At 38.3% G+C, this 576,716-nt stretch overlaps 2 protein-coding genes, 1 long non-coding RNA gene, 1 other non-coding gene and 1 pseudogene across 8 annotated transcripts; 3 read left to right on the forward strand and 2 right to left on the reverse strand.

Annotated features, from left to right (window-relative positions):
- Positions 1-706: 706 nt before the first annotated feature.
- On the forward strand, positions 707-171,921 carry Rap1gds1 (Rap1 GTPase-GDP dissociation stimulator 1). 3 transcript variants are annotated; one of them, XM_063247320.1, is made up of 15 exons: positions 707-1,246; positions 32,584-32,691; positions 83,843-83,965; positions 87,382-87,507; positions 117,512-117,658; positions 132,896-133,024; positions 136,865-136,990; positions 150,239-150,382; positions 150,824-150,955; positions 151,862-151,996; positions 152,507-152,632; positions 153,343-153,482; positions 160,747-160,873; positions 166,845-166,973; positions 170,241-171,921. In XM_063247320.1, exons 1-15 carry the CDS (start codon positions 1,243-1,245, stop codon positions 170,366-170,368), a joined length of 1,824 nt encoding a protein of 607 aa, XP_063103390.1. In that variant the 5' UTR covers positions 707-1,242; the 3' UTR covers positions 170,369-171,921. The 3 variants fall into 3 exon arrangements, with proteins under 3 accessions (XP_063103390.1, XP_063103392.1, XP_063103391.1); XM_063247321.1 differs by having other exon boundaries at positions 1,092-1,246; positions 83,826-83,965; XM_063247322.1 differs by lacking the exon at positions 117,512-117,658.
- Positions 171,922-183,499: 11,578 nt separating this feature from the next.
- Positions 183,500-374,904, reverse strand: Tspan5 (tetraspanin 5). 3 transcript variants are annotated; one of them, XM_063247323.1, is made up of 8 exons: positions 374,596-374,900; positions 215,449-215,499; positions 197,955-198,101; positions 194,131-194,301; positions 191,974-192,099; positions 190,011-190,058; positions 189,805-189,921; positions 183,500-185,564 (listed from the first exon to the last, which is right to left on the reverse strand). In XM_063247323.1, exons 1-8 carry the CDS (start codon positions 374,674-374,676, stop codon positions 185,499-185,501), a joined length of 807 nt encoding a protein of 268 aa, XP_063103393.1. In that variant the 5' UTR covers positions 374,677-374,900; the 3' UTR covers positions 183,500-185,498. The 3 variants fall into 3 exon arrangements, with proteins under 3 accessions (XP_063103393.1, XP_063103394.1, XP_063103395.1); XM_063247324.1 differs by lacking the exon at positions 374,596-374,900 and adding an exon at positions 373,921-374,199; XM_063247325.1 differs by lacking the exon at positions 215,449-215,499 and having other exon boundaries at positions 374,596-374,904.
- On the reverse strand, positions 208,852-208,988 carry LOC111757460 (small nucleolar RNA SNORA2/SNORA34 family). Its single transcript, XR_002791804.1, has one exon. It is a non-coding gene; the product is annotated as a small nucleolar RNA SNORA2/SNORA34 family (small nucleolar RNA).
- On the forward strand, positions 232,596-239,037 carry LOC134475742 (uncharacterized). Its single transcript, XR_010046963.1, has 2 exons — positions 232,596-235,206; positions 235,896-239,037. It is a non-coding gene; the product is annotated as an uncharacterized LOC134475742 (long non-coding RNA).
- On the forward strand, positions 314,907-316,209 carry LOC106028110 (histone-binding protein RBBP4-like; annotated as a pseudogene).
- Positions 374,905-576,716: the final 201,812 nt, after the last annotated feature.

The raw sequence follows: 576,716 nt of genomic DNA on the forward strand, positions 1-576,716 counted from the left end.
CCCATACCCAAATATATGATGAAGGCCCATGCCCTAATACCACGGATTGTGACCCTACACAGAAAAAATGGGTAACTACAGACATAGGTAAGGAGGTAACACTGGATGATGGCCACCCAATCCAATATGGCCAGTCTCCTTATAAAACATGCAAATTTGAACAGTCACACACGGAGAACATCATGTGCAAATTTAATTTATGCTGCCACAATCCAAAGAATTACCAGAATGGAAAAGGCCTAGGAGAGATCCTCTTCTATTGTCTTCCAAAGGAGCAGAGCCCTTCCCACACCTCCACCTCAGGATTCTAGCTTTCAAAACAAGGATAATAGTTTTCATCTTTCTAAACCGCTCAGTTTGTGGTAGCTCTTATGCAATCCTTGGAAGCTAGGTCAATGTGTAAAATGGCTTTGAGGCAAATGCAAAAAGCATTCTTAATAGGAAGTGACTAATTGACTTATTCATTAGAAAAGGCCAACGCTTTGACATTTGCAAATTTTATTTTCCTGTTTCCAAACCTCTCTCTTTTTAATTTCATGTTGCATTTTTAAGAAGGAAAAATCATATAAGATCTTCTAGCTGCCAAAATTGAAGGCCCCTTCTGATCTGTGTGCTCCTAACGCCTGTCACAAACATCAACTCATCCGATACTTGCGGCGACGGATCTGAAGCCTGGCCTGCCGCGCTTGCGCACTCGCGAAGGCGCCTGCCACGGGGGCGGGGCAGGCCGGCCGGGCGGAGCCGCGGCAGCCACGGCAGGGCCTGGCCCAAGACACGCCCGTCAACCTCCGAGCCCTGCGATTCCGCCCTGCCCGCGACTCCCCCGGAAGCGCGTCCTCGTCGCTGACACGTGCGCACTGGGGCGCCCGCCTAGCTTTCCTGCCCCACCGGGCTGCTGGCGGCCGGGCTGCTGGCGGCCGGTCTGCGGCGGGCAGCCCCATCTTCTCGAGTGCCAGCGAGCCTGGGGCGGGCCGCCGGCGGCTCCCGGGCGCAGCACCTCTCCAGGCCGGCTTTCCGCCTTCGCGCAGCTGCCATCACGCCTCACGGGCTGGGCTCTACTGCGCAGGCGCGCTGGGAGGGCGGGGCGCCGCGCTCAGGACGGCTCGCGCCGCCGCCCGCTCGCCCGCCTGCGGCAGCTGCGCTCCTCCCGGCGGCGCCCCGCGTCCGTCAAGCTGCGGAGAGGACGCCGACGGAGCCCCACCGCTTGCCCGTCCCTCGCCCTCGTCCCTCGCCTCAGGGAACATGGGTGAGTCGCCCGTCCGCGTGGGGCCGGGTACGCGCGGAGTCCCAGCTCCGAGGTCTGCGGGCGCGGGGCGGCGGCTGCGGGCCGCGTGGGAGGGGCGGGTGGGGCGGCAGCCGCCGCCGCCTGCTCTCGTGGGCCGCGCTCTGGCCGCGTCCCCCGGACGCGCGGCCCCGCTCGGTGCAACTCCTCGACTCAGCCCCTGTCCAGCTCTGCCGACAGGGGGCGGCGGTTCCCGGCGGCGGTCGGGCTGGGTCGAGTGTGGTGTGGCTCAGCGCCCTGCTCTCGGAGCCGGCAGCCTTGTAGTGTCAGTTCATCTCGAGACAGGCTTGGGTGGAGGATCTGGAACCGCGCTACGCAGAGCCGCTGTCCGCTGTTCTTACTGTGCGCCGGGCGAAAGAAGTCTGCCGCGCCGGGCGAAAGTTTGTTTCGGGAGTGGCCGCCCCGCTCCAATCCGCGTCGGCCGGGGCTCGCTGCGCTCTCCGCCGCCCCGCGCACCTTACCGACCGGCTCGGCCCGGCCCAGCTGTCCTGGTTCACGGCGCTGTCCGAGGCCTCTTGCGCACCGCGCGGATCAGGGAGGCCGCGGCGCAGGTGCTGGCGGCGTGGGCGGAAGGCACCCGGGACCCGAATTGTGCTTTGTGTTCTGTTTTAGTGTATTGTTGGTGTGCTAAACAAATTTTTGTGCCTTTTTCTGTCTAGAATTTTTAATGAATGTTAAATTAGGTAGTTGAACATGGTAGTTTTTTGAACAGTAGTCTTAATTTTAGGCCACGAGCTTGCTTTGTGAAATACAGTTCTTCATGTTTCTAGATGAACTTAAATCCATTTAAATAAAAATTTGAAGGGTGAATCAATACTTTTTCACTGAAAAAAAATCCAGTCTGTTGCAAAACTAATAAAAACAACACTAAATTAGTTACAAATAGTTGTTCTTGAGTGCCATTGGGTGATTTAAAAAAGAGAAACCACTAATTTTGAGGAAACCACCACTCAATATGAGAAGACATTAAAAGGCAGCTTTTCCTTACCATTAATTAGTATTATGTTATGAGCTGTTTAAATAACTTTGACTCAGATATATAATTGCTGTCAAAGATAGTTTAGATTAATCTTACAGCTGTCTGTACTTTGTTAGTTTTTTTTTTTTTTTTGTGGTTTTTTTTTTTTTTTGACATGTCCGTAATCTATACTGGAGTTGGTTGTGTGTTTGTGTAAGGCATTTAATCTTGAGTTCCAGAAGGTAAAATTACGTTTTATTGTATTTTGTGTATCTCACAGTGCTTTTCACATATTACATGTTCAGTAAACTCAGAATTACTGCTTAAAAACCACCTTGATTTCTAACTTTTTGATCCATGAAGTACAGATCTGGAACAAACATTTGTGTTGGTGCATAAGAAGACACAGAAGCCATGGGAATAGGAAAGTACGATTACAGTATGGTTTCTCTTGTCTGTTAAAAAAAAAATGTGAGTAGTCTTTGAGGTACAGTTTGGAGTCAAACCATTTCCTTCTAAACTGCTGTTTCCAGTGGTAAGGTGGTCTTGTGTGTGATCAGCAGGTACATATGATAATGTAAAATTTAAATCCTTGAAAGCAATTGTATGTCTGCGCCAAGGAAGTTATTTTAACAGTTCACAAGATGTACTGGTTAATAGTAGGAGGAAAATTGCTTTCTAATCTGTCATCTCATAAAATAAATCAGGTGATTTTTTTTCAAAAAGATTTTTATGACAATGACTGTCTCCATCAGAAAGATCTCCTATATAACCTATAAAAACTCCTATATAAACTTGTGGACCAATGCTGTTATTTTACGTATTTTATTATGAATTCAACATTTCTTGTTGAGTATCAACCATAAGCCATGTACTGTTTGTTATAATTTTAACAAAACGATGCATAAGTATAGAAATGAGCATTAAAAAGATACAAAGCTTTTATATAGATTATGAGTAATGGGCATAGGAAGTTTTAGAGAAGTGTTACTTGACTCAGCCTTCTGAAAGGTAGAAATGAAGCTGTTACTCAGGAATGGGACAAGGAAGACATTAATGCAGAGTGAATCTCTGAGGAGTTTCTAGAGTTGGATTGAATCGCCAAGTTAAAAGTACGAAGAGTTTGGATTTGTTTGTTGAGGGACCACTGAATACTTTTATGCAGTGAATTGTTGCAGTTTATAGGGACTGACATTTGGTCCTTTCTTGCTTGAGAATAATTTGTAATTTCAAGGTAGTGCTTCACATTTCTTTGATGTTCCACTTCCTTATGTCTTTGTGAGGTGGCATACAACAGTTTGTTTTTGTAGTGTCTGTCACTAGGCATTATGTTTCAAGCTACATTTCAATGGGAACAAAAACACTGAAATCACTGCAGTGATAGTCTGTTTGGAGTATAAATTTTTGATTGTTTAAACTAAAGTTTTAAGTATACATTGATATTAGATTCATTTTACTATAACTTGTTTTTCTTTAGTGTTCAAATGGTACTTTCTGCAATTCTTTCATTACCAGAAGCATTGTAGAACTTAAAGTCAAGGATTAGGATAGTGACAAATGGTAGTTAAATTAAGCTACTAGCTATTAGATGTAAATTTCAGTAAATTAGATGTAAATTTCAGTAAATTCTGATTTTTTTTTTTTTCGGTTTTCTGCACAGAATGATTGTACATACCTATTGGTGTGTGTATGTGCTACATCTTTGTATCCAGTCAATTTCATCCATAATTCAAACTGAAGTTCAAAATTGAATTCACTTTATAACGCTTAATAATAATAAGCAGTTGTATTAACCAGGTGTTCTGGAGAAAACCCTTCTCCAGAAGCCCTGATTTGTGGTGATTGCCAGTTTCTTAATGTTGTAATCACTTTAATCATGGGCAGTTTGAAGCTACAAAATGCTGTTGCCAAATATCCATTGATTTGAGAAGAGATGGAATACAATATACCATTATATAGTTTATCCACTACACAGACATAGTAATGTCATAAGCACAGGAAGTAGTAAAATGTAAGAAATTATGATTTTGAATATTAATAACTTTTAATGTAATTTAAAGTGTATATAGTTTAATTTTCAATAGTGCTTATTTTAATAACTGTCTCGTAAAATTCCTAAAAATTTAATCATGTCTCATGGACCAGTAAGGGAGTATTCCGTACACTATTGAGTTAATAATTCATAAAGAATTACTGAGGTTCAGTTATGCTATGGTTTAAAGTTTCTTCACTTTTTTCATAGTACTGAGGATTGAACACCAGATCTTTGCACAGAGATACATCCCCAGCTGTTTTAGAACCTCCCTCCCCCACCCCAGACTCAATCTCACTAAATTGCTAGATTGCCCAGGCTGACCTTGATTTTGGCAATGCTCCTGCCTCAGCCTCCCAGAATGCTTGGATTACTAGCATGTGCCATAACATGCACCTTTGTTTTAGTCTTTCCAACAGTCTATGACAATTCTTATATTACTGATGGTAACATTTGTACGAGGAGACAGAACTAACACTGAAATCCTGATTTAATGCAGTGATTTTCAAATGTTAGGTTTCATAAGAATCATCCATAGAGCTTGTTTTTAAAACAATACTGAGCTCATTCTCAGGAATTGTGATTCAGCAGGTACAGAATCTGGCAGGCTGAGAGGGTGCGTTGTTTTTAAGATGCTCCCAGTGAGGCTTCACTGGGGACAGTGCCACATCAACAGGGCTGGCAGACTTGTCAGTGAAGGGCCAGATGGTAAATATTTTAAGCTTTGCAGGCCAAGAGGCAAAATCCAGGGTATTACATAGAAACTAGAAAAAATTTATGATGAGAGAAAACAAATACCCACAAATTTTTTGACTGAATTCAAAGCATGATAACATTAATGCAACACAGTTTATTGTAATGTGAAGTGAAAAAGACTGAAATTGGTTTTTAGGGGAGGAAAATAACATTTTACTTAATTGTGGTTTTAATCATAGGAATCTGATCCTGTCATGGTGGATTTTAAGTGGTAGGTGTTCTTCAGTTAAATACTGCTATTTATGAATTTAATCTTTGAAGCTGTCCCCCTCCACCCCCCACTGTCAATTGAGTATTTTTCGTTTGTTGTGCTGGAAGTCAAACTTAGGATCTTGCTTGTGCTAGGAAAACACACTATCACTGTGTTACATCCCCAGGCCTGCATACAATTTTAATGAGTATATTCATTGTGTGGAAGATGTGTATAGGAGTCATTTAGATTGTTATTGATATTTGAAATTTAGTAGGTTAAACACCCATTTCCACTTGAAAGTTGGGTGGGAGTGCCTCAATTAGATAGTTAAATAGATATTGGAATATAGAAATTCCGTTTGCACCTGCTGTGACATCTGAAAAAACTGCTATAACTGTAGATTGAGCCTGAAAAATATGTGTTAAGAATTTGTGTTTGCATAGAGATCTTGTTGTAATGCATCAGTCAGTGGGTAAAGTGGATTTCTGCTGCATGTTGTAAACTCTGCTGCAGTGATGTGAATGCAGCCATAGACATTGCATGGAAGTTTGAGTGGTATTCTAATAAATGTTTATTTATGGACACTGAAATTGGAGTTTCATATTTAATTTTCACATCATAAACTATAGCCTCAAATTAATTCAATCATGTAAGCATAAAAGCCATTCTTAACCATAAGCCATATAAAAACCAAGTTATATACTTGACCCACTCCTCCTATATAGTATACATTTTTTCCAAGTTGTTTGCATCCTGTGAATTCTCTGAGTGAGTATTTTGATGGCTGACATTTGCTTTTTTTCATTAACAAATTTGAGCTAGTCTGATATAATGAAAATGACACTAGCATAACAGTTAGCTGATCAAGATACCAAGCAAGACAGTGTCAGTAAGTAATGATGTGAACTCAAGTAGGTCTCTTAATCCCACTTGCTCTCCAATCTGTACTGAACAAAAACAGCCATGAGATAATTATTGAGGTCCTGGATCTCACACACCATCTTTGAGTTAAAAAAACAGCAATCTAAAGATTGTATATTCTGTATTTATTTTTTCTTTCTTTCGAGTAACCGAGAAATTTATCTTCCTTGAACACACATTCCTATATGGCAAATTACATGGAATTGAGTAGGTAATACCTCTTTCAGTCTAGTAAATATACATACGTGCACACATAAATAAGCTAATAACACAGCCATATTTGAGTAAGTGTGTTAACGGAGAGCTCTATACCAGTGATGGCAGATTTTCCAGGGCTTTCAGTGGTACAAGCAGCCTGCTGCCAAATCATGCATCATACTTTCTAATAAGTCTTACATCCTACAAAGTTGATTCATTAATATTGGCTCATTAATACTTATCTTGAGATTTCTGATTTTGGTGTCTAAGTTGATAAAGATTTTAATATACTAAAAGTTGTGGCAAGGTTGGATCACTTTTAAAAAAAGAAAGTTAAATAATTTTAAAATGAAATTGTAAAAGTTAAATCATGCAATAACGTATCAATTACCTGAGTCATTAGTCATGGTTAAACTGAATTTTCAGTTGGTCAAAATGTTGCAAAGAGACTGGATGAATTCTGTGCTCTTCCATAAACCATAAAGTATGAGAAGTATGACCTTTGGCAAGTTACCGAAACTTTATATCCCCATTTGGTAAATAGCTTTAAAAATTATTATTGAATAAGACCCAAAGAATAGATACCATGGAGATCTGGAGACCAAGAGTTTGGGATGGGCAGAGTGACGGTCATAGACAGGTGGCAAGCTTGAGTGGCTGTTGTAGTCAGAGGTTGTGCAGAGAACAATTAGAATTAGGACACAGAATTTATATTATTATTTTATGATGGTCGCTCAGAGTTTAATACAAGAAAGTACCGGAAATCTGTCCACAACACCAACGATGTAGGAGTATTCAGCCAAGAGTCTATATCTCACAGCAATGTCTTGCATGAGTGCAGATGAAAACCTAGAACGCAAGACAATGCTTCCCACAAGTCAAGCTGGAGGATTAGAGCCTAGGAGAAGGACTCATGCCAGTCTCTTTTATAGATCAGTTCTGGGAAGGCCCAAAGGTCAGGGGTGGAAGATAGAAAGTCTATGCCAGTGGGGTGAAGAAACTGTGGGTAAGTTGAGAGTTCTCTGCTGGAGCCGAGAAGTCACACTCAGAATTAAAAAAAACAAAGACTGGCCTGAAAAGCACCACAACCATCCTCAGCGACACAGACCGCAAGCTCCTCTGACTATAAGAACAGTCAATTAAGTATGTGCCAGAAAGCTATCATCATGACTTTGTCCTGGAGATTAAATGGCACATGTCTGCCCCTCTGGAACCAGGGAACAATGCTTGATTTAAGGACAAGAGCCTCCCTCAAGATCCCGGAAATGCAGCACAAGAACAGAATATTAAAAGCTGTTAAGAGAAAAAAAAACAGAATACCTATAAAGAAAAGCCTCGCCTGCCTTGAAAGCAGGTAGTCGTGAGTTCGATCCCCGGTACCGGTAAAAAGGAAAAAGACAAAAAAAAAAAGAAAAGAAAAGCCTATAAGAATTACAGCAGACTTCTCAACACAAACCATCAAATCAAGAAGAGTATGGCATGAAGTATTTCAGGTATGGGGAAAAAAAAAAAAACAAACAGCTTCTAACCCAGATAGATGTACCCTGCAGAATCTTTTAAAAATTAATGGAGAGGGGCCAGGGATTTACCTCAGTGGTGTAAGCACCTGTCTTGCAAGTACAAGGTCGGGAGTTTGATTCCTGTTACAAAAAAAAAAGAAAAAAAATGAGGTTCTTTCACAACAAAGAACAATGGAAGAACTTCATGACCACTCAACCAGCCGTACAAAGAGTACTCAAAGATATTCTAGAAAAAAATAGAAATGGTCACAGTTCTAAGAAAACAATAGAAACAGCAGACAGGAAAAGCAACTGATCAGGGATAAAGGTAGGAAACCAACAACAGAAAGATAACATGACAAAGGTAAGCCAATACATATCAGCTTTAACTATTAATGAAAATGACCTTAATTCACCGATCTTGAAACAAACTGGCAGAGTGGATAAAGAAAATGACAATATGCTGTATACAAGAAACCATTAACTTAAAAGGAAATTTGTAGACTGAAAGTCAAAGGATGGAAAACAATACTCCATGGGAAAAGAACCCAGAAAAAATAAGGTAGCAATTCTATTTAGAAACAGTGTGAAATTCAAACCAATAATGACAAAGAAGGTCACTACATACTTGTCAGGGAGAAACTTCAAGAGAAGGAGGTAACAACCTTAAATATATGTGCAGCAAATATAGGAGCACCCCACTATGTAACACAGTATTAGTAGACATGAGAAATCAAATAAGCAATAATACAGTCATAACAAGGGACCTTAACACTCCATTTTCACAAAAAAGACAGATCAACTTGACCAAAAAAAAAAAATCAACAAAGAAATAAGTGAATCAAAACTTGTGAACAAATGGACTTAGATGTGTCCAGAGTATTCCACCCAACATCTGAATATACATTCTTCTCAGCTGCCCACAGGATATTCACTAACCTAGACCATATACTAGCTCATAGAACATGATTAAGTAAATGCAAAAGAATTAACACCATCCCATGCATACTATCTGACCATAGTGCCATGAAATTGGAAATGATAAAAGAGAATTGGAAAAGCTCCATAAACATGAGGAAACTAAATAGTACTCTCCTAAATAACCAATGGGTCACAGAGGAAATTAAAGAAACAATATCAACAAGCAAACAAAAATGCAAGTACAACTTACAGAAATGTGTGAGGTGCAATGAAAGCAGTCCTCAGAAGATATTTTGATGAATTCTCACATCAAAAAAAAAAAAAAGAGAGAGAGAGACTAAGCACAAATAACCTGATGCAACATCTCAGATATCTAGAAAAAGAACAAATCAAGCCCAAAGAAGGGAAGAAATTATAAAGATCAGAGCAGAAACTCATGGAATTGAGACCAAGTAAACAGTGCAAAGACTTAATGTTTCAATATTGGTCCTCATCTTGATTACTTTTGTCTCCTTGCTGAGAGAAAAATAGTTAATGCCCAAAATGAAGGAAAGAAAGGTTTATTTAGCTTACAGTTTTGGAGGGTTTTCAGTTTACGCTCTGCTTGTAAAACTGCTGAATAAGGCAAGGTGGCATAGCTGAGGGGCAACTGTTCATGGTGGACTCAAGCAACAAGAGCAAAAGGGAAAAACACAGCTCCTTATATTGTATGCCCTCTCTCCACCCCTGGGCAGGTGTTGCACTCAAACCACCAATCCCAGCACTAGACAACGAACCAGTCAAAACTGCTAGATTCAGCTGCCTCTGTGACAGCCTGAGGTTTTGGGGGAACACTCAGACATACACTAAACAGTTCTTTTAAAGAATAAATAAAATTGATATGCCTCTACCCAACCTTACCAAAAAAAAGGAAAGAAAAAAATTCATGCAGGTAGGAATGAAAATGGTGAAATTGGTGTGAACCTTATGGAAACACAAAAGGTCATCAGTACCTACTTCAAAAATCTTTACTTCATAGTTTCAGTAACAGAAGAAATGGACAGATTCCTAGAATTATGAAAGCTGGCTCAAAAAGATGTAAAACTGCTGAATAATCCAATCTGAGCAACAAAGAAAAGCCGAGTTTGTGTTGTATTCACTGCCTAAATTTCTACAAGAGATTTAGGGAAGATTATGCCAACACTCCTCAAACTCTTCAATGAAATTGAAAGGGAAGCAGTTCTCCCTAATTCAGTCCTGGAAGGAAGTATTACCCTAATAACAAAACCAGAGAAAGACTCAAACAAAAAAGAGAACTATATGCCAGTCTCCCTAATGAACATAGATGCAAAAACTCACAATAAAATAATTGCAGATAGAATGCAGCAAATCATCAAGAAGCTTATACACCAGGACCAAGTAGGATTCATCCCAGGAATGCAGGGATGGCTCAACATATGCAAATCAATAAACAATTGTCCATATCATTAGAGCCAAAACCAAAAATCATATGACCATGTTAATACATGCAAAAAAAAAAAAACTTTTTGATTGTCCAACACATTCATGATAAAGCCTTATAGAAAATTAGAATAGATGGTCTTTACTTCAATCTGATAAAAGTTATATATGATAAATCAGCCAACATTTTACTAAATGGTCAGAAACTGAAAGCTTTGAATCTAAAATCAGGAACAAGACAAGGATGTCCATCACCACCATTCCTAATCAGTGTAGTTCTGGAAACATTAGCTGGAGCCATTAGAGAGGAGGAAGAAATAAAAGGATAAGGATAGAAAAGGAAGAAGTTAAATTGTTATTTGCAGATGACATGATACTCTACTACATAGAAGACTCCCACTGAAAGAGTTCTAGATGTAATAACCAAATTCAGTAATTTAGCTGGGCACAAAGTTAACACCCAAAAATCAGTAGTGTTGCTGAACACAATCAACAAACTCACTGAGAAAGGAATAAGGGAAACATACCTTTTACAGTAACCTCTCCCAAAAAGAAATACTTAGGAATCAATCTAAAAAATGTAAAATAGCTATACATTGAAAATTCAATTATTCTGAAAAAGAAATTGAAGGGAATTTCAGAAAATGGAAAAACATTCCTTGTTCATGGATAGGAAGAAAAATTGTTATTCAGATTTAATGCAATTCCAGTCAAAATATTGTTAGTATACTTCACAGATCTAGAAAAATCATCCCTAAAATTTAGATTTAAGTCAATACAGAGACCTCCTATAGCAAAAGCAATTCTGGGCCACAAAGGCAAGGCACAAGGCATCACAATCCTGTGATAAACTCAGCATGGTACTGGCAAAAACAAAACAAAACAAAAGACCTGAAGATAAATGAAATAGATTAGAAGATACAGCCAGTACTACAAGCACATTAAGCCACCTTATCTTTGGCAGAGGGGCCACACAAGTTCACTAGAAGAAGATGGCCTCTTTAATAAATGGTGCTGGAAAAACTGGCTTTCCATATGCCAAAAACTAAACTAGATAACATGTCTATCGTCTATCACCATGCACTAAACTTAAGTGAAAATGGATCAAAGATCTAAATATTAAACACTAAATCTGCTACAGGACAAAATAGGTAGAAATGTAGAAGACACAGAGGGTAGGTAAGAGATTGTGACTAAAAATCTGCACAGGAAATATTTCCCAGAATCAACAACTAGAATCATGTCTTAATAAAAAGCTTTTGCATGTGAAAAGAAATCTCTTAACACTGAAAAGAAAAACCACTAGTTGGGAAAAAAGCCCACTCTCCCTTAGACCAAAGAGCGTTTATCTACAGCATATAAAGAATTAAAAAAAGAACCAAAATTCAAAGACCCAATCCAAAATGGGCATATGTACTTCTCAAATGAAGAAATACAAAAGGAAATAAATACATGAAAAAACATTCAGTATCACTGGTCATTAGAGAAATGCAAATAAGAACAACACTTAAGATTCCATCTCACTCTAGAAGGAATGGCAAAGATAAAAAAAAAATCGTGGAGAAAAAGAAACTTCTCCACTGTAGATGAGAGTTTATTTAGCCTGGTGCAACCTCTCTGGAAATCAGTGTGGAGTTTCCTTAAAAAGCTAGGATTAGAGATTCCATTTGACCTAGCGATCCTGCTTCTGTGCATTTTCCCAGAAGAATTGAAAACATCATGCCATAGTGATAAATGTGCACCTCATGTTTATAGCAGCACAATTTGTAATAGCCAGGTCTTGGAAGCAACCTAAATGCCTATTTTATACAATGAAGTACTACTCAGCTATAAGGAAGGATCATATAGAGGCTGTTGTAGGTAAATGCATGCGACTTGAGACCATACTCATAAGTGAAATAAATCAGACTCACATGTGTAAATACAATAGTCTCCTTAATTTAAGAAACTGAAAGAGTAAATAAGATCCAAAATCTTCAGTAAATATTGTGAAAGGGTAAGTAACTGCTCCAAGGGGAAACAGCTAGTGTAGGGGAAAGGAGAAAAGGAAGGGAAAAAGAAAAAGATAAATTTGTTTATACGTAAAATGGCTAAGATGATTATGCTACCAATTCTATTCTTGAAAAATAATACTCATATGATTAGATCAGTTTTGCATGTCTATATCTGGTAATCAAGCAGCTCTTTTGAAGATACCAATATGCAATATTGTAACCATTGTTAAACCCCTATCATGTTTTAGTTTTTAAAATTTTTTATTTTAAAGGGATTAAGACAAAGGAGGACATAACAAAGCAGATAAAAACAGAACAATGTAAGCAACACAGTATTTTACCACCAGACAACCTGTAATTAACAGTAACTACCATAATGTCTCTTTCTTTGAAATAGTTGAGCATAACATCATGTACAATAGTATCAAACATAACAAAACAGTATAAAACCATTCAAGAGAATGAAAGTAATACAGGGCATTCAGAACCAAATAAGAGAAGGAAAAATGGCTATTATCTCGTTTTCCATAGAAAATTTGTTTATATATCACACATAATAAAATCTAATAAGATACAATATGATAGAACCAATGGAAACAAAAACGAAAGCATGGTAACACTTAAGAGTAAGATGATATTAAATCAGCACTGGCTATTAATAATGTCTTGTTTTCTTCAAAATAGCTGTTCATACCATCACAGATAATAAAATCAAATGAACCAGGATAAAATCATTCCAACTAATGAATGCAAACATTATAAGGTTTTAAAACAATGTAATGGGGAATTATGATTACCATAAACTCTTACGTACTCTTACCATTTTTTACACTAGGGAGACTATCTGGTATTTATACATGTGAGTTTATTTTGCTTATGAGAATGGTCTCAAGTTGCATCCATTTATTTATAAATATCTCATTTAGCTGAGATAGTATTCCATTGCATTATAGCTGAGTAGTATTCCATTGTATAAAAATACAACTTTTTATACATTCCTCATTTGATGGACACTTAGGTTGTTTCCAAGATCTGGCTTTTACAAATTGTGCTGCTGTAAACATGGATACATATGTATCATTGTAGTATGATGTTTTTAGTTCTTCTGGGAATGTGCCCAGAAGTGGAATAGCTGGGTCGAATGGGACTTCCAATCCCAGCTTTTTGAGGAATCTCCAGAGTGATCTCCCAAATGACTGCACCAGTCTACACTCGCAGGAGAGTTCCTTTTTCCCACAGCCTCTCCAGCATTTGTTGTTGGTGGTTTTCTTGATCTTGGCCATTCTTTTGGGAGTGAGATGGAATCTCAGTGTTGTTCTAATTTGCATTTCTCTAATGACCAATGATGATGAACATTTTTTAATTACTTGCAATTTGTATTTCTTCATCTGAGAACTGTGTATTCATCTCAGATGCCCATTTTTGGATTGGGTCTTTGAAATTTCAGGAGTCAGATTTTTAAAAAAAAATTCTTTATATATGTTTTAGACAGAAGTCCTTTGTCTGTGGGACAGTTCACTAAGATTTTTTTCCCAGTTTGTGGGTTTTCTTTTCACTATGCTGGAGATTTCTTTTGACATGCAGAAACCCTTTAATAAGACGTGATCCCAGTTATTGAATCTAGAAAGTATTTCTCGTGCGGTTTGATTCCTGTTCATGAATTCTTTACTTACCCAATCTTCAAGATTTTTACCTAATTTGTCTTCCAACAGATTCAGTGTTTGTTTTTATATTCAGATCTTTGATACATTTAGAGTTTAGTTTAGTATATGGTGATAGGCATAGGTCTAGTTTTAGGTTTTGGCATATGGAGAACCAGTTTTTCCAACACCATTTATTAAAGAGACTGTCATTCTTCCAGTGAACATGTTTGGCCCCTTTATCAAAGATAAAGTGGTTGAGTGTGTTGGTAGTTGTGGTTGTACCTTCTAATCTATACCATTAATCTTCAGATCTGTTTTTATTCCAGTACCATATTAATTTTATTATAGTAGCTTTGTAGTATAACTTCAAGTCAGGCATTGTGATGCTTCCTGCCTTGCCTTTGTTGCTTAGAATTGCCTTTGCTATTCTAGGCCTCTTCTGGTTCCAGATGAATTTTAGGGGTGATATCACTAGATCTATGAGGTATGTTGATGGTATTTTCATTGGCATTGCGTTGAATCTGTATAAATGTTTTGGGAGAATGGCCATTTTTACAATATTTATTGTTCCTATCCATGAAAAAGGGATGTCTTTCCATTTTCTGAGATCCTCTTCAATTTCTTTTTCAGGGTATTATAATTTTCCCTGTATAGATTCTTTCACTTCTTTCATGAGATTTAATTCTTAAATATTTTATTTTTTTGGATGCTAGTGTGAAGAGTATTGCTTCTCTTATTTCTCTCTCAGTGATTTTATTGTTAGTGTATAAAATGCTGTTGATTTTTGAGTATTGATTTTGTATCCAGCTACATTGCTGAATTTATTTGTTATATCTAAGAGTCTTTCAATGGAGTTTTGAGGGTCTTCTATGTAGAGTATCATGTCATCTGCAAAGAATGATAATTTAACTTCCTCTTTTTCTATCTTTACTCCTTTTATTTCTCTCTCTTGTCTAATTGCTCTGACTAGTATTGCCAGTACTATGTTGAATAGGAGCGGTGATGAGGAGCATTCTTTTCTTGTGCCTGATTTTAAGGTAAAGGCTTTCAGGTTTTTGGCCATTTAATATGATGCTGGTTGTTGGTTTGTCATAGATGGCCTTTATCTTATTGAGGTAAAGACCATCTATTCCAATTTTGTGTAAGGTTCTTATCACGAGTGAATAGTGTTGGACCTTATCAAAGGCTTTTTCTGCATCTATAGAAATGATCATATGATTCTTACTTTGAGCTCTGTTGATATGGTGGATTACATTTATTGATTTAGGTATGTTGAACCATCCCTGCATGCCTGGAATGAATCCCACTTGGTCGTGGTGTATAACCTTCTTGATGATTTGCTGCATCCTGTTTGCCAATATTTGATTGAGGACTTTTGCATCTGTGTTCATTAGGGAGACTGGCCTATAGTTCTCTTTTTTAGTTGAGTCTTTCTCAGGTTTTGGTACTACAGTAATATTTGCTTCCAGGAATGACTTAGGAAGGACTGCATCCCTTTCGATTTCATTGAAGAGTTTGAGGAGTGTTGGCATTAAGTCTTTTTTTGTATTTCCTGTAGAATTCTGCAGTGAATCCGTCTGGGCCTGGGCTCTTCTTTGTAGGTAAGGACTTAATTAATTCAATTTCATTAATAGAAATTGGGTTATTCAGCAGTTTTACATCTTCTTGACCCAGGGTTGGTGTTTCATGTATTGCTAGGAATTTGTCTCTTTCTTCTGTTATCAAACCTGTGAGAGTATAGGTTTTCGAAATTGGTATTGATGATGTTCTGTATTTCTACAGAGTCTGTAGGGATTTCTCTTTTTTCATTCCTTATTGCATGAATTTGAGCTTTTGCCTTCCTTTTTAAACTAAGGTTGGCTAGGGGCTTATCAATTTTATTCTTTCAAAGAACCAACTGTTTGATTCGTTGATTCTTTGGATTGTTTTCTTAGTCTCTATTGAATTAATTTCTGCTCTTCTTTTGGTTTTGGGCTTGACTTGCTTTTTTTCTAGATATTTGAAGTGTAGCATCAAGTTGTTTATTTGTATTCATTCTGTTTTCCTGAAGTGGGAACTCAGTGCAATACATTTTCCTCTGAGGACTGCTTTCATTGCACCCATAGATTCTGGTAAGTTGTATTTGTATTTTCGTTTGCTTGTAGGTATTGTTTAATTTCTTCTTTAATTTCTTCTGTGAGCCACTGATTGCTCAAGAATGTATTATTCAATTTCCATATATTTGTGAGGGTTTTGCAGTTTCTTTTATCATTAATTTCTAATTTGATGGTGCTATGATCTGATAACATCCTTTGATAATTTCATTTCTTTTGCATTTACTTAAATATGTTCTGTTGGCTAGTATATTGTCTATTTTAGAGAATGTTTCATGTACTGCTGAGAAGAATGCATATTCTGCATATTGTATGTCTTATCAAGTCTATTTGTTCGCAGGTGTGATTCAGTTTGTTACTTCTTTGCTGATTTTCTGTCTGGTTGATCTGTGCCTTGGTGTCAATGGCATGTTAAGGTCTCCTGTTACAGTTGTGTTATTGCTTATTTGATTTTTCATTTCTATTAATACTTGCTTTGTATAACTGGGTACTCTGGAATTTGGTGCATATATATTTAAGATTGTTAGCTCTTCCTCTTGAAGTTTTCCCATAACTAGTATATAGTGACCTTCTTTATCTCTTCTGATCACTCTTGCTTTAAAGTTCACATTGTCTGCAAACAGAGTAGCTACCCCTGCTTTTTTTTTTTTTTTTTTTTGGTTCCTGTTACATGAAGTATTGTTTTCCATCCTTTGACTTTCCATCTGTGAGTTGCCCTTTGGGTTAGATGGGTTTCTTGTAGACAGCATATGGTTGGATGTTGTTTCTTGATCCATTCTGCCAGTCTGTTTCTTTTCATTGGTGCATTGAGACCATTTACATTAATGGTTATAACTGTTATGTATTGGTTTATTATTCACGTTTTCTTTCTGCTGTTGCATCTTCATCTTTCCATTCTGTTTAATTGTCTTGCCTTGCTTAGTGCTTTTTTCCTATGTGTATCTAAACTGTCTTTCAGTATTCTTTGCAGGGTTGGCATGGTGATCATGAAGTTCTTCAGCTCTTCTTTGTCATGGAAGTATCTTATTTCTCCCTCCATTTTAATGGACAGTTTTGTAGGGTACATCAGTCTAGGTGGGAAATCATTTTCATTATGGTCTGAAATTCTTTACTCCATGTTGCTCTTGACTTCATTTTTTGTGTTGAGAGGTCTGCTTTGATTCTGAAAGGTTTTCCGTTATAGGTGATCTGTCTTTTCTCTCTGACAGCTTTTAATATTCTGTTCTTATGTTGGACTTCTGGGATGGTGATTATTATATGTCTGGGTGTAGTTTTATTTAGGTAATAGCCATTTGGAGTCTGTATGCTTCACTAATCCTAATGTCAGTTTCCATTCTCATGTTTGGGAAATTTTCAGCTGTTATTTCTGTAAATAGCCTCTTGATATCTTTTTTGTTATCTTTTTCATTTATCCCTATCAATCTTATACTTTTCTTTGCATCATCTTGCAGCTGTTGAATTGTTATTTCCTGATTCTTTATTTTTAAAAGATGTTTCCTTTCCTGTTCACTAGTTGCAATCTTGTCTTTGAGGTCTGAAATTCTGTCTTCACTTTCGTTGAGGCGGTTTTGACAACTTTCAATGGAGTATTTGATTGCCTGATTGCCTTTGAATCTGCTTCATGTATTCTGTTTGTTTCTTGTGTTGTTCATCCAGGGGTTCTTTTTGTTTTTTTCCTCAAATTTTTTAATTGTATCTTCTTTAGATGTGTTCAGCATCTCTTTCATTACTTTTATCATTTCTTCTTTTACCTGGGAGATTATTTCTAGTTTGAATTCCTTTAAAGCTTCCCGGAGTTTCGTCTTTATTTCCGTTGCTATTATTTCAGGTATTTTAGGTGTATGGCATATATTTTCTTCTATGTACATGGCTCCTAGGCTTTCTTGAGATGGGCTGGAGGTTTGAGCTTGCATTTTGGTCTTTTGTTTTGTCATTTTCCTATATTTCCATGTTTCAAGTTTTGTTCCAAGGCTTCTGGACGTGTTGGAAATCATCTCTTACGCCCTCAGCTCCTTGGACTGAATGGCGGTTGCTGAACGTTGTCCAGTCAGGCCCACAGGATCTCTTGTGCCCTTCATTGTTCCAGGAAGCTGGCCGGGCACCTAACCACTGTGGATCATGGTCCAGAGCTCTCCCCAGGCAAGGACCAATATGCTGTACTCACTTTACGTGCTGTCAACTCTCCTGATTGAAGATCGCGGGGTGTAATCTAGTTGGGTCACAAGACCTCTCAAGTGTAGTCTAGTGTGCCTGGAAGCTGGGTGGGTCCTTGAGCACTGGGAGCAATGATGTTAAACTCTCCTGGAGCTTGGAATGGTTTGGAGGAACTCACCTCCTGCAGCAGCACAGTTCCGTCCTCCAGCAGCCCAGTTCCCAGGATTGACAGGAGGTCATTGAGCATGGCCCAGCCAGGCCTGAAACCTGCACTTCCCAGTCTAGTGTGACTGGAAGCTGGGTACATCCTTGACCACTGGGAGCGATGATCTTAAACTCTGTTGGGGCTTGGGATGGTGAGCAGGAACTCACCCCTTCTCATCTTGTTTTGATAGCCTGTATTGTTTTGAGTTTTTTGTTGTTTTTTCAGCTGTTTGTATGTATCTTGTTTTTTGTTTTCCTTTTCAGTGTTTTTATTGCTCTTTCCAGTAAAAAGTCTTATCTTAAAAGGAAATAAATGTGTTTTGGGAAAGTGTTGGTATTAAGTTCCAAGAAAGGATGGCTGTCCATTGTTTCTGAGGTCTGGCTTTTACGTGGTTTGTGTAAGCACTGTCAACTCAGAAGCATAAGACTCTTTAAGTATGAGTTAAATGACTAAAGAGTATAGTTACATATTTCACTGTTTGAAAGCTCAACACTAACTGTAGATAAAAGATAATGTAAAACAGTGAGTAATAGAAACAGACCACAAATTGTTTTCAAAAGGGAAAAATGTTTAAGAAGAGGATAGACCATATTCACTTTTTAAACACCTAGTATCGCTTTCCTCATTAGGATGCTCATTAGGATGATACGGAACTTTTTTTCTAGTTATTACTTCTTCAGTTAAGCACTAAGATTTAAAATAGGCAGGATCACGTTACCTTTATATCTTGTGTCAGAGACTGCTTTCTGCTGTTTGTGGTTACTTTTTAGGTCTTATATTCAATAGACAGTTGTTACCTTGTACTGCTAGCTAACTTGGTTAGGTAATGTCATTCTTGAAGAGTTTACATCTGAATAAAGCAAGATTTAGTCACTGATTTTCAAAGTTCTAATCTGCATATAAGATTTGAGTTTTAACTGTAAAATGCTGACTGTCTATACAGTGGAAAGAGCCAGGACTTTACAAACAAATGTTAATTTACCTCAAATTTAGCTTTTATTCTTGTCGACTGAAATGCAGATGATAATGACATCTATTTCACAAGGAATTTGTAGATGTTACATAAAATAATCCTGCACTTTTACTTTCCATTTCCAAAGCTGAAAATACAATCCTTTTTGAAAAAACTTTGTATTCAGATACAAAACCAAACACTATCATGCTGTTTGTTGTACTGTTTTAACTAAACTATATAGTGTTAAGTTATAGCAGGTTAAATGTCCCAAGAATGGCTGTAACAATCTCTTTACCTGCAATAATATTCTATAATTGGCATCCACCTTGGTAGTTAGGGTGTAATTCTCCTATTGAATCTGCTGCTCTTGTGACTGTAGCTTCTTACCAGTAGAACGCAGCAGCAGTGATGCTGTGTGACTTTCTAGTCTAGGTCTTAAAAGGTAATGCTACTTATGCCTTGTTTTTTTTTTTTTTTTTGAACATTGGCCAGCCTGGAGCCTGAGAAATCTTGAGTATCCTAAGGATGTCATGTTGTTCAGAAGCTAAGCTTTGTGAAGTCACAGATCTCAGGTCTTATGTCAGCAAATTGTAATCTTCAGATTCTTCCTTACCAGTCACCAGACAGGCGAGTCAATACAACTTTGGATGATTCAAGTGACATTCCACCTATTGATTCACTCACAGTCACCTCTAGTCTTTGAGTCTCTACTTTGAGAATCCAGATCTTGAACAGTAGAAATCAGTCATCCTCAGTGTGCTGTTTGTGAATTCCTGGTTCACACAATCAGTAAACCTAGTAGAATGGCTTTTGTTTTATACCATTGAGTTTGGGGGTAATTTGCTATATAAAAACAATTGGAACAGTTACAAAACCTTAAAGATAACATTTCCTTAGTAAGAGCAGATTAGTGTTTGTCTTACTTTCTCATTGCTGTGACAAAATACCCAACATCCAAAGTTAAAGGAGGAATGCAGTTTGCAGAGGTTTCAGTTTGCTATCAGATAGCTCGAAGGCAGAGTGTATGATAGATAAGTATACCAGACGAGAAACAGTTCCTGGTTGGCAGAAGGCAGCAAAGCAAACAAGATGCAAGGCAGACTTCTTTCTGTTGCTTATACTGTATCAGGATTAGGTTGGTGCCAAACTAATCAGTGGAGTGGGTTAGTAATCATCCACCTTTAATCCCAGCACTCTTAACCCCAGCATTGCACTGTGCACCAGTCACATGCTCTAGATCCAGCCCCCTCTGAAGAAGGCCCTGCTATGACTGCATGAGGCTTTGGGGGGACATCTAGACACAAACCATAACACAGTTAAAACTCATCAGTGAGCTACCTGCTAAATAAATGTCTACTCAGTTTTTTTTTTTCATATTTAGAAGTGGTATTTTTAAAATTTTTATTAGTATAGTACATGTTTGCAGTACATAATGTTTGCATTGTTTGTGTGGGGTTGGTACATGTACCTAACACATTTTTAATTCCTTTCTTTAATAGCCCTTCTTCCCCTCAGCTTTTCTCTATCTTGTGATCCCTTTCTCATTTGAGAAAGATCTTCTCTCCCTACTTCTTATGACCTCTTGTATCTTATTCTTTCTTTATATTTTGAGTTTCTCATATGAAAGAAAGTATGTGATATTTAAGCTTGTCAGACTTACTTATTGTCATGATCTCGGGGAACATCCATTTTCAAGTTTTCCTTTTTTTTTTTTTTTTTTTCTTGTACCAGAGATCAAACTAAGGACCTTTCACTTGCCAGTCAGATACTTTTTCCACTGACCTATATCCCTGGCTCTCAAGTTTTCTTTATGATAGTGTAGTAATCTGTTGTATATAAATACTATGCTGCTTTCATTCATTCATCTGTTGATGGACATATGGGCTGCTTCTAAGATTTAGCTGTCAGATATTAGCAATCCTCCTATAAACATGGGTATACATATATCACTGTAATACATGTCTTTGATTCTTTGGGCAAGATTTCTAGAAGAGGAAGAGCTGGATAAAATGGATTTTTTTGTTTCAGTTTTTTGAGGACTTTACATAATGATTTTCATAGTGCTTGTACTAGTTTACATTCCTACAATGTTTCTTTCTCCCTCACAACCTCCCTAGCATTTGTTACTATTTGATTTTGGCCTTTTTTTTTTTTTTTTTTTTTTTTTTGGTGTAAAATGAATTCTTTGTATTATTTCAATTTGCATTTCTTTATTGGTCAGCAAAATTGGATTTTTTTCATATAGTTATTGGCTATTTGTACTACTTTTATAAGTTGCCCAAATTCAAGTTGCCCACTTTTTGATTGTCTTTTTATTTATGTTTTGAAGGACTTAATTTTGAATTCTTTTGGCCTCTGAGGACTAGCTGACAGAAATTATTACCCATTCTGTATGTTTTCTTTTCACTCTTTTAGTTTCTTTTGCTATGCTTTTAATTTGATATGCTCCCACTTTTTGATTCTTGGCACTATTTCCTGTTCAACAGAGATTTTGTTCAGAAAGTGCTTGCCTATGTTAATGAGTTTTAAGATTTTAAGCGGTTTTATCTTTTAGCAAGTTGTGTGTGTTCATTTATTTATTTATTTATTTATTTTGTTGGAGGTTTTTAAATAAGATAGACTGATAGGGATTTTTGCCCGATAGTAACATTCTCCTAGCTTCTTTACTTTTTCATTATCCTGACAGTAATTCCCTTAGAATTAGTTGACTGCCTTGGTTATTAGTTAGTAGCCAGTAAGGAATGTGTACGTTTAATCATTTGCAGTTTTCACTGTAGCTTTCTAGTAAATTTTATGTTCAACCAATGAAAAATTTCACTCATACTTTTACTGATAGTTACTAATAAACCATATTTTTATTGACACACAAGGCCTAATAAAACTTACTAACAAAGGGATATCTATACTCGTTTCTCCAACTGAAACTTTAGTTATCTCTTAAGTAGTTTTTATGTTAATCTTACAGTAATAGCCTCACATTAGCATATTGGTGAAATTGTTTTAAATCCTATCTTTCATATCACTTTCTTAAAAGGTAATGAATTTTCTAGGTTGATGATCACTGAATGAAGTAATACTTTGTTGTAAAATTATCAAGTGATTCTAATATTTGATAATGGCTTTCTCAATTCTAATGAGTATTTTTTATTAAAATCGTTACCACTGACAAGGCAGATAGGGCTATAACATTTGAATTGTTTATGCTTTGAGATTTTGCGTGTATGTGTGTATTAAATAATTGTGTCACATGTTCAAAGTGCCAATGGGAGGATTTGTAAGAAACTTAACATTGATTGCTTCTGGAGTGTATGAGACTAATTCTCACTAAAATAAAAATATTTTAAAAGTATTTTGTATATGGTGAAAACTGGGAGGACAGAGCTGTGTGGTGTTCATCTTTGTATCTTCAGCACTGAGTTCATTGTTGGGTGCTTGATACTGAATAGGTACAGTGATTGGTCTATTTTATTGGATGAAGAGAAGTGTGAGATTGTCTTAGTTTATTAGTCACTGCATTTCTAGCATCCTTAGTCTTACAGAACTCATTTTTCTAAGGCTGTTGATAGATCTCTGTCATTCTTAGTCCAATCTAAAGATGTATCACACAATATTAAGTTTATGTTCATATCTATAAACGTGTATATAGATATATGTTCTGACAAAACATTAGGGTTATGTACTACAGAAAATTTTATTACTGTATCAGTAGTGCTCATAGAGAAACAGATTTAATGCAAGATACACATATGTGCTCGAATTTACAAGATCAAAACTTTCAGTGATCATCCAGAGTCTGGCATGGAAGAGTACAGGTCTGTCTGCACACCGGCGGTCCAAAGGATCTACTTAAACACCCAGAGGCCAAGGTACCATCTCATGCAAACCTGTTATTGGGAGGCCAAAGAGATGGAGCCTGAATCTTGAAGGGTCTGAGCTTGAAGCCAGATCACTGAAGTGCTGGCAAAGACTACAGCTTCTCCTGAAAAAAGGAAGCAAACCTTTCTTCTTTGTTTCCCTTTCGTACCATTCTGGCTATAATTCTCCCTAGGGAAAGTCTTGTATACCCAGAACTATGCTTATCCAATTTTCTTGGACATTTTTGTCAAAGAATGTTCTAAAACCCTGGATAGTTTGTGGAGCCCATAGCTGGCAGATACTCACCTGATGTGTAGGAACACCTCTGTAAAACAGGCAGTAAATGGGCATGCTGTTCAATAAGCAGATGTTGAGTCACCATGGCAGATACTGTTAAAAACAGGGAATTGGAGAGACCTTCTGTATGAGTCCAGCACATTTCTGTGTATAGTTGGCCCAGAGTGGCTCTGGGTGCCTAGCACCACATCACTTCCAGTGTGTGTAATTAACAGGCTGTGGAGTGGGTGTGGAAAGTCGTGACCTGGGCCAGAGTGCAGACCCAAGTTAGCTGTCCTCTATGGAGCTGTTGCCATAAGTGTGGAAGCCACAGCTTGTAGGCATTAGATACTGGAGAGATATGTAGGCCGAGCAGAAGGGAGGGCACCTTCCTATCCATTGTCTTGTGTAGACAAAGGTTGTATAATGCCACTGGGAAAAGGGGAAAAACCTTTAGTTTGACTTTATTTTTACTTGAGTGAATTTGAGCCCAGGAGACAAGAAATTCGATAACTGACATAATCTGTTGCTTGAATTTTATTTTAACACATAATATATCATAACTTTAAAGCTATGAATTATATTCATTGTATTAATTTTTGTCTGAATTCTCTCTCTTTTTTGTCTTTTTGAAAATAGGGTCTTGCATTGCAGTTCCAGCTGGCATTGACCTCACTAAGTAGCCTAGGCTGGTCTCAAACTTGCAACGATTCTCCTGCCTCAGCCTTTACAGTGCTAGGATTATAGGCGTACATCACCATGCCTGACTTGGATTCTTTACGTTTAGCTTAACCCTAAAATTTCATTTTGCTTTCTGTGGCAATGTCTTGGGATAGTTTTTGAATGATAAGTGAGAATTCAGACAGTTTTAATTTTAAAAATTCTTAAACTGATGCTCAATATATGATTATGCTAACCTCATCTGTGACATTTTTAACTACTTGTGTATATCATTTTTCTCTAGTTGGCATTTTATTACACAGAAAAGTTGGTGTTGGCCTAAGAAAATTTACAATTTACAATACTTGTTGTCTGACCTGTGTTATTTATTAGATTGCCAAAACTCTTATGTGCCAGCTTTTTTCTTTTTTTCTTCATCTAAAAGTCTCTTCATCTCATCTTTAGAGATTCATCTCTAATTCTCTAAGAAAATGTTTATAAAATAGGGTCCTCCCCTCACTGTGTCTGGTTAGTACAACTTTGAATTTATTCTAATAAAAACCCAAGCTTATGGCTGTTTGAAATCTGAGTAGAGAATTGTCACATTGTGCGACTGGTTGCATACTGGATGAAATAGGTTACTTGAGACAGACTTAGTTCAGTCACTGAGAATCCAGAAGGGCTGCTGCTTCACTGTGACAGACAGCCTCAGGTCAGAGCTGAGACTTTACACTTACTTATTTGTGACTCAAGAACATGAGAACAAAAATGTAGGAGAAAAACACATCAGTTTTGTTTGGGGGTTTTGGTCAGGGGACAGGGAAAGGGATGATTTGTTAGGCAACACATGTCAACTTAGTTTACATAGTCTTACTAAAGGCTCACAATGGCCAAAGCAAACACCTCCAAGGATAACTGCTTTTAATTCTGCTGACTGTTGTCCTGCAGGTCTGCTTTAAACTTTTCCATGCATTACAAGAGTTTGAGTTGTCCAGGAAGTCCCTTTTTCTTTCGCATTTACCTCAAACACTCTTTTGGCTAGTCTCACAGAACCATAGACAGTTCTGTTTAATGTATATAGCCTGTAAACATTGCCATCCATTTTAGGCGAAATTTCTTTGTATTGAATTACGTAACTGTTATTTGTGTGATTTTTCTCTGAGGTTGGGCAAAACTTGTAGGCAGGACATCTTTTACTGTTGATTCCATGTTAGAGGGCAAATATCACAGGCAGATACTTGAGTAGTATCCTGGAGAAGTAGAACTCACAGCTAAAAAACTAATTTCCAAGAACAGTGTATTAATTTCAGGCAGTGATGAACCATTTAGAGCTTTCACTGATAACAGAGGGCTGGTTGTGGCACATGTGTCATAGGTTTGTCATCACTGATAAGGGGCAAAATGGAGTATGAGAGGTAAAAAAATAAATCAAATGGGACCTGAGAGATTAGGAAGCACAGTATGATAAACTCATAAGACATTAATCTGGAAGAATTTTGGCACATATTGATAACAATGAAGTCTTGGTTTAACCTGTGGGTAAGTATATCTAAAGAGCTGGACAAAGGCAAGTATGTTTCAATGAAAAATGTTATTTTCATTTCTGAATTTGAAGTGTTTCTTCTTTATTTGGTATGAAATAAAAATTGAAAGTGTGTATTTTTCTAGCATCTCCTAGAGTTTCATTTCTGTGTAGAGTCATTCCAGTTGGTTGGTTACATTTTCACTAACACAGTTCCAGGATAAGATTTCCAGGATAAACTTAAGATTTCTTTAAATGTTTTATAGCATGGCATTGAGTTGTGTTGGTTTATATACATAGGCTTTCTAAATTGACATAATATTCTGGCTATTGACAACTATTTGATATGAGACTGCCTTAAATCTTTCCACTTAGACTGTTGAGGAAAGGAAATTACCCTAATATTTTCATGGTCAGTTCTAAGACAAAGAATTAAGCCTGGCTTTCATCATCATGTGATTTTTGAATAATTAAAATGTATTAAGTTATTCATGGTTTATGCCATGTTATATGGTAAAACTGTACTTCATAGCTATGAAATAATGAGATAACTTTTAACTCTTCAGTGAAAAGGCATGATGTGAAATAAAATTTAACATACTATTTGCTCTTATGAATTATGGTTTAAAATTGTGGTTACAAAGACCACCTGTCAGGCTCTTAACCATTTAATAAAACATGACAAAATTACAATGTTTCTGGTTTAAACTAAAATAGACTTTAATTCCACTTAATAATGAACAATGACTGGTCAGAGTTCTGCAAGAATTAGAGAAGAAAACCTACAGTAAAATGAAGTCATTATTTTTGTATAGGCCTTTTTATTGTGAGGGGGAGACAGGATCTTGCTACAAAGTTCAGGCTGGCCTTTAATTCACTTTGTAGCTAGACTGGCTTGAACCTTGTAGTGATCCTCCTGCCCTCAACCTCCCAAACACTGGAATTACAGACATGCACAACCCTACCCAGCAGTATAGGCCATTTTAACTAATAAAAATGGGTTTTTTTTGTAAATGATTTTGGATGTTGAACCTAGGGGCTTGAGCATGCCAGGTAAGCAGTGTATCTCTGAACTATACCTCCAGCTCTTAAAATACTTCTGAATCTTGGCCGTTTACACCATAGTTGGTAATAAAAAATAAAGTACAAGTTCAGCACTGAGAAAATAATGTCAAGCCATCAAGGCTTATTCCATTTTCACTATAGATGATACTATGAGTACCTTAGAATTTCTCAGTCAATAGAAGTTACATAGTCAAACTTATGTACCTAGAACTATGTAAAACTTGCAAACATGAACTAGATGACATTTTACAAAAATAATTTCTTAAAATTTATTGAGTTTTGGAATTCAGTGACTTGACATAGAGTTCAGACTGCATTACTTATTTATAATAAAAGTGGTAAAATTAAGCCCTTTTATTTTATGAAATTTTCATCTTCTTGTTTCAAGTGAAAGGTAGGTGATGCAGTAAGTGTGTGGGTAACAGTGAGCAGTCCCAGTGGACTGGACTGGGAGCAAAGCTTGCATATGCCAATAGATATCATCATATGTTAGAATAATGAAGCAGGAGGAAAGCTTAGAATGTGAGGTTTGTGAAATTTAGTGTGGAGTTTTCATTAACTAAAGCAGTTTCTAGATCTTAGTTTTATTTCTCCACAAATATTACAAGTATTATTCAAGTATTGACAGAATTGTTCTGTAAACTTCATGTATTTGCACTTCTAACAGTTACATTTTTTGCTGTGTCTTTCCAAATCATGTGAACCAGATGTATTCAGTATTAATGTTAGACCATGTTTGTGTGGAACTTAATTATGGAAACTATTAAAAGGAATAGTCCACTCACTTTAGCTTAATATATTTCTTTAATGATTCTTTTTCTGTAACCAAGTAGTAGTTATAAAGTTAATAACTTTCTGTCTTCTTGATTTTGTTTCGGTTTTATTTTTCCTATTTGATATTTTGACGATATGCATTTGTAGCAGCTTTAGCAATAGAGAATTTGGTTTTTCTACTCATTTCCTTAGCTTGCTAAGAAGTAAGTTTCTAGGTTGGGGATGTGGCTCAGCAGTGGAGCACTTGCCTGGTTATGCACAAGGCCTTGGCTAGGTTCAGTCCCCAATACCGCAAAAACAACTATGTAAAAAAGTAAGTAGATTCCTGTTCTCTTTTTGTTCTGTGTGAATCTCCCACAGTCTTCAGAAGCTCATGGAACATAGTAGTGAATGATAATAAGAGAAACAAAGGTTTTCTGTATTAAAGAGTTAAATTAGTAGGTAATGAAATAATGTAGTTTGGAACTATTTTTTCATTTGGTTTAAAACAACAGAAAAGAAGAAATAGTCTGATACATATTTGCTGATCAGATAATTACATGCATAGAAAATTCAGAAGATTCAGATTTTGTTTTAAAACCCATTCCATTTTATAAGATAGTTTGGATGGTGCTGAATATGTGATCATTATAAAAAGTAGCTCTTTTTTTTTTTTCTTTAGGCATGTCTACTTAAACATAGAAATGAAATTATTTCTCACTAGTAAAATTCTAAAGTGTGTTGGAATAATGAAGTCTTAGGATCTGTATAAAATAGATTATATTGAAAATCTGGACAGTTAAATACATTTGTAGAAATGAATAAATATGTAGAATAGTAAAAATGAAAATGATCCCAAAATTAAAATATACATTTAATGTGATTTCAATTATAAACATTTCTAAATCCATTTGCTCATTTTTGTGCCTTTTATGTCATGCAGTCATTCGTTTATTCTGAAGTGATTAGATTATTTTAAAGACATTACAGAAGAAAAAATCTGAATAACTAAGAAAACTGAGAAGGAGTGGTGTTAGGACAAGTCTTACCAGATACCAGAATATGTGATAGAACCAGTGTAATTATCAGTATAGTATTTTAGTAGATAATGATTGTTGGAAAGAAGAGAGACTTCAGAAATAACTTCTGAGCAAGAGGCAATGGTAATAACTTAAGTCAGTGGGGTAAAAGTTGGGATATTACAAACTTCTGACAAAAAAATAAAGTAAATCCCACTCTTAGGCCATATGTAGAAACGAATGCCAGTAAATTAAAGTCTTGAAAAGAATCATAGCATTAGAAGGTAATGAAGCTATTTTCTGGGAGCCCAAGAAATGACTTTCTAAAATGCACCTGGAAATCCAAATGCCATAAAAGAAGATTGGTGGTGGTAGAGAGAACATAAATGAAGCTAATATTAATAAATTTTAGGAAAGAAAGTTCTGTTGATAAGACAAAAGTTGATCTCTCTACAGTAAGTACAAGACACCCTATTTGAGCAGTTGGTGGAGAGTGTGCATAAACAGGAAAGCAAATCCATCTGCCAACAAATAAGAAAAGATGCTGACATTTACAGTGATTAAAGTAGTGAAATTTTTTTAAAAATTAGATAGAAAATAACTGTTAGACTATCAAGAAGTGGAGAGCTGTAATTTATTGTTAGCCAAGATAACTAGGAAAGGAATACTTTCAATACATAACCGAGAGGAAAGTGAAACACTTGAGTTTTATTTGGAAAGCTACTAGGTTGTATTAAAGATTAAAAATACATAGATCCAGCAGACCCATTCTTGGGAAACCTGTTCTGTAAAACTATGAGTTCTATGTACCTGTACAAAGATGTCATTTTACTCATCAACCAATGACCCAAACAAAAATGCACCCCCCCCAAAAAAAAGTTAAAACCTGTGCATATAGGAATGACTGAATAAATCATGCGGTCTCCAACCAAGGAGTGTGATGTCATTCTTTAAAAGAATGCATTGAAAGCTGCACAGATTGAGTTGTAGAAACTTACAGGAATTACTATGGAGTGAAAAAAATTAAGACAGGGAAAGATGTATGTAGTATCAAAAAGTTGCCAAACTTTCTGTGTGTTCTATGTGATTATGAAAAGACAGAAAGAAAGAAAACTTAAAAAATACTAGTTCATTGAGATGTGAGTGAAGTGGTTAATGAAGATAAAGAGAAAAGAGCAAAGCAAAGAGGCAAAGGATATAGCACATTTACATATTTAAATTACACTTTATGTGTATAAACAAATGATACAGCATTGAAAAAATTGGAAAGAATCATCCCGTTTATGGTTTATAGTTGAATGTACGAATTTTGTTTACCATTTAGTCCAACCATTCATTGAATGCCTGTTGTATGGAAGACAACATAATGTACATAGTCTGTAATAGAGTGGTACAGAGTTACTATATGAACAGTTAGCACTGGTTGATCGGTTACTGTGTGTGGTACAGCCTGTACTGAAAGCATATGTTTACCTCATTTAGTCCTTGCAACAACCTGATGAAAATAAATTGTCATTTGCTTTTACCTGAGAAGACATGAAAATAAGCCAGCCTATCCCTATATAGGTAAAATATGGAGCCAGGACTTAAGCTTAAACAGGATGACTCCCAAAGCTGTATTATCACTAGGACACACTGCTCTTCCTTAGACTTGTGTGGGTGTAGTGGAAAAGGACCTGAATATAAGCAGGGTATAGAAAGCTGTACAATCAGTGCCATAATCAAAGAACAAACAAAATTTGAGAGCCTGAGAAAAGGAGGGGTTGATCTGATGGCAACATAAAAAGGGTTCCATGTCAGAATTGGTGTTTATTATCGATTGCAGAGGCAATAGCTATTTGATAGGTGGAGAATACACAGCTGTTTTAGACAGGAGAAATTAATTAATTCGACAGGGCCTTGCTCTGTAGTCTAGTCTATCTTTGAACTCACTGTATAGTCCAGGCTGGCCTCGAACTCATGGTTATCCTCCTGCTTCAGACTCCTAAGTTCTGCAATTACAGGTATGGATCACCATGAGCAACAGGATAGAGGAATTTAATTTACCCAGTTGTAAAATGGAGATATGCCTGACAAGTCAGTTGTCTGGTAGGAATGACATGCACATATTGTTGTGTGACCAAATAATAGGAGGTGAGAGTATAATATCCATTAAGGCTTTGTTTTTATGCAAAGTATTCTAGACCTTAGGGAATAATAAACCATTAAGATTTATGACTGAGTAGCGAAATGCTCTGAAAAGAATCAGTTGGGAAGGTAGCTAAAGTTCAAGAAAACATAATAGTTTTCATCTACTCACTCTAGCATCATAGGGTAAATAAGAGAATTTAAGATTTGTCTTCAAAGAGGGGGAGGATGTAATAGCCAAAAGAGAGTTAAACTCTGTTGGTTTTTGAGTTCCTCAACCTACAGAAAGAAATTCATTAAAAGAAAAAATAATGGGTCCTGTGTACAATAGCTTAATGCAGTGTGAATTAGGTAAATTCATTAGAGTTTTGGGTTTCAAACTTGCTTAGGACCAACTCTGTAAACCTATTTTCAACAAAGATAGTGTAGAAAACTGATTATAAAATAGGAAACTGAAAATGTGTTTTTTTCTTTCCTTTTCTTTCTTTTTTGAAACAGACTGTTGTTCTGTAATTCAGGCTACCCTTGGTTTTGTGGCAGTCCTCTTGCCTCAGCCTCCTGAGTGCTAGGATTATAAGCATGTGCCACCATGCTTAGTTTATCCAAAAATTTTAAATATAGTACTTTCCACTTGTCATACTAACAAAATGTACATTACTGGACACAACTTTTAAACTAACTTCTTTCTGTCAGTTTTTAAGCCTTTAGTTAAGTGACATATAATGTTCAGGAAGGATTGCTTTTTCTACTTTTGAAGCCAGGTTCCACAAGTTGATTTAATGCCATTCGTTTTTGGATAAATTTTGAAATTCATTTATGCATTTGTTATATTCTAAATGACTGAAAACCATATTGGTACGGATTTTTATTTTTGTTTTTGTAGTGCTATGAATTGAACAGTGTACCTGCTAAGTAGTCTGCCACTGAGTACATCCCAGGCCAAAAATAATTTTTTGTTTTACATTTGAGTGACATACATGTATGTCATGTATGTCATACACGCATGATGATATTAAAACCTACTTACTAGTTGCATGGAAATTTTATTAACTTCACTGGTAAGAAATCCTTAATCTATTTTTAAAGTGTATTGATGTTAGTGGCTATACATTTGTTTAAAAAGTTAAGGTATTTGAAAAAAGGTAAATGGGTTTTAAACTTTCACAGCTTTATAATTCTTGTCATGTGCTTGTTCCTTTGGGTTTTATCATCAGTAATGGTATACTTTTCCAAAGATAACAAATACATGTCTATGCATCTACCATCTACATATCTACTAGCATATAGTAAAGTGATAGGATTGGCTAACATTTTAAAACGTAGTATTTGAGATCAGTAACATTGAAAATAAAGCTATTATTTCTGAATGATACTGTGAAGAAGATAAACTGTAAAATGTACTACTATGAATAGCATAAGGAGTTTCAGAATGTACTTCCTAACCTTTACCTTACTATGACAGTGATGGGTAACTGCCCAGGCTTAGGTTTGAACTTGTGATCTTTCTGATTCAGCATTCTTAGAGGACTGGGATCGTAGATATGCTATTTTAGTAGTTGTATTCTATTGTACTGCACTTGTTCAAAAGCCAAGTACAGTTAAGAAACACACTAAATGTCCACAAAATGATCTATTTTGCAAATAATGTAAATTTTCTTGCTTTCTTGCAAGAACGTATCTTTAAAATATAAGGAATAATGTTGTGGCTCATTCTGAAGGCCTGGGAGCTCAGTCTGCAGTGCCAAATAAGTAAGGACATACACACATACATACGGGGTTGTGAAACACCGATTCCTTTTTTCCCCAAGTGGCTCGTTTATTATAAGAATACTAAAAAGTGGTCAGTGATAATCTGGAATGTTCTAGGTACTGTAATTATTTATAAAGTGACTATTTTACACTGAATGAAATGGACATTTTTAAAAACTTGTGCATCTACTACCATTTCATGTGGAGATTAAGTATAATGGGAACCTTTTACATGTAGTGGTAACTGTTTATCCTTTCATTGTAACATGATCATCACAAAGTTGATAAATTTATCTTTATTTTTTTTAAACAGATAATCTCAGTGATACCCTAAAGAAATTGAAAATAACAGCTGTTGACAAGACTGAGGATAGTTTGGAAGGATGTCTGGATTGTCTGCTTCAAGCTCTGACTCAAAATAGTAAGTTTTATTGTATTTATTCAAATTCCAAATGAAAAAAAAAGTCTAGTCAGCAGTCTTTAAGAAATGGTTAGAGATGCATATAACTTGCTCACATAACTTGAATACTTTTGAATCCTTTCCCTGAATACTTATATTGTTTTAAATGTTCCATCCTCCTACCTACTTCCCACCCCTAAAGTACTCAAAGCCAAAATGATAGGCAGAGAATGGAGGATTTCATTGTTATACCAGTCCCAGAGATAAGGCCATTATTTCATTCCTAACAGACAAGCATCATAGTTGTTTTTTTTTCAACACCTACATTTGTGCTTTGAAAAAGGACTGCTTACAGTATTACATTGTAGGGAGAGCAGGGAGGAGAGACAGAAGGGGGAGCTGGGAACATTTGACATTTCCCACTGATGTCTTATGATCTACCATTTTAAATAATTTTAATAGTTTAAAAGAATTATGCATCATCTGCAGTCTTCCAAAATCTCCTGAAATTGAGATAAGGTTGATGTTTTGTGTTGTGGTAAATTGAAAGAGACAGAAATCACATACTTCTTCACTAACATATAGCATTTGATACATTGCTGTTTGCTAATTTCTGTCTTATCACAATGAGTATTATAAAATGATTTTCAATTGCTCTTAATTCTGGGCAGTTGTATTTAATTATGCTTGTATTTAATTATGTTATTTTCTTTGTCCTGAAACTGTTGCTGACAAAGATGTTAGGGGAGAATATATATTGTAAAGGTTTTGATTTCAAGGACTCAGAGATGTATGTTATTTCTTTTTTATATAAACTGTGGCAAAAACACCTGAAGTAATCATTTGTGGTACTTTTCATTAATGAAACAAGTTTTTGGTTTTTCTTATGTTTACTTTGAGACAAAGTGTCACTAAATTGCTCATCCTGACCTCAAACTTGTGGTCCTCCTGCCTTGGCCTGCCAAGTAGCTGGAATTACAGGAATGTACCATCTCTAGCTCAGAAAAAGACCACATTTTAAAGTTGGTTTTTAAAATTGTTTTTCAGTAATTCTCTTTGCTTTTGATATAACTGTCAAACTATTTAAGCTTAGTGGAGGAAAAGAAATTTGAAACAAGCAGTTCATTAAGAGCATCTGAATGAGACCTTAAAAAGAAAGTAAAGGTGAAGGGGAGGGGAGGAAAGGGAAGGAAAGGAGAGTGTCTAAGACAGTGTTACACATTGTAGTAGAAACAGGTAGGATTTATATCTAATAACATTAAATATACTTTAAAATGAAGCTTGTTTGTCTCACTTTCAGTTGCCTGGCAATTGGCAGTCTCATTCAGGGTCATAACTCAGCTAGAAAAAAACATATGATAACCTCATACATGTGCCTGTGTAGGCAGCTTTGCATAGCATAATTAGCCTGAATGAATTGAGTATCTCAAGTTTATACTCTTGAAGAGTTTTATTACAACCTTTGTCTTCAGTGAACTCCCTTCCTTCTTGTTAGCAGAATTTGCTTTTTAAATAGACCATTTGCTTTAGACTCATGTTCTTGGTCATGTGGAAGGATACTAGTCCCTCCAGAAAGAGCAGAAGACAGATGAAGAAAGAGGAGGAAGCAAAGGTAGATAGTGTTTTATAGAAGAGTTTCAAGAAATACAGAGAAGTTTATAAGTGTTAGATTTCACTTCAGATCCATTTGGGCTTATATATTGAACCTGTTTTTTGAGCATATTGTTAAAATCATATACCATAAAAATTTCTTTTTTCTTTTTTTTGTGGTGCTAAGATTGAACCTAAGACTCACAGTACCACTGAGCTGTGTCCCAGTCCCAGCTAAATTACAAAGCCAGAAGGCCACATTATTACAGGGTATTCACAGAACCAACAAACTCTGCTTTATTGAATGACTTTCCATGTAGGGAACCGAATAAATGTCTTCTTAACAATCAAAATTTATAAATTCTTCTCATGACTTAAGACTACTGATGCGAAAGGGTATGATAAAGGCAGAGGAGTTTGGGCAGATATATAGACACACTGTATGTCTTTAGAGCACCTTTTGTCTGTTAGCATTAGGATAGGTTACATATCTGTTACCTAATCTTAGCCCCAAAATATGTGTAGTGTCATCATTTAAAGGATGAGGAAACAAATTTATTCAAGTTATTTGCTTTGGTGTGGCAGAATCCAGAATTTGAATTTGAACTCTTAGTTACAAAATAAAAAATTTATATTGTATAAATTGAAGCTTTTTACTACATTAGTGAAATTGTTCTAAGGAGCTAGATTTTTTTTTTATTTTTTTATTTTTTTTTTTTTTGTCTTTTTCCTTTTTATCGGTACCAGGGATCGAACTCATGGCTGCCTGCTTGCAAGGCAGGCACTTTATGCCACTGAGCTAAATACCCAGCCCCAAGGAGCTAGATTTTAATATTGTCTTTTTACTTTTTCTTTAAAAATGTTACAAAATTTTGTTATTAAAGATGAAGGGATGTAGTATACCTTTTTGCTAATTAGCATCTAACTTTTAAACCAGAAAAAAAATAAGAATACACCAGCAGGGATGTGTGTTACCTATAACTATTGTTCAGTAAAATGAGAGGTCCATTTCTTTCCGAAGTCTTAAAGGTAAAATGAAAAAATATTGAACTTATGTAGTCTCTTTAAAGCATCATTATTTGTTTTAGAACTGATGAAAATATTTTGTGCAAATATGAGATGGTAATGTATGTCATCAAAGTCTAAATTTAAAGCTGGGTGTGGTAGCATATGCCTATAATCCCAGGACTCAGGAGAGTGAGGCAGGAAGTATCTTGGGAGTTGGAGGCCAGCCTGGGCTACAAAGTGAACTCCATGCTAACCTGAATTGCATAGCAAGACCTTGTCTCAAAAAGACCAAAACAAACAAACACATGCCCACCCAAAGTACAGACTTAATGTTTTATAATTCACTAATTTTTCATTGGCGAAGAATATTCCTAAAAGAAATACAATTGTGAAGTATCCACTCTATTTTAAGTGTATTGAATTGTACATTGCAAGTGGTCATGGTTTGAAATTATTTTTACTTTGATAGATAGCCTTAGAGTGGTTTTCTTTACCTTTATTCATTAAATATATTTATATCCATCTGAAGAGATAAGAGTTAGAAGATTTGAATACTTAATACATTTTAAGGGAAATACTTGTTTAAACAAGGATTTGAATAACTGATTTAAATTAATAAGAGGCACTCATTCACTCATAAAGCTTCACATCTCACTTTTAAGATGTTTTCAATAAAATACAGAAAGGCCACCAGCCAAGAAAATCGGCCTACTTATTCTGGTTTGTTTTCATTCAGATTATAGTTAGAAGAGATTCAGTGAATGCTTTTTGAATTATAACATGATTGTATTACTTCAGGCTGATTTAAAAATTTATTTTTTTATTTATTTTTAATTTTTTTATTTTACAGAGAATAAAAACAAAGCAAACCAAAACAAAACAGAACAAAGTAAAGCAGAGTAAAACAGTGCAAAAAACAGTGCAAATAAAAAACAGTGCAAATAAGATTTCAGAAAAAGATAGCAGGAAATCAACAGGAGACTGAGGCAGGAAGTATCTTGGGAGTATACTGGCTACCATAATGTCTTGTTTTCTTCAAAACAGTTGTCCATACCTTCACACACAATGTTAATAGAGTAAAAATAGTATAAAATCAGTCAAAACACAAGAATGAGAGCCTTAACGGCTTTCAAGACCAGCCACTAGGAAATCAATAATGGCTACCATAATGTCTCTTGTTTTCTTCAAAGTAGCTATCCATATCTTCATATATATTGGAATCAAATAATTGAAAACAGACTTAAACCAATGAAAACCAAGAATAAAAGCATTATTATTGTCTCGTTTTCTTCAGTGTAGCTGTTTATACTATGACCAATACTAAAATCAATTCTTGTAAACTCTTAAGGTGGAATTCTAGGCATATATAAACATATACATGTACATCTACACTTTCTGCATCAGAGGAAAAAACAACAAATAAATAATTATTATATAAGAGCCCAAACAGTAACAATGTAGACTTTCAAAACAAGGTGGTAGTAACATAACAATTGTTGGTTTTTTGCAGTTATCTGCAAAATTGCTACACGAATTACCAGATACAGTCATGCAAAATTGATTTGGATGTTATCTGTTTTGTTCTAAGAACTAACAGAAATGGTAGTGCAATCATCTTAGTAATGTTAAGAGTGTACATATGAATTTATGTCTTACTTCCTTTCTCTGCCTTCTTTTCTCTTTTCCCTGAGTTATTTTTTCCCTCTTTGAGCAGTTTATTACCCTTTCACCATATTTATTGAAGATTTTGTATCTTATTTTCTCTTTCAGTTTCTTATACTTAATACTGTATAAGCCAATATGGTATTTACACATGTGAGTTTGATTTATTTCACTTATAAGTATGTTCTCAAGTCTCATCCATTTACATAAAAGCCTCAATGTGGTTTTTCTTTATAGCTGAGAGGTATTCCATTGTATAAAAATGTCACATCTTTTGTTATCCATTCCTCCGTTAATGGGCATTTGGGTTGTTTCTAAGATTTAGTTATAACAAATTGTGCTGCTATAAACATGGGTGCACAAATACAATGTGATTTGATGTTTTTAGTTCTTCTGGGAATTTGCCCAAAAGTGGAATGGCTGGGTCAAATAGGACCTCCAATTCTAACTTTTTGAGGAATCTCCACATTGATTTCCACATGGTTGCATCAGTCTACACTCCTATCAGCAATGCAGAAGAGTTCCTTGTTCTCTAGCATTTTGTTATTGGTGGTTATCTTGACCCTGGCTATTCTTTCTGGAGTGAAATGGAATCTCAGTGTGGTTTTAAGTTACATTTCTCTAATGACCAATGATGCTGAACATTTTTTTTTTAAATTTTATTTAAAGAGGAAAAAAGAAAAAAACAAAAAGGGTACAAGTTATACAGAATTTCAGAAAAAATAAACAGGAATTCACTAGTTAATTGCATATTGTCATCTTAGAAATAGTTGCTTCAAGTTACAAAATTAAAGCATATAGAGGGGACTTTCAAACAATGAGACTGGAAACAGTTTTATTCAATGATCCAACAAAACTCAGTAATATGGTTATCTGTCTTATACACTTAAATATATATGCAGTTATATCCTTTAGAGCACTTTTCCTTTATTTTGTAAAATGACAGTTACACATTTTGGGTTTTATTACTCCCACAGTTCTTACTACTTTTTTTTTTTGAAGAAAGTAAAACCAAATGTGACATAACAGGACAGAATCAGTCAAATCAAAAGGAAAGACATAATACATAATGTAAAAACAAAATACAAGGGGCTGGGGATTTAGCTCAGCGGCATAAGCGCCTGCCTTGCAAGCAGGCAGCCGTGAGTTCGATCCCTGGTACCAGTAAAAAGGAAAAAGACAAAAAAAAAAAAAAAAAAAAAATACAAGGTGATCAACAATGGTTACCATAATGCCTCTTGCTATCTTAAAAAGAATTGCCTATATCATCAGTTACAATAAAATTGAACAAAAGCGTAAAGAACAAGACCGGTAAAACCAAAACATTGGAGACATTAGAGGACTTCAAAAGAAGATAATAGTCAACCAAAATGGGTGTCATAATGAATCTTACTATCTTCATAGTTGTTGCCTATACTTTTGAACTTGGTACTATCAAGCATAACAGAATAGAGGAAAATCAGTCAAAACAAGATGGTGAGAACAATACAGGGTTTCAAATAAAGTTAATAGGAAATCAATGTGGGTTACTATAATCTATCCTGCTATTTTTTATTTATTTTTCCCTTAATTAAAAGGATAAAAATGAAAAAGTAGATAATAAAAAGGAGATTGAGATAAAAAAAAGAGGGCATAACAACAAAACAGCGCAGGTCAAAAACATAGCCTTTTAAGCAAAATAGTGTTTCACCACAAGATAATCTCGACGTAAAAGTAGTTACCATAGTGTCTCTTTCCTTAAAATCTTTGAGTATAACTTCGTATACTGTAGCATCAAACATATCAAGACAGTGTAAAACGGTTCAAGAGAATGACAGTATTACAGGCTATTTAGAATCAACTAACAGAAAATGAACAATGGTTTCTGTATAATCTCCTTGTCTATAAAAGTTTTTGTTTATATTATCACATATAATAAAATCCAATAAGATACAACAGGTTAAAACCAATGGAGAAGAACAAAAGCTTGATGGGACTTCAAAACAAGAGGATGTTAAATCAGTACTACCTATTATGATGTCTTGTTTTCTCCAAAGTGGCTATTCCTACTATCCAACCTTCTCTGCCTCATTTCTGTTGAGCTCTTTTTCTGTCATTAGTTGTCAGTTTGTCTTCTTCATTTCACTTTCTGCTCCATTCATTGTGGCCTCTCTGCCACTGTTTCTGGAATCTTGGTATTTTTCATTTCTAGAATATCCTGCAGTAATCTCTGTAGAGTTGAATTGGTGGTTGCAAATTCCCCTAGTTCCTCTTTATCCTGGAAGTACCTTGTTTTTCCATCAATTTCTAGGGGCAGTTGTGCAGGATATATCAATCTTGGCGGGAGGTTATTATCTTTCAAAGCTTGAATTATTTCCCCCCACGTTCTTCGTGATTTGATGGTTTGTGCCGAGCAGTCTGCTGTAATTCTGATGGGTGTTCCCTTGTAAGTGATCTGTTTCTTGTCTCTGATGGCTTTTAATGTTCTGTTCTTATATCGAATTTCTGGAATTTTGATTATTATATGCCTGGGTGTAGCTCTGTCTGGGTTGTAGGTGGCTGGGGTCCTGTATGCCTCATACATCTGAGTATCTTTGCTAAATTAAGGAAATTCTCCTGGATTATTTCTGTGAATAGCTTTTGTAGTTCATTTGTTTGTGTCCCTACTTTTTCTTTTATGTTCTTAATTCTTAAGTTATAGATCCTCTTAGCATCTTCTAGCCTTCGTATTATTACTGTTTGTTTTCTTGTTATTTTTAAGAAGTTTTTCATTTCATGCTCCCACCTTACAAATCTCCAGTTCTGATAATCTATCCTTAGTTTCTTTCAAGCTGTTATGCCAGCTTTCAATAGAGTTTTTAGTTTCCTGGTAATCTCTTTGAACCTGCTTCACGGGTATTCTATGTTTTCTCTGTTTTCTCCATCAAACAATTCTCCCCTTTTTTTCTGTTCTTCCATCCCACCATCTGTTTTTTTCTTGGGCGGTGCTTAGCATGTCTCTAACTATTCTACTTATTTCTTGCTTTATTTCATTAAACACTTCATTTTTGAACTCATCTATGAGGCTCTGGAGATACCGCTTTATGTCTGTTGGTGCCGTGTCTGATACTGCATGTTTTCTGTCTTCATTCTCTTTTGCATTTACCTTTCCTGGATCAGTGTTCTCAAGATTGGGGACTGAGGACCCTTTCTTGTTGCTCCCTCTTCCCATATTTTTTGTTCCTTCCATACAAGCGTATGTAGGAGGCCCAGTTTTTTTTTTTTTTTTTTTTTTTCTTTTTGTCTGTTACAGTTTGTTTGAATCTGCCAGCTAGGTGTTCCCACCCACTGCAGTGTACTTGGAAGACACAGACCTGGGCAGCCTCTGCTGGGCCCATCCCTCTAGATCAACCTAGTGAAGGCTTCACTGCTAGGGTGCATCCCCAGGCCCAGGGACCTGATTTGGGCTGGCCTACTGGATCTTAGTCTGTGGTGTCACCAGGCCAAGTGCTTCCCACCAATCCCACTTTAGAGGCGAATATGCGACTAAAGTCACTGCAGGGCCCTGTTCCGGCTAGTCTGCCTGTTCCCAGAATTTCCTCTGTTGGAGCCTCCTAGTCTGTGAAAGGGTCTCCGTTTCTCTCACTCATCGCAGGTCGATGCAGGGCTCCCTGCCAGTCGCGCTCTCAAAGCCATTTGGTTTGCCGATTTCCATTCTCAGAGCTTTCGTGCATCTCTCTCCCCGCCGTGCCGATTGGGACGCAGCAGCGGCAGCAGGAAATTCAAATCGTGGCTTCCGATGGTGCAGGATCCAGCTTCCGTGCTGAGATTTTATCTGTTCCTGTTATAGCATCAGGATTACATTTCCAGTTGGTTTCTCTCAACTTAGTTCGTTCCTAGGTCAGCAGGGTACATCTCCCCCTGCTTAGGACTCCTCACAGGGCACTGCTCCTGGATTCTAAGCTGGTAATCTCAGAGAGCCTCCATGGCTGCTGTTATTTGTCCGCCATGTTCTCCCAGAAGTCCTAAATATTTTTAAATGTATTTTCCATTTGCATTTCTTCATCTGAGAAGTGTGTATGCAACTCAGATGCCCACTTTTGGATTGGGTCTGAATTTTGGGGACCTGATTTTTAAAAATTCTTTGTGTTCTAGATACAAGTCCTTTGTCTGAGGGACAGGTGACTTAAGATTTGTTCCCAGTTCATGAGTTTTCTTTTCACTCTGTTGGAGATTTCTTTTGACACGCAAAAGCTTTTTAATAAGATAAAATTTCAGTTGTTGATTCTGGAAAGTATTTCCCATGCAGTTTGATTTTTGTTTATGAATTCTCTGCTGACCCCTATGTCTTTGAGATTCTATCACTTTGTCTTCCAGTATATTTAGTGTTTCTGTTTTAATATTGAGATTTTTAATCCATTTTGACTTTAGTTTAGTGCATGGTGATAGGCATGATTCTAGTTTTAGTGTTTGGCATATGGAAAGCCACTTCTTCCAGTGCCACTTGTTAAAGAGTCTATCTTTCTTCAGTGAATGTGTTTGACTCCTTCGTGGCTGAGGCTGTTTGTAGTTGTGTTTGTATCTTCTAATCTATTCCGCAGTAACATGCTGGTTTTATCACAGTAGCTTTGTAGTATAACTTCAAGTCAGTGATTGTGATTCCTCCTGAAGTGGTGATAGTGGACAGCCTTGTCTTGTTCCTGATTTTAGAGTGAAAGCTTTCAGCTTTTGACCATTTAATATAATGCTGGCTGTTGGTTTGTCATAGATGACTTTCATCAGATTGAGGTAAAGAGCTTGTATTCCATTTCCCCTAGGCTTTTTATTATGAATGAGTATTGAGTTGTATGAAAAGCTTTTTCTGCATCTATTGAAACAATCATGTGATTATCTTTGGCTCTACTGATATGATGTATTACATTTATTGATTTGTGTATGTTAAACCATCCTTGCATTCATGGGATGAATCCCATTTTGTTGTACTGTATAATCTTCTTAATGACTTGGTACATTCTGTTTGCCAGTATTTTATTGAGGATTTTTACATCTGTGTTCATTATGGAGATTGGCCTGTAGTTCTCCTTTTTGGTTTGGTCTTTATCTGGTTTTGGTATTGGGAGTAATTCTTACTTCCAGGAATGAGTTAGCAGAAATGCTTTCCTTTCAATTTCATTGAAGAGTTTGAAAAGTGTCGGCATTAAGTCTTCCTTGAATTTCCTGTAAAATTCAGCTGTGAATGCATCAGGACCTGGGCTTTTCTTTGTTGGTAAGGTTCTAACTACATGTCAATTTCATTTATTGAAATTGGCTTATTAAACAATTTTACATCTTCTTGATTCAGCTTTGGTAATTCATATGTTTCTAGGAATCTGTCCATTGCTTCTGTGTTATCAAACCTGTGAGAGTAAAGATTTTTGATGTAATGAATAGATGATCTGAAGAAGAGACACTGAGATATCGAGTGCTAATTCTGTAGCGTTATGATATAAAATCTAGCAGTACTATTATTCTCTGTTCAGAGTGATATTAGCCTATTTTGTTTAATTTCAGCGTACATAAAGATATGGACAGCTATTTCGAAGAGAACAAGAGACATTATGGCAGCCATTGTTGACTTCCTTGTTGTCTGGTCTTAAAGATCTAAAATGCCTTCATCATCCTGTTCTGATTAGTTTAGTACTGTATTGTTTGGTATATATTCATTGTGTGTGAAGATATGGACAATTATTTGAAAGAAAACAAGAGACAGTATTATAGACAGTGAAGATCTCTTGGTGGTCTTGCTTTGAAATCTGTTTCTTAAATTGTTTTCTCAGGATCTGTTTAATTTTACCCTCTTTAAAATAAAAAAAATTAAAAAGAAAAAGAGAGTAAAAGTTTTTGAACTAGGTATTGATGATCTTCTGTATTTCCACAGGGTTTGTAGTGATTTCATCCTTTTCTTTCGTTATTGCATGAATTTGAATTTTTTCTTTCCATTTTTAAATAAAGTTGGCTAGAGGCTAATAGATGTTATTTATTCTTTCAAAGAACCAACTCTTTGATTTGTTAGTTCTTTGTATTGTTTTCTTAGTCTCTATTGCTTTGATTTCCACTCTGATTTTTATAATTTCCTCCCTTCTTTTTGCTTTGGGCTTGGCTTGCTCTTCTTTTTCTAGATGTTTGAGGTGTAACATCATGTTGTTTATTTGTGTTGGTTCTGTTTCCTGATGTGAGAGTTCACTGCAACAAGTTTTTCTCTGAGAACTGCTTTCATTGCTTCCCACAGATTCTGTTAAGATATATTTGTATTTTCATTTAATTTGTTTTTTAAAATTTCTTCTATAACCTATTGATTTTTCAGGCGTGTATTATTTAATTTCCATACGTTTATAGAGTTTTTGCAGTTTCTTTTGTTACTCATTTCCAGTTTTATAGCACTATGATCATATAATACGCATGGAATAATTTCAGTTCTTTTGCATTTACTTAAGCATGTTCTGTGGGCTAGTATATGGTTTATTTTAGAGAATGTCCTGGGTGAAGCTGAGAAGAATGTATATTCTGATGTTGTTGGGTGAAACACTCTGTACATGTCTAAGTCCATTTGTTCACAAGTTTGATTCAATTCTGTTATTTCTTTGCTGACTTTCTGTCTAGTTGGTCTGTCTCTTTGTGTCAGAGGGGTGTTAAAGTCTCCCATTAGCATTTTTTATTGCTTATTTGATTTTTCATTTCTATTAATATTTATTTTACATAGCTGGGTGCTCCCATATTTGGTGCATATATATTTAGGATTGTTATCTCTTCTTCTTGAAGTTTTCCTTTAACTAGTATGTAGTGACCTTCTTATCTCTTCTGATCATTCTTGGTTTGAAGTTTGCATTGTGTGTAAACAGTACAACTACCCCTGCTTTTTTGGGGGTTCCTGTTGCATAACATACTGTTTTCAATCCTTTGACACAGTCAGTCTGTGAATTTCCTTTTGGGTTAGATGTGTTTCTTATATGCAGCATATGGTTGGATGTTGTTTCTTGATCATTCTTCCAGTCTGTTTCTTTTAAGTAGTGAATTGAGGCTATTTACATTAATAGTTAAAACTGATATATGTTGACTTATTTTTGTCATGCTATCTTTCTGCTCTTGGTTCTTTACCTTTCTGCTCTTTAATTGTGTAACCCAGCTTGGTGGCTTTTATCTGTTGATGTTCTTGGAGTTGTAGATTTTTTTAACGACTATCTAGAATATCTTTCAGTATTCTTTGCAAAGTTGGTTTGGTGGTCGTGAAATTCTTCAGCTGTTTGTTGTTGTGGTGGAAGTATCGTATTTCTCCATCAATTTTGAAGGGTAATTTTGCAGTGTACTTTAATCTGGGTTGGACGTCATTTTCCTTTAGGATTTGAAATACTTCACTCCATGCTCCTCTTGACTTCATTGTTTGTGTTGAGAAGTCTGCTGTGATTCTGATAGACTTATCTGTCTCTTTCTCCAATAGTATTCTATTCTTATGTTGAATTTCTGGGGTGTTGATTGTGATGTGTCTCAGTGTAGATTTATTTTGGTTATGGCTAATTTGAGTTCCATATGCTTCACTTATCTGTATATGTTTCCTTTCCCATGTTTGGGAAATTTTCTGCTATCATTTTTGTAAATAGTCTTTTGATATCATTTGTGTTATCACCTTTTTCATTTACACCTATCAATCTTACATTATTTTTCTTTGCATCAGCTTGCAACTGTTGAACTGTCATTTTCTGATTCTTTGTTATTTTCCACAGATCTTTCCTTGCTCACTAGTTGCAATCTTCAAGATCTGAAAATCTATCTTCACATTAATTCATATGGTTCTACCAGCTTTTGATGGAATTTTAGATTTACTAAATGTCTCCTTGCATCTGTTTCATGTGGGTTCTGTTGTTTTCTTACGTTGTTCAGAGAAGGCTTCCATCTCTTTGCAGTCCTCCTCAGTTTTTTTTAACTAGGTGTTCCTTAGATGTGTTAAACATTTCTTTATTATGTTTATTATTTTTTCTTTTCTCTAGGAGGTTATTTGTGATCTGAGTTCCCTTGTAGCTTCGTGGAGTTGCTTGTTTACTTCAGTTGCCGTCATTTCAGAAGTTCCAGGTGTTTGGTTCAGATTTTCTTCTAGATCCATGTCTCTTGGGCTTGTTTGGGACAGGTTGGAGGTTTGAGATTGCATTTTGCTTTTTTGTTTTGTTATTTTCCTGTATTCCATGGTACCCTAGTGACACTTAGAGACTCCCCAGATGCGGGGTGCACATTAGGTAGACCTTCTGCACTCCCCATGTGGCTCACCAAAACACCCCCGCTACTTGAGGTCACTGGGCAAGGAAGTGAGGCTACTGACTGATGTAGTAAGGCTGAATGGTATGTGGCATATACTGGGCTGGCTTTAAGCTCACACCACGTGATATACCAAAGCTCGCCAACTTCTTGGGGTCTCTTGATGTAGCTCTACTAGGTTCCAAGGAAAGATCCACTTCTGCACCACCAGGTAGGGATTGCTGTGGCAGGCTTCAGCTCATATGTGATAGCTCCTGGCTTCGTGAAGGATGGTTGCCAGTGCCCAGCCAGGACCAAAGTGAGAAGCTAGAGGTCCTGCAGTGTTCAGGGATGCTGGGTGGGGCCTACCAGGTTCCAAGCAGAGTCCTGCGGCTGCACAGCTAGGTAAATATTTCTGTGGCAGGCTTCAGCTCACATGCTATGGCTTCTTGCTACCTGGAGGTTCTTATTTAAAAATTTAAGTAAGTATTGTTTTCTCAAATCATTAAGGGTTGTCATTATAGGATATTGAGTCCTGTTCACCTTGAAAAAAATTGGGTTAAATTAATGATGCAAAAAAAAAGTTGTGTTCATTATAAAATCTGTTAACATTATTCTATTTTAAGTAGAAACCAATTCCCAGGGCTGGGGAAACCATAAAATAATGCCAGCACGATCACCAGCAGCATTAAACTTGAAGAATTAGGGTGTCTTCCCTGCCTTGTTGTATCATTTTCCTTTGTGTTTTGACTTTTAACTTTGGTTTTACTTGCTTGGTGACCATTTCTGGTTCATGTAATAGTTACACAATTGCTTATTTTCTGTAGAAAAACTTTGTGAGACGTATTGTTTTTAAAGAAAAGTTATTTAGTTTCACATTCCTAACTTTATATATCATTGTTACACTTTGTAGTTTTACTTCCTATTCTTCGTTCTTTTTTATTTAAACGTTGGGACTTTTAAACCTTATGTTTTATTTGTATGTGTTTCTAATGGGTCATGATTATATTCGATTTGAGATGTGTGCGTGTGTGTAATTTTTTATCTTTTATCCTTTCCTCCCTCTCCCTTTTCCCCAACTCCAAAAGCTCAGCCTTCTGTGTCCTCCAGTTTCTCCTTTATTTTTCCTTTAAATTGTTTATATTTTGAGTTTCTCAGGGAAGAGATCCTTTGGGATATTTATCCTCTGCATCTGACTTATTTCACTTATTATAGTCTCAGGATCTGTTTGTTTTGTTTTGAGGCAGGATCTCAGTATGTAGTAGAGGCTGACCTTGAATTTGCTTCTGTAGCCCTGGTTGGCCTCAAACTAATGGCAGTCCTCTTGTCTCAGTCTCCCAAGTGCTGGGATTACAGACTGCACCAGCTATCCAAACTACACCAGCTATACATTTTCTTACAGATAAACTCATGTATTTTTTTAATGACTAATTCTCTGTAGAGTGTTTAGACCACATTTTCTTTATTTGTTCATCTATTGATGGTTCTTTCCCATAGTTCAACTGTCACGAATTTTGCCTCCTTAAAATGCCTATCCATGTAACACTATAATATGAAGGCTTTGTCTCTTTCAGAGAGAAACCTGGGACAGCTCAATCAAATAAAATATCTGTTTTTAGTTTTTGAGGAATCTGCACTCTGATTACTACATTCTGCCAACAGTGTGAAAGAGTTCCTTTCCTCCCATACCCTCACCATTTATTGTTTCTTGAGTCCTTGATGTAGCCATTTTTAACTGGAGTAAGACAGAATCTCATTGGTGTTTTGATTTGTACTTCCTTTTTTTTTTAATTTTTATTTTATTTTTTATCTTTTTATCAGTATTGGGGTTCAAACTCACTACTGCCTGCTTGCAAGGCAGGTGCTTATGCCACTGAGCTAAATCCCCAGCCCATGACTTGCATTTCTGTAATAACCAAAGATACTGAAGATTTTTTTTCATGTACTTGTCATTTTTACTTCCCTTGAGAAATATCTATTCAGTTGCCCGTTTTTGATTGAATTTTTGAGTTTCTTTATATATTCTAGATATTAGTTCTGTGTCAGAAGAGTAGTGGTCAGAATTTTTTCACACTGTACTTGACTTTTGTTTCTTTCCCTTTGCAGAAGTTTTTCAGTGGGTCTTTGAATGTGGGGGGCAAAAATGAACCCTTTTTTACTGTTGGTAGTAGTATAGACCAGTATATCCACTCTGGAAATCAGTGTGGGGATTCCTCAAAATGCTAGTATTAGAGGTACTTTTGGACCCAGCTATTCCCTTTCTGAATATTTTCCCCTGAAGAATTAAAAGCATACCACAATAGTATGTGTGCAGCTGTGTTTATAGCAACACAGTTTTTAAGAGGCATGTCTGGGAAACAGTCCAAATGTCCATCACCTGAGGAATGGATAAAGATGTGTTTTTATACAATGGAGTACTTCTCAGCTGTAAAGAATAAACTTGAAGCATCTATAGGTAAATGGATGCAACTTGAGACCATACTCACAAGTAAAATAAGTCAGACTCAAACATGTAAACATTGTGTTGTGTTTGAAACTGAAAGAGTAGGGTCAAAATATACAGTAGACATTAGCAAATGAGAAATTGTTCAAAAGGAAAAAAGGAACTATGATGGGGAAAGGGAAGAAAGGAAAGGGAAAAAAATGCAAGACAGTTGCACTGCTATCTCTTAGTTTGTTGAACAGAAAGATTTTGTTAATACAGATTGAAGAATTTTTATGCCCATATCTTCTACTTTGAGGAACTACTTTAAAGATAGCAGCACACAATGTATTAACTATTGTTATTCTGCTATTACTTTGTTATGAAAGTATTTTTTTTTCATAAAAGAAGTCATTTACAAGATACTTAAGGAAGAATAGTGATGAGTGAAAATTTAATAAGTAGTATTGAGCAAAAGAACAAAAACAAGCAAGAGAATGAGAAAAAATGATCAGAGAAGATACAGTCAATACTGAAGATAATAAAGATCCAACTTACATGTAATTAGAGTCCTTGTGAAGCTAAACAAACAATGAAAACAAGGTAATATTTAGAACTATAAACTTTTAAAGATCTGAATCTTATGTATCAAAACTAATGTAAGCTATAATCCACCACAAACTGATGACGAAAACTGAGCTGAAATGGTCAGTTGAAATGCCCCTCTGAGTGTCAGCGCCATTCACAAAACTGTGGCCGAAGAGAACCAGGCCTCATCAGGAGGTGATGCCTACCTGGAAACCAGTGCCATGCACAGGCTGGTGCTGGAAAGACACAAGCCTCTCTCCATGCCTCAGTGCCATTTGCAGACTGTAGAGGGAGAGAACAAAGCCTCAGCAGGAAGTACCCCCTTCCTGGAAACCATATCATTTTCATTGTTTTATTGGGTTGGGTTTTATTCTCTTGTTTTGAATATGTTAAATCTAATGGCATGAGCAGGTATTTAAAAGACATATTTGTAGCCATTTTAGATTTACTATTGGTTTGTTTTGAAGTCCTTTATTGCATTGATTACTTCGTTTTTATTGTTTGTATTCTTTTTTTTTTTTTTTTTTTCCCCACCAGGGATTGAACTCATGACTTTGCACTCACCAGGCAGGTGCTTGTGCCACTGAGCAAAATCCCCAGCCTTATGTCTATTCCATTCTGCTTTGTTTGATTTTTACTATGTCCAAAGGTATCTGCAGCTATTTTGAAGACAGCAAAAGGCATTATGGTAACTAGTCTTGATTTTGTAAGATTGTTAAGTCCTGTGTGACTTATACTGGTTTGATTGGTTTTATTCTGTTTTATTTTCCTTGGTTTTATCCTCTTTATAGTATAGGAAAAATTTTAAACATTAAATGCAAAAAGTAACTTAAAAGTCTTCCATGCAAAAACATGACGTTGTAAGTGGGAAAAATTCTAGATTGGTGTCAGACTTGAGAACAGTAATGTAGATTTTAGTAGGGTAGCAGTGTTTTAGGGCAACTCAAGGAGTAAGAATTTTATAATGAACCATGCTGTTTGGAAAATATCAAAACTATAGAAAGAAACTCTTAAATATAGAAAAAAAATAAAGCAAGTGCTTTGCTCAGTATCTTTCCAGAGGAGTCTTCTAAACTGTTGCTGTTTAATCTAGTAGCCTCCAACATGAATGCTTAACATTTGTAGTAAGACTACTCTAAATTGAAGTGTGCTGTAACTTTCAATTTTGTAGCACATTTTATAAGCAGTATAAAGAAGAATGTAAATTATCATATTGACAGTTCTTAAAATATTGATTACATGTTAAATCTCATATGAAAGTCTATGAAATATTTAAAAACCCTCTATTCCCATTGTAGCTTTATAAAGGCCAGCATTTCTTAGATTGTAGGTAGAGGCTGAGCAAAGTGGTATAAGAGTTGAACCAGCCAGTGTGATATGATAGAAAATGTAACTGTATAAGTAATAATATATAAAATTATTCCTTCCAAAATAAAAGTGTTTATTTTGGCACATTTTAGGTATACATAATGATTACATTTGTTATAGGGAATTTATGTCTGTACATGACACAATTTGATATTTTTCCCCATTCCCCTATTATTCTTTCAACTCCCTTACCCTCCCTTACTTATAATTGCTTTGTTTCCATTTTTTTCTTTTTTTCTCATTTTTCCCTCTTTTCCCTTCTTTTCCCCCTTTAAAAGAACCTTAAATTCATTGTTCTAGAGTTGAATTTTAAGGAGGAAAAGAAACCAAGATATGTTCTAATTTTAAGCAGAAGGGAGAAAATACTATCTAAATCTATTCATATCCAGGAGTTTGTTGAGAAAGGAAAATAGAAAGACTTGATCTGATTGGAAAAATGAGAAAGAATATCTGAAAGTCCTTTACAAGCCATGAGATTAGTAAAAGAAGCAAGATTCGATCCCATTTGTTGATTCTTGGCATTATTTCTTGTGTCACTGGGTTTCTGTTCAGACAGTCTTTATCCACACCTCTGTCCTCAAGAGTTGTACATATTATCTTTCAGATTGTTTTTAGTTTAACCTTGAGGTCCTTGATCCATTTTAATTTTAGTTTACTACATTTTAATGAGAAATACGGATTTAGACTCCATCTTTTGCATGTGATGATCCAGTTTTCCCAGCAACCTTAAAGAGTCTATCTTTCCTCCAATTTTTTGGCTCCTTTGTCAAATTAGCTGTATGTGTCTGTAGTTGGTTTTGCTTCTTTTATTCTGTTCTTCTGTTCTGTTCTGTTGATCCACATGTCTGTTTTTGTGCCAGTTTTGTGGTGTTTTAATCACTGTGGCTTTATAATGTAACATCAGGTCTGTGATTGTGAGGTTACCTGCTTTACTTTTGTTACCCAGGATTGCTTTTGCTATTCTAGGTCCCTTCCAATTCCATGTAAATTTTAGAATTGTTTTCTCTCGCTTTGTAAGAAATATTGATTCTTTGATTGGGATTGTGTTAAATATGTATATCAGTTTTGGAAGTATAGACATTTTGATTACATTGGTTCTGCCTAATCCATTTCTTGATTTCCTTTTTTAGTCTGATGTAATTTTCATTGTTGTGGTCTTTAACTTCCTTAGTTTAATACTAAATATATAATTGTTTTATGCTCTTGTGAATGGTATTGCTTTTTCAGTGAGTTTATTATTAGTGTATAGGAATACTATTTATAGGTGTTTATTTTGTATCTTGTGACACTGCTGAATTTGGTTACCAATTCTGGGAGTCTTTTCTGGAGTTTTTTTGGATCTTACAAGTAAAGGGTAATATCACCTGAAGATAATAATATTTGTTGTCCTTTCCTATACATACTCCTTCTGTTTCTTTGTCTCATCTGCTTGTTCTGGATGATGTTTCATGGATTGTATTGAACAGGGTTGGTGATCATGGACATCCTTGTTTTGTTCCTGAATTCAGAAGGAAGACTTCCAGATTTTCCCCATTTAATACGATATTGGCAGTAGGTTGGTCATAAATCACTCTCATCATGTTGAAATAAGTCCTTCTGTACCTGTTTTCTTCAGGGTTTTTATCATGAATGGATGTTGGATTTTGACAAAAACTTTTTGTACATTGATTGAGATGATGTGTGTGAATTTTGCCCTTGTTTCTGTTTGTGTGATGAATTACATTTGTTGATTTGCATGTGTTGAGCACTGAAGTCTGCTTAGTCATGGTGTGTGATCTTTTTGATGATTCATGGCAGTCTATTTTCCATTATCTTAAGTATTTTTGCACTAAAGAAATTGGCTTTTTTTTGTGGGGGGGGGGCTGGATCCTTGTCTGCTTTTGGGATCAAGATAATGTAAGCTTCCAAGAATGGTTTTGGAAGTATCCTTTCTCTTTCAGTTTCTTCAAGGCATATTGGTGTTTAGAGTTCTTAAAGAATCCAACTGTGAATTCATCAAGTCCTGGGCTTTTCCTAGCAGGTAGCTTTGTTTATTCTTTTTTTCCCTCTTCTTTCTGTTTTCCTTAGTGCTTTAATCTCATTGCCTTTCACTGGCTTGTTGAAGATTTTAAGCCTTCTAGGTTTGGATTTGGCAATAGTATGTATCTGGGAATCTCTGCATTTCCCGAGTTCTCCAATTTTTTGGCATTACATGTTTGTGAAATACGTGCTAATAATTTTCTGGATTTTGGCAGGGTTTGTTGTGATGTCACTTTTTCATTTCTAATTGCATTAATTTGTGTCTTCTCTTTTATAAGATTGGCTGAAGGGTTGCCTATTTTATTTATTCTTTCAAAGAACCAGCTCTTCAATGCACTGCTTGTTTTTGCTTTTTTTTAGTCTCAGTTTTATTAATTTTTACTCTTTAAAATTTCCCTTCTTATACAAAGTCTGGGTTTGTTTTTTTCTTGTTTTTCTAAGAGCTTGAGATGCACTATTACATTATTTGGCTTCATTCTATTTGTCTATGTGAGTATTCACCACTATGAATTTCTCTTACAGACTGCCTTTATTGCTGTGGTATTTGTACTGGCATTTGCGTTTAATTCTCAGAACTGTCTCATTTCTTTTATGTGATGAATTGATTATTCAAGAGTGTTTTATTTAATTTCCCGATACTTGCATAATTTTTGTGGTTTCCATTGCTGTTGATTTCTAGTTTCATTGCACTGTGTGGCTACAAATTCCATTTTTTTGCATTTACTTAGGCATGCTTTACTAACTAGTATGAGGTCTGTTTTGCAGAAAGTACCATGTGCTGTTGAAAAGAATGTGTATTCTTTTGTTGGATAGAACATTATATATAGTGGTACCTGGTACCTGGGTTCACAAACACTTGTATTTGCAAACAATTGGTTGACAAAACAGAAGCGTTTGACAAAATTTTGTTTTTGTTATCAAACTGCACTAGGTGATAAACCTGACCATAAATATCTTCCACACAAACACAAACATGGTCATCTTTGCTAGAATTGTAGAAGAAATTAAGTTTGTAGGCTGAGGAACCATTGTATCTTTTAAGTCCATTTGTTGGAAGATTTGGTTCAGCTCTTTTATTTCTTTGTTGATTTTTTTTGTTGTTTAGCTCATCTGTCTGTTTTACAGTGGGGTTGTGTGTTGAGTTTCTTCAATATTTTTATTGATGTTTATCTGTTCTTTTATCTCATAATCTGTTTTATGAAATTGGGTGTACTGTTGTTTGATGCCTATATATTTGTAGTTGTTATTGCTTCCTGTTGAGTAAGTCTGTTAACCAGTGTGTAATATCCTTCTTGTCACTTCTAATGAGCTTTGGTTTGAAATCTTATTTCTCTGAAAACAGGAATGCTGCTCTTGTTTTGCATTGTGTAGAATATTGCTATTCGTTCCACTCAAAGACAATATAGCAAAAAGACCCTTGTCCTCATGTTTCCAGTCTCTACAAGTATAAAAGGTTAGCCTTTCTCTCAGTCTTGGATAATATAGCAGCACAAAATAGACTAAGCTTATAATAGAGAACAAATGTGTAAGAGAAGGTGATACAAAATAATACTGTATGCCAAATACATACAGAAAAGAGAGTTGACATGCTTAATATTTAACTTAACTGCACTTTCAAGTTTTTTAGGGGAAGACATGATGGGTTTATGCCACTGAGTCTTCCTAACTTTCTTGAGGGTTCCGTATAACTGTATCAACAAGTAGCCATAGGCATTGCATTGTTTACATACTTGAATGAAGTTAACTGGTTCTCTAATCATGCATAGTACACACACACACACACACACACACACACACACACACACACACACATATACACACCCATCTGCAGTTCTAGTTAACCATGGTTAACTGTGGTCCTGGTATATTAAATGGCAAATTCTAGAAATAAATAATTTGTGAGTTTTAAATTGCATATGCTGGTTGGAGTAGCATGTCTTGTACCATCCCATCTGGCAGGTAAATCCTTGTATGGTCTGATGTATTCATGCTGTATAGTGCCTGGTAGTCATAGTACATTAAAATTTGTAGATGGAAACATGCAGATACTGTTGTGACTGATAGTGTGTTGTGCCTGAAAGCACTAAGCCTTCCTTACCTTAACATGTAGGCAGTATGTCATATCACCTGATCGCATGGAGTGCACGTAGAAGGACAGTTAAAGATATGCTACATGCTTTTACTGTAAAACATTATTGTTCTTTTGTTTTTGTCAATCATTTAATATAATTTATAAGTTAAGCTTCATCCTGAGTATGTATATTAAGGAAGAAACTGTTAATGTATGCATGTGAACAGACATACAAACACAGTGGTTAGGACTGTGTTGTAGTCAGGATTTTCAAGGGAACATATTTAATACAAGACACATAATTTATAGAATTATTTTTTATTATTTTTAGTCATTTTAGTACTGGAAATCAAACTCAGGACCTTGTGCTTCCAGATAGATGCTTGTGCTGCTGTGTCCCTAACCCTAGGATTATATTTGATAATATTCACCCAAAAAGTCAAATGCAGAAGAGTGCCAGAGTCCACATACTTAAAGAGTCAAAAAATCCAACTGAGGGCCTAGATCCCACAGCAGTGTCCTACAAAAGTCCACCTAAGACCCAGAACCTGTGGCAGTGTCCTCCACAAGTCCATCTGGAGGGCCTAAAATCCACAGCAATGTCTCATGCAAGACTATATCAAGGATCAGCTCTGCGAAGGCCCAAAAGTCAGCGGTGGAAGCTTAGAAAGTCTGTGCCAGTGGGCTGAGAGATCTGCATTGGAGCTGAGAAGTGATGCTCAGAGTAAGGACCAGAGTTCCCTCAAAGAGAGCCATAGCCTTCCTCGGTGACAATAAAGACCCAGGCTCCTTGAATGATGAGAACAGCTAAATTCATATCAGGAAAACCAGTGTGATAAGCTTCTCTAGGAAAACCAACAGTGTACCATAGTCCACTCCAGTTCTGCTCTTTATGCTGGTGGCAATAATTCTCAGGTGGGTTTGCTGATTCCTTGATCCTGAACTTTCTATCCTACTAAAGAGTGAGAATGTACATTTCTATTATTTATAAATGTTGTAGTCAGGGTTTGCAAGGAAAATGATTACATCCAAGACACATAATTTGTAATTTATAAATTTATAATTCACACACATATTTCACCTAAGGAGTAAAATACAAAGAAAGTACAGGAAATCTGTCCACATATTAAGACTCAAGGAATTTAGCTACTGGCCTGGATCCTGTAGCAATGTCCTGCATGAATCCAGCTGAAGTCCTGGAGCCTATGACAGTGCCCCCACAAGTCCAACTGGAGGCCTAGAGCCAATGACAGTGACTCATGCAAGTCTATTTCACAGCTCTGCTCTGTGAAGGTCCCAAGGTCAGCAGTGGAAAAGCTAGAAAGTCTGTACCAGTAGGATGAAGGAATCAGTGCCAGCAGGTTGAGGGTTCTGCACCGGAGCCAGGAAGTAACGCTCGAAGTAAGGACCAGAGGAGCTCCTCCAAAAAGTACCACAGTCATCCTCAGCAACAACGAGATCTTGAGCTCCTCTTGACAGTGAGAACAGTAGAGTCCATATCAGGGAGCCAGCATGACAACCTTCTGGAGATTCAACAGTGTACATTTTCCCCTCCGGAGCCAGGAAGCAATGCTCAAAGTAAGGACCAGAGCTCCCCCAAAGTGAACCAGAGTCATTCTCACTGACAAAGTCCTGAGTTTCTCCGATGATAACAGCTGAGTTCATATCAGGGAAACCAACATGACAAGCTCCTCCAGGAGAATCAACAGCTTAAAAAGACCCAACAGCTCTAAACAACAACAATGCTTTTCCTCTCCAGGACTCATTTTGATGCTGGCAACGATCCTCAGGTGGACCATCTGCACTCAGCACCACACTGATTCAGTCCAGTTGGTGTTTAAGTTGACTATCAGATTTCAGTCCACCACAATAAATGATGCAATCTGTAGGATTTTGTAACAGCAGTATAAATGACCTGATCCATAGTGCTTACACTAGTTTCTCTTTATCTGCAGAGGACATGTTCCAAGACAACTAGTAGATGCTTAAAGTTGTGGATAGTTACCAGTTAGTGGTGGATTAACTAATGGTCAATTTGGAACACCCAGCAGAACTGAGACAGTGTGTGCTGAGTGTGGAAGGTTGATGCCAACCACATTAAAAAGAGAACTGAGAGGAAGATGGTGTATCATTGATTCTCCTGGGGAACGTGGTTGTGCTGGTTTACCTGATACGAACTTATTAGGTCAGATGGTCCTTTATTGTATCCTCACATGATAATTACCATTTTCTCATCCTAGCATGGTGGCACATATCTGTAATCTCTTTCTTGAGAGACTGAGGCAAGAGGATCATTGTGAGTTTGAGTCCAGCCTAGGATATATCATAGTTCAAGGCCAGTCTGAACTACATAGTAAGACCTTCTTGAAAAAAAAAAAAAAGGTACCATTTTCACTAGAAAGTAATTTTGACTGAATAACCATTTGACAGTATAAAACATGAGGCATTTTCATTTTGGAAAAATAATAAAAATTTAGTGAATCATTTTCTTTAGAGCAGTTTCTTTATAAAATATATGTCTAATTAGTTTGTATAATGTTTACAGTTTTATTTTGATTTATGGATAAAAGTGAGGTGATTTTTTTTTTCCTAGACATTTCATTTTCTTAATACCATGGATTGTACTATATTTGTTATTAGTTAACTATGCTGCTTTTATCATATACTAGCCACTTTAATACCGTTGCTTCAGCGTTTTGGTTTTGTTCTGACCCATTTTTAATCTGTTTGTCTGTTATTGTGCTGTTACCTTCATGTTTCAGTTATGATAGCTTTGTGGAGGAAGTTTCCCACTATAAATCTGTCTTGCAGAAGTCTTAAATTCATGGGTCATATCAGAGACGTTTTAGAAATACCCGGTCACATTCCTTTAAAATTCTATTGAGATTGCAGTGTCATAAATTAATTTGAGAAGAGTTAAAAACTATTGGATGTTTTATTTCCCAGTCTGAGTTATATTATATCTTCTGTTATGCAATTCTTCTGTGTCTCAGTAATATGATATAGTTTGGTTTATATGTTTTCCGTACCATATGAACCAATAACCATACCATCATTTCTTCTTAAAAATTTTCCTAGTACTTTTTGTTGTTAAACATGGATTTCCCCCTATATAACTTTTAAATGATGATTAATTTGAAGTCTATATTAGTTTTTATACTTTATTTGTATTTTTGTTTTATGAACTAGTTAGTTAAATGTTTAGCTTAGTTCTCATGATTTTGTAATCAGAACATCTACAGAGTGATACTTTGCTCTTTGTAGCTCAAGCTGAGCTACCATGTTGACTTTAATTTACAACAAAGTAATAAATAATGTTAACTAAAATAATGTTATATTTTAGTTTCGGGTTGAAATAACAGCTCCTGTAGTGCTTTACTGTCACAAATAATATGTTTGGATGTTATGTAAAAATTTCTCTATTTTAGGAAAATAGTGCTAATTATAGAATGATTTTTTTTAGAATAGACTTAAACCATAAATCCTTAGCAAAAATCAATTCATATTAAAAATTATTTCTGTCATATATTTTTAATATAAAGCTTATTTATAATTAAATTTTTTGGAGAATATTAATATGGGGAATTTTTTCTTAGGAAGAAGTATAAGCTAGCTTTATAATTTTTTGAGTCAGGATCATTTAGTGTGCTAATGAGGGTCACTATATTTTATATTGTACTTTGTATTTCAGAAACAAACATTTGCCTAAGTTAATACACATAAAAAACAATTCAGATCAGTAATACAAATGTACATGTATTGGAATAAGTTATTAAATGGTCTTACAAAGATGGAAAACTTCTGAAATTATTAATGGATACTCCCAAATTTTCAGAACTATCCTGGAAGCATTACTTTTGCTATGAGAAAATTATTTAGAAGATCATACAACCCTTTAATGTATATGTAGCTTTAAATTCAGGATTTCATTTATGTATTATATTACTCTTGAAAATGTGTACTTATGAGTTGATTTAATACGTGAATGGAAATTTTTTTTGTAAATTAGGGTAGAAGTACTGTAATATTAACTTTTAAAAAGAGTTTTTAAAAATTTCTTAACATTTTGGCCTATAGGGAAAGAATACATCTAACCATAAAAGTAATGTAGATAGTTGACATACAGTTATTCTCCTGTGGGAAGCAGTTTTTAAATAATTTAATTCACACAGATGTGTAGTTAAATTTGCTATTTTAAAACAGGAGATATCATACTATGAGTGTATGTTTTATACCAAGTTAATACATAACAAAATTATATTGTTTTCATTATGTATTTTAAGTTTCATTTCCCTGAACTATGAATAGGTTTAAGTGTTCTGAACAACTGAAAAATTATTGAAACAGTAAAAATAATGGAAAGATTAAAAACTAAATAGAGAATAAAAGTTGGTTCTTCTTTTGAAGCAGTCAGGGGAAGGAAACCAAAAAATGGGAATGCTTCCAGTTTAAGGGGCAAAAAGCAATGATTCTAGTTGAACTGTAAGATCAGAAATATGTCTTCTTAGCCGAATATACTACTTTATATATTTTATTTGCTGCAGTTTTTGGTGAAAAATGCTGAGGACAAATGTATTAATATACTTTATTTGCAATTATTTGGTGCTGGTCATTTTACTCATAAATCGTTCATGATTGGAGTAATGTGTATATTTCATGTTTTTAGTAAATTAGGGCTCAAGTATAATTTTCTAGGGTAATATTCATATAATGAGCCAAATAATACAAAGGATCTTTAGATTTTTTTTTAAAAAATACAATAATATGCAGTGGTGTTGTCAGATATATTTACTTTGAAATTTGGGCTTGTTTACAAGCATTTGAAAAATAAAGTATTGCATAAGTCATGGATAGAGTGAAAGTCTTTCTCTCCTGACTCCTCGTATGTGTTGTGGGGACAGCAGTAAAGAAACTATGCAAATGTCACAATCCTGCACGTCCATGAATCGGGCCTAGAATTAAAAGAAATCTTAGTAAATGGTTGGACCTATTAGAGTAGAGTGTTCACATGCAGTTTGTACACATTGCTTTGCTGTATTGATGCTCTGGCTAAGTGTTAGATACTTACAGTTACGTTTGAACATTTTATGCAGTTGTGTTTTAATGAAATGAAGATTAGGACTAACATCTCCCCATCCAACTTACTCAGCACTTCATATTTATTTCGTCAAATCTTGTGCTCTCAGTAAAGATGTGTCATTATTTTGTGGGGGAGACTGTGCTAAGTAAATATAAAATTATTACTTATCATAAATACATATTAGAGGTATATTCAGGGTCTGAACGAGGGGAAAAAAAACTAGATGTCATGTATGCCTGAAATCCTCTAGGAAACTGAGGCAGGAGGATTAGGAGAGAAGTTTGTACTGCATAGCAAACTAAAAGCCAGCCTGGACTATATAAAACAATGCATCTGGTCATACTGTCTTATAGTCTAAATGACTGATAAGTGGATGCTGTGCTTTTGATTCATGGACTGCTCTTACCTCTGTGTTTTCCAATAGAGTGGTCACTAAATCACATTTGGTTACTGATATTTGAAAAGGTTTTTAACTGAAACTGAAATGAGCTATAATTTCAAAGACTTGGTACTGAAAAGAGTGTAAAATGACTTGGTTTTGTATTGATTACATGTTAAGGTGATAATATTTACATATAAATGATTTTTACTTAATCAGCTGGTAGAAAATTTAAAGTTATCTAAGTGGCTTGCACTGGATTTCCATTGAATAGCAGTATCCCAGACTAGTTGTGTCTTGAACTTTTGGGTATATAAAATTATTTGGAAATCTTGTTCAAGTAGGAGTTTTGAGGCCCTGTCTCCAGAGATTCTAATTCAGTGGTTTTAGAGTGGGCCCTGAAAATTTGCATTTCTAATAAGCTTTTGTAGACTGCTGATGACCTGTGGACCTCACTTTTCACTTACAAGGGTTTAAAGTAGACAGTCTTCCACAAGGTTGAAAAGAATGTTACCTAGGCTGAATCAAAAACATAATACTTTTCACAGAGTCTTTTTTTTTTTTTTTTTTTGGTACTTGCGATCAAACTCATGACCTCACGCTTGCCATGAGGCTTGCACATCTCACTTATGCCACTGAGCAGCCTCTTCACAATCTTTTATATGATCTCATCTTAGATGAGATCCACATTATAGATTCTATATTTTCTTGAGGAATGATCCCAGACCTTTCAGAGATGACTGCCCAAACTGTACCCCAAAACCCACTTACTCATCAGAGTGCCACTGCAATTAAAAACCACTGCAATTAAACCTGAATATTGAGTTGTAGTTTAGAAAAAATAACTCATATTAATATCTTTTATCTTAAATACTGTAACATGCACACCATAAGTTTGCCACCACTGGTCCAGAGGAATGAATATATACAAACATTGTAGGACTTTCCAGGTTAAAATGTGAAATTTTGTCACACTTTAATGAGAATTCATATATTGCTACATCTTATACCTAGGGAAAAAAAACCCAGCTGTTTATGATATAGTAAAGTTACCTGTCCTATTTAAAACAATAGAATTTCATTGCATGTCTAAAGAAAGGAAGAGAAAATTGTAGGAAAAACTAAATTCATGTGAAGACCAAATGTGTGTGACATAGGGAGATCTTTTATCTATGGTGTTTACTTTTTTCCTAAATATTTTTGGTTTCCATATGCTTAGAAATAGAGCATGGAATGATGAAAGAGGGTGTGCAGAGAAGATAAAGCAGCTGGAAGTCAAGAGTGACAGAAGGGGATAATAATAATGGAAAGCAGTGAAGAGATGGATGACTTTATTACTAACTTGGCAGAGTAAAGGTTATACTGTAGTCTAATAATTATGGACTTGATCAGCTTACTTCTCTTGGCTGCAGAAGATTATAATCATAGTATCTAATTTTACAGTTTGAAAATACCTTACTAACCTAGTCTCCAGCTGGTAATCCTTTCTTATCTCATCCTTAGCAAAGAGGTACTCAGCTTTTATAAAACACTTAATTCTTTGTGAGGGCTTCATTTAGCCCTATATGAGAGCAGAGAGACTGTACTACTGGTATAAGATAATAGAGAAAATACTGACAATGTTTTTGTAAACTATATGTGGCATATATGTATTCTTATTTGAAAATACTTGTTGGGAAGAATTAATCTTTTTCTGTAGGACCAGTGTTACATTAGGTTCATTAATAAAACAGAACCAGTAAAATGTGTTCCATAGTTCTTTTCAAGGAATTGGCTCAGTTTGGGGAACTACCAAGTTCAAATCTGCTAAGTAGGCCAGCAGACTGGAGATCTCATTTCTAAAGGGAACTAACAGAATTCTCTCTTCCTTGGAATGTGCCAATCTTTAATTTTCTCTAAGGCATTAGCTGACTGAATGAGGATACCCATACTATAGAGAACAAACGTGCTTTACTCAAAACCTGTTGATTTATAAAATGTTAATCTCATCCTAAAATGCCATCACAGAAATACCAAAATCTGGCCATATTCCTGAACATCTGAACCAATAAAATGGATTCTGTGGCTCAATAGTTACGTGTTGATAAATGCTAATGAAGCATTTTATACCATTAGAATTAGAAATTTCCACACAAGACTTTTAATTACTGAGATTTTTTATGACCTGCCTTTCATATGTTTTATTATAAATATCAAAGTGGGACTCTAAAAGACAATTTTTTTTCTAGTAGAGACAGAGCCTGGGTTGTAGCATACAGTATTCTGTTGGTAAATTCATTTTAGATACATGTAATTTTTTCTCTTCATACTTCAGTATTATATATCTTTTTGGTGTACTAAAGGCACAAACAGAATGTTTTTTATTTGGCTTCTAATAGCTAATTATGGACTATCACCTTTTCTTTCTGATGTGTGCATTGGGGAGGAATAATGTAAGGGCAAGGTAATTTTCTACAATTTTCATAATATCTGAAGACTCAAAGAGCATTTTGGCATGTTTCCTTTGGAAAAATGTAATCAAAGACCTGATTAGTTTAATGAAGAGTGAAAAGTTTGAAATATTTATTGGTAATTCTAAAAAACTAATATTCTTGACTTCAGAGTCTCAATGAGCAGACTCCTAAAATATAAGGCAGTCTCTTTATAAACTCAGTTGTTTTTTGTTTTTTCTGTTAAATGTAATTATGACTACTGCATAAATAAATATTATGCAACTTATTTTCCACAAGTTTATTCTTTCCCGTCTGTATGATTAGGTTTTATATGTACTTTCCTTCACTTACAAATTTTATAAGGGCAGAAATGGAATTTTATGTACCAGTTAATTGGTACCACTATACATTAGTTGATAATTGTCCTTGAGAGTTCAGTAGTCACAATAGATAGGAGCTAGATAAATGTTAGTGCATTGTAATATGTAATACGATAGAGCTGATTCCAAAGTATTGTGGAAACAGAGCTAGATTGAATTCACAGTGGTAAACTTTTCAGAATGTCCCAGAGGACCTGGGTTTTGGTCAGTAAATAGATATTGTATAGGTATTCTCTTGTCCTTGTCTTTCAAACTAGATTTCTTCAAACCATCTATCTACCTTTTATAAATTCTCAATAATTGTGACCGAGAGCTGCTAGTGAAAGAATTACAAAGTGGGTGGAGCATGTTAATTTTTCTTTAGAACTTAATACATATTTCTTCTTTGTAGAATGTGTTTTTCTCTTTATCAATTGAAAATATGCTCTTTATCCTTAAAAATTCAGCTCAGACATTACGTTGTATTTCATGATATTTATACACTTGTAATTGGCTTTGCACTGTACCTTAATACATATCCTTCTAATGGTATCTTTTGCTCTGAATTGGGGTAATTTATTAATTTCTTTTCCTTACTAGACGATTAGGCTTTCTAAAGATAATTTGTTTCATTTTTATTGTATATTTCCAACTTGAGAGGAATTCAGTAAAAGTACACTTTTATCTGGATGATTGCATCTACTCCCATGTCTTTGATCACCAAATACATTCTGACAACTGGAAACACAGTATTGTATGTGAGTATTTGGGGTTAGAGTTACACAAGATTAAGGAATGCAGAATTTTGAAAATATGATGTAAGTTATGTAAATGTATAGATTGTAAGAAGAGCAGTACCCTAAACAAAGGAAGGGAGTGGTGCAGAAAAGAAAAAAGAAACACTGAACCACTAAGAAACTAAAACCCCTACTGTGGCTAATGAAAAAGGCACATTTAGGAAGGATTAAGAGGCAACAACTGGAAAAGGATTAAGGTATCAAATTATAAAAGGACTTCATGCCATACTAAGACCACTTAAGTAAACATCAGTAATAATTGAAGTAATTGTTATAAAGACAGATTGGAGAGTGAAACATAAAAATGTTTTTTTTTTTCAAGACACGAGTTAAGGACAAATTATACAAGCTGATATATGTGTAAAGAAACAAATTATTTGCACTGTGAATTACCACGAAAGCATAGTACCATTGACAGAGAGTAGTAAATGTTTCTATTACTTGTTTGAGAAATATGAAAAGGAAATGACTACAAAATAAAGCATTACTGAACACTGTTAAAAGTCCAATTCAAATTATGAAATATGAATTTGTAGTGGTACCAGCTAACATATTTCCTAACATAATTTGATATTTTTAAACTGAGGAACATGAGATAGTAAATGATTAGAGGCAGTGTCAGAAGATTTAACAGTAATACAAAATATGATTTTAGAGAACTGAAGTAGTATTAGAATTAATGTGTACCTCTGGACTATGCAACCCTGGCTTGTCCCCATGCTGCTGGGGGCAGGAGCAGAAAAATAGCCCTTGGTACCCTACCATCTCTTGTACAAGGAAGTTACTGGCTACAGCAGAGGCAGGTAGCTGTGGCAGTGAAGCTTTTAAAGCAACGAATGAGAAATTAGGACCCCATCTCAGGAGAGGAGCAAGAATTGGGACGGAGCAGCCTTGGACTGCCGTAGCAGGAGCAGAGGTCCAGATCATATCACAGTATCCGCCCCACCCTGCAACAAATGACCCAGGTGGACAGAGGCTTGCCAGTGGAAGAAGAACACACAAGGCTGAGCAAGGATCTGGAGGAGCCAAAATGCAGGGGACTGGGCAGAGCTCCCTAACTGTATCTGAAACAGTACAGTAATGCAGAGAGATGCTGCCAGTTATTTCTATTATCCTTCTCAAATTACCCCATCAGTTCTGTTACATATCTATAGATTTTGCTTCTGTGATAAAAGTTACAAAATAGTTACCACAGTTTGTCATTCCTGTTATGTAACTATTGATTTTGCTTCTGTAATAAAAGTTACGAAAAAGTTACCACAGTTTGTCATTTCTAAACTGCACTTGATGATACTGTCAATGCTAATTTTACTACTTTAGCTAAGATGGCATACCTGTTTTAATCAGTTGTTCTCACTTCTGTAACAGTATTGGGAAATTCTGGGGCAATAACCTCACCATAGCCCAGCACCAAAGGATTGGGGATTGAACCAGACACCATTTTACTCTTAATCAGTTGGAAAAGTAGGCTCGTGGGACAGACACAAACCAAGAACCTCCTACAGAATACTTCCTTAGGAACAAATTTTGCCTAGAGAGGGCTTGATACTAGTGATAAAGCTGCTTACTACAAAAATTTACAAGGATCAACACAGAAAATAAACACTTTTGAAATAGAAAATGACAGTACACAGAAACAAAATGCAATCTCAGACCTCTTGCCCACCCACAACAAGTCTAACAGACAGCAAGATAGAGGAAAATTGAAGACTGTCATGGTTTATGTCAGTGGCCCCCAAACCTTATGCAGTTATGCATTTGTGATTGGTTCATTGTCTAGTGCTTGGATTGGTGGTGTGAGTGCTATACCTGCCTAGGGGTGGAGCTAGGGTATGATGTAATGATGGGAAGAAGGTGTGTTTCTTTCTCTTGGCAGTTTGCACGTTGCTATTTGCAGTGGCCATGAATAGCTGCCTCACCATGCCACGCTCCTCAGAGCCAGCTGAATATCCACTGAAACCTCCAACCTGTAAGAAATAAACCTTTCATTTTGGATTTCAGACATTTTTTTCCCAGCAATAAGAAAAAAGTAAGACAAAGGCTCACATCTGACATTTGTGAAATGACAGCAACTAAAGTAAAGAAACACATCCATGGGGCTGGGGGTTTAGCTCAGCAGCATAACCACCTGCCTTGCAAGCAGGCAGTCGTGAGTTCGATCCCTGGTACCGATAAAAACAAAAAAGACAAAAAAAAAAGAAACACATCCATGAGGCTACAGAAGAAATCACATCAGAAATAATCTCTTAGGTTAAAAAAAAGTCAACATATATAAATGAATTGCTCAGCAAATCTTGAATAGAGATAGATTAAAAATAGATGATCATAGGAAGAGGATGGAAACCGTGAATGATCAGTATAGGAAAAAAAATAGAATGCATGAAAAGGATTTAAACAGATATCCAGGAAATTAAAAATTCCATTGAAAGCTGGCAAAAGTGATTGAAAATAGAATTGATGAAATCTTGACTAAATTGAAATGCAGTTAATTACTGAGGTGACTGAGGCTTAAGTTCCTATCAGTCCTTGCATGATTTTCCAGGGATATACTTCTTTATTATCTCTTTCTTAGTAATTTTTAAAAAATCTTATTTAAACCTATTCTTCCCTATCATAGGGAAGACTGTGCCAGAAGACTGTGATCAGAAGTTTCCAAATTAAGCTTTCAGCTATGATGATGGAGGACATGGTTGTGACTTCATCATGGTGGATTGATTGTTAAAGAGCAGTAAAAATTAGATCACTTATTAAAGTCAGGGAAAGTCAGGCAAAGTTATTAGCCACTTCATATAATTAGTTTTTCAAGATGATGGCAGGAATTGGAAGGGGAGAAGAAAAATTGAAAAATAAGCTGTAGTTAAGTTGAAGATGAATGTGCTTGTAATGAGAGTGGGGCAAATAAAATGTCACCAGATAGTAGAGGTTGAGAAGAAAAAAACTGTTTTTGATTGAAGCCAGAAGGCAGAGTACCTCAGATGTTGTTGCAGTAAGAAAATGCAGCTCAAGGGGAAAAGCAAAATGGTGGAATAGCAATACCAAAATGGGGAGTAACAATTATGAGTTAGCAAAGTGTTGTTCCACCAGGATGAAGAATCCAAATTCTCTACCTTGAAAATTCCAACAAACACGAAAAAAGGAATAGATCCCTGGGAAATCATGCAAGTAATGATAGGAAATTTAGAAGATTCAGAGAATTTAGAGAAATGGGCCACAACACAGAGAAAAGAAACAAAGCAATCTGGGATGGGAACTTGGCTCCTCAGAACAAGGTAATCCCCTGTGGCCTGGTGCTGTAAGGAAAAACAGTGAATCAAGGCAACAGTGTAGCCCTAGGAAAAGCCCACACTATTGTAAACTGCAACGATTGCCTGGATTTTACTGCAAAAGTGATTCTTTCTACAAGGTAGACAACAGTTGAAGAAGAAATCCACTGCTATACCTGTCATGTACTGCACATGTTGCCACAGTATGTTAGTTCAAGCACCATTTTTGATTTTTTTAATTAAACAGGAAGAAAAGCAATAAAAACAGATACAGAATTTCAAAAACAAGATAATAGGAAGTTGACAATGGTTACTATATTGTATATTATTAGCTTCAAAGGAGTTGTTCAGATTACAAGGTGCAGGCATGCAAAATTGATAAAACCACTTCTTTCAGTGAATTCAAAGTAGAAACCATTTCTTTGAATGATCTCAAGAGAAATAAGTGTAACTATCTTAGCTATCTTTTGTATATATCTATATATATAATTTTTTCCTTTTCCTCTCTTTTATCCTTTCACCAGTCTGTTGTTTACTTTTGAGCTGTTTCTTTCCCTTTCACAATTTTTATTGAAGATTTTGAGGTCTTGTTTACTTTTTCAGTTTCTTACATTAGAAAGACCATATGATGTTTACACGTGGGTCTGGTTTATTTTACTTACCAGTGTGGTCCCAAGTTGTACCTATTTACCCATGACAGTCTGATTTACCCTTCTTTATGGCTCAGTAGAACTCTGTTGTATAAAAAGACCACAGCTTTTTAAATCATTCCTCGGTTGGTGGGCATTTGGGTTGTTTCCAAGATTTAGCTATTAAAATTATGCTGCTATAAACATGAGTGCACATGCATCGCTGTGGTATGGTGTTTTTAATTCTTCTGGGAAAATACCCAGAAGAGGAATAGCTGGTTGGAATGGGTCCTCTAATTCTAGATTTTTGAGGAATATCCTACTGATTCCCACAATGGTTGCAAGAGTCTACACTCCCACCAACAGTGGACAAGGATTCCTATTTCCCCACAGCCCTACCAGCATTTGTTATTGGCTGATTTCTTGATGATAGCCATTCTTAATGGGGTGAGATGGAATCTCAGTGTTTTAATTTGCATTTCTCTAATGACAAATGATGTTGAACATTTTTTCATAAGTTTATTTGCCATTTGTATTTCTTCAGCTGAGAAGTTTATATTCTCCAATGCCCAGCCTTCAATTGGGTGTTTGAATTTGGAGGATCTGAGTTTTTTCAATTCTTTGTATGTTCTACATAAAAGTCCTATGCTCCCTGTTTCTGTCTGAAAACAACATAGCAATTAGGGGAGACCCCTTTGCTATTATTCTAGGTGTCTCATGTTTCCAAATTTTAGGAATGTTTTCTCTAGATCTGATATATGCTACTGGTATTTTGATTGGGACTTCATTAAATCTGTGTAACAGTTTTGGGAGTAAGGCCATTTTCATGTTGTTTTTTCCTACGCAGGAGCAAGGGATATCTTTCCATTTCCTGATACCCTTTTGTATCTCGTTTTTTAGAATGTTGTAGTTTTCAAAAGGTAGATCTTTTATTTCCTTGTTATATTGGTTCCTAAGTATTTACTTTTTGGATGCTATTGTGAAGTGTGTGATTTCCCTAATTTCTATCTCTTGAGCTTGTTTGTGTATAGAAATGCTATTGATTTTTTTTTTTACTGTTGACTCTGTATCCAGCATGCTTCTGAATTTGTTTAATTCTAGAAATCTTTTGGCTGGAGTTTTGTGGGTTCTTATGTATAGAGTAGTATCATATCATCTGTGAATAACAGTAGCTTAACTTCTTCTTTTCCTGTTCTTACTTTTTTCTTTCTCTCGTTTAATTGCTCTGGCCAGTGTCTCCAGAACTATATTGAATAGGAGTGGTAATAATGGTCATCCTTGTCTTGTTACTGATTTTAGGTTGAAAGCTTTCAGTTTCTGTCCATTTAGTATGATGTTGACTATTGATTTGTCATAGATGGATTTTATCAGACTGAGATATATGTAGATAATCTATTTCAACTTTCTGTAGGGTTTTTATCATGAATGGGTGTTAGACTTTGTCAAAAGCTTTTTCTGCATCTATTGAGATGATCATGTAATTTTTGTCTTTGGTTCTTGATGTGGTATTACATTTATTGATTTTTTTTTGTGTGTGTTAAACCATCCCTGCATTTCTGGGATGACTTCTGCTTTGTCATGATATGTAATCCTGATGATGCTGCATTTTGTTTGGTAGTATTTTATTGAGGATTTTTGCATCTAATTTCACTAGGGCGATTAACCTATAGTTCTGTTTCTTTGGTTGGATCTTTCTCTAGTTTTCGTAGCAGAGTAATACTTGCCTCTAGGAATGAGTTAGGGAGAATTGCTTTCCTTTTCAAGTTCTTTTAAGAGTTTGAAGAGTATTGGAGTTAAATATCAAGCACTATTTTGGGAAAGGGTTGATTAGAAACTTCAAAACAACTGAAAAACAATCACTTCACTTTAGGCTGTCTAGTATTGTTCTCACAGAGACTGGGTGAGAGATAGGCATTAAGAGAGAGGTGAGGAGAAGGTGGTCTCATGAGAAACTAGACCTGGCAAGAGTCTTTTTAGAAGTGGCAGGTTGGAAAGTGCTGCATTCTATGTAGTAGTCTCCTTAAACCCATGCCCTACTATTTACATTTCAGCACAGATCATTGGCATCCTTGTTTTTTCTGTCTACCAATATGAGCAGTTATACTTTGTGACTTAGGCAGTTGCCACAGCCTGGGGCGAAAGGACAGGGGCCTGGAACAAGGAGATACCTCACAGCCCATGAAGTTAAATGGGGAAAAATGTGATTTACTAGATTCTTTTCAAAAATATTTTAAAGAGATTAAGACAAAAGAGGGTAGAATAAAGCAGATCAGAACACAACAATGTAAGCAACCCAGCACTTCACAACAAGACAACCAGATATTAACAGTAGCTACCATGTCTCTTTCTTTGAAATAGTTGAGCATACCTTCACATACAATAATATCAAACATAACAAAATAGTACAAAACCATTCAAGAGAAGGAAAGTATTACAGGGCATTCAGAACCAAGTAACAGGAAATGAGCAATGACTACTATATTATCTCATTTTCCATATAAACTTTGTTTATACTGTCACACACACACATTAAAATCCAATAAGACACAGCGTGATGGAACTAATGGAAATAGAAGCACAAAAGCATGGTAGGACTTCAAAGCAAGATACTAAATCAGCAATGGCTGCCAGAATGACTTGTTTTCTTCAAAATAGATGTTCATACCATCACACTTAATAAAATCAAACAAAACAATAAAACCATTCAAACTAATGAATGAAAACGTTATAGAGGCGGGCGCATGCTATCCCCGGAACCCAGCCTATTTTGGACTCCTGTACCTCACCATCGGTGTGCAGAGGAAGGGCTGGGCGGATCTGGGGCGCCTGCATCCGCCTCCCCATGCGTCTGGAGGACTGTGGATATCTCGGCAAGCAGAGGAGTGTCGAAGGTTCCAGAGGCCCTGCGGCCTGCGGTAAGTGCTCAGTGCACTCTGCCCAAAGCCCAGACTGTTCGGGACCCTCCAGGCTTCTGGGTGCAGTGAAGTGGATAAGTGGGTTTGAGGCATCTACATCTGCCTCCCCATTCCGGCTGTGCTTGGAGAATTGTGGAGCTTCCATCAAGTAGGCGGGCGCACGCTATCCCCGGAGCCCAGCCTATTTGGGACTCCTGCACTTCACCATCGGTGTGCAGAAGAAGGGCTGGGCGGATCTGGGGTGCCTGCATTCGCCTTCCCGTGTGTCTGGATGACTGTGGATATCTCAGCAAGCAGGGGAACATCGCAGGTTCCAGAGCCCCGGAGGCCTGTGGTAAGTGCTCAGTGCACTCTGCCCAAAGCCCAAACTGTTCGGGACCCTCCAGACTTTCGGGCGCAGTGAAGTGGATAAGTGGGTTTGAGGCATCTACATCTGCCTCCCCATCCTGGCTGTGCTTGGAGAACTGTAGAGCTTCCAACAAGCAGGTGGGCACACAGTGTCCCTGAAGCCCAGCTTATCTGGAACTATGGAGTTCTAAACAGGCAGAAGAGGGCCATTGATTCTACAGGCCCAGAACTTGGAGTAACTGGGTGCCAGAGTCTCAGGAGTTGGGGACATAGAAGGGGATTTCCAACAGACCCTGAGGAAGCTTTCAAATAACACTTGAAACAGAAATACAGGAAAATGACAAAACAAAAGATCAAATTACAGCCTGAAACCTCCAGCCCATCTCAAGAAACCCTAGGAGCAATGTATATAGAAGAAAATATATGCCATTCACCTCAGATATTGGACACAATAGCTACTGAAATTAACAAGCAACTCCAGGAAGCTTTAAAGGAATTAAAACTCGAAATAATCTCCCAGGTAAAAGAAGAAATGACAAAAGAAATGAAAGAGATTCTGAATATATCTAAAGGAAACACAGTTAAAAATTTGGAGGAGCTAAACAAAAAGATAGGATCCCTAGATGAGCAATATAAGAAACAAACAGAATGCATAATGCAGATGCACAGAGATATACAGGAAATAGAAAATTCCACTGAAAGTTGTAAAAACTGCCTCAATGAAAGTGAAGATAGAATTTCAGACCTTGAAGACAGGATTGCAGCTAGTGAACAGGAAAGGAAAGATATTTTAAAAATAACAAGGAATCAGAAAACAGCAATTCAACAACTGCAAGATGATGCAAAGAAAAATAACATAATGATAGGGATTAATGAGAAAGAAGGAGACAACATAAAGGATGTCAAGAGGGTATTTAGAGAAGTAATAGCTGAAAATTTCCCAAGTATGAGATCAGAAACCGACATCAGGATCAGTGAAGCATATAAAACTCCAAATAGTCATAACCAAAATAAAACTACACCCAGACATATAATAATCACCGTCCCAGAAATCCAACACAAGAATAGATTATTAAAAGCTGTCAGAAAAGACAGATCACTTACAAAGGAAAACCTGTCAGAATCACAGCAGACTTCTCAGCACAAACAATGAAGTCAAGAAGAGCATGGAGTGAAGTATTCCAGATCCTAAAGCAAAATGATTTCCAACCTAGACTGATGTACCCTGCAAAACTATCATTCAAAATTGATGGTGAAATACGATACTTCCATGACAAAGAACAGCTGAAGAACTTCATGAACACCAAAACAACCCTGCAAAAAATATTGAAAGACAGTTTAGATACACAAAGGAAAAACGCACTAAGCAAAGCAGATAATTAAACGGAACAGAAAGATAAAGATGCAAGAGCAGAGAGATAACATGTCAACAATAAACCAGCATTTAACAGTAATAACCATTAATGTAAATGTTCTCAATGCACCAATCACAAGAAACAGACTAGCAGAATGGATCTAGAAACAAAATCCAGCCATATGCTGTTTACAGGAAACCCATCTAACCCAGAAGGATACTCACAGACTGAAAGCCAAAGGATGGAAATCAATACTTCATGCAGCAGGAATCCAAAAAAAACAGCAGGAGTAGCCATTCTGTTTGCAGACAACGTGAACTTTAAACCAACAATGACCATAAAGGACAAAGAAGGTCGCTACATACTCAGGGGAAAACTCCAAGAGGAAGAGATAACTATCTTAAATATATATGCACCAAACTCCAGAGCACCCAGTTATATAAAACAACTATTAACAGAAATGAGAACTCAAATTATGAGTAACACAATTGTAACAGGAGACCTTAATACGCCATTGACACCAAGGGACAGATCAACCAACAAAAAATGAGCAAAGAAATAATAAAACTGAATCCCACCTGCGAACAAATGGACTTGATAGACATATACAGAATGTTCCAGTCAAAAACATCAGAATACACATTCTTCTCAGCAGTACATGGATCATTCTCTAAAATAGACCATATATTAGCTCACAGAACATATTTAAACAAATGCAAGAGTTGAAATCATCCCTTGCATGTTATAGGATCATAGTGCTCTGAAACTAGAAATTAATAATAAAAGATACTGCAAAAATCCCGCAAACACATGGAAACTGACTAACACACTCTTGAGTAATCAGTGGGTCACAGAAGAAATTAAACAATATCTAAAAGAAAATGAAAATGCAGATACAACTTACCGGAATCTGTGGGATGCAATGAAAGCCGTCCTGAGAGGAAAATTTATTGCACTGAGTTCCCACATCAGGAAAACAGAACAAATACAAATGAATAACTTGATGCTACACCTCAAACAGCTAGAAAAAGAAGAGAGGAAATTATAAAAATCAGAGCAGAAATCAATGCAATAGAGACTAAGAATACAATCCAAAGAATCAACGAATCAAAGAATTGGTTCTTTGAAAGAATAAATAAAATCGATAAGCCCCTAGCCAACCTTATTTAAAAGGAAGATAAAGCTCAAATTCATGCAATAAGAAATGAAAAAGGTGAAATCACTACAGACCCAATAGAAATACAGAAGATCATCAACACCTATTTCGAAAACCTCTACTCTCAAAGGTTTGATAACACAGAATAAATAGACAGGTTCTTAGAAACATATGAAGTACCAAAGCTAAATCAAGAGGATATAAAACTGTTGAATAAACCAACCTCTGTTAATGAGATTGAAAATGCAGTTAAGTCCTTACCTGCAAAGAAGAGCCCAGGCCCAGATGGATTCACTGCAGAATTCTACAAGAAATACAAAGAAGACCTTATGCCGACACTCCTCAAACTATTCAATGAAATTGAAAAGGAAGCAATCCTTCCTAAGTCATTCCTGGAAGCAAATATTACTCTAGTACCAAAACCTGAGAAAGACCCAGCTAAAAAAGAGAACTATAGACCGATTTCCCTAATGAACATAGCAGCAAAAATCCTCAATAAAATATTGGCAAATAGGATGCAGCAAATCATCAAGAAGATTATATACCATGACCAAGTGGGATTCATCCCAGGAATGCAAGGATAGTTCATATCATAATCATAATATGTAATATAATACATAAATCAATAAATGTAATCTACCATGTCAATAAAGCCAAAAGTAAGAATCATATGATCATTTCTATAGATGCAGAAAAAGCCTTCGATAAGGTCCAACATTCATTCATGATAAGAACTTTACAGAAAATTGGAATAGATGGTCTTTACCTCAATATAATAAAGGCAATTTATGACAAACCAACAGCCAGCATCATACTAAATGGCCAAAAATTGAAAGCCTTTACTTTAAAGTCAGGCACAAGACAAGGATGTCCTTTATCACCACTCGTATTTAATATAGTACTGGAAGTTCTAGCCAGAGCAATTAGGCAAGAGAGAAATAAAAGGGGTAAGGATAGGAAAAGAAAAAGTTAAATTATCAGTTTGCAGATGACATGATACTCTACATAGAAGATCCCCTAAACTCCATTGAAAGACTTAGATACAATAAATAAATTCAGTAATGTAGCTGGATACAAAATCGGTACTCAGAAATCAATAGCATTCTTATACACTAACAACAAAATCACAGAGAGGAAAATAAGAGAAACCACACTCTTCACATTAACAAGCAAAAAAATGAAATATTTAGGAATTACTCTTACAAAAGAAGTTAAAGACCTATACAGGCAAAATTATAGTACACTGAAACAAAGAAATTGAAGATGATCTCAGAAAATGGAAAGACATCCCTTCCTCATGGATAGGAAGAACAAACATTGTGAAAATGGCCATTCTCCCAAAACTGTTATACAGATTCAAGGCAATCCCAATAAAAATACCATCAACATCCCTTATAGATCTAGAGAAATCACTCCTAAAATTCATCTGGAACCAGAAGAGACCTAGAATAGCAAAGACAGTTCTAAGCAGCAAAGGCAAGGCAGGAGGCATCACAATCCTTGACTTGAAGTTATACTACAAAGCAACAGTAGTAAAATCAACATGGTATTGGAATCAAAACAGAGCCGAAGATCAATGGAATAGATTAGAAGATACAACCACAACTACAAGCACACTCAACCACCTTATCTTTGATAAAGGAGCCAAGCAGGTTTACTGGCAGAACGACAGTCTCTTTAATAAATGGTGCTGGAAATACTGGCTCTCCAAAAACTATAGCTAGACCCATGTCTGTCACCATGTACTAAATTAAAAACTAAATGTGTCAAAGATCTGAATATTAAAACAGAAACACTAAATCTATTGAATAACAAATTGGGTAGAAACCTTGAAGACATAGGTGTAGGTAGAGAATTCATGAACAGGACTCAAACCGCATGGGAAAAACTTCCCAGAATCAATAACTGGGACCACTTCTTATTAAAAAGTTTCTGCATGTCAAAGAAATCTCCAGCATAGTTAAAAGAAAACCCACAAACTGGGAAAATATGTTAGTTAACTCTCTCTTGGACAGGGGACTCTTGTCTAAAGCATATAAAGAATTAAAACAATTCAGACCCCCAAAATTCAAAGATCCAATCCAAAAATGGGCATCTGTGATGAATACGCACTTCTCAGATGAAGAAATACAAATGGCAAATAAATATATGAAAAATGTTCATCCTCATTGGTCATTAGAGAAATGCAAATTAAAAGCACACTGAGATACCATCTCACTGCTGAAAGAATGGCCAGGATCAAGAAAACCAACAACAACAAATGCTGGAGAGGCTGTGGGGAAAAAGGAACTCTCCTACACTGTTGGTGGGAGTGTAGACTGGTACAACCTTTGTGGAGGTCCGTCTGGAGATTTCTCAAAAAACTGGGATTGGAAGTCCTATTTATTCCAGCTATTCCACTTCTAGGCATATTCCCAGAAGAACTGAAAGCATCATACCACAGTGATATATGTGCACCTATGTTTATAGCAGTACAATTTGTAATCGCCAGATCTTGGTAACAACCCAAGTGTCCATCAACTTAGGAATGGATAAAAAACTTTATTTCTGTACAATGGAGTATTACTGAGCTATAAAGAAGGATCACATTGAGATATTTATCAATAAATGGGCGCAGCTTGAGACCATACTCATAAGTGAAAGAAATGTCTCGCATGTGTGAATACCAAATAGTTTCCCTAATGTAAGTAATGATTCAGATATATAAAAATATGTGGTAATCATGATTCCCCATTATGTGCCCTTTAAGCCTTATAAAGTTTTCACTTACTAATTGGAAAGGCTTTATTCTGGGCATCTTGATATGGAAATATTTGAAGCTATATTACATGAAGTTTTATTCAAATACTTCAAGGAAAAAGACAGACACTATGGTAACTACTATTAAGTCGGGTTATTTGGTGGTGAAGCACTAGGTTGCTGAAACAGTCATGCTTTGACCTGTATTGTTATATTGTTAATGTCCTCTTTAATCTCAATCTCTCCCTTATTCATTAAAAATATTATTTAGTTACTTTTATGGTTTTTTTTTAAGTAAGGGGGAAAATTTGAAAAATTAGCAGGATATATAATAGTAACTTTTTTTGATTTCCTATTAAGTTGTTTTGAAGTCCTGTAATACTCCCACTATCTTGTTTTGACTGATTAGACTCTGTTCTATTCTGTATGATAGTATCAAGTTTGAGAGTATAGGCAACTACTTTGAAGGCAATAAGATTCACTAAGATGCCCATTCTGGTTTGACTATTGTCTCCTTTGGAAGTCCTGTAATGTTTACAATGCTTAAGTTTTATTGGTCTTGTTCTCTACTGTTTTGTTCAACTTTATAATACCTAATGAGATAGACAATTCTTTTTAAGGAAACAAGAGAATTTATGGTAACCATTGTTGATAACCTTGTACTCTGTTCCTGCATCATGTACTATGTCTATCCTTGGTTTTGACTGACAGCTTTGTTTTGCCATATTTGATTTTATTCTCTCCCCCCAAAAAAGTAATAAGAACTAAGGAGTAATAAAACCGAAAATGTGTAAATTTTGTTGTAAAAAAGAGGGAAAAAAATGCTCTAAAGGATACAACAGCAAGTGTGTTAGGGGTGTTAAATAGCTGACCATATTAATGTTTTTGTTTGGATCATTGAACACAACTGTTTGCAGTCTCACTGTTTGAATGTCTACTTTGTATGCTTTGATTCTGTGACTTGAGCAACTATCTCTAAGATGATAATATGTAATCTATTAACTGGTGGTTTTTTACTTTTTTTTTGTAGTTCTGTATTATTTGTACTCTTACACTGCTTTGTTTTGTTTTTTCTCTTTGTCCTTTTAAAATAAAATAAAAAGAAAACATAAGGCTTCAAAGCAATGTAATGGGGGATTATGATTGCAACAAAACATGTACTTTTAACATCACTTACACTACGGAGACTAAACAGTATTTATACATGTGAGTTTGATTTATTTCACTTATGAATATTGTCTTAAGTTGAATCCATTTATTTGTAAATATCTCAATGTGATTATTCTTCTTTATAGCTGGGTAGTACTCCATTGCATAAAAATACCACAGCATTTTTATCCATTGTTCGGCTGATGGGCACTTAGGTTGTATCCAAGATCTGGTTATTACAAATTGTGCTGCTAAAAACAAGGGTGCACAAATATCACTGTGGTATGATGCTTTCAGTTCTTCTGGGACTATTCCTAGAAGTGGAATAGCTGGGTCAAATGGGGCTTCCATTCGTAGCATTTTAGGGAATCTCCAGAATGACCTACACAATGGTTGCACCAGTCTACACTCCCACCATCAGTGCAGGAGAGTTCCTTTTTCCCCACACCCTCTCCAGCATTTTTTGTTGGTAGTTTTCTTGATCCTGACCATTCTTTTAGGATTGAGATGGTATCTCAGTGTGGTTTTAATTTGCATTTCTCTAATGAGTAATGATGATGAACATTTTTTCATGTATTTATTTGGCATGTGTATTTCTTCATCTGAGAACTATATTCATCTCACATGCTTATTTTTGGACAGGATCTTTGAATTTCAGGGGTCTGAGTTTTAATTCTTTGTATGTTGTACTCAGAAGTCCTTTGTCTGAGGGACAGTTTACTAAGATTTTTTTTCCCAGTGATCCTTAGTGGTTTTTTTCACCAAGATTTTTTGTGAGTTTTCCTTTCACTATCCTGGAAATTTCTTTTGACATGCAGAAACCTTTTAATAAGACATGATTCCAGTTATTGATTCTGGAAAGTATTTTCTGTGGAGTTTAATTCCTGTTCATGAGTTCTCTACCTAGCCCTGTGTCTTCAAGATTTTTACCTATTTTGTCTTCCAAAAGATTTAGTGTTTCTGTTTTTAAATATTTTTAGATCTTTGATCCATTTAGATTTTAGTTTAGCATAGGGTGATAGGGATGGGTCTAGTTTTAGTTTACGGCATATGGAGAGCCAGTTTTTCTAGCACCATTTATTAAAAAGACTTGGTCTTCTTGTGAACATGTTCGACCCCTTTATCAAAGATAAGGTGGTTGAGTGTGTTGGTAGTTGTGGTTGTGTCTTCTATTCTATAGATTGATCTTCAGATCTGTTTGTATTCCAGTACCATGTTGATTTTATTACAGTAGCTTTGTAGTATAACTTCAAGTCAGTTATTGTGATGCCTTTTGCCTTGCCTTTGCTGCTGAGAATTGCCTTTGCTATTCTAGGTCTCTTCTGGTTCCAGATGAATTTTAGAAGTGATTTCGCTAGATTGATGGGATATGTTAGTGGTATTTTAATTGACATTGCATTGAATCTGTGTAACAGTTTTGGGAGAATGCCCATTTTCACAATATTTATTTTTCCTATCCATGTGGGCTGTCTTTCCATTTTCTGAGGTCCTCTTTGATTTCTTTTTCAGGGTATTCTAATTTTTCCCATTATAAATCTTGTACATTTTTTTGTGAGATTAATTCCTAAGTATTTCATTTGTTTGGATGCTATTTTGAATGATGTGGCTTCTCTTATTTGTCAGTGATTTTATTGTTAGTGTATAGGAATTCTGTTGATTTTTGACTGTTGACTTTGTATCCAGCTACATTGTTGAATTTATTTATTATATCTACGAGTCTTTCTATGGAGTTTTAGGGTCTTCTATGTAGAGTATCATGTCATCTGCCAAGAATGATAATTTAACTTCCTCTTTTCCTATCTTTGATCCTTTAATTTCTCTCTCTTGTCTAATTGCTCTGACTTGTATTTCCAGTACTGTGTTGAATAGGATTGGTGATAAGAGACATCCTTTTCTTGTGCCTGATTTTAAGGTAAAGGCTTTCAGTTTTTGACCATTTAGTTTGATACTGGCTATTGGTTTGTCTTAGATGGCCTTTATCATATTGAGGTAAAGACCATCTATTGTAGTTCTCTGTAAGGATCTTATCATAAAAACGTATCAAAGGCTTTTTCTGCATCTATAGAAATGATCATATGATTCTTAATTTGAGCTCTGTTGATATGGTGGATTACATTTATTGGTTTACGTATGTTGAACCATCCCTGCATTCCTGGGATGAATTCCCCTAGGTCATGGTGTATAACCTTCTTGATTATTTGCTGCATCCTGTTTGCCAATATTTGATTGAGGACTTTTGCATCTGTGTTCATTAGGGAGACTGGCATGTGGTTCTGTTTTTTAGTTGGATCTTTCTCAGGTTTTGATACTAGAATAACACTTGCTTCCAGTAATGACTTAAAAAGAATTGCTTCCTTTCAATTTTATTGAATGGTTTAAGGAGTGTCAGCATTAAGTCTTCTTTGAATTTCTTGTAGAATTCTACAGTGAATCCATCTGGATCTGGGCTGTTCTTTGTTGGCAAGGACTTAATTCCATTTTCAGTTTCATTAATAGAAATTGGGTTATTTAGCAGTTTTACATCTTCTTGACCCCGGTTTGGTACTTCATATGTTTCCAGAAATCTGTCCATTTCTTCTGAGTTATTGAGCATATGGAAGTAAACTTTTTCAAAATGGTGTTGATGATCCTCTGTATTTCCAGAGTCTGTAGTGATTTCACCCTTTTCAATCCATATTACATGAATTTGAGTTTTTTCTTTCCTTTTTTTGATGAGGTTGCTTAAGGTCTTATCTATTTTATTTTTTTTCAAAGAACCACCTCTTTGATTCATTGATTCTTTAGATTGTTTTCTTAGACTCTGTTGCGTTGATTTCTCCTCTGATATTCATAATTTCTGCCCTTCTTTTGGCTTTGGCTTGACTTGCTCTTCTTTTTCTAGATGTTTGAGGTGTAGTATCTGGTTGTTTATTTGTATTGATTCTGTTTTTGTGATATGGTAATTCACTACAATAAATTTTCCTCCAAGAACTGCTTTCATTGCATCCCACAGATTCTGGTATATTGTATTTTCGTTTGCTTGTTGATATTGTTTAATTTCTTCTTTAATTTCCTCTGTGACACACTGATTGCTCAATAGTGTATTATTCAATTTCCATGTGTTTGTGTGGTTTTTGCAATGTCTTTTGTCATTAATTTCTAGTTTCACAGTGCTATAATGTGATAGCATGCATGGAATAATTTCACTTCTTTTGCATTTACTTAAGCATGTTCTGTGGGCTAGTATATGGTCTATTTTAGGAAATGTCAATGTAGTACTGAGAAATATGTATATTCTGATGTTGTTGGGTGGAATACTTTGTATGTCTGTCAAGTCCATTTGTTTACAGATGTGATTCAGTTTTGTTATTTCTTTGCTCCATTTTCTGTCTAGCTGATCTTTCCCTTTGTGTCAGTGGCATGTTAAGGCCTCCTGTTACAGTGGTGTTACTGCTTATTTGATTTTTCATTTCTTTTAATAGTTTTGTATAGCTAGGTCCTCTGGAATGTGGTGCATATATATTTGAGATTGGTATCTATCTCTTCCTCTTGAAGTTTTCCCCTAACCCATATGTTTCTTTGTCTCTTAGGATCATTCTTGGTTTGAAGTTCACATTGTCTGCAAACAATAGCTACTCCCTCTGTTTTTTGTGTTCCTGTTGCATGAAGTATTGTTTTTCATCATTTGACTTTAAGACTGTGAGTTTCCTTTTGAGTTGAATGGGTTTCTTGTAGACAGTATATGGTTGGATGTTGTTTCTTGATCCATTCTGCAGTCTGTTTCTTTTAATTGGTGAATTGAGGCCATTTACATTAATGGTTATAGGTGCTATATATTGGTTAACTGTTATATATTGGTTTATTTTTGACATGTTATCTTTCTGCTATTGTATCTTTACCTTTTCACTGTTTAATTGTCTGCCTTGCTTAGTGTTTTTTTCCTATGTGTATCTATACTGTCTTTCAGTGTTCTTTGCAGGGTTAGCTTGGTGATCATGAAGTTCTTCAGCTGTTCTTTTTCATGGAAGTGTCTTATTTCTGGATCCATTTTAATGGACAGTTTTGCAATGTGTATCAGTCTGGGTTGGTAGTCATTTTCCTTTGGGATCTGAAATACTTAACTCCAGCCTCTTGACTTCATTGTTTGTTTTGAGAAGTCTGCTGTGATTCTGATAGATTTTCCTTTATAGTTGTTCTGTCTTTTCATTCTAAAGCTTTTTTTCTGTTCTTACGTTGGATTTCTGGGATGGTGATTATTGTATGTCTGGGTGTAGTTTTATTTTGGTTATGGTTATTTATATGATTCACTGATTCATATGTCAGTTTGCATTCCCATGTTTGGGAAATTTTCAGGTGTTACTTCTATAAATATCCGCTTGATATCATTTTTGTTGTCCCCTTCTGTTTCATTTATCCTTATTGATCTTATGTTTTTCTTTGCATCATCTTGCAGCTGTTGAATTGGTATTTTCTGATTCCTTGTTATTTTTAAAAGATCTTTCCTTTCCTGTTCATTAGCTGCAATCTTGTGTTGAGTTCTGAAATTCTATCTTCACTTTCGTTGATGTGGTTTTGTAAGCTTTCAATGGAATTTTTGATTTCTTGTATATCTCTTTGAATGTGCTTCAGATGCATTCTCTTTGTTTCTTATATTGTTTATTTAGGGTTTTATGTTTTTCCATTGTTTCTCTAACTTTTTAACTATGTCTTCTTCAGATGTGTTCAGCATTTCTTTCATTACATTTATTTCTGATTTGAGTTCTTTTATTGCTTCCTTGAGTTGTTTCTTTGTTTCACTTTTTTCATTTCAGGTGAATGGTTTATATTTTCTTCTATGTACATGCCTCCTAGGCTTGCTTGGGTTGGGCTTGAAGTTTGAGATTGCATTTTGGTATTTCATTTTGTCATTTTCTTGTATTTCCGTGTTTTGAGCAATATTCCAAAGCTTTCCCTGGGCCTGCTGGAAATCATCTCATGCGCTCTTCACTCCCAGGGCTTATTGGAGGTGGGTAGGTGTGGCTCAGTCAGGCCTTGGTCACCTCCCGTGCCTCTTTTGGTATTTCAGTAAGCTGGACAGGATCCAAACCTCTTCAGACAGAGCACAAGTGAGCTGGAGCTCACCTTGTGCACCCTCAGCTCCCTGGGCTGAAAGGAGGTTGCAATGGGTGGTCCATTCAGGCCTGTGGAACGTCCAATGCCTTCTCTGGTGGTTTAGGAAGCTTCATGGAGTGGTAACCGCTAGGAGTGATGGTCCGAATCTCTCCTGGAGTGCAAGTGTGCTGGAATCACTTTGGGTGCCCTCAGCTCCTGGGGCTCAATGGAGTTGGCTAGGCGTGGTCCCTCAGGCCTCAGGGATATCCTGTGCCTCCTCTGGTAGTTCAGGAAGCTGGACAGGGGTCCACCTTTTTTTTCTATATGTTTGGATATGCTGAGCAACCCATTTATTATGTTTGTCATTTCTTCTGTTACATGATGTATTATTTCTGAGCATGTGGTGTTCTACAACCTCATGAAGTAGTTTCTTTACTTCAGTTGTCTTCATCCCAGAAATAGACTGTTCTTATATTTACAGTGTCAACAGTAATCTAGCTAAAGGTGCTGAAAAGTACTATATGCATTTTATAAAAGACTCCTGATCCCACTGCATGATTGGTTTAGTTTTTATTTGTTTTATTATGCTTACAAATAGCTGTTTATTTGGGCCTGCAGATACTGGCGTCTGATTATTTTGTAACACTCTTTTAAAAATCACGTGAAGGTTGCTCCCTGATATGAGAACAACTTTTAATTCACAAACATACACATTTTCAGATCCAGTAGAATTCCAGTACAGAAAATATGTTTGAAGTGAGGTTAAAACCTTATTAGTTATACATTGAATATTGGAGTTTTAGTGTTAGAGTAGTATATTGTTCTTTCTTTTAAATGGCAAAGGGAAAGGATTATTCCCAGATGCTTAAATTCTAATCCTATATAGAAGTCTTCATGCCACCAGGTACTTTTCCCAAATTCTAGATTTCTGTTTAAGCACAGGTATCCTCCCAAATTCTTAAATTGTAATCCAAGGAAAGTCTCATCAGGATATGACATCTATGTTTTGTTGTTCTCCCCTGCCACATTCTTTTAGTTATAGCTAAAATGAGGCATGCGTGAGTGATTTGCAATTAGCTCCATTCCATGAACACAGATGCCCCTGCTTCACAATCCTGAGCCATGCCCTATGTCAGGTTCTTGCTGGTTTCATAGAAGATTTAGTTACTATTAGGTGTAAAGTTTTCAAGTAATACCTTAAAAACTTACTGTTTTTTAGAACAAAATATGGAAGTATAAACTAGCCACATTACGGTTCTTTGGTTTAATCCAGATCCTGAGGTAGTAAAGATGTACATAAAGTAATGGTTTTTAAATTTTTTGTTCAGAACTCATGATTAGAAATATGTTTTACATATGCATATATGTACATTCACGTCCATTTGGATAAGTCACACCAAAATTCGCTTCATAGCAAATTGCCACCTTATTTTGTACAGTATTCTCCTATTCTTCTGTTGCTGTAGATGTTAATCCCATTTTTCTTTTTAGAAAATGGCTGGTCATCATCACCAAACAAAGTCAGACCTCACTGATGGGTTGACAACCTACAGTTTGAAAAACCTTGTACTAAGCAGTCAACATAAATTACAAAGAAACATTTTTGTTAACAATCTCAAATTATGATATTGAAAACTCACCTTTGTTGATCATATCACTTGCCATTTATGTAACAAGGAACATGTTTTCTAGTAATTGTATATATACCTGAGGAACTAAAGGATATAGAGTAGCCATGTCTAGAAACAAATTTTAAATTTGATGAGGCTTAAAATTTTTAAACCAATACCATTTCACTTTATTGTTCATAATCAAATAGTAATTTTCTTGAGCTTTTATTTCTTTATCATTCCAAATACCCTGTTATCTGTTTAATAGCAGGTACATAAAATAGCTTGGTTTTATAGGTTGTTAAGAAATTAGGATTTTTTTTCCTGTCATCAAATAGATTTTACTGTTCACTCTTTCCTTTGTTCATTCATGTTAGTTTGAATGAGTTGTATAAAAAAAACACATGGAAATACATAATCTCAGCTGTCATTCACTTCACATAAATGCATAAGATTATAATTGACTTTTTCTGTTTTTTTTTTCAGTGCTGCAGATAAAACTTAGAGCTTTGTGCCAAGTAGGGAACCACTGTACCACTGAGCTTCATTTCTTGTCCTATTGTTGCCATTTTAAAGATCTTGATAGCATTATAGAAACAGATAGAATTTATATAAAATATATTATAGCTGTAAGTGTTCCGAAGAGACATAGGAAAGGCATTCGTGTTCTGAGTAGGCAGGGTTGAAACTAATGATGCAAGTAAGTTTGTCAAGTAAACGATATATTCATAAAGAATTCCTGTATAGTCTGTCAATACATACAGTATTGTATATTATACATATTAAAATGAAAGCAGTTTTTGGAGCAGAAGATAATTTTATATAAGTGTGTATATTTGAATGTATACTGAAACTATACGGAAAATTCTTGAAAAATTTATTGTAGATTATCTTGTTGCTATTAATAATAAAGATTTTCATGGCAGCTTTTTGTGTCTTTCAGATATAGAAACAAGTGAAAAAATACAAGCAAGTGGAATACTTCAGCTGTTTGCAAGTCTTTTGACTCCACAGTCTTCCTGCACAGCCAAAGTAGCTAACATCATAGCAGAAGTAGCCAAAAATGGTGAGGTTTTCCTCAAGAACCTTTCTGTTGGGATCATCTTCAGTTTTATATCCTAGTTGTCAGGGTGTTTTATTAATTTGTTTTAATTTTATAAATTAGAATTTTTTCTATTTCTGCTTTCTTTGACATTTTTCATGTAATTATTTTAAGTGACTGTGGTCATAGTCAGTTTAGTCATATGTTTCTCATTTGCTACTCCATTCCTTTGAAGTAGAATTAAGGGAAAGCCCTGCTAGTCTTAGCTGTATTTATATCATTCATTACTTGGGGTATGGAATTCTGGAGCTTGTCATTCAGTCATCCATCTTCACTGTCTCAGTAGAGCTTACCTTTCTAATACTCATATGTTGGTTTATGTTAGACTCACTGTAATAAATTCACTGTTCTGCTTTCTAGTCCTAGCTGTCCTTCTGACATTGGTATTTGATGTCAGCAATGCAGTTGGAATTTGTATTCTATTTTTTGCACTCTTCTTCATTGAAGATGTCTGTTTCATAAATTCTATGGAAAAACAGTGACAGCATAGCTTAGATTATAATAGTCAGTTCATGGCATTATTGGGTACTTATGTCTACTGAGATTCTTTGGAAGAATTAAAACAGAATATTGGCACAATTGTTAATGTAGTTTGAGAAACCACAAAATACTAAAAGAAGTTTTTAAGCATAACAGAAAGCCATAGTAAATGTTATCTTTTTTTACTGTGCCTTGTTAGTCAGTTTGTTATTTTTAGGTCTTCCACTTTAATGTGTTGCATATATTACACTTTAAGAAGAAATTCTAAAATTCAGATTTCATGTAATCACTATACTAGATGATTTTGTAAAGTACTGTTGCATGTTGTTTTGGGCTGTAAAACACTATGTTCCTATGTTTGTTGCCAAAAAGAGAACTGCTGTGAAACTTTTTCAGTTGTTGAAAGATTATCAAAACGCCTTTCAGGTTTTATATTGATAATAATATTTTGGTTGTTTTTAACTGAAAATTGGCAGTTTTGGCAATCCTGTTTTTGGTGTGTCACATCAAAGAAGCAGATCTAGTTTGAAAGTGAAACCTTTTTAGACATTGTTAACCTAGACCAGTGATGGTGAACCTTTGACACTTTCAGTGATAATAAACAACCTGTTTTGTTGTGTGTGCCATAGGTTTACAACCACTGACCTAGACCAGCTCTTGCATGAATCTTCCTAAATACAAAATAGTTTGGTTTTTAAGACCAGTAGTTTATTTTTTAACCTCCTCAGACTGATAGTATAGATTTCCTGAAATCAGAGATTCAGTTTTTATCTTAAAACCTTTTTTTTTTTTTTTTTGAATGGGCAAAAATACTATCGCAATCTAGAAGTTTTAGATAAATTTAATCAGTGTAGTCCTTTAAGTGCTTGGCTAGCAATGTAGAATAGAATCTTTCTGAGTGTTACTTTTAACACAAATGCATACCGTTAGAAACTCAATGTGATACAACAGAGTATATTAACTGACAACAAAACTGATTATATGAATTAGAAAAAAATGAAGTTGGAAGTTGATTTGTTCATCTTTGCTATGCATATTATGTAATGACTGGAGATGTATTAACGTGTATTTTATTGATTCAGATTAAACACAAAATCTGTTTAAATTTTTGCATACAAAAAAGAATAAAAATTAGCATACCTGTGTCCTTTAAAGTACAGATATTAGTAAGATACTTCATAGGTAAGCTCAAAATCAAGAGTTCTGCTAATAAATTACAATAAAGGATTGTTAAACCTTTTTAAATAAATTTCCCCTCCATTATAGTCTTTGAACCACTGAAAAAAATAAGACAGCAGGTGTCTGTATTTCTTCCTGTTAAGAAGTAAACTCTCAAAGTACCTAGTAATAATAATACTAACAGTAATTCTTGGCAGAATCTACTCTTACATGTCTACATTGTACCAGAGCACTCAAAGTACAATGTAGAACAATTGGATCGGTGTGTCATCTTCTGCAGATGATTATTGAATTCATAGGCATGTATAATTCATTTTCCTGACAGATGGTAGGGTACCCCATTCTACTGAGTTTAAACCATCAGTTATAAACATTACCTTTCCAAGAAAGTAAGTCGGGTTGGCAATATATGCTTGTCCTAGCACTGGGAGACTGAGCAAAGATCATAAATTCAAGTCCAACCTTAGCCTCTGTCTCAAAAATAAAGAGCTGGGGATGTAGCTTATACTAAGGCCTTGGGTTCAGACTCCAGTAACACACATTCACAGTTACACGTGCCCATGTACTCCTATCTGATGTGCTCAGATAATCAGAAGAGAACATAAAGAGAGAGAGGACATGTGGCATGTGCTTGTAAACCCTGCATGTGGGTTGCTGAGACAGGACTGTCAAGAGTTTGATGCCAGCTAGAATACATAGCAAGGCTCTGTGTCAAATACAGACACTCCATACACCAAAGTAAATAAATAAAATAGGAACTACTCTTACTCTCCAAAGTTTAAATTGCAGAAAGTTTTCAGTAATATGGTGATAAATAAGAGATGATATAGAAATAAAATCCTTTATTTTGGTAGTGAGGACTACTTAATACAACAAATTATAAGTTGAAGAATTAGCTCATTGTTGATTACCTTTATTGACCAGCCTTATGATAAATTGCAGTGTCCTGAATGCCCTAATACTAATTATTGGAGAACTTTCATCAATTACATGTCTTCATTAATCTTTAAATTTTGTAATGGTTCATTATGAGGCACTGTAAAAAAGCAGCAGTTTATTTCTAATCATTGGGACTCAGAGAATTGTATTCTATAAAAGAAATGAGTTTGAAGTATTAAAAAAGCAAATATTTGGTGCTTTACACTTAGAAATGCGTGGCTACAACTACAAATATAAATTATCTATAAAATGAATTTTAATAAAGAACAAGACTAAATATAAGGAGAACATGATTCCTTTTCTCGAGGTCTTATCAATTGAAAAAGGACCTACTAAAGTTGATAATGATTCATAGTAAACTTTTATTTTGGTTTTTTAGAGAACATACAATGAAAAGTAGGCAATTCAGGGGCTTAGTTTTTAACTGTAGTACTTTAATTATCAGACTTATATAAAGAGCACTGCTATTGTGATGTGCAGCCTCCAAAACACATCCAGCTCCTCTGGGAAGAGAGTGGTAAATTATAGTAAAAGTCAGTTAAAAATCCTTCAGAGACTCAACAGAGTCTCAACAGAGAAAAAAAGACCCTCCTCATATTTTGTGTACTTACTTCATGACATGTTGAATAATGTAGCTGCGAATATTTTGAACAGAAATATACTCTTCAAGTCTAAGACATCTTATCTGTTTTAATAGTAAGGATTTGTTTTATTAAGGGAGGTGATTTAATATAAATTGTGAATCTTTTGATTTTTAATTAAATTATGCCTCTTATTTCCAGAGTTTATGCGAACTCCATGTGTGGATGCTGGTTTGATTTCACCACTGGTACAGCTGCTAAACAGTAAAGACCAGGAAGTGCTGCTTCAAACAGGCAGGGCTCTGGGAAACGTATGTTACGATAGCCGTAAGTGTTGAAAAATCAGTAACACACTTGCAAGTTTTTAAGAATGTGTGATTTTCCAGATTTATTGCACTTTGGCATTAGGACTTACTTTTCTAGGCTGACGTTAATATGGGCCAGTATGATTTAGCACTGCTTATTTAGCAGAACTTACGTAAAAATTTGGACCTTTGTTGTGACAAGAGATTTTTTAAGGAAAATTAAAAAAATTTCCAAAAATTGAGGCTTTTAAATTTAGCAAAAATATACATGTATATCTTTTTAGTGAGGTATTTCCAAAGTGCTATCTCTGAATGATAATGCTATGGACATATCACTCCAAATTTTAAGCTTACCATTTAATAACAATATTCATAAAAACCATTATCTTCATAAAAGTTAAACTGGTTCACCATATTTGTATTGACTCCATTCCTATTTGTTACTTTGTCATTGTCATCCTTGCCACCTTCTATTACACATTGTTTTAGACGGAGAGAAAGCAAGAATTTGAAAATAGGTATATTACAAAATAGTACTTTCTATAAACAACATATAGAAAATTTTTAATTAGGCTTATCTTGATTTTTCCTTAAATTTCTGTTTTGTGAGCCCAAACCACATCTTTATCTTGTACTTCTATTTATTTGTTTAATTTTGTATTCTTGTACTTTTAAAGCTTCCAAAAAATTCAGCTTTATTTCTGTAACTGGGATAACTTCTAGTATTTGTCTTCCCTGTTGAGTTTTTGTTATAATCATGTCCCTAAATAACAGACAGTGCTTAAAACAGACTGACTGACCTTCATTAGCCAGATAGTTAGTGAGAGTGTAAATGTGAATTTATAGTAGAAAGTAGGAAGAAAAAGTTGACACTCTAATTTGGAGTATACATTTTTTATAGCAGTAGTGACAAGGCCATCCTCATTTGTTCTTTTCTTTTTCTGCAACATATGTTATGATTGCCATAGATTTAAAATATCTTCCTAACATGTCTAAAGACTGGATATTGCAATTTGAATTTTAACAGTTTCCAGTCCCTAGTACTGCCTACAAATTTACCTGTCTACTCTTTTGCTCCAATTCTTTTTTTTTTTTTTACACTTTTTTTTTCCTTTTTTCTTTTTATCGGTACTGGGGATCAAACTTACGACCGCCTGCTTGCAAGACAGGCGCTTATGCTGCTGAGCTAAATCCCCAGCCCCTTAATTCTTTTATTTTATAAAATAGCTTTATTTGTAAAATGCTTGATGCTAGGCTGGGCATATAGCTCAGCGACATAAGTACCTGCCTGGCGAGCGCAGGGTCCGAAGTTCAGTTCCCACTATCAAAAAAAAAAAAAAATAATAATAATAATAATGTTAGTGCTTTATGTTTATAATTTTGTATGTTCATTTGTTGGGGGGTATCAGGGATCAAACTCATGACCTTGAGCTTGCCAGGCAGGTACATAGGCCACTGATCTAAGTCCCGGGCCCTGTGTGTTCATATTTATGATTTTTATTAAGCACTATCGTTTGTCATCCCAGCTCTTTAGGACAAACCATTTAATGTGTGTTATAGTTAATTTTAGTAATACATACTAAAAAGACCTCCATACAGTAATAATCAGAGATTGGCAGTATATAATTAAGAGAGTATATGTCATCATTTTATTCCTGTCTTTGTTTTGTATTTGTTACGAGACTTCAAGTCTGTCAAAATATATTCTTTACAGATGTTAGGGATTTAGCTCAGTGATGTAAGCACCTACCTGGTAAGCGCGAGGTTGTGAGTTTGAGCCTGGTACCAAAAAAAGAAGTATTTTTTTATATCTTTAGCTGTTCTTAAATTATGTGTTGTTTAGACATAGGGAATATTATCTGTTAGGAGTATAGCCGTCCTAGAGTTTCTCTTAGTATTTGCACAGTATTAGTATTTCTCTTTTCTTAGTATATCTTTTCTGCTATGGTTTTCATGAGGATGGAGTAATTTTATTTCTGCTGTGTTCTAAACAATGTGGATTTTAAGTTAATAATTGTGCAGTTGATGCAGTTTATTATTTTGATAAGGTATGGTAGAATGTGCCATAATTTTACACTTTTAAACCTTAGTTAAGGGGTCAGGAATTTAGCTCAGCAGGCACAAGTGGCTGTCTGGCAAGCTCAAGGTCATGAGTTCGATCCCTAGGACAAAAAAAAAATCCTTAGAAATCCTAAGAAAAATGAAGTTAGCAGCCCTATAAATGAATAAGTAGAAGAACTGTTTATAAAGTCATGTGTTGTAAAAGTGTTTGTAGTATTGTGATTTCTATAAGACTGCGTGCTTTCTTACCCCTCTTTATTTGAAATTGCCTTCAAACTTCTTAGTGATACTTCCAGTAGTACTGTAGGAAAACCACAGTCTGTATTTGAGTTTTAAAAAAGATACAATGTCTGTAGATGTGTTGTTGCACAAGACTTGTGAATTTACTTGAAATATATTTTTCCTTTACTTTGAAAAGTGGGAGCTTTAAGAAACCTAAAAAAATTTTCTTTTTGAAGTATCCAATTAATTTGTCAGCCTTCTTCCCTCTCAGAAAGATAAGGCTTCATTGTTAAAAGACAAAAGAAAACTCTGACACCCTTGTAAATAATAAGGATCTCTTTCCCAAATAAAATATCTTTTAAAATTTATATTTATGTTTTATCAAACTTACCTGTGAGGCTAATGGGTTGATTTACACTTTATTAGTGTATTCCAAGTGAATTTTTTTAGTGTGGTTTTATTCAGGATACTACTAAACTTACAGTAGATAGTAAAGCCGATAGAACTGAAAAGTAGTATAAGCAATTCACTATTGGAGAAAAATTAGAATGATTATATATGCGATTGTTATTTTGACGTGTACAAAGTTAAGCATTTGCCTAGCATGTTGCAGTTAACTTTATTTGAAAAGAAGAAAGTTCTCTTAAAAAAAAAAGAAAAAAGTGCTTAACTATAAAATTCATAGAAAAGAAGTAGGTCATATTTCAGTCTTACTAACAGCTTTGAGTCTTCATTTTAGGAGTACTTCCTCCTGGAAGAAAAGGTTTTATGTAACCCATTATAACTGGCATAACTACTAGATGGGAGAAAGTAAGATTTTGTTGCCGATGAACTTTTTGAATCCTAGTCACTGTCTTGCATGTAACAATGACAGAAGTGTTGACTAAGAACAGTTTTCATTTTTAAAATGCCTGATCTATTTTCTGTTCTTGCAAAATAGCCTCAAAGACACTTCACATAAGTTTTTCTCTTAATACAGGCAACATGTTAAAGGTCTTTGGCCCTTGAACTTTGCCAAAAATTACTTTTTATAAGAATTTTGACATATTTCAGACGAGATCAGGTGCATTCAGGGTGGTATGGCCGTAGAATTTTGACATATTTCAGATCAAAGAAGAGAATTGATTTTGGAAAGAGATCAGCAAAGCTGTATGATGAGATATGTTCAGAAATGTGGTTTTAAGTGAAGAGAATTGCAGTAGTAGTATTCCAGAAAGTGAAGGTTTGGCATGTTACACATCTCTCATTCAGAAAAAGATTAGTGTTTTCTTCTTGTGCCCATCTTTGTGGCATTCCCTTCATTCATTGCTGTGTATAAAACTGGGCTCTAAGTTGTGAAAAATTTTATATTAAATTTCTATCCTTAGATATGTTCTAAGGGACAAACTGATAGTTGGAGACTGAATTTTCTGTGTAGATATTACCACTAGAGGTCAGTAAATAATTGACACTAGTTTAAAACTATTAGTAGAGACAAAAAAAAAAAATGAAATTTAAAATTAAATGTGTCATTTTAATATAAAAATCAAGATTACTGTATAAATAATGAGTACATTTTAAAATTGCACAAAAATTCTTTGCAGAAAAATTAATGCTTGTTATCATCATCAGTCATGTTACTGGCATGTAAGTGTATTTTATAATATGTATTCTCAAATGACATAAAAAATCATATTTGTGGTCAATATTTTGAAGTAAAATAAGTATTACATAATTGGCTTCAAATATAAATAGAATGAATATTCAAATATATGCATGTACCCATTTATACTATATTGATATTTTGTGATACACTTTTTATATAAAGCATAAGAAAATCTGTAATTTCTGACTACAAATGATGACAGTAATTAACATTATAATATTTTGTAATGTAAGTTGGTCAGATAAATATGCATTAGTATGCTATGAATAATATGTTAGTTGCCTAAGTAATCAAAGTAGTAGTAATACATATTTAACAGGTAACTATTGTGTAGCATTTAAAAATAAATATTTATTTCAATGAAACAAATTAGATGATGTAACTGTGTTATTAAAGAATTTTGTAAATCTGTAGCCTGTTTTTATCGGTAGTTTTAAATAAAATAGAAATGTAAGATTCAGCTTTCACCAGCTAGTCTTTTATGAATGATTTAATTACCAAAATATTCATACATATAGAAGAAAAACATATGTACATATGAATTGACTAGTTGGGGGTGTAGCTCAGATATAAGAATACTAACCTCAAATACACAGGTCCTGGGTTTAATCCCTAGTACAGAAAATTTTAAAAAAGTAAATTATATGCTGTCTGTACTTTTGAAGATGATTTTGACTATTATCATAGGAAAATAGATCATTGTAAAGATGTGTTAAGAATATAGATAGATGTAAGTATTATTTTGTAACCATATCATAAACTCTAAAAAAGTTCATGTAGAAGAGCTCTTAGTAAACAACACGAAAAATACTAAGAAAGATAAGTGGATGAACATATTAATTGCAACTTTTTAAGAAATTAGTGAAATAGTATATTTCTTTAAAAAGAAATATAGTTCATTTAAAAATTGATATGTACATAAAAAGTTAATATGCCCTGTGGAAGGCGGATTCTGTAAGTAGGTATGATTTCTAGCCCCATTATTTACTAAGTTGCCATTTAATCATTTTTTTTATTTATTTTATTGTTTTGGTACTAGAGATCAAACTCACAACCTTGCGCTTGCCAGGTAGCTGCTTATGCCACTGAGCTAAATCCCTAGCTCATTTAATCATGTTTAATTTCTTCACTGGTCCAGTGCATTTGTTATGTGAATTAAATAAGATTTATATATAGAAGTAGAATGTAGATTATGGAAATATATGGATTATAAAGATAGAATATAAATTATAAAAAGAATATAGATTATAAAAATAATTCTATGGTCACAATTTATTGTAAGTACTGTGACCTATTGTATGTACACAGATATTTACACTGTACACAGATATTTATAATAAAGATACAAAAGTTGCATCCATATGAAAAGAGGCAATGATACATCTAGTACAGATTAGAGATAATATACTTAAATAAGTGAGTGCGTGCACACACATTTGCGTATGTGCACACATATATGAGCATGCATTTTTGACAGCCAGGGTAAAAGACAGTTTGATATTCTATACAATATTTATCCTGTGCTGAAGAAAGTATTCCAGTTCTTTAAAAAATTCTTGAGACAAAATGCTAAAAGGCACTGTATCATTAGGATCCCCTCGTTCTATAGACATGCACATACAGTACCTAGCTATAGTGTGTAGCATTCACTGTTGTTAAGTGACTTCAATAATTGTTCTGTAAATCTTGCCTAAGGTCTGCTGTGTGATGTTTCCTGTATTGATTCACATAGCCCAAATGCATTGTTTTTGAGTAGTTGGAACATGCTTCTAGGACACAACTTAAAAATTTGAAAAAGCTGTGATTCGGCTAGTTTATTTTCAACCAAAATACAATTCTACTTGGTATTTATCATCTATCACTGGTCACTTTTTGCATGATATAAATATATACGTATATATATGTGTATTTGTCTCAGGTCTACTCTTTGAAATAAAAAACATGTTTGTTTTTGAGTTTTAAACCCAGTATCAATTTGATAAAAGTCTGACTTGCAGAAAAGTATTTAAAAACAACATATTGGTAACATTACATAAATCTGTACATATGATAAAGTTGTTTAGAACTTTGTATGTTTGCAAAATATACAAATGCATATAAGAAGTCGCTTAAGTAGGGTCTATAAACTATACCACTGTATATTTCTTGGTTGAAAAATTGTTCTAGAATTTTGGAATGTTACCATTATAGACAGCTGAATGAAGTTTACACAAGACTTTTCCTGAATATTTCTTTTTCTGTTACTTTCTGTGAGCTACTAATTATTTCAGAATAAAAGTGTTGCAGCTTCACCTATCCAAGAAGTATATGGCCCCTCTGGGGAAACAACTTGTTTCTTTTGGCTGTCCTTGAGGCAGAAGAGAGATACATATGTAAAACTTTAAAGCTTGACCCCAGATTTATACATAAATATTTTTTACTGGATTTGTACAGTTACAGTGAAGGACAAAATTCTCTTAAATGTGATTTTAGGGAAAAGGCATTCAAAAAACTGTCAGCCCCCAAATAAGAATTTAGGAAGAGGGAATACGTATTGGGCTTGGGCCCATTGACAAGAATAGGATTTTCCAGGAAAAGAGTAATTGATAGGGAAAGGACCTGTATACACATCCCCATTTACAAAGAAGAAATGTAGGCATTAACCTAAGTAAATGAGTTAGTATTAGAAGAAGAAAAGATTTTTCTGCCTCAAAGGTGGTAGGTAATAAGTGAATCATATATGTATTTTTTTAAAAAAGAGTACAGAGGGCAGTGAATAAAATATGGCCTCTGTCTTCCAAGTAGAAAAGTTAAGCTTATAAAACAGTAGCAGTGTGATGATAGGAATTGTAGTGTGAGAGAGGAACTATGTCTGTGGAGCATATTATAAGTAGTCAGGAATAACCAAATGGTGATGAAGGTCTTCTGTAGTTAGAGATCTTGATTTTATGTCTATTTACCAACGTGTGGTAGTTACTTAAAAAGTGTTTAGTTAGCTAAGGAGTTATTGTGTATTTTGATATGTGGGCAAAAAGAGCAACTAAAAGTAAAGTAACAAATTCAGGTCATAGCAGCATATAATTTGGATTGGCATGGGAAGAATTTGAAAAGAAAAATTGGGAGGCTGTTGAAGCAGGCCAGGTATGATGTGCCAAATACTGATTGGATCAGAGAAGGTGAAATTATGAAAACAGTAACCTTGAGTGAGTTGTTCATTATCGGTTTGGTTGGTTTTTGCAGAATACTGCATCTCATTTAAGCAATTTTAAATAGCACTTAAGCAACCTTCTGATAGCTTACATTTTTAAGGGCTGTTATCTTTTTACTTGATAACAAATCGAAACACCTTATTAGCCCCTTTATTTTTAGAATATTTGCATTAAATTCATGTATGTTACCCAGAAAAATTTAAGGAACAAGAATTTGGAGAGAAACCATTTCATTTAGTTTTGTAATGGCTGTTTTAAAAATGAAGCACTAGGCATTGAAGGATTAAATGATACAAATTTAAGTTATTAAGATAAATTACAGCCTTTTTCCCCCCAGTGCTTGATTAGTTCCGAAAGTAGTACTGTTACCAAAAAGATGGTTGTGCTTCTCTGAAGATACGGAGTAATGAATTTTTGGTGATCGTTACTAACTTTATAGATAAGAAAATAGAGCAACGTAATAACATTTTGCCATTGGCATGTGACAAAAATTGATGATTATTTTTTTAATTCAATAAGAACTCATGTATGTTTGCCACATTATTTATCTTTGTGTCTTACATACAAGGTTCCCTCTTAATCTGAGTCAGGAAATCTGCATGGCCTTACAGTTTTTCTTTACTGATTAGCAAGTCTTAGGTAGAACAGGGAATAAGCTCTTAAAAAGAATTAAAAGATGAGATTTTTCACTGTGATTTAAAACTTTCCCTCATGCCTTTGCCACTCTTATTTAACTTACTAGAAATGAAGTTAAAGTTTATATTTATGAAACATAAATCTAGTCTGGTTATTGAAACCTTAGTACGCATATTGTCATCTCCTCTTTAAAATGTTTTAAGTTTTATTTAATTTTTTTCTTTGTAATCAGCCAGACGTACTGAGAACCTTCTCTGGTTTTAATCAAACCTGTCTTTACTACAAGTTGGAGGTATATATGTATTTGTCTTTTCTGAGAGGGAATGTGAACACTACTACATAAAGGTGAATGTTCCCATTTTTTCCACTAAGTGAAATTATAGAGAAATAATACTGTCATTAAGTTCAGGTTAAATTAAACTTTAGCTGTATTTACATGTGTGTAGACACCTATGCATTTATTATCTAGTGTAATTTCTTTTAATGATGGAGCAGGTTACTATAAATGTATCTCTTATGTTTAAAATATTTGGGTGAGATTTAATTTTGGTCTTGAACAGTTTTGTTAATTGGAGCTGCAAAATATATATACATTGTTAGCTGAATTCTATTTAGATAATTTTAATGGAAATAATTTAAATAATTTTATAATTATATATAAGGTACATGGTCTTTTGCTAGTATATAATAGACATATAAAACATAGGAAGTAGGGAAACACCAGTGATTGTCATTTATAGATCCTCTGTTGTACGAAAGTTTTTTCAGAAACAATTATCACACCATTTTAACTGAGAAATTTATTGGAGTACATAAATTAATACTAATTTGATGTTCCTACCAAGTACTATACTGTGACCTTATTTTAAATTGTGTCTTTAGGAAAATGTTATACATAGAAATGTAGAAAAACCAAAATACAATATTATGTCACAAAATTGGAAGTTCTATGATTTTTGATGTATGAGTATTTAGAGATCTTGGCACCTTTTCTCTCATAACTCATTTTCATAATTTCACTGATGTAATATTTATAACTTTTCCTTTTATGCCTAGTTTTTTCATAATTTTTACTTTTACCTGGACATGTAAAAAATTGTCTTTTTGAATTTCAGAAAAGATGTAGATGGTTTTAGGTCTTCCCCTCCATGGAAGCTTAAGACATATTTAAATATGTCTTTAGGAAAATACTAAAAATTCACTATTTTGAGAGAATTATAGAGAAAAATATAAGTGGCAGATTTTAATTTTCTTCCCTACAAAAAGTGATAAATGTCTGTATCTTTAAAAATATCATACATACATTGTTACCTTACTATAGTAAAATAATATCTTTAAGAGGAATAGATTACTCATGTGGATTATAATAGTCAAATACTGACTTAAATAGTAAAGTAATATCTTTAAGAGGAATAGATTACTCATACGGATTATAATAGTCAAATACTGACTTAAAAAGTACGACACTACTCTGAATGATTTTGATCAGTGGCTACCTTTTTGTGAGACAGGGTCTCACTTGTAATCCATACTGGACTTGAACTTCACACTGATCTCCACATTGATCTCAAACTCATAGCAGTCCTCCTGCCTCAGCCTTCCAAGTGCTGGAATCACAGGCATATGCCACCATGCCGGGTACCAAACTTGAAAATGAAAGCTCACCCCTTTCAACACAAGAAATGATCATTCTTTTCTCTCCTTTTGAGAATACTGGTCACAGAAGTAACAATTATGTACTTTAAAAACTTATGTTAACAAAATATATTCATACTATGAAGATTCAATTTCAGCAATTGTGTGATTCTGAGAATTGCAATTAAGAGACATACCATCATAGAACAATAAGATTTAACCTGTTGAAACTACCTAGCTTTATAAGCCTCTCCGTAACATAGAAAGAAATCAATGTCTACTGAAGGAGATTAGAATTAGAAACATCCTTTTGTTTAAGATGATGTCCCTGTATTTTTGCATGAAGGATGATCTTAGAAACATGTATCAGGGTTCACATGATTGGAAGTGTTTTATTTGGTAGTAGTGATGAATAAATACCAGGAAATTCTTACTCTGTGCCTCTGTATTCTCTGCTGTCTACAACAGAAGATTATTTAATCTACACGTATAGGCTGAACCCACTGTGTACAGAGAAGTGTGCCAAGTGATCATAATCATGTGATAGAGGGAAAAGTAATGTAATTCTCAGCCTTTCAGTTGTCAGATATGCACAGTTTGTAGTCTCCAAAACTGAAGAATAAATTTTGAGGAACAACAGAGGTTAAGATTAGGAAATACGTATTTAGAGAGAACTCTGGAGAAGCAAGAGGAAACCTATAAAATGGGTTGTCATGGACTACATTGTACAGAACAAAGATCACAAAGCAGGGAGCAGAATCACAAGGTGAGTACAATGTCATGAGGTATAATTGACTCAAGCTATAAGTCATGTATAAAGAAGAAAGCATTGTTAGAAAAATCACAATAATCAGGAGACCTGAACTGTTTTCTAGTTTTTTTAAAAGACAGGAAAAACTCAAAAGGCAGATTGGAAGTGGTTGGAGCACTTCGCAGTCTGTAAAAGAAATCACTCCAGAGATAGATAGAGGTAAGTCATGACTCAGAAGTATCCTGCTCTGGGCCTGAGGGCACAGAAGTTCCCAAGACATTTGTGCTGTCTGTCTAATCAGTGAGGCAGTGTTTCTTAGCAGCAAAAGAAGGCTAAATTTACTCAGAATCTACTCTAAAATTTTGGTCTGTATATCTGCAACACATGTGCAAAGTTCACAGGTTAAAGCTCATACCTATCATTCAGCAACCACAACTTGCACATTAGCAAAAATACTTTTCCTCCCCTCCACACATAAGTGATGAGAACCAGGAGGCAACCCCAGGAGGTTGGGAATTTTCTCTTAAACTGAATATGTTCCACATCTCAAATGACTTCCCTCTCTTTGGCATTAGCAAATGTTTATTTTCTGTGGGCTCAACTTAAAAGTTCTTAGTTGTTCGATAGGATGGAAATGTTGAGACAAGATAGAGTTTTATTTTTCAGTACCTCCAGAAAAGAAAGAACAAGAGACAAGAAAAGATCAGAAATGAGATCAGAGAAAGGAAGTGTTTTCTTCTGCCCCACGTGGTGAGTTACTGAGACATCTTGCTCATGAGTCACCACTTTCATCCTGGAAAGATGAGGAGGAATCTCAGTAGCTAAGAGCACCTCCTCACCAGTGGAAGACCAGATCAGAAAGGAGACTTAACATGCCCTGTAGAGTATAGAGGGATCAGGCCAGACAGTCTCAGTGAAACCCGTCCCCCAAGACAGAATGGCTGCTGGCCTGTTAGCATTTACTGGTAGTTGGAGTTTTTTGAGGTTTATTAATAGGCATGTGTATTTCCTAAAATATAAACTAGACTTCATAGAGACCCATTTTATATCATTTCATAAATTCAGATTATCATGGAAGTCCACAAGGGGACATTGTATTGTCTAACAAGTTAAACAGATCAAGCAGGGAACACCAGTAAATTCATAATTAGTACTTAAGTCCAAATGCAGCATGCATTTTTAAGGCATAAACAAGGATAACAATTTGTGATTACCTAAAGGAGTCACAATCCAGAATTCATGTGATATAGCAAACTCTTATCTTCTTTGAATTATCTCCCTGGGGTCTCCAAGTGATACAGGGGAAATAAATGTGACTCTCACCTAACTAGATGTCAGATATAATGGGTTCATTTTCCCCAAAACCAAAGAATGAATTTTGAGCAACAACAGGGGATTAAGAATAGGAAATACTTATCTCATAGAGATATTCTCCTGAGAGAAGGGAAGGACCACAGACCCTGTATTGCAAAGTAAGTTTTATAGAGCAAAATTACAAAGTGAGCGCAAAATCAAAAGATGGGTACAATGCAGAACAAAACTATGATCAACTAATAAGATTTTAAGTGTACCTGCTTATGTAATATTGATCCAGTAGGGAAGCAGGTCATGTAGCAAATGTACCTGTAAAGAACAAGGACCTTTTTTGGGAAGAGGTAAATCTAGGTCCCAGCCACCCACCATGGTGACTGATGTTAATGGATTGCTGTATTTCTGGGTGAGGTACGTAGGCTGGGTCATTCCATCTTTATCTTGAGGCCTGAGCTTTAGTGGGTGCACCTCCAGCCACAGTTGTAATGAGGGTTCATGCTCTCTGTTAACTCCCTTGAGGACCTAGTCCTGTCTGACTGCCCATAGTATTTCTGCCTAACTTAGCTGTTTGTAACAATAGGAGAAAATAAAGGTCAGAAGTCTCTATTTTTGTGAGACTTGCATAGAAAAAAGGTAGTAACTATTACAAAAAGAAGTTATTTACAGATTTGTGATCATTAATAAGGTGATATAATGGTGAATATATGAGTGAAGAAAGTTTTCTCTGAGAATGTTACTTGAGCTGACATCTGAAAAGTGAAAGTGAGTTGGCTGTTCATAGAGAAGGAAAGAATATTGCTTATAAAAGTGTAGCAGTTGCAAAGTCAAGAAGGAAAAAACTGGTGTGGTTAAAAAACAGAAAAGAGACCAGAATATCTGAGATGCAGTTACAAGGAAAGTGTAGTGGTATAAGATTCAAGAAATAAAGAAGACTTAGGTCATTAAAGACAAGGGGATGGCACAATTCTGACTTCTGTTTTAAAAATACTGCTATTGAAGCTGCATAGGAAATGAATTGAGAAGTGTAGTTAAATAGAAATGGAAGCATGGAGACTGATGGAAAACCTTTTGTACTAGTTCAAGCAAGACTTAAAACTTGGATTGAGGTTATGGTAATGAGGATGGATTTAAAAGAATTTGGAAATTATTTAGGTTGAAGAATTAGATTCAGAATGAAAGGAAAAGAGAAGTCAAGAGGGATTCCTGGGGCCTGGGGATTAGCTCAGTGTTGCAAGCACAAGATCATGAGTTTGTTTCCCAGTACCAAAAATTTTAAAAAAGAATGATTCCTGGATTTGGAATGTGAGTGGGGGGCCAGCAGATGGGGCAATTTGCTGTTATGTATAGGGAAGAATAGAGGTCATTTTATTTTTCTGGGATTTATTGTTACCACTGCTTGTTTTGAGTTTGCTAGGGCCAATATGAAATCTGAGGTTCTTAGTAGAGACAGCAAAAGAAAATTTCAGATGGCAGTTAATCTTTAAATTATTCATTGTGAGCATGAACATAGAAAAAGTCAAAATAATTTATTGCATTTTTAAAAAAAATTTTTTTTATTTAACTTTTTATTGGTACCGGGGATCGAACTCACGACTGCCTGCTTGCAAGGCAGGTGCTTATGCCACTGAGCTAAATCCCCAGCCCAATTTATTGCATTTTATAATGGGCTCAGGTATTATTACTTGGGTGGATAGGTAGATGGAAGGATATCGAGAGAAATTAGAAAACTTAGGGGAATAAAACCACGTAGTCACATGAGCAGTTTAATATTCTTGAAGATGTTATCTCAAGAGTGAGTTACTTACCTCACATTAGGTTGACACTTTGCTTCTATCGTCATGTGTCCCCTTGCATGTGTCTACTTGTTCTGCTTTCCATCATGCCTGGAACAGCATGAGACCCTCACCATTAGTCAATCTGACATTCACTCTATAGTCCTGGACTTCTGTCAACCTGTAATTACCCAATCAAGAATATTCTGTTACAGCAACAGAGAACAGACTAAGACAATGACAGTATGGATGAGTCTTGAAATTATACTGAGTGAAGGAAGCTGTATTAGTGTTTTACTAGGGAAAACATATAACATGAAATATACAAATGTATAAGAAATTACGAGATTGGCTTATGATATGAGGAAGTTTGCACTGGGTGTCTGCATGCCGAGGCCATAGGATTTAATCCAAGATCGGAAGTTCACTTCAGTGTCTCATGCAAGATCACACCAGCAGGTTGATGTGTCTGCAACAGAAAGCCAAAAGGTCTATACTCTGAGGCTAAAGATTCTATGCCAGAAAGCTGAAGAGTCTACACTGGAAGCCAGGAGACAACCTAAAACCAAAGGTGAACAATTGAGCTTCTCCAAAGAATGGGATGCATTGGTCTTTCCTCCTTCCCTTTTATACCTCCAGATATGAACCACCCTAGGGTGGGTCTTCTACACCCTAGTGTGTAAAGTTGCTAAACCCATTTAGTTAAGCTTCTAAACGTCTCTGGTTGACACAATCCATCAATCACTACAGAAGCCAAACAAAATACTTAATGTACAAATCTATTATGTAAAAGGCAAACTAATCATAGCAGCATAGCTGCCTGGATAGAGTGCAGGGCTGCTTCATTTATGTAGTTTATCTGACATGGATTTTTCTCAATAGAGTCAAGAAAGAAATCAAATAAGCTAAGCAAAAAGTACACTTTCTATATTCACATAGTAAATTGCACTTAGGTCTCAAAAGACATGTTAAGAAACATGGCCATGAATCTTTTTTCTGATCCTTCCAAGTGAGACTCATTTATTTATTTGGGCTCCTTTTATAACATGAATACTTAACTATATTTATAGCTTTACACTCCCCTCTTCATACTTTCTTTTCTTCCCATTAACTAAATAAAACTGAATGATCTTTTTATTTCCAAGATTTTAGTGTGTATAGTAGATATTCTCAAAAGTGTTTCATAAATGAAAGAGTGAGTAGTAATGATTTGGTCAAAGATTTTGAGTACCTTAATTAGGCTGCAATACATGTCAGTAGTCAGCACTTTAAATATGGAAATAATACTCATGTTAAATAGTACTTAAATTGCATTGCAGGTGAACAGTAGCACTTAACTTTAGTTTTACCATGTAAACCTACCTGAGTCTTAATGGTCTACCTGATCATTATTTATAGATATTAGGTGCATGTGCTTGTGTTTATTATGAACATACTGTTTGTATGAAGTTGTTTTTGTTTTTGGTTTGGGTTTTTTTTTAAATTATTTAAGGAGAAAAAGGAAAAAAACAAAAAGGGTACAAGTAATACAAAATTTAAAAAATAGTAAGAAATCACTAGTTAATAGATTACATATTCTCGTCTTAGAAATAGCTGTTCAAGTTAAAAAATTGAAGCATATAAAGTGGACTTTCAAACAGTGAGAGTGCAGACAGTTTTGTTCAATGATCCAAAAAACACTCAGTAATATGGTTATCTGTGTTATACACTTAAACATATATGCACTTATAACCATTAGAGCATTTTCTTTTCTTTTGTACAATGACACTTACACATTTTGGGTTTTATTACTCCCACAGTTCTTATTACTTTTTTTGAAGAGAGTAAAACCAAATGCGACATATCAGAACAGTCAGTCAAATCAAAAGGATGGACATAAGACATAATGTAAAAACAAAATATAAAGTGATCAACAATGGTTACCATACTGCCTCTTGCTATTTTAAGAAGAATTGGCAGTTATAATAAAATTGAACTAAACAGTAAAAAATAAAACCAAAGCATTGGAGACATTACAGGATTTTAAAAGAAAATAATAGTCAACCAGAATGGGTGTCATAATGATTCTTACTGTCTTCACAGTTATGCCTATACTTTCGAACTTGGTACTATCAAGCAATGCAGAATAGAGGAAAATCAGTCAAAACAAGATGGTGAGGGCAATACAGGATTTCAAATCAAGTTAATAGGAAATCAAAGTAGGTTACTATAATGTATCCTGCTATTTTTTATTTATTTTTCCCTTAATTAAAAAAATAAAAAAGTAAATAATTCAAAAGAAGGGGATTGCGATAAAAGGGGGCATAACAACAGAACAGCGCAGGTCAAATCATAACCATTTGAGCAAAATACTGTTTCACCACAAGATATCTTGACAAAAAATAGTTGCCATAGTGTCTTTTTCCTTGAAATCTTTGAGTATAACTTCATATACTGTAGCACCAAACATATTAAGACACTATAAAACCATTCAAGAGAATGACGTTATTACAGGGTATGTAGGACCAATTAACAGAAAATGAACAATGGTTTCTGTATAAACTCTTTGTCTATAAAAGTTTTTGTTTATATTATCATATGTAATAAAATCCAGTAAGATACAACCTTTTAAGACCAATGGAGACAGAAGAATACACGTTTGATGGGACTTCAAAACAAGATGATACTAAATCAGCACTAGCTATTATGTCTTGTTTTCTCCAAAATAGCTGTTCCTACCATCTGATGTTCTCTGCATCATTTCTGTTGAGTTCTTTTTCTGTCATTTGTTGTCAATTTGTCTTCTTCATTTCGTTTTCTGCTCCATTCATTGTGGCCTCTTTGCCACTATTTCTGGAATCTTGGTGTTTTCCTTTTTTAGACTATTCTGCAGTATTCTCTGTAGAGTTGAATTAGAGGTTGCAGATTCTCCTAGTTCCTCTTTATCCTGGAAGCACCTTGTTTTTCCATCAATTTCTAGGGACAATTGTGTAGGATATATCAATCTTGGCTGGAGGTTATTATCTTTCAAAGCTTGAATTATTTCCCCCCACGCTCTTCATGATTTGATGGTATGTGCTGAGAAGTCTGCTGTAATTCTGATGGGTGTTCCCTTATAAGTGATCTCTTTCTTGTCTCTGACGGCTTTTAATATTCTGTTCTTATATTGGATTTCTGGAATTTTATTATTATATGCCTGGGTTTAGCTCTGTTTGGGTTGTAGGTGGCTGGAGTCCTGTATGCCTCATATATCTGAGTATCTTTACCATTTGCTAAACTAGGGAAATTCTCTTGGATTATTTCTGTGAATAGCTTTTGTAGTCCATTTGTTTGTGTCCCTACTTCTTCTCTTACATTCTTAATTCTTAAGTTATAGATCCTCTTAGCATCTTCTAGCTTTTGTATTGTTGCTGTTTGTTTTTTTTGTTATTTTTAAGAAGTTTTTCATTTCATGCTCCCATATTACAAATCTGTCCTCCAGTTCAGATAATCTGTCCTTAGTTTCTTTCAAGCTGTTATGCCAGTTTTCGTTAGAGTTTTTAGTTTCCTGGTAATCTCTTTGAACCTGCTTCACGTATTCTATGCTTTCTCTATTTTCTCCATCAAACAATTCTCCCCTTTTTTTCTGTTCTTCCATTCCACCATCTGTTTTTTCTTGGGTGGTGCTTAGCATTTCTCTATTCTGCTTACGTCTTGCTTCAGGTCATTAATAATTTCATTCTTGAACTCATCTATGAGGCCCTGCAGATAGCGCTTTATGTCTGTTGGTGTGGTGTCTGCTATTGCATATTTCTCAGGTTTGGAGGCTGAGGACCCTTTCTTGTTGCTCCCTCTTCCCATATTCTTTGTTCCTTATGTATAAGCATATATAGGAGGCCCAGCTTCCTTCCCTGTCGGCCACAGTCTGTTTGAATTTCCGCCGGCTAGGTGTTCCCGCCCACTGCAGCGCACCAGGGAGACACAGACCTGGGCAGTTTATGCCGGCCCGCCCCTCCAGGTCCTCCTACAGAAGAAGGCTTCACCGCTAGAGTGTACTTCCAGGCGCTGGGATCTGGGTTGGGCTAGCCTACTGGATCTCAGCCAGTGGTGTCTCGCAGGCCAGGCACTCCCCACCAATCCCGGTTGAGAGGGGGATATGTGACTGAAGTCACTACAGCATCTCGTTCCGGGAAGTCTGCCCGGTCTGAGTATGTCCTCCGCTGAAGCCTCCTTCTCTATGGAAGGGTCCCGATCCACTCACCGCAGGTCGATGCAGGGCATTCGGCCAGCCCTGCTCGCAACTCCATTCAACGCTTCCCACTCTCAGAGCTTTCACGCCTCTCTCCCCGCTGTGCCAACCGGGACGCAACAGCAGCTGCAGGAAATTTAGATCACAGTTTCCAGTGGCTCAAGGTCCGCCTTCTGTGCTAAGACCTTATCTGTTCCTGCTATATCACCAGGATTGTGTTTCTAGTTGGTTTCTCTTAATTTAGTTCATTCCTGGGTCGGCAAAGAATATTCCCTCCTTGCCTGGGACTTCCTGCCCATCACAATTCCTGGATTTCAAGTGTGGTATCTCAGAGAGCCTCCGAGGCTGCTGCTATCTATCTGCCATGTTCTTCCAGAGTCCGCCTTGGTTTGGGTTTTTTGCAAGAGGATCTTGCTATGTAATCTAGGCTGGCCTCCAACTTGAGGTGATCATCCTGCCTCAGCCTCCCAAGTGCTGGAATTACAGGCTGTGCCACCATGCCTGGCCTTGTAAAGTTTTACATAATCCTTTCTCTTTTTTCCTTTTCCATTAACCCAGAAGAGGTCTGTGTTGTCCTGTCTGTATGCTATAAAAACTGTACTGAAGCTTTTGTTCTCTTCACTACTGTCTTCCTCATAGGAATAGAAACTCACTGAAAGTAGTCTTCTGATGTTCATGTTTATATCCATTATACCTGACACAAATTAATATTTGATAAGCACCTCTTCTGTAGTTGTAGATACATCAGTTCTCCCATATTCTGTCATTTCCCTCGTTCACCCTCACCCTTGGCATGGTTTGGGGATGGTACTGTATTTCAGGCCCATTTTATTTTATAACAAGGTCTCAGTTGCCTAGACTGGGATTGAACTTGCAGTCCTCCTGCCTCAGCCTCTAGAAGTACTGGAATTAATGGTATGTGCCACCGTGCCATTTTAGTTTTTGCTTTATTTAGAAGTTCTAGTTGTGAATGCTTACACATTTAGAATTGTTACATCTTATTGCTAAATTAACTGCATGTCATTGTATAATCTTCCTCTAATTTCTAGGAATATTACCTCTTGTGATATTTGCTGTCTGATGATGTGGACATACCAGTTTTCCTTTGAGTAATGTTTGCATAATACTTCTTTTACCTCCTTTTATTTTCAATATTATTGAATGTTCTCAGGTTAAGGTGAGTTACTTGCAGTCACTATGGGTGGGCTTGCTTTTTTTTATCCATGTGATTTATCTCTTACTTTTTAACTAAGATGTTTACATGAAATCTGCTCTTTTCTTAGTTGTTTTCTGGTCATCTTTACCCCTCTTAAGTCTTTCTTTTGGATTATTCTTTGTATCTGTCTTTGTTATTGATTTATTGTACCACATTTAAATTTTTCAGTGGAGTCCCTGTGGTAAAAATGCAGATCTTAACCTTGCCAGCTTATCTTTTCAAGTATTTATGTCATATGCAATTTTTGAACCTTATAAACCTGTACATTCAATTCTTTTTTTTCATCCATTGTGCTCATTCCCATGTTTTGTTTTTACATGTTAGAAATCTCATAACACATTGATGGTATTCTTTTTATTTAAAGAGAAAAACAAAACAGAAAAAAAAAAGGATAGAAATAGTACAGAATTTTAAAAAAAATAAACATTAGTAAATCACTGGTTGATAAATTACATATTGTCATTTCCATAGTGGCTGCACCAGTCTACATTCCCACCAGCAGTGGAGAAGGATTCATTTCTCCCCCACAGCCTTGCCAACATTTGTTATCAGTTGATTCCTTGATGGCAGCCATTCTTTCCAGAGTAAGATGAAATCTCATTGCTGTTTTAATTTGCATTTCTTGAATGACCAGTGATGGTGAAGTTTTCTTCATGTATTTATTTGCCATTTGTATATCTTCATCTGAGAAATGTGTGTTCATCTCAGATGCCCATTTTGGAAAGGGTCTTTGAATTTGGGGGTTTGATGTTTTTCAGTTCTTTGTATTTTCTGGATATAAGTCCTTTGAAGATTGCTGGCTAAAACTCTTTCCCATTCTGTGGTTTTTCTTTTCACTTTGTTGGTGATTTCTTTTGAAGTACAGAAACTTCAATAATGTGAGATCTCAGTTGTTGATTCTTTGAAGTATTTCCCATACAGTTTGCGTTTTGTTCGTGAATTTTCTGCCTACCCCTCTGTTTCCAAGACTTCTGCCTACCTTGTCTTGCAGTAGATTTAGTGTTTCTGTTTTAATATTTAGGTCTTTGATCCACTTAGACTGTAGTTTTGTGCATGGTGATAGGCGTGGATCTAGTTTCAGTCTTTGGCACGTGGAGAGCCAGTTTTCCCAACGCCATTTATAAACGATGCTATCATTCTTCCAGTGAACATACTTAGACCCTTTATCAAATATAAGGTGGCTGAGGGTCTTTGTAGTTGTGTTTGTATCTTCTAATCTGTTCCATTGATCCTCAGGTCTATTTCTTACCCAGTATCATGTTGATTTTAATCACTGTAGCTTTGTAGTATAGTTTCGAGTCAGGAATTGAGGTGCCTCCTGCCTTGCCTTTGTTGCTCAGAATTGACTTTGCTATTCTAGGTTTCTACTGTTTCCAAATGAATTTTAGGAGGGTTTTCTCTAGATCTGTGAGGTATATTAATGGTACTTAGATTGGAACTGTATAAATCTGTATAACTGTTTTGGGAGTATGGCCATTTTCACAATGTTTGTTCTTCCTAACCAAGAGCAAGGAATATTTTTCCATTTTCTAATAGCCTCTTCAATCTCCTTTTTTAGAGTAGTGTAATTTTCATCATATAAGTCTTTCACATTCTTGGTTAGATTGATCCCTTAGTGTCTCTTTTTTTTTAATGCTATTGTGAAAGGCGATATTTCCATAATTTCTCTCAGTGAATTTTTTGTGCATAGGAATGTTACTGTTTTTTCAGCATTGACTTGATATCCAGCTACACTGCTGAATTTGTTTATTACCTCTAGTAGTCTTTTAATGGAGTTTTTTTGGGTCTTCTATATAGATTTATCATGCTATCTGCAAATAGTGATAATTCAACTTCTCTTTAATTTCCCTCTCTTTTCTGATTGCTCTGGCTAATATTTCTAGAACTATATTGAATAGGATTGGTGATAGTGAATATCCTTGTCTTGTTCCTGATTTTAGAGTAAAAGCTTTCAATATTTGTCCATTTAGTATAATGTTGGCTATTGGTTTTTTGTAGATGGCCTTCATGAGATTGAGATAGATACTGTGCTTTCTGAGTTTCAGAAGGGTTTTTATCATGAACAGATGTTGGACTTTATCAAAAACTTTTTCTTCATGTATTGAGATGACCATGTGGTTTTTGTTTTTGACTCTGTTGATGTGGTATATTGCATTTATTGATCTGGTTTTGGTATACAAGTAATATTTGCCTCCAGGAATGATTCAGGGAAGATTTCTTCCTTTTCAATTTCATTGACGAGTTTAAGGAGTATTGTGGTCAGATCTTCTCTAAATTTCTTGTAGAATACAGCTGTGAATCCATCAGGACCTGGGCTTTTCTTTGTTGGTACATTTTTAACAACGTTTTCAATTTCAGTAGCTGGTACTGGGTTATTTAACATTGCTATATCTTATTGGTTGAGCTTTGGTAGTTCATATGTTTCTAGAAATCTGTCCATTTTCTCTGTTTTCCACCCTATGTGAGTCAAGATGTTAAAAGTAGATATTCATGATCTTTTACATTTCCCTGGGATCTGTAGTAATTTCCCTCTTTTCAGTCCTTATTGTGGGAATTTGGGTTTTTTTCTTTTTCTTGATAAGGTTGGCTAGAGGTTTGTCAATTTTGTCTATTCTCTCTAAAAAAACCCACCCCTTTAATTCATTAATTATTTGGTTTTTTTTTTTTTAGTTTTAGTTGCATTAATCTCTACTCTGATCTTTACAATTTCCTCTCTTCTGTGAGCTTTGGATTTTACTTGCTTTTCTTTTTCTAGGAGCTTGAGAACAACATTAGTTTATTTGTGCTCATTCTATTTTCTTGATATAACAATTTATTGCTATATATTTGCCTCTTAAGACCACTTCCATTACATCCCACAGATTATAGTATATTGTTTCTGCATTTTCATTGAACTGTAGGTATTGCTTTATTTCTTCTTTAATTTCATGTGTAACCCACTGATTGTTCAGAAGATTACTATTTAATTTCCATGTGTTTTGGCAAGTTTTACAATTTCTTTTCCCATTAATTTCCATTTTCAGTGCACTACGGTCAGGTATTACGCATAGATAATTCAAATACCTTTGCATTTACTTAAGTATGTATTATGAGTTATTACGTGCTCTGTTTTGGAACATGTCCCATGCGCAGCTAAGAAAAATGTGTATTCTGTGTGGTTTTGTGGAACACTCTGTAAACATCTACAAAGCCCATTTGCTCAGAGGTATGATTCAGTTTTATTATTTGTTTATTGACTTTTTGTCTAGTTGATCTATCTCTTTGTGACAGTGGGGTATTAAGGTCCCCTGTTATAATTGTGTTCTTGTGTATTTTGTTTTTCATGTCCTTTAGTATTTGTCTTGTATAATTGGGTACTCCTGTATTTGGTTTATATATATTTATAATTGTTAGTTCTTCCACTTGAATTTTTGTCATTTTAGGTTTGACGTTTGCACTGTCTGCAAACAGAATAGTTACCTCTGCTTTTTTCTGTGTTCTTGTTGCATGGAATGCAGTTTTCCGTCCTTTGACCTTTAATCTATGCGTTATCTTTTGGGTCAAATGTGTCTTTTGTGTACAGCATATTGTGGGATCTTTCTTGATCCATTGTGTCAACCTATTCTTTTTGATAGGTGAATTGAAGCCATTTACATTTATGGATATCACTGATATGTACTGGCTCGACTTTGCCATGTTATGTTCCAGTTTGTTTTCTGTTTTCTCCCTTATTTAATTGCTTGTCCTGCCTGGTGGTTTCTTTCTGTTGTTCTGGAGATTGTGGGCATTTTCATTGAATTCTCTATCTAGTATGTCTTTAAATGCTCTTTCTAAGCTGAGTTTGGTTGACATGAGTTTCTTCACTTACTCTTTGTCATGGAAATATGTTGTTTCTCCATTAAATTTGAAAGAAAGTTTTGGTGGGTATATTAGTCGGGGTTGAAAGTTGTTTTCTTTCAGTGCTTAAAATACCTCACTCCAAAAAGATGGCGGATAGATAAGAGCACATTACAGAGGCTCCCTGAGACAGACAGCTCAAGATGCCGATATTACACAGCATGGGGAGTCCCGGACAGAGGGAGATGGATTATCTCGACCCAGGCAGAAACTTAAGTGAAAAGAACCAGTCAAACATACAGTCCCAGGGCTACTATTGAGGCAGCTAAGATTTTGTGCTCTTTCATGCCTGAATTCCCCCCGCTTGGACTCACTGGAACCGCAGTGGCACTGAAGTGCAGTCGCACTCAAGTTGGAGGTTAGGGAGCCCAACAGAGAATGGAGCCAGCAAGGTACCTGCATAGACCTGCAGTTAACTGACCCGGAGGCAAGGATCCAGCATATGCCGCCCCTGTTTGCACTTCAATAACATACTGGAGTGGGCAGGATCACCTAGCCAGCGGCTTCATAACCAACAAAGAAAGGGATTGGGAACTCCTCTATACGCCTATATGGAAGAAACAAAAACTAACAGAAGAGGAAGCAACAAGAAAAAGTCCCCAGCCCCCAACCCTGAGAACATTGATCCAGGAGAGGTAAATACAAAAGAGATTGAGGACTGCAAACATGCAATATCAGACACGGCATCAGTGGACATAAAAAGATATCTTCAGGACCTCGTAGACAAGTTCAAAAGTGAAATATTTAACCAAGTAAAGCAAGATATAAATGGATTAATAAAAGAGGCTATGCACCTCTTAAGACACAGATGGAAGAATGCAGGAGCACAAAAAAAGGAAAGAAACATTTGATGAAGAATATAAAGAAAACATAGAATACATGAATACAGGTTCAAAGAGATTACCAGGAAATAAAAAACTCTATTGAAAACTGGCAAAATGGCTTAAAAGTAATTAATGATAGATTATCCAAACTGGAAGCCAGGTTTGCAATGTGGGATCATGAAAGGAAAAATTTCTTAAAAATAACAAGGAAACAGGCAGTAGCAATACAAAGGCTAGAAGATGACAAGAGGATCTACAACTAAGAATAAAGAATGTGAATGAAGAAGCAGGGGTACAAACAAAGGAAGTGCAAAGGCTATTCACAGAAATAATTAAGGAAAACTTGCCAAGCATAGGAAAAGGAAATGATATTCAGATGTATGAGGCATACAGAACTCTAACCACCTACAACCAAAACAGGGCTATACCCAGGCGTATAATAATCAAGATCCCAGAAATTCAATATAAGAACAGAATATTAAAAGCTGTCAGAGAAAAAGGACCCAAAAAAAAAAAAAAAAACGAAAAAGAAAAAAAAAATAACACCCAAAAAAAGGCTAATAATGTGAAACCCAGAAATTGTATTATTCTTTGTTCAGAGTGATATTAATCTGCTTGAGTTTTTTCAATCTCAATATAAATGAAGATATGGATAACTGCATGTATGTTTAAGTGTATAGGATTGACAACCATATTACTAAGTTTTTGTTGGATAGTTGAACAGAACTGTTTGCAGTCTTGCTGTTTGAATCTCCACTTTGTATGTTTCACTTTTTTTTATCTTGAACATTTGTAAGAGGACAATATGTAATCAACCACTAGTGATTTCTTACTGTTTATTTTTTTTGAATGTATGTATTATTTCTACCTGTTTTCTGTTTTGTTTAGTATTTCTTTAAATAAAATTTTAAAAAAATCTCACTCCAAGCTCGTCTTGACTTGAGGGTTTTGTGCTGAAAAGTGTGCTGTGATTCTAATGGGCTTTACTTGTTAGGTAAGTTATGTTTTTTCTTTTAATAGCTTTTAACAGCTTTGAGTATTCTGTTTTTATGTTCTGTGTCTGGGATCCTACTTATTATATATCTGGGTGTAGATTTATGTTGGTTGTGATTATTTGGCATTCTGTGTGCCTCACTTATCTGCATATCAGGTTTTTTTCTCCTGGTGGGAAAATTTTCAGCTATTACTTCTGTGAATAGTTTACCAATGTCATTCATGTTGACTCTTGCATCTTCACTGATGCCTACTCTTATATTGTTTCTCTAGGCATCCACTTGATGGTGCTGGATTGTCATTTCATGCTGCTTTGTTATTTTAAAAGTTCTGTCCTTTCATCATTGTTCATTGCTATCCTGTTCTCAAAGTTCAAAATTCTATACTTAGCTTCATTTAAACGGTTTTTGCCAGCTTTCAGTAGCATTTTTTGTTTCTTGGATATCTCTTTAAGCTTGTTTCATGGATCCTGCTTGTTTTTTCTATTGTTCATTCAAGGTTTAAATTAGTTTCCCATATTCCTGTACTTTATCTCTTTCTTCTCTAGCTGCGCTGAGCAACTTGTTTACTAATGTTTTTATGTCTTTACATGAAAGATTATTTCTAATTTTATTTCCTCTACAGCCTTATGGGTTTGTTTTTTTATTTCACTTGCTGTCTTTTCAAAGATTTCCCATGTGTGACTTTTAAAGTCCTCTATTTCAGTGTTTCCTGTACCTGCTTCTGATGTTTGTGACTGCATTTTGCTTTTTCATTTTCCCATTTTTTTCCCACTTTTAATCCCACTAGTCTCAACTGTTGGTATTATGTATCTTAGGGTCCTATTGTGAGGTTGATTTGTGCCCATTTGCTGGGTCCCACAAAGAAAAGGTGGCCCATTCTCTTATATTCCTTCTGCAGGGCCTGTTGGGTTAGTCCTATATTCTTCCTGGGCTGACAGGCCTATGAATATTGATGTAAATCAAGCCTTAGTTCCTGTTGTTATTACGTCTTCAGGTTGTTCCAAGTCACCAGCTCTCCCTGTTTAGTGTTTGTCTCGCTTGGCATCCTGCTGTGTCCCTGGGTGATCATAGGCCTTATGAATTTTCTGTGTGTTGGGAAAAGCCTTATTCACACCCTTCTAAACCTGCCTGATGTTCTCTGTGTGGAGGAAGGACTCACTCTTGCCAAGCTCGTCAAGGGTCTACTTCTGGAGGGAACTTCACTATTGCTCCTGTTTACCCACTGAAGGTGGCAAACTATTCCTATTTTACTGCAAACTCACCGCACTGATGAAGTTTGGTGAGTTCTTCTGCTTTGATAGGGGTTACTGAGTCTCCTGTTAACACAGTATGGTTAATCCTTTGCAGTCTAAGGTTCTAGGGGGAGGAGTGGGAGCAGAAGACCAACAGCAATACCAGGTCCAGGAGGTGAGGGAAGGTTCCCAATGTCAGTGGCAGGACTGCTGGGGCGTACGTAGGAGGCCCAGTCCTGGGCGCACCACTGACTGGAGGTCCTGGGTCCCAAGGTGGGCCACTAGGACTGCAGGTCAAGAGGAGGGACCTGGCTCTGCCCTGGCCCTGCAAGCTTCACTGGCTGGAGGTCCTGGGTCCCCAGGAGGACTGATCTTTAAAAAGGGCAGGAAAATGGTGTTATATGTTTATTTGTACTTTATATTTTTTTCAATGTAGTTTGTCCTTTGGGTAGATTGAAATTTTTCTTTAGTATTATATACATTTTGCTGAAAAACTTACTAACTTATGCTTAAGTTTATCAGCAGTAAATTTTCTAAGCTTTTATGTGTCTGAAATATTTTTGTATTACCTTACTTATGAAAGGGAGTCTCACTGTGTATAGAATTCAGAATTATACTTTTAAGCTACCACTCCATTGTCTTCTAATTTGTGTAGTTCTAGATAGAAGTCTGCTGAATTTTTTCTCTTATGTAATATGTAGTTCTTTTCTTCTGGTTTGCCTTTAAGAGATCTTTTTTTTGGTTTTCAATAGCTTGACTGATGCATCCAGATCATTGCCTGTTTCCTTTGCTTGAGGTTCTCTAAGCTTCATGAATTTGTGGCATCATATCTTTCATTATAGTTGGGGAAGTTCTCCGTGGTTAACTCCTCAGATACTGCTCCTTTCTTCTTGTCTGTCACTTCTTCTGGATTTCCATTTACATCTCTGTTAGACCTCTGTTAAACTCTGTTCCTTCTGTGCTTTAGGTGCTGTGCTTTAGGTCTTCCCATTACCACTTTTTCGTTGCTTCTTGTTTTAGCTTGAATAATTTTTTGATCTACAGCTTCATCGAGTCTTTCCTTGTTCTGCCTGAGGCAGCTATTTAACCTGTTGAAATAATTCTTTATCTTTGATACTGTATTTTCTTATTTCTGCATTTACCTTTAACTCATTAGTTTCCCTTTTTAAAAACTACCATACCACATCTGTTAATGGATATTAATCACTTTGTCCATTAGGTTATTTAATAAGTTAATCATAAAGTCCTTACCTGGTAGTTTTAATGTCATTCAGTATCATTTGTTGTTGTTTTTTGGTAATCTTTTCTTCTATGCATCTCAGTTTTTTATTGAATGCTGAACTTTACAAATAGAAGAACAGTAGGGATTGAGATTAGCAGCATTCAATCTCTAGAAATGAGCATACTTTTATGTTGGGCTTTTAGTGTGTAGTAAAAGTCAGACTGAGTCAGGATTTGGCTCATATTTTATTACTAATCTTAATATCATGCATCCCCTTCTTAAGATTCCTCTAGTAGTAGTCTATTCTTACCTTGTGCTTGGGGAAGGAGAGTACAAGAGGGCTTTTCTTAGTGGTGTTTTTGCCTTTTTCTTCAGTCTCTCAAGTCACCACTACAGAATGTAACAAGGCTGAAGATATTGGTGGGTTGCACTTTTTCCTCTGGGTGAATGTCATTGTGGAAAACTTAAGTTTTAAAGTATATTTCTAAAGGTGACAGTTTAGAGTCCTTCATAAATTAGATTATGAAAATATTTTGATTACCTGCTATGAAAAGGCTTAAAAAATGAGCCTACATTCAGAGATATAAAAGTTTAGGGTAAAGACGCTTGGAAATTATTAAGTGATCAGTGATGATACCTATTTGAGTAGCATAATATTAAAGTTACAGAATTATTTTGACTATAGAAAACCAATTTATATGGACTTGCACAGTAACTATTCTAATGTATTAAATTATGTCACTTTTTTAAAAGGTACACATTTTCTTTTGTTTAAATTCTATTAAATACTCCTATAAAATATTCTCTCATCTTATTTCTGTGGCTGTTTTGTCAACAAAAAAAATTGCAAAAATTTTCCTATAATGTTAGTTAATATTTTCTGAACTCAGGTAAGTGTTATTGTATTATGTGCTTTGTTTTTCTTTTCCTCTCCCTCTCTAACTTTTTAATAATTGCTACTATAGAGATTGAGTTTGTGCTCTGTAACCAATTTATGAAGTCGTAAGTAAAGAGCTTTATTGGAGACAATTCACGCATGAGATAGAGTAGAGAAAGTGAAAATAAGTATTGTTTCTGTGAAACACATATACGTCATTGCTTTCTAATTGTAGTTAGATTCTTGTTTTGAACTTTGCAGATTAACCAACTTAGTATTGATAGGAAGTTAACTTAGCTTTTTAAAATTCACTGCAAAAAGACTTCACATGGTTTCTAGCCCTAGTTTTCTGTCTTAGTGTCCTAACATAAGAAACTAAAGATTAGTTTACCTATTTTCTAAGATTTCTGCGTCCAGGTTTTAAGTATGTATTATATATGCACATATGTATGTATGTATATGTATGTGTGTGTGTGTATATATATGTATATGTTAGTATTGATACAGGGAATCACTCAGGCCTTCATGCTTGCCAGGCTGGAACTGTACCCCTAAACTGTGTCCCTGGCACAGTTTATATTTATATTTTGAAAGTCCATATTTACTCACTAATGAGAATCAAGTATTTTTTTACTTTTGCAATTTAATGATGGGTTATTACCATACATTTATGTTATTGAATGTCTGTATGTTTTACTGAGACATCTATACACAGATTACCCAATAATTTGAATAATTTATGTTATTGGAAAACAAAACTCTGGAAACCAGATTTCTAAATGAGGTTTGAACTGTGTTCTCACTAGTTCATCTAACTAGGTAGTCTAGTAGTATAAGAATTTTGTGGGGGGCTGGGGATTTAGCTCAGCGGCATAAGCGCCTGCCTTGCAAGCAGGCAGTCATGAGTTCGATCCCTGGTACTGATAAAAAGGAAAAAGACAAAAAAAAAAAATTTTGTGTTATCTTTCTAGCTAATTCACATAGAGTTCTGTTACGCATCTGTAGAAAGATAGAGTAAAACTAAATGAAGATGGTATGAAGCTAAGAGTTTCTTAAAATTTTTCAAACATGAAGCTGGTATATCTGAGTACTGACCTTACTTTTAGTCCTTAGGAAAGTTAGAATTTTTCATTGACTATCTTCATAGTTACAATTCTTTTGTGAGCTATTTTTTGTACTTTTGTTATACTTCTGGAGATGAACTGCCCATTTTATCAGCCAGTCCCAAAATTTAGCTGTTGAGCAATTGAAATGTGACTGAATTACCAAATGAGTCAATTGCTGTGCAGTGCTTGGCAAGCACAAGGCCCCAGGTTCGATTCCTGGTACTAAATAAATACATAAAAAACTGTAACTCTGAGCGTAGAATATACTTGTATTTTGTAGATTTACTACACAGGAAAGAATGTAAAATATTACATTAATTATATACTGACTGCATGGAAGAATACTATTTAAAATTAATTTCTAACTCATTCTTTTACTTTTTAATGTGTCTAGTAATACACAATACTGCACATCAGTCACACCTGTGATTCATTTCTGTTGGATAACACTGTCTAGAGAGTGTCATATTTAATATAAGGTGGTCAGATTTAAAAAGACATTCTTTTTCTTTTATCTCTTCCCATTTCTTAGTTTAAAGGTTATTCTCAAGCTGTGTTTCTGCTTCAGTGGTTATGATCCTTGTTCTGTGTATGCATTGTATATGCACATATAATCAAAAATACCTTGGACTTTATTTGCTCACTGGTTATAATGCTAAATTAGAATAGTGAGTAGAGAGAAGGAAAAATGAAATACAAATCAAGAATGAAAAAAGAGGGAACGTCTTTCTGGACAACAAAAGAATTCCATTTAAAAGATTTTAGTATTAATTTTTAAGACTTTAATATTAATTAATTTCATATTGTAACGCAGAATTATACTGTATTCCATATAGTTTTCTGTGATAATAGTTGACTTTGAAAACCACTGACATATAATATACATTTAGTGGTTTTCAAGCTGAAGGACAAAAATTTATACTAGTATCATTTAAATCCTGTTTCTCTTTTGTGAAAGTGGTGGTAAATTTCGTATTATAAAATTGGATCTAAAAGAATTCTTTTAGCTCCTACATAATGCCAGGGAGGATGATCTTTTTCTCTTAGAAAGTGGTTGTCTCTTTTCCCCATCCCACCCCATTTCCATGCTTATTTGTTTTGTATTTTCCAGAAAGACAGAGTAGTGCTCTGCTTTGGCTAACTTTCTATTTACAGATTAAGGAATCACAGATACTGTTATGTTTTGTATTTGAAATTGTAAGATACTTTTCCTTTTTGTTTTATTTTTAATTTAACTCTTTGTTTTACAGATGAGGGCAGGAGTGCAGTTGACCAAGCAGGTGGTGCACAGATTGTAATTGACCGTTTAAGGTCACTGTGCAGTAGAACAGATCCCGCCAATGAGAAGCTCTTGACTGTCTTTTGTGGCATGCTGATGAACTATAGCAATGAGAATGGTAAACAAAACTGAAAATTTGCTTTCTCTCTGGGGGAAAAATTAAACGTAATCTCTACTGTAGCATACAACAAGTATTTGAGGAATGATGAACAAAGGATTCATAAGTGGCATAAAAAATTAATAGTTAACTCATACTAAGTTACAATATTTCAAAATCACAAAATGGTCTAATTTGCTAAATGGGACTAATATTTGAAGAGTTACCCGTGTTAGAAAGTACCAAAGCCTAAATTTAATAAGTATGACTTAAGTTTTCTTGCTTTCTTGTTATAAACATTTTAAAAATAATATTAAAAGTAGGTTTGTATTTACTGCTTTATATTAGTAACAGTAAATTTGAAATATAAACATCTTTTAAGAAATATGATTATTTTAGTTGCTACATTTATTGGGAAGAATTCAAAGCAAAAAAAATTTTTTTTTGTCTTTTTCCTTTTTATCAATACCGGGGATTGAACTCACGACTGCCAGCTTGCAAGGCAGGCGTTTATGCCGCTGAGCTAAATCCCCAGCCCCTAAAGCAAAACTTTTAATCTGGCTGTAGAAAAATAAAATTCAAAATAATTGCAGCTAGCTCATTTTTGAAATTAAATAGCCTTAAAAAATAGCAGTTTCTTTTCCCTTTAAAATGTCTTACATCCTAGTCACAAATAATATCAATAATTTTCAGATACCTATATGATTGTTGATGAAGTGAACATAAAAATAAAAATATTAAGACTTTATAATACTTTTATGCCACAAAATATCATTCATCATCTTATATGAAATACTATATGGACCAAACATTCAGACTCCAGTATATTCCCTGGCATGTGTAACACAAGGAAGCTCTTTATGTAGGTTCTTTGGTTTTATAGTTTAGTTGTGATGTTTTTACAGAAATATATTATTTGCATATTGAATGTATTGTTTTATTGTTTACTTCAGGTGTTCACTAAACATGTAGCACTCTTGACTTTTTTCTTTTTCTTTTCTTTCTTTCTTTTTTTTTAACTTTTTTATTCATGTATCCAAAGAAATAATCTCAATACCTAAAAAAGAAAAAAAGTAACCCTTGATGCATGGCTACTAGCATTGGTACCTGATGTTAGTGTCAGTGAGTAGTGGGAAATGTGCCAGAGAGAGGAGCACTTATTTTGGGTAGGAGTAGGGACTGGTGGGCTTCTCTGGCTCAAAGTCTGTGTGGCAGTTAAGCCAAATACTGCCAAATCTGTCTGTTTGGGGGAGCAAGAAGCTGAAAACTCAGTTCCACTGTGACAGGATGTTTAAATGTTGTCTTCTATGTGCTTTTTTTCTTTTTCTTTACACTGTACATGCTAATTAGAAAGTATCTTTTAAGTTGCATCTCGTCTAGAGGTCACCAGTTGTAAATCTCTGATATAAAATTGTCCATAATATATATGAATATAGTGTGCCTTTCAAAAGTGAGAGAAAAAAGAGGCTAGGCAGGCTTGGTAATGCACACTTGTAATCCCTGAGTCCCAGCCTTGAGGGATGCTGAGGCAGATGGATCAGAATTTTAATTCTTGCCTGGGCAACTTAATAAGACCCAGCTTCAGACACTAACAACAGCATAGGGCTGGGGATGTAAGCTCATTGGGAAGGCCATGTGTTCTATCCTCAGTGCCACCAAAAGAAAAAAAGATACTTTTAGGATTTTTAGGGAACAAATGTCACTTTTAATTGTCATCTTCCTCCTTTTTCTATTCTGTTCAACATGAGCATCTTTATGTGTGAAGTGATTCTTTTGTTTGCTCTGTTTTATTATTAAACATTTTTATTGTTGATTACTTATTTTTTCTTTAAAGGTGCTTAAAGACTTAATATTGGGTCTGCTTTGCTAACTTTAGATCATTTGATACTGGTCCTGTCTACCGAGATGAGTTACTGAGAGCAGAAAAAAGTAAGGCTTTTAAAAGTGACACTTGAAGTTTCCTTTTGTGTGTGCTTACTAATTTTAGTACCCAAGGCTCTTTTAATTTAAGTAGAATATATGAGGAGTAAATATCTTCTTTTCATTCCTGCAGAAAAACTGGCTGCCTTTGTGCCCAATAACTTAAGCTTTACCCGTTGTTAGAGAGTTTCTAGCCCTCAAGATAAAATATTTTAAATATTCAAATAAAGCAGTACTGAAATATATCACAGAGATCCTCCAGCATAGTTTCCCTCAAGGAAATAGCATATCCAGTTTTTCAATCCATTAAATTAAATAGGGAATAAAATGTGTTTCTTAAACATGAAAAATAGATATATTATGAAAATAATATTTCACATAAAGGCATTTATGTATCATTTGAAAAAAACGTGTGTGTATTGATGTGTAATTTTGTTTTGTTTTGTTTTGTTTGTCTTTTTTCCTTTTTATTGGTACCGGGGATTGAACTCACGACTGCCTGCTTGCAAAGCAGGCGTTTATGCTGCTGAGCTAAATCCCCAGCCCCTGATGTGTAAATTTTTAACTAGCCCAAGACTTGATTTTTAAGCTGTTAGTTGGATGAGTATATCCTTTCGTTTCTGTATTGAAGAAGTAATTGAAACAAAGTGTGGAATGTCTGAGAAGTAAAAATTATAACTGCTTAGCCAGAGAAGTTGTATCGGTAATTGTATGAAATACTTAAATAGGATGAAAATAACACCTTGCTTAATACAAATAATAAAATTTATCCACTTATGCACAATTTAAAAGTTTTAGTAATTCTATAAAGAAGAAACTCAGCCCTTTAATTATGGATATTTTATTTTCTTAGTTTCGGTTACCGAAAACTGAAAATAAGATTTTATTGTGTCCTTGACTCAAACTGAGGTTATATCCTGATAAAAGCCATCACAAGTGGAAAAATATTATAAGTCAAAAGTGCACTTAATCTGCCTAATCTACTGGACATCAGAATTTAGTCTCACGGTAGGCATTTGCATTGGTCATGTGGGTAACTAGGAGTAGTGGCTCACTGCTTATGCTGCCCAGCATCACAAGTCAGTATCATGCCATATAGCACTAATCTAGAAAAGGATCAAATGTGTGTTTAGATTAAGTGATTAAGTATGATATCTCCTGAATGTGTATTGTTACTGTCTTAAGATTTAAAAAATCCTAAACCCAACCGTCATATCACTCAAACATAGCATTACAATATTTTAACTCAGAAAATAATTACTTTCTCATATATTAGTATTATCTAAAATTTTTGGTAGGCTTGTTTCTTGTGGACAGCCAGCAGAGGCAGGGGACCCAGCCAAGTCCACCTCTACCTGCCATCCACCACCATCAGAAAGCTTGCTTCCTGTGGGCAGCCTGTGCAGGCAGGAAGACACAGCCAGACACTCCCTGCCTGCGGCCTCTGTCATCACAAGGCTCACTTCCTGAGGGCAGCCAAGTGAGCAGGGAGACTCAACCAGATCCAACTCGACTTGCCAGATGCTGCCATCAGAAGGCTTGCTTCCCATGAGCAGCCAGCACAGGCAAGGACATGCAGCCAGGTAAGCCCTATGCTCTCACAGACCACAGTTGGAGACCCTTGCTTCCTTCATGCAGTCATCACCCACTGAATCAGACAAGCACACCCCTGTGTGCCTGCCACCATCACAGGAGTCTTGGGGTAGACACACAGGCTGAGAGAAAAAGCAGCCCCACCTTCATGTACCCCTCGTCATTGGGGAAGCCCCAGTGTTGCTGCACAGGTCTGGAGAAGCCTGTGCCGCACCTTGCTACCTCTCTGGGAACCTGGGGTCAGAGAAACCCAGATGTGTGTCCCATTCCCCTGCACACAGAGGAGCACCCAGCGTGGAAAGTGCCTGGGAAGAACCCAGGAGAATGTCAAGACAAAGGAGCACAAGGCAATCTCAGACCTCCAACCCACACAAAACAAACCTGGGAGATACAGTCATGAAATAAAATGGAAGTCACACACCTGAAATCTCCAAGAGGATAGCAACTGAAGTAAAGAAACAACTTCATGAGACTGTACAACTAGTCAGATCAGAAACAATGTCTCAGATAAAAGAAGAAATCACAAACATACTGAAAGAATTGCTTAGCATATCTAAAGAAGACATAGATAAAAGAGAAGCATAGGAAAATGGTGGAAACCTTGAACAATATAGGAAGGAATTATAATGCATGAAATAGATTCAAAGAGATATCCAAGAAACTAAAAAGTCAATTGAAAGCTGGCAGAACCTCTTGAAAGAGACTAAAGATAAACTTCCAGACTTTGCTGACAGGATTGCATCTAGTGATTGTAAAAGATCTCTTAAAAATAACAAGAAGCCAGGAAATAATCCAGTAGCCGCAAGATAATGCAAAGAAAAATAATTAAGAGTGATAGGTATCAGTGAAAAAGCACGGGTCAACACAAATAAAATAAAAATGCTATTTATAGAAGTAATAGTAGAAAGCTTCCCAAACATGGGAAAAGGATCTGGCATGCAGATAAGTAAGGAATACAGAATAGCCGTAACTCCAGATAGCCATAACTAAAGTAAATCTGTACCCAAACATAAAATAATCAAGATCCCAGAAATTCAGCACAAGAACAGAATATTACAAGCTGTTAGAGGAAAAAAAAAAGATCATCTATAAAGGAAAACCTGTAAGAATCAGGGCAGACTTGTCAACACAGACCATCAGGTCAGGAAGAGTTTGGAGTAAAATGTTTCAGATCCTGAAAGAAAACAACTTGCAACCCAGATTGATGTAGCCTGCAAAATTGTCTTTGAAAACTGATGAAAAAATACAATACTTCCATGATAAAGAACAACTGATGCAATTCATGACCACCAAACTAACCCTACAGAGAGTGCTGAAGTATACTCTAGAGAGAGATATAAGCTGACCATGGTTCCAGGAACAGCAGTAGAGGAGGATCACCAAAAAAAAACAGGCAACTGAATGAAAGAGAAAAGTGGAGAGCCAACAACAGGAGGACAGCAGGACAGAGACAAACCAATGTATGCCGGTTGTAACCATCAATGTAGGTGGCGTCAATTCATCAATAAAAAGAAACATAGAGTACCTTAAGAAACAAGATCCATCAATACACTGTATAAAAGAAACATATTTAACGCCAAAGGAAATTCATAGACTGAAAATCAAAAGAGAGAAAGCAGTTGTTCCACATGACAGAAGACAGAAATAAACCAAAGGTAATTTGCCCTTCAACCACAGAATGGATCAGAAGAATATGATATTTTAATACAATGGAAAGCTACCCAGCTGTAAAGTATGATAATCTTGAAGCTCTTGAAGGTGAAATGGATGCAACTGGACATCATGTTCTTAAGCAAAATGGTTTGAACTCCTATGGGTAAACCCTAGCATAAAAAACAGAAGAAGTTAGTGGGATTCAAAAAGCACAATAGATATTATGAAAGTTGTAGTAGAGTAAATATCCAGGAGGAGAAGGTGGTAAGCACTGTTAATTTCTTATTATCTTTACTTGAACTCTTGTGTCCTCATAATTTCGTTAGGTATGGCTTTGTTATGTCTTGTTAGATTTTACTGTGTCTGATGGTATGGGCAACTATTTTGAAGAGAACAAGATGTATTATGATAACCATTTTTGATTTCCTATTATCTTATTTTGAAGTCCTGTACTTTCATTCTTTAGTTGGTTTTATTTTGTTTTGTTTTGTTTGATTTTAGTATGTGTGATGACATGAACAGCTATTTTGAAGAAAACAAGATTATGGTAGCTATTGTTGATTTCCTGTCATCTTGATTTGAAGTCCTATAATGCTATTACTTTTTTATTGTTTTTATTCTGTTCTCTTTTGTTTGATTTTATTATGTGTACTAGTGTGGACAGCTATTATAAAGAAAATGACACATTAAACTAACCATTGTTCATTTCCTGTTACTTTGTTTTGAAGTCCTGTAATGTTTCTTTTGTTTCAGTTGATTTAGTGTGTTTTCTATTATTTAATTTCTTTATGTGTGAGGGTTTGAACAGCTATTTTGAAGAAAACAAAAGGCATTTTTGTTGTCATTGTTGATTTCCTATTGTCTTGTTTTGAAGTCCAGTAATGGTTTCATACTTTTGTTTTGAATGGTTTTATACTATTTTGTTTTGTTTGAATTTATTGTGTGCAAAAGTATGGACAACTGTTGTGAAGAAAACAAGAGATATGATGGCAGCCACTGTTAATTTCCTTTTGTCTTTTTTGAAGTTTTGTGTTGCTTGTATTGTTCTATTCTGATTCAGTTTGTTCTGTTTTATTCTCTTTAAAGCAAAAAAATGAAAATTTTTATTAACAAAATCAATACTTGGTAAAGAAATACAGTATTGGCAAACATTTTCTTTAGTAAGTTAGAAGCATTGTAAGCTTACCCATCAGTTTGATATTTCTTCTCTAGGTAGATGGCAGTAGCAGAAAGTGGCATTGAAGACAAGTAACAAGATCCACAACAATAATAATTTCCTGCAGGTGATCCACAGACTTAATAAGCCTGTATTATGTACACTTGCAGATTGATCACAAGTTTGAGTGGATACAAATCCATAATCTTAAAAAACAGGACTTAAAAACCAAAATCTATTTTTGGTTACCATTGTTGTATACTTGGAGCCATAACTGGAAATAACTTACCAAAAACTCCAATTGAGGGTTTAATGTTTTTCTTAATACAGTTATGCTACAAACACAAAATGGAAGGAAAAGTCTAACTAAAGGAATTTTTAAATGATGGTGAGCAGTGAAGACTGCAGTTGTTTTGCATAAGCTGTGCTATAAAAATAGAGACAAATATGCCATCAGAAAAAGGAAAAATGAATGTCTTCATCTAACCTATATTTTATGTGTACATAACGTAGGCATATATTTATACATACGATTTCTACAAATTGTGCTAACTTTTCTTTAATATCTTAATAACATCTTCCTACTGAAAAACTTTTTTATGGATCCTGAAATATATCTAAGATGTCTTCATAATAATTCGCCCATTTATTTGCTTACATGGATTTAATGATAACCTAACTGTGGTTGAAGGGAGGCTATGTGTGTGATTTAGGAAATGTAACTCCTGGCGTGTAATTTTTGATAGTATTATAACTGAATTTAAATTTTAAGCTTAGTACTTAAATTCAGTTGTTTCAAATAGTTGACTGAAGTGTTTTCTGTCACCTAATCTAAGCATCCTTTCATGTCTAGTTTTATCTGTTATATTTTCTAGAATTTCGCCTTTTTAAACAGCATATAAATTTTACTAAACCCCTACATCTGTTACTTGCTTTGGTTTGGTTTTCTTCATACGTAGAGGTAGGAGTAGAAATGAATAGGAAATGATGCTAATTTAAAGCTAAAAAACACTTTGACCTGAGCTACATTTTTATCTTTATGTTTTGGTATTATTTTATTATGGCCAATAAGGAACATTTCGTAGATGCTACATGTTTAGACAAACTTCACATGAGTGAGGAACTATTTCTCTCTCTGCCCCTCTCTGTCTCTCTTTCTGTCACTCGCTCGCTATCTTGTGTTCTTGTGCTCTCTCTCTGTGTAGTTACCAGGGATTGAACTCAGAACCTTGCACTTGCCAGGCAGGCACTTATGCCACTGAGCTAAATGCCTGGCCCCTAGAAACTATTTCTAGAGTTTACTTCGTGTTTGTAGAAGACAAATGCTATTTCCATGTATTTTCTAAGTACCAGAATCTTTGTGTCTAACCTTAAGTTTAAAAAAAAAAAAAGTACTTAATTGTATCTTTGCAATCACTGTTTTCTTCTGTTATCAATTTTTTCCAGTGTAGTATTTTAAATGTATTTTGTCTTCTTTTTGTTGTTGTTTATGAAAACTGAAGAGCTGTATCTTCAAGTTCACTTATTTTGAAGCTCAGCTTGAGTAACTGTTAGTTTTTCAGTATTACTTACTTTTCTATGGTTTGTTATTTACTTTTGTTGTTGTTAATATCACTGAGTTTCTGCTGTGTGTTCAGAGCTTTCTGCAGGAATAGATTGCTTTCATGAAGTTCTGCTATAAATGCATTTTAAAAATTGGTTCTTTTAAAAGACCAGTTATTCTAGTGCCTATTTCTAAGTCTACCTGCTAAATTTAAACAGACTACTTAAGCTTTTAGTCATAATTCTTAAAACTATTACTAAAAATACTGTTACTTATGGACAGCTTGACAACTTGGTTTTTAGTAGAGCTATAAAAGTACCTCCAAGGGCCTGGGATATAGCTCAGCTGCATAGTGCCTGCCTAGCAAGCACAAAGTCCTAAATTAAATTCCCAGCACCAAAAAACAACAAAAAAAGAAGTACACATTCCACATGGCTAAATCTCATTTCACATGGCCAGGTATTTGCATTAATATTTAGCTTTTATTTTACCTTTTTATTCGTTGTCATAGAATGAATTTCTGAATGCCAGATTCTAAAATTTTATTTCATAAAAATGAAATAGTTATTGTAGTTATTCTGTCAGTGGTTTTAGTGGCTTGGCACTTAAAGTTTGCGTTATGTTATTACAGGACTAATAGGTTTTTTTAGCATTACCAGCTTTGAGGTTGCTCCTATAAGTAGGACAGCCCATTTTGCACTTTTACACTGTAAGGGTGCCCACCTGAAACTGAGGACTGTGGAGGATCAATGAAATTTATAATTCCTTATTCTCTAACATATTTTTTTCCCCTGTAGTTGCTGTATGCATAGATTGAAGATGATTAGTCATAGATGTTGGACATAGTTATCACAATTTCCCTTCCTATGAAAATTTGAGGTGACAAAGTTATTTTGAGTTTTTTTTATTTTTAACTCACCTTCACAAGTCATAACAAATTTCCGAATTAGAATTTTTATCAAAAGATTCATTGCCTGAATGGAATACCTAAAATGTATGAACAATTCTAATACTTTTGTTCTGAATCCTAGAGAGACTTTTCTATTCTTCTTTGATTTAATTGTTATATTGCTGTAGTTTTCACCATCGATTATTGCTGCATTTTAATATTGATATATGTACGTTACCATTTCAGCTGATTTATAGAACTTCAATATATGAAGCAAACAGGGAGGTTTTTCTCTGTACTTAAAATGCTTACCTTTGTTTGAAAGTGGTGGGTATTAAGACAGTAACAATGTGAAAAGTTAGGTCTTATTTTCATTATAGATGTTAACTAATTGAAATACAATGGTATCAAGTACATAAGAGTTGATCACGCACAAATTATGTTCCTGAAATGCCATTAAGCTCTTTGGCCTTATAAGAATTGAGTTTAGGGCTGGGGATTTAGCTCAGTGGCTTAAGTGCCTGCTTGGTAAGTGTGAGGTGGTGAGTTTGATCCCCATAAACTCTACCACCACCACCAAAAGAAAAAAAGAATTGAGTTGAAAGCCAGAGGGTGAATAATACATTAACCAAATGTCAGTGCGTCTGTAACGTAGGCCATTTAAACAGTCCATTCAATAAGGAAATGGAGAATATCATATGAAAATTAATATTTATAAATGCTTTAACTAAAAGTAAAATCTTATCAATACTGAATTGCTTATGTTTGGTTCACTGGTAAAGCAGTTAAATAGTATTTGAAAAACTGGCATTAGCTAGAAACCTCCAGTCTTTTTGATATGCCATATGTATCTTGTTAACACAGTTTGTACATTATAAATAACTTGTATGTAATCCTGAAGTCTAGAAACTAAATCAAAATAATTGCCCAGTGTAAATGAAGTTTTTCTTTTATAAGCCAATAAGGGCTATTTACATTTTTAAATGTATATTTGTAAGTTATATATATGAAGATGTAAATTAACCTAGCATTTAACTTAGTTTACTATGCTAAACTTTAGCCTTGCATTTAAGATAGGCATGGCCTTTATTTCAGGAATGCTATGTAAGCAGAGTCTGGTATTTATTTTTTCCTTAATAAGAGGTGCTTAAACATCTGCTATCAGTAGTTCTTTTAGGGGAAAAAACATGGATTTTAACCTTAAGGACCAATTTACTTCTGAGATTAAGGCATGGAGTAAGAGTAGATAGATCTGTGGAGGTTTCATTATAGCAGTATTCACTATGACAAGAGTTGATCAGTAGTAATTAATTTAACCTGAGGTGACTATGGGGCCAATTTCCTACTAGATTAAGATAAAATCCCGAGGTGACATTGGATTTGTTCTCAATGTGTTAACACTCTTAAGAATAATAAAACTCATAATATTTTGCTTTGAGTTTTTTATTCTCACTAATATACCTTGATTTGCTCTTTCTCCGCCTCTCCTTTTTAAAATATCTGTGTATTATTAAAGTGTATAAAAAACAGTTGATTATAAATACCTGTAAGTAATCTTGTTTTATGTACTAAACATGAGGTTCAGAATAAAACTTTACTTTCCTGATCAACCTATAGATTACCTCAGTAATCAGAAACTGAAAAGGAGAGCAACCTGCACATTTGTGTGCCTGGTGGAGTGAAGAATAAACTCAGGACCTTTGCACTGAGCTACCACCAGCTGCTTTATTTTTTGTTTGTTTGTTTTTGGTTTTTTTTGGCGGGGGGGACACTGGAACTTGTAATCTTTTTGACAACCTACCACAGTGCTGGAATTACAGATGTGCACCAACATGCCTGGCTTTGTGTATAGGTTAGTTTTTAGCAGTGGTCATCCCTCTCAGTGCCTGCATTTAAAATTTCCTTTTGGTATAACAGAGCTAAACTTGTTTAAAGTCCAAAGTCCCAACTCACTGATTTCTGATTATTTCTGATTTTCAGTTTTATACCCCCTCTTCGCAAATACAGATGTTCCATTAAGTCAGAGGTAGTCTTTAAAATGCTCAAATGTTTTTAGTCAATTTGGATAACGATTTTTCATCAAGACTTAAGATTTGCTTATTTTCAGTGTTTCATTTAGCTGTAGATGTGATTCAGTAAATTCAGTAAATAGCAATGTCATAACTGTACACCATGAGTAGTATACATATGTATGATGTACTGTAGAAAATGTATTTTGAATTGTGTTTTGTTTTGACACAGCTTCATTCTTAAATCGATAAGGTTAATAATCTTTTAATGCTGTCGGGACCATAAGAATAAATAAACATACTGTAATCTTAAGAAACTTACTTTTAATAATTGATCAACATAACTTCAGTTGAGTTGTTCAAATTCTCAGCATACTTTCCTGGACCTAGAATCTAGTCTGTACCAATGTTTTAAACATAGAACTGAAAACTCAGGGGAAAAAGGTTCCTCAACTTGAGATCTTCTCTCCAGATCTCCATTCTTTGGAGTTTCCATGAGTGACCTGAAGAACTTGGAACCATTGAGATTCAAATGTAGGTAGGTAAGTGTTCACACCAGCGCATGCGTTGATTGCCTTATCTCTCTCATATATGCCTCTGTATTGCACCCCCTCAGTGCCTTTCTTCTCTTCCTCCCATAGATCATGCAGGGCCACTGTCGTCTGTATTTGGTCAGTGTGTGTTTGTGATGTGTGTCAGGAGCAGCTTTGTAAGTCTTCAGACATTTACAACATAGCATTATCTAAATACTGTCTTCCACATTTTATGTTTGCTGTATTGGGCCTGGGGGTGCATTTTTGTGAGTTGCTGTTTATGAGCTCTGAAAAACATTATCCTGGAGTTACCTCATGTTTGCTAAGGGATGCCAAAGTCTTAGTCTTGCAATTGTTTCATGTATTCTCTCCAGTATGTTTAGATTATTTAGAACTATTTCTGGTTCTAAGACTTTCTTCCTGTTAGTCTTTCATTTAAAAATAATATTCTTTAAAAAAAATTCCTGATTTCATTCATAATAGAATGGATGTCAGTTGTTATCCTTTAAAAAACATTCACAAAATTGTGATTAAACTAGTTATTTGCTTTTATTGGTAAGAATTAATACTAACTTATTCCACACAAATAGGATCCCTTCTTAAGTTAAAAAATTTTAAACTACTTAATGGTAACATGTTAAATTATAACTTAAACTTGGCAGCTAACTAAATCTGGAGCATTCTATTTGGCTCAAGTAGAACTCTGTTCACATAAGCAAAATGAAAAGTTTAGATGCTTTATTAAGGTAATTTCTCTCAAAATATCTGTGCCCCCAAAATCTGATATTCTATCATGCTTTTTTTCTTTTTTTTCCCCCCTATTGTACGTGCCAACCACATCTTTGAACCTAGAGAATGTGTTTTGCATGTTCTCTTTCCCTCCTTATCATGTCTCATAAAAAATTAGATAATCTTTTAAACAGTCATTATTAAACTTTGGTCTCTGTAGTGTCTCAAGACATTTAAAATTACTACTGGAGAAATTTTGTTTTTGTATATAGTTATATCTGATATTTACTATACTGAAAATGAATTGGAAAAGTTTTGAAAGGAGTAAATCTTTTAAATTAACAAACCTATTATGTTAGCATAAGTAATGTAAAACATTTATGAAAACTTTCTTCAATTGCTATGAATAGCATTTCATTTTGTGATGAAGAATACAGTAGCTAGCATGGTTCAGTGTTGGTCTCGTTCAGGCTTTTGCCATCCTTTTACACTGTCCAGAGAATTTCGACTTCCTGATCTGATGAAAGCATTTCAGGGGTCTCACTTTGAAAACTATATTCTAGGATGCCTCTTATTCCACAAAAAAAGAAAAATTTATATCAGCATGTTTGGATGAAGATCTTTTTCTAGTCTGGATCTTATTTTCCAGGGAGAATTTTTTTGTGCTATCTATGAACAAATTTAGAGTTTATTGTTATGTTGCTGTCATAGAAGTCGATATAAAAGAAAGCAACCAGTTAGTCCAAAACAAGTTTATCTAATTGGACAACTAAATATTGATCCCTTGTGTGTGGTATGTGTGTTCTATGTGAGTATATAATTAATTTGGCTCCCAAATAGTTTTAACACACATTTTCAGAAAGTAACGCAATTTTCATGAATATGGCAGTGTACACCATTTGCCATTTGGTTATGCTACTTTTCCTCCTGATCTGCTAGTTTCAAATGTTACTGGTCCAATTTGTATGCCAGAGACTTTGTTAAGCACTGCAACATTTCTGAAAAATTTGTCCTCATTTTCTCTGGAATCAAAATTGGTAATATTTTAAAAACAGCCCAAGTTACGGTGGTAGAGATACCAAGTTAGGCAACCATGAGGAGCATCTTCTAAGTGGCACTCTCCTGTTAACTGCTTCATTAAATGTATTCCCAGTGTCCCTGAACTGTTGGATTTTTATGAAGTTTGTACCAACAGTGCTAACGGGGGGCGGTGGTGCTTACATATATGCAGACAGAGAGCAGAGTTTGACTCACACTCAATGCATGCGCTAGTGCTCACGCTTACATACCTGACATTTCTAATGATTCAGCAGCTCTGCAGTTACTGATGAGCTAGTCAAAAATGAATATATAAAAATATTGCTAAAGAACAAGGATATGTAGAGATGATCCACTAATAAAGAATTCTATTTACTGGTAAGTAATCATAATGGTTCCTGATTTGGAAAGCTCCTTGGTGCATGGTCATTTTAAGTACTATAATCATAATACAAGTGTTCTGCCAATATAACATACCGGTGTAACACTGTCTCCTGTAACAAATATTTTGGTTGTCAGTAATGTGATTTATTTGATTGCTGTATTGTATATTGAAGAAAAAATATTGCATCACTGTAGTAAAATAAATTTCTTAGCTATGTATTCTTTGTAACTTCAGTTAGAATCAACTTCATAATTGTTACCAAATTTGAAATTGCTTTATTTGACTATTTGAATTCTAAATGTAACTTTACTTTTTTCTCAGGTTTATTTTGTATTATTGTTTTGTTAATAGGCCCCTTTGTAGTATACATGTCCTGCAATAACCAAATCAGATAATTATCTGTAATTACCCACTTACCAGTTTTCAGGGACAGTAAACTTCTACTGGCTGTCTCTTCATACCTCATTCTTAACAGCCAGGAGTAATTAAAAACAAAGACTATCAGGCTTGTCATCAACGCTCACCTGAGATTGCTCAGCCCTGTCTTTGTGTTCTTTTCTGATAAAGAATCTCCTCCTTACCTACAGGTTAAGAACTGTGAATAGGGGCTGGGGATTTAGCTCAGCGGCGTAAGCGCCTGCCTTGCAAGCAGGCAGTCGCAAGTTCGATCCCTGGTACCGATAAAAACGAAAAAGACAAAAAAAAAAAAAAAAAAGAAGAACTGTGAATAGAGATTAAAAAGCAAACTCCAAAAAGGGATTTGTGCTATGGAGGAAATGTGTTTTGTAAGAAATAGAGTTCTATCTTGAGATTCCAAATAAATAACTTTGAAAAAAAATTGGAGAAAATTAGTAATTTGAACGTTGTATATAATTTTAAAGAGAAAAAGAATTAAAATTGAGAGACTATTCCTATATCTTTGGATGGATCAGTATTGACAGTAATAGTGTTTTGTGTGAACATAATAAATATTCACATTTCTGTCTTGTTAGCTTCTTAGAGGCTGAACTCTTCTGGTTTTCATTTTGGTTAAGTTGCCTTCAGCCTTGCTACAGGTATTTTCTTGTAATTACCCTTGAATCGCAGTTGTGCAAAACCCAAGGCATATTCAGTACCTTGACACCAGTTAGTTGCTCAGAAAATGAAGGCAATGATGACAAAGTCATGATGACCTTACTCTTTTATCTCAAACCCTCTCTTTTACTGAGCTGATCTGTCTCCTATAGCTAAATAAAACTTTGAGAAGAAAAAAATTAGATAACTCATTTTTTTCCTTCTTAAACTACATTTCCTTCCTGGCAGTCATCAAAGAACATCCTGCTTATAAATACTCTGAATTAATCATTTTATGTATCGTACACTATTCATTTTTTAATATGAAAAAACTATATTTAAAAGATCTTAAGATTTTTATTTTCTTTCTTAGTCTTCATATGCTGTTTTTCATAGTCTTTTCATGTATTTTATGACCACCTGTAAGTAAATGTTACTTTGTCTGTTTCATTTAAAAACTAATGACACTATTTAATTATGTATTCTTGATCATTAAAGATATAAGGCCCCATTAAAAACAATGATTTAACATATTCTCTACTTTTATTTCTAAATTTCTTTTGGTCATAGAAAAGATTCAAATCTCTCCTGAACTAATGTATTCTAAATGTTCCAGTCAATTATGAGTGGACTTCATTTTCTTCTACTGTAGTAAGGTAGCATTGAGTTTGTACTAGAGAGGATAGCAGGTGTTTCCTTCTTACACTGCTGTTTGATTTGTGAATACTTTTCTTCTTTTCTTTTTCTTTTCTTGCAGATTCCCTTCAATCTCAGCTTATCAACATGGGTGTCATTCCTACCTTAGTGACATTACTGGGTGTCCACTGCCACAATGCTGCTCTCACAGAAATGTGTCTGGTTGCATTTGGTAATTTAGCAGAACTTGGTAAGTTCTGGTCCTGAACCAAAAATGGTATTAACTTATTAATACACTTATAGCTTCTTGATATAATAACTTGGAATCTACTTATATTATGTTGCTTCAGTATTTTAAAAAAAAGTAGGTCCAATTAGATCTTACTGATTGTATTTGTAGTTGGAATGGCCTTGCTTCAACATTTATTAAGATTTAAAATTTAGGGGGTTTGGGTGTGTACCTCTTTGGTAGAGCTCTTGCCAAGACTCTTTGAGGTGTTGGGTTTAATCTCTAGTACCTATCAAAGTTTTTTTTAAAGTTTACACTGTACATTATTCAATAGAGTCAAGTATTTTAATTTGAATATTTTAATTTCAAATATTTTAATAGTTTATCTGATGCATAACTTGAAATTATGTTGTATATTGTGGAAAAAGGCATTATAATTTATTACATTCTTGCATAAATTATTTATTTATAAGATGAGGAGGTTCTTTGCCTTTTCACAAAATCCCGAAAAACAACAGGTGAATTTTTTTATGCATTTATAACCACACTAAAAAACAAAAATAGAAAAATCCTTGAAAATTAGAACATGGAAATCAGATCATTGCTCAGAAATCAGACCAATGCTGGAAACACATCCTTGTCATAACTCACAACACCTCTGTGCCCTCTTCTTGCACGGGCAGAGAGGATCTTTACAAAGTAAGGATCCTGGTTCCCCACTGAGTCTCTTAGTTAAATTTCTAAACTCAAGTTGACACAATGTATCAACCATTACATCATTTTACTCCTTTTGTGATATGTGTCTAAATCTTATAAATGCTTCAGGTTTAGGAACTTTGAAAACTCCCAGGAAGGGATTTAAATTGTTTTTTCACTCTACGGCAATGAATCATTTTCTCCATTCCTCCAGTGAGAACTGAGGCAAAAGGTTTAATGATCATTATACATCCTTGGGGAAGTAATGTACAAAGAGCTGTAGTAATAATGGAAAAAGGTTGTCCTTGAGAGAGTCTGCACTTTTTAATAAAAGAAGGTACTGGTTCTGTTTTAAACCTTACCTTTATAGCAGCCCTAGTAAATAAAGTAAATAAAGCCTCATCTTACATTAATCCAACCTGGTAATTATTTAATAATATGAATTCAGGTTGGTATAGTACAGAAGCTTCTTTTTGGGATGGAAATTTATGAAAGACAATGTACTTAATGTATCGAAATTGCATAGATAAATTGCACATTTGAATCCTCAAATCATTCAGTATGCAAGTCTCAATATGGTACTTGCTGTGTAAGACATTGACGTGCAAGTGTAAAACATTAGCATTTGTCTAATAGTGCATCACAGAAACTCATATTACAAATTGCTCATCTTAGGGCAGTATGTTTCCAAGGTTTTTGTACTGTGGCCTGCAATTAAATAACCATAAAAACACACCTGAAACTGAACAGTATATACACTCTACTACTTTCAGTGTACTCTGATAGTTTTTATAAGCTTATTGGATGACTTGGTAAATCATTGTCTGGTATTGGGAACATACAGCCTTATAAGATTCCTGTAAGGTAAAATCACTTGAAAATCAGTTTTTTTTTTTTTTTTTTTTTTTTTTTTTTTTTTTTTGTCTTTTTCCTTTTTATCGGTACCGGGGATCGAACTCACGACTGCCTGCTTGCAAGGCAGGCGCTTATCCCACTGAGCTAAACCTCCAGCCCCTCAGTTTTCTTAAAATAGAAAATATAAAGAAATTTCTAATCATCTTAAAAGGAAAATTTTAATTCTTACACAAAGTATCTTCAATAATTTAAGTTCACATTTTAGTATCTGTAAGTATTTTTACTATGTGTATATTATATGTAGCTTGTCAGTTATGGGTTTTAGTAAACCATTTGGCTTATTCAAACAAAGTAATTAGGCTCTCAATTATGTTTAATTTGCTAAATTTTTGAAAGTATTTTGTTGAAAGAATACATATCCAAGAGTTTATAGTTTAAAGCCTGTGCTTTCTCATCAGCATTTATATTGGGCCTTGAAGATTTCTGAGATTATTGTAAACATGGTATTGGAAAAGTAAAAGAAGTGTTTCAATATTGAATCCAGTCATCTTAGTCTTGGGAGCAAAAGGGGAAAGGTTTGTTGAAAGCGAAAAACAAAAAAGTAGAAATATTTACATTATAGTTCTATCAGATGTTCAGCTCTGTTTACCAGTCCTTTTTAGACATTACCGTTTTTTGATATAAACAAAGTTTTTAGCCATCTACCTTATATAAATTACTTTCCATTTATTTATTAAATGAATGATATTATGAGGAGATCAGTACAATACAATATTAGAACCAGCTAGATAATGGAAATTTTAACTGGACAAAAATCATTTGGGGACAGAGAACAGCACACAGAACTTGGGGATGTAGCTCTGTGGTACAGTATGTGGCTGGTATGCTTGAGGACCTTCCTTCCTTTCCCAGCACTACGGAACACACACAGCATACAGCACAGGAAAAGGGCATAGTGCTGGCCTGTCATAGGGAATGAGAGGGAAGCAGACAGCTTAGCCTAGAAATATGCCTGCACACATTGAAACTAGTTTTTACCTTTTCCTGTAATTGGTTCTTCTTTTCCACTAAACCACTACAAATTTCTACTCTTTGGGTTCTAGTAGTTTGCTTTCTTACCTCTTTGGTCCTTATTCTACCTGCGGCAATCATATTTGCTTCCATACCATCAAACAGCATCTCTGCATTGATATTTTCTTCCTCACTGATATTTTCTTCCTAGGTTCCAAATAAAAGCAGCTTTAATGTGACAGAATTCATGAAACTTAACATGTTAGAGCCCCATTTTTCTTTTTCTGCCTCTGCTTCTGAACTATATTGCATTTGTAATGTTTTTCTTCACTTTAAGCTAGTATATATTATTGGAAAAGCATACAAATTTCTGTTAACATTTGTACGATTTTTTTTTCCTGGCACAAAGTAGCATTAGCAATTAAGAATGAACATGAGTGAGAAAATAGAGGCAGTGTAAGTAGACAGTATTATTAAGAAACATGTTTGAAACAGTGAATGAGGTTGAATAATAGTTGAGGACAGAAGTAAGATAAGGAAGAAAGTTGAATTTTTTGTTTTTTGGTCTTTTTGCTCTGTTATGGATCACTGTTCATGGCCTTACACATACTAAATAAGCATGTACTCCAGAACTGCACTCTCAGAACTCCTTTTGATTTTATTTGTGTGAGAAATTAGCATGTGTAAATGCTGCTTTTCTAGAGTATGGAAGCCATTTTGGAGCTGCTGAAAAAGGCAGAAGGGAATGGGAGGGACTCAAACATCTGTGAAGAATTGCCCTTTAAATAGCAGTCATGGGGCTGGTGGGTAGGTCAGTGGTAGCGTGCTTGCCTGGCATGCACGAAGTCCTGGGTTTCATCTTCAGCATCACAAAACACACAAAAAAATAGTAGTTTTGTGAAGAATACTGCAGAAACATAGCAGTGCTAAACATAAAATGGCGATGGCCTTTTGCCATTTAAATGCAATCTATTATAAATTTTTTCTTTGACTAAAAACTTTGAAAGTAATGAGTTTATGACTTAGTAACTTCATTGTTGATATGGTTGTATGGTTGTCTGTATGTTTGTTGTGTTAATGGACAGCTTCTATAGCCTGAAGTATAACTGGGTCAGAACATTTTCTCTACAGGTTAGACATTTTTCTTTTTTAGGGACATTAAAAATCAGTTTGATTGTTCTGTATTTGAGCATTTGTGTTTAGCAGTGGTACAGAATGACCAAGTACTGTACAAGTAGTAGAAAACAAATTTCAAGATTCAGTTTTGTTTACTTTAAATTTTTTCCATTTGTTTTGCAGAGTCAAGTAAAGAACAGTTTGCCAGTACAAACATTGCTGAAGAGCTGGTCAAACTCTTCAAGAAACAGGTAGAGCATGATAAGAGAGAAATGATTTTTGAGGTTCTTGCCCCACTGGCAGAAAATGGTAAGAAAATAAATGCATCTCTTTGGTTTTTGATCCTGTAGATTTTTTTTCAGGTCTTTCTCTAATATTGTTTGTCATTTTTCTCAGAACTGTTCTTTGTGTTACTAATGGTGTGCTGAGCATTATTTTGATATCTTCAACTTCAGCTACATTATCTCTTCCATAGCTATTATCTACATCAGTGAAAGGTATTTTGCAAGTTCCTTTGATTTTAAAGTATTAGCAGAGATGCTTACATAGCTAACCCATTTTTATTGCATTCTGCAAAAGATAAGTGAGACTGAACTCCACTTCTGCACTCATGTAAGAAAGGGGAGTAAAAGTTGGGAGTCCCAGCCCTACAAACAGTGAGCATACTGGTAAATCATGCCCTTGTTTGCACAGAAACATTTTAAGGCATGCTTCATAGGAAGAAAATCATCTCTTATAAATAATGTTTAGGGGACTACCCACTTTAGGAGACAGGACACTGTAAGCAAAACGCAGCACAAAGAGCCAGCCACGGATCTTCAGATAGACAGTTCTTAAATGATGGTTCAAAATGGAATTTACTGAACTGAAAAATCCAGTCAGAATCAAATGCCTAATAGTTCGTTTTAACCAGAGAGTAGATGTAGTTGAATCTGTATAACCTATGAACTAAAAAATAAATTGGAAGTAAATCAAGAATGGTATGTAAAGGAAAAAAGAAAAATTGTGCAGAAGAGAAAGCAAGAAGGCGCAAGCATGGTGGTACAGGCCTCTAATTCCCAGCACTGTCAGATACTTGACAGGAGGGTCCCAGGCCCCAGCTCCACCTAGAGAGCCTGTCCCCAGACTGTGCCCCCAAAAAGAGAGAAATAAAAAAATTTTTTTAAAGAGCTAGGCATGTATCTCAATGTGAAGGCCTTAAGTTTAGCTGAGGAGGGGTGGTGGTTACAGGGATAAAGTAAAAGATTATGTTCATAGTTTTTGGAGTCACAAAATGTGATAGTTAATCAAATGTGTCAACTTGAACAAGAAATACCCAGCTCATTTGGATCATCAGAGCTCTGGGTTTGGGTGGTAATTTATACTGGACCAGAAGACCCAATTTAGGGTGACCTGTTACCTAAATGGTGTAAAGGGGAACGAAGAAAGGCTGCTTTTTTTCCTCAGAGCTTCACCTTCACCTTGGACCTCATCTCCTGGCTTCCAGCCCAGACTCTGTAGGCTCCTGAGGTGGACTCGTGCGAGACACTACATGGAGCTCCAGCCCTGAGCTGGATCTTTCTGCTCTGTGATGTACAGACAGATACTCTGCGTGTTTCCACACCTGACTCTGGGCAGCCACTGTAAGCCAGTCTTGTAAAACCTTATATATTCATACACATTACATTAAGTCTGTTTCTCTAGTAAGCACTGACTGACACACAGAAGAAGAATAGAAATGGGAAATGTTAAATATTTGAAGAAATCTTGGCAAAGAATTTACCATAAAGTATAAGAGATGTTAAAAATTCAAGAGGCCTAATAAACTTAAGACTGTAACTCTTTGTCACAGACTGAGCAGTATTCATTTCCTGATTCCACAGACTGGAATTTCAAGGCTGGGCAGATATCAGTCCTTCTTGCCGGTGAGAATCCTCTGCCGGGTGTCACAGGACATGGAGCACTCTTCTCATAAACCCCTGATCCGGTTTGATTATAGCCCCACCATCATGACCTCATTTAAAGTTAATTGCCTCTCAGAGAGTCTTCCTCCAAATACAGTACTCATATTAGTTGTCTGCCCTCTTACTATCTCACAGCAGCGATTAAATTTCAATGTAAGTTTTGGTGGTGGTATTCAAATCATAACAATAAACAAAAACAATTTTACATTGAGTGGCATCATACTGACAGTGCAGAAAACCAATAATAAAATTTTAACATTAACCAAAAGACAAATAGGTTACCTTCAGAACAACACCAATTTGGCTAACTTCTCAAATACAGCAGTGAAAGCTACAAGACAGTACTAAAACATAACTTACAATCCAGAATTCTAAATCCAATGAAAAATACCCTTCAAAATAAAACACAAGAGTTTTTAAATTAAAAATCTCAACAGAGAAAAATCACAAAGACTGTTTGTCAGAAGGTAAATGATAGACAAAGGAGAGGGAAAAAAAAGAAACAAAAACAAGTAATTTCTTGTGAGCCTGTTATCCACAAACTAGGCATATTTCTCAGGAGAAAGGAAGGATTAAACAACCCTAAGATTCTTACATTATCTAGAGGAACTCTTAGACTCTGATTATTTATTGATTACTATTTTTAAGGTGACCAAAATTACTTTTATTTTAAAGTAGATACAATGATACAAAATTTCAAAACAAGATTGTGGAAGAGTAGCACTGCGTATTGTTATCTTCTTAGGAGTTGCTCGTATTAATGTGATATAAACATGAGAAACTGATCAAATAACGTACATACAAGCCTTTTCAGTGAACTAATAGCAATCGGTAGTGTAGCAATCTTAACTACTTTGTGTGCATGTGTGTATATATATGCATGTATATCCTTTTTTTCTCCTTTCCTTCATCCCAGTTTCTCTTCCCTATAGATCAGTTTCTTCCCATTTCACAGTATCTGTTGAACATTTTGGATGTTATTTACTCTTTAAGCTTCTTATACTAGGGAGACAATATAAAGTTTACACATATTAGTCTAATTTATTTCACTTATGATTATGATCCTAAGTTGTATCTATTTCCCTATAAATGTCTCAAGTTTATCCTTTATAGCTGAATACTATTCCTTTGCATAAAAGTACTGCATCTTTTTTATCCATTCCTTGATGGGCATTTGGGTTGTTTCCAAAATTTAGCTGTTACAAATTGTGCTGTTACAAACATGGGTGCACATATATCTTTGTGGTATGATGTTTTCAGTTCTAGGGAAATTATCCACAAAGGGAAAGCTGGATCAAATGGGACCTCTAATCCTAGGTTTTTAAGGAATCTCCACACTGATTTCTACAATGCTTGCACCAGTCTGTACTCCTACTCACACTGAAAAAGGGTTCTAAGCCCCACCAGCATTTGTTATCGGATGATTTCTTGTGGATTCCTATGGATTCTCAGTGTTGCTTAATTTGCATCCCTCAAATGACATTGAACTTGGTTTTTTTTTTTTTTTTTTTTTTTTTTTTTTTTGGTACTGAGGATCAAACTCAGAACTTTGTGCTTACTAGGGAAGAGCTTGAGCCACTGAGCTAAATCCCCAGCCCCTAAAGATTTATTTTACATTGCATAGATATGTTTGTGTGTGTATGTGCACACTTATTTACGATGTTCACTGCTTTTTTAAGTTTAGTGTTTCTGTTTTAATATTTAGATCATTGATCCATTTTGACTTTAGTTTATGCATGGTGATAGGCATGGATCTAGTTTTAGTCTTCAGCATGTGAAAAATGGTGCTAGTTTTTCCAGCACCATTAATCAAAGAGGCTATCTTTCTTCCAGTGAACATGTTTGGCCCATTTGTCAAAGATGTGGTTGAGTGTGTTTGCAGTTGTGTCTGCATTTTCTAATCTGTTCCACTGGTCCTCGGATCTGTTTTCTCTTTTCTTTTCTTTTCTTTTTTCCAGTACCAGCTGATTTTTATCACACTGGCTCTGCAGTGTTATATAAAGGTAGGGATTGTGATTGAGATGCCCACAGTGTTACTTTTGATTTCCAGGATTATTTTGCTATTCTAAATCTCTGGTTTCCAAATGAATTTTAGGAATGCTCCTTTTCTGGTTCTGTGAAGTATGCTAATGGTGTTTTGATCAGGATTGCATTAACTCTGTGCAACGATTTTGGGAATATGGCCATTTTCACTATGTTTTTCCTATCCATGAACAAGGAATATCTATTTTGTAATATCCTCTTTGATTTTCTTTTACACAGTACTGTAACTTAATATATAGATTCTTCATTAGATTGATTCTTAAGTATTTCGTTTCTTTTGATGCTATTGTGAGGAGTGTGATTTTCTTTATTTCTCTCAGTGAATTTGTGGTTTGTGTACAGGAATGCTACTAAGTTTGAGTTGATTTTGTATCCAGCTACACAACTGAATTTGGTTATAACTCTAGTAATCTTTTGGTGGAGTTTTTGGCATCTTCTATGTGGAGTATCATGTCATCTGAAAATAATGATAGTTTAACTTCTTTTCCTATCTTTATTCCTTTTATTTCTCTCTTTTATCTAACTTCCTGTCTAATGTTTCCAGATCTTTATTGAGTATGAGTTGTGATAGTGGATGTCCTTGTCTTGTTCTTGACTTTAGAGTCAAAGCTGTATTTGTCCATTTGGTATATTGTTGATTTTTGGCTCTTCATAGATGGCTTTTATCAGATTAAGTAAAGACCATCTATTCAGACTCCATAGGAATTTTAACATGAATGAGTGCTGGACTTTATCAAAAGCTTTTTCTGCATGTATTGAGATGATCAGTAATATTAGTGTTTGCCTCGATAATAATATATTACATTTATTGATTTGTACATGTTGAATCATCTCTGCATTCTTGGGATGAATCCCACTTGGCCATACAGTATAATCTTCTTGACGATTTTGCTGCATTCTATTTGCCAGTAACTTACTGAGAATTTTTGCATCTATGTTCATTAGGGAGATTGGCCTGTAGTTCTGTTTGGATTAGATCTTTCTCTGGTTTTGGTATTAAGAGTAATACTTGCCTCTAGGAGTGACTTAGGAAAAATTACTTTCCTTTCTATTTCATTAAAGAGTTATAGGAGTATTGGCATTAAATCTTCCCGAAATTTCTTGTAGAATTTGGCAGTGAATCCCTCAGAATCTGGGGTTTTCTTTGGTGATAAGTTTTTAATTACATTTTGAGTCTCATATTGAGTTATTCAGAATTTTTATATCTTCTTGTTTCAGCTTTGGCAGTTCATACATATCTAGGAATCTGTCCATTTCTTCTGTAAGTATTGATAATCTGAATTTTCAGAGTATCTGTAGTGATTTCACTCTTCATTCCTTAATGCATGAATTTGAGTCTTTCCGGTTTTTTAATAAGGCTGGCTAAAGTTTTATCTATTTTATTTATTCTTTCAAAAAAACAGTTCATTGATTCATTAATTATTTGTATTGTTTTCTGGGTCTCCATTGTATTAATTTCTGATCTTTATAATTTCCTCGTTCCTGTGGACTTGGGGTTTGTCTTGCTCTTTTTCTGGAAGCTTCAGGTGTAATATTAGGTTGTTTATCTGTGTTTGTTCTGTTTTCTTGATGTGAGAATTCACTGCTATAAATTTTCCTCTTAGGACTCCTTTCACTGTATCCCATAAATTCCCATATGTTGTAACTGCATTCTTGTTCAATTGTACGTATTGTTTAATTTCTTCTCTTATTTCATTTTTGACTTATTGGTTGTTTAGGAGGGTGTTATTTAATTTTCATGTATTTATGGATTTTTGTGGTTTATTTTGCCATTAATTTCCAATTTCATTGCACTACAGTCAGATAATTTGCATGGATTAATTTCAGTTCCTTTGCATTTACTTGCGCATCTTCTGTGGGCTAAAATTTGGTCTGTTTTTGAGAACGTTTCATGTGCAACTGAGAGGAATGTGTATTCTGATGGTGTTGCATGGAATGCTCTGAAATGTTCAAAGATTTGGTTCACTTTTGATATCTCTGCTGATTGCATGTCTATTATTTGTTTTGTATAGTTGGATACTCCCATATTTGATGCATATATATCTGATTCAGGAGAAGGAGTTCTTTTGAAGTTTTCCCCTATCAAGTTAGTAGTGACCCTGTTTATCTCTTCTGATCATTCTTGGTTTGAAGCTCACATTGTCTGCAAACAAAATTGCTACCCCTAACTTATCTTTCTCATACTATCTTTTTTGCTGTTGGTTCCCTGCTTTCCCCATCTGTTTAATTGCCTGCCCTCCTTGATGGTTTCTTTATATTGCTGTTCTTAGAATTGCTCATTTTTATCTTTCTGGAATATCTTTTAGTACTCTCTGTAGGGTTGGTTTGGTGGTCATAAATTCCTTCAGTTGTTCTTTGTCATGGAAGTATCTTATTTGTCCATTAATTTGGAAAGATAGTTTTCAGAATACATTAATATGGACTGGAAATTGTTTTCTTTCAGAACTTGAAGTATTTCACTCCAAGCTCTTCTTGACTTGATGGTTTGTGTTGAGAAGTCAACCATGATTCTAATGAGCATTCCTTTATAGGGGATCTGTTTCTTTCCTCTAATAGCTTTTAATACTCTTTGCTTGTACTAAATTTCTGGAATCTGGATTATTATATGTCTGGGTGTATATTCATTTTGGTACTTCATGTCCTTTTCGCATGCTTGGGAAATTTTCTGCTATTACTTCTGCAAATAGTCTTTCTGTGTCATTTGTGTTAGCTCCTACTTTTTTGTTGACACCAATTATCTTGTGTTGTGTTTCTTTGCATCATCTTGCAAGTGTTGAATTGTTATTTCCTGATTCCTTGTTACTTATAAGAGATCTTTCCTTTCATCATCGCTTACTGCAATTCTGTCTTCAAGGTCTGAGAGTATCATCATTTCTTTTTCTTTTTCTTTTTTTTTTTTGTCTTTTTCTTTTTTATCAGTACCAGGGATCGAACTCATGACCACACACTTGCAAGGCAGGCGCTTATGCCACTTAGCAAAATCCCCAGCCCCTGCATCATCATTTTCATTTAAACAGTTTTGTCAGCTTTCAGTGGAAAGTTTCATTTCCTGCATATCTCTTTGAATCTGTTTCATGCATTCTGATCTTCCTTTATTATTGTTTACTCAAGGTTTCTATCACCTTATTATGCTTCTCTTTGTTTTTTATCCATATTTTCTTTATATATGCTGATCAGTTCTTTCATTATGGTTGTCTTTTTTTTTTTTCCCCCTGTGAGATTATTTCTTTTCCAGCCTCATGGAGTTGTTTCTTTAATTTAGTTGGTATTGTTTCAGATGCATCAGGTGTGACTTCCAGTTTCATCTGTGTCTGTCTCCTGGTCTTGTTCTGGATGGGTTGGTGTTTTAAGAATGCATTTTGCTCCTTTGTCTTGTGTTTCTCCAGATCATCCAGATGCCACAGCAGGTCCAGGATCTAATCAGGGTTCCCTGGATTGCTGGGAGCTCAGGGTATGGCTTCTTGGTTACCATGGGCTGCACCAAGTGTCTCCAGAAGGCTGCAGGTCACTGGGCATGGCTTTCCAGGGCCCACAGGTCTCACCGAGGGTCTATAATGTTTAAAAATATATAACTATCTAACAGAAGAATTTATGAAAGGTTTTTTTTTAAATACCAAAGCAGTACAAACCCAGAGAAGAAAAAAGAGCAAAAAACATGGAATAAAAATATGACATAATGATACAGTAGATTTGATTCCTGCTACCCCCCCCCAAAAAAATAATTGTCAGATTTAAGATGCAGTCTTTCAGTAATTGCACTCTTTGTGGCATAATGTCTTCACTCAAAGACTAGTTGTCAAAAAATGAGATCATGTCAAATTAGAAAGCTGCTGCACAGTAAAAAAAAACAACTACCATAGTAAAAAGACAGCCTACAGAGTAAGAAAATTTTTGCCAACTGTGCCTCACACACAAGACTAATATCTAGAACATACAAAGAACTCAAAAAAGTAAATCCCCAAAATGAAAGACCCAGTCAAAACATGGAAAAGTTAAATGCGCAGACACTTCACAAAAGTAATATAAATGGCCACTAAGTACCTAAAGAAATCCTCAACAGCGCTGACCATTACAGAAATGGTCATTAAAAGAATGTTCAGATTCTGTCTCATCCTAGAAAGATTGGTAATCATCAAGAAGTTAATTCAAAACAAGTGGCTGGCAAGGCTGCAGGGAAAAAGACCCTTTTTACACTAATAGTGGGAGTGTAAACTAGTACCAAAGATAGTAATCAGTATCAGACATTCCTCAAAACATTGATGCTAAAAATGTTTTTGACCCCATCTATTTCTCTTCTAGATAACTACCTGAAAGTTAAAGACAGTGATCCATCCTTACCTGTGTTTATACACCACAATTCTTAATAGTCAAATCTTGAAAGTGGCCAGTATGTCCATCAGTAAATGAACGAATAGAGAAAATGTATTTATACACAATGGAGTACTTCTCTGCCATAAGGAAAGATAAACTCGAGCCATTTGTAGGAAAATAGATAAAGCTTGAGACCATAACATTAAGTGAAATAAATCAGATACACAAGCTTAAATAACATATGGTCTCTCTTATAGGAGAAACCCAAATTATAAATAAAGAGAAAAATATGTATCATAGGAAGTAAGGAGATGAATCTTTCTTGAACATAAAGGAATCAAGAGATAAGGGAAGTGAACTAAAAGAGAACTAGAATGCGTCCATAAACCAGCTCCACACACACAATGTATTCTTCACTACAAACGTACTACTAATAAAATCTATTAAATCAGTTTTGTTAATATTGTTACATTTTCTATGTCATGTATGTCACCTGCTTGTTCTGTAATCTACTGAAAGACACACTGAAATATTCCATTGTACCTGAGAATGTGTTTTTCCGCACAGTTCTGAATATGTTCAATTCATGCATTTTGGAGTAATGTGTATTTGTTTCACCTTCCAAGTGAGCTCAGCCTTTTATTACTGTAACCTTTTTTTTCCCCATTTCATATCCCTTCTCTTTCTTCCTCTTCAATAGACGTGTTTTAAAATTATTTTTTAAGTAGTTATACTTTGGTGGACATTTCAGATCCAAACTATGTCACCAAAATAATGTTTCAAGAATGTGGTTAACAGAGCTAGTCTCACAGGATGAGTAACAAAACTTTATCCTAATAAAACTGTATTAAGTAAAAGACAATTTAGTACCAGTTCAAGAATGGGCAAGTTCACATATCCCAGAAACAGATATATCAGATTTTTTTAGATATCATTGCAAAATAGTATGAAAAATACATTGTTTTTAAACAGTTCTGAGAATATGAGAAAGGATTGGAGATACTCCTAGACATATACTTCATACTACATAAAAATATTTAATTATAGGTAACTTACTTCCTATATGTAAAAATTAAAACCAGAAAATTTATCGCATAAGAAAATATGACCTTAAAGTATAAAACTTACATCATACAAAGCTCTAATTATAAAGGAAAGAGTAATAACTTTGCTTACCCTAAAGAGTAAAAATCTGCGTTTCTGAAAGGTACATTAAAAGTGAAAAGCCAGTAAGTGAGAAATTCTACATATATAACTGGGAAAAGGCTTGAATGTTCAATATATAAAAATCCCCACAAATTGTTAAGAAAACCTGGTAGGGAAATGAGGAAAAAACATTGGCACACACTTGACAAAAGATAAAACCCGAGTAGCCAATACTGCCATGAAAATATGCTCAATTTCATAATAGGTAGTATAAAATAAAACCACTATAAAACACTTCTATATACCTTGTCTTAGTTACTTTACGATCATTGCTGAGACAAAATACCTGATGCCCAAGTTGGGAAAGGAAAGGTTTATTTCTTACAGTTTTTGGAGGTTTCAGTCCACACTCAGTTGGCTCCAAGACAGGCGGGCATGGCTGGACCACAGTTCATGGCGGCCACCCACAGTGAGCTGAACCAGCAAAGAGAAAGACACACCTTCTTCCTGACATTACATCACATCCTGGCTCCACCCCTATGTGGGTGGAGCACTGACATCATCAATCCAAGCACTATACAATGAACCATCACAAATGAACAATGCAAACTCATGAGGCCTGGGGGACACAAACATAAGCCATGACATACCTACTGGAAAATCTTACAATACCAAGTATTAATGAGAGCGTGGAAACTGTCCTCAAGTGCTGGTAGAAGTGTTAATTGATGCAACTCTGAAAATAACATCTTGAAACTAGCATATAGGCATTGCTGTCTTTTTCATCCATCCCATTTTATACCCAGAAACCTGTGCAGGTGTTCACCAGAAGCTACTGCAGGTACTTTCAAGGCAGCATTATGTATTATAACAAAAGATTTGAACAAACTCATAACTGTTAAAAGTACAATGATCCATAAATTGTGGTATATTCATATAGTGGGAAAAAAGAAATGGAAATGAACGAAGACAACTGTAAACATTACTGTGGGTGCATGAGTCTTTAAATTATTTTGAGACAATGGCTTGTTACACAGTTGAAGCTGGTCTCAGACTGTATAGTCCTGGCTGGTCTTGGAATCAAAATAATCTTGGTGCCTCAGCCTCCCTAGTGCAGGGATTACTGGCTTGTTCTTGCCCAGTTCTAGTAATAGGAATCTTACAAACATAGTGTCTAAGTGAAAAAGCCAAGGTTGAAAAATGGGAGTTGTTGATTTCACATATGTGAAGTTCTAGAAGAGTATAAACTAACTTTTTAGGAATGGTTATTTTGGAGAAACAGTAAAGAAAGGTATCAAACTTGTTACCATAACAATGCAGGCATTGACTAAGAAGCAGGGAGGAGTTCACAACCAGAATGCACATAGGGGCTTTCTGCAGTTTCTACAATTTTAGCAATAAATTTCTTGATCTAGACAATGAGATGTGGTAATTTTTTCCTAGTTAATTGAGTATTCTTACTATTTATATTTTGTGCGTTTTTTGCATAAAAGGCTATTTAATACATAAATGTAATATAAACATGTACACTTATTTATGCAAAAACAGTCATGATAAATATGGATGTCTTTGAACAAAACAGTGTGAATAAATGTGCTAAGCCTGTCTGCTTTGCTAGAATACCTTCTTAATTCTAATTAAAACAATTTATGCCTCCTAAACATATTTTGAATTGTAGTGAAACTAAGAAGAGAGATCTGTGGTCTTTAATCTTAACACATTCTATTTTTTTCTAAATGACTTACATCATACTCTTAAAGCGATGTTTTTTTCATCTCATTGGTGGTTCTGTAAACTTCCATCGTGATCTTCAGTCAATTATTAGGCCACAGAATTACTTATGTCCTCCTTGCATACTTTCACAATAAGTGGGGGTTTTTGTTTTGTTTTTGCATTCTCTACACCTTTACCTCTTTTATAATTGTTTTGTGAATAGAGTGATATCTTTGAAAACTTTGTTTCTGGACTTTGTGTACTACTTGTGGTTTTCTTGGCATATAAAGGAAAGTAATTCTGACATACAGTCTTAAATAATACACATTGGGATTTGTATAGGTCAGAGGTTTTAGTATTTTCAAGGAGTTTGGTTTGGTTAGAAGAGATCTCAGTATGCAGTCCAGGGTGTCCTCAAGATTCATTGTGTAGCCCAGCCTGGCCTTGAACTCATGATCTCTCTTGTCTCAGTCTCCCAGATGCTGGGTTTACAGGCAAGCACCGTCCAGGGAAGCACCGTCCTGCCAAGCTGATGACTTTGGATTTCTGTCATGCTTTTAGTCTTGCTTCTGTAACCAAGGAAATGCCTTACTTTCAGAATAGCATTGTACATTTATACCTTTACAAAAAACATATTCTAAGTTGACTTTATGTGTCTTTTGAAATGGTATTCAAAAGAAAATCAGTAGCACTGAGATAGTAAAAAGCTAAGTATTTATATATTAAAATTGCCTAAAAGAGAAAATCTCAAGTATATATTTTTTAAAGTCTTTTTTTCCCTTTGAAATGATGAGCTAAAACTACTATTGCTATGTATTTGTGCACAGTTTAATGTATACAGTTTAGGGAAACGAATTACCAAAGTAAAATCCAACTAAAAAATTAAAATCTCCCATGTCACAGTTGTATTTCTAATGTTAGTCTGTTGACATTTCTCTGAAGATATCTCTAAACCATTTAGACTGACCAGTTGAAAGCATTAAATTGACTTCATCAGGTGTGGTGCACACCTGTAATACCAGCACTCTGAGAGTCTGAGGCAGTAGAATTACAGGTTTGAGCCCAGCTTGGCAATTACTGAGACTTTGTCTCCAAAAAAATTTTTAGTAAAGGTCTTAAGATGTACCTCAGAGCAGAGGCACTGAATTCAATCACTAGTACCATCCCCCCAAAATTATGATATGGGGGTTGGAGTTTGCTATAAAATTCATTTTTAAAAAAATACAGGGCTGGGGATATAGCTAAGCAGCATAAGTGGCTGCTTGGCAAGTTCAGGGTTGTAAGTTCAGTTCCCATTAGTGGTCAGTCAGTCAGTCAGAAAGGAAGATGGGGTGGGGAAAGGGAGAAAAGGAAGGGATCTTTCCATGTTTTAAGTTAACTGTTAAGAATTTTGAAGGTTTTTCTTTTTTCTTTCAACCAAAACATTTTAAAGCATTCAGAAAACAGGTACAATGAACCAGTTCATTTTTTCAGGGGTGGGTTTTTGTTTTTGTTTCTTTGTTTTTGCTTTTTTTTCCCTCATGTCTTTGAGACAAGGTTTCCTTGCCATCCTTGCCCAGGCTGTCCTTGAACTCACAGCAGTCCTGTCTTAGCTTCCCAAATGCTGAGATTACAGGCATGCATTGCTGTACCCAGCTATGAGCCACTTTGTACCCAAGATCCCAGAAAGCTTTGAATTAATGAAAACTTACGCCCTTTTTAAAAAACATGAGTTTTAAAATTCAGAAGATAATAGATGCACTATACCAGAAAAATTAACATTTAGTCAAGTGTGGTTAACACATCCCTGTAATTCCAGCACTCCGGGAGACTCAGCCAGAAAGATCAAAAGTTCAGTCCATGCTGGGCAACTTAGCAAGACCTTATCTTAAAATAAAAAAGAACTAGAGATATATCTCAGTTTGAAGGTTCTGACTTAGATCTTTAATACCATACACATGAACACAAGCAAGTTTAAGATCTGTACAAATATGAGGCTATATACTTCTGGTGTAGGTTGAAATTTAATAATAACTTCATTTTTCAACAGTATTCAAGACCTATTACGAGATGTATTTTAAGTTTGTATGGCAAGTATGTGTGTTTAGGCATGATGTAATAACAGAATCTAACATTGCCTTTAAAGTTAAACATAAAATCTAGAATAATAGTAGAGCGTTAGTAGTTATCTTCACAACTGAGAAATGATTTGTTTAAGAGATACATCACTTGCAAGATAAATTTCAAATGGAAAACAATGAAATAATAATTGTTGTATTTTTAAACTGTACTGCTACTTTCTTTTGAAACACAAATCTTTGAAGGTGGATGTATCTAAGTCATGCCTTTTCCTGGTTACATAGTGGAGTTTATTCCAGTTCTATTTGATCTAAAGTTTTGGTGTTTTTTTCATTGTTTTTAGATGCTATTAAACTACAACTGGTTGAAGCAGGCCTGGTAGAGTGTCTACTAGAGATTGTTCAGGAGAAAGTAGATAGTGACAAAGAAGATGACGTTGCTGAACTTAAAACTGCTTCGGATCTAATGGTTTTGTTACTTCTTGGAGGTAAGTTGTAACTTATGCCAAAGAAAATGGTTGTCAAGTTATGTATTTTAAGTTTCATTTCTTAGGAAATGAAAGTGTAGGTACTACAGTAGGCGTTTTCTGATTTTTCTCTCATCTTGTTGATGTGATGATATTGAAACCCTAACCACATTGTGAAAAGAAATAGAAATGATGAGCCTTTGGCTGTCCTTCAATAACTGAAGGACTGTCATGTGAAAGAAAGCGTTATGGTACCAGTTGAAACAAAACTAGAAAACTACTGAAACTTGTATTGAAAAGTAAACTCTATTATCTAATTGCCACTAAAAGCTTATAAAAAAGAAAAAATACTTTTCACATAATGATCATAATAATTTGTGTCTCCTGTTGTGTATTCATTTGGGAATATGAATTTGTCACTCCTAATTTAAATATTTAACTATTTGTTTCATTTACCTCCAGATGAATCCATGCAGAAACTCTTTGAAGGAGGGAAAGGCAACGTGTTCCAAAGAGTCCTTTCTTGGATTCCATCAAATAACCACCAGCTACAGCTTGCTGGAGCATTGGCAATTGCAAATTTTGCCAGAAATGGTAAACATATTAGCTCTCCCAGAGTAAATCAGATGTTGGGCTTTTAAAATTTTTTAAATTTCCTGTCACATGTACCTAAAACAGGAACATTTCAGAAATTTGTGTGCTGCTTTCTTAATTTTCAGCAGTGTACAATACTTATAGTGACTTTCCTATTTTAAATTCATTTGTTGGGTATTTTTTGAATTAGGCTGACCTTGAACTTGCTTATATAGTGCAGATTAGTCTCAAACACACAGCAATCCTCCTGCCTCAGCCTCTTGAGTGCTGGAATTACAGGTGTGCGCCTCCGCATCCACCCATAATTTGTACTTTGACGTATTTCAGACTGGATTTTTGAATTAGGATTGCTCAATCTGTATATTAAAATGGCTGACTTACCCCATTTTTTACTCCTTGTTTTTGGAAGTAACTCTGTAATAATGAACTTAAGACTGGCAAAATACTGGTAATTACCAAAGCTAAATGTGGGATAAATAATGGTTTGTTATATATAATTCTCTGTTTTGAAAAATAAGTATTAGCTATGTTAACAGAAGTTAAATGTCACTAATTTTAGCAGAACACATGCATACTTCTCTGTAAGTGAAAAGTGTTGGCAGACACTTCAAGAATGTAGTTTCTATTTCTGATAGATGCACACTGTTATCAGACTACATATGGGATTTTTCTGATCCTTCTAATTTTCAAAATTTTGCCTAGGAATTTTCATAATTAGACTTCTTAGGAAATGAAAAAAACAATCTATGAATCTGAGGGGAGAAATAATTGGAGTTCATTTTATTTTGATACAGCTCCATTTTTCCCTGTGTAGATCATGACCTGGTACAGTACCAGTATAGTATCAGTACTATAAAATGTTCCTACATATTTTTAAAGAGGATTAAAATTATATGTTTTATTCAGATGGAAATTGCATTCATATGGTAGACAGTGGAATTGTAGAAAACCTCATGGCTTTGCTGGACAGACACGTGGAAGATGGAAATGTAACTGTGCAGCATGCAGCCCTGAGTGCCCTCAGAAATCTAGCTATTCCAGGTAAGATTTAAAAATAGGAGAGAACTCTGTAGAAAATAAAATCTGTTATGGAGGGAAGATAATTATTCTATGTGATTGGTGGACCTTCCAGGATCAAGAAAAGGGAAAAAAAGTCTTCAAGTTGTTTACAGTTTTCTTATTAATAAATAGAGAGTATAACAGTAATATTGTGTATTAATGTCTGCATCATACTAATACAGTTGGATAAAGGATAATTATAAGGGAAAAGATTTATTAAAGTTGAGGAATATGCCTTTTGTAAGTAAGGCAGCATGTTTAGATTTTCTTAACAAATTATATATGTAATTGTTTTGAGATTAGGTTAAAAAATACGATTTTGTATGTTACACTCCTGTAGACAAATAAGATAAGATACATATACAATCTCATTCTTAAAATTTATAGATAATATAATTTTTGACATAGAAAAAGACAGTAAATGTGTTTTGAATTGAATGTTTATCATCAAGAATGCTGACACCACTTGAACCATAATCTCTCTCTTTCTAGTTGTAAATAAAGCAAAAATGTTGTCAGCTGGGGTCACAGAGACAGTTTTGAAGTTCCTTAAATCTGAAATGCCTCCTGTTCAGTTCAAACTTCTGGGGACACTAAGAATGTTAATAGATGCCCAAGGTAAAAGAAATGCTTTCCTGAAGTGCATTAATGTGTGATACTCTTAAATATGCTTCTGAGTAAAAAGGGACTTAGTTTTTAGTGTTCAGAATTATTTAATTACAAAAATAAAGGCAAATAAAGGTTAAGAGATTGGTTTTGTAATCTACTCGTTAGTTCTCTTACTTTTTACAGCTGGCTTTCAGTGGAAATTATACTGATAATCCTGGCTTTCAATTGCTTTAATATGGTTTCCTGAGGATTTCTGTTTTGACTTTACCTATCCAGTATTTTCTATCTCTTCAAAATCTTGTTTCAGTACAATGGCAGTCAAAATTTTTAAAATTTTACAAACAGCATTTTTCTGTTTGCAGAAACAAAATCGTGCTAGGGATGAATTATGTTTATTTAGCCATTTCTAAATTCTAGGGGTTCCTCTACATTGATTGCTTGGAGTCTGTTTAAAAATCCTTTCTTACAGTCTGCCAGAGTACTAACAGAATTTGAAAAATAAAGTCATTTAGTTTTGTATTTTGTATGAAAGCTCTTGACTCAGTGGAAAAAAGCCAAATAGTACATCAGGTAAAGAGTATTTGCAGGTTTTGCTTTAATGAAATCATTGTGCTGTTTTTCGGACAGTTTTTTTTTTTTTCATACTCTTTAACATTTTTAACAAGTTTTTCAGATGATCGGCTATTAGTAATTTCTTTTGTTTGCCTTCTTTCCTGCAGCAGAAGCTGCTGAACAGCTGGGGAAGAATGTTAAGTTAGTGGAACGCTTAGTGGAGTGGTGTGAAGCCAAAGATCATGCCGGCGTGATGGGAGAGTCAAACAGACTGCTCTCTGCCCTCATCCGACACAGCAAATCAAAAGTAAGTTTCTGAGGAACCCAGTGCACACACAACTTCACAGTGGTGGCCAGTGCTGTAGTGCCTACATCATGAACTTTAGTTTTTATGTGTTTTATGTAAATAGATGAATCAAAAATTCAGAGAAAAATGAAGATTGAACCTTGCAAAATTTAGTTTTATTCCATCATAATTAAGAGTAAGATTTTAGTTGGATGTGGTGGCTTATACCTATAACCCCAGCACTCAGGAGGCTGAGGCAGGAGGATCACAAATTTGAGGCCAGACTGGGCTACTTACCAAGTTCAAAGCCGCCTGTAATTAGATAGCAAGATATTATCCCCAAGAAAACCAAAAGCCCTGAGTGGGGAAGTAAAACTAAATAGGGATGGGTTTACCTTTTTTATTTGCCATTTAAATGATCAAGGGTCATCACATTTAGATACAGTAATACATAATACTGAGGTGATACCAACCTGTTGAGTATTGTGAGGATTCAGTGAAGTCATGTCTACCAAGTGGCCACTGATGGTACCACACACATAACAAACATTCACTAAATGGAGGTTGTTATGGCTATTGATCCTGACATTGTCTTACTTTCATCACCACTGTTTCCAGCATCAGTGTCAAACACCTTCTGTGTCCCAGGTACCAACTATGCCAGCTGTTGGTACTTAGAAATGAAATGACACCTAGGCAGTGAATGTTGCTCATGCATGCCGTATCAGTATCACCAGCTTTGTCATTGCCTACATATGGTACACGATCCATGAACAAACAGAAAGAGGAAATGCAGCTGTTTGTTTATTATCTAGATTATATAAGTATTCTTACATTGTTTTCTAAGATAAGCCTTTTGTACTTGTTGTACAGCTGCAATAGTGATTGTTTCAGAAGAAAGTCACTTTAGAATTCAAACTTAATATTTATAGAACAGATAAAAAGATGTCAAGAGAAAAAAAAAAGTAAAGGTATTCCCTTAACTCAAATAGATCTAGTTCATATAAATAATAGACTTCATTGTCATAGCTGTCTCAGCCAGCTCAACTCACAAGTGTTCCCATCAGATAGACGCTGTGTGTTGAGATCATCCACTGGGGAAAGACTCTTATTACCTGCCTTATCCAGAACCTGCTCAGATATGGAGAAAAGAAAGCAGGTGTACAAAAGTGCAGAAGACAAGAAACAGCCTAATTTTAGAAAGAAACTACATGCAGTGGAAATGTATAGGGACAGTGGCCAGAGAGGGTGAGAATGGGAGAAATGAATGACATGGTAAGGGGGAGACTGGATTTGTTTCTTGGGAAAAGTAGGAGCTGTTAACAGGATCTAACTGACAGAGTGCCATTACATAGTTCTTATTTAGAATTTAATGGAGACAAGAGTTGAAAAGTTAACCCCAAAATATCCATAAGATATGATAAGCATCTAAATTGAAGTGGTTTGGGTTGAATAATTTGAAATTTCTGAAACTGTCTACCAGTTTTCAGTTTTCACTTGTTTCATTTCGTGGTTCAGCTGACCAGTAGCAGTAGGTTGCAGTGGAAAAGAAGAGATGGACCTGAGAAAGAAAGGTTTCCTGAAAGTTTCCAGGAAGAGGTGGTATAGATAATCCCACATCTGGGGCTTGGCCTCAGGTCGAGTCGTGTCATTCATCAGAATCAGACATACTGGGAAGAGAGGCTGCTATCACTCCCTCACTTCTGCCCAGCCCCTCTCCTGTGCTTTTCGTAGGGATTTACCTCTAAAATTCTTTCATCTTTGAATCCCTTTGCTCCATTCCATAAATATTCCCACCAGTAGCTTAGCAGTCTGGCAAAATCATAATTGTTTCACATTACAAATAAGAGAAACATTCCTTACATCTGAATTTGGAACTCTCAGATAAAATTCATATTACATGTGGTAGTAAGGCCCACAAAGTCATGATTAATTCATTATGAATGAACAGTATTGATACAGCCAAACCCTTAGTGGGAGCAAAAATGTGTTCACAGAAAGATTGATCTCAGCTTTTCAAATGATAGTATTTAGCTAAAACTATTCAAATGCTATAATATTAAGTTGAAATTTGAAGATTTTTCTTTTTTTAAATTTTATTTAAGGAGAAAAGAAAAAAAAAAGCAGGGAAAGGGTACAAGTTATACAGATTTATAGAAAAAAAATGAAGAGTAGGAAATCACTAGTTAATGGATTACATATTGTCATCTTAGGAAATTTGAAGATTTTTATGGCATTGTGAATTTCATGTATCATAGATTTCTCTTTCCCTTACCTAACCTTGTAGTATCCCCACCAAAAAAAAGTTCCATGTGGGTCTTTTGAAATACAGGAGAAATATGACTGTACTTTCCTAACTCAATGTGTATATATGTCACAATAAACAATTAGAAATTTTATAGGATTGTATAATCACAGGACTTTAGGTTTACAGTTCAGTACAAATGGTATTTTTTCCTTTATATATCTTTCCTATAGTTGGGAGTACACTACTATTAAGCAGCAATAGAGATCTTGGTTCACATGCTTGGTCAGAATCATACAGATATATTCTTTATATGAGTACCAGATCAGAGCTATTCATTTTACCTTGTTTTTAAATTTAAAAAGTACTGAAGTGCAGTTAGCCAGGAATGTAGCTTAGCAGCACAGCATCTGCCTGGCAAGTGAGAGGCCCTGCGTTCGATTCCCAGTACTAAATAAATAAATGGATTTGATGATGTCTTTTGAGAAACAGTTCTCAAAGTATGTTGCAAATAGTAATTGCAAGAAATGTTCGACAGAATGAAAATGGTTGTATGGTTGAGTTGATTACAGAAATAGTCCTTCACTTTCCCTTACTTCTGGGCCTCACAGGACACTTACTGATATTCTAGAGAAACTCCTTAACTGTATGTGATCTTCTGATATCCAGACTGTTTTACAAAGCATAGTTTTACAAGTGGCATCTAACATGTACTGTACTTTGGAAAATATTGTTCTGCAGTACGACTTTAAAATTATTACACACCAGCTACAAATTTGTCACATTCTTGTCTTTAACCAGCTGTTAACAATCACAGCTATCTATTTGTATTTCTTCATATGATTTTGTTTTATTACCCATTTTTTCCATTTTTTGGTTTTTCATCAGCACACAAATGTTTCTTATCTGAGCCTGGGCAAGATTTTAAGACCAGGGGCTGGGGATTTAGCTCAGCGGCATAAGTGCCTGCCTTGTAAGCAGGCAGTTGTGAGTTGTGAGTTCGATCCCCGGTACCGATAAAAAAGAAAAAGACCAAAAAAAAAAAAAAAGATTTTAAGACCAGCAACTTTCCAAAGCCTCACATTTTTGCAGTCTCCTTTCAGTCATGCAATATATGATTATTGGTTCTTTGGGGCATTAACCAACCAAGGTGATGGAAGAATTTAATGATATTTAATTCCATGACTGAGAATGGATGTAAAATCACTAAAGTTCAGACTGGAAGTTATTTTAAAGATGTTATTTCCAAATCATTATGCGCATACGGCAACAGAAGAGTATCATGCCTCAGACAAAAACCCCAGAGTTGTTCTTAAGGCCAGGTTGTAGGCATTTGTACTGCGATCTATACTTTCTTCTAATGACTACCCCCACCTGCAAGGTTTCGTCTCATAAGCCTGCCACTTAACCGATGTTTTCTATACATTGTGGCTTTGAGAAAACACCAGCTTGAATATTTGCAGTACTACTTAGTAGCGATTTGACCTTGTGCGTTTTAAAATTTTTTTATTATTTTAATTGTACAGATTTTATGAAGTAAATTTTGATAATTTGATAGATAATATACACTGTGTAATGATAAAATTAGGGTAGTTAACATTTCTATCTCTTTTAAATGTATTAAAATTTTGATTAACCTGATAACTTTTACATATTTATGAGATAAGAGATAGTTCTGTACATGTGCAGAATTACATATTAATGAAATCAGGGTATTTAATGTTTCTTTTTCCTTGTGTTTTTGTTTGAAACCTCCCAGTTCTTACTTATGCTTATTCATTAATATGTGACAGAGTGCAGGGAGCTGTGGTCTTGTGCTGTGCTGTCAAACACTGGAACTTCCTATTTCTAACTCTGTTTCTGGTTATCCAGTCTCCTGCTGTTCTTCTCACCCACCCCCCAACTCTTCCCAGCTTTCTGGTAATCACGTCTATATTCTGACTGACTTATTTATTAACATGACAGAGACCATGTGACATTTGTCTTTCTCAAATTTAACATAAACTCTGTTCCATTTCACTGCACGTGGTAGCATATCATTATTTTTACAGCTAGAGTTCCATTTGCATATATATTACGTTTTATTTATCCATCCATCCACCGATGAATATTTGAGATGGTTCTGGATGTTAACTGTTGTAAATGATACAGTAGCAAACCTGGTCACATAAGGGGAGGCAACCATCTGATATACTGATCCAGTTCCCTTTGTATGTATGCACATCCAGATCCCTTGGTAAATCTATTTTTAGTTTCTTTAGCAGCCTGCAAATTGTCATGACCTTTAGGGATTTGGTATTTAGCTGTATTTTGAGTACATAATGTCCTGAGATCTCAGTTCAAGAAAATCCTTAGGAGGTGGCCATGAACTTCTCTAGGAATTTCAGTTTCTTAGGTTTAGCATTGATGTTTCAGGTTCTGTGTTCTACTTCTCCAGTTCTCTTCAAGTTGAAGTGTGGCATTTTGAACTCCTTGGGTTGTTTCTGTGGTGGCTGCTACCATATCCCCACCCTACTGGCACTTCTATGATTAGCAGGCCCTGAGCTGTCATCACCAACCCTTCATGGAACAGGGCACCCATAGCTTGAAGGCTTGTGCTACAGGACTGCAGCCATGTTTGTGCCACTCAGATTTAATTCTTAAACTTTGAAGATCATATGCCTTTAAAAATTACTGAAAAAAAAAATCACTCTGAAGTCTCTTGTAAAGTTCAGCTGTTTAGACGTCTGCACTGACTCACTCAGTTCCACACTCCTTAGTCATCTGAGCCATGTGCAGAATAGACTACTACTGTTCTGTGCCAGTAGGTAAACTCACATTTTCCCTTGAAAGAGGGTCCTGGGCTAGCTAAATGAATAGCTGCAGATAGCAAAAACAGGAAATAAAATGTTTTCCTTTACACTAAGTCTGAAATCTCCTGCTTATGAAGTTGGTACTTTACCCTTTACAATATATAAATTCTTTAGCTATTAAGCTAAAATTGTGGTTAAACAAATCTAATCATTTTCTCATTCATCCAAGAAACATGTATTGAAATCCCATACTGAGAAGACTGATGATTCAATAGGGGGAAAAAATGCTAGAGGACTCAGTGATTATGCCAACCTCTGCAATCTTAATTAATTGATGATCTCAAACTCAGTCCTATCTCAGAACATTCTGCTGTGATCGACTTCATATTATATAGCTTTTAACAAAGTTTTGAACTATTTGTTTCAGTAATCAAGTGATTACTGAAACAGTACTGTTTCAGTATGCGAAATAGATGAAATTGTTGGCATAGGTCATTTGCTTTAGTTTTATGTATACCAAAACTTAGTTTTCAATAAGAAAACTCCTTGAGAAATAGAAACATAAAAATACCAGTAAACATTTGTTAAAATAGTTGGAGCAAAGCTGGGCATTTTAAAAAGAAATAATCATATATGTTTTGGGAAGAGCCATAAAACACCAGCTTTATTTGAGTTTAAGGGAGGGACTGTTCATTTCTGATATACAGACTTCCTTTACCCATTCCTTGCTTTTCTACTACAGTGGACATTCAAGGTGAATTGAAAACCAGAAGAGGACATGACAATCTGGACCTTCCCATGCATCCATAATGTGTGCTTTATTTACTCAGAACAAGATAGTGTGCTTTTTTATAAAATACTTTCATATTTTAAGAATTATGATTTAAATAAACTATCATCAAGCAAGCAGTAAATCAGAATGTTAGAAAAGGTTTAAAAGACAGTCACTTGATTTTCTCGAAGTTAATGGGAAAAGACTAAATGCTAAAACTCAGCTACCATAAAAATGCTTAGACTCTACTGATTTCAAATGTTTGGTCACTAAACAAGTGTGGGTGCCAAGTAAAGATATTTTCTGCCCAGAAATTTAGCTCAGTGGCATAAGCACCAAGTGTGAGGTCATGAGTTCGATCCCCAGTACCACCCAAAAAAAAAAAAAGATATTTTTGGGGGGGCTGGGGATTTAGCTTAGTGGTGTAAGCATCTGTCTGGCAAGCAAAGTCTCGAGTTCAGTCACCGCAAAAAAAGAAAAAATATTTTCTGTATTTCTTAAAATATACATAAAATGGAAGCATAAAAGAAACCTCAAAAACCTTTGTTCAAATATTTGAAAAAATATTTATAATTATTGTGTACCATTGAAACTAACAGAATACTTTAAAAATATCTACAGCTTCAAATTACTAAAAGTAGCAAAAGTTAGCAAAGAAATTACTTTTTAAGTTTTCTAAATTTGAGATGTCAGTCTAAATCATATTTAATCTGAGTTCTATGCCAACAAAACCCTTAATGAAATAAAAGCAGTATGGTTACTGGAAATAAGTGATTTTTTTTTATTCAGTCTTAACTTTTTCCATGTATGTGCTGTCTGTGTAATAACTTCATCAGTCACATACTTACATCACATAGCAGCATAGATAAACGCACAGGTAATAGTGGCTGGGTTTGTTGTTGGCACAGTCAGTGACCCCCTGCTTGGGGAACAGCTTGGGCACCAAGAGAAACGAGGGCAGAGAGAGGATTTGGATGAAAGTTCTGCTAAGTCCTTGAGCGTGCAGTTCCAGCAGTCCAGTTGTTATATTTGTCAGAGTGAATCAAGTGGCAAAAGGTAGTTTGTAAAAATTATTTATAAAAACTGTAACCAGAGGATATGGAATTATAAAAATTATAGAACTTTTTTTAAAATCTAGGTCTTCTTTTAAGGATCCTGGGGAGGTCAACATTTAGCCAGTGGTGCTTTTATTTCTTTGTGTTTGGTAGCTTCTAGGCTTCTCTTGTATCCCACATGAAATGCAGTGGTCTTTTTCACTCATGCAGTGTAAGTTGACATCTTTTGATGAATTTATTTAAAGCTAAAAGCTTTTTCCCTTTTCTTTTGTGAAGAAAAAAATTTATGATTAAAATGAAATGAGTCATCCTGGACACTGTCACAAAACCACTCAACCTAACAATGAATTGACTGATTTTAATGTAGCTTATTTATGTTTAGAATTAAATTTTATAATTCTGTGATGTTTATTTATTGTAGGATGTAATTAAAGCCATTGTACAAAGTGGTGGCATCAAGCATCTAGTTACCATGGCAACTAGTGAACATGTAATAATGCAGAATGAAGCCCTTGTTGCTTTGGCACTAATAGCAGCTTTAGAATTGGGTAAGTACTTAAATTACAAATTTATTTTCTCCTATTTTTATCTTGGATGAAGGGAGCACAAAATTTCAAAGTCAGAACCTTAATTGAAAGTATTTTGCTCTAGGTAATTGTATTTGAAAATACGGAAAGTCATTAGGTTGCTACCACAGTTGTTCCTTTTGGTTATACTTTTGGTAACATATTTAGGCCAGTGCTTCATGGTTGGTCTAACTTTTAAGCAATATCTCAGTTTATAGCCACATAGAGAATATAGAAAATATTTTCAGCAGGCCTTCCCAGAAAATTCTTGAGAATAAAGTACCCTACAAATTAACCCTAGAATTGCAGTTCAGGAACTTGCAATGTATTAGAAATGCCTTAAACACCCCAGTTAATCAACTGAAATTAGAAAAATCAAAAGTATGTTTACCAATTAGGTAAAACTTGTAATTTGATTTTTTCTGTAAACCCCTTAAGCCTGACAGGACTTTACTGGTTCAGCCACAGACCAGAGCTGCCTTTGCACTGGCTCCCTTCATGCTTGCTTTGAAGTGGAAAGACAATCCTGCTTCATCCTCCCACTGCTGGGCCTCATCTCTTGGCTTGTGCTTTCCTTCCAGCTACACTGAGGCGTCATTTAGTCTCGGTCCCAGCCAAGCTGCAATTCTCAGACTCACTTTACTTTGCTCACTCACACACAGTTACATGTTTTCCTTGCACCCTTCATCCTACTCACATATATTCTTACAGCTCTCCTTTTCCAGTGGTTTTTCCAGGTGTAGGATCACTTTCTTGGTTTTCTCTTGCTGGGACAAAATAGCCAAAATGAAGGAAGAAAATGTTTATTAGCTCACTGTTTGTGGAGGTTTCATTCTATAATCAGCTGGCTCCAAGGCAGGGTGGCATAGCTCTGAGGCACCACTTGAAGGCAGCAGCCAGAGCAAAACAGGGGAAGAACGAGCCTCTATTCCTCCCTTATATTGTACAGAGACCACAGCGGCTCTCCAGGGCAGGTATAGCACTCACACAATCTCTTTCCTCTTGCTCAGGATGAGGATGCTACAAACAGGTACTCTGGCCCCCTGCTGAGTCACTTAGTTAAAATTCTGACCTTCTCCATTTGACACAATGAACAGTATCCTAGAAGGGTAACTACTGGTTCTCTACACTGCAGGATGTAGAGCTGCTGAGTCACTTAGTTAAGCTTCTGGACTTCTCAGGTTGACACAATGGATGAACCCTAACAATCCTGAGGCCTCCCCATGTTGGCCACTCCTGCAGTTCCAGCACTTCCTGCTCAGCTGGCATTGCCCCACTACGCCTCCCCCTGCTTGTTTCCTATTTGAGGTGTAGGTTTGGTGTCTAGTCAGGATACTAAGTACAATGCCTTGCTAGCCCTTCTCATTATGGGCCTTAGCAGGGCTCTGTCTCTGCTGTTGCTGTGTGGTGCTGCACCTCTTTAGGCTTTGCCTGATGGAGAGGGAAAGCTCCCATGCTGTGGGAGACCTGGTTCCCCCAGGAGCTCAGCTTTATGTGAGAAGCAAGTCTTGCCCATTTCAGAGTCGTGGCCCACAGGCAGGAGACAGCAGGCCTGTTGGAGGTAAGCAGAAACTGTTTACAGTATTTCAAAGGAACTGGAAAGACCAGGAAGGATTACAGGAAGACTTTATTATATGACCCAGACACTAACCATGCTCAAAACCTAGCTAGGTCCTGAACCAAGGAGAGGTTCCTTCCACACATTTTGTGGTGTCAAGTGAGTACAAAAGTGCCACAAAGGCAATTAGTGACCTTAGCTGAAAAAAATTACATTCTTTCATCTCAGAATGTTAGGGTGCTGGGAATGTTATCACCCCATTTCTTAAGTTTATGTGTGTTGGTACCCTGTATTGCGTCTTTAAGAGAGAAGAGTCCCATGAGAGAACTGCCTGATACGTTTTCCTCATCAGTGAGAAGAGCATAGTATTGCTAATGAGAAAGGCAAGTTCTGGTTTCTGAGGGAGGGGTTGATGGAAGAGCTGCTTGCCTGGAGCTGGGAAGATTTTACACAAAGAAAGAGAGGCTTGGTTTCTGTCAGTTCTGCCTTACTGTGACCTAGACTTCTGTTCCTACTGATTCTACTGCTAACTTTGTCCTGTTAATCTTCTGTACTACCACAGTTTCTAATGCTTTGTAACTGCCCTCACTCCATGAATTTTCATCTTCTGTGTCACTATTCTATGTAGAGTGGATCCTTGACTTAAGAACTCAGTTCTTTTCTGAGGGTTGATTGTAACTGAAGTTGTCAACTGAAGGCTCAAGCTCATTTACACAGCCTTCAAAGTCTTTCCTCTGTATATACAGGCAGATCTCAGTGACCTCAGAAAGACATTGGCCCAGGATTTCCCAATTTAGTCCCATACAGGAAAGGATGTTTTAATGTTCCTTCCAGAACTCTTAAGGGTTAAATCTGTATCTGAGACCACTTGGAAGCACAAAACATCCAGCACTTTAAAAAGATGTGAGCTGTAAATGTCAGGCTGGTCAGAACAGCAGGGTCCATTGCATTTGATGTTTAGAACTCCCCTTTTGGAGTCTACAAGATTGCTTTAGCTTCTAGCTTTCAGCATTCCTCTCGGCAGCATTCTCTATAAGAAGCTAGCTCGTATCCACCTAATTTGGCTCAGGAACCAACCCTGGTGCAGTAAGTCAGATTGTACATTAGAGCCATGGAGCCCACAGTTAAACCCTGGGGCTACTTTATACAAAGGAAGGCTGGACTTGGATCTGTCTGTCCAGGTCAAGGCTGTCTTGGGAAATACTGTTAACTCATTGCCTCTTAATTCCTTGTGATGATTTATAGCCATATTTCTCACACTGAGACAAATGGACCCACTCGTGCCAATCTTGGAAAAACAACGCATGCATACACACACATACACACACACACACACACAATGTAGCTTCCTCCAACTTCAAGTATAAAAACATTTCATTTTTGTAAAGGGTTTAGAATTCTTAAGCAATTATAATTTTTTAAAATTACAAGCATATTACACATACGATGTAAAATTGCACAAATTTTAAAGGTAATGCACAGGAATTCAGGAGCATTTACTTATGTGTATGAAGCAGAATTCTTGACCTAAGTTAACCATTCTGTTCTCCAGCACTGAACTCAAGTAAATCATACGACTTATCACCAAATTGAAACTTCTGTGAATGCTCTAAAAACAAATTTGTTGCATACATCACAAAATACCCATTGTACCCTGGCTTTCAATAAAAGCTTATCTCATTCGTGTAACTTCTGTTTACCAGCTTATAAAAAGACAGACCTCAGACTTTGCAGATTACTCCTCTGGGATCTGCTAGTGTTAATAAAATTTCCTTTTTTCTCCTGAGCTCCTGGCTACTATTGACTGTTTTTCCTACATTTACTCTCAGAGATTTTGTCTACAGTTCAGGATGCTTTGGTGGTCCTGCCTTAGCCTCATGGATTAAGTAGACATCACAAGTCAAAGGTCCAGACACCTCTGCAGGTTGTGGAGTCCGTGAGGGCACCTCTGCAGGGTGTGGAGTCCATGAGGGCATGTCATGTCAAACAGAGCAAATGGCCTAACAGCTCGAAGTAACGGGACATTGAAAGAACATGCTTGATTACTGAGCCTAGAGCAGATCTCGTTTTGTGCCCTCAGTGTATCTTCCAAGCAGGCTGTAGTTTTGTCAGCTTACTGATAGCCGTTGCTTGGTTCTGGTCACCTTAACCATAGGACTATGTAAACACATACCATAGCTCTGTTGTTACCTAGCATTTCTTGGGTTCTTTAAGCCTGAGATATAAAAATAAATTCATTCTGTCATTTTAATGCATAACGTGCTGTTGTGGGGTCTAAGAGACAGGAGGGCCCAAATGGGAAACACAAGGGTTTTATTTTACATGTGCATCAGCTTAGCAGATAAATCCAGAAGACTGAGCAGAAGGCAGAGGACAGATTTCAGCTCTTACACGTCTGGTCAAGGGGGCTGGTCTTCAGCATGGAGCTTGTGGACAGGCAGGGCAGTTTGTCAAGCTGTGACACTTTTTGTATGTTGGTGGCGCTGCTCAGTCCTAAAAGGGTGTCATGGAAGCGGGAGGTTATGAGGTTTACATACAGGGACAAGAAGATACTGCTTTAATGCTTTAAAAACTGTATTTTCTCAGTCTTGTATCTTTATAGAATATTTGATATTATTTTTTGGGTTTTTTGTTTGTTTGTTTGTTTGTTTGTTTGTTTGTATTTTTACCGGTACCAGGGATTGAACTCATGACTGCCGCTGAGCTAAATCCCCAGCCCCAAATATTTGATATTATTAAGAAAGTATCATTATCATTGTTTGCATGTTGAAACAGCATGGTAAAGACTTTCTGTTTAAAACATAATTGTTTCAGGTGCAGCTGAAAGAAGAGCCCAACCTATAGCTTCCACTCTGCCTGCAATCCTGGAAACCTCTAATCTGCTTCCATTTCTGAAGTTGTCATTTTAAAATGTTAACCAGTTAGGTTATAAATTACGGTTTTAAGGAGAGTGGCTATTCTTTTCCTGCTATGTAATTCCAAGAGTCATCTAGGTTTTTGATCAATAGTTCATGCCTTTGTGTAAAATTCCATTGTATATATGTATTGGTTTGTGTGAGCAGCCACTGTCTGGGCTGATTCCAATTGAAGGCTTTAAAAAAGAAAAGCTGCCATGAATATTTGAGAACAGGCCTTTATATGAACGTAAGTGTTCATCTTTCTGGATAAATGGTATGAGTGTAATTCCTGGGTTATATGGTAGCTATATAATTTGTTTTCAAAGAAACTATCAAACTCCATAATGGGTACACCATTTCACCAAAACTATACGAGTGATCCAGTTTTCTCTTCATCTTTACCAACATTTGATATTGTCACTGTAGTTTTTAGCTGTTCTGACAACTACATTGTGATCTTTCTGAGGTTTTAATTACCATTTCCTTAATGGCTAATGATATTGAACATCTTTCCATGTGCTGCTATGCCATATGTATTATTTGGTGAAATGCCTGTGTATCTCTTTTGCCCATTTTCTAATTTATGTTTTAACTATCGAGTCTTGAGAGCTCTAAAGTAATTTTGTATTTTATATGTAGATCTGTGGTCCGTGTTGAGTCTGTACGAGCTATAAAGGTTTAGGTCAAGTTTCTTGTGGGGTGACACATGCTAACTAATTGCTCATTGTCAGAATCAGTTGAGCATATATGTATAGGTCTATTTCTGGATTCTCTTTTCAGTTCCTTTGAGCTATGTATTTCTTCATCAGTAAAACCACATTCTTTAGTTACTATATGCTTTATATTGTGTGTAAAGTTTTCTTCTACTTTCTTTTTGAAGTTCTAGGTGTTCTAGGGCCTCTGGTTTTCCATGTAAATTTTGTTATAAGCTTTTTTTTCTTTTTTTCTTTTTTGGTACTAGGATCGAACTCATGACCTCACACTTGCCAGGCAAATGCTTGCACCACTGAGCTAAACTCCCGACCCCTAAGCTTATGTTTTCAATGGAAAATCTTTGTAGGGTTTTAATGGACACTTAACTGAATTGTCAGTTGTCAAAAATACATACTAAAATATTTGTGGAAGAAATTAAATGATTTTTATGTAGGATTTACTTTAGGATAATTTGGGATTGGTGAGAGTAAATGGATGGAAACAAGATTGGCCGTGATGATAGAGACAGTTGTTAGACCTAAACTCGTAAAATGTCTACTGAAATCTAATTGTGTATTCACAGAGTATGAATTTGGTATTATCTACTTGTCCCTTTTGTTTTTTGGTACCTTGCCCTTGCCAGGCAGGCAGTTACACCACTGAACTAAATCACCGGCCTCTCTACTTGTCCCCTTTGAAAGATTTTATCTAAGTTTCTAGAAGAGAAAGCAGTGATTTTTGGTTAGCCTGATGGTATTGAATTTATCCACAGTAAATATAACTTGATGTTTGTTTCATATTCTAGGCACAGCAGAAAAAGATCTAGAAAGTGCTAAGCTTGTACAGATTTTACACAGACTACTAGCAGATGAGAGAAGTGCTCCTGAAATCAAATACAATTCCATGGTCCTGACCTGTGCTCTTATCGGATCTGGTAAGTATGTATTCATCATCTAGTGCCCATTAATATACTACTGATGTCAAATATTAGACGTATGGTAATATTGACTGTGCATTTAAAAAGCATTAGAAATTAATTTATGGAGATGAGATTACTTTTACACAAAATATTAACAAACTTCTCAATATTAGAAATATAAAAATAGACAAAAATCAAACAATTATAAATTTCACTAACCTTAAAATGTTGTTTTATATAAAGAGCAAATTCGTATTTGTATGGTATGATACCAGCAAAGGAATTTATTCTAGAAATCATTGGGATGGATATATATATATATATATATATATAGTACATGGACTTTATAAAAAGACTATTTTACTGTTACATACAGTGCTTTCCTACAGTGCCAGTTAGACCCTGTTGGGAGTGGCGTTGAACTTTATTTTTGCTGATTTTCTGTCACGTGTTGAGAAAGGGATATTATAGTCTCCAACTATAATTGTAAATTTTTTTTCCTTATTTCTATCAGGTTTTTTTCTTCATACATTTTTTTACTCTGTTGTTAGGTGCATGTGTTGTTGGGATTGCTGTGGCTTCTCGGTAGATTAATACTTCTGTAATATCCCTCTCTGTCTCTGATAATTTTCCTTGCTCTAAAGTCTCCTTTATCTGATGTTAACATAGCTGTTTCTTTCTTTTGAAGAGTATTTACATTCTTTTTTTATTCTTTAGTTTCAACCTGACATATAGTTAACACTTGAAGTATCTCATAGACAATATATAGTTGTCTGTTGTTTTATAATCTACTGTACTGAAGGTTTTTATTTGGTGTATTTAGACCATTTATATTTAATTTAATGTAATGGTTTATATGTTATGACTTAGGCCACAGTTTTATTTTTGCTTTTTAGTCTGTTGTTTTCCTGTTTTTTTTTTTATTTCTGTGAGTTGCTTGAAAGTTTTTAGTCCCTTCACTCTTTTATATTTATAACTATCTCAAATATTTCTTCTATATTTAAAACTAAATTAGACAGTGCTATAATTTTTGTGTCATCTATCAGAATTTGAAATCGTCTTATGAAAAGTCAGACAAACTTTTAAAGTTTGCCTTATTTTTGTTTTTATTTAAAATCATTCCCCTTCTATTTAGAGAATTCCGTTTAGCCATTATTTTATGTGAGTGTGCTCGCAGCATCCTTCTCTTTGTTTCCCCTCTCTGAGAATTTCTTACTTTGCTTCATTCCTGAAAAATACTTTCCCTGAATAGGATTCTGGATTCACAGTTCTTTTCCTTCTATTCTTGAAAAAGTACTGTGCCATTTTGCTCTAGCCTCTTTTCTTCTGTTTTTGTGTCTTAAAACTCACAATTTCCTCTGTTCCCTCCATTCCAGTGTTGAACCTATTTTTATTTCAGTTATTGTTCTAAAATAATTATTGTTTGGGTTCTAAGATTTCCACTTGCTGCTTCATGTATTTTCTGTTTCCTTGCTGAGATCTCCTAGTTTTCAAATTTGTTTTAAGCAGATTTGTAGCTCTTTGTTGAAGCATGTTTTAGTACAGTAGCAGTAATTGGAACCATTTTTAGATGTGCATTGGTGGCATTTTAAGTCCATTTGTGTTGCTTTGGAACTATTACTGCTGTGTTCACCAGACAGAAACTTGTTTCTCATTTACCCTGTCCTTGCTTCTTGCTGCCATAATTCTGTTTCCGTCTTTGTGCGTTTTGACTGTTCTGGGACCCCCTCAGCTAAGTGAAATGTAAAATGTTTGTCCTTTGTATTTGGCTTATTGTCCTCAGCATAGACAGTCTCATCCCCAGTACAGCAGACATGAGAATTCCATTTCCTTTTGAAGACTCAGTGTTCCATTGTGTGTGTATGTAGGTTTTGTTCATTCCTCCATGGAGAAACATTGGGTTGTTTCCACCTTTTGATTTACGTAAGAATAATACTGTTGTGAACATTGGTATAAAAATAAAATGAAAATCTCTACTTTCAGTTTCTTTTGGTTATATACACAGAAATGCAGTTGCTGGATCATGTGGTAATTCTGTTTAATTTTTTAAGGTGGTGGAGTCTTGTAACGTTTCCACCCTTGGTGCACATGGATTCCACTTTCTTAGGGTCCTCACTACCACTTGTTATTTAATATTTTTCTGATAATAACCATCAAAATGCATGTGAGGTAGTATCTTACTGTGCTCTGGATTTACACTGTATTTTGATTAGTAGTAGGGGGAACTTTCCCTATGCTTACTGGTCATTTATAATCTTTATGGAAAAATGGAAAATATATACTCAAGTAATTTGTCCATTTTTTAAATTTAAATTTAGTTTTTTTGTTTTTGTTTTTTAGGTATTTTGTTTTGATTAATCTGTTAACAATGTTTTTCTATGTACAAAATTTATTTTGATGAAATCTACTTTATCTGTTTTTTCTTTTGTTACCTGTACTTTTGGTGTCATAAGAAATCATTGCTAAATCTACTGTCATAAAGTTTGATTTTATTTTTGTGTGTACTAGTGTAAGGTAAGAGTTTTGTTTTTTTGCACATGCATATTCAGTTTCTTCAACACCATGTGTTGAATATACCAACCTTTCTATCTCAGTGGTCTGTGTACCTTCCTTGAAACCTTCAGCCACATATGTGAGAATGATTTCCAAGCTCCTCATTGTCTTCTCCTGGTCTGTATGTCTGTTTTCATGGCATTACCACATTCTTTTGCTAACTTCAGCTTTATAGTTGATTTTTGAAATAAGGAAATATGAGAGCTATAATTTTATTTCTGTTACTCAACATTATTTGATAGATTCGGGGTACTTTGAGATTCCATGTGAATTTTAGGATGAATTTTTTCTCTTTCCACTAAAAATGTTCATTCAGTTTTAGGTGTCATTCACATCAAAATAAACACACCAGTTTGAGTTGTGCTGTTAAGAATCTCAACAGGAGCTAAAGTTCTGCAGTAAATGATTGGACCTCATGTTTGAACTGGGGATGGGTTAGTTGGGCATTATTGAACCTTGAGATTATACAGTGAGCAGCATTTACTCATAACACATTACCTTAGTAATCCTTAGCCTGTAGAATGATTTCTTTTTAAAAATTAATAAATACAATTTCTCTGACTTATTCCTTTTCTTATGAAGATATTATTTGTGCTATTGCTAGAACTTTTCTAGAATTGCACTAGGTATTTATAGCTCCATTTTATGAAAATACACATTCTGTGTAGGTAATATAGTACGATGAGAACTTCCTAGCATAAAGCCTGTTACCTTGTCTTTGTCTTCCAGAATCTCTATACAAAGAAGTGCAGGATTTGGCTTTTCTAGATGTCGTATCCAAACTTCGCAGTCATGAAAACAAAAGCGTTGCCCAGCAGGCCTCTCTCACAGAGCAGAGACTGGCCGTGGAGAGCTGAGAGCTGCCCTCCCCGGCACAGGGCACCTCCCTGCTGCAGTGCTGCAGCCTCCATCCACCACCTCCGCACCTCACTCATGCATGCGTGTAGTGTTCCAATACCAATTGAAGACTGCTGTAGGTACCTGCCTAATCAGATTTCTAAGCTCCCAGTTAGTGTGACCATGACCGTCCAGCAAGTCTCTGCCCATAACTCTTATATCCCTGTTGCTTGAGCTCCATTAAATAGAATGTGCATGTTGTAGCCCTATGATGATGTACACTTGATACTACATAATGACTTGCTCTTCACATGTGGTAAACTATGTAATAATGCCCTGGTGAATTAGAAACAGGATGTAGTCGGATCTGTCTAGCTTACTTAAAGATGGAGTCGAATAGTAAAAATAGCTCTATTTTTGGTGCTTGGGAAGCACAGTGACCAAAAAACCCGTGGCTATTCATTGGTTAGTCCTGCCTACTAACATCCAGCCCGTGGTATCCAGCATTAAATAAAATTCTAGCTCCCACTATTCACCCTGCAGTTCCTCCTAAGTATGTAAACTGTCAAAACTGCCACCAAGTTTCTGATTTCATATTTAATTGACAGCACAGTGCTGAAAACGAGTGCAGTTTTCAGTGTGAGTAGAGGTAGTAAAAGATATTAAAAGAATCCCTATAACACTGTAGCATTTGGAGTTTGCCCATATTGTATGTGTGATTTCACCTCAGAATGTCATCTGTTGATCAGCATTGTCCAGCATCTGTTTTTAAATAGTCATTTGGTATTTGTTTTCAGCTGAGTATGGCCTATTGGAAAATGAATTTTTTTGTTTTTATCATTCATGTTGAAAGCAAAAAATGTCATCTTTCATAGTCTTTTTAAATCTTACATTAGTAGGACATAGGAGGAAAGAGGAAGAATCAGGTTGCAAGTGCTGAAGAGAGGGCGGCAGGTTGCAAAGACGTAAGAGCCCGGTGCAGGGCTCTCTGCAGACAGCCTCACACTGGTCACTGCTGGAGTTTACCATGCACTCCCCCTCCCCCCAGCTGCACGAATCCTACAGGCGAGAAGCAAGCCGAGACTCCAGAAGAGCCCCTGGGCAAACGACAGTGTCCGCTTCACTGCCACTACCACCACCAAATGGGTTTTTAGAGTTGTGACACACCGTCTCTAAATCAGTAAAACATCCCTCAGGCCTACTGTGTTCACCGATACCCACATTTGACCACTACTGGCCTAGCGGGGAGGGTAGAGTGGGCTGCCAAGGAGGTGCCCGACCCCCTTCTCAGCATGGGACCCCACACGTCACAAGGTGATCTCAGTTGGAGGTGTGACTCTAAAACAGCTATCACTGAAGACAGTTAAAACTCAGTCTTCTGTTTCCTTTGATGCTTAAAGAAGGGACTATGATGCGTGCTTATGTTGTACTTCCTGTGAGAATGATTTTGTTCATTGTCTTTCTCCTGGGCTGGATAATGGACTATATTTTGTTAGGTTTTGAAAGCCATCTGTAACGTTACATAATAGACTGTCCATATTAATAACTTAATAAATAGTATATCAAACTATAATGGCATTACTTTTGTATTTCATCTGTATTTCCAGCCTCTCGGATCATTGGTGGTGCTCCATATGTGTCAAATGAATGAACACAAATGAATGCTTGCTTCCATGAAATTTCCAGATTGTCTGAACTAATTTCAGGTAGACTAATTGATAAAAGAGTTTGAGATTTTAGAGAGTGTGTGGCTTCAGATAAATATTTTCTTAATAGTAGATACACTGTACTGTTTTTACAAAGCATTAAAACTTTTCAACAAAAATACCCTAAAATCACCGATCTGAAGAAAAGTCATCATCTAGGCTAGCTGCCCCCAGTTCAGTGTTGGGAGGGCCTGTCTGCAGTGAGACTTGAGTGCAGTTTATGGGAAGACCTGAAAGGAGGGCCCTTACGGTGCCAGGGGTCACGAAAGGAGGTCGGTTACTGCTAAGCATAGCAGTTAGTGGGCAAGTCTACCAGCACCATTACCACCACATCACTTCTAATAATGCTTACTCTTGGTTCTTGAAGGCACAACTAAATTCAGTTGCTACCATAGCATTTTTAGGGAGAGAAAAGGAGAAGCAAGCAGTACAGCAAAGCTCTCACTGTCGATTAAGTCAGGAGGGAGATGCTGGAGTTGAAAACGTTCTAGAATGTTCCCTTTACCTCAGTTCCACTACCAACCTGAAATCTTGCTGACCACCCCACCTCCCACCCAGACTATAACCTTGCGCACCAAAAGGAATTGATCACGTATTGGCCCAAAACTCAGCAGTTTCCTCAATCAAATATGTTTTGCACATACTGGTAACAATGGCAGTGTTGTATGCAAGCTTATTTGTGAAGTGATTTAAAGAAACCTGCATGTGAAAAATTGAAGAAGTACTGTTTGGTATAATGGAGCTTTTCTAACTCCAGTCACTGTACAGTGTGTGGTAAGACTTTTAGGTGAGCTGGCCTTTTGGTTCAGCCCTTACTAGGATCACTAAGCTTCAAACCCATTCACCTCTGGGAGCCACGGCATTTTGAGTTACATTGATTGGGATAAATCAGCGGTAGCCGAGAAGGTGAAGGCATTTTTCACATACAGGTGTGGTCTCTTCACGTAGATGCCACGGAGCTTCCGAGTGTAAGTCGGGTGACTGAAGTGTGATGATGCTACTTTGAAAGTGTGCTGCAGAGGAAAGGATGTGTCTGGGGCTGTGACCAGTAGTTCCCAGTTCTGTAACTTGCTTTCTCATCAGGATCACAGGGTTGATAGTTACTACTTTCCAGGATTTCTGTGTCAAAACTTTCAGAGATTCAAGGTAAGGTGGCTAACGTTGAGATATTTTATAGCCTAAACTATATTCTGTCCCTTCTGCCAGCTTCCTACCTTGGATTCAGAGAGCAACCAGGAAGCTGGAAACAGCGTTCTCTTAGCGAGCCAGGAGCCTCAGGGTGCTTCTCGGAGTATGGCTGCATCTTCCCTCCGCTCGTCATGGGGCAGCAGGGTAGGCCCGTGCGGTTCTTGCCGTAGCTCTACCCTGCCTGTCTCAGCCTACCCTGGAGAGTAACTCAGTAATGCTATTAACATTACTTATTAATCAGGGTAATAAGGCTGTACATTAGGAATTTTCAGTATAGAACACAGCTATCAAACTGAGCTCCGTAGCTATGGTCTCAGAGATGATACTCTTTTTTTTTTTTTTTTTTTTTTCCTAATGCATCATATGGGCTTGTATCAGAGATGATATTCTAACACTGCCTATTTGTCCCCTTGCATAGCAACTTAATACCATGACAACTAACTTTATATGTGATATTCAGGCTATAATTGGACCAAATTTAAGCCATCTATGTTTGGCACCTGCATGCCCCCAACCTGGGCCCCCATTCCAGGTTCTCTTGCAGACTTGCTCTGCTTAGCAAGGGAAGACTCATGCATGTGAGCTCAAGACCACTCACATGCAAGGCCGGGGCCGCCCACCTGAGCAGGTCACCTAGGTGACCTCAGAGGAGCACACACATGGGAGCTCTGGTGGGTAAGTGACCTGTTACTTCCAGAAGCACCTGGCTTTTACTCCAGCCCAGCCTCAGTGCATCTCGGGGCCATGTCCCAAGTCCTGGGTGTCCTCATGGCATGTAGTCTCAGCACAGGTCACCAGGGCCCAAGCCACATTCTGCATGTGTTTTTAGGTTACTTTTTTTTTTTTTTTAACTTTTTATCGGTACCGGGGATCGAACTCACCTTCGCCTGCTTGCAAGGCAAGTGCTTATGCCTGTGAGCTAAATCCCCAGCCCCTCTGCATGTGCTTTTAGTGTTAGTCATATGGATAGATAATTTCCTGATACAGGATTAAAAATTTGTATCTTAAAGAAAATGGAAAACCTAATTCTATCATACTTTGAAGTCTTAGTTTCAGGTTTGGGATGTGTTTTTGTTTTTCTGAGACAAGTTTTCACTGTGTATCCCAGGTTGGCCTTGAACTCAGCAAAGGCTGGCTACAAATTCAGCTGTCCTCTAATCCTGGGATTAGAGGTATATGCTGCCACGTCTGACTTGGGACTTCTTTTTTTTTCTTATAACTGACAGAATTTTAAAGGTTTTTGCTAGAGTTTATCTTTAGAAATGTTAAAGCCTTGACCCAGCCTCTCAGTATGTACTACTTTTCTATGTAACAACAGATCTTTTGTTTTGTTTTGTTTTTTGTCTTTTTCCTTTTTATCGGTACCAGGAATCGAACTCTCGACTGCCTGCTTGCAAGGCAGGCGCTTATGCCGCTGAGCTAAATCCCCAGCCCCCAGATCTTTTTAAAACAAAGTTTATCTCCAGAGACAGTGGCTCTACCCTCGTAGTTATACTGCCCTTCGCTGACTCAAGGGACACAGTTCTAGAGGAACTGTCCCCAGCTGACAGGCCAGTCACGTCCTCTGCACACTCACAAGTTGCCAAAAGCTGCTTCAAGCTGGTCCACAGGAGGAGAGAATTGGCCTGGCCTCTTCTGGGCTGAGCTGCTCCCAGCACAGCAGTGGCAGGCGGATTCCTAACTGCATGTTCCAAGGCAAGGACAGGAGGTCAAATGGACCCGCCACAGGGAGATCAGGAAAGGATGCAGCTGGACAGTCCTTGGAGACCCCTAGTGGGCTCAGGACCCTGTAGGTTTCCAGAATGCCCCACTCCACCACCTCCCGCAATTAATCACTCTAGTGCAGCTAACAAAGATAAAGGTATATTGCTGATAAGTCATGATCTGCTTTTTTAACCCATACTACCTCATTCCAGCAGAAGTTGAAAGTGACACAGCAAGGTGACCATGTAGCTCCATGGTATCCAACAGTAATCACTAGTAAACTGCTTTACAGGTCGGGGTGACACACATGTTACTCCAGCAATTGTGAGGCTGAGGCAGGAGGATCCCTGTGAGTTTGAGGCCAGCCTGGACTTCTTAATGAGTTAAGACAGCCTGCACTGTGTCTTAGAAAAAAAAAAAAAAATCCTGTCTTCCCTTCTCCCACTTCTTTCTCTTATTTAGCTGCCTATAACAGAAATGGGGCTTGGGGTGCTGTGGGAAGAGTGGGTCCATACTGTCTGTGAATTTGACATGAGTCATCCCCAAGGCATCATGTTTGTCCCTTCAGGAGATTCAGAAAGCTATGACAGTTATGGATTGAGGAAGGGCAGGAATACAGAAAAATGACCAGCTGCAAACCAGGTTCCTACAGGACCACCAGCACACTGTGGGAACACAGGCACTCAGCGGACCTTGGGGCAATGGCAAGCCCGTGGGAGCTGGGGGCTCCCTGTCTGCAGCCCACACTCACCGCATCTGCCCACACAAGATTCCCACAAGGTTTCCCTGGAGCCTCCAGGGCCCTCAGCATCCCCCAAAGAGATGCATCTCCTCATTCATAAAGGCTCCTCTCTCAGAAAGATGAGGCAGAGGGGAGCACTCCACTCCGTATTGAGAACCTGGCCTAGATCCCCAAATCTCCCAAATGAGTGTATGGCTAAGGTTTAAAATAAATGACGTAAGTAGTATGATTTTAGGGCTCGAAGGATCAAAACTCTATAGAGTTCAGTACTTTGGTGGCTAAGACAAGGAATGCCTCTGGGCGGCCTGTATTTTAGTTTTCAAGCAAGGAAGGGCTTAGGATGCAAAATGCAGGAAATTGAACAGAACTTGGGTGTGGTTCAGTGACCTTCCCAAGTAACAAATTACGTTAATTTAGGCAAAGTATATTAGGAGACATCTCCATGTTGCATTTCACTACAGGGGTGAGATGCCTGCAGCTAATCTTTATTTAGTTTTTTGGAGTTGAGAGTCAGGTGTCCTCAGCTGTGACCTTAGCTTGCAGCCCTTCACATGGTTCAATTTCCAGTTTCAACAGCTCCCAACATATTCCTCCCTTTTGTTTAGTTGTCACACAAGATGAGTGGTCACTTGATGCTATTAGGAGAACTCCCATCAATCTATAATAATAATCAGTTACCAGTATAGCCAGCAATTGTCAGTGTTATTGATTTAAGCCTTTTATAGCTAACATTTTACTATGGCATTGCATTATACCTTTTGAAGTTATACTTTTCTACAGGAGGTTCAAGAACAGAGACCTGTACTAAATATAATCAGATTTTGTTATCTGTCAAGGTCAGTTAGGTCTCCTCAGGAATTGCCTTGGGACCATGCACATTGCCTCTTGGCTCTCCAGTCAGTGTCAGCCATCAGGATGAATCAGGGCCATTGCTTGACCAAGCTAGCTCTTCAGGACTTGGGGCAGCCCAAGCACTGGTGCCTCAGTCAGGGCTCAAACCCCATATATGTGGGGCTGGGACAGCCTGCCCAACCCACAGTGGCCATCTTGGATGAGCAGCTGGTCCTCACCGCACCGGTATACTGGACTGCGATCCATCCTCCACCCTTGGGGTCCCTGAACTCCAATCTAATGCAAGGGCTGGTGAACACTGCCCAGGACAGCCCAGGAACTGGCCCCAAGGCAGATGTTGCCTCCCAGAATGGCTCAGGGATCTCTGTGCCCACAGACTGCCCTTCCATGAGATATCTGGGTCCCTCATGCCAGTCTTACGTTGCACAACCTTCCAGCCTGACCACCCAGACAGCAGGAGCCCCCACGACTATGGCTCTCAGGTGGCGGTAGTGCTCTGTCGGCTCTCAGCCTCTCAATGTGTGGCCCGTGAATCCTCATCCTGAGGTCATCCAGCCTCCCAACTTCATCTAACCCTTAAGAGCACACTGACCCTTTACCCTTGGGGCACTTGAAGCACAGCTTTCTACTCCAGCACATTCTTACTATTTTCTGGTACAGCATATTCTACATTAACCTAGACTGATGGGAGTCCAAAATCTCAGTTCTCTCTGGTGAAAACCTTGGAGTTTCCTCAGGTTAACCTTGACGCTTCTTGCTTTAGCATAATTGGTTTAAGTGCATGGTTGAAAAAAACCTTCAAACCTTTGGAAAACTCAGAATTTAAGATCAACAAATTCTTCAAAGGCTGGATCACTACCACATTTGCCTTCCTTGTTTGAGGATCACACGGGTCTAGTGGGACTGGAGGAGGTGGTGATGACTCAGACAGGAAAACACTGTTGGGGACGCAGACCTAGGCTCCTCTGCAGACTACCAGCGTTTGTCAGGATCAGTCCATCTTTGAAAACACACAGCTCACATGTCGGTAGAAGTAGTTCCTTTTTATAGCACAAAAGTCTGAGCTGCTGGCTGTCAAACTCCAGTCACCCTCTTCTATGCTGTGTGCACAGCCTGTCAGTCAGCTCAGGCTCTGCCACCAGTTCCTACTGCCTGGAAGTCCATGGTGTGGGTGCCAGCGTGCTGAGCTCTATTCCTGTGTTGTCCTGGAAGCCTTTCCTTGGTGGCCATAGAGAGGGAGGAGCAATCGTGCCTCTTCCCTTTCAGAAGGGCACTCATGCCATCCTGGGGCCCACTCTCACGGCCTCATTTTTTCCTAATTACTTTCCAGTAGACCGACCTCTAGATACCATCACATTTGGGTTTCTACATATAAATTTGGGGAATTGGGACAAATATTCAGTACACAGCCCTAGGAAACATCTTGATGCTGGAGACGTAGAAGTTCATGACAGAGTAATGCTAGCACTTGCTATGTAATAGACAGTCCTCCAGCCACTCCCACTCCTAAGCTGTCAGGGGTGAGGAGGGACTGAGAGGCCATGAGGTCCTGAGAAAGCTGTTTAGGTGAGCATAAAGTATTTAGGGAGGTAGAACACTTGAGTGTTACCATCTTTGCAAAGCCCCAGAAGGCAAGACTTCATCTCGAGGGCCCGGAGGACCCGAGACCGAAATGAACCTTGGGCCACAAAGTATTAGAGTTCTGCACAAAGTCTGAGAAATGTGTGAGTCACTGCAGTGGAGTTAGCTGGAACAGCCTAATATTCTAATAGTGATGAGCTGCAACAAAACCTCCCAAAACTCAGTGGATTGAGGACTCCTTCAGACTTCTGAAAATAGTTGTGGCCCTTGAGGTGTTTTTGTTTATTTCTATGACTATTTACCACACTTGAAATTAAAAGAAAGTGATGTTTTGTTACTTAGGCTGCCTCTGAACTCACTATGTAGTCCAGACTGGCCTAAAACTTGTGGAGACTCCTCTGTCTCAGCCTCCTGAGTGCTAGGATTACAGGTGTGCCCCACTATGCCTGGATGGTTTTTTTTTTTCTTTTAATTTTTTCTTTTTTTGGTTTATTGGTTAAAAACAGGGTCTCACTGTGCAGTTCAGGCTAGCCTTGAGCTCACTTTGTAGCCCAGACTGGTCTTGAACTCGCAACAATCCTCATACCTCAGCCTCCTGAGTGCTGGGATTACAGGTGTGCATCACCATACCCAGCTCCCAATTTTTATTAGTATGTTTTGAGTTGGTACATTTATGTAACACATTTGAATTCTTCTGACATCTCCCTGTCCTCCCACAAAAGCAAAACTCTGCAAGCAATAACAGAAAATGTAATTGTAGGAGAAATGACAATAGCAACATGAAAGACACTTAAATGTAAAAATATGCCTAGCTTAGCCACACAGTAAGAGCTGACTAGGTTGAGGGAGGACAGGATAGAGACTAGCAGGCAGAGGAGGTAATGTTTCAATGGGAAAATTAAGAGTTTTGAAGATCTTTTCTACAGAGTATCTTTTTTATTAGTAAGTTTGTACACAATGACCATATTCCTCATAGGGAGAGGAACATCACAGAAAACATCTTAATTCTCCTTAAAAATTCTCTTCCCTGAATCTCTTGATCCCCTTGCCATGTACAAAAGATCTTGCTACCTTCTATGATCTCTCCTTTATTTGACTCTGTTTGTACTTTGGGTTCTGTAGAGAAACCATGTGAGAGTTAAGCTGGTATGTCTGATTTGCTTCACTTAACAACATAATCTCTGGGCACATTCACTTAGAAGGAAGAAAGGTCTCAAACCTAAAAATACTCAAGCATGGTCCCTGTCAATAATGTCACCACACCATGCACCCAGGACAGCAAAACGGGGAAAATATCTTAGAGCTTTGGAATACTTTGCACCATGTGAACTTTTGGCATCTTAGGAACTTAAATAAACAAACCCATGGACCAAAGCTTGAGAATCCTTGATAACACTATATGATCAAAGCGTTTTTACTGTATAAAATGTCTGTGGACACTGAAAATACCCTAGTTTAAAGACAGAGACCGAGGCATGCGAATTGCTACAAGTTTGAGACCAGCCTGGGCTACCCAGTGAGTTCAAGGCTAACCTTGAACAGTGAAACCCTGAGACAGTTTACAAACAACTGAAAATAAGAAATGGAAAAAAATCACAAATAGTATGGAAATTATCATAAAACAAGTCAAAAAAATTTTAATATAAGTTTATGCCTGCAGGGGTAGAAATGTTTTTCTGTTGGTTTTCTGCATTTTTTCTTTTGTGGACAAATTGAAACATATTTAACAAACATAAAAATATTATCTGTTTATAGGTATTTTACCTGATCTCCCTTCCCAGACCTGAAAATTTCAGCCTAGTAGCTGTGGGTAAGATATCATCAAGGAATCCCAAATACACAGCACTGGTGTTCCAGCTTTGCACACTGGGGACAGAGCCCAGCGCCATGCACACATGCACATGCACTGCTCGAGATGCTGCTGTTCCTGCCAGAGGAGGCTCGGCTCCCTCCGCCTTGGAAGGTTCTGGAGATGCCTGCTTCTGCATGGCTTTACCTGGAACCTGCTTGCAGCAGGGCCTGGCCCACCCAGACCTCAGCTCAGAACCTGCCCGAGACCAGGTGATCGGGTGCATGGTGGGCTGGAGAAACCCTAGCAGCGCAGAGCAACAACGTGGGAGCCCAAGTGGGCATGGGGACTTCAGAGTCTCTGGTGATGACCTGAGGGACCATCGTGAGCATCCAGCACTGACAACACTGTTGTTCTCTTGCAGAGGCCTACTGTCACTACAAGACTGTCCCCTCCAGCTCCTGACTCCTGCAACACGTGGGACCTCCCTGCTGCTATGGTACCCTAGACTGGCAGACAGGTGACCCAAGTGCCTGACCCGGGGCGCTCTGTGTCCCCACGTGGTGGAAATCAGGTTCCCTCGGGCTTTCCAGTTGGAACAGTGCCCCACTGAGGCTAGGCCCTGCCCACCTGGGCCCCCCAGTGCTGGGCTCCAGAGTGGCCTGGGGGACACAGGAATTTGGACTGCAAGGGGTTCCATCGTGCGCTCTGCATTCTGTTGGCCTGCAGATGTGAGGCAGCATCATACTGCAGGTTCGTGACATTTCAGCAACTCCTTGCCTTTGGGTGGGTGGGATGTGGAGGCTTTTGCCTTCTGCAAAATACCGCCACAGAGAGTTCTGCACCCACACTATTGAATTTCTCCAGAAATTGTACTTGTCGGGTCCTCTCTCCAGAGAGGTGTCACTGGCACCCCCAATCCCCAGGCCCCCTGCCACTCTCCTGCTGCTCCCTGGGATCGCCTCCCTCAGGTCAGAGATGCCCTGGCTGCCTGCGCTAGCCTCCAGGGACCTCCCTGCCTCACAGCACCTACAGAGAGGAGGAAGAGGAGTGCAGCTATGATGCAGCCACTCCCACCCATGGGCCCTCTCTCTGTGGTAACTGCCTCTCCTCCATACAGTGCTGGCTCAGTGAGCAGAAATACCTCCATGGAGAGAGGAGTGATTCACCTTGCAGCCAAGTATGGAGACCAGTGGGTTACCAATCATTAGATAAGAAGACTAGGAAAAGCACAAGTCTTGAAAAGTTTCACTTACACAACTCTTATCACTAGAATCTAGAAAGAAATATTCATATAAACACCGACTGTGGGTCTAGACATTTAATCCATGAAATACAGCAGAAAGTTTAAAACATCCTACAAAAAGTGTCAAGACTGCAGATGCAGACAGGGAGCATGCTCCACACTGTGTCTAGGGCATCTGTCCTGGTCACAGCCATGCATGGCTCTGGCCAGCCAGTGGAGCAAGGGCAGCAGGTCTGCCGGTCCTGTGTATGTAAAAGCTGCTGAACATCACTCGCTCCCAAATCCCAATCAAGGCACTAACAAGGCTGGTTGTTTTGGAGGCTGCAGGCTTTGATGGCTGTCAGCAGCTTTGGTGACCGTAAGCTGAATGGGCTGCCCAAGCTCCGCCTTTGTGTCATGGCCATCTCACAGTGCACATGCCCATGCTCATGCATCCTGTTTATAAGGCCACCACTGTCCTGGGGCAGGAGCTCAATGTCAGGCTGTCACCACCATCTACACAGATGTGCAGGTGGCTGGAACACCCCACTACCTTGACTTTCCACAATAAGCCAGGAATGCTGTTTCCAGGGGTGTGACAAAAAGTAAAATATCTACCCACCCTAAGCAAAAGGGGTAAAACACGTACTTTTCCTAAGCATGCAACGAAAGCCTAAAACCTTCCAGTGCTTCCGAAGTGCAGTGAGGTGCAGTTTTATTCAGTGGACACTAGAGGGCAGCACTAAAATGTCCCGTGGCAAGGAGCTATTGGGCAGAGAAAAGCATTGTGGTGATCATAAGGGGACACCAGGAGGGCCCGAGCATGCTTCCTCTCTGAGGACAAGCGGTTCACTCAACGAATACACAAATAGAAGCTGCAATTAGTTCCTTAAATTAAGATACCCTAAAAACCAGTTTGATAAAACTCCAGCAACCACCAAAAAAGAAAACAGGGTTTTCACAGCGTAGATCTCCGTGCCCAAGCTGCTTTTTGTCTGGGCCCCGGTCCACGCCGTGCATACAGTCCTGGTCTGCATTGAGCTGGAGCCTACCTGGGTGTTTCCAGGCAACACCGGGTCCCAGCCCCCCAAGCTGCTGGCTGCTCAGTACTGGCCGGTGCTCATGGACAGGGTCCCAGTTCTCCCTTGGAGGTCTGGATGGGGGCTTCCTGGAGTAAATGAGCGAGAGAGCGCTGGGGGGGCCTGCCAAGGTCACTGGGTCTGGGCTCCTCATTGTTCAGCCACCAACTTCCCAGGGCACTCGCCCAAGCGAGCCGGAAACAGTTGCTGGCAGAAGTGCCACAAAACTGCGAAATTATTCCATTCCTCCCCCACACAGGGCACGAAGGATCAAATACTCTGCATAAAACACAAAGCCAAGAGCTGGCCTAAGAAAGAAGGCCTGGAGGAAAGAAGGCCTGGGACCTGCGGCAGGAAACAAGCTGTGAAGGAAGGCGTACTTTTAAGGACTTTGTGATACAAAGTTCTACTTTTAAATCTTGTTCAAAAAACGCTATATAATTTTTATATTGTGAAGCAATAATGTTTCTGGTAATCAAACAATAGAAATAAAGGGAAACTGAGTAATCTTCCTCTAAAGCCTACCATCATCTACACTCTGAAGAAATTTGTTGCATTTTGATCTGTGGAGACAAAGCATCATTGCATTTCTGATACATGTGGATAAAAATTCACAGAATGACTAGTTTCCTTAAAACCAAGGTAATGATTTAGCTTGAAACACAGCAGGGTCTGAGCGCACCGCATGACTTACTGCACACAACTACTCTCATGAAAGCTGTGTGTCTTCCGAGACTTGTCACTCCTAACTACTGCTGCATATTATCTGTTAACAGGAGCTTGGGAAACCCTCTGCAACTGCCCATGGGCGGGGCCTGTGGTCTGCATGTCAAGTGGCCCTCAGGTGCTGTACCCAACAGGGGACACTCAGGCACTGAGATCTGTTGAAATGACTCCACATCTGTGTCTCATCAGCCTGCATTGAGCAGCCAGCACAAAGGGACTTTTCCCTCCACAGCCACAGTATTGTAACTCTTCCCTTCCTGCCCGGAGAACTGGGTCAAAATCAAAGTGTGGTCCCCACACGGTGTCACCAGTCAGGAGCCTGCTGGAAACGCACATGTCCAGCCCTGGTCTGGACCCACTCTACAAGAAGTTCCTCTCTGGTTTGTTGGGCTGGGCACTGACCCCAGGGCTGGTGCTGGGCATGCACACGCTCTCCCATGGACCCTGGGGATCTAACAAGCCCTTGGCATGAGCCTGCCCACAGCTGAGTCTGTGAACCACGGGATTAAAGAATTTCACAATCCCAAGAAAGATTAATGAAGACAGACATAACTCCATGGAAGGTAGAGCCGAGTTTATTAATGACCACCTTTATTACAATCACTCTTAAGTGTAAAAAATAAAAGGTAATTAATTAAAATTTAAAACCCACTTGAACTTGCTGTTTGGCCTATTCCGGGTGTGTCAAAGGTGGGGTCTTGCCTGATTTGGAGTCAACTGGTCAGATGTTTACTGGAGAATGAGGTAATAAAGCAGACCGAAGTGCCAACTGGAGAGTCACATCTTCTCTGTGTCAGAAGGACACTACAAGAGCCCCACAGCACTGGGGGATGGCGGGGGGAGTAACGTGCTCTCACATCCAGAATAGGAAACGAGTATCTCTACCTACACAAAAAAGAGCCCACATGCAGTCACACACGCACGCGCGCGCACACACACACACACACACACACACACACACACACACACACACACGGTAGAGACGAGACCACAGGGACTTCCGTCCTTTCTCTAAGCAGACTGATGCAGTCAGCAGCCACTGAGATGAATCTGCTAAATTTCCAATGACACCAGCTGGCTGCCCAGTTACGTGCTGGTGAGTGTGGCACCAATGTGAAATTTGTTGTGGTTTTCCTAGTGTTCCACAGATCAACATCTGCTCCATAGGAGGACACAGTGGACACAGTTGGATTAAAATCTGGGAAGCAAAACAGGCCCTTCCTCCCAGAAAAGGGGCAGGGCGGGCAGCACCTGGGCGGCTCCGCCTCAGTCACGGACACCCACCCACTGCTCACAGCTGCACGCCAGGATTTGTGCTTTGCTCCCACCCTGGGAGCTGCCAACAGAACAGAAGGAGCTCTGGCCCTATGCTTGTTTGTTATTTGTTTTAAATCAAACTAAATCTTTAAGAAGAAAACTTATTAGAAGCATCTGATTACGTCAACACTATTTTGGAACTGGATTTAACTCCACTCAAAGAGACAGGAGGGGAAGGTTTGTAGGAGGCCGCCGGGCTCCACCTGGGAAGGGCCAGTGGAACAGGGGAAGGAACTGAGGGGCGGACCACGACTCTCACTGGCCAGGCTGCAGCAACAGGCATGACCTCCCGGGACTACATACCCAAGAGCAAGTGATACCCTCAATGTTAAACATCTTTAGAAAGATGGTAGGAAAGGAATTCAGATTCACAGGTCATGCAAGGTGAACCTACACCAAAAAAAGAGGGAAAAAATGAAAGAAAAGGAAAGCAAGAGAAAAACAAAAAAGAAAAACTTGAGCCCAGTAAAAAAAACACTTGCAAAACTTAAGATTTCATACCCTTCACCTTTTGGAAACAAAACAAACAAAAAAACCTCACAAACATCACAACACAATCGAGCGTTCCAAAGAATCCAATCACTAATTTGGTGGGGTGGGTGTGGAGGAGTTTCCATTATCAATCTCACTAACCGCATTTTCTCCTTGGACATCAATGACAGATAAAGCTCAGGTTGACTGGAATAAGGGTTGTGAAGCTTCTCAGAAGGTCGCACCCTGGGACAGACCCCGAACCTGCCTGCTCAGCCGGCCCGGGACAGCAGTGCAGGGCCCGCAGGGAGCTGTGCTCTTCCCCGGCTGACAGCTGCAGCAGTCTCTCCACATGCACAGGAAGGATGCCCAAAGCCACTGCCCCAGGCAGGGAGCCAACAGCGTGGCCTCCACGGAGTGACCAGCAAGCAGCCTGCCTGCCCTCAGGCACCGGAGGCGGACAGGACTGGATGTTCCACAGATTCAAGTAAATGTGGGCGCCCTGCCCTCCCTTCTTTTCCTTTCTGGCTGGCTTCAGTCCACCCACAGATTCATGGCTACAGTAGACATTCATGGCGCAACAGCTTTCATACTGGATTTTCAAAAAATTCTGTCAGCGAGCAGCATTTCCCAGTTTTCCCCCCCAAGAAAGTAAGTTTTAGAAAGCTCTGCAAGGTAGGGGTGCAGGCTGCCGTGGTGACGGTCCTCGAGGCCTGGGTGTCACTGACAAGAAGGCCACAGGCCGGGCTGTTGCCGTGTCTCATGGGGCTCTACCAGCTGGCCCGGACAGCTTCGATGTCACTAACCAAGTTCTGGGCCAGGCAGATTCCAAAAATCTGAGAAAGGAAAGAAAAGCAAGTTACACAGTGAAACTCTTAACACAGGGCTTCCCCTTGCCATGGTGCCCCACTCTTTTTTTGTAATTCGTTGTAAAATCAACACACAATTTATGCACAGTCACATGCATCCTTTTAATGTGACTCTGTGGGATCAGTCTTCCACAAAGCTCTGTGATGACTGTATCTATGAATTACAGAATATTTACACTACACCCAGAGAAACCCTGCGCCCTGATAGTCACTTCTGCTTCCTGCCAGGGCTGGGCACTGATCCTCTGAAGTTGTTGCAGGGTTTGTCCACTCTGGACAGCACACAGCAGCAGACTCCTGTGACATGTGGCACTAGCAGCTTTTCCTGTGGTACAGAGGTGTACCCACACCTGCTGATGATTCACTTTCTTTGGATTTCTCTTTTTGCCGTACTGGGCATTGAATCCAGGCCCAGCCAGGCTCAGCCATATGACCCTCCTGTCAGCCTCCAAAGTTTACAGGCACGTGCTGTAACACCCAGCTCCAGATTTCTTTGAGGGAGCAAAGCACAAATTTAGGAATTCAGGTGGATGTTCTAGAATAACCTGCAGAAAAGTAAGGTGAATCCAACATGAAAGTCTGCCATGGGGGCTAGAGAGGTTCCGATAGCCAGGGGAGGTGGCCTGAGGCTGCTGTCTCTATCCCTGCCCCTCAGGGAGCCCCTAGACTGGGTCACAGCCTCAGGTTTCATCCACACCCTGCCCCAGTGCTGTGTTCTCTGATGGATCTGACCTGTCCCATAGTGGGGCTGGCTGGAGTCATGGCGGGGGTCATTCTGTCCAGTGGCTCATCTGTACCTGCCCAGGAGTGACAGGCTGCTCTGGCTTCCTGTGTCCTGTGGGTTGAGTCTGAGCTGCTCAGCCCCACAGCCCTGCTGATCCCAGTGCCTCCTCCTGAGCAGACAGTGGTGCTGGGCTGTGTGATCAGCAAAGCTGTAGGTGCAGACAGACAGACACAGGAGGCTCTGAGCTCCAGAGGATGTGGCAGCTGAGGCAGCCTCTGTGTTTCTGTCACACGAGAGGGGAGGAGGTGGCTGAGGAGAAACAGAGGTGCAGTGGGGACCTTGAGGTGCTCTAAGGCAGCAAGGATTTGGCTTTGAGCAGTTCAAGTGGAAGACAACTCCCATGTTCTCTCTCTGCACTGCTGAAGCAGAAAGCTATCCTGACTCTTGAAAAGAATAATGGCCAGCCAGTTCTTTTTTGATGGCTGAAAAATATTCCATTTTAATGTATATCCCATATTTTATCCATTTATCAGTTAATAAATTTTTTGTATTGTTTCCATTTTTTCACTCTTTTTTTTTTTTTAGAAAAACAAAGGTTTACTTAAATGACAAATATTGGCTCCAGTGAGAAACAAAATCAGACAACATAATTTACATGGTATGATATCCAGTGATGTTAGGAAATCAGCAGATGTCTTATCACAACTTGGAAAACACAACATTCACTAATGTACAAGTTATGTGAAAAGAACAAAACTTTGTCAAAAACACATACTCCAAGCCTCTACAAATGTATATCTTAATGCCAAATATTGCATCAACTTCAGAAACATCATTTATGAAAGAGAAAATGAAGCATGTGCATCAAAAGATTAAAACAACACCATGTTAAAATTACAATTCCCAAAAAATAAGAGACTAGACTAATATCACTCTGAACAGTGAATAACAGTATTGCTCAATTTTATATCATAATGCTACAGAATTAGCATTGGGTTTCTTAGTGTCACTTCTTCTTCAGAGTATCTGTTCATTACATTATGCATTATATTATTTGTTCCAATAAATAGGTTAGAAATTCTTCCCATGTGTGACTCTCTATGTGTATATCTATCCTTTCTGTGTTATGTGGGAAAACAGATCAAAATAAGACAACAAAACAAATTGCTAGAAAATCATGATATGAAAGAGACATATAAGACCACAGTATTAGGTGATATACAGTACTTACTATGCTTTCTCTTGTTATTTTCAATAGAATTGTCCACATCATCAGGGACTATATAATTAAGCATAACATTATATAGCTATTTTTATAAAAACACAACTTTGAAGACGTTGTAGGATGTGAAAGCAGTTTAATAATCAAACCTGATGTAGAACCCTTGGTTTCCTGCCAGGACCAGCAAGTCAAGCCAAGGCACGGAATCCCATCCCAGTCTGGAGGAACTCCCTTCCTCACCTGGGGACCAGCCCGTGGTTGCCCACTGGGACCAGTGAGTTGGGACCATTGAGTTGGAACCAGGGAGTCGGGCCAAGGCACAGAATCCTTTCCCAGTCTAGGGTAACTCTCTTCCTCACCTGGGGACCAGCCCGCAGATTCCTGCCGGGACCAGCCAGTGGGGCCGAGGAACAGATTCCAATTCCAGTCTGGGGGTATTTTTTCACTCTTATAAGTAATGCTGCTATTAACATTTGTGTGCAGGTTTTTCTTTGTGAATACATTTTTTCAGTCCTTTCAGGTACATTCATAGAGGAATTTCTGAGTCCTGTAACTCTATGCTTAATTTCCTGAAGAGCTGTCAAACTCTTTTTCACATAGGATTTATCACTTTTATTCCCTCTGGTAATCTGTGAGAATACCAGCTTGTCTGCATCCTCACCAGCATCTGTTATTGTCTGTATTTCTTATTATGAACATCCTAGCTGGGATAGCATAACCTCTCTCTGTAACCCTGATTTGCATTTTAAATTACTAACAATACTGGCAACTCTTCTTTGCATATTAGCCATTTTGATCTTCCTGAAGGAAATGTGTACTGAGATCCTTTTGTCCATTTAAAAATTGGATTAGCCTTGTTACTGTTGGGTTGTAAATCATTTTATGGGTTATCTTTTCACTTTCTTGACAGTATCATTTTTAGCACACACAGTTTTAATTTTGAGGAAATCCCATATACATACATTTTCTTTGATTCAGTGTACTTTTATTTTCATATCCAAGGAAACACTACCTAACTCCAAATCACAATGATTTATACCCATGCTCTATGTTTTCTTGTAGGATTTCACAGCTTTAAACCTTACACTTGGGTCTTTTTTTTTTTTTTTTTTAAAGATAGGGTCTCACTGTGTTGCCTTGTCTGGCCTCAAACTTGTATACTCAACTGAGAGTACAGGCATTCCTATCATGCCTGTTTATATTTATATCTTTGGTATATTTTATGTTGATATTTATACATGAAATGAGGTACAGGTCTAAATTAATTTGCTCCACAGGTAAATATCCAGTATTTCCAGCATTGTTTGTTGAAGAAACTATGTTTTTCCCCTATGAACAGTTTGGTTCCCTTGTCAGAAACCAACTGAGACCACAGGTGCAAGGCTATTTCTGGACTTTGGTCCACAGCGGCTAAACTCACCGCAGTGCACAGCACCCTGACGGCTGCAGCCTTGGAGTAAGTTCACAACTGGGAAGCATCAGTTCTCCAACTTTGTTCTTTTCAAGTTTGTTTTGACAGTACAGGGTCAACTGCATTTCCGTGTGAATTTCTGGGTAGCCTGTCTATTACTGGTAAAAAGGCAACTGCAACTGTGAGAGGGATGCACCTGTGAACATGGGATAGTCTTCCATTTATTTAGATCTCCTCCTCTACGTCCCATTTGTGACCTCCAAGGAAAGTGCCGTATCCACATGAAGAAGGACTAGGGACAGAGCTCAGCAGCACGGAGCTTTGTCTGGCCTGTCTGACAGGCACAAGGTCCTGAGTTTAATTTCTAGTACCAAAAAGAAAAGATCAACCAAACCAAACCAAACAACGATGACACGAGAAGCCCAGCTGGTGAGGTCACCTAGAAGGACCACTGGCACTCCTGTCCTTGCTAGCACTACAGCAAGCTGGTCCAGGGAGACAGCGCAGTACCTCAGCAACTCCCAAAGCCTCAGCTCCTCTGCAGGCTCGACACTGGCCTTCCAGAGCTGCCCCAGTTACCACCACACAGTGACTGGGAGCCCACAAATGACAGAATGGCAGCAGGGAGCTAATGACCCAATCAACTCCCCACCTTGAAAAGGAAAATGTTTTTCTGAAGTATTTCAGGATTTAACCAGACCTTTAACAAAGCACAAACCAAATTCTTCAGGTCGTTCCTCGCCTCACAACATATCTTAAAGCAGGGCCACTCCAGCGAGTTGCAGAAGCTCCTGTCCTGTAGGGCCCTCACAGGCACCGGCCCTGTGCTCTCCTCGACTGGCTGTCTCACCTGCAGCAAGGCGATACCTATGAAGATGCCAGCCACGATGGTTAAATTGTCCTGGAGCCACTTCTCAAACTGGGGCACACAGCCTTTCGTGTAGATTACAATCTGCTGGTCGACTTCCTTCAGGGGGAAGAGGACAGCAGAGTCACAGATACAGCCAGTGGTGTGCAATGCTCCGCCTCACCCCCTGCTGCTAAGAGTCCACTTACTGGTTTCTGCCTGGCGTCATAGCCACATTGAGTGTTGATGACATCTTCCTGGAGAAGAAGCAAAGGGGACCGTGAGACTCACTCCTGGGAAACAGGGAGCCCAGCTGGGGTTTGCACCAGACCTCTCAGATGTCATCAATGTGACACCCTTAAGGCCACAGGCTGCGTCACAGTGTGAACCGCATCACACTTTCTCCCCACATTGTACTTTTTATGAATACACCTTTCTAATACACAGTGATTCCAGTACTCTCCTGTGGGGTGCTGGCACGTGCAGACCACACACCTTCATTCCTTTCTTTTCACCTTCTCTTCATCCCCCAGCTCCTTTTTATTCAGCCTTTATTTTGCTCTTTACTTGTATTTTGGGTTCTTTGTGTAAGAGAAACCATAAGATACTTAACTGTATAACTGTAACAATTTTCATAAAGTGGTGTTTAAATAGGCTCTATTTTACAAACGAGACAAATTGAGGCTCAGGGAATATCAAAAAGAACAGCAAGTTGTTTTAGGAAAAAAGGAAACTCTAGATTCAAAGTGCTGCAACATCAAGCAGCTTATGGGAAGCTCAGGGAAATGCAGAGATGAATAAAACCAAACGTAAAGGACAGGTGACCACCTTCATTCACGCTCTTCTGGCAGGACTCCCTGCCTTGCTTTTCTCTTTAATAACACTGGGGATCAAACTGGAGCGTGTGAATGCGAAGCATACTCTGGTACTTTTAAATCTATGCACATCTGTATTGCGTAAGTGGGGTTTCGGTGAGAACACACTACTTTAATAACCGAAAAGCACAGCAGTGCCCTGCTTGCAGGTGCCACAGGCACGAGACATGTCTCAGCTCTGACTGGAGCACAGGCTCTGCTGTGTTCCTCTCTGCTCACCATCACGCTCGCTCTTAGATCAGAGCGGTACTGCTCTGCGGAGTGTCTGTCATGAAAGGAGAGCTACCTGCAGGGTAGCTGCTGGGTGGGCAGGGGCTGGAGACAGGAGGTAGCACCAGCACCTGCCTGCGGTGACAGGGCATCTGGTGGGTACCTCAGACTGAGAGGTGGGTATGGGACCAGCGGGCATCCCTGGCAGAAGCACACAGCAGGAAGCAGCGGGGCCGGGTGTCCTCCGACTCTCGGCCTTTCAGCCCCGTAGCTTGCAGGAAGATCTGCTGCCCTGGTCCACACCCACTTGGCTCTGCTTGCCAGGGGCCAGGGTGGGCCTGAGGGAGGACAGCAGGGACTAGGGAGCACTGAGAGGCCAGAGCCCCTGGGGCGAGGGCAGCAGTGCCTCATGCCTGTCCTGCAAGTTTCGAGACAGTGTTGTGTGACATCAGGCTGGTCTGACCCATCTGTAGCCATGCTGTGGTGAAGGAACCTGACATGTCTCCTTAAAGACAAAACCTACACAACAGTGCCACAGTAGGTGTGACACTCAAGGCCAGGCAGTGTGGTCTGGCTAGGCAGGAGTCCGGCCCACTCCTTTCATAAATGCTCTGCTCCTCTCCTTGGTACTCCCCAGAAGGAAAGGGTTACAAGTCCCAAACCACGACCCTGCACTCTCACACAAGCTGAGCTTCCTCAGGAAGGGATGACAGGGCTGGCAGGCCTGACAGTCAGGCCTGGCACTCGCGCTAACCCTGCTACACGTGTGCACTTCGCCAAGTCCTTCACGTTCCCTCTCTGAGCCTTCGTTCTTACCTAACAGGGTGGGATGATGGTGGTGCTGCCTGTATAACCTCCCAAAGTTAGTGAGGAGCCAGTGAACAGACGGCTCAGGGCAGGAGCCAGAATGCTCTGCTACACTAACACCTGCGATGCCTGCGCCTCCAGGTAGACATGAACACCGCACTCGCTAGGGGAGCTTCAGGGAGGCACAAGCAGGTAAGAAGCAGTTGCACAAGGAAACCTCTGAGCATCTGTACACATGCAGTGTGATGAGTGAGGTGGGCAGTGTGTGCCCTTGGCTTACCGCTGGGTCTTTAGTGCAGCACGAGAATGGCACGCCGCATCGCTCTCGACTTGCATTGGAATCTGTGCAATTGAAGTAAATATTTAGGTTCCAATCATCAGCTCCAAAAGCCCCACAGCACTGCCACTAGAGCAAATAGGAGAGAATTAGAACATCTCTACTCAGAGCGTCTACGTGTGCCCTTCCACACCCACCAGAACAGCTCCCATGTTCTCTGCTGCATCAGAATCATTCTTAAGCCACAATGACTCTAAACAGGCCCGTAAAAAGCTCTCAGAATAGGACTGAAGACTTACAAAGGTTTGTCAGTGAGTGATTTAAACAACTGAGGAGCCCCGTGGTGTATGGGAAGCAGGGAGGAGCACTGTCCAGCCAGGGATCAGTTACAAGCTCTGTTTGGCTTGCATTCATTCTAGAATGATAAACAAGCACACTCTAGAAGTCTATACCAGACACTAGCAACCGTGGTACTGTCTGAAGAAGGTACCTGAGGGTCGTGAGGGGTTACTGTTTTGATCTCCATACTTTAATGTTTTTTAAAAACCCATTTTATTGAAGTATAACTGAGCCTGTGCATTTTAAAAGTGTATAATTTGCTAAATGCTGATATACATATACTGCGAAACCATTACCAAAATCAAGATACTGGATCCCAGCTGGGGTGTATGTCAGTACTAGAGCACTTGCCTGGCATGAACAAGGCCCTGGGCCAACCCCAGTACCACAAAAACAAACAAAAGACAGGAAATACAATACATCCTTGGCCTCAGACTTACTTCCCATTACATTTTGTTTCTACCTTAAATTATTAAAAACAAAAACATGTTTTTCAACTTTAAAAAGCAAATTATCTAATTAAAGATGATAAAATACGCTGTTATATTCAGTGGGTCACAGTGGGGCCTGATTCAAGGGTTACTCCATAGCCCCTTCTCACTCTCCTGAGCTTCACCACCTTCAGTTCTCTCTGTTAAATAAATATGAGGCCTTGACTGTTTTAAGCCTTTCAGGACCTGTCAATACTTCAAAGCATTAAACTCATGCTAGACAAATCAAATCATGTAAACAACTGTGTTCTAGAACAGTGCAAATTGCATTTCAGAACACAGATGCAAGTCTTTAAAACTGTCTGGTCTTCTGGGTTAAAGATGCAACTGGACATCTGCCTCCCACAGATCTGTCACAAGACCAGCTCAGGAACAGGAAACACTGGGAGGTGTGGGTGTGTCCAAAATCCCCGTGCTCAAACTCATGCCTGAGGCTCAGCTTACCCCAGGACACTGCCACAGCCACCAAAAAACACTAGCACAGCACAGCTTGGTGCCGACATGAATGGGAGGGTATCCTCCCTTTGTTCAAGGTGGCCCAGCACACCCTGGAGAAACTGTCCAAGCCATACACCTCAGGCCTCATACAAAGCCATGCACATCTTACAAGAGCATCATGATTCCCCATGGGTTAGGCAGTAGCTATTATTTCCATTTTACTACTGAGGTTCTGTGAGCCCAAGGTCACACTAAGACCTTATATCTCTAGGCTCCTCAAATTTACTATTTTGATTCTGAGCAAAATGGGCCCTACCAATCCATTTTCATGGCAGGAGCTATTGCACAGTCAAGTTCAGACTCCAGAGGGAGGCAGGAATCATCTACTAAGACTCTCCATGGAGTAGAAGGCAGTAGGGGTGGCTGAGTAGCTCCAAAACTTTTGGTTTGTATTTCTATATTACTGAACAGGCATCTTTTAGGAATCTGTTTAGCAAGTACCCTACTAAATTATGTCAGCATGACCTATAAAGTATGGAAGGTTACCAAAGGAACAGATAAGAACCCATATTTAGTAACCAAATAAAACTTCAAAAACAACAAAACACTGCAAAAACAGCTATCTTCAACGGTGAACAGGCAAGGACAACCATGATTACAAGCTATTTGCTCAAGAGTTGCCCTTTTCCTTGTCTAACTGAACATAAATTGAAACAAGTGAAACAGAACATTTCCATTTAGGATACAAATCCTGTAAGTCATGAAGCAAGTGAGAAAATAATAAACAAAAAGCCATGCAGAAAAATTAGAGGTAGTTTCGAGCTGGTAGAGATGAGTATTATAGAAGCCATCCTTTTTTGTCAACTTGAAAATAAGCCAAATTTAAACTTACATATTCCTGGGTGAAGTCTATGAGGTTTTGCAAATCAATGTCATCCCTGTACGCTCTGATGTTGTTGTTTATAAAGAAATACAGCTGGTCTTTGATCCAGTCTTTGAAAACAAATGCCAAAACCCCAGCAGTGAGCTCCAGGAAGAAAATAATTCCCAGGAACACAGAAAACTAAGACAAAAGACACATACACAGAGAGCAGTTATAAGGGCTGTTCTGATCATATGTAGTTAAATGGTTCCCTTCTGAAAAGTTTGTAATTACATTCAATTGTTACACATCTCCAAAGCAGATAATCTTCAGCTTCTTAACATTTGTTAACAGACTATTACATTCCAAGAAAAGAACTTTAAAAATTAAAAATCACTTCATAATCACATTCGAGAGTCTCCAGTGTTTCATTTGATAATTAACCAACAAAGCTCATACGCAAACATGAATAATAGGAATTTCTCATTAGAGCCACATCAAGGTCCAATGAATTTCTTGTGATTAATACACTTCCTGGCACTTCAACAGTGACCTGCCCTTGCTTCACGCAGCCTTCCCCTAACTTGAAAAGACAGGTCACCCCAATATTGTACAGCTGCTTGTCATTTGTTACTGTGGCCTTGATTCTGTGTGCAATATATCCCTTTTATGGATTAAACACCATTTTAATTCTCCTTTGCACCTGCTGTGCAGTGTAAAATAACAGATTTGTTCATTTTGGACAGAGACATCACAAAGGAAATGTGTGGGGCGGGGGTGACTGTGACACCAAGGTAATTTCCAGTCAGCGAAGCAAAGCGAAACTGGGCTGACGGTGCTCCTGGGATGCAGCTGCGCCAGCCTCTCCCTCAGGAACACCAAGCTCAGGAAACACTTTAGGTAACATCACCATTCAGCACAGGGAGACTTTGGCTAATTGAGAAAAGACAAGTTTGAGCCAGCACCCACAAGCACTGTGGTAACTGCTTGTCAGTCTGGGGGAGATTTCTCGTCCACCCTGAATCCTGGAAGAGCTGGTCTCAGCCACACTGACTTCGTTCAGGATCACAGTTCCTTCCACCCACACTGGATACTTCTCCGACTTCCTGCTGAGACAGGTTATGAGAAGTGGAGCTGTGCGGGGCCAGGACAGGGTAGGCACAAGCTTCTTGTGACAATGGTGGGGGTGGCGTGTGGTCACATCTGCTGGGCAGAGATTGCAGAGCAGCAAGTGGGGCACTTAGCAGGCAGACACCAAACAGCCAAGCAGGAGACTGATGTGCAGGGCAAGGGGTGCAAAACAAACATTACAATCACTTGGCAAAGGAGAAAATGCAAAACCATTTCACCAACAGATGTCTACTGGGGATTTAGCTCAGCGGCATAAGCACCTGCCTTGCAAGCAGATGGTCATGAGTTCAATCCCCAGTACCGATTAAAAAAAAAAAAAAAAAAGAAAGAAGATTAAAAACCCGCTGCGGGCAGGCCTGGAGTGAGGACGAGGACGATCATACCCCTGCATAACAGGTGCAATCCTTTCTGACAGGCTGCTGGAGGATGCGGGGCAAGAGGATGGCACCACTGGCTACCCATGAGGAAGCCAGGCAGGGAATCTGTGCCTGCAAAGTCTAGGGCCCGATTCCAGATCCCCTAGCTCAGCTTTCTCAAGCTCCTCGTTATGTGTCCTCAGTGAGCTCACCAGTAATGAGATTTACACAGTCCTCCATTATTATTCAGAGCCACTGGCAACTTCAAATCAAGCTTTACTTAATAGAGAAAAAACAGATCAGAAAACCTATCACACCACTTCTGATCAATGCCCTCTCCTAGTATTAAACAGTCTCTTCCTTTCCTGGGGACCACCCTGGACACACAAAAGCCAACAATTACACCACAGAACAACAGACTCACAGCTAGTATATATCTGTGTACTCACAAACAAGCAAGGCAGGAGCTCTGGGAAGGTCTTAAGGAGATATTTGTTCTCAGCTCCGTGAAAGTTACTAAGCTCATTTTCCAGATTACCTGGTCAATTTTCTCATACACATAATATACATATCAAATACTGGTATCAGATTCAATCCATATCAAATATTCACATGACCCGCTCACCCTGCCCTGTGAGTAAACACCCTTTTTTTCAGAGGTACAGACATGCAGGACTCTACCAGGGAGTTCCACTTCTGCTTCCATGTCTCAGCTCCTGGGACTATCTCTCTGCGACTCTCAAGTCTGGTGGCATCAGGTCCCCACGAGGTTTAGAGGTACAGTGAGGTTCACTTCTTTCTCACAGCCTCAAAAATATTCTAGTACATTTTTTATACACAGGCCATTTTAGGCATTCTCAAAGACTTAAAAAAGCTAAGAAACAATATGATTCATTTCTAACAGTGGATTTTACAAAGGGACTGCTATTATAAATCAAATTACATTAAAGTGAGTCATAGTAAGAGGATTCCACATTTTGGGGAATGGCATCTATACTTGCAGGTAACTAAGGGCCCAAACAGGCAACTAAGTAAGATGAACTCAGCATTCAGAGGCCTTGAGTGGGCTGCAGGGTATGTGATGGGGACAAAGTACTTATACCCTGCCCCTGTGGTCAGAGTCTCACATACTGTAATTGGCACACCTAGGGCAGGTCTTCTTAGGGACTGTCATGGAAAGATGTCAGAGGATGATGGGGAAGACAATCACACACCGAACAGCTGTTGGGACTAGTTCTTAAATATGTTCTGATTTTAAATGAAAATTACCCTGGACCAGTGATGGTGAACCTGCTAAGATGAATACCCAGTCTGCAACCCAAAACCCACTTACTTATCGCAAAGTACCAACACTGTAATTAAATCTGAATGTTTTAGAAAGAACTCGTAACATCAACTCATATGTCTTCTTTTGTCTTAAGAGAAAAACAATATATGTGTCAGAGGTTCACCACCACTGCCCTAGATGGTACTGTGTCAATAAAGGTTAAGAGTGATTCTAGTAATAGGCAATGTTATAGAAAAGCTGTTCTCTGGAAATTTCTAAACATTTTCCTTTACCATTGGAGGATGGGTCCTTCTGATCCTTTCTCTGTTCTTGCAGAGTGCAGTGCACACTTCACACAGGGGACCACAGAGCCAAGTTCCCCAGATGAGCACACTCAGCCAGTTCTTAATTGCAGTCACTAATCCTACACGGGTAGTACATGCCATGCCTTCTTGCTTTTACTTTCTATTCTCTACTTTCACTTTTAATACTCACACACCCCTTGTAAATCCCCTTTTTCACAAATGCAAGTAGAACCATAGTTCATAAACTGGATTCTTCCCATGATTGTGGTCTCAAACTGAGTTGGACAAGAACTGAATCAAATTCAGTGGTTAGGCTCAATGTTGGCCTTAGGTGAGATTTAATTAGGTTGCTGTCCAGATTGGTTTGAGAGTAGAACCATGGAGAAAATGGGGTTCGTGAAATGAGTAGCCATTATATTCTTGCTAACAGCATTATACACAGCAAACACAGATTCTGTAAAGGATCTAAATATTATATCAGTCATATAAAGAACTCTGTACTGGCCAAGTACTATAGAGATTCACTTTTTTTTTCTTTTTTCTTTTAGACAGGATCTCACTGTGTAGTTCAGAGTGGCTTTGAACTCATTTATGTAGCCCAGGCTAGCCTAGAACTCACAGCGATCCTCTTATCTCAGCCTCTCAGAGTGCTGGGATTAGGCCCAGCAAGGTTCACGTTTACTGTTGTCTATCTTTACTAAAACCTACCTCTTTCAGGTTTAGGCTGAGCATCATTGGTGGCTTTGGTACAGCTCACTATTTCACACTCAGTCTTGCACGCAGTGTGATACTTACAAACTTGAGAAGGAAGGTGTTCTCCCGCAGCGCTCCGATGCACCCTGCAAACCCCAAGATGAACATCACGCCTCCCACCACAAGAAAAAGCCACACTGGGTCAAAGCCGCCAAGGTCCGTGATTGAAGAGATGTTGGACAGAACTCCCTGGAACAGAGAAGAACACACAAGACACCAGGAAGTGAGAGTCATGTGTCCGTGTGGGCTACTGCGTTTGCCTTCTGCCTTCTCCCAAAGAAAAGACAGCTTCAAAGGGCATCTGCTTATCAGGCATGACTATCCCACAATATTTAAGAGGCACTGCAAAGAAAAAAAAAGGAAAAGGGGACCAGGACAGGGCAGGCAAGGGAGGAGAAAGAGAAAAAAAGAGAACAAGGAAGGAGAAATGAAAAGAAGGAAATGTAAGTGCTGACTTCTTTCCAAGATCTAAATGTACTTTGACAAAATTTTACCAAGTTAAAAAAAATGATCCCATCAGCCATTGTATACAGAAAACATACATGTTACCTTGGCTTCTATATCCTCAAATGTAAATCATGTTGAGTAAAAATAGGGTGTAGGAAAAACACCCAACACCCTCATAGGAAGTCAGCCTTGTTCCTCAGGCCTGCAGATGAAAGCAGCTACTACTTCAAGCACCCCTGAGTTCTACAAGGAGAGACTCAACCTCAGGGCCCCTGAGATTCACAGCAGACCCCAGGAAGACGCAGATATCCAAGGACTTATGTGATTTGTGCAGAAGGATGTCTACTTTCAATTCTCAGGAGTATTGTCTAGAACTATATTTTAAAACCCTTCTATTACCTCTCCCCAAATACCCAAGAAACCCAGAGTAATTTTATTTCTTTATAAACAATGCCATTTCTTCCTGAAATCCTTTCTCCCTTTAGTGTGAAACCATATCAAATACCCCAGATATTTTCCCTCTAAAATATATTGTATACACTTAATATTCACTCAGTGTCAAGCTACTATTATTTTGAAATTAAGGCTTAAATACCCAACATTATCCATATTTTTATTTTCTCATTAAATCTGTTTTTAGCTCCCAAATCAAAATACCTGCAGAGCATCATGATGTAGTTTGGTATAAAGTCTTAATAGTAAATATTTGTTTTCAAGGCACTCCAACAACTTGGAAGAGTAGGAGCTATTCATTTGATTTTGTACTTGAGGAAAACGAGACTCAGAGCAGACTGGTGACAGGGTAAAAAGATGGGCTGTTCTGGAAAGAGAACAGAAGGTCTACTTCAGTACTCCTTCCTGCCAAGCCAGGGCTCCTGGACTCACTCTGCAGTGCTTCCCAGTTGATGCTGAGTTTAGGAGTTTCAGGCTTCAATCATATTAATGCTGCAGAAACATTTGGAGTACTTTGTTAGGTTACTGACATATCAATTTTTAAGTATCCTGACAACGGAACACTTATGAGGAAGACAAGGCTCCCAAAGATCAAAGGTCTAAGGACTGAGCAGTCATCAAAGCAAGGGAACCTCTGGGGGCGTGCTGTCCAGTGTGGATGTGCTGTACACTGACATCACGGAAGCAGCCACGTTCATGGGACTGCACTGACTGACCACTTGGTCTGATTTTGTGCTTCATCAGTTTCAAACTCTGAATAGGAGTGTTCACTGCAGGAAGGCAAAGGATGACCTAAGGAGACCGATTCTATCTGTATAGTACAAATGACACAGGAGAAACTGGCAGAAGAAGTCAGACCAAAGGGTGTTAAGGGCTTTCATTTTAAAAGAAAACCAACCTTGCTGCTCACCAAAGTTAAAGTCTGAAAGTTTTGGACCTGTTCATCTATTGGAGAGAGGGCTTTGGGGGTTGATAACACTCTTAAAATTAAAAAAAAACTAACTTCCTTATGCGAGAGCAGATCTCATTTACTTGATACCAGGAAGAGGAAGTAGCAGAGGTGAGTTCCCAGAGAAGGACTGAGTCCCACTTCCAACACACCGGGTCTCCAGCAGCAACTACAGATGGCTGCCACAGGACACAGGCTTCCTCCCAGGGGCAGCCGACCCTGTGCCTCCCAGTTGTGTTTTAGGCAAGATTCCCAATGCGAAGACTATTCTAGAATTTCACCCATGTTTAATAGTCTTTTTATTTCTGATTCATACTCAGGTCTGAACAAGAGGCAGGTTATTCCCAGGTCCAGTAACTCACAGCCATGCACAAAGGCTTAGCCTTGGTGACAACTGAACTAACTACCTGGGCAGCTCTGCACAGCAAACAAGCAAGCGTTCAGAAATCCTCACATCTGGAATATCAAGACAAAAGGCAAAAAGTTATGACCCCAACTATCACAAGATTCCTAGGTCATTTGTCCTTTCTGAGTTTAACTGAGTGGGTGAGAATTTAGCTTCTCAAGCTCATTGTGATTCTTACTCTCCCTAGAATGCAGGGGTAGTTTTAATTGAGAGGTCTCAGGCCGTTTCTCTGGAAATAATAATCATGTAGGGGCCTCTACATACTTACTTATTTCTAAATTCCAGCAAAAGACAGGACTAGAGACAGAAACTATGAAGAATTTGGGGAGGGGTAGTACTCTGTAAAGCATTGGAAAGACCTCCAAAACTTTATTTTTAATGGACCGACGATATACTCAGGTAGCTGCCAACTATAAACTGATTCAAATTTTCTTTGTTTTTTGGAGAGGAGGTCTGGGTAGAAACAATGTATTCTTTATTTTATTTATTAAAATTTTAAAATTGATATAATTGTATGCAGCTACCCTGCATTATGTTTTGAAGTTATGTACAGTGTGGAGTGACTAAATGTAGCTAATTAACACTTGTTATCGCATACAATCATATATTTCATGGTGAGAACATATTATATCTATTCTCATGATTTTTTAACAGTGCACACACTATTACTAGGTAGGCCACTGTACACCTGTCATGCCAGTTACATTCTTGGGAGGCTGAGTCAGGATGACAAATTCAAGCCCAGCACGGGCAACTTAGTGAAACCCTGTCTCAGAATAAAAAAGGGCTGGGAATGTAGCTCAGCACTCCGTGGGTTCAATTTCTGTACCAAGTGGAAACAAACAAAACCAAAACTCTCATAGTTAACAATATATTGTCAACTACAGTCACAAATTCAAATCTTGAGATGCAAAATGTTAAAGTTGATGCCCAAATGAGTTCTTTCCGCTGGGATTAGGCTTACCACCTATATGGAGAAGGAGAAGAGACAGATTCATCTATGCCACAAAGCTGTACCATCCCTAAGAGCTGGAAGGCTCTACAGAACCACACAGAACCCTAGCAACAATGATTCTGGGTTAGGAGCACAACAGAGCACCAGCCAGCCAGTCAGCCTTCGGGAGTCTTCAGAATGGAGTCTCTCACTAGACTTTCTAACTCTGTTAAGCTCAACCTGACAAATGAGGAAGTCTAGCATGAGGGAGAATAATTATAATTAAAGCTTGAACCTGGAAGAATATTAGTTAAGTTGCTAGTGATTTCAAGCGTGTTCAGACAGTACATTCAGGGTCAACAGCAGCAGTTACCGCCTGCTGCTGATGCGCCACCCCCACCCTGGCAGAGGCTTCCTCCTCCCTGATCTCACTCTGTGGCCTCCTGCTTCTGCTTCCTCATAGGAGCCCTCGCCTGGCCTTCCTGGGATGCGTGGATGTAGGACAAAGGCTGTAAAACATCACCTGCAGAGGCTGGGCTGCAGGCAGGGCTTTCACCCTGTGGAGAAAGTCGGTCCACAGAGAGAAAGCCAGGGCTTAGGAAGAAATAAAGCCTGGGAACAGGGTGGAAGATCCCAACAGCATCCCAGAACCGGCCTCAGCTGTTCCAACCTGTCCTGGAGCACTGCTCCTCACTGCAAGGTCTGCAGGAGACACCTCTAGGCTGCTGAGGAGGGTCCCCCGTCGGCCTCAGAGCACCACCACACCAAAAGCAGCAGGCAGCCCAAGTGAAGCTCATTCTGTAAACGTGGAGGCAGAGAGGGCAGTGAGGGCTTCATGATGGTCACTCTGCCCAGCGCACCGATGTTCTAAGTCCACACAGTGATTACTCCCAGGTGAACTGCCTTCAGTTAACTCACTGCCAACTCAGGTCACCAACAACAAGCAGCCCCGAGGGAACTTCTGTGTGCTTTGTCTGTGTTATAATAACATCCAGTGTGCTTGCAGCCCCAGTTCTCCATGTGAACCTGAATGGTCAGCTGTGAATTTCAATTCCAACTTTAAAACTGCAACTTACTGGGAAAAAACTGACAAAATGTCACTCAGTCAATCTCTTCCCTACCCAGCACTGCTGCTGACACTAGAAGGGTGCACACTGCAGCCTGCCGTGGGGATGTCACTCTAAGTTCTTACTTCTCTTTTATCTGAATCCTACAGGAGGAAAGCTCTGGGGGTTAAAGATGTCAAAATTACTGGTCTAGGCAGCCAATATCAGAAAACACCATCTTCCTGACCTGACTTCAGCAGAATGAGGACAAGTAACCAGCAGAGCCATTAGCCAATGTTATTTCCTTTAATTATGCTTTGCAATTGAACAGTAGAAGCAGAGACAAGGGAAAAAGTAACATACACAAAATATATTCAAGAGTCTAAATTCAGGGGCTGGGGATTTAGCTCAGCGGCATAAGCACCTGCCTTGCAAGCAGACGGTCGTGGGTTTGATCCCTGGTACCGATAAAAAAGAAAAAGACAAAAAAAAAAAAAAAAAAAAAAAAAAAAAGAGTCTAAATTCAGAAAACAAGAGGAATTCCTAAACATGTATTCTTAATAATACATTGTTGGGATACATTTGTAAGAACTGATATAAAGGAAAGATTCACAAACATCCTTCACACTGGATGTCCCCACACCATCACTCCTGGGATCCTTGGTTTCCTCTCCTGCCTGTAAGCTCACAGCTGCAGCAGCAGCAGGGAACGGGGTGGAGGTAGGGTGGCCAGAAACAAATTGGCCATAACATAAAGCACTGCTCTAAAGACAAATGAATGGCAGTCAATTTGAAAGAAATGCATGAATATAATCAAAAGATTGACCATTTCTCAAGTCAGCTTTTGGATAACTAGTTCTTGAAGTATCAATTTGCAACTTAAAGAAATAATGCTCCAGTGAAAATAGATTTTCATTGTCTATGAGGGACTAGATGGTGCACCTTTCATAACTTTGCAAAGAAGTCAGTATATGTCTGAAAAGAAGACATGCTAATGGAGTATGTCTGACACAGTATCATTATAGTAAAAGTTAGAGAGCCAGCAAACAAAAACGTATCCACCTGTGTCTCTCACAGTGCAAGGAGACTTTGGTAGCCCAGCCATGTAGACAGACCTGCTCTAGAGTGGGCAGAGAGAGAGTTCCAACCCCTGGCACAAAGCCTCCCAAACAGTATCACACCCATGTGGCTTTCTTGCAATTTTCCATGGGATTCTATGTGCAGCAAGCAGGGAACTCTGGGCCACATGTGAGGCAAACAGAACACTACTAATAGTGACCACTATTTTAAAATTTTAAACAAATACATAAAAATATAAAATTGTACATACCTATGGAGTAAATACGATTTTTAAAGACACATATACACTGTGTAGTGTTTAAATCATAGCAAACACATCTATCAGACATTATTTCTTTAGGATAAAAAAATATTCAAAGTAATCTTTTCTACTAGCTTTCTGAAGTATCTATCACATTATAGATAATGACTGCCCTGTTGTGCAACAGAACACCAGCACTTTTTGTTGCTACCCATCTATACTTCAGCACCCACTGATCAACCTTCCCCATCCCATTTCTTCTCCAGCCCCTGGTCCTTTGTAACCACTACCTGGTTCTTAAGCTTCTTTTTTTTTTTGTCTTTTTCCTTTTTTACTGGTACCGAGGATCGAACTCACGACTGCCTGCTTGTAAGGCAGGCGCTTATGCCGCTGAGCTAAATCCCCAGCCCCTGTGGTTCTTAGCTTCTATGAGATTAACTTTTTTATGTGCTACTTAAAATGAGGTCATGTGATACTTGTGTTTCTACACCTGACTGCTTTCACTTAACGTAATGATCTCCAACCTGTGTTGTTAAAAATGACAGGATTTCATTTATTTTGTGACTGTATATATGGAACACATTTTCTCTACCTGTTCATCAGCTGATGGACAGTTTCTATTTCTTGGCTATTGTGAATAGTGCAGATGTCTCTTTGATACACTGATTTCATTTCCTTCAGATATACACCTGCACTGGGAGTGTCACATCCTGTGGAAGTTTCATTCTTAAATTTTTTAAGCAACCACCACAGTGTTCTCCATAACTGCTATTCTGACTGGTATTTCAATGGTCTGCAAGGATTCCCATCCTCCCCAGCACCTGTTCTCCTTTGTCTGATTGTCCTGTGTTCACTTTCTGTGTGTGTATGATCTTGGCCACTTACCTTACCTGCCTAAGTCTCAATTCTCACATCTGTGAAGTGATACACTGTGTCATAGGCTTTATGGAGATGAAGAAAATAATCTAAGTAAATCCAAACTCTATGTTAAGAATTCAATAAAGGTCTTTCACCATCTCCATTATCGTCACTCTTACAAGAGAATAAGAGGTCATGGATGCCATTGAAGCACCTGAGAGGAGAATCCCAGCCAGCTGTGTTGAAGAATAATTTGTTTGTTTTATCAGTACCGGGGATTGAACTCACAACCACCTGCTTGCAAGGCAGGTGCTCATGCCGCTGAGCTAAATTCCCAGCCCCGAATAATGTTTTTTCTGAGCACTTCCTTCTTTGAGCCTTTCAGAAGGAAAGCCGTGGATATGCCTGACAGTCATGCTTGCTGGAGAAGATAGCATCATTTGAGGGCAACTAGAGGGCAACTAGAAACAATCTAAGACTCACCGGAGAAAGGTGGAAGGGAGAAGGGGGAAGACAGAGTAAGCAAAAGCCAGAAGTAGGTAAAAGGCAGGGGTGGGTGGAAGCCAAGAGCACCAGAATGGTGCTATGGAGGAGGTGGAGAGGACAGTGACTATAGTAACACAGAGTCACAGAAGCAGCAGCAGCAACAGCTGTGAGCTACCGGGCCTGCTGGTCTGCAGTGGCTTCCAGCTGCAGAGCCATGTCTGAGCCTGTGGGAAGGGCTGTGCAGTGGTCTGGTGAACACAGTACTCTCAGCAGAAACAGCCAGCCAGCCAAACCTCTCTCCCACCTCCCCCTGCCCACTGGCTCTTTACTGGTTCTGCTCTCTCTGGAATTTAAGCGTCTTCTCCTCAAGGTTCTGGAACAATTGAGTGTGTACTTCCTAGTGATTTCTTCTTGAAGAGGTTTCCACACAAGCCCAGAAACAAAAAGGCAAACAAAGCTCCAGAGAGTTCCAAATCAGTGCACTTCAGATGTGTGTGTGTGTGTTTCTCTTTATAGAACCAGCACAGAGCAGCCTCTGTGTATACCTGGCAAGCTCCGTTTCTTCTGTCCACCCACACAGAAAACAAATACAAAAAACAGCATTCACCTACCCCAAGGCATGGGCTTCTCTACTTTTGTATATACAAGCACATTTTCCCAACTGCCAGGTGAGAAACGGGATGGGTGGGACAGAATGTGTCTACAAAGCCAGGGGAGATGGTGCTCTCACAGTCATGGCCTGGGCCCATTCACCCTACCCCTCAGAGTAAGACTGACAACTGATCATTTCCCTAGAAGAAGGGGATGACAATTAGGACATTTTGAAGAAAATGCAGCAACCTGGAGAGGTGTGGTTCTGGAGCACTGTGGAAATGCAGTTCCAAATAATGTCCGTGAGAGGACCAAATGGGGACCTGAGGGCCACAGAGACCAGCCACTACAAAAACTCATCAAAGGCTCTCACAGAAAGTTCATGACAAGGCCACACTGCAAACTGCTTTCAATCTAAACACTGCAGAGGCCAGAGAGGATGGAATGAGAAGGAAATGCGTTCAACCTGAGCAGGACCAGGAAATTTGAGGAAGCGAGCGCAGCCTGGCTTGTGGCCTAGCACAGAGAGGCTAACACCCCTGGTTCCTTCCCAGCTTATCCTGTCAGGAAAGTCTCAGCAAGATGCAAGTAATCCTTTCCAGCAGATAAACAACTGCTGTGGCCTGTCTCTGAGGGGAAGAGGAGGTGGAGCCATCACCTTTTAGACCTGTGTAACAACAAGCAGCTGCTGCTGAGGCGGATGCACTATACCCAACAGCTGGTCCTGCTCACAGGCAGGGACTCCTCGCACACGCCCAGCCTGCCCCCAAGCAGGAGGCAGTCACAGACCACCCAGCAAAGTTCCCATGATCCCAGCCATGTGCCAGCTGTTTCCATGTGCACTTCCCTAAGATGCAAGGCATGCCTAGGAATACGAAGTTCAAACTGAAACAGATACAAAAGCTCTGGCAGACTGGATGTCCCCCAGCTTGCTCTGATAGTGAGACCTTCATCCACAATGTGATGGCACTAAGATGAAGTCTTTGGGATGCCATGCAGTCTGAGGGGTCATGATGAGTGAGGTGTCCTCATGCAGAAAGCCAAGAGCCCTGAGCTCACCTTCTTTCATTTGGCCATAAAAGAAGACGGAGGAGCTGTCCACTCACAAACCAGGCAGAGTATACCACCCTCCACTGACCTGGCGTGTCTGGGTATTGTGCTACAGCAGCAAGCCAGGTCTGACTGTACTTTCCCAGAACTAAAGTGAGGAAAGCAGTCTGTTCACGGCCACATTTACCTGTTCTAGGCTTGCAGAGGACCCCGCTCACTCACTGAGGAAAGGCTGATGGTGTCTCTTGGGAGGGGCCAGGCACAGCATTGCTATGGCATTTGGAGTGAAGATGTGTGGCATTCTGGGGCTGGGCCAAGAGGAGTGCAGTGCAGACCTGACAGGCAGAGGTCCCTGCAGCACAGCAGTGTCATGAGGCTGATGAGGGAGGGAGGCATCAGCAAGGTGGAAACAAGGTGGCAGGGCCTGGCAGCCTGGGGAGGAGAGGATGGCTGTTACTTCTGTGCTGGAAAGCCTGCTTGAAGCTGGGGGTGCTGGCACACACCTAGAATCCCAACACTAGGAAGCTTAGACAAATCTTCAAGGCCAGCCTGGAGTATGTAGTGAGTTCAAGGCCAGACCTTGTCTGGAAAAACGCAGCAAACCTGATGGGCAGCGGGAGGTGCCACAGAAACAGCAGCAGGCCAGTGGTGACCCAGGTAAGAGCTGCTGGAAGCCTGAACAAAAACAGCACTGCTGAGCCACACTGCTGAGCACTGCTCAGTGCCAATCACTGGCTACCCACACTGTTTCACCCTCAAGGTACCCCCGTGGGGGGTACCATCAGCTACACAAGGAAAGGGACACAGAGGACGCAGCCTGCCAGCCCAGGGGAAAAGGCAGCAGAGTCAGGCTCTGAGGCAGCTGAGCTGAGCAGCGTCCCACATCTGCCACGCTCTACTACCTGAAGACAGCAGGCAGCAGTGGCAGGGATGCTCACGTCTAGCACTGACATTATTTGTTCCAGCAGGAACTCAGACACAGGTCTGCAGGGCCAACACGACGAGGACTGCCTAACTCTCCCTGGAAACCTGAGACCTCAGAGGTAGGGAAGGGCTGCTCCAGCAGGATGATCCCTTCAAGGATGGTTATGTTGGAGACAGGGCAGCGTGGGGCAGTCTTGACTCACAAAAGGCGACTCACCAGATGACAGGCTGCCAGCAGAACAGGGCCAAGCCTGAGCAGGAACTGCCAAGCCCAGGGCAGTGGAACTCAGCAGGGTCGTTTCCAAGAGATCATGCTGTCACCTCTTAAACATCTGCCAGGCGCAGATAGCAGATCCCTTTCCACTGAGGGGTTTGCTCAGCAGGAAGTGGGCAGGGGCAACCGGGGAGTGGGGTTGGACTGAGAACCAGGACCACCACCTGTGCCCCTTGGGGCCTGGGTAGAGCAATGCCTACTGTGGCATGAGGCTCAGTGTTGCAGAGATTCCCCAACCCTGTCTAATAATGGATAGGATTTGTGCCTCAAAATGAGAGGAAGGCAGGGATGGCTAAGAGAAAAACTCAAGTTCACTAGAATTTTGACCCATTTGAATGTTTGCCTTATGAAACTCTACTGAACAAAGCTCAAAGAGATACTGAAAGAAAATGGGATTTTTCTTTCTTTTTTTTTTAAATTAAAAAGCATGACATAATTTACTAGGCAGAAATTTAAAAGTACACACTCAAAGAAATATAGTGTAAGTCCCCAAAAGGGAGGGGTGCACTCAGTTTGGAGCTTGGAATAGGTATGTTGTTTTTCGTAGTGGAAATCTATAGAATTTGTGAACATCAGAAGTTCTGTTTTAGAGAATGGCCCACCCACAGAAAGATAATGGCCCACTTTTTAGCTGAAACATAAGAGTTCCACAATTTAAGATGCTTTACCTAAAAGCATTCTTTGAATGCTTTCAATCAGTCTTCATCTTTTTTTTTTAATTTTAAAGGGGGTAAAATTAAATAAAACAGAACAAAATAGGACATAAGAAAGCAATGTAAGAGACACAAATTTCAAAGCTAGACGACTTGAGATCTTCACTGTCTATCATATTGTCTCGTTTTCTTCCTGATAGTTGTTCATGTCTTCACACACAGAGAATTCATACAAAACAACATAGTATAAAACTGATCTGAACTGAATGAGAAAGGCGTTTTAGGTCTTCCAAACCAGACAATAGGGAAGTCACTAATGGCTGTAGTAAAGTCTCCCTTCCTCCTCAAAATAGCTGTCCACACCTTCATGTATACTGAAGCTCAACAAAACAAAATAGGCAAGGAGGGAGGGGTTGCTTGGTTTCCCCGGGGCTCCAGGTCCCAGCATGTCTCTGGTTCCAGTAAACACTAGTGGCTCCCATCCTGGGCTGCCGGAGCCTGCCAAGCTCACAGCCTCACACAGGCGGGGTGTGGTGGTGTTGCTTCAAGCTGTTTCTTTCTAATGAATTGACCATTTCACTGCCCAAATTCTGAAATGGCCAACAGACCATAGAAAGACATCTTTTTAGGCTCCTCCTTGAAACCAACAGCATCAGGAAGCGGCCGGCCTTGAATCAGGGCCATCAGTCCCTTTATCTTAATAACAGGTTTCTGTACTGTACCAATTAAGCTAATTTATGAAGAACTGAATATTTCAACACATTAGGTATACTGATCAGAAGGTGTCAGGTTATGGGATAATCTTCCAGTCACTGACAAACAGCCATTTGGATCCCCCTCCCCATCTCTGTAGATAAGAGAGGGGAACTGGGGTTACCCGGGTAACTGGGGGAGAGGTGCAGACAACCTTACTACATTCCAGTCAGTGAGACGAACCCTTTGCAGAAGTCTTCTCAACATTTCAGAGCACTACTCCTGAAAGTGATTTCAGGGAGTCTGTTTTCTATTCCATTCACCAAAACTTCCAGGAGCAAGGAGCCTCCCCACCCAAGACAAGCTGAACCCAGAGGCTGGGGTCCCTGTCCCCGGCTCTTTCCTTCCCCCCAAGCCCACAGAGCTCCATGTAGGAGTGCAAGGGAAGGGGAGGGCCAGGTTTCCAGTCTAACCTCTAGGCCTCAGCCTCCCCACCCCTGAAACAAGGCCATCTTTCAGATTAAGCCAAGGGATTAGAGAATACGGACATCCATAAGAGCATTACCATTCTCTCCCTGCTCCTCTGTGGAGCAGTTTACATATTTTCATTCATTTACTCCCAAACTTCCTCTAGGTGTTCATGGGGGGAGATGTGATATACTTTATACTGGACAGAGATGGCAGAGAGGACAGAGTTCTGTCCCCAGGAAGTTTTCAGGCCAAGCTGGGTCAAGATTATCACTCCATCCTGGGGCTGGCCGTGTTAGGGGTGGCTAAGTGTCAGGACAGGGCATTTTTCCTATTCCAGGAAGAGAAATCCTCCCTTTCTTGCTTCCCATTGTTGTTAGCTGGCAACACTTCCCCAGAAATTGCTGGTGCTATACTATACTCTCTTTGCCCCAGCTAAAAACCAAGGCATAAGCATGGCAGTTGGTCAAACAGAAAAAGAAACGCACTTTAACTGCTCTGTGGAAGGAAACTCCCACTTCTGCGATGGAAGTGGCTCTTTTCTGTCTCCAGGATGTATGGATTAGTTATTTCAATATGGTGCCCTTCACACAGACATCAGAAGTCACATGTACTTTTGCTTCCTTTTTGCTGTAGTGTGTCAGCCCAGTAAGTTCAGCAGCGATCAGAGGCCACTACCCATGGTGGCAACTTGGTGACACATGCCACAAAGCAGTATTTCTCCAAGGCCACATGCTGTTCAATGCCCTAGGTACTGGGCAATACTAGTACCAGTAAATAAAATTCCTTCCCTCACTGAGCTGGCTGCTTAGTGGGGAGAGACAGACAATTCATTTTAGGGGCCATAACATGGCAAGTCCTACAAGGAGGTAAAACACAAGGAAAGGGGAAAAAGGGGCAGAGGTCCCCGGGTGGATACCTTAAACAGGACAAGGGTGGCACTGAGAAGAGACCTAGAATAGAAGGAAAGCACCAGTGGGCGTCTCTAGGGAGCAGTTGGGTAGAAGAGCAGGTGCAAAGGCCCTGGAGTGGTGAGGCACATTGGAGAGGCTGAGGAATGACAAGCCGCCAGGTGCAGGCTGGTGTGCAGGGAAGAAGGGAGCCATTGGGAGGTAAGTGACAGGGCAATGGGCACCTCCATGACTTTAAGTGAGGTGACAACTCTTCCTGGAGGGTTTGCAGTGAGAAGAATCTGCCTTACGTTTTGAAGAGTTACTTCAGCTGCTGCATGATAACAGACCAAGCATGAGGATTTATTTACAGAGAAGCAGAGGTAGGAAACATATCAGGAAGACTCTGTGCTCAAACAGGCAGGATGCAGTGGCTGGTTAGGGCAGAGCATATAACCATGGAGCTGGAGAGAAGAAACTGACTGTTTTTCACAAGAATTGCAGGCCATCAGACAGTATTTGCTGATGGACTAAATGCAGAAAGAATGGTATGCAGAAAGAATGGAGATACCTGAGGAAGTAAAGGACAAGCTGGCCTTTACACAATGAGGGGCGGGGAGAGCAGGCCTGGGAGTCAGGAATGCTGGCATGGATGTGTTACATTTCAGAAGCCGTAATGGTCATTGAAGTGGATTGCTCGGCAGGCTACTGGTTATGCATCACACCCAGAGATAGCAGTTTGGGAGTGGTGAGTGACAGGTGGATGTTTATGCCCCAGGTTCAGAGGAGACGTCTCAGAGCATCAATGAGCATAGAAGTAGTCAGGACAGAGCCTGCATACCCTAAAATTTAGAAGTGCAGGAGACCCAACCAAGCTGAGAAAGCACTATCTGAGATACAGAAACCAAGAATAGGCAACCTTTCACAACCAAGCAGAGAATGCTTTCCAGAGAGGGGGACGCACCATGCCTCATTCCTAGCTCTATTGAGAAAAGCTCCTGAAGACCTGTGTGAATGTGACATGCTTCAGGATCCACATGGGTTCACTAAGCAAGTGCTGAGTTCAAGTAGGACTTAAGTTGACTAATCATAGAAAAGTGAAGGACAAAATTTATTTACAAAGACAGGATATTGAGTGTGATGACAAGTACATGGACCAGACACTGCTCAACTGGTGACACTGCAGAGCACGCAGGAGCAAATGAGGGCCAGCCCAGAAAGAGATTTCTTGGGGACATGTCATTGGCTCTGTTCTTGGCCTGCTCACTGCATCAGTGCTCATAACTAGGCAGGATCTCCACAATCCGAACAGAACAGCTGGGCCTAACCCAGTCCACGGAATCAGAACTTCCCCAGGTGGCAGGGCAAGGAAGAGACTAAAGGAAGGTCTGCCCAAGATGTGCAGCTGAAGCCAAGCGGAGCTGGGTGGGAACATGGAGACAACAGGTGCAGACTTTGGAGCAACCTCAGCAGGGAGGCTGCTGCATCACTGCACCAGTGGTGACCTCGAAGGACTCGGAAGACAGTCACATAAGGGTGGACAGAGAAACCAGGTCATTGTGCAGCAAGCTGTGAGGCTCAAGCTGCATGGACACCAGATGAGGGGAGAAGGGACACAACCCAACCACACTCCCATGGCCCAAAAGTACCCTTTCAGGGGTACAGAGGACACACTAGGCCAGAGGAGCATGACTGTAATGGCAAAGGGACTCCAGCCCACCCAGAAACGTTCAGCTGGAGACAACAAAGGAAGCAAGCCTCTCCCCGAGAGTCCTTGGGAGTAACCTGCAAACACTTATTCTGTGGGATCCAAGAGGGCAGATCCTGAATCACTGAGTACAAGGTAGAGGGACATGAACAGTAAGAACAGCTCAAAGAGACATAAATGCTGGGTACTTTGGTTTGGTGACTGTTAGGCATATTTTCACTGATAACTAGGATTTATCTGCAATGTGCTGTCACATTTTACATGTATATCCATACCCTTCCGACCATGGTGTCAACTCCCCCAGGACTGAAATGACATTTTCCATATTTCTAGGCCCAGCACAAACCCTATCACATATTATGTGCTCAATAAATGTGATCTGGATGATTCTGTTATGATTGCAAGCTGGCAGAGATGTAACAGAGTTGATTCATGCTGCATAATTGTTAAAGCTTCTTCCAAAGAGCAGATTCTATCATCACTGAAAAACTATGCAGAATCCAGCATCCCTGGGGACACAGGCATGTTCTAAATCTTCATGGTGGATTTGGAATTTATATAAAATTATTTATAATTATTTCTTATATTCAATTGCAATATTAGTATCAGTTTAAAGCTGATATTAAGTATGAAGGGGTAGTTATTTCTCTCTCCAAAGCTTCTATACTCCACATAATATGCTTAAGGCTTCATCAATGAAGGAAATGTGATCCTTACAGGTGTCTCAGAGATGTAAATTTAGTTGTCCAAAGTCACACAGATGAAATGATGAATAGAGAAGGCAAACACTGAACTCAGGTGTGTTTAGCTTTATCTTAAGTTGATGCTACTAAACAAATATAGTCGGGGTGGGGGTGTTAAATGATTATTTCTCACAGTTTTGGAGATGGGGAAATCAAGCTGAAGAAGCCAACAGACCCAACACCTAGTGAGGGCCTCTTTCTGATTGTATCCTCTTTTGATGAGCAGAAGGGTCAATGGCTCTAATCCCTTCTAATGAGGAACAATATAACAATCTTAAACAAAGTCCAATCAGCACACTCCTTACTCAGTGGTATTCTCCATCCTAGAATACATCCAACCTTCTGAAGCAGTCTGCCAAGTCTGTTCTGCGCTCCTCCAGCTTTATCCCCTAATTCTGTTTGTGTTCTCTCCCATGGAGCCCTACTGGCCTTCTGGACAACTGTGGGATCACTGAGACCCTGGCTATTCTCTCTCCTGGACTCTTTTCACTTCATTACCTTGCAGGGCTCTCTTACTTTATCCAGGTCTTCATTCCAAAGCCACTACTCAGGGTATTGCCAACTATAGCTCAAAGCAAGATCTTTACCTACCATTTTATAAGCGGTCCCTAAACTACACCTGTGTTTCCTGCTAGCACTTACTAGGCTCTGGATGCGTATTCTTGGACAGTTACTGTCTCCCCAGTGTTTGCTAGAATGCAAGCTCTCAAGGGCAGGGACTCCACACTGCACTCTCATGCCCAAGACCCGACCTGTGACCAGCTGCCCTCCTACTGGGCTGAACGCCCCCTTTACTTTCTATCACCTCTGCTTGGCCTCCTCTGGCTGCCAGGCTGTACCTGCATGAACTTGGCCAGTTCACTGGCTCTCAAGAGAACTTTCGGTTTACTGATAATAGCACTGACAAAGAAGGGACAGCTATCTCATCGTTTTTAACAATGTGTCATCCTTCACTCTTATTTGTGACATGCTACCAATTTCAGAAGTTTTTGATTTTATCAGAGAAGAGACATTTAAGGCAACCAATGAAACAAAAAGATCATTATATATCAAAAGGAGAAAAAAACTTCTTCAAAAAGACCAACTGACAGTTTACTGCTTGAATAGACAATCAGCTCATTGAATGTCTTCCAGCATTCTTTTCAAGAAATGCATTCTTATTAAAGGAGTTATAAAAAGCTGGGTTATCTGGCATTTAACCAACTGGAAGGCTTTTAAAAGGGGAATTTCTGAGATTCCACCAATACAAATCCCTAAACTTACCCAGGGTAAGGAAGAAACTAATCATTATCCAAGAGAGGATTAATACACAACACAGAAGTTCCTGGAGATAAAGTTATCTCTGTTTTAAGAACTTAATTGTCTTATATTATCATTGCCTTGTTTCAAAGAGTTGTCTGCTGCAGTGGCATATTTATTTTTTATAAAACATTTCATATACTACAAAGGCATTTTGTAATACAGTTCGATACACTTTTGGGGGTGGTAGTGCGTGGGGTGGGGCCCAGGGCCACTGGGCAAAGCACTGAGCTACACCGTGGCTAGTGGCAAATTTTCAAAACTCAGGATTTACTTTGAATTTTGTTCTACATGATCTCTCTGAACATTGTTTTAACTGTGGAAATTCCCATTGGCACCTACAGTCTTTCATTTGCTGAAACTTCTTAGCTTTTCTTTCCTTCCAATTTACTGATGCTGGCCACTAAATGTATTCATTTGTCACTTCAAAAGAATTTTTGCCTTCAAGTAGTGGTCAGGCCCAAAGAGTACCTACCCAAAAAGAGTGGTTTTCCAGCAAAGCTAGAGCTAACCTTAGTTTACAGAAGTTGAAGCAATCTGAGAACTCTCCACTTTTACAAGGTGGGAGACAGGCAGCCTTGCAGTAGCCAAATACTAAGAGACAGAAAACACTAAAAGTATCTCCCTCAAACAGTAACAAAGAGGAGGTTTAGCTTCATTTCTGAATTGCAATTTGGCCTTGGGAGGGAAATCTGATGGAAAAAAATACAATGTGAAGTTTATGGAGGTGCGCACACAGGGTGTCCTTCTCAGGCATGTTCTGCATCTTTGCCATCACTCAGAACATGCTGCTCCACATTTCCAGGTTTTTCCTTTTTATGACACTGTAGCTATCAAGTTTGAAAATTTCTTAATACTTACAATCAGCAGCCATCTATTCACATTATTTAGCATAGTGATGAATTTCACTGACATTCAAACATGAATTTTTATCTGGCTTTCTTCATACCACATGATAACAGTTTACAATACAACATACTAAGATACTGTACCATTTTTAATACTCCAAAGAATTTTAAAATGAGAGAGACAGAAAGAGATGTTCCAGGTAGTTTAGTGGTATTTTTAAGCACAACTGAAATTCTTGGTGCTAGGTGAAGAAATACTTCATGGGAACATGGTCCTAGGCTGATAGGATTCTAAACACATCCTCTATTGTGTCTCAGCATCGTTATTTTTGTGATTATTTTGATGCAGTGATTATTTTAGGTTCCACTTCTGAGAGTCTTGGAGAATGTATCACTTATCTTCTAAGAATACTCTTTTAATAAAGATCAAGGACAAAAGGCAGACATACACATCCTCTAATTTAAATGTGTGCATTTTCATGATAGCTGACTTACTTTTTCATTCCACGCCCACAGTCCAATTCCAAGGAATGCTATTCCTAAAAACTGAAAGAAAGAAAGCAGTGTAAATATAAGGCAAACACCATGTTGTTACTAATACAAATAAAGTTTTCAATCTTTTGTCATTTTACCTATGAAACAGCTTTCTCTAAAATCGAAGGAATCATCTTTATTGGGAAAAGGATCACATTTTGTTGCTTAAAATGATTTATACCATAAAATTATGGTACTTAAAATTATTTATACCAGCCAAAAAAGGCTGGAGACCCAAAGGTACATTCCTATTATGAATAATAAAACTAGGTACAGTCTGAAATCAAATGAGTTATCAATAATACAGAATGTTACCATTTTGGGGAAAGGAAAGGAGATGCAAAAGTGAGTGCCCCATGAAAGAGGCCCACATTGCACAGCCATTGGGTAAGCAGGGTCTGAATCTGGAGCCTCTCCTCAGCACTGCACTACTACAGCAGGACAGGTCATAGAGGGCTTGCCCTTCTTAACCAAACCTTTACTTCTCTATTCAGATGAACAGAACAGGCAAGCCCCTCACAGCTCCTTAGGAGCGAATAAGGATCTTAGCAAGTTCAGCGTGATCCAAACAAACTCCTGGATTTTTCTGTTTTTCACACTTAGGTTACTTCATTGTTTCAGAGGGCTTCTATGACCTCCTGGACTAAATTCAGTTCCACAACTTCAGGCATAACTTGGGACAGACAACATGGGGAGCTGAACTAATCATTCAGTCCAATACAGAGTTCAGGTTGGGAGGGAACTGACAGAGGGGAAATGGATGGTCAACAGGGATTCTCTACCTTCAGTTAGTTCTCATTGCAAACCATCTATATAAGACATACACAATTTTCCCTTACATTTTAACATCTCTGGAATTAGACTGTATCTTAGAACTGAAACAATTCAGTATCTGTTTCCTTTCCCTTGATAGTACTTGAAATAACAGTGTCTTATAGTTGGGGTGCCACAGACCAGGAGACACTTGCATGGGCTGTCTACTTGGTCCTGAGGAAAGATACGATTTCTCATCTTCACTGTCCATAGCAACTCTGATTTCCTTTCCAAACACTGAGGTGCAAAAAGTGGGCAGGCTGGCAAGCAGCTTCAGTCTGAAGGCAACAGCACTCCCTGTTTATTTTACTAACATCTCAATTAAGTTAAATGTCAGGAGAGCTGTCCAGAGAGCACACAGAGAAAATGAGTGGGGGTGGTTATTCTTTTCTGCTCCAGGGAAATCTGAGAACCATGTACCTGGTAGAATCTTGGTCACTCACAGCAGGGAGTCTCTCTCTGAAGGCTAAGGTTATAAATCCAAGTGAAGCTGGGCAACTAGCAGGAGCAGAAGCAAAGAGGGGACTGAACAACAGTGCAAATCTGCAATGTAGTGTTATATTTAGAAGCAGAATTTCCTGGAACTCCCCAAAATTATCTGACACTAAATACAAGAGTATGCAATGCTTCCTGAGCTGCTACACAGAAAAGTTTGAGCACATCTTTGACGTGGCAAAAACTTAAGTCACTGTTTTTCCTACTGCTGCTCCCATAGGAAATGCTATTTAAAAAGTGTGTTCAAGGCTTTCTTGTTTTCAACACCCCAACAGAAGGACTGGTCAGTCTCTCTAGTGCCCTCATCAGCATGCTATTTCATTTTACCTTTCAGATCCCAAATAACAAAATATGAACATAAACATTGTGCTACAACCTTGTTCACAGGGGCTTGGCCGAGTACCTGTGGCCATTGTGTGCACAGGGCCACAGCTGCCCAGGGAACAATGAAGAGGCACAGGGTCAAGCTCTGTTTCACACGCTACCCTTTCCCTGGTGACCCAGCTGGCTCCCCAGTGCTGATGCTCACACATGGAACTGGCTGTCCTCACCAGCGCAGTGTTCAGACAGTGTCACCAGATGCAGTATCACAGGTGGCTTTTGTGCAGAGGACACTGTGGTCAGCCATCCCTGCTGCTGCTGGAAGGTGGACATACTACTGCCTAGGCCCCTGTCACCTGTCATGTGTTTTATTACCTACGCAGCACTGGATTTAGTCCTTCATCAGCAACAAGTCTCTTTCAAACTCACAACAGCTGAACTTTAGAAAGAGGAAAATGAGGCTTAGATAGTTTGAGCAACTGACTTAGAAGCACACAGATTCTACCTTTCTGAGTAGAGGTTTGATTGAGGTGGCCACCTGCTTTAAATTCCCTTCTTGGAACAGAAAGTTGCAGTATTCAAGTTAGAGTTAACACCAGACAGTATCAGGACACAGCAGATTCCCCCTCCATCAAGCACAGAAGGCACTGAGTGGCAACAAGATAGAACACCTAGCCTGAGGTGAGATCTGGTTATAGCAGGAAAATTCCCATGCCAGATCCAGAGAGAGAAAGAAAGAAATTCAGTGCAGGGGTGGGGGTCGGGGGGGGGGCACTTTTTCCTTTCCGAAGTTCTGGGTTCTTTGAAACAAAAAGCTTTTCTCTTTCATGTAAGTAGCTTAGAAACCAATGGTTTTCTATAAAAAGGAGAAAGAGAATACAATTTAAAGAAGATTAACAATTTTCTTTAATGGCTTGCTCCAATATCTTCCACTTTGACTATGGCTTTAAACAAAGGCTTAAGAATTTGAATGAAGAACACAATTTGAATGTAACAGCAGGAGTGTAGGGCCTGGGCCTCAACTTCATACATACCTTTGAGGCTACATCATCAGCAAAGGCCCTCCCAATTATTGTAGTCCATATGTTTTGTTTTAAAATCAAATTGTTCCAGCCCCAAATAATTAAATAAAGAAGAGCCAAAAACCAGAGATAGGCATGCAATTGAAGCACATTCAAATTTCCCCTTCCCACCTCCTCAAGAAAAGATGGCCACAAACCGCACACTGACCTCACTCTGAAACCCAAAGGTCACCTTACAGGGCAAGGCTGAGAGCTCTTAGAGGAAACCCTTCATTTCCAGACAGAATCATCTTTCCACATGGCAAAATAACGCAAAGACGCAGTACAAATGTTTATCTACCAGTTTTTAATGTTTTAAAATGAGTAACAATAATTTTGCCAACATATGTTGAATGTTAAATTCCTGGAGTACCAGGGATTGAACTCAGTGTTTGCAAATTATTGGCAAATACTCTGATCACTGAATTATAATCCTAGTTGAACAAGGTTTTGTTGTTGTTTTTAAATATGAATTAGGTAGAATAGCATAGCCTAATGTGATAGCTGCTAACTACTGGGCACCTGAAATGTGGCTACTTCAAACTGAGATATGGGTGTAAGTATTATATGTTCACTGACTTAACGATGTAAAAGTGTAAGGCTCAGTTGAAACAGGCCTCTCCCAAAACCCAATCTATCTGACAGCAGAGACATTAGTCTCAGCTCAGCGGTGATGCCCTCAGCAAACACAGGGCATCATAAAAGAGAAAAGATAGAGCAAGGAATCTTCTAAGCACCCAGACATCTGAAGACACTCAAACATCTGAAGACACCCAAACATTCACACTAAATGCCTCAAGGACTTTGTCCACTGAGGCACTAAACACCCAGAGGACTTTGACCACTAAGTTTACTAAGTTTACTAAGTGTCTTCCTGCCTAATGTCCCTTGCTTTCTTTCAAGCAGTATTAAAAACAAACAAACAAACAAACAAAAAAATTTGGCTTCTCTTCGCTCCCTGCAAATGGCCTTTTCACCCTCTATCTGGCTGCATCCAAGCACAATGAATTCCATGCCATGTTGCCTTTACATACGCCCAGTGGTCTCAAGCTGGTCTCTGTCTTCCATCATTTCTTACAATAACATGAATAAAGAAAAATTTAAAATATCTCAGTAATTGTTTTATTATTACATATTAAAAAGGTGGTATTTTAGATCAGTTGAATTATATCAAACATATTTTCACTTGTTTCATTTTATCTTTCAAACTTAACTGCTGGAAAATGTAACAAATACATGGATAGAGTCTGAACTGGGTTCCATCGGAAATCTGATTCCATCTCCAAGTTTAAAGCCATCACTGTCCAGGCTGAGTAGTCTTTATCCAAAATGCTTGGAACTGGAAGTATTTCAGATGTCAGAATTTTTCAAATTTTGGAATATTTGCACAGATTTTACTGGCTAAACATGTCTAATACAAAAATTCAAAACTTTCTGAACATCATGTGGGTGCTCCAAAAATTTCACATTTTGGATATTTAAATTAAAGATGTTCAACTTGTATTTTCCTTCATGTGGATAAAATGTTTATGGAACTAGCTCAAGAATGATGAAGGGTAACGAAACCCATGTCCTGTGACTCTGAATTCCCTCTTTAATGTGCAGGCATCAGAAGCATGTCTTCCTGGCAGGAGTGAGAACAGTGTCTAGCCCTGGTGGAGACAGAGCGAGTGTCTCAGGCTGGTGAGAGTTTGGCAAAACCAGAGTCAGGAGGGGTGATCCTCAGGCAAAGCCAGAGAGGAATACAGCCCCAGGAGGTGGAGGGCAAGGAATATCAGTCTCTCTTTCTCTGAGGCCTATGATGGAAGATCTGATCTATTCTTTCATGTCTGGTTGTTTTCATTCTAGCAGACTCTCCACCATCTGGAAATGGACCAGTGCCCCATTGTAAGTAGTACAAAATCAAATACTTCTAAAAGCACTTCTTGAGTTCCTATTTGTACTACATATTACTTTTCTCTTGAACTAAAATGGAGATAAGAAAACAGATACAGCTCCTGCCAGCAATGAACTTACAGTCCAATAAGACATAATTAGCAAACAATCACCCCAGTGGTGCTAGACATAAAGCATATAAGGCCAAAGAAGACTCCAAGAGGGAGACCTGGCCCAGACAGTGATCTGGGAAGGCTTGTCTGAGAGTGGGAAGCATAGACTGGGGTCTGAAGAATAGGGGATTAACAGAGAAACAAGGGTACAGTGTTTTTGGCAGAGGCAAGTGAATATGTGAGAGGCCCCCATGATGAGAGGACTGTGCCAAATATACACATCTACCCGGGGATTGGTGTATCTGAAGTGCAGAGAACGTGGAAATGGACAGGTATAGCAGGTGTACAGTTAGAGACAATAGCATGAGCTAGACTGTCCAGGCCTTGTAAGTAATCAAGTCAACAACGTAACAGCAATAAAAAGCTATTTAAGAGTTCTTTGTAGGTGGAGGGCAGGCAGGCCTGTATCAGACTCTGGGTTTGGAAAAATCACAATGTGGGCTACAAAAAGATTAGCATCCAAAATAAATCCATAGGGACCAAAAGGACATGACTTTGGACATGCAGGCAAAATGTGGTATTGCCTGGGAGTGTGGTGAAGTGGGTGAAATTGAGAGCCACTAAGAAGTAAAGGTGAAGTATTTGGGGTGGGGCTGGGGGGCAGGAGGTGAAGGTGCAAAGGACAGTTGGTGCCTACATTTCTAACATCTCCTACATGTATTCTATGGCTCTTCAAAATTCCAAATTCTTTATCTTCTTAGAAATAACTCTGGACTACCAGTTTCACAATTAGCATACATATCTAATGGAATTTCTGAAAGACAGTTTGCTTTTATGGGATTACAGATGTTGTCTGAAATTACTTCAAATTCTGCTTTTGTGCTTCAAAAAAATTTTTTTTTGTGACAAGATCTCACTATGTAGTTCAGGCTGGCCTTCAGCCTCCTGCCTCAGCCTCCCAGGTGCTGGGATTACAGACATGTGCCACCATACCCGTGTGCTTTTAAAAACTAAAATTCTCTGTACATTTCCACCATTACCTGCTATTTTATTCATAAAAAGCAGTTATTTATACAATGCTCACCAATAGCTCACCAGGAGCTTCTTAAGTGACACTTTTATTCTCTTTTAAAGTCATCTCAGTGGCACCTGCCCAGACATAAAATAACAATGTACCAGGTCAGCACAAAAGAGGAACATAAAACAGGCCAATCTTCTCACCTAAACTGAAGCCTTATTTCTTGCCCAACACTAACATGTTGGTGGACAACACCCCAGCTCTGGAAGGTGGGTGGAGCAGCCCACATGTGTGTTAAGTACTTAGGTTAGTAAAATACATGTCTTTATGGAGAAGGCACTCCTATCAGGGATATATAAAGCCTCTGGATGTAATTCCTGCCATGTCAAAGAAGTGTGGAAAATTCAATACACCGAAGTCAATCCTAGTTTTGCCACTGGGTGCCAGTGTCCCAGTTCACACAAACATGGTAAGATGGCACAACAGATAATGTTCACATCTGTAAACAGGACATTTCCCATCAAGGCTTGGCTACCTCCTCTCCTTCAGCTTGTCCTGTCAGCTGCTTCTGTATGGCCCAAGTGCACCTTGCCTACTGAGTGCTGACTCCAGCATTCTGTGTCTCCATGATCTTGGGAAAAGCTCTTCGTTTATGTGCCAAATATTTACTGAGCATCTACTATGAACACTGTAAGTCAATGTAGGAACAGACCTAGGTGACTTCTCCTGAATGTACAACAGTTGCTTTAGTTAAACCCAACTCTGTCTCTGTGCACTGACATGTACAGAGCTGGCTGTGCTATTTTCTTCTCAGTTCAGCTGGCACTAAGCAATGCAAATAAGGCCAGCTAAGGTACTCATGTGTAATCCATGAGGCCAGCCACCAACTTCCTGTTTATTCACACCATGTTTCCTACAAAATGGTTGAGCACACCAGGATGGCACAGCCAGATGAATCCAGGAATGTCAGCTGGGCTCGAGCCACAGATAAGATGTTATAACTTCCCAGGACACAAAAGTTTACATATCAGAAACTGAAGCAACAGCCTCCTAAAACCATTCAAATGCTACCCTAATTGAGTTATACAGACTGGTCTTTTACATATCATCCTCCCTGCTTATGTCAGAGGGTACTTCTTCTCCACCTGGCCAGCTCAGCTCATCTTGCTCACATAGTTCCCGCCATCCTCACTGTCACTCCTCCTCGAGCCACTCCCTTCTTCACAGGATAGATTCTGGGGGAGGCCTTGAGTCAAGGCCTTTGTTCGGTGCATCCTTACCTGGATTGAACTCAGGACCTCTTGGCCACCCATAACTATAAATATATCTTAGTGTCTTTATTCTTGCTGTGGGTAGCAATGAAGGTGGTAGGTAGGAATAAATTGACTGATTCTAATAATAACACATCAATGGAATTACAAATATAGCTTTTCAGAGTGTGATGTGGACAGGAAGAGGGGTTACAATATTTGGATTACAATATTTTAAATGATTACAATATGTAATATTGGGATTATAACAGTCATCTAAAGACACTGAGTAAGTCAGAAAATTAACAATATGTCAGCTTGTGTGGGGTTTACATATTAGCTGGTTACATGCAAAGAGAGAAAGATGATAAAAGGAAACATGAATAAGTAGACTACAGTGGCCCTCAGCAGATAAGCATTATTGGCAGAAGCAGCGTGAGGAGACTGGAAGTGATACAAGATGGGGAGAGGTACTTCAAAAAGAACAGAGCAGGCAAGGTAAGACTCTGTTAAGAAAACCATGGATACAGCTGTCTGGTGAATGTCAGGGGAACAGCATCCCAGGCAAAGTGGCAGTATGAGCTGTGGCCTAAGGCAGAGATAGGCAGTATGCTGGAGGCACAGTGTCAGGGGCTGGGATGTGCAGGACGTTAGTGACAGGAGCCAGACTGTCTTGGGCTCACAGGTAGTGAGGACTGTTACATCTGCTGGAGAAAAAAAACAACTTACAGAGGTACGGGTGTTATATGTCAAGTGGAAACACATGGGTACCTAAGGAAACACATGAGGTAATCAGGTCTACATGATCACATGAGGACAGAATGAGATTCAAACAGCCCTTGCCTCTTTTACATTGCTCGATCTGCCCTTCCATTCCTATATCCACAACTGATCAGGATGAAACCTAGGTTCAAATCCTACGCCTTCTTCTTGGGCAAAAAACACTCTAGTGCATAATGACCAGATGCATACTCTCAACTCTAGGTCACTCCCCACACAGGCCCTTATCAGACATTTGCATACAGAAGACTGTAAAGAAGCAACATTGTGTGATTCAACCATCAGGAATAATAGGACTATGTCACCCTAAGAGCATGTGCCCCCCCCCAAAATCAAAGGTGGGAGTGCCTGCCTTTTCTTAATTCTCTTTTCTTTGACAAGAGCTTAAAGATCTTTTCATGAACAATGTGTACAAGCATTATTGTGCATTTAACAGAAACTCATGAGCTCTAGTTTGAAATCTTTCTATTTCCATTCATAGCAGTGTGGTCCATGAATTCTGGGTAATGGCTCTATTACCTTGAAATACACTTATTTTGAATTTTCATATTATGCTTCTCCTTACAGGAGTTTTTAAAATTTTTTTTATTTAAGAAGAAAAAGAAAAAAAATAGAAAAAGAGTACAAGTTATACAGAATTTCAGAAAACATAAATAGTAGGAAATCACTAGTTAATAGATTACATATTGTTATCTTAGAAATAGTTGTTCAAGTTATAAAATTAAAGCATATAAAGTGGAATTTCAAACAGTGAGACTGGAAACAGTTTTGTTCAATGATCCAACAAAACTCAGTAATATGGTTATCTATCTTATACACTTAAATATATATGCAGTTATATTCTTTAGAGCACTTTCTTTTCCTTTCTTTTGTACAATGACAATTACACATTTTGGGTTTTATTAATTTTTTTTTAATTTTAAAGAGAATAAAACCAAGTGAGACAAAACAATCAAAACAAATCAATGAATGTGATACAGGACCTCAAAATAAGATAAAAGGAAATCAACAATGGCTACCATAATGCCTATTATCTTCAAAATAACTGCCCATAGCATCAGACATAATAAAACCAAACAAATCAGAACAAAATAAAACAATGAAAGCAATACAGGACTTCAAAACAATAGGACAACAACAATGGCTACCATAATGCCTCTTGTTATCTTCTGATGCCTATACCATCAGATATAATAAAATCAAACAAAAAATAGAATAAAATCAATTAAAACAGAACAATGAAAGCAATATAGGGCTTCAAAACAAGATAATAGAAAATCAATAATGCTACCATAATATATTGTTATCTTTGAAATAGCTTCCCAAACCATCAAATATAATAAAATTGAACAAAACTAAACAGAATAAAACCAAACTAAACAGAACTACGAAAATAATACAGGATTTCAAAACACAAAAATTAGCTATGGCCATTGCCTTCCCTTTTTAGACATCTTCCCGTTTCACTTTCACAATATCCACTGTGAATTTTAGATCCCACTAACTCCTTAAGTTTTTATACTGGGGAGGAAACACCTGATGTTCACTCATGTGACTCTGAACCATTTCGCCCAAGACCATGATCTCAAATGGTATCCATTATCTTGTTTTGCAGTCCTTCCTTACATTGCACATAGACCACCCCACCCCTTCAGGGAGGGTGTAGCACTCACAAAATCTCCTTGCCCTCCTTTGCATAAAGAGTATATTTACAAAGTAAGAAGCCTGGCTCCCTGCTGAGTCTTTCACTAAACTTCTAAACTTCTCAAGTTGACACAATGTATCAACCTCATAATCCACCCCTTGTCAACTTGGCAACCAGACATATCTCTTTAAGTCAGCCTCCAGATACAAAGGCATAGTTTTTCTTAACCTTTTGCAACTTGAGCATTATAAACAGCTTAACAATCCCTAGGAACCAGCATTAAGTCTATTAACATTACATTAGAAACATAATATTTTGTCCTTGGACCCCAAAGACTCATGCATGTCCCTTTATGCAAAAGATATTTAGTCCATCTGCAAAAGTTGCCAAAGTCCTAACAGTTTCAGCATTGCTAAAGAGTTTGAGTCCCAAATCTCCTCTGAGATCTAAGGCAAACTCTTAGCTACATACCCAGGTGCAAATTAAAACAAAGTTAAACACTTCCAACATGCAAAGGCACAAGATAAAACATTGCCATTCCAAAACGTACAAAAAGGGATACAAACCATTGCAATCAAAGCAAGTCCAACATCCAGCAGGGCAAATGTTAAGTCCTATAGTTGCATGTCCAGTTTCGGAAGCAATGTGGCAAATTGTGAATCCCAAAGGGCTTGTGTGCCTCCATTCCTATGGCACTTCTGGTGGCTATGGATCCCTCAGCTTCTCTCTTGGGCTGGCTTTGCTTCCTCATTGCAGCTTTCCTTAGATGATCCACTTTCCCGGCTTTTCCAAACTTCAGGAGTCTTCACTGCACCTTTGGCTTCACACAGCTTCACACACTGCCCTCTCACAGGTGCACTGCCTGGCCTCCCAGGCCTTCTGAAATCAGGGTGGAAGCCTTTTAAACTTCAGAACCCTTGCATTCTGTAAGCACCTAAAACCAGCACACATGGATGATGCCAAGGTCTGCTAATAGTTGGGAGAAGCAGCCAGGCTGTCCTCTCTCTTGGCTGTAGGGGTTGAGTGCCTGGGTTGCTAGGCACTCTGAACCTGATTGTGAGGAATAAATTCTCTATGTTGCACCATTCTGGAACCTGATGCAACCTCCACCACCAGTCTGGAACATGACATTCTGTGGCTTTCTCTACCAAGTAGAATCTTTTTGCTTTTGCAGTTTTGAGGTTGCAAAGAGTAGAGACCCACCATCACTTCCCATGATGTGTCCAGGCCATCTTTTTTATTTTCCTGTTCCTTCTCAGTAATGGAGATCTCAGCTGTATTTTCACAGTTCACAGCTTTACTGGAGCTTTCTTTATGGCCAAACTCGCAATGTTTCAAATCAACCTGCTGGACTCTTTGTTACTGATTCACAACATAAATCTGGCTAAAAGCCCCCAACAATAGCCATGTCACTACCTCAATATCTGACTGCCTTGAAATTTCTTCTGTCAGATTAATCAGTCCACTGCCCTTAATCTCAGTCTCAGGCAAAGTCTGTGGATATGAGTAAAATGCAGACAAATTTTCTGCCAAGCCATAACACACACGTGTGGAGTCCGGCAACCAATGCAATCCTTCTTCCCAGCAGAAATCTCCCGAGGCTGGTCTTTACTGGCAAGCTATCAGCCTTCTGGTCTCCTGAGCTCTGACCAGAATCTCCCCTACAGAACAGCCCAAGCTGTTCCAGCTCTATGCATTCAGCTGACATCTGTGAACCTTTCCAAACTCTTTCCACAAGCCATTCCCAGAGGCTCTTGAAAAACATGGTTCAGGTGCAGTCACAGCAACACTCCCACTTCACTGGTACCAAATTCTGTCTCAGTTACTTTTCTCTTGTTGCTGGGACAAAAACACTCAACACCCAAAATTAAGGAAGGAAAGGTTTATTTGGCTCACTGTGCAGAGACTTCAGTCCATAATCAGCTGGCTCCAAGGCAGGGTGGCATGGCATAGGGGCAACACTTCAAGGCAGTGGCAGAACAGAAAAGGAAAAAACAAGCCTCTTCTCCTCCCTTATATTGTATACAGACCACTCCCTTCTTCAGGGCAGGTACAGCACTCACAAAATCTCCTTGCTCTCTTTTGTATAAGATGAGGATATTTACAAAGAAGCCTGGCTCCCTGCTGAGTAGCTCACTTAAACTTTTAAACTTCTCAAGCTGACACAATGTATCGAGCAAAACACTTGGTGAACTGAGGCCATCTACATTAATGGTTATGGCCCACAGCACTGCCTTGTCTCTGTCATGCTATCTTCCTGCTGTTGGCTGCCTACTTTTCCTCCCCATTCAATTGTCTGCCCCACTTAGTGATACGCCTCTGCCACACTGTTCCTGAAATCATGGTCATTTTTATCTCTCTCAAATACCCTTCAGTATTCTTTGTAGAGTTGGTTTGGTGGTCATGTATTCCTTCAGCTGTTCTTTGTCATGGAAGTATCTTGTTTCTCTATTAATTTTGAAAGATGGTTTTGTAGGGTACATCAATCTGGGTTGGAAGTTATTTTCTTTCAGGACTTTAAATACTTCATTCCAAGCTTTTCTTAACTTGATGGTTTGTGTTGAGAAGTCTGCCGTGATTCTGATGGTTTTTCCTTTATAGGTGATCTGTTACTTTTCTTCAACAGTTTTAATGTTCTGTTGTGCTGAATTTCTGAGATCTTGATTATTGTATGTCTGGGTGTAGATTTATTTTGGTTCTAGCTAGCTGGAGTTCTATATGCCTCACTGACGGATGTCACATCCTTTTCCCATGCTTAGGAAGTTTTCTGCTTACTTCTGTAAACATATTTTTTATGTCATTTGTGTTGACCCTGCTTTTTTGCTGACATCTATTATTCTTAAATTATTTTTCTTTGTGTTGTCTTGCAGCCACTGAATTGTTACTTTCTGGTTCCTTTTGTGATTGCTAGCTGCAAATCTGTCTTCAAGATCTAAAAGTCTATCTTCAATTTCTTTCAAGCAGTTTTGCCAGCTTTCAATGGAGTTTTTAATTTCCTGGATATCTCTCTGAATCTGTTTCATGCCTTCCAGTTCTTTTCTATATTGTTAATTCAAGGTTTCCCTCATTTTTCTATGTTCCTCTATATTTTTATCTGTGTCTTCTTTAGAGAATCTGAGCAACTCTTTTATTATGTTTTTCATTTCTTCTTTTACCTGAGACAGTATTTCTGTTCTAATTTCTTTTATACCTCATGCAGTTGTTTGTTTACTTCAGTTGCCAACACTTCAGAAACTTCAAGTGTGTGACTCTCAATCTCTTTCATGTTTACATCTCCTGGACTTGCTCTGCATGGGTTGGAGACCAGAGTCTGCCTTTTGCTTCTTCATCTTGACATTTTCCTGAGTTCTTCTGGACAAGCAGGTAGTGGGCTCCGAGGCACTTCCCACATTGGCTACAATTTCTCTGAAGCGTGACTAGTTCTCCTGGCCAGTGCATGAGACTGCATGAGACTTTGCAGAGACATTGACACAAACTGTAACAACCATGGTCTCTCTTTCCCAAGAATCTGGTACTGAACACAATTATTTCTGGTGGCTTTCACCAGAAGATACTGGGTGATTCTCTACTATGTGCTATAGAGAGAGCACAGGTATGTGGAAAGGAAAGACCAATAGTACCCTGTGTTCCTGACTGCTTCTGGCTCTTTTGTGATTCTGGGTTCCACACAATATCCCTAATTCCTATTACAAGTAAGCCCCACCCCATCTCATCTCAGCTCAGACTTCTTTGGAAGGCTCCTGTTACTTGCAATCAGAGGAGTACTGAGACATAATAAGACACCAGATTAATTTCTGTCATGCTTTTCTTCTGTGAAAGCTCACAATGAATTACAAAACATAAACCGGGTCTAAAAATCATGATGCTCATGAAATAATCATCTTCTGGCAGAAGTTGTTCTTTTCCAAGCAACCGAGCAGAAATGCAAATTATTCTGAACTGCTGGACCAGGTGTTGCTACCTGGTTTGTAAGGAAATATATAATTCAGCCACATGTCCACCTGTAGAAAATTTCAAACTGTCCCTGCTTACTTGTCAAGTTACAGAAGCAGAGTGCTATAACTCAAGTCCTGAAGCAATGGTTATAACAGGAAAGAATAGGGGAAAAGGCTTTTTTGAAGGTGCTAAGCACAGAGGAGCTGTGTGCAAGCTTCCATTTTCCTCAGATAGGAGGTAAAAGCTCTTTGCTTTTGGATTTGCACTGCACCAGGAGAAGAACAGGGTACCCTTTGGGGAAATTCCTATTGCCCAGGGACAGTCTTATCTGAAAATTCCTTTCTTAGAGTTTGGAGCTTGATATTTTGGCAAGAACTAGCATCTGAGATGAGAGAAAAACAAAGGCCAGGCAAACAATAAAGCTTATATTCTTGGAAATTACCCAGTCCACACAGGCACGTAAAAGAAGAAATGTGAAGGATTAGCTATCCATTTGGGATGGAAACATGGATGGTTCACATTTACATCCACTTATCGTTGCTTATCTGAGTAAAAGCAGGCTTATCCTGCCTGGGCATTCCATCTGATCAGATGTAACTCTGATTAGATAAAGCCAAGGATGAAAACACGCAGAGACATGTAGTGCAAAGGACTGAGGGTAACTTGAGTATTTCAGATTACAGGCAGGAGAAGTTATCCTTCCACAAACATCAAGGAATGAGCTCCTGTTGTTTGTGCTAAACAGCTGAGAGGTACAGCAGTCATGAAAGGCAGCTTTGAAAGTTTAATATTTTCAGATGTACAGGTGTTGCGTTGAAATATCTTGATGTTAGAAAAACATCTTAGGGATGATTTGAGTTAATATGAACAAAAATTAAAATATGATTACTCTTTTTAAAGTAGGATTATATCATTCAACTTATTTAGTGGGTTTCTTCAATGCGTTTCAGGCATTGTGTCGGTGCCAGGGATGGAAAGGTAAGACAACAATCTCTAAAAAAGCTTACAATGGAGGGGAGGCGGTTGGGACATAAATAAACCACAGCTCAAGTGCAGAGAATGAGTCTTTGCAGTGACACAGAAGAGCTGTTATAGAAACACAAAGACAGTGAGATCACTGGGATGGTGGGTGGGGTCGGTCAGGGTTGGTGTCCTAAGATGCAACACTTGCATTACATCATAAAGAGAAAGCAAGAAGATGACATTCTTATGCCAGGGGATCAAAGCCTGAAGCAGCACGTCCCTTCTGGAATCTGTAGGCGCTCCTGGAGGCTCCTGGCATGCAGGATTCTCACAAGTGGTTCCTCCCACGAAACACTAGGAACCTTGTTAGAAATGCAAATTCTCAGCCCTAGGCCTTGGGCCTAGCCAGCTGTGTCCTATTAATACACCTTACCTCTGGGCCAGCTGGCAAAGGAGGGGCTGGATCAGCACGCTGTACTGTGGATGCCAAAAGGTCACCAAGTCTTGGGACACCAAGTGAGGATTTAAAGCAAAAACAATGACAGAGATGAGATCTGTATTTTAAAAGACTTGTTCAAGTAGTCTAGAGAATGAACCAAAGGGGCTCTAGCATTAGGAGTGAGACAGGCTGGGAGGCTGCTGCAGCAATCCTGGGGAGAACGCCCCAGATGAACAGGGAAGAGCAGGAAGACAGACTGGAGGAGATTTCAAGAGACCTATTTCAAGAAGCAGAAAGACATAAGCTTATGACCATGGGTCCTTCCAGCATGCCTGGAATGGAATCCCAAGTAGGTGAGCTTCAAGTTATCTGATCTCACTATTCCTCAATTTCCAAATCTATACAAATAGGGGTTTGAATTTCTCCAAAACATGAGCTCCACAGAAGCAGGGATTTTTCTGTTGAGGTCATTCACAGCTCATCCTGGATCCTAAGTAATATTATGCTGAAGGAAAATCTTGTGGATGATAAAGAAGAAAAAAATGTAAGAAAATTCCTGAAGTTTGTCAGACATTTTTGTGTGCTTCTACAGAAGGAACCCATGGCTTCACTCATGCAATGCATGTATATTACCAGTAAGCTACATCCTTCAGTCACATGCACAGTCAGAATACTGGAAATAGAGCTATTTTAGGGGGAAAACTAGCTTTATTCATTTTTCGTTTTGTGGTGCTGGAGATTGAAAGGATCAGTTTTAGATTTCATGTTACCACCACACAGATGTCACACTGACAAGATAATTAGGATTAGTCCCTAACTCTGGTGGCATCAGCCAGTCCCTCCTTTTGGTGTGGCTGGGCAAGACCTAAGATTAGTGGAGGGAGATACCACCACCAAAGAGGAGATCCAGAACTGGATCCGGGTCACCTCTCTTAAAAGCTGACAATATTCTTCACCTTATGTGTGTGACAAAGGGAAGGAGTTACAAATGTGTTTCAAAGATCAGCAGACTGTGTCAGAAAACAAGTTGAACATTAAGTGGTGGTGTGGTCAAGTCACTAAGTCCGTTCAGACGCAGATGGGCAATGACAGCACATCAAACACATGGAAAGACATTTTGAAAAAATATGCTACACACACTGCGCAAGTATTAGTCATCTTGCCCATCACTGTGACACAACACCCAACACTCACCACTTAATGGAGGGAAGGTTTATCTTGCCTGTTTCACTGGGCTCAGTCTATGGCAGAAATGGCCTTGCAAGGTAAAAGGACTTAGCAGAGGAGAGCTGCACACACCATGGCAGCTAGGAAGCAAAGAAAGGGAGGAGGAGCTGGGGACAGGAATATACCGTTCCAGGTTATACTCCAGTGACTCATCTCTTCTGACCATACCTCACCCCTGAACACATGGGATATCTGAAGAACATTTTAGATGGAAACCATGATAATACGTGATAGAACAGAAATATTACATTTTATCCATCTGTTAAAGGAACAGAGATATATGCTACAGTTAGTGACTATGTCACCTGGGACATACATTATCCTAAAAAACATCAGTATGGATCAGTCATTCACACAATTGGTGTTTATCGTGGGTCTGTTTCCAGAAGTTGGGAGAGAATTCTCTCACACATCTGTACTTAGCAATGAGACACATGTTGGAATTACAATGAGTCCTTTGCTATGGATTCTTTCCACACATCTATACGGAGGACAGCCCTGAAAGATCTGAAGGTGCAGCAAAGGAGAAGGCAGGCTTACTGCCTATTACAAAAGTCATGTTCCCTAAGCCAGGGTTCCTCTCCTTTAACACAGCTTGCTGCACACAGAGGAGTCATCAGGTCCTCTCTGCGTCACCCTGTTAGAATTAGGGTAGATGAAAGTGCCAAAAATACTCACTCTGGCTTCTCACATTTGGTGATTAAGAAAGTCCTGTGTCTCTGCACTAAGAGTTTAATGTCATCTGCTAGCATCTGTTATAATCAGGGTTTACAAGTGAATAGATTTAATACAGGACATATAATTTACAGAGGACTCAAGCTCCTCTGACAACGAGAACAGCTGAGTTCGTATCCGGAAACCCAGCAAGACAAGCTTCCCTAAGAGAATCAACAGCACACCCTCTTCCCCTCCAGTTCTTTCATGCTGTTGGCAACAACCTTCAGGTGAGCCTTCAATGTCCAGAACCACGCTGATTTAGTTCAGTTGGGTGTTGACTATCAGTTAAACCACCATAGCATTCATAATACTATAACATGGAGTAACCTGCTAACTGGCAGAAGGGCAACATCTCAGATCCTTTATGGATCCTTCTTGACTCTTTGTGATCTCGTTTTGAAGGCAGGCTGTCTTCCTCTTACCCAATGAACTGTTTCCTGTACTCATGGTGTGAGAGTTGACCCCCCTGCTATAACCCCCTCCCCGAGTTATAAAAAGCAGCAAAGAATGTTTCACTCCCTAACTCCCCAGAGCCGGGAATAAAAGGGTTAACTCCCTAACTCCCCAGAGCGGGGAAATAAAAGGGTTAACTCCCTAGCTCCCCAGAGCTATCAGAGCAGAGCAGAAAGAAATGCCTAACTCCCCAGAGCTATCAGAGCAGAGAAAAAAAAAAAAGAAAGAATGCACCTGCAAGGTCGTTCTGTCTCAACGAGATAAGTAAGACAAGTAACTGTTCTGTTCTGGGCACATAGTGACTGGGCTAGGACCCCCAGTCTCCATGGTTACTCAACCCCAAACCCCTCCAATCAATTTCTGCCAAATCCTATGCTGCTCAAAATTAACCAATGCGATTTGCTTCTGTAAACTTGCTTGCCTCCCGCTTGTACCCTTAAAAACCCTACACAAATTCCCCTCGAGGCCCTCCGCACTTGTTTGCCTGGGGGACCCCATGCGCATGGAAATAAACTTTTTACTCCTCACTACGAGCTGAGTCCTTGGGGTCTTCTCCCCTGCGACACCGGTTCTTACATATGGAGGCCCTAGCGAGATAGTAGTCTCACGGGAGACGACCTCAACGGCTCCGCCTTACACCGCGGGTGAGTACGACCGGTCACTTTTGTTTACTTTCATTTTGAGATCGATCTACCAGTACTTTACATCCCAAGCCGAGCGGCTCCAATCTAGGGGCAATTTCTGTTATCTGTTCTCTGGTGACCGGGGGACGCCCCACACGGTTTTCCGTGACTCACCGTCTGCGATAGGATTTTCCTATCGGTCTGGGGAATTTCATTCCCAATCTGTGGTCCTTCTGGGCCAGTCTGGGGAATTTCATTCCCAATCTGTGGTCCTTCTGGGCCAATCTGGGGAATTTCATTCCCAATCTGTGGTCCTTCTGGGCCAATCTGGGGAATTTCATTCCCAATCTGTGGTCCTTCTGGGCCAATCTGGGGAATTTCATTCCCAATCTGTGGTCCTCTGGGCCAATCTGGGGAATTTCATTCCCAATCTGTGGTCCGTCTGGGCCAATCTGGGGAATTTCATTCCCAATCTGTGGTCCGTCCGGGCCAATCTGGAGGCACCCCCTAAGGTGACTCATTTGGTGTGAAACTCATGCGTGAGAGTGAGGTGGCCGGCCTGTTTGTCCTGTGTGTTGTGACTGTTGTGATCGGTTATTTGTTGTGTCGCGCGTACGCTAACCACTCTTTGTCTTCAGAACACCATGGGACAAACGACATCGTCCCCATTGTCCCTCACCCTCGACCATTGGTCAGAGGTTTGAGAGAGGGCTCACAATCTCTCCTTACAGGTTAAAAAAGTAAATGACAGACTTTCTGCTCGTCTGAGTGGCCCACATTCTCCGTGGGTTGGCCACCAGAGGGGACTTTCCACCTTCCCCTCATCTTAGCAATTAAAAACATCATCTTCCGCCCCGGACGAAGAGGGCCACCCGGACCAGCATGCCTACATCTTGGTATGGCAGGACCTCAGGAAAGAGCCCCCACCGTGGGTAAAACCCTTCCTTCCTCCGCCCTCTCCTTGGTTGCCTGTTTAAACTTGTTACTAACTTAGGGGCTTGTTGCCCATTTCTGTTGCAGGATCCATATGGCTTATTAGATTCAAGGTTCATGATAAGAAAAATTATTTCTTTTAGCTGACCAAACTATGCAAGAAGCTCCCTTTGTTTGTGTCTTTAATGTTGTGGCATCTTGTTTAATATGTAAGACTTCAATTGATTGCTTGCAACCTCAACATACCTTTTAAAAGGAGTATTTTTTTCCTCTCTGATAAAAATGTAAACATGTGCACATATATATGTATATCTATGGTTATTAAGAATCATATCAACTTTACCAAGTAAAAACCAGGTCATACTATATTTGAGCCAGTTAAAAGGTTACAGTTTTGTTTTTAAAATACAGCATTTTTATGTGGTAAAAAGACATAAAATAAGTATGTTTTAGACTACTAAAAGGTGACTTCAAGGGTTTTGTTGAGAGTTTTGATGTTGTCTGAGAAGTGAGAAAAAAGGTAATTGACTGGTAATAGTAAAAAGAGGGACAAAGAGAGTGGTCTTCAAGTAAAGGTGTCTGGCTATGCCAGAATGTAAAAAAAGATTAAAGCTTAGTTTGAGAGGTATTATTGTAAGTTATAAAAGGCTCAAGAGGATGTGAATTTTATTTGTCTTGGTTTATAGTACTACAAATAACAGGTTTGACAAAAAGTAAATGTGTTCAGAATTTGACAGTATTAGATCAGTTTTGATAAAAGTATACATAAGATTGTACTTTGCTACAAAATGTTTCCATTAAAATGAGATTATAGGTGATACTACAAATAAGATACAAGTTCTTACATGTACTGTGAACATCTGGGAGATTATGCAGCACAATTTTGTTACCTATAAAAAAGCCCTTTTTGTTAAGAATATAATTTTAGTAAAATGATGGCCTGCCACGTGACACCCTTGGACAAAAAACAGTGTGCCATCCAGATAAAGCCGGCTCTCTGATCCGGAATGCCAAAACCATGTTCTCCTTTTGTGCCACCCTGACTGGACATCCAGAGGTAAGGAGGTTTCCCAGTATCGCCAGTTGTTCTCTTTGTAACTCAGTCGGCCCCACATGTTAGACAAAAATTACAAAGGTTTAAGAGGTTTAAAAAAATGCCCCTCAGCCAGTTAATAAAGATAGCACAAAAAGGTCTTTAAAAACTAAAAAATTTACAAAAAGATAGCCAAGATGTTAAAATTGCTCTATGAGAAAAAACTTTTAAAAAACAGACGAGAGTTTCTGGGGGCAATTGGATACTGTAGGCTAAATTTTACTAAAAAGCTTGCCTCTATGACTCCCATAAGGGAGAAACTCAAAATTCGCTGAAATGGACTGATAAATGTAAACAGGCCTTCCAACAGCTCAAGCGGGCCTTGACAGAGGCCCCAGCCCTGGGACTCCCTGACGTTACAAAGCCTTTCATCTTGTTCATAGATAAACTCAGGGACATTGCCAAAGGAGTCCTAACTCAGGACATTGGCCCTTAAAAGAGGCCTATAGCCTACCTCTCCAAAAGACTTAATCCAATAACAGGAGTATGGCCCCCTGCCTTAAAATACTAGCTACTATGACAATGTTACTTAAGGAAACAAAAAAAACACGCTTTGGGCAAGTAATTTCTGTGGTAACCTCTCACAGTTTAGAGACTCTTATCAAAACCCCTCCTAAAAAAAGGCTCTCCAATGCCAGAATTCTACTGTCAAGCCCTGCTTCTAGACCCAGAGTCAATGATATTCAAGACTTCTTCAGCTTTAAACCCAGCCACCCTTATGCCTGATGATGACCTGGAGGAACAAAGGACACCTCTCCATGAGTGTGCTGACATCCTCAAACTGCAGCGGAACCTACAGGCTGATCTTACTGACCAGCTTTTGGAAAATGCCGACAACTGTTCGATGGAAGCAGCTTCATCCAGAACGGCAGAGACAGATGAGTGGCCGGGACAACAGTGACCACCAAAAAGGAGGTACTCTGGGTTAAAGGGTTAGAGCCTAGCACCTCTGCCCAAAAGGCAGAGCTCATTGCTTTGACTGATGTACTAAAACTAGCCACAAAAAAGAGGGTAAACATCTATACTGATAGTACATATGCTTTTGCTACTATACATATACATAGAGCCATCTATTAAGAGTGAGGTCTCTTAACCTTGGCCAGAGCTAAGATTAAAAAAAAAAAAGAGGGCTCCACAAATCCTAAATTTGCTGGCAGCAGTCTGGCTGTCAGCAGATTGCTGCTATTCACCTGAGGAAACAATTTGGCAGATCAGGCCGCTAAAAGAGTAACAATCACATCAGAGAGGCCAGCCAAAAAAAAAAAAGTAAGTAACTGCTCTGATGCGAGTCCCCCCGACCTTATCAAAACCAGTCTACACAAAAAAGACTACACTGGTTGTTGTGAGCCATCTAACGGATTCCAGTCCCTGTGACTAAAAGACAAGTACAAAATTTCTAAGAGCCACAGGACTGATCCAAAGTTTGGGACCCTGGCAGAGGCCTGTTGTCTACCTTTCCAAGAGACTTGGTTCTGTGGCAACCAGATGGCCACCCTGTCTGCGGTGATTTCTTCAATGGCCCCCTCATAAAGGAGGCTTAAAAATTGACTTTTGGACACAAACTCTTAATTGTTTCCTCCTATTCACTGGAGACTCTCATCAAGGCCCCACCAGACTGATAGATGTCTAATTCCTGAGCCATGCATTATCAGGCACTATTTCTAGAAACAACAGCTTCAAACTCGGCTACTTTGCTGCCTGAGGATGACCCCTCGTTGCCTCATTGATCACCTCACGAAACATCGACCTTATGTAGTTGATAAGCTACTGTCTAGAGTTCCATCCTACTTCTCTGATGAAAACAGTTATGTCTCTCAAGAGCCCATTTGCACTTAAAAAGACCAACATCTGACAGCTCAACTTCCAAGAGATTCCGGGGGCTAATATCAAGCTAGCCCAGTCTGTGAGCTTCAGATGCCCTCAGTGCCAATTGGTAAATCTAAAAGTACTGCAACAAATAAAAACCACTGGTTATCGTGGGACTATGCCTAAAAACACTAAAAAATAGATTTTACAAAAATAAAAAGCCTAAACTTCAAAAATATAAGTGTTTTCTACTTAGTCTGAGTCAGCTCTGATAGCAGTTTCTCTGATTTGGTCTCCCTTTTTATCCGTGGGGTCCAACAATGGCCTGGCTTTTATAGCCTAGTAACTCAAATTAACCTAAGCTTTACAGATCAATTAAAAAACTCGATTGGGCTTACCAGCCTCAGAGTTCAAAAAAGGTAAAAAGATAAGTTAGATTTTAAAGACTATAATTACTAATGGCCTTAAAAACTGGCGAAAACTGGGTGAGTCTCTTTTCCTTCTGCCCCTTTACATGCGTGATACACCCCCTATGTTGCAGATATTTCCTCTTTTGAAGTTTTATGTGAGGTTTCTAAAAATTAGCTAATTTAACTAATCAAGATCTTATTAAGTCTCCCCAGACTTTTCAGCTAGCTGTGACTTCCATCCACTGGTTACTTTGCTGCTGCCCACTACAGCTAAAGAGCCTAGACACCTGGACAAGCGACCTCACCGTAAATCTCTTGAGAGCGACCTCACCGTAAATCTCTTAAGCCGCAATAGATTGTCAAAACAGCTAAAAGCCTGCCTAGATTCAACGTTCCCAATGCAGACAAGTCCCAACTTCAAAAGACCGTCAGCCTACAAATAAGTAAACTGTCATTTCTTCCAAGGACACTTTAAAGCTTAAGATTGTCTAATATAACTGATAATTTTGTGTTCTCCTCCTTTATAGAGACCCCAAGGAGGCCTCTGTCTGACTTAAAAATTGTTACTTATATGGTAAAACAGAGTAAATTTAAATGTTGGTTTTCTTTCTCCTTTTGGTTAACAGCTTTAATGACAGCTACAAGACCTTTGTTAATCCTCCTACTGGGCCTTATGTTATAAACAAGTTGATAAACTATGTCAAAGTTCTTAAAAGCTTGTGATTTTAAAGACACATACAAGGTTATAAACAGATGCAATAAAAAAGCTAAGAAAAAAAAATTAAATCTCGAGAGCCCCCTTCAAGTAAAGCCAAAATGTTCTCCTTCTGGAAATCAATCCTGCCCTATATTCTCCCTTTACTGGGACCCCTGGCTGGATTCATTATAGTCATGGCTATAGCCCCTTACCTCATTAACCGAGTAACCCAGTTTGTGAGGGCTCAGATCTCTCAAGTAAAGGTTATGGTGCTACGTCAACAGTATGACCCCTTACCAATACAGGACCTTTAAGATTAAAAGTCATCGAAAAAAAAAAAGGGGGGAATGTGAGAGTTGACCCCCCTGCTATAACCCCCTCCCCGAGTTATAAAAAGCAGCAAAGAATGTTTCACTCCCTAACTCCCCAGAGCCGGGAATAAAAGGGTTAACTCCCTAACTCCCCAGAGCGGGGAAATAAAAGGGTTAACTCCCTAGCTCCCCAGAGCTATCAGAGCAGAGCAGAAAGAAATGCCTAACTCCCCAGAGCTATCAGAGCAGAGAAAAAAAAAAAAAAAGAAAGAATGCACCTGCAAGGTCGTTCTGTCTCAACGAGATAAGTAAGACAAGTAACTGTTCTGTTCTGGGCACATAGTGACTGGGCTAGGACCCCCAGTCTCCATGGTTACTCAACCCCAAACCCCTCCAATCAATTTCTGCCAAATCCTATGCTGCTCAAAATTAACCAATGCGATTTGCTTCTGTAAACTTGCTTGCCTCCCGCTTGTACCCTTAAAAACCCTACACAAATTCCCCTCGAGGCCCTCCGCACTTGTTTGCCTGGGGGACCCCATGCGCATGGAAATAAACTTTTTACTCCTCACTACGAGCTGAGTCCTTGGGGTCTTCTCCCCTGCGACACCGGTTCTTACAATGGCTTACTCTGGTTTGCTCTACCCTGAGTCAGTTCACTGAGAGCTGAGGAGACACTGAGAGCTATATTTTTAATTGATAGCTATTTGTAGTATTTTTCTTTTTCTTTTTTGTCTTTTTCCTTTTTACCGGTACCGGGGATCGAACTCACAACTGCCTGCTTGCAAGGCAGGCGCTTATGCCGCTGAGCTAAATCCCCAGCCCCCTGTAGTATTTTTCTTAAAAAACTAATGTAAATGCTCTCTTTGCCTATATATCTTTTTAGTTGTTTTGTTTGTGTTTGCTTTCAACTTATTTTGCTAATGAAATCTATTTTCTTGTTCTTCTTTTCTTTTTCCAGTGCTGGGATCACGCTTGAGTCCTTATGTATACTAGGCACTTTACCCCTGAACTACAACCCTAACCCCTCTCACACGTAAGCATTTATAGAGAAGGAAAAGTTATTTTTAAATAGACATGTGTGGTATAGGTTACGTATGTATGACTGCATGTGTAGTTCTTAAAAGATTTTCATTTAACTGTAAATATGAAAAATTCCCAAGAAATAACTGCATTTTCAGGTAAATTTTAGTACATTTTTCTTGCTTAGAAACAACTGTTAAAAAAATAACAAAAGAACATGACCTCCAACCTTCAGACACTGTACAGAATGAGCTGAATGGTTAATGCATGTGTTTCTACAGCCTGTGCATATATAACCCCCACATTCAGATCCAGAGTACACTGACTTCTAGTTGCAATTCAGAATACTACTTTACAATGAGCACTTTTTGATAGCATTAGTAACAAGACATCCAAGAAATCCTCTTTGAGAACTTCAAGGTCATACGAAAATACAATCAGCAATTCTCCGCATTGGGACTTTTGAAATGCCAAATTTTGAAGGAAAATGTGCTGCATCCCGGAAATGCCAAGTGGCATTCTTAACAGCCACCACAAGACACTGTTCCGATCAAATCAAACAATCACAAAAGAAATGCTGGCAGCTGCCTTCATTTCAGGCTCTTTCTTTACAGCTCCATATTCATAGTTAAAGTTCCCTTAATAAATATTTCTACTGGATTGATATCATCTCTCTGATCCTTTATATTCCATCGAAATCTAAAAAGCCTCGAGTTGCAGGACACATGAAACACACAGAGTGGATCTAAATTCATTGATTATCATGTGAAAGAAGGTCCAGAAGCAATTAGTCCTTTGTTGTGGATGACAAATAACCTCCACATAAAATGCTCCATACACTGAGGCATCTTTGATCGCTCCTACTGGCTCAGTGACTCACAAAGGAGGACAAGGGTGTCTGAAAACAAAAGGGCAGCCTGACGGCCCCGCTGAGTTATTTATTCTGTATGTTCAGCTCAGTTTTTCCTCATTCCAACTTTTCATGCCACTATAAAAAGGAATGGATTCCTTTCTGCCAAGAACATCAGCATTGCATACTAAGAACTGAAATACTGGTTTAACACAGAGCCCACATAAGGCACCCACCTGCTCTCTTTCATGAGGCAGGAGAACTGGGCTGTGACAAATCAGTCTTCTGTATGTTTTCTATATGAGTTTATTACACACTTTTGGACATTAATCTGCATCTAGGACAAGCTGAAGTCATACACTCACAATTTCAAGATGGAAGGCTGAGTTTTAAACAGGACTGCCTTGAAAACTATCCACGTGTGCACCCTCTGGAATGTTCCTTTTCTATTAAAATTACTTGAAAGAGTCTCATGATGCAGAACAGCATGAGGGATATGAATAAGCTGCATTTATTTCCTCTGGTTCAAAGATGTCCATAACATTTTTGTTCTCTGAATAAAAGCAGCATGGTATAAAGTGATTTGAAGATGGAAAACAACATATTAGAGACCAGAATGCTTCTGAAATGACTTAACTCAGAGAAATGAAAGCATCCATTTGGCAACAGGAATTAAATCATTAAAGATTAAGACCAATGAACATCTCCTCAAAATAAAATTGGAGAAAATAAAGGGATTGTATGAATTATAAATAGCAACTCAGCCAAATAGGCAAGGGCTTGAGTGACAAATCTTGGTGCAAATCTGGCCCCAACATTTCCTGCATGTGACCCCGAGCAAGCTGACTCTCAATTTCTTACTTGCAAATTGAAACAGTCATAGCTTTCACACAGGATGGATGTGAGAATTACTGAGTTAAGGTATACGTTTTGTCTAAAGAGGCACTTAAAGAACACACTATTTCAATTAAAAATGTAAAGAAAAAGGCCTTGAAGCATTTTTCAGATAACAGAACTAAACTATAATGTCAAATATGTCTTACTCAATTAATCTATCTGATTTTTTGTCAGAATTTCAATTTTATGCTGTGAAGGGAAAAAAATTACAAAAAAATTTAAATCTTTCCTTTTACTTTTGCAAGGAATTTCTTTTCAATCCCACAGTAAGATTTTGTGTAAAGCTTTTTAACCAGAGAGGGTCATCATGGGAAAGTAAACCACTGACAGAATGTATTAGGTTCATACAAATTTATAGCAGTAGCATAATAGTTCTGAAAAACAAGTTGGCTGCAAGCCCACTGTCTGTCCTTGAGCCTCGGTCAGCAGGGAAGGTTCCTGCAGCATGATTAGTGAAACAGGAGACCCTGGGTGATTAATTAGTGCTTCCCATCAATACTATCAGAATGGCTTTCTGCCAGTAATGTAAGTATGTTACCTGATTTTGACTCCTCATTTTATAAAACTGCCTTCCATGTGAACAAGACTCGTCAAGCACTTTAAACACTAAAGGAAAGTTTTCTCAAAATCTCCTTTAAAACAAACCTGCTTCCTTTGACAAACATTTTAGTCCTAATAAATGGCAGGAAGGGTGGGAAAAAACCTAAATAAAGAAGTTTGTCTCAAATTCTCTGAGTGCTGAATTAAACCAAACTCATTTCAAAGTCCTTGTAAGTGTCTGACATGCAAAAGAGAAAAAACTGCATTTGGATGAACAGATTGGTTATATGAACTTGAGGGCCATCAATCTTTAAAGTCACTATAAAAATTCAGATTTTACACATTTTCCTATGTAGCTATTAGTGTGTGGTTTTTTAAATCTTTCAACTATGTGCTGAGTAACCTGTTTAAATGTTGAGTAACCCGTTTTCATAATTTTCTAGATATTTCTGGCATGCATTTTCATCAAGGTATTGTTACGACACAGAGATTACTAAGGTTAAATCTGTTGGTTTATATAGATGCATGGGAAGTTCTCTGGTATCTACTACTATGTCAGAAAGGCTAATTAAATTAGGTTAAAAAGGGAAAAGAAAAAACTTCCCTTAATTAAACCAGTTCCTTTAAGTGAGGTTGACATTTGGGTAGATAATTTGTGTATACATAAAATGGGTCCTGCTAGTCTCTAAATCTTATCCTTAGTCAAGATCACAAAACTGAGTCCAAATGTGAGAAATGGTAGATAACTAACATAAATATTCTATTCTCACCTACATAATATTTTTCCATGGTAGATGAAGACTCCATGTAAATAAGCAAACCACTGGACATGCAGACCCTCCCCAGACCAGCATATGCACACCAGACACAGCCAGAAGTGTCTGTGCTATCCAGTGCAGGTCCTCAAGGATAAAGTCATTCTTTTTTACACACTGCAAAGTTCACAGTTTAAAAGAGATGAGGCTGGGCGGAATCAGAGAGGATGCTGGTGTCTGCTCAGAAAAAAAAAAAAAAAAAAGCCTCTGAGATGTGACAAAATCATGTCAGGAACAGGAAACAGAATCTCCATTTAGAAGCTGAAATCCCAATTCCTATCTACTATCAATCTTTTTCAGATGCATACAGAATCCACTGCAGCCCAGCAGGTGAAAACATGTAATCTAGGCTGCAGTCACGGAAAGCCCAACCTGCTCTCTAAGGCACAGACACACACCCCTTTCACGGCTTTCAAATGTCAGCACAGAGGTAAGGAAGTGTCCAACACATTATACAATTTCCTAATAAATACCCTGGAGCGTCAATAGGTTCAGCATCCCCAAAGGCACAGGTTAATAAGTAAGGGCACCACAGAGTTCACAGGCTGATGGTACTAATTATGTAGCCACAGAGATCGCTTAGAGATCAATAATTAACATAAAAGCCAATTTGCAGTAAATGTTATAAATGGAATTAAGAGAAAAACACAAGTTTAAAGACAGCCACCAGATGCTAATATGAAGGAAGACTCCTTCAGTAGGATAGGTCTCAAGGGAGGGGTAGCATGTCAAGAAATGGGGGTGTTGAGTTCCTCAAGCAGCAGGTCACAGGTCACAGGTTTGCTATTGGTAATGCATCAGGACAAGCATTTTCCTCCTCAGTGAACAGAAGAGACTGTGACTGCATGTGGCAAGAGGAAGGGCTACTTCAAGAAGTTTTATGTTTCACCTGTAAAATTATTTTCTTACTAAAAGTTTGGGCCAAAAAGTTTGTTTTGTGGAAAATGAAGAGAACAATTATCTATTGGGCTAGAAAATAAACACTCAATTAAGAGGGTTTTGAGCTAGTATTTAAAACATGGCATCAAGAATTTGAATTTGATCCTGTGGGGACAAAGCTTCTTATTATAGCTCAATATAGCTTCTTAGTTTTTTACTTTTTAAAATTTTATTGGCTCCTGCCCTGCTTAGCACCTCACAAATGTGATGCTGCTAATCAATCATCATCTTTCAGGTGAGCATTACTATCTCCATCATAGAGAAGGAGAGTGAGACTCGGATGTCACAACCAGCCCAGGGCATGAAGCAAGTCTTTTGAGTCTAACAGTTATAATGTCTGATAAAGAGGCAAAGCAAAAACAAGAAACACTCAAGGGTAGGTTTTAGGGTTTTAATCTTATACTTTCAAAACACTAAAGTGAATAGGCATTAAACAACTATATTATTAAGAGTTTCTTTTAATCACTCAATTTCAGAATATAAAAATTTTAATATTTCCCAAACCCCAGGCAAAAATTGTAACAAAACTGAGAATTGAAACTTCTCTTTCCTAACAACCAAAAAAGTAGGGCTGGGGATTTAGCTCAGCGGTATAAGCACCTGTCTTGCAAGTGTGTGGTCATGAGTTTGACCCCCAGTACTGATAAAAAAAAATAAAACAAACTAACAACCAAAAAAGTCATCAGCAAGTTATTTCTTAATAGTTGCATTAAGTGTTCCCTTACTTCATTCAGCAGCAATGAAATTAATGACTGTTATCACTTGAAAAATGCTTTGGAGAAAATGTAAAAATAGGTGCAAAAGCAGCAGGCCGCCTGAAGCAGAAAGGCTCACATGAAAGAGGTAACCCACTGTGTTCCAGGCTCTTGCCTTCCAGCCCTCTGCTCTCAGCCCAAGTCCTGCCTGCGGCCCCACTGGGAGGACTAAGGACTTGGTCAGCAGAGCACAGAGCATCCTGGAAAGCCCAGTTTACCTCCCGAAGCAGCTGAGAACATGCCGATAGTCAGCTTTCTAATGTAAATACGTAAGGAAGGAAAAAAACCCCAAATCAGTAGACAGAATAAAGAGAAAAAACAATTATTGGAAAGTAACTTTCTGATGAATAGAATACACAAGACCCAAGGACTGATTCATGGGAGGGAACAGACTTCCCCTTTCTGCTAAAAATGTCCTTCACAAGAATCAAAGAAGCTCTTCCACAGACCCAGAACAAGCCGATGCCCTATGGTCAGAGAAGCCCGAGATCATCAGTCCAGTGGAAGAGTTAGCTGCATAGACAGAAATCCTCAGGGCACCTGGCGATGCAGAAGACCAGCTGCACAAGGTTCTGACCTTCCCTGCACACCCCAAGTGATCTGCTTGGGGATCCTGACTAACATATGGCTCCACTTAACAGTCACAGACCCTTTATTTTTTATGAAAATAGTCTTTAAATGTAGGAAACCGGTATAATCCCAAATGGATTTACAAACCAACTACAAAGAACACTATCAAACCACAGAACTCAAACTAGCCACAAGCATTAAAAGTAACAGATGATATTTTGTTGCTGTCACTAAAACACTGATGTGGCATCCAGCCCAGTTCTCTATATTTAATGGTTTGGTATTATGACTTTCACAAATGTTTACATAGAGAACACCTGTTCATATAAGGATGTTGAACAAACCAGCAAAAAAAATCCAGAGGCCAGATTGGGATAATCAGACCTCATACTTAACCCAAAGCCAGTCAATTACGATGAGGTGTCACGGGACAACTCTCTTACTCATTTGAACAGAAGCAGCATCACAGCTTTCTGAAATCTGCAATGTACAGTGTCAGATCCAAACACTGCGGAAATGACAGACATTTCTCTGGGTGTTTACTAGCTATGCTGACTACCAGTGATGTTTTCAAGGCATATACAAGAGAGGGATCTGCCCACTTACTGGGCTGGAAATGGATGCATGGTGATGACTTACTATGTGCACCCCGCAACTCCCTTTCTGCTTATCTATCTCATTTATGCACTCTTCACAATTACCCTGGGGAAGGTACAGTTAGCACATTTAACATATTAGTACTTGTAACACCTTCGGCAAGAGTTGGGGTAAGTAACTCACTCAGAGCCACATAAAGGGAAAGCAGGATGTAAGATCCAGAAGCCAGAACCCAGACTCCAAGTTCTAAACCAGCAATGCCCCCTGACCACTGACAGTGGGATGGTACAACATGCCATGATGTTCCGGGTCACTGAGGACACACACACATGCAGGCAGGACTTCCTCCACACACGCATCACTTACTATGTGGCTGGCTATATGATTCCAACAATGCGCTGCATTTTTCCAGACTACTAGACAGATGTATTTATCTAATACTCGTTCAACTAACCCAGCTGCCCTCAAAGATCAAAGCAATTGGGGACTTTCTCTCCTATTAGGAAGAGATTTAGGATTTGAAAATGAATACAGTTATTTCTAAAGAAAAAAAAAACTGCCAGAACTAGTTGAAGCTTTTTAAAAATAATATACTTTAAAAATGATACAAAAATTTGATTTGATTCTTTGCAGTGGGCCTGACCTAAATTAAGCTCTTTACCTGTATTATCTCAATGAAGCCTCACTTCTCTGTAGGTTCAACACCACTTCCACTTTCCAAATATGACTGTTGAGCCAAGAGACACTGAGTGTCTTGAATATAGAGCTGAAACTCAAACTTGGGTGTCTGAGTGCAAACCCTGAGGCAGAGTCCTCTACAACAAGGCTGGGAGACAATGGGCAGTGCTGTTGCCTCTCACTATGCATCAGCACATGAGACCTGTTTCATAGATTTCTGCAGCCAGTTTAATCTTTAACCCAACTGTCCTATTTGATTGGTTGCACATAGCATCCAGCAACAAAATAGTAAAATTTTGTAGTAATTTAGAACTTTTTGGATTTAGGATGAAAAACTGCTGTGAGCTAAAGACCATTAAGGTTTGAGTATGGAGCAAATCACTTGCCTAGCATGCACCCACACACCCAAGTCTGAGTATGCTCAAGTGAAGAGGTCTGTACTGCCCTAGAAACACAAACCTTGGTCAGAAAGTCAACCCTGCGGCAGCCTCCTCCCTAGACTCAAGAGATTCTTGCTGCAGGCAGCACATTGTGGTACTGGACAGGAAAAAGATGTGTAAATACCTATTAGCCTCAGGGCTGTCCACCCAGCCCTCTCCTAACTTGGAAGGCAGATTTGATGGCTGCATAGTGCTGGAAGCTAACAAGGTCCCTAGGACCCAAGGGGGAGACAGACACAGGATGGACAGGATTTGTGAGCACACCTTTGAGATACCAGAAATGCTCAGAGCTAAACAGTCCCCTTTACACTGACAAACAGTGATGACAAGCACCTTTTGTAGGTCACCAGTTCATGCCAGGAACTACAGGTGCCTTCTTCGCATGGTTAATTTTTATCATCCTGTGAAGCAAACGAGGAAATCGAGGCTTAGAGACAATTCAATCCTAGGAATTGCTTGGCTTAGCCCAGGACTCCCTAAAGCCACTGTTATTTCCTCTTCACCAGGTGAACACTGCCACAAATCCATCTAACACACCTGCTACAAAAGTTGAAATAAGAAGACAGAATGGGTACTGAACAAGGGCAATAAACAATTCAAAGTAAGCTGAGGCAGAGATACTGCTATAGTTTAGATGTAAAATGTCCCCCAAAGATCTTGTGTGTTTGGGGGTGACTGGGTAGGAGGCTCTACATGAATCAGTGAACTCATTCACTGGTGATTAAGTGGTTGAGTTTCCTGATGTTAGGTGGGGCCTGATTGGAAATGTGCACTGGAGTTGTTACCTGAAACTGTGTATTTTTGCCCCTGGCTCTTCCCTTCACTCTGTTTCCTGTCTGCTACTGGTTGAGCACCTTTTTCTGTGCCATCCTGTTTCTGTTTTGGATCAGACGACCACAGATTGAAAATGTGAGCTAAAATAAATCTCTCCTCCTTTAAGTGGCAAGGGTTGGCTATTTTGTCCCAGTGACTGGAAAGTGACTAAGACAGAGGTTAAGAACTGACAAAGTATTTGGAGGTCATCTAATCTCTTCATATTCAGAGTATACCACAGAGGCTGTTAGGTTCACATGGGCCTTACATACTTTTATATTTTAAATGACAATTATTAAAACCTTACTATACACCAAAAACAGTCTTAGTACCTTAAAGTACCATACTCTGATTTAACCTATGACATCCTCTTTCAGTAAGTCCCCCACTTAAAAGATGAGGAAGCTAAGCCATAATCAGCTTACATCATTTATTAAAGATCAGGTGCTGTCGGACTCTGTGCTCTTCACATACCTTTCACCAACCTCACTGTAAGCAGTTGCATCAGTCAGTGCTTAGGTCTGCAGAGCAGTTTCTCACCACTGGAAAGTGATCAGGACTTAGCATAGGTCTGTGGCAGGTGGAACCACGCTATGGCTCCCATCCACATTCTGCAGGTGAATGCATCACCTGACAGTGAAAGACAGTGAGGTTGCATTGGTTTTTCTCTGTTTGTTCTGTAGCACTGTTGTGAGAGATGCTGAAACCATGCATGAGTGGTACTTTCCCTTCTCCTGTGCTCTGAACTGGGCTGCCAACAAGACTAAGAGTGGCCATTTGTGAGGGGCACAGCCTGAGGCCCCAGATCAGGCCATCAGGCTTGTGATGCTGGATTGTGTTACTGTCTGGCATAGATTTCCCTCTATCAGCCCCAACAGAGGCAGATATGCTGGTGGGAAGCCTCAGGCTCTTTACTTTTGTGTGTAGGGACCAGTATTTGGATCCAGCACAGAACATAGACAGCTCTGAAGATACAGAGCTCAAGGCCTGGGACAGAGTATTTGTAAAGAACTCTGGAGGTCAAATGTTGGTTAATAAGTGCTCCTCTTTTAAAACAAGCAGCTCAGATACTTCACCTTTCAAGGCCCTACACAAGCTGTGACCCATGGTTGGCCCTTAGTACATCTGGCGTGGCTGCAAGGACCATCTGAACACCAGGGCACTGTGCTGACTCCTTATTTAGCAGAAGGGCCTCCAAATGCGCAGGAGCAGGGGTACCGACCAAGTGCTACTCGACTGCCCAGAGCAGGGTCTAGTCCACCCCTCTAATGTCTACGATTCATATCCACATGATGGTGCACCATGGCCCTATCAGCAGAGACACAGCTGTAAACATTAGGTGAAAACTCAGTGTGTTCCCCATTGCTTGGTACATACACATTATCCAGTGAAATATATATTAATTTAATGCATGATTTAGAAATTCCCTCAGCATTAATTTATTATGTTATACTCTGAAATGTTTATCAATATGTACTGGGACTGCTTCTGTAAGAATTTATTCAATTTTACTCCATTTTGCTATCTGTTTTGCACTGGTTTTTACTGATAAATTTCCTTTGACTATACATACTAGACAACTCATACAAACATATTTCATATCACAATCTGTTTTTGCATTATCATTATTCACCACAGTATCATACAGGTAACTTTTGTCAGTGTTTTTATTTTAAAAAAGTTCTGCACGTATGATGAAAATGTCCTCAATCTAAAAGTGTGTTTTTACCTCCTATTTATCCACAAGTTTCCTGTATTATGACCTAATAGTTCAGGATGGGGCTATAGAATGTTTATCCTAGAATGTGATTTCCTATTGAATCTCAATATACTGTATATGCATAAGCAAAATGTCACCCATTAGGTCACACTCAATGCACTTATTTTTGAAGAACTTAAATCTTTTCCCTAAAACAATTATTTGTTAAAAACTGAAATGTATTTTCCATGGCTCTGTGTCTTATACTGCATTTATGAGCAGCAGAATAAGGAGGCCTAGGACCTATGAGCTTCTCCCAAGTTGGAGCCTGGCCCGGGTCCTAAACTCTTAATTCATCTCAGAAGCAGTGGGCTTTAGGCTCCTCAAAGCACAAGTGATATCAGGACCAGGGACAGCCAGATCTTCACCACTCTTGCCTTCTCTCTTCCCCAGACTACACACTTTTTGTTACAGCAGACTTGGGAGAAAACCAAGAAGTGTGTCTAGAATGAGCAGAACAAACACCACTCAGCACTGCATCCCCAGGATTCTTTTTCCTAGTGTTCTCTTATGTTCTGTAATACTCTTGGGAGGGAAAATAACTGTGAGGAAAGGCTTATACAATTTTTCCTTACATATTTGCACTTTACACCCTGTAGTAAACAGCCTTCACAATGATCTCAAGTCTTGGTATTGACACTCCTCTGTAGTCCTCTCTTACAACGTCTCATCTAGTTGGTTGTCTGGCCAACAGAATAAAACAGAGTGGATGGAACATCATTTCTAAGATTAACGTGTACAGGAGTTGGGCTCTGGCTTGGTTTCTTCCTGGAACATGTTTTCTTTCATGGCTCTGACAGAAGCCAGGGGCTAAGCATCCCTTAGGACCTACCGGATAGCAAGGACCAAACACTCCCACTAACCCCATGGGAGTCACTCTGTAAGCATTCTAGCATTTCCGGCCCTGGAAAACATACTTCATTATCTGGAGTTTCTAGGAAACCAAAATCCACTACTCACTGCCTATCTGTATGTGCATGTGCACGCGCACAATTGTGCACAGGGGAAGCTATGGGTTATGTTATCAAGAGAGAGACCTGGCCTCGGGTAGGCTGATGAATCAAGCTATCCCCAGCCCCAGCCCCAGGTCACAGAGAGCTGCAAAATGTGGTTCTGGCCCTTGGGCTTGTCGGGTCACAAAATAAAAAGGAGAGACACTGAGGACCTCATCTCTGAATTTTGTTGCTTATAACAAGTGCAGCAAGGACTAAAAGCTTGGGCAAGCAGATAGCAGAAGGAGGCATAAAATGAAACAAAAAGAAATGACTTATGTGATAGCACAAAAATGGGGTGACTAGAAAAGAACCATTCTAGTAGTGGTCAGAAAATAAGGAATGACACATCTTCAAACATATCTGTACTATACACTACAGGAGAAATGAAGAACAGTTGGAATAAGAAGGCCCTCCTCATGTTAATAGTGCCTTCTGTGTGGTTATTAGAAGCAAACAGGTAGAAGTCCTGTGTTCAGCAAGCAAAGGTGGAGGGGCCTCACTGCCTCAGGGTGCTGGGCTCTCCCTTGGGGCCTGACGGGTAAGTGGCCCTGCATGTCCAGCAATCTGTGCCTACCCCACCTCAGCAGCTGATGCAGCTCTCCAGAGGTCATGTTCATCAGAAGCAGGGCAAACCTGCAGCTACCAAGACGCTGCCCCTTTCCGACAGGGAGACTAAAATGAGGACAGCTGGTGGCTCTTTCTGCCACTGCTTAGGGCAAGTCACCTGAAAATGAAGCCAACAGAGAAAGGTGGAACCAGAAATGAAGAGAAAGAGATTTCTAAAACTGGAGCAGCTGGATATGGCCAATGCCAAAAGCAATGCTGCAGATTTTTCCATGAAGGGAGTCAACAAATTCCTGCCTTTATATAAGCCAGTTTGGGGTTTCTGTTGTTTTCAACTTAAAATGTTTTGACTAATTCAGGTTACAGATTCAATATTTGGAACAAAGTTTATCCTCGCATATTAACCATCTACTCTTAACGGGCTTCAAATGCAATCCAATTGGGGATACACAGAAATATTAACATACAGTATTTATTTTAAAAAGATACAGTATTTACAATTCTAATAGCAACCACTTGTTAAACTTAGCAAAGGTACATGGTAACATTTTAACATACTTGCTACTAATATTGTTATTACTGTATACATATTATATATGTATTAATATATATGTATTAATATTAGATTTACATAAAACTCACACATTTTAAGGTAAGCATTCTTATCATCTCTCTTTTAAACAACAGGAGACAGACTTAGAGAGGTGGAGAAACTTGCCTAATACCACAGAGGGTGCTGGGGTCACAAAGCCAGACTGTGCTGGACATTGGCTAACGAGGGTCATAGCCAATTTTAGTCATTAGGCTAAGCTTGAACTTACTGGGTGATGGCTGGGGCCAAGAGTCAGTGGGCAAGCACACAGCAGCTCTAACTAAATGAAATGCTGGGCTCACTCTCCCTCATCTTTCCTTGTACAGCCTCCAGAATGCAGCGGCAGGAGGAGATGCCGGGGGGGGGGGGGGGGGGTTGGTTTAACATGGGAGTCTGAAGACTTAAGCCTCACTGTGGCTTCCCATCTTCCCTTCTCTCTAAGGGAAAGGATGCTTCTAGAACTTTTATTAACCTGTCTTCATAAATTGCTTCTGAGAGTAAAACAACATTTTATCACTTTCTTTTCCTTCCAAATGACAAGAGGTAGATCAATACTGGTTGCAGAGTATGAGCCAAAACCAGCTGGCAACACATTCTAGGCATTAACCACTGGGCTGGCAGGGCCATGGAAGCCCATTTTACTATAGGCTCATCCATAATACATTCTCTTTGAACCCTGAATGGACTGAATTCATTAACACAAGCTGACATTCATCCTCAAGCTCAAATTCCTTTGTGCCTCTCCCACACAGCATGGCCTTTACTTCTCCCATATTCAGTAAGGTTATTTACCTCCTGGAGTCAGGAACCACTCCTGTCAGTAGTTTTTCTGTCAGTGGTTCTGAGCCTTTTGTGAGTAACAAATTTCTCTTGGAGCATCTAATGAAAGCTATGGATCTACTTTCAAGAAAAATGCACAGGGGTATGCAAATACAGTTATGCACATACAATTTTGCTAGAATTAAAGGGACAATCAGGAACCCTTTTGTGGTCACTAAGAAAGGAGATGAACGCCCAATTAAAATCTTCCATTCTAGTCCACACTACATTTTATAGTGTTAACATATTCATGGCCAAAAAAATTTTGTCTACTTACAGAATTGTTTGCTAAAAATTTTGTCTACTTACATAATTGTTTACTAAAAAACAAACAAACAAAAAAACCCTAGCAAATAAAACAATAACACTTATCAATTCCTACTAACCTCTATGAAATGGCCAGTTAAGTATTTAGAGCCCTGTTACTTAGGACTATGCTTAGTGCCTAGGTATATATAAAGGTTAAAGACCTGGTCCTTCATCACAATAGGATTAATGTGATGAAAGACATCTGTACATAGCAGTCAGCACCAGTGTGCAACTTAATGGGAAGTACACCCATTTTCTGCTGGTCTTTTCACTGGGTATCCATGGGCTCTTCTACATGCTCACAGCCTATTTCCTGCTTCCTGTTCCAATACCTTGACATCTCTTTGGACAACACTCTGGTCCTCCAGGTGAGGGGCAGGGATGGGACTCAATGCTGGTGATCACTGTGTTCATCTATCTTGCTTAGGCAGTTTGGGAAGAGCACATACTTATGTTTGTCCAGGGAAACTCAGATCTAAGATTTCTATGCAAGTATGTGGGAAGAGAAAGTCTTGTTTGCTAGTTATTAAACTGACAGAAAGTAAACCAAGAGCCGCTAGCAGACACCATGAAATCCTGTGGAAAAACCCTGAGAATGAAGCTAACCCAGAAGAAAGCAAAGCTAAGAAATCGGCAGTCCCTTGCAACATAGTTGGTTCACTGCACATGATGCAAAGCACAGCAGTCAGGAATTGCAGAGTCCCAGACTCTTTCAGCATCAGGGAGACCAGGCTCTGTCCTTCTCTATCCTTCCTTCTAACCCACTCTCTCCAAGAGTACTGTAAAGCCACCACATAATGCCAAAGATTTAAACTGATTAAGTGCCTACTTACTGTTACTTTTTTAAATGTTTCTATAATCCTTAATAATCCTTAATTTTTATTTTAATTAAAAGCACATTTAATTAAAAGCACACATTTAAAACATTTTATTTAGAAGGTATATAAGGTAAAAGCTTCTTGAGAGCTATCATTTTAAAATGCAACAGTAAGCAAAATACATTGCCAGAGAACACCACGAGTATAAAACTACTTAATTTGCTTCCTGCAAGTGTTGGAATAAATTAAAAGCTAAAACAGCAAAATAGCATTTTAGTACAAATCTAGATCTCCAACATGAAAAAAAAATTAAAGTCTAAGGCCACAACAATAAAATTCCTTTTTTGTCTTCTAGTACCTGGGATTGAACCCAGAGCCTTCAGACTGAACTACATTCCCAACTATCTATCTATCTCTCTATTTATTTACTTATTTATTTTTCTTGGATCAAACTCATAACTTTATATTTGCCAGGTAGGCGCTTATGCCACTGAGCTAAATCCCAAGCCCCAACTGCTTTTATTTTAAAGCAAAGTTTGCTAAGATACTAAATTGCCATGGCTAGACTTCAACTCCTGATTTTCCTGCTTCAACTTCTCAGAATACTGAGATTATAGGTATGCACCACCACACTTGGCTTAAAATAATATCTTAAAGGAAGTGAAAATAATCCACTAAATACTGGACAGTTTTTTGTTTTTCCTAGGTGGCAGTGTTTCAGAAAGTTAGAACAAAAAGAATCATACATGTTTCGCAAGTTGTTCATATAAATCACGTTCTCTTGATAATGGAAAACAACTGAGCTTTAGAAATAAAAGACTGGTAATGATACAGATTGAAAACAATGCTTTGCTTTTCCTTTAAAACACTGTAAAGATGGACTCACTGCATAAAAAATCATTCACATGTTTTTATTGAAAGATTCTTTAAATGATGAAATAAACACTATTCTCTTTTAGATGTTTCCAGAATGTTTCTTAGGATTGCAAGATCAGAAGGTCACAACAAGCAACCACCTACTTAGGCAAGACCACACCAAGCCAAATGTCAGAATTCAGCTAGTTCTTCTCCAAAAAAATCTCCCAAGAGGATGTCAAAAGCATTCCTGGTAATGTATAAAATCCTAACAAGGTCTCGTGATCAACAAGTGTTTCAAAACAAAAATTCTTAAGACTTCCACGAAGATGGCAGAGTGGTAACTAGCAAAGAAAACAGCCTCTCTGAGAGTCACCATCCAGATGCTGGAATATAGGATCGTGAGGAAGACAAGAAGGATGGAAGTGTGTCCCCCAGACCCAGGAAGAAACTTAAGTGCTAACTGAAGCCCATAAAGAGATTAATTAAAAAAACTTCAACACTGAAGAAGGCTATGGTAGCTGGCAGTGCTTTTCCCCTGAGATAGGACTCACTGTTTGAGAAGAGCTGTTCCAACCAGGAGATGCATGTTCACGGTGAGGATGGTGCCTGGTTACCCTGGAGGCCTCTGCAGAGAGACACAGTAGTGGAGGGAGCAGCAGACATGGAAGACTGTACTGGCTGGTGGTGAGTGCAGAGGACTGAGTCCTCCTGTGGGAGAGAGCGATCAGCCAGGAGCCGTTTTGGAGATGAAGGCATAAGCCCAGACCCCAGAATTGCTGCTGGCTTCCTCTAGCAGCTCCTAGCTAGGAACAGACCTGTAGAAATTGATTGGACTACACCAGTTTCTCCAAGTTTGCATGATCCCCCTTTGTCCTCCAACCTTACTTCTAATTTCTCTTTTTCTACTTCTCTATTTTCTCTTTAATTCATTTTAAATTTTAAGCCTGAGGGAAAATTTGACACATTACAGATTTATATACTGCATATAGTTATCTGGTTTGTTTTACATTTTGTTATATAATCACAATTTCACATAGTTGAAAGTTGCAAATTAAGGGTTAGCTCAGTTTGTTGTTTCCTAGGCTGTGGTTGATGTTATTGTTAAGACTACAGCCAAAATTGACACAACTGTTGTAAGTAGCTGTTGTTCCTGATAATCCATGACTGAGATTAACAATGGTCACAGAAAATATGGTGCCACAGTAACAAAGGACCAGGGACTAAGCCCAACAAGTAACTTCTCACCTCCAACAAACTGAAGAGATAAGATATTCCAACAGACTTAAAGCCCCAAAACCAGCTACACTTGGAAGATACTGCAGAGAAATAATCATCACCTAAGGGTCTAAGTATTACTAATAAAGCAACCTACCACAGGCAACTTACAAACATCACCCCAGAAATTAAACTTAAAAAAAAAAGAGAAAATAAAATAAGAAGACACTTAAGCAAAATGCAACCTCAGACATCCAGTTCACCAAAGGCCAATGCAGGAAGCAATGAGGTGGGACAATCCAAAAGTCCCCACCAGGTCTCTCTAAAGTGGACACAACAAAGCAATTGAATGAGGGTGTGCAAAAAATGAAATCAGAAATAATCTCTCAGATAACTACAGAGATTACCAACATACACACCATGCTTAGTGACATTAGAGCAGAGTCAAAAAAAAAAAAAAAAGACGAGCTTAAGCAAATTATGAAAGCTCAGTACAGGAAAAAGAAAATGGAATCCATAAAGCAGATTCAAGCAGATATCCAGGAGAATTAAAAACTCCACTGAAAGTATTCCAAGCAGATTAAGACAATGTGAGGACAGGATCTCAGATACTGAAGACAGGCTTGCAATTAGGGACCACGAAAAGAAAGAATTCTCAAAAATAGCAACTATGAGAAATCAATCCAGCAGCTGCTAGATGAGACAAAGAAGAATAATTTAAGATTAACTGGAGTCAATAAACAAGCAGGAGATACCACAAAGGACATTAAAAAATGTTCACAGACAGCATGACAGAAAACTTTTTTTGTAGAGAAAAAGCATTTGACAACACAGATGAATGAGGCATATAGAACTCCAATTAGCAATGATCAAAAAATATCTACAGCCAGGCATAGTCCAGAAATTCAATACAAGAATATCCTAAAAGATGTTAGAGAAAAGAAACAAAACACCTATAAAGGAAAGTCCATCAGAATTACTGCTGGCTTATCAGCACAAACTCAAGTCAAGGAGAGCTTAAAGTGAAATGCTCCACGTTCTAAAGGAAAACAACTGTCAACCCAGAATGATGTATCCCACAAAGCTATCTTTTAAAATTGAGGAAGAAATACGATACTTCCATGACAAAGAACATTGGAGGAAATTTATGACCACCAAACCAGCACTGCAAAATGTTTTGAAGGACATCTGAGAAAGAGATAAGGACTACAGCTCCATGAACTCCAACAGAAGGAATCCACCAGAGAAGGCAAACAAACAGAGGGATGGGACAAAAAGGGGAGCCAACAACAGGAAAACAATATGTATCAGTTATAACCATCAATGTTAATGGTCTCAATTCACCAATCATAAGATAGACTAGCAGAATGGATCAAGAAGTAAGATCCAATGATATGCTGCATGCAACAAACATTTAATTCAAAAAGAAATTCACATGCTGAAAGTCAAAGGATGGAAAACAATACTCTATGTGATAGGAACCCAGAAAAAAGCAGGGGTAACTATTTTATTTGCAGACAAAATGAATTTCAAGCCAAGACTGATTAAGAGAGAAAAAGAAGGTCACTATATTCTCATAAAGGCAACAATCCAGGGAGAAGGCATAGCAATCATAAACATATACACAACAAATACCAGTGTACCTACCTATATAAAAAATTACTAACAGATATGAAAAATCAAATAAGCCCTAATACAACTGTTTGGGAGATCTCAATACCCCACTGCTACATACACACAAAAAAAATAGACCAAGGAGACAACAAAATCAATAATGAAATATTAAAACTAAATCAAACTTTTAAACAAATGGACCTAGTTGATGTGTATAGAGTGTTGCACCCCTACAACATCAGAATACACACATTCATCTAAGCTGCATATGGGACATTTTCCAAAATACACCATTATACTGGCTCATAGAACATGCTTAAGTAAATGCTAAGGAATTAAAATTATCCCATGCATACTATCATACCACAGTGCAATGAAACTGGAAATCAATACCAAAGGAGATCACAAGAACTTCGTAAACACATGGAAATTAAATAGCACCCTACTGAACAACCAATGGGTCATGATGAAATTAAAGAGGAAATTAGACAGTTTTTACAGTTCAATGATAACAACAATATGACATACCAGAACTTGTAGAACACAATGAAAGCAGCCTTAAGAGGGAAATTTATGGCAGTAAATAACCACACCAGGAAAACAGGGAAGGTGCATATAACTGTTGAACCTCATACTTCTAGAAAAAGAAGAGCAGGTTAAACCAAAAGCGAGGGAGGAAATTATAAAAAGCAGAGCAGAAATTAACACACTTAGACTAAAAAAGCAATACAAAGAATCAATGAATCAAAGAGTTGGTTCTTTGAAAGATTAAATAAAATTGACAAACCCTTAGCCAACTTTATTTTTAAAAAGGAAAGACTGAGAACAAAGGACACATCAGCAAGTAAACCAGTCTGGGAAGCAGCACCCAGAGTGCACCCCTGCCGGACTAGACCAACCAGACCCCAGTCCCTTCGGGCAGGCAGGCTGGCAAACAAGAAGTAGCATACCCCTGCCCCTCTTCCGCCCTAAGTGACAGGCTTTTCCAGAGAAATATAGGCTGTGATGATAACTATGGAGGTGAAATGCAATTGAATGCCTGTGGTGCTTTCTACTAACATTGCAGGTTTTGGGTCAGTGTTCTGATCATCAGTTAAGAGGATAGCAGCAGGCAGTGTGGCATCTAGTGGGGATCTCCTTTTGAGGGTTGCAGCCATTGTTGATTCCCTATGGTCTTGTTTTGGAAGTCCTATATCATTTCCATTGTGTTATTCGGTTGGATTGCATTCTCTTTTGTTTTGATTATATTAGATCCAATAGTATGAGCAGCTATTTCAAAGACAGCAGGATATATTATGGTAGCAATTCTGGATTTACTATAGGCTTGTTTTGAAGTCCTTCATTGCATTCATTGTTTTGTTTTCATTGTATCTATTCTGTTTTGTTTCATTTTTACTATGTCCAAAGTTATCTGCAGCTATTTTGAAGATATCAAAAGCCATTATAGTAACTATTGTTGATTTTGTAATGTTTCTAGGCCTGTGTCTCTTAGACTGGTTTGTTTTGATTGGTTTCATTCTGTTTTATCCTCTTTAAAATAAAAAAAAAATTTAAAAAGGAAAGACTCAAATCCATGCAATTAGGAATGAAAAAGATGAAATCACAACAGACCCTGAAGAAATCCACAAAATCATCTGTATCTATATTGAAAACTAGTATCAATGCAGAAGAAATGGGCAGATTCCTAGATACATATGAATTACCAAAGCTGAAACAAGAAAATATAAAAATCCTAAACAACCCAATATCAATAAATGATATTGAAGGTGAAGTTAAAAACCTATCAAGAAAGAAAAGCCCAGGCCCTGATGAATTCACGGTTGAATTCTACAAGACAGTTAGAGAAGACTTAATACCATTATTTCTCAAACTCTTGAATGAAACTGAAAGGGAAGTAATACTTCCAAATTCATCCCTGGAAATACGCACTACTCTGATTCCAAAACCAGAGAAGGACTCAACTAGGAAAGAGAATTATAGGTCAATCTCCCTAATGAACATAGATGCAAAAATCCTGAATAAGATACTGGCAAACAGACTGCAGGAAATTGTGAAGAATATTGTACACCATGATTAAGTGGGATTCATCCTAGGGATGCAGGGATGATTCAATATATGTAAATTATAAATGTAATATACCATATTAACAGAGCCAAAGATAAAAATCATATGATCATCTCGATAGATGCAGAAAAAGCTTTTGACAAAGTAAAGCACCCATTCATGATAAAAATCATACAAAAAATTTGAACAGATGGTCTTTATCTCAATCTTATAAAAGCCATCTATGATCAAAAAAAAAAAAAAATCTTGCCCCAACTCTCTCAAAAGGATAGAGATAGCTAGTTACACAAGTGTCTTTGAACTTTTTTAATGTTTTAAAAAATTTTAAACTCAGGTCAGGGATTTAGCTCAGTGGCCCAAGTACCCCCCTGGCAAGTGCAAAATTGTGAGTTTGGTCCTCATACCAAAAAAAACAAAACAAAACAAAAAATGAAACTCCTCTTGACTTGAAACATGAGATTTCTGATTTCCAAAGCTACACTGTGATTGTGAAGTTCAGTGGCTCTACTCTTATGCTCGCAGTATGAGCCATTATAGAGAAAGTATCCTAAAAAGTGCTCACTTCCCATTACCAACCCACAATCTAACATACTAGTCACACTCATTTGGTTGCTGCTCATCCATAAGTACCACTGTCCACAATAAGATCATTAAGATTCACTAAATAATAACTTTAAAAGTCTAATCTTGAAAATTACTATATTATCCCTAATTTATTTCTGGTTTAAATGTGGTTAGAAGCCCCAGCAGCTTTTTTATATAAGACTGTGATTATAATGAGAAAACAAACCTGAAAATATTCTATCATATAGAAAATATAAACTGTTAAAATATGTACCAACTCTGAATGAAAACTAAAGTTTCTGCTGGGACCTGAAGTACAGATCCACAAGGACAACTCCTGCTTTATAAGAAGACATGCTTCAAACAAGTCTGGAACACAAACAAATATGTATATTTATCAAATAATTGCAGGTACGTGTTTGAGGGAAGAGCTGGGCAGGGAAAATCCCAAGAAAACTCTCTTGTTTGTTATAGAAGTGTTAAACCTGGGAAGGCTAATAGTAGAAAAGTCCCAAGGCCACCAGGACTTCCCCTCCTTGAGGAGCACAGGTGACTACAGCTCCCAGCACTGCCCCCACAGAGCTGCAGCCTCGTTTCCTGACCCAAGTGCTGGCGCCACCACAGAATTCGACCTGTGAAAATCTGCGCATGGCGTATGGAAGCCCGTTGGGCTGTGATGCCCGCCTCGTGCCTCTCCCCAATTGCACACTGTGCCACTCCAGTAACACCAGCTTGCTTTCTATTCCTCGACTGTCTGGGGCCATCTCCATCTTCTTTGTCCTCCAAATCCAGATGGTTTACTCTCACCCTTAGGATTCATTTGAGATAGAATCTCAGACAAGTTTCTGGCCACTTCTGCTAGCTTATCCCCCTTCCCATCCCTTGCTGTGCCCTGAAATTCCTTGGCTATGTTCAGCCACTGCCCTACAGCTGGTGCTTTGAGAACAGAGACCACGTCCACCTGCTCCACCTGCATGTCCCAAGCACCGCATCTTGTGTAGTATCCAAACAAATGAATGGTGAATTTATAAATGATACCAACACCATCTACCCCCCAAAATAAGGTCTATTTAAAAGGCAAATGTAGATACAAGTACGCAGTACTTAAGATTTTTAATCAGCTTGAACTGAGACAAAAGTGAAAATTTTCATTCTGCTTTTTTATCAGCATCATCACTATCTCTGAGTTTTTCTATTAATCTTTTATTGCTACTTATTCATTCATTTTACTAATTCTTACTAACAGGCATGTAGTAGCAGAGACCAAAGGCTTAAAGAAAGTTTACAGAAAAAGAATTTGAACCTGCAAAAATTACTTCCTATAAAAATTCACTTTTTTTTTTTTCTTTTCAGTTTGAGACAAGCCATTACTTTTAATAGTAGAGCTGCTGGGGTGGAGGTACATCTGAAACAGTGTCTTAAGGGAAGTCCTCCAATGTCCAATTATTATCCTTCTTTGCTAAAGACTGGGGGGAAATACTCAGGTAGGCTTTTATGTCTTGAAAAAAATTTCTAATTCCTACCAAATGTAAACTCATTAAAAAAGTAAATAAAAGTGGTTTTTACCAACAAATTTTTTTTTAAAAGTATACTAATATTTTGAAAGAACCCAGAAGCAAACTAACTCCTACAATCACATTGAACTATAATAGGCACAACATTAAACATGAAGTACAAGTAATTTAAAAGCTGACTACATAGAAAATCTTTAATTATTGGATCTAAAGGTCCTGGCAAAAGAAAAAAAAAAAGAAAATCTTTAATTTTATACTATTATTGGTAGTGATTTAAAGTCAAAGCCAACTAATAGATATGACAAGATATCTTTGATAGTAATGTTCTTAATACTAAAATAGTGTACTTTATCAGACTTGCCTAAGCAGGTTACATACTCCACAGTAATGTATATAATGTAAGCAGGCCTGAAGTCCCCACGAAAACACTGCTAAATCTACTGAAGCAGAAGGAAACATACAAACTCTATTGAAAAAGAGAGGGCCACATCTGGCACTTCTGGTACACTACTGAGGACACACCCTGTTGAGGAGTCAGATTCAACAGTCTTTGATCTAGGCTGCAATGTGGGAAGCTGTTTTTCCCCTCAGAATAAAATATCCATCAGACCAAGCTTATAAGTAACTATGATGAATATAACAGTCACCATTCTACCATCAAGAAGTCACATACTTAGAACACAACTGAGAATTCTAAACAATTTATGTAGATACTCTGTCCAGTGGGGAGTGAGACAAAATTCTCTTACTCTCTGAGTTTTGGTGCACATTGTAAGGAAGTGTGGAGAGAAGGAAGGAAAAAAGACTGATTTTACAATGCAGAAACCGGCATTCTCTACTTCAGATGAGTGACCAAAATCACATTGACATGACCATTATCGGGGGCAAGTCAAACTGACAGAATGTATCCTTGCCAGAACAAAAAACAATACTTTTATGTCCAGGGTCTTCCTCTAGTATAATCATGAGAAAACATGAGATTGGTCCTAAATGAGAGACAGTCTACAAAATACCTGAACAGTATTCCTCAAAACTGTCAAAGTCATATAGATAAACAGAATAAAACTGAGAGATAAGGGGGGAAAAAAACCCTGTCAAAGTTATCAAAAGAAAAGGAAATCTGTAAAGTGATCACTATCAAGAGAAGCATAGAAATCACAAAAAATAAATGTAAGAAATCACAATGACTAAATATACTGGATTTGGGACAGAAAAGGATGATGGGTAAAAACTAAGAAACTCTGGCTACGGATGTAGCTCAGAGACAGAATGCATGCTTAGCATGAGGGAGGCCCTAAATTTAATTCCAAGGAACACACACACACACACACACACACACACACACACAATCAGAGAGGGTCAGAGGCAAAAAGAAAACAACAAACCACAAAGGAACTCTGTATGGACTTTCCTCAACAGTAAGTATCATTACTGGTCCATTAGTTGTAACAAATATATACCACATTAACAGTGAAATGTTAACAACAGAGGAAATAAGAAACAGGAAAAATGGAAACTCTGTACTTTCCAATTTTTCTGTAAATCTAAACCTTCTAAAAACAAAATTTATTTTAATAAGACTAATTTGATATTTAATTTTCCATGTACACTGACAAATTACAAATATATCAATGACAGTGCTATTTTTAAAATTTGTTATAGTAGCCCAAATGGTGATTATCCTATACTGAATTACAACAAAAGAGGCTGTAACAAAATAAACCCAGAAAAGAAGTATAAACTAGCTCATTTGCATTTACTCTTCCATTAGGCACAAATGTCATCTGGTAAATTTAACTGATATTTCACTTCCTGTACAATTTAAATCCAGGGTCCTCCGAAACTCCCAGTATCCTCTATGGACACCAGATCCCCCCTGCCATCCCAGAAAGGAGCAGTGTCCAGTTTGTGTTGGGCAACTCTGTGGTCACAATCTCCACAAGCCTTGTGCAATCCAGATAAACCTGGTTCTCTTACTAGTGAATTTCTCTGAATCTTCAACACAGATGTACACAGTGACAAAAATATTTTGCATCATTCCCTAAACTTTTTTGACCACACAATTGCCCAGCGACAGCTCTAGGGATGAGGTTTTATGATACAGTTTTGGGAAATTCAGTGCTAAGCATCCAGGGGTAGGGAGGTGGCAGCTCTAAAAGTCTCTGAAGGCCTTTTCAGGAGCCTGCCCTCCCACTACACCCAGGGCAGCTCAAGGTTCTCAGCAGCTGTCACACTTCTACCTCAGCTGTCGCTCTTCCAAGCTGACAGTTAAAAAGGTGAGCATATAACCTCTGCTACCATCTCACTGCTAACATATTTTGTCACTAATATGCCGCTGTGACTGGTGACTTTAATTTGTAAGAAAAGCCATAGCATATCGGCCTTTTCTTCAGGAGTTGTAGATCCTGACAGTTTCTGCAGATGAGAGAAATTTTTAGTAAACTCTCAAGTTCCCTTCTGATTTTCTAAGCATTCATGCAGGCAGGTAGGAGGTGAGGCCAAGCCCAAGGTGAAAATTAAATTTTTTCCAATTGCAGCCATGTTGGAACTTTGGGGGCTGAGCAAGAAAGCAACATGCCCTCCTAAGTGGGTGCAGCGCGAGCGAGTGGCAGGCAAGCCAGGAAGAGAACAAGCCAGTGTCTCCTGTGAGCCTACCTGTGCCAACTGTGCTGTCCCATACCCCACCCCTCCAACCCGTAGCAACTGGATGATGTCCAGGACAGGACAGCCAGAATTGATAGCAACTAAGGCACATAAAGCAATTAAACGCTTGTATTGTTGGGTTGACAATGCTGACCTGGGGCCAGAGGTGTGAGCATCTCTTTGGAGGATGACAGTATGCAATACAGCAAATATGAGGGATTTCTTTCTATCTTGTCTTTGAAGGCTAATATTGTTTTCACTGTTTTGCTTTGTTCTGATAGGTTTTATAAGGTTCTATTTTTTGTTTGATTTTTCTACACTTGATTGAATGGAGAACTATCATGAAGATATAAGAAATACTATGGTACCTACTACTGTTATCCTGGTATACTGTTCTGAAGTTCTGTAGTAATTTCACTGCATTGTCTTGATTGGCTTTGTTCTGTCTTGTTTTGTTGTATTTTACTACCTTCAAAACAAAAAAAATTTTTCTAATTATTCATTCTTCTTTATTCAATTTCTTCATTCAATAAAATGACTTTAAACACTCAAATATGTATGCATACAATTGTAAGGTATGCATGGCACTTGTTAGTATAAATGTTGTTGAAGGGAATCATCCCTCCCTTCTCCTTTGAGCAAAGGTCATAATACACCTGCTGTTCTGTAGTATGTCAGTCACTGGATAGAGTACAAGAGGTGAAGGAGTTCCTTACAAAAGCCTTCAACTGGCTAAGCCCCTTAAGAGGACACCGGGACCTACCTGGAAACTATCTTTGGAGTTAGAGCTATTTTATTAATTACTCAAATACTTGCTTTAAAAAGCACAGCTATTTAAAGGAAAGCTAACAAAACTAAGAGCTATGTTTGTTTCAGAGAACTGAACATAATGAATTCAAAACAGATATAATTTTCCTCTAAAAGTTCATGCTAGGAAAATAATAAATTTCAACAAGGCATTGAAAAATTAAAAGTATCTCAAGTGTTACTGGAATGGAAAGCAAGAAAATGAGTTAGCTAAAACAACACTACAAAAAGTGAAGCTTGAAAAAGTAGTTTTTAAAGAAATTATCAATTAAAACACAAGTCTTATATTGTCCCTGTATCTCAATCTCCTAGTTGACAAAAGACCTCAGAACTAAGGCCATCAGCCAGAAAGTCCAACAAGCTACTGAGCAGTAGGATGGACGGTTTGGGTCCAGGTTGGGAATTGTAGCCAGGTGAACCTTGACTGTCCCTGCACTGGAGATGCTTGTGAGACTGCTGATTATTAACAAACATGTGTAGAGTGCTAAGGAGTTCTTAAAGTAGAGGTTTTTAGGGCCAAGGATTTAGCTCTGCAGCTAAGCACTTGCCTTGTAAGCGGCCAGTTCATGAGTTCGATCCCTGGTGCCAAAAAAAAAAAAAAAAAAAAGGTAAGTTAAATTAGAGGTTTTTTTGGTTTTGTTTTTTGTGTGTTTGTTTGGTGTTTTGCTTTGTTTTGTTTTGGGTACTGGGGATCAAACTCATGACCTAGTGCCTGCCAGGCAGGCAGTTATGCTGCTGAGCTAAATCCCCACCCCTGAGGGGATTTTAAATGGCACTTTCCACCATCTGCACACTCCAGAGGCAGGTTCTGGCTTCTGGAGCTGTTTCAGGGTCCCCAGTGCCTTCTTTAGCTTGCCCCAGTCACGATCACCTGATACACCTGATGAGCCTACAAGCGGAGTGGGCCAGCCTGAGATCCTATGGGCAAACTGGTCCAACTGTGAACAGCCAGAAGCCCAAATACAGCAAGACTTTTCAGACCATCATTTAGACAACAAATAGAAAATGCTAATTCCTTTTCTGTAGTAGCACACAGAGCTTGTGCTAGGCCTTAGTGTGTTTTCTCATTTAATTCTTCAGCACCTGGAGCATAAATTCTATAAATGTCCCCACTCAAGCAACAAAACCACAGAGTAAGCAAGCAGAAAGAACTCCCCTCAGAGTTGCACAGCATTACCCTAACCCACACCTCTGCCCCCAACCCACACTGTTTCTGGCTAGTGTGGTCCCTCTTTGAACATAATGTGAGAAGTGCAGATGGAAACAAGCCCTTTAAGCATTTGCATAGCATCAGTAATGACAGTGAGACAATGTCCCTCCTGTGTACTGTACATTGAAACTGCAGTGCCAAAGCTAAGCCATCAGGCTAAGATCTCCCTTTCCAGCCTTTCAGATCTGAAAAGTACAAAGCACAAACATAAGACAAATGACTAAACAAGACCAGATATTTAAAATGAATGTTATAGGTATTAATAATTAATTAATGAGGTAATGTTACAATAAGGGCAAAAATTGGTGTCTATTTCTGTTCTTATGCAGAAAGGAATATAGAATAAAAACAAAACAGTAAATTGATGACTAGAAGTTCACAGAAAATTTAGTCCTTTTTGTATGCTAAAACATTACAAACACAGTGTTTTTAGAATACTAGTTAAAGGTAACTTTGATACTATCATTAGATACTAATTTCTTGCAAAAATACTTGTTGGAAACACCTCATAACCTAAATAGACTCCAAAAGGTTCTTACTGTTTGCAAAAACTGTAAACATCAATAAGCCATCACTAAATTTTTCAGGTCCTTAATCTTTATCTATCTTAATATTTAGATTCTGCTCAAATTAAAGATAAACCTTGTAAGTAGAAGAAAGTAGAGATTTGAGTCAACCGATTAATACACCAATAGAAAATCTACAGGCAGTTTCAGTTATTTTTCCTTGGTGTAGCATGAACCGACTAACTATATTGATCTGTTTTTCTGTTTCCCCTCAAGAGATGTCACTTCCCTAAAGAACTTCTACCAACATTCAAAAAAATCCTTTAAAACAAAAAAGAAGCATTCCCTTAAAACTAACTTTTATCATTTCCTGTCTATAACATCTTAAAAGTAGAAAATACAATTTTCTCTAAGCAGAAGCATTCTAATCAGAGTTAGTCCAAATGCCACTTCATGAATACGTGTTCCACTCAGATAACAAGACAAGCTGTTAACTCACCATTTGGTGACAACTGCCTCTTTCTTCAACTCTCCCCCACCATCGGTATTATTTTTAGCAATGAAGAGAATGACTTACAAGCAGACTTTTTAAAAAGGCTAAAGCAATGATTTTTATTCAAGTTTTTCCCCATGACCTATAAAATATTTCACTTAGATTATCATGATTTTCTAAACCTGAATAATGTATTTGCCACAAGAAGATATTCTCATTTGTTATCCTACTCTAGAATCACGTAACACAAGAGATGCATGAGACATGCCAGACTGGGCTCTCAAGGCAGGGCCCAGTGGCTCATGGCCTGCCTAGCACAAAGCTCAGCAGCTATCTGGGAAGCAGGATGATTAATCCTTAACAAATTTCTGATCCCTGACATTACCCTATGCACTGCAGATGACAGCCACAAGGAAATCAGCCTCTAGTCCTTGGGATATACTCTCTTATCAGGAAGTGATAAAGTCAAACCCAGAAGCGCTAAAGAAAAGGCAGTGCAAAGAGATGACGCTTTAACACATCAGGTGGCCTTGGGTTGGAAGAACTTTCAGATGAGCTAAGATTCAAAGCAAGTAAAAGTAAGTCTTGCCAATATTTTAGGTGAAAGCATTCTACACATTTAATCCTAATATGTAGGCAACTCCTAAAAACACACTTTGCAATGCAAGGTTCGCTATTCACTTGGCTAACAAGTTCCTTGACAGCAAAACTCAGGCTTCCTCCACTGCTCCATCTCTAGAACCTGGCTGGACTCCTCGTAAACGGAAATAGCACTTTCTGAATAAACGCTACTGATCTAGTAAGAAGTGATTACATCTGTTAAAAAAGAAACTGAGGAAGAAGGAAAGGTCAGCAAGAATTCATGATAGCACCTTAGGATCTTTTTTAAATAGGTTTTTCTTATGGAAAGAAATCTTGGAATATGTGTAAGTTGTGTTTTCTTCAACAGCAATGTTGACAGTTGTGCTGACGTTCCATGACTGCTGCCTGTCTTACCAGCTCCCAGGTATGGCAGGGAAGGTTATACAAATAGAGGCCACAAGTGCTTCCCTGGTAAAGGGTTCCTATCCAAAATACATGTGAACAGTGACAGGCACAATGCACACAACATCAAGTATACAGCATGCCAGCTGAGAGTGTTACTGTCACCATGAGGCAGTGCCCAGGATGCTAGCACCTTCCTGTCACTGAGGCTGCCTCTGAAGTTCATCCTTGGCCTCTCACACTCTGTACATCATTCTCAGTCTATGTTGACTGCTTGTTTTCAGTAAACCATCTATGACAATTTATACTAACTGAGTTAGATCCTATTTGAACAGGTTTTAAATTTGCTTATTCACTTTTCATTTTTAATATGCCTGACTGTACTCAATCATCAAGCTGCATACATGAAAAACTAGCCAGCTCACAGGGTCATTTTAGATAACGTGGTAGTAGCTAAACAGTAAATGAAGTATATGGGCAAAGTCTCACAGGGAAAGAACATAAACAAAGAAAATACATGTCTCCATGGCCTGCCTAGCACAACACTCAGCAGCTATCTAGGAAGCTAGAAGCCTTGAGAGACATCGACCCCAGAATATTCCCATGCTTGTGTGCCTTTCACTCAATAGACGCTAAGCACATACTCTGCACTGAGGACTCTTACAGGCATGGGAGCACACAGCCAGGGATACTAGGCCCTGACTTGAGAGGGACTGGGAACCATGATGCAAGGTTGACATCCACAGAAAAGCAGCAGTTCTACCTGGGAACACAACACGGACAGCACAGCAGACACTGGCAGGCAGATTTGCCGTGGGTGGGGATACACCAGGCTGGAGAAGAGGCTCAGCACAGGCGTGAAGAGCACTATGACTTGTTCAACTCAGAGTCCAGCCCCTAGAAAGGAGAGGGCTGTCTCTTTACAACTCATCACAGTCGTCTTTCCAGAGAGCTTCGAGAGCAAGCAGAAATGATGGCAAGGAAGAGGAAAAAGGGAGAACTGGGTGGGGAAGGTGAGGAACAAATCACATCTATTCCTGTTAGGCTTCATCTTAAAAGTGATCCACAAAAATCTCACATCCTCTACCTTGACGATCTCAATAATTTTACTTACTCAATTATTTTGGAGCAGAGTCTTGCTACAGTGGCCTCAAACTCACAACCCTCCTGCCTCAAACTGCTGGATGGCATGTGCTGCCCCACCAACCCAGCCATTTAACCCTGACCCTGACCATCAGAGTCTTAACATTGACCGCAGGGGTCCCTGATGCCCCCACAAGGGCTCAGTATTCACCCTTCAGCCAGCAGCTTCAAGGGTTCCACTATTTTGTTTAAATGGTGATGGAGAAGGTGCCTCTACACAATCACCCTCACATATATACAGCGCACAGCTCTCCTATGGTCTTCCAAAAGTATGTTCATTAAGAGAATAAAAATCATGTCAGGTGGCCAGGCATATAGCTCAGCAGCAAAGCACCTGCCTAGCAGGCATAAGATCCTGGATTTGATTCCCTGTACTGAAAGAAAGAACAAATAAATGAACAAACGAAAGAAAACAAGCAAGCTAAGAAAAGAAACAAAAATTATCTCAGGCACTTTCACATAGTTTTTCTAAAACTAGAGACAAGCCTACTGGTTAAGCTGCCACAGTAAGACAAATCACTTACTTCCCAGTGCTCCTCCCCCTGGAGATATGTCACATGGGGACATATTTGGTTTGTCACACATTAGGATCCTCACTGGCAGCCAGTGGGAAGAAGCCAGAAATGCCACTAAATACTCAATGGTGACAAGAAAACCCCTGCCACAAAGAATGATGTCTTGTGATGTCTGGAGTGCTAAGTGAGAGAAAATCTGTGTAAAATTATAAACTCCTTGAAAGCTGCACCAACATGTCCTCCTTGGCACAAAGCAGACACAGACAAAAATGGGCAAAATAAAAAAGAAATTGGTTATCACCATTATTTGAAGAAATGGGCAATAATTTCACCAATACACTTTTCTTTCTGCTATCACTGCCTTTCTTCAACATTTCCAACTCAAACTGCATGAAAGCCATTACAAGTCATTTGGTAAGTGTTTTTCTTTTCTCTCTTTTTTTATTTTAAAGGTAGTAAAATACAACAAAACAAGACAGGAACAAAGCCAATCAATACAATGCAGAGAAATTGGTACAGAAATTCAGAGCAGGATACTGGGAAAACAATAATAGCTACCATAGTATATTTTGTTTATCTTCACAATAATTGCCCATTCCATCAGGTATAGCAAAATCAAACCAAAAACAGAACCTTATAAAACCAATCAAAACAGAAGACTAAATAGAGCAAAACAATCAGAACAAAGCAAAACAGTGAAAACACTATTGGCCTTTAAAGACAAGATAGAAGGAAATCCCCCATATTTGCTATATTGCATACTGTCATCCTCCCAAGAGATATGCAGACCTCTGGACCCAGGTCAGCATAATCAACCAAACAATACAAGCATTTAGTTGCTTTATGTACCCACTGGATTCATAGGAGATGCTGACTTTTCTCTCCCTGCGCACCTATGGGCACTGCTTACTAGGAAGGATGGCTCACTGCTTCCTTGGTTGGTCCCCCAAGTCCCAGCGTGGCTGATCTGCAGGAGATGTTGAATTTTCCTTAAGTGTTTTTCTATACAGCAAATGGTTATTTCTATTAAATTCTTCCAAGACAAAATTTCTGAAAAGAATAAATATGTCTTCCTGTGTAAAATCGTATTTTCCAAGAATCAAATAACAATGTTCCACTAGGAAATAAAAAAAAATTTTTGATCACTGTTCTCCAACATATTATTAAATAAAATTCTGTCAGCTAATTTAGATTAATAAAAAATTAAACAGAATAAAGTTACATCAGAAGCCAAGTATAGATTATCTAAAATGATCTCAGAGTCCTTTTATCTTGTTACCCATTATTGCTTCCTGCATCTAACCTCAACAGTTATTCATTCCTAATCCTAAAATTTAAATGAAAGTAAACAACTTTTACACAATTTTAATGAGGCAGCTAATTTGACTTTTATCATTTGCTAGTGTACTGACACTAAAATTGACTGTATTCCTATTTCTTTAAGGTTCTATTTATTTATTTATTTATTCATTCATTCACTCATTCATTTTGACACAGGGTTTTGCTGTTTTGTCCAGGCTTGAATTCACTATACAGTCCAGGCTGATCCCAAACTCATAGTGATCTTCCTGCTTCAGTCTCCTGAGTGCTAGGATGATAGATATGTGCCACTCTGCCTGACTTTAAGGTTCTACTTTCATTTATACCATCACTAAACTAAAAACAACAAACACTGTCATTTAAAAACCTTAGAAAATCATGTTTTGCCCTCACTATAGGCTGATGGTCACTGATACTTCCATCCTCCTTGAGTGTGAAGACATGGTCTCCATGAACATCGGATGCCCTGGCTGTGGACAGCAGCTAGAGGTACATTCATAGAACACCAATCACTTTCTCACTGTTCCCACACACACACACACACACACACACACACACACACACACACCATCCCTTCACAGCCCTGATGTGCCTTACACAATGTGGCTCACTCTCTGTGACACCCCTGACAAGGGCCAGCAAGGTGCCTGCCTGAGAAGGGATCCATTGCTCCCGCAATGCAGATGCCCATCCCTGTGTGTGAAGTCACAGATGCATTCAACACTTGCATCACTTAACTTGTAAATTATATTCATATGCTTCATATAATGACTGTTTTAATAAAGCATATTTAACTGAGCTCTCAGAAGTTTCCATGGAACTTGAAACAACTTTCTTTCCATTTTTTTGGACTCTTGAGGAATACAAGAGGGAAAAGACACATACTAGGCCATATATCTACTGATGAGAACTTTCTCTCCATATGGATTTCTTAAATTCATGTAATGGTTTTAAAACTGAGTTGTCAAAAGAATGATTAAAGATGGTGTCACTGAGGTGATAACCACCCGTGTAATTTAATACCATTGCTCCATGTTAAATTCAATGTGCTTTAAAAATGAATCAGTCTTCTTACAGAGACGGAAAAGCTGCCTGGTGTTTTAAAGTTTTGCCAAACCAGCAAGGCCCTTAGAGGTTGCCAAAGTGACACAAGCAACTGCACCTGCAGCCACCCTTTGGCCAAAGCCCCTGTATCCCTCCTTTGCTGAACCCTGCACGACTCACCTGCTAGGACCCGGCCATAACAGGACCACTGTGGGAAAGCAGCCTCGACACAGAAATGAGAGACTCCCCAGGCACAAATCACACAGCACTTTATTTTTTTGAGTTTGTTTTTTTTTTTTTTTTGGTGCCAGGAATTGAACTCATGACCTTGCCCTTGCTAAGGAGGCACTGTGCCACTGAGCTCACAAAGCTCTTTAATGCAAGTCTGGATACCAAGTGTAAGTGAGCTTTGTAGGAGCCAGAAGAAAACACAAGGAAAGTTCTGTGGTTATTAGGGCCAGGAACATTGCTCATTAGTACAAGCACCTGCCTGGTAAGTACAAGGTCCTGAGTTTGATTCCCATTACCAAAAAAAAAAAAAAAAAAAAAAGTAAGTTCTGTGGTTATAGTAAGAAAAGAACAGGCAAAAATGCAACCTAAAGAGAAAAACAAGGAAAAGGAAGGGGAGGCAAAGGCTGCGTGCAAGTCTGTTTCAAAGAAATGATGAGATTTCTCATCATTTCATTTCACTCCTGAGATTATGGGTCCATGCTTGGAAATGCCAAACTCCTCCTAGGGTCAGGAAAAGTGACATTTCACATAACTAAAGCAAAGCAAGAGCTATGTGTGTGGATTGTACTAAACACAATACAAAGTCCCAGCATTTTTCTCAAAGTAGCTGGGAATCAGTCTCTGACCTGACTCATAAAGGCTGCATGGGTAGTGGTTGATTAGTCTACACAGTTTCCAGGAAAAACCACCTGTTTATGAGCAGACGGCTGCACCCGAAAGGCAGGGCAGTAGGGACATGTGACTCAACCTTGAGAATAATGCTGATGCTGAGGCAAGAATATGCGCTTTCACTGTTATGTCAGAGGCTAGCTGGCACAGCCCTGGGGAAGAAAGATACCATACAGAGGAGAAGCAGGGGCCCGGAACCCAGTTAAGTGGGTGACAAATTAATGCTGAGGCATAAGCAGCAGGCTTATTTCCTCCAGGGAGCTGAAGATGTGAGAGGCTTTACATTGGGAGCCTGGATGCCCGAAGGCAGGCCATCTATCACCCTCACTCTGTGAGAGACACAAATGCTGTCACCACTGGCCCAGCAGGGACATACAGTGCTGGGATAGTTGGATGCATAGCCCTGGGCAGGGGCAGAGCACACAGGGCAGGAGATTCAAACCCACTACAGTATATTCTCCATGGGGGCCAACAAATGTGCCTAGGCCTAAAGCAGAGGAATCAAATGCTGTGGGCGACTATTGCAGAAACAGCTGTGCTACAGCCCACCTCAAGAGGGTCCTAGCTTCTGAGATACAAAGCCACCTCAGGGTTACTTGGCCAATTCTTGCAAGGCAGTGCTTATTAAGTGACTTCTACTTGGCATAAGACTCTGCCTCTTGTGTATTTCTAGCTGAGAATCCAAAAGTGAGAACCAACTAAGCTTCCATTGACCTGTCAGGTCTGTGGGGATATAGACAAGCGACACAGTCTCCCTGACCTCCAAAGGTTTAATGTCATCTAGGCCGGACTGAGAATGGTTTTCCCTCAACTATGTGTAGCCTCTCACAGTGGATTGTTGACATCAGTTAAATAGATTAAAATTAGCATTGTTTTTAATACACATACAGGAAGAGTATGTTTGGGGAACTTTTAATTCAATTGTACATGCTCCCTACCACCAAGCCACAATGTTAAAATACAGTCACACACTGCCTTACAGTGTCTTGGTAAACTGGTCAAATTTACAACAGTGGTCCCAAAAGATTATATTGCCTAGTGTCACTGTAGCCCTCTTAGCTTGTATATGTATACTCTATAATGGTGAGAAAAATTAAAAAATTGTCAAATAAGACATCACGGAACATAATCCAGTTGCTAAGTGACACATGACTATGAATTTGTTACTGTGGGACTAAGTAAAACTATGTTTGTAAGTAACCAACCTATTGAAGCAATAATATCTAACCAACTACAAAGAACTTTCATATGTGCTATTTTATAGAATCATCTGGAAACCCCAAGTAGTAGCTATCATTCCTAAATTCATTTTCTCCGTGACCCAGAGAGTGCAGCTGTAGGAGTTCAGGGACAAAGGTAAGTGAAGAGGGCAGGGAAGGAGAAGGAACACTCTGAAAGGGGCTCAAGAAGGTAGGAAAGACATAGCTGAGACAAGGGCCGAGATGCGGACAAGTAGGATTCACTATGGGGATCCTCAAGGGTCCAGCCTGACATAGCAGAGGTCACTGAAGTTCAGAGCAGACTAAAGGTGTCAGCTGAGGTGGTGCCTATCAGTTCTGAGAGCGGAGCTGAGTGCTACATTTTCTTCATTTGTAAAGTGGGGTAGCAATATGAGTTCTGTATTCCTTCTTATCTGAAATGCTTGAACTGGAAGTGACTGGAATTTAGGAGTTTTTTAGATTTTGAAGTATCTGCATAGACTTTACTGACTATTACTAACGAAAATCCTGGAATGTCTTAGGTTTCAAATTTTCTAATTAGGAATATTCAACCTGTAGTAATTCCCCAAAGAGGACTAGTCCTTCCAACAATCCTGGATTTGGTCAAGATGTGTCTTTGGCCCTTCGTGGAGATGCATGCCTATAATCCCAGCACTTAGGAAACTAAGGGAGGGCAACTATGAGTTGAAGCTCAGTGTGAGCAATTTAGCAGGATCTGTCTGAAAAAAACCAAACCAAGCAAAGGAGGGATGGATCTTAAGAACTCAGGAAACTTCCAAAATGCCTCTTGCTGGGCCTTCTGACCTAGGTTCCTTATTCTCGGGATAAAGAAGTAACTCAGAGAGGGTAATAAAGTATCTTGGGGCAAGACAAAGAAATACAGAGGCCACTAAGTCCACACTTAAAAAGGGTTTTGAGGAAAGGAGATGAGGCTCTGAAATGAGGAAAAGAATTCTGCTGTTAGAACTAAACTTGGAAAGCCAAGATATACAAAATCATACTACAGAAACAGCTCCAAGGCCTATAAAATTGAACCTATTAAATCATGGGGCAATGATGTTAACCAGAAAGGCTGTGGTCAGATTTGGAAGTAGGAAAAGGCCCATAAGAATACTGCAATAGCCTTGCCACTCCATGCAATAAACACAGAATCAAATCTGCAGACAAACCCCTTAGTCTCGGAAACTTTAGGCCCTGCTGGCTAGGGAAGGATGCAGGTGGCTGAGCTCAAGCCACTTGGGCATTCCCACTGGCAAGACACTTTACAGGGAAGCAAGAACCTCGAACTTAACCTGATGCCATCTAAAATACTTAACTTCTCTTTGTTTTTATTCCACACGAGCCAAATAAATATCTGATTATGATTTGGTTTTCTATGCAAACATGGCTTCAGGAAGAAAATGTGTATGGGTTGTTCTCACACCAAGAATCCCAGGCCATGAAATGTAAAACATAAACAGTTCTGTTCTCATTTTATGTCAGGAAGCTACACTCTGGTTTTATATATCTACTTCCTGAGCTGAGTTAGCATGATAGTGTTGTAGTCAGGGGTTCTGAGGAACAATTAGAATCAGGACATGGAGTTTATAACATTGTTTTATGACAGTCACCCAGAGTTAACACAAGAAAATGCAGGAAATCTATCCACAACTTGAAGACATAGAATATTTAGCCAAAGGCCTGAATTCCACAGCAGTGTCCCACATGAGCCCAGATGAAGACCCAGAGCTCATGACAGTGCCTCCACGAGTCCAGCTGGAGGTCTAGAGCCCACAAGAAGGACTCATGCAGTCTCTTTAATGGACCCATACTGAGAAGGCCCAAAGATCAATGGTGGAAGCTAGGAAGTCTACGCCAGCGAGGTGAAGGAGCTGTGCTATTAGTTGGGAGTTCTACGCTGGAGCCGAGCACTCACACACACAACAAAGACCAGGGCTATCCTGAAAAATACCACAGCCATTATCAGTGACACAGAGCACTCGAGCTCCTCCAACAATAAGCACAGTTGAATACATGCCAGGAAGCCAGCATGACAAGTTCATCTTGGAGATCAAGCGGCATACGTCTTCCCCTCCAGAGCCAGAAAGCAATGCTCAATATGAGGACCAGAGCTTCTCCAGGAGAACCAATGGCTCAAACAGCAACACTTAGTGAAACCCACAATGCTACAATGCCTCAATGCCTTTCTTCCTTCTCCACATCTCTCTATTTATGCTGGCAACTTTCCTCAGGTGGAACATCTATGCTCAGCAGCATGGTGATTTAATTCCTCTGGTATTAAGTTGACCACCAGTTTTTAATCCATAACAGAGAGCTTGACTCTTTTATGTTCATAAAATCTATTTTTAAGCGTAAGGGTTGAGGGTTATGGAGAAACACTGGCCCTGCACAAATGGTTGAGAAAATTCACTCTGATCATCCATGGAGCACTAACTGAGGGCTGTACAAGCAGCTGGCTCTGATCACAGCAAAGTGCAGGTGATCAGGAATTACCTGTCAGCAAGTAAGCTTAAGGCCATAAAGGTAGGGTGACCAAAGGACACACTAGAGTAGAGGCAGTCAGTAGGAAAGGAAAAGAGGGAAATACAAATCTTAAGGGAGTGAAAGAGATGCAAAAATGACAGTAACAGCTTGAACTTCAGGACTCAGCATAGGACTGCACCTCTACAAAACAGAAAGGTCTGCTGAACTCAGATTTGGCTACAATTTGTCCATCTGAAATGACACTGGAGCATTAGTGTTCAGCACAAAGACCGGTAGGAGCCATCAAGGTATCACTCAGTTGCCGGTTACCCCTTGTTCCACACACATTTGCTAAACTCTTATGACATGCCAGACCTTTCTTGACAGTCCCTAGCGACTTTGCCTTCACAGAGTTACAATCCCTAGGCTGACAGATTAACTAGTTTGCTTTAGTAAACACAGTAAACACCATGATGGCAATGTGCACAGTAGGAGTATCTGAAATAATCCTGGGCAGGGGATGGGGCAGACCAGATTTGTTCAGCCAGAAAGAACTCATTTTTAAGGGGAAGTACTTGTTACTTTTTGAAGTACTGAATTCATGGAAATCAAAAACTAGATCAGATGTAATATTACATCTAACTTTCTGTTATGGTTTATGTCTGGATGCCCCCTAAAGCCTCATGCAGTCATGGGGGCAGGCTTCTAGAATTTATGATTAATCCATGGTCCAATGCTGGGATTATGGGTGTGAGCGCTATACCCACTCTACAGTGGGTAGCCAATACATTCAACGTAAGGGACAGAAAGGGTTTTCTCTCAGGGCTCCTCTCTTACTGCTCTTGTTGCTTTTGCTGTTTTCTGCTACCATGAACTATACCCTTTGCCACGAGCCACCCTGCCTTAGAGCCAGCAGATTATGCACTGAAACTTCCACAAACTGTGAACTAAATAAATCTTTCCTTCCTTAACTCTAGGCATCGGGTATTTTGTCTCAGCCAAGAGAGAAAAGTAACCATACACTTTCCTTCCTTTCATTCTTTAAGTGGCAAAAAAGAGATAGCAAAAGGATTGAAAAATACGGTTTTTCCCACAAGATTGTAGCAACATGTATAGAAACTCCCAACAATAAAGATAAAGTACATGCCAAAATTGGGATGGCACATGAAGGGCAAACATGTGGGTCAAAATGCAAGCCTATCAGGCACTGCCCAGGTATAGACCACACGTTCATTCAGTTTCATCAGCTGACACAAAATTTCCAAGTTGCAACGTGTATCAACAATTTACTTTCCTCATCGGTGAAAATTTAGAATATCATAAAACCGCCAGATATATATAGCTATCAATATATGCGTGTGTGTGTGTCTTATAACTCAACTGATTTTTCAAAAATTATAAGGTCAGGTATATGAATCTAATACTGAGAATTCTGCAAATACATAAACTTAGCATAATAGCAGGAAAAAAACAGAATGGAGAACACAGAGTGGTAGACATTTTTAAAATGTAGGACAAATGTCAAAAAGTAAAAATAAGGATGGTCTTGATTAGAATTCATGCTCCTTGCCACATTCTTTTCTCCTTACTGCATTCTCTATCTTAATCTTAGTATCATTTACCTGCGGTGTCTGCACAAAGCATGAAGATTTAGGAGCAATATTTCCACCAAACTCCAGGCTGCTGTATACATCCTCAATACCCTGTACCCCACTGGACTGTTCTTGTTGACGTGTGCTCTTGACATGCCTGTCGCCTGCCAACACTGAGGAATATTACAGAAATCTCACTAATAACTCCTTACAAGGCCTATGATCCCTCTTAGCAGGTTCATGAGCTTCAGCATCACAAAGCTCAGAAAACATCTCCAGCTTATGTTCCACAGGTTCTAATTCTCACCAGTGTAAAACATTCTTATTCTTTATCTTTTCTTTAGGAATTCACTTACTTTACTTAAAAAAATGACAAAATGAAAAGTTAATACTAACTAATAAGTTAATATTAGTAACAAATGTTTATTGTTGGGCAGTGTAACTCCAAATGCTACCCCCAGATACCCTATGATGTTTTTGGGTTTTTTTTATAATGCATGAAATGAGGACTTATAAAGTATGTGTTCTACATCTCCAGCCCCATTACAATTTCTTAACCTTTATACAGCAATGCATTGTCAATGTTTTTCCACATACTTTACATACATGTTTTATATATAGTCACCCTGCATTACTTATTGGAGATTGGCTCCAGGACCTCTCCTGAATAACAAAATCTACAGATTCTTAATTCCCTTATGTAAAATGACAAAATATTTGCATACAACCTATATACATTTAAATCATCTCTAGATTACTTACAATAGCTAATACAGTTGTAAATGCTATGTAAGTAACTGCTATCCTTTATTGTTCAGCGAATAATGACATGAAAAAATATCCATATGTATCACACACAATTCTTTTTAATCCACAATTGTTTCCATTTATAGACACAGACCTGCAAATGTATGCATTATCTAAATTCTGTTTGGGGACATGCATGGTAGAGAGATTAGTATCTCATGTTCCTGTGGTGGCTTTTCCATCAAATCACAGAGAAGGGCACCAAGGATGGCAAATGTCTAAAATGCACTAGGTAGGGTCTGGTGTATCCTGGACCTTGGCCAAGAAACTCCTAAGCTAACAGCACTCTGGAAGTCTGTGGTTAGAGCAAAAGACAGGAAAACAAAAACTTCCACTTCTCTGTAGTAGAAAGGTTCCAGTCATTGGAACATCCTACTTGTACCCCAGATTTGCCCTGTTGATAAGAGAGTTCAGTCATTAGCTGGGTGGAAGAAAAAAACACGCATGTGAAAAACACAATACAAGAAGGCCATGGTAGTGTATACCTACTCTGGGAGGCTGAGGAAAAAGGACTGGAAGTTCATGCCCAGCATGGACAATTACTGACTTTGCAAAACCCTGCCTCAAAATTAAAAAGTAAAAAAAAAGGGTAGAGATGCAGTTTAGTTATGAAGGCCCTAGCCCTGGGTCAGTCTCTACTACTGTCCCAAACCCCAGCAGCTCTGAACTGGCTGGGAACCAAGACACCTCGAGCAGCAAATGGACATATCAGTGGGAAGTACCAGCACAAAGCTGAGTCCTCTGTGCTACCCAATGCCTATGACCGGTGTAACCTTTCATGCATCATCTCTGATCTGTCTTGTCCCTGAGTCACATCACCTTTGAACCCGGAGTGCTGGCCGCACCTGACACGGGCACCCTGAGAGCCCAAATCTGGCCTCACAGGGCCTGCCACCAAAGGGGATGGAACAAATCCATGGAGTGGAGGTTCCTGCAGCTCACTCAGAGCCTATCTGCCCCTTGTCTTCATTCTAACAAGTTCTAGCAGGCTTGATAATCACTTTCAAACCAGAGGCAGCAAAATTAGAGCTACTTCAAATTTGCCAAGCAGCAACTTAGAAGTGGAGAAAGGCCTGACCAGTTGTCCTGACAAAAGCAAGAATGGCCAGCCATGGAGGAGACATAGCATCATCTAAGAGCAAAGTAAAGAAATATGCTGAACCAGCAGTCTGCAGGCACTCACAGGTGGCCAAGGAGTGACAACAAGTGATCAGCACAGTCACAGCCAATGTCTCCTCATACCATGCTGGCTATTTCCCAAGTGTTTTGTTTATAAAATAAACAAAAATAGTAACTTTAGCATTATTAAACTTATAACAGCATGTATATATACAGTTTCACAATCAAATGAGTAAGGGCTGCATATGCTACGGTATGTGAGGCTTGGGAAATCTGACAATGAAAAAGGAGTCCCTTGTGCACAAAAACATGGGAACTCCTGATGTTGCAGGTGGTGGTGAGTCTCCAAGTCAGAAAAGGCTGGATTTACATCACAACTTGACAAAGGTAAAATAGCATAGAACCATGAGCCTTACAGACCTTGGGAAAGAGCCCAAAGCTGTGATCATTCATTCAGCGAATCTGATGGTTTATGTAGTCAATAAGTAAGTACCAATCAATAAATATCACTAGGCATTGTGGACCTAACAAACTTCTAAACTAGTTCTGCTAAGGTCAGGATGGACCAGTGTGAGAGACCAACAGCAAAAGGCAATGACAACAGTGACAGCACAAGTGCTGCACAGCGCCCAAAAGGGCCAGCTAGGACAGAGCTACAAGCCACAGAGGAGATGGGAGGCAAAGGCACTCTGAAGATAGAAAGCCTAACATATTCCTTCCTCAGTGATTAACGACAGGAAATACTGCCATGTGTCAGCACTGTTCCAAGGGCTGGGTTCACAAGAGGGAACACAGTCAGACCTTTGCCCTCATGAAGCTTACATCTGGGGAAGAATATAGTAAAAAACTCATTTTAGTAAAATAATAATGATACTTCAGATGGTTAAAAGCTGTGGTGAGAAAAATGAGTCAGGGGAAGGGAATGCCAAGAAGGAACACGACTGCAGGGATGAGCGGGGTGGTATGGCCGCACCCATGGCGAGGTGAGGCGCTGAGGCAGGACCTGCCTGGTGATCACCCGTAGCTATCTGGGTCCCAACATGCTGTTTTCAGAGGAAACAGGAGACTTAAAGGGTTCCACTCAGGTGATTAAAAGAAAAAACACTGGTGTTTATTGTAATGGGTGAAGCCCATGGTTATCCAGAAACTTAAGGGTCTAAATAACGCAGTCCCAGCAGGAGCTGAAGTTTTGAGTTTAGTTTGTCTGAAGTGCGGGGATTCAGCCCAGGGCCTTGCATTTGTTCAGCAAGCACTATCACTAAGCTACAACCCAGCCCTGTGCTGAGGTTTTATTGTACCTGCCTTTAAGTTTTTTATTTTAGGCAGCACCACGATCAATATGAAAATGAAAAGATGATGTAAGTATACTCCCTCATGGAGCACCTTTCTCCATTCATCTGGAATGAGTTTATTTGGTGTGACAATAAACAGTCCAGACGTCCAACTCATTAGAAAGAGCCATGTCACAATCACAGCGATTCACCTGAATAATCTTGTTCTCTGTATCACTGGCACATAGGTTGCCATCTGTCACTCAGTCCACATAAAACTAACCATATGTTGTTTTCTTCAGTGGTTGGACCAGAGTTGCAGGTACCTTTTCCAAGGAAAATGCTCCATCTTCTTCCCATGGGGTAGGGGTCTTGGGAAGCACTTCTCAGTGACTACCATACTTCCTTTTTTTAAAGAAAAGTTTCTTGTGTTTATGCTTTGGCCTTGACAATCAGCCCAAGCAACACTAATATTTTCTCAAAATTTCTAAAGGGGCCCTTCCAGGAGATATTGAATGTACAGGCCCAGAATTTTATTTTTCTTCTGTGGTTTATCTTAGTGATATGAACAAAAATACACACAAGCAAGCATATCTCACAGTCAGTTCCACTATCTGCAGTATTTTAAAAAACTAAGTCATGAAAGATAACTTTTAAACCAGTTATCAGGTCAGTTACTTTACTTACCCTAAAATGAATTTAAACTATCATTTGAAACTGTGCAAAAAATGTTACCTAATACTACTTTGATTCAGGCAAGCAACAATTCTCAACTCTTAAGTACTGATCTTTTGATATCACCTATCAAGGACTAAATAACCATAATAAGAAGCAGCAATGCCAAGCATTCTGGCTTTTAATCTGGTTTACTTTTGAAGAAAAGTAAGAATAAAAATCAGCCTCCCAAAATGACTGCAGTTTAAAATTATATGGTAGGGAACCTGAAAACACCAGGTAACTGAAGAAACTGGCTTTTCACAGTAGAAATGGGTCATTAGCAGCAGTAATGACTTAGAGGAAACAATTTTTCATCAACAGGGTCCTTTAGGGCATATTGAAATTAATCTGTCCATGGCATACAGATTCAAGAGCAAATTATATGGTGTTTATAAAATTGGTCACAATATCGCCTTTTGTAAAAGGTCAAGGGTTCCCAACAAGGCTGATGGTTCCATTTGGCTAGGAAAGTACTTGTTGAACTGTATGGAAGGTACAAGTAGAAGATTTTAAATCTCCAATTTCTTGATTCATTAATTCTTAAGCTAACTCTGCCACAAAAATAGCCAATCTCTCAAGACTTTAAAGATTTAGCACATTATTATTTGACCTATTCAATAAACTTGAACTACATTTCTTCATTTTCCTCCCCAAATTTATCAATAGTTAATGATGGGCAGGTCCTTCCCAATGGATCAGTTTCACGAAAGACTCATTTTCCCTCTGCCTCAAAAGCATTTTTCTCACATGAATGTGATGAAGGTAAGATCAATTCTCAGGGGATTTTGGACAGTTATCCCTCAAAGATCTTGGACATTCTCCCCAAGTCTCTCTACCAAAAGGCGTTCAGACCAGACCTCACAATGAGTGCTACATGGCAGCAAGGCTGTAGCCACCTTTAGCACATACAGGCATTTCACAAAGTGCCCCATCAAGGGCACTCTCCTTTGGCAATTCCTAGCAAGTCACAATGACAAGGAACCAGTACAGACCTGCTTCTAACCCTGGCTCATGCCATGTCTCCAATCATGGTTTCACCTGCCTGTGATAAAAACGAGTTCATGGGGGCTGGGGGTTTAGCTCAGCGGCATAAGCGCCTGCCTTGAAAGCAGGCAGTCGTGAGTTCGATCCCTGGTACCGCTAAAAAGGAAAAAGACCAAAAAAAAAAAAAAAAAAAAAAAAAAAAAAAGAGTTCATTACCATCATCCTGGGTAACATGACTACTGTGCAGAGGCATGAAGGGACGCTAGCGAAGACCCTAGCCAATCCACTACTGAAGAAATAGAGACTGTCCAATGAAGTTTACCTTTTGTGATCCAGTGAAAGTAGCTTTGCTCACTTCCAAAGCATTTCAAAACCATATAAACAGCCAGATATTGCTCAGCAGTGCAAGCACTTGCCTAACAAGTGCAAAGTCATGAGTTCAATCCCTGGTACCAAAATAAGTAAGTAAAATAAAATAAATAAAACCATATAAATAAAAAAAGAGAATCTGAAGATTAAAAGTTAGGCAGGTGAACAGGGTGGAGAACAGCCATTCTGGACCGGAGGGAGAATACAGCAAGGCCAGAACTAAGAGTTGCAAAGACAGAGTCTACAGCCCAAGCAGAGTGGAAGAGAACCCCTGGGCCAGGGATTCAATGCCCTTTGGTAGAGCATCTCATAACACATGGAAGGCTCACAGGACATAGGAAGATGTGGACAGAGACAAGTACTTGGAAACCAAAACAATGGAAAATTACTTAAAACTATATAAATCACCAGATCACTATTCATATTCTGTTTTTGCCTCTCATATTTCTCTATACAGACTTTGTAAATTCTCATCAAAGACTTGAGCACAGAGTACATGTATAAATGGAACAGGGATGTTGCTTTTAAAGAAGAGCCCACACTGCCAAAGCCCTGCCCCATAAGAGACCCTAAATGCTAACCCCTGCCCTGAGCTCCATATCCGCTGAGCAAGCATCCTTCCCCAGGCACTCGGCCTAGTTCTTTCTCCCTCTGCTAAGCAACCAGGACTACTCAAAATTTCTGATTTTACCAGTCAGAGCCACTGGGGTTTATCCAAGAGTTCTTTTCCCTCAGGTAACAAAGGAAGCCCAAAAGTAATATCTCAGTTCTTTACATTTACATTTTAATTATCAACAACAATAAAATTTTCCTTTTATTTTTTTAATGCCTTTTTGCTTAAATAATCAACAGCTCTCACAACATTCACATTCATACTCACATTCCTGGGAACTTTTTCTCTTTCATCAGAAAGTATAATATCCTGAATATTGTATCCAATTTCTATCCATTTCTACCCATCTGCCATAAAGAAAAAAAAAACTGATTTCATTTCCTTTCTCTAGCTCTGAAGGACTACAGAATTTTATCACCTTCTGGACTATTCATACTATTTAAAAGAGAGCAAAAAAGAAACATCAAACAATATTAATTTTTTCTACTATAGTCTATATACACAATCTAATTTTCCAATGTTAAAACAAGTTTTTCAATGATTCTAAATCAACTTGCAATATACCAAACTTAAGCCTCAATATCTGTAAATTTTGCCTGTTTTAAAAAAAAGATAATAAAAATAATACTGTTGTACATTAACCAAATTAGCTTCTGAGCATATCATCTAATCTAAACCCTAAGATGCAAAAAATAACCTACTTACTACATTTTATTGAGTTTTTTTACCCACGTTCATGAGTATAGAAAGTAATTTTATATTCTGCTTAAAAATAAAACCAAAATCTAAAATTCAACTTGAAAAACATTTTCTACACTTCTGCCTTTTCCATATTTCTGCTAACACAGGAGGTACAGGCAGCAGCATCTCAACTTTCAAACTCAGCATTTGCATTTAAGCATTACCAAGTATCTGGTCCTCCTTATCCAGAAGTTTCTGACATGTTGATTTAAGTGTCTGACACCCTTACAATTTTCCAGGAATTTTACCAACTAGAACTTTTGTCTCCTTTTGCCTTAAACCTCTGAGTTCCCTTACCACTTGGGTTCTCCCAGGCTAAAGATCTCAGATTAGTTTAAAAAATTTTTTTTGGTTTTTTAAAAAGTACAATTTTTCTTTTAGCATCACTCCAAAACTGACTGTGGTACACAATCTACATGATAAATCATCAAAAGCTCTCTTAACCTGTGTTATGTATCAGGAATCATTTACCAGCTCATGCTATTTACCACCTTTGATAAGAGAGCTTGAAGGAGATAGCAGAAAGAATGAACAATTAGGTACCATCGGAAGCCCCTAAGAAGGAAGACAAGTAAAGAGGCCTCACCGCAGGAGCACTGGCTCTGGAGTCTCTCTTACATTTCAACTTCTGCAAATGGTTTCATCACTGTGGGCACCTACAGTGTTTGAGATAATATAAAGAGATAATCTCCAAAGATATCACCAAACCAGGTGACAGCCTTAGCATGGTGCCTGGCACATGGGAAAAATGGATTAGCTACTTAATTTAGAGACCTATTTACCAATTCAGAAACTAAGAATCCCTTCAGAGACTCTTTAATTGTACTTTATCATTAATTGTACTTTATCAGGGAGCTGGCCACATCACAACTGATCACAAGATTCAACATGCATCCTGGTTTTTTGGCACTAATTCTGGAGAGTCAATTAGAAAGTAAAATTTATTTTTGGAAATGAAGGTACACAGATCCACAAAGTTAATCACATAATTGTGGTCCAGAGGCATCCCCAAGTCTCACAGAACCTCCCCGGAAACATGAATGTGCAATAGGAATAGGAAGCTTATCACCTTTGTGGCTGCAAAGCCAACACAGCCATGAAAGAGCCTGTTCACCTGTCCCTAACTACTTATACTCAACAAGGAAATAATTGGGGATGATGTTCAGTACATTTAAAGATGACTTCCCTCCCAGCTCTTCTTCAAACAACCTCTCCTGGATTATCTTCCTCCTTTCAACTAGTATTTATTAATTTGCTAGGCCCTATACTGGGTTTGGGAATAGGATCCAAGAAAAGCAGTCATATACCCTCCTGTTTTTTGAAAGCTGCAAATAGTTCTCTTTGTTTAGAAATTCCACAACCCACTGGATTTGAGGTGTTGTTTTTTTTTTAATTCAATACAAACTAATGTGGGGTAGAGACTGGTAGACTACAGCAAAGAAAATTATTTGACAAAGGAGCCAGAGGAATAAACGAAACTACTCAGCCACTCAACAACACTGCAACATTCTTCTCAGTTCTTCCCTTTCAGCTGGGGACTACTTCTGTCATTGTGGACACATTTGGCCAGGAAACAAATAGCAAACTTACTCTAGTCCCATGTTCTTAGGTGGTTGGTGCCACCTTTCTTCCTTCCAGATCCAAAGCAAGCTCTTGCCCTCAGTCCAGTGACCATTTAGGGATCTTCTTTAGGAATCTTCTTTGTCTAAGCTACATATGACAGTTTCCTGAAATACACCTCCCCTCTCCCCATACCAGCTAAAAGCTTCTGGAGAGAAACAATGGCTTGCTTCTCTCCTACATGTGCCCCAATATTGACTGCATTGGCCTGTGCTCTTTCACACATAAATAACATCCCTACTGTAGTTACGGATGCCAAGAAAATAGAGACCATGCTGGTGGCAGGGGAAGGAGCATCTCTCTTCCACACAAGGTTACAGAAGCAGAGCACCTACTGTCCAACGGTCTCTAGAAAGGGCCTGCTAATGGCAGCTTGGTGTATGTGACCATCCCTCCTTCCCAAGAGGTCTTGACACTACCCAGCTCTACCATAGCATTCTGCAAGATCCTCGAACATGTCTGTTTATCTGCATCACAGCTACAATAAGCTCCACTGCAGCTTCAGTAAACCTGTACCCAGTAACAGGATTTTTCACAGGTAAAGCAAGAGCAAGTTACCTCCTGGGAACCCTAAACCGCTGCTGAATAAGTTGACAAGAGGTTAACATCAACCTAAGCAACTGGATACAAAGAATTCATGGTTCTGCTTTTAAGAAAAGAGAAAGAAAGCTGAGTACATGACTGTTTACCCAAACAATCAGGACTCCATATCCTATTGAATTTGATTATTTTTTAACCACTTCTTTGAAATAAATACTGTTCAAATTTTAAGGTAACAAGAAGGACAAGAAAATCATACTACAACAACACTTCAGCACAGGCAGACATCACTCCACATCACCTGCCCACTTGCCAAGTTCTCTCCCTAATTCCAGCTTGCTTGCGCAGTATCAAGCTGCACCAGACTTCTCCGTGGAACACGAGTTGTGTTTATCTGAGTCAGAGCTTCACACACAGTGGGAAGGACAGGCACTTTAAAATATTGCAAATAGTTTGGTTCCAATATTTATGTGAATTTTTTGTATGTTTGTATTAGACGCCAAGCAAAGATTTTCTACAGCCTTCACCCAAATGAGTTTTAAAAGCATTAACACTGTACAGTTGATGATTGGATGGTATATCTTCTTTGTGACACTTTAACTAGACACAACAGCATTTTCTTCCATTAGCAATTTGTCTAGAAAGAAAACTTTATTAGTCTAGAGAAAACAAAAACGTTTGTTGAAACCAAACTTTCCATTATCCTCTTTAAGAAAAATAAGCCTGTGCTCATCATCATCATAAACACTCATATGTTCTATGTACGCTTCACACTCTGGCGTCTCCGAGAAACTATTTTGGGCTGTGGCCACCCACTGTTACCAAGCTGGCACAGATGGGGCTGCCGCTATGGGCTGGCCATCTGGCCCCAAGGAGCAGCTCAGAGAGGTGCAGCTGACCCAGGCTGCCTGATCCAGTGAGGCAAGTGTCCTGCTGACCTCCTTATTCACACAAACTAAGGAGATTAGGCAGGCAAGTTACCCTGGGTCCAGATTCCCGGCAGGCTGCAGGCCCATGTGCATGGGGGACAGGGAGTTTGGCAGCAGTGGAGCCACCCACATAGAGGCCATCAGGAGCCAGGGTGACGGGGCATTCAGGAGACACCAACGGGGTTGTGAGGAGCACACGGAGCACTCTGGAGAGCGGGTATCAGCAGACACCTGAAGTAAGTCTAATGTGTTCCTAGTTACTTGATTTTAAAAACAGACCACGTATGTTTCAATAATTTGTTTTTAATTCTCAAATGAGAAATGTGCCACTTAAGAATATTTGGGATACCCACCAGGTGGAAACAAGGACAACAGCAAGAAACCCTCCCCTGCTGCTCGGGCACGGTGCAGCCGCACAGGCATCATGCAGTTTCTGCAATCTCAGCTTCTATAGAGAACAAGAGTCCAGCTCTCTCTCTACCTTCTCCATGCTATTGCTTCTTCTCAAATTCCTCCTGTTTTGGTTAAAGTTAATAGCTTCAATCTGGAAGTACAGGTCAGCCATTAGAAACCCCAAAAATGGTAGCAAAAATTAACCAGAACCAGTTGCTGGTACTGTGAGGCTCACCAAGATCTGACAAGAAACAAGAACTCATTTGCAGATGACCCCTCTTTATCTGGCACTCATCCACTACAGTTCAGGTAGTCTAAGTGATGACTACAGATCTTTTAAAAACAGATAACAAAATCAATTGTGGAACTGAGAAAGCCTTTCTGAGCATAAAGCAAAGTACCATAATGCCCCTGAGCTACCTCCTCACCCTTTCATATATTTATTTATTTGGTACAAGGGATCAAACTCACGACCGTGTGCTTGCAAGGCAGGTACTTGTGCCGCTAAGCTAAATCCCTGGCCCTATTTTTATTTTAAGACAGGATCATATTAAGTTGAAAAGCTTCCCAGGATAGATTCAAACTTGGGATCTTCCTGTCTCAGCCACCTGGAACACTTGGATTACAGGTGTAAGACACCATGCCCAGCTGCAACCAAACTGGTTAACAAAGAAAAAGCTGATCCTTCCCAGAACACCATTCTTCCTAGTAAGTGTTAGCTGGATAATACAGTTGAGTAGTGCTAGGAAATTCAGAAATATAATTCGAGTCAGGAAATCTAAAATTAATCCTGAGGAAATTCCAATTTTCTAAATTTCTGTCTTCTAGGTAAGTCTATTCTTGTTCTTTTATTCATTCTTGACTGTTAATACCTCTGTAGGGCCTTAATCACTCTGTCACAATCACATTACGAATAAGAACACAATCCAATAAAGTTCAAGATGGCTTAACTTTTTATTTATTGTATTAACAACTTAATACTCTATAATTGCATCACAAAGTGTATTTTGCTGCACATTAGAAAGAAAAGGGTAATTCTTTCCTTTGTTGTCAGCTCAACTGTCTGACTCTACTTCTAAAAAGCACTAGAAATATTTCAAAATAATCTTTTCAGCCAGTACTGTGCCTGTAATTTTTTTTTTTTTTTTTTGTCTAACAGTTCCATTGCATGAGACCAGACTGCAGTCATGGGGCACAGAAGACGGCCCCCACAATGTACAGCTCTAACCACTAGTAATAATCTGGTTCAAACTGCAGCATCGTCTAGGACTGAATTCATGCAAAACTGCAAAAAAAAAAAAAAAATAGACTCTGTGACACAGGCAACAATAATGGCAGTGAAACAGAAACCGGCAGAAAGGTTTTGCTTTCCACTTTGACAGCATAGGAAATCGTTTACCACACAATGACTTGCCACAGACCAGAACTCCAGTCTCAGGGGTGAGACCTTCATCAGCTCACATTGACCTCAAAATTAAGCTTTACTACTCAAGTCTGTGTCAAACAACTATGTAAAACAACGTTTTGAGTTCTTTAAGCTACCTATAAAATGCAATCCAAAATGTCTTCCTGATAACTTCTTTCTCACATTACTGAAGTTCTGAGTCAAAGAGCCAACTGTACTCTTCATGGAGGTCTCTCCAGGGCAAACTCCATTGTCCTATAATTGTATACTCTCCTGTTAAACTGCACACCTCCAAAGGCAGGGATCATACTGACTCCATTGTATCCCAGCACTGGATGCTGAATGAAAAGAATTGTGCGAGGTGCCACAGTACTCATAAATGACACAAAAGAGCTACCATCCATCATGAACTGCCTGCGTGAGGAGAAAACTACTTCACTAAGAGGGGACAGAGTACAGATCTACTTAAGCTAGGAAGTGAACTGTAAAGGCTGGTGCAGGGACGTGGCTCAGTGCACAGCACTTGTCTAACATGAGTGAGGCTGAATTCAACTCCCAATACAACAAAGCCCAGAAATCACTTGCTACCTACCCAGTTGCACAATCTAACTTTGATTTGTCAACTGAAGAAAAGGTTAACTGGAAGTCAAGGGTCTGCATGTAACCCTTGCATTTATACTTCAGTTACTAGCTCTTCACTTTTACTCCAGGATAGCTGTCATTTATTTTCTCTTCTCTTGACACCCTCTTAGCCAAAGCCTTTCTTATACCAAATAATGTCTACTTAGCCAAACACAGATTCCATTTTAGTGGCTGAAGGAGGGAGATACTGTAATTAGCCCTGTAGTCTTGAACAACTTTCAACCTGTAAGAGTAAAGAGTTATGTGAAGGAAGAGCTGGTGGGCTCAGAGAGCACAAAGACCTAGCATTACTTTTTGCTCATCGTTTAGCTGGCTGACCTTATTCGACATCACCTTCTTCATTGGTGACTTGAGAACAGGCAACTAGACCACACTCATGGGGTACTGAGAGGAATGAGTGGGAGAATAAATATAAAGGGGGGTTGGGATCATATGCCTATTGCTAACATCCTTCCCATCTGACCTCCTCTACCTGGCAGTGTGGGTTTTTGTGGTATTTACACAAATATGCCAACTCTGGAACTCCGCTGTACTCGCCACTCTTCCTCCCACTAATTTCACCCCTATACCACAGTCCACAGGATTCCATGACACCCTCAGTCCTACAGCTTGTTTGGGGACCTTATGGAGAATTCCTGGACAATTCTTTCTATAAGGACACTTGATCTAATGTCATCTTATGAGAAAGCTACTCTCTTTCCCACTACATATGTATAGTCAAATACATATGTAGTATATATAGTTCCATTGCATGAGACCAAACTGCAGTATATACATATACTGAGTATATACATATATTCATTTTTTTTCAGCCCAGTGATTGAATAAACATATATGCCTAAATAGTATTGAGGCCAGAAACTGTGTACAATACTCAACTCTGCTTAAGTATTCTAAGTACACAGCACTTACAGAAGTCAGTGCCTATTGAATTAATGAACAAATAAATATTGTCTATGCTTGAGCCAGCAGGAAAGTATATTCACAAAGAAATAATGGAGACACAAAAGTACATACAAGGATATTACACTTAATACTCACTATTACATGAATGCTTTCCAGCTCAACATGACCAGAATACTGTAGTATATTTTTAAAAAATTATTTCTTGGTGAAAGTTTCTTTTTAACAATTCCAATTGCCTTAGGCCACCTTGTCTCTGTCCAAGTTTTTAAGACGAAAAAGCCTAAGAGACATTTTATTTCCCTGTTCAGCAGGTCTATAATCACTGCAAAGCATGATAACCTTCAAAAGAGGGAGCTACCAACAGAATTAAACGTGCCCTGACTAGAAGGCACATTTTTGATAATTTATCCTCAGAGTACCCACATTGGCTACAACTCACCATGGTTCAGCTACTTCACCTGACATGTGAAGGATGGCTGATCTATCATTTCATGGAAGTGCGTCTAGTAATCCTCTGGTACTGACATGGTCCATGAACACATGCTGTGCTTTAATTATCTTTCGTATCTGCTGATGTCCATAATTGGGAGGACTTACTTTGTTTTGCCTGTCAGTCATGGAATTATACCCATTTTCACCCAGATTCTTAATGCAAAGCTGTAGCCCCATAGCCACAACCGAGGACTTGGGAGAAATCCATTCTAGCAAAGGTATGACCAAGTAATGATGATGTGCCAGTCTTCAGGTGCAGGACACAGTGTGGAACTTGCCAGGGCATTGCCTTGTTCATGTCATGTCTAGGTTTTTGCAGTCCTCTGACAATAGGTTCATGCTCTAGTAAATGCAGTAGGTACTCAAGAGTGGGATCTCCTCAGGAGAAAGATATGGTGACAGGGTGGGATGGCCTGGACTAGTTTTCTTAGAATAAGTAAAGGAACTTTGGCCACTGGTTTCTGTTGCAAGTTATACCAGGTATCCCCCAAATAGTTCTTCTCTGGTTCTGATACTTTCAAGTATAGTCTTTGCCATGAGGGAACTCTCAGTGCATGAAGGACATTATTATTGGGATGAATAGTAAAGAGTCCATCCAGAAAAAAAAAATAAATGAATAAACATGTTACCAGAAGAATACATCTCTCTCACTTTCTCCTTCCTTTCTACATTATACCAACCCCTAAAGACATTTTGGAAAGATCCAACCTTTCCCCATTAACTGCCTTTTCAGTGTGAAGAAACCAGATTGTAAATTTGCTACAGGCTTCATGCAATTTCTGAGCTAGGGCACTGTTTCCAAGGTAACAAGTAAGGGGTAAAAAGCACAGATAGGTCTAGGACATTTAATATGTAGATGAACTAGATCACTTACTAGTTATTTCACTAATAGGCAATATAGTAGATTAAACCTTCTTTCTTCTCCATTTATACTGGAGGAATTTATTTGGGGTTTTTACAACACAGATAATGATTCGTCTTTGGCAAAATGGGTTTCCAAAATACAAAACCCAAAGAGTGTTTATGATGGTGAATCAAGCAGAAAAACAGCTTCTGTTGACAAAGCCTTAAATGGAGAAAGGAAAGGGGGTGTAAGAGCACTGAATCTAACTTCAGACATTTGTTTTTGCAGTTTCTTTACAGACACAGAAAATGGCACTGCACATGCACTCTTGCCAACTCCCCATCCCATAAGCACTTACAAATCTGATTCTCAGCTTCCCACCAAGCCAGTGGTGATCAGAAGCTCACAGTTCCTACATCAAAGGGGCGACTTTGGCTTCCAAGTGGAGATGGGGGTCAAAGTGGTGGTGCCCTGTCCTGTTTTTGCACAAAGGCAGGTGGGAGGAAGCAGAGCTACAGGCCAAGGGTAAAGAATTGGGCAGAAGCTTTTCCTGAGATGGACAGCCTCTGATGATCACACAGTGGAGCCATCATGCGTGTCAAAAGCTGCACTCCAAGCCATCCTTCAAGAGAAGCAGAAGACACCAAAGAAGGGCAAGACTGGTCACTTCATAACACGAAGCAGTAACCAAACAAACCGATGTTCCAGAAGAATGCAGGCAGAGCTATTAAGGAAACTGCTTCAGCTTGGCACAGACAGGGTGGGGCTCCCACCGCTACAGAACCCTGGAGTACCCAGGCCCCAGTTTCCAGTGTTCTGGAGTGCAAATGATGTTCTGCTCTGTTTGTTGAACAAACATGGTGCCAATGTGTCTCTCATACTTCCTGAAGAAGCCAAACTGTTAGTTCCTGCCTGGTCGGTCTCCATTTGTCTTAGTTCTGAAGAGTACACACACTACTGACTGCACTGCTCTAAAGCAGGGGGGAAGCTTTCTGATAACAATTTGCCTCTTACGTGTTTCCTTACAAGCTGTTTGACACATCTCACTATGTCCATTCACTTTCTGGAATTTTGTTTTGTTTTGTTCTGTTTGTTTTCTGTCCTGGAGATTGAACCGGGAACTCCTCTACACTGGTATACCCCCAGCCCTCACTTTGGGATCATTAGTGACACAAACTCTTACCAGCCACCCCCATGCAGGACAGGCTTGTGCTGTGTCTCCTCTGTGTCACACTTTGGAGAGTTCTTTTGCTTTCCTTTTTTGTAAAAGTGCTATGTCTCAGTTAAAAAGGTATTAACTTTATCATGGCCTGCAGGATGAAAAAAATAAAAACAAAACCAGCTGCGCCAACTGGATCAGTCTCTGTGGAAGACTGCAGAAGATTACAGAAACTATTTCTCCCGTTTGTTCCACAAAGAAAAAAAAGCACAGCATTTCACATTAATTTCAATTTACTTTAGTCAGGGTCTCATTGTATAGCTCATGATAGCCTTAGATTTACTATGTGGCTGGGGCTGGTCTTGAACTCATGGTGAACCTCCTGCCTGAGCCTCCCACATGCTGGGATTACAGGAGTACACCACCACACTAAACTCATTAATTTCAATTTTTAAAAAGGGATCTGTCACTTCAGAAAAACAAATTTTTAATAACAATGCTTAAAAAATTTCTTCTCTCATCTCTTGCTTTGAATACATTTAATGTAAATTGGGCATAGTGGCACATGCCTGTAATTTTAGCACTCTGGGAGGCTGAGGCAGGAGAATCACATATTTGAGCCCAGTTTGGGCAATTTAGTAACTTAGTGAGGCTCTAGCTCTAAATAAAAATTTAAGAAGCGACAGGCCTAAACATGTGGCTCAGTGCAAACATCCTAAGTTCAATTCTCTAATATAAAAAAAAAATACATTTAAGACAATTTTTTCTCTCTTCCCACAGGTCCTTCAATTTATCTCTACTTATTACTGTAAAAATCTACCAGTTATCCTATCCTTCCTGGTGCTTAAAAATAAAGAACAAAGATAATAGGATTAAACAATCCAAAAAAAAAGAAGCCAAAGAAAATCTAGTTATGATTTTCAGAGTTAAGCTTAAACTAAAGCACGTTTATCTATCCACCAAGGGCAATATGAGCACTATAATAATTTGTGTGCTTATAAGATTTGAAATACTGTTTCTTTAATGAACGTAAAGATAATGTCACTGAGTTTAAATATAACATCTTACACTTGTAGAGCCTGTTTTTTTTTTAAGGCATCTTCATTTATAATGTGTCATTTTATCCCTTTGATAAAGGATAAATAAAAAGCCCAAGAAAACTGCCTAGAAACTAAATTACTTCCATGACATACTACAGATAAGAAACTGAGGCCGAGAACAGGTAAGGGCCTGCAAAATTATATGTAGCTAGAAAGAAGCAGCAGGGCCCTATAATCTACACCCTGACCCCCAATCTGGTGCTCATTCTGCAGTATTTCTCTTTTTACTTCTGTGTGTAAGAAAATATATCCTGGATTGGAGCATGCTGCCAGGTGGACCTACGTCATTTGTATTCCAGACAATGCACGTTGGCACACTGGGCATTCTGCACAGCCAGTTCTGGTCGGCAAGTCGGGCAAGCATACTTTTGCACTATGATATTTCTTATGAGTCAAGAACTCTGCTAGAACTAAAAACCAATCTTGGTCTGGACACAGGATCTAGGCCCAAAAGGTGGGTAGCTAAACAGCTGAACTCTGACTTGAGAAGAGGCAGGAATACTTCCTGGTTTTTACTAGGCCTCCCATGAAGGCTCTATAGACAAAAGAAAAAAAAAAGTAATTACTGGGGAACTTAATTCTCTATAAGCACCAATTTGGAGTAATTGACAAGGGGGTAAGGGATATCCTTCTTCCTCCTTATCAGGATCTTCTTACGTTAGATAATTATTTCTGTTGTACAATTGCCTAGACCCACAACTGGGGACTGGCATGCCAACTACATACTACCAGAAATAGGCTCAGAATAGAAATACCCATCATATAATTATGCTTTTACAAACACTATATCATAGCACAATAAAAATTATTGCTTTGTGCAAAGTAAATGTGTTTTCCCTAACCAAAAGATAAAATATTGGAGTAAAATAAAGTTGCAACATCAAAAGCGTAACACAAGAACCTTGCTTGAAGGTGGTTTTTCTACCCTTTGCTTTTTCTTTTAAGAATCTGCTGAGTTATTTCACTTAGCATATCAAGTCCTATTTACATATCGCTTTCCGGCACTGCAATCACAGGTAAGGAGTCTCCAATGATCAGATTTACTCTCCTGCATCCCAGTCTGCTGGGTTCAATTACAGTCACATCTCTGCATCTTGTGAAAGTAACACACACAACACAGACCAGGAAATCAAGGGGCACCATCTCAATTTCAAAAGGTACACCCATTGAGTAATCTGTAAGGTGACTTGGGTACTGCTAGTGTTACAGTTATATAAGGGGGACTCCAGCCAGCAAAGGAGGAACAGACTCAGGTTCACCACCTGTCTATGATGTGCGAAGCTCAACATCTATCAAATGTTGCTTAGTTCCTTTAATCTATTTTTCCAGAAATCCCTGTTAAACGGATATTTTCAGTTTATAGAGAAGGAAACAAAGCCCAAGAGATGAGTAACTTGCCAAGGTCTCAGTACTGACCGTTTCACAATTTGAACAAAAGTCAGAAAAGCCTCTGATCCAATCTGCAGCTCTCAGGCTGAGTGCTCTGGGCCACCAACAGTCTGACAGTGCAGTTGAACCTGCTCCTTGACAAACTGCCCGGATGAACAGACCTTTCCCTATGGAAGTTTTGCAACCCACTTCAATCACCTTTTATGTCCCAAACATACATGACACTGGTATCTTCAGACACTTAATTCTTTTTATCAAAATTAAATTTACCTTGGAAAAGATAACAGCCGTGAAATTTTGAGATCCTAGACTGTGAGTCCTTCAAACATTTTTTTTTTTTTGGTCTTTTTCGTTTTTATCGGTACCAGGGATCCAACTCACGACTGCCTGCTTGCAAGGCAGGCGCTTATGCCACTGAGTTAAATCCCCAGCCCCTCCTTCAAACATTTGACTTCCAAAATAGTGATCCAATCATGCAGAGCCCTAAGAGGAAAACCGTGCACACGTGCGGGTAACGCAGGGACCTCCAACCTCAGTGTGCACACCACACAGTCATCAATTCCCCACTCTCTGTTCTCCATCGTTGCCTCATAGACACTTGCAGCTTTGCCTTTCCAGGCTTCACACGTTTTCTCTTCACTTCAGGCAGAGAACAGAGAGTCCATCTTTTTAAAATTCAAAGATAGAAGTAACAAGGACTGCCAAATCACTTAACACAAAAGAAGTAAGGTAAGAAGAAAATATTTCAGAAAATAACTTTTTTGTTATTTATACTTCTTACACAATAAAAGTGCAAAGTATGCCAAAGATCTACAGGAAAATCCTGTTAAAACATCCACCATAAAACCTTTCTGAGGGGCTGGGGATTAGCTCAGCGGCATAAGCGCCTGCCTTGCAAGCAGGCAGTCAGGAGTTCAATCCCTGGTACCGATAAAAAAGAAAAAGACAAACAACAACAACAAAAAATACAAACAAACAAAAATCTTTCTGAAAACACAACCAGCAAGCTGTAAAAAATAGAATAATAAAACAAAAGCACAAATTGGGGGCAATTTTATACAACTTATAATCTAAATATCCATTTCAAATTTTTTTGAAACTTTGACCTTTTCTATCTGTGGAAACAAAGTTGTAACTAGCTGTAAAATTTATAAGGAATACCATACATGTCTGCTTTTTAACAAACTTTTTAAAAAAGAAAACCTTAAAGTTTTAATTTTATTTAAAATACTGTGAATGCACAATTAACTACGTTTCGACAAATACATACACCCATACAATCATGCCCACAAGATTCTAAACATTCCCATCCAAGAGCCCACAAAAATTCCCTTGTTAACTAACCCCCATGCCAAATCTGACAATCACTGATCAGCCTTCCTTGGCTATAGGCTGACTTACCTGTACTGCAGACAGTATTATACATACTACTTAGAGTGATACCACTTAACAATGCATGTTTCTGAATTTCTTGTATGGCACAACCAAACACCAAACAGTGTATTTCCATAAATTTGTTGTTTTTGTTGCCGAGCAGTATTCCATTGTATGGACATTCCACAGTGTATTTAACCATTCATGGATACCTAGCTTGTTTTGAATTTTTGGCTATCATGAATAATGGAGCTATGTACATCTACATTATGTCTTCTTTTGTGAAAACATTTTAACTGGTCCTGGGTAATTCCTAAATCATTTCTCCAAAATATATACATGTGCTACTTCATTGTAATTATTGGTAGGTTCAAACTGACCTACCAAAATCTTACTAAGCTGTAGCGCTTCTAATCTGTCATCACTGGCCTGATAAGAAGCCTGTGGTATAAGAGATATTACGAAGAATTTCCTCCCCCTTTGTGGCAAAACTAAAAACATTTTTCGAAACTTACTTTTTATCAACTCTATTTAATTCATCTCTCTGTCACTCCCTCACCTGCACAAAGGCCCAGGTACTCATAGTGTTCAAATGAACCCTACTTTTATACCCTTGATAAAGCCAGAGAGTGTGGACTACTTTTAAATGTCCCACTTTTAAAGCTACATTCTCTCCTTGTTCTGCTCCTAGAAATCAAAACATTTGCCCTTTCTACTGAACTGCATGTAGGGATTAGGAAGGCAATCTGATTACATGGACTTTTGTGCAAAGGACTGGTGATCCTTTTAAATGAAGAGACTCAAAGGTTCAAGAGATGACTTTCTCTAATTGTACAGTGCTGCTCTTATTCCAAATGAGTTCCTGATATGTATAACGTATGGTCATATAACAAATTCTAAACGAGTTCCTAACATGTATAACATGGTGTCGTATAATAAATTACAAATGAGTTTCTAATGTGTATGACATATGAAAGACTTTTGCCCTAGATAGGACACTACAGCAGTGGGAGGCGGGACCAAGGGGCGTTACCTTGAAGTCATTTTCCCCGCCCCTTGGCAATTTACCTGTGGTGCAAAAAGAATTCCAATCCGCTGCTTGCACATCAGCGATGTTCCTTTTAGGCACCACCTTAGACCAAAGCTATATGTATCCCCCCCACGCCACATGTCCAGCGGGGAAAGCCAGACCCCCGGCGGTCATGAAGTTTCTCTCTGCGTCTTTAGAATAAAGGCGCTTTCTGCTTTATATTCCCTTTCTTTCATCGTGCCGAAAATCCTATCAATATACAGTCATATAATAAATTCCAAATGAGTTCCCAACAAGATGATATACAGCCATATAATTAACTCTAAATAAGTTCCTAACATGTATGATTACAGTTGTATAGTAATGTGAAGTGGGAGGTGGGGTATGAAGTACAGTGAGGAAAATTTAGTCATAATCTGTGTCCAAAACACTGTTTCTGTTTTTCAGTTTCTTTTTTTCTTTTATACCGCTGAACACATAACTCTCAAAAACTATCAGGCTCTTTTTACATTAGAATCCATAGTATGGCAACACAGTGGTAGCTAAAGTACGCTATGTGTAAGCTGGGTGTCACCATATACACCAGAATAAGATCTTTAATCACTTACTCAACAGCTGCATTGTACCTCACCGTATAGGAACTTTGCAATTAGCTACCTCCACCCTAGAAAACACTGTTTTCTGAACTTCTCTCCCACAGCTACACCGTTAATGCCATGTGTTCATGATGTTTAAAGGACACTTATTCTAGGTCTTTTGTAGAAGACCAGATTTCAAAAGTTTAAATAAAGAAGGAATTTTACTATCAAAGCAAGTATGTTGTAACAGATTTTTTGCCTAAAAAAATGAGTTATCCAGCTCACACCAGGGCATGGAACAGAAACAAAATCAGCGCCTTTGTTCTAGTGCTGCTGTGGTTTTTCTCTTCTGCTATCTCAACACTGAAGAATAAAGTTATTCAGACAGCTTAAATATCAGCTAGGAAATGGACAAAACATTTCTTCCATTTGAAACAACCTTCAGGTATTAGTAGAACAAATACTCTCAAGTGGATCATAGCTACTTCAATTATGTGATATAAAATTCATGTACCACAGAATGCAGTTTAATTTGGTGAGCTGATCCTGCTGCAAGCTGCAGGCACTGGTTCTTCAGTACAGGAGAAACAGAACCTAATGGGCCTCCTCTGTTTTTTTGTGTAATCCCCTACTACCTACTCTGCATCTTAAAATCAGCTCCAGCCTTCAGAGAACAGAAAAGTCACAAACCTCCTCTAATAATCATGTCCAAATTGAACAGACACTATGGCAGCGCATTCCTAACAGGCACCTAAAAAACAAGTACTTTCTTGAATTTCTGGAATTATTTTGGTCATTTCTAACTACTACTCATTTCATGTTCCCATCTAATGCTCACTTAGCCTTTGGAGCTGCATGAAAATAGGTCAGGCCTTGCAATCATCTGGCACTGCAGCCAAGTGTCTCTGGGTCCTCACCAGGAACTGCCACAGGTCTCACTAAGGGAAATGAAGCAATACTAAACTCAGAAGAATTCTCCCCACCCCCAAGCGCACAGGCTTCAGCTGCATTCTATCTTGCATACCAAACAACAACAAAAGCTTATTCTAGTCAATTCCTGAGTTTCATGAAGATTGTGTTCCAAAAACCTGACCCTCTGTAATGCCAAGCAGATTCTTACAGTGAGCACTATCTTAACACTGCCTCATAAAAGTGACAAAGCCACCAAGAGTCTGACACCATGCCCATCTGGAAATGAAGGGCTGAGATGAATCAGCAACAAACCATCCTTCAAACAGCTAACGTGGTGTGAGGCATACTAGTGGGAATAGGCATTTTCTCTACCATAATTGAAGCAGTAGTGGGTTTATATTTTACTATAATGATTTTCAAGGTACATGAGCATTCAACAGACAAAAATATAGTATGGCCATTTAAGAGATGCAAATTAAAACACTGAGATTTCACTTCAAGCCAGAAAGAATGGCTAATATTAAGAATTCAACCAATAACAAATGCTGGAGGGACTGTGGGGAAAAAGGAACACTTTCCCATTGGTGGGAATGCAGACTTACAACCACTATGGAAATCAGTGTGGAGATTCCTCAAAATACTAGGATTAGACGTCCCATTCTGAGTATCTTCCCAAAAGAATTAAAAATATTATACCACAGTGATATATGTGCAACCATATTTATAGAAGCACAGTTTATAATAGCCAGATCTTGGAAACAACCTAAGTGCTCATTGACTGAGGAATGGATAAAAAGTAAGCTGTTTCTATATACTATTCAGTCATAAAGAATGATAAACCAGACATTTTTAGAGGTAAAAATGATGTCCCTTGAAAACATACTTATTTATGAAATAAATATGTCACACATGCATAATCATCACATTGCTTCATTAGTACAATAAGGAAAAAACATGTATTTTGTCTTAGAAAGAATGACTTCAGGCAAGCAATGACTCAGGTCACATCTGCCTTTACACTTTAACTAACCCACTGTGAGCCATTTTGAGTTGCTTTTGGATGTCTATAGAAAGTTTTGCTGTGCTGCAAGATCTGGGATTTTTACATGTGGCTCTCCAGTTCTTCTAGTGTATTTATTGAGAGTACAATCCTTTCTTCACTTAATTGCTTTTGCATCTTTGCCAGAAATCAAATGTCTGTTATGTGGGTGTCTATTTGGGGACTTTACATTGGCACCTTGGTGGTTTGTCTATGTTATTATCAATGGTATAACTTTGTGGTAAATCAAGGGATTGGGGAAGATTGGAACTCTAATTCTGCTTCTTTATCAAAGTTGTTTAGACTATTGAGTCCTTTTTATTTTTACAGAAATGTAAGAACCAAAATGTTAATCTATATGAAAAATGATGATGACAGTTTGATAAAGCATTGTTTTCTGATCTTTATTATTTTCCTCTATTCATTTTTTGTTTCATTCTTTTATTTTTAATTAAAAAAGACTATGAACAAACTGGAAAACCTGATTCTGGGGTTTGTATTTAGAGAAAGCTGAGTTCTTAAAAGTAAAAAACGTTATATAGCTACCTTCAAATCCCCAAAAGATGAGAAACAGAAATGGAGATTTTTTTCTGAGTCTGTACTATGTTCTAAGTACTTTTTATATGACTCTTCATTTAATCTCTAATACAAAGTGCAGGTTTTGAGCTATTTGGCAGGTGTGGAAACCTCTAAGATAATTGGTAATTAAGATATTAAGCTGCCTGCCCAAAGACACAAGGATTCATTCACCTGCTCTCCTACTTGGACCTGCACCCTGGCACTTTAAACTCATTATCCAAAAATGAGCTCACTTCTCAAGTACAGCACTACATTAAATGTCAGGTAAATATTTCCATGAATTAAGACAGCTTAAGTAATCAACAACAGTAGGTCATTATTTATGCTTCCTTCTCTTCTCCCTCCGCTCCTCACTCTTTCCCTTCCTCTTCTTCCTTATCTTTCTCTGTTAAAACAAAGAATTACTTCAGCAAGTCTGGTTGTCAAGTGTTTTAATAACCTAAAAGTAATAACTATATTATTAACATTCAAAGGAAAAGATGTCAATTCTCAACCAATGACTTGCCTAAAAAAACTGTAGGGGCATTAATTCACTCCCTGAAAACAACACTGTCTCATCCCTTCACACTTGGTGCCTAGGCTGCATCATGGACCACATCCCCAACATATAAACCAGGGCAGGTGAAAAGGGTCAGAAGGTACTCTGTCACTTCTCCCTCCTCGTCCAGTGGCCATGACTTTCTGTGTCAATCAGTGAACCTTGACTAGAAGAATGTTCAGAGATGACAAAAATTTTTTTTAAATTTTATTTAAAAGGAAAAAGAGAAAAAACAAAACAAAACAAAGCGGTGTAAGAGTATAAGTAATACAGAACTACAAAAAAAAAAAAAAAAAAAACAGTAAGAAATCACCAGTTAATAGATTACACATTATCATCTTAGAGATAGTTGCTCAAGTCACAGTATCAAAGCATACAAAGTGAACATTCAAACAGAGAGACTGCAAACAGTTGTATTCAATGATCCAACCAAAAACATTAATATGGTCAGCTATTTAACACCCCTAAACACACTTGCAGTTGTATCCTTTAGAACACTTTTTTCCTCTCTCTTTTTTTACAACAAAATTTACACATTTTGGGTTTTATTACTCCTTAGTTCTAATTACTTTTTTTTTTTTTTTGGAAGAGAATAAAGTCAAATACAGCAAAACAAAGCTGTGAGTCAAAATCAAGGATAGACATAGTACATGATGTAAAAACAGAGTACAAGGTTATCAACAATGGTTACCATTAATGCCTCTTGCTTCCTTAAAAAGAATTGTCTATCTCATCAGGTATTATAAAGTTGAACAAAACAGTAGAGCACAAGACGGATAAAACTTAAACATTGTAAACATTACAGGACTTCCAAAGGAGATAATAGCCAAACCAGAATGGGCATCTTAGTGAACCTTATTGCCTTCAAACTAGTTGCTTATATCCTCAAACTTGATACTATCATTCAGAACGAAACAGAGTCTAATCAGTCAAAACAAGATCATGGAAGTATTACAGGACTTCAAAACAAGTTAATAGGAAATCAAAAAAAGTTACTATTATATATCCTGCTATTTTTTTAAATTTTTCCCCTTAATTAAAAAAAAAACATAAGAAATAACTAAATAAATTTTTTAATGAATAAGGGAGAGATTGAGATTAAACAGGACATAACAATATAACAATACAGGTCAAAACATGACTGTTTCAGCAATCTAGTGCTTCACCCCCAAATAACCCGACTTAATAGTAGTTACCATAGTGTCTGTCTTTTTCCTTGAAATATTTGAATAGAACTTCATATACTATAGCTTCAAATATTTCCATATCAAGAAGCCCAGAATAAAGCCTTTCCAATTAATAAGTGAAAACTTTATAAGGCTTCAAGGCCACTTAATGGGGAATCATGATTACCACATATTTTTATATATTTGAATCATTACTTACATTAGGGAAACTATTCGGTATTCACACATGCGAGATTGATTTATTTCACTTATGAGTATGGTCTCAAGCTGCGCACATTTATTGATAAATATCTCAATGCGATCCTTCTTTATAGCTGAGTAATACCCCATTGTATAGAAATACCACAACTTTTTTATCCATTCCTCAGTTGATGGACACTTGGGTTGTTTCCAAGATCTGGCAATTACAAATTGTGCTGCTATAAACATAAGTGCACATACCATCACTGTGGTATGATGCTTTCAGTTCTTCTGGGAATATGCCTACAAGTGGAATAGCTGGAAGAAATGGAACTTCCAATCCCAGCTTTTTTGAGAAATCTCCAGACTGACCTCCACAGTGACCTACACTCCCATCAACAGTGTAGGAGAGTTCCTTTTTCCCCACAGCCTCTCCAGCATTTGTTGTTGTTGGTTTTCTTGATCCAGGCCATTCTTTCAGGAGTGGGATGGAATCTCAGTGTGGTTTTAATTTGCATTTCTCTAATGACCAATGATGATGAACATTTTTTCATATATTTATTTGCCATTTGTACTTCTTCATCTAAGAAGTGCGTATTCATCTCAGATGCCCATTTTTGGATTGGATCTTTGAATTTTGGGGGGGTCTGAGTTTTTTTAATTCTTTATATGTTTTAGACAAGAGTCCCTTGTGTGAGAGAGAGTTCACTAAAATCTTTTCTGAGTTTGTGGGTTTTCTTGTCACATGCTGGAGATTTCTTTTGACGTGCAGAAACTTTTTAATAAGACATGATCCCAAGTACTGATTCTGGGAAGTATTTCCCATGCGGTTTGAGTCCTGTTCATGAATTCTCTACCTACCCCTATGTCTTCAAGGTTTCTACCCAATTTGTCTTCCAATAGATTTAGTGTTTCTGTTTTAATATTCAGATCGTAGACCCATTTAGATTTTAATTTAGTACATGGTGATAGGCATGAGTCTAGCTTTAGTTTTCGGCAAATGGAGAGCCAGTTTTTCCAGCACCATTTATTAAAGAGACTGTCATTCCTCCAGTGAACCTGCTTGGCTCCTTTATCAAAGATAAGGTGGTTGAGTGTGTTTGTAGCTGTGGTTGTATCTTCTAATCTATTCCACTGATCTTCGTCTCTGTTTTGATTCTAATACCATGTTGATTTTACTACTGTTGCTTTGTAGTATAACTTCAAGTCAGGGATTGTGATGTTTCCTGCTTTGCCTTTGCTGCTTAGAATTGCCTTTGCTATTCTAGGTCTCTTCTGGTTCCAGATGAATTTTAGGAGTGATTTCTCTAGAAGTATAAGGTACGTTGATGGTATTTTTATTGGGATTACATTGAATCTGTATAATAGTTTTGGGAGAATGGCCATTTTCAAAATGTTTGTTCTTCCATGAGCAAGGGATGTCTTTCCATTTCCTGAGATCATATTCAATTTTTTTTTTCAGTGTATTACAATTTTCCCTGTTTAGGTCTTTCACTTCTTTCGAAAGAGTAATTCCTAAATATTTCATTTTTTTGCTTGCTAGTATGAAGAGTGTGGTTTCTCTTATTTCCCTCTCTGTGATTTTTTTGTTAGTGTATAGCAATGCTATTGATTTTGTATGCAGCTACATTACTGAATTTATTTATTATATCTAAGAGTCTTTCAATGGAGTTTAGGGGGTCTTCTATGTAGAGTATCATGTCATCTGCAAACAATGATAATTTAACTTCTTCTTTTCTTATCTTTACCACTTTTATTTTTCTCTCTTGTCTAATTGCTCTGGCTAGTACTTCCAGTACTATATTAAATAGGAGTGGTGATAAAGGACATCCTTGTCTTGTGCCTGATTTTAAAGGCTTTCAATTTTTGGCCATTTAGTATGATGCTGGCTGTTGGTTTATCACAAATGGTCTTTATTATACTGAGGTAAAGACCATCTATTCCAATTTTCTGTAAAGTTCTTATCAAGAATGAATGTTGGACCTTATCGAAGGCTTTTTCTGCATCTATAGAAATGATCACGTGATTCTTATTTTTGGCTTTATTGATATGGTGGATTACATTTATTGATTTACGTATGTTGAACCATCCTTGCATTCCTGGGACGAATCCCACTTGGTCATGGTGTATAATCTTCTTGATGATTTGCTGCATCCTATTTGCCAATATTTTATGGAGGATTTTTGCATCTGTGTTCATTAGGGAGATCGGTCTATAGTTCTCTTTTTTAGTTGGGTCTTTCTCAGGTTTTGATACTAGAGTAATATTTGCTTCCAGGAAGGACTTAGGAAGGATTGCTTCCCTTTCAATTTCATTGAATAGTTTGAGTGTCAGCATTAGGTTTGCTTTGCATTTCTTGTAGAATTCTGCAGTGAATCCATCTGGCCTTGGGCTCTTCTTTGTAGGTAAGGACTTAATTACATTTTCAATTTCATTAATAGAGATTGGGTTATTCAGCAGTTTTACATCCTCTTGATCTAGCTTTGGTACTTCATATGTTTCTAAGAATCTGTCTACTTCTTCTGTGTTATCAAGCCTTTGAGAGAAGAGGTTTTCAAAATAGGTGTTGATGATCTTCTGTATTTCTGTAGAGTCTGTAGTGATTTCTCCTTTTTCATTTCTTATTGCATGAATTTGAGCTTTTTCTTCCCTTTTTTAAATAAGGTTGGCTAGGGGCTTATCAATTTTATTTATTCTTTCAAAGAACCAACTCTTTGATTCGTTGATTCTTTGGATTGTTTTCTTAGTCTCTATTGCATTGATTTCTGCTCTGATTTTTATAATTTCCTCTCTTCTTTTGGCTTTGGGCTTGACTTGCTCTTCTTTTTCTAGCTGTTTGAGGTGTAGCATCAAGTTATTTATTTGTATTCGTTCTGTTTTCCTGATGTGGGAACTCAGTGCAATAAATTTTCCTCTGAGGACGGCTTTCATTGCATCCCACAGATTCCAGTAAGTTGTATCTGCATTTTCATTTTCTTGTAGGTATTTTAATTTCTTCTTTAATTTTTTCTGTGACCCACTGTTTACTCAAGAGTGTGTTATTCAGTTTCCATGTGTTTGTGGGAGTTTGGCAGTATCTTTTATCATTAATTTCTAATTTCAGTGCGCTATGATCCGATAACATGCCAGGGATGATTACAACTATTTTGCATTTATTTATATATGTTCTATGAGCTAATATATGGTCTATTTTAGAGAATGATCCATGTACTGCTGAGAAGAATGTGTATTCTGATGTTGTTGGGTGGAACATTCTATATATGTCTATCAAATCCATTGTTTGCAGGTGTGATTCAGTTCTGTTGTTTCTTTACTCATTTTCTGTCTGGGTGATCTGTCCCTTGGTGTCAATGGCGTATTAAGGTCTCCTGTTACAATTGTGTTACTGATAATTTGAGTTTTCATTTCTGTTAATAATTGTTTTATATAACTGGGTGCTCTGGAGTTTGGTGCGTATATATTTAAGATAGCTATCTCTTCCTCTTGGAGTTTTTCCCCTAATCAGTATGTAGTAACCTTCTTAGTCCTTTATGATCATTGTTGGCTTAAAGTTCACGTTGTCTGCAAACAGAATGGCTACTCCCGCTTTTTTTTGGATTCCTGCTGCATGAAGTATTGTTTTCCACCCTTTGACTTTCAGTCTGTGAGTATCCTTCTGGGTTAGATGGGTTTCCTGTAAACAGCATATGGTTGGATTTGGTTTCTTGATTCATTCTGCCAGTCTGTTTCTTTTAATTGATGCATTGAGACCATTTACATTAATGGTTATAACTGTTATATGTTGGTTTATTGTTGACATGTTATCTTTCTGCTCTTTCATTTTTATCTTTCTGTTCTGTTTAATTATCTGCTTTGCTTAGTGGTTTTTTTTCCTTTGTGTATCTAAACTGTTTCTCAGTATTTTTTGCAGGTTTGGTTTGGTGTTCATGAAGTTCTTCAGCTGTTCTTTGTCATGGAAGTATCGTATTTCACCATCAATTTTGAATGATAGTTTTGCAGGGTACATCAGTGTAGGTTGGAAATCATTTTGCTTTAGGATCTGGAATACCTCACTCCATGCTCTTCTTGACTTTATTGTTTGTGCGGAGAAGTCTGCTGTGATTCTGATAGGTTTTCCTTTATAAGTGATCTGTCTTTTCTGACAGCTTTTAATAATTTGTTCTTGTGTTGGATTTCTGGGACAGTGATTATTATATGTCTGGGTGTTGTTTTATTTTGGTTATGACTATTTGGAGTTCTATATGCTTCACTGATCCTGATGTCGGTTTCTGATCTCATGCTTGGGAAATTTTCATCTATTACTTCTCTAAATATCCTCTTGACATCCTTTATGTTGTCTCCATCTTTTTCATTAATCCCTATCAATCTTATGTTATTTTTCTTTGCATCATCTTGCAGTTGTTGAATTGTTGTTTCCTGATTCCTTGTTATTTTTAAGAGATCTTTCCTTTCCTGTTCACTAGCTGCAATCCTGTCTTCAAGGTCTGAAATTCTATCTTCACTTTCATTGAGGTGGTTTTTACAACTTTCAGTGGAATTTTTTATTTCCTGTATATCTCTGTGCATCTGCATTATGTATTCTGTTTCTTATATTGCTCATGTAGGGATTCTTTTTGTTTAGTGCCTCCAATTTTTTATCTGTGTTTTCTTTAGATATATTCAGAATTTCTTTCATTTCTTTTATCATTTCTTCTTTTATCTGGGAGATTATTTCAAGTTTGAATTCCTTTAAAGCTTCCTGGAGTTGCTTGTTAATTTCAGTGGCTATTGTGTCCGATATTTGAGGTGAATGGCATATATTTTCTTCTATATACATCGCTCCTAGGGTTTCTTCAGATGGGCTGGTGGTTTGAGGTTGTAATTTGGTCTTTCGTTTTGTCATTTTCCTATATTTCTGTGTTTCACGTGTTATTTGAAAGCTTCCTCAGAGTCTGTTGGACATCCACTTCTTTGTTTGCAGCTCCTGGGATTCTGGCACCCAGTTTCCCCAAGCCACTGGGCCTGCAGAACCAATTGTCCTCTTCTGCCTGTTTAGAACTTGGTAGTTCCAGATAAGCTGGGCTCCAGGGACACTGTGCGCCCACCTGCTTGCTGGAAGCTCCACAGTTCTCCAAGTGCAGCCAGAATGGGGAGGCGGATATAGATGCCTCAAACTCACTTATGCACTTCACTGCACCCGGAAGACTGGAGGGTCCCGAACAGTTTGGGCTTGGGGCAGAGTGCACTGAGCACTTACCGCAGGCTGCGGGGCCTCTGGAACCTGCAATGCTCCCCTGCTTGCTGAGATATCCATAGTCCTCCAGACACATAGGGAGGCGGGGAGATGGATGCAGGTGCCCCAGATCCGCCCAGCCCTTCCTCTGCACCCAGATGGTGTGGTGCAGGAGTCCCAAATAGGCTGGGCTCTGGGGATAGTGTGTGCCAGCCTGCTTGTTGGAAACTCCACAGTTCTCCAAGCGCAGCCGGAAACGGGAGGCGGATGTAGATGCCTCAGACCCACTTATCCACTTCACTGCACCCGGAAGCCTGGAGGGTCCCAAACAGTCTGGGCTTTGGGCAGAGTGCACTGAGTACTCACCGCAGGCCGTAGGGCCTCTCAACAAAGACTTTTTAAAAGAAATATTCTTCAGGATATTGCAGTCATTTGAAGGCTAATTTAAAATACTCTGCTTACAGTCTTTTAAATACCTCAGCCCCAAATTGTCAATACCTCTGAAGACAATTTGAGTATCTCTTATGCAAAAAACTCAGGACTGAGAAAGTTTTAGACTTCAGAGGTTTTCAGTTCGGAGTATTAGTACAGACTCTATTGTCTAAACATATCTAATCCAAAAATCTGAACTCTTGTAAATGCTCTGATGAAAGTTTCAGATTTTACAACATTGCAGATTTTGTATTTCTAGAGTAATGATGCTCAATCTCTACCTTATTGCTGCAGGTAAACATGTGAAGAACCAATGTTTTATAGCTTCTAAAACAGTATAAAAATGAAGATCTCTATGTGGCTACTCAAATTTCACTGATATACAGTTAAGGTGTGTGCCTTTTTCTTAGTGGCCTACCAAGCATGGCCCAGGAAAATCATGGATACTTTGAAATGAACATCCTCTTCTGGCTATTCCTGCTGCAGAGTCTTTGTGGAGCTGCTCTCCTGGGAAGCAGCACAACTTCAGCTCTGGCCCTGAAATCCACAGTCTGCCCTAGTTACCTGACCTGGAGCTCAGGTCGAACAAAATCAACTGACTCTGTTCTGATTATTTTTATGTATATGGTACATTTCTCTCAAACAGCAGCTGAAACCCATATCTCTCTACTCTAAATTATGCCTACCACAAGGCCTATATTTTAATCAGACCACTTTAAGCAAATGTTCCAAGTTATGTGAAAAGCTACATAGCCAATGTTTATATGATGCAGAAACAAACAGATGTAAACACTTTTGCTTTCTACAGATTATCTTACCTTTTGAATTGATTTTTGTTACATGCGACAACTCAAATTCAATGCCAGTTTATCTTATTCCGAAAGATTCATATTCATATTTGTACTTTCTAAAGGAAACACAGGATAGACACCAACACACAGGCCACATGACTTCCAGAGCATCACTAGGTTCTCCTCATGAGTCACTTCAAGAAGACAAGGAGGGGCTGGGGGTTTAGCTCAGCGGCATAAGCACCTGCCTTGTAAGCAGGCAGTCGTGAGTTCGATCCCCGGTACTGAACAACAACAAAAAAAACATCTTTGTGTACTACCTGCTATTTATGGATACATTTTTAATGGCTATATAGATAATTCTTTAGACACACTAGGTAAATATATATTTTTGACCCTACATCCCACCTTTTATTTCTAATCCAGATCAAATGCTATTAAAAATAAGAAAATATATTTTGAAGTATTTATGTATCAAAATACTTACTTCTAGTTTTCCAAAACAAAAAATATATATATATATTAATGACATTTTAGAGAGTTTACACAATTACTGAATACAAATGGAAGGAAAAGAAGAGCCAAACACGTTTCTTTTTTATCAGTTTTTGTGAGGAAATGGAACTAAAAAAGAAAGCTCTTCAGTTTGTAAAGAAATGTAATTTGATTCTAAGTCTTTCCTGTGATTCTAATTCCATACTAAAAAGTACATTTTAAACTTTCCAAGGCATTTCTGAATATCTCCAAAGTAGATTGGATTTGCAGGAAGGTGGAAGAACCCAAATGCTTCATCAAGTCACTGGTGCTGACCAGGCAGCCCTGGGCCTTCCTAGCTGACACAGCTTGAAATGAAATAAGCAGGCGCTGTTCACCTCAGCAAATACTCTGGTCAGGACCCTCAATTTCCACAACGAAGTCCACACTTGGGCTGGTTCCAGAGTGTAATCTTGCACCATCAGCTTTCCAGTTCCTGGCAGCTCCATGTAACTGAATTTGCAGAATGATGGGAAGAACTCATGCAGGGCTACACAAAGACCTGCACCACGACCAACTGAGGACATGGAAAGAAGTCAGAAGAAAAGTATTTCTGGACCTCTGGTAGAAGTGCCAAAGATAGTGACATATCTGTGGGAATGTGCTACAAAGTTTCCGACAAGCACCCCAGAATAGCATTTCACCTACGGACACAACTTTTGTCTGAGAAAGAATTGAATACCACATTTCTCTTTTTACTTGGTTTCTAGGAAACTGATATATAAATGTGATACTCAAATAGCTTCATTAGCTTAAGGTCTTTGGCATAATTACTTGCCTTTTCTTGTTTGTAGTTGTTTTTTAAATCATTTATTTGTACTTTACCAGTCCTAATGCCCACACATATTTTTTTGTTCTACTTTTTCTCAAATACTTTTTGCTCATAATTTAGATGATGAATTAAAAAAAAAACTGTTATTCCTTAGGTGAAATTTATATACACTGTCCCTAGTCATAAAGTGGTACTATTTCCCTGAGAATCTCATAAAAAATAATTTTAACTTTGGAACCCTACTCACTATAGTATAACATGCTAGACATGCTATAGTATAAGCTGCTAGAGTGTGAATGAACAAAAAATTCATTTCAATTTACAGGAATCCAGACTACATTATCCAGGCGTCCTCTTCCCCTATCACAGATACCTAAGACATGAATCCTTTTATCAACATGTGGATCTCCTAAGATCTAGATTTTTAAAAGCCATGGAACTCCTCCCTGAGGAAAACCTGTGTTACGTATGAGTATACATAACATCTGTCATGTGGTTTCAGGTCTTACAGACCCCGGCTCCATCCAGGTTCCTTCTTGCTATGTAAATGGAGGTCAAGTAAGTTTCCACTGTGTGAGACACATGGAATCTTCATGTCCAACACAGTCCCTCAGGGCTTGGCAGTTTCTAAGTCCTTCTTCAGCTCCAGTGAGTCACCACCAGGGAAATCAGCCTTTTGTGACTGTCCACATTCCAACAGTGGCAAGAGACCATGGGAAAATGAAACCCAGGTCTCCTGACTCAACGAGGTCACTAGTGATTTGCACTGCATCTACTATGAAGCAGCCATGCCTCTTTCTAGGAAGAAAAGCATGCACAGCACTTTCACGCTATCACATAGGCAACAGACTACACAGATGCAAGGCCTCTAACCACAAATCCCTCCCTGCTGCCTTCGCCAGTCTCTCTCCACAACACTGCTTTTAAATGGTGGTGGGGTTCCACTAAGTCTAAAACCTTGGTACTTACTTTCAAAGACATATTCATTTCTCTTTTCCCCAATCCTTGACACTAATTTTTGGCTGTTGTTCCATGGAGGAAAATCCACTGAAGCTATCAATAAATGCCATTTATTTCTATTTGCTGGGCAAGACATCATACCATAAACCAAAGCTCGTATTACTCCTATGCATAGAATTTAAATTTAGAAGATTTTATGTAGCCAATTGGGACTAATCTTAAGAAATCACAGAATTCTCGAGTAGAAAAATAAAAACTAGATGGGAAGAAAAATCAACAATAACCAACACTAGACCAAAATTTTCAGTCCCAGCTGTCACATTATTCTCAAAATAAATTAAGTGTGAAAAAACTGCTTCCGAAGCCGGAGCCATGACTTATTAGGTCAATGTGTTAGATTTTTAAAGCTCCCCATGTTGCTTCATCACAGTCAAAGAGAAGAACACCAAGCCCCACCATGGCTGAGGAAGGTGGGGCAGAGGCAGAGATGGGGCTCAAGCAGAGGTGGAGGCAAAGTAGGATGTGACCTTTGCGTGTCCCTTTCTGCTAGTTCTCAGGTAGACACAATCCCCACTGCAGAATACTGCAACAGGAGTGATAGCAGCAGCCCCTAGAGACCAGGGACACAGAGGGGCAGTGGAGGAAGTTGTTGTGGCATGGGTCTGTCTGCAGACTTCTCTTTGCTTGCAGTATGAAAGGACTTCTAGCAGCTTGCTTACCTTTGCCACTCTGCCTCTGTGTTCTGGAATTCCTCAATCCTGAACTCCTCTCCCCTGGACAGGGAAAGTAGAACCCACCATAACCACAGAGGTCAGGAGGACCTCCACCCAGGGAGACATAGGCCTGGGGAGGCCATGGCAAACAGTGATGAGCCAAAAGGAAATGGGTACAAGAACCAGCTCAAGTTAAAGATTTGGCACAGGACGTGAGCATGAGACGGGCCAGAGACTATGTTACTGATTTCTTTGACTTCATGTGGTCATCGTGCATCGAGCAAGATAAGCCCTCATTGGACCCAAGTAGGCTGACAGGATTGTCAGTTATAAGCCCAGCTGCAGCAGGCAGGGCCCCAGGCTGACATCTTTCTCATCATCTAAGCTCCACTGAGTTCCTAGCTGTAGAAAAAATTTTCTTCTAGGACTTGATAGTATCAAGGCATGATGGCACACACCTACATTCCCAGTGCTGTAGAAAGCTGAGAAGGAGACTAAAGATGTTTATAAATATGATTTGTACACATCAATTGCACAAAATTAAAATTAAAATTCCTAACACACAGGGGAGGAAAGTGCCATATAGAGAGGACTAACAGGGACCAGTTCTGTCCTACAGGACTTCTGTAGGCAAGTGGAAGGGGTCCAGAGCTCACTGAGGCTCCTTCCAAGCCAGCCCTTATAGTTCCTCTGGGGAAGAGGATGGATGAGCAGCCTTCATGCGAAACTGACAAAGATCCCCTTGCTCTGAGCTGAGCTAGCTTCAATTTTGGCCTGTACCTGGTAAGACAGAGCATGCGTGGCACTCCCCCAGATTCTGCCCTTGCCCACAGCTAAGAGCACTTAGGCAGTGAATCACAGCTACACACAAGCTTCTAATAGAGGCATCAACTGTCCCAAACTTATAATACAGAGGCGTCAACAATGTATCAATAATGTCTCTGGGAATCCTAATTCTTGAGAAAACTCGGCATCTACCAGTAAGTCTACCAGGGTTCCTTCACTGGAGACTGAAGTACATATTATTCTAAAGAATAACTCTGTGAACTCTCCCTTCTGTCCTAGGGGACATCAGGAAGGAAGTGAGCTCCAAGCTCTCTACAAGCTCTCTCTGAAGGCTGACAGCTCTGTGCTCTAAGTAGCTGCCAGTTAACAGGGAATAAAGAGACAGACCACAAGACAATGGCCAAGCACCAAGGGACTTGTACGAACAATGATACAGTCTTCAATTAAATTCTTTGGCTTAAATTAATCCTGTTGTAATGCTTTCCAGTAAAATCCCTGCATAAATCCTAAAACAAAGTCAAGAACCACCCTAGAATTTGCTTAGCAACCCTAAATAGTGACCTAGCTCTAGCTGGCAAGGGTCCTTCTTCCTTTAAAAGGGACATTTAGGTAAGTCACTTTTGTAACTGCTGGACTAAGGGACACAGAACAGTCATAGTACTGCACGATGACTTGCCATGGGATGTGGTCATTTCTCACTCTTGTGTAGTGATGCCTTTCCCGTGGGCCTCCCACAGCGCTGCCTGCCCGGAGTACTCCTGCCTCTCCTCCCATGGTGAACTCCTCTCCATTCCTCAGCTTTCAAATGCTATCTCCTTTCCTTAGAGATGCCTTTCTCCTCAACTAAGTTAGTCTTCAGTTCCTTGCTTATGATGCCCTGTGCTCTATTTTTTTCTCCACGGTATTTCCTGCAATTTATAATTATGGGAGTTTTCCCCACAATATTTGCATTTTTCTTGTTCATATATACAAAGAAGAGAAGAATCATTTCCATCTTCCTCACCATTTTAGACCTGATCAATGATGAACACCAAGTCAGAATATATTTACTGAAGGAAGAAAAGGAATTAGAATGAGGACTACAGTAGCCAGGCCCATCACTGGAGTTGAAGTTACAGTAGATCTGAAATGAGTTCAAAGTCTGGTTTTACTTTTATGTTCTACAGGTGATTCAGATGTATATTGCCCTTTTGAGAAGAGTACTTGACATTTTCCTGGCGAAATAATATATTGAAGTACCTTGTAAATCACTCCACATGAAAGAATTCTGAAGAGGCCTGCAGCCTCCTGGACCCTCTCACATTGTTCAGCCCCAGGGTCCTCCCAACTCTCCTGCCACCCATGGCTGACAAGGAAGCAGCCTTTGATGATGCAGTGGAAATATGTTTGATCAATAGGAATACAAGATATGAAAAAAGAACACACCTTTTCTTTCTTTATGATCTGGTGATGACCTATGCTCTGGAGTGGTCCAGCCTAACAGCACTGTCAGTGGTTTCCAGATATAACCAGATCAGAAGGGAAGGATTTCATTATTTATCAGCTTGTCTTGGAGATGCACATCAGATGAACAATGAACAGAATTACGTTGTGATAGCCAGCATAGAGCTCCTTAACGATGATGTTCAGTTTGATGTGTCACACTGTGACTATGAGAAAGAAGAACTTAGAGGTTTTGGCTCTGTTAGTGGGAAAATTGAAATAGAAATCAAGCTCGATCATGAAGGAGAAGTAAACAGGGCACATATGCCCCAGAACCCTTGCATCACTGCAACCAAGACTCCATCCAATGATGTTCTTGTGTTTGACTATACAAAGCATCCTTCTAAACCAGACCCCTCCGGAGAGTGCAACCCAGACTTGCATCTCTGTGGACATCAGAAGGAAGGCTAAGGACTTTCTTGAAACCCAAATCTTGATGGGTATACCATCTGCCAATGGGACAACAGAAGTGGTGGATGCAAAGACCATTTTTACAGGGCACACAGGAGTAGGAGATGATGTTTTCTGGCATCTGCTCCATGAGGCTGTTTGGGTCAGATGCTGCGGACCAGAAACTTATGTTTTGGGACACTCAGTCAAACAACACTTTCAAACCAAGCCAATCAGTTGATGCTCACACTGCAAAAGTGAACTGCCTCTCTTTCAATTCTTATAGTGAATTTATACTTGCCAATGGATCAGCTGACAAGACTGTTGTTTTACAGGATCTAAGAAATCTGAAACTTAAATTGCATTCCTTTAAATCACATACGGATGGAATATTTCAGTTTCAGTGGTCCCCTCACAATGAGACTTTTTTGACTTCCAATGTCTGGTATTCAAGCAAAACTGGAGAAGAGTAATTCCAAGGATGCAGAAGATGGCTCACCTGAGTTATTTATGCACTCACACTGCCAAGATATCTGATTTTTTCTGGAATCCCAATGAACCTTGAGTGATTTGTTCTGTATCAGAGACATTTTCATGCAAGTGTCGCTGATGGCAGAGAACATTTATAATGATGCAGACCCTGAAGGAAGCATGGATACAGAAGGACAAATATCCAAGATATGTCTGCACTTGTGGTTTTAGACTCCCCTTTTTCCTCTCAACTCTGAGATTAACAGAGCCATACAGACTTTGTTCAGTTATCTCTTCATAACAGATACCACCAATAATAGTATAAGCCCCAAAAGAAGTATTTTCTAAATATTAACCAGGGTACTTGATTCAACAAAGCCACAAACTTATATTTTCTTTAGGAAATTTCTAGTAACAAATCCAGGTCTAAGGTATCTACAAAAAGGGGAATATAATGTCTGATTATTTTTCTTTTTTAAGTTATAGCCTCAGGTTTTTCAGACTTGTTTCAGTAAAGATTAGAGTGAATAAGGAATAGAGCCAAGTGAGGTTAAGTATCTGAGTCATGAAGTGTAAGTACTGCATTATGTCAATTTATTCAGGGAATTAGAGGAGAATCTAGTCACAGATTCATACTCTAACACATACCTGGTATTCCAGGATGTATATTTTCCTGTGTAGACCAGTTTCCTCTTGGTTTTTTTAATTAAGTCAAAGGTACATGTTCTTCCTTCCCCATGTATTTTCACTTGTTATTGTATTTCTTGAGCTATTTTCATATTACTTCTTTCCTTTCTGTGAAATGGTTTTTGTTGCTCTTTTGTTGTTTTAACTTGGGACCACCTAGTTGGAAAGATGTATATTTTTACCTACTAGTTATGCCTCAGATGGATAGTCAGGTTGAGAAGGGAGATTTGATAGCTTGTATTTGTTTTTAAAATTAAATTAATCCTTCATAAGACTTGCTTTTTTCTTTTTCTGAAGGAGTTACTAGTCCTTGACCACCAGTTTGATACCACTGTTTCACCAGCAGGCCTGTTATTCCGCATGACTAACTATGAAAGTACTTATAATGGAATAAATTGCTTATCTACATAAAAAAATCTGAATAAAAATTTATTATCTAATTATCTAATTATTTACAATAATCAGAATGCTCCAATTCTGTAACCAGCAGGCTCACAATGGTGACCATACCCTACTCTCCTATGGTATTTCCAGATATGCTTACTGTTCCATAAGTGATCAAAATAAAGTCTACCCAGGATATTCTGATTCCAACAAGCACACGGAAAAGGTACTTTGTAAATAAACAAGAATCCACTATGCTATGCTACTTTAGTAGACAATTTACCCATCCATAGTCCTATGCTAATTCATGCAAATGTGGTCTTTGCAAAACACCAAAGTCCAGGATCCCTCACCTCACAACACAGATTGCTGATTTTATTGTCTGCTGATATGCCAGATTTTTCCCATAAAAATTTTTGGTCCCTACTGTAAGCTTCAAAGCTTAGGCCAAACAAAAACAAAATTGGTGACTTTGGCAATCCAGTCTTGATTAAGTTCTGTTTTGATGGTTATAGAATAAATTATTAAATGTTGATTTAAAAAAACTGGAGGGAGAGACGGTTGGAGAGTCTGGTTCATGAATTTTAAACTGCATGGTCTCTCTTACTACCACATATCAATAATTTTTTTTAACTTCAAAGTTCCCCTCCACCCAATTGCTTAAATTGCACCCCTTATACCTTTTTAACCTCTCCTACTTCTGGGACTGTTTTTCTTATACAGCTGTTTCCTCTAAAACTTTTCCGAAACCATCACCAACCCCCTAAACAATTATTTCATTTTAGAGAAAGTAGTTTAGCAGTGTCTTGACATATGAGAACAGAAATTAGTTTAGTCTCCCCAGTTTTTAAGCCATCTGGTCTCATCTGTAGCCCCTAAATACAGACCCAGAAAAAGAACTGAGCTCCCCACACCTTTAGAATCTCAGGGCTAACTCACAATTCTGCTTTGGACCTTCCTCTCAGTCAGGGCAGATAGCCTCCCAGATTCCCATCCTCAGTTCATCATAGGCCTCCTGCACCCAAAGCACTTCCCCAGAGAGGAGGCTCCCTGCTGACCTAGCTCCCCTCCTTCTCTCTCCCCAGGTGTCTACACCTTGCAGGGCTCCAGCCCCAGCTGAGTGAGCAGGCCAGGCAATGCAAAGCCAGCTCAGCAGGGCCACCCAGAGGTCCTGGGAAGCGCGGGCCACTCACATCTTCTAAAGCTCCCAGTGACAGATAAACATAATGAAATGACAAAACATTTTAATGCCTACATTGAACAAATCAACATTTCTAACACTCAAACACTTATGACTAATTATGCTCTTCATAAGACAGTTAAAAGATTTATAAAACACATTAATTCATAGTGCACTACAGGCAGAATGTCTGTTAATGAGAAAAAAATTTAAAGTTTAATAATGAATGCCATCTTACTTCAATTCTGCCAGTCTGTCTCTGAAACTGAATGTGTAAGTTCATGGGGCAATAACAGCAAGAAAAGTAGCTAGAGGCCTGAGCTAAACCATCCTGACAGAACTAAACCATCCTCTGACCACACAAGCATGATCAAACAATGTGGGCCAACAGCATATGACAACACATTTAATTAAAAACAGAGAAGATAGTAGCTAGCCCCATCCTAGTCATCCTAGCAGGAATTTCAAGGCAGAAACACAGCCTACCACTAGTGACATCCCCAGTAAAACAGCCTCCCAATGGTTTTATCTTTGGACGTTCTCCAGATTCTGCTTTCCTTTGTGACACGTAACCTGGGATGATAGCCCCTACTGCAGTCTGCGTGCCTTGGGCCTTGGGACCAGATTGATGCCTCTGTTTTCCTGAGGATACCTGAGAGATTGCCCTTGTGCCGAAGTTACAGGAATCTGAAAAATGGGCAGAGAATGCAGACACCCCTTGGAAGCCATAAGGAATGCTTCCAGGACTTACCACAAGGAGAAAGGTCCATGACATGCAAGTCTTTATATAAAACAGTGGAATATCTGTATACACAATCTTCTGAACACTCTAAATCATTTTAGATCTTTATAATACTTAATATGATGCACATGCTAGGCAATTAGTTGCTAAATTATACAGTTTAGCCAACAGTAACAAAGTTATTTTTTCCTGCCTCACTTAGCAAATTGATCTCACTTTCATGGTTGACAATGCCCTCTCTTTCCAGTAAGACTGCTCCTTACTACCTCTCTTCACTAAAAATGTGCGGTGTTTACCTATTGTTATTTTCAGCTCCTCAGATGCAGTAGTTTTCTGTTTTTAGGAAAAAAAATACCACCACATTAAAAATATACATTGATTCTTAATTCACTGGAATTTCAGGCACATTTTTAAAAGTTAATGCTTTAAAATGCAGAAAGTAAGGTAAGTGTGTCACATATTCAGTTAATAAGAGGCAGAATTAAGCCTGACATGGTGATGCACTCCTAAAATCCCAGCACTCCGGAGGCTGAAAGAGGAGGATCATTGCAAGTTGGAGACCAGTCTTGGCTACAAAATGAGCCCAAGGCCAGCCTAAACTGCATAGTGAGACTGTCTCTTTAAAAAAAAAAAAAATAAGAAAAAAAAAAAAAAAGAGGAAGAATTAAAGAAAAAATGGCCAAGCTCTAAGAACTAACATGGGGCATTTGGTGGCTTACGGCAAAAAGAAGAGCAAGTGAGGTCAAAAGGAAACATGAGGAAGACACTAGAACTTACTTCAGATCTCACACATAAAGCCTCCCCAGAAGTTTCCCATCTCCCACAGCTCTACCCAGGAATGGTACCCTAGCACTGGGAAGGTTGCAAGGCTTCTTTGGTGGCAATTTTTATGCACCCTGGTTCCTTAGCTCCATATTAACTCAATGCATTCAGCCCCTACCCTTCACATTCCACAGAATCCACATCATTCCTTGGAACATCATTCCTCTACTCCCCTCTCAAAAATTAAAACCTCAGACAAAGGAATTGGCATAAGAGAGGCAAAAAACGTGCTTATCTTGAAGAAAACCTCTAGGCCCAAGCCCAGTCCTAAGTAACAGCCCAGGCTACAGGGAAAACCAAGGATCCTTGAGTTTGCACTATATCTTAAAACAATGTACAGAGAACAAATGCAAGGTCCTGAGTTTGATTCCTGGAATCCCAAAAATGCTATTAAAATAATATCAGACTTCCAAGTTGGTACCAAATGTTGCAACCAGGGCACTGAGGCAGGAAAAAGAAAGGCATTCAGATTGGAAAGGAAGAAGTAAAAGTCACTTGTTTTTTTTTTGCAAGTGACATGTTTAGTTATGTAGAAGATCTGAATCTATGAAAAAATGTACTAGATCAAATAAGTGACTTCAGCAAGATCTCCAGGTACAAGATCACTATTTTAAAATCAGCAGGTTTTCTGTTTCCAACAAACAATCCAAAATTAAGATAAAAAAAATCATAGTATTTATAATTACACAAAACATTATGAGGCGCTTAATGATAAATCTGACAAAAGATGTTTAAGATCTATAAACTAAGTAATAGACAATGCTCCTGAAAAGTTAAATTAGTGGAGAGATATATTTTGTTCACAGAACAGAATATTTAAAATTTGGTGCTTTTTTAGGCAAAAATGGACAAGCTTATTCTAAAATTTATATGGAGATGTGAAAGACCTAGAATATTCAAAACAACTTTGAAAAGGATTAAGATTAGAGTACCAACAATATTACTAGATTTTAATACTTATTACATAGCCACTGTAATGAAAATGTTACATTGGCACAAAGACGATACATAATCAGAACACAATGGAGAGCACATAAACAGACACACATATAACCATGACAATTTTTTTTTTTTTTTTTTTTTGGCTTTTTCCTTTTTATCGGTACCAGGGATCAAACTCATGACTGCCTGCTTGCAAGGCAGGCGCTTATGCCGCTGAGCTAAATCCCCAGCCCCCATGACAAATTTTTTTGTCTTTTTTTTTTGAGACAGGTCTCATTATGCAGTTCAGGCTGGCCTTGAGTTCACTTTGTAGTACAGGCTGGTCTTGAACTTGCAATGACGCTCCTAAATCAGCCTCCTAAGAGCTGGGATTACAGGCATGTGCCACTATGCTCAGCTTTCCACAACAAATGTTGGGTAAAGATGCAAAGGGAAATCAGCAGACAATAGAGTCACTTCAAAAAAAATGGTACTGAAACAATTAAATATCCACATGCAAAAAAATTGAAATTCCATCCATTCTTTGCATCACCTACAAAAAAGAATTCAATTTACAGATTACATGACCTAAATCTATAAATTGCATGAAGGGGTATAGGGATCTAGATCAGCAGCACAAGCGCCCGCTTGGTAAAACAGCAAGGAGAAAACATAGGAAAAAAATCCTCTGTGGCCTTTTGCTAAACTGAGCTTGATTAAATTAAAAACTTCTTCTTTGTAAAACACTGTAAGAGAATGGAAAGATAAGAAATAAGCTGGGAGAAAATATTTCCTAAAAGAAATATGCACATGTATAAATAATAAGAGGTTTATATTTAGAACTCTCCAAATTCAATAATAAGAAAAAAACCCATTTTTTAAAGGTGAAGACTAGAACAGAAAAAAAAAAAAACACATGTAGATGACAAATAAACACATGAAATGATTTGGAAATCTTTGGAAAATGCAAATTAGAGCCACAGTGTGAGAACAACGCATGCTTACACACACATACACAAAACTGACCTCCCTAATGGTGGTGAGAATGTACAGAAACTGAAACTCTGACATAATTGAGTGAGAATGTAAAATGGCACAAACCCTTTGGGGTTTTTTTTGTTGCTGTTTTGTTTTATTTTAAAGAGAATAAAACAAAAGAAAACAAAACAGAACAATGCAAAAACACAGGACTTCACAATAAGACATCAACAGTAGCTACCATAATGTCTCTTTTCAAAATAGTTGACTACACCTGCCCACACAAATATCAAACATGACAAAATAATATAAAACCATTCAAAAGAAAGAAAGCATTAAGGGACTTCAAAACCAGGTAACAGGAAATGAATAATGGCTACAATAGTATCTCATTTTTCTCAAAAAAATTGTCCATACCATCATACATAACAAAATCAAATAAACCACAACAGGATAGAACTAATCAAAATAGAAGAACAAAAGCATGGTAGGACTTCAAAGCAAGATGATAGTAAATCAGAAATGGCAATGGCTACCATAGTGAACAAACTCTTTTTACAAAACAATTTTGCAGGCTTTTATAAAGGAAATAAACATCTCCAAGCATTCCACTATTAGGTCTTTATCCATGAGAAAGAAACACATATGCTCATTTAAAAACTTATGTGCCAATGTTTCTACCTCTTTTATTTATAATATTCCTAAAAGGAAATAGGCCAAAGGCCCATTTATAGGTCAACAGATAAACAAATTATAGTATATGCACACAATGAAACATTTCTACTCAACTACTCAAAAAGGAATGAGTCTAAAACACAGATGAGCCACTCGTGCACATCTGTAGCCCAGCACTCTAGGACGCCTTGCCAAGTTCAAATACAGCATAGACAATTTAATAAAACCTTGTCTCAAAATACAAAAGAAATAGGGCCTGAGATGTAGCTTGTTGTGAAGGCCTTAGGTTCAATCCTCACAACAATAAAATATAACCTTAGGTAAAACTCAAAATAATGATGTTTAGTGAAAAGCACCAGACACAAAAAGAGAATATATATGCTTATATGATCCTAATATAAAATTACAGAAAGTACAAATTATTCTTTAGTGATGGAAAACTTATACAGTGGTTGCCTGGCAATGGAGGAGGGAGGTGTATGGAGAAGAGCTACAGGAAGAAATTGCAAAAGGGCAAAATGAAACTAACTTTTAGACATATTTTTATTATTTTGACTGTGATAATGGTTTCACAGGTACACATTTGTGTAGAAAAATGCATATGAAGTATGTGCGGTTTACAGTATATGGTATGTCAATTATACTTCATAAAGCTATTTTGAAACAGTGGTGGAAAAAGATGATACACAGAGAATGGGTGATGTGGCACAGAGAAGGGTGATGTGGCATTCAAGCACCCACCAGCATGGCAAAGAGTTAAAGAGACGTCTTTTACCAGGATCACTCTGCAAAGCATTGTTAAAAAACAAAACAAAATCCATAAGCATAGTTGGTTTTGAGGCCCAGGAGGTGCTAGCATATCAGGATGAACAAAACACAGTCTCAGATTCATCAGGTAACCTTTTTGGCCCACAGTCTCCAGCGCTTACGATCAAGGGTTCACCAGATGAACTCTATTGTCCCTGCAAGAACATCTTCCATAATTCTACATTGTGCTTCCTGCATTTTTATCCCTTCTCAACAGCAATTGTGATTAATACTGTCGTCCCAACAACAAAAGGGGCAAGATTACACAATGCAGAAAGATAAACTTTGGGGCCTTCTCTCTATAAAATAATGATACAGACTTTTTTTTTTCCTTTTTATCGGTACCGGGAATCGAACTCAGGACTGCCTGCTTGCAAGGCAGGCGCTTATGCCGCTGAGCTAAATCCCCAGCCCCTTGATACAGACTCTTAATTGCTAAGCTCTTAAATACTAGATATGGAGACATATCTTAAGCAAAAAAATTAAGAGCAAAAAAGAAGTGTGTCTCTCTTCCTTTTTATGAAAACTGGTAGTACTCAACTAATCAAAGTAGCAAATACTGAAACATATGCCTGGAAATTATTTCATCAAACATAGACAATAAAGGTCATCTCATACATATCGAAGCTGGGTCTTCATTTTCTAGATAAAGAAAGCTAAACAGAGTAAGATTAAGTAGCTTGCCCAAGGGCACCCAGCTGTAAAGAAGCAAGATAAATACAGAATCTAGCCAATACTAATTTAACAGTTCCAAAAAGGTTACCAGAGGATGTTACCAAAGTCTGGGATAAGCACTTAGTTTTTGGAGGCTAATGACAAAGAGGACAGCCAAGTCTTCCCACAAAACATTGCTTACTGTCCTGTGTTAATTCAGAACTCCAGGCTGATCAGTAGAGAGCACATACACTCATTTCTTTGACTCCCACACATTCATACATTTCCATCCATGCCAAAGGTGGAATTAGCCCTATGAGGCACAGTAGCTGACACCCCTTCTAACACATCCCAGCAGCTCTAGTATTGTTATGGCCATTTCAGCTCCCAGGTCCAATTTCTCACCTCATTGTGGTACCACATGCAATCACCTCACCAAGTGACAGAAAGCCAAAGCTAACACACCAGCCCACCAGCTGCACAGCAGCAGGCACCCCAAAGACCTTGCTTCCTGTTCTGGCAATCCCACCTGTATCTCTGCCCGTTCAGAGTCTGGCCCATTGCTTTTAAAGCTCAGAGCTGGACAGGCCCCAGATATCCAAGAAACCATCTGTTACAAAAATCTCCCTCCTCCACTTTCACTTCACAACCTGCCACCATCTCTGGGGCTCTGAAAAGTGGGTATGTGGCTCTGGTTCTCAATTTTGGAAAAGACGAGGCTCGTTCTAATCCTGCCAGGAATGGAAGGAGCCACCAGCACCCAGAAACAAGTCTATGTGCTCCAGTTGCAGCCTAAACTACCACGGATATTAGAAAAATTTAGAAAAGTAAATGCAATTTCTTAAAGCCAAGAAGTGATTTATCCATTTCATTTAATATTTATTTATTTTGTACTAAATACTTTACAAAAGTCACAAATATTAAATAAAGACAGGAATCACAATAATACAATGTCCCAGATCTAAAGCAACATAAAATTTCTTTTCAATTCAACTAGAATATCAAGAGCAAGCATTCTTTAAAAATTGTTCAAGTATTACTATATATAAATCCAAGTAGAGCTCAAGAAATTAAATGCACAGTTGTCTAATACCTAAAACTGACTGAGTATTCGCCATGTGACAGAAGCCACTAGGATCTTTACATGTATGATCTCACTGAATTTTTCTAGTTCTATTGTTCTCCTTTTTTTTAAGCAGGGGAAGCATATGGAGGGTGATTAACATGCCTGAGGTGATGTCAATGAAAGGTGACAGAGTCAAGGTTCAAATCCAGATCCCTAAGAGCCCAGTGTCTTAGTTGCCCTACACTGGGCAGTGCAGGAGGGAAAACTAACACTGTTCTTTAACTTGCTGACCTGTATCACCCTGCATTGAGGTTTTGTGTAAGCAACTGCCTTAAACCAACAGGCAAAAAAGGTATCCACTCTCATCTAACAAACTCACAGCATGGCTGTCATCTAGTGGAGCAGACGCCAGAGAAGAACAGGTGAACCCTGGCCTGATAAGTCATAAATGCTTCCACCTCAGACCAAATTTCTTCAAAGAAATGAGAAGTCAAGGAGAAAAGAGGGAAAATCTCATTCTAAATTCTTCAAGAAATTTTGAATAAACATGACTAGCCTGGTAAAGCTCTGAAAAAGTCAGTCTGTTAAAAATTTAAAAATTAGTAACTAGTACACACAGCAAGAAGCTGTCAGTTTAGCCCCATGCTTATGCAGGATCCCGCTGAGGGGTAACCAGCATGGGTCTGGAGAAGCAGCCAGCCAAGCCCCCAAGTGCACACAGACTGCCACTGGGACTCTCCCACAGGTAGCCAGGGTAGACTGGAGAAGTAGCAGCCAGCCCAGTCCCTGCATGTAGGGCAGCCACAATTACCTCCAGGGACCCATAGCCCGCAGTGGGTTGGGAAAACCAGCTGGCCACACATTGGAGAAGCTCACCCTGCACACCATCACCTCCCCAGGGATCCTGGGGTAGGAGAAATTCAAGTGCCTGATCAATCTCCCTCTACACTGTGGATGAGCAGCCAACATGAGTAGTGCTGGGACCCCACAACCTATTCATCCAAATGAACCCAGAAAAATGTCAAGAGGAGGAGCAAAAGGCAATCTCTGCTGGGCCTCCAGCCCAAACAGAACAAGTCCAAGTGACACAGACATGGAAAAAGCTGAAAGACACACACCTGAAATTTCTGGGATGATGGAAACTGAAGTAAAGAAACTACTTCATGAGGCTGTAAAAGAAATCAGATCAGAAATAATAACTCAGGCAAAAGAAGAAATGACAAGCATAGTAAAAGGGTTGCTGAACGTATCTGAAAAAAGACATAGATAAAAGAAAAGAGATGCACAGAAGAATGACGGAAACTGTGAATTAACAGTATAAAGAACTGGGAGCCATGAAACAGATTCAGAGATATCTGGGAAATTAATAATTCAATTAAAAGCTGGCAAAACCACTTAAAAGAAACTGAAGATAGACTTTGAGACCTTGAAGACAGGTTTGCAGCTAGCAATAACAAGGAATCAGGAAATACAATTGAACAACTATAAGAAAACACAAAGAAAAATAATTTAAGAGTGAGAAGTGTCAGCAAAAAAAAAAACAGGAATCAACACAAATGACATAAAAAGACTATTCACAGAAATAATGGCAGAAAATTTCCTGAGGAAAAGGACCTGACATCCAGATAAGTGAGGCATATAGAAATCCAGATAGCCAGAACTAAAATAAATCTACACCCAGACATACAATAATCAAGAGCTCAGAAATTTGGCATAAGAGCAGAATATTGAAGGCTGTTAGAGAAAATAAATAGATCTATAAAATAAAAGCCATCAGAATCACAACAGACTTCTCAACACAAATCAAGTTAAGAGGAGCTTGGAGTGAAATACATCAAGTCCTGAAAGAAACCATCTTCCAACCCAGACTGATGTACCCTACAAAACTATCTTTCAAAATAAACGGAGGAATAAGACACTTTCATGACAAAGAACAACTGAAGGAATTCATGACCACCAAACCAACCCTACAAAGAGTACTGAAGGATATTCTAGAGACAGAAAAATGCTCATGGTTCGAGGAACAACAGGGGAATGAGATCACTGAGTGGGGCAGACAACTGAATGCAGGGGAAAAAATAGGGAACCAAAGGCAGGAAAAATGCATGACAGACGAACCAGTACATGTTGGCCGTAATCATTAATGTAGATGGCCTCAGCTCACCAATAAAAGGAAACAAAGGCAGAGTGCATCAAGAAACAAGATCCACAAATATGCGATATACAAGAAACACATTAATTTGAAAGGAAATTCATAGGCCAAAAGTCAAAGGAGAGAAAACAATGTTCCATAACAAGGAACCAGAAAAAAGCAGGGGTATCTTGCCCATGAAATGCAGAATGGATAAGAAAGATATGGCATTTTTATACAATGAAAAGCTAATTAGCTATTAAGAAGGATAATCACAAGGCTCTTATAGGTAAATGGATGCAACTTGTGACCATGTTCCTGTGTGAAATGGTTTGAACTCACACAGGTGAAAATCAGGTTATCTCCTTCACATAAAGTACTGAAGGAGTTCGCGGAATCCAAAATGTACAATAAATATTACGAAAGTGAAAGAGGATGAAATGCTTAAAAAGAGGTAGTAGCCATTGTTAATTCCCTATTGTTTTAAAATCCTATATTATTTTCATTGTTTTGTTTTGTTTTGATTTAATTATTCTGTTGTTTTTTTAAAATTAGGTCTGATGGTATGGGCAGCTTTTTTTTTTTTTTTTTTTTTTTTTTGTCTTTTTCCTTTTTATTGGTACCGGGGACCGAACTCACGACTGCCTGCTTACAAGGCCGGCGCTTATGCCGCTGAGCTAAATCCCCAGCCCCTGGGCAGCTATTTTGAAGATACCAAGATATATTATAGTAGCCATTATTGATTTCCTATTATCTTGTTTTGAAGTCCTATATCACTGTCACTGTTTTGTTTTGGCTTCATTCTGTTTTATTTGGTTTTATTCTCTTAAAAATAAAAAATAAAATTTAAAAATTATGTATTCCTTGCTACCCTTTCCTTCACCCAGCAAGCACAGAAATCCATGAGTGCACATACACATACACACACAATTAGTATTAGCCTATTTAAAAATTAAATTTTTAGTTGTTTATTTTCATTTGAGGAATTCACTTAGCAAACATTTGGCTTCACGCGCAATTATGTAGCTACGTTTTACTGAAGGCATCTTATATATTGGGTGGCAGCTAGCTCTTAGGCATCTCAAGCAGTAACGACTACTCAAGGCAGCCTTGGATTTACGGCTGAACTGAGATCATGGGGCTGAGAGATAATGCTCAAACCACTGGGCCTACTTACTGGCAATCATTCTCAGATTCACTAATAAGCTTGTGCTATACACAAGCACCTATGTGTGTCAGCCAAGGTAATACCTGGAATACTATGGCCAGCAAAATAAACTTAAGGTAGAAAGCAAATAGGGATGTAAAAGTATGGTAGTTGACAGGACTACTGCAGTAGAACAGATTGACAAGTGAGTGTATTCAATCTCCTGTAACCCATGAAATGGGTGACATAAAAACATTTATTCCTCATAGTTTTGGAGACTAGAAGACCAAAATCAAGGTACTGTCAGACTCAGGTAAAGATGAAGACTTTTGTTGCATCCCCACTTGATGAAAGGGGTCAAGAGGTTGCCTTAGGCCTTTTGGAGGAACAATAATCTTGAGTCACCTGGAACCTAAACTTCTGCTAAAGACCTCACCTCTTAATATCATCAACTGGGAACTACATTTCAACATAGAACTGGGGGAGGGCATGGGTATAAACATTCAGATGATAGCATTCAGTATTTTGGCAGTTTTAAAACATGGCCTCAAATTACTCCTGAAAGGTGATGTTTGTGGCTCTTCCTTGTGAATCTAGGTCACCTTGAGACAGCTTCCACCAAGAGAATATGAGGGAAATGAAAATGTATGACTTCAAAGCTAGGTTTGAAAAGCTTCTTGCAATCTTTGTATCACTAGAACTCTCATTCCTGGAGGCTAAGGGCCCTGAATGCAGTCTAACTACTTTGCAGCCACCTGCTGTGAGGGAGTCTAACCTGCAGGAAGGTGCTAAGGGCAGCAGCTCTGGGGCACAGGTCCAGCTCCTGGAGCTATGCATGGATGCCAAATCCAGCCTCCAAGTGTTCACACCTTCCTAGCCAAGGCTCCAGATGTCATGCAGGAGGCTCACTTTGTCTGAATCCAAAAACCTAACAGAATGGGGGTTGCTCAACCCCATGGCACCGTGACAGAGGTCACACAGGATAGCTTGCCAGACAAAGGTGCTACACATAATGAAGAGGCTGCCTTGTACTAGAAGTGAGCACTCTTCCCAAAGGAACACAGAGGTTGGGACCTGAAGGGGGTGGGTAGATGGGGAAACCAGGCAAGAGGCACAGCTGAGGCAGAGGGGTGCAGTGGGTGCTGAGGAAGAGCAGAGTGTGAGGAATGAGAGGCTAGCTGGGTAGGCAGGGGCCAGACTATGCTCAGGCTGGGGCTCTCAACAGCAGTTAAGAGTTCCCTGGAGCTGTTCTTTTTATTTTATGAGTGTATTTAAATCTTTCTTTTGTTCATTTTATTTCTTTAAATTAAACCTCACATAACATAAAATTCATTATGATGGACTAAATGGCCTACTCCCAAAATTCAGAGGAAGTCATAGCCGGTATCTAAAAATGTGACTTTATTTGGAAATAGTGCTAATATAGGTATAATTCATTAAAATAAGGTCACTAAAGGTGGATCCAACCCCATTACCAGGAAGAGAAGAAGTGTGCACACGGCCCTGCACAGACAGAGAATACCACGATATCGTGGGAAAATGAAGGCAGAACCTGGGGTGATGGGCCCACAAGCCAAGGAACCCCAAAGATCACCTGAAAATCACCAGAAGCTGGGAAAAGGGTATGAAATCGATTCTGTCCAATAGTGCTCAGAAGAAACCAACCCTGCCAACACCTCGGTCTCATAATTTCAGCTTTTGGAATTATGAGACAATAAATTTCTATTGTTTTTACCACCCAGTTTGTGGTGCTTCGTTAGAGCAGCCCAGTGAACTGATATCCTCATTATTTTTACTATTTTTAAGTGTACAATCTAGTAGTTTTTAGTATCTTCCCAATATAGTACAGCCACCCCCACCATCTAATTGCAGAACATTTTCATATCCAAAAAGCAAACTTTAATTCCCTTATCCTTATATACTGGCCATCACTAATCTGTTTTCCTTAATGATTTTGATTATCTATGAAGTATCTTGGACACTTTTTAACTGTTTTTTTGGTACTGGAAACCAAACTCGGGGCCTCACACTTGCCAGGCAGGTGCTGCATGGCTAAGCTACCTCTCCAGTCCAATACTTCATATACATGGACTCAGACAACACAAGGCCTTTTGTGTATGGCTTCTGTCATTTGGCATAGTATTTTCCAAGTACATCCATGTCATGGCATGTATTCTTACTTCATTTCTTTATATTTCATTATACAGATACCACAATTTGCCAATCCATTCTTCAGTGATGGACACTGGAGCTATTTCTATTTTTCGGCTATTATGAGTAATGTGGCTATGTACACACTTTATTTGAACCCTTGTTTTCAATTATCATACTAGGCATGATGGGGCTCACACATAATCTCACCTCTTGAGAGGCTGAGTCAGGATGACTGCTGCAAGTTTGAGGCCAACCTGACTACATAGAGAATTCAAGGACAGCTTTAACCACATAGTGAGACCCTGTCTCAAAAAAAAAAAAAAAAAAAAAAAAAATCTCTGGTACCCACACCTGGAACTGTTAGTAATTCTATATCTAACCTAGGAATGGAACTATCAGATGGTAATTCTACATCTAACATTTTAAGAGTCCACCAAGATGCTTAGCTGTAGTGGCTGTGCCATTTTCATTCCCACTAGCAATGTCTGGGGATTCTCTGAAGAGCTTCAAGCAAGTGGGGTAAATACTTGCACTTATTAAAAAAAAAAAAAAAATCACAGGAACCAGCTTGTGTGAAAGAGCATACATTCAGTTTTAGGTGAATGTTTAAAAGACTGTCAGATCCATCCAAGTGGGCATGTCAGGTAGGGAGCTGGTTAATGAGGGTGAGCAGCTCTAGGGTTAAAACTTAAGACCTAACAGCCAGGGACACAGAAGACAGTCCTCAATAGAAATATATAATCATACAAAACAAGAGACTTGTTCTGAACTTTTAGGAGCTCTGAAGATCAATACTGGGGCACAAGAAAATGAGTCTGCAAAAAGGCAGGTGATAAATAGAATTTATCAAGATTATAAAATTGGTGGATTAAGAAAGAAGGAATCTGAGCAGATAAGAGATCTGCCAAACTGTAACAAGAAACAGAATATCTAAATTGAGTCTACATTCTGACACGCAAATAGAAAAAGATAAGCACTGTTTTATTTCTTTCGTATCCTTGCCTCTTTTACTTTTACAGGGGCAAGGAACAATGGTGGTAAAGAGAAAAGGTTTCAGTTCCCTCTGTCTAATATATACCAGGTTAAACTATTTGACCTTTTGTCAGAACTGGTAAGTAAATGCTTTCAGTCTGGACAGCAAACCTATCTAATTTAAAATAATCCTCTCCTAGGGAAGTGGCATGGGAAAAAAATCTGGTTATATACTTAACACATTTCTATTGTTTCTTCAAAGTGTCCAAAAGCTGGAAAAAACAGTTGGACAGCACTAATCAACAGTGATTAAAGCAGGAGCATATTATCACTCTTCTATATACCCTCCAAAATTGAAAAGGTATTTAATTACAAAGTCTAATCAAAAGATGGGAGTTCTAAGAATAAACCTTTAATAATATCCTTTGTTTCACTGTAAAATTACAGTTTAGATTATTTGTTCCTCAAAGGCCATAGTTCTAGAGATTATGAAACTCTCTTTACATATCAATCAAGAGTGTAGTTAATCCTTTCAGGCCTTCAATGCAAGGAATTTAATTTTAACATTGTAATTATGTTAACAAAGGGCTCTTGGAATTAAACAATCATTGCCTTTTGAAGATCATAAGAGCCACTCTTGCTCAGATCTGTGACCCTCATGGGATCCAGTCCTATTGTAAAGGAAATTTTAAAACTTAAAACCTGATGGTATATTAAGAGCAGGAAGGGCAGCCCAGCCTGTTAAGACTCAACTAGCTTTGAGATTCCAATGCCTGCTACAACTTGTAAGATAGACATAATTCAGCCAGAAAGTACATCTTGTTGTGCTAATTTGCTTCAAGGACAGACTGGCTCAGTTAAACACAATAATCAGTTCTACTCACTCACCCAAGCCCCTGACCTTCCTGCTGTATAGAAGAAACCCCCTTCATCCCAGCACAAGTCTCCCTGACAACATATGGCCCAGTCTATGTAACCAATTATAAAATAACCTGCTATCAGCCTTTTATACTTCCTGCCTAAAACATATATATGTATCTGTTTAACCCCAAAGTGGGGCTAGTGAATTCAGATTCCCCAGCCCGCTAGCATAACAAAGAGTTGACTTTGAACTCCTTGGTGCCTGCGTGTCTTCTATTTGATTCAGTCCAGGTTTTTCCACAACAGTATCTCCTTGGGGGAAATCAGAACCAATCCCTATTCTTCAGTGGCTCACAATATTCTTAAGAAATTGGGAAGTGTAAAGTAGCATTATATTGAATCACTTTATTTAAATACTATCAAGTTCTGTCCTAGATGCCCGATAAACAAATTGTATGATTTTTAGAGCTCCAGGAGGGTCAAACCCCTTTAATTAAGCTTGAGACTTCCAAGGTAAAGACAAAGGATTCTCTGGATCAGTCCACTTATATTAGGACCAACGACAAAGGGTGGAGAAACTGAGGAAAGTACAGTCAATGAGCAGGACCTTGGGAGTCACTTCAAGGATGTCTCCACATAATGAATCCAATCAATTTAGTAGCACCGTCTTATCATGAAGACATGGTAGAAGTGAGACTAATCTTTGCAGCTGCAGTCTCTTCCCTGTTAATTGAGGCTGGAGCCAGGGTGTCGTCAGCTGTGGCCTTATCTTGCCCTTTGAGGTATCTCTGGCCTCAGCCAGGACCAGTGATTCATACAGGTTCACTTACTATGAATCAGCTCCCGTTGCCAGGCAAGGGGCTTAGGCCTAGGACAGACTCACAGATAAACATAGAAAACCAATTAGTAAAATTTAAATCCTGCTCAGAGCTGCTTCGTAGTGGTATCCAACAAAATACCCTCTCCCACATATTCACATCCTTTGAAAGATTTTTATTAACTGAAAGAAGATACGTCATCTCCAAGTAAGTTTGGAAATCAATTACTTAAGCTAAGTCTATTTCAGGGAGAATTCAATTGACAATAGGATAACCTCTTTTATTTTCTGTGAAAATTATAAATTGGTTCCTGTTACCCATTTCCAAATACAATCATAACAAAAAAGCAATAAATTCATTGTATTAGCTATAACCAGTCACATTTGATATTTAGCATATATATTATTCCAAATCCTTAACAACAATCTCTACAGCAAGTATTGTCCTCTTTGTTTTATAGACAAGTCTCACTAGCAGAAGATCCAAATTTTGCCTCCAATGACAAAAATGGAAATATAAACCTTTTTAAAAAATTCTCAATGCTAGGAGCACCACTACCACACTGTACCCTCATAAATCATTTACGAGAATACTTAGGATGTTATTGCTAATACAGATAGATCCAGTGCTGCATAAAGATAGAAAATGTCAAAAATTAAACATGCTGATTTTCCACATTATTAGTTACTTAAGTGACATTTTATACTAAAAGTCCTATGAGATATTATTTGATTTAGTTATTTTCTCTGGTAAGGGAGATATAAAATTTTAGATAGGGCAAGTGATATTCAAAAGCAACAGCAAAAATTTTATGGAACAATTTCTCACAGAACAGTGTAAGTCTTTTTCATCAATGCCCCTGCTTCAGAGGATCAGTTTGATGACAGTACTTGGAGAGACTATAAAGAGTTGTAACTAACGCTAATTAGTACTTAATGAGTAGAGCCACAAACATCATCTTAACCATTAATTTTCACCAAGTGTTCCTGAAGCAAGTAGGGTCACCCCTCTTAGATAGAGAGTCCACATCATACAAGTAATGGCAACCCACTTCCAGAAAGTGTTGGTTGGTCATATATACAAAGGATCAATCCCACACTGAGGACTTTTAAATTCCTTACATACAGAAAGGCATTAATGACCACAGTTTTGGACATGATCAATAACTATCCTCATACCCAAAAACAATCACTGAAAATTTGCTATATTCCAAAAAGAAAAATATGACTTCAGACAACTGTAATATAATAATGAAGATAATAATAACAGCAAGGGGCAGAGGAGGAGGAAAAGCTAGTAATTGACGAACATGTCCACCAGATAAGATGATAAATGTCAATGCAAGTTTTACTGTCTGCACTCCTCCAGAACGTCACAGTCTCATGAAAGACAACGAGTAGGGAACTCACCTGACTGAGGGAAACCACAAAGACATAGGTAGAGGCATGTCCTGAACTTGTGATGCAGGTATTACTGTTCCCTCCTAAGAGAAAATCAAGGTGACAGAACTCACCGAGAATCACAATGACAGCTCGAGTTGGTTTTGGAGTTAATTTGTTCCCAAGGCCCCTACATTTAACCACAACATTACCTAGTTAAACAAAGATGAGTAGTTTTCATGCTTGACCCTAGATCACCTGGGTAAGATGGAAGTTATGTCACCACAGAAAAATAAACAGTACTTCCAGAGCCAGCCACCAAACTCTTTCCTTCCCCTAAGCCACTGGCACAAAGCAAAGCCAAGCCAGAACTGGTCCACTCCAAACCACCCACAATGCTACTACCTTCTTCTACGGCTTCATCCACTACTCCCTGAATTCAATTTCCTTTTGAAACAACTTAACAGCTTCTTTGTAAATGAACACTATTAGTAGCATTTATTCATTCCTTCTGGAAACCATGTTTAAAGGCAGGAAAACAATGTCAGAGTATCATATTTATTTGCTAAAATATACATCATCACTTAAAAACAGCTCTCCCTAGTTATACTTTTCTGAGTCTGACAAGTGTTGAGAGAAAATTCATACTTCCATGTATTTTTTTAAGCTGAGTAATGTTTATTAGATATGAAGCAACAAAAGTAGAAACACTTCATATCTAAGTAACTCCATAAGCTAATTATTCACTCATTCCAAAGTCACTTCGTACTACTGTATTTACCAAGAAGCACTTCAAGGACCCTCCACACGAGAATCACCTGGGGTGGCTGCTGCTAACACAGCAAACCAAGGAGCCCCAGGCACCACCAGTCCACAGCCCAGAGGTCTTAAAAGTTCTAACCTTTGAAAAAGCTGAGTTCCTCTGACATGCCAAAAAGGACAAACAGTGATACAAAGTGCTTATCCTCACTTCCTTCAATCGTTCTCTCTGCTTCCCCCCACTTAGGTTACTCTTTATGTACAAAGCAATCCTTTTCCAGGCATTAGTCAGATCTCCAATCTCTATTCAAAACTTTCCCAGAGCTTCTTGGCTCCCTCAAAGGCCATAAGCCCTGAAGATATCCCTGCATCACCTTTCTGTTTCCACCAACTGTTGGCATCTTTCCTCTGTAGGTATGTTCACAACTGCTGCTCCACTTCCTTGGGGATCCTTTTCTATGACCAGCGTCAGGGAGGACATCCCTGGCCACTCCTCAAACAGTCCTTCCCTGCCTGCTTGCTGTGATGCTCTGGAGCATTCATCACTACCTAACGTATTTACTATTTAATTTGTTACCTCACTAAAACATATGCTTTGTGAAAGCAGGCATTTTTTTTCTTATTCTGTTTTGTTTTTAAATGTACCCACTTGGTACACAAAAATCCAAAAGTGTATTCGTCAAATTCAAAAATAGACGAAACAAGATTGGCACCAGAACCCCTCCAGATAGCAAAATCCATGGGGGTAGAACTGGAATTCCTTAGATAAAATGGCATTGTATCTGTACATCCTCCCATATACTTTAGAAGCATCTATAGATTACTTACCATGTGAAAATGCTATGTAAATAATTATATTGTGTTGTCTACAGAATAATGACAAGTCCACACATGATCAGTACAGACATGATTTCTTCCCAAATATTTTCAATCCGCAGTTAGTTGAATCCACAGCGCAAAACTCAAATATGGGGTGTGTGTGTGAACATCTATAAATGTTCAAATAAATATTTGACTAAGGAAACGCACAATCTAGAGCAAAGAAAAGCCTGCTCCTCACGGCAACAGACTATGTCTCCCCACAAAAGGTAGTAGAGTTGAGTTTCAAAGAAAAAAATAAATAACAACTCTATGAAAAGAAGAGCATCTATGAGTCAACTGGTCTGCACTCCTCAAAAATGTCAGTCTCATGAAAGACAAGGAAAGAGTGGCGAACTTAGCTAGATTGAGGGAAACCACAAAAACACGGGTAGAGGCATGTTCTAGACTGACCTTTTGCTAATAAGGTCACTGCAGAAGTTAACTGGACACACCTGAAGAAGGCTAGCAGTACAGGTGTGCAAGAGTGCTGAGTTTTTTGTATACTTGCGTCTTCCTCTAAGTTTGAAATTATTTCAAAATAAAAAGGGGATGGGGATTTAGCTCAGTGGTATAAATGTCTGCCTGGCAAGGGCAAGGTTGTGAGTTACATCCCTGGTACCAAAGAAAAAGAAAGGATTGGAAAATACAAAAGGAACTAGAATAATAGAATAATATAAATAAATGCCACACATCAAATAATCTGTGAACAATATGCCCAATGAATTAAGTGGCAAAACTAGAACTATTTCTTCCAAAGGTTTCTATTCCCTCTGATCCCCATTTCTCCAAGACAAACTGTGGGCCTGTATCATCTTGGCTTAAAAATCAGCCCAAATATGGTCATGTTTCTTTAAGTATAAACACGAATAAACCTCCTGGATTACAGCGGAAACTCAGCTTGCTGTACAATATGTGTCTTTATAAACTCTGTTGTAAATGACACCTCTCCTCTTGTTACAGGGTAGAAGCTTGATCTCCATGAATTGTAACTCAAAACATACTTTTTACATAAAAATAATGATGAGGTTGGAAATAGAAAAAGTAAATCTTTGGACTGGATTGCTGTTGTGAGCCAGAGACAACTAAATCTAAAACATGGCAAAAAAAAAAAAAAAAAAAAAGGCACTAGATTGTAAAGAAAAAGACTGACATAGATTTTTTTTGAAGGCAGAAGTTGTAGGCAACACACCTAAAATTTAGATATCAGCAGTAAGGACTAAACACCTATCTAAGCATTTATAAGCTCCCTGACAGGGCAAATCTCAGTATAACAAACACCATAACAGTAAGAATCTCTGAGCGCCCCAAGCATGCATGGTTAAAGATCTCTCTAACTCAAGCAGTATGTAGGATCTACAATGTTCCCATTTCAAACACAAAAGTTCACAAATACACTGCATGACTATACATTGTAAAAAAAGACCCATCAAAGGCCCCCAACTCCCAAAACAAGGCATAAACTACTTTTAAAATACAGATGAAAAGCTCCAAAATTTCTGAAAGACACATCTCTGCACAGTATAACCAAAGTGTCAACAGGCAACTGAAAGCACAAGCACAGTGTGAACAGTCTCCAGACTGATAAACTGCATTGCCCAATTCCTACTTCCCTTTTCATGCGGCCTCCACAACACTGTCTGGTACTGGTTTGTTTTAATTTGAATTCTCTTACAAAATATTAGGGTTGAGACATTCTCCTTTAAAAAATGTAGAGTTCCAGCTGTTCCTAGAAAATTATTAGCCCTGGCAACACAGGGCACATTCCAAGGTCAACTGGAAGAAAGCAGCGTCCATAAAACAGGGCAGAGGAACAGCTGGCTCTGACTCTACTCCTCATCACTTTCTACTTGCTTTCTCAAACCTGACTCTCAATAGCTTGTTTTCTGAACATAGGAACATGCAACCCAAGCTTTACACATCAACAATAAAAAGTCATCCAACTTGCTATGATGTCAAAGCTGAGCTGTATTATATACCCTGTGCTAACCAGACTTCAGAAAACAAGGCATACATAAGCTAATTTTATACATAAATTACTTTAACACTTCTCTAAACAACATTGTCACAGCATCATTTGCAAAGGCAAAGTTTATCATCTTAAACTGAAATCACTTTGCTTTAGAAATAGTAATGTTTTGAATGTCTCTTAGCTGATCAAAATATGAAGTCATCTGCCTTTACGTGGTTCAAAACTAACAATCATAGCTACATATATCTTACCACAATTTAAAAAAAGAAACTAAAAACTCATAAATCATATATATATATATATTCAGTTACCAGATATATATATATATATATATATATATATCAAGTAACTGAAACGATTCAAAAGTATACTTGCCCTAAATTGATAAAAGGATGAATATTATAATTTGTTCACAATGTTTAAATTTCATTCTACATTGTGCACATGACCAGACAGGTTTTATTTCTGAGCACTGAAAATTTCCATATTCTGAAAAACAGCAATAAAAATCAGCATATGTTTAAGAGTAACTATCGAATTATCTCATTATATTTATATAACCAAGTAATAATGAACAACCCATAAGAGAGTCAACTAACCAACCTTAGTTTGTCCCTGAATGCCTGCCATCTGCACTATAGCATAATAATGCTCGACATGGTTGCTGACCTCACTGAGTTTATGATCTAGATGGGGAACAAAATAGAAGAAGTAAGCATTAGCCTCTGGGCATCTATTAAACAGTCTAAGAATTTCCAGAGGGTACACCCAGGGTAAACTGCAGAGGTCTCAAAGGGAACAAGACCAGGACCAAAACAGAAAGCACCACAGCTGTCATATGTTACAAGACCAGACAGGGAAAATATGGCAGGTATTCTGCTCAGCAACTAGCACCCTTCAAGCCAGCAGCACAACTCTGACTATCCTGCTTCTCAACTATTTTGTCATCAGGCTCACCTGCTACTTTCCTTGTACGTATTTACTTCTCTTTCCTCCACTGGACTGAAAGCTCCCAAAGTACAAGAATTATCCTATACAGTCCTGTACAGGCAAGCATCCTGTCAATACACCTGGGTTGAATGAGTATTCAGGAAGGTCCCAACACCAGGGAAAGAATTCTCAACCCCCAACATTGAGACTGTCTCCCTGGACAAAGCCAGTGCCTAGCAGGAGAGAACACATCTTTCCCAAAGAACTTAAGAGTCCACTCATATCACAGAGCTCTCTGAAAAAGTGCATTAAGGAATCTATATAGGCAGTCACTTAATCCTGGGAAGTTGAAGACTATCAGCCCTTGAAGTGGCCTGGTGGCTTTAAACGCAGGGCAAGGACTTCAGGAACACTGACGTAAGTAGAAACAGCAAGGAGAGTTCACCAGGTCATAGCAAGGAAGGGAACTGACTCACTCATGAATCCCAAATACTCTTGTGCTCACTGGCTGAGAAACTGCCATCTGGAAGGCTCAGCAGATGAAAGGCGTTGCTGCCTGAATATTTCTGGCTGGCAGGGAACACGAGATGCCAGAACTTTCAAAAAATCATATAATTATGGTTACCTCATTTCACCTTTCCTTTCAGCCAATCCAAACTCAGCCTGCTGTAGCTATTTAATGATAACAGAAACCTTACAAATACTTTGCTGAATCATTCAACTGGCAAATTGTTGACAAGGCCTGTGTAGTTCCCATATTGTAATGCTCTGGCAAGCAGAGTATTCCCTCCCACAAAACCTTTGCATCCAGAAAAGCGAGGAGGCAGCCTGCATTCAATGAGCCCATCACCCAACTCTCTTCTGCCCACCTAAGATTTTGGACACACATGGTCTTCACTGTGTATCTTTCATCCTCAACCCTGAGCAGCTGTGTCTGTATCTATGTAATGTGTGTTCCTGTGTTCATTGCTCCTACCTCTTTGTCCACCTTTTCCTGACTATAGGAGCCTTCCTTGGATCACAGACCCTGCAGGTCCAACATAAAGGAATCTACCACATCAAGATGGATTCCACAACAGCTGCACAAAAGCCAGGCTAGCAAAGGGCTTTTGCTGTTGTTTTTGAGGCCTCAGGCTATGAAGTTTGATAAAAGTGTCACAAAAAGTCCTTTTCTCCTGAAGGGACCCAGCATTTTGAAAGTGACTTTCAAAGCCTGTTCTTACTAAACACTTCAGAGCTTTTCCTGAGGCAAGCAAGGCCATCCAAATTAAAGAGGAATAACTGAAATCTCCACGGGCCTGGGTCATAACAAACTTTAGAAACCAGGCCTTAGGCCACCTACCAGGCATTTTTTTTTTTTTAAAACAAGATCACCCTGGCACTGTCCATACCACCTCCTCTGGGTGGACAGAGAAAAAAAAAACAGAGTACCTTTCACTGAGCCCCACCACATACAAGGCCAGCTGGGGACAGTGTATCTTGAAAGCAGAACAGCTCCCTGAACAAATGCAGCAGCATACTGATCCCTTTTGATTACTTCTGTCAGCCTATGAGAAGTACCTATGCTCTGTCACCTCCTGTTCACTGTCCATGCAAGTCTCGATGCCTCTAACTGTCACCTTTCAAAACCACAGGTACAAAGAGAATGTACTGACCTCTTTGAAAAGTCAAAACATACCTTTCTGCATATACTTCCAGAATTTCTAGAATAAAAATTATCCTCAGCCAGAACAGGAAGCACCCCCAAATCTAGCCCTCCTGCTCAAGAAGCCTGATGCTGGAACCTGAATGGTGTCATATTTCTGGGTTTGTAAAAGGTCACTATATAAGCTGTCACCCCAAATCCTTGGACTTTACCAAAAAATGCATATTTTTAAAAGGAAAGGGAGCACTATTAATAATTATATGATATAAATCAACTGTCTTATGGTACACTTTCATTCCTTTGCCCTGGATGCTGCCTTAAATGGGTACATCCCATTACCTTGAAACTGACCGCCTAGTACACAGTACAGATGGCTTAGCCATGTCGCTCGTGGCTGACACACAGCACCTCACATCTGCAACTTGAAGGAAGAGATTTATTTTGGTTCACAGTTATAGTCCATGGTCAGCAGAGCACAGAGGTGGCAAATCTATGGCACACGTGCTGCAGTCAGCTGCTTGTTATCAGGGAAAGCTGTGAAAGGTTTGCCATCACTGGCAGCATGGAAGAGCTTGATAGAGGAAAGCTGCTCACATCATGGCAGCTAGGAAGCAGTGAGACAGAAGCAAAGAGTTGAGCTGGGACACATACCCTTCTGGTATTGATCCCAGTGCCTGCCTCTTCTGACCAGAGCCCACCTCTTAATAGCAAGTTGGCGCCACCTCCCCCTGATTCAGTCACCTTTCAAAGCATGGCCTGAAAACAGACGAGGCCTTCGGAAGCCATTCTCAGTCCAAACCATAACAATAAACGATCAAACAACCACTTGAAAATGTACTAAAATGCTCTAACCTCCTGGCGCAGGTGTTCTGAAGGAAGTCATGGTGGAGTGATACTCCAAGTATTAACCTCCCTCAGGTGTGGAGACTGGCAGGACGGGCAGAAGAGGTGGCTGAGGGGATAAGGCTCAGGGGCTTTAGAGGCAGCAAAGCAGACCAGGCAGCAGGAAGCTGAAGGTTATTTGTAGTGTGGGAGGATCACAACTACACTGAAATGGGGTAGAAAGGAGTGAACCACAGGACAACAAGCAAGGGGCAGACCCCAGGAAGCCAGTGAAGCTGAAAGGATGGAGGTTTTGACCAAGGCAGTGTTTCTGTCAGTAGACTAAAGAGAAGAGAGATTAAATGACAATGTCCAAAAACCCTGGGGAAAGAGTGAGAAGGTTTCTAAGATTCTGGGACAGGTAGGAAAAACAACCTGACCTAAGGCAGCAAAGCAAGTGCCCTGTGTAACACTAAATTGCCTTAGGGTGGTCTTGTTATTTTTTTTGTACAACCTTAAACACTGTCCCTGGTGACAATGTTAAAACGAAATGCAAACATTAAAACGATTTTACTCTAGGTCAAGGATTTAGTTTAGCAGCTCATGCGCCTGGCTGGTAAGTGCTAGGTCATGACTTCTATGCCTGGTACCAAAAATAAATAAATAAATAAATAATTTCTACTTTAGTTTCCCACACCCCACACATCAATGAAGCTTTCAGCAATCTAAGAGTTGCCTAAACAACTCAAGAATGGTGTTGGCAGCAACCTGTCTGGTACGTCACCCAATAATGCAACTAAAGATGACATTATTAGATTTGCAAGTGATACACAAAGTTGCCCTTCATCTTTAAAGATGGCATTCTAATCTCAAATCTTTTTAGGATTGAAAGCCTAAAAGTGCACATAGTTTCAATTCATTTTATCACTTCAAGGTACAATCTTGCTTTTAAGCAAATCATAATGACTAAGAGAATTTGATAAATATACAGGAAAGAATACCAGAGGTAACAATGTCTGTAACACTGTCTCTCAAGATTGGATTTTCATAAAATAGCTCACAAATAGGAAAAGGAACATTGTGTAATCTCTTTTTCATAAAACACTGAGGATTCTAATGTTCTTAAAAGTCATCAGTCACAGTAAAAAGTACTAAAATTTTATGTTTTTTTAATCATGCACAGCATTGACCTTTTTCCATGACTCTGACAGCACAGAGAGGCAAATTCACCAGAGAGTCAAGCTCTACTCCACAGGCCCAACTCACAGATAGGCGTGTCAGCTCTCCCAGGGCCCTCAGATGGGTACAGGGCCTTCTGCTTCCCTTTCACTAATGGAAAATGACTGTGACAATGGCAGTCTGCATGACAGTGTGTAACTTTCCTATCCAATGCTGCCACATCCCAGACCGTCAAAGAAAATTTCCATTTCATGTATTCAAATACTAGCAATTGATGGGTAAAAACAGGCACTTTCTTTTCCTGAGTTATCATATTGTTTGCAATATTATTTTAAAAATGTGGTTTACTTTGTGTATACTATTATAAAATGTTTGTTCTACATATATAAGAGAAAAATTCTTCATTGGATGATTAAAGCCAAATGGGATTTTAAAAACAGACAACTCCTCCATGTCTTACTGGATAGATCTCAACTCAATAAAGGGTTCCAGAAAGTTTCCAAGAAGCATCAAGAAGGGAGCTGTGGCCCTGGGAAGAAAGGTATTCTGGACATGTAAAATGGTGACAGATAAAACTACAAATGAAGACCACAGCAGAGGTGAGGAGAAAAAAAATGGAAATGATTAAAGGATTAAGGGGATTATAAATCCATGTGAAGGGTGTAGAAGAAGAGACAAAAATTGTTCATTCTTCGGAACATCTTTTAGGTTTGAACTAAGGTAGATCCTAGGAGTTGGGATTCTCAAGTACTCAGGAACTGCTGCACATCCTAGCCTGCCAGCCTTTCAGAGTGACAAGTGAGAGAGGACAGAAGCACGGAGAGAATCAAATATCACATTTTCCCCACATCTCCTGTCAGCCCCCATGCTTACCTATCTTTCCACATCATATGCAAGGAAAATATTAGCTCACATTTGGCTAGCATCTTACGTTAACCAAGCACTCACATGTTTTCTTATGCACTCAAAACAATTTGCAGAATGCCTTCTAGGATCCAGGCCCTGCTGAAACCTGGGCTAAAATCCCATCACCTGGGTCCTACTCTACAAAGAAAGAGGAAAGACCTTTGAGAAACAGGCCTCTAACCAAATCAGCATGAACCAGGAATCCTCACAGCAAGACACCTATGGAGCCGCAACCCACAAACACTAGTAATCCCCACACGATGAAGGGACTTGATGACTGAATTTTTTTTACCGTTTTTGTTTAAAATGGTTCCAATGATGGACTGAGCTGCACAAACAGAACCCATATGATTTAGCGGCTTATAAAACTCATAATTTAACAACCAGTTTGTATTTTAACTCACCTTTGGTTTTATCCTCTAAAAAAGAATTTGCTATAGATAAAAGAGCCTCAGGTGGAAAGTAAGGTGCTACAGGGGGAAAAAAGAAGACTACAAAATGAAAGCAAACAGATTGCACAGAACCACTCAAACTGAAAAAGGAACAGTTACCAGACTCTCAATTCTAACTGAGAATATTCCACAGCCCTTCTCTCTTCATGCCATCTAATTGGCCACTAGAGAAATATATTAACTTTCTAGTTTTACACAGATTTAGGAGTGGGTGGTTGTTGTGGTACTGATGTTTTAGTGCTGGCATTTGTCCTACAACTTCAACAACTAATTGAAGTTACAACTTCACTAATAGAATAGGACTACACGATGAAACAGAATGTACCCACTCAGAACAAAATCATGAAAACAATATAGGACTTCAAAACAAGATAGCACCCCGCGGACACCCGGAATGATGCCACCAGCCCACCCCTCAGCCCAGGACCACCTACATTGCTGCGCCCCGCTTCCCACATGCCCAGTGATGCCCAGACCCAGGACAGCTGCTGACCCCTTGGGGACACTCCCTGCCCTCCTGGACCTAATACTGCTGTTGATCTCCAGCTCCCACCCTTTCTCCTAGAAGCTTGGACTACAGCAGATTAACTGTGCTAGCTTGATGGGAGATTAAGTAACCGCCTCACCCTAACAGAAGATCTCAGCATGCTCCAGTCAGTGTGGTGAGTATGCCCCTAAAACAGAGGTGTACAGTGGGTAAATAGGGCCAGTAATAAAGCACCCTCCAACTAACTTAAGACCTTAGTGAGTCTGGCAAGAGTGTGGGTGACTCCTTCCTGCATACAGAGAACATCAGGCAGGGTGAGGAGTGTCCCACCTTGGATTCCCCCAAGGAATAAGGATTCCCCCAACTTGGAGAAAATCAAAAAGGCTTATGAGATATGCAGGCACACAACAGACACAGTAGGGCCTCAGATGACACAAACACTATTGACAGGGAGATTTGATGACCTGTAATAACCTGAAGATAAAGTAACAGCAAGAACTAAAAGTTGACCTACAGCAATACTTCTAGGCTTGTCAGCCCAGTAAGAATATAGGACTCGCCCAACAGAGGAAAGTCAGGTGACTGGCCCACCTCTTCATTGTGGGACCCAGCAAGAGGACAAACATCAGCCTTACAATAGGACCCCAAAATACACACTATCAACAGTTAACACTAGTGGGACTGAAGGAACAAATATTAACTCAAAAGGGGAAAATGGCCAAACAAAAAAGCAAAATGCAATCTCAAACATTCAGAGAGGAGCAAGAACAAGAGACAGTGAAATAGAGGACTTCTAAAGTAACACACCAGAAATTTCTGAAAAGACAGCAATTGGAATAAAACAACCCAACTTTATGAGGCTATAGAGGAAATCAAATTAGAAGTACTCTCCCATGTAAAGACAGAAGTAACCATCATAGTAAAGGAAGTGCTCAGGGCAGCTAAAGAAGAAATAGGTAAAAAAATATATTAGCATGAGAAACTGATTGAAATCTTGAATGAACAATAAAGAAAAGAAGCAGAATTCATGAAACAAACTCAAAGAGACACCCAAAAAACAATAAATTCTATTCGAAGCTGGAAAATCCACTTAACTGAAACTGAGGATAGGATAATGGACCTTGAGGACCAGATCACAGATAACAACCATGAAAGGATAGAACTTTTAAACATAACAACGCCGCATGAAATGACAACCAGCAGCTTCAAGATGATGCAAAGAGAAACAATGTAACAAGCATCAGTGAGGATGCAAGAGTCAATGCAAATGACATACCTAAAATATTCACAGAAGTAATAGCACAAAATTGCCCAAACATGGGGAAAAAACTGATACGCAGATAAGTGAGACATACAGAATGCCAAACAATCACAACCAACATAAATCTACACCCAGACATATAAATAATTAAGATCCCAGATGTAGAACACAAAAACAGAATATTAAAAGCTGTTAAAAGCTATTAAAAGAAAAAACAACTCACCTATCAAGGAAAGCCCATTAGAATAACAGCAGATTTTTCAGCACAAACCCTTACATCAAGATGAGCTTGGAATGAGGTATTTCAAACCCTGAAAGAAAACAACTTTGAACCCAGACTGATGTACCCAGATAAACTTTCTTTCAAATTTAATGGAGAAACAAGATACTTCCATGACAAAGAACAACTGAAGAAATTCACCACCAAACCAATCTTAGAAAGAGTACCAAAAGACATATTAGATAGAGAAAAAAATGACCACAACCTACAGAACAACAACAGAGAGAAACCACAGATAGGACAAGCAATACACAATGGGGAAAAGTAGAAAGCAAACAACTGGAACACAACACGGCAAAGTCGAGCCAGTACATATTAGTGATATCCATAAATGTAAATGGCCTCAATTCACTTATCAAAAGAAACAGGTTGACAGAATGGATCAAAAAACATGATTTCACAATATGCTGTATACAAGACACACATCTGACCCAAAAGGAAACTCACAGACTAAAAGTCAAAGGACGGAAAACAGTATTCTATGCAACAGGAACCCAGAAAAAAGCAGGGGCAACTATTCTATTTGCAGACAATGTGAACTTCAAACCTAAAATGATTAAAAAAGAAAAGAAGGCCACTACATACTTGTTAGTGGAAAAATTCAAGAGGAAGAACTAACAATTATAAATATATATGCACCAAATACAGGAGCACCCAACTATGTAAGACAAACTAATGGACATGAAAAACCAAATATACAAAAACACAATCATAACAGGGGTCCTTAACAGCCCATTGTCACAAAGAGATAGATCAGCTAGACAAAAAGTCAGCAAAGAATAGTAGAAGTGAATCATACCTGTAAGCAAATGGACTTAGTAGATGTTTAGAGTGTTTCACACAACATCAGAATACACATTCTTCTCAGCTGCACATGAGACTTTCTCCAAAATAGATCACGTATTATCCCATAAAATATTCTTAAGTAAATGCAAAGGTATTGAAATTATCCCATGCATGATATCTGACCACAGCGCACTGAAATTGGAAATTCATGGCAAAAGAAATTTCAAAACCTGCATAAATACATGGAAATCAAATAACAACCTTCTGAACAACTAGTAGGCTACAGATGAAATTAAAGAAGAAATAAAGCAATACCTACAATTCAATGAAAATGCAGAAACAACATATTGTAATCTGTGGAATGCAATGAAAGCAGTCTTAAGAGGAAAATATATAGAAATAAATTGTCATAACAAGAAAACAGAGTGAGCACAAATAACCTAATGCTTCATCTTTAGCTTCTAGAAAAAGAAGAACAAGTTAAACCCAAGGCTCATAGAAAAGAGGAAATTGTAAAGATCAGAGCAGTAATTAATGCAATTGAAACAAAAAATACAAAGAATTAATGAATCAAAAAGCTGGTTTTTTGAGAGAATAAACAAAATTGACAAACCTCTAGCTAACCTTGTAAAGAAAAAGAAAGAAAAAACCCAAATCCATGCAATAAGGACTGAAAAGAGAGAAATTACTACGGATCCCATGGAAATTCAAAAGATCATGAATATCTGCTTTGAAAATCTCTATTCACATAGAGTGGAAAACACAGAGGAAATGGACAGATTTCTAGAAACATATGAACCAACAAAGCTTAACCAAGAAGATTTAGCAATTTTGAATAACACAATATCAGTTATTAAAATTGAAAACATAATTAAAAACTTACCAACAAAGAAAAGCCCAGGTCCTGATGGATTCACGGCTGAATTCTACAAGAAATTTAGAGAAGATTTGATGCCAATACTCTTTAAACTCTTCAATGAAATTGAAAAGGAAGCAATCCTCCCTAAATCATTCCTGCAGGCAAGTATTTCTTTCATACCAAAACCAGAGAAAGACTCAACCAAAAAGGAGACCTACAGACTAGTCTCACTAATGAACACTGATGCAAAGATTCTCAATAAAATACTGGCAAATAGAATGCAGCAAATCATCAAAATTATACATCATGACCAAGTGGGATTCATTACAGGAATGCAAGGATGGTTTAACACATGCAAATCAACAAATGTAATACACCACATTAACAGAGCCAAAAACAAAAACTATATGGTCATCTCATTGGATGCAGAAAAAGCTTTTGATAAAGTCCAACACATGCTCATGATAAAAATCCTTCAGAAACTCAGAATACACAGTGTCTACCTCAATCTCATAAAGGCCATCTATGACAAACCAGTAGCCAACATTATACTAAATGAACAAAAACTGAAAGCTTTCATTTTAAAGTCAGGAATAAGACAAGGATGTCCACTATCACCACTCCTACTCAATATAGTTCTGGAAATCCTAGCCAGGGCAATCAGACAAGAGTGAGAAATAAAAGGAATAGATAGGAAAGGAATAAGTTAAATTTTGACTATTTGCAGATGACATGATACTCTATATAAAAGATCTTAAAAAAAAACTCCATTAAAAGACTACAAGAGGTAATAAACCAATTCAGCAGTGTAGCTGGATATAAAGTCAATGCTCAAGAATCAATAGCATTCAAGTACACAAATAAACTCACTGAAAGAGAGAAATTAAGGTAATATCACCCTTCACAATAGCATGTATAAAAAACAAGTATGAATCAACTAAGAATGTAAAAGACCTATATGCTGAAAATTATGCTATACTAAAAAAGGAGCTTGAACAAGATATTAGAAAATAGAAGGATATTCCTTGCTCTTGACTGGGAAAAGCCAACACTGTGAAAATGGTCATACTTCCAAAACTGTTATACAGATTTAAAGCAATCCCAATCAAAATATCATTAACATATCTCACAGATCTAGAGAAAACATCCTAAAATTCACCTGGAAACAGAAGAAACCTAGAATAGCAAAGGCAATTCTGGGCAACAAAGGCAAGGCAGGAGGCATCTCAATTCCTGACTTGAAACTATACTACAAAGCTACAGTGATAAAATCAGCATGGTACTGGCAAAGAAATAGACCTCAGGTTCAGTGAACAGATTAGAAGATTCAAACACTACTACAGAGACATTCAACCACCTTATATTAGACAAAGGGGCTAAACATGTTCACTGGAAAAAAGATAGCCTCTTTAATATGTGGTGTTGGAAAAATTGGCTTTCCACATGATGAAGACTGAAAATAGACCCATGCCTATCACCATACACTAAACCAAAGTCAAAATGGATCAAGGATCTAAACATTAAAACAGAAACAGTATATCTACTGCAGGACAAGATAGGTAGAAATCTTGAAGACACAGGGGTAGGCAAAAAAAAATCATTAATAAAACTCAAACCACATGTGAAATACTTCAAAGAATCAACAACTGGGATCTCACACTACTACAAAGTTTCTGCATTTCAAAAGAAATCACCAACAAAGTGAAAAGAAAACCCATAGAATGGGAAAGAATTTTAGCCAACAATCCCTCAGAGGACTTATATCTAGAACATATAAAAAACTGAAAAACATCAAACATCCCAAATTCAAAGACCTTCTCCAAAAATGGGCATCTAGGATGAACACACATTTCTCAGATGAAGATGTGCAAATGGCAAGTAAATACATGAAAAAATGTTCAGCATCACTGGCCATTCGAGAAATGCAAATTAAAATAGCACTGAGATTTCATCTCCAAAAAGAATGGCTGCCATCAAGAAAACAACTGATAACAAATGTTGGTGAGGCTACAGGAGGAAAAAGGAATACTGCTCCACTGTTGGTGGGACTGTAGACTGGTGTAGACTGTAGACTGGACAGATACTCCTCAGTATGGACATTTCTCAGAAGACTAGGATTGGAAGTTCCATTCAATCCAGCTATTCCCCTCCTGGGTATTTTTCCAGAAAAACTGAAAAGGTCATGTCAAAGTGATATATGTGCACCCATGTTCATAGCAGCACAATTTATAATAGCTAAATCTTGAAAACAACAAAAATGCCTATCAACTGCAGAGTGGATGAAAAAGATGTGGCATATTTATACAATGGAATATTACTCAGCTATAAAAAAGATGATCTTGAGGCCTTCATAGGTGAATGGAGACAACTTGGGACTATCCTCATAAGTGAAATAAGAATCATATTTATAAATATCACATTGCATTTCTAGTGTAAAAAGAAATAAGAACTGTAGGAATAATTAAGCCCAAAATGTTTAATTGTTATTGTAAAAAAGAGAGGAAAAGAAAATGCTCTAAAGAATATAACTACATGTAAGTTTAAGTGGGTAGGACTGATAACTGTATTATTAAGTTTTCATTAGATCATTGAACAGAAATGTTTTCAGTCTGTTTCAATGGCCATTTTGTACGCTCTAACTTTATAACTTGAACAATTTATTATTTATTATTTCTAAGAGGATAATATGTAACTTAACTAGTGATTTTGTACTGTTTTTTAAAAATTATGTATTATTTCTATCCTTTTTCTGTTTTGCTTTGTCTTTAAATAAAATTTTTTAAAAAAGACTATAGACTATGGAGAAAATAACAAGTTAGCCTAACAGTTTCATGGATAATAGATACAAAGGACATGAAACATCTAGGTCACAGAGAAAGAATAGTTTATTACTCACAGCACAGCAGTAGCCAAAGTACTGTATGGACATCTGCGCTACTCCCCAGCTTTAAGGCACATAGAACAGTACAGAGAGAGCTCACACAGTTACATGCACTACCAGACAGGATTCCTGAATTTAGGGAACCAAAATAATTTTTAATGGGCATATATCTTCCAAGGCTTTTTGCTATACAAAAATCCTTGATAGTCCAGAACAAAAACTGTCAGTACCTCAGCTCCCAAGATGTGCTGAAACATGAGACACCAATCAAGAACTATCTCCCAAAACTTTGCAAGGAAACAGACTCAAAAAGCTTAAAATGAGACAGATAAAATAGTTGGAAAGTAACAGAAATGAAGTTCAACCTGGGACTTTATGATGCTTTGGACTGCCTCACACTTCTCAAATCCTACTACATGACACATAAAGTTAGTTCGCTGGGAAGAGAAGGCATAACCCCAGGGATTATCTCCCTAACAGAACACATGTAAATATATTTGTCCAGATAAACAGTCAACTAATATACAATTACCCACCTGTACCAAGTTTGTATTTGATTTTCACTTGTTACTATTTCATGGAAGTTGCCACAAGAAGTGAGACTCCTGGGTCAGAGACAAAGGACTACCTTTGTACAGCACAGCAGGCAGGAAGAACATCATGTTTACATCAGTTTCCTCTGTCTCTAAAATTCAAAGGGGATGGTGTTGAGGGGTCCAGATGGAAACAGCATATGAGGTGGGTTTGTACCACAAGTAGGTGGCAGATGCTTGGAAATCTTACTGCTTTATAGAATGTAGTGAGATTGTTCTTTGTCCTGGACAGATACTCCTCATCACTGAAGATTGCTCACTGTAGACCATAAGAAATAACCCAGATAAAGAGCATTCTTGGAATACCAATTTAAGACATGAGAAGCACAGAAAACTTATGGAACAAGGTCTCCCAATATGTCTACATTTGGATGACTATCCTTTTCTTAATTTAAAGAAAGACTAAACAAAACAGAAAATGGATAGAAATAATACATACTTTCAAAGAAAAAGTAAACAGTAAGAAATCGCTAGTTGATGATTACATATTGTCCTCTTACAAATAGTTGTTCAAGATACAAAAGTGAAACATATAAAGTGGGGATTCAAACAGTGAGACTGCAAACAGTTCTGTTCAACAATCCAACACAGATTTAGTAATATGGTTATCAATCACATACTCTTAAACATACATGCAGTTATCCATATCTTCATTTACGTTGAGACTAAACAAACCAAAGAAGGATAAAATTACTCTGAACAAAGAATAATAGTATTGCTGGATTTCACATCATGACACTATGGGATCAGCACTGGGTACTGTAGTGTTTCTTTTTCTTCAAAGTATTTGTTCCTTTCGTCATGCATTATAAGATCAATTCTGGTAAACTGTTTATAGGTTCTTCGCATGCATGAGTCTTAACATATATTTCTATCCTTTCTATATTTGAGGGAAAAACAAAACAAAGCAAGACAAAACAAAACATATTACTATAAACTAATGAAACGAAAAAGATATATAAAACCACTGTACAAGGAGTTCTACCATGGTTACTGTGTTGTCTCTTGTTGTCTTTAATAGAATTGGCTATATTATCAGACATAGTATGATTGAATACAGCAGCACATAACAATATTAATAAAAACACGACCTTGTAGATAGTGTAAAACTTCAAAAATAGGTAGTAATCAAACCAGAATGGGTATCATAGTGAATCTTGTCATCTTCAGTGTTCGCCTATACTCTCAGACTTGATACTATCAATCATAACAGTTTTGAATAAAATCTGCCGATACCAAACAGCCATCAAACAAACCAGATTTAACTAAGATCAGTCATGATAAAACAGTACAAGTTATACAGGGATCCAGATTAACTTAATAGGAAATTAAAGATGATTACTGTACTATATCTTGTTATTTTGGGGATATCTGTCTGTTCCTTCAGACCTAGTCAAAGTAGACAAACTGGGCCAGAATAAAATCTAAGAGTGGTGCGAGTATTATGGGTTTTAATTCCTGATACACTATTAACAATATCTTCTACCATCTTTTTTAACACTCTTCCTCCCCTTTCACTTCCCCAGGGTGCACTGTGCATTTTTGGGTCTCACCAACACCCTCAGTGTTTAGATTGGGAGGGCAATCTGCTATTTACCTAAGTGGTTCCAAACCTTCTCCCTCCTGGAGTTGATCTCTAGTTGTATTCCTTTACTTATTAAAGCCTGTCTTTCCAGGCTGGGGATTTAGCTCAGCGCATAAGTGCCTGCCTTGCAAGCAGGGAGTTGTGAGTTCGATCCTTGGTACCGAAAAAGAACCAAAAAAAAAAAAAAAAAAAAGGCCTGTCTTTCCAACCTGTTTACAAATACTAGTCTAGTTGCTCCTATTACTCTCTGATTCCCTGTCACATAGAGCATTGTTTTCTCATATTTGGTTTTCGGTTCATAAACCCTTTTTCAGGTTAATTATATTTCCTATAAACAGCATCTCGGTGGACCCTACCTCCTGATCTACTCTGCCTGTGTTTCTCTTTTTTTTTTCCTCTTTTTTTTAGTGTATCAAGGCCATCCATATTAGAGATTATAGCCAACCTTCTCTATCTCATTTCTGTTGTGCTCTTTTTCTGCTATTAGTTGTCTGCTTTTCTTCCTCATTCCACTTTCTGCTCCATTCATTGAGGCCTCTCTGCCAATGTTCCTGGAATCCTGGTACTTTTCTCTCTCTCTAGAGTGCCCTTCAGTATTCTCTGTAGAGTTGGATTGGTGGTCACAAATTCCACCAGTTCCTCTTTGTCTTGGAAGCATCTTGTTTCTCCATTAATTTCTAGAGACAGTTTTTCAGGGTACATCAATCTGGGCTGGAGGTTATTTTCTTTCAGGGCTTGGAACACTTCGCTCCAAGCTCTTCTTGATTTGAAGGTCTGTGTCAAGAAGTCTACCATGATTTTGATGGGTTTTCCTTTATAGGTGCTCTGTTTCTTTTCTCTGCCACCTTTTAATATTCTGTTCTTATACTGAATTTCTGGGATCTTGATTATAATATGCCTGGTTGTAGCTTTGTTTTGGTTGTAGGTGGCTGGAGTTCTGTATGTCTCATACACCTGAATATCATTTCCTTTTCCTATGCTTGGGAAGTTTTCCTTAATTATTTCTGTGAATAGCCTTTGTAGTTCTTTTGTTTGTACTCTGACTTCTTCATTCACATTCTTTATTATTAAGGTATAGATAGATCCTCTTGTCATCTTCTAGCCTTTGTATTGTCACTGCCTGTTTCCTTGATTTTTTTTTTTTTTATCAGTACCGGAGATCGAACTCACGACCGCCTGCTTGCAAGGCTTATGCTGCTGACCTAAATCCCCAGCCCCCTTCCTTATTATTTTTAAAAAATTTTTCCTTTCATGACCCCACATTGCAAACCTGTCTTCCAATTTGGATAATCCATCCTTAGTTTCTTTCAAGCCGTTTTGCCAACTTTCAATGGAGTTTTTTACTTCCTGGTAATCTCTTTGAACCTGTTTCATATATTCTATGTTTTGTTTATATTCTTCATCAAACATTTCTCTCCTTTCTTTGTGCTCCTCCTTTCTTCCACCTGTGTCTCCTTGAGAGGTACTTAGCATTGTTTTATTAATCTACTTATATCTTGCTCTACTTGGTTAAATATTTCACTTTTGAACTCGTCTATGAGGTCTTAACATCTCTCTCTATGTCATGTCTGATGTTTCATATTTTCTGTCCTCAATCTCTTGTATTTACCTCTCCTGGACCAATGTTCTCAGGGTTGGGGGCTGGGGACTTTTTCTTGTTGCTTCCTCTTCTCATATTTTTTGTTTCTTCCATACAGGTATATAGAAGAGGTCCCAGCTCCTTTCCTTGTTGGTTATGGTCTGAAGCATGCTGGCTAGGTGATCCTGCCCACTCCAGTGTGTTATTGAAGTGCAAACAGGGGCAGCATATGCTGGCTCCTCCCCTTTGGGTCAGTCAACCTGCTGAGGCCTTCACTGCATTAGTGTGTGCTGCACATAGGGAACTGGTTTGAGACAACTTATTGGGTCTCAGCCAGGGCCGTGACCCAGGCCAAGCATACCCCTCCAATCACATCTGGGAAGGGAACAATTGACTAAAGTCACTGCTGTTCCTTGTTCTTGCCAGTCCTGCCCGATTCCAAAATGTTGTCCCACTGGTGTCCCTTTCCCGTGGAAGGTTTTTTTTTTTTTACTGGTACCAGAGATTGAACTCACGACCACACGCTTGCAAAGCAGGTCGTGAAGGGTTTTATTCCTAACACTCACCGCAGGTCAATTCAGGTCCCTTGCTGGCACCGTTCTCCGTTGGGCTCTCGACCTTCAACTTCAGTGCGACTGCAGTTCCAGTGAGTCAGAGCGATGGGAACTTGGACATTCGAGAGCACAGAATCTTAGTTGCCTGAATAGTAACCCCGAGTCTGCATGTTTGACTGGTTCTTTTCACTTTACTTTCTTCCTGGGTCGAGAGGATCCACCTCCCTCTGTCCAGGACTCCCCACACTATATTATTTTGGCATATGAATTGTCTGTCCCAGGGAGCCTCTATAATCTGCTCCTATCTCTCTGCCGTCTTTACTGGAAGCCCCTGGATGACTAGCCTTATGAGGTCCACAATCCAAGTAACTCTGCCATGCAAGTGCCTAATACATTCTTCTTGTCAAAGATTTCAGAAGCAGCAGTAATGGCCCTGAGGTGGATTGGTAACTGGTGGTCAACTTCAACACCAGCTGACCTGAATCAGCATAGTGCTGGGTATATGGCCTACCTGAGAACTGTTGCCATCGTAAAAAGGAGACCTGGAAAGGAACAGCAGCATTGTGGCTTAGCCTAAGTGCTGTTGTTTGAGGTTACTGCTTCTCTTAGAGGTGTTTGTCATGCTGGCTCCCTTGAAATATACTTGGCTATTACAATTAGAAGAGCTTGGGACCCTGTTGCTGAGAATGGTTGCAATTCACTTTAGGGGAGCTTTGGCCCTTATTTTGAGCATCACTTCCTGGATCCAGAGGGGAAGATGTGTGCTGTTTAATCTCCAGGAGAAGTTTGTCACACTGGCTTCCTGATATGTACTCAGCAGTTCTTATCATCAGAGGACCTTAGGACCTCACTGTCGCTGAGGCTGGCTGTGGTGCTTTTCGGGAGAGTTCTGGTCCTTATTTTAAGTATCGCTTCTTGGCTCCACTGCAGAACCCTCAACCTACTGGTACAAATCCTTCACCCTGCTGGCAAACACTTTCTAGCTTCCACCACTGACCTTTGGGCCTTCCCAGCACTGATCCATGAAATAGACTTGCATAAGTTATTGTTGTGGGCTCCAGGTTTTCAGTTGAACTCATGCAGGTAATTGTTATGAAATCCAGGCCCTGGGCTGGATTTTCTAGGTCTTTAGCATTGGGGACAGATTTCTTGCACTTTCTTGGTATTTGACTCCTTGGGTGACCATTGTAAGTAATACTATAAATTATGTGTCCTCTATGTAATTGTTCTCCTTGCAACCCCTGACTACAACAGGCCCTCATTGGAAAGGGACTTTGTATGCAAAAATTCACCTGTTTCACTCCAACACCATGGTCTGGAATTCCCCCTCAAGCCTATCTTTTCCTTAATAAAGTGACCCAACCCAGACTTTGCTTCTCTTTTTCCTGTTTTATCTCCTTCACCTTTAGAAATGTATCTATATTCAGAAAAGCAGTAAAATATCAAAATATAAAACAACAGTAGAATTAAAGACAGAAAGAAGTTTCAATGTGGACAAAACTTTAGCTCTAGACATTTCATCTACAGTATGGAAGGAAAAGAAATTACTTATGATAGGTCAAAAATGAAAACTAATGCCAAACTGCACTTAGCAAATGCTTGCACTATGAAAGGCATCAACTTTGAGCAGGAAGGAAGCTTCCTTTTACTATAGCTTTAAGGATTTTTCAGTCTTAGAATTTTACTTCTCACTACTTCTCAGCCTGTTGGCTAAGATCAAGTATAGAATTTTACTTCTCAAACAATGAAAAAATTTAAACATCAGATTCCTTAAAGTTTAGCAGTTCATAAGTAACATTTGTTTAAAAAACTTAAGCATGCAACTACAATGCAATTATGGAATTCATAATTATCAAAATAAATTTATACTAATAACATATAGCTTAGTAAACACACCTAACTTAGGATAATAAGTTTTTGCAGTCGGGCCTATATAGATACTAATTTTGTTCCTAAGCTAAGAAAATTTCTTTGGATCCAACTAACTTTTTCAATTAATAATTATCAGGTACTTACATTTTAGTTTTCTAGGCATTATTATATGTGTTATTTTGCTGAAACTATTTAATGTCCTGCATATACTACTATTTAAGAAAAAAACAATAAACCACGTAGTCTGAATTTTCAAAATGACCCCCTAAGTAAGACATAAGAAACACTAGCATTATATCACAGAACAATTGGTCAGATCAGGCAGGCATGACCACAATAGACAGCTGAACTTAGAGGAAAGGAAGGCCCCCAGAGAGGGGCATGTGGAAGCTGCCCTGGTAGAAAACCTCAGAGTTAACTGCCAAAGGAGAGACAAAGCTCTGTCTCTGCCTGTGGTGAAGGATGATGGGAAACCACACCGGGACTGGTGAAAAGCACGTTCAAAGAGCGCACTTCCTGAGCAGACAAAGCTGAGGTTCTGGGTGCAAACACCCTCCTCAGGTGCAGACAAGAAACAAAAGCAGCTCTGCTGACTGTCACTGCTGGACATGTCCCCAAGTACTCAGCCCTCTCACATGTGGTGACCAGGACTGTGTAGACATCATCTCACTGACATTCACAGCGGCCCCAGAGGTAGATACCACCACCGTTACCCACTTTCTACTCCAAAGAAGCAATTCAAGGTGACAGGGTAACTGCTCGGGGTCACATGGCTTAGAGGTGGCAAGTCCCATATCTGAGCACAGGCACCCTCACTCTCAACCACAGTCATATATGTCCCTTTTCCACACACAACATACTGTGTGCCATGGCACATTCTCTGGAGCACATCAGTGCAATACAAACAACAAAATGAGTTCCAGGGACAACTGCATCCAGCAATAAAAAAACCAAACAAGGTATTTGTGAATTTGGAGATGGTCTTTGTCACCACAAAATCTTCAAACATCTAATAGCTTGTTTAAATAAAATATGAATGATATTAGAGAAGACAAACAATTTCAAATAATGCCTATGCCATCCAGTTTAATCTATTCAACATGAAATTTTATCATGCAAATTAATTGGAAGCCTTTGTGTGTCTGCTAACTTAAAAGCCACATATGGAACCCATATGAAGCAGGAGGTTTTAAGTGTGCTCATTCCAAAGTATATGAGTAATTCCTAAATAACCTAAATAGTTACTTAACATAAGCAAGGTTGATGTTAATCAAAATGACTGTGCCAAAACTGTTTAGAACTCAATGGACTCCAAGTGCTGGGACTTGGCAACCGTGGAAGTTGGGTGAACATACACCCTATGAACAACACAAGCAAAGTGCAAGCTTCCCCCAAGTTCAGTGTTCTCAAGTTCAGTGTCTAAATGGCAAACAGATGCCTCCCCTGGCCTCAGCTAAAACTGGACTCACAGGGAAAAGAGCTTTCTCTCTACATGCTATCCCCACCAGGTGAAGCAAAGACCATCCAAGGTCCCCAATACAGAGTCCCCAGAAGAGCAGTTCTGTTCCCATTTTATAAACTAAGGCCTTTGCTTGAAATCAGCAAGGGGGTGGGGGGTGTCAGTGTCCTACTGCAGGACTGCAAAAAAACAATTAAAACATAGTTCTAATACTAACCACTACAAAGACAGGCCAAAGACTGATGAAATAAATATCTGCCCAGCCATTTCTGTTCAGAATTCTACTCGTTCTTCCACTTGCAGGTCAACCTTTTTAAAGACTGAGGAAAGATTTGGCTTCCCTAAAAGCACAATGCTCTGTCTTCTCAATTTTGGAATTTAAAATCACAAAAAGAAAAGGGGAGGGGAGGGATAATTCAATAGAAAATACCCTTAAAATTAGAAACTGCACTTTGATAGGTTCTCAGCAATTAATTGTTGGCTGCATTCAGTTAAGATGTAATAATATCAAAGTTAAAAGAGCTTATTTTCTAGTTTCCAAGAATAAAAAATATAATAATAGTTTTTTGCTTATGTCTTAATAAAACTAGTCTCTAGTTCTTTAATATTTAAAGTTTCAGTTTGTATATTTACAACACACTCTGACAAGGAAATTGAACTCATCATAAATAAAAATGTTCAGAGATCATATGGTGATTTACCTGCTCTTCTTTTTCTCCAGAGAGCACGTATCAATGTTAAAAACAAGCCCAAGGATATGTGTAGATTACTAGTTAATATCCATCAAAGATGTATATTGATAATATATTTTTTTAAAGAGAGTAAAACAAAAGAAAACAAAATAACACAGAACAGAGCAATGCAAGCAACACAGGACTTCACCAGACAATAATATACTTTAAACCCAGGAATATATTTCAACATTTAAATGGAACACATAGATATGTATCTGCAAAATATAAAAGGTACATCAAAAGGTCGCTTTTTTGGCGACCACAACTCCTTTACCTCTAAAATTTTGATTCTGCATCGTAAGAAAAGTAAACACTATTTTCAAACTTTTATGCAACTGTTTCACATCCTCACTAGACAGCAATTTTAACATTCTCAAAGCATACAGAGAATATGAGGGATTATTAAATATTACAGAATAAGGGAAAAACGAAAATGTCACATATAGTTATATCATCTAGACATCTCTTTATGCAATTTATTCTTTCAAAAACCAATATGCAAAGTTATAAGAACTGGTACCAAAGAACCCTGTATTCCTTAGGATTCCAGTTACAAGGTAAAACATTATGCAGGACTACTGCATAGCTTTTCTCTGTGAGTCACTATGTGTCCCATCCTTGGATAGGTAGGGCACCAACCACAAAACAGGTGTCCCAGAAGTTCCCAGCTACATTCTTTTGTCTATAGGAGGTCATGGTTAAAAAAAAAAAAAAAAAAAAACAAAAAAAAACTGAAACTAAAAGCCTGATTTCTTGAGTTTGTGCCTAATTACTTAACATCTGCAACTCCCTCCATTAAAAGTACAAGATTTTCCAAATGCCTACAAACGAGCCTTTTTATTTTATTTTATCTGGTTGTGTGAAATTAATGTTTATTCCTGAGGTGCTCTGTAGTTTAACCTATAGCCATATTCAGAATGTTATGTGGGAGGGGGATACCAGCAAAGCCAGAATAAATGTTTAAAAGCTAGTGATGTAAGAGCACATTTTTCCTCCACAAAATTGAGGAACTGCAGATTGATAAATTTGAATGTTCACAGATGACTACATGTGAAACTCTAAAACGCTCCTTTTTTTCTTTTCTTTTTGGGCATTTTTTGAGTACGAGTTTCCGCTTTTACTATAGTTTTACCAAAAGTATTATTGGGATTTTGACAACTTTCCTTTCCTTAAAAAAGGCTAATTATTGTGGCCGTATTGTTTTTAAGGTAAAAAAGCATAAAGTGCCCTTTTCTAAAAATGAAATAAAGTACTCATTCCAAAGTAGAACATGAGCAACAGTAACCCAAGGAAGAGAGGAAGAGGCCCACAGAAACAGATTTGCTAGCATTTAAGGTTCACTTCCCATTAGCCTGAGATACAATTTTCAAGGTGACTTTCTTCTCAAGGCTAAAATGGAACTACTTAGTGTGTCTGGGTTCACAAGTTTTCAGAAATGTAGAGTGCCACTCTTCCCCAATCCCATAGGAAATAGAGAGCAGAGTAGGCAAACATGTAAACACATCCTTCCAACCAATCTACCTCTAGAGCCCCGGAATCCCCCAAGTTGGTTTTGGTCTATAAATGCACACCTTCTGCAGTTACTTAAAAGGAACGCTTCCCAGTTAAGATTCCTAGTGATCTGTGATGCCGGAAGAGATAATTTTAAAATATGGCATTTAAAAATGTTAATAAGAAAGTCATTTCCTTTCAATGCTTTCTTAATTCCCTGGTCTAGTCACGAAGAAAGTCTCCACTGGATGCCAGAATGTCAAAAACTCAGTGCACCAGTTAACCTCTAGTGTAACAAAGGAAACAAGACTCCAACCTGGGGCTGCCAGCAGGCACCCGTAACTACCCAGAAGTTAAAAAATCATGTTATTGTCATTGTATGCATTTGAATAGTGATATTTTTACATTTTCCTTTTTAAATAGTATATTTAAGGTTTGAAAATGAAGTTCATTTAGAATAAAAAAGTTTAAAACTTAAAAGATCCTTGTGATTCAAAATGTAACCAGAAACACTGGCATCAGCTAAAAACAAGTTTAAGGCCACATCTTCAGCCCACTTATCGAACATATTTGAATATGCATTTTAAACAGGCGCCTACTGTAGCTCCAACACCTGAGAAACTCTAGGATAGCATAAGAGTTTGTGCTTCAGGGCTCTAAAGTTTCATATCATCAGGTGGCACTCAATCCTCCAGACACCCACAAATACCAGCCAGCAGGATTCACAGGAAGTAACTTGGCCTATTTTCCCAACGGGGAAATCACAACCTATGCATACATGCTGACACTGATAATGAATCCAAACCACAGCTGGGGAGTTTAAGGGGGTATTTCCTGTAGATTAAAGATGAAATATGTTCAAGCCCAGCCTGGGTAACTGAATGATCAGCAAGAAGACCCTGTCTCAAAAATTTTTAAAGATTTTTCAAGGGCTAGAAGATGTAGTTCAGTGCAAAGTCCCTGAGTTTAACCTAGGTTCAATTCCTAGTGCTGACAGAAGATAGACAGATATATAATAGACAGAGAGACAGACAAAGTAAAATCTACTTAACATTCCCTTTCCTCTTTGAGGATTAGAGCCGTCAGTACACTTTCTGCATGGGAAGTAGTGACCAAGTTCTTGGAGCCTACTAATTTGGCACACCTTGCCCAGTTGTCCTAAAGCTGAGCACAGCTGAAAAATATTACATTCAGAAATAGGATAGTTTTTATCTTCTGCATCGGGTGACAGAACTGGGGCAAAAGAGCACAAGCACACAGTGCACACCAGAAGAGAAGCCACTCTCCAAGTCACTCCTTCACCATGATGGGTGACCCATTTAGTCAGTGACCCAGATAGTTCCAACCGAAACACAAGTTCCGCATCAACTGAAAGCACATGAGGGGAAAATTGAGCTAAGTTCTCTCCTTTCTAACTGAAAGACTGTGCCTACAATACAGAGGAAAACTATGAACAAAACATTCAGGATTCATGATACCATTAAAATCTAAAAACATGTTCAAATGATATAGATAGTTCCAGAATGCTCACATTTAACAGCTCTTAATAAAGTGTTTCTAGCCACTCATCCTTACTAGGTGTTAGGCCCCACACTAGAGCTAACATCCAAAGCTCATTTTCCCAGCACAAAATACTAATATGAGACAACTTGGTATTGCAAAGATCTAGCTGGGTAAAGAAAAATGAGAAAATTAACAACAAACAATAGCTGTGAATTCCTGGTCTGGTTTCCATGATAAGAATTACATGCCATTCACAGAAAATGAAAAGAACATTGTTAACATTTGTTAGATCTTTTTCTTCTTTAGTTATTTTGAGAATGCACTTATGTGGGCAGAACATTACAGAGAACAAAAAAAATGTACACTCCAGGGTAAGACTGTTTTAATGGTTCTGAAGGAAGTTAAAGACAAACAATCAACAGATATGATGGGTGCTGAAGAAAACAGAGTAAAAACTGCTAAGAACTATAGAGTATTTCAAGTAGTTTACACATATTATTTCCTCTCATTCCCATGCCTTGAAGATAAATGTTAGGTCTTAATATTATTATTAATATTAATTAGATTTGAAGTATAACTCAGTGGTACAGAATCCTTACTTAGCACGTACAAGGCACTGAGTTGAATCCCCACTTTCACTGAGTTGAAAATAATTTTATTAATGCTACTAAACATGCCACTTTGTAAATGTGAAAAGGTGTAACCAGAGTAGGAAAGTAACCTAAGGTCAGAAGCCTGGAAATGAAGCTGGTTAAAATCACTATTTTTAAGTCTGAACTCCTTACCAGCAGTCTGCTGCCTGCCTACAACCAAGGCATTAGAAGCTAAGGTGGATCCTGTGATACTCTCTTAACAGGTGCCACACAAAGGTCCATTACCAGTGATCTTCATCAGTTAAAGGAGTAGGCCATATCGACATGATCAAAGCTCAAAACAGTAACTTTGGCATGAAAGGCATCATCAAGACGTGGTCTACTTATTTAGCAGAATGAAGCTTTAAGACTGCTTTTGCAGGATGCATTAACATTGCAGAAAATTTCGTTGAAGTAAATATTTTACTTTGAGAAACGCTTAAGTCAAGTATTCCTCCTTTACAGGACTACTTGAATACAAAGCATTAAAATAGCTGGCCTGAATATTTATTAGAGCACCAGCTGTTCTCTCCAGATTTTTAGAAATTCAAACCTTCATTCCATGTAATTTAGAAAAAAATTCAACAAGTAAAAGAACCCTAAGTCTTCTAACACATTTCTAAATAGTAAATAATAGCTAAAAGAGGTGAGCTACAATGTTTTGTTATCCTTTTCCAAAGTGTTTTGTTACTGAGCTTAGAAATTAGACGTTACAATTTATAATTAACAAACCGGTATATTATAGGCACATACAGGGCACAGGGTTTAAGTGCCATTTTGTTTCTGGTTTGTTTGTTTTGTTTGTTTTCTTAGAAGTGGTAGTAACTTCAATAACTGTCTCCGAACTATAATAATTGTCTCCGAAAAATAAATTAGTTTTTTTATTCAAACACTTATTTCTTTCAAAAGACTTCCACTTCAGGAAGTCAAACATAATCTAAAAACATAATTTTCTAAAGAAGAAAGTAGAAGGAAAGGAGAAAAAAAAGGAGAGAGAGAAAGAAAAAAGTAATGGGAAAACATATATGCTGCAAACACTGTACATTGAAATTTTTCTTTCTAAAGACAACTGACAAATAGTCATAGTTGGGCCTTCAGTTTAATCTTTACTGTCACTCAATTTTTATAACAGTCCTCCAAATTTGGATCTGAGAAAATAAATGTCTCTTCCACAGCTTTAGAGCAGAGTCACCTTGAGCAAAGAACCACCAAAAAGCCACTCCAGGCAGGGCTGAGCCTCAGCAGAAGCCCAGGGAAACTGAGACAGAAAGGAAGAGCAGCAGCAGACAGGGAGGATGACTATGCAGGGCAAGAGGGTCTGCTGTGTTCTGTCCAGTGTCAGTGGTTGGAACCAGTCACCTGCACTGATGTGTGTAGCACAGTTGGGACATTACAACCCAGGACAGAAAGTCTAGGTCTTCACTGGCTGTCAGCGGGACAGCCAACTTCTATCCCCATGTGATGCTAATTGTTGGCATATTAATTATAGCATAAGAAGGTTTCTTTAAAGAGATTCTCCTATTTTCAAGGTTTGGGGTTTAAAAATAAACTGGTAGGCAAAGACTATGAATAAAATCCGAATCACACAGGAATATTCACAAAGAACCAACAATTGGGATTTCATTAAATGCTCTGGCACAGCAAGAGAAACCACCAACAGAGTGAAGAGACAACCTACAACATGGGAGAAAATGTTTACCAGCTGTTCCTCAGACAGAGAATTACTATCAAGAATATACAAAGAACTAAAAAAAAAAAAAAAAAAAAAAATCAGATTTCCCAAATTTAAAGACCCAATCCAAAAATGGCATCTGAGATGAATACACACTTCTCAGATGAAGAAATACAAACTTCAATAAATATATGAAAAGATGTTCAACAGCACTGGTCATTTGAAAGATGCAAATTAACACTGAGATCCCATCTCACCCCAGAAAGAATGGCTATTATCAAGAAATCCACCAATAACAAATTCTGGAGGGGCTGTGGAATAAAAGAATCCTTCTTCACTGTTGCTGGGAGTATAGACCGGTACCACCACTGTGGAAATCAATGCGGAGATTCCTCAAAAAACCAGGACTGGAGCTCCCATTAGACCCAGCTATTTGCGTTCTGCATATCTTCCTAGAAAAATTAAAAACATCGTACCACAGTGATATTCATGCACCCAAGTTTATAGCAGCACCATTTATAATGGTTAGACCCTGGAAACAACCCAAATGCCCATCAACTGAGGAAGAGATTAAAAAAATAAAAGATGTGGTCTTTTTGTACAATAAAGTACTACTCAGCCATAAAGAACATTAAACTGGGGACTTTTCTAGATACACGAATGCAACTCGAGACCATACTAATAAGTGAAATAAACCAGAGGCACATGTGTAAGCATCATATTGTTTCCTTAATGTGAGAAGCTGAAAGAGTAAATAAGGTCCAAAATGTACAGATACTATTAAATGTACAGATACTATTAAAATGTAGATACTATTAAATGGGAAGAAACTTCAAAAGGAAAGAGAAACTGGGATGGGGGAATGGAGAAAAGAAGGAAAGAAAAAACAAATATATATATATATATATATATATGATAGTTAAGGTAGTTATACTACTAATTTCTTAGTTCATTGAAAAGAAAGATTTGTGCTAATATTGATTAGACAACTAAATGCCGATACATTGTACTCTGAGTAACTAAAGATAACAATACATAATGTATTAACCATTTGTATCCTCCTATTATGTTGTTTTGAAGTTTTATTTTTTTCTCTTTAAAATAAAATAAAATAAACTGTTACTTTTGGATTAATTTAAAAATTCCGTTAAGTATGGCGTTTTTTTTCTTAAAAGAAAAAACCAGCCTCATGTGCTAATACTCAGTCACGCTCTACACCTTGCAGGTGTCCCTTCTCCTCCAGAAGGCAGAGATGGAAAACCGCAGCTCCCCAAGAAAAACAAACCACAGTGTCTCAATCCTGGCCTCTCCCAGCATCTCCTATAGAATTAAAAAAAAAAAAAACCCAAAAACAAAAACAACCCCACTAATCCATCCTCGATGGACCTACTTGATCAAATCCCACAGTGGGAAGACTGTGGTTTTCTAACTAATACAACTACAAAGTGATGAAATATCAATGAATCATACAGAAATCACCCTGAGTTAGTGAGAGGGACTTCCCTACATGAAGAGTCAGATTAAAAACCCACACAAGCAGTAAAATGTTTTATACATATTTTCCTATCAAGATTCAAAAATACCTAAAGGCTAGAAGTATTTCCTTTCCTTTTTCTTTCTTTTCTTAAAAGAATTTTTTTTGGTACCAGGGATCAAACTCACAACCTCATGCTTGCTAGGCAGGTGCTGATGGCACTGAGCTAAATCCCTTTTTCTAAAAAAATCTAAGAAGGACTTTTGGAATGGTTCGGAAGTGCTGCCCCACCAATTTATTAAAGGCTTACGTGCCAACCTATGGCACTACTGGGAGGTAGTGGACCCTTTAGGTGGTGGAGGCTCCCTGCAGCAATAAGGTCACTGTGATACGGCCTTCAAGACAATATGGGGACTTGGACATTTCCTCCAGCTCTCTGGTTCCCAACCACCATGAAGAAAGCAGCTTCCTTCACTAGGCACTCCTGCCATAATGCACAGCGCCACCACAGGCCAAGTGACCACAAGTGAAACTGTGAACCAAATTAAAGCTTTCCTCCTTTTCAACTAAATTCTCTCAGGTATCTGGCCGCAAGGACAGCTTGTTAACAAAACCCATCTCAAACAAAATCCTTCATGGTATCCTAAAATACAGGAACTAAATGGCCAAGATTCTCTGGAGGAAAGAAAGGTCAGAATTGCCCCTTGTGCAGACTCTCCCTCGCAAAAAGCTTTGTAATATAGGCTGACCACCACCAGGCCTGGATAAAACCTTTAAGGGGGAGAAGGTACTAAATCTAAATTGAGATCATTAACTGGAAAGGTAAGGCTTCTGATTAGTATTTAACTTAGGTGGATGCACTTAAATTCACCTGAAAAAAAAAAGGAGAAGTTTTATTTCATTAGAAATACCACCAGCGCCAACAACATGCGCTCATTTCAAGGAAGAGCCTGCACAGTTTAGCCTATTAATCACTAATATTTACAGCAAGATACCTACTTTTTACAAAGGTCTTTTGCATGTATGATCTTATTTAACACTGGATAACAATTTTGTAGAAAGTTATATTCCCACTTTTTAGATGAGCAACTTAGAATGGCTCTGATCTACAAGAGTAACTTACAGCTACATCCTTGCTGTACTAGAGGGTTCTGCCTCCAGGCCCCATTCTGCCCAGAAACTGGAGTGAGAGTGATAGCCCGCTGGCCTCTGGATGGCTGGAACACTAGGGAGGAAATGTGTTCCATTCTGGTTGCTGCACTGGTGGAGGGATCCAAACGGGACTGTAGGCAGAGCACCATGGCCAGGACGAAGGACAATAAAACAAGATCATGCAACAGTGATGGTGAACCTTTCAGAGACAAGCACTCAAACTGCAAACCAGAACTCAATTATCACAAAGTGCCAACGCTGCAATGCAACCTGAATACTGAGTTTAGAAAAACCAATTCAAACATTAACATCTTTTGCCTTAAAAGAAAAACACCACATATGCCATAGATTCACCACCACAGTATCTGGGAGGGGGTCAGGAGAAAGAGCAAGTAGGAGGGTGATTAAACATGATCAAGATATATAGCTACAGATAAATATAGATAGATAGATACAGGTACAGATATACCAATTCCTCAAAATGAATGTGATTGTTATGTACTACAAAGATACACCAATAAAAAGTTTAAAAATAAAAATGTTTAAAACTTTTAAAAATGGAAGAAATGGTAAATGAAATACATAGGAAATAGGGACTTTTAAAGGAAAAGGTTCAGTAATGACATAGCTAATTTTTTTTTTTAATTAGGAAGGACAACAGGGAAGGAAGCTACTTACACTGGTGGAATAAAGTGAGGGAGATCTCGATGCAGGGAGGAGACTGAGAAACCCAGAGCAGGGATCACCATGAAACAGGCGCCCACTAACAGATGAGAGGCACTGGCATGGAATGCTGAAACACTGACAGCTAAGGAGGGCAAGCTGTGAAGAAGGGCAGTGGCAGTAGCTGGTCACATTTGGAGACACTAATCAAATAAGCACAGTAAAAATAACAGGAGCCAGGAATGTCAGTATCAAGAAGGGAACAATAAATACAGAAAGGAAAAAAACTAGACTAAACCCTCTGAATATCAGAAATTTGCAGTATCACTGTCAATTCATATTTTAAAGAAAACAAAGAAATAAACACAAATGTAAATATGTGTGTAAATATGTGTATGCATTCCACTGTTCTCCTAATGGCAATTAGCAAATTAAGCAACCAAATCTTGGTTTCTAAATATCTTCTTCACTCAAAAACACAAAGTTCCTTGGAGACATAAGAAAGTCACAAGATCAGCTTAAAACACCTTATTCTGCCTGCTGAGAGGTAAGGGACCCCAGAGAGCCAGCCCAACAGGTTGCCAATGGCCATGGGTGGTACCAACTTAAACCTCAACATACTATGAATAACTGGAAACAACAGTGAAACAAGAGCCACCAAGCATACACCTGTGATCCCAGCACTTGAGAAGCTGAGGCAGGACGATCACTGTAAGTTTTCAGTCAGTCTGCACTAGGTAGTGAATTCAAAACCAGCCTGAACTACATAGTGAAACCTTGTCTCAAAAAAACAAAACAAACAACAACAAAAAAGGAAAGCTATACATTGATATGATGTTAATTAACTAATTAAAAATCTGATGGGAAATGGGCCATTTATGTAGTTTCAAAGTAACATACCATAAAATATTTACAAATTACAAAAGGAAAAAAAGTAATGATATGACAGAGAAGTTTGATAGAAAGCATCTTAATCAAGTACCAATCACCAGCAGTTGGACAAACAGAAATCAGTAGCACCTGCTGCAGGGCAAAAAGAACACAGTGCACTTTTGAATTATTCCTTCCAAAGATGCACAGCCTGATCTAAACTTGAGGAAATGCCAGACAAATCCAAATTGAAGGACATTCTACACAATAACTAACTGGCTTATAATCTTCAAAAGTTCAAGATGATAGCAATCAAAGGCCTAAAGAAACTAAATGTGTAATGAAATGTGATGTGTAGCTTTGACCTGGATTCCTTTGTGTTAAAGACATTACTAGAACAACCGGGAAACAAATTGAGGGCCAAGGATTGTATGTATCAGTGTAATTTTCTGGCTTTAATAGAATACCCTAGTTTACAGGAAATATACCAAGAGTCATCATGCTGGCAACTTTTCCTTAAACAACTCAGGATTAAAAACAAGTTCTTTGTACCACCAGCAATTTTTCTATAGGTATGAAATGTGTTTTAAAGTAAAAATGAAAAATCAATAAAAATAGAAGAATGGAAGTTACAGGGAGACATATTATGTCTAGTTGGAGGACAGATAAAACAATAATGACTTAAGCGGTCCACAATCAGATCCAGCCTTTAGAAGGCTGCAGGATATTATAGAGAAGCATTTCCCTAGAAGTCAGTAACCATCCCCATGTCCTTTTGAACAATTCTGTTAACCCATTTAAAAAAACAAACACTTATTAAACATTACTGCATTTTAGACAGTGTGTGATACACTAGGCTTAAGAAAATGACTAAGAGATAGGTCCCACACAGGAAGTTCTTGAAACCCAAAGAAGTACAGTGATTCAGGAAGTCTGAAGAAATTTAAGACAGTCATCAGCATTGTACGTAGAAAGAAGCATATGAAAAAAAAAGGATATGACACATAAATATCCTCTTTAGTACTCTAATTTTCATTAATAAATTTTCAGTAGACTACATAATAATTTCAGTAGACTATCATACTCTCTAAGAATATTTTTTGTAAATAACCCATATATGTCAGCTTCACTAGATTAAGAAATGCCTAGCAGATTAGAACAGCACTCCCCTGTGTGTCTTGGTGGGTCCTAGTTGGTATGCACGGCCCCTCCCGCATTCCTCTACAACTATGCTCCCTATTCTACTTCCCAGCCACTTTGAACTAAATTGCTTTGCTTTGCCACACCTTTCTATCCTGATTCTTCCACCTGAGACCCAGATTATGGACTGAACTCCCCCCAACTGTAAGGTAAATTAAACATCTTTAAATTGTACATGTTGCATACTGTGTGTCCTAGCAATTTCATCCTAACATTTTTGTGCTTATGGATGATGTTGATGCACACAAAAGAAAATTGTAACGCTTTTCAATCATGAACAAATGTAAATGACTTTCTTGATGTTTTATTTATTTATTTAGGTTCTGGGGATCAAACTCATGACCTTGCACTTGCCAGGCAGGCACTTATGCCACTGACCTAAATCCCCAGCAAGAATCTTCTAAAGTAAGTTTCAAACCAAGAATCCTGGGCTATAGTTACCGAAGATACTCAGTGCTCCAAAAGTGAACCCTAGTAGACTCTTCGATGTTGCCAAAGTCGCTTTACATCTCTGTACTACAATTCCTTTATTATTCATAAAGTTATAATATGCTGGTTGGACACTTTGAGATGCTTACAAAGAAAACATCACAATAGTAAAACTCTGTTTGAGATATACATTGTACTCGGTAAGGTGGCATATACTTGTCATTCCAGCTACATGGGAGGTTGAGGCAGGAGGACTGCCTGAACCTAAGATTTTAGATTAGCCTGGGCAATATAGCAAGACTTCTTCTCAAAACAAAAAAAGAAGAATGAAAACAGAAACCACACATTGCTTTTACCTTTTGCCAGGGACTACCACCTGTTACTTTGAACATTAGGATAAAATGACCCATTTAAATGACTGTACCTGAGTGATTTCATGGGGGGGAGCTGGAATATTATTTGGTCTTCCAACTTTTCCAACTTGGCTTCATTTCCATCGTTAAGCTATCATAAAGGGAGAAGGCTCTGGCACCTTCTCAGAGCCCCACAAAATAATAGTCAGAATGAGCAAGTCAATGTTTAGTTATCTTCCTCACCGAGGTCCATATACCTTTCTCACACTTTTCCCACATGACACTTCCATAACCATATTTAGCTTTCTTCCTATCACCTTCCTGTAATTCAAAAGGCAATTTAGACTCCCATATGGTTGTCATCGAACCCAACAGATGTCTAGCAAATTAAAACAAAAATTATGACTTATAAACTGCTGATGTATCATCATTCCAGAACATCTTGCAATTCACAGTGAATCATAAGATAAGGCTTGCTACCTGATGCCCCTCTTAAAGTGCCCTAAATCTCCCTCTCTGAATTTAAGCCCTGTGGAAGCAAATCAGATGCAACATCCTGCTATCAACTCTGGATAATCTCCACCTGTAATACAATACAATATTTGAAAGCACATCAAAAGACAAATTTGGTCTTAAGTACCTAAGACTGTTTCCTGGTACAGCAGAGAACAGAAAAATGCTTTGGCTCTCCCCCAAGTCCTTCAAACTTCCACTAAACTATGGGAACTTTTTCCAACTAAGTGAAAATAAAATCTATTGAATCCATTTGCCTCCTTTGCAGGTATGATTATCACCAGGTAGTAATGATGCCAAGGTACCAGACTAAAGCATTCTGAAAGTTCTATAGCCCACAATGGAACTAGAATGGTATCTAGAGACAATAATTATTCACCATTTGGTAAATAATTGAGACACTGTGCTGAGTAGTGTTTATTTTAGTGAATCCTTGAAACTACAAATCTGTTAGATATTATCTTCCTTTATAAACCAAAAATTAAGGCACAGGTAAGCAGATTACATTTTCCAAAGATAGCTTCATTCAATCTCTACAATTTCACTTTGACACCTGTCCATCAACGAGTAGGCGCTAGTTCTACACCCGCTTGAAACTGAGAATGTCTATGGACATTTTAACAGATGTGAAACAGATGACAGTGACACTAGGCCAGGTGGCCAGAAGCTGCTTTTTCTAGTCTCAGTGATATGAAGAAAGCATATGCTGGTGTTCCAGCCAGCCACTATGGCTAAGTCTGCACTAGCATCAGCCAGTCCAGAAGGAGCAGCATTTAGGCCATCCTGCCCCAAAGACATTCAGATAACTCCAGAGTCAGACATTTCTCCCTCAAAACAGCACCAAGGAGTAACCCAGGTGAACCTGGCCAATCACAGAACTGTGAACCACTAAGTCTGAGAGTATGGTTCAGCAATAAATAACCAGAATGTTGAGGTTAATTTACTAGCTAGAAACAGTTCAGTATCAGAGGCAAGGTCTAAAACATTTATTAATGATGGTTAATGGAATGTAAGGATTCTGTACCTTTTCCTTCTTCCACCCCAAAGCAACATCAGAGTTTTTGAGAAATATAACTGTATGATAATACCCTCAAAAGAATCAATGTTCTCAATCTTGAGTTGTTCCAATATACCATAGGGAAAATCAGGTTTTCCCTACCATCCTGTGATAAGTAATGAGAAGGGAATCTGTACAAATGTTCTTTGTTATTCAGAATATCATTACAATCGTTATATAAAAGGATTGCTTTTACACTTGAAACTGTAATTCTAATAATAAAAACATATGTAATGACTCACAAGACTACATTTGAGATTCACAATATAGGGAAAAGGAAGCAAACATACCATACCAATAACTGAACAAACCAAAAAGTAAGTTTTTTTTTTAATGAAAAGATCTTTGAGGAAGAAATGAAAGTATTAAAATTGGTCTTCAGCTAACTCTCAGTAAGAACAAAGTCTGTATTTTAAAAAGTGCCCCAGTACAGTATGTTTTATTTCCATATATTAGTCCCCATCTCTTTATATTTTTCTTCCTCAGCATATCAGAACTCAACAGACCCATTCTTCGTCAGAGCCAGAAAGAACTTTACAACTCCAACTCCTTGACTGTAGTGAAAAACTGAGGCTCAAAGCAGTCAACTAACAAAAAACACTTGCCTCAGAGACCTCAAATCAGACTTGCTCAGATGCACCCGGCCAAATCACACCTATGAACTACAATTATAAAGTTTTACAATTATAAAGACTAACCCCACTTAGTCTTGGGATTGTGATAATCCATTAAGAATTCATTGTCAGCAATGGTGCCACTGAATGTTCAATTTTATTCTTCCAGAACATTTCAGATATATTTTCGCCATCAGCATGAAAACAGAAGATTAGGAACCCTGATCTGTAAGAAGCAGCACTGAGTCTGCCTTCTCTGGCAACCATAGACAGAATAGCGAGCGACTCTAAAGAGAAAAGGTCTGCAACTTTTTGAAGCAGGTTGCCAAGTTATTAACTCCTGTGCTTCAGTCACTAATGTTTTAGCCTGAATTGCTTCAATCAAATAAAATGGGTGTCTTCCTGCTAATCACCACTAGCCACCATGGCCCTGATAATCCGGGAAATTTAAATATGGGTAAATTCAGAACAGAGAGCAGGATAGGAAAGTTATGTGGTGGTACACACAGAAAAGCTCTGGGCACAGGAGGGAGGATGTGTATAAAGTATGTAAGGTTAGGGCCTGCACAAGGAGCACCTCCTTAACAATTCTGCCTGGGGCTACTGTTTTAGTTCCACAACTTTTGCCAACTTCCAAGCTTCCCACAAAACCACCCCCCTCCCCCGAAAAAAGATTTTTCCAAAACGGACAAGATGTAGCTCTGTTCCCAAACTCTTCATGTAAGCAGTCTGTAGTTCTTCGAAGGTTTCCACAATTCTAGGGTTTTTGCTGCAACCTAATCCAGAGAAACCACTAAATTGGCCTCTGTGAACTCACAATATTACACTAAACCGTCAAGGAAATGGGTCCCAATCCTTTTATTCAGGGAAAAGGGCCCAAATCCTTTTATTTCCTTTTCATTCCCTGCTATGAAATTGCACTGAGCCTCTCGGTGCTCTTTGTTGCTTGTAGCTAAGCAGTGCAACTTTGGAAGCGTTCAAGTAGAATCCAAAGGCCTGGCTGGACTCAGTGCCCCAGCAAAGGCCAGTCCCAATTCAGCAGTCCTCACTTCTTAAAGTCACCAAGTCCTAATAAATTCATAACACCTTATTCAGAAATACAACTACCTACCTCTTTTAAGTATTTCCAGAAAAAGTGGGGGAAGGAAGCAAAGAAAGTAATTTCTGCGGGCTACACTTGCATGTTGGGGGAGCTTCTCCCCAAAATGATACACACTCACTGACAATCAAACACGCACACGCGCCACAGCGTTCCAAGTGAAAGACTGGATACGGTCTCCATTCACATGTCCCCTCACGAATCTTTGTCAGTCCCCAGGGCAGATGTCATGCTGACCCCAAATGATCCCTTCCATCTCGAAACACGCTTGAAATAACACAAGACACTGTTATAAAAAGAGAATACAACCTGGTAAAAGAGCGGTAGAAAACACCAATATAAAAGAGCTGTATGTATTGACAATGGTTCTCACAGATGTATGTATTTATAGCAAATAGCCAAAATCAAAAGAGACCCAAACAGATAAGGTATGTTCAGACTGCTGTGATCATCATTTACCAGCCTCGATGAGCAACTTGGGGACCTCGCAGACGGCTCCATCTTCCCTGCCCGGAAAGGGGCGCCGGGTGCGGAGGAGAACGGGCCAGCATGAGCCAGGGGAGGAAAATACCGCGGTCTCCGAGCTGCCTTTTCCTCTCGTCCTAGATCACAACTCTTTGTCTGGTTGTTGAACGTTTGTAAGCTCCCCGCAAAGAATCAAAACAAAAGAGCAAAGTCCCCGCCGAATTACAATCGGCGGCCAAGCAGAGCGCGCGGAGCCGAGCAGACACCGCAGAGCCCCGCGGTCCGGCTCCCGCCCCCGCCCCTCGGTGGAACCCACCTCACGCACCTTCCCTCTGCATCTCCCTAAGAGCTTTCAAAACGCGCCCGCTGCTTCCCTCCTGGGGAGGCGGACGGAGCCCAATAGCTGAAGCCCTGCTGGCCGCGACCAGTCCTCAGCTGACGGTGACGGACTAAGCACCCCCTCCGCCCCGCACGCCTACCGCGCATCCGTGCAAGCCCGGCCAGCCCCGCGAGCCGCGTCCCACACAAAGCCAGGACGCGGGCACCGCCGGCCGCAGCGCCCGCCCGCCCGGTCCTACCGCACCGCGCCCGCGGCCCGCCTGGGCCCGCTCCGGCCGGCCCCCAAGAAGGACCGCGGCGCTCGGCCGCTAAGGCGAAGCGCTCACTCACCCAGAATATGACATTGAAGCCAAAAATGAAGTACTTGATGCAACAACTGACTTCAGGACCCTTGTAGTGCTTCCCTGACATCCTCTGGGCTCATGAAGGCTCCGGCTCCGGCGGCCCGAGCGTGCAGCCGGAGCCCGGCTGGAACAGCCCGGCGAGGCGCGGGTCCGACCCGTGAGCCGGCGCCCGCAGCCCCAGCCCTAGTGAGCCCAGGCAGCCGGGGCCGCAAGCCGAGGCCAACCGAGTCGAGCCGAGCCGAGCCCAGCCGAACCGTGCTGAGCAAAAAACAGGCGTTCGCGTCGGCGGACCGTACCGGGCTCCCTCAGCTCCGCAGCAGAGGGGCTGACTGAGACGCTGCTCACCTCCCACCGCCGCTCGCCCCGCCCCCGGGACCGCCCTCGCCCCGGGACCGCCCAGCAGGCAGCGGCTCCGCCCACCTCCAGAGCTCCGCCAGTCGCGAGGCCTCGCCCATTGGATGCTCGCTCCGCCGCCTAGGCCGAGGCTCAGCCCACCCACCCGGCTAGGCCAATCGCGCGCCGTGCACTCGAGAACCTTCTTCCTCCGCTGTCGCCTCTTCTGTCGGCTGGCCCTTGGCGTGGAGGACGTATTCCCCGGAACGCGTGCTTGGAAGCCGCCGGGAGAGCAGCGGGGACACTGGGCGAGGCGGCGCTTTGAGAAGGCTGGGCGGCCCGAGGACGCCGTGGGCTTGGTCGAGGCCGCGCGAAGCGTGGGGCTGCTGAGGCTCCTGTGGCCGGCGCAGCCCCCATCCGCCGGGAGCGCGGTTTGTCCTCGCGGGAAGCTGGAGAGGAGAGCTGGCACCGAGGACTGAGCCGCGGCCCGCACTGCTTCCCTCCATTGAGTGGCGTTCGGGGACCCATACTGGGATTGTAGGCCCCGCGCCGTTTAAGCTGCTGGGCTCTAGGGGTGGCTGGCGTGGTCGTGGGCCTCACCCGGGGCGAGGCGCGCCCGAGTCTCGCCTCCACCCACTTTCATAAGCGCGAGCGGAGCAGGTGCTAGTGTCTCGTAAGAGAAGGAAAGCTGCTCATGGCAATTTTGTTAGCACTTCATATACCTAGAAAAACACGAAATCCGGAATGTTTCCACCATTGGGGCAATCCCGTACAGGGACCCCAAATCTTCCTGTTTAATAAGCTCCCCAGTTGCACTTAAGTAGCCTCGAGTTTGAGGGTTTTCTGAGATAGGGCTTTTCTCTTTTCTCAAAAGCTAGTTAGCTAGGTGACGACCTGCAGTCAGGCTTTGGTGAGGCAAGAAGTTACTTTATCCAGCAATAAATCCCATGTTGAGACAGGTGACCTGGCCTTCAGAGAGATCAGGGATCAAGGCTATCCTGAGTAATGGGCCAGGGTTCCCACAAAGGAAGGAGGGCCCGGAGGCCTGCACATCCCATAGTGAAGCCATAGTGCTGGCCAACACCCTACCACCAAACAATCCTTGCTGGAAAGCTTCAAGAATAAGGTCTGTTAGCAGCGGATCTCTCCATTAATGGGAAAGGCTGACAATTGTTTTTGTAGGCAAGGTCTGTTTTAAACTGAGGTGACACATTTCACAAAGGGACTAGAAACTGGCTCCAGTTGATCAATTAGTTGATACCTAAATGTGATTCATCTTTGAAAGAAAAATCAGTGTGCTAATATCGTTTGGAGAATTTTCATACTCATATCTTGTACTCTAAAGATAACAATACTTAATCTATTCACTTATTCTCCTATTATTTTGTTATGAAATTTTTTTTCCATAAAATAAGAGGGAAAAAACCGCATACATCCCATACGCCCAGGCTCCATACATACATAAGTTTCAGCTGTGAACATCCCCCACCAGAGTAGCACACTTGCTATAGTTAATGAACTTTCATTGCTCCATTATCATCCAAAATCCATGTGTATGTTAGAGTTCACTGTTGGAGGTGCACGTTCCGAGGGATTAGACAAACGTGTATCTACTCTGGAAGTAGCGTACGGAGTGTTTCATTGCCCTGCAAATCTCCCTGCTCTGCCCAGTCCTCCTCCTTCCTACAGCCCCAGGCAACCACTGGTGTTCCCTTGTCTCCACAGTTCTGCCTGTTTCAGAATGTAAGAATCAAACAATGTGAGTCTTCCTCTCCATTGCACTGTGAATCTGAAACTCACTAAAAAATAGTATTATAAAAAAAAAAAAACTGTGAAGGGAAAGTTCATATAACTCATTGGCAGTTGTGGGGGGAATCATACCCAAAGAGAATTCTAGAAGGATTAATGAATTTATATATACAAATTTTAAACTCAGACCAGAAGAAAACAAAGTACTTGTTAAACTTTTGGACAGAAATAATTTTCAATTTAGAAGCAATAGAAATAATGGATGTGACTGGGTATATCTTATAAAACTTGTATGTGTAAAAATTTTTTTAATATAAACTAACCAGAAAAATATTTTGGCAACGAATATGAAAAATAAAAGCCTAAATATCTGTAGTATAAGTAGAGCTTATAACAGTTAAAGAAAATATATAATCTCAATGATTGCTTGTAAACAAAAAACTACATAAGAAGAAATCAAAATAATAATAAATATATGAAGACATTTACCTAGTAATTAAAGAAGTATATGTTAAAACAAATTAATGATAAAGACACAAAGATAATGAACATTGATTTTGCTCAGAAAATGCTAATGTCCTCATAAAGTGGCATGTGGAGACCTATTTGGGAGACCTTTTGACTATGTACAGCAGATTAGAGTGCTCCTATATTTTGACTCAGCAGACTCATTTCTGGGAATGTAGCCAAAGAAATACTACAAAATATGGGAAAATTAGATATGCTTCAACGTGCACATCCTGGCATTATTCATATTGAAGATGTGGCACAACTTAAAGATCACAGGGTGGAGACTATTCCCAGCTTCTGCAGTCACCCAGACCACAGTGCTGCTTCTTACGGCTATGTCCTTCCATGTGTGTTTCTCTTGCCTTGCCTGTGGGCTGACTCTTACTTATCCTTCAGCATTTTTGTTCATGGCTTAAAAGCACCTTCCTTTTCTCCCTGGATGCTTGTGTTTCTCTACTTAGCACTTAGTGACTGTCTGTAACTCCCTGCAAACCCAATTCTGTTTTCCACTCTGCCATGACTCTATCTTTTAATTTATTTTTTGCTCTTTGGTACTGGGAATCAGACTCAGGACCTTGCACTTACCAGACAGCCCTTGGGTCACTGAGCTGCACAAGCTCCACAAGCTCTGCTTGTGCTGGCTCCATCTTTTTAATCTTAGTGCTCTGTAGATGTGGCAAGTTCTTCATAAACATTTATTAAAGAAATGACTGAATCATTTGCTTAAACTTCTTACAAGTAAGTACTAAAGATGATAATTATGAGGATTGTGTGATGATGTGCGAGTATTAAATAATGTAAACTTTTAAAAGTACTGTGTGCAAAATTATCTCCAAGGAATATTGTTAAATGGAAAAGAGTAAGATGTGTAACAATATACACAGTAGGCTACAGTGTTATGAAAATCAAATGTGTTGACACATTTCCTTGTTGGTAGGTAGGCTATATATGGAAAAAATAATTGACCACAGCGGGGCACATTAGAGGAGTTCAAACTTAGTGGAGAGGACACCTGCTTCATTCTTAAATTACACTTTTGTTTGTTTTTGAAATTTCTACTATGTGTATATAATGCCTGTTTTTAAAAAAAAACAGCGCTTTACCCAATTACATAAAAAAAATTAGGAGTTAATTCCTGTCAAATGCTCTTAATTGTTAGATTGTGAGGATATAGGTGAGTTCGACTTTATTCGACAGGTGTTACCAATTATCCCCTGGGGGGGGCATGTAGGCCTGGTCATCGTGTCTCTATCTTGAGGCCTGGTCTCCAACAAATGTGCCCCCAATATATTTATAATGTGTTTTCATCTTGTATTGACTTTCATGAGGCTGTAGCCCCATCTAACTACCTATAATATTTCTACCTAAATTAGCTGTCATAACAGGATGATCCATTGTTTTCATCAAGGTTCTTTGATTTGTAAATGTGAAAGTAGCTAACAGGAAAATGAAATGTGCTTGCATAATTCCATCTAAAAATTTAGTTAAACTCGAGAACAGAGACCTCTTGAAGACTCTAGAAGCAGAAAACCTCACCAGAGGCAGAAATCTTTCAGAGCATGAAATGCGGAACTGTGGGTGCCCAGGCTGGCGGAGTCTGCTGCTATTTCTCTCCAGATTTAGGCTTCCTTCCTCATTCTGCATAGGGAGAGGGTAAACCTCAGCTTCCTCCTAAACAGGGAGATCCCTTTCCTGTATAAGCATGACCTTCGCTTAGGTGACCAAGAATCCCTTCTTCAAAAGGTCCTTGTTCTTTCTAAGTACACTTGCTACATGACTTGCTTCCACACTAGATCAATATTACATATGCAGCTGTACTTAACGATCTTTATTGAACAAAAAATTGGATGAGACAGGCTAAAAATAGTGTGAAAAGTGAGAAATTAAACAGTAATGCAAAAACTAGGTTTACAGCACAAACTGTGCCAAACAAGAGAAAAAGAACAAAAGTAAATGTACACCCCAGTCTAGAAGACACAGAGTGGGCTAATGTGTACAGTCCTGAGAGTGGACACTGCCTGGCTCTTTGATGCCTTGCACATCTTGTGGGAGCCCGAGAGAAGTTCCACATGTGGGATCCTAGGAATTGTTTGGACTGTCCTGGGACCTTATAGTTGACAGGTCCTGCTTATTTTCCTAGCCATCTTTGCCACATCCTACCTGCTATACCAATCTTACCTCAAATCCTTTATGAAGTCAACATAAAACACTTTGTCACTGTATAAAATTAAACCAGGCTTTGTTACATTTAATGAATTAAATATTGGGCTTTCTATTGTTTGATTGAAAAGTCAGTGAATGAAATGGTGTGTCTATCCAAAACTCAATTAACCAATTCCCCTAGGATTGTTCCTCTCTTACCTGTGTTTCTCTGGCCCTGTTCCACAACACACCCTAAAGAAGACAAGTTTTCAGAGATCTAAGAAGAACATAAAGAGGGCAAATGTGATCAAACAAGTTCATTTAGAGCACCATTGTTGCACTTTTAAAATAATTAGTTGTAGGGGCTGGGGATTTAGCTCAGTGGCATAAGCGCCTGCCTTACAAGCAGGCAGTCGTGAGTTTGATCCCCGGTACCGATAAAAAGGAAAAAGACAAAAAAAAAAATTAGTTGTACAATAGAATTCTCTATCTGTCGTAAAATATGTCATTGATTTTTAAAAATCTAGATTTCATCCTCATTTTGTAGCTCTCAACTTCTTCAGCTCTGAAAAAGCTAGAGGTATGGGAATACAGAGACCAGGCTCACCTTCACCTTAGGCAGGTGATAGGGGTGGGGGATGTTGGATCCAGTATTAGAAGCTCCCTTCCCCACATGAAGCAGAGGAATGAAACAAAACTAAAACCCACCAGGAACTCACTTCTCAAGCCTCAGGATGAGGGACTACCTTTTGAGATCCGTGGGACCCTCCTGGTTCGCTGTCCTCCCTCTGTTCCATTAACTAGCCCAGTTTTGTTCAGTGAATTTCCTTTCTGATTGACTTAAAGTTTCTTTCTTGGACAAAAACATCCTAATCAATACTACATGAACTTTAAAAGTTTCGCCTTTCAGAGAAAAACACTAACTTCTTTTCTGACTTCTAAACTAAGACATATACATTATACAATATTTTAAAAATATATCCAAAGACTCACTGATGGCAACATTCCAAAGAAAACTATTGTCAATGTTTTATGTTTTCTCCATTAGCGAGTTTTTTTGTATGCTTGATCTCATTCTGCAGAAAAAGAACTTAAATTTATCATACTTTCAATTTGCCAATACCCAAAAGTAACATAGAAATTTCCATCAGCTCAGACCCAACTTTCACCTGAATTTCCAAGCTGATACTCAGTCAATAATCTACCCTCATTACTTATATGCCCCTGAAAATCTGCCTTTTCTACCTTGGTCTTTGTTCCATCCTTATAAGGCAAAAGTACTTTCACAGTCTCTTGAATTTCTACTTTGCTTCTATCTCCACACAATTGGAAAATGCCATTCTCCACTCCCTGGATTTCCCTCCATTCATCACCAAATCCGACTGTTTTGCAAAGTTAAGTATAACTTAGGTCCTTCCAACATCTGCCCCTTGTACCTGTGGGTATGCTAATCATAGCCTGCAGTATCCTCTGTCAACCATTTGGTTTCTTTTACCTTCCAAAACTTTGCTTCTGTGATGTATCTCTGTTCAGTAGAACAATAGTTGGCAAAACATTGAACTTAATGTCCAGTGACAGAAATAGATAATGGCAAACTTTTCAGATATGTTTTATTGTATGTAACCAATGATTCAGCAATAAATATTTACTTAGTACGGTTCCTATTAAGTCACTCATGTCTATGGTTCCTGCAATCAGACAGTAATAAAACAAAGAGGGAAGAATGTGAGTCAAAATAGATTCAGTGCTGACTGCAATGAAACAAAGTACAGAATGCATGTGGTAAATGTTCACAATGGAATTGTGGGACAAAAAAAAAGCCTCTTCCAATTGTATTTTCCTCTTTTCTCTAGTAATAAAATTTACTGAGGGCAGTAACTGGGAACACAAATTAATTAAGTTAACCAAGACTATCTTATATCTGAACCATTTATTTGAATGAAGCCAAGACTAAATGAATGTTCTACATTTTACACTTAACTACAATGCTACAGCTGGTGTGGAAAATGGTTCATTTTGATTTCTCAAAATGTTAAACATTGAACGCCCATATGATCTAGCATATACCCTTGAAAACTGAGAACAGGTATCCAAGTGAGTATTTGTGCCTCAATATTCACAGCAATACAATAATTAAAAGGTATAAGCAACATAAGGAGTTGTCAATAGATAAACTATTGAGGATATACACACATAATAGAATATTGTTTGGCCTTAAAAAGAATGAAATTCTCATAATTGCTAAAAGATAGATGAACTTTGACAACATTATGCTAAGGAAGAATAAGCTGGTCACAAAGGGACATTCTGTTTCCATTTATATGAGGTACCTAAAGTATAGTAATCAAATTCTTAGATAAATAGAAGTTACCAGAAACTGAGGAAAGAAAAAAGGAGGAGTTATTGCTTCATGAGTACAGTTTCTGTTTGGGATGATAAAAAGTTCTAGAAATAGGTGATAGTGATGGTTGTAAGACATTGTGAATGTGCCCAATGCCACTGAATAGTTAAAAATGGTAAGAATGATAAATTTGATATTATATATATTTCATCATAATGAAAGGTCAGTACTTCATAATGAATGACAAACTGAGCTCTCACAAGTCTAGCTGTGATGAAAATTAGAGCTATGAGTTTTAGTGTCCACACTTCAGGAATGCCAGAAGAATTGTAAAACTAAGAAGTGGTTGCATATAAAAAGAACTGTTTTACCAAAGGATTTTCACTAATTTTAAATAGGAGCTGCATGGTGAATTTAATCATGGTTTTCTAATTGATTATTAGTAACCCAACAAAGGCTACTAAAAGCAGAAATGAATATTCATTGGAAGGAACCAGTAAGCTTCAAGCTGTAGCTCCAAAGCTAGGTGTCCCTCTGCATGTACAGTCCCCATAGAAGAGGCCAGACCACATATGTCCCCTTCTCTTACAGAAGACAGACACTGCCCAATCTCTGTCCCCCTCTAAGAACACAACACAATCCCCAAGTGAGATGCAGCAGCAAGAACATAGCTCCCTTCTACACACTTGACCTGTTTTCGTTTCCATGGTCCAGCTCCTTTCAAATAGACTGCAAATTCCTTCAGAGTAGAAATCAAGTTTTCTTTGTGATATGCTGTCTTGCAAGTATCCCACTTATATTGGGTGTATAATATTATCTAGTGAATAAACGAATGAATTAATAAATTTAATAAAAATGGCCATGGAAGATCAACAATAATGGTTACAAAGCAACTCAGAAATTCTAATACATAGGAAGTTTACTATAGTAATAAAAGTTCAAATGACACATACACTTTTGGAGATATTTTCTCAAAGCACAAAGTAAGAAACATTTGTTAAAGTTTATTTTATCTTCTCTATAAAAGGGTCATATTTTCTTTTGCATTTGTAATTATCTTCTACCCAAATGCACCACATTCATTGAATTCACAATAAGTACTGTTGACAGAATGAATGACAAGGAGAAAAATAGCTTGTGGTACTTTTCACTTTTTACAAGCATGGAAAGCATATTAAATCATCTGCTGATTAAAAATATGCGTGTTTTGACTTGCATATGAATCAAATTAACATACAGAAATCCAACATTTTTGCATCACTAGATTCACAGCTATAGCCCGTGTAATTTTCTATGTTTTTGCAAATTCATCAGTTCCAGATTGATATAATTAAATTATTAGCCATAGAATACAGTCATGATTTAGAACTGAAACTTACTTTTATTTTTTACAAGTCAGTGATCATTTATCCTTTAAATAAAAAAGCATGAGATCATTGAAAATGTAAAATTTTATGTTTAAATTTGTTCTATAATTACTTAATATCACCCAGGGCAACTAACAATTTGAAGTACTGAATAAAAATGGCCATCCCTAGTATGGTGAAATAGTATCAAGGAAAGTCCTAACACCTAACTGACTCCTAACACCTTGCTGCCTTATTTAATTGCAGGAATGTGCACACTTCCAGGTTGTAGATTCTATGACTTTACCTTCTTTCTGCATCTCTACTCCAGCTGCTTTTTCCCCATCTTCTCTCCATGTCTTTGTTAGGGCTGGGAAGATTTTCCATGAACTAAAGAAATGTTCCATACAGTGTCCCAGTAGTGGACTGGCTCACAGTTGTGGGAGGAATATACATCCTGCAGATCTGAGATATACTACACAAGGTCTGAGCCATGGCAGTTAGGAAGGGATCCAACTATTCTTCTTTCTGTTAATTCCATAGTCCTTCAGGGGTCACCACCATTCCCTGGAGCAACTATCTGGGCCCAAGAGTATAGCTCAGGTGAAACATTCAGTGCCCATCCTCCCTTTGTGCACTGTTTTGATCTGCGTCTGGACCACAGAACTGCCCTGGATCTTGGTCCCTGGTCTTCCCACAATTGCTGCCACTACTGAGCCTAGGAAAGCAACAGGAATCTTTCTAAAGCAGTGTTTTTCAACCTTAGCTAGTGTTAAGAATGCTCTGGGGCCATTGGTATAAGTACAGATTCCCAGGACCTTTCTCTAAATGTTCACATTGAAGGATCTGTTTGGGATCCCAGAAATCTGAATTTTTAACAAGTGCTAAGGTGATGCTTTTCACCTGGGAATTATGAAAAAGATCAACTTCCAGCACTCTTTGTAGTGCTCCTTGGAGTCTTCTGGTGGAGGGAGCTGCTCTGTATCAAATGAAAAATTTGCAGCTGATGAAGGCGAGAGTGTTTTGTGCACCAGGATGTCTGTGTGCGGCAAAGGCGTGTTATTTTGATTGTGATTACATATCCTGGACCCCTTTACTGGGACAATATACACAGCCTGGATGAGGCCCTTCTTGGTACACATGGCCAAGCACCAGCCTCAGAATCTGAGATCCAAGAAGGTAAAAGAGAATGAGAGAGATGTAGTGAAAGAAAAGAAGAGAAGAGAAGAAAAGAGAAGAGAAGAGAAAGAAGAGAAGAGGAGGAGCAAATGCTAAGTCTGGAAATGAATGTATATGAATTTTAGTCCATATCTGCTGTGGCTTCTGATCAACGGAATGAGGGCAATGCAGGGAGAAAATTGCTGCTGTGGGAAAACCATGCAGCTGGGTCAATGGAAACCTCTGTAAAATATGAATTTTCAGATATTCAAGACTGAATATATTATTTGAATTATTTGTTTGCTGAAATTCTAGTTTTATTTTTAGTACCATTGTGTGAGTGAGAGCCAACTGTGGGATACGCAATGGGTCAAGCCCTGCAAGCTTCCCCAGGTACATAAGACAGAGCTAGGGACAGATTTCCATCCCTGCAGACTCACTGCTATCTTGCTTTAAATTGAGATGGGAATAGAGCATGATTTTCCCACAGATGCAAAGACTTGGATCTTCCCTATAGTGTTGATGGAGAAAATTTGCAATGATGGTAGAAATGAACAAAATGAATATTCTTATAGGGTGCTGAAAAATAATTTAATATAACAACCTCTCTTTGGGGCTCAACAAGAAGTTGTCAATTAAATAGAAGCCTGAAGAATCACCTGGCATTAAGAAAAGAAAACCTTGTTCCAAGTCACCTTAAAAACAAGATAAATTCAATCTCCAGTGATTAAATATGTTTCTGCACATCAGCAGGGAAATGGGTGGACCTCTTACCATCCCACATACAGCTGTAGTTATGCAACCAAATGTTAGCAGCTCAACTCAAAGGCACATTCTGCAAGAAAATAGCATGAATGAGAAGCAATAAAGTCTCCCAGATGCAGTTATCCGAAGAGTATCCTTCAAGTTTCTGAATAAATGTTAAAAGACAAGGAATTCAAGGCTCTCTTTCTGTCAGAAGTTTATCTTAGTGTCTTTAGAAGATGTGGGTCTGTCTACTCTGACAAACATTCCCAAGGAGTTGAATTGTAGCCAGGGGATGACTTTGGGATAAGTGGAAAGTACAGGTGATATGCCAAAAGCCTACTAAGTAGTAAATGTGCCTAACGTGTCCTCCTTTGACAGTCACAAAAAATATGCAAAAGTTACTTAACAATTTGCATTTACAATGATAGTTTCTTAGGTCTCATTACTTTTTCTGCAGAGTTATATATATATCTAAACTTCTCCATACTCAGCCTGCTGATAAAATGTCAACCACTGAAACTTTCCCTTTAAAACTAACAAGGCTTTTTATCCCTCTGCAATGGCCAGATAATGATTGTACTGGCCACTCAGCATTTCCAGAGAGGCTCAAGCTGGAGCAGCACAGATTAATGAGATCCCTGTAGAGGAACTAGAGAATTCAGGGCAAGCAGGAGCTGCAGACTCTTCCCTCACTTAACCTGACTCAGAAACTGCTGTGGGTAATTTGATTCTCTGCTCTCTGGTCTCTAGAATGAAAAGTGACATTTGGGGAGACAGACAGAGAAAGAGGGAGGCACAACCTTGTAACAAGAGAAATTGTGTAAGTATTTAGGAGATTGAACTTAATGAGTTATGGAATGTTAAATCAATTACTTCTGTGCTCAAAAACCTTCCTTCCTTATTTGTAAGGAAAGAAATTGGCTAGAAGTTTTGAGATCTGGAAGCTGTCTCCAAAGTTTCTGTTCCCAGCAATCGGAAAATTCAGAGGGTTCTGGAGTGTAGTTCTCACAGCATGTTTGACTTTCAGCTGTTTACCTATTAGAGTTTCATGTTCCAAAAAGTATCTGATGCTAGAGAACATTTGCAAACCCCTGGATTAAAATCTGTTTCCTTTCAGATGATAAGAGAAGAATGCCTGCTAAAGCAACCAGAAGGTTCTCAAAGTACGATATTAACTAGACAGCAATAAAATCTGTAAGATGAAAATGTGCTTGGAGAATGTAAACGAGAAGCCCAGATGGTTCATCACTCCTCAAGGGTATAAGGGGGTGTGTTACTGTTTTGCCTTCCTCCTGAACATCTACCCCTTCCCAGTGCTTCTGACTCTGGCTGCTGAGCTGCCGAGCAGGGTCTCCTGCAGAGGTACTGAGTGATTCAGGGGTTTGGCCTCCACCTCTAGGGATTTGGACCCAACAAATTTGGGCATGAATGGCTTTTTAAAAAAATTCATGGTTAATTTTGAGGTGCAAAAGGTATTGAATCTCTGGCATCAACCCTCTGACCTTTATTAGAATCATTCTTTAAAAAATATAATGACCTCACATGAAACAAATGATTCCAAGTCTAATCCTCTAGAAATAACAACTCCCTTAGAGTCAACTGGCTTAATTCATAGGGTAGTGTCTCTCTCTTTCCCAGTCTATCTGCCTCATGGGCCAGTCTTGCTTCCCAGGATCATCCTACCCAGTCTAACCGTCTGTCCAGTGACTGGGCTCCTAATTCCTGCACCTCAACATCTGATCTGCACTGAATTAGTAAGCCTGCCCTACATCTGCTCCAAAATCAGGTCCTCAATTTCTGTTCTTACTGCCACCCTACAAACCAGGCTCCCTCTATTGCTTGATAAATTGTTTACAGGGATGTCATCTTCCCATCTTTTCCCAGTTTTTTATCTAAAATTCCAGCCACCGCTTTTACAACAGCATAAACATAAACCACCAAGCAAGAGCATTCCTTTCTGTGATGAGGCGAACCTTGGCTTTCCGGTTCTGTTCTCTCAGCGTAGTGATTCTGCCTCACCATTATATGCTGCAGGCTTTAAAAGGGCCCTCCAGAGCTCTCCAGATGAATCTGAATCGTACTGATGTTGTGCTTGATCCTCTGTCATGGCCGTCATCGCATCTTAGCTCGTAGCATCACTGGCTTTTGTCACATCTTGCCTCGTTCCTGAGGTATGCCTTCTTCAGCACTTCTCTGAGAACCTTGTGGTCCTGTGGGAAACAATGGGACTGGGATCAAAGAGCCTTGGATATAAATTCCGGTTCTATTATCTAACCATTCTTCGGAGGGGTTCAAATCACTTAAACCCTCCCTGCCTGTTCGTGCTTATAGATAAAGGATCCACAGGTAAAGTACCCAAGACAAGAAAGACTCTCAACGAATGTAGCTCCCAGTAACAAATGTCAAATGGAGGCTGGGTGAACTTTTATCTATAATAGGTTATGTTTGATGGAAACATCTACTGTAGATATTCACCATCTAGGACTTCTTCCTCATTAAGAAGCTTACACAGTTATTTTAAGACTGTAACAACAGAGAATTGCCAGCCTATTATCTGTTTGCCAATCATAAAAGTGCTATAATAGTGGTTAGTAACATGGAGGTGGACAGAATGGGGAGAAAGTGTATCAAGGAGATACTAAATTAGAATCCAACAATACATTTGTAAGATGTTAAATGCCCACAACTTTTCAAAGTAAGTATTATCAAGTTGCAGTGTATAAATTAATCCACATAGTTTATTTAATCTAGAAATAGATTTAATGTATAATGTCGTTCATCTATTCAAAGAAAAGACTATATTTTATTGAAATATGTTTATTAAAGCTTGAGAAAATGAAAAGCACACTGTGTTCCTGGGTATCAAAATATTGTTACAATTATTTAGGTACTTCCAATATAATTTAGACTTAAGACATTCAGCAAGCATTTATTGCGCATCTATAGCATGCCAAGTAAACTGCTAGGTACTGGGGATACAACTATGAATAACCTCTACTATGAATAACACAAAGACTGTTTTCATGGTGTTTAGATTCTTGTGAAGTTGGTAGAATAAATGAAGCTATAATACAATGCAGTGTCAGATGATGATACATATTTTCATTAATACATGTTTGCTATGCATAATGATTACATTTGAATAAAAATAAAATGGTTAATAATGAAAGAAGAGAGGTGCTATTTAGAATAGAGTAGTTGGGAAAAGACTCTGAGGAAACAACACTGGAACAAACATTTGAGTAAAGCATAACCAGAGTCAACTGGCTGCCAGGGAGAACAGTATTTCATGCAGGAGTAACAACAAATACAAAACTCAGACCCACACCCAGGCTCCCATGGTGCAAGCAGGAACAGTCAGGGAGCTGTGCCACCACCGCAGGAAGAAGGTGGAGTCTGGTGGGGTGAGGACTGTGATGTGGCAGGTTGCATGGGTCCTCATAGGTCACAGAAGGACTTGGAGCATTGTCTTAAGTCTGATAACAGTGACCACTTTGAGATGAGGTGAAGATGTGTTCCAATTTCACATTTTAAAAGACCTGTCTGGGCTCAACGCTGAGCATAGATGGAGGGAGATGATGAGAAACAGAGCCATTGGGAGGCCTGAGGAAATGTGCTTATTCCAGAGTGGCTGGGGTACGAGGGATCAGAAGTCAGTTCTAGACATATTTTGGAGTTAGACATGAAAGACTTGTTGATGAGATAGGTATGAGGTGAAGGAGAAAGGAATCAAAGTTGACTGTTAGAATTTTGTTCTGAAGCAACTGGTTGGAGCACAGTGCTAATCCCTTTGATGAAGACTGGGTGAGAAGTGGGAGTGGTGCCCAAGCAAAGAATTGCCTGTTGGGCCTACTTAATCAGCAGTGCCTCTTAAGCATCAAGTGCAAGCTTGAGAAGGCAGTTGTCCTACATCTGAAACTCAGGGAGACATCTTGGTCATCAGCAGACACAGGGAACAGAAAGCCAGAGCATGGGAGGAGGTCACCCACAGAAAACAGGGAAGACTTCAAGGCTCTTTAACATGACACGTTGAGGATCCTGAAGACCCAGGGAGTAGCTAGTGACCCGAGAGAGAGCAAGGACATCTTCCAGATATTGGGAGCCAAGGAAGTGTTTTACAACTCCCATCAAAGTGTCCATGGTTCATTTTTACTGACAAAGTTATTCTAAAACATATAAAAAAGTAAAATGGTAATCAGGGACCATTCTTTCACATCCTTCTTTAAGCTATCTATAGGGATTTGACGCTTTAATGATCTTGAAAAAGGAAAACAAAATCTTTCTTTACAAAGAAAGAAAACTGTTTGCTCCTATAAGCATTCCATCTCCTGCTCTATAATGCCTCCATTCACTTATGTCAGTTGCCTTGATGGTGCCCTGATATCAGATGAATAAAATGTAGAATGGGCTTGAGAAAAGTTTGTCTAATAAATTTTGGTTTTGAGATTTAATAAGCTGACTCTGTTAGCCAGACATGGTGGCATACGTTTCTAATCTCAGCATTTTGGGAGGTTTAAGCAGGAGGATCATATATTCAAGTTCAGTCTGGGCCATTTAGCAATTTAGTGAGATCTTTTCTCAAAAATAAAAAATTTTAAAAAGGCTGGAGTGTATCCCAGTGCATAGGCCCTGGTGCAGGGGAAAAAACCAAATCAATAAACAACCCCCCCCCCACAAACAACAACAGATTCTGTATCTGAAATCCCAGTACTCAGGAAGTTAAGGCAGGAGGAGCACCGTAAATTCAAAGCTACCTGGCATATGTAGTGAGTTCAAGAAACCAAACCAAACAAACAAGATCTATTACACTATAAGGAAGCGTTACACCCTTCAGTGAGGACAATTATTCAAATAAGTTGTGTTTGACAAGTACCTAGAAATATGAAAACCAAATTTCACTTAATTCCATGCGCCAAAGTAAATTTTAGGTTGGTTAAAATTTATATATTTAAAATTTTAACTATAGAAACACTTAAAGAAAATTTGAACAGCTATTTACCAAAATTCTTCCTAAACTTAAAAATAGCAGAAAAAATTATAGGACAAAAAAATCAGCAGATTTGAGTCTTTATGAAAATGAAAACTTCAATTTGTAAAAAATTATGCAGTAAATATTAAATTGAAAAACGTTTCCATTAAGATGACAAAGTTAATATATTTCCTACATAAAAGTTCACACCAATAGATAAGCAATCCAAGCAGGCCCTGGTTGATAACTTGTCAATGGAATATTCAGGAAAGAAATCATTACTTAGCAGAGCAAATTTTATTGGCTGGGTCATCTATGGAGGGACATTAAAAAATTGTTTTTTTATTTTAAAAATTAAACACAACAAAACAGAAAAAATAGGACATAAGAAAGCAATGTAGGAGATACAAATTTCAAGGCTAGATGACCTGAGTTCTTCAGAACCAATGGAAACAGAAGAACAAAAAGCATGGTAAGACTTCAAAGCAAGATGATATTAAATCAGCAATGGCTGCCATAATGTCTTATTTTCTTCGAAATACCTGCTCATACCATCACACATAATAAAATCAAATAAAACAGAATAAAACCATTCCAACTAATGAATGAAAACATTATAAGGCTTCAGAGCAAAGTAATGGGGAATCATGATTGCCATAAAATCTTATGTACCCTTACCATTTCTTACACTAGGGAGACTATTCAGTATTTATACATGTGAGTTTGATTTATTTCGCTTATGAGTATGGTCTCGAGTTTCATCCATTTATTTATAATTATCTCAATGTGATAATTCTTTACAGCTGAGTAGTACTCCATTGTATAAAAATATCACAACTTTTTTTATCCATTCCTCAGTTGATGGACACTTAGGTTGTTTTCAACATCTGGCTATTACAAATTGTGCTGCTATAAATATGGGTGCACATATATCACTGTGGTATGATGTTTTCAGTTCTTCTGGGAATATGCCTAGAAGTGGAATAACTGGAACAAATGGGACTTCCAGTCCCAGCTTTTTGAGGAATCTCCAGACTGATCTCCACAGTGGCTGTACCAGTCTACACTCCCACCAACAGTGCACAGAAGAGTTCCTTTTTCCCCACAGCCTCTCCAGCATTTGTTGTAGATGGTTTTCTTGATCCTGGCCATTCTTTCAGGAGTGAGATGGAATCTCAGTGTGGTTTGAATTTGCATTTCTTTAATGACTAATGATAATGAACATTTTTTCATGTATTTATTTGCCATTTGTGTTTCTTCATCTGAGAACTGTGTATTCATCTCAGATGCCCATTTTTGGATTAGGTCTTTGAAGTCTGGGGGTCTGATCTTTTAAAATTCTTTATATGTTTTAGACAGAAGTCTTTTGTCTGAGGGACAGTTTGCTAAGACTTTTTCCCAGTTTGTAGGATTTCTTTTCACTATTCTGGAGATTTCTTTTGACATGCAGAAATGCTTTAATAAGATGTGATCCCAGTTATTGATTCCAGGAAGTATTTCCCATGCGGTTTGATTCCTGTTCATGAATTCTCTACTACTCCTATGTCTTCAAGTTTTTTTTTACCTAATTTGTCTTCCAACATATTTAGTGTTTCTGTCTTAATATTTAGATCTTTGATCGCTTTGGATTTTAGTTTAGTACATAGTGATAGGCATGGGGCTAGTTTTAGCTTTCAGCATATGGAAGGCCGGTTTTCCCAGCACCATTTATTAAAGAGACTATCATTCTTCCAGTGAACATGTTTGGTCCCTTTATCAAAGATAAGGTGGTTGAGTGTGTTTATAGTTGTGGTTGTATCTTCTAATCTATTCCATTGATCTTCAGATATGTTTTTATTCCAGTACCATGTTGATTTTATTATGGTAGCTTTGTACTATAACTTCAAGTCAGGGATTGTGATGCCTTTTGCCTTGCCTTTGCTGCTTACAATTACCTTTGCTATTCTAGGTTTCTTCTGGTTCCAGATGAATTTTAGGAGTGATTTCTCTAGATCTATGAGGTATGTTAATGGTATTTTCATTGGCATTGCATTGAGTCTGTGTAACAGTTTTGGGAAAATGGCCATTTTCACAATACTTATTCTTCCTATCCATGGACAAAGGATATCTTTCCATTTTCTGAGGTCCTCTTCGATTTCTTTTTCAGGGTATTATAATTTTCCCTGTATTGATCTTTAAATTCTTGGGTGAAATCAGTTCCTAAGTATTTCATTTTTTTGATTGCTAGTGTGAAGGGTGTGGCTTTTCTTATTTCTCTCTCTCTGTGATCCTGTTGTTAGTGTATAGGAATGCTATTGATTTTTGAGTATTGACTTTGTATCCACCTACATTGCTGAATTTATTCATTATATCTAAGAATTTTCAATGGAGTTTTGGGGGTCTCCAATGTAGAGTATCATGTCACCTGCAAATAATGATAATTTAGGGGCTGGGGATTTAGCTCAGCGGCGTAAGCACCTGCCTTGCAAGCAGGCAGTCATGAGTTTGATCCCCAGTACCAATAAAAAGGAAAAAGACAAAAAAAATAATGATAATTTAACTTCTTTTTCCTGTCTTTACTCCTTTTATTTCTCTCTCTTGTCTTATTGCTCTGGCTACTATTTCCAGTACTATGTTGAATAGGAGTGGTGGTAAGTGACATCCTCGTCTTATACCTGATTTTAAGGTAAAGGCTTTCAACTTTTGGCCATTTAATATGATGCTGGCTGTTGGTTTGTTGTGGATGGCCTTTATCTATTGAGGTCCTGGTTTTTACAATTTCCTCCCTTCTTTTGGCTTTAGGTTTGACTTGCTCTTCTTTTTCTAGATGTTTGAGGTGAAGCATCAGGGTGCTTATTTGTGTTCATTCTGTTTTCCTGATGTGGGAACTCAGCACAGTATATTTTCCTCTGAGGACCGCATATTCATTGCACATTCATTGCATCCCACAGGTTCCGGTAAGTTGTATTTGTATTTTCGTTTGCTTGGAGGCATTGTTTAATTTCTTCCTTAATTTCTTCTCTGACCCACTGATTGCTCGAGTATATTATTCAATTTCCATGTGTTTGTGGGTTTTTTGCAGTTTCTTTTATCATTAATTTCTAGTTTCATGATGCTATGATCCAATGATATACATGGGATAATTTCAATTCTTTTGCATTTATTTAAATATGTTCTGTGGGCTAGTATATGGTCTACTGTAGAGAATGTCCCCTGTACTGCTGAAAAGAATGTATATTCTGATGTTGTTGGATGGAACACACTGTATACATCTATCAAGTCCGTTTGTTCACAGGTGTGATTCAGTTCTTTTATTTCTTTGCTGATTTTTGGTCTGGTTGATCTGTCCCTTTGTGTCAGTGATGTGTTAAGGTCTCCTGTTACAATTCTGTTATTGCTTATTTGATTTTTCATTTCTGCTAATACTTGCTTTGTATAGCTGGGTGCTCTGGAATTTGGTGCATGTATATTTGAGATTGGTGTCTCTTCCTCTTGAAGTTTTCCCCTAACTAGTATGTAGTGACCATCTTTATCTCTTTGGATCATTCTTGGTTTGAAGTTCACATTGTCTGCAAACAGAATAGCTACTCCCATTGTTTTTTGAGTTTCTGTTGAATGAAGTATTGCTTTCCATCTTTTGACTTTCAGTCTATGAGCTTCCTTTTGATTAGATGGGTTTCTTGTAGACAGCGTATGGTTGGATGTTGTTTCTTGATCCATTCTGCCAGTCTGTTTCTTTTAATTGGTGAATTGAGACCATTTACATTAATGGTTATAACTGCTATATACTGGTTTACTGTTGACATAATTATCTTTCTGCTGTTGTATCTTTACCTTTCCATTCTGTTTAATTGTCTGCCTTGGTTTTTTCCTATGTGTATCTAGAATGTCTTTCAGTATTCTTTGCAGGGTTGGTTTGGTGATCATGAAGTTCTTCAGCTGTTCTTTGTCATGGAAGTATCTTATTTCTCTATCCATTTTGAAGGACAGTTTTTCGGGGTACATCAGTCTAGGTTGGAAGTGTTATTTTCCTTTAGGACTTGAAATACTTTGCTCCATGCTCTTTTTGACTTCATTGTTTGTGTTGAGAAGTCTGCTGTAATTCTGATAGGTTTTTCTTTATAAGTGATCTGTCTTTTCTAACAGCTTTTAATATTCTATTCTTATGTTGGATTTCTGGGATGGTGATTATTATTTGTCTGAGTGTAGTTTTATTTTGGTTATGGCTATTTGAAGTTCTATATGCTTAACTAATCTGAATGTCAGTTTCCATTCTCATGTTTGGGAAATTTTCAGGTATTACTTCTATAAATAGCCCCTTGATATCATTTGTGTTGTCCCCTTCTTTTTCATTTATCCCAATGAATCATATGTTGTTTTCTTTGCAGCATTTTGCAGCTGAAATTGTTATTTCCTGATTCTTTGTTATTTTTAAAAGATCTTTCCTTTCCTGTTCACTAGCTGCAATCTTGTCTTTGACGTCTGAAATTCCATCTTCACTTTTGCTGAGGTGGTTTTGACAATGTTCGGTGGAATTTTTCATTTCCTGTATATCTCTTTGAATCTGCTTCATGTATTGTTCGTTTCTTATATTGTTCATCTAGGAATTCTATGTTTTTGTATTATTTCTCTAATTTTTTAGCTGTGCCTTTTTTAGATGTGTTCAGCATTTCTTCCATTACTTTGATCATTTCTAGTTTGAATTATTTATTCAAATAATGGGAGATTATTTCTAATTTGAATTCCTTTAAAACTTCCCAAGTTGCTTCTTTATTTCAGTTGCTATTATTTTAGGTATTTCAGATGTATGGCTTATATTTTCTTCTATGTACATAGCTCCTAGGCTTTCTTGGGATAGGCTGGAAGTTTGAGATTGCATTTTGCTCTTTTGTTTTGTCATTTTCCTATATTTCCGTGTTTCAAGTGATGTTCCAAAGCTTCCCCTTGGCATGTTAGAAATCGCCTCCTAAGCCCTCAGCTCCTGGGACTGAATGGAGGTTGCTGATCGTGGTCCAGTCAGGCCTATAGGACCTCCCGTGCCACTTCTGGTGTTCCAGGAAGCTGGGTGGCCTCCTAACCACTGTGGATAATGGTCCAAAGCTCTCCCCAGGCTAGTGCTGATGTGCTGGAAGTCACCTCGCATGCCCTCATCTCCCTTGATTCAATGAAGGTCACTGGGCATGGTCTACTCACCCTGCAAAACCTTCTGAGCCTATTTCAGTGTGTCTGGAAGCTAGGTAGGTACTTAACTGCTAGGAGCAATGCTGTTAAACTCTCCCCAACTCATGTCATTGCATTGGAACTCACCTCGTGTGGCCTCAACTCCCTGGTTTGAGTGAAGGTCACTGGGTGTGGCTCAGTTAGAATTTAGAAACTGCTGAGCCTAGTCTACTGTGGCTGGAAGCTGGGCAGACACTTAATTGCTGGGAGTGATGAGCTTAAACTCTCCCCAAGCCCATGCTGGTGTGCTGGAACTCACCTCGCATGGCCTCAGTTCCCAGGTTGAAAGAAAGTCACTGGGTATGGTCCAATTAGGTCAGCGAAACCTGCTGAACCTAGTCTAGTATCTAAAGATTAGTTTTTAATTATGGAAAAAATTCAGAAATGTGGACCCTCTTTTGTCTTAATGGTACAAATTTAACAAGTAATTTTAGTTTATATTAAAATTCCTATAAAAACTGCCTACACTCAATGGATGACCATTTCAACTTGTAAACAATATTTAAAAATATAAAACTTTTATAAAAATAGATAAAAATAAGTCAACATATCATTCTAATGGCCTGAAAATGGACTTGATACTGTGGACTTGAACTGGTTAAATTAGAAAAAGTTTTCCCTATTGCAGCCAGAAATAATTCATAACAATATTGTGAAGGAAGTTGGGCAGTATTTAGATTTCTACCCTGTGAGAATCTCTTTGTAGCTCTGGCTCCAATCAGGAAGGTTCTTTGTTCACCAAAACAGACTAGTGTAGCTTTCAGCCAGGCAATGTGGACAGAACCCAGTGTCTGTTGACTAGGGAAAGTGGAGAGCCTAGATTAAAGAAAACTATAGGGTATGCAAATAAAAAGGGAGGCTCCTTCTGATAATAAATAAGCAGCAGTAGGCATTTTGCAGAACTTATTGAAGGAATAGTCTTCTTTGTGATAAAGTTGATAAAGACTATTATGTTGGACAAACCCAAAACAGAGATTTTGTGCAGAGAAATTCCGGTGAAAAACTAAAAAGAATGACATTCCTGCAAATACTGTCATAGGATGGGGCTATTGGTGAGAAAAATCAGCAAAGCTCAGTTGAGATCCACAGTAGGGTAATGTGTGGGCCAGCCTATAGATGGGAAAACACACGCTGTCATGTTTCCACATATACATCCTTTACTCACCCATTCTTTCATTAATTTATTAGTTGATTCAGCACATTTTTATTGAGCAGCAGTGCTAAGAGCTGGAACCATAAATGGTTGATTTCTGCCCCTACTCAGAAAGTGGGCCCCTAATACAGCAGAGTTTGGGGCCCTTCTCTTTCTGTCTCTCTAGTGTGCTCCCCCTTTTTCCACCCATTCCCTGACGATCCTGCAAGAAGATTCTCACCAGATATAGGCTCTCAACCTTAGAGTTTGAGCCCCTAGAGCTGTGAAAAGTAAGTCTGCTCCATTACAACAGCCAGCCTCAAGTGTTTTGCCATCCTAGCATAAAGTGGACTAAGAAACCCCTGAACCTAGACAAATTTTACTTTTGTCTTTTATTTCTCTGACACATTTTAATAGTATATTTTAAAACACACTTTAGCCACATATTCTTTGGTCACCTTTTTGTATGATACCAATTTTGTAACATGGCTTTCTATAGAAAAAAAAAAGAAAATGAATTATCTTTCTCTGGCATGGTTGGCCAAGATTTGTGTTATATTATTGATATGGATGCATGAAGCATGTAACCTCACACACAGATTTGTGTGCTGCTACAGGATTATGCACCAGAAACAAGGGAGTCTTAGTGAAATCTACTGGGACACGGTGGGCTGTGTTGGGCAAAAGAGAGAGGGAATAGACAAGAGAGGAAGGGTAAGAAGGGTTGGAGAGTAGAAATATGAATGGAAATAACAGTATAAAACAGAATCTTTTTTTAATTTCTACTTCTAATATAAAAAATAGCAGATAATCTTCAGGCAAGATAACATTAGCTTGATGTGTATAACTGAGTCAGAAAATCATTGTTCTATTCAGAAAGGTCTACTAATTCAAGTTTCTACTTTGTAACTTATTTTCATACAGAACTCAGACAAAATGTGTTTATTTAATGTATTTGCAAATGGAAAACACACGAAGTTTGTTGTTAGCAATAATAAATTGGAAAGTGCCCAGATTTTGTATTTGCTATAGTGATATTAGTTTGTCAGCTCTAAGTTTGATTTTGTAGTATTTAGTCTTTCAACTGGAATCATCTGTGTTAAGGTAAGATTAGTGCTTGACTACAGTGTAGATTTCTTTTTAATAAAAAGGTTCTTTTTGTGTTAATGATTAAATCAGATGGTAGGTTTTACAGAAAAGGTAAAGAATAATCTTTAGGACATTAGCATTTCTTCATTTCATAGTACAAAAACAGAGTTTCACAGATTAGTGAAAGTAACAAGGCTTTTGTTTTTTCCTGGTGTGGTATTGATGATAGACCCTAAGAATGTTCTACAACTGAGGTATGTCCCCAGACCTATTTATTTATTTACTTATTATTTTGGATTCTTTTTAATATCAGTGCCTAATGCATGCTAGGCATATTTATTTATTATTTTGAGACATGGTCTTACTAACTTGCCCAGGCCAACATAAAACTTATGATCTTCCTGCTTCAGTGTCCTGAGGGGCTAGGGTTATAGGTGTGTAACACTGTGCCCATTAACAGGACTTTGGATATAGTCTAAAGGCTCGAAAAGACTTAGTTGTTTCTTCCTAATGAAAAGTGTCCCAGGTCCTGTTAAGCAGGGAGTGACATGCTCTGAGTTGGGGGTGTCTTTTTTCCATCATCTCTCTAACCTCCCTTCATCATCGTATCTCCTTTACTCCTGCCAGGAAGGAGTCTTTATTTAGAAAAGCTCATGTGAGCAGACTGGGCCACAGAGAAAATTCAGGAGACTCTCCTGACCACAAAGTTCTCAATTTGATCACATTTGCAAAATCTCTTCTGTCGCTTAAGAGTTCATGTTTTGTGGAATAAAATGTGAGCATCTTTGAGGGCCATTACTCTGCTGACTATTTTCTTAGTCTATGAGATTAACTCCTGGGTTCAGTCACTGTGGTGCATTAACTAATGGTCCACTTGGAACACCCAGCTGAACTGAGTCAGCCTGGTGCTGGGTACGGAAGGCCTACCTGAGTATTGTTGCCAATGGCATAAAAGCAGACTGGAGGGGAAGATGGTGTGCTGTTGATTCTCTTGGGTAAGCTTGTCATGCTGGTTTTTCTGATATGAACTCAGCTGTTATCATTGGAGCAGCTCAGGTCACTGAAGGTGGTTATGGTTCTGTCCAGGGAAGCTCTGATCCTTACCTTGAGCATTGCTTCCTGGTTCCAGCGCAGATCCTCAGCCTGCTGGTGCAGATTTTCCAGCTTCTTCCAATGATCTTTGGGCCTTCCCAGTGCAAACCCTTGATGCAGACTTTCATGAGACATTGTCGTGGGCTTTAGACCTCCAGGTGGACTCATGGAGGACATTGCCATAGGCTCTGGATCTTCAGTTTGAATTGTGGAGGACATTTCCATGGAATCCAGGTCCTTAGCTGGATTTTTTTGGGTCTCTAGTATGGACAGTTTCCTATAGTCTTCTAGATTTGACTGTTTGGGGTGAATATTATAAAATAATACTGTACTTTATGTGTCCTGTATTAAATATTTTCCCTTATAAACCCTGACTTCAGCAGTAGCCTTCCAAGCTCCTTCTCATCTGTAAGGAGCACTTATAGAATACTCCATGCCTGATCCTCCAAGAGGAGAGATTTTTCCAATTTGTTAGTGAGGGGAACGGGAGTGGCTTTTCCCTTTGAATATTAATAACAATAATAAAAAGATCATCCATGAGTTCTCTCCTCCTAAAAAGAGCTCTAATACTGTATTTTGTATGAGCTGAGTGGCTATCTAGCCTGTACAAACAACCAAGAGATAAAATAATACCACTTTGATTATTATTTGTCTTGGCCTGATTTAAGTGTTGGTTATACAATAAAGCAAAAGAGCATCAAAGTAAACTTCAAAACTCACAGGCAGTCCATTTCCCTTTTGCTACTTTGCCCTTTTTTTTTTTTTGCTTTCCTGATTTTGCCCAAATATTTGCAATTTGGGTGGGGACAATACTGCACTAGTCAACACCCCTGACCGCTATTATTTAATTTATAGTCTCACAAAGTTCCTTTGAGCTTTACATATCAAAGAAAAATCATTTTTTAGACTAACATCTAAAGCAGCTCAGCATACACAGAAAGATGTCACATCTGCCATTGACATAGGGACCCAACTGAGCGCTTTTGGCAGACTGTTCCTATTTCCTAAAGATCCTTGATTTTAGAGAATATTTTTTATATAGATGTTGGCCTCTACTAAGTAATCCTTTCCTTTTGTTCTTTGTTGTTAGAACTATTTATAATCAAGATGCTAGCCCTGTTTTTTCTTTGAATTCTGTCCCACAAGCAAAACAATGCCTGGAATGTTACAATAATGAATGAGGGAGACAGTGTCCTATAGTTTGTAAGGTCAATTTTCTATCAAGCCATGACTCCCTCCGCAGTGTTTCCAGGGTCTTGAGGATATCATTTATCTTCCCTGCACCTTACTTCCTCATCTAGAAAATGTGGGTAATGATTCCTATTTTGTAAATTTATTGTAAGAATTTGAGGTAATGTATGTAAAACCCCTGAAGCACAGAACAGGCAGTAAATCTCTCTCTCAGCAGGAATCATTAACCAGCATTTTGCTCTTTGGGGATTACATAGCTAACCCTTAATAATCCATATGTGAGTTATTCTCTTTGCAAATTAGCTCAGCATACTTTTGAGAGTGAGCAAATTTTCTCACGAACTCCTTGCTTATTCTTGGCTGCTTTCCCATCACCAATCTTGTGCGTGTTTATAAATGCCAACAATTTAACATTAAGCTATGTATTAAATTAGTAGAAAGGTAAATCTGTGGCTACAAATGGAACAGACTAAAAAAACCAAACACTTTTACATTTGGATTTGTAACTTGCATTTACTTGCCAAGTTGTTGCCGGGTATAATCATTTAAATTTTATTGTATAAATGGGGAAACAGAATAGTCTGGCCAATAATGAAATTTTATAAATCTTTTTTTTTTAACCTACAAATCTTGGACTGTGTCTACATATAAACATTAATATTAATTTTTGTTTTGATCTCTAAGATATTTGCTGTTACCAACTCAGTTGGGATCACATCTAATCCTCAGGTCCTCTCCTGAGCCCTAGGAGAGGAGAGGTAATGGAGTTATGGCTGATGAGTGATCAGCCACCCCACATGGTAGAGTCCTGTAGGTTAGGAAAGATGCAAGGTTAAACCTGTGGGCAGAACAGTGAAACTGTAAATGCATGGGGTAGTTCAAAAATGGTAGAAATTGGGGCTGGGGATTTAGCTCAGCGGCATAAGCACCTGCCTTGTAAGCAGGCAGTCGTGAGTTCGATCCCTGGTACCAATAAAAAGACCAAAAAAAAAAAAAAAAAAAAGAAAAAAGAAAAAGAAAAAAAAAGTGGTAGAAATCTGCAAGTAGGGGTTTGAGTTACAGCACAGTAGGATAAAGTGCCACAAATCAAATGATTTTTAAGATATTACAATTCTAAATTAAAGACAGTATATGTTACCAGAGACCACTGGGTAAGGATTTAGAAAGAAAAAGGAAGTATTAATTATTCCTGGTGTTTATTGGGGAAGAAGGAAAAATAGAAAAAAGAGAAAAGCCAAAAGAGCAGGGCTCATAGTGAGTACCCCCCACTCCAAGGTTGGCCAGTTCCACTACCCAGTTAGGAATTCAACAATGCCTGTTATATGGTCTTCTTCTTCTTCTTCTTCTTCTTCTTCTTCTTCTTCTTCTTCTTCTTCTTCTTCGTTGACATCTTATAGAAATTCACTTACTTAAAGTATACAATTCAGTGGATTTCAGTAAAATTGTTTTAGTGAACTTTCCATTATTATAATGAAATACCTGAGAAAGTGAGTTATAAGTGGAAAGGTTTGCTTTGACTGATGATTCTAGAGCTTCCAATCCAAAATCAAATGTCCTCATTGCCTTGGCTTATGGTAAGGGTATTATGTCATGGTAGGACTGTGTGTTGGCATAAAACTAACATCATGAGCCAGAAAGCAAAGTGAAAGACTGGATATGCTGGAGTCCCCAAAACCCCTTCGGGAGCATTGCCCTGAATGATCTAAGGGCATAGTTCTTTCTCCTAGAGTCTCCACCACTGTGCAGTAGACTGCCTTGCAAACTAAAGTCTCAGCATAAAGATCTTTGACAACATTCCAGGTTCTTTTCTAAAGTAGTTATATCATATATACCCTACCAGTCATGTCTGAGATTCCTCCCTACCTCACCTGTTATATTCTTTCATCTTTTGGCTTTACCCAGCTTCTTCCATGTGGCAAAGAGTGATAGAAAGATACACAAATTGCATTTTTGGCAAAAAAAAAAAAAAAAAAAAAAAAAAAAGACCAAACCAACCAAGATAAAACAAAGCAAAAATCTATTCTGCTTCATGATGCTATAGAAAATAGGAGCCACTTTTTTGTGCTAGAATGTACTAGCTAGTTTGACTAGTGAGGAAAAATCCAATGCTGAGTGTGTAATATGTAAAAAATACTTCTTATATTTCCACTTAAATAGGAAACAACCTACAGTCTCCCCATACCTACCATGACCTGGCAAAACTGACTCAGATTTTGGTCTCTGAATGCTTTCTCCAAGTCACAGGAATGAGATAGATAACTTTGGGGTGAGGCTCCCATAGCTCCTGTACTTTATCTCACCAAATGTGCATTGGAATTTTCTTATTGTTACTAAACTGATAAGATCTGTCTTGTTTTCCAGTCCGTAAGATGCTAGGACGGAGTGTCCTTGATTGTCATCTTTCCCACAGTAGCTCAAGCATGTATGTCTGTACTTTGTAAGTATTTGTTTAATGAAGGAACAAGAAAGCTTTTCCACTAGTCTTTTGTCATCGATGGTTTTTTTTCTTACTGAGCTTTTCATCGAATGCGTAAATTAAGCTTCACTAAGCTGTTTGCTTGTTTGCAAAGAGCCCGTGCTGCACGTTGGCATTTTGACTTATTTTATTTTACTGATGTGTCCCTTCCTGATCCAGCAGATGCTAAGGTATGTGTAGTGCACATCTGAAAACAATCCTCATTTCCCCTCACAGGGGCCAAAGGTACAGCAAAAACAGCTCTTCTGACATTTGGGAAGCTCTGATTCTGTCAGTCATTTTCTGTTCTCCACTGCAGCTTTTCAAAGGAAAAGGCTGCTTTCCTGTGTGTTAGAACACTGTCTCCTATCTAATAATGTCCCGGTTGTCTTTTCATTCTATTAATGTGCTGGAAACCACCTGTCCAATTGAGGTCAGGGCTCTAGATGTCAACGTGTCTTATTTTACATAGATGTGCAACTGTCAGATCAGGAATCAAAGGCTTGCCTTTAGTGAAAACAAGTCATTTTATCAGTATGACTATAGAATTTATATGAATACAAACATCTAAATCAAATGATCGACATTCATACTTCTCAAGCTTCCACAATTTTAATGGTGACTTGGATCTCAACTTTCCCCGAAATGTTCTAACTTTTGCTGCCTCTCCACTCTGATCCTACTCCTTGTGTACCATAGTTTCTATACTAGAATTTTATAGTGGACTCTATACCTGAGAGATGTTTGATTTTACTAATAGCATACACAATGTTTTTGGGATTAAGGGTCAGTCTTTAATAATTTGGATGGATTTCTAACTTTTCTTGAAAAATTGGGCATTAGGTGCTCTAAATGTATTTGCAAAAGTGAGTTATCATAGTGTAGGCATTAGGATCATGCACAGAGATCCCTACTTTCTAGCGTACATGCTCTTGCCAAATCTTCCCCTTGACTTGTGGGCTTGACTTAGTTGTTCACCATCTAACACACGAGTGACCTTGGAAGCCAGACCTTTTCTTGTTCACTCTTAGCCTGGAACCTCAGACACCTCGATTATTGTTTTATGAGAGACTGTGGAACAGAGGATCCAATTAAACCATGATTGGATTGCTAGTCTAAAGAATCTGAGCAGATACATGTTTGTTGTTTAAGTCAGTAATTTTTGAGGTAAATTACACAGCGGTAAATAACTAACAGAGACTCACAGACGTAGAGAGAGATAATCAGGCCTCACCAGGAAGTGATCCCCACCTGGAAAAGATATCATTTTCATTGTTTTATTGGGTTGGGTTTTATTCTCTTTTGTTTTGTTTGATTATGTTAAATCTGATGGCATAAGCTGCTACTTAAAAAGATATTAAGACATTATGGCAGCCATTTTGGATTTTTTATTGGTTTCTTTTGAAGTCCTTTATTGCATTCATTGTTTTGTTTTTATTGGTTCTATTTTTATTCTGTTCTGTCCGATTTTTACCATGTCTGAATGTATCTGCAGCGATTTTGAAGACAACAAAAGTCCTTATGGTAACTATTGTTGATTTCGTAAGGTTTTGAAGTTATCACTTATACTGGTTTATTTTGATTGGTTTTATTCTTTTTTATTTTCCTTGGTTTTATCCTCTTTAAAATAAAAAAAAAAAACTAATATAGTTACTACCATGCTCCCTACAGTGTACTGTGGAATCATTTGCCATTTGATCAGTTGCCCAAGAAGACCTAGAATCAGTCCTCATCCACCAGTTGTGAGCCCTGTGGGGTGTGACTCTGGTTTGCATTCGTCCTTCCTCTACCCGGAACTCCCTTTTTAGGACTCAGTCCCTTGTGTTGTCATGCTGCTCCTTGGACTTTGACAATAGATTCCTACTCCTTCTCTCTGACTCCTGTCACTTGCCTCCAGTTCATCTCTTCACACTGCCTCCAGAGAGCTCTTTCTAAACTCTCTCCAGGATAAAATCTCTACCTTTGGCCTGGCTTGCAGAGCCTTCCAGGATAACTGCTAAGTTCATTTTCCCAGCCTCGTACTCCCATCTCCTAGCTGCATGTCTCCCCACCTTGGCCAACCACTACCAGGCCCACTGCTCCAGGCATCTGAAACTCCTTCCTAATGCTCAGTGTCACATGCCATGTCATATCAGTGGGCCTTGACCCACATTCATCCTTGGGCTTTCATGAGTAACTTCCTTGCTTGGTAATGACTACCTCATGTTTATGGCATCATCTCTTCTGTGATCTATTGTGAAATCATACTCAGCTCAATCAGCACCGCTTTGTGGGTGCTCCACAACTTTCAGTTCACATTGTTTTCTTAACAGATCACTCAGGTGCACTTGCTTCCTTCTCTGTTTTTATGATTTGTGTCCTAGTGTCCCTCCAAAACTTCATGCATTATCTCTGTTCTTGTATGTTCATGTCACCAGGCTCTCTTCTTTTCCTGAACATTTGTGAGCCATTAATGTCTCCTGCTAAACGCACAGCTTCCAGGCTGGATTAAAAGACAGGTGGTCCTGTAGCAGCAGTGAGTTGGGGCCAGGTGTTGCATTCTGAGAGCCAGGAGAGCTATTGAACTATGAAATGACATAGCACGAGCCTTGCTGCAGTCTGTAGAAACATGGACTCATTTTGTGGATTGCCTATTCTTGAATTAAAAATCTTGGAAAGAAATTTCTTTTATTTGCAAAGACATTTAGCTCCCAAGATATTTATAATTGCACTGGAAAAAGACAAACTATTCCAATGAGTGGAATAGGTGTTATCAGGTGTGAGTTCAACTGCCCACCTCCCTGCATAGTGGTGATGGGTTTTTGAGGCCAGCAATGGGTGTGAAAGCTCTGTTGCATCTGGTTGGGGTTGTCTTGGCTCTCAGTTCACAAACTGCCAAACTGGTAAATTCAGAAAATGTGTGCCTATGTGAGAGCTTAGTGCATGAATCATTTGGTCACTAAGTGGCATATTTCAAGGTTCGTACTAAAAGTAACTTCTTTTCATATATTTAAACTTAGATTTGCTACTGTAGCTCACTGGAAAGAGGCTAAGCGAAAAACCAGTGCAGCCTAGATCAAAGTGGAGATGTATCCTGAACTGGAAACTGCATGGGATTTCATTTCAGCTCTGCCATTTTTTTGCTGTGAGTCCTTCAGTAAATCGTTTACCCTAAGTGTTTTCCCCATCTCTAAAGTAAATTATATCCACTTCACAAGGTTGTGGTAAGAGTCAGATGCAAGGATGTGAGTGTTGATATATTCCCTTAAGCTCCCTGAAACTGGAGTTGTAATCTCACTGTAGCCTACTTGATGTTAGTTTTTTGCTGCTGTCCTCTCAGCCTGGGTATTTCACACTCTCTAGCTCCCTCACATCCTCTGAGTGCTAGTCAGAGTATACAGGGAGAAAATGAATGAACAATGCTGGAAAATGCATGGAGGTAGGGAGTGAAGTGCTGGTTCTTGGTGTTTGTACATGAGTGACTTAACAAAGCTGTGAACCTGCATTAAGTCAATTTGGGGAGTGTTAATATTTATCTCCTCTGCACCCCACATGAGTCATTTGTGACAAGCTGCAGCCTTAGACTCCTGACCTTGGACATGCAGAAATGTGGGCTTCGTGGCATGCAGGTGAGGTGCTTAGCCTCCTGGACAGTGCTGCCTGCTCCTGCTCCTGCCCTGCCCTTGCTGGCCACAGGCTGCAGCAGCTTCTTGTAGGAAATGAGGGTGTGAATAAAACCTCTTTTTTGTTAGCATCAGTGTTCCTATTAACATCAGCACTAATATTAGTCCCGCTTTCTGATCATCGGAAAAGAACTTGTTCAGAGAGGACTGTACTGGCTGCAAACAGTAGAATCCATTTGCAGGTGTAATAGAAGGGAACTGTGAAAAAAGGTCAGAGAGATTCTCTGAGACAATGGTGTGGTATGCACAGCCAAGCTTCGTGGAGCTGGAACATCACCTGTCTCCTCCTGAGTACCTGCACACACACGCACGCACACACACACACACATACACACACACAAACACACACACACAAACACACACACACACACCAGATGTTTCGTCATCTTCTCTGTCTGCGTTTGTCCTGTTGTGGTAGATCAGCATCCTCTGTCCCTCACAGTTTCTGCTTCTCCACATAATTTTAGTTTACGTGTAATGTTAAGCCCACTATGAGCTAATTCTACTTCTGACTCTAACAAGCCTTAAATGTTCAACTTTCATCAGGCCTAGTGGTGCTCACCGGTAATTCCAGCACTCAGGAGGCTAAAGCAGCAGGATCACTGTGAGTTCAAGGCCATCCTGAGCTACATAGCAAGACCCTGGTTCAAAACAACATACCTAACTTTCGCAACCATGTGACACTCTGCATTACATTTCAAGTGAATTCCAGAGACGCACTGGCTGAGGTTTTGGCTGGGTGGTGGATCAGTTCTTCCAGGATAAGACATGATGGCTCCTAATATAGCTGCTGTGATTCGTGAGTCTAAGTCACATCAGACTGCAATCACTCTGTCCAAGGGATGCAAGTAGGTCTAATAAGTGAGAAACAGAAGTTCTGCCACAAATAACAATTTCAGAACACAAATTTTACTTTAACTATGAAAACTGCTCACTTCTAATTTTTGTAGGAAACTACAAAATACATAACTCACTCTGCCATGTTTATAGTAGTTTCTTTTTGATAAATATAATACATACATATCTTATAATTTTTAGAAAATAAAAAATAAATTAAAAATAAAAATTCATCTAACCAAATTAACAGTTTTATACATCCACCTCAGCATTTTATTTCACAGTTGAGGGTATACTACAATATTATTTCTTGTTCCTGGAACAAGTTCTGAAACAAAGATTTAAGAGTATACGACTTATTTATTTTTATTGACACATAAATATACATACTTATGGGGCACGGTGAAATGTATGGACCTGAATATACACAGTGTAATGATCAAATTGTGATAGCATATCCATTCCTTCAAACATTTACCATTTCTTTGTGGTGAGAACAGAAGTCTCATGATTTCCAACAACATGGATAAACCTAGAAGAGATTATGTTAAGGGAAAGAAGCTGGATGTAGGACGAACACTGCCTGATTTACTCTTATATTGATTTCATAGAAGCAAAGGAAAAAATATTTTGGTTCTTTTTGTGAAAGGCTTGGGTGGATGAATGAACATTATGTTTATTTATTTCTTTACTTAATTATTGTCGCTCTGGGGCTCAAATGAAGTACATGCTAGATGAATGCTTTACCACTGAGCTGCTTCCCCAGCATTTACGTATATTTTAAAAGTGATCCCAGGAAACACAAACAGGAAAGCAGGGAAGAAACTGACAGAACAGGGGAAAGTTCCAGTCACCATGTTACTCCATAGTGGTAGAAACTCATGTTGCTTTGCACGTATTTTCTACATCAGGAACTCAGAAAGGGCAGAATGATGAAATAGGCCAGCATATGGAGGCCCTGCTAGGCTAGGTGATGGGGGTGGACATGCTGTGTCCAGCAGGGGACCCTGAGGGTTGACCTGAACCAGAACCAGAGCCAGAATGCGAGTCACACTTTTCACCTGGTGTCTGGTTTCACTCAGAGGAAGTGTCGGGGAGGAATCAGATGGAAGCTGGTAGCCTTTTATAATGTAGCTTTAAAAACTACATGGGGTCCTTTGTGCTTTGTTGCTGGGGATTGAATTCATGACCTCACACTTGACAGGCAGGTGCTTATGCCACTGAGCTAAATCCCCAGCCCCCTCCCACTGTTTTATTCTTAGGTTTCTTGGCTCAATAACAAAAGGGCCTGAGTGGGTTGTCCTAACTTACTCCTTTAGTCAAAGCAGTCACATGCTGAAAAAGAAGGGGACACAGAGCTACTGTTTAATAAAAGTGCTGAGGAGCTGAAGCTTTACAAAGTTACCACAGTGTCTCTGTATCCCAGATGCCACCACCAGAAGATCCTCATATGGGCACCCAGTGCGGGCAGAAAGATCCAGACAGATTCTCCTCTGCCTGCTGGGTCCCGCAACTGGGAGGCCCTTTCCTATGGGAGCACAGCGTGATCAGAGAGCCAGCCGATCTGCCTCTACCTGCCAGGCTCCACCACCAGAAGGCCTTTTTCTGTGGGTGGCCAGCATAGATAGAGAGAACCAGCAGATCTGCCTCAGCCTGCAGGGAGCTGCCACCAGAAGGCTCTTTCCTGCAGACAGTCAGCCGGAGGAGGGATACACAACCAGATAAACCCTGTGCACCTATAGGCCGCCATTGGAGACCCTTGATTCCAGCAGGCAGCCATCATCCACAAGCAGAATCAGACAAACACACTTCTGTGTGTCTGCCACCATCGCAGGATTCCCAGTGTACACACTCAGCTAAGAGAAAAAGCCCTACCTCCACGCACCTGTGATCATCAGGGAAGCCCCAGTGTAGCTGCACAGGTCTGGGTAAGCCTGCTCCATGCCCTGCTACCTCCCTGTAAATCTGGGGTTAGAGGATCTCAGGTGTCTGTCCCTCCCCCTACACCATGGAGGGGCTGCCATTGTGGAAGTGCCTGGGACTCCACAGCTAGCTTTGTGGGAGGAACCAGGAGAATGTCCAGACGAAGAAGCAAAAACACCTCCAGCCCACACAGAACAAATCTGGGTGATATAGTCATGGAATAAAATGGAAGTCACATACCTGAAATCTCTGAGAGGATAGCAACTGAACTAAAGAAACAACTTCATAAGGCTGTAAAAGTAATCAAATCAAGCGCTGCACACACCCCCCCCCCCCCCAGTTTCTGTATATGTAGGGCACTGGGATGAGTAGTTTCTAGTCATCCTAGAGCCCTTTCCTGTTTTTAACCTCCCCTGTATCCAGTAATGCATTGTGTCCTACCACTGTATCTTGCTAAATTCACTTTCTTTCTTTTTTTTTAAATTTTTTTTAAAAGGAAAAAGAGAAAAACAAAGCGGTGTAAGGGTACAAGTAATACAGAACTACAAAAAAAAAAAAAAAAAAACAGTAAGAAATCACCAGTTAACAGATTACATATTATCATCTTAGAGATAGTTGCTCAAGTCACAGTATCAAAGCATACAAAGTGGACATTCAAACAGTGAGACTGCAAACAGTTGTGTTCAATCATCCAACCAAAAACATTAATATGCTCAGCTATTTAACACTAAATTCACTTTCAAAATCTGCCTCATTTGGTCTGTTCTCATGCTTAGTGTCCAACAGCAGACTCACACTGTCTCTGGCCTGGACTGCCTCCCAGCTGTTCTCTACCCATTCTTTACTCTCCCATCCCTTTCCTGGTCACACTGAAATTTTGCATATGCAATAGGATTAACTATATAAAACTCAAATCTGCACATGGGGTTTTACTGCTAGAGGTTTTCCAGAGGTTCACCATTGCCTATATATGAGACAAACTGCATGCTGTTAGCCTGTTGCCACAACCCAAATGGCTCCTGAGGTTCTTGGACTTAAGGACAATGAGAGGATGAGAAAAATAAAGAAAAGACAAAGCTGAGGTCAGGTAGAGTCCTTACTCTCCTGATGGGAGGAAAGGTACTGCTCAACCAATATAGCATGTTTATTTGGGAAGAATGATGTCAATTTTAGCCCCTAGCAACCCATTGCTTGGATTGTCTAAGGGGGTTGGTGCTTTTGTAGGCTGTTGCAACTTTGTCACATGGCTGACCCAGCTGCTCTTTGTTTTCTGGTAGGGTCAGTCTGGTTCACACACTAGGTCAATTTCCAGTTTCAAGAGCTCTCAACAGCCTGTTCAAAAGGCCCTGTCTAGTTCTTCTCAGTCTAACACTTAATGTCCTACACCCTGGACTTCATCCTGTCCTCGTTCATGCTATGTGCTCCTTCTTGTTTCCAGACTTGAGCTGTGGTCCTTTGGCCTACATGCTCTTCACCCACCTAAACCCATTCTGTAGGGCATTGGTTCAGTTTTCAGATGTTTTAGGGATCCCCTTTAACTCACATCCCCAGTCTTGGGTACCCCTTTTCCATGCATCTACTACTTCCTACCCATAATATTCCTATTGCACCAAGCACATCCTGCTACAATTAGATGTGTTTTGTTCCTATGCCTTGACCACCAGGATTTTTCATTCCTCTCAGCAGCAAAGAACCAGGGAAATAATAGGTCCTCGATAAAATTGAATGAATTGTAAAGATTAGCTGAACTCTGAAATCTAGAATTAGCTAAACATTGTTTATATGGTGTATTCTGAAGATTTCTTTGTTGGGTGATTTTGTTGTGTAAACATCCTAGAATGTACAGATACAATGTCACTATGGCAACATTATCTTATGAGGTCACCATTGGTGGTATACATAGTCTGATATGTCATTATGCAGCGACATCATTTTCATTTAAGCCATGCCACAATGTCTTTAGTGTCCATTCCTGCTCTAGTAATTATAATTGCTAATGTGTATTAGGATTTTGAATGTGCTGGGTACTGTGTTAAAGGATTCACACTTACGCTTATTTTCTCTTTAACAATTTGAAGAGGAACCTACCCTTACTGGCATTTTCTTAGTGGAGACATTGAGATTTTGAATGTTTTAGTAAGCTGTTCAAAGTAGTAGACACAGCTAGAAGGTAGAAGTGTGGTTTGAATCCAAGGATTCCTGACCCCAGAGCATAAGTTAACTACCAAACATGCATAAAACTCCAAGTCCAAAAGAAAAGCTTGCAAAGCTCTAAACAACAAAGCCCCTCTCTTTGTCCCGTGTTCTCCCCTCTTGCTGCATCACTCCAGATACACAGCTGTTTTTTTGCAACTTGAAAACCCCAGGTTCTTTCAGGCCTCATGTTCTTTGTTCCTGTCTGGCTCACCCTTTTATAATGTCTTTTCCTTCTCTTTGACTAACTCTGTCATATCTCTGTTTAAATGCTACTTCTTCATAAAAGTGTTTTAAAGTAGGTAACCATTATTATCTGTGTCATGTCTTTATCCACTCCACAATGTTTTTATTAAGTGTAAATATTCTGTTGTTTTTCCAATTAGATGAAATAACAGAGTTCAGAGGAAGTATGGAGAATGGGTCTAGGTGTTTCTTCATCACTCCACGCTTCATGTTAGAAGTAAAAGCACTCGGGGCTGGAGATTTAGCTCAGCGGCATAAGTGCCTGCCTTGCAAGCAGGCAGTCGTGAGATCGATCCCTGGTACCGATAATAATGAAAAAGACCAAAAAAAAAAAAAAAAAAAAAAAAAAAAAAAAAAAAAAGAAGTAAAAGCACTCAGACCCAAAGAAGTGAATGAGTAACAGGTGATTTTGATATCTTCTAGCAATAGATTTGGGACCAATTTGGTACTTACAAGAATATGAGAACTCTACCTATACAGTTGTGAGGAATGAGAATATTGGTCTAAATGTGGAAAATCTGTTGCAAAAAACATCTAAGGAAAGTTTTGTGTCTTAGAAAGGGCAAAATGCACATCTTCTATTGAATTAGCATTCATCAGGAGTTTTTGTGCTATGAACTTTGCAAGTCTGATTCATCTCATGTTATAAAATATGATCTTAAGATCATAAATTTTTTCCTTGCTACTATCCTAATGATTATCACATTTTATGGAAGATTTAAAGGAAGCTAAACCAAAGTATTAAATTATAGATGTTTAATTAAATAAAACAAGATAGCCAAATCAAAGAAGTTTGTTGGAGAGATTCACAGAATTATATCCTCAAACAAGAATTTTTCATAATTAATGGACTTTGAAGCAAATTTCAGACTCTTAGAAGTCTCCTAAAAGTTCACAAAGTGATACTCAAAAATTTTATGTGAAAATATTCTGAGCACAAAATATCAAAACTTTAAGGGAATAAAGCAAGAATGATACTTTATCTTCCATCAAGGAAGTAATGCAGTATAATGTCATAATTAAGAGTCCAAGGTTAAGAATCAAAATCCTTAGGTTTAAATCATAGCTGGAATACTGTCTGTGCAAGTTTGGACAAGTGACTCATCTGTATTCCTAAGTCATAGTTTTCACATTTGAGAAATGGGAATACAGTTGTCCTTCAGTATCTATAGGGTCCCAGGACCCCCTTGGGGATGACAAAATTTGTGCATGTTCCAGTCCCTTATAGAAAATGGCATGGTAGTTGCATACAACCTATGCACATTCTCTTGTGTACTTTAAGTCACCTAAAGATTGCCTGTGATATCTATGACAATATAAATCCTTTTTTTAAACTTATAATCTCGTGCTTGCCAGGCAAATGCTGTGGCAGCTGAGCAATATCCCCAGTCCCTGACAATATAAATACTATTTAAATGGTCATACTGTATTGTTTAGGGAACAAACAAGGAAAAAAGTCTGTATATATTCAGTACACTTTTTTTCTGAATATTTTCAGTTTGCATTTGCTTGAATCTAAAAAGGTAGACCCCAAAAGAAGGCTGTCACTGTACCTACTTCACCAGGTTGTGAGGAGTTAATAAAGTAATACATTATATGGTATGTTTAGCAGTTTCCCTTTTTGGCACATAATAGATTTGCAGAAATGTGCTACCTAATTGTATTATAACAATCATCTTTACTACTAGAAGTGTAAAACGACTGCTTCTTTACAGTTGTTACATTTTATTAATCAACTGATCTATAAAGACTTTCCCGGAGTACAGGAGGAAGCACAGGTTTGTTATTATGTAGCCTATAGTTAGGAAGGTACATTTTACATGAGAATAGGAGGGAGGAAAGAGAAAGGAAAAGGTGGGAAAGAGTAACTAATCCAGGAAGAGAAAGAGCCCTAGATGATCTTCAAGGTGCAGGGCAGAGGGAGACACTCTTGACTGGTCAATTGGCCACTAAGGTTATCCCAGGACCGGTTGTCAGTCAAGTATTAGACCAATGCAGAAGAGCCAACAGAAATCAGTCCAAATGCTATCATGCAGGCTATTACCGTACCAGAGACTACCATTCCACAAAGGAGTTTGTTGGAAGGATTAGACTCACTATCTATTTTCTTTGCAGTAAGGGCTACTTAGTGTTTGAGAGAGATTTCCTCTGACTCCACATTGTAATTTGCCTGGCAGGAAATAACTGTCTGAGATTACATAGATGAAGACCATAGCAGGCTTCTAGGAAAATCCTTCTAATTTTTTAAAATTTCCAATTATTTTGTTATGGTAAAATTCATACAACACAACGGTTGCCATCCCAACCATTTTTAAGCATATAGTTTAGTTCAGTGGAATTCAGTATACTTATAATTTTCAAACATAAACACCATTCATCTCTGAAACTCTTTTCTTCTTGCAATAATATAACTCTAATTCCACTAAACAATAACTGCCTCCCCAGCTCCTGGGGATCCCATTCTATTTTTTTTTAATCTGATTTTGACTATTGATCTTGACTACTTTCTAATCCGGACTACTCTTAAGTACCGCAGGTAAGTAGAATCACCTAAAATTGTCTCAGTTCATTTTATTTACCATAATATTCTTGGGGTTCATACATGTTGTAGCTTGCAACAGAATTTCCCTCTTTTAAAATAATATTCCATTGTATATCTTTTTGAATAATACTCAATTGTATATCTTTTTGAATAATATTCCATTATATAGCTACCATAGTTTGTTTTTCCATTAATCTGTTGTTGAATATTTAGGTTGTGTCCACATGTTAGCTGTTGTGAACAGCATGCTATAAATATGGACATATAGATATTTTTTTACAACTCTTAATTTTTGGGGGGGCATATATCCTCCCCCAAAAGTAGAGTTACTATATATGGCAATTCCATTGAAACGTTTTTGAGGATTGACTATACTGTTTTTCCTACAGTGGCTGTACCATTTTGCATTCTCACCAACAGTGCACAAGATTTCTTATTTTTCTACATCTTCACCAACACTTTTTCTTTTTCATTTAGATAGCAATCATCTTAATGTGAAGTGATATCTCTTTGTAGTTTTGATTTGCATTTTCTTAATGATTATGTCAAACTCTTTTCAAGTGGCCATTTTTACATAATCTTTGGATAAATATCTGTTCAGATTCTTTGTTTAACTTATTTTAATGATCTGTTATCAGTAATTTATTAACATATAGCACACTTTATCTTTTGTAAGCTTTGTTATTTAAAATCTATTTTATTTAATATCAACATAGCTACATTGAAATTTTTTGGTTACTGTTTAGAATATCTCCTTATGTTCTTTTACTTTTTAAATCTATTTGTGTCTGAGTATCTAAGATAAGTCTTTTACAGACAGAATATTTTGATTCATGTGCTTAATTCATTCTGCCAACATGTCTTTTGATTGGAGAATTTAATCCATTTACATTTAAAGCAATTACTGAGAAGGAAGGATACATAGTAGTAACCTATACTGTTTTGTCATTGGCTTTCTGTATTTAGTAGCTTTTTTGTCTTTCATTTATGCATTACTATCGTATTTTGTGTTTAGTTAATTTTTGTAATAAGATGTTTGAATTTCTTCTCATAATATATCTGATAGTAATTTTGTGGCTAGCATGAAATTCACATTTAATATCTTAAAGTTGTAATAAACTAATGTGAACTTATGCCAACTCCAATAACATAGGGGAATTCTGTTCCCTTTTCATTCCTTTCCTACCTCATCTCTTGCTGATGTCACATAATTACATCTTTCATATCGTGTACCACAAAATAAACTGATTCTTTTAAATGTAATAGTCTTTAAAACTGTGTAGAGAACAAAATATGTATATAAATTACTTAGATGTGATCACAATTTGAATCTCTACCTATCTATTTAATCTACTCATCACATCACTTTTTTGGAGGGGGGAGGAACCAGGGATTGAGCTCATGACCTCATTCTTGCCAGGCAGATGCTATGCTGCTGAACTATATCTCTGGCCATATATTATGTGAAAAACAAAAAGTAAGGTTATAAACCATTGTTACAACATTGTAGATCTTATAATTGCCAATGTGTTTATCTTCATTGAGACCATTATTTGAGTTACTTTTTAATATCATTTCATTTCATAACACCCTATTGAGTTACTTTTTAATATCATTTCATTTCACCCTAAATAATTTGAGCATTTTAAAAAGGAAAATTTACTGATCATAAAAATATCTCTTCTTTGTTTTTCTGGGAATATCTTAATTTTTTTATCAGCTTTGTAGGGTTGTTTTGTCAGATATAGATTCTTGGATGACAAGCTATATTTCTCTAACACTCCTTCTCTCCTCTAGTTTCTGCAAAGAAATCTCTGATATTCTTACTGAGGATCTCTTCTATGTGATGAGTCCTGTCTCTGGGCCTTTGTCATTCAAAAGTTTGATGATATTGTGTCTCTGTGTGGATCCCTTGGAGTTTGTCTTGGAGTTCATTTTGTGTGATTTTTTGGAGTTATTTTTTGTTTGCATTTTTATCTTTCATCAGATTTGGGAAGTTTTCAGCCATTATTTCTTCAAATAATCATTATTTCTTCTCTTCTTTCTTCTAGAACTCCCACACCATGTGCTTTGGTCATGCTTGATAAATCTGTTTTTTAATCCTGTTCCTCAGACTCAACAATTTCAAGTGTCCTATCTTCAAGTTTGAAGTTTTTTACCTATTTAAAATATGTCTTTGAATCCCTCTAGCAAATTTTTAATTTCAGGGTTTTTTTTTTACTTTTAAGAATTTCTTTTTGGTTCTTTTAAGGTTTTTTTATTCATAGTTCCATTTTGTTCATACATAATTTTCTAGACGTTCTCAGCACATACTTTCAGTTTTTTGAGTACTTTAAGATAGTTTTTTTTTATTTTGAAGAGAATAAAACCAAATATGACAAAACAAAATAGAGTCAGTCAAAACAAAAGGATGGACATAGTACATGACTTAAAAACAAAATGCAAGGTGATCAACAATGGTTACCATAATGCCTCTTGTTATCTTCAAAAGAATTGCCCATATCATCAGGTATATAAAAAATTGAACAAAACAATATAGAACAAAATCAATAAAAACAAAACATTGGAGATGTTGTAGGACTTCAAAAGAAGATAATAATCAAACCAGAGTGGGTATCCTAGTGAATCTTATTGTCTTCAAAGTAGTTGCCTATACCCTCAGACTTGATATCATCAAACAAAACAGAATAGAATAACATCAGTCAGAATAAGACAGTGAAAGCAATACAGGGCTTCAAATTGAGTTAATAGGGAATCAAAAATGATTACCATAATATATCCTGCTATCTTTGGAATAGCTGTCCATGCCATCAAATCTAATACAAAAGACAAACTGGAACAGAATAAAACCAAACTAAACAGAACAATGAAAACAATACAGATTTCAAATCATGATAAAAGATTTACAATGGCCACTGCCTTCTCTTTTTAGACAGTTCCTCCCCTTTCACTTTCACAGGGTGCATTGTACATCTTGCATCCCACTAACTCCTTTAGTTTTTAGATTAGGGAGGCAACCCACTATTCACCTAAGTGACTCTGAACCTTTTTACCCCTGAGCATGATCTCAAGTTGTATCCATTTACCTACAAGAGCCTCAAAGTTTTCTTTCTTTATAGCTGAGTAGTTTTCCATTGTATAAAAGTGTCATGGCTTTCTAAACAATCTGCAGCTGATTGTCAAGCTATCCCCACTTTTTTCTGGTTGCCTGTCACATAGAGCATTGTTTTCTCATCTTTCACTTTCAGTCTATAAATCCTCTTTCAGGTTAATTGTATTTCTTATATAAAGCATATTGATGGATCCTATCTCCTGATCCACTCTGCCTGTGTTTCATTAGTCTTATTGAGGCCATCTAGGTTAGTGATTATGATCAACCATCTCTGCTTCATCTCTGCCATGATATTTTCTAACATTGGTTGTTTACTTTTTTCCCTTCATTCCACTGTCTGCTCTGTTCAGTGAGCCTCCTCTGTCACTGTGCTTGAAACCATGGTCTTTTTTCTTTCTCTCTAGAATGTTCTTTAGTATTTTTTGTAGAGTTGGATTGGTGGTCAAGAGCTCCCCTATTTCTCTTTGTCATGGAAGGCATCTTGTTTCTCCATTAGTTTTGAAAGATAGTTTTTCAGGATACATCAGTCTGGGTTGGAGGTTATTTGTTTTTTCAGGACTTGGAATACTTCACTTCAAGCTCTTCTTGATTTGATCGTTTGTGTCAAGAAGTCTGTCTTATTCTGATGAGTTTTCCTTTACAGATGATCTGTTTCTTTTGTCTGACAGCTTTTAATATTCTGCTCTTGTGTTGAATTTCTGATCAAAAATCCCCTGATTATTATATATCTGGGTGTAGATCTATTTTGGTTATAGCTGGCTGGAGTTCTGTATGCCTCACTTATCTGAATGTCATTTCATTTTCCTATGCTTGGGAAGTTTTCTTTAATTATTTCTGTAATTCTGTAGGCTTTGTGTTTCATTTATGTTTACTTTTGCTTCTTCACTCACATTTTTTATTCTTAAGTTATAGATCCTCTTGTCCTCATCTAGTGTTTGTAGTGTTACTGCCTGTTTCCTTGTTATTTTAAAAAGATCTTTCCTTTTGCGATCACAAGTTGCAAACCTGTCTTCAAGGTTTGACAGTCTATCTTTAGTTTCTTTCAAGTAGTTTTGCCAGCTTTCAATGGAGTTTTTAATTTCCTGGTAATCTCTTTGAATCTGTTTCATGTGTTCTAAATTGTTTTTTATATTCTTCATTGAAGGTTTCCTTCCTTTTTCTATGCTCCTCTATTCTTCCATCTATGTCTTCTTTAGAGGTGCTTAGCAATTCTTTTATTATGTTTCTCATTTCTTCTTTTACCTGTAATAGTATTTCTGTTCTGAATTCTTTATAGCTTCAAGGAGTTGTTTCTTTGTTTCAATTGCTATTGCTTCAAAAACTGCAGGTGGGCAACTCTTGATCTCTTCTGTGTTTACATCTCCTGGGCCAGTACTGCTTGGTTGGAGGCCAGAGACTGCCTTTTGCTTCTTCCTCTTTGTCATGTTCCTGGTTTCTTCCAGACAAGTGGGTAGTGGGGTCCTCAGCACTTCCTCTACTGGTTATAATTACTCTGAAGCATGTTGGCCAGGTATTTCTACTGTTTTCTGCTTTCCCTAGTCTGCTGGTGGCTACTGGAGTGTAAGCAGGGGTGGGACAGGCTAGTGCCTCCCTTCTGAGCTGGGTTAACCACAGGAGTCTTCACCACGTTATTGTGTGCCAGGCAGGTGCGGTTGGCTAGGAATAGCTTTAGGGAAACCTTGGTAGTGGCTATTGGACCATGCACAGGGGCAGGACTCAGTCCAAGCAATTTCTACCAGTCTGCTCCAGGGTAGGAGTGGTTTAATGAAGCCAGATGCAGTTCTGGCTCCAGGCTTATCCTGTCCAACCCCAAAACAGCCCCCAGCCAATTGCGCACTCCCATGGGAGGACTGAGTGCCTCACACTCACAACCAGCCAGTGCAGTTCTCTGGTCTGCTGGTCCCCTCCACCACTGTGTCTCCCTGCCAAGGCCTTTGGGCTTGCCAACCCCCAGCTTCACTGTTAACGTGCATCTCCGGATTCCAGCGGCGCTTTTTGCACAGAGGAACCAGCTCCAGTGAAAGTGCATCTGTTTAAGTTTGTTTTCTTTCTTTCTTTCTTTCTTTTCTTTTTTTTTTTCTTTCTTTCTTTATTATCCCAGTGGGCTTTGATTCTCACTTTAGTTTCTTCCTGAGTTGATCTTTTTTCCTTTGAATAGGCTAAACTTTTCCATTTCTTTGTATGTTTTGTGATTTTTGATTGAAAACTGAACTCCTAAATCCAATAATGTGGTCATACTAAAAACAGATCTCCACCCTTCCCCAGGGTTTGCTGCTTTTTATTGTTGTGTTTGTCACATCTGGTTCCCTGTCAGGACCCAAAATGTCACGTCTGGAGGACAGGCATTTGCTCTGTTGTCCATGCAGCCCACTGGAATTGTAAACTCAGCCCCAGTAGAAAATTAGAGGAACAAAGTCTAACCAAAGGAAGACACTTTATTTGTAAAGAGGAAAAGGAATGGGGAGGAAAGGAGAACATAGCTACCCTGATCAAGAAGCATCAGGGGCTCCAAAAAAGATGAGGACCTATGGGCCTTGTTCTTGCCTGCTTTTATAGAAGGGATCAGAGCCCACCCCACGCCAACTTGCCATAATTAGATGGGATTCTGGTTACCTCTGCTCACATCATCTCTTCTTGCAGCTTCTTTCCTGTCTCTTTATTTGTCCTTAATGTAGTTTTCAAGTTTTATCTTTGGAGTGGAAAGCTAGATGGCAAAAGGGTACCTTAGTTATCTTAGAGTTAGTAAGGGGGTATGTGGATGTCTATTGTAGTCTGTAGGTATAGGATGAATATGGTAATTCTAGAGTGAGAATATCTGTCTGTATATCTACCTATCAGTGCATAGGTATGAATATGTAAGAGCGTCCCCTAAAGTTCCCTAAGCTTCTTCCCACGCACTATTTCCTTGGTTTATCTGTAGACATGGTGAAGGATGGCTATTTCAGCTTCTTGGCTTTGTGTACTTGGCTTTTTTCCTTTGTCCTGCCTGTCCACTCTTTCCTTCTCTGGTCTCTTGGTATGAGTTCCAGGGCCATTTGATGCACTACAGGAGAAACTCTCTAGTAAAGTTTGTTTTTAACTCCCTTTAATCAGGATTAGCTAGAAGACCTAAGAGGCCCCATTCTGTTTTCTTGTCTACTGACCCCAGTCCTACATTTTGATAATAATAGGCCATGTCTGGCAACAATCAGCCTGAGTTATAAAGTTAAAGTCTTCTTTGGTCTTCTTTTGAACTTGAACATTTATTTGGGCATTGTGGTGGATTGATAACTGGTGGTCAACTTGTAATATCAGCTGAAATGAATCAGCATAGGGCTGAGTGTAAATGGTCCACCTGAGGATTGTTGCCAAGATAAAAAGTAGAACTGAAGAGGAAGAATACATGTTCTTGGTTTTCCATGATGTTGTTAGTTCTCCTGTTGCCATTGGTTCTCCTGAAGTAGCTTGTTGAGCTTCTTTTCTGACATGAACTTGGCTGTTCTCATCATTGGAGGAGTGTGGAACCTTGCTGTGACTGGGGATGGCTATGGTACTTTTCAGGGCAGCTCTTATTTGTACTTTGAGCTTTGTTTCCTGGCTCCAGTGCAGAACCTACCAGCGCAGATTCTTCATTCTGGCACAGACTTTCTTGCTTTCACTGCTGATCTTTGGGCCTTCCCAGTGCAGATCTGTGAAAAAAACTTGCATGAGTCATTGTTGTGTGGTCTAGGCCTCCAGTTGGACTACTGGGGTGTTGTCATGAGCTCTAGGGCTTCAGCTTAACTCATGCAGGACATTGCTATGGGATCCAGGCCCTCAGCTGGACTCCTTGGGTCGTAGTGTGTGGACAGATTTCCTACACATCTTATAGTTAACTCTTTGCACCCAAATATAAAATAACTCTATAAATTATGTGTCCTGTATTGTTTTGTTCACCTTGCAATCCCTGACTACAGTGTTCATGCAGCATCACTCCCTAATCTTCCTGGTTTGTGCCCCAAGGGTAAGCAGAAACACCAACACAAATGACACCCAGGATTTGGAGGCAGATTTATTTTACAAAAACAGGCACTTTTAGCATCATTCCCAAAATATCAGACCCTGATCTCTGGTGGTCTAGGGCCTGTATGGGATAAGCAAGCAGGAAGTACAGAGGCAGAATGGCTTGTCAACTGAAGATTGTTTTAGACAATATGCATCAGTGACCGGCTGTTTCTAAGAGACAGAAGCAATGGGAAGTAAAACAGGAACTATTACCTGGACAACTAACAGCTCAAAGTGTACTGGCTGGAGGGAGAGAGGGGGATCTTCTACAATAAAATTACATTTGGGCTCCCTAGCACTCAATGTCTCTCCTCCAGTGAAGAGAAAAGAGAAACATAGCACCTTAGAGAAAAGAATTCCAACCATTCAAATGCTCTGGAAATTACTCCAGCCTGAGCAACACCTATGGTCTGTTACATCTTCGCCTTTATTCTACGAATCAGAAGCAGCAATCAGCATAGAGATTCCCCCAAATTGGAAGGACAAGAAAGTGTTCTTTCATCCATAGTAACTCTTATGAACTATGTGTAAATTTCTCTAGGAACATATGCACCAACCTTTGCCAGAGCTGAGGGTGGAAAATGGGCAGCTTCTGTACTGCTGACACCCCAAATTGGCCAAAAATTAACCTCTGCCATCCAGGATTTCTGCTGTACATTCCCAGTTTTTGGTAGATTGTGGGATTCCGAACCATTGCATCAGCTAATTCTGGCAGTTCCTGTTTCCTATTCTACCATTTTCTCAGTCTTGATTCTCTTTTGAATGTCACACACTATGTGGACCACCCCATGTCCACGAGCTTGGGATTTAAAGATGAAAAAACTCACATCAACAGTCCTTGTCCTCAAGGAACCTGAAGATTCAAGATATACACTGACTTGTTACCTATCACTCTGCTCAGTAGGTTTTCCTCTAGTCAAACATATCAATACAGAAGAGTGAGTTAAAAATCAAACCATAAACACTCACCTCTGTTACTGCACTTAAAGAAGAAAATATGTTATTAACATAGATTATGGCATAATAGAAAAAACCAGGATGAAGAAAACATTTGATGTGTTGGAATGGAGTTAGAAATTAAAATGCTTTGCTTAATATGCTCATAATTGCCACCTCTGGAAAGAACTCTTATTTTGATATTAGTAAAGCTGACTGTAAAGCATTTCAGTTTTTCACTTGTATAATTGTGTGGTGACCTTCCTCTCCCCTCTCCATGTCCCTTTGGAGAAGTGAGAGGAACTCTGTCACTGTTCAAATTTCCTTTACTTTTATTTAAGAAATAATTAAATGAAGGCAAATCTTGCTTTTACTGCCAAGTTTGTACTTCCCCAATTCTGTTGAGTAAAGTTTAAACCAATTGTCTGTTTTCTTTCTTGGCTCCCCTCTGTTCTATGCCGTCAATGCTACTTGTGCCAAGAATTTGTTACAATTATAGAAGTTGTGTGATTGTTTTCTGGTAGATTTCTTATGGCTCTTATTCAGAAAGTATTCTGCATGTAGGCATTACAGTTTTTGAATGTTCCTTATACAAAACAATATTCCTTTGAAGGAAGAACTATTTAGAAATAAACAACACCAGAACACCAATATGTTCTAGAATAGGTGATCTAAGCAGGAATCTGTGAAGTGCCAGGACTATATGTTCATAATTGTATTTATCTATTTATTTATTTATTTTTGGTGGTGCTGAGGATCAGACCTAGGGCCTCATGTATGTTAGACCAGCACTCTACCACTAATCTATATCCCCAGCCTTATTTATTTATTAACTTAAATTTTATTGTGTTTCGGTTTTTGAGAAAGATTCCCACTATGTATTCCAGGATGGCCTTAAACTTAATCTGTAGCCCAGGCTAGTTTTGAACTTATAGTGATCTTCCTGCCTTAGTCTTCTCAGTGCTGGGATTACACCACTGGGCATGCACCACTGCACCTGCATCCCCAGCCTTTTTTAATGAAGTTTTAAATAATATAGAAGTTTCTTGAAATTAGGCAATTTGACCATTAATTAATTTAAAAGAATATTATATTAAATGATCATCTAATATTAAATTCTATGTTGCTGTAAGTTATACTCTAGGGCTATGGAACCACTAGTAAAATAAAAGGCATGTAACTTAGATTATGTTCATTAATTTATGTGAAATAAATTGAAAACTATCCCCAAAATCAGGAGGTAAAGTCCAATAATCTTAATAATTGACTGCAAGTGAGGAGAGAATTACAGCAAGGTATCATTGTAATAGTGATACGTGATAATTTTGGTATTTATAAGGGGATCATATTGATCTGTGATTAGACGTTGCTGAGTATTTTACATATGCTGTTTTATATAATATTACCAAAATGTTATGAGATGTTCACTATTGTAACCTGTTTATAAAAGAGGAAATGGAGACATTAAATAATTTGCTGAAGGCCATGTGGCTTGGAAGTAATGGAGCTGGGATCCTTAAAAGTCAGATTCTTAAATTTATCTTCTTGCCCAAAACCATATGATATATATTTTGTTTTTCTTGATTTGAACTGAATAACAAATGGCTCATGTCAAAGTGGATTGGTTTTACAAAGTGGATTGGCAGAGTGTGGAAGTTGCTGCAGGATGCATTAGTGCATGGGGTAAGGAGAGGGTGAGGAACCATTACCCTTCACTGTGGAGCCCAGCCTTGCGCTGTCTGCCTGAGATGCACTTTGAGACTAAATGAAACGATGTCTCTGCTTAGATTTCTTTTTCTGAGTTGAGTGGAAGTATTTGCCCAAGATATGTCCCCACCTGTTGTCCAATACTTTCTCTTTCACTCTCCTTCTGCAGTCTCCATACTCCTGCCAAACAGAGCTGAACTTGCTGGCTGGAACGTGTCCCAACACACCTCCCAGGCCTTTCTTCTACATATGCTTCCATCTGCACTTAGTCTTTGAAGCCCTCTCTGCCAGCTTGCAGTGTCTTCAGGGTTGAGAGTCCATGATTTGTAGACTCTGCATTACCCCATGTTTACCAGACAACCCGATTCATAATATAAGCTTGACAAATATGCTTTTGCAATAACACAAAATGGACAAAAAGAGAAACCTAGAGAATGGAGATTATATATAACCAACTGGTGACCAATTGGTGCTGCTTTTCTGCAGCAGCACCCTGTCCCTCTCCAGCACCAAGCAATGCACAAGATGCATGTTACCTTAGTGTTATCTGGTTATCTTCTTTCCCCTTTCAGTTAGTCTTTCAAAGTTTTTCCTAACCAAATGGTTAAAAGGCAGGCACAACAAACTTACTACTCTCTACCCTGGAGCCTTACTTAAAAATAAAAGATAAGTTTCCCATATAAGGGAAATGGCATAAAAGGATATTGATGTGAGATAAACTAAGAAAAACTAGGGTACAATAATACCCTTTGAACAGTTATTAAACCAAAGATGTATCTTAAAATCTTGACTCTGCCTTGTTTAGTGTCCCAGGGCATTTTTAGGAAGAGTAAGTTTGTAAGAATCTCTGTGGAAGCAGAGCTGCCCAAGGGGTTCAAGTTGGGCCACCAAACCTGCTGACCCAGAATGAGTATTTCATCCCAAGCTTGCATTTCTTGAATAGTCACTGTGCGGCACACACTATGGTAGGCTGTCAACACCAAGAGTCACTGTGTGTTGAACCTGAATAGGTGCTTGGCAAACAGTATGTATCATTCCACTTAATTCTTCCCACCAGCCCAGTAAGATAGGTATCATTGTCCCCTTTTTACAAAAAAATAAACCGAGTCTAATCGAAGACAATTTCCCCAAAATTTAAGGAAAGCAGAGTCAGGATTTGAACCTGAGGTTCTGAAATTCCAAACTTTTCTACTTTTTATCTTACTTCTCATGGAAATTTTCACATATGATTGAAGCAGCAGCTTTTACAAAATAGAGTAGACAGTGCATAAGAAGTCCTAATTTTAAGCACTGATAATTGGTGCTGATTTCTGATAATTACCTATGGTGTGAATTATGATGAACTGACCCATATCCAGAAATAAGTTAACACTGAGTGCATTTATTGAGTGAGTGTTTGGGGCCAAATCCTGTACAAGTTACATTAAGTAAATTTTCCTTATAGTAATCTGTGAAATAGGTATTATCAATGCCCACAACTCACACAAAAGGAAGCTGTCACTCAAGTCAATCTGTGTTTTTCAAAATGTGGTTTGAAATATGACTAGAACTTTTGGGGAGGATCATCATCTATGGCATAGAGGATGGCCAAGTGGAGATGTGGGAGGAACCAGCACCTGAGGTGACTTCAGTGAGCCACTGTCAGCCAAGACTAGCTCTGAAACCTTTCATGGTGACAGTGTATTTCTACATGCTTCAAGACAGCTAGATGTTGGGTTTCTGTTATTTTTAACTTAAAGCATCCTAAATCAGAGCCCTCTTTTGTTGGTTGTTTATAGCTTATTCTTTTTAGAGTGATGTATCAAATTACCTAGAAATGTTCCAGAGTATCCACAAACAACACCATCATGCTCTTGGCTGAAGGAAAACGTTTTGTAAGAGTAAAAAGGTTGGATGAGAAAACAGTTTCATGGTGATAGTAGGCAACAGGTCATATATACACTGATTTGGGGGACATGAGAGTCTGAAATAAATCAGTTGGGGAACTGTGAGTGTGAAGCTCGAGTGCCCCATAGCAGTGTTTCTCCAACTATATAGCTTGTAACCTTCTGGATGGTATTTAAAAATGGAAAAGAACAAATGACACAGGATAGATCAATACAGCACACAGTAAGGGCTGTCATGAACTTGGGGAACTTTTGTTTCAGTTATATATTTATCTGAGATGTGGGCTAAGGGTTTGAGAAAGCCTGTCTGAGAATGAACTGAGACACTGGCCATTCCCCTTCCCACACAGTAATTTTCTCAACACCAGCACTGGCTGGTTGACTTGTTTTAATTATACAAATAAACCTAAGATCATTTCTAGTAAAAGTTATTTTTGTGAGTGTAATAAAATATACCATCTGCCATGAAGAATGATGCCCCAGACCTATGAGTTTACAGGGGATTCAGGACATTAGGCTGAACTGTGAGTTCCTTGGGGCCCAGATACATTTTGTTTGTGTATATGAAGTTGCCCTTAGGTTCCCCCAGGGGTGTTTTTTTGTTTGTGTTTTTGATCTTTTTGAGATAGGATCTCCCTATGCAGTTCAGACTGGCCATGAGCTCACTTTGTAGCCCAGGCTGGTCTTGAACTTGCAACAATCCTCCTGCCTCAGCCTCCTGAGTGCTGGGATTATAGGCATGCACTACCATGCCTGGCTTATCTTTGGTTTCTGCTTGAGTCTTGCTTCAGGTGCTGGCATTGGGGGAAGAGATAAAAATTATTTATTTCCATAGCATTGTTTCCATAACATGATGTGTGTGTGTGTGTGTGTGTGTGTGTGTGTGTGTGTGTGTTTTAAAAAGAATAGGAAGAGATTTGAGAAAAGAATTACTTAGGGGAACAAAGCTAGTTGTTGGGGGAACAAGAGATGTTGAGGTCTAGCCGGGCGTGGTGGCTCACGCCTGTAATCCCAGCACTTAGGAGGCTAAGGTAGGAGGATCGTTGCGAGTTCGAGACCAGCCTAGGCTACAAAGTGAGCTCAAGGCCAGACTGAACTGCATAGCGAGACCCCATCTCAAAAAAGACAAAAAAAAAAAAAAAAAAAAAAAAGAGAGAGATGTTGAGGTCAAAACTTAGAAATCTATAGAAACTTAGAACACTTATAAATTCAGAAATCTTGTAGAATAGATTTAGTTGTCTCTGAACCTATTTCTTGTCAGTTTGAGATTTAGAAAAATCAAAGTTTGATGGACAGCAATTTAGAACATAGAAAAATACATGAGGGATTTCCTTAAAAACCAACCTGCTTTGTAAGAAGGCGCTCGCATATGCCAAATGCTATTTTATACTACAGCATATTCCCAGGTAAACTGAGGAACAGAAAATGCAAAACTCCATTGTGGGAAAGTCTTTCACAGATAAATATTTAAAAGAAAAGTGAAAAAACAAATTATAAAAAATAATGATTTCCAAAATATGACATCATTATTTTAAAAATATAAAAAAAACTTCACTAACTTCAAGAAATTTGGAAGGCAATTGAATTTACAAAAGCTCTAACGGAAAGAATGTATTTGAGTGTCAAAATATAGCATTATTTTCAAATATTCAAAGATATATAATCTGGTTCTACTTAACCAATGCTTCAAAGAGTTTCTCGGGCAAACAAGTCATATAAAAAATTAGTTATATAAAACTAATTTTTTAGCCGTATAAAAATAATGTATGATATTATTTTTCACATTGTTTGAAATGGTCTTTGTTATAAGCAAGTTTAAATATCTTCCTATGTTGCTCTTGATGCTATTTACAAAGAAGATATTTTTAAAGTGGTAAATGCTTCTTCAGCTTTGTTTCATGGTATCACAAGTGATGCTTTTGTGGTGTCTGAATTAATGGCATTCTTTTGCCCTGACATGTCCTGCCAACACACTGCACACAAAGGCTGAGAACTTGTAATTTTTTCCTCATTTAACCTTGGTCAGGTCCTTATTAGTGTTGAGTCAAGCTTTGCTTTCTGATTTTCTAGAGAGCTGGAGAGGAGTTGAAAAGGTCTAAAGCAAAGCAACAGAAACCATTAGAAGATGGAGGACACCTACATGAAAAGGTGAAAGAAGCTGAACTGGATTCACCTTGAAAATTGTAGGCCAAGGACTGATCTAATAACTTTCTTCAAGTGTATGGTGGTTTATTTGGAGGAGGATTCTAGCTGGCTTTTCTCCATTTCTAAAGAGATGGAAACCAGATAAAATTGGATTAAGATGCAACAAAAGAGATCTCTTGAACCAAAGGCAAAACTCAACTGCAAAAGTGACTAGACTCTGTCATTACCATTGCTGGAGAGCTTTGAAAATATTTTCAATGACCATTAGCTGATCCCATTCAGATCTTTCTCCATGTATTTGAATTATCAAAAGCCGCATGCAAAGGTTTTGTTAGTGCATGGGAGAGTAGATTTCGAAAACTAGAGTACAAGATCACCAGGATATAGCATCGTTCATTTTGAAACTAGACAAGTTCCACGTGGCTATTATTCCAGCACCCCAGGAGGCCAAGGTAAGGATTATGAATTTGAGCCTATACAACTCAGCAACTTAATGAAACCCTTACTTAAAATAAAAAAGGATTAGGATGTAGCTTAGTGAAAAGACCCTGGGTTCAGGCCAGGGATTTAGCTCAGTGACGTAACCACCTGCCTGGCATAAGTGAAGTCATGAGTTTGATCCCTGGTGCAAAAGCAAAAACAAAACTTTGGGTTCAATTCTTAATATCACAAAAAGGAAAAAAAAAGAATCAACATAAAACATATAGTTTTATGCTAAAGTCATGCAGTTCTAAGAGATTGCAAATATTACTGATAAAACTAGTATTTTCCAAATTTTATAAAAGAACAAATGAAAACCATGTTGAAATACAGCTAAGATAAGCTAAGGTTGATCTCACATCTACTGAATACCTGCTATGTTTCATGCAATGTGCTGGCACTGGGGACTCCAAGCCAAAAGAGATCATCCCTGGGCATTCACAATCCGAGTAGGACAGAGCCATGTTACTGGCTATCCTGTGACAGGGAGAGATATAAGATACTGTTGGAAATCCAAAGTAGGACTTTGAGTTCACAAGGTGGGCTCAGGGATGAGTTCCCACAAGGAAGCTTTGGGTGAGCTCTGGAGATACATTAGTTGCAAACCGGCACAGGAGGAATTTCTTATAGAGAACGTAGACGTTAAAGGAATAATTCCAAGAGTGACTATGCTACTGACTGTATATCAGGCTGCGTACTGGATCGTGTGCTAATCAGCATGAACTTGTTTCATCAAGACTGCCCTCACATTCATTTCCTCGTCTCATACGTGAGCACTTGCTATGCCCCAGGAGCCACATGCACCGTGGTGACTCAGACACAGATTTTGCTCTGCTGGAGCTAAGTATGATGGGGGTGCTCTGCAATGACCAAACAATAATACGGAGGTGCTTCATTACAGAATTTCAAGTAAACTGCTGCAAACACATAACATATTCATGAAAAACCAGAAAGTATCCCCAACATATGTATTTCAAAATGTGCATGAAAATGTTAATGTACTTTGAAAAATGTTAACTACTCAGTCTTAAAAATTTCTAGCCCACAAACTACCAACTTGGCTAAAGCTTAGAGACAGGAGACAATGCCTATGCTTTATGTAACTCCTTAGTTATGTCCCATAAAATTTGTGTCTTAATGTTAGACCATAGAATACCTCTGCCTTTTTCCTCGCCTTGTCAAAGATTTCCAGAATTGCTGCCACTTAGCCTAATGCCATAGAGTTTTGTCCCAACGATCTTTTATTTAATCTTACCAAAACCTTCATTTATCCAGTTTAATGTGGTCCAGAAAAATGAGGGGAGATGGACAGAGAAACCTTTCACACTTGATTGTTATAAACATGTTCCTACATACTGACAAGGTAAGTTTTAAATGGTTACATGGAAATATTCTGCTTCAGTAGGGTTACAGGTAATACAAACAAAAATTAATTTTACTTTGTAACCTAGATCTGAACATTCCTCATTTTTCAGGTCTGCTTAAAACAGAAAGACATTCTGAAAGACAATTGATTCTTTTGTGATACAGGTTCTCATTTCATATTATTATCCTGTAACACAAAGCAGCTCATGTGTGCAACAGGGAAAGAGGAAAGAGGATTTTGCAAGACAAAGTACCAAAATACATTCACATGATTTTATTAACACACACATTATTAACACACACATTTTAAATATCTTTATTTAAATATACATATATTTACTGTGGTACTGTACTTGTTTTTAGAATACTTATAACTTGATAATAGATAACTGTAGGTTAAAGTTTTAGAATTATGTTAAAGACTAGAAAGACCAGAGAATAACCACTTAAAGAATGATCCTGTGTCTACATATATGCACACATCACTACAAATCTGCATACATTTTTCTAAACTTAAATTACACTTATCAAAAATTCAAGTGGCCTTATAGTAATAATGACTACCTCGCTTTGGCTTACTTAAAAGGATTTTATGTCTCGCAGTCTGGAGACTAGAACCCTGAGATCAAGGCATTGTAGGGCTGATTTCAACTCTCTCAGATTTGAACTGCCACCTCTATCTAGGTCTCTACGTGCTTGTCCCTGTGTGTGTCTGCGTCTCCTCTTCTTATCACAATGACAGTTATATAGCAATGAGTTGCCCCCATATGATCTCATTTTGCCGCCAAATAATGTCTAACATTTAGCAACTAACAGAAACTGCTTTTAATGTACGTATGTATTGTCAATTTAATCTTCATACCATCAAGTAACACAGGTTATTTTACTGACCTCACTATCACACATCTCAAATGTAATGTTTCCTGCCTGTCCCCTCCACAAACATTTCCTGTAGTCCTATCCTTCTTGGTCTAGGGACCTTTCTCCTTCCAGTTGCTTATACCAAAATTCTAGATGTTGTCAGTGACTTCCACTGGTTCCTTTTCTTTCTCAGGAACAGCACATATGAGAGTGCAGGTCTTCCACTGCCCGTGGTGAAGGAAAGGAGTTGCAATTCATGCTACAGGCACCATAATACAATCATTTTCCAGTGGATGTCTTCTGAGAGATGGAAGGAAAATATCTTGATCAGAGGCCACGAGAATGCTTTTCATTCCCTCCTCTGAATATTCTAAGGCCCTTTGCCTCCACCCTGGTCCTTGCTCAGCCATAGTCAGTGGTCGGCAAGACTGCCGTTAAGGTCACATTGTGGCTCTGCTTCACCCTCACAGAACTTTCGTTCATTGAAGGAGGAGTCCCTGTCCTCCTTACCGTCCCTCCGACTTTCAATGTCTCTCAATGTCACCTGCTCCATGTGGTCTTTCTTGATCACTTGGTTTGAAATCCAGCCCCTCTCCACCGCTGTCTGCCTGTTTCTTGACTGTAAGTCAGAGCCTTCAGACATCTTCAGGACACATTTTATTTATTTGGTGATTGTGAGTCCCACAAAGGCAGGGATTTTTGTTTGATTTGCTTCATGTGGAACCCAGGTACCTGGAACAACTCTTAATGCAAAGGAAGCATTCATATTACCTGAGAGGTGAATATATCTTGATTTTATAGATTTGAATACTAAGACTCAGAAAATATTAAGCCAATTTTGTGAGGCCAATATCTAGTATGTGGTGGCATACAATACAAATCCAAGCAATTTCATTCCAAATCTTGTGTTCTCAACTTCTGTGTTACTGCTATGAACCCAATGAATCTGCTTCTTCCATAACAATAATGATATTGTACCCCCTAAAAAACAAGGCCCCAAGATGCTATTCAAGAAAAAGACACCTTATTTTAAAAAGAAAAAGAGCACTTTTATTTCAGCTGACACCAGCGGCTCAGCACAGGTGGAGTTTGCAAAGCTATGCGACTGGGTTAGAATTTTGACAGATTTTTATGGCTCATTAACGATGATCTCATTGACCACTAAGTACACAGCGATGAGAAACAGGAACAAGGTAGGCCCTTGTTTTCCTTTGCTTGAGGTCAGAGGCATTTCACAGTGGGGGGTTAGCCAATTCATAGCCCTTGGTCTACCAATTCCAGGAACATTTGTCTCTCACAAAGGGAACAAAGGTTGACCCAGCAAACAGGTTACTAGGGTGACAGCACATACAGGACAGCATGACAATGCCATCAGTGAATCTATAACTATGTGGTCGGTGCTCCAGTTACATGGTTACTAGGGTAATAAGCATAGCACAGAATGACAAAGCTCTTATCACTACTAACAATCTTTTTAACTTTGCATTTTAGGTTTTTTTTTTAACATTTTAGTACAACAAATGATGATGGCAAAGTTAACTAATACTTTAATGTTTACTGATGGCACATGCTTTGCATGTATTATCCCATTTAATATCTAGGAAACATGGTACCTAATTCAGACAGGAATCCTTACAGTTTTGGTAAATTACCATGATATGAAAGTACAGCTAAAGAATAGAACGCAGGTTTCCTTCTCTTCTTGTGGAAGATAGCAACTTGAAGTTTCATATGAACAAACTAGAAATTGTACATCTAAGACAGACACCTCAGGGTTACCGTCCTCATAGTCGTGATTTCTTTTACTTAATTTATAGCTGATTTATTCACTTGAGCATTCATTATTCATTCACTCATTTGAGAAAAGTTCATGGAATGATTGCTCTGTGAAACAGGATATCAAGTGTAATAGCACAAAGAAAGAATGTGCATCTAGTAAGAGCAGAGTGAAAGAGACAAATAGAAGCTGAATAAATCCACTGAGTAAGAGTGGTACAAGATCAGAGCAGAATGCCTGGACCTGAGAGCAGGAACTCTCTCACCTTCTTCTGTCTTGGAGACACAGGTGTTCTTCCCAGAGGAAGAAGATGTGTATAGGACTGGGCTGGAGGGCTCCAGACAAAAAAAGGACTTTGCACAGGCACAAAGGCATGAATCATGAGCACTTGCAGGACAGTGAAAGCTAGACGGCCATGTCGGGAAGATCTGGGAGTAACAAAAATAGAATCCAGAAGTCTGTGAGGCCACAATTAAATCAGATATGTATCTTCTGAAAAGTACTCAGAGGCACTTTTGGAAATTTAAGAGGGCAAGGTCCAGAAAGAAAGAGGCAGCAGATACTGGGTTCTTTGAAGCTGCTACTTTGATATAGGTGTTTTGACTCAGGAGTATTTGAGTTGGCGGAAAGTAAAATTTCAGTTTCTAAAAATAATCAAGTCATACTCAAAACAGGCATTGTACCTCGTCAAAGGCTCTCATTCCATGCCAACACTTTCATCTGACATGCTGCTCAAGGAAGGGGTATGCTGTGGCCTGTGCAGCTCTCAAACTTCCTGCAGTGAGAACCATAAAGGGTAGTGCAAAAGTGAGGAAATAAAGACAAGACACAGAAAGCTGGGATCGGGTGGATCTCTCTTTCCTGATGGGAAGAAAGGGACTGCTTAACTAATGCAGTGTGTTTACTTATACATTTTGCAGGTGGGTGGACCTGACACACTTTTACCCAGAAACCTTGGACTGGAACAACTTGTTTACATGGCCCACCTTGGGCGCTCTTTGTTCTTGGACCCATCTTGCCTCACCCCTGCATGTGTGATCCATTTCCAGCTCTTTACTCTTTACAGGGGTAAAGGGCTGAGGATGGGGTCAGGAGCAAGGTAAGAATGGGATATCTTACCAGTCACCTACACACCTGAATGCTGTTTACTGGAAGCTCTTCTCTCATTAACATACTGCACGAGTGCTGCTGCTTCTTGGGGTTCCCTTGGATTTTGCACACTGCACTCACAACCTCTGGCTATTCCCTTGCTATTCTAATTGTACAGTGACTCATTTTTGCTTGATAAATACTGGTAAATGCTTTAACTGATGTCTCTATAGTCCATTTTTTTAAACCTCTGCTTTTATAGGCTTCCATATAATGTTCAAATCATGGTATAAACCAGGAGTAGAGGGAGAGACATGAAAGTCAACATGAATTTTAGTTGTAAAAAAATCATTGGCTCAAAGGAGTTCAGGAATTGCCACCCTCATAGTATGCTGCTTTATTCTGCTTCCCTTTGACAAAAAGCACTTGGGAAGCTGTGGACACATGGGTTTTCTATGAGTTCTCCCTACCTGTTAGAGGTGAATGCTCTAAAATGAGCAAGACTATCATGAATCCTCTCCCTGGAATCTTATCAACCAGGGAATGTTAACTGAAACCACAGGAGAGGATACACCATGCTCTGGCAGGCTGTCTGAGATTGTCTCTCTTCTTTACTCTCCTTTAAATTACTTCCATCTCTTCTCCCCTCTTCCATAAGTAAGTTATATATGCCTGTAAATATCACTGGGTTTGGGCTTCTTTTCTGTCATGTGATATCTCTATGCATGGAACAAATGCGCTACCTAGGAAGTTCTAATCAATTTAGAAAAAAAGAAAAGCTTACTTTGGCTCATGGGTTTGGAGGCTTCAATCCATGGTTACTTGGCCCATTATGGAGGAAGCATAAATGTAGCAAGCTGCTCATCTCATGGTGCTGAAAAGCAAAGAGAAAAAAGAAACTGATGTCTACAATCCTCTTTGAGGACACACCCTCAGGACCTAACTTTCTTCCACTGGGCTCCACCTTCTAAAGGTGCTACTATTTTCCAATAAGAACTCTGGCTGGGGACCAAGCCTTCAATACCTGGGCTTTTGGGGGAGGGTATTCAAAATCCAAAGGATACCCCCTTTTTCTCCCATTACTTTGTCTACTGTCAGTTTATTGGCCTGTTATCAGACTCTCAGAGGTTTCAGGGAGAGCTTTCCTCACTTTCCTCACCTGCAGTTTATTGAGGTGGGAAGGTGAGATGCAGCCACGGCATGACTGGATTCAAGAGGTCAAGGGCTTCATGGTGACTGTCTTGCTGTGGGACATAGTTTTCCCGTCACAAGCTAATAGTCACTCTAACAGTTATAGCTAAGCAACTCAGCAAAGACAGATAGGAGACTTGTGCAGAACACTCCCCAGGAAGACTCAGCTTTGGCCATCTATTTAACTCTGTCCAAGACGTGGGAAATTATAATTGACCAGGCCTGGGGTCTATTTGTGGGGGCATCGTGGATGTTATGGGGACTGAACATGATGGGAGCAGGTCAACCTACTAAAATCCCATAGGCTAGCTATTTCCCAGGCATGGGTGTTCATTTACTAGAAAGGGGAAATGTTATAGTGATGTTCTCTTAAGTGTGATCACCATACACATTAATGCCCCAGGGACTGCGGGGGAAGAGCACAAGAAGTCACCAAGAAGCAAGCCCTTCCTATGTATCAATGCCATGCACGGGCTGCTGGGGGGACAGCCAGACACTAGCCTTTTTCTGTGAGTCAGTGCCATTTGTGGGCTATGGGGGAAGAGAATCAGAAGTCACCAAGAAGCATGCCCTCCCTGAGAACCAGTGCTATGCACTGGGTGCTATGCCTAATGTCAGTGAAGCTGATTTAATTCAAAGTCATGCAGAACAACTAGGAGTACCAAGGTACAAATAACTTATCAGGGCATCAAGGAAGCAGTGATTTCAGTGTTAGAAGACCAGACTCTAAATGGAGACATTTGCTTAAGAGATAGGACTCAGGACTTGGTGATTGGACCTGAAAATGCAAAAGAATCTATGACTTCTAGATTTCTAGATCAGGCAACTCCCTGAAAAGAAAGAAATACCAAAAAAAAAAAAAAAAAGGAAAATGAGAGCCAAAGATATGAAAGAAGAATTGTTGCAAATTTTTTCTGGCTAATTTAATTTATAGGTTCATCCTGGGAAGAAATGCATGCATGCCCTGATGAAAAGCATAAACAATTTTCTGATAAACTTTAATAGGATTAAGATTTGTTCTGGGAACTGGTCAGCATCCTTTTACCCACCTAGCTGACTGTCAGTTTACAGCTATGTGATCATTATTCAGACCTTCGTTTCTTTGTCTTTCTCTCCTAACAATGATTTCACATCCTCTATGTCTACAAAATGCCCTACCAAGAGTTAGCTTTTGAAATTTCTATACCCCAAACTTTAACAGCAATATTATGACAAAACTTTGATATGTTTTCCTGTAAGCAAAGGACTGGAAAAGAGCATCATGTCCATTTCATTTATAGATATTTGAAGCTCCAGTTCTATAGAAACATATTGTGGCTTAGATCTAAAATGTGCCCCTCTACGTGTGTGAAAGGTTGCTGAATCATGGGAGTGCTACGCTCATCGGGATTCATCCTTCAAAGACTTTAGCAGCTAAATGTAATGTTAGGTGGGGCCTGATTGAGGTGAGTCACTGGGGATGTGATGCGGAAGGGTGTGTTCTTGATCTTGGTTCCTCTCTTCTGTTTGCTTTCTGGATGCCATGAGAGGAAGAGTTTCCTTCATCAGAGCCTTCTACTTTGCTTTTTCTGCTTTGGATACAGCTGACTTTTAAAAAATACATTTTATAGGGGCTGGGGATTTAGCTCAGCGGCATAAGCGCCTGCCTTGCAAGCGCATGGTCGTGAGTTTGATCCCTGGTACCGGTAAAAATACAAAAAAAAAAAAAAAAAAAAAAAAAACAAACCATTTTATTTAAGAGAAAAAAAGACACAGAAAAGAAAAACAAAAAGCAAAAGAGACAAACAAACCCAAAAACAGTAACAGTATATGTTTTCAAAACAAGATGATAGGAATTTGACAATGATTGTAATATTGCATATTGTTACCTTAGATTGCCAAATATAGACATGTAAAATCGATCTAATTATATGAGTACTAATTGTTCTTTTTTAAGATATAATACAATTAGTACTATAGTCATCTTAGCTATTATGTATAAATGTACAAATTTATGTTTTTTTCCTTTTGCTTTCCTTTTTCCTCCTTTCCCCTAACCCAGTAACTTTTCCTCTTTGAGCAGTTTCTTACTCTTACACATATTTAACATAGATTTTGGCTCATATTTGCTCTTTCAGTTTCTTACACTAGGGGGATAATATGATATTTACGCATGAGTTTTATTTATTTCACTTATGAGTATGGTCTTAAGTCATGTCCATTTACTTATAAAAGCCTCAATACAATCTTTCTTTACAGCTAGGCAGTACTCCATTATAAAATAATATCACATCTTGGGCTGAGGATTTAGCTCAGTGGCATAAGTGCCTTGCGGGTGTGTGGTCATGAGTTCAATCCCCAGTGCCAAACAAATAAACAACAACAACAACAACAACAACCCCCTCAAACTCCCATATCTTTCTTTTATCCATTCCTTGATTGCTGGGTGCTTGGGGTGTTTCTAAGATCTGGCTATTACAAATTGTGCTGCTATAAACATGGGTGCACATATATCACTGTGGTATGATGTTTTCAGTTCTTCTGGGAAAATGCCCAGAAGTGGGATAGCTGGGTCAAATGGAATCTCTAATCTTAGTTTTCTAAAGAATCTCCACACTGATATCCACAGTAGTTGTACCATTCTACACACCCACCAATAGTGAAGAAGAGTTCCTGTTCCCCCACAGCCCCTCTAGCATTTGTTATTTGTTGATTATTTGATCTTGACTATTCTTTTTGGAGTGAGATGGAATCTCAATATTGTTTTAATTTGCATGTCCTGGATGGCCAATAATGCTGAACATTTTTCATATATTTATTTGTCATTTGTATTTCTTCATTTGAGAAGTGTGTATTCAACTCAGATGCCCATTTTTGGATTGGGTCTTTGAATTTTGGGGACCTGATTTTTAAAAAATTCTTTATATGTTCTACATAAAGTCCTTTGTTTGATGGCCAGTTGGCTAAGATATTTTCCCAATTTGTGGGTTTTTTTTTCACTCTGTTGGAGATTTCTTTGACATGCAAAAACTAATTAATAAGACAAGATCCCAGTTATTGATTCTGGGGATTATTTCCCATGCAGTTTGATTTTTGTTCATGAATTCTCTGCCGATCCCTGTGTCTTCAAGATTGCTATCTATTTTATCTTCCAGCAGATTCAGTGTTTCTGTTTTAATATTTAGATCTTTGATCCACTTTGACGTTAGTTTAGTGCATGGTGATAGGCATGGGTCTAATTTTAGTTTTGGCATATGGAAAACCAGCTTTCCCAGCACCTCTCGTTAAAGAGGCTATCATTCTTCCAGTGAACATATTGGGTCCCTTTGTCAAAGATAAGGTGTCTGAGAGTGTTTGTAGTTGTGGTTGTAACTTCTAAGCTATTCCATTGATCTTCAGGTCTGTTTTTATTTCAGTACCATGCTGATTTTATACTGTAGCTTTGTAGTATAACTTCAAGTCAGAGATTGTGATGCCTCTTGCTTTGCCTTTGTTGCCAGAATTGCCTTGGCTATTCTATTTCTCTTCTGATTCTAGATAAATTTTAGGAATGGTTACTCTAGACCTGTGAGATGTGCTAATAGTGTTTTGATTGGAATTGTAGTAAATCTGTAAAACAATTTTTGGAGAATGGCCTTTTTCACAATGTTTGTTTTTCCTATCCCTGAACAAGGAATGTCTTTCCATTTTCTGAGATCCTTTTCAATTTCTTTACTTTTTTTTTTAAATCAGTACTGGGGATTGAACTCATGATGAGCACTTGCAAGGCAGGCACTTATTGCCACTGAGCTAAATCCCCAGCCCTTCAATTTCTTTTTTAAGAATACAATAATTTTCACCGCATAGATCTGTTACTTCCTTTGTTAGATTGATTCCTAAGTATTTTATTTTTTTTCTTGGATGCTATTGTGCCTGTGTGCTAATGTGGCTTCTCTTATATCTCTCTCAGTGAGTTTGTTGTTTGTGTATAGGAATGCTACTGATTTTTGAGTGTTGACTTTGTATCCAGCTGTATTATGGAATTTGGTTATTATATCTAGAAGTTTTTCAGTGGAGTTTTGGGGGTCTTCTATGTAGAGTATTATGTCATCTGCAAATAACTATAATTAATTTATTTCTTTCTTATCCTTATTCCTTTTCTCTCTCTTGTCTAATTGCTCTGGCTAATATGTACAGCACTATACTGAATAGGAGTGGTGATAGTGGTCAGCCTTGTCTTATTCCTGATTTTAGAGTGAAAGTTTTCAGTTTTTGACCATTTAACATGTTGCTGTTTGTTGGTCATAGATGATTTTTATCATGTTGAGATAAAGACCATCTATTTTGATTTTCCAAAGGGTTCTTATCATGAATGAGTTTTGGACTTTATCAAAGCTTTTTCTGCATCTATTGAGATGCAATGTATTATGTTTATTGATTTGCATATGTTGAACCATCCCTGCATTCCTGGAATGAATCCCACTGAGTTGTGGTGTATAAACTTGTTTATGACCTGCTGCATTCTGTTTGCCAGTGTTTTATTGAGGATTTTTGCATCTATGTTTATTAAGGAAATTGGCCTCTAGTTCTCTTTTTTGGTTGGGTTTTCCTCTGATTTGGGTATTAGGATAATGCTTTCTTCCAGGAATGAGTTAGAGAGAATTGCTTCCCTTTTAATTTCACTGAAGAGTTTGAGGAGTGTTGGAATTAAGTTTTCCTTGTTTGTAGAATTCAGCTTTTCTTTGTTGGTAAGGTTCTAATGACATTTTCAGTTTCATTAACTGAAATTGGGTTATTCAGCAGTTTTACATCTTCTTGACCAGCTTTGGTAATTCACATGTTTCTAGGAATCTGTCCAACCTATGAGAAGTTTTCATAGTAGGTATTGATGATCTATATTTCCAAAGGGTCTGTAGTCATTTTGCCCTTTTCTTTATTGCATGAATTTGTGTTTTTTCCTTTCCTTTTAAAAATAATAATGGCTAGTGGATTATCAATTTCATTTATTATTTCAAAGAACCAACTCTTTGATTTGTTCATTCTTTGTGTTATTTCTTAGTCTCTATTGCATTGATTTTTGCTGTGATATTTATATTTTACTCCCTTCTTTTGGCTTTGGGCTTGACTTGCTCTTCTTTTTCTAGATGTTTAAAGTGTAGCATCAAGTAACCACATTTTATTTTCCTGATGTGGTAATTCATTACAATAAGCTTTCCTCTGAGAACTGCTTTCATTGCATCTCACAGGTTCTGGTAAATTGGATTTGTATTTTTATTTGCTTGTAGAGATTATCTAATTTCTTCTGTGACCTATTGATTATTTAGGAGTGTATTATGTAATTTCCATGTGTTTATGAGTTTTTGCAGTTTCTTTTGTCATTAATTTCTAGTTTCATGGTACTGTGATCAGATAATATGCATGGGATAATTTGATTCTTTTGCATTTACTTAAGCATTTTTTATGGACTCGTATGATCTATTATAGAGAATGTCCCATGTGCAGCTGAGAAGAATGTACATTCTGTTGTTGAGTGGAACGGCCCATACATGTCTATTTAGTCCATTTGTTCATCTGTTTGATTCAGTTCTTTTATTCCTTCACTTACTTTCTGTCTGGTTGGCCTGTCTCTTTGTATCAGTGGGGTGTTCAAGTCCCCTGTTATATTTGTGTTATTGCTTATTTCATTTTTTATTTCTATTAATATTTATTTTATATAGTTGGGTGCTCCCATATTTGGAGCATGTGTTTAAGATTGTTATCTCTTTCTTTTGAGGTTTTCCCCTAACAAATATGTGGTAACCTTCTTTATCTCTTTTGATCATTCTTGGTTTGGAGTTCATATTGTTAAACAATAGCTACCCCTGCTTTTTTTTATTTTTGGTTCATGTTGCATGAAGTATTGTTTTCCATCCTTTGACTTTCAATCTATGAATTTTCTCTCAGATTAGATGGGTTTCTTATGTACAGCATATGATTGGATGTTGTTTCTTGAGCCATTCTGCCAGTCTGTTTTTTTTAAATTGGTGAATTGATGCCATTTACATTAATGGTTATAACTGATATGAATTGGCTTCTTTTTTGTCATGTTATGTTTGTGTTGTTCGTTCTTTACCTTTCCCCTCTATTTGTACTGCTTTGTGGTTTCTATCTTTTGGTGTTCTTGAAACTTTATGTCTATCTAGAATATCTTTCAGCATTCTTTGCAGGGTTGGTTTGGTGGTCATAAAGTTCTTCAGCTGTTCTTTATCATGGAAGTACCTTATTTCTCCACTGATTTTCAAGGATAGTTTTGCAAGGTACATCAATCTGGGTTAGAAGTCATTTTTCCTTTAGGATTTGAAATACTTCACTCTATGCTCTTCTTGATTTCATTGTTTGTGTTGAGAAGTCTTCTGTGATTCTGATGGGCTTTCCTTTATAGGTGATTTGCTTATTTTCTCTAATAGTTTTTAATATTCTGTTCTTATGCTGAATTTCTGGAATGTTGCTTTTATATGTCTGGGTGTAGATTTATATTAGTGATGTCTAATTGGAGTTCTATATGCTTCACTTGTCTGCATGTCAGTTTCCCATGTTTGGAAAATTTTCTGCTGTTACTTCTGTAAATAGTCTTTTTATGTCATTAGTGTAGATCCCTGCTTTTTTGCTGACACCTTTCACTCTTTTTTTCTGTTGTCTTGCAGTCATTGAATTTTTATTTCCTGAATCCTTGTTATTTTTAAAAGATCTTTCCTTTCCTTTTCACTAGCTGCAATCTTGTCTTCTAGGTCTGAAAGTCTATCTTCACATATATTGAGGCACTGTTACCAGCTTTTGATGGAATTTTTGATTTTCTGGATATCTGAATTTGTTTCATGCATTCTAGTTCTTATATTTTTCATTCAAGGTTTCAATCATTTTGCTGTGTTCCACTACTTTTTTTTTTATTTAGGTCTTCTTTAGATGTGTTCAGCTTTTGTTTCACTACATTTATCATTTCTTGTTTTACCTGGGAGATTATTTGTGATCTGAGCTCCTTTATAGCTTCCTGCAGGTGCTTCTTTATTTCGGTATTTCATTTGTATGGCTTACATTTTCTTCTATGTCCATGTCTCCTAGGCTTGTTTGGGTTGAGGTTTGTAATTGCATTTTGCTCTTTTGTTTTGTCATTTTTCTGTATTCCTCTGGAACAGCTGGAATGCAAAGATTCAGTTGTTTCTTGGATTAAGGATGGCTGTCTGTACTGCCGGGAGTTTGTCCAGTTGAGTGGGGGGACATTAGGCAGGACTTACTGTGTCCCTAGTGGCATTCAAAGGCTCCTCAAATGGAGGGGTTCCCAGGGTTGACCTTCAGCACATCCCATGTGGCTACTGAAGCTCCCAGAATGCTTGAGGTCACTAGGCAGGGCCCTACATGGTTCTGAGTGTTGTACCAAGGCTAAATGGTTTGTAGAGTACACTGGGCATGCCTTCAGTCATGCCATGCGGCACACAAAAGCTCCCTGGCTTCTTGGAGTCTCTGGGTGGGGCCCTACAAGATTCCATGCAATATACTAAGGCTTCACGGCTAGGTGGAGTTCACTGTGCAGGCCTTTGGCTTGTACCAGGCAGCCCATTGAAGTTACCCAGTTGCTTGGGGTTGCTGGGTGGGGCCCAACCAGATTCTGAGCAAGATCTTGGGACCGCATAGCTGGGTAGACTTTGTTGTGGGGGCCTTCAGCTCACGCCACTCAACATGCCATGGCTCCTGGTTAACTGGGGGTCACTGGGTGGGATGTCAGTGTGCTATTTTAGCATTAAACAATTAAAATGGAAGAAATATCCTGTATTTGTCTTTTATCCATTATGTCCATATCCCCATTAAATGATCGTATGACAATGTTCATTGCAAGTAGATCTTGATAGTCTTTTTTCCAAAATGATTCAAAAGAAAGTAGTAGTCTGCTGACTTTAATAAACAGAAAAGAAAATGCTGTGGACTGTTGGATGCAATTACTAATTTAAAATAATGTTTCTAGAATAAAAGAAAACTAAGAGAAAATAATGGAATATTTTCCTGCTTTCTTGCACGAGAAATCTTTAAAATTTGGTGTGCATCTTGAATTTGGATAATCAGTTTCTTTACAGTAATAAACATTCCATTGTTGGTTTGCAGTGTCTCTTTCAGTTTTTGTTGTAACTGTCTATATAAATTCTACTGACTAGCTGACCCCTTAATAATTCTTCAGCTGCTGTGCTATGAAAGGTTGTGATCAGAACATCTATAAATAATAACAAGTCAGGCAGGCAGCATGCATTTTATACATGCAACTTCCAAATTGCAAAAGCCTATAGCAGGGCAATCTGTCATCTCTGTTCATGTGTCCAAAGGCACTTCCTTTACTTGGCTGGTTATAGCAACTGAATAGATGAGAAGACTTACCACATCTCCTGGAAAGAGACAATATTAGAAAGAGGCAGAAAACAGGGGACTATGATTAGCTTAGGGGCTTCTTTGATTTCAAAGCTTTTTAACATTTAGCTTGTAAAATATTTATAGGATCTCTAGTGGACTTCTAATAGTTGGTTAGTACACTTAGATTAGGGTTTTTGCTCCTTTTTACTGTTATTAAGACTATTTTAGGTTAGAAATGTGGCTCAAAAAAAAAACTGTGGCTCAGTAATAGAGTTCTTGCCTATCTTTCAGGAATCCCTTGGCTTGATCCCCAGCACTAAAAAGAAAAAAATTATTTCTACTATATTGTACATACTCAGGGCAGATAGAATTTCAAACAATAAAGACAATCAAAAGAACTATTAGAAACTATTTGCTTTCAAAGAAAACCTTTTGTTGTGTGTGCTTCAGCACACACATCAGAGCATATTTAAAATATTGATATATTTCAGGTAATGTGTAGTATTAGCATGAGGCTGAACATTTTTTTGATCAATAAATATTCATCTATAGAATGATTTTTAAAGACCACTGTTTTATTCCATAGATATTACATTATTGTAAAATCAATTCTTTTTAAACACTTCTATTTTTAATTTTTCCCTTTTAAATTGTGATGTAATATTTTCTTTGTATAACCATTATTAAACAAATATTCTAATTATTTCCTTTTTTGGTACCAGGGATAATTATTTCTTTACTATAAATCCACAGAAGTAAAATTTTTGGGCTAAATTAGTGCATTTTAATAGTAATACAAACAGAATGTCTTATTATACTAAAATATTAACATAATTAATACATTTTACTCTGTAAGTGTACCATGCTATAAGAGCATATATACTACTAGTATATGGTAGTATCATACATACAAGTTCACGCTGAATGTACTGAATTCAGTATTATGTTCAGTACAAACAAATTTAAGAATAAAAATACAGTTTATTTTGAGTCTCTAGATCTTGATTTCTGAAGGATCTTGTGTCATGTAAAGCTTTGGTTAAAAAATTTGCTATGATTTTCTCTTGTTGGTCTGTCTTTGTCAAAAAGATGTAAGTCATGAACTTTGTAATGAGTAACAATATATTAACACACTATTTTAATATAATAACATATTTTAACACTAAATTTTGGGTAGGTTACATTTCTGTGCAGAAATGTACCTATTTCACTGCCCCTAGTTGGATAAGTAAGTGCTATCCAAGTCATACTCAATACCCCAAGATATGTCACCTCAGTAGCCTATGTATTTTAAGCTGTAGGAACATGAAGACAGAAACAGCAGGTCTCTCTGAACTTCTTAAAGATCCTCAAGTGACAGATGTCTTGCCCTACAAGTGGAGGAAAGGAATGTTACAACAGAGAGGGCAAGAAGAATACAAAGCAATTGGCCTTGCTAAGTTTCCTGCAGCTTACTACCATTAAATCAGACTTCCTTTTTGTCCTATTAAACTTCTATTTCACCGTTCATTCTTCATTAAATTTAAGAATAAACATATGGTTTCCCTAAGGTATTTGGGGCTTGGTTTCTACAGGACCTTGTGTTATATAAATTCGATTAAGTACATTTGTCATGCGTTTTCTTAACCTGTGTTTTAGGGTAGGAAGTCACTCATAGACTTTGCAGTGGGTAAGAAAAAGCTATTACTTTTTCTTCCCCACAATGCCAATTTTCCCATTGTCTTACAACTGACATGTTACTCTTTTAGTGTTGTTCAATATGTAGGGTTTGAAACCTGTAGCTCATTGAATTACTTTTAAAAATTCCTTTTGCTGTGGCACCAACAAGATGGTGTAAGAGAACTTTCCAGTGCTTTTCCTTCCACAGAAGCATCAATTTAGACAACTATGCCCACCTGAAAATACCAACACAAGTGTTAAGGAATTCATGCAAGCAATTACAGCACTTAGATGTAGCAGAGAAATAAGAAAAGACATATTGAAGAGAGCAGAAAGAATAGTTTCACATCACCTATACGACGCTTCCCCAAATCTGAGTTCACAGAGGCAGCCTCCCCTAGGGGGACACTGACTAATATGAACTCTGGAATCATGAAATCTGGGCCAGGCTGGCTCCTAAGGTCCCAGGCTCTAACTTGGCCCTTCGAGGCAGAGGCTCAAGGTCTATTCCAGAAGACTCCCTGGAATCCAGAGTATCATCACATTATGACAAGTCCATGCTAAAACACAGTCAGCAATGAAATGCTAAGAGCTTTTCCTCTGAGATCAGGAATAAAACATGGATGTCTAGTCTCAGTATTTTTTTTCAAAATGGTACTGGAAATCCTAGCAAATGAAATCAGGGAAGACAAAGGAATAAAAGGCATCCAATTGAAAAGGAAGACATGAAGTTATGTCTGTTTTCAGACCTTATATATAGAAAGCTCTAAGCAGTACATTAAAATATGTTAGAATTGATAAAGTCAATAAGATGCCAGGATCCAAGAATTAACATATAAAACAAGAAGCATTTCTGTACAATAGTAACAAAATATCCATAAAGAAGAATCAAGAAAACAATCTCACTTATAATAATATTTTTAAAAGAATAAAATAGGAATAAATTTAGCCAGGAATAGGAAAAATCTCTCCATTGAAAACCTTAGAGCAATGATTACAGGAATTAAAGGAAAATAAATGAAATAATATTGTGTGTTCATAGTTCACACTGTGCTCAGAATACATATTGATAAATTGTCATACTACCAAAGTACCATACAGATTAAACACAATCCCTAACAAAATTCTGTTGACATTTTTCACAGAAACAACAAAAATTCAGCCCAGGATGTGGTGGTTCACAGCTGTAATACCAGCACTTGGGAGGCTGAGGCAGGAGGATTTGTGAGTTCAAGGCCAGCCTGAATTACATACAGAAATCCTGTCTGAAAAAAAAACAAAATACAACAACAACAAACAAACAAGAATTCAGTCAGACATGATTGTAATCTCGGTATTCTGGGAAGCAGAATAATAAATTCAGTCCTAGATTAGGCAACTTAATGTCATAGCAGGACCCTGTGCTAAAATTTTAAAAAGTATGAGAATGTAACTCAGTGCAATGGTTTTGGTTCAGTCCTGTCTTAGTTACTTTTCTTTCAATGCTGAGGCAAAATACCCAACACCCACAAGTTAAGAAAGGAAAAGCTTATTTAGTTCACAGTTTATAGAGGCTTCAGTCTATCATCAGTTGGCTCCAAGGCAGGGCAGCATGAAAGATAGGCATCATAGAAGAGAAACAGTCCATGGCAAACAGAACACAGCAAGAGTAAGCAAACAAAGTGACAAGCCACGAGCAGCCATGGCAGCTTCTTTTGGCTCCTTTTATATTCTATCTAGGTTACCTGGGTTAGGGTGGGCATCAATCAAATTAGCCGAATAAACTATAATCACATGCCCTTAATTTTAGCATTGCACTGTGAATAAATCTCAGTATCATGTCTTTGATCCCAGCAGCACAAACTCTAGATCTAGCCACCTTCAGAAACTCCCACATATGATTGCATGAGGCTTTGGAGAGACATTCAGACAAAAGTCATATCAAATTCTCAGTACCATGCATACAAAACAAAATCCTAAAATTCATATGGGACCACAAAAGACCCTAAATAGGCAAAGTAGTCTTTAAGTAAAAATAAAGCTCAAAATATCAAGTTGTGTGATTTCAAAATATACTACAAAGCTTTAGTAATCAAAACAGCATGATATAGGTATAAAAAAAACTGATAGACCACAAAAAACCACATATTCAGTTAATTGATTTTTGACAAAGGTGCTAAGAACACACAGGAGGGGAAAGAACAGTCTTTTCATTAAAGTGTTGGGAAAACTGAATATCCACATGGAGAAGAATGAAACTGGACCTTCTATCTTTAAAAATTTTTTTATTTAAAGAAAGACTAAACAAAACAGAAAATGAGTAGAAATAATACATATTCAAAGAAAAAATAAACAGACATCACTAGTTGATTACATATTGTCCTCTTACAAATAGTTTTTGAAGATACAAAAGTGCAACATATAAAGTGGGGATTCAAACAGCGAGACTGCAAACAGTTCTGTTCAACTATCCAACAAAAACTTAGTAATATGGTTATTAATTCTATACACTTAAACATACATGCAGTTATCCATATCTTTATGTTGAGATTAAACAAACCAAAGAGGCTAAAATCCCTCTGAACAAAGAACAATAGTATTGCTGGATTTCATCATGACACTATGGGATCAGCACTGGGTACTGTAGTTTCTCCTTTTCTTCCAAGTATTTGTTCATTTCATCATGTGTTATAAGATCAGTTCTCATAAACTGTTTATAGGTTCTACACATGCATGAGTTTTCTTTTTCTTTTTTTTAATTTTTATTTATTTTATTTTTAAAAAGAGTAAGATAAAAGAGGACATAACAAAACAGGTCAGAACAGAATAATTTAAGCAACACAGTGTTTCACCATAAGACAATCTGACATAACAGTAGCTACCATAGCACCTCTTATATTGAAATATTTGAGTTTACCTTCATACACTATAGTATCAAACATAACAAAACAGTATAAAAACACTCAAGAGAATGAAACTATTACAGGGTATTCAGAACCAACTAACAGAAAACAAAATATGGTTACTATATTATCTCCTTGTCCATAAAAATTTGTTTATATGATCACATATAATAAAGTCCAATAAGATACAACATGATAAAACCGATGGAGACTGAAAAACAAAAGCTTGGTAGGACTTCAAAACAAGATGATATTAAATCATCACTAGTTATTATAAGGTTTTTGTTTTCTTCAAAATAGCTGTTCATACCATCACAGACAATAAAATCAAACAACCCAGAATAAAACCATTCCAACTAATGAAAGAAAACAATATAAGGCTTCAAAGCCATATAATGGAGAGTCATGATTACCACATACTTTTATTTATTCTTACCATTTCTTTCAATAGGGAGACTATTCAGTATTTATACATGTGAGTTTGATTTATTTCACTTATGAGTATGGTCTCAAGCTGTGTCCATTTATTTATAAATATCTCAATGTGATCATTCTTTATAGCTGAGTAGTACTCCATTGTATAAAAATACCACAACTTTTTTATCCATTCCTCAGTTGATGGACACTTAGGTTGTTTCTAAGATCTGGATGTTACAAATTGTGCTACTATAAACATGGGTGCACATGTATCACTGTGGTATGATGTTTTCAGTTCTTCTGGGAATATGCCTAGAAGTGGAATAGCTAGAACAAATGGGACTTCCAATTCCAGCTTTTTGAGAAATCTCCAGACTGACCTCCACAATGGCTGCACAGTTTGCACTCCCATCAACAGTACAGGAGAGATCCATTTTCCCCACAGCCTCTCCAGCATTTGTTGTTGGTAGTTTTCTTGATCCTGGCCATTCTTTCAGGAATGAGATGGAATCTCAGTGTGGTTTGAATTTGTATTTCTCTAATGAATAATGATGATGAACATTTTTTCATGTATTTATTTTCCATTTGTATTTCTTCATCTGAGAACTGTGTATTCATCTCAGATGCCCATTTTTGGATTGGATCTTTGAATTTTGGGGGTCAGATTTTTAAAAATTATTTATATGTTTTAGACAGAAGTCCTTTGTCTGAGGGACAGTTCATTAAGACTGTTTCCCAGTTTGTAAGTTTTCTTTTCGCTATGCTAGAGATTTCTTTTGATGTACAGGAGCTTTTAAATAAGACATGACCCCAGTTATTGATTCTGGGAAGTATTTCCTGTGCAGTTTGATTCCTGTTCATGAATTCTCTACCTATCTCTATGTCTTCAAGGTTTTTACCCACTTTGTCTTCCAATAGATTGTGTTTCTTATTTTAATATTCAGACCTTTGATCCATTTAGATTCTAATTTAGTACATGGTGATAGGCATGGGTCTAGCTTTAGTTTTCAGCAAATGGAGAGCCAGTTTTTCCAGCACCATTTATTAAAGAGACTGTGGTTGTTCCAGTGAAACTGCTTGGCTCCTTTATCAAAGATAAGGTGGTTGAGTGTGTTTGTAGTGGTGGTTGTATCTTCTAGTCTATTCCATTGATCTTCGGCTCTGTTTTGATTCCAATACCATGTTGATTTTACTACAGTTGCTTTGTAGTATAACTTCAAGTCAGGGATTGTGATGCATCCTGACTTGCCTTTACTACTTAGAACTGTCATGGCTATTCTAGGTCTCTTCTCGCTCCAGATGAATTTTAGGAATGATTTCCCGAGGTCTATGAGATATGCTGATGATATTGTTATTGGAATTGCTTTGAATGTGTATAATAGTTTTGAGAGAATGGCAATTTTCACAATATTTATTCTTTCTAGCCATGAGCAAGGCATGTCTTTCCATTTTCTGAGATCATCTTCATTTTCTTTTTTCAGGTATTATAATTTTCCTTATATAGATCTTTCACTTCTTTCAGGAGAATAATTCCTAAATATTTCATTTGGTTGGTTGCTAGTATGAAGGATTTGGCTTGTCTTATTTCTTTCTCTGTGATTTTGTTGTTAGTGTATAGAAATGATATTGATTTTTGAGTACTGATTTTGTATCCAGCTACATTGCTGAATTTATTATATCTAGGAGATTTTCAAAGGAGTTTAGGGGTCTTCTATGTAGAGTATCATGTCATCTGCAAATAATGATAATTTAACTTCTTCTTTTCCTATCTTTAGCCCCTTTTATTTATCTATCTTGTCTAATTGCTCTGGCTAGTATTTCCAGTACTATATTAAATAGGAGTGGTGATAAAGGACATCCTTGTCTTGTGCCACATTTTAAGGTAAAGGCCTTCAGTTTTCGGCCTGATGATGATACTGGCGGTTGGTTTGTCACAGATGGCCTTTATCATATTGAGGTAAAGACCATCTATTCCAATTTTCTGTAAGGTTCTTATCCTGAATGAATGTTGGACATTATCAAAAGCTTTTTTTGCATCTATAGAAATGATCATGTGATTCTTTCTTTTGGCTTTATTGATATGGTGGATTACATTTATTCATTTACATATGCTGAACCATCCCTGCATGCCTGGGATCAATCCCACTCGGTCATGGTATATAATCTTCTTGATGATTTGCTGCATCCTATTTGCAAATATTTTATTGAGGATTTTTGCATCTGTGTTCATTAGGGAGATTGGCCTGTAGTTCTCTTTTTAGCTGGTTCTTTTTGGGGTTTTAGTACTAGAGTAATATTTGCTTTCAGGAAAGACTTAGGAAGGATTGCTTCCCTTTCAGTTTCATTGAAGAGTTTGAGGAGTGTTGGCATTAAGTTTTCTTTGTATTTCTTGTAGAATTCTGCAGTGAATCCGTCTGGGCCTGGGCTCTTCTGTTTAGGTAAGGACTTAATTACATTTTCAATTTTATTAATAGAAATTGGGTTATCCAACAATTTTACATCTTCTTGACCTAGCTTTGGTACTTAATAAGTTTCTAGGAATCTGTCTATTTTGTCTGTGTTATCAAACCTGTAAGAGTAGAGGTTTTTGAAATAGGTGTTGATGATCTTCTGTATTTCTCCAGAGTCTCTAATGATTTTGCCTTTTTCGTTCCTTATTGCATGAATTTCAGCTTTTTCTTCCCTTTTGAAAATAAGGTTGGCTAGGGGCTTACCAAATTTATATAATCTTTCAAAGAACCAAACTCTTTGATTCATTGATTCTTTGGATATTCTTCTTAGTCTCTAATACATTAATTTCTATTTTGATTTTTATAATTTTCTCCTTTCTTTTGGATTTGGGCTTAACTTGCTCTTCTTTTTCTAGATGTTTGAGGTGTAGCATGAGGTTATTTATTTGTATTCATTCTGTTTTCCTGATGCAGCAACTCAGTGCAGTAAATTTTCCTCTGAGGACAACTTTCATTGTATCCCACAGATTCCGGTAAGTTGTATTTGTATTTTCATTTGCTTGTAAGTATTGTTTAATTTCTTTTTTTATTTTCTCTGTGACCCACTGATTGCTCAAGAGTGTGTTATTCAGTTTCCATGTGTTTGTGGGATTTTTGCAGTATCTTTTTATTTATTAATTTCTAGTTTCATGGTGCCATGATCTGATATCATCCATCAGGATAATTTCAACTCTTTTGCATTTATTTAAATATGTTCTGTGGGCTAGTTATATGCTCTATTTTAGAGAATGTGCCATGTACTGCTGAGAAGAATGTGTATTCTGATGTTGTTCGATGGAACACTCTGTATATGTCTATCAAGTCCATTTGTTCCCAGGTGTGATTCAGTCGGTTATTTCTTTGCTGGTTTTCTGTCTGATTGATCTGTGCCTTGGTGTCAATGGTGTGTTAAGGTCTCCTGTTATAATTGTGCTATTGCTAATTTGGTTTTTCTGTTCTATTAATACTTGCTTTGTATAAGTGGGTGCTCTGGAATTTGGTGTATATATGTATGTTTAAGATCTCTTCCTCTTGAAGTTTTCCCCTAAGCAGTATGTAATGACCTTCTTTATCTCTTCTGATCATTCTTGGTTTGAAGTTCACATTGTCTGCAAAGAGAATACCACCCCTCTCTTTTTGGGAGGGTTCCTGTTGCATGAAGTATTGTTTTCGGTCCTTTGATTTTCAGTCTGTGAGTATCCTTTTGGGTTAGATGGTTTTCTTATAAACAGCATATGGTGGGGTGTTGTTTCTTGATCCATTCTGCCAGTCTGTTTCTTTTAATTGGTGCATTGAGACCATTTACATTAATGGTTATAACTGTTATATATTGGTTTATTGTTGACATGTTATCTTTCTGTTGTTTCATCTTTCTCTTTCCTTTCTATTTAATTTTCTGCTTTGCTTAGTAGTTTTTTCCTAAGTGTATCTAAACTGTTTTTCAGTATTCTTTGCAGGGTTGGTGTGGTGATCATGAAGTTCTTCAGCTGTTCTTTGTCATGGAAGTATCTTATTTCTCCATCCATTTTGAAGGAAAGCTTTTCTGGGTACATCAGTCTAGGTTGGAAGTTGCTTTCCTTTAGGATCTGAAATACTTCACTCCATGCTCTTCTTGACTTTGTGCTGAAAAATCTGCTGTGATTCTGATAGATTTTCCTTCATAGGTGATCTGTCTTTTCTCTCTGACAGCTTTTAATATTCTATTCTTATGGTGGATTTCTGGGATGGTGATTATTATAAGTCTGAGTGTATTTTTATTTTGGTTATGGCTATTTGGAGTTCTATATGATTCACTGACCCTGATGTCAGTTTCTTCTCATGTTTGGGAAATTTTTAGCTACTACTTCCCTAAATATCCTCTTGATATCCTTTATGTTGTCTCCTTCTTTTTCACTTATCCCTTCAATCTTATGTTGTTTTTCTTTGCATCATCTTGCAGCTGTTGAATTGTTATTTCCTGATTCCTTGCTATTTTTAAAAGATCTTTCCTTTCCTGTTCACTAGCTGCAATCTTGTCTTTGAGGTCTGAAATTCTATCTTTACTTTCATTGAGGCAGTTTTTACAACTTTCAGTGGATGTTTTGATTTTCTGTATATCTCTTTGCATCTGCTTTATATATTCTGTTTGTTTCTTATATTGTTCATCCAGGTATTCTATCTTTTTGTTTAGCTCCTCCAATTTTTAATCTGTGTCTTCTTTAGATAAGATTTCTTCTTTTACCTGGGAGATTATTTCTAGTTTGAATTCCTTTAAAGCTTCCTGGAGTTGCTTCGTTATTTCAGCTGCTATTATGTCAGGTATTTCAGGTGTATGGCATATATTTTCTTTTATGTGTACAGCTCCTAAATTTTCTTTGGAATGGCTGGAGGTTTGAGGTTGTGTTTTGGTCTTATATTTTGTCATTTTCCTATATTTCCGTGTTTCAGTGTTATTCCACAGCTTCCCCTGGGCCTGTTGGAAATCCTCTTTTTTGCTCTCAGCTCCTAGAACTCTGGCCGCTCAGTTCCCTGTTTTGAGAAGGGGTCACTAGGTGTGGGGCAGGCAGCCCCAAGCCCTGTGGGGCTTGAGTGTGGCAGGAAGCTGTGAAGTTTCTTGGCTGGTGGGAGCAATGATCCCTAATTCCCAGGCTCAGCATGGTGCAGGGACACTCACCTCAGGTCACTCCATTTCCAGAATTGAGGGGGCGGGCAGGCCCAATTCCTTGGAGCCAGCTGAGCATTGCAGGAAACCAGGAAGTTGGTGCAGGCAAGCCCAAGACTTGCTAAGCTGGTCCAGTGTGGCAGGAAACCGTCTTCCCAATTACTTTGAAATAAGTGGTGCAACTAAGCTGCACAGGACCCCACTGCCCTTTGCCATCCAGAGAACAGACAGCATGACTCAAAGCAAGATTAGGAGAACCTTGCATTGGCTAAAGATAAAAGGATCACTGGAAGCAACAGCAACTGAGACCTCTAGAAATGTACATAAGCCTGCTAGAAGTATGGACTTAGCATCTCAGGAGGGACAGGAAAGAAACCAGACCTGAAGACAATATCTATAATGAGCTGAGAGGACTAGAGCTCTGCCAAGGTTTGGAGCAAGCACCTTCCATCTACAAAACAATCAAACAGCTCCCAAAGCATTCTCTCTTCCTGTTAGGATTTCTTCTATTGTCATTCTTGCCTTCCCAGAGTGCTGAGTTTTTGAAGTAATCCTCAGTGTGCAAGTTAGGAGAATACACACAGAAGAGGCCCTTTGAAAAACTTTTAGGGAAAGTAGCTGAGTTCTGGCAATTGCAAAGTGACCAGGAGGAGGGAGCAGGGAAGGATTATGGGGAGATCATGCCAGATGTTAAAACCTTAAGTATAGCAGCTTTCTTAAAAGAACAAGGAAGGAATCCTGGCCTAATGGTCACCATCTAGCACTGGGTCCTATTTCAGCATGAAGTTTATCTCTGTGATTGCCAGAGAATGTAATAATACAGTGACCTCTACCCCAAATTGCTGTACAAAGAATCCTTTATAAACTAGCTTTTGCTTTTTTTGAATAATCAATCATCAGCTAAATATTTACCTTTTACCAAAAAAGAAGAAAGGAGATTGGAAAAGAAAGCAAACTCTAGTAAATAAATTTGAGGCAGCAGAATTGTAATATGGTAGTTTATATAGTAGTGAATTTTATCAGCCAACATTTACAAGAGGAACAGATATTACACAAGATACACAGATATATAAGAAATTACAAGATTGGCTTACAGGGGTCAGTCACAAAGTCACATGAGAGAGCATGCAAAGGGTGTCTGCACACTGGAGGCTGAAGTGGCCAACTCAAGGTCAGGAGCTCACTGCAGTGTCCTGCATAAGTCTGTATCAGGAAGCCAGTGGGTCTGTAATGGAACATCAAAGAATCTATGTTGGAAGGCTGGAAGTGTCAATGACAAAGGCTGAAGAGTCCCATCAGAGGCTGAACAATCTATGCCAGAAGCCCGGAGACAATGCCCAAGCTGACGGTGAAGACTGGAGCTCCTCCAAAGAACCAGCAATCAGTCCCTCTTCATTTGCCTTTTATTGTATGGGGTGGGTATAGCACTCACACCATCTGCCTGCCCTCCTCTTGCATAAGCTGAGAATGTTACAAATTAAGGATCTTGGCCCCCTGCTGAATCAATTAAATTTCTGACCTCAAATTGATACAATGTATAAACCATAACACCAATGCTTACTCCTTCTTTATCTCAGACCATCAGAGATATGGCATTTACGTTTGTTCCAATGGGGTTTGCTAGGAATAGAGATGGAAAGAGAAAAGCAATCAGCTTTTTAGCACTTTTGCTTTTTTAGATATCAAGGACACTGGCATTAGCGTGGCGAGATTCCCAAGGCAGGTATGAATGGAACAGCTACTTCATAAGCACGGGTACTACACCCAGTAAAAAAATTTAAGCCAAAGAGGGAGAGAAGTGTTTACAGTTGAGAAAGTCCTTATATTGTGCTCTGTTAGAATTAAATTTGAAATAAACCCCGGAGGGAAGAGTGACATAACTATATGATGCGTAAAGCTTGGGGAGATCCAAGATTAGAGACAACTCATAGTCTGTAGTTTACTTGAAATTTTGAAGTCTGGGGAAGGTCAACAGGACAGTGGCATAGAAGATCTATGGAGCAGAAGGCCAGAGACTGCCCTCAGCTTTCTGATGGCTTGTGAGTGGCTCAGAGAGGAATCCAGCATATTTTTCAAGTATAGAAGAGAAACAGAAGAAGCAAATGAGCTCTAGGATTGCTCCAGTCAGCATGGAAGCACAAGCAACAGAAGACCTGAGGTAGGAAGCCCATGTTACTGACAAGGGCACAGTTGTAGTTTTGGGAGAAGTATCAGCTCCAACATTCTGGGCAGGAGTGAAATGGACCTATATGAAGTCGGGCTTGAACCATCATCAGAGGCAGGCACCGTCAGTTGTTTGTGTCAAGAATGAGGCTGGCCCAGGTTCTCTGGCTTGAGGAGGGACTGAGCTAGAATAAAACCAGAGAGGACCTAATCATCTTCAATTCACAACCTCAAGAAATTCATAAGTCTCCAAACTTCTAGGATAGAGGAGGAGATAGAAAACTCTGAGAAAGGGGAAATTCTATTAAAACTATATTTCAAATTTGGTGGTAGGGAAAAATCACTGGCTGGTGCCCATACTTCTTGGGACCTCACAGAAAACAGCATTTAGAATGTGATGATGAGACCTGGCAAGAACTAAGATCACTAAAGGGCTTCAGGGAGAGTGGAGGAAGTACTTAAGGAAGAGAAAAAGACAAAGTTGTAGAGCTATTCTGTTAGATAGCTCTAATGCAATAGGTTCTTGTGTAATAAACTATCATTTAGTAGTGGCCACAAGTGTATTTGTTTGTTTATTTGTTTCTCTTTAGCCTACAAGGCATGGATACAAAAGTTTTCAGAGATCAGTACTGTATTATCGGCAATGACACATGGGGGCAAAGAGTCATGTTGCATTATTAAACAATGTATAGGTGTGTAAGTGTGTACACATTGTTCTACCCCAGTGGTTCTAAAGACCCTAAAGTTGTGGAGACCCTTTCACCATCTGTGTGGTCAAACTACTTTTTCTTGTTAATGCTAAAATGTAATTTGCATTTTTGAATTTTTATGCTTTTGTTACAGTTGAGTGGGCCAATAATAGTCTAGGTTTTTGTGTACAATGAGGAAAAAATTACCAGTAGTAAGTAGTAAGGAGTTATGTGTATTGAAGATAAGCAGAAACAGGAAAAAGGGAAAGCAGAAGAGGGGGCCAATAACTCAGGCTTCCAGCATTTAAAAGCCACACCCCTCTGGCTTTAGGTGCCACCCTCTGCATTGCCCTTGGTGCCCGTCCCCTGCTGCCTAAAGAATGATGATCTCTTGGGCTCTGTTACTTCATTTTGTACCTCTCTTAGGATAATGGGAGCAGGAATAAAAGTTGAGTAATACTTAGAGTTAAATGGAAGGGAGAGAATGCCTCACTTAGCTCCTACTTTTACAAGTGCACAGTAAACTTTTCCAGGGGCTGCAAAGCATGTAATATACCATTACTCAAAGAGACAATAGGAACCAAGCTTACGTATGCTCATGCTAAAGTATAAAAACTTTCCAACATATATATAAGTACTTTCTAACATATATGTATTGTTTGTAGTTTTCCACTTACAAATATGTAGTGGCCTTCTTTATCTCTTTTAATCATTTTAGGTTTGAATTTCACTTTGTCTTCAAACCGGATAGCTACCCCTGTTTTTTTCTGGGTTCCTGTTGCATGGAATACTGTTTTCCATCCTTTGACTTTTAGTCTGTGAGTTTCTTTTTGAGTCAGATGTGTTTCTTGTATACAGCATATTGTGGGGTCCTGTTTCTTGGAGATATTGTCATTTTTATCTCTTTATAGTATGTCTTTCAGTACTCTTTCTAGGATTGGTTTGGTAAATGTGAATTTCTTCAGTTGTTCTTTGTCATGGAAGTATCTTGTTTCTCCATTAAATTCGAAAGACAGTTTTTCTGGGTACATCAGTCGAGGTTGAAAGTTGTTTTCTTTTAGGGCTTGAAATACTTCACTCCAAGCTCATTCTAACCTGAATGTTTGTGCTGAGAGGTCTGCCATGATTCTAATAAGGTTTCCTTGATAGGTGAGTTGTTCCTTTTCTCTAACAGCTTTTAGTATTTGTTTTATGCTGTATGTCTGGATCTTAATTATTATATGCATAATATAATAATATAGATAGGGTATAGATTTATGTTGGTTATTACTGTTTAGCATTCTATCTGCCTCATTTATTTGTATTTCAGATTTTTTCCCCTATGTTTGGGAAATTTTCTGTTATTACTTCTGTGAACTGCTTAGTTATGTCCTTTCAGTTGTCTCTTGCATCCTCACTGATGCCTTTTAGTCTTATATTATTTCTGTTGGCATCATCTTGAAACTGCTGGATTGTCATTTCATGCTACTTTTTTGTTTTTATAAGTTCTATTTTTTATGGTCACTATCTGAGATCTTGTCCTCAGGGTCTGAAATTCTATCCTCAGCTTCATTTTAAATGGTTTTTCCAGTTTTCAATAGAATGTTTTGTTTCTTGGATATCTCTTTGAATTTGTTTCATGGATTCTGCTTGTTTTCCACATTGTTCATTCAAAGTTTCAATCAATTTCCCATGCTCCTGTATTTTTTAAATCTGTTTCTTCCCTAGCTATGTTGAGCAATCCTTTACTAAGGTTGTTATTTTTGTATTTACATAAGACATTACTTCTAACTTGATTTCCTCTGTAGCCTCAAGGATTTGTTTCTTTACTTTGTTTGCTATCTTTTCAGAGATTTCTGGTGTATGACTTTTAAAGTCCTCCATTTTGCTGTCACCTGTTCTTGCCCTTGATGGACTAGATGTTTGAGATTGCATTTTGATATTTTATTTTGTCATTTCTACCATCTGGGCCAACATCTGGTTACTTAATCCCAATAATCACAACTGTTGGCAGTGTATGTCCTAGGGTCCTACTGTATGGTTGATGTCCACCCAATTGTTGGGTACATGGTCACCAGAACCTGCTGGGGTCTTTTGTCTGGGTGAGGGGCCACCAAGTCTCCCATCAAATCAACACTTCCAGTCCACTGCAGTTCAAGATTCTTGGAGGGAGAGTGAGAGCCAAACATTCACAGCAGTGCTTGGCCTAAGAGATGAGGAGAGTAGCTGAGGGCAGTGGGTCAAGCCAGGGTGGGTGTGGTGGTTCTCTGGTCAGCACACAGAAGGAGTGTGCTGGGTCACAGGCATAGCTCAGTGGCCTGAGCTGGGAAGGAGCATGGCGGTCATCTGTGTTGTGGCAGTGGGAGAGTGCCGAGACATGCAGGCCTGGCTCAGCTGTCTGAGCTGGGGCAGAGTTTGGTAGCTTCCTCTGTGCAGCAGTGGTGGGTGGGTAGGGCACTGAGGTGCTCAGACACACACAGGGATCTGAGCTGGGGCAGCTTGTGTTCTTCCTCCATGCAGTGGCAGCAGTGCAGGGGTGAGGTTGGGGGTAGAGGGAGTGGGGGCGCTGACATGCAAGCATGCCCAGTGGCCAGAGCCGGGGCAGAGCTCGGCAGCTCTCTTTTCTTCTTTGATCTTAACCAATTTTATAGACCACTGTGATATCTCCTGATTATTTTAATTTGCATTTCTTTGCTTTCTAGTGAAATAAACTATATTTTATTATGCTTGTTGGCCATTTTAACTTTTTAATGAACTGCTTTTTTATAATCATGTTTTTATCTACTTCTTAATAAGGACAGTTGTGTTTTTAAAATTGATTTTTAAGTTTCTTATTTAGAGTTGGATTAGCTGGGAGCCTACTTTAAAGCCTCATAGTTACTCCAAAAATGTATGTGTTTTCTTCTGTGAAAAATAAAAAAGCACTTGCTTAGTATCTAAAGAATTAAAACCTGGAAAACACAGGGCAATCTGTAAAAGTTACTACCCATTTTACTTTCTTTCTTTTTAAAATATGCAAGATAAAAGTAAGAAGTAAATGTTTTCTTTTCCTCTTTTTACAAATATTTTGGCTATTTATTTTAGACTCATTTCTACAGTGAACATAAAAGACACATTTTCTTTTAATTTTTTTTCCGTTATCATCATCATCATCATGATCATGAAGAACACTTGTAACCATTTCTACTTATTTTTCTACTACATTTTACACATTTTAAAAAAAAGAATATATACAATTATTCAATTCTACATTCTTCTGATAATTTTAGGGTTTCTTTTTTGAGGGAGGTATCAAACTCAGGACCTTGTACTTGCCAGGAAGAAACTGTGCCACTGAATTATATCCTTGGCCCCAGTGTTTCTTTTTTTAATAGTTAATTTCTTAGTTCATCTGGACTTTCCTTAATGAACACAAAATCAAAAGTCCTCAATAAGATACTGGCAAACAGAATGCAGCAAATCATCAAGAAGATAGCACACCATGAACCTAGTAGAATTCATCCAGGGATGCAGGGATATTTAACATATGCAAACCAATAAATGTAATACACTGCATTAATAGAATGAAGGGCAAAAATCACTTGATCATCTCAATAGATGAAGAGAAAGCATTTGACAAAGTCTAACACTCATTCATGATAAAAATCCTGTAGAAAACCGAAATACCTAGTGTATCTCAAACTGATAAAAGTTGTTTATGACAAACCAACAGCCAACATCATATTAAATAGACAAAAACTCAAAAGTTTTCACTCTAAAATCAGGGGAAAAAAACCAAGATTATCCACTGTCACCACTCTGATTCAGGATAGTTCTGGAAATATTAGCAAAAACAATTAGACAAGAGAAAGAAACAAAAAGAATATAGGTAGGGAAGGAAAAAGTTAAATTCGTGAATGATGTGATACTCTACATAGGAGACCCCAAAACTCTACCAAAAGACTTCAAAATTTAATAACAAATTTAGTAGCATCCCTCTACAATAAAAAACAAACTCACTGAGTGAGAAATTCGGGAAACAACAGTTTTTACAGTAGTATCAAAAACAGAGAAATACTTAATAATCAATCTAATGAAGGAAGTAAAAGACCTTTAAATTGCAAACCATGATACTCCAAAAAAGGAGACCAAAGGTATCAGAAAATGGAAAGATATCCCTTGTTCTTGAGTTTGCAGGACCAAAATAGGGAAAATGACCATGCTTCCAAAATCATTATACAGATTTAATGCAATCATGATCAAAACACCAATAGTACACCTCATAGAACTAGAGAAAACAATCCTAAAGTTCATTTGGAAACAGAAGAGACCTAGAATAGCAAAAGCAATTCTGGGCAACAAAGAAAAAGCAAAGGAGATCATAATCCCTAACTTGAAATTATGCTACAAAGCTACTGTGATAAAAACAGCATAGTTCTAACTAAAACACAGACCCGAGGATCAAGGAAACAGAATAGAGAATGCAGAAAAACTCCAAACACATTCAGCCATCTTATCTTTGTCAAAAGGGCCAAACACCTCTACTGGAAGAAACCTCATTATCAAATAGTGCTGGGAAAACTGACATTCCACACACCGAAGATTAAACTTAGTCTTAATTCTCTCACTATTGAACAAAAATTAAAATGGATCAAAGATCAAAATATTAAAACAGAAATACTGAATCTGCTGGAAAATAGAATAAGTAAAACTCTAGAAGATACAGGTGTAGGCAAAGACTTTATGAACAAAACCTCAATTGCAAGGAAATATTACAAAGAATTTTATTATATTGAAAAGATTTTGCACAGCAAAAGAATCCAACAGAGTGAAGAGCCAACTCACAGAAGGGAAAGAAATTTTTACTAACTATTCCTCAGACAAGGAGGGATGATATCTAAAATATATAAAAAGCTCAAAAAATTGGGCCCTCCAAATATAAAGACCCAACTAAAACATGAGCTTCTAAAATGAACAGCTACTTATCAGGTGAAAATGTACAAACAGCATATATGTGTGTGTGTGTGTGTGTGTGTGTGTGTATGTATATATATGAAAAATATCCATCACCACTAGTCTTTTAAGAAATGCAAATTAAAGCAACACTGAGATTCCATCTCACTCCAGAAAGAATGGTTATCATCAAGAAATCAACCAATAACAAATGCTAGCAAGGCCATGGGGGAGAAGGAACCCTTCTCCACTGTTGGTGAGAGTGTAGACTGGTGCAATCACTGTAGAAATCAGTGTGGAGATTTTTCTAAAAATTGTTTGTCTTAACTATGCCTCTTTTTAGCATCTTCCCCAAAGAATTAAAAGTATGATACCATAGTGACATATGCTCACCTATGATTATAGCAGAACAATTTATAATAACTATATCTTGGAAACAGCCCAAATGCCTATCAACTGATGAATGAATAAAGAAGATATGGTTTTTATATACATGGAGTCCTATTCTGCTGTAAAGAAGAATAAACTTGAGACAATTTTTGGTTAAATGAATGTATCTTGAGACCATACACCTAAGTAAAATAAATTGGATACATGTGTATAAGTACTATATTGTTTCTCTGGTGTGAGAAACTGAATGTGTAAATAAGGACCAAAATAGACAACAAATATTGGGAAATAGGAAGAAAATGTTCAAATGAGAAGCAGAACTGATGTGGGAGAGGGCTGATAAGAAGGAAAAAATAGAAGTCAACCTTTTGTAAGTAAGGAGGGGGAAAGGGGGTTAAAGGGAAGAGAATGAGAAAAAAATAATACATATCAGGTAGAGATACAAATTCCCTATTGTTGTACCCCAAAACAAGGCCCCAATATTAATCACAATTGGGGGGGGGGGACAAGATATCTGTAAAAGAGCACTTTATTTAAGCTGGTACCCAGTGGCACAGTGCAGATGGAGTTTGCAAAGCTGTGCAACTGAGTTAGAATTTTGACAGATTTTTATAGTTCATTTATGATTAGCTCATTGATCATTAAGAACATAGTGATGAGAAACAAAAACAAGGTGGGCCTTTGTTCCCCTTTGCTTGAGGTCAGAGGCATTTTACAGTGGATGGTTAGCCAATTTATAGCCCTTGGTCTATTAATTGTAGGAACATTTGTCTCTCACAAAGGGAACAATGGTTGACACAGCAAACAAGTTACTTGGGGAATGATGCATACAGAACAGCATGACAATGCGGTCAGTTAATCTATAACTTTGTGATTGGTGCGTGGTTACTAGGCTAATGGGCACAGTACAGAAGGACAATACTGCTAATAACTATCTTTTTAATTAACTATTTTTGCTAATAACTATCTTTTAACTGACTATTTTAGTTTTTTAGCATTTTAGTACACCACCTGTGGTGAATGTGATTATTACACATATCAAAAGAGTATCAATAGAACTGGATGTGGTGCTGCATGCCTATATTCCCAACACTCAGGAGGCTGAGGCACCAGGATTTCTGTGTTTTGGGCCAGCCTGAACTACATAGAGAGTTCAAGGCCAGTCTGAACTACACAGCAAGACCTTGTCTCAAAAAACAAAAAAATAGCTAAAAAAAGAGAATACTAATAAAATTTATATGAAAAATTTCCATTCTTATAGCTGAGTCCATACCTCTATCTCAGGCTTATGAATGAGCTAGCTAACTCATTCATAAGCTAACTAAATAAGCTATTCTCTGCACTATCAGCACTCTGACTCATTCCCTTGTCTGAGCCAGTGTGATCCTCTGCACCTTGCTCTCCAGCTTTCAGATTTTGAAAAGCGTTGGCTTATGAAAATATTGCAGCAATCTTCTCAGGGGGAAAATCAGAGTAATTGTGGTCTTACTCTACACCCATCAGCCAGGTGGCCACTGCCTCATGTTGCCCCATTCTCTACTAAAATGGTTGTATGCCAGGCCTGGACTATGGGGTTGCTGTGATCCATGAGTGGTCCAGCTGCCCCTTTCCAGCCCTGCAACACTGGATTTTGGCCCAGTGAGTTTCTCTTTTCACTTACTCTGTCAGTCTTTTGTTTAACCCTGCTGCTGCCAGGTGGAGAGGTATCTGGTGACTCCAGGCTCTTTCTTGCCCATCCAAAGAATTGGCTGGGACAACAGATGAACAGGTAAATGCAATTTTCATTTAAAGTAAGGAAAGGGAAAGAATGAAGAGAAAAGAAGAAAAAGAAAGAGGGAAGAAAAAAAGAAGAGCAAGAAGGGATACATCCCACAAGCAGGACAGCCACTAAAGAAACAGGAGGACAGTAGAACAGCAAGACTGGAGTGGTGGCAAAGTCAGTGGTCACCATCTTTTGTATCCTTCTACGTCTGATCTACTGGAAGTTGCTCTGCCTGTGCATCCTTACCTGGTTGATAGGCCGTATCCCTTCTGGATCAGGTTGCATCCTGTTTTCAGCCTCTGTTCTGGATCTTTGTAATCAGGTTACATCCCATCTTCCATCCAGCCTGTTTTTGCCCTAAACTTAGCCTCACTGCCTCAGAGCACCTGTTTTTCTGTGGAGCAGATGGTAGAGACTTCCTCCCACTGTTGCTCCTATGATGATCTCCACTTTATTTCTTTTAAAAAATGACTGACTCAATTATGAAAATATAGGAACACTTGCTATAGGTATTGGAAGCACTCACTATTTTGTGTAGTTTTATATGTTTAAATGTTTTATATTATGTTAAAAGTAAGCTAAAGAGTGCTTAGAGCAACTGGGGTGCATGCAGAAGGGCCAAGACCAGGCCACAGTGTGAAGTGCACACGTGGATCAGGAGGTAACAGAGGACATGGCACTGCCTCAGCAGTCTTGGGTCCTTTGGTGCTGCAGCTGCCACCTCTTCCAGGTGCATCAGATGCACCCGGAGGATCCAAAGTCGTGCTGAGACCACAGCTGCTGATAATGGGAGTTGGCGAATCCTGGGCCCTTAACGGGAGGACGTGGTGCAGTGAACAGTGGATCCAAGGGGAAGAGTTATATTGGCTCTTGGTGAGTGCTGGTAATTGGGACTTGAGGTTCCATGAAGCAGCCAGAGCCACCTGGCCACGCCTGAGGAGACTGCAAGAGGACCATAAGCCTGGGCTCCAAAGCCAGGCACCATGCAGTTTTCTGACCAATCCGCACTGTGTTGGAAGCACAGTGAAGACACATGGCACAGTGTGCAGTGGGCCCAAGATTAAGAACTGTATTGATTCCTAGTGAGTGCTAGGGATTGGGTCCCGTGGCTGCTGTTGCTGGCTGGAGGACATCTTGGAATTGGACAGAGCTCAGTGCTGTGGCAGTGTCAGTCAGCCACCCCAAAATAGACAGGACTGGTGGGGGACATCTTGGAGTTGGGCAGAGCCTGGTGCCATGGTGACATTAGTCAGCCACCCCTGGCACAGAGAGAACTGGCAGGGTCTGCTGGGGCTGAGCTATGCCTCTGGTTGGGACTCAATAATAGGTACAAAATTGTCGCGACTCTGTGACATCCACAAGATACAGCCTAACTTGTGGATTGACTAGTGCAGAGGCTTAAAGCTAGCCTGCACTGTCCCTGCATCCCTGCATGTATCTCAGACAACAGCAAATTGTGGAGAGCAGCAAAAGCCCAGTCAGCATGCTTCGGAAAGACCGTAAGCAATATGGAAAGGGCCAGAGACCCCCATGACACACCAGTCTGAAAGAAACCAGAAACATGACAAGAGATAAAAAAAAATCTCCAGCTGCCGAACCTGGGAAAATAAGCCCAGGAGAAGTAAATACAGAAGAGAACCAGTGCAGTAATCATTCAATACTAGATACAGCATCAGCAAACATAAAGAAATATCTTCATGACCTCATAGACGAATTTAAAACTGTACTTCTGATCCAAGTGAGGCAAGATATAAAAAGATTAATTAAAGAAATGATAAGCTCCTCCCAAGAGAACACAGATGGAAGAATGGAAGAAATCAGAAAAGAAAGAGAAACCTTTGAAGAAGAATTTAAACATAACCTAGAATACACGAAACAGATCCAAAGAGATTACCAGGAAACTAAAAACTCCATTAAAAACTGGCAAAGTGCCTTGATAGAAACTAAAGTTAGCCTTTTGAAACTTGAAGAGAGATTTATGATATATGATTGCAAAAGAAAAGATCTCTGAAAAATGATGAGGAACCAGAAAGAAACCATTCAAAGGCTAGAAGATGAAAAAAGGATACTTAACTTAAGAATAAAGCATGAGTAATCAAAAGTGAACTACAAAAAATATTCACAGATATAATAATGGAAGGCTTCCCAAGCATAGGAAAAAGAAATGATATCCAGATAAATGAGGCCTACAGAACTCCTGCCACCTACAACCAAAACAGATTTACACCCAAACATATAATAATCAAGATTCCAGAAATCCACCAAAAGAACAGAATACTAAAAGCAGCCAGAGGAAAGAAGCAGAATACATAGAACAGAAAAATAATCAAAATAACAACAGCCTTATCAACACAAACTCTCAAATTGAGAAGAGCCTGGGGGGAAATACTCCAAACCCTGAAAGAAAATAATCTGCAACCAAGACTGATGTACCCAGAAAAACTCTCTCTCAAGATTAATGGAGAAATAAGATGTTTCCAAGACAAGGAGGAACTGTGGGAGTTCATGGCCACCAACCCAACCCTACAAAAAATACTGAATGACATTCCAGAAAGAGAGAGGAAAAAATACCAAGATTCTACAATAGTGGCAGAGAGGCCTCAATGAACAGGGTAGACAGTGGAATGAAGGAGTAAAGTGGACAAATTATACCAGTAAAATAGAATAGCAGACATGAGACAGAGACAGTAAGCTATAATCTTTAATATAGATAGCCTCGATAAACTAAAAAAAAAAACCACAGGCAGAGTAGATTGGGAGACAGGCTCCATTGAGATGCTCTGCATAGTAAATACACTCTACCTGAAAGAGGGTTAGTAAACTGAAAGTCAAAGATGAGAAAATGGTGCTCTGTGTGACAAAGAACCAGATAAAGGTGAGGGTAGCTGGCAAAATCCCTTGACAGAAACTAAAGTTAGCCTTCCAAAACTTGAAGATAGATTTGCAATGTGTGATCATGAAAGAAAAGACCTCTTAAAAATAACAAGGAACCAGGAAGTAACAATTCAAAGGCTAGAAGATGACAAGAGGATCTATAATTTAAGAATAAAAAATGTGAGCGAAGAAGCAGGAGTAAGCGCAGATGAATTACAAAGGCTATTCACAGAAATAATTAAGGAAACTTCCCAAGCACAGGAAAAAGAAATGATATTCAGATAAACAAGGCATACAGAACTCCAGCCAACTACAATCAAAACAGATCTATACCCAGACATATAATAATCAAGATCCCAGAAATTCACAAGAACATTAAAAATGGTCAAAGAATCACCTATAAAGAAAAATTCATCAAAATAATGACAGGCTTCTCAGCACAAACTATCAAATCAAGAAGAGCCTGGGGGGAAATAGTCCAAGCCCTGAAAGAAAATAACCTCCAACCCAGATTGATGTACCCTGAAAAACTCTCTCTCAAAATTAATGGAGAAATAAGATGTTTCCAAGACAAGGAGGGACTGTGGGAGTTCATGGCCACCAACCCAACCCTACAAAAAATACTGAAGAACATTCTAGAGAGAGAGAGAAATACCAGGATTCCAGCATCTGTGGCAGAGAGGCCTTAATGAACAGGGCAGACAGTGGAATTAAGGAGAAAAGTGGACAAATAATAGCAGAAAAATAGAATAGCAGAAATGAGGCAGAGAAGATTGGCTATAATCACTAATATAGATAGCCTTGAGACACTAACAAAAAGAAACAGCCAGAGTAGAGTAGGAGACAGGATCCATCGAGATGCTCTGAATAGGAAATATACTCAACCTGAAAGAGGGTTAATAAACTGAGAGTGAAAGATGAGAAGACAGTGCTCTATATGACAGGGAACCAGAGAGAAATAGGGACAACTCATCCAGCAGCCGCAGATAGACTGGAAAACTATGAAACTTTTGGGAAGTGTAGAACTACACAGCTGGAAGGAAGAAAAACCCTATGACTTTAGTAAGTAAGGAGCACAGCTCAAGATCAAGCTCAGGTAAAAAGGTTCAGCAACACTCAGATAGACAACAGGCTGGCCCCTAATCTAAAAACTAAAGAAACTAGTGGGACCTAAAACATACAAAGCATCCCGATAATGGGAAAGGTGAAAAATAGCCTATAAAGGGAAGGCAGACGTCATTGTTAGTAGTGTATCAGGATTTAAAAGTCATAGTAGTCTTATCACTTTGTTTAGTTTGATTTTATTTTGTTCCAGTCTGTCCACTCGTATCAGATTTGAGGGCACAGACATTTAACCCAAAAATAGGTTATACCATGGTAACTATCCTTAATTTCCTATTAACTTAAACCGAAACCCTGTATTACTTACATTATCTTACTATGACTGATCTTATTTGAATCTGGTTTGTTAGGCAGCAGTTTTGCCTTGGCTGATTTTATTTGAATTTGGTATGCTTGATAGTATCAAGTCTAAAAGTAGAGGCAACTACTCTGAAGATGACAAGATATAAAATATACCCATACCGGTTTTGATTATTAACTGCTTTCAAGTCCTACAATGTCTTCAAAGTTGTGTTTTTATAAAAATAGCTATGTAATACTATGCTTAACTATATTAAGCCTGATGATGTGGACAAGTCTATTGAAAATAACAAGAGAAAGCATAGTAACTATGGTAGATCACCTAATATTGTCATCTTATGTGTCTTTTTCATTGCAGGAATTTGTTTTGTTGTCTTGTTATGATCTGCTTTTCCCCATAATACAGAGAGGATAGATATACATGTAGAAATTCACACATGGGAAGAATTTTTTAAACTATTTATGGGAATAGATTATATAATGCACGATATAATGAACAGGTACTCTGAAGAAGAGATACTAAGAAACCTAATGCTAATTCTGTAACATTATGATATAAAATCTAGCAATACTATTATTCACTGTTCAGAGTAATATTACCTTAGTCTTTTAAGTTCAATTTCAGCATATGTAAAGATAAGGACAGCTACTATGAAGAGAATCAGGTCTTGAAGACCTAAAAAGCCTTCATCATCCTGTAATGATTTGATTAGTTCTATAATATGCAGTATGTATTAAATGGGTGTGAAGATGAGGACAACTATTTGGAAGAAAACTAGAAACAATAAGATAGACAGTGAAGATCTCCAGTGAACTTGTTTTGAAATCTGTATTTCTTTAAATTGTTTCTTTATGAACTGTTTTGTTCTGTTTTGATATGTTTAATCCTACCCTCTTTAAGATAAAAACAAGTGTGTAGGACTGATAACCTGTTACTAAGTTTTTGTTGGATCATTGAGCAGAACTGTTGCCAGTGTCACTATTTGAATGTCACTTTGTATGCTTTAATTTTGTAACCTGAACAACTATTTCTAAGATGACAATACGTAACTTATCAACTAGTGATTTCTTACTGTTTATTTTTTTGTAATTCTGTATTATTTCTACCCCTTTTTTTCTGTTTTTGTTTCTTTTCTTTAAACAATAAAAAAATAAATAAAAGAGCACTTATGAAAAGCATGCTAAACAACCTTATTTCTTCATAGCCAGATTATCTGTGTACTGAGGACACCTCCTGGACATCATCCCCTGTGACAAACAGACAAGCTTTTTTGCAAGATATCATATATATATATATAATCTTACTGCCCTAAGCATTTGTTTTCATCATCTTTATCTAGATATATTTCTGGAGCCCATATTTTGCTTTTCTGTTCACCTCATAAGTCCACTGGAATGATGACTATGTCAAACTGTCTCCTCCGTCCTTTAGCCAGTGACCCTGGCACTCTCAAAAGATCACTTTTTCTCTTACAATATAGAGAATCCACAAGAAGAGAATGCTTCAACTCCCTGCTACCAAAGAGGGGTTCCCTCAACCTGTGCCCCGCACATTCCCTTTTCCTTCCTTTTCCTTCTTGTATTCTGGTTCTATTCTCTTTCTGGTTCTAATTTCTAGTCTCAGAGACTTAGGCAATGGATTATTATTCTTGTATCTTCAATCCCTCTCTCTCCCAAACTGCCCTATCAGCACTTAAACATGCTCTAATGTCTTCCATCCAAAAAACAAAGAAATGACTTTCTTTTGGCCGCATTTTGGCCTCTACTCCACACGATTGTCACTTTCCCCTGTCACTGCTAGCCTCTTTACAACCTTAGCTTTTCCTTATCATTCTCCTTGGTATGTTCATCCCTCTCATCAATGACCAGTTCTCAGACTTTTCTTATCTGGTTACTTCTATGATTTCAATTACCATCCATCTATACCTTCAGACTGGCAAGTTTATAGTCTTCTGCACTTATTCTTTAAATTTCAGATTCACATGTTAAATTCCAGGTTGATATAGGCCTATTTGAATGCCTCAAGGGAATCTTGAGGTCAATATATTTGAAGTAAAAAATCATTTTTTGAGGTTGAATTGTATCCTTATAAAAAGCTACATTGAAGGGGCTGAATGTGATTTTATTTGGAGATAAAGTCTTTACAAGGTAGTCATTAAAATGATATTATTATTAGGGTGGCCCTTACTCCAGTATGACTGGTATCCTTAGAAAAAAGAGAAATTCGAATACAGACACACACATGAGTTTAATGTATACATAAGTATATAAAAATAAATACATGCCTCTGTTACCAAGCTTAATAAATAAAAACCAAACCAATGACTTTAATGTTCCTTCACAATTAAGTTATCTTTTCTCCTTCAAAAATCATTATCTTGCTATCCTGAAATATACATTGTTTTCTTGGTTTATCTTTATTTTTATCACATACATATCAATAAATAATAAGTAGCTTAAATTTACAAGATTTTGACTTTTATACATAATTAGTCATAGTTTTTATGATAAGAGACTTTTTCACCAACATACATTTATAAAACAAATGCATGTTGAAGTTGTGGCTCTCACTCAAATGTCTTCATTACTGTATGTATAATATTTTTTAATGGAATGTATAAAAATACTTCTTTGGAATTTTCGATGGCCATAGTATTTTATTTTTAATGCAGCTATGAATGTTTTCAACTCTTTTTTTTTTTTTGGTCTTTTTTCATTTTTATCGGTACCAGGGATCAAACTCACGACTGCCTGCTTGCAAGGCAGGCGCTTATGCCGCTGAGCTAAATCCCCAGCCCCAGGTTTTCAACTCTTGAACATATATAAATGACTTTCTTCAACATATATGAAGGGTTGAATATATATCAAGGACACATGCTACGAGTGACACCGACCTGTTTATTAAGTATCCCCACAGAGTGCAAAAGTATTAAACTCTGACAATGCTGAATCCTGGCAAGACTGCAAAGCAATCAAAACTTTGCACAGTTCTGTTAAGAGTTGAAAGTATAACTATTTATCTAAGTTACTTTCTAATTGCTTGATCAAAATACCCAATAATCACAGCACTTACCTGGTGAGCACAAAGTCCTGAATGCAATTCCTGGTATACCCCCACCCCAAAAATAGAACAAAATACTGAATGCTTACATGCTAAAGGAGGAAGAGTTTATTTCAGCTCAGAATTTGTAGATGTTTCAGTCATTGATGGACTGGCTCCAAAGCAGGATGGCATGTTGAAGAAGAAACAGTCCACAGCATGGCAGGCAGAAAATAGCAAGCAGCAAGCCTGCCTTCTTTCTAGTTCTTTATATTCCATCCAGCTATAAACTCATTGATTGGAATCTCCCACATTTAGGGTGAGGCTTCTGTTATCCACACCCAAAACTATGCTAAATCAATTAAGTATCACACACACCTGATCTATATTCATCTACTCTAGATCTAGCCACTTCCAAAAAGCCCCACCAATAAGAACAAGAGGATTTGGGGAGAGGCATCTAGATACAAGCCATACCATTATCTAAATGGTAGAGGCTTGGTGAAAATGAGCACTCTAATAGATTATTGTTATGCAAGTAACATTTCACTGCCACAAACTGGAAGAATAAACTGTTAATATGAAATTCCAGAGTACAAGCTTGGTCTGTTTATTGAGCATACTTTTAGATCTCCTCCTATTCCGTAGTAGGAGGTATACTTGGGCTGATGGCAATGACATTTTACTGATCCATAAGAAGTTCCTGATGTGAGGACAGAGCCTCATGATTGAGAAAAGATTTCCTTTTGTAACCCAAGTCCCCAAAGCCTATTATTGGATTCCAAGTGTTATTTTAACTACATCTTCAGGCTCTTCTTGTCAAATACCTGCATAGTCATAATGTAACTCAGTAATAATGACCAGATTGAACAAAAAACAAAATCCATTCTAGGCTTGAGGAAGGAGGTGCATTGTTAACACAAATACAGTATAAACTACTTCCAAAGGGGTTATACACTTAATATTACCACAAAGAACATAAAAGTATATATAAAGATCTCATGTTGCAAGTATCTTCTCCAGGATTATAGCTTGTTTGCATCTTCTTTATGGTATTTTTGATAAGCAAAACTTCTTAATCAAAGACATTTAGAGTTGTCAATATAGTTAATTTTAACAATTATTTCTTTCATTATTTATATGTAAGATACCCCTTTATATCTAGTGTGGGATAAGGGGGATGAACCTTTCCTATCTTTCTTCTAACATTTGTCTCTCATAGTTTAAAACATTTTCACTGAGATATATAATATTCACACATTATGCCCTCCCTGCAAGTTGGTGCCACATGCAGGCCACTGGAGGGAAAGTCAGATGCCAGCCCCTTCCAATGCCTATGCCAGGAAACAAGAAGAGGCAACTGCCCCACATGCACCATAAGCAAGCAGCTGATTTGGAGAAACATAGGCTGTGATGATAGCTATTGAGGTAAAATACAATTTAATGCTTGTAGTGTTTAGTGTTTCACTGACTGCAGGTCTAAAGCTGGTAGTCTGATCACCTATTCAGATGATAATAATATGCAATGTAGCATCTATGGGGGACGTCCTTCTGAGGGTGGTAGCCAATGTTAATTCTCTATTACTTTGTTTTGAAGTCTTATATCATCTTCATTGTTTTGTAAGGTTGGATTTTATTCTGTGTCGTCTTGCTTGATTTTATTATATCTGTTGGCATGGGCAACTATTTCAAATATAACAAGCTATATTATGGTAGTCATTTTGGATTTACTATTATATTGATAAAAATGACCACTGATAAAAATGTTTACTTAGTCACTTTGTTCTGAAGTCTTTTACTGTATTCATTGTTTTATTTTTTATTGATACTATTCTGTTTTGTTTGATTTTTTTTTACTATGTCTGAAGGCATCTGCAGCTATTTTGAAGACAAGAGGTGTTATAGTAACCATTGTTGATTTTGTACTGTTTTGAAGTCACTTGTCTTTGTCACTTGTTTTGATTGGCTTTATTCTGTTTTATTTTGCTTGGTTTCATTCTCTTTAAAATAAAAATTCAAGAAAATAACAAAAAGCAAAAACAATGAATCTGATGTAGGACTTCAAAAGAAGTTAAAAAGAAATCAATAATGCCTACCACAATGCCACTTGTTATCTTCAAAATAACTGCCCGTACCATCATACGTAATAAAATCAAACAAAACAGCACAGAATAAAACTAATAAAAATAAAACAATACAAGACTTGAAAACAATATAATAGGAAAACAACAATGGCTACCATAATCCCTCTAATTATCCTCAAAATAGCTGCCAATATCTTCAGACATAATACAATCAAAACAAAATAGAATAAGATCAATCAAAACAAAACAATAAAAGCAATACAGGACTTCAAAACAAGATAATAGGAAATCAATAACAGCTACCATAATATATTTTGTTATCTTTGAAATAGCTGCCCATGCAAGCAAACATAATAAAATCAAACAAAATAAAATCAAACTAAATAGAACAATGAAAACAATGCAGGATTTCAAATCATGCTAATAGGTTAACAATAACCACTGCCTTCCCTTTTTAGACATTTCCTCCCTTTTCACTTTCACAATATTGACTGTACTTTTTGGATCCCACTAACTCCTTTGGTTTTATTATTTATTTTTTTTAGTACTGGGGATCAAACTTATGACTGCACACTTGCAAGGCAGGTACTTATCTTGCTGGGTTAAATCCCCAGCCCTCTTTTGGTTTTTTTATACTGGGAAGACGACATGATGTTCACTTATGTGACTCTGAACCAGTTCACCCATGAGCACTATCTCAAATTGTACCCATTTATATACAAGAGCCTCTAAGTTATCTTTCTTTATAGCTGAGTAGCTTTCCATTGTATAAAAATGCTATGTCTTTCTTATCTACTCTGCAGCTAATGGGTAAGCTACCCCCACTTCTTTCTAATTCCTGTCACATAGAGCATTGTTCTCTCTTCTTTGACTTTCAGTCTGTGAACATCCTTTCCAGTTAATTGTATTTCTTGTATAAAGCATATTGATGGATCCTGTCTCCTGATCCACTCTATCTCTGTTTCTTTTGATATGGTGAGTTGAAGTCATCTACATTAATGGCTATGGCCAACATGCACTGCCTCATCTCTGCCATGCTATTTTCCTGCCATTGGCTGCCTACTTTTCCCCTCCATTCAATTGTCTTCCCTGCCCAGTGAGCCCCATTCTGCCACTCTTCCTGGAACTGTGGTCATTTTTATCTCTCTCTTGAGAATACTGTCCTTCAGAATACTGTCTTTCAGTATTTTGTAGGATTGGTTTGGTGCTCATGGATTTCTTCAGTTCTTTGTGATGGAAGTGTCTTGTTTCTCCATTAATTTTGAAAGATAGTTTTGGAAGGTACATCAATCTGGTTGGAAGCCATTTTCTTGTAGGACTTTAAATATTTCAGTCCAAGGTCTTCTTGACTTGATGGTTTGTGTTGAGAAGTCTGTCATGATTCTTTTACCTTATAAGTGATCTGTTTCTTTTCTTTAAAAGCTTTTAATACTCTGTTCCTGTGTTGGATTTCTGGGATCTTATTTATTATATGTCTGGGTGTAGATTTATTTGGGTTCTGGCTAGCTGGAGTTCTATATGCCTCACTTATCTGAATGTCACTTCCTTTTCCCATGCTTGGGAAGTTTTCTGATACTATTTCTGTAAGTAGACTATTAATGTTCTTTGTGTTGATCTCTGCTTTTTCAATCACACATATTATTCTTAGGTTATATTTCTTTGGGTTGTCTTGTAGCCATTGAATGTTTATTTCCTGGCTCCTTGTTATTTTTAAGAGATCTTTCCATTTGCAATGACAAGGTACAAACCTATTTTCAAGGTTTGAAAGTCTATCTTCAGTTTCTTTCAAGTGGTTTTGCCAGTTTTCAATGACGTTTTTAATTTCCTGGATATTTCTTTGAATCTGTTTCATGTATTTTAAATGTTTTTTATATTGTTCATTCAAGGTTTCTCTCATTTTCTTGTGTTCCTCTATATTTTTAACTATTTCTTCTTTAGAGGTGCTTAGCAATTCCTTTATTGTATTTTTCATTTCTTCTTTTACTTGAGATAGTATTTCTGTTCTAATTCGTTTTGTAGCCTCGTGAAGTTGTTTTTTGTTTGTTTGTTTGTTTGTTTGACTTTAGTTGCCATCACTTTAGAAATTTCAGGTGTGCAACTCCTGAGCTCTTCTGTGTTTACATCTCCTGGACTTGCTCTACTTGGGTTGGAGGCCCCACACTGCCTTTTGTTTCTTCATCTTGACATATTCCTGGATTCTTCTGGACACGTGGGTAGTGGGGTCATAGGCACTTCCCACATTGGCTAAACTTTCTCTGAAATGAGACCATTTGGTTCTCCTGGCCAGTGCTGGCTATGAGTATCTGATGGTGGCTATTGGGTGTGTTGGTGAGGGCCTGGTTGCTGCTATTTCCAATCTGAGCTGGATACCAGTGGTGGTAAGTATTCCTGGTGGTGGCCGGTGTGCCTGCAGAATGTCTTTAATATAACTTTTCTATCAGTTTGTCATACAATTAAAAATGACTTTTAAAACTTCTATATTAAATATCTTCTAATTTGGCCACTGATAAAAATGTTTACTTAGTCACTTTGCACTTTAAAAAATTACTACTAAAAGTCTTTAGCAAAGCCCCAGGGAAGAAAAGACAAGATGGCTCTTCCAGTCATTATAAATATATTAAAAAATTTAAGAACATACTACCAAAAATGTGAGGAAATGCTTAATGAAGCTACACTCTCCTAGATTCAGTTTAATAATCCACTCATCACTATCTCTCAAACTGATACCTCCAACTTCAAATTCCTAGTTTAATGCTAACAGAGTGAAGAAAGCTGTCATTGTAATAAGTCTTGTAATAATTTCCTCATAAGCACTTGAAAGATCCATAATTGCTGACTGTCTCCCAAACCTCACAGTTAGAAAGAATGTTGTGATTTAATAGGGGAGAAATATGACAAATGGTTCAAACTGTAGATTACTCAATGAAAGATAGCAAAAGGTACTATTCTTTAGACAAGTAAAAATCCATTAGTAATAACAATGTTAACATATTAGGCTTTATTTTTATTTTTAAAATTGTGATACATCTGTTGAAAATGCTTAATTTGTTGGTGCTTTATGTGATTCCAATACAAATTAACTGTTCTATAAATACTGTAAGCTTATAAATTTTTAGAAATTTAAAAAGAGGATTTCAAGCAAAAATTAAGGTTTTCAGGTTTTGCCATCATGCCTAGTCCTTAATTAATTAAGTTTACAAAGACATGGGAGAATAGATATATTTAAAGGCTCTATTATGCCAATAGAAATTAACTCATGTCATCTTTTACAAGCAGTTGAGTCATTTTTATATGCCACTGTTATTTATATGTGCAAAAAGCAGCCCTTGTTCTTGAGCTTCAGAGATGATTATGCAAGGACTTAGAAGTGTGTTAGGTTAGAGGAAAATTTCAGGGTTTCTAAAAATACCTTAAGGAGAGCAACTAAGACCTAAAGGCTGAAAGAGTGGTAATAAAAAGACTTCCAGGCATATTTGACACATATCTGAGAGTAGAGGCAGAGCTCACTATATTCATAAACTACAGATAATTCTGTATGGCAGAGCATGTAATGTGAAGAAACATTATTTTGTTCCACATGGGCTGTATTGCAGATGAGATAAGAGCCAGGATCTGTGAGTGATGTTACAGAGCTTTACCTTGGGCACAATGGGCAGGCAACAGAAGACATCAGCAAGATGATGATGAGATCAAAACAGTGCTTAGAAATGTTTTGTAGTGGATTGATGGGAAGAAAGAAGAGGCAAGAAGACTTGTCAGATGCTGTAATAATAATAGAATTTAAAGCAATGATAGCAAGAGTTGTGGAAAAGCAAACTGAGGCAAAATTGGGGCATAGTGTTGATTTTTGATACTTGATTTGGGTTTTGAAGGATCTGTAGGATTGTACCAGACAGGCAAGTTGAGAAGCATGTTTAAGACACAGCCAAGGGAAATGAAAGGTAAAATATAATTCTTGGTCATTCACACAAAACATATAAAAAGTATGAAGGGAAAGATGGTGTTGGAATGGATTGTAATGTCATTTTGTCATCTGAATTGGGAGAGACATGATCAAGCTTACATTTTAGAAAAATAAAAATGGATGAATGATAAATTTAGGGTTAAAGGAGATGCTATCTTGCCAAACCCTGTTGAGATGATACTATATCTGGTCATCCTTCAGCACCTCCAGACTCCATGGGCATTTCTTTACTATCAGGTGGTTAAATCAAACAGGGCAGAACTTCCATAACAGCTTTCAACAGGTCATTTTAGGGAAAAAACTGTTTCAAAGTTTCAGGGTATTACCTTAGCCTCAGTTCTTTGTAGATTCATAACCCAAAATCCTGTTTCTTACACCTCTGTTTTGTTTAAGTCCCCTTTTCCCTGTATGATCAGATAAATCTTGATAGATCAAAGTCAAATAGAGGGTTCTCATTTCTCCTTGTAGTGACTGTGTATTGAGACATGTGTAATCCAGTTCTGGCAAGTGAGATGAAATAGAATCTTCTAGAAGGATAAGATTTTGAGAAAATTTCCTGAGCTCATTGAAAGAGACACAAGGAAAAGATGGTTCTTTTTCTTCTTCTTTCAAAATATGACACATGCTGGCCTGACCAGGCAACTTTGTTAGAATTAAGGAAGCATGGGAGACCAAACATGGCTAACTAGAGAAAGAGTCACAACAGAAAAACTTAGGAAAGAGAAGGAAGGTATGAGGAAGAGAGGAGCTTTCTTGCTGAAATTGAAAATTAATAAGAAACTCAATCCAAAAATTGGCACCTGAGATAAATACACAGTTTTCAGATAAAGAAATAATAATGGAAAATAAATACTTGAAGAAAATGTTCAACATTTGAAAAATGTGAATTAAAACAACACTGAGATTTCATCTCAGTCCAGAAAGGATAGCCGCCATCAACTTAACCAACAACAAATATTGGTGGAGCTCTGGAGAAAAAGAAATGTTTCTCCACTGTTGATGAGAGTGTAGACTGGTACAACCACTGTGGAAATCAGCAATGCGGATTCCTCAAAAAAAAAAAAAAAAAAAAACAAAAAAACTAGGATTTTCTATCAACCTGTTCAATCCATCTATTCAATACACCTATTCCCCTTCTGAGTATTTTCCCAGAAAAACTGAAAAGGTCATATCTCAGTGATATATATGCACACATGTTTACAATTGTAATAACTAAATCTTGGACACAACGCAAATGCCCATCAACTGTGGAATGGATTAAAAAGATATGATATTTTTATACAATGGAGTATTACTCAGCTATAAGGAAGGATAAACTTGAGCTTTTATAGGTAAAAGGGGGCAACTTGAGACCATGTTCATAAGTTAAATAAAACTCACATTTGTAAACATCATGTTGTCTCCCTAGTGTAAAAGAAAAAGCCTAAAAGAGTAATAAGATCCAAAATGTACAATAGATATTGTGATAATGAAAGGGGAAGAAATGCTCAAAAGGAAACAACAACTGGGATGGGGGAGGAGAGAAGGAAGAAGGAAAAAGATTACCTGTATATAGGCATACAAATATATGTATGTACGTATTTCATTGATTGTTTGATCATTTTTATGCCTAAATCTTGTAACCTGAATAACTTCTAATAATATGTAATATATTAATTAGTTTTAATTTTTTACTATTTTTTGAAATTCTGTACCATTTCTATCCTTTTTTCTGTTTTGCTTTTTAAAAATAAAACTAAAGAAGGCTGGTTATAATCTCTAATATACATGGCCTTGATATACTAACAAAGAAACACAGGCAGAGTAGATCAGGAGATAGGGTTCATCAAGATGCTCTGTATAGGAAATATAACCAACCTTAAAGAGGGCTTATGAACTGCAAGTCAAAGATGAGAAAATAATGCTCCATATGACAGGGAACCAGAGAGAAATAGGGGCAGCTCATGCAGCAGCTGCAGATAGGTTGGAAAGATATGACACTTTTGTGCAGTGGAGAACTACTCAGCTATAATGAAGGAAAACCTTGAGGTTTTTGTAGGTAAAGGAATACAAGTTAAGATCAAGCTCTGGGGCAAAAAGTTTTGGAGCCACTTAGGTAAATAGCAGGTTGCCCCCTAATCTAAAAACTAAAGGAGTTAGTGGGATAAAATGTGCAGTGCACACTGTGAAAGTGAAAGGGGAGGAACTGTCTAAAAAGGAAGGCAGAGGACATTGTTAATAGTGTATCAGGATTTAAAATCCACATTATTCTCATTACTCTGTTTAGTTTGATTATATTTTGTTCCAGCCTGTCTACTTGTCCTCGATTTGAGGGCACAGACAGCTTTTTAAAAAAATTTATTTAAAGAAAGGAAAAACCCCAAAACAGTAAAAGGGTACAAGTAATACAGAATTTCAAAAAAAATAAACAGTAAGAAATCTAGTTAACAGATTACATATTGTCATCTTAGAAATAGTTGTTCAAGTTACAAAATTAAAGCATACAAAGTGGACATTCAAACAGTGAGACTGCAAAAAGTTGTGTGATCCAACAAAAACTTAGTAATATGGTCATCTATTTTACACACCTAAACACACTTGCAGTTGTATCCTTTAGAGCACATTCTTTTCTCTCTCTTTTACAATAACAATTACACATTTTGGATTTTATTACTCCCACAGATCTTATTACTTTTTTTGGAAGAGAATAAAACCAAATGTGACAAAACAAAGCAGAGTCAGTCAAAACAAAGGATGGACATAGTTCATGATATAAAAACAGAATACAAGGTAATCAACAATGGTTACCATAATGATTCTTGCTACCTTAAAAAGAATTACCTATGTCATCAGGTATAATAAAATTGAACAAAACAGTACAGAAAAAAACCAATAAAACCTCAACATTGGAGACATTACAGGGCTTCAAAAGAAGATAATAGTCAAACCAGAATGGGCATCATAGTGAATCTTATTGACTTCAAAGTAGTTGCCTATACCTCAAACTTGATACTATCAAACAAAACAGAATAGAGTAAAATCAGTCAAAACAAGATGGTGAGAGCAACACAGGGCTTCAAATCGAGTTAATAGGAAATCAAAAAAGTTACTATAATATACCCTGCTAACTTTTAAAATTTTTTCCCTTAATTAAAAAATAATAAATAAATAAATAAATAAATTTTAAAAAGGGGGAGATTAAGATAAAAGAGGACATAACAACATAACAATACAGGTCAGAAGAGAACAATTTAAGCTACATAGTGTTTCACCACAAGATAACCTGACTTAATAGTAGTTATCATAGTGTCTCTTTCCTTGAAATATTTTAGTATAACTTCGTATACTATAGCATCAAACATATCAAGACAGTGTGTAACCATTCAAGAGGATGAAAGAATTACAAGGTATTTAGAACCAGCTAACAGAAAGTGAAAAATAATTTCTATATTATCTCTTTGCCTATAAAAGTTTTTGTTTATATTATCACATATAATAAAATCTAATAAGATACAACATGATAAAACCAATGGAGAGAGAAGAACAACAGTTTGATGGGATTTCAAAGCAAGATGATATTAAATCAGCATTAGCTATTATGATATCTTGTTTTCTTCAAAATATCTGTTCATATCATCACAGACAATAAAATTAAACAGCCCAGAATAAAACCATTCCAATTGATGAGTGAAAACTTTATAAGGCTTCAAAGCAAAGTAATGGGGAATCATGATTAGCACATACTTTTATGTATTTATATCATTTTTTACACCAGCGAAACTATTCGGTATTCATACATGTGAGTTTGATTTATTTCACTTTATGAGTATGGTCTCAAGCTGCACCCACTTATTTATAAATATCTCAATGTGATCATTCTTTATAGCTGAGTAGTACTCCATTGTATAAAAATACCACAACTTTTTTATCCATTCCTCAGCTGATGAACACTTAGGTTGTTTCCAAGACCTGGCTATTACAAATTGTGCTGCTATAAACATGGGTGCACATATATCACTGTGGTATGATGCTTTCAGTTCTTCTGGGAATATGCCTAGAAGTGGAACAGCTGGAACAAATGGGACTTCCAATCCCAGCTTTTTGAGAAATCTCTAGACTGACCTCCACAATGGTTGCACCAGTCTACACTCCCACCAACAGTGCAGGAGAGTTCCTTTTTCCCCACAGCCTCTCCAGCATTTGTTGTTGGTGGTTTTCTTGATCATGGCGATTCTTTCAGAAGTTAGATGGAATCTCAGTGTTTTTAGAATTTGCATTTCTCTAATGAGTAATGATGATGAACATTTTTTCATGTATTTATTTGCCATTTGTATTTCTTCATCTGAGAAGTGTGTATTTATCTCAGATGCCCATTTTTGGACTGGACCTTTGAATTTTGAGTCTGATTTTTAAAAATTCTTTATATGTTTAGACAGAAGTCCTTTGTCTGAGGAAGAGTTCACTAAGATTTTTTCCCAGTATGTGGGTTTTCTTTTCACTATGCTGAAGATTTCTTTTGACATGCAGAAACTTTTTAATTAGAAATGATCCCAGTTACTGATTCTAGGAAGTATTTCCCATGCGGTTTGATTCCTGTTCATGAATTTTCTACCTACCCAATGTCTTCAAGGTTTTTACTCAATTTGTCTCCCAATAGATTTAGTGTTTCTGTTTTAATATTCAGATCTTTGATCCATTTAGATTTTAATTTAGTACATGGTAGTAGGAATTGGTCTAGTTTTAATTTTTGGCATACGGAGAGCCAGTTTTTTGAACACCATTTATTAAAGAGACTACTGGTCTTCCAGTGAACATGTTTGGCCCATTTATCAAAGAAAAGGTGGTTGAGTGTGTTTGTAGTTGTGGTTGTACCTTCTAATATCTTCCATTGATCTTCGGGTCTGCTTTGATTCCAGTACCAGGTTGATTTTACTACGGTTGCTTTGTAGCATAACTTCAATTCAGGGATTGTGATGCCTCCTGCCTTGCCATTGCTGCTTAGAACTGTCTTTACTATTATAGGTCTCTTCTGGCTCCAGATGAATTTTAGGAGTGATTTGTCTAGGTCTATGAGATATGTTGATGGTGTTTTTATTGTGATTGCATTGAATCTGTATACCTGTTTTGGGAGAATGGCCATTTTCACAATATTTATTCTTCCTGTCCATGAGCAAGGGATGTCTTTCCATTTTCTGAAATTCTCTTCAATTTCTTTTTCCAGTGTGTTATAATTATCCCTATATAGATCTTCCACTTCCTTTGTCAGAATAATTCCTGAATATTTCATTTTTTTGGTTGCTAGTGTGAAGGGTGTGGCTTCGCTTATTTCTCTGTCAGTGATTTTGTTGTTAGTGTATAGGAATTCTACTGATTTTTGAGTATTGATTTTTGTATCCAGCTACATTGCTGAATTTATTTATTATATCTAATAGTCTTTCAAAGGAGTTTAGGGGTCTTCTATGTAGAGTATCATGTCATCTGCAAACAATGAAAATTTAACTTCTTCTTTTCCCCTTTTATTTCTCTCTCTTGTCTAATTGCTCTGGCTAGTATTTCCAGTACTATATTAAATAGGAGCGGTAATAAGGGACATCCTTGTCTTGTGCCTAATTTTAAAGCAAAGGCCTCCAGTTTTTACCCATTTAGTATGATACTGGGTGTGGTTTGTCATAGCCTTTATTATATTGAGGTAATTTTCTGTAACGTTCTTATAAATGAATGTTGGACCTTATCAAAAGCTTTTTCTGCATCTATAGAAATGATCATGTGATTCTTACTTTTGGTTTTACTGATATGGTGGATTATATTTATTGATTTACATATGTTGAACCATCCCTGCATGCCTGGGATGAATCCCACTTGGTCGTGGTGTATAATCTTTTTGATGACTTGCTGCATCCTCTTTGCCAATATTTTATTGAGGATTTTTGCATCTGTGTTCATTAGGGAGATCGGTCTATAGCTCTCTTTTTTAGTTGGGTCTTTCTCAGGTTTGGAACTAGAGTAATATTTGCTTCCAAGAATGACTTGGGGAGGATTTCTTCCCTTTCAATTTCATTGAAGAGTTTTGATGAGTGTTGGCATTAAGTCTTCTTTGTGTTTCTTGTAGAATTCTGCAGTGAATCTGACTGGGCCTGGGCTCTTCTTTGTAGGTAACGAATTAATTACATTTTCAATTTCATTAATAGAAATTGGGTTATTCACCAGTTTTACATCTTCTTGACCTAACTTTGGTACTTCATATGTTTCTAGGAATCTGTCTATTTCTTCTGTGTTACCAAACCTTTGAGAGTAGAGGTTTTCAAAATAGGTGTTAATGATCTGTATTTCAATAGAGTATGTAGTGTTTTTGCCTTTTTCATTCTTTTTGCATGAATTTGAACTTTTTCTTCCCTATTTTTTTAATAAGGTTGGCTAGGGGCTTATCAATTTTCTTTATTCTTTCAAAGAACCAACTCTGTGATTCATTGATTCTTTGGATTGTTTTCTTAGTCTCTATTACATTGATTTCTGCTCTGATTTTTATAATTTCCTCTCTTCTTTTGGCTTTGGGCTTGACTTGCTCTTCTTTTTCTAAATGTTTCAGGTGTATTATCAGGTTATTTGTTTGTATTCATTCTGTTTTCCTGATTTGGAACTCAGTGCAATAAATTTTCTTCTGAGGACTGCTTTCATTGCATCTCACAGGTTCTGGTAAGTTGTATTTCTATTTTCATTTGCTTGTAGCATTGTTTAATTTCTTCTTTAATTTCCCCTGTGACCCACTTATTGCTCAAGAGTGTGTTATTCAGTTTCCATGTGTTTATGGGATTTTTGCAGCATCTCTTATCATTAATTTCTAATTTTATAGCACTATGATCCAATAACATGCAAGATATAATTTCAACTCTTTTGCATTTGTTTAAATATGTTCTGTGAGCTAATATATGGTCTATTTTAGAGAATAACCCATGTACTACTGAAAGGAATGTGTATTCTGATGTTGTTGGATAGAACACTCTGTATATGTCTTTCAAGTCCTTTGTTCACAGGTGTGATTCAGTTCGGTTATTTCTTTGCTGGTTTTCTGTCTGGTTGATCTGTCCCTTGGTGTTAATGGTATGTTAAGGTCTCCTGTTATAATTGTGTTACTGATAAGTTGGTTTTTCATTTCTGTTAATGCTTGTTTTATATAACTGGGTGCTCTGGAATTTGGTGCATATATATTTAAGATAGTTTTTTCTTCCTCTTGAAATTATGCAGTGACTTTCTTTATCCTTTCTTATCATTATTGGTTTAAAGGTCACATTGTCTGCAAACAGAATAGCTACTCCCACTTGTTTTTGGGTTACTGTTGCATGAAGTATTGTTTTGCATCCTTTGACTTACTATCTATGAGTATCCTTTTGGGTTAGATGGGTTTCTTATAGGCAGCATATGGTTAGATTTTGTTTCTTGATCCATTCTGCCAGTCTGTTTCTTTTAATTGGTGCATTGAGACCATTTACATTAATGGTTATAACTGATATATGTTGGCTTATTGTTGACATGTTATCTTTTTGTTGTTGCATCTTTATGTTTCTGTTCTGTTTAATTGTCTGCTTTACTTAGTGGTTTTTTTCTAAGTGTATCTAAACTGTCTTTAGGTATTGTTTGCAGGGGCTTGGTGATCATGAAGTTCATCAACTGTTCTTTGTCATGGAAATATCTAAAACCTCCATCGATTTTGAAGTACAGTTTTGCAGGGTACATCAGTCTTGGCTGAAATTTATTTTCCTTTAGGATCTGAAATACTTTACTCCATGTTCTTCTTGACTTGTTTGTGCTGAGAAGTCTGCTGTGATTCTGATAGGTTTTCCTTTGTAAGTGATCTTTCTTTTCTCTCTGACAGCTTTTAATATTCTATTCTTATTTTGCATTTCTGGAATGGTTATTATTATATGTCTGGGTGTAGTTTATTTCAGTTATGACTATTTGCAGTTCTAAATGCTTCACTGATCCTGATGCCTGTTTCCAATCTCATGTTTGGGAAATTTTCAGTTATTACTTCTCTAAATATCCTCTTGACACTCTTTATGTTGTCCCCTTCTTTTTCATTTATCCCTATCAATCTTATGGTTTTTTCTTTGCATCATCTTATAGTTGTTGGATTGTTATTTCCTGATTCCTTGTTATTTTTAAAAGATCTTTCCTTTCCTGTTCACTAGCTGCAGTCTTCTCTTTGAGGTTTGAAATCCTATCTTCACTTTCATTGAGGTAGTTTTTATACCTTTCAATGAAATTTTTGATTTCCTGTATATCTCTTTACATCTGCTTTTTGTATTCTGTTTGTTTCTTATATTGCTTATCCAGGGATTCTATCTTTTTGCTTAGTTCTTCCAATTTTTTAACTGTGTCTTCTTTAGATATGTCCAGCATCTCCTTCATTTCTTTTATCATTTCTTCTTTTACCTGGGAGATTATTTCTAGTTTGAATTCCTTTAAAGCTTCCCCGAGTTGCTTCTTTATTTCAGTTGCTATTATTTCTGATATTTCAGGTGTGTGGCATATATTTTCTTCTACTTACATAGCTCCTAAGGTTTCTTGGGATGGGCTGGAGGTTTGAGATTGTAATTTGGTCTTTTGTTTTGCGATTTGCCTATATTTCTGTGTTTCCAGTGTTTCAAGTGTTATTCCAAGGCTTCCCCAGGGTCTGTTAGAAATCCTCCTCTATGTCTGCAGTTCCTGTGACTCTGGCCACCAGTTCCCCTGCTCGAGAAAGAGTCACTGGGGATGGCGTAGGCCAGTTCAAGCCCAGTCTCTGTAACTGATGGTGTCCGCTTGCTTGCTGAGAACTCCAGAGTCTGCCAAGCACTGCCGGGAACAGGGAGGCCTTTGCAGGACCGCTCAGGACCTGCCGTGCTGGTCCAGTGCACTTGGAAGCTGAGAAGTTCCCTGTCTGGGGCCGAGCAAGGGACAACTTTCCAAAAATAGTAGGATATGCTACACTAACCATCCTTAATTTCCTATTAACTTAATCTGAAGCCCTGTATTACTTACACTGTCTTATTATGACTGATATTTTTTTTAATCTGGTTTGTTAGATCACTGTTTGTCTTGACTGATTTTATTCCAGTCTGTTATGTTTGACAGTATCCAGTCTGAGGGTATAGGCAACTACTCTGAAGATGACAAGATTCACTAGGATACCCCTTATGGATTGACTATTACCTGCTTTTGAAGTCCCATAATGTCTCCAATGTTTTGTTTTTATTGATATTATGTACTGCTGTGTTCAATTACACTATGCCTGATGATATAGACAATCCTGTATAATAGATAACAAGAGACATCATAGTAACTATTGTAGATCACCTTGTATTATGGTTTTAATCTCGTGCTGTGTCCATCCTTTTGTTTTGAATGACTCCATTTTCTTTCTCATTTGCTTTTATTCTTTTCAAGATAAAATTTAAAACTTAAATTAAATTAAAAAAGAAAATAAAATCTGATACATAGATCAAGTCTAACAAATGGGCAACTTAAAAAAAAAAAGGAAACAGTGCTGCTATGGCACTTCAACCAGACCTCGTTCCCTTCTCCACTGAGTAGTAATCACTCCGCTGAGTAGCAATGATTCTGGGTACTGAGGCAAAAAGTTTGAGAGACAATCTAGTCCTACAGATGCCAGGTTGATGAGACACAGGGTGCCTTCACTTCCCTCACACATATACCCCTCCCCAAACACTGGGGAAGCACCATTCTACCACTCACTGCATATCAGAGGGCCTCTCCCCCAACCAGACTGGGGCCAAAGAGATGATATATAGGTGAATGGAATCCTAGCTGAGTTGGAGCACATCATGAACCTGCCTGTCCAGACAGCTAGCCAATGCACCAGAGTGCATGATCATGGGCCCAGTGCTCCACATCCATCTAAATAGACTTCTCATCCAGAGTTCCTGCTAGGACACAGGCCAGTGTACACAGATTGGCTGTAACCAGCTCTGTGGTCTGCAGGTCAACTGAGTCATAGGCAGTGTGTCTGAACAACTAAGAACAGGTCCTGCATGGTTGCCAGTCTGTAGATTTACAGATGCTAGCCCTGAACACAGACTGAGCCAAAGACCAAGTTTGCCTGCTGGACCCTCCAGCATACCATTCCAGTCCCAAGAACATATACCCATCTGTGGATATCATGGGAGCAAGATAACTTGCAACCAGACTGCAAAGGAGACTCATGCAGATACATGGACTCTGTGATATAGTGGTGAAGAAGGAATAGAGCACTTCCTTCCCTTGAAGAACCTCCACCAGTGCTCACTGAGGCCAGTGACCCCTGTTCATACCTCAAGCAAAATATCAGGGGTCCTTGTGCACTCCAATGAGCAGGTACACACAACCTGAAGAAACTGAAGTCTTGGGAAAGTGAGGACTTAGTTACACATTAGCCATGACTGCCACTCAGTCTTTCTGGCAGAGTGGTTACATGTGTATCATATATATAGGGGTACTCAGTTCACAAACTTAATTCATTGCATGATATTGCTGATGAACTAAATGAAAATTTCCCCATAAGAGGAGACAACATAGCTAAATAGAAGAAGAGCCTCATTCAGAGCTGCTCAGAGAACTTCAACTAAAAATACAAGTAATTGGCAGAAAGGAGAGGATATACACCCTAAAAACAAAGTCAATCTGAAGTGAGAGACTCATAAGTCAAGCAAAACATAGATAAAGGACTTCATAAAATGACCAGCCAACTCACTTGGTTGCCAGAGGGTAGACAGATCAAGCTGACTGCCTGCCATACTTGGAATCATGGAAGAAGAAGGAAAAGGAAGAGGACAAAGAGGAGAAGAAATGAACATACTAGAATATTGTGTCTAAATCAAGCCACATGGAATAGATTTGGGATATAAGGTCTCTTACCTCTTCTTCCTTCTTCCAAACAGAAGATGTTACAGCCATGTAGTAAATTCTGCTGACACACAGGTGTGAGCTAACTGCCCCCTCCTACAAGAGAAAATGGTTTTTCTTTTTTCTTTTCTTCTCTTTCATTTTGTGTACCAAAGAGCTAACTGGAACATCTAGGAACAAGATTAAAGACTATATGAGTGTATGCCAAATGGAACAATCACTTCTCTGTGACCTATGTTTAGAGAGGCACAAGGAATTAAATGGCCATGCAGCACTGGATTCTGCATCATGAGGCTATCTAACCCCAGAGGGCATGAGCAGGAAAGAACCCCACAGCAACCCACCATACACATCTTGCTGATTAAGCAACGGACTACAGCAGAGGCAGGAGGCAGTGGCAATAGATCTTGTAAAGCAATGACAGGAACAGAGGACCACCCAGCATCCCAACCCACTGTGCCACAAATGCCCTGGGAGGACAAAGACTTGCCAGGAGAAGATGAATACAGAAAGATGAGCAAGGACCAGGAGGAACCAGTGACACATAGGGCTGGGAACAACTCTCTGTCTCTGAAAACAACATAGCAACAGGGAAAGAGATGCTTAGAGAAACAAGATAAAGAAATAGGATGTTAAAGGACATACAGAAAGTACAGGCTAAACACTGTGGCCCCAGACTCCCACATATGGAAGCCAAGATCAGCCTCGAGCCCATCACAAACTGTAATACAGACTTGGCAGTGTTACTGAGTAATTATGGGTTGCCAGTGAACACCAGCAGAACTTTGTTTTACTTTATTTTTCTTCTTTCTTTGCTATTTTTTCTTTTCTTTTTCCTTTTTTCTTTTCTTTTTTGTCTTTAACCTATATTTTTGTTCTTATGTATTCATCTCCCCCCCTTTTAAACTTACCTCTCTAGACTTAACTATATCTTTATAAAAATGAATAGTCTCTGTAATTTTTCTGGTTTTTATATAATTTCTTGCTTACTCCTTTGTTTTTTTTCTTCTGCTTTCTTCTCTAGTTTCCCAAAGGTTGCTTATCATCCTTTGTCTATCAGGCTTCCTTCTACTCTGTTAGTTTTCAGTTACCTCTATTTCATCACTATCTTTCTTAAATTGTCCTACCACAGGGTAAAACCATTCTACCAAAGGAAACACTTGCCATACAAGCTCTCAACTTAAGATCAGCTCTGTTTAATAATGTTAGATTTTGCTTCTAGAGTATAAAGTACAAAAATAATAGTTACCACAGTTTGTCAGTTTCTAAACTGTGATTGATGCTGTTGTTATTGCTAATTATACAACTTTAGCTAGGATGTTATATCTGTTGTAATCAGTTGTTCTTACTTCTATAACAATATTGGGAAATCGTGGGATAATAACCTCACCCAACCATGCCCCAGCACCAAAGGACTGGTGACAGAGCCACACAGATACTAATATCCAACTTTTAATTAATTGAAAATGTAGGATATTGGGACAGACACAAACCAAGAACCTCCTACACACAGAAGACATTTCTAAAGAATAGACTTTACCTAGAGAGACCTTGACACTAGTGATAAAGTTATCTACTAGAAAAACCTACAGGGACCAACAGAGAAAGAACAAACAAAAACTTCTTAAATAGAAAATGACAAGACTCAGAAGGAAAACACATGGGGCTGGGGATTTAGCTCAGTGGCATAAGCACCTGCCTTGCAAACAAGCGGTCGTGAGTTTGATCCCTGGTACCAATAAAAATAAAAAAATTTAAAAAAGAAGGAAAACACAACCTCAGATCTATGGCCTATCCAGAACAAGTCCAAGACACAGTGATATAGAAGAAAATGAAAGACATATGCCTGAAATGTCTGAAATTAGAGTAACTGAAGTAAAGAAACAAATTCATGAGGTTATAGAGGAAATTAGATCAGAAATAATCTCTCAGTTAAAAAAGGAAATAAGAACAAACATAAAGGAATTGCTCAGAAAATCTAGAGCAGAGATAGATAAGAAAAACATAGAAGACCACAATAAAATGATGGAAACCATGAATGATCAATATAGGAGAGAAATAGAATGCAACAAAAGGACTCAAATAGATATCCAAGAAATTTAAACTTCCATTTAAAGCTGGCAAAACCACTTGAATGAAACAAAAGATAGACTTTTAGACCTTGAAGACAGAATCACAAAAAGAAAGATCTCTCAAAAATAACAAGGCATTGGAAAATAACAATGCAAGACCTACAAGATGATATAAAGAAAAATAGTGGAATATTAATTGGTATCAATGAAAAATCAGGAGTCAATACAAGTGACAAAAAACACTGTTTAAATAATGTCAAAAAATTTCAAAAGCACGAGAAAAGAAACTGACACACATAAAAGTAAGGCATATAGAACTCCAATAATCTGTAACCATAATAAATCTATACCCAGACATACAATAATAATATCCTAGACATTCAGTGCAAGAATAGAATATTAAAAGCTGTTAGAGAGACTTCTGAGAGAACATGGTGGATAGAACAGCAGTTACAGAGGCTCTCTGAGATACCCAGCTTAGAATACAGGAATGGTGCAGTGTGAGGAGTCCTAAGCAAGGGGAGATACACTCTGCCGACCCAGGAACAAACTAAGCTGAGAGAAACCAACTGGAAATGAAATCCTGGTGCTATAACCGGAACAGATAAAATCTCAGTGCTGAAGCTGGAACCTGCACCTCTGGAAGCTGCAATTTGAATTTTCTGCTGCAGCAGCTGCGTCTGAATCGGCACAGCAGGGAGAGAGACACAAAACTTCTGAGAGCGGGAATTGGCAAATGGAGTTGAGAGAGGGACTAGCCAGGAGCTCTGCATCAACCTGCGGTGAGTGAGAGGAATGGGGACCCTTCCATAGACTAGGAGGCTACCACAGAGGACATTCTGGGACTGGGCAGACTAGCCAGAACAGGACACTACAGTGACTTTAGTTGCATATTCCCCTCTCAAGCAGGATTGGTGGGAAGCACTTGGCCTGGGTGATGCCGCAGACTAAGACCCAGTAGGCTAGCCCAAACCAGGTCCCAGTGCCTGGCAGTGCACCCTAGAAGTGAAGCCTTCAGTAGGTTGACCTGGAGGGGCGGGCCTACCAGAAGCTGCCCAGGTCTGTGTCTCCCTAGTACACTGCAGTGGGTGGGAACACCTAGCCAGTGCAATTCAAAAAACTGTAACCCACAAAGAAAGAAACTGGGCCTTCGATGTACCTTGTATGGAAGGAACAAAAAGTATGGGAAGAGGGAGCAATAAGAAAGGGTCCTTGGCCCCCAATCCTGAGAACACTGATCCAGGAAAGGTAAATGCAAAGGAGAATGAGGACAGAAAACATGCAATATCAGACACAGCACCAATAGACATAAAGCCATATCTCTGGAGCCTCATAGACAAGTTTGAAAGTGAAGTATTTAATGACCTAAAGCAAGATATAAGTAGAATAGTTAGAAAAATGCTAAGCACCACCCAAGAAAAAACAGATGGTGGAATGGAAGAACAGAAAAAATGGGGAGAATTGTTTGATGGAGAAAATAGAGAAAACATAGAATACCTGAAGCGGGTTCAAAGAGATTACCAAGAAACTAAAAACTCTATTGAAAGCTGGCATAACAGCTTAAAAGAAACTAAGGATAGATTATCTGAACTGGAGGACAGATTTGTAATGTGGGAGCATGAAATGAAAAACTTCTTAAAAATAACAAGAAAACAAACAGCAATAATACAAAGGCTTGAAGATGATAAGAGGATCTATAACTTAAGAATTAAGAACATAAAAAAAGAAGTAGGGACACAAACAAATGAACTACAAAGGCTATTCACAAAAATAATCCAGGAGAATTTCCCTAATTTAGCAAAGGATAAAGATACTCAGATGTATGAAGCATACAGGACCCCAGCCACCTACAACCCAAACAGAACAAAACCCAGGCATATAATAATCAAAATTCCAGAAATCCAATATAAGAACAGAATATTAAAAGCCATCAGAGACAAGAAACAGATCACTTACAGGGAACACCCATCAGAATTACAGCAGACTTCTCAGCACAAACCATCAAATCATGAAGAGCATGGGGGAAATAATTCAAGCTTTGAAAGATAATAACCTCCAGCCAAGATTGATATATCCTGCACAACTGTCCCTAGAAATTAATGGAGAAACAAGGTGCTTCCAGGATAAAGAGGAACTAGGGGAATTTGCAACCACCAATTCATCTCTACAGAGAATACTGCAGGAAATTCTAAAAAAGAAAAATACCAAGATTCCAGAAACAGTGGCAGAGAGGCCACAATGAATGGAGCGGAAAGCAAAATGAAGAAGACAAACTGACAACTAATGACAGAAAAAAGAGCTCAACAGAAAAGAGGCAGAGAAGGTTGGGTGGTAAGAACAGCTATTTTGGAGAAAACAAGACATCATAATAGCTAGTGCTGATTTAATAGCATCTTGTTTTGAATTCCCATCAAGCTTTTGTTCTTCTGTCTCCATCGGTCTTAACAAGTTGTATCTTATTGGATTTTATTATATGTAATAATATAAACAAAAGCTTTTATAGACAAGGAGATTATACAGAAACCATTGTTCATTTTCTGTTAGTTGGTTCTAAATACCCTGTAATACTGTCATTCTCTTGAATGGTTTTACATTGTCTTGATATGTTTGATGCTACACTTTGGTGTATATACACTTTGGTGTATATACGAAGTTATACTCAAAGATTTCAAGTAAAGAGACACTATGGTAACTACTTTTATGTCGGGATATCTGGTGGTGAAACACTATTTTGCTTAAATGGTTATGTTTCGACCTGTGATGTTTTGTTGTTATGCCCTCTTTTATCTCAATCTCCTTTTTTTATTATTTACTTTTTAATTTTTATCTTTTTAATTAAGAGAAAAAATAAAAAATAGCAGGATATATTATAGTAACCCACTTTGATTTTCTATTAACTTGATTTGAAACCCTGTATTGCTCTCACCATCTTGTTTTGACTAATTTTCCTCTATTCTGTTTTGCTTGATACTACCATGTTTGAGAGTATAGGCAACAACTGTAAAGACAATAAGATTCATTATGATGCCCATTCTGGTTTGACTATTATCTTCTTTTGAAGTCTGTAATGTCTCAAATGTTTTGGTTTTATTGGTTTTGTTCTTTGCTGTTTTGTTCAATTTTATTATAACTGATGATATAGGCAATTCTTTTTAAGATAGCAAGAAGCATATGGTAACCAATGTTGATCACCTTGTATTTTGTTTTTACGGTGTGTATTATTTCCACCCTTTTGATTTGACTGACTGTTTTGTTATGTCACATTTAGTTTTATTCTCCTTAAAAAAAGTAATGAGAACTGTGGGAGTAATAAAACCCAAAATGTGTAATTGTCATTGTACAAAAGAGAGGATAAGAAAGTGCTCTAAAGGATATAACTGCATGTATATTTAAGTGTATAAGATAGAAAACCATATTACTGAGTTTTGTTGCATCATTGAACAGAACTGTTTGCAATCTCAGTTTGAATGTCCACTTTGTATGCTTTAATTTTGTAACTTGAACAACTATTTCTAAGATGACAATATGTAATCTATTAACTAGTGATTTCCTACTGTTTATTTTTTCTGAAATTCTGTATAACTTGTACCCTTTTTCTGTTTTTTTTTCTTTTTCTCTTTCAATAAATTTTTTAAAAAATCTGTTTGAGAAAAGAAACAGATCACCTATCAAGGAAAGCCTGTGAGAATCATGGCAGACTTGTCAATACAAAGTCTCTCAAGTCAAGAAGAGTTTGAGTGAAGTATTCTAATTCTTGAAAGAAAACAAATTTCAACAGGGATTGATATACCCTGAAAAACTATTTTTTCCATATTAATGGAGAAAAAGATGATTCTCTGATAAGGAACAACTGAAGAAATTCATAACCTCAAACCAAACCTACAAAGCATACTGGAAGATATTCTAGACAAAGATAAAAATGACCACAATTCCAAGAATAACAACAGAAAGAAACATCAGGCAGGACAAGTAATTAAACAGAGGGAAAAAGCAGGAAACCCACATCAGGAAAATAACATGATGAAGATAAGCCAATACATACAAATTATAAGCATCAGTGTAAATGGCCTCGATTCACCAATTAAGAGAAACAGACTGGCAGAATGAGTCAAGAAAGAAGATCCAATGATATGCTGTGTACAAGAAACTCATTTAACTCAAAAAGACATTCATAAGACTGAAAAATCAACGGATGGAAAGCAACATTACATGTGACAAGAACCCCCCCCCAAAGTAGGCGTAGCTATTCTGTTTGCATACAATATAAACTTAAGGTGAAGAGTGATAAAAAGAGATAAAGGAGGCCACTATATACTTATTAAGGGAAAACTTCAAGCGAAGTGACAACAATTATAAATCTGAGTGCACCAACTATGACAGCACCCAACTACATTATTAGACAAATATTAATAGATATGAAAAATCAGACTTCTGGTAAGGTGGTGGGGTGGTAAACAGCAGAGAAATCACCCTCTCTGAGAGTTACCATTCAGACACTGGTATACAGCATTGTGAGGAAACAAGAAGGAGAGAAGCAGGTCCAATGGACCCAGGAAGAATCTGAATTATGAATTGAAGTCCACAGAGAGAGTAAAAAGAAAAACTTCAGTGAAGTAAAGATGGCAACTGGTAGCACCTTCTCCCTGAGATGAAACTCACTTCATGAGAGGAGCTGTTTGAACCTCTGGATGCACGATCATGGTATGGTGACAGCTGGTAACTCCAGAGGGCTCTTCAGGGAGATGCAGCAGTGGAGGAGAGCAGCATATGTGGAGGACTGCATTGTTGGCAGTTAGTGCAGAGGACTTAAGTCTTCCCACAGAAGAGAGAGATTGACAGGGAGCCATTTTGGAGATAGGCTGTCTAAGTTCAGAACTCAGAACTGCTACTGGCTCCATCTAGCAGCTCTCAACTGGGGCTCAGACCCACAGAAATAGCTCAGGTGGTGAAGAAACAAATGAGTCTGGTCTCAGGACAGGCTTGCTGATATTATCCACTACCCCTCCAGTAAACTACTGCTGGGATAGTTCAACACAATTTGGGGCTCTGTCTCCACAGGTTCTTTACTAGTGAAACCATAAAGAATCCTGGAAATGGACTGTTTGTTTTCCTTTTTTCTCTTTCCTCTTCATTGGTTTTAAATGAGTATGAAAGTGGTCCCTAACTTCTTTGTGGGTGTGGTTCTGTTCTGTTCTTCCTTTTATCTCTTCCATCTTTCTTTTCGTTCAGCCTTCCACACCAGTTTCCCAAAGTTGGCATGATTATCCTTTGTCCTCCAATCTTTTTTTTATTTTTTGGTACTGGGGATCGAACTGATGACCACGCACTTGCAAGGCAGGCATTTATGCCACTGAACTAAACCCTCGACTCCAATCTTACTTTTAATCTCTCTTTCCTCTTGCAGTTCTCTATTTTCTCCTTAATCCAGTTTAAATTTTAACTTCTGAGGGCAATTTTGCCATATTACAGACTCATATATTGCATGTAATTATCTGTTTTGTTTTACATTTTGTTATAAAATCATAATTGTAGCTCATATGTTAAAAGTTGAAAATTAAGGGTTAGCTCAGTTTGGCATTTTGTAGGCTGTATTTGATGCTATTGGCATTACTATAGCCAAAATTGACATAATTATCCTAAACAGCTGTTGGTCCTGGTATTGACTAGGAGTCATAGAAAATATTGTGGCACAGTGCCAAAAAACCAGGGACTATGCCAAGCAAGCAATAACTTCTCATCTCCAACAAACTAAAGAGGTAAGATATTCCAACAGACTGAAAACCCATAAACCAACTATTCCTGGAAGATACCTCAGAGACATGGTCATCATCTAAGGGTTCTAAATATTACCAATAAAGCAACTTACCATAGGAATTTATAATCATCACCCAGGAATTAAACTTAAAAAAAAAAAGAAAAAAAGAAGACACTTAAGCAAAATGTAACCCCAGACATCAAACTCACCAAAGGAAAAATCCAAGAAGAATGAGATGGTACAAACTACAATGATAAAAACAGCATGAAACTGCCTGTCTTGGTGACTTTTCTCTCATTGTTGAGACAAAACACCTGATGCCCAAAATGAAGCAAAGAAGAGTTTATTTATCTTACAGTTTTTTGGAGGTTTCAGTCCATACTCAGCTGGCTCCAAGTCAGGGTGGCATGGCTGAGAAGCAGCCATTCATGGTGGCCATAAGTGACAAGATCAAAAGGGCAAAAGAGGAAAGTGTGCCTCTTTCCCTTTCTTATATAGTTTTCTAGCTATCTGCCCCTAGGATGAGGTAGTATTCACACCACCAATCTCAGTGCTAGACAATGAATCTATCACAAACACTAGAGTCAGTCATTGCCATGACTATATGAGGCTTGAGGGGGGTATTTAGATGCAAACCATAACATTGGCAAAAAAACTAGACTTATAGATCAATGGAACAGAATAGAAAATGCAGAAACAACTTTAGATACACTCAACTACATTGTCATTCATAAAGGGACAAAATCTTTTTGCTGGAGGAAAATTAGACTCTTTGAGAAATGGGACCAAGCTTACTATACACAGGCCAAAGACTGAATGTAACCAGACCCATATCATTCACTGTGCACTAAAGTAAAATGGAAATGGATCAAATATCTAAACATCAGAACAGAAATAATCTGCTGAAAGACAAAGTCCTTGAAGACATGGGTGCAGGCAAAGGTAAAACACTGAAGACAAAGGATAGGCAAAGCCTTTCTGAACAGAACCCAAGTTGCACAAGAAATAATACCAAGAATCAATAATTAGGATCATATCAAATTAAAAAGCTCTGCACAGCAAAGCAACCCACCAACAGAATAAAGAGACAAACTATGGAGTGGTGGAAACAATTTTGCCTGCTTTTCCTCAAAGGACTATATCTAGAATATATATGAACAACTAAAAATATGAAACCCCCAAATTCAGAGACTCCATCCAAAAATGGGCATCTGAAATGAGTGGATGGAAGAAGAAGGCTTCAAGACCAGTTGGGGGTACAGCTGGGTAGGATTCAGTTGAATGGGCTGGAAATCTGAGAGTCTCCCATGAGCAGAGTGTATGTGAGGTTCTAGCTGGCCATCAAAGTGTAAGTATGACACATAAGCACTAAAGCCCAGTTTGCCATAAGATCATGGAAAAGAACTGGGGAGGTCAGAGTCAAACAAGAAGATGGCGGCTTGATAGGTAGTTTGGTAGAGAGCCTCTCTGGGTAAAACAGTTCAGACACTGGAATTTGACAACATGGAGATGGCCAGATGAGGGGAGAGGGATTTTTGTGACCCAGGAGGAAACTGAAGGGAAAAGAAAAATAGGAAGGAAAAATGTGGGTGGAGAGCTGGAGCAAGATGTACTCACTGGGACCTGTCCCATGCTGGGCTGGGCACATCATGGAGATGGGTGATTCAAGGTTGCACTGAAGCTGCAGCCACCAATAACGGGAGTTGGTGAATCCTGGGTCTTCGGTGGGAGGACATGGCACAGCGTGGAGTGGAGCCAAGGTGGAAAGCTGCATTAATTCTCGGTGAGTGCTGGAAATTGGGTCCTGCAGTGGGTGTGGCTGGCTGGAAGACATATTGGAGTTGGGCAGAATAGGCCTGAGTCTGACACCACAATGGCATCAGTCAGCCACCCCTGACCCAAAGCAACTAGTGGGATCTGCTTGGGCTGAGTCACACCCCTGGGTGGAACCCAATAGCCAGGGACTAAACTGCCCTGACCTTGTGACATCTGCCACAGCACAGCCTAAGTTGCTGAAGGCACTTGCCAGTTGACTGGCTCAGAGGAGAGGGGCCAGCCCACAGTTCCTGTGTGCACCTCACATAACAGAAAAATGAAGAAGGCAGCAAGCCCCCAGCCAGCATGCTTCAGAAAAACCATAAACAATACAAAGAGGGCCTCAGACCTCCACCACACACCTGTCTGAAAGAAACCAGAAACATAACAAGAGAAAACAAACAAGAAAAAACCTCCAGCTGCTGACCCTGGGAAAATAAGCCCAGGAGAGGTAAATACAGAAGAGAACCAGTGCAGCAATCATGCAATATTGGCCACAACATCAGCAGACATAAAGAAATATCTTTGTGACCTCATAGACGAACTTAAAACTGAAATTCTAACTCAAGTGAGGCAAGATATAAAAAGATTAATAAAAGAAATGCTAAACCCCTTACAAGAAGACACAGATGGAAGAATGGAGGAACCCAGAAAAGGAAGAGAAACCTTTGGTGAAGAATATAAACAAAATCTAGAATACAGGAAACAGATCTATCATGGTTTATGTCTGTGGCCCCCAGGCCTCATGAGTTTTAATTGTGCATTTGTTATTTGTTCATTGTCTAGTTCTTGGCTTGATGATGGCAGTGCTCCACCCATATAGGGGTGGAGGCAGGATGTGATGTAATGGCAGGAAGAAGGTGTATCTTCCTCTTTGCTGGTTCCTGCTTGCTGTTTGCAGCCCCCATGAACTGCAGCCCAGCCATGCCCACCTGCCTTGGAGCCAACTGAGTGTGGACTGAAACTTCCAAAAACTGTAAGAAATAAACCTTTCCTTTCCCAACTTTGGGCTTCAGGTATTTTGTCTCAGCAATGAGCAAAAAGTAATTAAGACAGAATTTGGTACTGAGGAGGGGTCGTTTGCTGTGAATATACCTGACCATGTTTTTCAAGGTTTGTGGGCAAAGTTTGGAAAGGTTTGGACACATTGCCTGGATGCATGGAGCTTAGGCTGTTCTGTAGAGGAGATACTGGTCAGAGCTCAGGAGACCAAAAGGCTGATAGAAAGCCTGATGGTAAAGACCAGGCTTGGGAGGTTTCTGCTGGGAAAAAGGACTGCATTGGTTGTTGGACTCCCCATGATGTGTGTTATGAGTTGGCAGAAGGTTTGTCTGCATTTTGCTCCTGCCCAGAAACTTTGCCTGAGACTGAGACAAAGGGCAATGGACTGATTAATCTTGAAAAAGAAATTAAAAAGCAATCAAACCTTGAGGCTGTGGCATGGCTATTGGTGGGGGCTTTTAGTGAGCTTTATGTTGCAAATCAAGAGCAAAGAGCCCAGCAGGATAATTTAAAATGCTGTGAGTTTGGCCAGAAGGAAAATTCCAGGAAGGCTGTGGATTGTAAAGACAGAGTTGAGATTTTGATTCTTGAGGACAAACAAAGAGATAAGAAAGATGGCCCTGGGGCCTCCCAGGAAAGGGGTCCCCACCCTGTGCAGCCTCACTGCAAAGGTAAAAGAATTTGCCCAGAGGAGAAAGCTGCAGAGTGTCATGCTCCAGAATGGTGACAGAGGCCACATAAATTTCCAGAATGGCGGCAACACAGAGAAGCTTTTCATCACAAGCAGGTAAACAGAGCCCTGCAATCCAGGCAACTGACCCCTACAGCCAAGAAAGAGAAAAGCCTGGCTACTGCTTCAGCTAGCAGCAAACCTTGGTGGCATCCACAAAGCACTAATTTTAGATACAAGGAAAATGTACAAATTCTGAGGGTAAGACGGCTTCCACCTTGATTGCAAAGGGTCTGGCAGGCCAAGCAGTGTGCCCCTGAGGGCAATTTGTGAAGATTTAAAGGTAAAGCCAAAGGTGTAGTGGAGACCCCAGAAGTTTGGAAAAGCCAGGAATGTGGGTGATCCAAGGAAAGCTGCAAAAAGCGAGCAGAGAGGATTTAAGAGAGAAGCTACAGGAGCTGATATCCCTGGAAGTGTCCATGGGGTTGGAATCACCCAAGTCTTTTGGAGCTTGCAACCAGTTTGCTTCAGATGCTGAACATGGAACTCTAGGACTTAATGTTGGTCCTGCTGGATGTTGGATTTGCTTTGTTTCCAATGCTTTATATTCCATTGCTTGTAACTTTTGGAATAGTAATGTTTATTTTGTGCCTTTGCATTTGAAAAAAATGTTTAACCTTTTTTCGTTTGTACAGGGGTTACAGTTAAGAATTTGCCATAGATCATGGAGGAGACATGGGACTTGGACTGTTCAGCAATGCTGAAACTTAGGACTTTGGCAACTCTTGGAGGTGGACTAAATGTCTTTTGTATAAAGGATGTACATGAGTCCTGGGGGCCAGGGATAGAATGTCATGGTTTATGTCTGTGGCCCCCAAGACTCACAAGTTTGAATTGTGCATTTGTTATTCATTTATTGTCTAGTGCTTGGATTGATGGTGTCAGTGCTACACCCACATAGGGGTGGAGCCAGGTTGTGATGTAATGGCAGAAAGAAAGTGTGTCTTGCTCTTTGCTGGTTCCTGCTTGCTGTTGGCAGCCACCATGAACTGCAGCCAAGCCATGCCTGCCTGCCTTGGAGCCAACTGAAACGTCCAAAAACTGTAAGAAATAAACCTTTCCTTTCCCAACTTTGGGCTTCAGGTATTTTGTCTCAGCAATGAACAAAAAGTAACTAAGACAAGATCCAAAGAGATTACCAGGAAATTAAAAGCTCCATTGAAAGCTGGAAAAATGCCTTGACAGAAACTAAAGTTAGCCTTTCAAAACTTGAAGATAGATTTGCAATGTGTGATCATGAAAGAAAAGACCTCTTAAAAATAACAAGGAACCAGGAAGTAACAATTCAAAGGTTAGAAATATGACAAGATGATCTATAATTTAAGAATAAAAAATGTGAGTGAAGAAGCAGGAGTAAGCGCAGATGAATTACAAAGGCTATTCACAGAAATAATTAAGGAAAACTTCCCAAGCACAGGAAAAAGAAATGATATCCAGATAAATGAGGCATACAGAACTCCAGCCAACTACAATCAAAACAGATCTATACCCAGACATATAATAATCAAGATCCCAGAAATTCATAAGAACATTAAAAGTGGTCAAAGAATCACCTACAAAGAAAAATTCATCAAAATAATGACAGGCTTCTCAGCACAAACTATCAAATCAAGAAGAGCCTGGCGGGAAGTAGTCCAAGCCCTGAAAGAAAATAACCTCCAACCCAGATTGATGTACCCTGAAAAACTCTCTTTCAAAATTAATGGAGAAACAAGATGTTTCCAAGATAACGAGGGACTGTGAGAGTTCATGGCCACCAACCCAACCCTACAAAAAATACTGAAGAACATTCTAGAGAGAGAAAGAGAGAGAGAGAGAGAGAGAGAGAGAGAGAGAGAGAGAGAGAGAAATACCAGGATTTCAGCATCTGTGGCAGAGAGGCCTTAATGAACAGGGCAGACAGTGGGATTAAGGAGAAAAGTGGACAAATAATAGCAGAAAAATAGAATAGCAGAGATGAGGCAGAGAAGGTTGGCTATAATCTCTAATATAGATAGCCTTGAGACACTAACAAAAAGAAACACAGGCAGAGTAGAGTAGGAGACAGGATCCATCGAGATGCTTTGAATAGGAAATATACTCAACCTGAAAGAGGGTTAATTAACTGAGAGTCAAAGATGAGAAAACAGTGCTTTATATGACAGGGAACCAGAGAGAAATAGGGACAACTTGTCCAGCATCTGCAGATAGGTTGGAAAGTCTTGACACTTTTGTGCAATGGAGAACTACTCAGCTAGAAGGAAGGAAAACCTTGTGGCTTTAGTTAGTAAAGCAATACAGCTCAAGATCAAGCTCAGGGGTAAAAAGGTTCAGCACCACTCAGATAGATAACAGGTTGCCCCCTAATCTAAAAACTAAAGGAGCTGGAGGGACCCAAAATATACAAAGCACCCTGAGAAAGGGAAACATGAGGAACTACCTAAAAAAGGAAGGCAGAGAACATTGTTAATAGTGTATCAGTATTTAAAAGCCACATTAGTCTTATTGCTCTGTTTAGTTTGATTTTATTTTGTTCTGGTCTGTCTACTCATACTAGATTTGAGGGCACAGACAGCTATCTCCAAAATAGCAGGCTATACTACGGTAACTGTTCTTAATTTCCTATTATCTTAAACTGAAGCCCTGTATTATTACTTACATTGTCTTACTATGACTGATCTTATTTGAAGGTGGTTTGTTAGACCACTGTTTTGTCTTGACTGATTTTATTCGAATTTTGTATGCTTGATAGTATCAAGTCTAAGAGTAGAGGCAACTACTCTGAAGATGACAAGATGTAATAAGATACCCATTCTGGTTTGATTATTAACTGCTTCTGAAGTCTTACAATGTCTCCAATGTTGTGTTTTTATTAAAATTGCTATGTAATGCTATGTTCAATTATATTGTGTCTGATGATATAGACAATTCTATTGAAAATAACAAGAGAAAGCATAGTAACTACTATAGATCACCTAATATTGTGGTTTTATAGGTCTTTTTCATTTCATGTTTTTCTAGGAATTTGTTTTATTGCCTTGTTTTGATCTTTTTTTCCCTATAATACAGAAAGGATAGATATATATGTAGAAATTCTTTACATGTGGAGAATTTCTAAACAGTTTATGAGAACAGATTATATAATGCCCAATGTAATGAACAGATACTCTGAAGAAGAGGAGATACTAAGACACTAGCACTGGGTAGTGCTAATTCTGTAGCATTATAATATAAAATCTGGCAATACTATTATTCACTGTTCAGAATGATATTAGTCTAGTCTCCTGTTTAATTTCAGCATATGTAAAGATATGGACAGCTATTTCGAAGAGAATGAGAGACATTATGTTAGTCATTGTTGACATCCCCAGTGTCAGGTCTTGAAGACCTAAAAAGCTTTCATCATCCTGTTATGATTAGATTAGTTCTATAATGTTCAGTACATATTCTATATGTGTGAAGATGGGGACAACTATTTGGAAGAAAACTAGAGACAATATGGTAGACAGTGAAGATCTCCAGTGGATGTGCTTTGAAATCCGTGTTTCTTAAAAGTGTTTCCTTATTATCTGTTTTGTCCCATTTTGTTATTTTTAATCTTACCCTCTTTAAAATAAAAAAGAATTGGGGTGGGAAACAGAGAAGGGATAGAGGACAAGGTGAGATTTGAACAGGGTTCTGAAGAAGAGCACTTACCCAATGGAGCACAGAGAAACTTTGAAGAAAAGTTTGAAGCACAGGTCAAAGCCATAGTGTCAAAAGTGACAAGGAGCTCCCCCAGAAACAGAGGGCAGGCTGCTGTGCCAGTCACATGTCATTTATGGGTTTGATAAGAAGTTGGAAGGGGGCTGAAGGTCAGGCTATTTAACCCTGACTAGAAGCAAGGTCAGGCTGTATGCTTGTATCCTGAGAGTTTTGGTGGAGAAGAGATACTTAGAGATGGGCTACAGACAGTGTGTAGCTGGTCCTCCCCAGGCAGTGAGGCAGAATGGCCCTGGGAAATACCTGTGGCACTTGGCTGTGGTCAGTCCCCCCCTCCAACACCGACCATCCATGGTACTTGTAGGCCTTTCTTTGGCTCCTTCCGCTCTGCACTTCCTTTCTCCATGCAGGTCACTGTCTATGACCAAAGCTAGTATGGCCACAGAGTTACAGAACCCCAGACCCATGAAGAATGCCTAGGGATAAGACACCCACAATGAGTCATACTTTTGCTGTCAAAATTCAAAAGAGCTGTAGTTGTGTGTGTAGCTCTCTGAAAGAGTCCATGATAGGGAGCTCATGTGATCCTCCTGTGCTATTCAACAACTCACACACATGCTGAGCATTTAAGAACCTTGCCCAGAGAGGATGTGCGTGCATGCAGTTTGCACCATTTCCTTCTTGAAATCCCAACCTTCCTCTTTCCTGAAGTCTGGGGATGGTGTTTCTCTCAGAGTTTCCATCATGTAAGGGAGGATGGCTCCAAGGTTATCTTTGGTCAAGAATCAAATAACTTTCCCCACTGTCTTCATAGAACAAAATGAGTCCACTGAAGTAGGGCTGATACAGTCCCCCAAAACAGGTAAGTGTATGAGACCTGGGCTGCGGAAGGCACAGTTATCTGAAATATTCTTTCTTACCTAAGAGAGCAACATTTATCTGAACACTGTAACCATGTACTTTCAGATAACATTTCCTGGGGAATCCTGCATATCAGTAGTGACTCTCAGGCCTCTGGACTTAAGAAAATAGCAGTACATATTTCTTTGCCTTTCATGGCTCAGAGTAAGTAGAGGAATAAGGGGGAGAGGAGGACTTGAGCATATTTTGTTCTAATGTGTGTCTGGTTTCTGCTCTTTGCAGAGGAAAGGGAGAAGCAATTGTCTTGCAGTGGATAGGTTTAAATGAGAATGGGTTGAAGGCCCAAGGAGGACACTTCCCCGTGTCCCTCCCATCCCAAAAGAAATTTCCTCCCCAGTGACGTTACCTTTAGTTCCCTCATTAGCAAGTCCTTTGGGCAAATGAAATGGTTTCCTTTCTGGATGACAGGTGCTCCAGGGCCTCCAAGAAAGCAAGAGTGAAGCAGAAAAATTCCCTCCCTTTGTCCTACACTTTAAATAGGGATGCTCTCAATTCCTGTTTTACACATGGAGTCCCCCTAAAGATTTCACTTGAAAAAAAATTTCTTCTTAGCAAATATGCCAATTAATTTTACAGACCCAACACTGTCTACCTGTCACTGTGAAGGCATTTTCATGATGAGCTTAGCATTAAAATCAGCTATTTTTGAAAGCAGATAACCTCTACAACCTCCATAATCTTCAACAGATTGCCAATTCCAATCAGTTGAAAACCTTAAGAGAAGACTGAGGATCCCCAGAAGAAAACAGAATTGCATCCCTGGCTGGCTTTCACCTTAGAATTGTAGTATCTATTCTTCCCTGGGCTTCCAGTGGATTTTGGATTTTCCAGACTCTCTAATCACAAGAGATAATTCTATAAAAATAAATCTCAATCTCTGTGTATGTTTCTCTGTCTATACACACACACACACACACACACACACACACACACCTTATTTTTTCTGTTTCTCTGGTGAATCCTCTTTAACAGTAGGTTCCTTAATTTTAGAGGTATAAATGAAACAATTTGGAAATTATTGTAGATGTAGTATAGAATTTGCCAAAAGGATAACTGTATTGGTATTATTGGTCCTCACTATGTTAATGCTGTTGTCTGCATGGGACCTTACTGAAAGGATTTTGCCCTAGTATAAGTTACACAATATTATGGCAGTGGGAGGAGGAACCAAGGGATGTTTACTTCCTCCTTCCCCTATGACAGCTTCCTTTTTCCTTTCCCAGTGACATGAAAAAGATCCCAATCAGCTGCTCGCGCATCAATGCCTGCCCTAAGCGCCACCCCAAGTCAGAGGTTATATGTATATCCCATACCTACCTTCCAGTCAGAGGAAGCCAGGCTGCCAGTGGTCATGGACTCCTCTCCACATTCTTGGAATAAAGGCTATTTTTTACTTTATATTCTCTCTTTTATGCTGCTGAAAACTCTTTCACTTACAAATATGGAATGGGCAGGGAAAGGAAGAACTCTACAGAAATGTATGGGAATTGGAGGTATTACATAAACTTAGGACTTCAAAAATATGCGTGCGTTTGTGTTTATGTGGGTATATATGTATACATGAATGTGTTTGTACACATGCTTACATTTCATAGCTCTGGAAGTCTGTTGAAAACACCAAGAACAAAGATGCTTCAGTAATGATTAGTTTATCCAGTACATAGATTATGTTCTCTAATTTTCACAAAAAAGGGAACATGACTAACCACAGAAATGACTGGTTCCAGCCTCAGGGTGAAGCTGGTATAAAATAAGGCTGGAATAGGCCAGGCTTCTTAGGCCAGAAAGTAAAGAACACATTAAAAAAAAAACCTAATGGAACATAGTTCAGGGACTTGACAGACAGCTTGAAGGGGTTCTGTGGTCAAATTGGATTTAATTCAAACACCAAAATATGAAGTACAATAATAAAGTATAGACTACTAAAAAACAGTCCTTATCAATGAATATTAATTCTTATCAATTATACAAATAGAAATATAAATATGGAAGGGAGAAGGGAGGATTTGAGTTTACAGAACAATGTTGAGGGCCCATGTGGAGATGCTGAAGAGGGAGAATCACCATTTTGAAGTAATAGAATAAAGTTATGTCAGCACGAAACACCAGAGCATGCTAAATGCAGGGTAAGATTTTGTTTTCTTTTTCTTTTTTGGGGGGGGTACCAGGGATCAAACTCACAACCTTACACTTGTCAGGCAGGTGCTTACACTACTGAGCTAAATCCCCAGCCCCATCAAGGGTAAGATTTCTTTGAGAAGCAGATTACTTGCATGATCCTGAAGTATCTCCCCAACGGCTGATTATCAGTTCAAAGGTGGGAAATAATAATTATTATATACTTTTTGAAATTACTTTCACCCATAAAGACAGATAGATGTTGTGGGTCTCTTGTTTCCTGGGAAGAATGCAACTTCACACTGCAGCTTATGGACAAAGATGCTTAACTTTGGGCTATTCATGAAGCAACACCATAACAGACAAACTAAGGCTGGAGCAGTTTTTAAAAGAAGGGTGTGTGGGAGGGAAAAGGGAACTCTGTCTTCAGAAAAATCAAACGTCATCCTGTTGGAAGATGTTGGAGTAGGGAAAGCTTTGCACATGAAGGGCAGGTGGTGCAGGGAATATCTCTGAACTTTCTTCAATTCTGCTGTGAACTATAACTGTTCTAAAAAGTTGAAACTTGTTTTTAAAAATAGTGTTTTAAGAGACAATGCAAGACTGTGAAAATGTCTCAGATTAAAGAAGAGTAAAAGAACATGACAACTAATTGCCATCCTCAACCTGAGACTGAATCCTTTACTGGAGGAGGAAGAAATAGTGTGGAGAGCATTATTAGATCAGCAGGCAAAAGTGGAGTAGGGATGCCAGGTTAGATAAAATTATTATGTCAGTGTAAATTTATGGAATTGATAATTGTACAGCATTATGCAAAAATATTTATTCTTAGAACTTGTACACTGAAGCATTTTTAGTTTAGAATTTCCGCTAGTACATGTTTGCAGTGCATTCATCATAGGCAATTGCTGCAGAGGCTGGCACATCTTATTTCGGTTTACCTCCCCTTGCCCTCCTTTTTTCTGCACCATGCTTCCATCTCTTGAATCCCTTCCATTTTCAAAAGTTTTGCCTCCCATTTTACTATTATCTACCTTTTATTTTCTCTTTAATTTATACTTTGAATTTTTCATATAAAAATACAGTATTTCGCTTGTCACACTGAATTATTTAGAGGTAAAGTCATAATGTAACTTCAAATAATTTTGAAGAGAATCTCTCTCTCTCTCTCTCTCTCTCTCTCTCTCTCTCTCTCTCTCTCTCTCACACACACACACACACACACACAAGTGTGCGGCAGGAGAGCCTGGGCAGGCTGCCTGCCCCTGATGCACACACCCCTGACCAGTGGAGCTGACTGGGGCTCCGCCCTGAAGAAGTGACTCACAGTAGTGGAGACTGCCTTGCATGCTCCTGCCTCTTGTGAAGGGTTGTGTGTGTGTGTGTGTGTGTGTGTGTGTGTGTGTGTGTGTGTGTGCGTGTGTGTGTGTTGATAGAGAAAACAGGAGAAGGTGCAGTTCCTTATAACTAGCAGCGTAGGGAGCCAGAGCTATGAGGAAAGGTGTAGAAGAGCAGCTGGCAGCACCTGCCGTGGCCACCTGCGTGGACTGGAGGCTTTGGAAGAGGGTTTAGACCAGTGCAGCGGCTCAGCACAAACAGGCCATGGAGTCAATCTCCTGACTCCTGTCATCTCTCCTTTTCTGCCAGTCTCCAATTGGCTGGATTTACCTGAAAGCATAGAGCAAGAGCCTTTTGGAGAAAAAAGGATAGGAAGAGAATCTGGAAAGGAGACGGTTGAGCAACCACTGATTGGCGCTGCAGGGATTGCAGCTCTGTGGAAGCATGGAGAGCTGACATTAAATTGTTTTTAAATGTAAACTTTTTATTTATTTATTTATTATTTAGTTTTTGAGGCAGAGCCTTGCTGTGCTGCACAGGCTGATCTTAATCTTTTTTCCTTTGTTTTTTGTATCAGGAATCAAACTCAGCCTTATACATGCCAGGAAGCTACATCCCTGGCCCTGTAGGCTGGTCTTAAGCTCTCTATATAGCTGAGGCTGGCCTCAGACATACAGCCATCTTCCTGCCTCTGTCTCCCAAGTACTAGGGTTACAGGTATGCACCACCATGTCCAGTTTATCTTTCCAATTTTATGCTGAGGATTTTTTTAAAGTGATGATAAAGGGTTGAATGGGAAATCTGAAAAAAAAAACTGTTGTTTTCTTAACTATTGGAAATGGATTTTAAAAGTACTTAGTTTCTTAGTATAAACTGTTTTCTAAACTTCTAAATTTCTTAGTATAAATTGTTTTCTAAATTGTCAACCATAGCCAATAAAAAGTGAAGTATAAGACAGTTTGTTCCCAATACAGAGGTAAAATCCAGTATGGATATAGAGATTCTTCTATTATCTTTATCCCAGAAATAAAATCGCTTTCAGATTTGACCAAAAAGTTGAAAATTTCAGGAGTACACTACAAATTGTGATACAGGGTCTCTGGTGACCTAGTAGGAGTTTGTCCTGGCCCTTTGCTAAGCCATCACAGAGAATGGAGGACAGGCAGAGCGGCAACCACAGACCTTAGGATTGGAAAGGACAACCAACGGCAGGTCAAGGCTCAAGAAGGATGGTAAAGGCAGAGCCACGGTATGACAGTACACTGCCACTGATTTTGACCCAAGGCCAGTGCTCTAGTAACTAGGGTTGTTTAGGAGGTGGGCCTATTTTGAAGGGAAGGAAGCAGTTCATTCCAGGCCTGTTAGGGGTGGAGCTGACTCCAAGCAGCCCATCGGTGTCACTATTGTCAGAAACCAAACCCAGCCAGCTTCCCTGCACCCACATCCATGCTCCCCTCTTTTCTAGCTCCACCTCCCATATTCCTAAACTCTCCCTCTGTGCTACATTCACAAGGGTCTATCTGAGCAGACTGTGCTGCTTAAAATTGCTTGCCTTTCAGCATTCTATTAGCTCGACTGCAGGTGGAGCTGCAGTAGTAAGCAGACAATGAGAATACAGTCACTGTCGCAGACGTATTGGGCCACAGTCTACATTTCCTCCCTGTAGCAGTCAAGAATTGAGTGGCCCAGAGCTGGCAGAGCAGCACGGCTCCACAGGATCATGTGGGAACCTAGTGCCTAACATCCAGCTCCTTTACCAACTCCTGGAGTGAATTGAAGTGGGCTCACCTTCCTGTCCAGCAGAGAGAGAGCTCAGCATAGGTGGCTCTGTGTCTGAGGACAAGGCTCAGAAGTCACACACTTAGCCACTGTTCACACTGTAGGCCTGCACTGTCTGTCTGTGTTTCACTGCAAGGATGTTGCAAAGTGTGGACCATAGATGGTGGCAGTGTGCTTTCCCAACACACAGTATTCACAAAAGAGGGGAACAATGAGACGCTTCTGCCACCTGTCAGCTATTTTCTCAGCCTGGAATGAACTTTGCTGACCTTGATTGTTGCACTCGTCTCTCCTCCCCGCCTTTTGTATCTTAGTAAACCTCTGCTCCTCAATGCAGCAGTTTGTTGAGCCTCTCTATTATAATTATCAGTATACGGTGTGACTGTGAGCTAAAAAATTACTGAAATCACTCCTGAAATTATTGAAGTCACAGTTTAACAACATTTATAGTGTGTGTAAAAACCTCCCAGTGACTGCAGTCCTCACTTTGTCCCTCTGCAGAACAGTGCTTCTGTCGAAGAAAAACTGCTTACAGCCCTGGTCGTGCTCTTTTACGTATTCCAAAGACAAAGATCTGTGACTGAGAAACAGTTGTTTAAAGCACTGACTTCTTCTTCTTCATTGTCATTCCTTGGAGTATGGTGCGTCCCACCCTAAAGGATCTGCTCAACTTTCAGGCCATATATAAGATGCTCTCACATTTACCAAAATAAAATTCATATATAGAGCACAACTCGGAAGTCCCTTGTGAAGTTGTGGTGCTGAGAGCTGAGCTTCTTTAATTAAAGATCACTGAAGTCATAATATGTATTGAGTGAATGACTCATGCAACAGATGAATGTGTCAGTAGAGCTGGCCAACATTTGATCCATGAACTAGTTCCAAGAATTCTGGTTATTCCAGGCATCTTAGTTACTCAACAGCATCTACAGGGTACATGTCTGCTCACTAGCTTCCCACTGACCAAAGTGGTTTCTCAGAGTGTACTGTCTGATCCTTACTAGGAGATCATGGTTTTTAAAAATCTTGGAAATTACTAGGAATAATCCTATAATCTGTTTGAGTGGAAGATGATTTGAATAGAGAGGGTTTTGCTGACTTCCAAGGAGTTCTAGCTCTGGCTCTTCCCAAACCCTTTATTGTGGTTTCTATAAGAAGAGGCAACAGTAGAGCCCAGGACTCTTGTCACCTCAGAACCAATCCTGCACCCTGAGATGCAGTGGGAAGCTCCAGGGCCATTGAACTATAGGCTGGCGTCTTCACCCAGAACAGACTTCTCTGGACAAGAAGAACAATATAAATAAGAAAAGTAACCTGATATCAAGGGTCTATGTTTTTTCAAGGATCTATATTTAAAGACAAAACTACCAAAAACATAGAAACATGCTGCATCAATAAACACTTATTCCAGAGCCAGACATGGTGGCACACACCTACAGTTTCAGCACTCTGGAGGCTGAAGCAGGAGGATTACCATGAGTTCAAGGCTAGCCTGGGCTACATAAGAGGCTGATTCTATCTCAAAAACCCGAATAAATAAATAAATAGATAGATAGATAGATAAATGCATACATACATACTTATTCCAGTCTTTTCTTATTTGTATATTGATATCAAACAGATTCCATAAGGATTACTTGTTCCCGTTCCAATGTCTCAGAACTTCTGTAAGGTCCAAAATCTTCCCAAATTCAATTATATTTAGAATTCTATGTTTTCCAAAATTGGCATATGGACCTCTGTTTTCATAAAAAGAGCATCTAAGTGAAAATTCAGTTTCACTTCATTCCCTGAGTATCTTGAGTTCATTCTGTCACAAAATCTAGTTACTTCCTATAAAAAATAGGGTCAAAAGCCTCCTTAAGCCCCTAAAGAAACTCTGATCTGTTTCATTATCAGATGAGGTGTTTGATGTAGGACTCTTTGTTTGCTTTTGTTTTTCCTATAACAGGAAACACCCTAAAGCAGGAATTTAGATATTTTAGGACCACCCTAACAAAACTAATCACAACCTCTGACTTCAAAAGTATCATTTAAATTAAAATAATTAATGCTAAACTTTTTTTTCCTGCAAACATTTATTCCACTCACAGAGCTCAGTCCTTGGCAGCCACCTTCCTCATGGCAGCTCCTTACACTTTCTCTCAGTGCGAATGTGCCACCCTGTACACTTTTCTTGATAATCTTGAGGGCCCACTTGTCCTTGGAGACCTTGAACAGTTCCACAGCTCATAGTGGGTGAAACGGCACACCTCCCGGATCATGTCCTGCACAACGTTGGTATGCTGAGTCGTCTGTGACAGTGACTGTGCCTTGGTTTGCTCAGGTTCTTTATCACCTTGTGGCCCTTGCTGAGGCCCGCGCCATGCGGTAGGGCAGAGCCATGGCTGGGGAAGGTGGAGAGTGAAGGGCTGCTCCTCTTCAATGGCTGCTGATGGGGAATCAGGGAAGAAAATACTATTACTGAAGTCATAACCATTGAAACACAGAAAAATTTTTTAAAGTGAAAGAACTAATTGTTGAGAAAAAGGCACAAACACTCCTACAAAATACTATGTATTATTCATGGGTGGTGTCTGGCTTCGGGCCCATGAAGGATTCAAATGCATCTGAACTGACTCAGTGAAAGGAAGGACACTTCGCTGGCATAGGTGGTTTGGAGCTGCAGGGGCAAGGGAAGGCAGGCATGAGTGAGGAAACAGAAGGAGGGCAGGATGCAGTTACTGCCCAAACAGCTGCTGTGCGGTGAGGAACTCAGAGAAGGCCCACTGATTGGTGAAATAGACATGTTACCCAGAGCAAGCCAAGCCAACACAAAACATTCTGAACTGAGGCTCTAACCTGTCTTCATCTAGACCTTAGTTCTCTAGTCTTTGTTTTCTTAGCCAAAGCAGAATTGGTTTGGGCTACATGATGTCATGTTCTCTGATTCTAAGGAGAACTGTGATTTTAAAAAAAGAATTGACACAGTATGATTTAACATCACAACCAGTAAATAATGGGAGAATGGGGTACGGGGAAGAAAAAGCTAGGTTATTCTGTTTTGTTGAATGAAAGTAGGTCTTGAAACTCATTTCTTCAAACACCAGAAAACAGCAACTGGTAAATTTCTGTCTTGTCTGTAGATTTCCACAAACTCTTAGTTCCATGGAAATTAGGGAACAAGGCAGTTTCCTAACAGATTGGTTGGAGATGGCTTTAAAATCCTATCTCTTTTGAAACTTTCTTTCCATCTGTTTCTGTTGTGCTGGACTCTCTTTTGATAGCATGAAAATGCAAAGGCAAGTAGCAGCTGAAAGGAAAAGACTGTCTCTTCCCATTCTGTCAGCCAACAAATTCTATTCTTGAAGTGGCAAGTGGAGGCAAATAACCTCCCACCCAAAAAAGATACCAAACATTTTAAACATCATGGTTTTCATATTCTACATGAGTTAACAGATCTATTGTAATTGGTTACCAAATTATTTTTAACATTTTTATCTCCCTCCAATCTCTACTTATTCTCTGTATTTTAGTCTCTGAGTTTTGTTTGTTTGGAGATTATTGTTTGTGATTCCCTTACCATGATCTTGAATTTTTTTCTCAACTTCCTTACCACCAGAAAAACAAAAGCAAACAAACAACCAACAACAAAAATCTTGCAGCAGAATGATACAGAGAATGATATAGATAGATGGCAAGAGAAAGTATCCTTCAAAATATTGCAGCGGTAATACATTTTTATCTGCTGTTGTCTCTGACTAATGGGAAAGAAAGTAGTGGAGAGAAAACAAAACACATTTTTTCACCCTTTGATAAATCCCTTTTTAGGGGAACCAGTCTTTCAAGAAAAAAGTATAATGAACAGGCCATTCTCTGCCACTGTCAGGTTATTTTGATCAAACATGATTTTTTAAAAAATTTTTTTAAGGAGAAAAAGAAAAAAAAGCAGAGAAAGGGTACAAGTTATACAGGTTTACAGAAAAAAATGAACAGTAGGAAATCACTAGTTAATGGATTACATATTGTCATCTTAGAAATAATTGTTCAAGTTACAAAATTAAAGCTTATAAAGTGGACATTCCAACAGTGAGACTGCAAACAGTTCCATTCAATGATCCAACAAAACTCAGGAATATCATTATTTATCTTACACACTTAAATATACATGCAGTTATATCATTTAGAGCACTTTCTTTTCCTCTCTTTTGTACAATGACAATTACACATTTTGGATTTTGTTGCTCCCACAGTTCTTATTACTTTTTTGGAAGAGAGTAGAACCAAATGTGATATAACAGAACACAGTCAGTCAAATCAAAAGGGTGGACATAATAGATAATCTAAAAGCATAATACAAGGTGATCAACAATGGTTACCATGATGCCTCCCGCTATCTCTAATAGAATTGCCTATATCATCAGTTATAATAAAATTGAACAAAACAGTAAAGAACAAAACAAAAACATTGGAGACATTATAGGTCTTCAAAACTAGATAATAGTCAACCAGAATGGGCGTCATAATGAATCCCACTGTCTTCACAGCTGTTGCCTAAACTTTCGAACCTGATACTATCAAGCAAAACAGAATAGAGGAACATCAGTCAAAACAAGATGGTGAGAGCAATACAGAGCTTTAAATCAAGATAATGGAAAGTCAAAGTGGGTTACTATAATATATCCTGCTATTTATTTATTTATTTATTTTTCCCTTAATTAAAAGGATAAAAATAAAAAAGTAAATAATAAAATGGAGATTGAGATAAAAGAGGGCATAACAGCAAAACAGCGCAGATCAAAACATAACCATTTAAACAAAATAGTGTTTCACCACCAGATTATCCCGACATAAAAGTAGTTATCATATTGTCTCTTTCCTTGAAATCTTTGAGTATAACTTCATGTACTGTAGCATCAAATATATCAAAACAATGTAAAACCATTTAAGAGAATGACAGTATTACAGGGTATTTAGAATCAACTAACAGAAAATGAACAATGGTTCCTGTATAATCTCCTTGTCTATAAAAGTTTTTGTTTATATTATTACATATAATAAAATCCAATAAGATACAACTTGTTAAGACTGATGGAGACAGAAGAACAAAAGCTTGATGGGAATTCAAAACAAGATGCTATTAAATCAGCACTAGCTATTATGATGTCTTGTTTTCTCCAAAATAGCTGTTCTTACCACCCAACCTTCTCTGCCTCTTTTCTGTTGAGCTCTTTTTCTGTCATTAGTTGTCAGTTTGTCTTCTTCATTTTGTTTTCTGCTCCATTCATTGTGGCCTCTCTGCCACTGTTTCTGGAATCTTGGTATTTTTCTTTTTTAGAATTTCCTGCAGTATTCTCTGTAGAGATGAATTGGTGGTTGCAAATTCCCCTAGTTCCTCTTTATCCTGGAAGCACCTTGTTTCTCCATTAATTTCTAGGGACAGTTGTGCAGGATATATCAATCTTGGCTGGAGGTTATTATCTTTTAAAGCTTGAATTCTTTCCCCCCACGCTCTTCGTGATTTGATGGTTTGTGCTGAGAAGTCTGCTGTAATTCTGATGGGTGTTCCCTTGTAAGTGATCTGTTTCTTGCCTCTGATGGCTTTTAATATTCTGTTCTTGTATTGGATTTCTGGAATTTTAATTATTATATGCCTGGGTGTTGCTCTGTTTGGGTTGTAGGTGGCTGGGGTCCTGTATGCTTCATACAACTGAGTATCTTTACCTTTTGCTAAATTAGGAAAATTCTGGATTATTTCAGTGAGTAGCTTTTGTAGTTCATTTGTTTGTGTCCCTACTTCTTTTATGTTCTTAATTCTTAAGTTATAGACCCTTTTATCATCTTCTAGTCTTTGTATTATTACTATTTGTTTGTTATTTTTAAGAAGTTTTTCATTTCATGCTCCCATTTTACAAATCTGCCCTCCAGTTCAGATAATCTGTCCTTAGTTTCTTTCAAGCTGTTATGTCAGTTTTAGATAGAGTTTTTAGTTTCCTGGTTATCTCTTTGAACTTGCTTCATGTATTCTATGCTTTCTCTATTTTCTCCATTAAACAATTCTCCCTCTTTTTCTGTTCTTCCATTCCACCATCTGTTTTTTCTTGGGTAGTGCTTAGCATTTCTCTAACTATTCTGCTTATATCTAGCTTCAAGTCATTAATAACTTCCTTCCTGAACTTGTCTATGAGGCTCTGGAGACAGCGCTTTATATCTGTTGGTGCTGTGTCTGCTATTGCCTCTTTCTCAGGATTGGGGGCCGAGGAGCCTTTCTTGTTGCTGCCTCTTCCCATATTCTTTGTTCCTTATATATGCAAGCGTATATAGGAGGCCCAGCTTCCTTCCCTGTTAGCCACAGTCTGATTGAATTGTGCCAGCTAGGTGTTCCTGCCCACTGCAGCACACCAGGAAGTTGCAGACCAGGCAGCCTATGCGGGGCCGCCCCTCCAGGTCAATCTACCTTCAGGCGCTGGGACCTGGGTTGTGTTAGCCTACTGGGTCTCAGCCAGCAGCGTCACATAGGCTAAGCATTGCTCATTAATCCCACTTGAGAGGGGGATATGTGACTAAAGTAACTGTAGCGCCCTGTTCCCGCAAGTCTGCCCGGTCCCAGAATGTCCTCTGTTGGAGTCTCCTAGACCGTGGAAGAGTCCCAATTTCTCTCACTCACTGAAGGTCAATGTACAGCTCCCCACCCATCCTGCTTTCAACTCTGTTCACTGATTCCCGTTTTCAGCTTTCATGAGTCTCTCTCCCTGCTGAGCTGATGTAGATGCAGCAGTGTTGGTGGGAAACCCAAATCCTGGCTTCCAATGGCACGGGCTCCAACTTCCACATTGAGTCTTTTCTGTTCCTGTTATAGCACCAGGATTGCATTCCCAGTTGGTTTCTCTCAGCCCAGTTCGTTCTTGGGTCAGTGGGGCATATCTCCTCTTGCTTATGACTCCTTACTCCGCACCATTCCTGAATTCTAAGCTGGGTCTTTCAGAGAGCCTCCGTAGCTGCTGCTATCTGTCTGCCATGTTCTCCCGGAAGTGATCAAACATGATTGATACACTCTAAAAGTAGACCTAGAAGAAAGATTTTATGTACCTTATTGATGAGTTACAGTATTTGTAGAATTAAGTTAAAGTAATAGGGCTAACGAAGGGCAATACATATGGATTGTACTAGGAAGCCAATCTTTTGTGCCCTCTTAAATCTATGCTTTTTGGTGTTTCCCTTCCACAGTGACTTTCTTCTTGGTTGTGTGACTTGCTTTGGTCAATAAGGTTGTAAGCAATGTGGATAAAAGTAAGAGCTCCAAAGCATTTTTCCATGATTAGCATAACTATCGAGGAAATTTAAAACTAATACTATCATATTATCTGGATATTTCACTTCTGGATACGCATGATAAGTATATGAAGTCAGTATGTCAAAAAGATGTCTGCACTCCCATGGTCATCACAGCACTGTTCACCAATTGCCAAAACATAGAACCATTTAACTATTGTCAATGAATAAATGCATACAGAAAATGGAAGATTATGTATATAAATGTTGTATATTACAGATGGATTGCATATACACCCACACATGCACATACACAAATACATATATGAAGAAAATTCTATCATTTATTACAACATGAATGAACCCGGAAACTGTTATGTTAAGTGAAATAAACCAGGAACAGAAAGACAAATATTGTATGACTTGCGGTATCTAAAAGAAATCAAACTCAAGAAGCAGGAATAAGATGATGATTACCAGGGCTGGGATGAGATTGAGTTAGGGAGATGGTTGATGAATACAAAATGTACACACTAATTGGTTGTACATTGGTGAATGTAATTGATTAAATATAATGAATATAATAAATATATACTTGAATATTGGTTTTTTAATTTTAAAGAGGAAAACCAAGGAAAAGAAAACAGAATAAAATCAATCAAAATAAACCAGTATAAGTGATACAGGGCTTTAAAACCTAACAAAATCAACAATAGTCGCCATAATGCCTTTTGCTACCTTCCAAATAGCTGCAGTTAACTTTGGACACAGTGAAAATCGAACAGAATGAATAATAAAATGAACAATAAAAACAAAACAATGAAATATAATGAAGAAATTCAAAACAAGCCAATAGTAAGTCCAAAGTGGCTACCATAGTATGTCTTAATATCTTTTAAATAGCTGCTCATGCCATCAGATTTAACAGAATCAAACAAAACAAAAGAGATTAAAACCCGACCCAACAAAACAATGAAAATGATATGATTTCCAGGCAGGGACTGCTTCCTAGTGAGACCATGTTCTCTCCCACCGCAGTTCACAGATGGCACTGACTCATGGAGAGAGGTTTGAGTCTGGCCATCCTCACTTTGGCAGTAGCCTACACATGGCATGGTTTCCAAGCAGGGATTGCTTCGTGGTGAGGCCTAGTTCTCTCCTCCCACAGTCCGTGAACGGCATTGACTCACAGAGAGAGGCTTGGGTGTGGCTGTCCCTATTCTGGCAGTGGCTCATGCATGGTACTGGTTTCTAAGGGGGATCATTTCCTAGTGAGGCCTAGTTCTCTCCTCCCTGAGTCCACAAATCCCACAGACTCATGGAGTACTTAAATATTTTTAAGAAAGTACTTTTTTTTGTACTGGGGATCAAACTCATGACTGTGAACTTACCAGACAGGCATTTACAGTGCTGAGTTACATCCCTGATAAGAGAGTACATTTTAAGTATGCTTATCACAAAAAATAAGTATATAAGGTAACAGACATGCTAAGTAGCCTAATTTAGCTATGCCATAATGTATACATACATCAAAACATCATATTGTACATGAAATATATAAAACCTCTTAGACCTTTAAAGTAATTTTAAATAAACTTTATGCTTCTGCTATCTGCCTGCTGCTCTGTTATCATCATGTGAACTAGTTTGCTATATAATAAATTTCATTTGGTGGCTGGGCATTCTTGCAATCCCAGCACTGGGAGGCTGAGGCAGGAGGATCACCATGAGTTCAAGGTCAGCCTGGACTCCATGGTGAGATCCAGTCTCCACAACAACAAACCCAAAAAACTCATTTGGCAGACCCAGGCTACCTGGCTGAGGTCATTATAAAGCAGATGATAGAGACAAAAGCTGTCTTAACTTTTCTCATCGCTGAGGCAAAATACTCAACACCCAAAGTTAAAGGAGAAAAGGTTAATTTAACTCAGTTTGTAGAGGTTTAAGACCATAATCAAGTGTTTCCCAGGTAGTGTGACATGGCAGAGAGCAACAGTTCATGGCAGTAGAAAACAGCAAAAGCGAGAGCAAGCCTCTTTCCCCCTTCTGTATGGTACACAGGACACCCGCATTAGGGTAGCCTCACACCCTCAATCCTAGCACTAGGTAATAAAGTACCCACAATCTCTAGATTTAGTCACTTTCAAAAAGCCTGGCCCCCATGATTGCATCAGGCTTTGAGGAGGACATGAAGACACAAACCATAAAATAAACATTGCACATTTAGTGAAAGTAGATAAATCCAGCCTTGATCAGAGCTTCAGACAACATGTGGACTTAGAAGAAACAACTGTTGCTTTATACTGCATGCATTATGTGGGATTATTTGTTATGTATCAACAAATAATTGATACAGATTAATAAATTACTCAGTATTTAATATATACCAGGCATTCTTTTATACTTTTTTTTATAAATGACTTGATCTTTGTAAAGAACCTTATTAGCAGTATGCAAACTCCATTTTTACATTCAGTATATTGAGGCTGAAGTCTATATCTTCAAAATGATTCTCATTGAACTTTAACATCATAAGTAGCTTTTGCTATAGATAAGGAAGATATTATTGTTTCCATTTTGCAGGTGGGAACCAAGACCCAGGTAATTGCTAAAGGCTATAGCAAGAGTAAATGCAAAAGCAGTGACTTGAACCAGAATGTCCTGATTTGAAGTCATCTATGGCTCCTATCATCATAGAAAGTTCAAACCTTGAGAATAATGACTATGTATTATAGATATGGCTATGTGTTAATTTGCTTGGTCAAAACTGAGTCTGGGAAAGGAATGGCACCTGAGGAAGTCAAGAGGCTTTAAACAGCTTTATTTTATACCAGTGGTCCTGGCTGGAATAAAAAGCTGGACAGGAAGTGTCTGTGAGCCAGCCTTTTTATATGAGGCATAAGCAGATGTTACAAAGGCAGGACAAGACAGTCTGATGGTTCTTCTAATTAGCTAGCAGAGTGAGATCATTGGTTAAAAAAAATTAAAAGAACAACTTGATTACTTATGACACAATATCATGTAGTGCATGTGTTCAGTGTCTCAAATGAAGAAGAGAAAAGGAATATAGTAGAAAATATTAGAATAAATAATGCATATACATTTTACACATTTTATGAAAGATCTCAGTTTACAGATATAAGAAACTCAGCAAATTTCAGTAGGATAAATTAAAAGAAAATCAAGCTCTAAGAGTCAAGAAAGAACCATCAGGGAAACTAGAAAACTCAGAAAAACTAGATAAATGGAAGACAACACAAAGAAAAGAAGCAAAAAATTTGGAACTAACATTAGTTTCAAGGGAGCAAGTAAGCTGGTGAGAGCATCAGCAACCCACAGGAGAAAAAAAAAAAAAGGACCAAAGCACCAAGAAAAGCCCAGAGTTATTTAAGCTACAAATACAGTTCAAAGTTTTACTCTGAAATTGACTTCTTCCATAATTCAGGCTAAGGTTGAAGAAAAATATTCACTGCATCCTCTGCCACAATTGGGAATGATATAATCAGAAGCCATTTGTGAATGGGTTTATTGATCAAAACTGAGTCAATCTGGGAATTAGAAATAACAGAACAACTATACTTCAAGGTTTCTGGGATCATCCTATCATACTGACTGGGTGAAGATGGCCACAAGAGACAGTCATGGACAAAGGAAGTGGTTATCTGCAGATCCCCTGAGAAGCTTAAGCAGTGACAAACTCAGGTTGTTGAGGACATACTGGTTCCAAACTTGTGGTGCTAGGAAAGGCTGATTGTGTGGTTTTCTGACGGAGTTTGAAAGTGATGACATTAAGTCCAGAGGATTGGTTGGCCCCTTTCACTGCCTACTTCCAGCACAAAGCTCAGCAGTCTGATTGATTTTCCTATTTGCCAATGTGATCATTGATATGTCTCAGTTTGGACAGGTGCCACATTCTGAAATATATGGACAGAGAAGCCTCTGAAGCAAGAAAAACACTAAGTGACACTGGAATAAACAGCCCTCAGGCAGACACCATACAATTTACTGACCATGTCCAGTGGGGAAAGATGGGGAGGACTCAGCAATCAATATCAAAAAGTGCGCATGGAAACAAAATAGGCCCTAATTGTGACTCACTGTCCCCCACCCATATCTGATGGAGTCCAATACCACAGGTCTTGGGAAGAAACCAGTCACTCAAACACATGGAGGAATTTTTTGGATTTGTTTCACTTTCTTTCTTCCTTTCTGTTTTCTTGTTTTGATTCTTTGTTACTTTCTTCCATTCTTTGTCCTCTTTTTCTTAGTTTTCTTCTTTGTCTTTCCCTTTTCTCCAATTCTATTAATTTTCCTTTATTCTTTAATTTGGATTTTACACTTACATTTGTCTCCTATTTTCTTCTTTTTCTTTTCACATTTTATTTCTTCTATTTTCCTCTTCCTCCACATCATCCATTTTTATTATTATTACTATTAATCTGTATTAATTTTAGCTATTTAGTTGATTGTACTATTACTGTTAAATTCTCTTCTATTATTAATGGTTGTATAGTTGTTGCTTTTAGTGGATATTTACTATATATCAATATTTGGTTTGCATTTTTGCTGACACTATTATGCCAGATATCTTTTCTATTAAGTATTGTATAATTGTAACTACTATTTTTATAGTGTGTCAATAACCCATTAGTGTTCCACTTTATTATTATTGCTGATCTCTTTTCTCTTGCTAATGGGGTCATAGTTATTTTAACTAGTTTATACTCTATGCTGATATTTTACTTATCATTAGGTCATCCAAGTTACCATGGTTTTTTTTTCTCTTTGGGTGGTGCTGAAGATCCAGTCCAAGAAAAAGGCTAGACAATAAGACCCTCAAATATTATGCTTCAACCTATGTATAAAAGGATATAAATGCCAAAAAAAAAAAAAAACTAAACCCAGGGACACAGGATCTAACAAAAGTGATCTTCAGAGTAGTGACAGAGTTATGGGTAGCAGACATGACTAATGTGGAGACAGAGTATCAAAAATAAAATGTAAGATGGAGGTAGAGATCACAAACTCTGTAATGCCCTATATATTACAAGATTTTGTGTGAGTTGGATCAAATAGATGTTAGATGAATAGAATAAAAAATGACACAGAATTATAGAAACAAAGGAAAAATTAGAATATTACTTAAAAGATACAAAAAAGTATTCACTGAAGCTAAATAGAGTGGTACACACCTGTAATCCCAGCATTCAAGAGGCTGAGGCAGGAGAGTTCATGTGGTTTAAGGACAGTAAGGGCTAAAAGGTGAGTTCAAGGCCAGTTTGAACTACATATCAAGACTGTCTCAAAACATTTTTTAAATTATTCACTGAAATCATAGCAGATTTTTTTCAAATTGAGGGAATTCATGTTCAAGTGCAAGAGGCATCTGGAAATCCAAATAATCAGTCAAAAAAGATGCTCTCTACAATCTATCATAATGAAAATTACAAAACTTCAGCAAAAATAGAGCATACTAAAAGTTGTTTGAGAAAAATAGCAAGTAATCTATAAAGGCAAATCTATCAGAAGAGCTGAAATTTCTCAACACACATCTTAAAGGCCAGCAGAGCTAGTGAAGCCTGAAAGAAAATAATTGTCAATCCAAACCTTATATCCAACAAAATTAGCTTTTAAAATTGACAGAGAAGCCTTTCCATGACAAAGAAATCATAAAGAAGTGCATGAATAGAAACTGCAGAAAAGACTCAAGGGAATACTAAACTTAAGACTGGATGGCCATCAGCACCAAATAGACCAAATGAAAGTAGGCATCTAACTAGAACACTTGGTAAACAAAAGGAAAAGTAATGAAAGAATCAGCACTCAAAATGATGTGAGTATACCTTACAATAATAATCCTCAGTGTCAGTGATCTCAACTCCACAATCAAAAGACACAGAGTGATAAAATTAATTTTTAAAAATGCAGCAACCTCACTAGATGCTATCAGGGATGGTAACCAGTGCAGGAAAGGAGATGCAGCCAGCCATTCCCCCATGAGCCTACCAGCAATCATTGCCACTGGGGACTAGTAACCAGTGTGGGATGGGAGGAACAGCCAGTCATGAAGTGTCTGCTGCTATTGGAGAAGTCTCAGTGTAGCTTTACATGTCTGGAGAAGCCTACCCAACACCCCACCACCTATCCAGGAAACTAGGTAAAGAGAAACCCAGGTGCCTGGCCATTTCCCTCCATCACAGATGAGTAGCCAATGTGGGAAGCTCCTAGGAACCCTACAACTGGCTCATCCAGAAAAAAAAAAAAACAGGAAAGTGTCAAGTCAAAAAAGCAATGGCAATCTCAGACCTCCAGTCCACACAGAACAAGTCTAGGAGACATAGACATAGAAGAAATAGGAATTCACACTCCTGAAATTCCTGAAAAGATAGTAACTGAAATAAAGAAACAACTTCATGAGGCTGTAACAGTAATCATTTCAGAAATATCATCTTAGGCAAAAAAAGATATCACAAACATAATGAAAGAACTGCTGAGCATATCTAAAGAAAACATAGATTAAAAAAAGGAGGAGGATAGGAAAATAGTGGAAACCTTGAATAAACAATGTAGGAAAGGAATACAATGCATGAAACAGATTCAAAGAGATATCCAGGAAATTAAAAAATCCATTGAAAACTGGCAAAACTACTTGAAAGAAGCAGAAGATAGATTTCCAGACCTTGAAACAGGATGGCAACAAGTGATATTGAAAGGAAAGATTTCTTAAAAATAACAAGGAACCAGGAAATAACAATTCAACAGCTCCAAGAGGATACAAAATAAAACAACATAAGACTGATAAGGTATCAAAAAAAATCAGGAGTCAATACAAATATCATAAAAAGACTATTTACAGAAGTAATAGCAGAAACTTCCTAAGCATGGGAAGAACTGATATGCAGATAAGTGAGGCATACAGAACTCCAACTAGTCATAACTAAAATAAATCTATGTCCAGACATAATAGCCAAGGTCCCAGAAATTCAGCACAAGAATGAAATATTAAAGGCTGTTAGAGAAAAGGAACAGATCACCTATAAAGGAAAACTCATCAGAATCATGGCAGACTTCACAACACAAACCATCAAGTTAAGAATAGCTTGAAGTATTACAAGTCCTGAAAGAAAACAACTTCCAACCCAGATTGATGTACCATGAAAAACTGTTTTTCAAAATTAATGGAGAAACAATATACTTCCATGACAAAGAACAACAGAAGGAATTCATGACTACCAAACCAACCCTACAAAGAGTGCTGAAAGATAGTCTAGAGAGAGATAAAGATAACCATGATTCCAGGAACAACAGCAGAGGGAATTGCTGAGTAGAGCATGCAGTTGAACAGAGGGGAAAAGTGGGGGGCGAGTGGCAGAAGGATGGATAACATCACAGACATGAGCCTGTGTTTGTTGATCATAACCATTAAACTAGATGCCATCAATTTTCCAATAAAAAGGAACATGGGCAGAGTAGATTGGGAGACAAGATCCAACAATATGCTATGTATAAAAAACACATTTGACTCAAAAGGAAATTCATGGACTGAAAGTTAGAGAAGATATGACAATGCTCCATGCAACAGGACTCAGAAAAAGTCATGGGTAGCTTGCCCATCAAATGCAGTATGAAAAGAAAGATGTGGTATTTTTATACAATGAAAAGCTACTCAGCTATAAAGAAAGATAATCTTAAGGCTCTTGTAGGTAATTAGATGCAATTTGAGATTATACTTATGGATGAAATGGTTCAGACTTACGTGGGTGAACATTGTGTTGTCTCCCCAGTATAAAAAACTGAAGGAGTTAGTGGGATCCAAAATGTACAATAGATATTGTGAAAGTGAAAGGTGAAGAAATATCTAAAAAGAGAAGGTGGTAACCAGTGTAACTTTCCTATTCTCTTGCTTTGATGTCCTGCTTCTTTTTTGTTTGGTTTGGTTTGGTTTGATTCGGTTTTGTTTTGTTTGATTTTATTATGTCTGATGGTATGACCAGCTATTTTGAAGTTAGCCATTTTTTATTTCCTATTATCTTGTTTTGAAGTCCTGTATCACTTTCATAGTTTTGATTTGATTGGTTTTATTTTGTTTCATTTTGGCTGATTTTATTCTTTTTAAAATAAGTGCAACCATATATCAACTACAGGAAGCACACATCATACAAAAGGAAGTACACAGATTGAAAGCAGAAGCATGGAAAGTGAAACTCCAGCCAGCAAGAGTGTGTTCAGTCAGCTTAATGTTCAGACACAGTAGACTTAAATCCAAAACTGATCAAAAGATACAAAGATGTCATTTTATATTGGACTAGGAAACATTTTAACAGGATGAGATAAGAGTTATAAATATCTACGAACTACATATCAGCACATCTAACTTCATGAAATAAAGACCATAGGACTTAAAAGGTCATACAGTTGCAGTGGGGGACTTCAACACTCCAATCTCACACTTAAGACCAATGAATGAGAGGCAAAAGAAAAAAATCAAGGAGCATCAGAATTAAGCCACACTATCAAACAGAAGGGGTAATATACATCTATAGAGTGTTTAATACAACAATGGAATACACATTTTTTTCAACAGCACATCAAACTTTTTCCAAAGTAGACCATATTTTAAGCCATACATCATACTTAAGTAAATGCAAAAGAATTAAAACAATCCCCTGCATACAATTGAATCACAGTGGAAAGGAGCTAGAAATCAACAGCAAAAGGAGCACAGCAACAATGTAAATATACATGGAAATTAGTAATATGCTATTGAGTAATTAATGAATCACAGAAGAAACCACTGAAGAAACAACAAAGTTCTAGAATAAATGAATCTGATGCTGGAAAAATAAAAATGGGTGGAGGGAAGGAATAAAAAAAGAGAACTGAAAAGTGCTACATACATATCCATTCTGTAGTGGATTGGTAACTGGTGGTCAACTTTATTTATTTATTTATTTATGTCTTTTTTTTTTTTTTTTTTTTTTTTTTTTTTTATCATCGGTACCAGGGATCGAACTCACGACTGCCTGCTTTCAATGCAGGTGCTTATGCTGCTGAGCTAAATCCCCAGCCCCCGGTGGTCAACTTTAACACCAGCTGAACTGAATCAGTGTGGTGCTGAGCGTGGATGGCCCACATGAGGAACGTTGCCAGCATATAAAGGAGACCTGGAGAGGAAGAGTAGCATTGTGGGTTCTCCTAAGTGGTGTTGCTGTTGTTGTTTGGAATTGCTGGTTTTCCTGAGGAGCTTGTTATGCTGGCTCCCCTGATATGAACTCAACTGGTGTCACTGGAGGAGCTTGGGACCTTGTTGTTGAGAATGGTTGTGGTTCACTTCAGGGAAGCTTTGGTCCTTACTTTGAGCATCACTTCCTGGATCCAGAGGGGAAGATATGTGCTGTTTAATCTCCAGAAGTTTGTCACACTGGCTTTCTCATATGTACTCAGCTGATCTTATCATTGGAGGTCTTTAGGATCTCATTGTTGCTGAGATACCATTTGGCTGTGGTACTTTCTTTTGGGGGGGGCTGGTACTTATTTTGAACATTATTTCTTGGCTTCACTGCAGAACTCTCAACCTACTGGTACAGATCCTTCACCCTGCTAGCAGAGACTTTCTAGCTTTCACCACTGACCTTTGGTCCTTCCCAGTGCAGATCCATGAAATAGACTTGTATAAGTCATTGTTGTGGGCTCCAGGTTTTCAGCTGCACTCATGCAGGTTATTGCCATTGAAACCCAGACCTTCAGCTGGATTTTCTAGGTCTTCAGTGTTTTGCACAGATTTCCTGAACTTCCTTTGTATTTAATTCCTTGGGTGACCATTATAAATAATACTATAAATTATGTGTCCTGTATGTAATTGTTCTCCTTGCAACCCCTGACTACAACAGGCCCTCATTGGAAAGGGACTTCATATGCAAAAATTCACCTGTTCACTCCAACAGCATGGTCTGGAATTCCCCTCAAGCATAACTTTTCCTCAATAAGGTGACCCAACCCAGACTTTGCTTCTCTTTTTCTTGTTTCATTTCCTTCACCTTTAGAAATTTATCTATATTCAGAAATGCAGCAAAATATAAAAAAAAAACAACAGTAGAATGTCAAAATAAAAACTGTCAATGTGGGCAAAACTTTAGCTCTAGACATTTCATCTCTACTATGGAAGGAAAAGAAATTACTTATGATAGCTCAAAAATGAAAACTAATGCCAAATTGCACTTAGCAAATGCTTGTACTATGAAAGGCATCAACTTTGATCAGGGAGGATGCTTTCTTTTACTAAAGCATCAAGGATTTTTCAGTCATAGAATTTTACTTCTCATCACAACTCAGCCTTTTGGCTAAGATCAAGTGTAGAATTTAGAAATTATAAAGATCAGAGTGGAAATTAGTGAAATTGAGTCTAAGAAATACAAAGGGTTAATGAATCAGAGTGCTAGTTCTTTGAAGGGAGGGGAAGGGATTCTGGGAATAGAAGGATCTGGGAGGGGACTTCTTAGTATTGCCATTATTACCATTCAGTACCAACAAACGTGTAAAAACCTTTAAGTCTTCTTGTTTATTTGAATACCTGCTTTCATAATTTAGCAACAATGTTATACAAAGAAGTAAGGGAAAAAGAAAATGTATATTGAGATGAGAGACTAAGTTAAGGTGATTCATAGGCAGAATGTTGAAAGGATGCTTGGATGCTTCTTGTTACTGATAGTGATATACGAGAAGAGAGGCAAGAAGGGACAACTGTTAAACAAAGAAGTCAGGACTTTTTGGTTCTGAAAATTTCCAGATAACAGACAATACTAAAATATAAAATTGGCTTTCAGTCAAAGATCAATCTAGGGAAAGTCTGAAGATGAAATTGAACCAGTGACTATAAAATCTTTTTGCATGATTTAAAAAAATGAAATTAAAATGGTTTCTCATGAAAAGATTTTTATGAGTTCAGCTTTTGCCTATTGGAAAAACCCCCATGAGCAATTTTTGGTAGGTAAACTTATTAGATTGAACTGAATAGTCAGAAATCACAAAAATGAAAAGACACCTTTCAGATGTTCAAAAGAGTCAAGAAATAAACTGAGGGTATGTCTAAACTATAAAACATGGCTACCATTAATGGAATAAGAAAGAATCAGAGGTCAAAACAAAAAACCAGAGGTTACAAGCAAGAGCCTTGGAAAATAATTCAAGAAGACAGTAGATCTGAGAATAAGGACCTTCCAGGACTTACTTGGCTACATTTAGAATTGCTATGGATTGACACTTCCTGTATCCTTCCCTTATGGAGAGTAAAAATTGTATTATCCATTTGTGCTGGTTCATCTTTATTAGTAAGCTGTAGAAGAGGAAGATTACCTATGTATTGAAATCATAGGTCTTCAAACTAAGAACTATGTTTGAAGAGATATTCTAAAGGATCTATACCCAAAGAGCCTCATCTGCCCTAGAACGTGATTCAGATATGAGACTCTTAGAACTGATGTTACAATGGCAAGAAAAGCAATTTTTAAGGGTCTTTTGTAGGAGTGAGTATACTTTGGATGTGTGAGGAATATGTATCATTGAGGACTAGAGAACAGAGCTGGGGATTTAGTTCAGTAGTTCAAGTGCTTACCTGGCAAATGTGAGGTCATGAGTTTGATCCCTGGTACCAAAAAAAAAAAAAAAAAAAAAAAGGACTGAAAAACAGATTATAATAACCAACCACATCAGTCAACCTCAGTAGTCTTTGCTCCTGGCCCTTTTACCCTCTTTGGCATCTTAACATAAGGTGCAGAACTGATCCATGGAACAAACAGAATTGTAAAAATAAAAGCATGATTTCATAAAAGACATTGCAGCTTCCACTTTGCTCCCACTTAGATTTCTTCCTTTAGGAACACCAGTTGCCATGTCGGAAGGGAACTCAGCAGTCATTTGGAGAGGAATTCAGATGTCCTGCACTATCTCACCATCTTCTAGTTCTTTGAAGGGAGGGGAAGGGATTCTGGGAATAGAAGGATCTGGGAGAGGACTTCTTAGTATTGCTATTATTACTATTCAGTACCAACAAACATGTAAAAACCTTTAAGTGTTTGAGGTGTTTTAGCAACAAGTCTTCAAGGCTCAGTCAAGCCTCCCAGTGACTATAGGCCTGACTGACACTTTGACTTAAATATGATGATAGTCCAGAGGCGGAATCATGCAGCTAAACTGCACTTATGTGTCGGGAGTGGGTGAGATCAATCATACGTGTGGGGCTAGAGCAAGGCCAGTTCCAAGAACAAAGAGTACTGGAGGCAAGCCACATGAACAAGTTGCTCCAGTCCAGAGATCACCAAGCCCTTAGATTTCTATGCAGGCAGATTGCTAGGCAATGGGGTGTCATGTGACATTAACTTGCTAAATGTGTAAATAATCACACTGCTTTGGTCGAACAGTTATCTAGAAAGAGGGCTCCTCCTGATCCCAGCTTTCAGTATCTTGTCTTCATGTCTTTACTTTCTCTCTGTCCTTCATGGTCCTCATACCAGGAAGTTTGAGAGCTGTGAGAGCCATGGGACTTGAGTGTCTGTCCCACAGAAATTGTGTGAGATACTAAATGCTTACTGCTTTAACCCACTAAGCTTTGAGTTTTGGAATAAGATGGTATGTATTGATGGATAAGTAATATAGCATTATTTCATCACATGAGTATACCATAAGTTATGTAAACTGTTCTTCACTGCTAAACATTTCAATTGCTTGTAATTTTTCAACATTGCATGCTGTGGTTTGGATCTAGGTTGAGGGTGTCCCCTGAGGATTCATATGCTGAGACTTAGTCCGTAGTGTGACAGTGCTAAGAGACTGTAGAATCTACGAAATAGGGTCTGATAGAAAGTGACTAGGGACACTTCTTCAGAAGGCTTAGTGTTGATGCTTGTGGGATTCCAGTTAAGAAGTCTAGTAAGAGTGAGTTGTTAGAAAGCAAGGCTAGATCAGACATTTACTCTTTCTGCAGTGCTTATTTCCCTTCTCACTTCCCCACCATGTTTGATGCATCAGTGCACTGTGTTGCAAGGGGGCCTCAGCACAGGCTGAACCCATGGGACTTTCAGCTTTCAAAACTTTGAGCTAAACAAGTCTCTTTTTTGTACAAGTATTGAGCATTAGGAATTTTGTTATACGAACAGAATATGAACTAGTGCATTACAAACAATACAGCTATGAATAACCTGAAAAACAATAAATTGTTGAATATCTAAATAGATATTCAGGCTAAATTATCAGAAGTGAAATTTCTAAATGTAAACAATGTGTTATTAAAGTATGCAGGTTACACAATGTTAGCCAAGCCTTTTTTTTTTATTGTCCTGCTCGTGGTATTTTTAAATTTTTTTTTATTTTAAAGATAGTAAAGCCCAATAAAACAAGACAGAACAAAGCCAGTAGTCAAAAAAATGCAGCAGAACTGGTACAATACTTCAAAGCAGGATACTAGGAAAACAATAATAGCTACCATACAATAACTTGGTATCTTTATAATAGTTGTTCATTTCATCTGGTATAGCAAAGTCAAGCCATTCCATCAGGTATGTCAAACACATGGTTGTGAGTTTGATCCCTGGTACAAAAAAAAAAAAAAGATTATGCTCTGAAGGTGCATTCATTTACCTATGAGTATCTCAACTTTATCCTTCTTTATGGAAGAGTAATACTCCCTTGTACAAAAACCCATATCTTTATGCATTCACCATTTGATGAACATTTGGGTATTACAAACTGCTGCTATAAACCAAAAACAAAACACTATAAAATCAATCAAAACAGAATATTGAATAAAGCAAAAACAATCAGAACAAAGCAAAACAGTGAAAACAATATTGGCCTTCAAAGACAAGATAGAAGGAAATCCCCCATATTTGCTATATTGTATACTATCATCCTCCCAAGAGATGCTCAGACTGCTGGTCCCAGGCCTGCATAATAAACCAAACAATAAAAGCATTTAGTTGCTTTATGTACCTTAGTTTCTATTAACTCAGGCTGTCCTTGGAACCATACAGTTGCTTATGTGGTGGTTGGGGTGGGTGTGATATATGGACAGTGTTGGATTCTCAGCCCATGCACAGATAGGCTCATAAGAGGTACTATTTGACTTTTCTTTCCCTGGAATGTGTGTGGCTTGCACAGCTACCAGGAAGGCTGGCTAGTTTATTTCTTGGTTGGTCTCCAAGTTCCAGCATGGCAGATTTTCAGGAGATTCTAACTTTTCTCTCCAGCCATGCTTTTTTAGAATTAGATTTCATTGGCACATTTTAGGTATAAATAATGATAACAATCATCATAGAGAATTTGTACCTATATATATGATATAGCTTGATTTACCCTACCCTTCCTTCAATCCCTCTTCCCCTCCTCATTTACAAAACCTTTGTTTCCATGTTTTCATCATTTTCTCATTTTTTAACTTTTCCCTTCTTTCCATTCCCACTCCTCATTCCCTTGATTCCTTCCCTATTTTAACATTTTCTCCCTATTTTACAATACCTGTTATACATTTTTGTCCTTATTTACACTTTCGGTTGTGCACACCAGAGAAACAATGAGATATTTATACATGTATAACTGTTTTATTTTACTTATGATTATGATCTAAGGGCTGGGGATTTAGCTCTGTGGCATAAGTGCCTCCTGGCAAACACATGGTTGTGAGTTTGATCCCTGGTACCAAAAAAAAAAAAAAAAAAGATTATGCTCTGAAGGTGCATTCATTTACGTATGAGTATCTCAATTTTATCCTTCTTTATGGAAGAGTAATACTTCCTTGTATAAAAAATACTCCATATCCTTATGCATTCACCAGTTGATGAACATTTGGGTATTACAAACTGCTGCTATAAACACGGATGTGCATACATGGCTATGGTATGATGCTTTCAATTTTTTCAGGAAGATATCAAGGAGAAGAATAGATGGGTCAAATGGAACTTTTAATCCTAGTTTTTTGAGGAATTGGCACAATGATTTCCACCAGTGATTTCCCCAGTCTATACTTCCACTAAGAGTGCAGAAGAATTCCTTTTTCTCCACAGTCTTTCCAGCATTTGTTATTGGTGATATTCTTGATCCTGGCAATTCTTTCTAGAGTAAGATGGAATCTCTGTGTTGTTTTAATTTGCATTTCTCAAATGACCAATGGCATTGAATGTTTTTTCATGTATTTATTTGCCATTTGTGTATCTTTATCTGAGAAGTATGTATTCATCTCAGACACCCATTTTTGGTTAAGGTCTTTGAATTTGGGGGGCCTGATTTTTTCCAATTCTTTATATGTTCTAGATAAAACTCCTTTGTCTGAAGGACAACTGGTTATAAATTATTTTGCATTCTGTGGGTTTCTTTTCACTCTGTTGGTGATTTCCTTCGTTGTGCAAAAGCTTTTTAATAAGATGAGATCTTAGTTGTTGATTCTTTGTAGTATTTCCCAAGCATTCTGGGTTTTGTTCAGGCAGTCTCTGCCTACAACTATGTCTTCAAAATTTCTACCTATTTTCTCTTCAAGTATATTTAGCGTTTCTGTTTTAACACTTAGATCTTTAATCCATTTTGACTTCAGTGTAGTACATGGTGATAGGGATGGTTCTAGTTTTAGTCTTTGGCATGTGGAAAGCCAGTTTTGCCAGCACCATTTACTAAAGAGGTCATTGTTCTCCAGTGAAATATTTGGCTCCTTTGTCAAAGATAAAGGTGACTGAGTGTGTTTCAAGTTGTATCTGCATCTACTACTCTATTCCTCTCACCCTGAGGTTGGGATTTTTTTTTTCCAGTACCATGCTTTTATCACAATGGCTTTGTAGTAATAATGTCAAGTCAGGGATTGTAATGTCTCCTGCCTTGCCTTTGTTGCCCAGAATTGCCTTTGCTATTCTAGGTTTATTCTGGTTCCAGATGAATTTTAGGAATGGTCTCTCTAGATCTGTGATGTATTCTAATGGCATTTTGATTGATAGTGCATTACATTTGTATAACAGTTTTGGGTATAGGACCATTTTCACTATGTTGGTTCTTTCTATCTATGAGCAAGGGATATTATTCCATTTTCTGATATCCACTTTAATCTTTTTTCAAAGTATCATAATTTTCAATGTATAGATCTTTTGCTTATCTTGTTAGATCAATTCCTAAGTATTTCATTTTTTTCTGGATCATATTGCAAGGCGTGTTGTTTCCCTAATTTGTATCTGCGAAAGATTGTTGCTAGTGTACAAGAATGCTATTGGGTTTCCTGCCATGCTTGGTGGACTCTAGGGTTTTAGACCTAATGGTGTCCTCAGTTCTGAAGGCTGGGCAGCCTGGCGTGAGTGTCCCCACCCCATTCCCCAAGCCCAGGGAGTTTGGGATCCTTGCTCCAGCTCCAGCCGGGAACCTTAAGGCTTCCTGCTGCACTGGATCAGCTCAGCGGGTTTTGAGCCCACCTACACCAACTGCCCGGCTTCCTGTCATGCTTGGCATACTCTAGAGTTTTGGACCTGGTGGCACCCTAAATTCTGGAAATGGAGTGGCCTGAGGTGAATCTCCCTGCACCATTCCAAAACAAGGAGTTTGGGATCATTGCTCCAACCACCCAGGGAACTTCACAGCTTCCTGCCGCACTCAACCTGCACCACAGGGCTTGCACCTGCCTGCTCCACCCCCAGTGACCATCTCTCAATGTGGGGAACTGGGAGGCCAGAATCCCAGGAGCTGAGGGCATAGAAGAGGATTTCCAAAAGGGCCTGGGGAAGCCTTGGAATAACATTTGAAACACAGAAATAAAGGAAAATGACAAAACAAAAAACCAAAATACAATCTCAAACCTTCAGATCATCCCAAGAAAACTTAGGAGCTATGTACACAGAAAAAAATATATGCCAAATACATGAAATATCTGACATAATAGCAACTGAAATAAAGAAGCAACTCCGGGAAGCTTTAAAGGAATTCAAACTAGAAATAATCTCCCAAGTAAAAGAAGAAATAATAAAAGAAATGAAAGAGAGGCTGAACATATCTAAAGAAGACACAGTTAAAAAATTAGAGGAACTAAACAAAAAGGTAGAATCCCTGGATGAACAATATAAGAAACAAACAGAATACATAAAGCAGATGCAAAGAGATATACAGGAAATCAAAAATTCCATTGAAAGCTGTAAAAACTGCCTCAATGAAAGTGAAGATAGAATTTCAGACCTCAAAGACAAAATTGCAGCTAGTGAACAGGAAAGGAAAGATCTTTTAAAAATAACAAGGAATTAGGAAATAACAATTCAACAGTTGCGAGATGATGCAAAGAAAAGCAACATAAGATTGATAGGGATAAATGAAAAAGAAGGGGACAACATAAAGGATGTCAAGAGGATATTTAGAGAAGTAATAGCTGAAAATTTCCCAAACATGAGAATGAAATTGACATCAGGATCAGTGAAGCATATAGAACTCCAAATAGACATGACCAAAATAAAAATACACCTAGACTTATAATAATCACCATCCCAGAAATCCACCATAAGAATAGAATATTAAAAGCTGTCAGAGAGAAAAGACAAATCACCATCACCTATAAAGGAAAACCTATCACAATCACAGCAGCTTTCTCAGCACAAACAATAAAGTCAAGAAGAGCATGGAGTGAAGTATTTCAGATCCTAAATAAAAATGATTTACCACCTAGACTGATGTACCCTGAAAAACTGTCCTTGAAAATGGATAGAGATTTTAGATATTTCCATGACAAAGAACAGCTGATGAACTTGACGATCACCAAGCTAACCCTGCAAAGAATACTAAAAGACAGTTTAGATACACTTAGGAAAAAAACACTAAGAAAAGCAGACAATTAAACAGAACAGAAAGATAAAGATGCAACAGCAGAAAGATAACATGTCAACAAAAAACCAATATATAAGAGTTACAACCATTAATGTAAATGGTCTCATGCACCAATTAAAAGAAACAGATTAGCAGAATGGATCAAGAAACAAAATCCAACCATATGCTGTCTATAAGAAATCCATCTAACCCAAAAAGATACTCACAGACTGAACGTCAAAGGATGGAAAACAGTATTTCCTGCAACAGGAATCCCCCAAAAAACAGGGGTAGCTATTTTGTTTGCAGACAATGTGAACTTTAAACCAATAATGATCAGAAGACATAAAGAAGGTCATTACATACTGGTGAGAGGAAAACTTCAAGAGGAAGACATAATAATCTTAAATATATATGCACCAAATTGCAGGGCACTCAGTTATATAAAGCAAGTATTAATAGAAAGGAAAAACTAAATTAGCAATAACACAATTATAACAGCAGACCTTAACACACCATTGATACCAAGGGACAGATCAACCAAACAGAAAATCAGCAAAGAAATAACAGAACTGAATCACAGCTGTGAACAAATAGACTTGATAGACATTTACAGAGTGTTCCTTCCAACAACATCAGAATACACATTCTTCTAAGCTGCACATGGGACATTCTCATGACCATATATTAGCTCACAGAAAATATTCAAATAAAGGCAAAAGAGTTGAAATTATCCCATGCATGTTATTGTATCATAGAGACATGAAATTAGAAATTAATAATAAAAGATACTGCAAAAATCCCACAAACACTTGGAAACTGAATAACACACTCTTGAGTAATCAGTGGGTCACAGCAAAAATTAAAGAAGAAATTAAACAATACCTACAAGCAAACAAAAATAAAAATACAACTTACTGGAATCTGTGGGATGCAATGAAAGTGGTTCTCAGAGGAAAATTTATTGCACTGAGTTCTCAATCAGGAAAATAGAATGAATACAAATAAATAACCTGATGCTACACCTCAAACATCTGGAAAAAGAAGAGCAAGTCTAGCCCAAAGCCAACAGAAGGGAGGAAATTATAAAAATCAGAGCAGAAATTAATGCAATAGAGACTAAGAAAACAATCCAAAGAATCAATGAATCAAGAGTTGATTCTTTGAAAGAACACATTAAATTGATAAGCCCCTAGCCACTCTCATTTTAAAAAGGGAAGAAAAAGCTCTAATTCATGCAATAAGGGATGAAAAAGGCAAAATTACTACATACTCTATAGAACTACAAAAGATCATCAGCACCTATTTTGAAGACCTCTACTCTCAAAGGTTTGATAACACAGAGGAAACAGACAGGTTCCTAGAAACATATGAAGTACCAAAGCTAGATCAAGAAGATATAAAACTTCGGAATAACCCAATTTCTATTAATGAAATTGAAAATGTAATTAAGTCCTTACCTACAAAGAACAGCCCAGGCGCAGACGGATTCACTGTAGAATTCTACAAGAAGTATAAAGAAGACCTAATGCCAACATTCCTCAAACTCTTCAATGATTGAAAGTGAAGCAATTCTTCTTAAGTCATTCTGGAAGCAAATATTACTCTAGTACCAATACCTGAGAAAGACCCAACTAAAAAAGAGAACTACAGGCCAATCTCCCTGATGAACACAGATGCAACAATCCTTAATAAAATATTGGCAAATAGAATGCAGCAAATCACCAAGAAGATTATACACCATGACCAAGTGGGATTTATCCCAGGTATGCAGGGATGGTTCAACATACGTATATCAATAAATGTAATCCAAAATATCAATAAAGCCAAAAGTAAGAATCACATGATCATCTCTATATACACAGAAAAAGCTTTTGATAAGGTCCATCACTCATTTATGATAAAAAATTGGAATAGATGGCCTTTACCTCACTATAATAAAGGCCATCTATGACAAACTAACAGCCAGTATCATACTAAATGGCCAAAAATTGAAGGCCTTTACCTTAAAATCAGGCACAAGACAAGGATGTCCTTAATCACCGCTCCTATTTAATATAGTACTGGAAATACTAGCCAGAGCAATTTGACAAGAGAGAGAAATAAAATGGGTAAAGATAGGAAAAAAAGAAGTTTAATTACCATTGTTTACAGATGACATGATACTCTACATAGAAGAGTGCCATAACTCCACTGACAGACTCCTAGATATAACAAATAAATTCAGCAATGTAGCTTGATACAAAATCAATACTCAAAAATCAATAGCATTTCTATACACTAACAACAAAATCACAGAGAGAGAAATAAGAGGAGCCACACCCTTCACAATAGCAACCAAAAAAAATGAAATATTCAGGAATTATTCTCATGAAGGAAGTGGAAGATCTACAAAGGGAAAATTATAATACACTGAAAAAAGAAATTGAAGAGGATTTCAGAAAATGGAAAGACATCCCTTGCTCATGGGCAGGAAGAATAAATATTGTGAAAATGGCCATTCTCCCAAAATGGTTACACAGATTCAATGCAATTGCAATAAAAATACCATCAACATATCTCATAGATCTAGAGAAATCACTCCTAAAATTCATTTGGAACCAGAAGAGACCTAGTAGAGCAAAGACAGTTCTTTGTGTGTGTGTTTCGTTTTTATGGGTACCAGGGATCGAACTCATGACTGCCTGCTTGCAAGGCAGGCGCTTATGCCACTGAGCTAAATCCCCAGCCCGCAAAGACAGTTCTAAGCAGCAATGGCAAAGCAGGAGGCATTACAATCCCTGACTTGAAGTTATACTACAAACCCACTGTAGTAAAATCAACATGGTACTGGAATCAAAAACAGAGCTGAAGATCAATGGAATAGAAGATAAAACCACAACTACAAACACACTCAACCACGTTATCTTTGATAATGGGGTCAAATATTTTCACTGGAAGAATGACAGTCTCTTTAATAAATGGAGTTGGAAAAACTGGCTCTCCATATCCCAAAAACTAAAACTAGGCCCATGCCTATCACCATGTAATAAATTAAAATCTAAATGGGTCAAAGATCTGAATATTAAAACAGAAACACTAAATCTATTGGAAGACAAATTGAATAGAAACCTTGAAGACATAGGGGTAGGGAGAGAATTCATGAACAGGAATCAAACTGCATGGGAAATACTTTTCAGAATCCATCTGGGATCACCTCTTATTAAAAAGTTTCTGCATGTCAAAAGAAATCTCTAGCATAGTGAAAAGAAAGCCCACAAACTGGGTAAAGATCTTAGTGTACTGTCCCTCAGACAAAGGACTTCTGTCTAAAACATATAAAGAATTTTTAAAAATCAGCCTCTCAAAATTCAAAGATCCAATCCAGAGATGAATACACAACTCTCAGATGAAGAAATACAAATCACAAATAAATACATGAAAAAGTGTTCATCATCATTACTCATTAGAGAAATGCAAATTCAAACCACACTGAGATTCTATCTCACTCCTGAAAGAATGGCCATGATCAAGAAAACTACCAACAACAAATGCTGGAGAGGCTTTGGAGAAAAAGGAACTTTCCTGCACTGTTGGTGGGAGTGTTTACTGGTGCAACCATTGTGGAGGTCAGTCTGGAGATTTCTCAAAAACCTGGCATTGGAAGTCCCATTTGTTCCAGCTATTCCACTTCCAGGCATATTCCCAGAAGAACTGAAAACTTCACACAAAAGTCATATATGTGTACCTATGTTTATAGCAGAACAATTTGTAATGGCCAGATCTTGGAAACAACCTAAGTGTCCATCAACTGAGGAATGGATAGAAAAGTGTGGTATTTTTATACAATGGAGTACTACTCAGCTATAAAGAATGATCATATTGAGATATTTATGAATAAATGGACACAGCTTGAGACCATACTCATAAGTGAAATAAATCAAACTCACTGTATAAATACCAAATAGTTTCCCTAGTGTAAGAAATAATACACAAAAGTATGTGATAATCATAATTCCCCATTATATTCCTTTGAAGCCTTATAATGTTTTCATTTATTAATTGGAATAGTTTTATTCTGTGTTGTTTGATTCTATTGTCTGTGATGGTATGAAAAGTTATTTTGAAGAAAACATGACATTATAATAGCTAGTGTTGATTTGATATCAGATTGTTTTGAAGTCCCATCAAGCTTTTGTTCTTCTGTCTCCATCAGTTTTATCATGTTGTATCATATTGGATTTTATTATATGTGATAGTATAAACAAAAATTTTTTATAGATAGGGAGATAATATAGAAACCATTGTTCATTTTCTCTTAGTTGGTTTTAAATACCCTGTAATACTTTCATCCTCTTGAATAGTTTTACACTGTCTTGTTATGTTTGATGCTATAGTACATGAAGTTATACTCAAGTATTTCAAAGAAAGAGACACTATGGTAACTACTGTTATGTTGGGTTATCTTGTGGTGAAACACTATGTTCCTTAAGTTGTTTTGTTCTCACCTGTGTTGTTATGTCCTCTTTTATATTTATCTCCTTTTTAATATATAAAAAATGCTATTGACTTTTGAGTGTTGACCTTGTATTCAGATAGACTGTTGGATTTGATTATTAAATCTAGAAGTCTTTTGATGGAGTTTAGATTCTTTTATGTAATGTATGTCATCAGCAAACAATTGTAATTTAACTTCTTGCAATCCTATCCTTACTCCTTTTATTTCTTTCTCTTCTCTAATTGTCCTGTCTAGTTTCCAGAACTATATTGAAAGTATGATGACAGTGGTCATTCTTTCTTGTTCCCTATTTTAGACTGAATGTTTTTAGTTTTTGATCATTTAGCTATTGATTTGTCATATATAAATTCATCAGATTGAGGTAAAGACTCTCTGTTCCAATTTTCTGGGGGGGGTAATCAAAAATGGATGTCAAACTACATCAAATGCTTTTTCTGCATCTATTGAGATGATAGTATGATTTTTGGTCTTTGCTCTGCTAATATGATGTATTACATTTATTGATTTGCTTATGTTGAAACATTCCTGCATTACTGCATCCCTGGGATGAATCCTACTTGGTCATGCTGTATACTATAATTTTCTTGATGATTTGCTGCATTCTGTTCATTAGCATCTTATTGATTTTTGATCTATGTTTATTAGAGAGCTTGGTCAGTAGTTTTCTTTTATGTTGGATTCTTCTCTGCTTTTGGAATCAGGGTAGTACTTGCTTCTTGGAATAAGTTAGGAAGTATTGCTTCCATTTCAATTCCCTTAAAGAGTTTCAGCATTAGTGGCATCAATTTGTGTATAAATTTCTTGTAGAATTCAACAGTGAATCCATCAGGGCCTGGGCTTTTCTTTGTTGATACATTTTAAATCACATTTTCAATTTCATTGGTTAATATAAGGTTATTCCAAATGTTTATATCTTCTTAACTTTAGCAATTTGTGTCTAGAAATCTCTCTTTATTCTATGTCTTCTTCCATGTTATTAGAATATAGGTTTTCATACTACATATGGAGGGTCTTCTGGATTTCTATAGGATCCATTATGATTTTCTCCTTTTCACTTCTAGTTGCATGTATTTGTATCTTTTCTTTCCTTTTGTTGAAAAGTTGGTGGAAGCTTTGCCTTATTTTATTTATTCTTTCAAAGAACTGACTCTTTGATTAATTGCATTGTTTTCTGTATCTCAATTGTATGAATTTATGCTCTTGTCTTTATAATTTCCTCTGTTGTCTGAGATTTGGATTTGATTTGTTCTTCTTTTTCTAGAAGTTTGAGGTTCAACATTAAATTATTTATTTGAAATCATGCTGTTTTCCTGATGTGTGAGTTCATCATTATAAATTTTCCTTGCAAGACTGCAGTTTTGTTACGTCTCATTGGCATTGTCATTTAATTGTGTATACTGTTTAATTTTGTCTTGAATTTTCTTTGTGACCTATTGGTTGTTCAGAAGGGTTTTTAAAAATTTCTATGTATCTATGTGGTTTGTTTTATCATAGATTTCCAGCTTCATTGTGCTATGGTCAGAAAGTATGCTTGGGATGATTTTAATTCCAGAGGAAAAACTTAAGCCTCCACTATTTTCACTTGATATGAGGAATATATATAAAACAATAAAAATACTGAAAAACTTATAAATAACAACAGAATTCAATAAGGTGACAAAAGACCAGAGAACTATGCCAGATGTTTTCAATGCATCAACTACATTCATAGATAGTGATAGCAAAAAAAAAAAACAAAAAAAAAACCTTCTTGATTACATTCTGCTCAGCTCATCTTGTTCAACAAACAAGTCATACAACACAATAATTTTAGCTATAAAACACTTGAACACTACATATACAACCCTCAAGTTGTGTGTGTGTGTGTGTGTGTGTGTGTGTGTGTGTGTGTGTACTATTCCTAATTATTGGGATTATTGTACAAAAGTTACCATTGATTTTGAAACTATAACTAGCAGAAAGGGAATAATTAAGCATCTCACTACTGAGGCAGTTTGTCAAACAGAAAAATATCATTGCTTACCTCATCCTGAAGCTATTTACAGTCCTTCAGACAATCTCTGAAACAAATATACCAAGTTTCCACTGTTAAAGGTCTCACTTCCTGGGCCAGTGCTGAGTCAGTTCACACTCTTGGCATGTTCTTCCTTATGTGAGTTTCTGCTAAGTAAGCTGGTTCCTATTCCCTTGTCTGTGTTCATGCATCAAAGTCTGACTAGGTCTCTTCTTGCAGTTTAGCTATGCAAGACTGCATATTACTAACTCTTTACTGCCCATGGTTATGCATCTCAAGAACAAGTGGATATAGCTGCTGAACCACAAACTAGATTTGTCTGTGAATCTTAACAAGGGATAGATTAAATCAGTGTGTTGCCTTTGCTAAGTTTATAACACATTCCCTGAAGAATACCTCAACAACTAGGAAAATGGAAAAGAAAATAAGGAGAAGGGAAAGGTCCACCAACTAAGCAACAACTTTTGAACTGGAAGGGACTGTGTGTAATCTCACTTGGAAATTTAGAGTACATCTGCAAAACTAGTACCACTACTGTGGAAAATCATTATGAAGACCCCACACAAAAAAAATAGCATTTCACTTGACCTTCTAGGCAAACATGAACTAATAAAAATAAAAATTTAAAAAGGACATCTTGGGGACTCTGGGAAGATGGTGGAACAATAAGCAGCAGAGTAAATAGCCTCTCAGAGAGAAATAGTCCGGATGCTGGAATATAGCATTCTGGAGAAGACAAAAAGGAAAGAAGTGGGTCCCTTCAACCCATGAAGAAACTAAAGTGAGAACTGAAGCCCGCTGAGAGAATTTTTAAAAAAGAAAAAGAAAAACTTAAACAGAAGAAGGCAGTAGCTGGTGGCGCTTTCACTGGAGCTGGAACCACCGTGCCAGAAGTGCTGCTGGAACCTGGAGACACATGGGCACAGTGAAGCTGGTGGCTTGCAAGCCCAAAGGCCTTGGTGGGGAAACGTGGTGGCAGAGGGGAGCAGTAGACAAAAGAACTGCACTGGCTGGGGCTGAGTGTGTGGGACTCAGTTCTCCACAGGAGTGGGAGACTGGCTGGACACCATTTTGGAGTTGGGCAGGATAAGCCTAGAGACAGAACTGCAGCTGGCTTCGTTCAGCCACTCCTAGCTTGGAGCAGACTGGTGGAAATTGTTTGGACTGAGTCCTGCCCCTGTGTGCAGTCCAATAGCCACTGCCAAGGTTTCCCTAAAGCTATTCCTAACCAAACCTACCCACTCAGTGCACACTAACATGGTAAAGACTCTCTGTGGTTAACCAGCTCAGAAGGGAGGGGCCAGCCTGACTTATATTTATAATAATATAATATTATATAATTATAAATATAATATAATAATTATAATGAATACAGGAAGTGCCAGGGACCCTGCTATCCATTTGTGTGGAAGAAACCAGAAACAAGAGGAAGAACCAAAAAGCAGTCTTTGGCCTCCAACCCAAGCAGTACTGATCCAAAAGATGTAAACACAGAAGAGATCGAGAATTGCACACCCTGAAGTTTTTGAAGCAACAGCAACTGAAATAAAGAAACAACTCCATGAAGCTATAAAAGAACTTAGAACAGAAAAAAAAAGGTAAAAGAAAATATGAAAAACATAATAAAAGAATTGCTAGGCACCTCTAAAGAAGACACAGATGGAAGAATAGAGGAGCATAGAAAAAAGAAGGAAACCTTCAATGCAGAATAAAAAAAAATTTAGAACACGTGAAACAGATTCAAAGAGATTACCAGGAAATTAAAAACTCCATTGGAAGCTGGCAAAACTGCTTGAAAGAAACTAAAGAGAGACTATCAAACTTTGATGACAGGTTTGCAGCTTGTGATTGTGAAAGGAAAGATCTCTTAAAAATAAGAAAACAGGAAGTAACAATATAAAAACTAGAAGATGACAAGAGGATCTATAACTTAAGAATAAAAAATATGAGTGAAGAAGCAAAGGTAAACACAAATGAAATGCAAAGGCTATTTACAGAAATAATTAAAGAGAACTTTTCAAGCATAGGGGAAGGAAATGATATTCAGATATATGAGGCATACAGAACTCCAACCAGCTATAACCAAAATAGAAATACACTGACATATAATAATCAGGAACACAAGAACAGAATATTAAAAGCTGTTAGACAAAAGAAATAGATCACCTATAAAGGCAAACCCATCAGAATCACAGCACACTTCTTGACACAAACCGTGAAATCAAGAAGAGGTTCAATTGAAGTATTCCAAGTCCTGAAAGAAAATAACCTCCAACCCAGATTGACATATCTTGCAAAATTATCTCTCAAAAGTAATGGAGAAACAACATACTTCCATGACAAAGAGGAACTGGGGGAGTTCATGACTACCACCCTACCATACAAAAAATACTGAAGGACATTTGAGAGAGAGAGAGAGAGAGAGAGAGAGAGAGAGAGAGAGAAAGAGAGAGAGAGAGAAAATAAGACCATGGTTTCAGGAACAGTGGCAGAGGGGGCTCACTGAACAGGGCAGACAATGGAATGAAGGGAAAAAGTAAACAATGGTAGAAAGATAACATGGCAGAGATGAGGCAGAGTTTAGCTATAATCACTAATTTGGATGGCCTCAGTTCACCAATAAAAAGAAACACAGGCATATTGGATCAGGAGATAGGGTCCATCAATATGCTTTATATAAGAAATACAATTAACTCAAAAGAGGGTTTATGGACAAAGTCAAAGACAAAGACAAAACAATGCTCTGTGTGACAGGGAACTAGATAAAAGTGAGGGTAGCTTGCTCATCAGCTGCAGATTGGCTAGAAAGCCATAACACTTTTATACAATAGAAAACAGTTCAGCTATAAAGAAAGAAAACTTTAAGACTCTTGTAAGGTAAATGGATACAATTTGAGATCATGCTCAGGGGCAAAATGGTTCAGAATCACTTAGGTGAATAGTGGGCTGCCTCCCTAATCTAAAAACTAAAGGAGTTAGTGGGATGCAAAATGTACAATGCACCCTGTGAAAGTGCAAGGGGAGGAATTGTCTAAAAGGAGAAAGCACTGGACATTGTTAATCTTTTATCATGATTTGAAACCCATGTTGTTTTCATAGTTCTGTTTAGTTTGATCTTATTTTCCAGCTTGCCTTCTTGTATTAGATTTGATGGCATAGACAGCTATTCCAAAGATAGCAGGATATATTGTGGTAACCATTTTTAATTTCCTATTATTAACTTCATTTGAAGCCCTGTATTGCTTTCACTGTCTTGTTTTGACTGATTTTACTCTATTCTGTTTTGTTTGATAGTATCAATCTGAGAATATAAGCAACTACTTTGAAGACAAGGAGATTCACTAGGCTACCCATTCTAGTTTGACTATTACCTTCTTTTGAAGTCCTGTAATGTCTCCATGTTTCATTTTAATTGCTTTTGTTCTGAACTTTTTTGTTCAATTTTATCATACCTGATGATATGGGCATTATTTTGAAGATAACAAGAAGCATTATGGTAACCATGGTTGATCATCTTGTATTTTGTTCTTATGTCATGTACTATGCCTATCCTTTTGTTTTGACTGACTGTATTTTGTTTTGTCACATTTGGTTTTATTCTTTTCAAAATAAAAAAAAAATGTAATGAGAACTATAGGAGTAATAAAAATCAAAATGTGTAATTGTTATTGTAAAAAAAGAGAGGAAAATAAAGTGCTCTAAAGGATATAACTGCATGTATGCTTAAGTATATAAGATAGATAACCATATTACTAAGTTTTTGTTGGATCATTGAACAGAACTGTTTTCAGCCTCACTGTTTGAATGTCCACTTTGTACACTTTAATTCTGTAACCTGAACAACTATTTCTAAGATGACAATATGTAATCTATCAACTAGTGATTTCTTACTGTTTATTTTTTGAAATTCTGTATTACTTCTACCCTTTTCTCCATTTTGCTTTTTTTCTCTTTAAATAAAAAAATTTTTAAAATCTTTAAAAATGTACATCCCCAGGCTCAGTATTCTTGCAGTAATGTTTTATCTATTTTCATGTGCTGTATATAAGAAACCCATTTAATCCAAAAAGAAATTCATAGACTAAAAGTCAAAAGATGGAAAATAACACTTTGTGCAAAAGGAAACCCCCCAGAAACACAGCAGTAGCTATTCTGCTTGTTGACAATGTGAACTCCAATCTAAGAATGATCAAAAGAGATAAAGAAGATCCCTACATATTGGTGAGGGGAAAACTTCAAAAGGAAGAGATAACGATCATAAATATATATGCACCAAGTATGGGAGTTCCCAGCTATGTAAAACAAATATTAATAAAAATGAAAACTCAAATAAGCAATGGCACAATTATAATGGGACACCTTAACACCCTGTTGACATAAAGAGACAGATCAACGAGACAAAAAAATCAGCAAAGAAATAACAGAACTGAACCAAACTTGTAAACAAATGGACTTAGTAGATGCATAGAGTGTTCCACCCCCCCAAAAATGAGTATATTTCTTCTCAGCTGCATGTGGGACATTCTCTAAAATAGATCACATACTAGCACATAGAACATGTTTAAGAAAATGCAAAAAAGAATCAAAATTATCCCATGTGTATTATATGATCATAGTACCATGAGACTAGAAATTAATGATAAAAGAAACTTCAAAAACTCATGGAAATTAACATACGGAAATTAAACAATACACTCCTAAACAATCGATGAATCACAGAAGAAAATAAAGAAAAACTAAATAACATCTACAAGTAAACAAAAATACAAATACATCCTACTGAAACCTGTGAGATGCAATGAAAGCAGTTCTCAGAAGAAAACTTACTGCAGTGAATTCCCACATCAGGAAAACAGAATGAACACAAACAACCTGATGCTACATTTCAAACATCTACAAAAAGAAGAGCAAGTCAATCCCAAAGCCAAATGAAGGAAGGCAAGTATAAATATCACAGCAAAAATCAATGTAATAGAGACTAAGAAACAATACAAAGAATGAACAAATCAAAGAGCTGATAAATAAAATTGATAAGCCAGTAGCCAATTTTATTTTAAAAAGGAAATAAAAACTCAAATTCATGCAATAAAGGAAAGAAAAGGGCAAAGTCACTACAGATCCTGTGGAAATACAGAAGATCATCAAGACCTACTTCAAAAACCTCACGTAGGTTTGACAACACAGAAGAGAAGGACAGATTCCTAGAAACATATGCATTACCAAAGCTGGATCAAGAAGATGCAAAACTGCTGAGTAACTCAATTTCAGTTAATGAAATTGAAAATGTCATTAGAACCTTACCAACAAAAAAAAGCCCAGGCCCTGATGGATTCACAGCTGAATTCTACAAGAAATTCAAGGAAGATTTAATGCCAACACTCTTCAAACTTTCAGTGAAATTGATAGAGAAGGCATGCTCCTTAACTCGTTACTAGAAGCAAGTTTTACTCTAATACCAAAACCAGAGAAAGGCCCAACCAGAAAAGAGAACTACAGGCCAATCTACCTAATGAACAGAGATGCAAAAAATCCTCAATAAAACACTGGCAGACAGAATGCAGCAAGTGATTAAGAATATTATACACCTCAGCTAGGTAGGATTCAACCCAGGAATGCAGGGATGGTTCAACATACACAAATCAATAAACATAATACACTATTATCAATAGGGCCAAAGATAAGAATCACATGATCATCTCAATAGATGCAGAAAAAGCTTTTGATAAAGTCCAACACTCTTTCATGATAAGATCCCTATGGAAAATCAGAACAGATGGTCTTGTCTTCAATCTGATAAAAGTCATCTGTGACAAACCAACAGCCAGCAACATATTAAATGGTCAAAAACTGAAATATTTCACTCTAGGATCAGGAATAAGAAAAGGTTGTTCACTATCACCACTCCTATTCAACACAGTGCTGGAAACATTAGCCAGAGCAATTAGACAGGAGACAGAAATAAAATGAATAAAGATAGGAAAGGAAGTTAAATTACAGATATTTGCAGATGACACAATACTTTACATAGAAGATCCTCAAAACTTCATTGAAAGATTTCTAGATGTAATAATCAAATTCAACAATGTAGCTGGATACAAAGTCCACACTAAAAAATCAATAGCATCCCTCTAAACAAACAACAGACTTATTGAGAAGTAAGAAAAAACAAACTTTTCACAATAGCATCCAAAAAAAAAAAAAAAGGAAATACTTAAGAGTCAATCTAGCAAAGGAACAGATTTATACAGTGAAAATTACTATACTCTTAAAGAAGAAATCAAAGAGGATGTCAGAAAATGGAAAAACATTCCTTGTTCATGTATAGGGAGAATAAACACTGTGAAAATGGCTATTCTCCCAAAATTGTTATACAGATTTAATGCAATCCCAATCAAAATACTATTGGCATACCTCACAGATGTAGAGAAATCATTCCTAAAATTTATCTGGAACCAGAAGAGACCTAGAATAGCAAAGGCAATTCTAAGCAACAAAGGCAAGGCAGGAGGTATCACAGTCCCTGACTTGAAGCTATACTACTAAGCTACTCTGATGAAATCAGCAAGATACTGGCATAAAAACAGACCTGAAGATCAACTGAACAGATTAAAAGATACAACCACAGGCCAGGAATTTAAAGCTGGAGTTGGAAATCCCAATTGACCCAGCTATTCTACTTCTGGTCATATTCCCAGAAGAACTGAAAACATCATACCGGAGTGATATATGTGTACCCAAGTTTATAGAAGCACAATTTTTAATAGTCAATCTTGGAAACAACACAGATATACATTAACTGAGCAATGGATAAAAAAGATGTAGTATTTGTATGTGGTGGAGTACTACTCAGCTATAAAGAAGAATCACACTAAGGCTTTTATAGGTAAATGGATGTGACTTGAAACCATACTCATAAGTGAAACAAATCAAACTCACATGTATAAATATTTATTGTCTCCCTAGTGTAAGAAACTGGAAGAGTAAATAAGGCATAAAATCTTCAATAAATATTATGAAAGGGTAAGAAACTGCTCAAGAGGAAAAATAATTTGGATAGGGAAAAGGAGAAAAGATAAAAGATATATATATATATATATATATATATATATACTTAAGATAGCTAAGATTATTGTACTACTAATTGTATTTATTCTTGGAACAAAATAGTTAACATTCATTTGATTAGATCAATTTTGCATGTCTATATCTGGTAATCTGAGTAACTCTTTTCAAGATAACTATGCCAAACAACAAACTCTGTTAAGTTCCTACCACCTTATTTTGAAAGCTTATATTGTTAATTTTTGGTCTTTTTGTTATTGTTATTTATTTGTCTGTTTGGTTTCCTTTCTTGTAATTTTTTGTTTTATTTAGTTTTCCCCTCAAATATAGAAAAAATAGATGTACATCTATAGGCTTATACATGCCTAGAACTTCACCTAGAGCTTACAAAAATTGATTTTATTATGTGTGATAGTGTTGATGACACCTTTGAAGAAAACAAGTCATAATAGTAACCATTGTTTATTTCCTGTTCTCTTGTTTTGAAGTCCCATAATGCTTTCATTCTTTTGTTTTGATTGGTTTTTACTATTTTGTTTTGCTTCAATTTATCATGTGTGAAGATGTGGACAACTATATTGAAGAAAACAAGAGACATTATGGTAGCCACTGTTGATTTCCTGGCATCTTGTTTTCCAGTCTTGTGCTGCCTACATTGTTGTGCCCTGATTTGCTTTGTTGTGTTTTGTTCTATTCTCTTTAAAATAAAATTTAAAAATTAGATAAAACCTAGGAAGATATTGGGCATTCACTGGAAAGCCAAGTGTGACACCAAGAGGAGACTGCGATCTCCATGTAGGGTTGGCAGACCTCAGCGTGTGAGGTATCTTTAAATGACTTGTCACACCAAGAGGGCAGAGATATTTTTTGTATAGTCAAAGAAGACAAATTGTCAGACTATTGTAGTAAGTTGCGTGTTTTCTCTGAGTGAGATCAGACCTTCCAGTTTCAGTGAGTAAAGGTAAGGTTTGTGAGACGCTCTTTCTTATCCTAGAGTCTCAAGCTGAAGACAATACCAGGTTTCCTCATAGTAAGCAGTATTCTAGAACTATGAAGAACAGCAGGTGAATCTAAAATAGAATGTATACAAAAGTTGTCTTTTGCATTCACTTATATCATGGACTCCAGAGTGTGAATTGGCCATCTTGATTTTATAATGTTTTACAGTCTCTCCATTTATATCAGAGATATTAAGGAATCCACAAAGCTTATTTATAATTAATTTTATTTCAAATGGATGTGCAGTATATCACATTTGATGAATCAGAGAGAGGAAATTTGAAATAAAAATAGCATGTTGTGAGCTAAAAACAAGTTGAAAATCATGGCAGTATAAGATACTCTAAGATAATTAATAGATATAGATGGAAGAACAAATGGGTCATCTCCCTTCAGGAAAGTTGGCAGTGTTTGAAATTTCTTGGGAGTTTAACTTCAATTTGTGTTGAATTTAAACATTACATGTTTCAATCCATGATTTGGTTTGATCTATCTTCTACGGTGAATGACAGTTTGAGGTAGGAAGAGATAAGCAGCTGTTTTAAAAGCCAGGAAATTCTTTTCTCACTGCTACCAACATTTCTTCACTAGTGTGCAGCATTTTCTTACAAGTTATCAAGTTCAAAATAAAAACCTACTGTACTAAAAGGTATCACAGAAACTTTCCACAAAATCTATTTGTGTTGCATCATATTGCACTGCATTATGTTATGTTGTATTGTAATTCTATAGTTAATACTGAAGAAGGGAACAAAATCAGCCATTTCACCTCTGGCATCCCCTCCCCACACTGTTTAGGAGGCTCAGTTAAAGTGACAGCACTTACCAGAAATGCATGCACACTGACTTTTAGCTCCCTGTTGTCCCAGCTGATGCCTTCCTCAGCCCAGGCCCCCCAGTTTCCTGTCTCAGCCCTGGAGATGAAATCACACCTTACTCAGAAGCTGCAGCAAGAAGGGCTTATGTGTTATTCAAATCAAGACAGACTGCTCTTATTGTGGAACCCAGTGGGCCTCAGTATGTGGTAAAGGCTGCCTTGAATTCCGATATCTTTATGATAAAACTCACTGTTGGCACTGGTGAAGAGGATGACTGAACTACTCCCTAGGTAGAATCTGGCATGTGTGGAGCATAGGACATAGGCAAATTAAATATGACAATTTATTCTTTGACTTTCAGTTAAATGGACTTTATTGCTTCAATACAAATCAATCCAATAGAATGTGTTGTAATTTTAACCTAAGCATGGCAAGGCATTCTTCTAGGTGCTGAGGAATGATGAAGACACAATACCAAGTCTCTATCCTCAGAGAATTTAATAACCTAGTGGATGATTCATAAAATATACAAGTAATTGCACATAACTAGTCATATGATATATGACATGAAATAAATTAAACTGAAAAGAGAATAAAAGCTAATAAGGGGTAGCTTTCAGTTAGGATGGCCAGGGAAAGAGTCTGTGAGGCAATGTGACTTCCTCTGGAATCTGAGCGAAGCCTGTGATCATCCAGGGAATCACACAAGGAGCAAGTTCATGGTCCTTAGACGGGAGTGGTTTGGGCAGAATAGCGGAGTTCTCTGTGTGTGTGAGAGTGTGTGTGTGTGTGTGCGCTCACAAGCAATGTTAAGAGTGGAAGGAATGTCAGAGAAAGTAACTGAGATTCTTGATGGGCCTTGAAGATCATGTTACTGACCACTTAGGTTCATACATTCAGGTTTGTCTGCACACCTCTGACCAAACCAAAGGAGGCCATATATTTGAGTAAAAAGGAAGAAGGATTTGTTTAAAGCTAGCTCTGTGGACATGGAGTAGCCTATTCACTTCATATCACATTACATGTGGACAAGGGTGTTTGATTGTAAAGAACAGAGGGAGGGGAGCACAGAGAGACAGAACAGATTTTTAATCATGCGCTACCACTTCCAGCCATCTTCAGTTCAGCGAGGCTCCTGGCCTCCTGGGTCTGTTGCTCATAAATTCTGTCACTTCTTTTGGGCTGACAAGATGAGCTACGTGGTTAGCAGGAGGAAGTTTGGACAAGTTGGTTATCTCTAAAAGAAAAATCTCCTAACTTTTAAAAATTACATTTTACAGAGAGAAAAGTCAGTGCCTCTGGAGAATCAGCCATGCTGGGACTGGGAGGAACCTAACAAGAAGCCAACTAGCCAGGCTTTCTGGTAAGCTACACAAACCATGCTTACCCCGGAAGAGAAAGGTCAGATAGTGCCTCCCATAAGCCTTCCCGCAGGCCAGAAATCAACCCCAACCTCCACCCCACTCCACCCTGGTAAGCACCTGGCTAGTTCAGAGGACAGGCTGAGTTGATAGCAACTGAGGTACAAAAAGTAACCAAATGCTTGTATTGTTTGGTTGATTTTGCAGGCCTGGGGCCAGCAATCTGAGCATCTATTGCAAGAATGACAGTATGCAATATAGCAAATATGGGGATTTCGTTCTGTCTGTCTTTGGAATCCAATATGGTTCTCACTGTTTCATTTTGTCCTGATTAATTGTTTTGCTTTATTCAATGTTCTGTTTTGATTGTTTTTATTCTCTTTTGTTTTGGCTTGATTTTGCTATAGTTGATGAAATGGACAAATAATGTGACGATAACAAGACATACCATGGTAGCTACTGTTTTCCTAGTTTCCTGCTTTGAAGTTCTCTTCCAATTTTCCTGCTTTGTTTTATTTAGTTTGGTTAGATTTTATTATCTTTAAAATAAAAAAAGTTTTAAAAATCTCTAGCAAATTCCATTTTCCAATACAAGTTACAATAAGAACTTTGGACATTGAGAATCCAGTGAAAGTTTCTGAACAGGTATGTGATGTAATCTGATTTACATTTTAAAACATCATTGGAATCTATAATTATCTTAAAGTAAGTGTTGAAAAAAAGAACTGGCTAATGGGTGGAGAAGGGGCTACAGGGGCTTTGGAGCTGATCCTGAGAGAGTCCCTTGATCCCCACCTTCTGGTGTGCCCGTCCTTCAGAATGCCTCTTCTAGAGTACAGAGTGGACTGTAATGAGTAGAACAGAACAGAGTAGGTGAGTATCACTGCTGGGATTAGGCTACAAGAAGACAGGCTTCCCTGCCTACTCTCTTACTCCTCAGTCTGGGTCAACAGCTTTCATAGCAGGAACTGCCCTGTGGAGAGTCCACACAATGGAGCACTGGAGTGAAACCCCACAAGAAGTAGAAGCTGCTCACAACACACAAGTGGATCTTCCTCTCCCAGGCAAACCTTCAGCTAGCTGTAGTCCAGCCCACAGTTGGACACGAAGCACCTAAGTATCTGTTGGTTGTCTGACTGACTCATAGAAAGTATGTGATAATATGTGTGTTATTTTTGAGCTATTATATTTGGTGATAATTTGTTATACAGGAAAAGATAAATAATACTTTAGCAGAAGATGTGCCCAATAAGAATATTTCAGTTTGTTAGTTGTCTAGGTAATAGATCTGGTTATAGTTCCCATTACTTTTGTTTCTTAGAAATGACTGGTCACTCTGATGCATAGCTGGTCACTGTGGTGCATATTGTAAGAACCAATCCCCAATTGACAAGCCACTCTGCTCTGTACTTCCTGCTTCCTTATCCATGTGAGCCCTAGATCACCAGAGATTGGGCCTGATGTTTTGGGAATGATTTTAATCAGTGCCTGTTGATGTAAATGAATCTGCCTCCAAATCCTGTGTGTTGTTTTGGTGTTTCTGTTTGCCATTGCAAGGCAAACCTAGGTAGGAGGCTAACAGGCTGCCACATGCCTGTAATCCCAGCTTTGGAGGATAAGGCAGAGAATTTCTAGTTTGAGTCAAGTACACAAGAGTAGCAGCAGAAAGACCAGTTAAAGGCCAGTGCAGTCATCAGGAGAAAATGATGTTCAGTAGGGTAGCAATGATGGGAGTAGAAAAGTGGGCTAGGTAGGAAAGATGCATGAAAGTAAGATGCTTTTGTAATTTAAGAAAAGCAAGCAAAAAAACTACATGCCTGACTTCCATTCCATGAAGAGTAACCATCAGGCCCCACTGGAGAATAGCCTGTTTTCAGTAATGAGAGTAGATCTGGGAGGATTCCAGCTCCTGGGGAAAGATATAAGGCCAGAATTCTGAGGAGAAGGCCTGGCCTGAGGGCAAGTGAGGACTACACAGCAGAGACTAAGAAGCTGCTCTGAATAAGCCAGAAAAGTGAGAGTGACCAAATCTGGCAAGTGCCTGATCACACAGAGCTAAGATATGGTGACAGGTTTGGTTGAAGCCATCTAAGAAACTTACCTGGATAAATATGTTAGGATAAACATTAAGCATTATTTGGATTAATCATTATTAAATTATACTTCTTTAGATCACCGAGTGAAAGCCCTGGGACTCCGCTGGTTACACACCCCAGAACACAGAGTGCCAGACTAATGAGCCCAGTCCTGGGGTATTTGAGTCTAGTAGCAGACATTGGGAGGTGCAAGCAGCAAATGAAACACCCTTGTTGCTGTGTGACCTCAGTGGGTGAGTGATAAGATGTGATAGAAGTTGCTGTCCAGTCCCCTTAGCACAGTGCCTCATACACAGTGAACTTGCAACAGAGGCAACTTGCATTGCCACCTCCTAAACCGTCCTCTGCCGCTGCTTTTCAAGCTTCTTAGAGGAACACACAGGTCAACTAAGGGAGGTCGCTGATCTTTATCTCAAAGCAAAGCTGTGCTTCTGTGCCAGGGATTACAGTGAGGTACACACCCCCATGCAGTTACTTTTCTGGGAAAAGTGATCCAACAAGCCTGCTTTCCCCGGCTGTAACCCAGCAGTTGGTTCCCTTGTCTCTCTCCTCACCCTTAATAAAGGAACCTTTCCAGTGCCTTTGAGCTCTGTCCTGTGGCCCAGCTAATGCAGTCCAGAGTGAAGACAGCGCCTGTTCATTGGGTAAACCATGCCCCCACAGTGTCCACTTCCCACCACTCTGCCTATACTGTCACTACCTCTGCCACTACAGTGGCCACTGTCTACTCAGCGACCCATAATATACAGAGACAGCCCATAAACTGGCAGACCAGGATGTCAGAAGGTCACTGGAAGACAGAGGGCCAGCTAAACCCAAGGTCCATATGCTGCCCACAGCAGTAAGACACACTCCAGTGCATCCCTGTGCTAGGGCACAGGAGTCTTGTCATTCATTATATGCTAACATACATCTTGGAAAGCAAGCCAGGCTTGGCTGTACAGAAGCTGAAGAACAAAGCAAAGTAAAGCTGCCAGCACAACTGTGCTAGAAAGAACAGTCACTGCATGGAAGATAAGACCACCGGCCAATAGCATTGCTGTAGACAAAGAACAATGTTGTCATCAAGTCAAACAAAACAGAACAAACTATTATATATATATATATATATATATATATATATATATATATATAATGGGTTATCTTAAACAGGTTACTAATGTTTCTAGAAAGATAAATCAACTGGGAAAAAAAAAAAAACATGCTCATGCCCACATGTAATCTCCAAGTTCATTGTTAAAAATATCTGCCTGAACCCAGTAAGACGTTATCAGCTTAACTTACTATTCTACACTCCAAATTTACTTGTCAATCCAAATTAGGCCTATAATTAAACTATAACTTCCTAATGCCCGCAAACAACTACATTTAGAAATACATTGAAAATTACATAATTTGCAAGTTTTCTTAAAATCCTTGCCTACTGGGAATTTTTGCCAACTTTCTGTCATTGCTAATCTATACTGTCAGTTTAACAGTTAAACCAAACATGAGCTAATGTTGTAGCAGGAAAAATAATCAGCATATCCATTCCTTAGCATCCTGCTCACACATTCATTGGCAACTATAAATACTAGCTTGAGTTAACTCTGCCACCATTACTGAAAACATTACCACCTGTGACAAAGTGATATATTTGAAGAGCAAAGCTTTTGGCATTTTGCAGCTGGGGCTCAAGAATAATCAAAATGTGCGTAAACTAACACTTGGGTTCCTGCATTGTTTTACCCAAGATAACAAATAATTATCTCAGACAATGAAACTACAAGTCAAACCCTGATTCATGAGTTTCATAATAATGTTCCTGGGCTATATCCATTAACTTTTCTTAAAAGCCTCTTCAGTTACTTTCTGGAAAAATTTTTAGGGGACATTCAGATACAGACATTCCTAATATGTGATGATTCAATTCTACTGTGGTGTGAAATGACAGTTTCTACTGAAATTCTGAATTTAAATGTCTTCTGGGCTAGCTGTGGGAGTGAGATGCCCTCTCACAGTTCTGGGCAGTGGCAGCAAGCTGCAGCTCCCAGCTGGCCATGAGATTATGAGAGTAAACAAGCATACTAAGCACATTTAAAACTTAAAGATATTTAAACTTATGATGGGCTCACAGAGATGCAGCCCACTATAAGTTGAGGAGAGCCTGGACATTGTTAGACATTGTATGCAGATTCTACAGGATTCTTGGAGGAGTCCTGGATCCTACCAAATGTAATGGAAGTTGTTAGTCCCTTGTCTAGATTCTCCTTAGGGGCACATGCACCTGTCTATTGTCAATAGACAATTCTCTTTGAGGTTAAATGATGAAAATAGAGATTTGCCAATGGGATGGAGACCAAAAGTTGGAAGAAGCAATAGGGAGAGGAAGGTTAGGAAACTAAAAAGAAAAAGAAAAAGGAATTAAGATGTGTTGTGTATGTGTACCATTGCCCACAATAACTGTAATTGTTATATACTGCAAACTTGTACTAATAAAAAAATGAAAAAGTAAAGACTAGCAGCAAAATATAGCCCCAGGACCTGAAATTAAGATATCTGGAAAATAACTTGTTGAAAAAAATAAGCAAAGTACTGTAAATCTCTGGGAATGGAAGTGAGCTCACAGGAAAACCGGAAATACAAAGAAGCTGGAGAAACAGCACAATGCAGAGAAAAGAAAGCAGCTGTCTGGAAAGGCAGCCTCGGCTCCTGAGACTTGGAGCTGTCTCCCCAGGTACACGATGAGCCTGGAGACAGTGGCAACTCACAGAGAAACAGTGGGCTGTTCTGATCTGAATGTTTGCATCCCCCCATTCATATGTTAAAATTCTAACACTCAGGGTGATAATGTTGGGAGATGAAAACCTTTGAAGATGATTAGTTCATGAGGCCAGAGCCCTCAGCAATGGGTTCAATGTTCTTCTGCCAGGGACAGAAATTATAATAACATCATGGACACAGTTTCTGATCATGTGACTAGGAGCAAGAGCATTTTAGTCCTCCATTGGATTAAGAAGGATTCCCTGGCCTTTGTGGCTTCCTCATTCTCTGATTCCTGGAAGTATCAGCTGTGACAGGTTATTATCTGAAGAGAGGCCTGGGGAGTTGTGAACCAAATCATTTACAGACATGATAATTAGGGACTAAACACCTGCTTGAAACTGGACATGATGGCACATGCCTGTAATCCTAGCACTCAGGAGGCTGAGGCATGAGGGTCACTATGAGTTTGAAGCCACCCTGGGCTCACCTGAGTTCAGGCCAGCCTGAACTACAAGTGAGAGCCTGTCTCAAAAAAAAAAGGAAACTATTAAGTATATGAACATTATTAATGTGCTTGATAACTATCCATATTGATTTCAACAAAGGTAGCTCCAACATAAAGTACCTCCAGCAAAAACTTGACAGTGCCCTTGTTTATAAACCTTAACCAACAATGTACAGAATTTTTAAAAATAGTGTTCATTGAAGGGAACTAATCTTAAATATATCACTTCACTGGGATAGTATCATTTTCAATTGGATAATTTAGTGTGTAAAATTTGTATTTCAGTTCTTCACATTTAATAAAATTACATGTGAAGTATGGTGGTGCATGCCTGTAATCCCAGCACTCTGAGAGGCTGAGACAGGAGGATTACAATTTTCAATTTATCCTGGGCAACTCAGCAAAATCCTATATCAAAAATTTAAAAAGAAGCTGGGCATGCAGTTCAGCGTAAAGGCTCTGGATTCATTTATTACTTCAATCAATCAATCAGTCAGTCTGAGCTTGTTCTTTTGTAAGTTGTTGGTTTATTGCTATCTTTTTCTTCTTTTTTTAAGGAAATCCACAAAGGTTCCTATCTTGCATATTGTTATCCCCTAAATATTTGCCAAGATTACCAGTTATAGGCTTGCAAAGTCAATACAAGCATTAGGTTGTTTCTTTACTTCAGCTGTTATCGTATCAGCCTGTGGTTCTCTGAATCAACTAGTTGCTGCCAGGATGCAGGGTTCTTCCTTCTCAGACTTAATGCCACAGGCTCACAGGGGTGGTGGTGGGAGGGAGTGTGACCTTCTTCCCACATCTCCAAGGTTTCACTAAGATGCCAGACATTTACCAGAAATATGCTGCAGTCAAGAGCTTTTGATGATACTCAGTCCACTCTCCAAACTGAAGGAAAGCTACCACTGAGGAGAAATATGAAATAGCTACAAATGTGATAAAGTGGGTGCACAGAGCATCTGAGGGTTAAGACTGAGCAGCAGGCATTCTTCCTCCTCTGCTTGGCCAGAGCACCCTGACTCTTTCAGGCACCACTGCTTCCTCATCCTTGGTCCATGTGGTTCAAGGTGAAATCATTCCCCATCCACAAAATCTAAGAATGAGACCACAGTGGTTTTACATTACATTCCATCTCCTTCATTTTCTTCTTCCCTGTTATTTCCCCTGTCTCCTCCCTTCTTCCTCCTCCTCATTATTATGATAAATCGCTTATTCTCTAATGTTAGCTTCTTGGCCAGTTCAGTATCTGAAAAATGCTTTTACTTTTTATGAAGTTGAGGCAAAGTGGATCTTATTATGGCCTATATGCACAAGAGAGAAGAAGAAGTTGCAGAAGGAAAGGCTATAGTGGTATGGGAAATCAAAAATATGCATGGAATGTCATGATGAAGACTGAAGAAGAAGACAGGAAAAATAGAAAATGTGAAGGAAAAGAGTGGAGAGATGTCAAAGGAATGCTGGAAGAAAAAAGGGCACTCAACAAGAAGAGAAAGCAGATTGATGAGAAAAGGCATGTGAAAAAGAAGGGAGTTAAAACATCAGGGTCTTACTAGAAGTTCAACATTTAGAAACTGCCACAAGCTGGGCAGGGTGGCACACGCCTGTAATACCAGCACTCAGGAGGCTGAGGCAGGAGGATCATTGCAAGTCTGAGACCAGTCTGGGCTACAAAGTGAGCTTAAGGCCAGCCTGAACCACATAGCAAGATCTTATTTCAAAAAGACAAAAAAAAAAAAAAAAAAAAAAAAAACAAAAGAAAAAAGAACAAGAAAAGAATAACAAGAAATGAAACTGTGCCACAGAAGGTACAGTGATTAATTTAACCTATTCTGGAAAAGTGAGTCTTATTGATGAAATAAGTATGATACTTGTTTTCTGTCTTGGCAAGCTTGTTCGCTTATTTGCACCATGTGTTGGTCCACTGAGGATAAAAAATCACCACAAAGATTAGATGATACTGACATCTTCAAAGAAGTAATGAGTTTTTCTGCTACAATGAATGAGGATCCAGTGTCATATTGTGAATGTATGGTGTGCATGTGCTCATGTCTGTAAGTGCTCAGTGCTGGTCCACACAGACTTGAACTGGACTAGAATAGTCAGGAGCATTTGTTTGTTCTTTTAGAGATGATAAAATAGGGATTTTATTAGAATATGTCTCTAACATGACTAGGAAAATGAATGCTATAAGCAAACTTAGTCTTCAGCAGATAAGGATTACTTCTAGCCTTTCATCCTGATGTGTTAAAAAAGAAAAAAAGAAAACAAGTATCTAAGAAACCCAGGCATGATTGCACACATTTGTAATCCCAGCACTTGGGAGGCTGAAGGAGGATGATGACTGTAGGAATTTGATGCCACCCTTTGCTACATAGTGAGTTTAAGTTTACCCCAGGGGCAAGCAGTCTCATTGCCTAGTCTGAATTTTCTCCAGCCTCCTTGTGCCAGGGATGCGCATGGACATCTCTTAACTCAGATTTGGAGAGCAAAGTTTATCATCCAGAGTCATTTTGCTCCCAGAAGGCATAAAACTGTGCTACACACATCAGATTTTCCCTCAAATTCATCATCAGTGTAACTCTCTTAGGGAGGAGAAAAGGCCATAGTCAGAGGTCAGGAGTTAGCAAAAGAAACTGAGATGGGAAGATAGGGTATGTGTGTTAGTTACTTTTCTCTCCTTGCTGATACAACATACTCAAAGCCCAAAACTAAGAAAGGAAAGGTTTATTTTATTTAGCTCACAGTTTGTGGAGATTTCAGCCCATCATCTGCTGGCTCCAAGGCAGGGTGGCTCATGGCAGAGACAACAGTTCATGGCAGCAGAAAACAGCAAAATCAACAAGAGCAAAAGGGGAGAAGTGCAAAGAAAAGACTCTTCTGTCTCTTATGTTGTGTGTAGGATGCCTACCCTGAGTGGATGTACCACTGACACCCATAATCCCAGCATTAGACTGTTAATCAAATTCTAGAAACCTGACCCCCATAACTGCATGAAGCCTTGGGTAAACATCCAGACATGAACCATAACATTCTGCCCCTGACCTCCCCAAATACTCATGTACATCCTTTAAAGACATTTAGTCCATCTCCAAGAGTTGCCAATGTTTAATAGTTTCAGCATTGCTGAAAAGCCCAAGTCCCAAGTCTCCTCCAAGATCTAAGGCTAACTTTTAGCTCTGGGCCACTGTAAAAACAAAAAGAAAGTTGAAACACTTCCAAGATTCAATAGCACAAGGTAAATATTACCATTCCAAGAGGCACAAACAGGGGAATACAAAGGCATGACTAAAGGAGGTCCAACAAACAGGGAAAACACTAGATCCTGCAGTTCCATGTGAAACATGTGAAGCAATCTGTGGCAAATTGTGAGCACCAAAGGACTTGTATAGTCTGCCTCTATTGTACTTCTGGTAGTTGCAACTACCATGACTTCTCTCTTAGGCCTGCTCTGCTCCCTCCTAGCAGGTTTCCTCAGATGATCCATGTGCCTGACTTCTTCAAACTTCTGGGATGTCCACTGCATCTTTGGCTTCACCCTCAGAGCCTCATGCACTGCCCTCTCAGTGGCACTGTTGTGCTTTTAAAAAAAGCTAAAATGCAAAGTTAAAAAGATTGTTATTAGCACAAAGAGCTCTGTCATTCTGTGCCCTGCTTATTGCACTAGTAACCATGTACCTGGAACACTGGCCACATAGTTACAGATTAACTGACGTGTTGCTATACTGTTCTGTATGCATCATCACTTTAGTAACCTGTTTGCTGTGTCAACTTTTGTTTCCTTTGTGAGAGACAAATGATGCTGTGTCAACCTTTGTTCACTTTGTGAGAAACAAATGTTCCTGGAATTAGCAGACCAAGGAAAGAAAGGGCTAACCACCAACTGCAAAACATCTCTGATCCCAAGCAAAGGGGGACAAAGGCCTTCCCCATTCCTGCTCTGTCTCGTCACTCTTCATCTTGTGGGTTAATGGGCTATAAAAATATGTCAAAATTCTAACCAAGTTGCACAGCTTTGTAAGCTCCATCCGCACTTGTCACTGGTGCCAGCTTAAATAAAAGCGCTCTTTAAAAAAAAAAAGATGTCTTGCCCCAGTTTTTTTCTTTTTCTTGAACAATATCTTGGGGCCTTGTTTTTTGGGGTACAACATTTGGGGGCCTGTCTGGGATTACACAGGACTCCTCCCCACATTATTTTTCATTGATTGATCAGCTCACAACATCTGTAAGCATTTGGGTCTTTTGTTCTTTGTAATTTGAGTGTGCATGTTTGAAGTTGCAGATGAGCTCTGGTGCTCCTTCTGTATCGGAGTGGTACACCCTCCAGGAAAGGGCTTCTAGCCCATTTGTGATTTGGGATTTTTTGTCCATTTGGTTTTGTGCTTGGTATATTTTTACTGTGGAGTCATTTGCTTGTTTGAATCTGTTACCTCAGTACTAACATTCAGGTTTCTTTTATTTCTCTTAAACTTTAAATTACTCTTGCAGGTTCCATGTGGCTCATTGGACTTAAGGGTCATAATGAAAATTTATTTCCCTTTAGGTTACCAAACTATGGACAGAAAAACCTTTGTTTGTGTCTTTAATATTGGTCTTGTCTTTTGTGGTGCCTTGTTTAATGTTTTAGTCCTCAACTGATTACTTACAATCTCAGCATGCCTTTAAAAAGTATTTTTCTTTTTGGTTAATATATATATATATATATATATATATATATATATACACGCATATATATTTATACATATATATGTTTATGGTTTTAAAATCATATTAACTTTACCAAATGAAACCAGGTCATACTGTTATTGAGCCAGTTAAGAAAGTTACAGTTTTTAAAGTGTAGCATTTTAAGGTGGTAAAAAGACATAAAATGATTCAATATATTTTAGACTACTAAGAAAGTCATTTCAAGGATTTTGTTAAAAGAATTAATGCTGTCTAAAAAGCTAGAGAAAGGTAATTGACTGGTAAAAAGTAAAAAACAGAGAAAAACAAATGTGTTCAGAATTTTTTTTGGTCTTTTTTCCTTTTTATTGGTACCAGGGATTGAACTCACAACCACGTCCTCGCAAGGCAGGCACTTATGCCACTGAGCTAAATCCCCAGCCCCTTGTGTTCAGAATTTGACAGAATTGGATCAATAAATCTTTACTGCAAAATGTTTCCATTAAAATAACATTATATTCCAAAAAGGAGGAGGACAAACTGGAGCCCTTTGTCATCCCAAGTTTATAATGGTGAAAAGTTAGAAAATAAAAATTTAAAAAGGACTGTAATTCTCAGTCCCATCTGGACTAGGAGCCATCAAGCATTCAGAATCGCCAGACTCCTGCCTGATAAGTGAGTCCTCCTCCCCAAGGCCTTGGGATGAGAACTCATCCAACAAGCTCATCAGTCCACTCACATGGGAGGATCAAAACTCGATGCCTTTTTTTGAGATTGTTTCTTTATCCCTCAGTTATCAAAGCTTACTCAGTTTGTGAGCCTTATATGCCCTCAGTGCCAATTGGTAAACCCAAGGCAACTGCAACAAATGGAAACCGCTCATTATCATGGGACTATGCCTGGAAAACATTGAGAAATAGATTTCACAGAAATGGGAAAGCCTGGACTTCAAGGGAATACGTACTTATTAGTACTGGTAGATACTTTCACTGGATGGGTTGAAGCTTTTTCTACCAAGTCTGAGTCAGCCCTGATAGCAGTTTCCCCAATTTGGCCTCCCTTTATCCATAGGGTCTGACAGTGGCCTGGCTTTTATAGACCAGATAACTCAAAAACTAACCCAAGCCTGGCAGATTGGTTGGAAACTCCATTGTGCTTACTTGCCTCAAAGTTCAGGACAAGTAGAAAGGATGAACTAGACCTTAAAAACGGTAATAACTAAGATAACATTGGAAACTGGTGAGAACTGGGTGAGTCTCCTTCCTTTTGCTCTCTTGTGTGCACGATGTACCCACTATGTTGCAGGTGTTTCCCCTTTTGAAGCTCTATAAGGGAGACCTCCTCCTCTTATTCCTAAGATTTCTGAGGAAAAATTAGCTGATCTGGCTAATCAAGATCTTGTTAAGTCCCTCCAGACCCTTCAGCTAGTTCTGACTTCCATCTCCCGGTTATTCCGAGAACAACAACCTGATCCTCAGCCCTCTGACCACCATCAAAGTCGTTAGAAAGCCTGCCTGGATTCATCATTCCCATTTCAAGCCAGTTCCAGCCTCCAAAAGTGATCAACCTACAGATAAGTGAACTTTTGTTCCCTCCAAGGATTCCTTAAAGCTTAAAATTGCCAAATGTATCTGATAATCTTGTTCTTATGTGTTCTTCCTTATGGAGATCCCAAGGAGATACCTCATAATCCACTGTTTGGAACTTGGAAAATCACTATTTCACTGGTGAATTGTTGATAGCCAGCACTACTGTCCATGGGATAATTAAGATAGATTTATGTGTCCTGTAAATAACATCCCAGCAATAATTAGACAGAAGATAATATTGTTCAGTCCTCATGCTATGCTGCATGATTGGTTGCTAATAGAGCCTTAAAGGGACATACTTAGTCAAAAGAGATTACAGTCCACTGGTTGGTATCTATGCCCCCAAAAGCAACAGCTAGCTTTTGATCACACTAGTAGGGGTTCATAGTCCATAGAGACAGAATATTTTTGTAGACATTGGGGTTGTGAGTCTATATATCTCCTTGGCAGGGAAACAAAGAGGATCATTACCTTTTCCTTATGTGGGAGACCCCATCTTCCTGCATCCTCAACCAGTGTAATCTTATGACTTTCAGACCCAAAATCCCAACTGATCCTTCTTGGAAAGCAGGATTACATTATGGTATTAGGTTATGGGTCTCTGCATATGACATGGGAAGCGCCTTTATCATTCAGTTCATTCTTGGGCCTGTTCGGACAGCCCTGACAGGCCCATTGGCCCTCAGACTCCCCAGCCATCTCGATCTTTTCCTGTCACTCATCTTCCACCCTCCTCCACTAGACTTCCTGCTCCTGAGACCTTTTGCCCTCTGCCATTTCTGTGCCATCCCTAGACCTCTTCTTGCCTCTGGACATTGCTTACCAGTTTCTCAATCTTAGTGCCCCAAACCTCACTGCTGACTGCTGGCTATGCCTTCCTTCTGGACCTCCCTTCTATATGGGCACCCCTGTGACTATTATGGCAGAGCAACTTTTAAACTCCTCTGCAGATGACGCAACTTGTTGGTGGGGTGCTAGGCCCCTGCTCACACTGAACAATGTACAGCATGCTCCAGGAACCTGTGTTTACTCTGCCTCCTACTCTTTGCACACTTCCCCTTATGTTGTGCTCTGTAATCTTTTTTTCTTTCTTTTTTTTAAATTTTATTTAAGGAGAAAAAGAAAAGAAAAAAAGCAGAGAAAGTGTACAAGTTATACAGATTTACAGAAAAAAATAAACAGTAGGAAATCACTAGTTAATGGATTACATTTTGTCATCTCAGAATCAATTGTTCAAGTTACAAAATTAAAGCTCATAAAGTGGACATTCCAACAGTGAGACTGCAAACAGTTCTGTTCAACGATCCAACAAAACTCAGTAATGTCATTATCTATCTTATACACTTAAATATACATGCAGTTATATCGTTTAGAGCACTTTCTTTTCCTCTCTTTTGTACAATGACAATTATACATTTTGGGTTTTCTTGCACCCACAGTTCTTATTACTTTTTTGGAAGAGAGTAAAACCAAATGTGACATAACAGAACAGTCAGTCAAATCAAAAGGGTGGACGTAATAGATAATGTAAAAGCATAATACTAGGTGATCAACAATGGTTACCATAATGCCTATATCATTAGTTATAATAAAATTGAATAAACCAGTTTTATCTCTAATAGAATTGCCTATATCATTAGTTATAATAAAATTGAACAAAACAGTAAGAACAAAACCAAAACATTGGAGATATTATAGGTCTTCAAAAGTAGATAATAGTCAACCAGAATGGGCGTGATAATGAATCCTACTATCTTCACAGCTGTTGCCTAAACTTTCGAACCTGGTACTATCAAGCAAAACAGAATAGGGGAACATCAGTCAAAACAAGGTGGTGAGAGCAATACAGAGCTTTAAATCAAGATAATGGAAAGTCAAAGTGGGTTACTATAATATATCCTGCTATTTTTAAATTTGTGTTTCCCTTAATTAAAAGGATAAAAAAGTAAATAATAAAATGGAGATTGAGATAAAAGAGGGCATAACAGCAAAACAGCACAGATCAAAACATAACCATTTAAGCAAAATAGTGTTTCACCACAAGATTATCCCGACATAAAAGTAGTTACCATAGTGTCTCTTTCCTTGAAATCTTTGAGCATAACTTCGTATACTGTAGCATCAAATATATCAAAACAATGTAAAACCATTCAAGAGAATGACAGTATTATAGGGTATTTTGAATCAACTAACAGAAAATGAACAATGGTTTCTGTATAATCTCCTTGTCTATAAAAGGTTTTGCTTATACTATCATATATAATAAAATCCAATAAGATACCACCTGTTTAGACCAATGGAGACAGAAAAACAAAAGCTTGATGAGACTTCAAAACAAGATGATACTAAATCAGTATTACCTCTTAAGACATCATTTTCTCCAAAATAGCTGTTCCTATCATCCAATCTTCTCTGCCTCATTTCTGTTGAGCTCTTTTTCTGTCGTTAGTTGTCAGTTTGTCTTCTTCATTTTGTTTTCTGCTCCATTAATTGTGGCCTCTCTGCTGCTACTTCTGGATGCTTTGTATTTTTCTTTTTTAGAATATCTTGCAGTATTCTCTGTAGAGTTGAATTGGTGGTTGCATATTCCCCTAGTTCCTCTTTATCCTGGAAACACCTTGTTTTTCCATCAATTTCCAGGGATAGTTGTGCAGGATATATCAATCTTGGCTGGAGATTATTATCTTTCAAAGCTTGAATTATTTCCCCCCATGCTCTTCGTGATTTGATGATTTGTGCCAAGAAATCTGCTGTAATTCTGATGAGTATTCCCTTGTAAGTGATCTGTTTCTTGTCTCTGACGGCTTTTAGTATTCTTTTCTTGTATTGGATTTCTGTAATTTTAATTATTATATGCCTGGGTGTTGCTCTGTTTGGGTTGTAGGTGGCTGGGGTCCTGTATGCTTCATACAACTGAGTATCTTTACCTTTTGCTAAATTAGGAAAATTCTCCTGGATTATTTCTGTAAGTAGCTTTTGTAGTTCATTTGTTTGTGTCCCTACTTCTTCTTTTATGTTCTTAATTCTTAAGTTATAGGCCCTCTTATCATCTTCTAGTCTTTGTATTATTGCTGTTTGTTTCTTTGTTATTTTTAAGAAGTTTTTCATTTCATGCTCCCCTATTACAAATCTGCCCTCCAGTTCAGATAATCTGTCCTTAGTTTCTTTCAAGCTGTTATGCCAGTTTTCGATAGAGTTTTTAATCTCTTTGAACCTGCTTCACGTATTCTATGCTTTCTCTATTTTCTCCATTAAACAATTCTCCCCTCTTTTTCTGTTCTTCCATTCTACCATCTGTTTTTTCTTGGGTGGTGCTTAGCATTTCTCTAACTATTCTGCTTATGTCTAGCTTCAGGTCATTAATAACTTCATTCCTGAACTTGTCTATGAGGCTCTCAAGATAGCGCTTTATGTCTATTGGTGCTGTGTCTGCTGTTGCCTCTTTCTCAGGATTAGGGGCCGAGGACCCTTTCTTGTTGCTGCCTCTTCCCATATTCTTTGTTCCTTATATATGCAAGCGTATATAGGAGGCCCAGCTTCCTTCCCTGTCAGCCACAGTCTGATTGAATTGCACTGGCTAGGTGTTCCCACCCACCACAGAGCACCAGGAAGTTGCAGACTAGGCAGCCTATGCGGGGCCCACCCCTCCAGGTCAATCTACCTTCAGGAGCTGAGACCTGGGCTATGCTAGCCTACTGGGTCTCAGCCAGCAGCGTCACGTGGGCTGGGCACTGCTCACCAATTCCACTTGAGAGGGGGATTGGTGACTGATGTCACTGCAGCGCCCTGTTCCCACAAGTCTGCCCGGTCCCAGAATGTCCTCTGTTGGAGTCTCATAGACCGTGGAAAGTCCCAGTTTTCCCTCACTCACTGGAGGTGGATGCACGGCTCCCCACCCGTCCCACTGTCAACTCTGTTCACCAATTCCCGTTCTTAGAGCTTCCACACATCTCTCTCCCTGCCGAGCCGATGCAGATGCATCGGCTGGAAACCCAAATCAAGGCTTCCAATGGCGCGGGCTCCAGCTTCCATGCTGAGGCTTTATCTGTTCCTGTTATAGCACCAGGATTGCATTCCCAGTTGGTTTCTCTCAGCCCAGTTCATTCTTGGATCACCGGGGCATATCTCCTCTTGCTTATGATTCCTTTCTCAGCACCATTCCTGAATTCTAAGCTGGGTGTTTCAGAGAGCCTCCGTAGCTGCTGCTATCTGTCTGCCATGTTCTCCCAGAAGTGTCTGTGCTCTGTAATCTTACCTCTTCAGTTTTAATTCATAGTTTTTCCTATACTACTAATCAGCACCTTGTTACTCCCAATGGAACCTGGTTTGCCTGCACTTCTGATATAACTCCTTGTTTTATGCATCACCTGTTCACCCAGTGCCCTAAGCTTTGCATATTAGTCCATATCTTTTCCCAAGTGTATTGGTACTCTGGAGATAATGGTAGGAGTCTTTTGTTCCCTAGCTTAGAGTTAAAGAGTCTGGTCTGAGCAAAAAGAAATCCCATACTCTTACCTGTATTACTGGGAATTGGGATGGCAGGTTCAATAGGTTTAGGAGTGTCCAGCCTAATAGTTGGAGACCAAAATTATAGACACTTAAGTGCACTCATTGACCAAGATCTAGCAGCCCTTAGTGACTCTGTTTTCAAATTAGATGATTCTTTAAGTTTACTGACTGAGATGGTTTTACAAAACTGGCAAGGTCTAGATCTTCTGTTCCAAAAGGAAGAGGCATTTGTCTGGCATTACGAGAAAATTGTTGCTTGTATGCCAATTATTCTGGGGTTATCCAACAAAGTATGGCCAGCCTTAAAAGGTGGCTACAGGAATGAGAACCAGCCAGACAAGCTGAACAGAATTGGTTTGAATGATGGTTTTCTCTATCTCCCTGGTTGACAGCGTTAATCACTGCAGCCTCCAGACCTCTGTTAGTCTTACTTGCTTGTTTAACAACTGGACCTTGAATTATAAACAAATTGGTAAATTATGTCAAAGATGGGGTTCAAGCTATAAAACTCATGATTTTTTTGTGTGTTTTTCCTTTTTATTGGTACTGGGGATTAAACTCATGACCGGCTGCTTGCAAGGCAGGCGCTTATGCTGCTGAGCTAAATCCCCAGCCCCTAAAATTCATGATTCTAAGGACACAAGGTTATGAACAGACACCTCTGCTTGAAAACTCTATGATTTGGATCACTGACAAAAATCAGTGGGGAATGTTGTGCTAAAAAAAAAGCTAAACTGCAATGTTAAAAAGATTGTTATTTGTGTTATAGCACAAAGAGCTTTCTCATTCTGTGCTATGCTTATTGCCCTCGTAACCATGTACCTGGAACACCGACCACATAGTTATAGATTAACTGACGTGTTGCTATACTGTTCTGTATGCATCATCACTTTAGTAACCTGTTTGCTGTGTCAACTTTTGTTCCCTTTGTGAGAGACAAATGATGCTGTGTCAACCTTTGTTCACTTTGTGAGAAGCAAATGTTCCTGGAATTAGCAGACCAAGGAAAGAAAGGGCTAACCACCAACTGCAAAATGTCTCTGATCCCAAGCAAAAGGGACCAAAGGCCTTTCCCATTTCTGCTCTGTCATGTCACTCTTCACCTTGTGGGTTAATGGGCTATATATAAAAGTATGTCAAAATTCTAACCCAGTTGCACAGCTTTGCAAGCTCCATCTGCACTTGTCACTGGTGCCAGCTTAAATAAAAGCACTCTTTAAAAAAAAAAAAAGATGTCTTGCCCCAGTTTTTTTCTTTTTCTTGAACATCTTGGGGCCTTGGTTTTTCGGTACCACCATGCCTGGCCTCCCAGGCTTTCTTCTCAAATCTGGGTGGAAGCCTTTTTAATCCTAGAACTATTGCATTCTTCATGCACTTAAAACCAGCATTATGTGGATGATACCAAGGTCGGCCACCCACTGGCACAAAAGTAAAGTAACCAGGCTACTTTTGCTGCAGGGGTCAAGTGTCTGAATTTAGGGGCACTCTGAATCCAATTATGAGGAGCAAACTCTCTAGGCTGCCACTGTTTTGAAACCTGGTGTGGCTGCCACTACCACTATGTAACATAAGTATACCTGGTCTCTACCAGCAAAATTTCTATCAGTCTTCTTGTCTTCTGATCTCTGACCAGAATCTCCCATAAAGAACTAGGGTTGAAAGCCTAAGGCACTCCAACTCTACTCTTTCAGGTGACATTTCTGAATCTTCCCACAAGTAACCTCTACCCACAAGTCATTCCCAAAGGCTCTTGGACCACATGATCAGGTATAGTAACAGCAACAATTTTACTTCTCTGGTACCAAATTCTGTGTGAAAGAGTTTTGCCCTAGAATAAGTTACATGATATTAAGGTGGTGGGAGGTGGAGCCAAGGGATGTTTACCTTGTGGTCACTTCCTCATTCTCCTATGACAATTTCCTTTTTCCTTTCCCCATGGTGAGAAAATGGTCCAAATCAGCTCCTTGTGCATCATCATTGCCCACCATAAGCATCACCCTAGTCAGAGGTTATATGTGTATCCTATAAGCCATGTTCCAGTCAAAGGAACCCAGGCTGTCTATGGTCTTGGAATCCTCTCCACATCCTTGGAATAAAGGCTACGTTTTTACTTTATATTTTTTCTGTTTCATCATACCAAGAACCCTAACATTAATGGTTTCCTGACCAGGAAGGCAGAGTGAGTGGCTCCTGGGAACCTCCCAGTTTGAGCTCCCCTGTTAATCCATAAACTGGAATGTATCTTGGATTAATTCCTCCTTTTCAAAAAAGCTGTTCAACTTGTTGCCACCAGCCTTCAAATAACATCAGCCTATCTCATTTGTCACAAGTGAGCCACCTTTTAAAATTTTTTTAAATTTTTATCGGTACTGGGGATCAAACTCATGACCACCTGCTTGCAAGGCAGGTGCTTATGCCACTGAGCTAAATCCCCAGCCCCTCAGGTGAGCCATTTTCCATCCAGGGTTTTCTGTTACTGTGGGCTAGGCTTATGCCAGATTAACCATTCTGTTCCTGGACTAAGATAACAGTTCTCACATTCCTTGGATGGTCTGAGGCAGAGCTGTTACTCTAGTCCTCTAGGATCCTGACCTGTGCTTTTTGGTGATGGCCAATGAGATTGAGTTGGAGCCTTTCTTATCACACTTCAAAAATAGGTGATGATCTCTTTTGTTAAGTATGATCTGGGATAATTTTTACATTCCCTAGGAGGGAGCTAATGCTCTTACATCCTGAGGCAAAATTGTTCTTTTGGCTCACTTTTAAGTTGGTCATGAGGAATACTATTTCCTGTCCCCCAAGAAACACACCTCTGGGGTGCCTCATTCACAACCTTGGTACTCTTGGGCTAAAGAAGACTATAAAAATTAAACAATTAATCTTTTACTGCCAGGAGGCACAGCTGACCTACAAGGTTAAAAGCAGCCCATGGCCTAAAGAGGGAACTTTGACCCCTGTATTCTCAAAAATTTATATGACTTTTGTTACACTGGCAACAAGTTAGCAGAAATTCCATTTTATAGGTTTTCCTTACCCTAAGGATATTCTCTTCTCTCATTAAATCATGTATGGCACCTCAAATATTTCTAGCTAACTCAACTGTACCAGAAACTTTCCCCTCTTCCCCTCTGGACCCCTTAGATGATGTGCCTCCCATCTTTACTCCCCCTCCTCTGTATCCCTGGGATCATACCCACAGCCTTCTCATCCAAAGGTTTCTATATCTTTGTGCTGCCCTCTCCTCCTCCCCCACCTACAGTGGCCTCTAATCCTTCCCTTAGCATCTCTTCCCAGCCTCCAACTTTTCAACCCCCCCCCACCTGAGCTGTCTGTTCCATCAAAGGGTTCTTTGCCCCCCGCCCCTGCATCACCATTTTCTCCACTGGCTCACAATATGCAGTCTTATGCATTCAAACCTTCCTGCAGGCCACACAGTTGTCAGCAGCCTTCTTGCTGCAGCTTGTGTGGAGGACAGCTGCCATCTTGGGGCCCTCCACCACATGACAGTGTGCCGCCATCTTGTGATGGGTCTTAGGGTGAATGGCTGCCACTTTGCAGCCCCTTGTGTGATCAGCAGCAGCCATCTTGCTGCAGAGCACATAATGACCAGTCGCCATCTTGTGCTCCCTCACTGTGTTACTGGCAGCAGCTAGGCTGCTGGGGATTACAGAGTAACCCACCAACAACATGTATTTCCTTGTCACATGGTGACAAGCAGCTGTTTTGTAGCCAGTCATCTGATAATTGCCAGACAGTTGGCTGCTTGGTGGCCATCTACTCCACAGCCTTCTCAGCCTCAGTCTCTACTCCTGCGTCAGGAACAGGCTGGCTCCCAGGGATTAGTTAATATTCATGTTCCTTTTTCCCTCTCTGATCTATCTCAGATTAGCCATCAATTAGGTTCCTTTTTTGGTATTCTTATTGCTTTTTAAAAAAAATTTTATTTAAAAGGAAAAAGAGAAAAACACAGAACAAAACAAAGCAGTGTAAGGGTACACGTAATACAGAACTACAAAAAAAAAAAAAAAAAAAAAGACAGTAAGAAATCACCAGTTAATAGATTACATATTATCATCTTAGAAATAGTTGCTCAAATCACAGTATCAAAGAATACAAAGTGGACATTCAAACAGTGAGACTGCAAACAGTTGTGTTCAATGATCAAACCAAAAACATTAATATGGTCAGCTATTTAACACCCCTAAACACACTTGCTGTTGTATCCTTTAGAGCTCTTTTTTCCCTCTCTTTTTTACAACAAAATTTACACATTTTGGGTTTTATTACTCCTTAGTTCTTATTACTTTTTGGGGGGGAGAGAATAAATTCAAATATGGCAAAACAAAGCTGTCAGTCAAAACCAAGGATAGACATAGCACATGATGTAAAACAGAGTACAAGGTTATCAACAATGGTTATCAACGATGTCTCTTGTTTCCTTAAAAAGAATTGTCTATCTCATTAGATATTATAAAGTTGCACAAAACAGTAGAGAACAAGACCAATAAAACTTAGGCATTGTAAACATTACAGGACGTCCAAAGGAGACAATAGTCAAACCAGCATGGGCATCTTAGTGAATCTTATTGCCTTCAAAGTAGCTGCCTATACCCTCAAACTTGATACTATCATACAGAATGGAACAGAGTCTAATCAGTCAAAACCAGATCGTGGGAGTATTACCGGACTTCAAAACAAGTTAATAGGAAATCAAAAAAAGTTACTATTATATATCCTGCTAATTTTTTAAATTTTTCCCCTTAATTGAAACTAACATAAGAAATAACTAAATAATTTTTTTAAAGAATAAGGGAGAGATTGAGATAAAACAGGACATAACAATATAACAATACGGGTCAAAGCATGACTGTTTCAGCAACCTAGTGCTTCACCACCAAATAACCCGACTTAATAGTAGTTACCATAGTGTCTGTCTTTTTTCCTTGAAATATTTGAATAAAACTTCATATACTATAGCTTCAAATATTTCCATATCAAGAAGCCCAGAATAAAGACTTTCCAATTAATAAGTGAAAACTTTATAAGGCTTCAAGGCCACATAATGGGGAAACATGATTACCACATATTTTTATATATTTGAATCATTACTTACATTAGGGAAACTATTCAGTATTCACACATGCGAGATTGATTTATTTCACTTATGAGTATGGTCTCAAGCTGTGCCCATTTATTGATAAATATCTCAATGTGATCCTTCTTTATAGCTGAATAATACTCCATTGTATAGAAATACCACAACTTTTTTATCCATTCCTCAGTTGATGGACACTTGGGTTGTTTCCAAGATCTGGCGATTACAAATTGTGCTGCTATAAACATAGGTGCACATATATCACTGTGGTATGATGCTTTCAATTCTTCTGGGAATATGCAAAGAAGTAACCCATAGAAGTGGAATAGCTGGAATAAACGGGATTTCCAATCCCAACTTTTTGAGAAATCTCCAGACAGACCTCCACAAAGGCTGTACCAGTCTACACTCCCACCAACAGTGTAGGAGAGTTCCTTTTACCCCACAGACTCTCCAGCATTTGTTGTTGTTGGTTTTCTTGATCCTGGCCATTCTTTCAGGAGTGAGATGGTATCTCAGTGTGGTTTTAATTTGCATTTCTCTAATGACCAAAGGTGATGAACATTTTTTCATGTATTTATTTGCCATTTGTATTTCTTCATCTGAGAAGTGCGTATTCATCTCAGATGCCCATTTTTGGATTAGATCTTTGAATTCTGGGGGTCTGAGTTTTTTTAAATTCTTTATATGTTTTAGACAAGAGTCCCTTGTCTGAGAGAGAGTTCACTAAAATCTTTTCCCAGTTTGTGGATTTTCTTTTCACTATGCTGGAGATTTCTTTTGACATGCAGAAACTTTTTAATAAGAAGTGGTCCCAGTTATTGATTCCCGTGCGGTTTGAGTCCTGTTCATGAATTCTCTACCTACTCCTATGTCTTCAAGGTTTCTACCCAATTTGTCTTCCAATAGATTTAGTGTTTCTGTTTTAATATTCAGATCTTTGACCCATTTAGATTTTAATTTAGTACATGGTGATAGACATGGGTCTAGCTTTAGTTTTCGGCAAATGGAGAGCCAGTTTTTCCAGCACCATTTATTAAAGAGACTGTTGTTCTTCCAGTGAACCTAATTGGCTCCTTTATCAAAGATAAGGTGGTTGAGTGTGCTTGTAGTTGTGGTTGTATCTTCTAATCTATTCCATTGATCTTTGGTTCTGTTTTGATTCCAATACCATTTTGATTTTACTACTTTTGCTTTGTAGTATAACTTCAAGTCAGGTATTGTGATGCCTCCTGCTTTGTCTTTGCTGCTTAGAATTGCCTTTGCTATTCTAGGTCTCTTCTGGTTCCAGATGAAATTTAGGAGTGATTTCTCTAGATCTATAAGGTTTGTTGACGGTATTTCTATTGGGATTGCATTGAATCTGTACAACAGTTTTGGGAGAATGGCCATCTTCACAATGTTTGTTCTTCCTATCCATGAGCAAGGGATGTCTTTCCATTTTCTGAGATCATCCTCAATTTCCTTTTTCAGTGTATTATAATTTTCACTGTATAAGTCTTTCACTTCTTTTGTAAGAGTAATTCCTAAATATTTCATTTTTTTACTTGCTAATGTGAAGAGTGCAGTTTCTCTTATTTCCCTCTCTGTGATTTTGTTGTTCGTATATAGGAATGCTATTGATTTCTGAGTATTGATTTTGTATCCAGCCACATTACTGAATTTATTTATTGTATCTAAGAGTATTTCAATGGAGTTTAGGGGGTCTTCTATGTAGAGTATCATGTCATCTGCAAACAATGATAATTTAACTTCTTCTTTTCCTATCTTTACCCCTTTTATTTCTCTTTCTTGCCTAATTGCTCTGGCTAGTACTTCCAGTACTATATTAAATAGGAGTGGTGATAAAGGACATCCTTGTCTTGTGCCTGATTTTAAAGTAAAGGCTTTCAATTTTTGGCCATTTAGTATGATGCTGGCTGTTGGTTTGTCATAAATGGCCTTTATTATATTGAGGTAAAGACCATCTATTCCAATTTTCTGTAAAGTTCTTATGAATAAATGTTGAACCTTATCGAAGGCTTTTTCTGCATCTATAGAAATGATCATGTGATTCTTATTTTTTGCTTTATTGATATGGTGAATTACATTTATTGATTTGCGTATGTTGAACCATCCTTGCATACCTGGGATGAATCCCACTTGGTCATGGTGTATAATCTTCTTGATGATTTGCTGCATCCTATTTGCCAATATTTTATTGAGGATTTTTGCATCTGTGTTCATTAGGGAGATCGGTCTATAGTTCTCTTTTTTAGTTGGGTCTTTCTCAGGTTTTGGTACTAGAGTAATATTTGCTTCCAGGAATGACTTAGGAAGGATTGTTTCCCTTTCAATTTCATTGAATAGTTTGAGGAGTGTCGGCATTAGGTCTTCTTTGTATTTCTTGTAGAATTCTGCAGTGAATCCATCTGGGCCTGGGCTCTTCTTGGTGGGTAAGGACTTAATTACATTTTCAATTTCATTAACAGAGATTGGGTTATTCAACAGTTTTACATCCTCTTGATCTAGCTTTGGTACTTCATATGTTTCTAAGAATCTGTCTATTTCTTCAGTGTTATCAAACTTTTGAGAGTAGAGGTTTTTGAAATAGGTGTTGATGATCTTCTGTATTTCTACTGGGTCTGTAGTGATTTCACCTTTTTCATTTCTTATTTCATGAATTTGAGCTTTTTCTTCCCTTTTTTAAATAAGGTTGGCTAGGGGCTTATCGATTTTATTTATTCTTTCAAAGAACCAACTCTTTGATTCATTGATTCTTTGGATGGTTTTCTTAGTCTCTATTGCATTGATTTCTGCTCTGATTTTTATAATTTCCTCTCTACTTTTGGCTTTGGGCTTGACTTGCTCTTCTTTTTCTAGCTGTTTGAGGTGTAGCATCAAGTTATTTACTTGTATTCGTTCTGTTTTCCTAATGTTGGAACTCAGTGCAATAAATTTTCTTCTGAGGACAGCTTTCATTGCATCCCACAGATTCCGGTAAGTTGTATCTGCATTTTCATTTTCTTTTAGGTATTGTTTAATTTCTTCTTTAATTTCTTCTGTGACCCACTGATTACTCAAGAGTGTGTTATTCAGTTTCCATGTGTTTGCGGGATTTTTGCAGTATCTTTTATCATTAATTTCTAATTTCAGAGCGCTATGATCCGATAACATGCAAGGGATGATTTCAACTCTTTTGCATTTGCTTTGATATGTTCTGTGAGCTAATATATGGTCTATTTTAGAAAATGGTCCATGTACTGCTGAGAAGAATGTGTATTCTGATGTTGTTGGGTGGAACATTCTGTATGTGTGTATCAAACCCATTTGTTCGCAGGTGTGATTCAGTTCTGTTATTTCTTTGCTCATTTTCTGTCTGGTTGATCTGTCCCTTGGTGTCAATGGTGTATTAAGGTCTCCTGTTACAACTGTGTTACTGATAATTTGACTTTTCATTTCTGTTAATAGTTGTTTTATGTAACTGGGTGCTCTGGACTTTGGTGCGCATATATTTAAGATAGTTATCTCTTCCTCTTGGAGTTTTCCCCTTACGAGTATGTAGTGACCTTCTTTGTCCTTTATGGTCATTGTTGGTTTAAAGTTCACGTTGTCTGCAAACAGAATGGCTACTCCTGCCTTTTTTTGGATTCCTGCTGCATGAAGTATTGTTTTCCATCCTTTGACTTTCAGTGTGTGAGTATCCTTCTGGGTTAGATGGGTTTCCTGTAAACAGCATATGGTTGGATTTTGTTTCTTGATCCAGTCTGCTAGTCTGTTTCTTTTGATTGGTGCATTGAGACCATTTACATTAATGGTTATTACTGTTAAATGCTGGTTTATTGTTGGAATGTTATTTCTCTGCTGTTGCATCTTTATTTTTCTGTTCTGTTTAATTATTTGCTTTGTTTAGTGGTTTTTTCCTTTGTGTATCTAAACTGTGTTTCAATATTTTTTGCAGGGTTGGTTTGGTGTTCATGAAGTTCTGCAGCTGTTCTTTGTCATGGAAGTATCGTATTTCACCACCAATTTTGAATGATAGTTTTGTGGGATACATCAGTCTAGGTTGGAAATCATTTTGCTTTAGGATCTGGAATACTTCACTCCATGCTCTTCTTGACTTTATTGTTTGTGCTGAGAAGTCTGCTGTGATTCTGACAGGTTTTCCTTTATAAGTGATCTGTCTTTTCTCTCTGACAGCTTTTAATATTCTATTCTTGTGTTGGATTTCTGGGATGGTGATTATTATATGTCTGGGTGTAGTTTTATTTTGGTTATGACTATTTGGAGTTCTATATGCTTCACTCATCCTGATGTCAGTTTCTGATCTCATGCTTGGGAAATTTTCAGCTATTACTTCTCTAAATATCCTCTTGACATCCTTTATGTTGTCTCCTTCTTTTTCATTAATCCCTATCATTCTTATTTTATTCTTCTTTGCATCGTCTTGCAGTTGTTGAATTGTTGTTTCCTGATTCCTTGTTATTTTTAAAAGATCTTTCCTTTCCTGTTCACTAGCTGCAATCCTGTCTTCAAGGTCTGAAATTCTATCTTCACTTTCATTAAGGCGGTTTTTACAACTTTCAGTGGAGTTTTTTTTATTTCCTGTATATCTCTGTGCATCTGCATTATGTATTCTGTTTGTTTCTTATATTGCTCATCTAGGGATTCTATCTTTTTGTTTAGTTCCTCCAATTTTTTATCTGTGTTTTCTTTAGATATATTCAGAATCTCTTTCATTTCTTTTATCATTTCTTCTTTTATCTGGGAGATTATTTCGCGTTTGAATTTCTTTAAAGCTTCCTGGAGTTGCTTGTCAATTTCAGTAGCTATTGTGTCTGATATTTGAGGTGGATGGCATATATTTTCTTCTATATAAATTGCTCCTAGAGTTTCTTGAGATGGGGTGGAGGTTTGAGGTTGTAATTTGGTCTTTCATTTTGTCATTTTCCTATATTTCTGTGTTTCAAGTGTTATTTGAAAGCTTCCTCGGGAACTGTTGAAAATCCCCTTCTATGTTTGCAGCTACTGAGACTCTGGCACCATGCCACCCCAAGCCACTGGGCCTGCAGAACCAATGGCCCTCCTCTGCCTGCTGAGAACTCCGCAGTTCCAGACAAGCTGGGCCTCAGGGACACTGTGCGCCCACCTGCCCCTTGTAAGCTCCACAGCTCTCCAATCGCAGCCGGGATGTGGAGGTGGTTGTAGATGCCTCAAGCCCACCTCTCCACTTCACTGCACCTGGGAGCCTGGAGGGACCCAAACAGTCTGGGCCGAGCTATCCACAGTCCTCCAGACACACAGGGAGGCAGATGCAGGCACCACAGATCCGCCCTGCCCCTCCTCTGCACACCGATGGCTAGGCGCGGCAGTATGGAACAGGCCGGGCTCTGGGGAGAGTGTGGGCCTGCCCACCCTTTGGAAGCTCAGCAGTTCTCCAAGTGCAACCGGGATGGGGAGGCGGACGCAGAGGCCCCAAACCCACCTCTCCACTTCACTGCACCCGGAAGCCTGGAGGGACCCAAACAGTCCGGGCCGAGCTATGCACAGTCCTCCAGACACACAGGGAGGCCAATGCAGGCACCCCAGATCCGTCCTGCCCCTCCTCTGCACCGGTATTCTTATTTCAATCTCTATTAATTAATCTACAAAAAGGTTCACACTAATCTATTCATTATAGTTCAAATTGGCCAAATGTATTTGAGTGCACTCTGATTTTATAAAATAATTGTCAGTCTATATATCCGTTGTCTGTCCATTTGCCTGCCTTGTAAACAGCTGTCCCTTTTTATTTGAGCTCAACAATTTTTTTCCTCCTCTTTTACATTTTCAGATCATTTAGTCAAGGTTTATTTGGGTTATAGATTTAAAAAACATACTTCCACCTAAGTTGCTTAAAAAC

This window comes from Cavia porcellus, unplaced genomic scaffold (genome assembly GCF_034190915.1).
Source record: "Cavia porcellus strain 051 isolate PalLab524CR breed Dunkin Hartley unplaced genomic scaffold, mCavPor4.1 scaffold_4, whole genome shotgun sequence".
Taxonomy (NCBI): Eukaryota; Metazoa; Chordata; class Mammalia; order Rodentia; family Caviidae; genus Cavia; species Cavia porcellus.

Coding starts and splice junctions, on each gene's coding strand:
- Tspan5 (XM_063247323.1), bottom strand. CDS start 374,676: ATGTCAGGGAAGCACTACAAGGGTCCTGAAGTCAGTTGTTGCATCAAG. Junction 194,302..197,954: donor ACACCTTCCTTCTCAAGTTT/GTAAGTATCACA, acceptor CTTTTGTCTTAG/TTTTCTGTGTTCCTGGGAAT. Junction 190,059..191,973: donor GCTGCACTAAAGACCCAGCG/GTAAGCCAAGGG, acceptor CTTCTTCTCCAG/GAAGATGTCATCAACACTCA.
- Rap1gds1 (XM_063247320.1), top strand. Junction 152,633..153,342: donor AATGTTAATAGATGCCCAAG/GTAAAAGAAATG, acceptor TCTTTCCTGCAG/CAGAAGCTGCTGAACAGCTG. Junction 160,874..166,844: donor AATAGCAGCTTTAGAATTGG/GTAAGTACTTAA, acceptor TTCATATTCTAG/GCACAGCAGAAAAAGATCTA.